Source organism: Microcaecilia unicolor, chromosome 7 (genome assembly GCF_901765095.1).
Source record: "Microcaecilia unicolor chromosome 7, aMicUni1.1, whole genome shotgun sequence".
NCBI lineage: Eukaryota > Metazoa > Chordata > Amphibia > Gymnophiona > Siphonopidae > Microcaecilia > Microcaecilia unicolor.
The window spans coordinates 165,370,017-165,946,732 of record NC_044037.1 but is presented as its reverse complement, the minus strand read 5'-3'; the positions used below and the strand labels follow the sequence as shown (position 1 = coordinate 165,946,732).

The window sequence follows — 576,716 nt, the reverse complement described above, 5'->3', positions numbered from 1 at the left end:
AACTATCGTGGGGCTGGCTCTACCCCAATACAGGAAGTGATGTCAGACAGGGTGGGACTGTCAGCCACATGAATGGAAAGTCAGTGGGTTCTCAACTTCCTACTCTAACCATTCGGTAAAATAATGCATATTATCAGCTGTATCTAATGTTTGGTAACTGAGCAGCAAACTAAAGGCTAACAGAGCTGAAGCCTGGCGGCCATTTGGCAACCTACTAAAAACATTGCTAGGTAAATTATTTTATGGTTGCCAGCAGTGGTGTAGCTATGGGCAGGAATAGGCTTACCTATTCTTGGCTCAGACCCACTCAGGGGTGGTGCCTCACTCCCTTCTCTTCCTCGCCTCTTCTGGAAGCCCAACATCTGTCTCCTCTCTGAATCCTCCCATCCCTCCCCAGTGTATCTCAGAGGCCTCTCCCCAGCCACAGCAATTCATCTTCACTGCCTGCGCCACCTCCCACAGGCCAGTCATTAATGTGAGCTAATGTGGCAAGCAACTGTCAAATGAAATGTTAAACTGAGGCACCACATATGTCTCTTTCTCAGAACATTCACCTTAATGATTGGTGCATGAACATCGCTTGAAGTTTAAGACATTTTGCTGAGGCATTTCTTGTTTTCTTGTATTGAAGAACCTGATGACCCCTGATGAAGGCAAAGCCGAAACTTGGCCAAGTCGGGTTCTTCCTCAATAAAGTCAGTTTTGGTGAACTTCTGGTTGCCCCTTCTTTCTTGGACCACCTTTGCTGTTTGTTTTGCCTTCTTTGCTATTATTCAGATGACATGAGAATTAGAATATTTTTGTATAATGACTTCTATTGAGAAATGTCCCAGTTCTGATCTGCAGCTGTTGTTTGGGGAAGGTAGGGTTTTTGTTGCTGCGGCGCATGTTTACATTTAATTCATAAGAATTGCTATACTGTGACCATCCAAATGTCGGTGAAGGTCATGGATGCAGTGTCATATGCATGCACTGTCAATCAGGTGTATCCCGACTCAAAATGGTTGAAAACCACAGGTTTCTTTTGATAGAATAAAAGAAGAGGATTTCTACAAGCTAGTTATCCATGCAGCAAATTTGTAATCTGCATAGAATTTGTTTTTGATGTACAGAATATAAATGTACTGAACACAGATAAAGAAGTAAATCAAATTGCCCTGTACCAAGTAATGGGAGCTGTGTTGCTGTTGTCATTATTCCACTCCAGACTAATGACATCATACTACATAAATATATACAGGTCTGAGAGGTTTAGGATAAGACATGCATGTATTTTGATGGGTAAGTGTTTGCTGAGATGACTGTAGGTGGTGTGGAAGGTATTGTGGAGGTGTGGCCTAGTGGTTAGAGTACTGGTCTTGCCATCCAGAGGTAGCAAGTTCAAATCCCACTACTGCTTATTGTGATCTTGAATAAGTCACTTAGCCTTCCACTGCTTCAGGTACAAACATAGATTGTGAGCAGCACAGGGAAATACCCAGTATACCTGAATGTAACTCACCTTGAGCTACTACTGAAAAGGTGTGAGCAAAATCCAAATAAATAAAAAATTAATTGAGCATCTCTCAGAACTCATAGAGGGGGCATAATCAAATGTCACCGGCAAAGTAGATCACCAGCCATCTTTTTTTTCGATCATACAGTTTAGCCCGGCCAAATGCCAGAGTTCGCTGGGTTTGAGATTGCCGGTTTTGTTTTTCAGCGATAATGGAAAAAAATGCCGGCCATCTCAAACCCGGCGAAATCTAAGGCATTTGGTCATGGGAGGAGCCAGCATTTGTAGTGCACTGGGCCCCCTGCCATACCAGGACACCAACCGGGCACCCTAGGGAGCACTTCTAAAAATGTTTAAAAAATACACAAATAGCTCCCAGGTGCATAGCTCCCTTACCTTGGGTGCTGAGCCCCCCAAATGCCCCCCAAACCCACTCCCCACAACTCTACACCATTACCATATCCCTTATGGGTGAAGGGGGCACCTACATGTGGGTACAGTGGGTTTTGGGGGGGTCTGGAGGGCTCAACACTTAGCACCACAAGTGTAACAGGTAGGGGGGGGGGGGGTGGACCTGGGTCTACCCATTAAAAACTGCTCCAGGGACTTGCATACTGCTGTCAGGGAGTTGGGTATGACATTTGAGGCTGGCATATAGGCTGGTAAAAAAATATTTTAAAAGATTTTTTTTGAGGGTGGGAGGGGGTTGTTGACCACTGGAGGACTACGGGGAGGCCATCCCCCATTCCCTCCGGTGGTCATCTGGTCAGTTGGGGCACCTTTTTGAGGCTTGGTCGTGAAAATAAAAGGACCAAGTAAACCCGGCGAAATACTGCTTAATGCCGCTTTTTTTTTCCATTATCCGTGAAAGCCGGCCATCTGGTAGCCATGCCCATGCCTGCTACTACTACTACTATTTAACATTTCTATAGCGCTACAAGGCATACGCAGCGCTGCACAAACATAGAAGAAAGACAGTCCCTGCTCAAAGAGCTTACAATCTAATAGACAAAAAATAAATAAAGTAAGCAAATCAAATCAATTAATGTGAACGGGAAGAAAGAGAGGAGGGTAGGTGGACGCGAGTGGTTACAAGTGGTTACGAGTCAAAAGCAATGTTAAAGAGGTGGGCTTTCAGTCTAGATTTAAAGGTGGCCAAGGATGGGGCAAGACGTAGGGGCTCAGGAAGTTTATTCCAGGCGTAGGGTGCAGCGAGACAGAAGGCGCGAAGTCTGGAGTTGGCAGTAGTGGAGAAGGGAACACTTTCGAAAATAAGCCTGATAGTAACATAGTAGATGATGGCAGAGAAAGACCTGTATAGTCCATCCAGTCTGCCCAACAAGCCTGCCTTCGCTACGCCGTCGACATGCCCCCTTGAACTTTCGCCGGCGTGGTGACGGAAAAGCGGCGATGGTGTCAAAAAAGCCGCTTTCGATTATACCGATTTCGCCGCTTTTGAGAGATTGCCGGCCATCTCCCGATTTATGTCGGAAGATCGCCGGCGATCACTTTCAAAAATAAGCCTGATAGTAACATAGTAGATGATGGCAGAGAAAGACCTGTATAGTCCATCCAGTCTGCCCAACAAGATAAACTCATATGTGCTACTTTATATGTATACCTGACTTTGACCGTCTGAGCAGGAAACGGAGTGGAAAAACTTTGGATGTAATTTTGAGTGGAAAACTTTGGAAAAACCCCTGATGCAGCACCAGTGAAACGGGGGCTCCCTGTCAGGTTATAAAGTGGAGAGTGCCGCCTGGAGAAGAACACCAGAGCGACAGTACCGAGCTAAGTGGTTTCGGGTGACACCTTCTTGATTGACTTGATATTTGCATTCTACAGAACATTGGATGATTTAAGAATTCCACTAGTAGTATACAGTACATTGATTTAAGTTATAGTGGACACACAAAGTAGACAGCAGTGCACATAGTGTATTTGGTGATTTGAAATTTAACATATATATAGGAGTGGAGTTTTTTTGAAGCTATATGATGGCACACCGAGCTCAAGCCTTATAGTCTGCTTAGTTGGACTGACTGGGCGGCGACTCTGAAGCTTTTTTTCTCCACTTTCAAAACATTGGATTAAGCTGATAACTGAGTGGGGGTTCCACATTGCAACCACATAGGGAGTGTGAGCCTGTGTTAGGAATTTCATTTATTATATTGAGCTTGCATGTATTAATATTTGTTTGATTTGTATCTGCCATTTTCAGGGCACAAACCGTAGAAGTCTGCCCAGCACTAGCCCCGCCTTCCCCCACCGGCTCTGCTACCCAATCTCCGCTAAGCTTCTGAGGATCCATTCCTTCTGAACAGGATTCCTTTATTATTATTATTATTTATTTATTATTTATTGCATTTGTACCCCACATTATCCCACCTTTTTGCAGGCTCAATGTGGCTTACAGAGTAAGGTTATGATAAAGTCGGTACATGATTTAAATACAGTTGATCATAAGCTGAGGTGAAAGAGGAATTTAGATGGGCGGATGTTGGATTGGTTGTGTGAGAAGTGTTTTAGGAGTGTTTGGGTGGTTTGAGATGATTTGTATCATTGAGGGTGACTTTTGTAAGCTTTGTTAAAGAGGTGAGTTTTCAGAGCTTTGCGGAAGCTGGTTAGATTGTTCATGGTTTTCAGGGCCTTGGGTAACGTATTCCAAGACTGTGTGCTTTTGTATGCAAAGGTCGTAGCATAAGCCTGTTTGTATTTCACTCCTTTGCAGCTGGGGAAATTCAGATTGAGGAATTTGCGGGCCGATCTTTTGGCGTTTCTGGGCGGTAGGTCCACTAGGTTTAGCATATAGAGTGTTTATCCCACGCATTTTTTAATTCCGTTACCATTTTTATCTCTACCACCTCCCACGGGAGGGCATTCCAAGCATCCACCACTCTCTCCGTGAAAAAATACTTCCTGACATTTTTCTTGAGTCTGCCCCCCTTCAATCTCATTTCATGTCCTCTAGTTCTACCGCCTTCCCATCTTCGGAAAAGGTTCGTTTGCGGATTAATACCTTTCAAATATTTGAACGTCTGTATCATATCACCCCTGTTTCTCCTTTCCTTCAGGGTATACATGTTCAGGTCAGCAAGTCTCTCCTCATACGTCTTGTAACAAATCCCATACCTTTTTTGTAGCTTTTCTTTGCACCGCTTCAATTCTTTTTACATCCTTAGCAAGATACGGCCTCCAAAACTGAACACAATACTCCAGGTGGGGCCTCACCAATGACTTATACAGGGGCATCAACACCTCCTTTCTTCTGCTGGTCACACCTCTCTCTATACAGCCTAGCAACCTTCTAGCTACAGCCACCGCCTTGTCACGCTGTTTCGCCGCCTTCAGATCCTCAGATACTATCACCCCAAGATCCCTCTCCCTGTCTGTACATATCAGACTCTCACCGCCTAACACATACGTCTCCCGTGGATTTCTACTCCCTAAGTGCATCAATTTGCATTTCTTCGCATTGAATTTTAATTGCCAAACCTTAGACCATTCTTCTAGCTTCCGCAGATCCTTTTTCCTTGTCCTTCAAATACTTTTTTTCAGGCCATCATGAAATATCTCCCTAATATAAGCTTCTAGGATAGTTGCTTTTCAGATTTATTCATTCACCCTGTAAAAGCTAAAAATAATAATGGGGGTGAATTGAATGTTAGAATCTGGCTTCCCTTTATTCATCAGTCTCTCTCCTTCTCCTTTACACAGCCAGGTTTCTCTCCTTGTATTTTCTCCAGTCCTCATGCAGGCCCCACAGTAACAAATTAAACATGGCAGCAGCTTATGGAGGAGGTTTCCTATCTCCTGCCAACAGTTGTCTGTGACATCATACCTGAGTCCTGTCCATTAAGAATGGTAAGGAGGGCATCACAGAGTGTTCTGTGATTCTGTGCTTCAGCTATTTGCCTTTCTCTGCAATTACAGCAAGGAAGAGCTGTTTTGTCCATCTGTTTACTCGTTATCCTTTCACCAAAACTTCAGATGGAAAGTATTCAAAGCAAGGTTTGCTGAACATTTACTACAATCCTAGATACACCAGGCAAAGGAGGCAGAAAAAGGAAAGTTAATGAGGACACCCTGTCTCACTGTCCACTGCATGTGCTCCCTTTGTCTACTCTTCATGGTAACAGGCTGCTTTTCTGTTCATGGTTTTTTTAAAGACATGTCAAAAATCAAGCACTTCAAAGTAGGAATTCCTCCTTCCCCCTCCCCTACGATATGCAGTAACTTGGTACTGTAGTGAACATTCCTTACTACTAGCTGCCTCCTCTCTCAGACCTCCCACTACACTGGCTGTACAGTCTCTCCTGCATTACGGAATTTTTCCGATGATAATAGTATTAGCAGCACTACATTTGCAAATGAATGGGATGGGAAGAGGGACCTTGATGCTCAGCAAGACAGGCGGCTTTTGTGATCTGTTTCCAGCTCCTTGGCAGGTCTCTCTGCAGACTTGGAGAGCAACCAGTGTGCTCAGGCACTGGTGCATTGCATTGGTTACACAGAAAATGCCTTTTGTCTGACATGGCTATTGTATAATGTTATTATAAAAGCTACATTTTCTTTTCAGTCGCCTCTTGTTATTCCTAAAGTTGCTTTTTTTTACTTATTTATTCATTTTGGGGCCCTTTTTCTAAGCAGCGGTAAGCTCAACGCAGGCTTACTGCTCTGCAATCCGGAACTACCGCCAGCCCAACGCATGCGCTGGCAGTGGTTCCACTCCCAGTGCACAGCATTTCCAGTGCTAGTGGAAATATTTGAAAAATATTTCCGCAGGTGGTTACCCGGTGCTTACCACCGGTTAGTGTGGGAGCCTTTACTGCCACCTCAATGGGTGGCAGTACGTGCACCCCTCTGTATGGCCATGCGGTAAGAGCAATGGTCATGTCTTTTTTTGGCCTTTTTACCCGCTGCGGGTACATAAGTACATAAATAATGCCACACTGGGAAAAGACCAAGGGTCCATCGAGCTCAGCATCCTGTCCACGACAGCAGCCAATCCAGGCTAAGGGAGCCTGGCAAGCTTCCCAAACGTACAAACATTCTATATATGTTATTCCTGGAATTGTGGATTTTTCCCAAGTCCATTTAGTAGCGGTTTATGGACCCATCTAACCCCTTTTTAAACTCTGCTAAGCTAACCGCCTTCACCACGTTCTCCGGCAACGAATTTAAGAGTTTAATTATGCGTTGGGTGAAGAAAAAGTTTCTCCGATTTGTTTTAAATTTACTACACTGTAGTTTCATCGCATGCCCCCCTAGTCCTAGTATTTTTGGAAAGCGTGAACAGACGCTTCACATCCACCTGTTCCACTCCACTCATTATTTATATACCTCTATCATGTCTCCCCTCAGCCGTCTCTTCTCCAAGCTGAAAAGCCCTAGCCTCCTTAGTCTTTCTTCATAGGGAAGTCGTCCCATCCCCACTATCATTTTAGTCGCCCTTCGCTGCACCTTTTCCAGTTCTACTATATCTTTCTTGAGATGCAGCGACCAGAATTGAACACAATACTCAAGGTGCGGTCGCACCATGGAGCGATACAAAGGCATTATAACATCCTCACAGCTGTTTTCCATACCTTTCCTAATAATACCCAACATTCTATTCGCTTTCCTAGCCGCAGCAGCACACTGAGCAGAAGGTTTCAGTGTATTATCGACGACGACACCCAGATCCCTTTCTTGGTCCTTAACTCCTAACGTGGAACCTTGCATGACGTAGCTATAATTCGGGTTCTTTTTTTCCCACATGCATCACCTTGCACTTGCTCACATTAAACATCATCTGCCATTTAGACACCCAGTCTCCCAAGGTCCTTCTGTAATTTTTCACAATCCTGTCGCGAGTTAACGACTTTGAATAACTTTGTGTCATCAGCAAATGTAATTACCTCGCTAGTTACTCCCATCTCTAAATCATTTATAAATATATTAAAAAGCAGCGGTCCTAGCACAGACCCCTGAGGAACCCCACTAACTATCCTTCTCCATTGTGAATACTGCCCATTTAACCCCACTCTCTGTTTCCTATCCTTCAACCAGTTTTTAATCCACAATAGGACATTTCCTCCTATCCCATGACCCTCCAATTCCCTCTGTAGCCTTTCATGAGGTACCTTGTCAAACGCCTTTTGAAAATCCAGATACACAATATCAACCGACTCCCCTTTGTCCACATGTTTGTTTACTCCTTCAAAGAATTGAAGTAAATTGGTCAGGCAAGATTTCCCCACACAAAAGCCGTGCTGACTTGGTTTCAGTAATCCATGTCCTTGGATGTGCTCTGTAATTTTCTTTTTGATAATAGCCTCTACCATTTTCCCTGGCACAGACGTCAGACTCACCGGTCTATAAAGGAACTTGAACATAACCAGACAGGGGGAGAATTTACCTTGCAGCACACTCCAAGAGGATCTGCCCAAATTTACTTGTAGAGGATCCCTCTATTCGAGGAGAACTGATCACCAGCTGTCTCTGGAAGTCTTGTGTCTGGCTTGTCTCTGCCACGTCATTTATTTATAATTTTAAGTTTGTACTTATGGATAAATGAGTAACATATGGGATTTGTTTATAAGTGAATCCATGCAAATGGAGGCAGAACAGCCCCACACCAGAAGGTGCCTGTAATAAATGTCTGCATATAATATGTAAACCACTTTGTAACCACAGAAAGGTGATATATCAAGTCCCATCCCTATTCCCTTTCCCTATTGACTGATCATTTTATTTTTCTAATTAGGTTGTTCCTGATTCCTCTTTTTCACTTCCTTTTACTGGTTTTCTCCAACATACTTTTCCAGGACCTTATTTCCATTTTCTGTTTCTACCTGTTCCCTATCTTCTTCCATGCCTCTCCTGGTCCTTCTGTTTCACCTTTTTTCTCTACTTCTCTCCTCTTTCCTTATGTCCCTCTAGCTAGATTTCATTCCTTTTTGTCCCTCCAGTCTGCAGTTTCCCTCTCTTCATCTACTTACTATCTTTCCATTTCCTACTCTTATTTCCCTACTCTTCCCAGTCCCCACCTTTCTCATTCTTTCGCCAGTCTCCTATCACCCCTCATCTTTCACCCACTTTTTAATCCTCCATTTCCACCCTCCCCAGCCTCATGTACCTTCCCCCTTACCAACCCCAGCTACTTCCCAGTCACTCAACCCCTTTCCCATGTCATACTCCATCCATATTCCCCTTTTACCTTCCCCATTACTACCAATTCCTGGGTCCCCACTTACACTCCCAATATTCAGGCAATCTTAGAGTATGTCTTTGGTCTCCCACTCAGTCCTAGAGGCTATGCCTAATTCTGAGTCAGTACTGTCCCGCACCCCTATGTCCTTATATCTGCCCTCAGCCTCCTTTCCACCTTTCCTAGGCATTTATTGACACAGCCTTTTCCACCATACCTACTTCACTCTTTCCTTAGTATCCTTCTCCTGCATATGCCCTTGTTTTCCCCCACACCGGCCTCCAGCTTCCATCTTCAACTCTCAGCTCACTCCTACCTGCCCCAGCAGCTAGGATAACATGTTCTTCTCTGCAACAAATGGGCTGTTCCTCTTCTTACACTTCAAATCTGTAGGGCAGCAGAGGAAGAGAAGAAGCACAGCTAAGGGTGGGGGAGGGGAGGAACATGGTGGCAGCTGTGAAGGGGCAATACAGTGAGGCAAGCTTTCAGCTCAGCCCATGTCTCACTGGCTGGCCTTGGTCTCCCTATTCTTTTATCCCCTGTGTCCAGCATATCCCCTCTCCCAACACAAAACAGTTCGCTATTTTTCTTTTCCCTCCCCTTCCCCATATATTCCTGTATCTTCCCCCTCCCCTCTCTCCATCTCCACCATTCTTCATTGTCCCATCTTGCCCATTATGGTCCATCTCCTCACCTCATTTCCAGCTAGCCCCGGTGGAGGTCCTTCTTCACTTTGGGCTCATAAGGGCATCCTTGCTGCAGCACATGGCCCACAACACATGCCTGAAGGGGCGTAACCAAAAGGGGCAGGTCCCACCCCCTTTAGAGCCCCTTTGGAGCTACCGAGGAGCAAGGTTATTCTCCTCCCCCCATCTATAGGGAAGCGTAAGGGAATGAAAAGCAAACTTCAACCAATGTCACCCGTGAAAAATCCTATGGCTTCAGCATGTCTGAGCGACAATTCCAGTCTTACCATCTTTATCAGTGAGCTTGTCATCTTCTCCTGATGTCTCCCTATCTTCTGGGGTCCCTACCCTGCCACCACAACCTGCTTCTTTTCGTGGGATGGATGGTGTTCTTGAAGGTCAGGGTACCATGGACTTATAAGGTTTTCCTCTTCAAGGAGTTCCACCACTTAATTCTTTAATTCCAATTAATGGGATCGATCAGACTGTCCAGGTTAAGGTATCTTTTGCTGTTTACTGCTTCCTCTACTACTGCGTCAGCAAGCAGTATCATTAAATGACTTCTTGTTAGCAGTGGCGTACCTAGGGTAGTTGACACCCGGGGCCGGTCATTTTTTAACACCCCCCCCCCCCAAATCCAGTACTAGGCATGCCGAGAATACAAAACACTCAGGACCTATAGAGCAATTCTACCATACCATAAGCAGTCATTTCTACGAGTCACACAAGGAAAAGGAAAGCATCTTAAACACTACAGTGAGCACTAGAACATCAATTCACCTATTGTAAAACGAAACCAGACAGAATAGTACAGATCGTAGATCCTGCACAGTCAATGCCAACTGAAAGCCATGTTTTTTTCACAAACACAGATACACCCTAATCCACTATAGAATAAGTAATCATAAACTTTCTATTTAGACAAAAATTAAACTGAACCCCCAATGCCAGACTCTGCATACAATGCAACACCACAGAAACAGAAACTGTCCCCTAGTACTGTGCAAAATATAAAGACAGCAGATGTAAATTTGAAAAAAAAAACTAACAAGTACCAATCACCACTTTACAAATTAACAAATAGAAATAAAACAAATATAGAAACTAAAATAATACCATTTTATTGGACTAATACATTTAGCTTTCAGAGGCCAAAACCTCCGTCCTCAGGTCAGTACATTATAGTGCTGTTACAGTATCCTATCCTGACCTGAGGAAGGGGGTTTTGTTCTCCGAAAGTTAGTCAAAATGTATTAAAATTAGTCCAATAAAAAGATTACCTTATTTACAAACATTTAACACATCTACAATACTTTATCCTAAAGCAAAAAAAATAAAAATATATATTTTATTTACAGTTTGTTGTCTCTGGTTTCTGCTTTCCTCATCTTCTTTTCACCATCTTCCTTCCATCCAGCATCTGTCTTCACTCTCTCTCTGCCATCCAGTGTCTGCCCTCTCTGCCATCCCTTCCATCCACTGCCTGCCCTTTCTCTCTGCCCCTTCAATCCACCATTTGCCCTCCCTCTCCCATCCATCCAGGGTCTGCCCTCCCTCTCTCTCCCCCTTCCATCTAAGATCTGTCCCCTCTCTCTCTCTCTGCCCCTTTTTTCAGCCCCCAGTTCCAGCCCCCTTCTCCCCTCTGAACACCCCCACCCCAGTCCCCTTTTCCCCTCCCCTTCTCCTGTCTGAGACCCCCACCACAGTCCACTTCTCCCCTCCCCTGTCTGAGACCCCCACCCCAGTCCCCTTCTCTCCTCTGAACACCCCCATCCCAGTCCCCTTCTCCCCTCCCCTTCCCTTCTCCCCTCTGAGATCCCCACCCCAGTCCCCTTCTCCCCTCCCCCTCCCCTGTCTGAGATCCCCACCCCAGTCCCCTTCTCCCCTCCCCTTTTCCCCTCTGAGACCCCCACCCCAGTCCCCTTCTCTCCTCTGAACACCCCCATCCCAGTCCCCTTCTTCCCTCCCCTTCCCTTCTCCCCTCTGAGATCCCTACCCCAGTCCCCTTCTCCCCTCCCCCTCCCCTGTCTGAGATCCCCACCCCAGTCCCCTTCTCCCCTCCCCTTTTCCCCTCTGAGACCCCCACCCCAGTCCCCTTCTCCCCTCTGAACACCCCACCCCAGTCCCCTTCTCCCCTCCCCTTCCCTTCTCCCCTCTGAGATCCCCACCCCAGTCCCCTTCTCCCCTCCCCTGTCTGAGACCCCCACCCCAGTCCCCTTCTCCCCTCTGAACACCCCCACCCGAGTCCCTTTCGCCCCTCTCCTTCCCCACCTCAGTCCTGTTAAAACCGGCGAAGCAGCATCGCAGGCAGCGCCTCGTGCCCTGCTTGTAAAAAAAAATCAAATCTCCTTCCTTCTCCTCGTCTTGACGTCGACTTGGGCCTTCCAATCAAATTGATTGGAAGGCCCGAGTCGACGTCAAGACGAGGAGGAGATAGGAAGGAGATTTGATTTTTTTTTTTTTTACAAGCAGGGCACGAGGCGCTGCCTGCGACGCTGCTTTGCCGGTTTTTTAAATGTGCGGCGCTGCGGGAATGGTCACGGGAGGCGGCGGGAGCGGAGCACCCCCCACCCAATGGCACCCGGGGCGGACCGCCCCCACCGCCCCCCCCTTGGTATGCCACTGCTTGTTAGTGATTACTAGTATGGAGAAAACCCTGCATAATAATTTATCATCTTATGCAAAGTTTACAGAAGAAGCGGTGGCTAAGTTTAATGATGAGGAATCTAGGTTGAAAGTTTGTGAACCGTGAGTAGATAAAGTAAACTCTTATTCAGCTACAGTTCAGTCTGCTACATCAGCTACTACTATGGACTATTCAGCAATGCATTTGCAAATGGGATTACTAGAAAATGGATCCAGAGCCCGTAACTTAAGATTATTAAATTTTCCTGTAACACATTTCCTAGCGCCCATAGGGTCCCTTTTTCTAAGCAGTAGTAGAGCTAACACATGGGTAGCGCACACCAAATTGACACTACCACCAGGGTAGCGTGGGTGCCCAGCGTTAATTTCGAAGTTGGCAGGGGGCATTCCTGATGGTAATTGGCACCACACCCACGTTAGCGTGTGCTCCATGATTGCTGCGCAAGTAGCACATTATCCCTTTGCGCTGTCAATGGGTGGCAGTAAGGGATAAGGAAGTACTGCACCATTTAAAAAAAAATTCCCCAGTCACAGTAAAAAATGGCCCAGCGCACTTGAATTTCATGCGTCCAAACTACCACAGTCCACTTTTTACTGCAGCTTAGTAAAATGGCCCCTTACAGCTTTTAAGGATTTATTTTAAGGAGGTTTTGCAGCTGACTATTGAAATTGCTTCATGTGGAGGGGCATTTTCGAAAGGGACGTCCAAGTTGCGGTTTGGACGTCCTTGCAAGACAGTGAAATCCAGGGGTGGAGAAACCCGTATTTTCGAAACAAGATGGATGTCCATCTTTCGTTTCGAAAATACCTTCGAAAATCCTTAAATTTGGACATCCCTAGATATGGACGTTTCTGACTTTCGGCGATTTTCGAAACCAAAGACGTCCATGTCAAAAACGGCCAAATGCAAGCCATTTGGTCATGGGAGTAGCCAGCATTTGTAGTGCACTGGTCCCCCTGACATGCCAGGACAGCAACCGGGCACCCTAGGGGGCACTGCAGTGGACTTCATAAATTGCTCCCAGGAACATAGCTCCCTTACCTTGTTTGCTGAGCCTCCCCCCCAAAAAAAACCCACTACCTACAACTGTACACCACTACCATAATCCTTACGGGTGAAGGAGGGCACCTATACATGGATACAGTGGGTTTGTGGTGGGTTTTGGAGAGCTCGCTGTTCCCTCCACAAATGTAACAGGTAGGGGGAGTATGGGCCTGGGTCCGCCTGTCTGAAGTGCACCGTAGTACCCACTAAAACTGCTCCAGGGACCTGCATGCGCTGTCATGGATCTGAGTATGACATCTGAGGCTGGCACGACATATTTTGAAAGATGTTTTTTGAGGGTGGGAGGGGGTTAGTGACCACTGGGGGAGTAACGGGAGGTCATCCCCGATTCTCTCCGGTGGTCATCTGGTCATTTCAGGCACCTTTTTGTGCCTTAGTCGTAAGAAAAACAGGTCCGGGTGAAAATGTCCAAGTGTTCCTCGGGGACGTGCTTGTTTTTTTCGATTATGGGTCAAAGACATCCATGTGTTACGCACGCCCAAGTCCCACCTTCGCTACGCCTCTGACACGCCCCCTTGAACTTTGGCCGTCATTGCGACAGAGTGCAGTTGGAGACGTCCTAAATCGGGTTTCGATTATACCGATTTGGATGTCCCTGGGAGAAGGACGTCCATCTTCCAATTTATGTCGAAAGATGGGCGTCCTTCTCTTTCAAAAATGAGCCCATTAGTCAGTCACCTTTATTATTTACCTAGAAGCTGTAAGGTTCTCAGGGGCCCTTTTACAAAGGTGTGGTAGGCTCTATGTGTGTGCAGCGCACACCAAAATGAGACTACTGCCAGGCTAGTGCACCCCCTGGTGGTAATTTCGGATTTGGCATGCGCCCATACCGCCGGGACAAATTGTTTTTTTATTTCCTGCCACATGAGGCGTGTCTGAGGTTAATCGGCATTTGGCACATGATGACCAGTAACCGTGCATGTAGCGCATAAGTCCTCACTGCTAGATCAATGGGTGGCATTAGGAGCTCAGGCAGTAAATAGGCACACACTGGTTTCAGTTTTGCCGCAAGCTCTTTTCCCAGCCCATGGAAAAAAAGCTCTTTTTTCCCAGATGCGATAAAAACTGGCCCGGTGCTCACCAAAAACATTCAACCACACTACCGCAGGCCACTTTTTTTGCTGCAGCTTACTAAAAGGACCCCTTAGTAAAGAAGTTGCTAGGGATACTATTCATTCTCCAGATAGTCTGGATTTGACAAGATTTCTTGAATCTTATCAAGAGCTAATCACTAAGAGGGCAACATTGTTGGTATCTTTTCTTAAAGAGGAATATAAGTTTATTATTATGAAGGCTTACTTTGCAAAGAAGAGTGTTCAGTTTGTTTGTTTGTTTTTTTTTAGGGGGGGGCAGCCTATTAGGAGTAGCCTAGTGGTTAGTGCAGCAGACTTTGATCCTGGGGAACTGGGTTCAATTCCCCCTGCAGCTCCCTGTGATTGTGAGCAAGTCACTTAACCCTCCATTAACCCCAGGTACAAAATAAGTACCTGTATATATGTAAACCACTTTGAATGTAGTTGCAAAAATACCACAGAAAGGCGGTATATCAAGTCCCATTTCCCTTTCCCTATTATGATATTTTCTGATGTTTGCCAGACCTACTCAATTTTGACGGAAAGGTTTTCTTCAATTAAAATCTGGGATTCTTGCCTTAAGAGCTTCCTTTTTCTTGAAATTTCCTCGTAAATGTCTAGCAACACATGACAATAATGCCTTTGTTTTTCTTGATCCTAGATACTTGGTAACATTCTTGTAAGAGAAGGACTTTAGTTTAATTTTTGGGTGTTTTCAATTCTCAATTAATGCAGGTATAAAATTGGGTTATATGTAATTGACAGTGTCTGATCTCCATTTATGAAGGTTTTCCCCCCCCTTCTTAAGCGATTGTAGTCTGCTGGTTTCCTCGTGATGTGGACTTTTATGTAGAATTGTTTTTTCCTTACATTTTGCAATTGTGCTAATTACTATTTTGCTATGCACATTTCTGAATATGTTCATTTTGTACATATGAGAAATTTTTCAGGTTAAAAAAACGTGCTCAGAGTTGGGTGCCATTTATAGAATAGTGTTTGGCGCTGAAACTTGCTGTACATTCTCACACCTAAATTAAGCGTGGATCCCCCAAATGTTATAACACTGCATGTGAACTCCAGGAATGCCTCTGATCTACCCATGCCCCTGCCATGGCCATGCCCTCTTTTTGGATCCGTATGTAAAATTTATGTGTTGATCCTGGCACCTAAAGATGTGCACACAATTTCAATTAATGTCAATTAGTGCTGATAATTGATTATTAGTGCCAAATTATTGGTGCTAATTGGCTCATTTATCAATTAAATTGCATGCAAATTGGATGCATGCCCAAATTTGTGCGTACAATTTTGAGCAACATATATATAATTAGGGCATATGTAAGATACACCTGTAATTACATAATACTGCTCAGGTGAGATTTTGGCATTTACAATAATATGTATGCACATATGTACTTATACGCCATTATTCTAATGACATAGATGTGTAATCAGTGCGTAACTGTTCACATATATTTCATAGAATTGCCTTACATGTGCATAATTTTACCTGTTTAGAGATAGCAATTTTTAGACAGCTGAACTAAGCATGTACGCTGCTGTTTATCCATGCAAATTGCTTTGAGGATTGTCTCAGAGCAAAACAGATCACAATCATGGTTCAGAATACACACAACTTTATTTTTAAAAAATGACCTGACATGGCCATGTTTTGCCTCCCAATAAGTTGCATCAGGGGCTTTGCTTTGCACTATTAGGTGTTCCCAGAGGCAGAGTTCAGGTGAAGTTGTGATGTACATGTGTGTTGTACAAAATATACACACATACATGTAGAGTATATGTACTAATTAGCATCTGTTTCCAAGCAGGTGCAAATTAGTGCCTTTGAATTTGCACAGAGTTTCTCCTCCTTGTTTATGTCTGTCAGAACCCTTGCAGCTGTTGGGAGTGATTCATTGCTGCTGTTATATCTACTACTAGGCATATGTGCATTAAGATAAGATAAGATAAACTTATTTTACGTGTATGTGATACTTTATACGTATACTTGAGTTTGATTTGTCCTTGCCATTCTCAGGGCACAGACCATAGCAGTCTGCCCAGCACTGTTCCTGTACTAAATGTTCTGAAGCTAACGTTGAAGCCCCCTTAAAATTTACACTCAAGCCCATCCCTATCTATTCAGTCACGATCAGGGCGTAGACCGTAGAAGTCTGCCGATCACCAGTTTTGCTTCCTAATTACCCGCATCGCCACCCAATCTCTGCTAAGATTCCGTGGATCCGCTCCTTCTAAACAGGATTCCTTTGTGTTTATCCCACGCATGTTTGAATTCCATTACTCTTCAACAAGGCCTACAAAGAGAACCCTTAGCTTAACTTTACCACTTTGCCAAACTACCCAGCTCTGAAAGTCATCTTTCTATAACTATCTGCTTAGATCTCTTTTCCTATCTATAGTCTTTTTCCATTACCAATTGTATTTGACATCCTGAAATGGCGACGCCATAACAGGTCTTTGTAAGCCACATTGAGCCTGTAAATAGGTGGGTTAATGTGGGATACAAATGCAATAAATAAATAAAGGACCCTAGTAGTGTAAAGTAAAGGCCCTGACGCAGCTTCATGGGAGGCAAAACTTGGCCACTTTGGGTTGTTTTTTACTAAAAGTCGTGTGTTTTCTGAATCTTGATTGTGATCCGTTCTGTTCCTTGACTGGTGTGATTTATGGATCTTTGTTGCCTCCTCTCTTGGATTTGAGAATTGTCTTTATTTCTGCATTGGCCCCCCCGGGACTGAGACTGGAAACAATTTACATCCTATTTTTATGTTACCAACTGGAAGGAATGGATTGTACTGAAGATCTATGACTTATTGCCTACTTGTTGGAAGGATTGTACAGACTAAACTACTGTTTAAAGTTATTGATCCTCTGCTTTAAATTCAATCTGGAAACATGCCTTGGGAACTTCAAACTCTGTCTGTGAAAGGAATCTTGCAGAGGAGGAGTCTTATTGCTTGTTCCCTACTACTAGGGCATAGAAACATGTGTTTCCCCACACTAGACAAAAGTTTTGTAGATTCCACCTCATCTCACTTACAAGCAGAAGGATTATACTTGACCTACCAACCCAGCACGGTCCGAGCCAGTGGATAGCTCAAGTAAAAAAATGTAAGAATATGTTTTCTCCAATGCCAGTGTATTTAGTATTATCAGCTGTATCTAAGTGAAAGGTGTGAGCATTTAATCAGTCAAAGCACTGGCCAACATCTCTGTAAACAGAAGGAAAAAAGTAATTAGTGTGCCCCTTGGAATTTCATAGTTTTGGAACATCACTTCAAAGATAAGTCTGGGTTATTTTCTTTATTTTGCTGACAGAAAATTTGTTTAAAATCATATTGGAAATTTGGATCAATCACAATTTAAGGTATTGGTACTAATGAGAGAATTGTTTGATACCTATCTTCTGAAGGTCCGATTTTTATAGATAGATAAATTTTCTATGGTGGATTTGGGGTATTTTTGATTTTGATTGTGCATCCATCATTATAACCTGCTGTAACTGAATGTACATTGCTTTGATGGCTTGCAGGCAGTATATAAGAAATTAATTAAAATAAAAAGTTTTAGTACCATGAACATCCATAGCTCCCAAAGCTGTCACAGTTTCGCATTTTTTTTTTGGTGGTGGGAGACAGCAACCACTGGGGTATTAAAGGGTTGAATTCCCTGAATCTCTCCTGTGGAGCATGGCTCACTTGGAGCACATTTTTGTAACTTGATGTGTTGAGTACCAGGTCTAAATGCCAACATCTATCTTTTTGGACATAGACGTCACTTCCCCTTCTGAAATCAGAGTTGGACATCCATATTTTGGACCCTTCCTATTCCTGCCCAAAATATGCCCGGTCTACACTCCCATGGCTGCCAAGAGACTGAGCTGGGCCCGGGGCAAGGCCCCCCCCCCAAGGATCATCATCGCTGCTGCCACCAGCAGGCACTGATTGTCATCATCATCGCTGCTGCTAGGCCCCCCCACAATTGTTGTTGCACCGCCAGCCCCCCCCCCCCAGCATCCACCGCCCCACCCTCCTTGATCATTGCTGCCGCCTGCCCTAGGTACCTTGGCTGGCGGGGATCCCAAGGCCCCGCCAGCAGAAGAATTTGTCCCACCAGTGCTGCTCTTCTTCCTTCTACCCGCGTGGCCTTCCCCTGCGGCTGCTTTTTCTCTTAGGTTGCACATGCGCAGCCTGAGGGGAAAAGCAGCCACAGGGGAAAGCAAAGTGGCAGACTGTGAAGAAGAGCAGCCTGCTATGTCTTTTCCTCTAGGTCCTCCCCAGCCTCCAAGGGGGGCCCAGTGCTGGAGTTTTCTCTTTCCTGTTCCTGTTGGGACACGATCACCCAGGTCCCGTCAGGAGCAGGAGAGAGAGAGAGACCCTGGAACCGGGCCACCCTTGGAGGCCCAGGTTCGGGGAATTTTGACCCCCCCCCCCCCTGCTCCCCCCTCTTGGCAGCCCTGTATACTCCTATGCTATCACGAAAAACTACTGTTTTAGATGTCCATATCCCAGCTTTATAAATTCTGAATTTGGGGGGCCCATATAATGTGGATGTTTAAATGTTGTTTTTTGGACATCTCAAACATGAATATAGCTTCTAAACTATGGACCATAGACAGCTAGGAGTGTGCAACCAGAAAATGTTTCTTTTGTGCCAGTTCCTGTGCTATTTTTAGGAATTTGTTTTGGCTTTTTTTTCTTCATAAAAGCAATGTCATGAAGAGTGTATGCGCTTTCAGAAAGCACGATTCTTTCACAAAAAGAGTGCACTGTTCTCAAACCCCCAAATTCTATCTACAGTGCCTTAAGTTGTGTATACTAATTTGACCACACGGCCAAATTGCTCGCACAAAATATCATCTGCATAATTGTAATATGAAATTTCTAAAGACTTGACCCAGAGTACATAAGTACACATTAAACAAATTCAGTGACAATGGGGTGTCCTGAGGAACTCCATAAGCCAATGAACAGGTTGAGGAAAGTAACCCTAGCCACTGCACTGAAAATGTTCTATTTTTCAAGAAACCTGTAAGCATCTATGGAGGGAACCATCCACTCCAATAGAATTTAAATGTGATAACACCAGGACATGTTGTTATCACATTTAAATTCTATTGGAGTGGATGGTTGAAAGCAGCTGACAAATCTAATTGCATTAGGAAAGCTTGCTGACCTTTGTCTTAATAACATTCTCAGCTCTGTCAACAAGGCATCCATTACTGTTTCTGTACTATATAAAGGGTAAGAAGTTCCAAAAACCTAACTAACTGAGCTGTGTCCAGAATTTCAAAATCAGATAAATATGTTTTTAAGTGGTCAGCCACCACTGCTTCAATGATCTTTGCCAGAACATGAAGTTTAACAATTGCTCGATAACTGGGGCATTAGGGCATATCTATTTTATCTCCTTTCCTTAAAGGGGTAAGAATAATCTATCCCATTTGAAAGGGCTAGTCATCTTTCTGAAGAGAAAAATTAACTCACTTCGCCACCCTCAGCTTTACTTTGTCAGGCATGTCAGTCCATAGTCTCCCTGGCAGAGGTCATATTGGCAGTTGCCTTTACCAAATTTACATTACATTTAATTTCTTGTATTCCACAGATACCTTCTCAGTTCTATGCAGATTACAACCCAAGAAAATTGGCAGACCCAAGGAGATACAATTACTATAACTACACAATTCAAGAAAAAGGCAATACATATTTCTGAAACAGAAAGACCTTCATTGCCTTTTGAACAAAAGTTTGTTTTGAAGCGTTTTTTTAAATTTTTGTTACATTTGTATCCTGCGCTTTCCCACTCATGGCAGGCTCAATCTGGCTTACATATTGTATACAGGTACTTATTTGTACCTGGGGCAATGGAGGGTTAAGTGATTTGCCCAAAGTCACAAGGAGCTGCCTGTGCCTGAAGTTGAACTCAAACCCAGTTCCCCAGGACCAAAGTCCGCCACTCTAACCAGTAGGCCACATTCTGATTATTATTGTGATGTGTATGGCTCATACCAGATTTACACAGTGCTGTACAGAGACAAATGGAGAATGATCTTTAGCCAACCCAATGCTGGCAGGCCCATGAGTACCAAGAACCCATGGGCCTACAAGTAAAATCTGAAAGACATAGCAACAAGTTCCAGGTTTCAACTGCCTGATATGGCAAGGACAATATTACAGGCCTTTTAGTTTTGACTCTTTTAAAGTCTGGGAAACGTTAAAACATTTAATTGTGGAACAAATATTTGCTACTACTATTTGATATAAACATCTAATCTAGCATTTAAGGTGGCTCTTCCATGCAATATTTTAAAAACCATCATATATTGCATCTGGCACAAATAGGAAAGAAGTTCAGTAGCAATCTACTAACATCCCACCAGCTTCCCTAAGAGGTAAATCTTTGTACTGGTAGAATTCCAAAAATGGAGATGAATATGTCAAATAAATGGTCTTATTGATATTCTGGTGTAATTTTTCCATAAGCACTAGCTTTGTGGGTGCTGTAAGTACCTGGGCACCCCCAATAATCTATAATGCACTTTATTAAATTTGAAACAGAAAGTTCCATGCTGTGGAACTTCAGAAGAGGGCAGGAAGGAAGTGCTTCTTTATCTCATCTACTGATTCCAGCTCCCCCTGCGCACTTAGGGTGGTTATATCTAATCAGTCGACTACAGGAGGACAAGAGATCTGCTGTAGCCTATTGGCTAGCTATGCCTGAATGATGAGCTGCAGGGGAAAGTGGGAGCTTGCCTAGGATAGAGGCATTTCCTGCCTACAGCTGCCAATGGGGAGGGAAAAAGCAGCAGACTGACACCAATAAAAGGAAGGAAGACTGAGAGGGGTATTTTGATATGACGTCTGTCCGATTTTGGATGTTTTGCTAAAAACGTCCAAAATCTGAATAGAAAAAAGGTCATTGTCAAAAAAGAAAAATGACTATCTTTAAAAAAAAAAAAAAAAAAATACTGTTTTGAACAAGGTTTAGTGATTTGGACGTTTTGCTTTTTGGCCCCTTTTCAAAACAAAAGTCCAAGTGCAAAATGCACAAAATCAAGTCATTGGGATGTAGGAGGAACCAGCACGTTTAGTAGCCTGGCCCCCCAGACATCCCAGGAAAGCAATAGGGCACCCTAGGGGGCACTGCAGTGGACTTCATAAAATGCTCCCAGGTACATATCTCACCATTGCTCCTTTATCTTGTCTGCCGAGCCCCCCAAAACCCACTACCCCCAACTGTACACCATTACCATAGCTCTTATGAGTGAAGGGGGCACCTATATGTGACTAGCAGTGGCATAACCACAGGTGGGCCTGGGTGGGCCAGAGCCCACCCATTTTGGACTCAGGCCCACCCAAAATTGTGACACTCTTGCTGTGGCTGGTGGGGATCCCCAAACCTTGCCAGCTGAAGATTTTCTGTCCTTGGGCAGTCCCCACTCTTCCCAATGTTGGCCAGCAGCACTTGCCTTGAACTGAGGCTGAGACTGGCCCTTCTGCACATTCTCAGTTTTTGCACCAGCAAAAGCACTGAGCGTGCACATCATGCACGGCCTGCCAGCAGCAGCATCAATTTGAAGCAAATGCTGCTGGCTGCCATTTGGAAGAGTGCTGGCTGCTTGAGGAGGAGGAGGAGGAAATCTTCACTTGGCAGGGTTTGGGGATCCCCGCCAGCTCAAGTATTTAATATTTGGGGTTTGTGGGCAGGGAGGAGTGGAGAGAGGAGCAAACGGAGGGGGGATGAATTCCAGGCCCACCGACCTTAGGCTCAGGCCCACCCACAATTGGCCATCTGGCTACGCCCCTGGTGACTAGAGTGGGTTTCTGGTGAGTTTTGGGAGGCTCACAGTTTCCTCCACAAGTATAACAGGTAGGTGGAGTTATGGGCCTGGGTCCACCTTTCTGAAGTGCACTGCACCCACCACTAGACTACTCCAGGAACCTGCATTCTGTTCTAATGGACCTGAATATAACATCTGAGGCTGGCATAGAGGCTGGCAAGTAATGTTTTTAATCACATTTTGGGGGTGTGGGAGAAGGATAGTGACCACTGAGGGAGTAAGAGGAGGTCATTCCTGATTCCCTCCAGTGGTCATCTGGTCATTTAGGGCACCTTTTTATGCCTTATTCGTTGTAAAAACAGGTTTAGCTCAAAACGTCTTAGTTTTAGGCCTGGATGGTTTTGTTTTGTTCCATTATGGCTAAAAAAAACTTTGAAGTGTTAGGAACACTCAGATCCCACCCTTAACACACCCCTGACATGCCCCCTTGTGATCTGAACATGCTTCTGATGGAGAAAAACAACTAAAAACTGGTTTTGAAAATACCAATTTGGATGTTTTTGTGAGAAAAATATCCAAATACTGATTTATGCCACTTTTTGGACGTTTTTCTCTTATGAAAATGAGCTCCTGGGTCACATAAGTTTATTGGCATGACAATTTTACATGTGTTGCCAAAGTAATATATTTAGCAGTTAAGATTTAAAAAAAAGAGAAGTACTGGGAGAAGAATAGAGGATCTAAGAAAGAGTGCATGGGATTAAGAGGGGTTTATTTATTTATTTGCTGCATTTGTTCCCCACATTTTCCCACCTATTTGCAGGCTCAATGTGGCTTACACTATGTTGCAAAAGGTATAATCATAAACAGAGTAAGAGGTATGGTCTAATTTAACATATTACTGTGTAAGAAATTAGGTAGGTAGGTTCAGTATAATTATTTACATAACATAAAATAAAACAGGTAAGATAGAATGACCAATACTGATAATGTGATTAACATTATTGACTGAGAAAGAGAATGATGCTGTGAATGGATGGAAGAGGCAGGAAAGAGTATAAGAGGGTGGGTGATGTGGACAGAGGCTGGGAGTGGAGCTGTGAAGACAGGAATAGAGGGGCTAGGAAGGGGTGAGGGGGGTTGAAAAGGGTTATTGGCTAGGAGACAAAATCCTGCTGTGCTGGAAGTTGTAAGGGAAGTAAGGTTGGGGGATGGGTGGGGTCAGATGTTGGGAATAGAGCTGTGTGAGAAGAGTAGAAACAAGCTGTGAGGGTGAGAGAAACCCAAGGAAATAGCATGGGCAGTGATGGGGAAAGGGAACGATCTCTCCTGCAGAGGGGAAAGGAGCTAGAAGAGATGGAAAATAGGTATGTGGGATTTTAAAAAAGGGCTGAAAGAAAGGTGATAGAAGAGGACATAATTGACAGAAGACGAGACATGAAGGTGAGGAAAAGGGGTGAGAAGTGACATAAGCGTGTAAGACTAGAAGGAAGTGAGATGAAAGAAGATAGAGAGACAGACTATGGACAGAAACATATCGTGGAAAGAGATCCATGATATGAAAGAAATCCCCTGGCAACAGGGCCGTGCCTAGGGTCTCTGGCGCCCCCCTGCAGACTATCAGTTGGCGCCCCCCCCCCCCCCCCCCCCCCCCCCGTGAAAATGATCGCTCACCACTTGCCACACTGACAGGAATTGTCAGCAATATTCTTAGAAACAAATTGCTATACATTGCAAAATAAGATAGCAGATGTAAATTCTCAAAGTGGACATATTCCAAGTAAAATGAAAATAAAATGATTTTTTTGTACCTTTGTTGTCTGGTGACTTTCTCTTTCTGATCATGCTGGCCCAGTATCTGATTCTGCTGCTATCTGTCCTCTTAACTCTGTTTCCAGGGCTTCCTTTCCATTTATTTATTTCCTTTCCTCCTTTCTTCTTCATTTCTGGCCCTCAGCTTCTGCCTATTTTCTTTATCTATGTGCAGTTTTTCTCCTCTCTTCCTTTTCCCTCATTTCATCTCCTTCATCTCTCTTCCCTCCCCTCTATGTCCAGCAATTTCTCCTCTCTCCCTGAGCCCTGCTCTCCCATCCATGCCCATCCATGCTCCTCTGTGCCCTGCTCCCTCCATTCATTCCTATCCAGCAATTCCCCTCTCTCCCTGAGCCCTGCCCTCCCATCCATGCCCCTCTGTCCCCTGCCCCCTCCATTCATTCCTATCTAGCAATTCCCCTCTCTCCCTGAGCCCTGCCCTCCCATCCATGCCCATCCATGCTCCTCTGTGCCCTGCTCCTTCCATTCATTCCTATCCAGCAATTCCCCTCTCTCCCTGAGCCCTGCCCTCCCATCCATGCCCCTCTGTCCCCTGCCCCCTCCATTCATCCCTATCCAGCAATTCCCCTCTCTCCCTTCCATGACCTGCCCTCGCATCCATGCTCCTCTCTCCCATGCCCTCCCACTCCCATATCCCAACTGCCTGCCCTCTTCTCCCCCCCCCCCCCCCAACATCCCTTTCCTTTTTTTTTCTTTTAAATTTACCTCCGTCCAGCAGTGCAGGCGCAGCATCAGTGAAGGAGGAGGCGCTCCCAACTTGTCTAGCCTTCCCTTCGCTCAGTGTCCCGCCTTCTTCTGACGTCATTTCCTTGACATCAGAAGAAGGTGGAACACTGAGCGAAGGGAAGGCTAGACATGTTGGGAGCACCGCCTCCTTCACTGATGCTGCGCTGCCGGACGGAGGTAAATTTAAAAGGAGGAATAAAAGGAAAGGGACCTTGCGGGAGAGAAAAGGGCAGGCAGTTGGGCAATGGGAGCGGGAGGGCGAGGTAAGCATGGTGCGGCGGCGCCCCCCAGAGGACGGCACCCCCCTGCCGTGCTTACCCTGCTTACCGTGTTGGCACGGCCCTGCCTGGCAACCTTCCCCAACTTGAAGGCTTCTGTCTCCAAAAAACATGTCCCTTACAATCAGATTTCCCCTCTTTCTTTCTTTTTTTTTTTTTTTTTAAATAAACTTTATCCAACTCAGGTCTTTCTATAGGCAGAGGCAAGGAAAGAAACAATCCCAGAAAATCATAGAACAGAGAAAACAGAGGACAGGAAGGGTATAAACAGAAAAACCCTAAGGGCCCATACTCAGCACCTCTAGAGGGGGCCCAATGGGAACCCCTTTTCAAAGGCAACGTAGCTCCTTCAGAACTGGGACCCATATGTAAGGGTTCAATTAGGTAAAAGTCTGCAGACCAATTACTAAGAGCAACATCAAGGCACTGGAGCATGATCTTGAGGTCATAGACCATAGTCCATTTCCTAGGGAGCCAGGCTACAAGAGAAAAGTTCTGTAAACTGCAACCATCTACTGGAAGGAGAGAATACAGGAAATACTGGCAACTTCTAGATCTGTACCACTTCTTACACTGGTAATGAAAGTCAGTATTTTCTGCCTCCCTCTGCTGATTGGGGGCACAACCAGGAAGACCTGAGTTGCTTCTTGGTCAATCCAGAATATTCCCTCTTGTTTCATTGGCAGTCAGTATTGTAACTGAGCCGGTCTTAAGGCTAGACAAATGATATTATTTACTGTTGGTCTTAAACTTCTTTCACAACAAATTAGTTTACTTTTCAGGATCATTCAAGTCACTCTGGTCTATGGGCAACCAACCACATTGCAAACCTTTGGATGATGAGGAAAGTACCATTTCATATGAGAACATCACACCTTGCCTGATGATACTCAGTGTAAAAGGCCCCTGCTAATTTCATCTTCCCCCATCCCTGCTATCCTATCTCATGCTGTAGTTCTATCTACTATCCTCACCATGTCTTGTTTTGTCACATGGTACTAATTGTACCCCCTTTTAGATTGTAAGCTGCCCAGATGGTCTGTCTGTTGGGCGGGATAGTAAATTTTCATAAACATGTAACTTGATCTCCTCTTACTTTAATCATCTTGCTATTTTTGCTATCTTAACTCAAAGGGCTCCTTTTACAAAGTCACAGTAGTGATTCCCATAAGGCAAATATGATAAGCCCATAAGAATTGAATGGGTTTGTCACATTTGCCGCACCAGGAATCACTTGTAAAAGGAGCCCAAAGTTTCCTGTGTGTTTTCTGAAGGAAATTTGTCTTTCAGATTTTACTTGTAGGCCCATGGGTTCTTTGTACTCATGGGTCTGCCAGCATTGGGTGGGCTAAAGATCATTCTCCATTTGTCTCTGTACAGCACTGTGTAAATCTGGTATGAGCCATACACATCACAATAATACTATTTTAAAGAGGAATTCAAGAAAGCAATAGTCATGATATATCATCCATCCCTATTTACACTCCTTCTCATTTAAATAACATTAAATACCAATCTGAAATTTAAGATCTCCTTAGCATTTTCTTTTGGAAATTACTCCATCAACTAGAATGAGGCCTGAGTCAAATCAGTGGCTGCATCTTTGGAAGTCTTTGTCTCCTTGTCTCAAGTCAGCTCATGTGACAATGTATTCCTTCTTTAAATCTGGTTTAAAGACTTTGCTCTTTGAGAAGGCCTATGACCCTTTACTAATGTCCAGACAGAGGTGAGGATCTCGAATTGGCAGCTTTCACCTCTACTCTGAAGTGCTCATGCTTCTGTATTCGACTTTCTTCTTCATGTTGTAATTCCTGATTTTCTACTTTCCCTGCAATCTCCTTTTCTGGCTTATAGCTCTCAAATTGTTACCTATTATAATTTTGTAAACCACTTTGTTAACACTGTCAGTCAAATAATTAAACTAAACTAAACATTTCAAAAATCTATGATACGCATCTGTGGGCAGTAAATCACAGGAGCAGTGAAGGGTTTCTCAGCAGAGAAGTATCCTTGGTAATTAAATGTAGCACAAGTGTAAAAAGCATGCAGAGCATAGCTCATAGAATTCTTTCCAACCCCTCTGTGTGCAAATGCATGTTGCATGTGTAAGGGGGTGGGGGGATTGGGGGTTGGGGTGTGTGTACATGTTTGTGTATGTCTGTGTATGTGTGTTGTTGGCATGCGTGCATGTGCTTTCTGTGTGTCTGTGGTCAGCAGGGCCGTAGCCAGACCTTGGAGGGAGGGGGTGCAGAGCCCAAGGTGAGGGGGCACATTTTAGCCCCCCCCAGCAGTGCTGACCCCCCCCCCCCCGTGACACTGCCCCTCCCCCTCCACATTTGACCCCCCCACCTCCGCTGCCGCTGCCGCCGTGCAGGACATCAGGAGTCAAGACTCACAGAAACAGATCAGCAAATGCGCCGGAGACTGGTGGTGAAGAGGACTTCGGCTGGTGGGGGTTGGAGACCCCCACCAGCAAAGGTACCTGGTGGTGATGGAGGCGGGGGAGGGTCAGTGGCGATGATGGTGGCGGCGGCAGGAGGGAGGGTTCGAAAGTGGTGGGGGATGGTCGGTGGCTGGGGGGGGTCAAAAGTAGAGGGGGCCAGGGCTAAATCTGTGGGGGCCCATGCCCCCATGCCCCCACTTAGCTATGCCCCTGGTGGTCAGGAGAGGAGATGAGAGGGGGAGGCAGTTTGAAAGCTGCAATCACTATGTTACAATGAATCAGTGTATTTACTGCAGTCGTTGGAACTGCTTCTCCCATAAAAATGTAGTGGCGGCTCATTTTTCTTCAACTTCCCCACTGCATGCAGGAACTTTAATTCTGCTGCACAGCAGCTTCCTCCAGATCACCTCCTCCCTTCCTTTGACTAGAGCTGCCTTCCAGTCCTTCACCCCCACTTCTTTCCCATTGGTTGAATCCTACTTATAGTCTCTGCTGCTAGTTAGAATATAAGCCAAGCAGACAGGGCAAACTCACTCACTAGAGTGGAGAGGGGGGGGGGGGCTGGGATAAAAGCAGACAAGGTAAGGTTACTCACATGGTAGTGGTGGGGAGGGGGGGCAAAGGCAACTAGAGAACTGCAAATAGAGGTTTGAAACTCAGAAACATATCCAGATATATTACCCATCCTTCTACCTTCTGGATACTAATATAAAATTCTGCTTATCTCTTTGGTAAATAAAAGCATGCATATTTCGGTTATAAAGCTTTCAAGAACAATTGAGAGCTTTTGTGTTTTTTTTCAGGGAAGGAATCCTTGACATAGCGAAATATGATGTCATGCCAGACAGAGTAAACCCCCTGGAGTGGATATATTCAAAGCTAAGTGAAAGCTATTATTACTGATTCAAATTTCGGGACTGAAGTTGCTTTATTCAATTACTATTATAAAGTGGTTAAGGCGAAGTTCATATCATATAATAAATAACAAAAAATTAAAAACTTCAGGAAGACCGGTGACGATAGGAGAATGGTTGCTTGTACTCACTAATGCACCATAGCTCCGTTTGACTGAGGTCTTCAAGACACACAATTAAAGTTGTATGATATATAAGCGCTTTCTAGGTATGATATCTAGCTATTAGCACTTGGCCATTAACAAAAATTAGCACATGAGCCCTTACCACCACACATTTTGTAGACTCGCTAATCCCATGCTAGTCAGTTAGCATGTGGTAATGTGGCTGTGCTAACAGATTCGTGCTGTCACACCCACTTTCCACCCCAAGACATGACCCCTTTGAGAAAAATTCTGAAATATTTTTAGTATGTGGTTTGCATGCGCACATTGGGATTTTACCACAGGACGCCTCAGCATATCTCGCAGAAAGCCCTTTCATGCTGCAGTAAGCACATGCTAATGCTTACTGCAGCTTAATAAAAGAACCCATTAGATTGTGAGCCCTTCAGTGACAAAAAATTACCTACTGTACCTGAATGGACAAACTTCAATAGCTTGTAAAGATGCACATTTCCCAAAGCTGACATATTCAAAATAAAATACCTTTTTCTATCTTTGTTGTCTGAGCATTTTGTTTTCAATTTAAGTTCATGAAACTCTGGGGCCCTTTTAAGCACTAGCTCGCGCTTACTGCAGCTTAAAAGATCCATGCAATTAGTGTGCAGTAACAGGCTACAGCAAAAATGTATTAAAGCATTGTGCAGTACTTTTCCTATTACCGCACATTAAACCACATGTTACTGCATTTTTCTGAATTTCTTTCTGAAGGCATGTGGCATGGGCAGAGAGCAGGTGTGGTCATTTTAGCCAGCTAGTGTGTTATTCATGGTGCATGCCAACTGGCTAACACAGATTTAATGCAGGGGCATGTAGGACGCAATAAGTGATCCCACATTAACATTCTGCACACTAGTAGTTACATTAATACACAACCTGCAATAAAAATTGAGGGAATGCTCTCAAATGGTGCAGTGTTAAATCTGGGTTTAGTGCATGCTAAAATCCTGTATTACAACATGTGAAGCCCAGATTTTGTTGAACTGTAGTAAACAGGCTCTTTAATGTATTTATATGCTATTTATTTTTGGTTAATATATCCCTGAAAAAGATATTTTTGAAACATGGCAATGTTCAGTATTTGACTTGAGTGTTGCACTGAACATAATTTGGATCCACTGCTTTGTATTCTGTATCAATCCTTTTTGTGGACTGAGCACTTTATTTTTCCATTTGCTCTGGTCTCAGTGTCTCTTTTCTGCTTTTCTCTGTTTTTGTTTTTCTGTCTTTGCAGGGTCTCTTGTGTATTTGCCATCTCTTCTCTCTCCATGTCAACCATCCATCTTCCCTGTGCATTCCTATCTGTCCTGTTCTACATCTACCCTCTGTGTCCCTGTCCCAAGCCTGGCCCAGGAACCAACAAGAGGGGAAGCTATTTTAGATCTAGTCCTTAGTAGAATGCAGGGCATAGTACGAGAGGAAATGGCGTTGGGTCCACTGAGAAACAGTGATCATAACATGATTAAATTTGAGCTAATATCAGGAGTGAAGTCACAAAGGAAATCTACTGTAGTAGCATTTAATTTTTGAAAGGGCAATTATGACATAATGAGGAAAATGGTTAAAAAGAAGCTAAAAGGATCGGCTGCAAAGGTTAGGACTTTAAATCAGTCATGGACATTGTTTAGAAATACTATTTTGGAAGCCCAGAACATGTATTTACAAAGGTGGAAAGTAGAGCAAATGACAGACAGCATGGTTAAAAGATGACGTGAAAGAGGTTATTAGAGCCAAAAGAACACCCTTCAAAAAATGGAAAAAAAGACCCAAATGAAGAAAATAAGAAGCAACATAAGCACTGGCAAGTTAGATGCAAAAGCATTGATAATGAAGGCTGAAAGAGAATATGAAGAGAAACTTGCTGCAGAAGCAAAAACTCACAGTAACAACTTTTTCAGGTACATCAGAAGCAGAAAGCCTGTGAGGGAATCCATGGGACTGTTAGATCATGAAGGAGCATAAGGGGCACTCAGGAAGAACAAGGTCATAGCGGAGAGATGCAATGAATTCTTTGTTTCAGTCTTTACGGAAGAATATGTAAGAGATCTACCTGTAGCAGAAATGGTTTTCAAGGGTGGCGATCTGGAGGAACTGAAAGAAATCTTGGTGATCCTGAAAGACATACTGCACCAAATCAACAAGTTAAAGAGTGATAAATCACCTGGACCAGATGGCATATACCCCAGGGTACTGAAAGAACTCAAACATAAAATTCCTGATCTGTTATTAGTGATCTGTAACCTGTCCTTAAAATCCTCCATAATACCTGAAGATTGGAGGGGGGCCCATGTAACGCCGATTTTTAAAAACATTTAATTATACACCTTTATAAAACACATTATATGACATGTTAGTCCCATCCCTGGCACAGTTATGGCTGATTCTTTTTGCAGTATCCTTTTCATGCAATGATTTAGCACTCTATAGGGTCCTTTTACCAAACATGGTAAAAAGGGCCCTGTGGTGGTATAGGTTTGCAGGTTTGCCACGCGATGAGGCCCTCTTTTACCACCGACAGTGAAAAGCTTTTTTTTTTTTTTAAGGAAGGAGTCGGCCATGCAGTTAAACAATTGCTGCATGGCCATTTCCTGGGGAGGCAGCAGGGGCTCCGGCAGTAGCCTGACAGTAACAGGGCAGTGCGCGGCATTGCCCAATTTACTGCCAGGCATGCATCTGGTGCTAGAAAATTAAAAAAATATTTTCTAGTGTCAGAATTGGCACATGGCAGGAGTCGGAACTACCGCCGGGTTCCCCCGGGAACCTGGTGGGTAGGACCAAATCGCATACCCCTACCACCCTTTTGTAAATGGGCCCCTATATTTGGTTTATAATTAGCATACTATATTTGTATTTATATTTATTTGTAGCCCCAAGGTTCAGACGTTATGCAAAATCACTTTTACATATCACCAGGATGAGTTTTTCCTCATTTTTAATGCTTTTAAGGTACGTTGCGAGAGCGACTTTGCTTTTGTGCTAATACACGTTTTTCGGTATACTTATTTCCCTCTGATGTTGACATTCATATTTTACTTTTTTTGTTACATGCTTCTTTTTTCTTACATACTCATTATTCACTTTTTTGAACAGGAATATTACTTTGTTTTTCTCTTTTGGAAGAGTTTTTCTTCATGTACAGCAAGTCAGCAGACCAGTAGGAGTAGCCTAGTGGTTAGTATCGCAGACTTTGATCTTGGGGAATTGGGCTTAATTCCTATTACAGCTTCTTGTTACTCTGGACAAGTCACCTAACCCTCCATAGATCCAGGTACAAATAAGTACCTGTATATACTATGTAAATACTTTGAATGTATTGAATGCAAAAAAACATAGAAAGGCAGTATATCAAGTCCCATTCCCTTTCCCTTTATATCACCTATTCTCTTTTATATACACACTGTTTCAGTTCTCATTCTTATACATTTTTATGCATGTATGAATTGTTCTTTCTTTCTGTGTATACACTTCACATTCATCTATTTATTTATTTATTTGCTGCACTTGTATCCCACATTTTCCCACCTATCTTTACTGGTCTTTATATTCTCTCTGATCTTTGTTTTATGTGCTTCATTGAGGAATGTATTGGAGGTTTTTTGTTTTCGCCTTTATGCTCACAAACTTCAGTCACTGATTTTGTGCTCCATTGAGGTGCATGTTGTTCTTCCACTTTTTAGTGGTCAATAAGGCTAGATATTTCATCTCTCAGGGTCCTTTATTCTTTAACTTTATATCTATCATATTTATTGGCTTTTATTTATTATTCATCTTAGTTCATGTAATTTACAATCTATAATTTATACCTTTACACTTGTACATTTTTATGTGCTTATAGATATATGGTTCTTGTATATTCTTTCTGATTGTGAATGCAATTTTTATTATTGAGGTTTTGATTTTTATTGTTTGCATTCACGGTGGTAATATTTTACTGTATCGTGTTTAGACCCATGAAGCAGGCTGTTATGAGCTGAAACACATGGCCCATGTCTTATTTAACACATGGCCCATGTTGGGTCTTAGCTGTTTAAAATAAAGACTGCTTTTGAGTATCACTAGTGTACGAGTGTCTTGTGTTGGAAGACTCCTCCATCAACCTTACTGGCCTACTGACTGTGTGTATTCCATAAGGGTTCCTTTTGTTCCTCCACTTCGGTAACTATTGTCTGGAATGGAAGATTAGCCAGTTAGGGATGATTTTCAGTCTGCTTACCAGCACAGTAACTGCATAAAGTTAGAACAGAAAAAAGGCTGCCCTAACTTTACGTGAGGAGTTAACCAGCAACAGTATGAATATTGGCTGGTGCCCTGTTAACTTCCTGGTCCTGGCCAAATGTGTTGCCATCTCCCTCCCTCCCTCCGTCCCACACCCAGAAGCACACAGTCCCCCTTCCAATCCCTGTCCCTCCCCCCCCCCATGAGTCAAGAACCCCTTCCCTGCTGCCTCCCAAACCCCCTCCCATTCAGGATAGGCCAACGTGACCCCCCCCCCCCCCAAGCCTACCTAAAGTCCCTGGTGGTCCAGTGGGGCAATGGAGACAAGAGCAAACCCCATTAGCTCCTGCCCCTAGTGGCTGCCTCTAGAAAATGCTGACTGCTGCAGGCTGAATATTGACTGAAATGTGTCTTTTAACTAGATTTTCCCACATGCCAAGGTTCATCCCATTCCATTAATTTTTCTGTTACAGAGGCTAGAACTCCTTTTCACAGAGAAATGCATTAGGCCATTTTTGAAGGCTTATTTCTCAGGAACCCACAGTACGATTTGGGCTATACTCAAACTTGTGTCTTTTTACAGGGTTTGGGGGGGGGGGGTTGCCCTCATGCCAAGTTTCATCCCATTCTGTTAAATATTTGGAGAGTTATTTTGCCCCCAAAAGGACAGATGGGCAGAGAGACAGACAGTCATTCTCAACCGCTTTTGTATAATTCTTTCCAATTTCCACTGGGTTTGAAACAGTTTTTAAAAAAACCCAAAGATTGAGAAGCCCTTTATCTTTGAGCGATAACATCTTTTCTCTTTGTTGGAAACAGTGAAGAGCAAGGCAATATACAGTAAAACTGTGCTCCTCTCAATAAAGAGTGATTTAATTGTATCTTCCTCTTATTTGTCTCTTTTTGTCTGACTTAAGTAATAAGGTGCTTGTCAGATGATTGTCCAATTAGTGGTTGTAATGAGTTGCAGTAATAAAATTATAACTCACTTTCTTAATCTGCAGGACCAATTTTGTAGGGATCGTAAGTGTAATTGCAGAAACAGATTGTATTCTTTCCCTTCCCCCTCACAAGAAGTCTTTGAGTTACAATTAGTAACTGGAATCATAAATGAAATGAACAGAGATATATGTGCAGTTAAAAGCTGGAAAGGGATCAGCCACCCCTTCCCTATGCCTCAAGCTACAATAAGGATGTTAGGATTTTTGTCCACAATGTCATACGTTTGGGTTTGATTTTTCTCTGCCACCCCACCATTCTTTGGCTCAGCAATCCATTTTTGTCATTCGTGTTCATTAAATATTTAAGTAATGGTTTCTAGAGGATCCACTATAAATAGGGGTCAATATTCAGAATGATTAATCCAGTCACAAGAGGCTCCTGCCTGGTTAAATCACGGTGAGTGGGCCATAACAGGATTTTCAGTGGCACATAACTACACAATACTGCTGCAGCGATAGTGTGGGGATAGTCCAGAGGCAGGTTTTTGGAGGAGCTGGGAGTTAAGCAGGCGCAGGAAATATTCAGGGGTCCTTTTACTAAGGTGCGCTGAAAAATGGCTTGCAGTAGTGTAGGTGCGAGTTTTGGGTGCACGACGATCCATTTTTCAACGTGCGTGTAAAAAAGGCCTTTTTAAAATTTTTGCCGAAAATGGACGTGCGGCAAAATCAAAATTGCCGCTCGTCCATTTTGGGTCTGCCACCTTACTGCCAGCCATTGACGTAGCAGTAAAGACTCATGCGGTAACCAGAGGTTATGACCTATGCACATCAAATGCTTCAGACGCGCGTATCGGATGTGCACCAAAAATGAAATTACCACAAGAGCCATGCAGTAGCTGGGTGATAACTCCATTTTGGTGCACGTTGGGTGCGAGTACACACTTGCGTGACTTAGTAAAAGGGCCCCTCAGTGCCATTGCCTTCATAGCTAACTGGGCATATAGGACCACACTGAGTATTGATCATACCCGTATAATTTTTAGGTGCCACCAAAGTCCTGGATATTCAGTGCCGAGATCCAGACAAAGCTCAGCACTGAATATTTGGGTATAAATTAGCTGGTGTTGGTCAGCATTTAAAAGGGAAAGGGAAATGGGACTTGATATACTGCCTTTCTGTGGTATTTTGCAACTACATTCAAAGCGGTTTACATATATACAGGTACTTATTTTGTACCTGGGGTAATGGAGGGTTAAGTGACTTGCCCACAGTCACAAGGAGCTGCAGTGGGAATTGAGCCTAGTTCCCCAGGATCAAAGTCCACTGCACTATCCACTAGGCTATTCCTCCACAAAAGAAAGAGGACATCCTAAACCTATGAAAACAAGCCAGGCAGAAAAAGGTAGGGATGAACTAATGGTCTTCCAGTAGGATACAAGTGAATAGAAAATGTCTTTATTGGCAAATATCAACTCAGGATTCTATAGGAACAGGTGATGAAAGGATCCATGTTTTGGTGCTACTGCACCTGTGTCAGGTGTAACAATCTTATGAGAATCCTGCTTTGGTAATAAGCATCATAAAAGACTCCAAAATACAGCATCAAAATGCAGCAACATGTTTGTAAGATACATATACAATAAAACCCTTATTGCTTGACACGCAGCAAGCAGTACACAACATTTTCTAAATGAGTAAAGACATTGTCTATTTACTTTTAAGTGTGTTCCTTGTATCCTACTGGTAGACCATTCATCCATTCCTACATTTTTCTGCCTGGTCAGCATTTAAAGAAATACTAACTGTCATTGGCTGAATATAGGTCGAAAAGAGAGTTATGTGTTTGCCAGTTGGTGGTGAACACGTAAGTCATTTATTTCTCAATTTTCAGTGATTATAAGGATAAAATCAGTCCTTTTAACTTGCTAAATGGCCAGAATATATGCTTATAAAAAGGTACCAGCACTGTAAAAGGACAAAGACTGTGATATTCGGCCACTAAACAGATCAGTTATATATTTATACACTTAACTTTATACGCTGGCCGGCCCCTTTGAGCCCATAGAGGTCGATATTCAAAACATTTATCCAGCTGAAATTTGTATTTACTGTGGTAAACTTTACCTGATCAAAATTCTCCCCTTTTGTACTGACCTGGTTTTACAGCCTGTTTCACTGACATAGACTACTCACTAATTACTGTGGATTCTTTTGGATTAGTATTAGGTAAATGAGACTTTTATTAGAAGTTCACTTAAAATGAAGAGTGTATAAGCCATTATTGTATAAGACACACAATGATTAAGATATATACACAATGATTAGCTGAAGAGAAACAATAATACCTATCTACAGTTCAAAAGAAACAATCATCACATCACTGGTCATACATTTCTACAACCAAACAAAGCCAGGAGTCTCTTGACCAGGAGAAGCAATAATAAAGAAAGAAATATCACATATATACATACATCACATCAGTCACTGGTTATGTATCTGTACATTCAGGCTCTTATCAGCTAGGAAGCCCGTTCAGTGAAAACCTGAAGTCTCGTGAGTAGGCAATCAGTCCTATGCAGCACGTCTGCTCATAGGTGAGTTTCTGATTTCGTTATAAGAACCCCCCCCCCCCCCTTTTTAATAGGCTTAGAACTCATTTTCAGAGTTAAGGAAAATTACAGGATGCTTGAGACATGTGGGAATATGGTCATATGTTTTTCTGTCCAGGTGGCCAGCCTGAACGTGAAACATGCTCCACCTCCCCACTTCACATACCAAATTAATTAGAGCCCTGTCTTTTCTTCTTTCACATTCCAAATCATTTTCACACAAACAGAATTACTCTTAATCAAAAATATTGACCCAGAATGCACTGTCGGTCACTCAGACAGAGTTGAAAAGCAATCTTTAAAATCCTTTACACCTTTGTAACTATTGGTGGTCCTCCTAACATTATAGAAAATGATGGTCTATCAATTATGTACTGAAGGGAAAGAGGGCCAAGGGTTCTGACAATATATTCAGTGTTATCATATAATTTCATTTATTCAAGACAAGCTGATATGATTCTGGTTTTCATTTGTGCACTTTCTTTGGAATTCAGGACTACAAGTCAATGGTCTAGCCAGAACTGAATGTAAGAATGGGGGGGGGGGGGGGGAGAGGGGGCGCAAAGGTTAACATGGATGAGCACTAGGCATGGAGCAACTCATTTCTTCTGCCTCCCCCCAGCATTTGTCACTTGCTTTCCCTATCCTTCCTCTGTCAACCCACCAAAATTCAAATGAAAAAGCAACTGTAGCTGGCAGTGATCCCCAAGCCCTGCCAGCTGAAGAAATCAGTCAGCTGAGAAGTGAAGAAGTGTGGCAGTCAGCAGCATCTCTTCAAGCTAATGTCGCCAGCACCACCACCACTTTGAATACTGGTGGGCTACTATGGCTTCTATGTAAACTAGTACTGCAGGTTTCTGCGAGAGGTCATGGCAGCCATTTTCTTTAGGCAGCCACAAGGGGTAGGAGTGGACTTTGCTCCTGCCCTCATCACCCCCACTGGATCACCAAGGATGAAAAGTAGGCCCAGGGGAGCCTACCTGGACTGGGGGTGGAGGTTGGGAGGATGTTTCGGGGGAAAGGGGTTGTGACTCTTGTGGACTGGGGGAGGGGAGGGGGAAGAGAAGGAGGGGGATCGCGGGACTTAAAAAAAAGTTTTGTTGATGCTGGTCGATATTTAGTGCTAGCAGCCACATAGCTAAGTAGGCCAAATTAAGGCAGCTTTTGAGTTGTCTTAAATTCACTTGTTTAGTTATGTGGGTGCCGGCATTGAATATTGCTAAAACCCGCTCCCCAATGCCACCCCCTGACTTGCCCATTTTTTAAATGGGCGGTCAGAGTTGATATTCAGCGGCACTGCCCAGTTAAGTGCCACTGAATATCGGTGGTTGGGCGTCCTTTTCCCCCACTCCATGATGTACATGGGCTGGAGCATCTACTTTCCACTTAAACTGATTGACTATCAACTGGTTTGTTTCATCTCATTTCCCTTGTTATTTATTGTAACCATAGGAAAGAAAAAAAGTAAATGTTTACCCCAGGAGGGTCTGAGAAAGGTGGGGAAGACTCCTGTATGTGGCTGTGGTGGGTGCCGCCTGAATCGCAGTCCTGCCATGGGTGCTGGCATCATGGGAAGAGAGGTCCCACTTTTGAGCCGCATGGGGCTCATTCCAGGCAGGGGAGCTGTGGCAGGCAAGCAAGGCCCCAGCTTTGCCGGAGCTTCCAGGCCTTAACCGGGAGCCTGCTGCACAGGTGTGTGATATCATTATGTATGTGTAGCAATGATGTCACTGGCCGCATATGCATGATGACACTGGGATGAGAAGGCCCAGAATAGAGGTTTTTGGGCACGGGGGAGTCCAAATTATATATTATTAAGATGCCAAAGGGGCAGAGGAGCTCCAGAGAAAGGCAGCAAGGGTGATGCCACAAATTAATTGCACGAAACATGCAGTTTTTGTAAGAAAAATACCAGAGAGTCATAGGGGGAGGGGGGCAGGAAATGCCCAGAATTGGTTTTTTGGCGTGATTTTCTCATTCATACCTCATAGGGTCAAGAGAGACTGGCACAGAGACCACATCCTTACTAAAAATATAAAAATTCAATTTTAATAATTTTAACCATTTCAGATGGCCAGAAAAGATGCTGGGAGTCCCATAAGATGTGTTATGAGGTTGCAGCTTTGCAGAAATATTGCAGAAGCCTGAAAATTACAGGAGATGGTTAGAATCAAAAGCAAAAGTAAGTCCAAAGTTTGGAAGTATTTAGATAAAATTATTTATTTATTCATTCATTCATTCATTCATTCATACTTGTGTCCCACAATTATCCAAAAATGAGTTTCGGTTCAATGGGACTTACATTTAACAGCTGTTAAAGATTACATTGATTCAATTACATTTACAAGGTTGTGTGATGCTGTGTTTTACAGTGGTTGGCAAGATAGCTATTAGTGCGTATGGAATAGTCATTAGGTTTCTTGAGAAGATATGTTTTAGTTCTTTTCTTAAATGAAAAGATGCATTACAGTTAGAGGATGTGTTGTGTAATGTTGTTCCAGAATGATTAGTGCATATTTTACTTATAGAATTTCCTGAAGAGGTAGGTCTTTAGGTCTTTTCTGAACTGGAGGTAGTGCGTGATGCTTCTTATGACTATGGGAAATGAGTTCCACCATTTTGAGCCCAGGTAGTTAAATCCCACTATGTAGGTGGACTTGTATAGTACGTTTTTGCAGTTGGGCAGGTGACGTAGTAGGTAACCTCTGGTTCCTGGATTTCCATTTCTTGTTGATAGTTTGATCATGTCTAGCATGTAGTCCGGTAACATGTCAAACAGTATTTTGAAGATGATTGAGCTGGTTTTGAAAAATAGCCTGGCCTTGATCGGGAGCCAATGTAGCATTATGAGTAGTGGGGTTGCTCTATCATATTTTGACATTTTGAATAGCAATCTTGCTGTGTTTTGGATGGTCTGCAACGATTGTAATAGGTTTTCTTTGCAGCCTACATATGGTGCATTACAGTAGTCTAGTTGGGACAATATCAGTGTCTGTACTATAAGACAGAATGTCTGTCTGGAGAAATAGTCTCTAATGTTTCTCAGTTTCCATAGTGTTTTGATGCTTTGTGATTATATAAGTGAAAGAAATGCAATCTGCCAGCCAATTAAGAGATTGTGAGGCTCATTTTCAAAGCACTTAGCCTCCCAAAGTTCCATAGAAACCTATGGAACTTAGCCTCCCAAAGTGCTTTGAAAATATGCCTCTGTGTGTTTCCTGATGGCAACCCCCATCCTGTTGGGAACAAAAGAAACAAAATGCTTGGTGGACTGTCTGTAGAGCCTAGTCTGCTCCAAGTAAAAGGCCAGTGTTTGCTTGCAGTCCAAGGTGTGCAGTGTGCTTTCACCAGGAAGGACATGAGGTTTGGGAAAAAATGTTGGAATAATGATATACTGCTTGAGATGGAACTCCGACACAACCTAAGGCATGGCGCAAGCGGAGAACTACTCTGTTATGATAAAATTTAGTGTAATGTGGATCCATTACTAGGGCTTGAAGCTCACTGACCTTGCGAACTGAAGTAACAGCCACCAAAAATAAGACCTTCCAGGTCAAGTACTTCAGATAAGAGGAATCGAGTGGCTGAGAAAGAGCTTTCATCAGTTGGGTGAGGATGACATTGAGGTCTCATGACACAGGTGAAGGTTTGACAGGGGGGCTTTGTCAAAAGCAAACCTCTCATGAAGTGAACAACTTAAGACTGTCCAGAGATGGGCTTAACTTCCATACGGTAATGGTAAGCACTGATTGCACTGAGGTGAACCCTTACAGATTCGGTCTTAAGACCAGACTCAGAAAGGTACAGAAGGTATTCAATCAGGGTCTGTGTAGGGCAAGAAATAGGATCTAGGGCCTTGCCCTCACCCCAGATGGCAAACCTCCTACATTTGAAAGAGCAAAACCTCTTAGTAGAATCTTTCCTGGAAGCCAGCAAGATCCTGGAGACTGTCAGCAATCATTGTCTAGGTTTGGTCCCAGGGTCCAGTTCACAGAGGCAGTGAGTTCGTAGAGGCAGTAGGTTCCCAAAGAATACACAATTCACACGGAGGAGTGGCCTAGTGGTTAGGGTGGTGGACTTTGGTCCTGGGGAACTGAGGAACTGAGTTCGATTCCCACTTCAGGCAGAGGCAGCTCCTTGTGACTCTGGGCAAGTCACTTAACCCTCCATTGCCCCATGTAAGCTGCATTGAGCCTGCCATGAGTGGGAAAGCGCGGGGTACAAATGTAACAAAAAATAAAATATAAAGTATATTATATTTGCAGATATGTATAGGCTCACAGCACTTAGTACAGGTAAATGGTACAGGCTGTCTCGTACAGGCTGTCTCTGGGTGTGTGCTTAGAGAGAGAAAGAAAGAAAGGATAGGGTGTTTGTTCAGAGGAAGAAAGAAGCCTTGGGGTTGTGCTGCAAGAGGTATATATGTGTGCAGAGAGAAAGGAAGAGAGAGAAGGGCCTAAGAAAACAAAGCCATGTGCTCTGGGAAAGAAAGCTTTGGGGAAGAAAGGGGGGCCAGAGCCGGAGCTCTGGTGGTTGGAGATGGGTAGGTGCAGGGGGAAAGACAGAGAGAGAAGTGGTGCAAGCAGAGCCCTGTGCTCTGCTTGCCGAGAGACAGAGAGAGAAGTGCCCTCGGACAGACAGAAGTGCCCTGAGCATGTGCTCTGCTTTATACCTCAAGAACAGAAAGAGATCAAAAACGTATCTTCCTTCCCAGCCAAACTCCAGTTTGCTTTCTGAAGTCAGGAAGGTGACAATTTTTACAGATTGTACCTCTTTGAAGTCCCTAGTGATGGAGCCTCTATGTCTGGCTTCCTTTGCTCTCAAGCCCTGCTCCCCGATATGACAAAAGGTATGTTAACCAGGAGCAATTAAGACAACCCAGGGCTAGCAGGTCTCTCAGCACCATTTGGTCCATGTCATCCTCAGTGATTCCTGAGGGAGGGGGAGAGAGTTATCAGAAGCTGGTCTAATATTAATCTAAGTATGTCAAGCTGGTTTCATATTAATATAAGTATGTCCAGCAATCCTGACCTCCAGCAATCCTGACAGAGACACCTTCAGGAAGATGCAAGGGAGCAAATTCTAAGCTCTCAACATCCAGGCTGTGAGGGCCAGGGACTGGAAGTTGGGATGCAGAAGAGATCGCTCATTCTACATGATGAGAGTTGGAAAATACTCCAATCTCCTAGGTTTTTCAGAAGATAACGCCAGAAGAAGAGGAATCCAGATCTGCCTGGGCCAGTAAGGAATGATCACAATCATGGTTCCTCGGTCTTGCTTGAATTTCAGCAAAGTCTTCCCCATGAGGATAGGAGAATATGCATACAGAAGACTATTCCCACAGTGGGAATGCTAGTCCGGTGTGTGCCCTGACCCTAAAACAGTACTGAGGGGTGCCCCACTCTCAGAAGACAAACTCTCATGCTGAGTGACCACTCATGCGATTGCATGACCCTGCTCAGCCTGTCAACCAGGGTATTGGATTTGCCCACCAGATACATGGCCCTGAGAACTATCCTGTTCTGGACAGCCTGACACAGAGGGTATGATCCGGTATTCCCTGCTAGCTGGTGTAATACATGGCATTCTGATTGTCCATTTGAATTAGTACAATTTGGTTTAACAGCAGATCTCTGAAAACCTTTAGAATAATCCAGATTGCCCAGAGCTTCATAAGGTTGATCTGAAGATCTGAGTCCTGAGCTGACCAAGCACCATGGGTGTGAAGCCCATCCAAATTAGCTCCCCACCCCAGGTGAGATGCATCCATTGTCAGCACCTTCTGGGGATGAGCAATTTAGAATGGAAGTTCCACATTCAAATTGGATTGAATTGTCCACCAGAGGAGGGACTGAATCAACTCCGGTGTTACTTGGATGACATCTGCTAGATTCCCAGAGGCCTGACACCACTGGGAAGCTAGAGTTCACTGGACAGTTTTCACGTGAAGATGTGCCATGGGTGTGACATGCATAGTGGAGGCCATGCGGCCTAGCAACCTCAACATCTGCCAAGCCATGAGCTGCTGGCAGGCTTGAACCCAAGAAGCGAGTATAACCAGAGTGTCTGCCCTCAGTGCAGGGATAAAGGCTTATGCCTGCTGTTTGTCTAGCCAGGCTCTGATGAACTCCAATTGCTGAATTGGGAGCAGATGGGACTTGGGGTAGTTTAAAACGAACCCTAGTAGCTCCAGCACCCGAATAGTTCTCTGCATGGACTCCTGAACACCACCCTTCAATGTGCTCTTCACCAGCCAATTGTCCAGGTAGCAAAACACATGGAATTCCAGTCTGCATAATGATGCTGTGACTATCGCTAGACACTTGGTGAAATCCCTGGGAGCTGACGTGAGGCCAAAAGGTAACACGCAGTACTGAAAGTGACATTTCCCCACCTGAAATCTGAGATACTTCCTATGGCATAGAAGAATCGGGATGTGAGTGTAGGCATCCTTTAAGTCCAGAGAGCACAGCCAATCTTGAGCCTCAATCATTGGGAAAAGGATGACCAGAGAAACCATCCTAAAATTTTCTTTGACCAGGAACTTGTTTAGGGTCCTTAGGTCTAGGATGGAACACATCTCCCCTGTTTTCTTTTGGACAAGGAAGTACCTTGAATAGAATCCCTGCCCTTTTTCCCTGGTGGAACAGGTTCAATCACATGGGTCTTTAGAAGGGCAGAGAGTTCCTCTATAAGTAGACTGACAATTTGAAGAACCCACCAGTTGGAGGATATAAGGGGCCACCTTTTATTTTCCACCGGTAGGTCATCCGGAACAGGCACTGGTATAGCGACTAGCCCTCCCTTGTGTACTTTCTAAAAGTTGAGGCAGCCAGTGAGCAGCGATTCAGATGCACTATTCATGCCCACCACAAACCCTTCTCTCTGATGCTTCCCACCTCTGCAAAAAACAGGGAGTGCATCAGAGAGAAGGCTCTGAAGTCGGCGCGAATAGCACGTCTGAATCGATGTTTGTTGCTAATAAACTTACTAATAAACTTGGCTGCCTCCAGGAATGAAACCACTTTTTAAAAGCTATACCTGGGGTGTTAAAAGGCAAGAAAAGATGCCGGATTGCCAACTGGGGAGGGGACAGGAGGGAGAAAAGTTGGACCGTGGGATAAGCAGGGAGAACAGGGTGGTGACATCACTTTCAGCTACAAAAAAAAATGCAGGAATGCATTTCCACCTTTTTCCGGCACAAACTTGCTATAGAGTAATTGAATGTATGTGGGCTTGTGAGTATTTGTAAGCTTTCTCTGATAAGCTGCACTAGTGAGAAAAGGAATCAAACATATAAACGGCGAGTGACCGACTCACTCGCAAATGCGCAGTAAAGACTTCCCTCTCTGTCCCGCCCCCGCGTCAATACGTGATGACGAGGGCGGGACAGAGAGGGAAACTGCGCCGCCAAGGTTGATACCGCTCCCCCCCCACCCGCCCACCCGAGGTCGCCGCTACCGTTACCCCCCCCACACACACACACCCACACCCGGCCCGGGCCCTCTCTCCGCTACTAAACTTACACATCCATTCGCCGGAACGCAGCACGCACATCAGCTGAGCTGCCATCGGCCTTCCTTCCCTGCCTGTGTCCCGCCCTCGCTGGTGTTACATCACAGGAGGGCGGGACACAGGCAGAGAAGGAAGGGCCGATGGCAGCTCAGCTGATGTGCGTGCTGCGTTCCGGCGAATGGATGTGTAAGTTTAGTAGCGGAGAGAGAGAGGGCCCGGGCCGGGTGGAGGGATGGCGGCGGCGGCGACTCCGGGGGGGGGGGGGGGAAGGAAGGGGGAAAAAAACCCCAATACCAGCCCGTTTTTACGGGCTCAACGGCTAGTCTTCACATAAACAGCTGAAGGAAAGCAACTGAGGATACCACTGAGAAGAGCAGAGGTGCTTCTAAGGGTATGAGAGAAAATATTAGGTCTTGAAAGTAGGTGTTTGATGACTGAATGTGAAATTTAAAAAAGAAATTTCCAAAGTTTAGATTAATTCTGAAGAAGACATTTTCTGAGAGTAGTATTTGATATGTGGTATAACTTATTGAGAAGGAATTTAAAATAGATAAAAGGAATATTTCTGAGAAATTTGAACTGCTTCAGGTCTGTCAGTTTAAAAAATAAACATAGTTTTCTCACAGAAAGTCACTTGAGATAGATTCTAAGGGCCTCTTTTACTAAACTGTACTAGCTATTCCCGGTGCAGCAAATGAGAGGAAGCCCATTCAATTACTATAGGCTTCCTCTCATTTGCCACGTGGAAATCACTAGCATGGCTTTGTAAAAGAAGCCCTAAAATCTGAAGTAAAGATTTATCTATAGGAGAATTTTTAATACTCAGTTAAAGAAGTCTGACCTTATAAGAAAAGTGCCAACCTTGACTGAAAATTAATTTATTTTTTAGTCAAAGATTTAAAAATACAGGAAAAAATTGATGAACCCTTTAAAATAGGATGAAGAAGAAAACTAATTTGTGGAGTTAACTATTTGTTCCTGAATATTACTGAGAACCATTTTTTCCCATTTTCTCAAATAATTACATTTTCTTCAGAGATTTAAAAGAGTGAATGGTGTATGAGATTTCAGTTGCTTGCACTGCAGCTGAAGAGATTCAGAATCCAGAAGACAACAATCTCTCCCATTAGTTTGGGGAAAGTAATCAATAAGAATAGTAAGGAAACATAGTCAAGGTTTTCTGGAAAGTGCTTCTTTATTTTTTAGTCAGAAAAACAACAGTGCAGGTATCCTGTGACAGGCAGGCACACAATCTAATGACATACACCGAGACAGATTTTCTCCTATTATTTTTATTTAAAAATGAGATTACAGTATGAAGTCAACCAAAAGAGATGAAGAATTAAAGAAAGCTTGAGCAGTTGAGAAAAAGTTCAAACTTTAGAGACTCTGGGGACTCTAATTATTAAAAATACACACAGATACCATACTTACTTATACTTACCAGTTAGAAATTTGTTGAGTAATCCTGAACAGGTTCTGAGAAAGGAAAAAGAAATTAAAACACTATGGGCCCTGTTTACTAAGGTGTGCTAGCATTTTTAGCACATGCTAAAGCTAGAGACACCCATAGCAATATATGGGTGTCACTAGCTAGCATGCCTACAGTGTGGCTTAGTAAATTCCAGTTATAACATAAAGAACAAGAGTTATACTTACTTCATTCAGAGAGTTACTGGAGACCCTGTAAAAAGGGAAAATTATTTTTGAGTAGCAAGTTTTAAACATTAGATTGAAGTTAATTATCCAATCTAAGTAAACTGAAATATACTTACCTGAGTTGAGAGAACTACTTAAATGTAATCTGGTATTTCACCATTTTACTGTTTTAAAATATTTAGAATTGTATTGAACTGGATCCAGTAGGCAGTATTGTAACATTGTTTGAAAAATATTTATTCTACATTGTAAGCTTTTAATCCAGTTTAAGATTTTTTAAACAAAGTATTTGTGCAATAAACTCTATTGTTTGCACTTTAATTCAGTGTGGGGTGAACATCTTTGCACTGAGTGAGAAATTAAGCATCTTGTGACACCTAGAAACTTCCTTGCCTTTAAGGCCCATCTTAAAACTTATCTGTTTACCAAGGCCTTTGATTCTTATAGTGCCTCCTGCTTGTTGGTCTGACAGTAGCTCCTTAGTGGTGTCCATTTTCCCTCTTTTTCTCTCCTCTACATGACCTATCCGATTCCTTCTTCTCCTATATGTTCTCCCTTTATTTTATTTAGTTCCATTCTGTTTCTTTTGATAATTATTGAATTTATATAGTAAACCGCTCTGATAGGCTTCTCTTGAGTGGTATATCAAGCTTACTAATAAACTTGGAAACTCTTTAACATCAAGAACCCACACACATTAATCATTTTACTCTAGATTTTATCCTTTTTTGGCTTAGCCTATTTGGATGGAGTAACTTCTTTTGTGCCACCTCACTCCTGAAGCTGACTCAGTCTGAGGTAACTGGGCCATTCATGACTTCAGATAGGTAAAAGTAGGATTGAGTTCATAGGCGCCCCATATAAGAGGCTTGGGGAGGAGCCCAGCTGTGACCTTCCCTGCCTGCCTCTTCCGCCAATTGTCCCGATAAGCCAAGACTCCCGTCCCGCTGGATTCTGCCGCTGCTTCTGTTGAGCAGCGGCAGGAACAAGCACCGCGTTGAGCCGCTGCCGCTTCTGAGAACAACCATCATTAGAACAAAAAGAAGTGCGGGGCCACAGCAGCCTTCAGGCATGCGCTGTCGACTCTGCTGTCCTCTGCCCCCACTGACGTCAATTTCCTGTTCCGGGAGCAGAGGACCGGCAGAGCCGACAGCGCATGCCTGAAGGCTGCTGCGTCCCCGCTCTTCTTTTTGTTCTTGTTTTTGTGCTGTAAAGAGGCCCGGAGGTGAAGTGCAAACAGGTGACCACACTAAAATCAGCCCTAACCAAGTATGCTAAGAAGGGAAAAAAACAATTATGTTTTTTCGGTCTTCCCTGTTTCCGTGAGCCCTGGCTTACTACAGAGCTAAAGTAGTACGGAGGATGGCAAGACACGATGCTAAATGAAAATACCATCCTCCTTCCTGTGCTCCGCTATTCAACCCACTTGCGAATGCTTCATACTGGGGTGCTGAATACATTTAAATCCCAGTAACAACTAAAGAGGGGACCTGACCTTTGGTGATTTCAAAGGAATTTGTCTTTTGTGTGCATATTTAGATAATCCGTCAATAATTTTCAAATCATCCCAAACACTAAACAATTATTATAAATGATCTTCTTGCAGTATATTCCTTATAGACTATTTCATATTGTAATATACGGGGACCCTCAGATATTATGCCAGCAGCAACCCATCTAAAAAACCTTACGTTATAATGATGGAGCTGTTCAACTCGTCATAGGTCCACCCGTTTTCTCCTGATATCTTAGTTATATTTATTTATTCATTTTTTATATAGGTTTTTTCTTGAAAAAAAATTTTTTTTCTAATACTTTTTGATATTTCAAAAGAATTAAAGTAATATAACTTAGCTTTTAACGAAACTTAAAGCAGCATTATCTCCAAGATAATGCTGATATGAATTTATGCAGTATGATATAAACCTCTTCCCTGAAGAAGACCTTCGAAACCTGGCCAAGTCGGCAGAGGTTTATTTTGGAGATAATGCTGCTTTAAGTTTCGTTAAAAGCTAAGTTATATTACTTTAATTCTTTTGAAATATCAAAAAGTATTAGAAAAAAATTTTTTTTCAAGAAAAAACCTATATAAAAAATGAATAAATAAATATAACTAAGATATCAGGAGAAAACGGGTGGACCTATGACGAGTTGAACAGCTCCATCATTATAACGTAAGGTTTTTTAGATGGGTTGCTGCTGGCATAATATCTGAGGATCCCCGTATATTACAATATGAAATAGTCTATAAGGAATATACTGCAAGAAGATCATTTATAATAATTGTTTAGTGTTTGGGATGATTTGAAAATTATTGACGGATAAATTTAATCCTCACACCTACTTTACAAGGTCCCTTTAAAGTAGATTGCTCATATTTAGATAATGGCATTTTGGTATAGCAATCGCATTAAAAGAGCGATTGAGTGATAACTAAGGAAGGTACAAGATGGTAAGGATAAGCATGAGTGAACTACATGAAATATATTGCATTAAGCAGTGAAGGATTTCTTGTTTTGCACGAGGGAAGTTTGGGAGGGTGAGCAAATACTTATCTTGGGTACAATTGAGAGTAGACGTTTGTGAGTACATTGGTGTTTTTCTGTCATAGCAAAGAGTGATTAAAAATTAAACGTTGACGCTCTTTGTAGCCATGTTGTCCCGTCCCGGGCTCTTACCTGGCGGCCCGCAGTAGGGGGCGAGGACCAGCGGAGGCCACGGGATCCGGGGCGGCGAGGAGGAGCCGCCAACGGGACCGGCGCTGCCGCGGGCCGCTCCGAGGCCGGCGATCCGCGGGAGCAAGCGCCGGCCTCGGAGAAGGAGATACGCCGGCCAAGATGGCGGCGCCGGCGTCGTCGTCCTCCTCGTTGGAGAGGACCAGCGAACCAGCCCCGCCTACTCGCGCCGGATTGGCACATCGCCCAGGAGACCCCGCCCGCCGGGCAGGTGGGCCAATCCAGGCCTCCTCTGCCTGCCTGGGCCAGGGGGATTGGCTCCAGCTGTTGTGAGGGGAAGGACGGGCGGGGGATTTAAACAACGAAACGGAAGAGGTCCAGTGCTTCCGTTTCGTTCGTCAGAAGCCGACACAGTGGATCCCGGAGTGTAGCCACCTCCAGAGACAGTGTTGTATCTCCTGCTAGCCGTCCTGCTAGCCTTTTCTTCAGTGTTGTATCTCCTGCTAGCCGTCCTGCTAGCCACCTCCAGAGACTGTGTTCCGTTTCAGCTAGCCATCCTGCTAGCCTTTCCTTCAGGGCTGTGCCTCCCGCTAGCCGTCCTGCTAGCCCTCCTGCGGAGACAGTGACTTCCGCTAGCCGTCCTGCTAGCTCCCTTCAGAGACTGTGTCTTCTTCAGCTAGCCGTCCCTGCTAGCCACCTTCAGAGACTGTGTCTTCTTCAGCTAGCCGTCCCTGCTAGCCACCTTCAGAGACTGTGTCTTCTTCAGCTAGCCGTCCCTGCTAGCCACCTTCAGAGACTGTGTCTTCAGCTAGCTGTCCCTGCTAGCCACCTTCAGAGACTGTGACTTTTGCTAGCCGTCCTGCTAGCTCCCTTCAGAGACTGTGTCTTCTTCAGCTAGCCGTCCTGCTAGCCCTCTGTCAGAGACTGCGACTTTTGCTAGCCGTCCGGCTAGCCCTCTTCCATAGTCTGTGCTACGTGCTGGCCGCCCTTGCCAGCTATCCTCCAGTGACTGTTCCCTCTCGGAGAGCTAGCCGCCTCTGCTAGTCCTCCCTTAAAAGACTGCGTTCTGACTACCATCCAGGTCAGCCGTCACCCCGCGGTTCCAGCAGTCCTGCTGGCTGCCTGCAGCTGAGGGCTCAACCCTCGGAGAACGGCGGTCGCCGCGGGTGAAGATTCGGGGTGCTCGGCTGTCCTCTGGGGCCTTGCGGGGCCTTAGGGAACCTGAGAGCTCACCAACAGAAACAGAACAGGACAGGAAACGGAAGCCATGAGCTCGCCGACGCAACCTGACCTACGGGACCTGGCCAAGGTACTCCAGCAGCAGCAGGAGCAGCTGAACGCCCTGTCTGGGGCGCTCCAGAACGTATGCTCTCAACTTTCTACGCTTCAGGTACAGAACCAGGCCACTGCGGTCCAGGGGGCCGCAGCAGCTCCCCGTTTGGGATGGTTCCGCACGGGACCTCGGTTCCCTGAACCAGCACAATATGATGGGACCCCCGGAGGTTGTCGGGGGTTCCTCAACCAGTGCAACCTGGCCTTCCGGATGCAACCGGAGGCATTTGCTTCGGACCAAAGTAAAGTGGGCTACATTATGGGCCTTTGTGAAGGGAAAGCCCAGGCATGGGTGGCCCCACTAAACGAACAACAGGACCCCATCTTGGATGACTACAGTGAATTTCAGCGCCGGTTCCGGATGGTGTTCGACCTTCCTGGCAGACCATCCTCCGTGGCGTCGGAACTGCTGCGGATCCATCAGGGAGAAGGGATGGTGGCCGATTATGCCATTCGGTTTCGGACCTTAGCCACGGAGCTGCGTTGGAATCCGGAGTCCTTGATGGCCATCTTTATGGAAGGCTTACAAGAGCGGATCAAGGACGAATTGGCAGGACGGGAGGTCCCAGGACAATTGGATGCCCTGATTTCGCTCTGTATACGAGTAGACACCCGGTTCCAGGAGCGGGCTAGAGCCCGGGCGGAGCGGCAGAAGTGGGCGCGGGGGACGTCCCGGATGGGCAAAGGGCCGTCCCCCCGCCATGGGAACCGGGACTCCAAGGAGGATGGGGAAGAGCCGATGGTAATGGGCCGTCAATGGCTGGCTCCCTCCGACAGGAAGAAACGCTTGTCGAACGGATTGTGCCTCTACTGTGGTGAGGCTGGACATTTCATCCGGACATGTCCCGCCCGGCCGGGAAACGCTTCCCCCAAGGCACCCTGAGGGGAGGGTTCTTGGGGCACTCCGCTCCCCTACCGGACTCCTTGATAACACTGCCAGTAATGTTACGTTGGCAAGAGGCCACGATCCAGACCCGGGCCCTGCTGGACTCTGGGTCCGGGGGTAACTTCATCGGGCTCGAACTGCTGCAGCAAATGGGCTGGCCTACGCTCCCGCGGAGGCTGGCGCTGCAAATAACCTCCATCCAAGGAACTACTCTACCCCAACCGGTCACGGAGATCACCCCCGTGTTGGGATTGCAGGTGGGGGAGGATCACCGGGAGGAAGTCCAATTCCTGGTGCTATCCCGGACCATTCACCCAGTGGTCCTAGGATTGCCGTGGCTACGGTGTCACAGTCCGGTTATCGACTGGACCGGGGGAAGTATCCAGGCTTGGGGTAGCTCCTGTCAGGAGAACTGTTGTAAGGGCCGGACCGGCAGCTGCCCGGCATTAAATATGGTGCCCGGTGGGGGACGGGTAGAGCTGGGCTCTCTGCCTATGGATTATAGGGACTTCGCAGATGTGTTTAGTCCAAAGGAAGCGGAGGTGCTGCCGCCTCATCGGTCTTTCGACTGTGCCATTAATTTGAAGACGGATACCATGCCACCTCGGGGCCGACTGTATACCCTGTCCCGAGGAGAGTCCAAGGTAATGCAAGAATACATCCGGGAGAACCTGCGGAAAGGGTTCATCCAGCCCTCCACGTCCCCAGCTGGGGCGGGATTCTTTTTTGTCACCAAGAAGGATGGATCCTTGAGGCCCTGTATTGACTATCGAGGGTTAAATGCCATCACAGTGAAGGATCGCTTTCCTCTACCGCTCATTCCCGAGCTCTTTGACAGGCTACAAGAAGCACAGATGTTTACTAAATTGGATTTGCGGGGGCCTACAATTTAGTTCGAATCCGGTCAGGGGACAAATGGAAGACGGCTTTCAACACCCACGAGGGACATTTCGAGTACCGGGTGATGCCGTTCGGCCTATGTAATGCCCCTGTGGTGTTTCAGCGACTTATCAACTATGTGCTTGAGGATTTGCTGAACTCCACGGTGATTGTATACCTGGATGACATCCTGGTTTATTCCAAAGACCCCGCTGAGCATACGGGCCACGTCCGCGCAGTGCTGCACCGGTTACGACAAGCCCGTCTATTCGCTAAACTCAGTAAGTGCGCCTTTCATCAGCGATCACTACCCTTTTTAGGACATATTCTGTTACCCGGGGGCCTACAGATGGAGCCGGACAAACTCCGGGCGATTTGAGAGTGGCCACAACCACTGGGACTGAAGGCACTGCAACGTTTCCTGGGGTTCGCGAATTATTATCGCCAGTTTATCCCTCAGTATTCCCAACTGACAGCTCCACTGACGGCGCTCACCCAAAAGAACGCGAAGGTCCGGGATTGGCCGCCAGAGGCGCAAGCGGCCTTTTGTCGGGTAAAGGAGGCGTTCAATTCAGCATCCATCCTGTTGGCTCCAGATCCCGAGAAACCTTTTATTGTAGAAGTGGACGCGTCCGCCTTGGGGGCCGGGGCAGTCATCTCGCAAGTCAACCCCGAAGGCCGGCGTCAACCTTGCTCATTTTTCTCGCGTAAGTTCTCTCCGGCAGAACGGAATTATACGGTAGGGGATAGAGAACTCTTGGCCTTGAAATTAGCCCTGCAGGAGTGGAGGCACCTGCTGGAGGGAGCGGAGCACCGATTTACGGTGATCACTGATCACAAGAATCTCCTGTATCTTCAAGAGGCTCAGCGGTTAAATCCCCGACAGGCCCGATGGTCGTTATTCTTTGCCAGGTTTCACTTTCAGTTAGTGTTTCGGGCGGCTTCTCAGAATACCCCGGCGGACTCGCTCTCCCGAGCATTTGAAGTTCCTGAGGAAACCAAGGAGATCCACCCTATGTTAAACCCAGCATGTCTCAGTGCGGCTACCGGGGAAGTCGCGCTGTCTAAGGAGTTAGTGCCGGCCGCCGACCGAGAAAGAATAATGCAATGGGGGCACTCATCTAGATGGGCCGGGCATTTCGGGTATCAGAAGACCCTCCGGTTCATTGCAAGACAGTATCACTGGCCGCATATGAGGCGGGATATTCTCCAATTTGTTACTTCGTGCCCTGTGTGTGCACGGACTAAGCCACTAGTTGGGCCCCCCGTGGGGGACCTGCAACCACTGCCTGTACCGACCGCTCCCTGGACGGAGTTATCCATGGATTTCATCACCGACCTCCCCCGCTCCCGGGGTCACACCGTGATTTGGGTTGTGGTAGACCGTTTCTCTAAAATGGCTCATTTTGTTCCATTACCGAGCCTTCCATCGGCGGCCTCTCTAGCACAGTCCTTCATTCAGCACATTTTTCGGTTACATGGGCTGCCCAGTCGGATCGTCAGTGACCGAGGACCTCAATTCACCTCACGCTTCTGGAGAGCCTTGTGCACGGCTTTGGGGGTAGAGACTCACTTTTCATCCGCCTACCACCCCCAAACCAACGGCATGGTCGAGAGGATTAACCAAACATTGAAAGGATTCTTGCGGGCATTTGTCAACAAACGTCAAGATAACTGGGCCTCTCTGCTTCCATGGGCTGAGGTTGCATATAACCAAAGTGACCATTCATCCTCAGGACACTCTCCGTTCTTCTTAGTATACGGACGACATCCTCGGCTTCCAGGGCCGTTCCCTTCTCCAGCGTTAACCCCCGTGGGGAACCAAACCCTAGCGGATCTGCAGAAGGTCTGGGAGATGGCTCGGGAACAACTACAGAAAACAGCTGCCAAAGATAAAGTCTTTGCCGGTCGCCAACGGTGATCCGCCCCAGTGCTCCAGCCGGGGCAGAAGGTATGGTTAAGCACAAAGTACCTGAGACTCCGGGTGCCCTCCCGGAGGCTGGGACCTCGGTACATTGGACCTTTTGCTATCCAAGAACGAATTGGAACAGTAACGTACCGGTTGCAGTTACCGAGGACCCTACGAGTGCACAACGCCTTCCACATCTCCTTACTGAAGAAATTTCGTGGGTCCAGATGGCACCCTCACCAATCCGACGATGAAGCTCTCGAGGTTACTCCGGATCCGGAGTATGAAGTAGAGGAGGTGCTAGATTCAAAGAAGCGGCGGGGAAGGCTGTATTACTTGTTATCCTGGAAATATTTTGGTCCCGAAGACAACTCCTGGGAGCCCGCTGCGAATGTACATGCTCCAGACTTGGTCAAAGCCTTCCACGCCCGATATCCTTCCAAACCCGGGCCCAGGGAGAAGGGGGCATCCGGGGAGGATACTGTCCCGTCCCGGGCTCTTACCTGGCGGCCCGCAGTAGGGGGCGAGGACCAGCGGAGGCCACGGGATCCGGGGCGGCAAGGAGGAGCCGCCGACGGGGCCGGCGCTGCCGCGGGCCGCTCCGAGGCCGGCGATCCGCGGGAGTAAGCGCCGGCCTCGGAGAAGGAGATACGCCGGCCAAGATGGCGGCGCCAGCGTCGTAGTCCTCCTCGTTGGAGAGGACCAGCGAACCAGCCCCGACTACTCGCGCCGGATTGGCGCATCGCCCAGGAGACCCCGCCCGCCGGGCAGGTGGGCCAATCCAGGCCTCCTCTGCCTGCCTGGGCCAGGGGGATTGGCTCCAGCTGTTGTGAGGGGAAGGACGGGCGGGGGATTTAAACAACGAAACGGAAGAGGTCCAGTGCTTCCGTTTCGTTCGTCAGAAGCCGACACAGTGGATCCCGGAGTGTAGCCACCTCCAGAGACAGTGTTGTATCTCCTGCTAGCCGTCCTGCTAGCCTTTTCTTCAGTGTTGTATCTCCTGCTAGCCGTCCTGCTAGCCACCTCCAGAGACTGTGTTCCGTTTCAGCTAGCCGTCCTGCTAGCCTTTCCTTCAGGGTTGTGCCTCCCGCTAGCCGTCCTGCTAGCCCTCCTGCGGAGACAGTGACTTCCGCTAGCCGTCCTGCTAGCTCCCTTCAGAGACTGTGTCTTCTTCAGCTAGCCGTCCCTGCTAGCCACCTTCAGAGACTGTGTCTTCTTCAGCTAGCCGTCCCTGCTAGCCACCTTCAGAGACTGTGTCTTCTTCAGCTAGCCGTCCCTGCTAGCCACCTTCAGAGACTGTGTCTTCTTCAGCTAGCCGTCCCTGCTAGCCACCTTCAGAGACTGTGTCTTCTTCAGCTAGCCGTCCCTGCTAGCCACCTTCAGAGACTGTGTCTTCTTCAGCTAGCTGTCCCTGCTAGCCACCTTCAGAGACTGTGACTTTTGCTAGCCGTCCTGCTAGCTCCCTTCAGAGACTGTGTCTTCTTCAGCTAGCCGTCCTGCTAGCCCTCTGTCAGAGACTGCGACTTTTGCTAGCCGTCCGGCTAGCCCTCTTCCATAGTCTGTGCTACGTGCTGGCCGCCCTTGCCAGCTATCCTCCAGTGACTGTTCCCTCTCGGAGAGCTAGCCGCCTCTGCTAGTCCTCCCTTAAAAGACTGCGTTCTGACTACCATCCAGGTCAGCCGTCACCCCGCGGTTCCAGCAGTCCTGCTGGCCGCCTGCAGCTGAGGGCTCAACCCTCGGTGAACGGCGGTCGCCGCGGGTGAAGATTCGGGGTGCTCGGCTGTCCTCTGGGGCCTTGCGGGGCCTTAGGGAACCTGAGAGCTCACCAACAGAAACAGAACAGGACACATGTAATATTGAATCAGGATGCACGGAAACAAAAAAACCCTGCAAATCATCCATGAAAGCAGATAAGCCACCCCCCCCCCCCCACCCTCCCCATCAAAGAAAGATCAGGTGAATCACAAACAGAGGTGACCACACTAAAAGCAGCCCTAATCTAGTGTGCTGAGAGGGACGAGAACACAATTTCATTCTTTGGTAGTACTTGTGACCTAAACTGGAAACTGTTGGAAGCAGGCTAGCCCAGTATGGCTAATTTGCAGAGCTTCTTCACTGAAGGCAAATGACATTTCTTATCCCGCTGCTTTCCATATACCGCGATACTGTTTTACTATCTCTTTGTTTAAATGTATTGTAACCCTATGGGTTAAATTTTAAAAGATTACCTGGCTCCTTCTATATCTGGTGTAGAGACAGTGAGCAGTGCAGTGAAACTGAGTAGTCTGTGTGCATGCGCTGAGTGTTCCGCATGCTGATGGAACTCTCAGGAGAGTGACAAACAGCTTAGGCTGGCAGTTGGGAGAGAGCTCTATTGGTGAGAACATGTTACTAGGAAAAGACTGGAAGAAAGTTGATGCTGGAGATCATCACCTGAAAGGAAAAGGCGCCCACCGTTCAAGAGAGCCAGAGAGAGAAAACAAAGAGAGCAGCTAAGTGACTGAAACTATTTAAAAAAGTGCACATAAGAGAAAATAGTAAAGGAAACCTGAACAATAAGTGAGAGATAACTAAAAGAAGGGAAAAAAAGAGTAGAGGAAAACTTACATGTTGAGATCCTTGAAGGTCTCGGGAAATCTGAAAGACAGGAGAAAAGAAACTTTAAAGAATCTAGTATTTTGCAGAATTGAGTGTACTTAAATGATTTATGTAACTAATATTTATACTTATCTGAAAATGCTCTCAATGTTTCTAGGGACTAAACTGATTTGTGTTGCAAACCTGTAATTGAAATACATATGTTAAATTTGCAAGTTGGTAAAATTTCATTAGCATTTAAATAAAATTCAACTAATAAAAAAAATATTTTCATTTTATTGTTAAACTCCCTGGTTGGTGTTGAGTCATTTTGGAGAAACACTGTGATATATTTGGTACCATCATTTAATACCTTGCTCTGCCACCAGGGGGTTTACAATTGGCGTCACAGACAGGGTAAATTACCCCACTTAACACCCTGGTGGTGACCTTGCCTGTAAATTTAAAGTGTATTGTGGACTGTGTATCAATGGGTTCTTTCTGGCTAATTTTTAGGTCTCCCGAGAGTCTGAGTTCACTCCCAACCACAGAATGGAGAAACAGAGAAGATTTTGGGATCGAGGAGCAGATTATAATAGAGATGATTACTGGGAAGAAGAAGAATACTGCAGGAAAAATGCAGCTTGGCATCATGGACAGTGGTGTGAGAATGCTGGGAGGTTCTCATTTCAAGAGGACCGGAGGCCTCTCATATGTCACAAGTGTGGTCAAGCAGGTCATGTTTGGCGACACTGCCGAGCTGAGTGGGTAGTGGAAGACCTCCATTATGAGAGGAGGCTGAGGTCCATGGCAACCAGAAGCAGCAACCTAGGCCTGTGGGAATATGAGTCAAGCCCTGAAGTTGAATGGGTCCGGCAACCCAGGTCTAGTCTAACACAGTGGTACCAGGTCTATCAGACCACGGAGGTCCTGACCCTCTCATCTGAGGAGTTGGTTTAAAGACAGAAGAAAGCTCAGCTACTAGCACTGATGGAAGAGAAATTAGGTAAGATTGAGAGGGCGTTTGAAAAGTTGGTTGAGGAAGAAAGAAGGAAAAAGGAGGAAGTTGTGGAAAATTCGGATGTTCAGCAGGACGTGGAGTCACCGGTTCTGGTGTTTGAAGAAGAGCAGCCAGTGACAGAGGGGAATGGAAATGAAGAAGCCTCAGTTCCTGAGTTGGTGGAATTACTTCCTAAATCAATATTGTTCTCTCACTCTGATTAAGTCGAGCTGCCAGAAGAAGTGGTAAATGAGGATCCTCCGGTGATACAAACACACAGGGAACCTGTGCAAGAGGAAGAGCTCCATGTGGAGAATTCTCTGGAGGAGGGGATGTTGGAGCGGCAGGAAATTTTGGAACCCCTTGTGGAAAACAGAAACCTCCAGGCAGATGTTGATGAGGTAAAGAAAACAAATCCTGAGAGAAATGGTCCTGAAAATTTAATATGGTCGGAAATAAGTGAATCAGCACATTCAGAAGAGATTGGATGGACAGTCAGTTCAGTAAGAAAAGAAATGGTACTGAAGAAAACGTTACCAGAATCTGAAAATACAAGAATAAATTGAAGAAAATTGTGATCAGGAAAGACACTAAAGAAATAAAGCAAAGAGAAGTAAGGGGCCAGAATAAATGGACAGAGATGCAGCTAGAGTCTGTTGCAGAGCAAGAACTGCAACTGAGTGGGTACCTCTCCCTCCACTAGTCCGTTCCCCTCTCTCTCCTTCCCCTCATTCCTTTTCCTCCTTTCCTGAAGTTACTATAGAAGAAACTACACTTCTCCTTTCTTCTTCAAAATGTACCACCTGTTCCTCTGATCCCATTCCCACCCACCTTCTTAATGCCATCTCACCTGCTCTTATTCCTTTTATCTGTCACATTCTCAACCTCACTTTCCACTGCAACTGTCCCTAGTGCCTTTAAACATGCTGTGGTCACACCTCTCCTTAAGAAGCCTTCACTCGACCCTACTTGTCCCTCTAATTACCGACCATCTCCCTCCTCCCTTTTCTCTCCAAATTACTTGAGCGTGCTGTTCATCACCGCTGCCTTGATTTTCTCTCCTCACATGCTATTCTTGACCCACTACAATCTGGTTTTCGCCCTCTCCACTCAACTGAAACTGCGCTTACTAAAGTCTCCAATGACCTATTACTGGCTAAATCCAGAGGTCTCTATTCCATCCTCATTCTTCTTGATCTTTCCGCTGCTTTTGACACTGTCGATCACAGCATACTCCTCGATATCCTGTCCTCACTTGGATTCCAGGGCTCTGTCCTTTCCTGGTTCTCTTCCTACCTCTCCCTCCGCACCTTCAGTGTTCACTCTGGTGGATCCTCTTCTACTTCTATCACTCTGCCTGTCGGTGTACCTCAGGGTTCTGTTCTTGGTCCCCTCCTCTTTTCTATCTACACTTCTTCCCTTGGTTCATTAATCTCATCCCATGGCTTTTCCTACCATCTCTATGCTGATGACTCCCAAATCTACCTTTCTACCCCTGATATCTCACCTTGCATCCAAACCAAAGTTTCAGCATGCTTGTCTGACATTGCTGTCTGGATGTCTCAACGCCACCTGAAATTAAACATGACCAAAACCGAGCTTCTCATTTTTCCCCCCAAACCCACCTCCCCGCTCCCCCCGTTTTCTATTTCTGTTGATGGCTCTCTCATTCTCCCTGTCTCCTCAGCTCGAAACCTTGGGGTCATCTTTGACTCTTCTCTCTCCTTCTCTGCTCATATCCAGCAGATCGCCAAGACCTGTTGTTTCTTTCTTTACAACATCCGTAAAATCCACCCCTTTCTTTCCGAGCACTCTACCAAAACCCTCATCCACACCCTTGTCACCTCTCGTTTAGACTATTGCAATCTGCTTCTTGCTGGCCTCCCACTTAGTCACCTCTCCCCTCTCCAATCGGTTCAAAACTCTGCTGCCCGTCTCGTCTTCCGCCAGGGTCGCTTTACTCATACTACCCCTCTCCTCAAGTCGCTTCACTGACTCCCTATCCGTTTTCGCATCCTGTTCAAACTTCTTCTACTGACCTATAAATGTACTCACTCTGCTGCTCCCCAGTATCTCTCCACACTTGTCCTTCCCTACACCCCTTCCCGTGCACTCCGCTCCATGGATAAATCCTTCTTATCTGTTCCCTTCTCCACTACTGCCAACTCCAGACTTTGCGCCTTCTGTCTCGCTGCACCCTACGCCTCGAATAAACTTCCTGAGCCCCTACGTCTTGCCCCATCCTTGGCCACCTTTAAATCTAGACTGAAAGCCCACCTCTTTAACATTGCTTTTGACTCGTAACCACTTGTAACCACTCGCCTCCACCTACCCTCCTCTCCTCCTTCCTGTACACATTAATTGATTTGATTTGCTTACTTTATTTTTTGTCTATTAGATTGTAAGCTCTTTGAGAAGGGACTGTCTTTCTTCTATGTTTGTGCAGCGCTGCGTATGCCTTGTAGCGCTATAGAAATGCTAAATAGTAGTAATAGTAGTAGTAGTTTTCCTGGTCTGCGAGACAAAAAAGTACAGATGGAGAATTGGACTTCAGTCAGAGAGATCCAGCCAGAGAGTGTAAGGCAGAGAAGCATGTAAGAAGATGCAAGGAAAGAAAGACCTATGATTTCAAGAAGAGAAAAAAGAAGAGACATTTTGTGACTGAGAGGTGACTCTGACCTGAGGGGAGGACTGGGGGTTACCCAGAAACAACCTTGTCAGTTTATGCTAGAGGCTGTGCAAACATGAGGTAACATGTAATTAATTATTGTGCATGTGGTAAAAGAAAAGTATATTGAAACATATTCATCACATAAAAAAATTTGTGATAAAAATTGAAGTTAAAAAGGGTGGCATGTAAAAATGAAATGTATATGTGGGTAAAGTGCATGGAAATTGTAATGTTGGGGATAGTTGAAGATGTAGTCATTAGACAAATGTAGATGGAATGGTGTGTTTGGATATATGGATTGTCTAAGGGGGTGTTGGTTTTGTGGTGGTGTTTGAAAAAAAAAGTTTAATATGTACATTTTTTTTTTTGCTAGCCCGAATGTAGCCCTGTTAAATTTTAAAAGATTACCTGGCTCCTTCTATATCTGGTGTAGAGACAGTGAGCAGTGCAGTGAAACTATTTGACGTGTATTAATCTGCAAACAAAACTTTTACAGAAACAGGAAGGTGGTAGAACTAGAGGACATGAATTGAGGTTGAAGGGAGGAAGGAATAATATCACTGAGAGGATGGTAGATACTTGGAATGCTCTACCGCAGCACATAGTGCAGATGAAAACCATAACAGAATTCAAAAATGTTGGATTATTTGTAGTAAATAATTAGCAGATTTTAGTATACACAGCTTCAGCTTTAGAAATGTTAATTTCTTTCTTCATCTCTCTCTCATTCACCCCTGAATAATTCACTGCTGAGTCACTTTAAAGTTGAAGTAACAAAACATCTGTTTACTCACAGTTTGTAGTTAGATTATAATCAGACAGGCTTATATATACATATTACTATACATTTGTCTTATCAGCTCCTTCCATGTGCTTAGATGGTAATGGATGCTCACACCACCATAGATCCTCTCAGGTTAGGAGAGATCATGAGCTCCATGTGCTGCATCTGACCCCCACAGGAAGTTGCATAGCTGTGTGACCTCTCTAAGTAATTCACATCAGAGGTCACAGAGTAATCACAGAGAAATAATAGGTGACAGGCAATGCATGTAAAATACAATTACATTCCAACAAACCCCTTCTCATGCATAACTGTCATGCAATTATTTATTCATACAAAGTCCAAGCTTTATACGCAGATTCACAAAATGGGTAACGGTTTGGTCATGATGTCAGCTGTCATCTCACTGGTGTGACAATAGTGTAGACTGATGACCCCTTCTTTCGCCAACTCTCGCACGTTGTGGTATTTCGTTGCGATGTGCTTGGTGCGTGACTGAACCTTGTCATTCTGTGACAGTCGGATGCAGCTCTGATTATCTTCCATTATCTGGATTGGTCTCTTTTCAGCTATTACGAAATCCAGCAAAAGTTTTTCAATCCACATCAGTTCTCTGCACGCTTCCGATACAGCCACATATTCAGCTTCTGTAGAAGACAGACTCACAATACTTTGTTTATGACTGGCCCATGAAATTTGTACATTTCCATACATAAACACATATCCACTTGTGGATTTATAATCAGAATGATCCCCTGCCCAATCTGAATCACAGTAACATATTAGTTTTGGATTACTATTGGCTGAAATCTTTAATTTACAATCAATGGTACCCTTTAAATACCTTACCATCCTTTTAACTGCAGTCCAATCTGATTTGGTAGGTGAGCTGACCCTTCTGCTCAAAATTCCTACTGCATTTGCTATATCAGCCCTGTATGTGGTAGCTAGATATAAAAGCTTACCTATGGCTGATCTATATTGGATGTTATCTGGTAAAGGTTCTCTTACTGTTTCATCCTTCAGAAAATCAGTGATCATGGGAGTGCTTACAACTTGGGCATCTTGCATACCTAAACTTTCAATAAGCTCATTTATTTTCTGCTTCTGGCTTAGAAGATAAGAACCATCATTTTGTTTCTCAATTTCTATACCAAGATAGTATGACACATTACCAAGTTCTTTTATCTCAACATTGTGGTTTAAACACTTTACAATGTCCTTGTACTCTTGCTCACTTTTGCTTGCAATGAGCAGATCATCAACAAAAGCTAAAATGTATGCATATTGTCCATTTCTGCACCTAGTGTACAAGCATTTATCTGCTTCACCTTGCTTAAATCCTAAATTTGTCAATATTTCATGCAATTTGTCATTCCAACATTTTTCACTTTGCTTTAATCCATAAAGACCTTTGTTTAATTTACATACTAGCTGTCTTTGTTTTGTATTTATGAAACCTGTTGGCTGTTCCATGTACAAGTCTTCAGTTATATCTTCGTGAAGAAACGCTGTTTTCACATCAATGTGGTTGACTTGCATGCCTTTTGAGACTGCAATGCTCAGAAGTGTTCTTATTGTCGTGTGTTTCACTACAGGTGCAAACACTTCATCAAAATCTTCTCCATATTTTTGAAGATATCCCTTTGCGACTAATCTGGCTTTATACCTTTCCACTTTTCCTTGTGCATTCCTTTTTAACTTGAATACCCATTTGCATCCTATAGCTTTCTTGCCAGGAGGTAATTTTGTAAGAATCCAAGTATTATTTTTATCCAATGCATCAATTTCTTCTTGTGCAGCTTTATGCCATTCAGCAGCTTCTTCTGCTGGCATTTTCTCAATCTCATCCCATGTTAAGGGCTCTTTAGCTTCTGCTGACTTTGTTAGGTAAGACAGTCTTGGGGGTGGAACACCTTTGTTTTCCCTGGATGAGCGTCTGACAACAGGTTGGTCTGACCTTTCTGCATCCTCTAAATCTGAGAGTCCTTCTCCAATTGATTCCCCTTCTCCAACTGTACTGTCTTCTTCAATGATCCTTTCTGTGTCTGCTTCCTCTGCCTGTTCCTCGTTAGATACAGATGAGTTGCTTTCAGACATCAGCCTTGGTATGGCATTTATATACACTGGCATGTCTATTATGGTTCTAGTTTCATATTCTGGATGATAAGGCTCATCTGGGATAATCCAGCCTTTATCAACCCTTTTGTTTTCATCAAAATATATAACATGTCTTATGCCAACAATGCCAGTTTTCAGATTCAAAATTCTATATCCTTTGTGTCCTGGAGCATAGCCAACTAAAATGCCCCTTTCTGTTGTGGAATCCAGCTTATGCCTTCTTTGCTTTGGTACATGAGCATATGCTGTACTTCCAAATGTTCTTATGTGTGACAGGTTTGGCTTCCTACCATGCCATGTCTCATGTGGTGTGCGCTCAGCGCCTTTAGTTGGCATTCTGTTTTGTAGGTACACTGCTGTGAGAATGGCTTCCCCCCATAGTCTTTTAGGGAGATTGCTATCTGACAGCATACATCTGGTCATTTCCACAAGTGACCTAAATTTTCTCTCTGCAACAGAATTTTGCTCTGGTGTATAAGCTACTGTTGTGATATGCTGAATGCCTTCTTGTTCTAGAAATGTGCGCATGCTTTGTGAAGTGAACTCACCACCATTGTCGGTCTGAAGAACCTTTGGTTTTCTTTCAAATTTATTGCTCACCATGGCTACGTATTTCTTCAGCATGTCTGTGACTTGACTTTTCTCTTTCAGCAAATAGGCCACACAATATCTAGAGAAATCATCCAAGAATATTAGCACAAATCTGTTATTTCCCAATGATGGGATATTAAACGGTCCACATAAGTCACTGTGTATTAAGTCCAGCACTTTATTACTCCTATTTCCTGTGTATGCAGGAAATGAGGGTCTCACACCTTTTTGAGTAACACAGTCTATGCATTTCTCCATTTTACCAGCATCTGCACTTATCTGAATGCCGGTGGCCAGTTGCTTACTGTAAAGATCCTGGATCACCTTAGAATCACGATGTCCCAGGCGGCGGTGCCAGATTTCCAGACTACATTTACCATCATTCTTCCTTACTTGCGCCATATGTGAGGCTTCACCTGAAATGCTCAGTTTATAAACATCATTATGCATAAAAGCTTCAGCATACACTTCATCATTTTTAGAGATTGTGCACTTACTGTTTTCAAAATGAATCGCAAATCCCTTCTTATCTAATGTAGATACACTAAGCATATTGCAAACTGCTTGGGGAATATACAAGACATCACTTACAGGAATTTCTTTAACTTCATTAGACACTTTGCATTTTAAGAATCCAATACCTTTTGCTTGGATCTTAGCAGTCCCTGCGTTTGCAGTTTTAAGAATACCTTCCTCTGGACACATTTCCTGAAAGAAATCCTTAGAATTGGTTAAATGGCATGTGCTCCCTGAATCCAAAATCCAAGTACTTTCATTTGAATTATTATTTACCATAGTCAAAGATTTTTCTGTCATTAGAAAGCCCTTGTGTTTATCTTTGTCCTTCATACATTTCCTGGTTTGAAAATTCTTTAGTTCCATTGGCTTAGGTGAGCTAGAGGGAGTGTTTTGTGTTTCCTTACACCATTTAGATACATGTCCCTCCTTTCCACATGAGTAGCAAATCAGCTTGCCCTTGGGTGGAGTTTTCCCATAGCTCCGCCTTCCTCTGTTCTTTGCCAAGAAATTTGTTTCATTTCTCTCTGACTGACTTTGAGAACACATCTCCTCAGAATCATTTATTATGCATTCCTGCCTTAGTTTTGATGTTGTCTGTTCAAAAGATTGCCCTTCAATGGCCTCATTTACAGACCTAAAAACATCAAACTTCTTTGATAGTGAGGTAAAAAGAAATGCTCTTTTCAATGCATCACACATGGGAATTCCAGAAAGTTCTAACTTTTGAAATGAAGACATAAGATGCATAATGTGATCATTACATTTACTTTTATCCCTTAATTTGGTTTCATTCAACTCTGCCAACCAAATTGGTTGCTGCTTTGCATATGTAGTTGCATACATAGTTCTCAGTTTATATAAAATGTCCTTTGGTGTATCTTTTCCCTCCACTAATATGGCTTGTTTCTCTGAGAGAGCTTCCAAAAGCATGCACTTCACATAATAGTTTGCATTGTCCCATTCAGCCATATTTTCAGCTGTTCTGTCTTGGTCTAAGCATATATTTAATCTTTTTGCTCGAAGGAGACATATGAATCTTAATTCCCACTGCCGATAATTAAACTCAGTTAATTTAGGCACCTTGAGAGAATAGAACAATGGTGAATTTCTTCCCTCAGCCATTTTCTTAGCCTTCTGTCTGCTGTGTGGGGGGAGAGAGAGACAGACTGAATCTTTCCTTTAAAACTTAAGAGAAAAATGTGGCCTTTTTTTCTGCCTGGTAATATTTCTCTTCTTTTTCAATTCCTGAGCCCTGGGCCCATAACCCTTTTGTTGGATTATTTGTAGTAAATAATTAGCAGATTTTAGTATACACAGCTTCAGCTTTAGAAATGTTAATTTCTTTCTTCATCTCTCTCTCATTCACCCCTGAATAATTCACTGCTGAGTCACTTTAAAGTTGAAGTAACAAAACATCTGTTTACTCACAGTTTGTAGTTAGATTATAATCAGACAGGCTTATATATACATATTACTATACATTTGTCTTATCAGCTCCTTCCATGTGCTTAGATGGTAATGGATGCTCACACCACCATAGATCCTCTCAGGTTAGGAGAGATCATGAGCTCCATGTGCTGCATCTGACCCCCACAGGAAGTTGCATAGCTGTGTGACCTCTCTAAGTAATTCACATCAGAGGTCACAGAGTAATCACAGAGAAATAATAGGTGACAGGCAATGCATGTAAAATACAATTACATTCCAACAAAAAATGCGTGGGATAAACACGTAGGGATCCTGTTTAGAAGGAATCTATCCACCGTGGAAAGCAGTCTGCAGAGTATCTCAAGGATCACCATTATCACCAATACTCTTCAACATGATGATGATTCCACTGGCACAGTCCTTATCCAACCGAGGCCTTAACCCATACATTTACGCAGATGATGTTACAATATACATCCCCTTCAGACATGATCTGTTAGAAATAACCAACAAAATCAATGATAGTCTGAACATCATGGACTCCTGGGCAAATTCATTCCAACTGAAACTGAACACCGAAAAAACACATTGCCTCATCCTCTCCTCTCCATATAACAAATACAAAACCACAACCATAAATACTCCAGGACATACCCTCCCTACCTCGGACAGTTTGAAAATACTTGGTGTCACACTCGATCGCAACCTTACCCTCGAGAGCCAAGTAAACTCTGTAACAAAGAAAATGTTCTATTCAATGTGGAAGCTCAAACGATTAAAACCTTTCTTCCCAAGAGCAACTTTTCGATACCTAATACAATCAATGGTCCTAAGCCATGGAGATTATTGCAATGGAATCTACGTGGGCTGCAAAGAACAACTCATAAAAAAACACCAGACCGCCCAAAATACAGCAGCCAGGCTGATATTCAGCAAAACATGCTTCGAATGTGCCAAACCCCTCCGAGAAAAGTTGCAGTGGCTGCCAATCAAAGAATGGATCATCTTCAAAATCTGCACCTTAGTTCACAAAATCATGTACGGCATAGTCCCAGGATACATAGCAGACCTTATAGACTTACCAATAAGAAACAAAATCAGATCGTCAAGATCCTACTTCTAAACCTACACTACCCAAATTGCAAAGGACTGAAATACAAAACAACTTACACAGCTGGCTTCTCCTACATAAGCGCACAACTATGGAATGGGTTCCCAAAAGCTGTAAAAACAATCAGTGCCGTAGGGAGGGCGCCTGACACCCGGGGCGGGTCGCTGCTGCACACACCCCCCCCGGGTGCAGGGCACGGCGCACCCCCCTCTGGAGCACACCCCTCCCCGAAACACACCCTACCTTTCAGCGGGGGGCAGGCGGGAGGGCCGTTCCGCCCCCAGTGCACGTCACTGGGAGCTGCGTCGGCTCTGCTGCTTCCCTGCTTTCTCTGCCCCGGAATAGGAAGTAACCTGTTCCGGGGCAGAAAGAGCAGGGAACCAGTGAGCCGACACCCCCCCCCCCAGCGCGTGCACCCGGGGCGGACCGCCCCACTGCCCCCAACCTTCCTACGCCACTGAAAACAATCTATGACCACTTGAACTTCAGGAAATCACTAAAAACCTACCTCTTCAAAAGGGCCTACCCCAACGACCCCACGTAACCCTCTTTACCTACCAACACAGCATGACTATGATTGAACAGGACATCACACAATCTTCATCCATTCCGACCCTCCAATTATACCTCATACGATCACTTTACAACTTTGTATTTGTTATCCACCGACTGGGCAAATGCCTTTGATGGTACTATGTAAGCCACATTGAGCCTGCAAATAGGTGGGAAAATGTGGGGTACAAATGCAAGAAAGAAAGAAAGAAAGAAAGAAAGAAAGAAGCTTAGCAGAGACTAGGTGGCAACTCTGGTAATTGGGAAGCAAAGTCAATATGAGGCAGACTTCTACGGTCTGTGCCTTGATCACGGCAGGATAGATTTGTGGATAGTTAGTGGCAATATGTAGTCCGCTAACTGGGAAAGTGCCTGAATAAAATTAGACCAGCAAAAAGACTGTCCTAAGTTTATCTGGACACTTTTCTGGATACCAGTTTGAAAATCAGCTAGTGCTCAGATAAGTCCTGGTGGACAGACATAATAACCAGTCAGTAGGGGTGGGCAGTCATTTAAACCATAGAAGAAATGTTGCCTGTCATTCACAAATGAAAAGGGGCAGGGTTTTATTTGCCAATAAGAGGTTATTTATTTATTTACAACACTTGATATACAGCTGAATGCCAAATTACCCTCACCCCCATGGCAATTAACAGCCCCCTTCCAGGTCTACCTTCTGGCCCCTCCTCTATGTGCCCCCCCTCTCATAATCCGGGCCTCCCTGGGCCTACCTTAATCATTGATAGTACTGTAAGACAAGAGTGAAAGGTTGAAGTTGCCACATTGGATGTGGCCACAACCATGGGAAGGAGTGAGTGGGAATTGCTCTTGCCCCAACTTCCCTTGCTGGACCACCAATGATTAAGGTAAGCCTGGTGGCCTACTGGGTAGGACAGGTTTCCGGCATTCGGGGGGGGGGTGTGCAGGAAGGAGGCTTGTCTTGGGTGGGGGCACAGTAAGGAGGCCTAGTGGGGGAGGGCGCAGCAAGAAGGTCCAGAAATGTTTGTGTCGTGTTGTCTTCTTGATGACACATGGGGGGATAACTCTGAACAAATCAGCAAACCCCCAAAATGACACAGGAAATGACACAACATAAAAATTTTCGATGTGTCCATCCCTACTATTTAGTATACTCTGGTGCTGAGTAGCCAAGTATAAAAAGTCTGTGGTGGCCAGCATTTAAAAACAATACTAACCATCATGGGCTGAATATTGACCTGAAAATGTTTATGCAGTTAAAGTGGTTATCTCACCATTCTTTTGTCATTCAGTAGAGCCAATCCCTCTTTTATTCTGCAGCAGACCCGAGGCTTAAAGATGAGATTCTGGCTTCCACATTTCTATCTTCTTCTAAATACAGCTAAAGGAAAAAATAAATATACTTTAAAAGCAGGTGTGTCCCTGGCTACCGTATAATTTTATTTCACTTATTCACCTGTCACTCATTCCTTTCTCTCTTTTTCTGTTATATTGAATTTCCCAGAAAAGTTTCACTCTCTCTTTCTTGCTTGACACTGTAAAATGATTCCAGCCTTTTTTTTTTTGTGATACGCTCAGCAGTTCTTAGCAATTTTATTGAAGTTCCAGACATTCATGCAGCAATACTTTAAATCCTTGGAATGTTAGATATCACATTAAGCAAAGGTGACCTGGCTGAACTTCAATGATTTTTAACCAGTCAACTTCTCTTTCTCTTATATAAAGGGTCTCACTGGGTTTTTAATACACATTCTTTATTGGTTTGAATGAAGTGGCCAATTTCATAAAATCTATTAACAGAAGCTAACAGATTTCCAGCTACCTCAGTGAAATTATGTTGCAGCCACTTTAGCTTTCTCTTCAAAGCTTTTCAGAGAAATGGCACCAACTTTAGTTTTCTTATAGCTTTCTTTATTTTCATTTTAATTTTCTTCAAAAAGGTGTCATTATTGAGCAAACCTCTAATTATTCAGTGTGTTATTGTTTTTCTTAAAATGTTCACGTTTCCCACAAATAGGCTCTGTGAGCTATAATCTGCTGAGTCTTTAAACCCACAGCCTGCCTAATCTTACATTCTAACACATTCTTACCACATACTTCACACAATTTTCCCTGTTTTTCACATTTCTCCACCCAATTAAACTTATTTTGGGGAAATTGTAGTGATTCCCATTAAGCAGAGCACATCTATATTTCAGCTTTCTTCCCTCTCACCGGTTGAACTGAAAAACAGGGGGAATTCTACTCACTCCCCCTCCCATTGAGTGAATACTGCTATACAAAAGTACTATGTGATCACTCAGGAGGCCCAGGCAAGGCTCCTGCCCACTTAAACCTAGCTGAGCAGACCAGCTCCAGAACATTCTGTGGTACTTAACCATCCAATACAGCTGAATATCTGTCTTTTTCCCTTTTTATTAGAGTGTTAAAGGTACAATCAAAGATAAACTTTGACAGGAAACAACCAACCAGTAAGGAAATACATATTCCAAACGAATTAGAATATGGCAATTATAATATAGTCCATAGTCTACTTTAAGGGGGGGGGGGGGCAAGAAACTAAAACCATAGGAAGATGGTAAGATATTCCTCAAAATAAAGAAAAGGAGTACAATCCACAAACTTGTAAATATTATAGCCCTAATCTAATATAATGCAACTATTCCAGCCATCAGAGAGATATACCTTTACCTTCAAGACAAAATCTTAATTGAGAAGCTTCTTAAAAAACATATCAGGTATTTTGTAAAGAAAATAAACATTTACAGGGAAACCACAATTGAAATGTAGCTCCAAGAGCCAAAACATGTTCTTTCAGTTCAAGAAATTGCCTTCTCCTAAGCTGAGTCCACTTAGAAACATCTGGAAATATTGACACTTTATCACCATAAAAATTTGAGTCTCTTGCATGGTAATAAAGTTTCAAGATCACCTCTGTATATTGTAAAAAGACAAAAGAGACCAGCAAAGTAGATCTATCTTTAATTTTTTCTTCTCAAGAGGGCTCCAAAATAGCCGAACGGTTCTTTCTTTTCCCTTAAAAGGGGGCCAGATAGTAAATGTTTTGTATTGAGGGTAACATAGTTCCTGGATATCCCACCACAGTAGAAAGAAAGAAAGATCAGTGGTAGATATACTAAAAAATTTTTAATAGTAGAGATGCCAACAAGTATATTGCCTGACACAGACCATGATTCACCCACAAGGGCTGCATCAGGGGCTATGTTGTACTCTTCATACTCAAAGACTTGTTAAAAGGTGTGTGCATTATTCTCCTAAATAAAGTTTTAAGAGCCAAAAGTCAGCTATAGCATAGTAAAAAAACCAGCACTGTGACAATCCAAAATGCCGAGCTAAAATCTCTGGAAACGATATGTCGACAATATTCTCTTGATTTGGAAAGGGACGGTGGGACTAGGTTTGTTGGATTGTCTCTCCTTTGGTGATTGTTACCTCTCCTAGATTGCTCACTCCCTTCTAGATTGAAATCTCATCTTGTGCCACATTCCACGTTCGTTGCCTTGGAGAGTGTAAATGCCCTCTTGACCATCCTTGGACATTTTCTAACTGTCAATCCCTCTGGTACAATCCATCTATACAGATCAACAATGCCCCTGTCTATTGGTCTCTGTGGGCAAAAGTGGCATGTTACAGCTAGATCACGTGGAGGGGCATAATCGAACGGGGCGCCCAAGTTTTCCTGCGGGGGTCCTCGCAAGACGTCCCCGCGAAGGGACAGGGAAACCCGTATTATTGAAACAAGATGGGCGGCCATCTTTCGTTTTGATAATACGGTTGGGGATGCCCAAATCTCCACATTTAGGCCGATCTTAGAGATGGTAGTCCCCGATATTCGGCGATAATGGAAACCGAGGATGCCCATCTCAGAAACGACCAAATCCAAGCCCTTTGGTCATGGGAGGAGCCAGCATTCGTAGTGTACTGGTCCCCCTCACATGCCAGGACACCAGCCGGGCACCCTAGAGGCACTGCAGTGGACTTCAGAAATTGCTCCCAGGTGCATAGCTCCCTTACCTTGTGTGCTGAGCCCCCAAAACCCACTCCCCACAACTGTACACCACTACCATAGCCCTTAGGAATGAAGGGGGGCACCTAGATGTGGGTACAGTGGGTTTGTGGTGGGTTTTGGAGGTCATCTGGTCCTTTAGGGCACATTGTTGTGGCTTGGTCGTAAAAAAAAAGGACCAAGTAAAGTCGGCCAAGTGTTCATCAGGGACGCCCTTCTTTTTTCCATTATTGGCCGAGGATGCCCATGTGTTAAGCACGCCCAGTCTCACCCTCGCTATGCTTCCCGACATGCCCCTGGGAACTTTGGTCATCCCCACAACGGAAAGCAGTTGAAGGAGCCCAAAATCGGCTTTCAATTATGCCGATTTCGGCGACCCTGGGAGAAGGACGCCCATCTCCCGATTTGTGTCAAAAGATGGGCGCCCTTCTCTTTCGAAAATGAGCCCAATAATGACACTACATGGTATCAAAGAATTCCAGGATGTTAAGGAACAATTCTCCTTGCCGGATGCAACTTTCTTCATCTCTTAACCAGGAACTGAAGAAGCTCTCTAATCCTTCTAATATACTATCAATGAGGCTTCTAATTCTGGTGGGTCATACTGCCTTATATCTATAATCTGTTAATTTCCAAGTTCTTTGACACAAGATCTTCTCTTCAGGCTTTGACACAAGATCTTCTCTTCAGGCTGTATGGGAGAAAGACTTGAATCACACTTTAACTCCAAAAGATTGGGAACACTTCTGGGAAACAGAATTGAGGGTTCCATGTTCAGCCTCAATTTCCCAATCATCAGATTGTTTGGGGTGAAGGGCCAAAAGGCCTGATATTCAGAGGGAGTTAGCCCGGCTAACTCCCGTGGTTGACGCTGAGCTCAGATATTCATTGCCAGGCCATTTCTAGTGACTGGCATTGAATATCCAAATTATTTCTGGCTGGTTCAAACTTAACTAGCCAAGCTAATATTATTCAGCACTGCCCAGTTAAGTTTGAACTAGCCAGAGATAGGCCTCATATTCACATGGCCAAATATAAATACAAATACAAAATGACAGAGCATATACATAAGCATGGATTAATGAGACAAAGCCAACATGGATTTAGTGAAGGGAAATCTTGCCTCACCAATCAATTACATTTCTTTGAAGGGGTGAACAAACATGTGAATAAAGGTGAGCTGATCAATACTGTGTATCTGGATTTTCAAAAGGCATAAGTACATAAGTATAGAAGTATTGCCATACTGAGACAGACCAAAGGTCCATCAAGCCCAGCATCCTGTTTCCAACAGTGGCCAATCCAGGTCACAAATACCTGGCAAGATCCCAAAAAAGTATATTACATTTTATGCTGTTTATCCCAGAAATAAGCAGTTGATTTTCCCCAAGTCCATTTTAATAATGGTCTATGGACTTTTCCTTTAGGAAGCAGTCCAAACCTTTTTTAAACGCCACTAAGCTATCTGCCTTTACCACATTCTCTGGCAATGAATTCCAGAGTGAGTGAAGAAAAATTTTCACCAATTCATTTTAAATTTACTACTTTGTAGCTTTATCACATGACCCCTAGTATTTTTGGATAGAGTAACCAGACATTTCACTTCTACCTGTTCCACTCCACTCATTATTTTATAGACCATTATCATATCTCCCCTAAGCCGTCTTTTCTCCAAGCTGAAGAGCCCTAGCTGCTTCAGCCTTTCCTCATAGAGAAGTTGTCCCATCCCTTTTATCATTTTCATCGCCCTTCGCTGCACCTTTTCTAATTCCACTATCAGGCTCATTTTCAAAAGAGATGGACATCCATCTTTTGACATAAATTGGAACATGGACATCCGTCTCCCAGGGATGTCCAAATCGGTATAATCGAAACCCAATTTTGGACGTCTCCAACTGCAGTCCGTCAGAAGGATGTCCAAATCTCAAGGGGGTGTGCCAAGGGTGTGTTCAAGGCAGAACTTGGGTGTTCCTAAGATATGGACGTCTTTCAGTGATAATGGAACAAAACAAAGACTAAAACTTAGACATTTTGAGCTAGACCTGTTTTTATAACAAATAGCTGCACTGGGAATTAAACCCACTTCCCCAGGATCAAAGTCTGCTGCACTAACCACTAGGCTACTCCTCTATTCCACACAAGATTTGCCCCAAATGACCAGATGACCACTGGAGGGACTCAGGGATCACTTCCCCTTATTCCCCCAAATCACAAAACATTTTTCCAAACAGCACTTTCAAAAGGAAAAAATAGACTTTTTTTTTTGTAGAAAATGACCTTTCCTGTTCTGATTTTGGATGTTTTACAAAAAACGTCCAAATTCAGACTTAGATGTCATATACAAAAATGCCCTTTCTGTATTTGACTTGCCCAAAGTCTCAAGGAGCAGCAGTGGGAATTGAACCCATTTGCCAGGATCAAAGCCCGCACCACTAACCATTAAGCCACACCTGCTGTGTGTTGGACGTCTTGCATTTGGACGTTTTTTGTTTGAAAATGGACCAAAACAAGGATGTCCAAATCACAAAGACATCCAAATCACAGGACATCCTTGGTATTTTTGAAACAAAAGATGGACGTCCATCTTTTTTTCGAAAATGATCTTCTCCTCGCCTCCGAATTTGGACATCTTTGTAAAATGTCCAAATTCCGACTTAGACGCTTTCAAAAATGCCCCACCATATCTTTTTTGAGATGCGGTGACCAGAATTGAACACAATATTCAAGGTGCAGATGCACCATGGACTGATACAAAGGCATTATAACGTCCTCATTTTTGTTTTGCATTCCTTTCCTAATAATACCTAACATTCTATTTGCTTTCTTAGCTGCTATAGCACACTGAGCAGAAGGTTTCAATGTATCATCAGCAACAATGACACCTAGATCCCTTTCTTGGTCGGTGACTCTTAACATGGAATCTTGCATTACGTAGCTATAATTTGGGTTCTTCTTTCCCACATGCATCACTTTGCACTTGCTCACATTAAACGTCATCTGCCATTTAGACACCCAGTCTCCCAGTATTGTAAGGTCCTCTTGTAATTTTTCACAATCCTCTCGTGATTTAACAACTTTGAGTAACTTTGTGTCGTCAGCAAATTTAATTACCTCACTAGTTACTCCCATCTCTAGGTCATTTATAAATATGTTAAAAAGCAGCGGTCCCAGCACAGACCCCTGGGGAACCCCACTATCTACCCTTCTCCATTGAGAATACTGACCATTTAACCCTACTCTCTGTTTTCTATCTCTTAATAAGTACATAAGTAGTGCCATACTGTGAAAGACCAAAGGTCCATCTAGCCCAGCATCCTGTCACCGACAGTGGCCAATCCAGGTCAAGGGCACCTGGCACGCTCCCCAAACGTAAAAACATTCCAGACAAGTTATACCTAAAAATGCGGAATTTTTCCAAGTCCATTTAATAGCGGTCTATGGACTTGTCCTTTAGGAATCTATCTAACCCCTTTTTAAACTCCGTCAAGCTAACCGCCCGTACCACGTTCTCCGGCAACGAATTCCAGAGTCTAATTACACGTTGGGTGAAGAAAAATTTTCTCCGATTCGTTTTAAATTTACCACACTGTAGCTTCAACTCATGCCCTCTAGTCCTAGTATTTTTGGATAGCGTGAACAGTCGCTTCACATCCACCCGATCCATTCCACTCATTATTTTATACACTTCTATCATATCTCCCCTCAGCCGTCTCTTCTCCAAGCTAAAAAGCCCTAGCCTTCTCAGCCTCTCTTCATAGGAAAGTCGTCCCATCCCCACTATCATTTTCGTCGCCCTTCGCTGTACCTTTTCCAATTCTACTATATCTTTTTTGAGATACGGAGACCAGTACTGAACACAGCACTACCTCCTATCCCATGATTCTCCAATTTCCTCTGGAGTCTTTCATGAGGTACTTTGTCAAACGCCTTTTGAAAATCCAGATACACAATATTGACCGGCTCAGCTTTATCCACATATTTGTTCACCCCTTCAAAGAAATGTAATAGATTAGTGAGACAAGATTTCTCTTCATTAAATCCATGTTGGCTTTGTCTCATTAGTCCATGCCTTTGAATATGCTCTGTAATTTTGTTCTTTATAATAGTCTCTACCATTTTGCCCAGCACTGTCACTGGTCTATAATTTCCTGGAGCTCCTCTGGAACCTTTTTTAAAAAATGACGTTACATTGGCCACCCTCCAATCTTCTGGTATCATGCTCAATTTTAAAGATAAATTACATATTATTAACAATAGTTCTGCAAGTTCATTTTTCAATTCTATCAGTACTCTGGAATGAATACCATCCAGTCCAGATTTGCTACTCTTCAATTTGTCAAATTGCCCCATTACATCCTCCAGGTTTATAGAGTTTTCATTCAGTTTCTCCGACTCGTCAGCTTTGAATACCATTTCTGGCAGCAGTATCTCTCCCAAATCTTCCTCGGTGAAAACCGAAGCAAAGAATTCATTTAATCTCTCTGCTATGGCTTTGTCTTCCCTGATTGCCCCTTTTACCCCTCGGTCATCTAGTGGTCCAACCTATTCTTTTTCCGTCTTCTTGCTTTTAATTTACCTATAAAAATTTTACTATGTGTTTTTGCCTTCAACGCAATCTTTTTTTCAAAGTTCCTCTTTGCCTTCCTTATCAGCACTTAGCATTTGACTTATGCTGTTTCTTATTATTTTCAGTCGGTTCCTTCTTCCATTTTCTAAAGGATTTTCTTTTAGCTCTAATAGCTTCCTTCACCTCACTTTTTAACCATGCTGGCTGACGTTTGGTCTTCCTTCCTCTTTTTTTAATACATGGAACATATTTGGCTTGGGCTTCCAGGATAGCATTTTTGAACAGCATCCATGCCTGATGTAAATTTTTGACCCTCGCAGCTGCTCCTCTAAGTTTTTTTTTCACCGTTCTTCTCATTTTATTATAGTCTCCTTTTTGAAAGTTAAATGCTAACGTATTGAGCCTTGGGATATATCTGAGATAAAACAGATTGCGTGTTGTTGAAGTGGACCACGTATTTCCTATCTTCCAGATATGAAGCAAACCAATTGTATGCAATATCAGTCACTCCTATCTCATGTAAACAATCAAGGAGAGACTGGTGGTTGATTAAGTCAAATGCTACCATGAGGTCCAAGGAAATTAAAAGGATGGATCTAGATTTCTGTAAGAAATTATGGATAATTGTTGTAAGGCTGGACAAGGCGGTCTCTGTGCTGTAATGATGGCAGAAACCTGTTTGATTGGGTTAAAAGTGTTTGTTTTGGAGATGAAATCATGAAGTTGGAAATGAATGATATTTTCCATGATCTTCATTAGAAATAGGAAATCAGCAAGAGATCAATAGTTTGAGGAGTCGGTGGAGGAATGTGATTGATCCTTGATCGTGGGCCATAAGATGGCTGATTTCCATTTGCGTGGGACCTGCCTTGACATTAAAGTTAAGGTAATCATAGACTGGAGGAAAGGTAGGAATGTTGGTAAGAATTTTCAAACAGATTGTGATGGAAGAGGATCTTGAGGGGCAGTAGAGAGCCACGTTGTTTTGATGATTTTCTTTAGGCCTGTAGAGGAAGGTGAGTGAAATCCTGTCAGGTGTTGCAGTGATCTGGTATGGTGGGAGGGGTGGGGTGCACATATGGTGATGCAAATGCTGAATGAAGTGATTGGAGACCACTGTTAGTCACAGTTTGGGCTGTGATGCAGTTGTGTAGTGTAGTGATTTTAGTTTCAAAATGTTTGCCAGTGATTGCACTGAGGGCTGCATCAGTGTTAGGTACAGGAGTGTGGAATATGGTGAGTGTTTTAAGTGTTTAATACAGTATAGCCATATTAAGGGCCTTGGTAATTTTGGTTGTGTAGTCAGTATTTTTAGCTGTGATAAGGGCCTTTTTGTATAAGTAGGCAGTACTTCTGTAAGTGCTAAGGGAGAGAGTTGATGGAGAATGGAGTCATTTCCTCTCCGCTTATCGCAATTCACGTTTGTGTTGGCGCAGTTCCAGAGTATAGCAAAAAACATAAGAGGTTCAAAATGCCGCAATCCAAATATGTCACAAGCACAGAACAGCAACAATGAGCCAGTTGTTATTTTTCAAATGTTTTAATAAATCCAAAACAACCTTATTTTCAGTGGAAATTAGCTAATGGACTAATGAAAAGTATTTTGGATTCAGTATTTCCACTGGTTATAAGGTTGTTTTGGATTTATTAATGCATTTGAAAAATAGCAACTGGCTCATTGTTGCTGCTCTGAGCTTGTATTAGTTCCGGAGTATGCCAGGGATCATTGTGGTGAGGGGGGGGGGGGGGGGGGGGATTGTGCGGGATGTTAAAGGTCCTATAGTATTATAAGCTGTCTTCCTACTAGAGAACGTACCTGCATATAATGTGTACAACATTGTGTATGCCTAGAAGCACTATAGAAATAAGTAGTAGGAGTCTGGACAGAGCTTGGCAGATCCATATGTATGCATTTAGTTTATAAATATTGTGAGTCTGCTATTCAGACCGTGGGATATTCAATGCCAGGCTGTTTGCAGTGATTGGTATTGAATATCTGGTTTATTTTTGGCCGGTTCAAACTTAACCGACGAAGCCGATATTCAGCACTGGCTGGTTAAGTTTGAACTGGCCAAAGATAGGCCTGGTATTCACATAACCAAATATAGTCAGCAAACAAGCTGAAAATCAGTGGATAGCTGTTTATATTGCATGATAATACCGGCTAGCCACTATCCATGAATTTTCAGCAGGTTATAGCTGGCCATGTCCCACTGAAAATTCACAGATAGCCAGTTATGAGGCATTTAACCAGCCAGGTGCTGATCCTGGCCAGTTACTACTACTACTAATAATAATCATTTATATAGCGCTACTAGACGTACGCAGCGCTGTACACATTATATGCAGGTACTTTCTCTGTCCCTGGAGGGCTACAATCTAAGTTTTGATAACTGGGGCAATGGAGGGTTAGATGACTTGCCCAAAGTCAGAAGGAACTGCAATGGGAATCGAACCCAGTGCCCCAGGATCAAAGTCCACTGCACTAACCACTAGGCCTTGACGGTTAAATGCTTTTGAATATCGGGGGTGTAAGTTATGTGCATAGCTTCGGCTGGCATAAATGCTTACACCTAAATTAAACTAGTAATCTAGAAAAGGAAAGTAGGCACCTATATTCCATAGAATAGACTGCTACCAGGTGCCCTCTCGGTGCCTATATAGTTAGATTTAGTGTATCAAGTATTTTTCCCACAGACTTGCCTTGTCTGATTTTCTATTACACTTCACACTGCTCCTAAAACACAAGGACAAAAGCGTCAGCAGCCATAAAATGTCCCTAACAAAATTGCCGAGCTGGAATCGAAACATGCGTGGGTGTTAAAAATTGCACAGAGACTGTGTATCTGAAACTGATTACTTGCTGTAAGCAAAGCAGCTAATAAGAGAGTGCATAAAACGAGCACATTCCCGAGCAGAGAAATCAAACGCTAAGCCCTGCAAGCATAATCAAGCCAACTTAATGATTTATAATGAGAGCAGAGTTCAAATGAAGAAAAGAAGCCATTTAACAAGACTAAAAATGATTGCTTCTTGTCAGTAACTTGCCAGCAGCTGCCCCAGAATTTGCTCAGCCCCAAGACCACCTTTCTTCTGAGAACTGATGTACTCAGTGGGATCCCTAGAGCATATTAAAGCAGAAGGCGGAAGCTTTAATGAAGTTAACTTGCTGAAGCTGGGAGTGTGTTTGGTTGAATTGTGTACCTGAAAGTGCTGGATTATAGCTGTTTCAAAGAAATCCATTCACTTCTCTCTTTTTAGTGCTGTTGCACTGGGAAATAATAGCCTCTCTTTATATTTTGCTGCTGCTCTTTGCCTCGCTGCTGAAGGCTGAAAGCTTTTTTCTTTTCGGCGACTATTGAAGATGCAGACATTTCTCCATGATCACACACCCTTGTCATAAACACACAGCCCTGCATGGCAGTGGTATTGCCAACATTACAAGATTTGGGGAGAGGAAGATATATGCTCATATTGCATTCGGGGGCAATTTTATAGCTTGGTGACACCACTTAGGTACCCCAAGGGCACATGGTGAAAGCCTATTTTATAATGGCATCTGAGCTCCCATATTCTGTTATAGAATACTAACCTTTATGTCTGATTTTCTGACAGTTGTCAATATCTCATAGTTTTGTTTTTTTTCTCATGATTTGCCATTCAGAACCATAAAAGGATTGAGGTGCATTCTAAAACTCTACACTGGTCTGACTACAAAGGGTCTGCACCAACTACAATTGATTCAGAATACTGCAGCGAGACTCATAGAAGGTTGTAAGTGACGTGACCACATCACACCATTTTTGCATAAATTTCACTGGCTACCAGTACAGTACAGAGTCAAATTTAAACCTCTATGTCTGATCTTTAAGGCCCTTACAGCAAATGGCCCAGAATACTTGAAGAACAGGATCTTCCTCTACACACCTTCAAGGTCACTATGGTCCTCCCAAGGAGTAACCCTAACCACACTCTTTCCAAAGGACATCATACAACGTGATACCTGCAAGCAAGCCTTCTCCAGAGTAGCCCCCACACTCTGAAATGCACTTCCTGAAAGGCTCCGCTTAACACAAGACTATCTATATTTCAGGAAGCAGGTGAGAGCTTGGCTCTTCAACAAGGCCTTTATCACAAGAACTAACTAACTTGCTAGTCTCTCTCTCTCTCTCTCTCTCTCTCTCTCTCTCTCTCTCTCTCTCACATACGCACAAGCATGCACACACACAAACACAAGGATTGACACTGGCTCCACATACTATAGCAGGACATGTTTATCCATGCCTAGCCTAGCTAAGATAATGCTCAAACACTTTTATCACCTCATGTGCAACTTTCTTACTAGTCCCTTATTTCTAACTCCTGTTACTCTATCTTAGCTATCTATATGTTTCATCTTTGTTTACCAGGGCAAACAGCAGGAAAAACATCTCTATGGAAATCCAAGGGTAACGGTATAATCTGGACTAAGCTATGGCATCCTGCGTTGCCTTTGTAGTTTGCTATTTTTTGCTGTTTTAGATGCCCTTATCATTCTTATTGAGTTCGTTATTTCATATACATGTTATTGCTCCAGGACAACGTATTTACAATGTCATTTATCATCAACCAGTGTTCCTTCAACCCCTGAGGCAGTCGGGTAATGGGTTGGTCCCGCCGAAACATGGCCCCATGTCAGATCTATACTGGTGTCAATAAAGGTGCTTTTCCTGGATCTTTGTCCTTGTGGTATCTCCTTAAACACTCCCGGACCTGCTACTTGTGTTGTCATCTCTATTTTTACTGTTACCCATCTTTGCTTACACCCTATACTGTCTATTAAAATGTTTTATTGTATGTTGTGATTGACATTATAAGTAGTATACTATGCCATACTTTGTATTGTTGTTTGAATATTTTTACTGCTGTAATCGTCTATTGCTTATGTTTGCCTTATTCTTGCTGTACACCACCTTGAGTGAATCCCTTGAAAAAAGTGGTAAATAAATCCTAAGAAAGAAAGAAAGAAAACTGGCTGGCCACATTTACATTCACTGTGTGCACAGACATTTATGGAATATTGGCACTTATACATGTGAGTGTACATGTAAATGCAAAAATGATAGAAGGGCACCTATGCACTGTTCTGTAAGTATTATAGAGCCAGATTCTATAAATGGCTCTCAAAAATAGGTGTTGGAAAACATTGGCGCTAAGCACGATTCTATAAAGAGTGCCCTTTATAGAATCGCGCCAAATGCTGATTCCTGCACCTCAACTTAGGGCGCCAGATTAATGCCTGTTGAAACCTGGTATAAATGTTGGTGCCCAAGTTGAGCGCAGAGACGCAGTATTGTGTAACAACGTGCGCAACTTTTCAGAATGCCCATGACATACCCATGACCCTCCCATGGCCACACCTACTTTTGAGTTGCACGTGATGGGATTTGGGTGCCATACAGCCAGATGCATGTGCATATACTAATTGATGCCAAGTAACAACAATTGGTTGTTAGTGGCCAATTATTGCTTGTTATAGGCTCATTAATCAATTAAGTTGCATGCGTTTCTTGGGATCGCACCCAAATTTAGGTGCCCAAATCTGGGTGCCATATATAGAATACAGGGGATGAGGGATTTTTGAGAAAAGCAAAAATGTAGTTGCCATGAATGGAAAAATTTGGAGCATACAGAAAAAGGAGCCACTATAGATCTTCCAGCAATGCATTCCTCTCCAATCGAACCTCCCCACACATGCCTTCCTTTTTCTACCTCTGGCAGTCCTCAAATATGAATTGACTCTTTTTTTGAAATGTATTTTTAAATTCTGTTCTATTAATATTCTGAAAGATGCAACTCAAGGTACCAACAACAACATAGCAATTTTAGGCTATGACTTAAACTCTGAACTACACCAAGCCATCTATTCTAGGCAGACATTATCTATCTTTGTGTTTATTTCTGTTTTCCACTTCCAACCTCCAAACCCACCAACATCCACACCCTTCCATGCCTCCTTCCTTGTTCTTCCCTCCCTCCCCCTCCCTATCCCTTTCCCCATCCAGATCTATCATCCATCCATCTCTTAATCCCCAGCCCCACTATTTGTATCCAGGGGCAGCCCATGGGGGAATGTGCAGAGACTCATTGTGGGGCTTCACTTGAATAAGTTAGTAGGGGCTAAAAAGCAGGACCATATATGAAACTGACAGTCACTCAGTAGTAAGGTCAGTCCAGTGGAGTAGCTAGATCAATCATTTTGGATGGGCCTTTCAAAGCTCTCTGCCCCCCTTTGTCCTGCATCTCTCTCTCTCGCTCTCCTCTGCCCAGGATCCAGCAAATGCCCTGTTCTCAGCATTTTCACTGGTGCAATAGTGACACACATCCACTGCCTGCACTGGCCTCGCAAGCTTTCCCTTGCTGTCACTTGCCAGAAAGGAAACAGGAAATGATGTCAGTGAGGGTGGGACATGGCAGAGGGAAGCCTGTGAGGGCACTGCAGGCAACGGATGTGCATGACTGCTGCCACCTACAAAGATGTTGAGGTAAAGAGAAAGAAATGCTGGATCCAGGGGCAGGAGAAAGGAGACCAAGGTGGATGCCGCTGGACTTTTTGGAGGCCAGACACCCAGGCCCAACCCTAGCTATGCCAATGGGTCAGCCTTGCTTGCACTGCCTATCCACTCTATTGAGAAGCCATTCCCCCTCATTTTATATAACTTGAGTGCCTAAATATAAGCGCCATTGGTGTGCTCAGATTATAAAATACTAGCACTATCGTGCATGGATATTACAGATTCGCACATAAGTGCCAATTGGGGGCTAAGCGTTATTCTATAATCTTAGCACACAACTTGCATAGCACGCAAAGAAGCATTCGTGCTCAGGTCAGGGTGCCGGTGTTAGTAGAGAATCAAGTGTGCTCAGGATGTTGCCTTCAGCGAAGAACTGGCATGTTCATAGTGCCGACTGAAACAGCTCAATGTCCTACCACTGAGTGCTAAGTTTTATAGACAGAGGGTAGCTCCAGACTTCTTCAGCAGCCAGGGCTTGAGGATCCCCACCAGCTAAGGTATTTTACATTTCCATTTTTAGTTGTGGAAGATGGAGGGTGAAGAAGGAAGGAGAGGCAAAGGAAATGCGGTACCTAATGCCCATCCCCCTTCATAAATTTCAGCCTGGCTACACTACTAGACTGGCTGATGGCAGCTTACAGGTATGGTAGTGTTAGGGAAGAGCTACTGGTGGGTGAATCTGGGACGTATGTTCCCTATGGTGCTAGTTGTGATTGAGCAGTTCATTTTGGGGGGGATGGGTGATTGTTCAGTGAACTGTTCCCATGGAGAATTGTGGTAAGCTTCTCAAAATATACCTACAAGTGTTTTCTTCAAATTTTATTACCACTAAATATTTCAACCTTAGTTCAAAGGCCTAAGGGCTGGTAAGTCTATCCTGCATGCAAGCGAATTAATTATGCACCAGAAAAATTCTAATCAGCCAACAAAATCCAGATGTCATCAACATGTAAATTCTGTGTGGGAGACATCCCAGTCAGCAGCTTTTACCTGGGTCTCAGGATGTTTTACACTGATGAGTTATTAATATTTTCCATCAGGTAATAAACTAATTTCCAATCTTTTCTGTCTCTGACGATTTTCTAGCTCATTGTCTTGATATCTCTGGTCTTGCTTCTGTTCCAATTTGTTTCTCTCTCTCTCTCTCTCTCTCTCTCTCTCTGGTGTTCTGGTGTCCTTTTTTCTTTTAGTTATTTCATTCCCCTTTGTCTCTCTCCTTCAGAGTGGATAGATACTTTAACACTTTCACTTCCTACATACAGTATATTTCTATTCTTGTTTTCTCCACTTCTTGCCAGTGCCATTCCCTATTCCTCCTCCTTTACCTCTTTTTCCTTTTATTTCTCCTCATTTTTCATTCATTTATCCTACATTATCTTCCTGAGAGGGCCGGCCCAACCATTAGGCAAGACTAAGCAATCACCTACGCCCAGATGCTCAAAACTCTGGCACTGTACAAAACATCACCGGAAAATATCACAACAACAGTGCCGAGGAATTACACCCGCATGCTCGAAGCTAATAGTATGCAAATGAAATGCAGGCTATTAGCTTCAAGCATGAGGAAGTAAAGTGGGAGGATCAGGGCCGTGCCAACCCGGTAAGCGAGGTAAGCATGGCAGGGGGGCGCCGACCTCTGTTCTCCCTCTCATCCTCCCACCCCTGGGCCCCGACTGTCAAGTTTTCTCTTACTTTGTTGCAGCAATAACAAGCTGATTTGAGCCCGGCCGGCGTCGGATCCTTCCCTTTGCTTACGTCACTCACGAGTCCCACCCTCGCGCAAACAGGAAGTGTCTGAGCAAGAGGAGAACTCGGAGGAGCGAGACGCGGTAGAGCGAGGGAAGGATGTGGGCAGTGTGCTATCGTTGTTGCTAAGGTTTCACGGTCCGTGGATGGAGGAGTGACAAAAGGGGTGCTGGACACAGGGGGAGAGAGAGGAGGGGGGGGAACAAAATGGCGCTGGACTTGGGGGAGAGAAAGAGGGGAAAACAAAGCGTTGGAGAGAGGAGTGGCCTAGTGGTTAGGGTGGTGGACTTTGGTCCTGAGGAACTGAGTTCGATTCCCGGCACAGGCAGCTCCTTGTGACTCTGGGCAAGTCACTTAACCCTTCATTGCCCCATGTAAGCCGCATTGAGCCTGCCATGAGTGGGAAAGCGCGGGGTACAAATGTAAAAAAAAAAAAAAGGGGGGGGGAACAGCGGTGCTGGGGGGGGGGGGGGGGTTGGAGAGGGGGGAAACAGCGGGGCTGGACTGGTGGGGGGGGGGGCTATCTAGACTTAACCCACAACGATAGTAAATGCTATTGAAAACAATAGCAAAAAGATTATTAGAAATAAGGGACTGCCTATGTGTGGGTCCATCTGTAAGAAGTCTAAAGCTGTTCTAGTTGGATAGGCAGTGCCTTAACAGGTGGACAATATATATATATATTTTATATTGGGCTTCTGGGTGGGGGTGGGTGATTGGGAAGGGAAGAGGAGATGTTAGACTATGGGGGAAGGGGGAGGGAAGGGCAGGACTGTTCCCAGACTATGAGTAGGTAGGAGAGCTGATGCTGAGCTATGGGGGAAGGGAAGGACAGGACTGATGTTGAGCTACAAGGAAAGGGGTAGGCAAGGGCAGGGCTGATGTTGGGGTATGAAGGATAGGGAAGGGCAGGGCTGCAGAGTTGCCAATCTGTCCAGTTCCAGGCTGGAGATTTTGGGGCAATCCTGGTTTTAAACTTATGTCCCAAAACAGTGTGGGATTTGTAGTGCCCATTGAGTGCTTCGAGTCCCATAATGCAACAGCATAGAATTGGCAGAAATCCAGGACTGTCCCAAAATTTCAGCCTGGAACTGGGTAACTGAAACTGTAAAGAGGCTCGGAGGGAGAGAAGAGAACGTGGCTGGAAACGGTAGGAGGAGAGAGAGAGAGAGAGAGAGAGGGAGAGCCAGAGAGAGATAGGAAGAGAAAGAGGGGACATGGAAAAGAGCAGGGGAGAGCCAGGGACATGGAAAAGAGCAGGGGAGAGCCAGAAAGAGATGGGGAGAGAAAGAGGGGCTATGGAAAAGAACAGGGGAGAGCCAGGGACATGGAAAAGAGCAGGGGAGAGCCAGAGAGAGAATTGTTGAGAGAAAGAGGGGACATGGAAAAGAGCAGGTGAGAGCCAGAGAGAAGATGCTGGATGGAAGGGTAGGAGAGAAAGAGGGAAGGTGCTGGACATGGGTGGATGGAGGGGATGGCAGGTGGGAGAGGAGGGTTGCTGGACATGGATGGAGGGGAGGGAAGGGAAGACAGGAAGGAGATGCACATGGATGAAGGGGAGAAATTCTGGACATGGATGGAGCGGAAGGAAGGCAGAGGAAGGCGATGCAGATGGATGGAGGGGAAGGGAGAGAGAAGAAATGGTCGACATGGATGGAGGGAAGGGAAGAGAGAGGAAGGCGATGAGATAAGGGAAAAGGGAGAAAACCTGCACATGGATGGAGAAAATAGGCAGAAGCTGAATCCACTGGACAGTCAAGTCTGCAGAGGACCCAGCTTTTACTTACAGATGTAGGGCAAGAAAGGAGGAAAGTAAAGAAATAAATGGAAAGGAAGACCTGGAAATGGAGTTAAGAGGACAGATAGCAGCAGAATTAGGTACTGGGCCAGCATAATCAGAAAAACAAAGTTACCAGACAAGAAAGGTAGAAAAAAATCATTTTATTTTCATTATAGTGTTTGGAATATGTCCACTTTGATAATCAGGTGCTCAACGTTAAAAGTTTATATTTATTTACTTATTTATGGCATTTTATGCTAGACAGGGGGGGGCACCAACTGATAGTCTGCAGGGGGGCACCAGAGACCCTAGGAACGGCCCTGGGGAGGATGGTGCCGCGCTGAAGAGTTGTGCATCAAGCACAGCTCTTCAGCGCATGCCCAGCACCAGAGAGGGGAGGGAAGGAGGAGGAGGAAGAAGTGCCGACAGTGTCACGAAAAGTAAAGGGTTCTGGTCTTGGGAGAAAGGGAGAGAGAATACAATGAGAGCTTTGGTGGGGGGGGTGGGGGGGGGGAGAGGACCAGGGATGGAATGGTGGGAGTCAGGTGATGGAGGAAGAAAGAAATGAGACTAGTTATGAAAAAGACCCATAGTGAAGAAGAGAAGATGGAGGTGTGCGAATTCAGGAAGTAGGGCCTAATCGCCCCCCACCCCCCCTCACTCAATTAACATTAAGGCTTCTAATCTGCCCCTTACTGACATCATGCTTTTAAATATTAAACTTTGTGGAAAACTATCCACCCTTCCTGCAGGTAAAAGTCTGCATTGATGGTTCCTTGAATGTGTAGGAGTGTCAGGAACTCTTGTTTTGCTTTGACTGTAGCTGTTCATTGCTGCCTCTCAGAAGCTGCTGCCCTAGGGCCCAGATGCTCAAAAGCAAATGCGGGTGGTAGAGTCCATTAGCGCCAGACTAGTGTCCATATTTGCAACCACAGAATCAGTGGCGTAGCCAAGGGTGGGCTCGGGTGGGCCCAGGCCCATCCACTTTGGGTTCAGGCCCACCCAGTAGCAACACATCTATAATGTGGCTGGCAGGGATTCCCAAGCCCCACCAGCCGAAAACGCTCAACTGTCCCCCCCTGCATACCTTTTTAAATAGCAGATCTTTGCCTGCAGCAAGCAGCGACTCATACATACTGTTCGCACCGGCCCCACAGCCTTCCCTCTTGTGTATTCCCGCCTATGCGGAAACAGGAAGTTGCATCAGAGGAAAGGCTGTGGGGCCAGCATGAGCAGTGTGTATTTGTTGCTGCTCGCTGTTGGTGAAAATCTGCTATTTAAAAGGTATTCAGGGAAGGGTGGATGGATGCAGGCAAGAAATCACTTGTGGGACAAGGCGGAGTTCTGCCCACCCATCTTGGGCCCAGGCCCACCCAAATTTGGGTGTCTGGCTACGCCCCTGCACAGAATGCTCAGAAGCCTCTAGAGTGGGGAACAATGACCGTGCCAGAGGATAGCGCAAGCAGCATGCAAATTACATTTTAATAAGGTAATTAGCAATTCAACCTGATGCTGAAAGAAGAGCGCTCTGAACAAGGGCACTCTTACTACCAGGAACTCTTACTGCCAGCTCAGACCCGGCGTTAGGTAACCCAGCAAGCAATGAAACAACCTGGAAAGCCAGCCCAGGCCAGGGAGAAGAGGTTCACCCTTATCTCAGCCATTGTGATTGGGGTGTTTATCCTCTTTTCCTCCTTCTGGGCAAGCAGGAGCCTCTTTTTTGCTTCCATTGCAGTGTGTGAGCATGATTATGGTCCGAGCCCAAAATAATTTGGCATATTCTCTCTCCCTTCCCCCTTAAAACCTCTTTTTCTCTACTGAGCCCAAAATGCTCATCACATTCTCCTCTTCTTCTATTCCTGCAAAAGCTCTCACCATGTTCTCCCCTTCTTGCCCTCCCAAAAGTCTCTTCACCTTCTCCAATCTCTTCATCCTGGCTCCTCCCCAGTAACTCTCACTACATTTTCTATCCCCTCCTCTCAAGTTCCCACCACATTCATCTCTCCCTGTCCCCCAAAAGCTGTCACTACATTTTCTTTATGAGTCCCCATTCCAGAAAGCCCTCAGTAGACCCTTTCCTAGGTCTAACAATCCTCCATATCTGCCTTTATGGGGTGGTGACTTGAAGTACTAAACTGACCAATGGGATAAGCCATGGCACCAAGTCCAACTTATCGTTGGTGGTAGGAGGAGCACTCTTCCAGTGTCTTGGACCTGCATCTGATGTTAATTCTGTAATAAGTGCTGACGGATGGAGTCGGTCCAGAGGGCAGCTACAAAATTGGTCAGTGGTCTCTGTCATAAAGTATATGAGGACAGACTTATAGACCTCAATATGTATATTCTGGAAGAAAAGCGGGAGAGAGGTGAAATGATAGAGACATTTAAATATCTCTGTGGCATTAATGTACAGGAGGTGAGCCTTTTTCAAATGAAGGAAAATTCTGGAATGATAAGGCATAGGATAAAGATAAGAGGTAATAGGCTCAGGAGTAATCTAAAGAAATACTTTTTCATGGAAAGGGTTGTTCAGGAGTAATCTAAAGAAATACTTTTTCATGGAAAGGGTTGTGGAGTGGATGCGTGGAATAGCCTTCCCAGTGGAGGTGATGGAGACAAGTACTGTGTCTGAATTTAAGAAAGCATGGGACAGGCACCAGTGGCGTAGCCAGACTGCCAATTTTGGGTGGGCCTGAACCCAAAGTGGGTGGGCACAAAATTTTCTCTCTATCCCCCCCCCCCCCCCCCCCAGCAAAATGTAGTCACACTCAGATGCATTTGTCACACAGGGTAAAGTGCTGCTTTTCAGTGCATCAGATTTCAGACAATTTATTTAATAGCCTTAACACCCTTTTCAGTGAGCTTTCAGAGGCCAAAACCTCCTGCCTCAGGTCAGTATAATGCTGTTACGGTATCCTCTCCTGACCTAAGGAAGGAAGTATTGGTCTCTGACACTTTATTAACACCATATTACTTTATCCTAAATTAAAAATAAAATTATTTTCTTTACCTTTGTTGTATGGCCATTTACTTTTTCTCATTGTGTTGCTCCCAGTCTCTAGATTCTGCTTTCCTTCGTTTTCGCTTGACTCTTCTGCCAGGGTTTCCTGGCCATTTGTCATTTTTCTCTCCTTTTTCTTTGCTTTCTTCAATATTTTTCTGCCTCTCTCTGTGTCCAGATTTAATTCATTCTTACTATCCATTCTTTAATTTCCTTCATCTACTTATGGCTTTTAATCTTTTCTCACCCTTGTTCTCCCCATGCCCCTTCCTCTTATTCTCCAATCTTTCACTACTCCCCCTTTCCATGCAGCAGCTCTCCTCTTTCTCTCCCCATCCTTCCAGTGTCTCCCCTCTCTCTCCCCATCCTTCCAATAGTCTCCCCTCTTTCTTTCTGCATCCTTCCATCCAGTGTCACCTCTTTCTCCCTACCCTTCCATCCAGCGTCTTCCCTCTTTCTCTCCCCATCCTTCCACCCATCTACCCTCTCTCCTGATCCTTCCATCTAATGTCTCTCTCCCTCCTTCTAACCAGTGTCTATCGCTCTACCCTTTTCTGTTCAGTGTCCCTTCTCTCTCCACATCCTTCCACTCTCCCCTTTTTCTCTGCATCCTTTCATCCATCTCCCCTCTTTCTCTGCCATCCTCCCATCTGTTTTCCCTCTTTCTCTCCCCATCCTTCCATTTTCCCTTTTTCTCCCCATCCTGCCATCTGTTTTCCCTCTTTCTCTCCCCATCCTTCCATTTTCCCTCTTTCTCCCCATCCTGCCATCTGTTTTCCCTCTTTCTCTCCACATCCTTCCATTTTCCCTCTTTCTCTGCCATCCTCCCATCTGTTTTCCCTCTTTCTCTACCCATCCTTCCATTTTCCCTCTTTCTCTGCCATCCTCCCATCTGTTTTCCCTCTTTCTCTGCCATCCTCCCATCTGTTTTCCCTCTTTCTCCCCATCCTGCCATCTGTTTTCCCTCTTTCTCTCCCCATCCTTCCATTTTCCCTCTTTCTCTGCCATCCTCCCATCTGTTTTCCCTCTTTCTCTCCCCATCCTTCCATTTTTCCGCTTTCTCCCCATCCTGCCATCCATTTTCCCTCTTCCATTCAGGCCCACAAGCCCCAGCTCCCATTGCCGGCCACTGCTGCTTTTCCTGATGAGCAGCAGGGCCGGCGCTACAAAAAGAAGAAGCGCTCAGCTGACTGAGCTGAGCGCCAACGCGTCGCTAACCCGATGAGAAAAAATGTTTTTTAAAAAACGCGGCACTGCAGGCAGCCTCGAAGCATTGGCTGCTGGCTCTGCAGGCTCCTTCCGTCTCTTACGTCACTGCCCCTGCTTCGCTACAGGGGCAGTGATGTAAGAGACGGGAGGAGCCTGCACAGAGCCAGCAGCCAATGCTTCGAGGCTGCCTGCGGTGCCGCATTTTTTTAAAAACATTTTTTCTTGTTCTTAGCGACGCGTTGGCGCTCAGCTCAGTCAGCTGAGCGCTTCTTCTTTTTGTAGCGCCGCGGCAATGGGAGCTGGCGCTGGCGCTGGGCGGGCCTGGGCTGGAATTGGGTGGGCCTGGGCCCACCCAGGCCCACCCGTAGCTACGCCCCTGACAGGCACATGGGATCTCCTAGGGAAAGGAGGAGATAGTGGATGCTGAGGAGGGGCAGACTGGATAGGCCATTTGGCCATTATCTGCCATCATGTTTCTGTGTTTCTATTATACCACTGACCTGGGGAAGGAGAGAAAGGGAAAGAGTAATTTGGGTTGGCACCATCTATTCCTCTACCACTGGGATGGCATTAAAAAAGCTACATTGGCTCAATGCTGCTACTCGACCCAATGTTACAGGCCGCTGCTTATGTCACTGCCACTGTTGCCCCCTTAGAGCAGCCACTCTGTGCAAGGGCACAGCTTGCACAGTGGATCATGCCTAAGGTGTGAGGCCCAAACATATTCAGTTTGTTTAGTTTCCTGTGTCATTTATAGGAATTATTAGTTTGTTTCAGTTTTTGTTATTGTTTTAATTTGGGGGGGAAATGTCAGAAAGCACTGTTTCTGACACTGAAGAAAATATGAAATTTCTGTATTTTTCCTGACATTTTGGGCCATAAATGACATGATATGACATGGGGATGTGTTGACATTTCTCATGTTGTTTCAAATGAATGCAGATTCTTAATTATGTCAGCTTTGCAGGAAATTAGAAAGTCATGGGATAGGAGGCAATGTGTTATTGTGGACTGCAGTGGCATAGCTAGGATTGAATGGGCTTCAGGTGGAAAAATTAAGATAGGCACCTATAACATCATCTCTCCCAAGTGGAGACTGGGGAAGGGGATGGGGGATGAGGAACCACAAATCAGTAATGGAAATATGAAGGCAAAAATGAACTAGAAACCTCAGTCAGTCTCTAAAATGCACAGCAAAACTAGAGAAATAGAAACTGAAATGCAAGATATCAGAGTAGCACATTACTCAAAATTGATATATTTGAATTAGTAAATTCAAAATAAAATACCCTTTTTTACCTTTGTCTGAGCATTTTATTTTCCATTTGTTTGTGCCCCAGTGTCTCTTTTCTACTTTGTTCTGTTTTCCCTATTTCTCTTTCCAGGGTCTCCTGTCCGTTTGTTATTTCTTCTCTCATGATGGCCACCATCTATCTTTCCTCTGCATTTCTATCCATCCTGTTCAGCATTTTCCCTCTATGTTCCCATAATTATCTTCTCCCACATGCCCCTACCCTGGGGCCAGCATCTCTCCACTTTGGCATCTCTCTATCTTCCCCATCCTTAGGTCTGTCATCTCTCCCTCCCTCTCCCCCCACTACCACTGCAGGTCTGGCATTTCTCCCTCCCTCCCTCCCTCCTCCTCCGCAGGCTAATGCAGGTCTGGCATCTTTCCTTCTCCCCCTACCAAGGGTCCTTCATCCTTCCCCTCTCCCACTGTGGGTCTGGACCCTATTCTATCTGGTTGGATTAAAGTATCTACCCTAGGTCTTCTGCCCTGAGTATGCTAAATAGTAACTCGTAATCTAACTGATGTGGTGGTTCCAGATTCACTGAAGATGGCCATAATTCACTCCATTATCAAGAATGTAAATGTGGACCCTTCAATTCTGGCCAATTATAGGCCAATGTCCAACCTTCCCTTCCTCTCTAAAATCATTGAAAAAATAGTACTTTTCTAACTTCGATTGCACCTAGATTCAGGTCTTGCTTTCCACCCTCGTCAATCTGGTTTTAGGTTAGGTTTCAGTACCAAGACCATGCTAGTATCACTACTTTGTGAGATTTATAATAAACTTGATAATGGGTTAGTTGCCCTTACAGTATCGTTAGACCTCTCTGCTGCTTTCAATGTCTTTAATCATGAATTACTATTACACAGGCTGGTCTCTGTTGGGGGTAACTGGAACAGTCTATGAGTGGTTCTCCTTATTCCTTCAGAAAGGAGGTGCTGATGCCCCTGTACAGGTCGTTGGTGAGGCCCCACCTGGAGTATTGTGTTCAGTTTTGGAGACCGTATCTTGCTATGGATGTAAAAAAATTGAAGCGGTGCAAAGAAAAGCTACAAAAATGGTATAGGATTTGCGTTACAAAACGTATGAGGAGAGACTTGCTGACCTGAACAATTATACCCTGGAGGAAAGGAGAAACAGGGGTGATATGATACAGATGTTCAAATATTTGAAAGGTATTAATCTACAAATGAACCTGTTCCGGAGATGGGAAGGCGGTAGAACTAGAGGACATGAAATAAGATTGAAGGGGAGCAGACTCAAGAAAAATGTCAGGAAGTATTTTTTGTGGGTCTCGGGTGAGTGTGACACCTTTTCTGTTAAGGGCACTGCAGAGTCACATCAGCAATGCATTGTGGTGGGTGTAGGGTATTGGGCTCCATTATTCCACTAGCTTATGTTAAATGCTCACGATGTTGGTAGTTGGTAGGCTCTACTCCCATGGTGCTTTTCCCTCTGCTTACTGGGTCAGAGTGTGCCCTGTTTTGTTTCCGGTAGTCCATGAGGTAGTGGCCATTTGTGTAAGACACTTTTAGATCCCTTTCATGTGTTAGCCACGTTACAGCACTTAGTTCTTACCTTGAATGTTGCTGAAAGAGGGCATTGTACACCGTTCTGCCAGCTCAGACCTACTGCTAATCTCAGTACCAGCGAGACTCGTTGCCAGTGGGGCACAACCTCTGATCTGCAGTTAACTGTGAGTAAAGGTGCTTATTCAAATAAAGGACGTTTTCAGCGAGATTAGTCTTCAGGTGTCAACTGCTGTGCCAAGGTTATACACCAGCAACAAGTCCTGTCCCTGGAGCACTTTTAGTGGGTACTACAGTGCACTTCAGGCAGGCAAACCCAGGCCCATCCCCCCCACCTGTAACACTTGTGGTGGTAAATGGGAGGCCTCTAAAACCCACTGTACCCACATGTAGTTGCCCTCTTCACCCCTAAGAGCTATGGTAGTGTTGTACATTTGTCCCTCCCATGACCAAATGGCTTGGATTGGGACGTTTCTGAGCTGGGCGTTTTTAGTTTCCATTATCACAAAAAAAAAAAAAAAACGCCCATCTCAGAAAGGACCAAATCCATGGCATTTGGTCCGTCCAAACCGTATTTTCGAAACGAAAGATGGACGCCCATCTTTTTCGATAATACGGTCTGTCCCATCTCTTCACATACCCGTTTTCGGACATAGATGCCCATGGAGATGGGTGTTCGCGTTTGATTATGCCCCTGTATGTATAATCGCAAATTTAAAGTAGCCAGGGCAGAAGTGGTGTCAGAATATCACTCAATCCCCTGTGGAGTTCCTCAGGGTTCCATTCTGTCCCCAATCCTATTCAATCTTTTTCTTAGTCCCCTGGCTTCTTTGATACAATCTTTTGGTCTTAGTAGTGCTCTAGAAATGATAAGTAGTAGTAGTAGTAGAAGTAGATGATATTTTGATTGTTCACTATACTTCCAATACTCATCCTGATCTTGCTCCTCTTCAAAAGCGCTTGTCTGAAGTATCAAATTGGTTACATACTCACTGGTACATACTATAGTTCGTTGGATTACCGGGCATGCCTCTGTTCCAGCAGTCACTCCTGTACTCTTTGGAGCTTCTATTCAGTCAGTTGATAAATTTAAATATCTAGGTGTTATACTAGATTCTAAACTATCATTTTCTGCTCAGATATCATCAGTCCTTAAATCTTGTTTTCTGTCACTCTGTAAATTATGTTCTATTCATAATTTTATTGATGAAAGGGCTCAGCATACCCTGTACCATCTCTTGTAGGCCCCCGACTGGATTATTGTAATTCAGAATATGATGGCATAGTTCAGATTGAGCTAAAATGACTACAATCATTACAAAATATGGCAGCACGAATGTTAATGTCGTGTGCACAGAAGAGATCATGTAACCCGCACTGTTTTTCAAATTACATCGGCTTCCAATTAAATTCAGGATCGAGTATGAGATCCTTCTGTCGACTTTTAAAGCACATCATATAGGTTTACCAGAGTACCTAACAAGGTTAACAATTTCCTCTGTTCCAGCCTGTCTCCTTCATTCTCATAATGACCATCACCTAATTCTTCCCAACCTATCGCAGACCTATTATGAATCCACAAGAAGGAGTGCTTTCTACTTTCTGGCTCCTTTTTTGTGGAACAATCTCCCACTTAGTTTACATTCTGAATTATCATTAAACAAGTTGAAGAGTGGCCTAAAAATCCATTTTTTTTCTCTAGTGTTCAGAAGCCTTTGAAATGGTGGAGTCTGGGGGATGGTGCAGTGATATGAGATTGAAGAAGATAGACTTAATAACACCTCTTAGGATTTACTGCTATGTTTGATATTGATGCATGTGTCTTGTGTGATTGTTCTGACCTATACCTAATGGAGTTCCTTTCTGGCTAAGGAGTTGTGTATTGGATTATTGTACATTGCCTCAATTTATAAGGTAAAAACAGTGATTCATCAAACATGAATAAACATACCCCTCCCCACCCCACCCCACCCCCACCACAGGTCTGGTATCTCCCCCTCTCGACCACCACAGGTGGCATCTCTCCCTTGCTCCCTCTCCACTCCAGGTCTGGCATCTCTCCTTCACCTCACCCTACCACAGGTCCAGCATTTTTCCAATCCCCCTGCTGTCCTCCAAATGTTTGGTGGGTTACCAACCATAGAAGCACTACACACAGGCCTCCTCCGACTGACCCCAATGCCTTCCCTCTGTTGTGTCCCACCCACGAGAAATTATATCATAAGAGGTGGGATGCAACAGAGAGAAGGGATGAAGCTCAGCTAGAGGAGTGCTTCTATGGCTGGCAACCCACGGAAAATTTGGAGGACTGCAGAGGGGATGCAGGAAGAGATGCGAAATCTGGAAGGATGAGGTGGGGGCAAGAGGAGGTGGAGAGAGAGAGAGACCAGTCACAGGGGAGGAGAGGAGGGAGTCAGGTGTGGGCACTTCAGTGCAAGCAGGAGGCAGCCCCTACCAGTGAACAGCCCTAGGCTTTTTGCTGGGCTCGCTGAATGGTAGCTATGCCCTGGTGGACTGGAAACTGACTAAAAGAAACAGACAGCAGGCTAAATGGTAAAATTCCAGTTGGTGAGATTTACTGTACTGAGAACAATGCTGTTTAACATATTCATAAATGATCTAGAGAAAGAAGCCATCACTTTGAATGATTATTCCAAAAAGACAGTTTTTAATAAAGACACATAAATCAAATTTTCAAATGACACAAAATTATTCAAAGTCATTAACATGGCAGAAGATGTAAAGAATTGCTGAAGGATGCTGTGAAACTAAGAGAGCTTAGGCATCTAAATGACAGATGAAATTTAGGAGGTCATTTTGAAAATCCTTATGCAGCTCCTCTACATTTAAGTTGTGGCACTTGCACGTGTAAACTGCATGTGTCAGTAAGTGTCAATTTCAGAATGCTACAGTTTAGATGTGGAGATGACCTAGAATTCTCAGACTTAAAGGGAGTATGTTTTGGGGTGGTTTGTTTGGGTCAAAAGATTATACATGTATTTCTTACTAAAGGATATATGGGTCAATATTCAAAAACGTTTATTTGAATATCTGCACCTGCTAACTGGTTAAGTGCTGCTGACTCAGAGGCACTATTAGTATAGGGTCTCTGAATATCCTTACAGGCTGTCTCGGCACTATGTGGATAGAGCCGGAGCAGAGTATGGGTGGAGCCTGGGAGGTTCCGGAACTTATCCATATAGTGGCAATACTCAGTCTGCTATCCTAGATTATCTGGATAAGTTATCTGGATCTTGAACTGAATATTGCCGTTATCCGGATAAGTTCTGATGCTGCCCTCCATATCCAGATAGTGGATTGAATATGTGGGTATTTGTTTGACTGCCACAGCCAATATTTAAAAAAACTCTGACCATGGTTACTGAATATTGACCCATTAATGCTTAAGGAGGTATTTTAGAAGGACTATGTACCACTGATACCTGTAAAAAGCTGATATACATAGATAAATTATAATACATGTGAAAGTTGTACTTTTAGAATTGCTGCTATTTATATGTTTATACCATGATATACACAGGTTCAAAGGAGGGTGTATTGAGGGCTTGATTTGGCCAGACCTTGAAAGTAAATGCATATTCCAAATTTTGCAAAAGCAATAAACATATATTTCAGCACCTTTCCCTAGCAGCATTCACACCTATTTTGAGGAGCTGTTAGCTAAATTATTTTTAGGGGCTTAGGTGTAGGAGGAAAAGTTTGAGGAGAGAATTGTACTTACCCTTCAGGTGTTCAAAGTGACCTCAAAATGCCATTTAAGTTTTGGAGCTCAATTCTTTAATTGTTTCACTATAACTTGTGTGCAATTTTAGAAAGTCCGGCACTTACCCATACAAAGTTTTAAGTGCTCTTTTTGTTTTTTTTGAAAAAGCATTTTGTAAAATGGCTGCTCTCACTGTATTTTCTTGACGCCCTTCTAAGTGTTTTACAAAAGGCTCCATGTTCCATGCAAATAAAGTGCAAATTTTGAACATCCTGACTTGGATGTCCCTTTCCAGAACTAGACGACCTCTATACAAAATTAGGCTTCACATGTGCAGCTATAGTACACATTGAATGTATTTTTGCAAGTAGGCCTCTGAAAGTTTTAATTATGGAATACAAAGGGAATTAAACAAAAAATTAAAACTTGTGTAGAGACAGCTAAGAGTCTGCCTGCTGAGCAGTACAGGAACTTTAGTTGCTCTACCAAATTAAAGAAATTCTGGCCCTTTTTTCACCCCCACAATTTCTATTACAGGGGCTGTCTTCCTTCCTGCTTGACAGGGAGAGAAGATACATCCTTCGGAGGGAAATCTGGATTGGCAGAAATAACCAGCCCATAGGGGGAGGAGGTGTCTTTGTCTTTCATTCAGATCCCTGACCACCTCACCTTAATGCAAAAAGGTCAGGGTCTGGCAGAGTCTCTGGCCATTCCCTTAACACCCATGCAAGGGGACAGAATCTAACTTTTAACTTTCAGGCTGCAGCATCTACTTTTCTACCTAAAGAAAACGTCTTTGACTAGCACAGTCTCTGACTCTAAAATACCAGGAGTGGGAACCAGCCTCGGAGCAAGATAAGCTGCTGAATTGTTTCAAGGGAACACAGGTACAGAGAACCCATCTAGCAGCAGTGCCTGCTGTGGAGTAGTAAGGAGAAAGAGAAAAGATATGCTACAAAATCCAACTAGAGAAAAAGAAAGCAGGGGCTAAGAGGAGTCCCAGGAGATCAATCAAGGTAAAGCTTCCAACACCTGACATCCCTCTGAGGAGAACCAGCTTTACTCTAAGCCTAGCAACTAAGAGTAAAGATTTAGAGAGGAGAATCTCAGTGGTGTACCAAGGGCAGGGCAGTGGGTGTGGTCCACCCCAGGTGCAGGCAGTAAAGGGGTGCTCTGAGCAGTAGCACAGCTGTTGGCTCTGCCAGTCCCATGCCCCCTCTGAAGTTAACTTATGGTTCTGGGGCAGGGGACCGGCAGAGCTGACAGCCATGTGAATGCACAATGCACCATTTTAATGCTTGGAGGGAGGGCCGGTGGGGGGGGGTGGGGTGACATGCCTGGAGGATTGGGGTGCATACATGCTTACTGTAGCCTTGTCACAGTTATCTAACATCCAAGTTTGAGTAAGCCCTTCATGGTTTGGAACTGATGTCCATGTTTGGACTATTTTATTGACTGCAAGAAGTATGCTGAGAGTATGGATTAAAATGCTAGTCAGCCTCATAACTTTGCAAGTCCTGGCCCTAACCTTCAAAACTAGTCCAAATATCCTTATAGTAACCCACCTTTATACTCGCTTGGAAATGAAGGTTTACACATGCTATATCTTTCTACCAGCTCTTAAATGTTGTTGTAATCTGCCTTGGGAAGCCTGGGGCACTGTTTACTAAGCTGCACTAGAGGTGCGTTAGCATTTTTAGCGTGCGCTAAGCATTAGCGCGTGCTAATTATGTAGACACCCATAATATTCCTATGGCATCTACACGGTTAGCTCATGCTAAAAGCGCTAGCCCACCTTAGTAAATAGGGCCCCTGGTGTTATAAAGATGGAATGTATTGAAATTAAATGGAAGTAAGATTAAACTCTCCTTTCATGGGGGCACATGGAATCACATCTTCACTTCATCTGTTTTGTAGATGTTTACATTTTAGATACACAAATGGATTATTCTGTTTTGAGCATGTTTCAGGGTCAAGTGATTTTATAAGTCAAAATAAAAATAAGTATTTTGTTTCATGCAGATCTCTTTTGTTTCAACATAACTAAAGAGATCTGCATTAAACAAAATATTTGATTATATAGATGGGAAGTTTTCAAATAAATTAAAAAACTGTCAAATAAGTAAAAACTACTACTACTACTACTTATCATTTCTATAGCGCTACTAGACGTACGCAGAGCTGTATACTTAAACATGAAGAGACAGTCCCTGCTCGACAGAGCTTACAATCTAAAACAAAAACAAAATAAATCTTTTGTCCTCCACATTTTAAGGCACTGCCTATCCAACTGGAACAGTTTTTGACTTTTTACAGATGGACCACCTAAACTAGGTCCTGCTGTGCCTGCTAGAGGCCATCTGTTAATGCTGTAGTACAAGTTTTAAAACTAGGGGGGGAAGAGTATGGAGACTAATTGATAAACTTTGCTTTTTTATATTTTTATTCTGCCTATCGATAACCTAAAATTTAAACCCCGATCTTTAAATTCCCAAAGCACAGAGCAAAATAATGTTCACTTACCAGAGAAATGTCCTCTCAGAACTTCTCAGAAATAAAGTTAAGTGTTTTAAATCTAAGAGGACTGCTTCAAACATACCTTTTCAAGCTAACTCATGGTCCAATGATCAGAAGCAAACACAGGCACTAGAGGCTATTAGCGCCATACTAGTGCCTGTGTTTGCTACCACCCCATGATCAGAGCCCCCAAGCTTGTGAAACAACACGCTTGCGGGCTCTGACTGCAATTAGCATGCAAATGTATGCTAAACATGGCTGTTACCGCAAGTAGCATGCAAATGCATGCTAAACATATTCCTCCCCAATGATCAGTGGGCAGCATGCCAAACATTGGCATGCTGTCCGCGGCAAACCCTACACCAGCTCGGAGCTGGCATTAGGGTTTGCAGACAGAAATACAGAAGAACAAGGACTTTGCAGAGATAATCACACTTGGGAGACAGCAAAGGTGACACAATAAGACGATGATGCTGTATGGTCTAGAAGATTTATTGAACAGCAAGAACAACTCGACTCGACACAGCCGTGTTTTGGCCCAATAACCTGCCTCAGGAGTCTATACATAAGAACATCAAAATCACATAAATAATTTAAAACAGTGAGAGTAATGATAAAAAGTAAAGACATTGTATAAATGAATCACATAACACTGTAAAAGATAAAAAGTAGATTGACACAAAACAATCCAAGAAATAAAGCTAACTATAAGAATACAAAATTACCATCATTTAACCAATAAATATAATAAAAGAAATTAAAGAATAAAAACATTATGCATAAAAATCACAATGATAACATCATATAACAAGAAACATCAGACATCAAAAAATGATGAATGAAATAAAAAAATAAAAACATTATGTATCTGCATAACATATAAAATTTAGTGAATCAAACCATTGAATGTTAAATAAATTTTAAAATTATTCAATGGAAATACCATCTGATAATAGCAAGATAATAAATAATAAAGAAAAAATGAACAAGAAGAACAAAATGCACCACACTTGAAATGTACTGTACCTTCCTATGTTGTGTAGATAGGTCTGTCAGTATCTTTTGTTGTAATGAAGTGTTTCAAATCCTGTCTAAGAATAAAAGTACTAAATATAAATCCTACTTTAAAATGCATTGTTGAAAACAGAAGTGTACAAATCAATTATATAACGCCGTAAAAAAGTAGAGCAAAAAAGTTAATAAAGGGGAAATACCATGGATGTCAAATACTACTAATGAAATAGGAACCAGCGTCTCATTCTGGCATATGGCCAAAAAGTATAGTAATTATACCATATGGTGTTCATGTACGTATTGAGAAGGGTATACCTTCTAAACACCCAAGCTATTACTAAAAAGAACTGCATGCATGACCTTCTGCAAAGTCTAGAAAAAAGGAAAAGTGCAAAGTAAAAATCCATCTTGTAGTGCTTATATGAATAGTGACATCACTAGCCATAGTATTTTGAAGACGGTCTAAAAAAGATCTCTATTAAAAGGTACTTACTGTAAAGAATGGTGGTGTCACTTGGCAAACTACTTAGAATGTATGTATGTACTAATAAAATCTGCCAAAAAGAATAGTATACATAAAAAATGTAAAAAATAAAGGGGTCCTTTTACAAAGGCACGCTGAAAAATGGCTTGCGGTAGTGTAGGCGCAGATTTTGGGTGTGCGCCGATCCATTTTTAGTGCGCCTGTAAAAAAAGGCCTTTTAAAACATTTCTGCCTAAAATGGATACGCGGCAAAATGAAAATTGCCATGTGTCCATTTTGGGTCTCAGACCATACCGCCAGCCATTGACCTAGCAGTAAAGACTCATGCAGTAACCGGGCGATAACCTACATGCGCCAAATGCCACTTGGCGTGCTCCATTACACTCACACAAAAAGAAAAAATATTTTTCAGACGCGTGTATTGGACGCACGCCAAAAATGAAATTACTGCAAGAGCCATGCGGTAGTCGAGCGGTAACTCCATTTTGGCGCACATTGGCATTGCGTAGACACTTACATAGCTTAATAAAAGGACCCCAAAGTTATAAAATAAAAGAACTTACTTAGTATCATATGTAAAAAAAGGTGGGAAGCGCTACTAACAGAGCCGCACGCCCTTGGCAAACACTGAAAAACAAAAACATAATCCAAGATAGTGACAAATCCTGCTGTATCCATAGGATAGAAATCAAACTGAAACATAGTGATGAAACCAGTCATTGAGAGCCATTAATACTCATGAGCATAATAAATCTCAAAAGAACGCCTTAAAAAATTGTGGCGCACATTAAAGACAGCATAGCTTATATTAGCTTTTATGCCAAAACTTGAATCAGTCTGTGGAATTAAAAGTGAATAGTAATACATTGGTGGCGTTTCAAAAAGGCAAACTTAATATAGAGAACTACTCACCAGTAGGAAACTTCTAAAGACTTGTGACACTCAGACTTCAGTCCAAAGAAAAACAAACCGGCTCAGATGCCGCTGTGTTGTATTTTAATCTCCAATGTGATGTGTGTGGTGACGTCACTCACTGTGCTGCAAAAGTATCTGATAAAATTGTTGTAACCGCACAATTTTAGAAGACACCAGAACTAAAAAAAACTGTACTGATCTGTAAACCCATCTAGCTGGTGTTAAGTCATGATACGATAACAGAATCGTATGCAACCGTAGTGCTCTATAAACGTGCTGTGATGTCTGTATTTACTTTTGAACATGGTGTCAATGTGTCACATGTTATTGAAATATTAAAACAGCATAACAGGAGCACAGTGCAACGTTTATATTGTCATAGTACAGGGCCCTTTCACAAATGCGTGTTTTGGGCGCGCGCAGAATCATTTTTCAGTGTACCTGTAAAAAATGCCTTTTTAAAAATTTTGCTGAAAATGGACGCGCAGCAAAATAAAAATTGCCACACATCCTTTTTGGGTCTGAGATCTTACCGCCAGCCATTGACCTAGCGGTAAACTCTCACGTGGTGACTGGGCGGTAATGACCTACGCGCATCAAATGCCACTTGGCGCACACCCAATACGTGCACCAAAAATGAAATCACCACAAGAGCCATGTGGTAGTCACGTGGTAACTCCATTTTGGCGCACGTTGAGCACGGGTATATGCTTATGTGGCTTAGTAAAAGGGTCCCATAGTGCTGTGATCTGTCAAACAAAAAGGAAAAGTCTAAATTGCATCCCAATATACATATAGAAATATAAAAATATGTATTTATTCAACCACCCTACTCTATGAAATATTAAAAAAAACTATGGTATACTGATGACTAAGGTCATCATAATGTTCCAAATGCATGATGAAGAAATACTAATAAAAGATGGTTAATATCCTAAGTCTATCAGTAATATCTAGTCTTATGAAAAAATTGTATTCATCAAAAAAAACAAATCTGTAAGGTACAATTGATATTAAGTACTGATGTAAAGCACCAGTGTAAAAACCACTGGGCAGGGCTGGGTGCCACCATTTTCAAGGTGGCGCTGGAAAAGGAGGGGACACCACCCATGCCCTGCCCAGACTCCATCCACATGTACACCCATGTGTCAAATATGCACTATGTATATGCACTTGTTTTAAGGTTGCCAACTGGATCTTCACCCAACAGGGTTGATCCAGTCCTGGTTATAGTCCATTACATACAGGGATTTGTAGTTCTGATTTCTCCATTGCATTCCCTCAGTCAGGGGTGCTTGATGTCAGTCCTCGAGGTCCGCAACCCAATTGAGTTTTCAGGATTTTCCCAATGAATATGAAATCTATTTCCATACAATGGAGGCAGCGCATGCAAAGAGATCTCATGCATATTCATTGGGGAAATCCTGAAAACCTGACACAGTTGCAGACCTCGAGGACTGACATCGAGCACTCCTGCCCTAAGTAAAGCAAAATGACAAGTCTCTGCATGCAATGGGGTAAACCCAGGACTGGATCAACTCTGTTGGGTTTATCTGGATCCAGTTGGCAATCCTAGCATATTTACAAATAGGACTAGATTCTACATATGGTATCTGAAAATTCCACACTGTAAAAAATACGCCTAGGCGTATTCTCTAAAGTATACCTACATTCTATAGAATAGACTTGTATACAGAATACAAGGAGCACTTCTCCACGTGTCCACATTTGGTTGCGTCCATTTAGGCCATGTTTTACTTGGTGTAAATCCTGACACCTACAGTGGGGGAAATAAGTATTTGATCCCTTGCTGATTTTGTAAGTTTGCCCACTGACAAAGACATGAGCAGCCCATAATTGAAGGGTAGGTTATTGGTAACAGTGAGAGATAGCACATCACAAATTAAATCCGGAAAATCACATTGTGGAAAGTATATGAATTTATTTGCATTCTGCAGAGGGAAATAAGTATTTGATCCCTCTGGCAAACAAGACCTAATACTTGGTGGCAAAACCCTTGTTGGCAAGCACAGCGGTCAGACGTCTTCTGTAGTTGATGATGAGGTTTGCACACATGTCAGGAGGAATTTTGGTCCACTCCTCTTTGCAGATCATCTCTAAATCATTAAGAGTTCTGGGCTGTCGCTTGGCAACTCGCAGCTTCAGCTCCCTCCATAAGTTTTCAATGGGATTAAGGTCTGGTGACTGGCTAGGCCACTCCATGACCCTAATGTGCTTCTTCCTGAGCCACTCCTTTGTTGCCTTGGCTGTATGTTTTGGGTCATTGTCGTGCTGGAAGACCCAGCCACGACCCATTTTTAAGGCCCTGGCGGAGGGAAGGAGGTTGTCACTCAGAATTGTACGGTACATGGCCCATCCATTCTCCCATTGATGCGGTGAAGTAGTCCTGTGCCCTTAGCAGAGAAACACCCCCAAAACATAACATTTCCACCTCCATGCTTGACAGTGGGGACGGTGTTCTTTGGGTCATAGGCAGCATTTCTCTTCCTCCAAACACGGCGAGTTGAGTTCATGCCAAAGAGCTCAATTTTTGTCTCATCTGACCACAGCACCTTCTCCCAATCACTCTCGGCATCATCCAGGTGTTCACTGGCAAACTTCAGACGGGCCGTCACATGTGCCTTCCGGAGCAGGGGGACCTTGCGGGCACTGCAGGATTGCAATCCGTTATGTCGTAATGTGTTACCAATGGTTTTCGTGGTGACAGTGGTCCCAGCTGCCTTGAGATCATTGACAAGTTCCCCCCTTGTAGTTGTAGGCTGATTTCTAACCTTCCTCATGATCAAGGATACCCCACGAGGTGAGATTTTGTGTGGAGCCCCAGATCTTTGTCGATTGACAGTCATTTTGTACTTCTTCCATTTTCTTACTATGGCACCAACAGTTGTCTCCTTCTCGCCCAGCGTCTTACTGATGGTTTTGTAGCCCATTCCAGCCTTGTGCAGGTGTATGATCTTGTCCCTGACATCCTTAGACAGCTCCTTGCTCTTGGCCATTTTGTAGAGGTTAGAGTCTGACTGATTCACTGAGTCTGTGGACAGGTGTCTTTCATACAGGTGACCATTGCCGACAGCTGTCTGTCATGCAGGTAACGAGTTGATTTGGAGCATCTACCTGGTCTGTAGGGGCCAGATCTCTTACTGGTTGGTGGGGGATCAAATACTTATTTCCCTCTGCAGAATGCAAATAAATTCATATACTTTCCACAATGTGATTTTCCGGATTTAATTTGTGATGTGCTATCTCTCACTGTTACCAATAACCTACCCTTCAATTATGGGCTGCTCATGTCTTTGTCAGTGGGCAAACTTACAAAATCAGCAAGGGATCAAATACTTATTTCCCCCACTGTATATTAGGCACAGAGTGGGTGTATTCTATAATAATGCACATAGATTTTGGAAATGCTCATAACCATGTCCCCTTTTCAACTGTGCGACTTGGAATTTATACGCACCACATTATAGAATACACTTAGCAAGTTGTGTGCATAAATCATAATTAATGCCAATTAGTGCTGATAATTGCTTGTTAACATCCAGTTGACAGCACTGATTAGCTAGTTAACCAATTAAATAACGTGCATTGTTATAGAATGCTTTTTTTTCTGCATGGAAATTAAGACATGATATATAGAATTTGGTGGATAGTACCTAAGTGGATTTTCAGCATTTAGACACCTATGTGCACACATACACACCTATATGCTGGTATTCTAGCCATTTATGTAGATATTCAATGTGTAAATCTTAGCACCTTCATTTTATAATTGCCCTCCACATGGATAATGCTGAGGTAGTTAGAGTGGGTAACTAGAGGGGGTAACTCTCAAAAGGTTGCCTAAAGTTAGATACCTACCGCCTAATTCTATAAAGGTTACTACAAATTGCTACTCCTACAACACACAAATTTAATTGAATAATAATTAGCACCAATAATTGACTTAACAAGCCATTATTGGCACTAATTAAATTTAATTAAAATTAGGTGTGGAAATTTAGGTGTGGAATCCGGGCCTAAATTTTACATCTGATTTGAAGAAGGGGACATGGAAATGGGAGGGTCCTGAGTTGAACAGGGTCGTTTCTAAAATTAATGTGTGCTATTATAGAATAATGGGATATCCACCTAATATAGGTACCACATTTCAGTTGGTGCAAATGGCGGCACCTAAAGTTAGATAAAATTCCCGGGTGTAAGCACTGTTCTAGAAACTGTGCTGAACTTTAAGCGTGGTTTATAGAATAGAGCTTTTTTTCAGCACCAATATTTTGGGCGCCATATATAGAATCTAGCCCATAGGGGGTAATTCTCAAAAGGTCACCTAAATTTAGGTACCACTAAGGGTCAGATTCTATATGAAGCACCTAAAAAATCTGCGCAGTAAACATTTTCACCTAAGCATATTCTATAAGCGGCGCCTAGGTTTAGGTGCGGTATATAGAATATGCTTAGTTGATAAACCAGTGCCTAAAATCATGTACCCTATTTACACCAATGAAAACGTGGTGTAAATTCCTGCACATAGATTTATGCGCACTGGGCCATCCTATGTAATAAAACGCACCTCTAACGTTCTGAAGATGAGAAAGTGAAGCCTTGAAGTATTCGTGCTCTCTCTAAAGCTGTATCCATCTCCTGAAGTGACATCAGCATAATTCCGGGTACGTCACATGCAGCACTGACCAACCACAGGTGGGAGGGCGGGCACACAGCGGCGATTGGCTCTACCGTTCATTGGGCATGCAGAGGTTGGGTGGTTGGCGGAGGGGCAGAGATTTGGGCGGTTGGGTGCTGTAAGGGGAAGGAGAATCGCTGGGTGGCTGGAGGGGGGCAGGGGAGAGAGGAGATTCGCTGGGTGGCTGGAGGGGGAGCAGGGGAGACAGGAGAATTGCTGGGTGGCTGGAGGGGGGGCAGGGGAGAGAGGAGATTCGCTGGGTGGCTGGAGGGGGGGCAGGGGACACAGGAGAATTGCTGGGTGGCTGGAGGGGGGCAGGGGACAGAGGAGACTCACTGGGTGGCTGGAGGGGGGGCAGGGGACACAGGAGAATTGCTGGGTGGCTGGAGGGGGGCAGGGGACAGAGGAGACTCACTGGGTGGCTGGAGGGGGGACAGAGGAGACACACTCGCACCCAGCAGTCTCACTCTCACTGTCACACACACACACACTCGCACATTCACTCTCTCTCTCTCTCTCTCTCTCTCTCACACACAGTCAATCTCACAATACTCTCCCAAACATACACACTCCGAGGAAAACCTTGCTAGTGCCCGTTTCATTTTGTCAGAAACGGGCCTGTTTCACTAGTATTCTATAAATACGTGTCTAAATTTTGGAACACCCATGAAACACCCATTTCCCTGCCCATAGCTACGATCCTTTTGAACTGTGCACATTAGAATTTAGGCACAGTTCATTACAGAATACGCTTAGCGAGTTGTACGTGTAAATTTTAATTATTACCAATTAGTGCTCATTATTGCTTGTTACATGCTGGTATCAATGCTGATTAGCTTAAGGGGGTCTTTTGCTGGTGTTTTTAGCGCATGTTAAAAATAGGTGCATGCTAAACACTAAGGACGCCCATGGGAATACTTTGAGGCATATTTTCAAAGCACTTTGGGAGGCTAAGTTCCATAGGTTTCTATGGAACTTTGGGAGGCTAAGTGCTTTGAAAATGAGCTTGATTGGCATCTCTAGCGTTTAGCTTGCACCTATTTTTAGCGTGCACTAAAAACGCCAATTGCGCCTTAGTAAAAGACCCCCAATGCCAATTAAGTTACACATGTTGTTATAGAATATGCCTGGATTTCAGCGCAGATCGCTAGGCGTGCTATATAGAATCCCAGGAGAAAGTGCAAATTCTATAATGACAATTTCACATATATTTGCGATTATAGAAATACTAGTGTAAGTCTGCAGTTAATGTGCCGTCTAGGCGCAAGCATTTATGCTAGCTCAATGGCTGCTGTAAATACTCATGCCTAACTGCTGTCAGGTACTTAACTGATGGTATTCTATAACCTGTATGTGCACTTTTGCACGCTAAGAATGGAAATGGATGCACAAGATTATATAGTGCCTTTGAAAACTGGGAACCAGTGGTAAACATATATCTTTTCCAATATCGACCCAATTATTTTTATTTGCCAAAGACACTGAATATTTTCCTGTTGGAAATGATTCTTAATACTAGTTGTTGACAATTGGCTTACTAGCTCCCCTGTTTACAAAAGCCGCATGGCAATACCGACGTGTTGGCATTACCACACTGTCAGCTGCTTGCGTGGCTTTGTAAACAGGGGGGTAAGTGAATCCGAAGGAGACAGTGGTATGGTAGCTGTGTTAGTCCAATTATAAAGGAAATAAACAGAAATAAAATAAAACAGAGAAAAGAAAATAAGATGATACCTTTTTTATGATACCTTTTCAAGAAAACCCTTCTTCTTCAGATCAGAAATGAGAAATGTGACAAGGAGACATGAAAAGAAAGGTAAAGAAGTAAAAGTCACCTTTTAGCAGGGACAATAGTACACATTTCTGATAGTAGAGCATGAAAGCTGAATAACAATTCCTTGTATATCACTACAAATGTCTATAATACCAATGTCATTTCCTTAGATGATTTTTATGACAGCCTCACTTCTTTTCTTTTCTTTTTTAAATCTCACAGTCTGCTTTATTACTGTAATCTGGTTTTCTTCCATCATTTTCTTCTTTTTCTATATTTATGACTCTGCTCTTATATTTTCCCTGCAGTGCTTTGCCATTTCTTCCTCGAAATGTCACATTTTCCTTGATCAAGTCAGTTTTCCTATTTCCTTTCTGTTCTTCTCGTCCTGGTTGTTTCTTCTTTGGTCACAGCTGCCCCCTCCTGGTTCTCTAATATATTACTTCTCAGTGCTACAATAAAAAGGCTGAGGAAACCCCCAACCCCCATGTGCTATGCATGCCAGCCTAAAGAGGAAGAGTTACAGGCCACATATATTCAGTTTGATACCAGAAACTATTATCATTTCAGAACAGCATGGAGGAAGGAAGTCATCAAAGCACACTAGTCAAGTTTGACTGGCACCTCCGTAAGCTGTGTGGGCGTGCACATGAAGCGACAGCTTGTACATGAACCACTGCTGTGGGAGGGAAATGAACAATTCAACAGCATCATCTGTCCCAAAAGGGCACCACATGCCTCTCTCTGCCTAATCAGGTCTCTTCCTCATTCTCAAAGTCAGATTAGCACTGTTTTTTCCACCACAAACTTTTGACCTGTCTAGATGCATAGGAGCAAACTTTTCAGAATGATTGGAGGTGCTAAGCACAACCAAAGCGAATGCTGCCTGTTCTGAGTAATGGAGTTTGATCAGTTTTGGGGGTGATCAAGCACCTGTGGTATCAACACAGCTATTACCTATGTCTGGATATCCAAATCAGCTTTCTGCTCTCTGGTGACAAAGACCTGTGAGGATCTGAAAGCCCATGTTGATAGCATCTGCTTATAACATTTCATTTGCTAGTCCAATAAAAAATTATTACAGCCGCTAAAGGGTTCTTGTTTTGTTTTTCTTTTCAAAGTTCATAAAAGCAATTAGGTGTTTTTCATATGTATGTGTTTGTCTCTATATATGAAGCTGAATGTGCATATATATAATAACAACATATACAGGGCCGTGCCTAGGGTCTCCGGCGCCCCCCTGCAGTTGGCCCCGCCGGCGCCCCCTGCAGTTGGCCCCGCTGGCACGCCCCCCCCCCCGAAAACGATCGCTACACTACCCGCCCTCTTCTCCCCAAATCCTTTTCCTTTTTGTTTAAATTTACCGCTCCGGCGCGCGGCAGCGTAGCGTTAGTGAGAAGGAGGCGGCGCTCCCCCGCCCCGACGTGTCTTCTTCCCTTCGCTCAGTGTCCCGCCTTCTTCTGACATCATTTCTGACGTCAGAAGAAGGCGGAACCGAGCGAAGGAAAGAGACTGACACGTCAGGGCGGGGGAGCACCGCCTCCTCACTAACGCTACGCTGTCACGCGCTGGAGAGGTAAATTTAAACAAAAAAAAAAGGACAAGGATCTGGGGAGAAGAGGGCGAGGTAAGCATGGTGCGGCGGGGCGCCCCCCAAAGGAAGGCGCCCTCCTGTCATTCTTACCTCGCTTACCGTGTCGGCACGGCCCTGAACATATACCATGAGCAGGGCCGGTAAGGCACAGGGCAGAAATTAAGTAGGGGGCCCCTGATCACTGATGCCCTCTCCTCCTCCCTCCCCTGCTCTCCCCACCTGCATTGCTTCTACCCGGTCTGGATATCTCTTACCATTCTCCCCATCACGGTCCGCTCCCTCTCTTCCCCTCACCTTGTGGTCTTCATTAAAAAAGCATTTCCCTTTTCAGAGGGGCCCTGACACAGCAGTCACCCTCACAAGCTTAGCTGCCCCTAAGCTTTGCCTCTCTGTCGTGATCTGCCCCCCTCTGACGCAATTTCCTGTTTCTGCCTCGGCGGATAACGGCAGAGAGAGAAAGCTTCGGGGCAGCTAAGCTTGTGAGGGTGACTGCTGTGTCAGGGCCCCTCTGAGAAGGGAAATACATTTTTAAAGAAGATCAGGAAGGTGAGGGGGAAGGGAAGGGAAGAGGAGATGGACTGTGATGGGGAGAAGGGGAAGAGATGCCTGGAACGCAGGGCCCCTAGAGCTGTGGGGCCCAGTGCAGCTGCCCTGTTTGCCCCTCCTAACGGCGGCCCTGTCCATGAGCCTCTTTAAATACCTACATAGATGCATTGTTATACAACAAAGACTCTGTTCCCCACTCCAAGAACTCCTAGGGGCATATTTTTCTAAGCTGGGTTAGCTTTTCATGCAGCAATGAATGTGCACTAACATGTAACGCAGGTACCTCAGTAATAGTTAGGTAACCCACAGTGATTTCCAGCCGGTTGATACTCAGCCAGCGGTGGTCAGTGTTTTTATATCCACTACCAGCTATACTCCCGGATATTCTGGGTCATGTCCGGGCACTGTCTTTGAATATCCAGTTGTTTGTTGCTGGCTAAGGCTTATGCTGGTGGTTCCCAAACCTGGACCTGGAGGCACCCCAGTCAGTCAGGATTTCAGGATATCCACAATGAATATTCATGGGAAAGATTTGCATGCACTGCCTCTACCTCATGCAAATCTCTCTCATGAATATTCATTTTGGATATCTTAAAAACCTGACTGGCGGGGTTGCCTCCAGGCCCAGGTTAGGTAACCACTGGCTTATGCAGTTAAGTGCAATATTCAGCTCTTAACCACACAAGATGACAGCTTTTTATGCGGCTTAACTTATGTGAGAATTTTATGTGGTTAAGTGTTGAATGTTGACACCTAACTGCATAAGTGCCAACTCCGTCCTGGAATACCCACAAGTTAGCCAATTTTGTCTTAGGTGCTAACCGTGGATATTCCACGACACTAACTGGTTAAGCCCTGAACAAGTTATTTAAATGACTGGGAGCCTCTCTGGGCTATTTGAATATAAGGCGGCATGTTAGTAATATATGTGGAATGAGGTGGAGACTGTGCTTTATAGTTAACATGGAACCGGTTTACCACTGGGTAGTCAATGTTACAGGTGTAATTAACTGTATGGTGTTACATGCAATGGTAGTAACCAAACATGCTTTTGGATAATGTGGGATATAAATATAAACTTCATGTTAATATATTTTGAACATGTTCATGCTTTTCTAATTCTTATGTAAGTCACATAGAACCTGAGTTCTACTCATAAATAAATGTGACGTACAGAACGTTCTCGACGTATGACCACCTAAACTTCCGGAAATCACTAAAAACCAACCTGTTTAAAAAGGCATACTCTACCGATCCAATTTAAATGCCTAATCTCTGCAACACAACCAAACTAAAGCACGTAATGAACATAACACAATTCTTCCGGTCTCCAATTCCCTAATGTGGCTGTGCCACATGAACTTGATCTTACCATAACATCACCCTGTATTTGTTCACACTGGAGCCTGCAAAGGCCTCTCTGGTATTATGTAAGCCACATTGAGCCTACAAATAGGTGGGAAAATGTGGGATACAAATGTAACAAATAAATAAATTGACCTTATGGCAGGATACTGGGAAGGACCCCAACAGTTAAGACATACCGTCACTGCAAAACCTTACCACAGTTAATAAGTACAACCCTCATATGTATTTTTGCTCTGTATAGAGGCCATTTTATAGAGCATTTATTTATTTTATTTTATTGCACTTGAATCTCACATTTACCACATGGTTTTTTTAAATCACATAGGTGTATTACATATGCTGAGCAGAGCACATTATAAAGGTAAATGCCTATATTGCCTTCTAAAAACTGGCATAAAACAGGCACTTTTTTGCATTTCATATAGGTACCCTATTTTGAGATCACAAACATTAATAACAATGGACTTTCTTTCAAAATATAATTTTTGACCTACTGAAGTTACAAATCTATGGCTAATGCAATAGTGAATCCAGGTACAGGCCATACTGTTCCCTCTAAGCTGAGCGGGAATCTTCCACCTACAGTCCTGCCAGTGGGGGGTGCTGTTTCACTGTGATTGAAAACACAGTATTGAAGCACCGCTTCCGCTGGCTACAATGCATTTGAAGGATTCCAGCTCAGCTTAGAGGGAGGGAACAGTGGTACAGGGCCAACCAGTCGACTCCTTCAGATCTGTCAGTGCCCGACACTTCCAATCAGACCACTGCAGCTTTGACTCCAAACAACAACCACAGAATTCCATTATGAAATACTAAAAAAGGTGTAAAGGTGTCTATCACTAACACAGACCTGCAAAGTGCTATCTCCTCTGGGTCATATACTTTCTAGAATATCCTTAACTCCATTACTCCTTCATATGCACCATGCCGCTGAGATGACATGACATATATGAAGGTAGATGCCGGTATCTGCTACAGCATTACTGTACTCTGTTCACTATGTGCTTCTCATGTTTACTGAGGAATGGAGCACCGATAACCTTATTGTTCCTGTTGAAAACTAGATTATTTGAAGTTTGTATGCTTCTATTAGCTCAATATTAAAATGATCCAAGGATAGTGTTGCACATGAGCCTTCATTAACCCCTTTACAGATTTTATTTTGGACTTAAGGCAGTTATTCTTTATCTTGCCTGGCAATGTATCTAGCCTTAGCAGATTCTTCCCAAAAGATGAGTAGAACACTACTGAACAGCTTCATACATTTTACGAAAAAAATAATCTATGAATTTCTGCTTCAAAAAATGTTATTAATTAGGCCTCACACTTAATTTTTTTTTCACATAATAGCACTGCCTTCTGTCAGCTCAGTCAGTTTAAATAACTGGACTGCTGTTTTGTATTTATAGAAGGACGTGACCTCCTGCAATGTAAAGTTTAGGCACTGTTTACTGTCAGTGCTTCTACCCACAAGCACCAGCTGCTAAATTTTTCATTTCAGGTTTTAGCAGTATTCCTATGTCAGTGTTATTTTGTTTGTCTTTGATTGTTAACTGCATCAGTATGGAGAGCAGTGTGTTTATGTAGCAGCAAAACTTAGTTTAAAATAAATATACTCACAGTATTGCAAACCATGAAAACACATACAGGTACTGAAGATTGTGAGACCCAGCCCCCAATGGGGTCAATAATTACACTTGATTCGTATATGCAAATTTGGCTTAGAGGATGGTATGATGTGAATAAGGTTAAAAAACAGGCTCTTGCAATGGAATGCTGAAATATATTTATGTACATATTTATATTTGGACAACAAAATGGGGAAAAAAGGTGCCTAGGATAATTTAAATTGTTTTTCCTGTGTGCTGCACCTGTTCGTAAAATGTGAATGTGTGGGCAGAACATAAATGAGATTAGAAGTGGCACAAAGATGTCATTAACATGGCTGATGCAACCCCTCAACATCGCAGTTTGCCAATAAACAGTGGTCCAATCAGTTCGGAGAAGACATGTGATCCCCATGAAGATGGAAGCCATTGCTCTGTTACCATGGCAACAGTCACTAGTCAGTTGATTATTGACTGCTGTCATGAAGAACTAGCTCCACCCCCAAACTTCACTCTCAGGAAGATTAATGAGAATGAAGTAACATAATTTTCTCAGGTTCAATAAATGTTTAATATAACATAGAGTTGCCAGCTGGCTCCAGCTTCATCCAACTGTGTTGATCCAGTTCCGAGTTTATCCCATTGCATACATGGACTTGTAGGTCTGATTTTCCAATTGCATTCCCTACAAAAGGCAAGACTACAAATCTCTCCATGTAATGAGGTAAACTTGGGACAGAATTGGGCCAGTGTGCAAAACTGAACTCAGGCTACAGAAGGAATCTGCTTCCTCCTCCACATTTGGTGAAATAGTGATTATGATTACCGATGGGGCAATAGAACCCTGTAAAAAAAAACATGTTCAGAAGTCTTCTATTCTAATCATCAGGGTGTTTGGTTTGCATATTTACGGACAGGAAAATAACAACTCAGGGCTGGTCCAACCATTAGGCATGTCTAGGAAATCGCCTAGGGCATCAACTTCTTAGGAGCAGCAAAGAGCTGCTGCAGTCAAAGCCAAAACCATAAATCCTACAACCACATAAACTCAAAGAATTATCAATGCTGACTTCAACCTGAATTTTTATAGGATGGTTGTGTGATGATCTTGATAGTTGAGTTTAATTACCAAAAGGGTGTAAGGCTGAAAATTTGCCCAAGGCACTCACCAACCTTGCAGCAGCTCTGTAATAACCTTAATTTATAAAGCATCCTTGGGGCACACCCAACTCCTTTTATTTTCAGGATACCTATAATGAATATGCATGAAATAAACTTACATGCTAATGTATGTCATGCATATTGATTTTGAGTATCCTGAAAACCCAATTGACTGGGTGTGCGCCCTGAAGACTGAGATGAGAATCACTATTATATATAATAGCTCAGACAGCTATAGTGACCCTGCCTCAAAGAGCTTACAATCTGAATGTGAACATGCAGACATTAAAAGAAGACTTGTAGACAGATAGTTTGTGTATGATTATTATCTACAAACACACAGGCGTAATGACATTTCTAAAAGTTACAGGACAGAGGGAGATCCTAGACGAGATATGAGGAGAAATCCTAAAAGTTAATTTCATTTTTATGCAGTAATTAGCCTAATTGCTATTCACAGTGATAATAGTGCTAAAGTAATAAATGTTCACAGCACCGAGGCACAAAGGAAATCAACAAACCCTTAAAAAGCCAAGGTGTAAGTGTTTCAGATGTTGTTAGCGCCGGTCTCTCTCTGAAATGTTCACACCTTCAGAAGTAATTTGTTGATTTCATATCTCCCAGGCATCTCGGAGCACTTCTGACCACACGCTCATTAAGTCTATGAACTAAAATACATTTGCAGATGAAAAATTTCGCGTTTAGCAGGCAACATTCATTTCTCTATTAATATTGTGGGTGGCTATTGTGAATTAAATACTAGGGAGTTTTAACTAAATGAATCTCTTTTGCTAGAAATTGATTCCCCACCCCCTCCAAATTGTGTAAAGCACTTGGAGAAATGAAGCACGGGATTAAAAAGAACCTATCTTGATTTCACTCTTTTTGACACCTAAAACAAAGACGTGTCCAAATTGGGAGACTTGAGGTTTTATTGAGCTTAAAATCATCCCAGATCTGCAAAGTCCTACCTATACATTTGATTTCTAAGTGGCAATCCCTGTTGACAAACTAGCAGGCGTGCCGATACAGAGCATTTCTAGAAGACCTTTGATTTTGATGGAACTCATGCAGTGCTTTTCTTTAGCTCCGCTTCATTTCGAGAGGGGCAAATACCTTTAACCCCCACCCCACCCCACCCCACATACTTCGACCAAATCATTTGATTTCCTATTTGGATTCGAGGTCTCCGGGTTTTCTCCTTGTAGTCTGTAATTTCCTTGCTCGCGCCCTGGGTCTGGGGGACTCGCGTGTCTACTACCTGATCCGAAACGAATGAAAGCGGAGTGACGCCCATAGTGAAAACGGGGCACTAGACCTGTTGCTTCTGAGTCTGTCCGTACCTCGGGCTGTGTGGACAGCAGGAGACAGGGCGGACGGGAAGGAGGTTCTGCCTAGAGCGATGGTGCGCTGCCAGTTTAACCCTGTCCTCGCTATTTCTGGGTTCGCCTGATCTGTGGGTTTTTTTTTAATCGGAGGCAGGCAGGGATGGGCGGGCCCTGGTAGAGCTCTGCCTCCCCCGAGCCCACATGCACAGGCTGCGCTCCCTGAAAAGGCTTGTGAGGAGCTGGGAGAGAGGCAGAGGCAAAGCAGGAAGGCGACAGCGAGACCACAGCCCCTGATCGTCCTCCCAGTCAGGAGGGACAAGGCGACTGCAGCATCGCCCAACCCCAGATCCGCAGCTTACACCGGATTCGCACCCAACAGACACCCCCGAGCTGAGATCCCTTAGCCCTGACGGCGGAGATCCAGGACTTTTGGACACAGAAACCTGGACTTGTCATTGACTACGATTTGCCTTCTGCCAGTCTCTACCAGACTTGGAAAACCTTTTCTGATGTTTATGTCTCTGGGAGTGAAACTTTAAGAGGCTGAATATTTCATTGCTGGTTACAAGATTGGAAAAGACATCTGCCCTCTCGTGCTGAAAAGAGAATTTGGATTCTTCTTCTTTTTCCCCAAGAATCGTTTATTGTTCTGTAGGGCTGAGGGTAAGGGCAGGACGGCCGGGAGCAGCAGATCTCAGGGAAGAAATATTCGCCAGAAATTCGATTTGGAAGGACACCCTCTCTCTTCGCAATGGATACACTGCAGCTCCTTTTCGGAATTTTGTCTCTGTACATTTCGGGATGCCAAGTGACAGGGCAGGCAGGTAAGAGACTGGAGCTGAGCCTTCAAGATTTTTCTGGCATTTACTTTTCCATCCTGAATCTGAAACACTGAACCAAATATCTTTCCGCTTAAAAAGAGAAAAAGCAAACCCGCAGGGAAACTCGTCGTGGCCTCTTCCTCATTGCTCTATAGTGATTTTTTCCTATTTTCTTTTCCTGTCTTGTTCTGTAATAAGATGCGTTGGGTCCCTGCGTGTTATGTTTCGAAACAGGGTTTTGGCGGCGTTAGGATGTCACATCTGGAGTAAATCAAAGGTTTATAAATACTACAAAGCCTTTAGCATTATGTTTTTGATTCTGATTTATTTTGTGCATGTCTACAAAAACGGAGCAGACTCTCTCACGCGTTGTTCTTAAGTCCCAATAGGAGGGCATTAAATCATTTATTGCAAATCGACCTAAATGCGTTTACAAAATCTAATACAGTGTGTGTGTGTGTGTGGGGGGAGAGAGATTTTGTTCCTTTTTCGTTTTCGCTTTACTGAAGGGGAAAAAACGTGTTGGGAGTGAAGAAATTGGAGGGTGGCCGCGCACATGGTCAATAACCAGCCTAGCCAGACCTAGTCAAGAAATGGATTGGATTAGTCGAGTAAGAAGCAGTGAGCGTATATATTTTTGCGTTTGTTGACGTGTATTTCTGTGCGCTCAAGCGGGGGCTCACAGGGCAAACGCATTACTTCAGCCACCAGGAGTTGAAAATACACATCCCAGCAGCGGATTCTCCGCTTTCACCCGGCCCAGTGTATGTGTCAGTAACGCTTCTTCTTTTCCTCTCTTCTGTGTGTTGGTTTCTGAGAAAAGTGAGGCCGTGGGTATACTTGGTTAAGAGATAAAACAAACACCGGGAAACCTCAGAGATCTCTGACTGCTGTGGAGCGGTTCGAAACTTTTCAGGGTGGAATTCAGCTGCCAGAAACCCAGCAAGGGAGGGAGAAGTGGACGGACTGTGCAGAGATTAAAAAAAATAGAGGGTTTGGGCGGAACTGGGCTTCTTAAGGAATATCATGCATATTACATATTTCTGAACCGGGATAAGGATGATTTCCCGAAAGGACATAAAGTTCAGATCCCTTCCCTCCCCCCCCCCCCCCCGGTTTTTAAGTCGGTCAGCAATTTAAGTAGGGGGGGGGGGAATAACTTGGAAGGCACTGGGGATGGAAGATGTTACTAGTAAATCTGGTGGTTTTGTATATACTTGAGGTAACGACCATAACAACCGCTTTTGAGCACTAATGAAAGGGAAAACACTGGCTTCAATTTAACTTGGTCATTTCCAAAGCAATTAAGCATTGAACTGTGATGCCCATTTTGGGGCATGTGGTACAATCTGAAACCAGGATCACTTTTTCCAAGAATGCTACAGTTCAGTTTCTCCCTAGCGAGCGGCTTATAGCACATTTCTAGGCATTTGACACGCTAGGAAATCTGTGAATCTTGTTGCACGGACTGTGGCACTCAGGAAACCTCTGACATCTATGAAAGTTGAAATCACTTTTGGGGGGGCGGGTATGTATTTACAGCACTAGGGTGATTGAGTAATAAGGGGGATTTGTGCATAGTCATAAGTGTTTAGCAGGTTCTGTGACTTCCTTTCGAAAGCGCTGAGGGCTTTTCCGGATTTCTTTAAGTGCAGCAGTTCATTATTCAGAAATTGAGAGTTTGACATATTTTGCAGTGAGTCCTTGAGCCTTTTACATTGGCAGGTAGGGGAGCAGTTTTCCTGTATGGAAGGGTTGAATCCAGATGAATACATTAGACATGAACTGTATTAGATGAGCCCCCCCCCCCCCCACACCTCCTGCCCACCTTTCCTTTTCAAGATACTTTTCTTAACAGGTAGAAAACCTTCCATGTGGCACTTTTGGAGGATTTGGCCCAGAAGTTTTTACCTGCTGGTTTGGGCTTCTAGGGTAGAGGGTAAATCTAACAGGTCTGTATAGGAGACATTCCTGTACTTAGAAAATCTTGGGGAGGGAGTCACATCTTGGCTAAATGAGAGTAACTCCCAAACCCTCTATGCCAGAAATACAACTACCCGTCCTTCTCGGTCTGTTTTTTTCTGGTCTTTACAAAACATGCAGCTGTGAATTCTGTCCACTCTTGAGTTGCAGTCACAGTTGACGTGGTTCCCCTTTATTATCACTTAAGAGGGTCCCTCCATAAGAAAGGATCATTGACTCCAGCCTAAAAGAGTCCAGATCATTGGCAGCTGAGGTTAGGATCCAGCGCTATGAACCCTCATTCTGAAACTGCCTGGTGACTTTTCGCTACATGATGCCCCTTCCAATTCACTTAGCCCAGGCGACGCAGCACAGCTCTTGATCAGTTTGGAAGGGTCTGGTGGAGAGGGGAACCACTAAAAACAATGGATCATGGATATGATATACCACCTTTCTGTGGTAAAACCAAAGCAGTTTACCTATATTAGATGCAGGTCATTTTTACCCAGTTCCCCAGGTTCTCAGCCCACTGCACTAACCATTACATAAGTACATAAGCACCGCATACTGGGAAAAGACCAAGGGTCCATTAAGCCCAGCATCCTGTCTCCGACAGCGGCCACTCCAGGCTTCAAGAACCCGGCAACCCCCCCCCCCCCCAAATTAATAATGTTCAATGGACTTTTCCCTCAGGAATCTGTCCAGCCCCCCTTAAAATTCCGTAAGGCCAGCTGCTGTCACTACATTCTCTGGCAACGAGTTCCAGAGTCTAACTACATGCTGAGTAAAGAAAAACTTTCTCCTATTTGTTTTAAATCTACAATATTCTAGCTTCATCTTATGTCCCATGGTTTTGTTGTTGTTTGAAAGTGTAAACAAACACTTTACATCTGTCCGCTCTACTCCGCTCATTATCATAACATAACCATAGTAAATGATGTCAGATAAAGACCTGAATGGTCCATCCAGTCTGCCCAACAAGATAAACTCATTTTACATGGCATATGATAATTTATATGTATACCCAAGTTTGATTTGTCCCTGCCTTTCTCAGGGCGCAGACCGTGAAAATCTGCCCAGTTACTTTTCCACTCTACATACATGATCCCCACTTCTTCCCTACATTAGTTCTTTCACCAACTGATAGAAAGCTTGCGGCAAGAAAACTGGACACTGTGGTAAAGGAGAAAGACATGAAAATGACATTGATAATAGATATGCCAGTACCTAGTGATTATTGTATGCATTGTGCAAACAGAAGATCTTAATGTGACAGAAAGATACCAAATTATTTCTTATCATGCTGGGCACCATAGGCCTGAATAAAAGCAGTTTCCAAGCACACCTTGATATGTCAATGTTTTCAGTAAATGTCAGTGACTGAGATCTTACTTCACATTGAGCCTGCAAATAGGTGGGAAAATGTGGGATATAAATGCAGCAAAATAAATAAATAAATATACCCTGGCTTAGGAGTCAGGTTCATTACTGTCTTGTTATGCATATACCACCTCCAGGAGAAGCTATCTACAGGCTGCTGAGAACAGTTGTGGACTAGCAGTGGTGACCGGTTGTCAGTGAGCAAAGCCTAAAAACGTCCCTTACGCCTACCATTGCTTCCTATCCAACATCGCTGCCCCCCGTTCACTCGCCTTGCTTTTCTTTTACTCTTTCTGATCTGAAGGAGAAGGGTTACCTTTGAAAGGTCATCAAAAAAATGTATTAAGTTAGGCCAATAGAAAAGGTATCACCTTATTTTCTTTTCTGTGTGTTGTTTTATTTCTATTTATTACCTTTGAAAGTGGACTAACATGTCTCCCACATCACTTTCACTCAACGAAACCGTTTTGATCACTGATACTCATTGAAGGGCAGGGAAACATCTTTGTGTTTGTGAGGGGTAGCAATGAAACCAGCATCTGCCCTTGTCCCCCCAACTTCCTAGGGGGAAAAGGTCGGTTGGACCATGGCCCCAATGCCCCACCCTGTTTCATTGCATAACATCCATGTTTTTCAGCCCACATGACGCTCTCCCTCGCCTTTACTTTCTTCTTCCCAAACTTTACATCCGCTATGCACTAATCCCCTTCCTCTCCCCTTCCAATCAGGCTTGCTCTTTCCCTCCCTGCAAACTGCTCATTAACAACCCCCCCCCCCCCAACCAGTACAGTTTACACCTGTCTTCCCACAGCCTGTCAGCTGCCTCAGCCCCTGCCCCCTCCCGGCTGTTCCCTTCCCTCTGCCCCTAGCAGTCTGCCTGATCCAAAGGGTAATCATTAACAGTTAATATTGATTGTTAAGGTCATGGAACCAAAATAAAGGCAGTGTGAAGTAATCCATGACAATTCTATTACTCCAAGGTACAATATCATCGTAAAACATAAAGAGGTAGCCCTGAAAGGATGGAGAATTGCTTTGGTTATGGCTCCACTGACATCATCCCTTTCTTCTGACCCTTCTCCCACTTTCTCTTGAGCATCAGAGGACTCATTTCTTCACCTTTAACCCTCTACTGCAGCCATCTGGTGTGAGGCAAGATAAAACACATGTGTAACTCCCCCTAAAATGAGCCCTTCCCCTTGAAAATGAGACTCGTATGACTGGATTTTTTTTTTAAAGTCTGGTGAGGAGCAAATTGTGCATAATGCTTCATTTTAACTGATGGCTTTCTTTTTAGTGCCAACATCAGTTAATGGGGAGCTGTGATTAAGCTGCAGCCTTCACAGCGCTCAGGACTGATTGCACCACGGTTGTTAACAAATATTAAGGTAGCGGAGTACTCTCCGTGCTATATGCATAGCAGCAGTCCATCCATAACAGACAAGCATCCTGTTGATTAGAAATCACACTCCTCCTTTAATATGCCGTCCCTCTTCCTTCGGATTTATGCATGTTGTGAAGTGGATTTTCTAATGCAGAGCAGTGTGCTTGGAGTCACAAGAAATATTATTAAAAGACAGGAGGGTAAAATTCACAGCTGCCTGTTCTGTAACATCAAGCACATATCAAGATCACAGGTTGGTTTGTTTCTGGAGGAGGGTCTACATACGTACATAAGTATTGCTACACTGGGACAGACCGAAGGTCCATCAAGCCCAGCATCCTGTTTCCAACAGTGGCCAATCCAGGTCACAAATACCTGGCAAGATCCAAAAAAAGTTCAATACATTTTATACTGCTTATCCTAATAAGCAGTGGATTTTCCCCAAGTCATTTTAATGGTCTATGGACTTTTCCTTTAGGAAGCCATCCAAACCCTTTTTAAACCCTGCTAAACTAACCGCCTTTACCATATTCTCTGGCAAGAAATTCCAGAGTTTAATTACATGTTGAGTGAAGAAATATTTTCTCCAATTAGTTTTAAATTTACTACTTTGTAGCTTCATCACATGTCCCCTAGTCCTAGTATTTCTGGAAAGATTAAAAGCCTGAAGCTTCCTTTTATTCCCCCCCCCCCCAATTACATAAATTACAGCATAATACTGACTGTGGAGATAGAGGCTCATTGCAAACCCTCAATGTATTTCCATATTTATCCCCTCCTGCCTCTTCATCCCTCCTTCCTTTTTGCTTCCCAACCTGCATTCTCCTTCCCCACTTCAGTCCTCCCCCTTTTTTCTATCCAGATTGATTTTACTTGTTGTAAACTGCCCAGTTGTCATTGATGGGAAATTTGCGGTATATCAAGTGCTGCAAATACATTAAAAAATGTTGCCCAAAAGTGATTTTGAAATTAAGGAATTATGTTGGAAGTAGAAAGATGCAGCAGCCTTATTCATTTGGGAGCCATCATTAGAATTATAACCTCTGTGTGATGTGTATCAGTTTTCCAGCTCAGAGTGATGATGGATCACAGATTGGTTGCAGTTAGAGGCAGACATGCCTTTCCCAAAAGCGCTCCAGACACACACACACACACACACACACACATACATACATGCCACATTGATATGGTTTCCTTAAATGATTCGGTACACTTAGGTTCCAAGACCTGGCACCAGAGAGAACTCTGGAGAAGGAGGCAATTTTGACAGGATTTAGGAAGCTGTCTAGTGAAGATAAGACCATGATCCTATCCTGTGGGATTCCAATTGTATTAATAAGGGGGGAAATAATTTTCAGCCACTGAGCTGCTTGCCAAATTATGTGACCTTTAGCAGGCCAGCTGTGGTGTAAAAATAAACCGCAGATAAGTGAAAACTTGGATTTTGTCTAAACAGAGACATTACAGGAACTGCAGTCCTATCATATTTGATACATGCATTTAGCACCACATAGACACGGAGGAAGGAGAAACTTGATAATAAAGGTCCAGTTCTTATTTGTACTGTGGGTCAAAGGATGTCCTCGGATTCGTCAGTTTTGTTTTGTTTTGCAATCCGTCCTTTCTGATACCTTCTTTCTTCACTTCCCCAATTTGCTGGGCCTGCCTGGCTCCACCAGTCATCGCTCAGGGAGCTGTTTTGGTGCCTGCTTGGGACTTTTCCAGTGAGTCACTCTGCAAGGGCTAATTTCTCAGCATGAGCCAGCCGCTGCAAGGTATTGTCCAGAATATGTAACATCTTCTGTTCTGGTCTGCTAGCGGAACTCGGGGCAATCATGAGCAGGAAGAAAAATAGCTTTAGCTCAGCAAAACGGCCAAAGACATCAAATCCCTGATGGGACTGGATAAACGAGTGACCTAATCTAAGCCTATCCTCCCTCCCCCCCCCCCCCAAATAAAAGGTGGAAAGTTAACAATTGTTCATGATCTCTCCAGAGGTGCTTTCTGGCATGGAGCGTCCTTACTGCTGCTAATCAGTGGAAGAGTAATGCTTACTGCTGCTCACAAGGGCTCTTGGTGAGGCTAAAGTGAAAAGCACTGTGGACAAAATCATTTAGTGCAATTCTTCTTTATTGCACTTGAGATCTACAAGCCAGGGTCCATGTTCCTGTACCTCTGCCCTATAAGGACAATTGAGTGCACTATCGATTCTTTCGAGTGCTTCAATTGTTTGAAGAAAGAAGGAAAACAGGGCAAGATCAGAAAACGCCTGTATCCTCCAGTTAAGGGTAAGGGTGTCATGTATTTGATATACAGTACTTTTGCGCATTGAAGACCAAATTCTATATATGGTGCCGAAAAAATATGCACTATTCTATAAACGGCGCTCTTGAGGGGCCCTTTTACTAAGCCACATAAGCGTCTACATGCGCCCAACGCATGCCAAAATGGAGTTACCGCCTGACTACCGCGTGGTTCTTTGCAATAATTTCATTTTTGGCACGCGTCCAATATGCGCGTCTCAAAAATATTTTTTATTTTTGGGCACGCATAATGGACGCGCGCCAAGTGACATTTGACACATGTAGGTCATTACCGCCCGGATTCTTTACCGCTAGGTCAATGGCTGGTGGTAAGGTCTCAGACCCAAAATGCACGCGTGGCAATTTTGATTTTGCAGCACGTCCATTTTCGGCAATAAAAAAGGCCTTTTTTTACAGGCGCACTAAAAAATGGATCAGCGTGTGCCCAAAACCCACGCCTACACTACCGCAAGGCATTTTTTAGCGTGCCTTTGTAAAAGGACCCCTGGGTTGGGTGCTATTTATAGACTATGAAGCACTGGGATCTGCTTCTAATTTTTAGATGTGGGCATTTACACCAACTGAATGCTGGTGGAAATCCCTGAGCCTAAATTAGGTGTGGGTCAGGCGTATTGTATAACAGTGCGTGCAAATCATTGGAACACCTGTGACCTGTCCATGCCTCTCCCATGGCCGTACCCTCTTTTCAGATCTGTGCACAAGAATTTACACTTGCATTTTTATAGAATACGCCTAGCAAGATGCATGCGTAAATTCTGATTAATCGTCAGTTTGCCGATAGTTGATTATTAGTGGCCAATTATCAGCACTAATTGGTTCGGCGTTCAGTGAAATTGTGCACACAGTTTTGTGTGCCCTATAAAGAATTCAGGGGATAATTGCAAATTGCAGCTGTTCATCAACAGTAATAGCCAAGTTGCCCTAGACATAGGGAATCAGAGAACATGGTACATTTTCAGGGAGCTCCCGGTTGGTTGCAGCCTTGAGCATCTTCTAGGGTCAATAAACAAGGAACTAGAGTGGAGGAGTGGCCTAGTGGTTAGGGTGGTGGACTTTGGTCCTGAGGAACTGAGTTTGATTCCTGGCACAGGCAGCTCCTTGTGACTCTGGGCAAGTCACTTAACCCTCCATTGCCTGCCACATTGAGCCTGCCATGAGTGGGAAAGCGCAGGGTACAAAAGTAACAAAAAAAAAAAAAAAGCCTGGCCTGTTGGAAGTATTTAAGGCTCCCTGATTTCATTTTTTTTTCTAAATAAAACCGAGACAGAATATTAACCTCTGGAGTGGTCATCTGTCAAGGGCTAGTGATCATGCTGCAGTGACTGGTATTTGTTGATTACTTACAACAATGTAATCAAGGTCATTAGAGTTATAAGTCTGATGCAGGGGTGGTGGTACATTAGCTCTGTTCAGCAAAAAGGAGGAACTAAGTTTTTTTAAAGTGGAAGTTTAAGGGTTTTTAGCTTTTCTTCGTGAATCAGGTACTCTTTTGTTTACATAAAATGGTTTAACAAGAGGATCTGAGGAGTGTCTTCTAAGCTCACCGCTAGGGTTTAAGGGGGCAATTCTATAACTTGGTGCCTTGAGGGTGGGCGGTAGGAGCCTGTTCTATGAAGAACCTAATCATCTTGATTCCATTGTAGAATACTAGTGTGATCTGAATCAATGTGCCCAGAGCTGCCGAGAGACAGAGCCAAGCCTGGGGCAGAGCTGCCACAGCTGCCACCCCCTCCCACTTGAGATGCAGCTGCTTCCGCCACTGCCCCTTGCTCACTCGTGCTGGGACTGGGTTATCGCTTTAAAGGGGAAAGGGAATGGGACTTGATATACCACCTTTCTTTGGTTACATTCATAGTGGTTTACATATTATATACAGGTACTTATTTTGTACCTGGGGCAATGGAGGGTTAAGTGATTTGCCCAGAGTCACAAGGAGCTGCAGTGGGAATTGAGCCCAGGATCAAAGTCCACTGCACTAACCACTCAGTCACTGAAGCATTCACCTGGGTCCCGATAGGAGCAGGAGAGACATAGACCCCGGTGCTGGGCCCCCTCAGAGGCCGGGCCCGGGGAATTTTGCCCCCCCTTGTTCCCCCTCTTGGTGGCCCTGAATGTGCTTAATGTTGAGGTGCCTGCACTTATGTATCAGGGATGCGCCTAACGTACTGTATCCTATAAGTGACATGCGTAAGTGAGAGCTCTGCCTATGTCCTGGCTATTTTCTGTTGCTGTGTACACCCCCTTTGCCAATATGGGTATGTAAGTGAAGCAGATATTTGCAGAATGGCACTTAAGTGGTAGTTGGTGTATACCAGGGGTTCTGAATCCAGTCCTCAGGACACACCTAGCCAGTTAGGTTTTGAGGATAACCATAATGAATATGCATGAGATAGATTTGCATACAGTAGAGGCAATGCATTCAAATTTATCACATGCATATTCATCATTAATATCTTGAAAACCATACTGGCTTGGTGTGCCCCGAGGACTGGGTTGAGAACCCCTGGCACATGCATACCCATATATAAGTGCACACCTAGGTGCATAGTATTCTAAGCAAGTTTTACACTGCCTCTCTCCTTACATCGAGACGGTAAATCTTATCCCAGTTGCACATGTCATGATAACATCAAGACTGGATTACTGCAATGCACTATACAATGGTCTGACTACAAAGGGCCTGCGCCAGCTCCAGTTGATTCAGAACGCAGCAGCAAAACTCATAGAAGGTTGCAAGCGACGTGACCACATCACACCATTTTTGTAAAAACTTAATTGGCTACCAGTACAATACACAGCTAAATTTAAAACTTTTATGTCTGAACTTCAAGGCCCTGAAAGGAAATGGCCCTGAGTACCTGAAGAATAGGATGATCCTCCACACACCGCCAAGGATACTAAGGTTCTCCCAAGGACTTTCCCTCACCACACCCTCTCCAAAAGACATTACATGATGTGATACCCGCAAGCGAGCCTTCTCCGGAGTAGCCCCCACACTCTGGAATGCATTGCTTGAAAGGCTCCACTTAACACATGACTATCTGTACTTCAGGAACCAGGTGAAAGCTTGGCTCTTCAACCAGGCCTTTAATGGAAGAAGTAACTAACTCACTAGTCTCGCTCACACATACAAGGAATAACTCAGGCTGCATATACTGCAGCAGGACATGTTTATCCACTCCTACCCTAGCTGAGATAATATTTAACCATTTCTCTGACCTCATGTGCAAACTTTCTTTAAATCAGTCACCTTACTTTCTAACTCTTCCTACTTCTTACCTAGCTATATGTTACATCTTTGCTTTACCCTTCGCAATGTGTTGACATTGTAAATAGTATACCATGCCATGCTTTGTATTGTTTTTGAATATTTTTACTGCTGTAATTGCCTATTGCTCATGTTTGATCTAAATAATCACTCCCACAGTAAATTACTCCCTAATCCCATACTTGTCCTGTTTGTGTTAAATAGATTGTAAACTCTTTTGAACAGGGACTGTTATGTGTTTTGTGTATAGCGTTGCGTACGTCTAGTAGCGCTATAGAAATGATAATTAGCAGTAGGAAATTAGTGCTCAGTTTATAGAGTTTGCCCATCATGTCTTCCTGCCTCATATGCAACCTACTAGAAGTTCCACCCAGAACTGATGAGGGGATGGGAACCTCAGTCTTCGAGGGCTGTAATCCAGTCGGGTTTTCAGCATTCCCCAATGAATATGCATGAGATCCATCTGCATGCACTGCCTCCATTGTATGCAAATAGATCTCATGCAAATTAATTGGTGAAATCTTGACAGGATTGCAGCCCTTGAGGACAGAGGTTGCCCATGCCTGTTCTAGGATCTACACATATATTCATGGACCAGTCATATACCTTGATCTGGGAGAAAAAAAATCTACCCTTGTCTGAATCCTCAATGAGCAGAAAACATTTTGGATAAAATTATCCATATATTCAGGGGAACCTATCCAGCTAATAATATGTAAACTGCTTTGATTGTACCAGGGAAAGGTGGTATATTGAATCCCTTCCCCTTTCCCCTAAGTTTTCCACTGGATAACTTTAGAAATATCCAACAGGGATGGTCCCAGAAATATTCCTTCTTATTTATTGGGATTTATTAATCACCTTTATGAAGAGATTCAATAAAGAGCAAATTGAAACCTAATAATAAGACTACCATGAAACAGGATCAACAATATACATGTCTGACTATAGCTGGACGACACCGAATTTCAGCGCTGTCTGATTAAAGCATAATATTGCTCCTTCTCATTGTGCCAGAGTAAATTTTGTGTAGGCAACTGTTTCTGCGGTCAAAATTGATCTGTTCAGCAGGGGTAGGGAGAAAGTTCAACTCTGCAAATTTGTCTGGCTAAGTCCCAAATTTAGCCAGATAAAACCTTTTTAATATTAACTCTTGAGTTCCTACACATTTTAAAAAGGCCTGCCAGATTTTAACAATGCTGCTTAATACACACTTTTTTCTTTCCCACTTTCTTTATCTATGTGAATAAATGACAACTTTCGGGCTGATTCGGAGAGCTCCCTAGTGTCCATGTAAAACAAATATTTATCTGACTGGTCTATGGTTTTATGTTTTTTAAAATTCTTTTTTTTTTTTAAATAGATTATCAATAAACAGACTTAAAAGCCCAACTGTACAGTTGATAGCTGCATTCTCCTTGTCCCCTATAGTGGGAGAAGTCAGTGATACCGATTCTGTCTCCATTCTATTGAAGGGGACAGACAACTTAGCATCGCCAATCCATCTCTACACCCATGCTGAACATATTAACTACTGGAAGGAGTTTCAGGCTGGTTTACTGGGAAATTAGTTTCAAATACTCTTCTTCTCCATCTGCCCCCAAACACACAAAAAAAATATCCAGCCACCATCTGGCATTCAGTCACTTAAATAGTGCCTAGTAAATATATAATGCTTTCATTTGTTAACCAGGAAGGTCAGTCCAAATGCCTTGATTTTAGCTGGGTGAGGAGATAAAGCAGCTTAGCCAGGCAGAGCTGGTGCACCTGGAGGTAAAGAGTAAAATACTCAGGGGTTACAAGAGATGGAATAGAAGACTGCAAATGTAAAGAGTGTATGTCTATTTTAGGAGGGCTCAGACCTGAGTGTCCTAACTAGAGCCAGACCTGAATTTAGGCATGAGTGGCTTAAACTATGCTGTAGAAGCTTGACAAAAGAGGACTGCTAAAGAGAGGAGAAACCATTGTTAATGTGATTGTTGCTATGAGTCTGTGACATAAGCAGACTGCGATTCTGCTTGTCTGTTCAGCAATAAAGTTTCCTTTTGATTTACACTGCACCCTGACTATGTCTATGGGACTCCCACTGTCTTCCAGTCACACTGCCACATGCGCCCTAGAGAAACCTTAAAGCCCTGTGCTTCTCTCAATTACTTTTCAGCCTCCAGGGCCTCCCCAAGACTTTGATAATTAAACTCAACAATCATGATGGGGAGGTGCATAATTAAGTTAGTGGACACATGGCCTCCTGCTGGAGTTCCTCTATATTGAGACCAACATTGTTATCAAGGGAAGGAAGAGAAAGGACAGGATCATCCCATAGGGCATGCTTACTTCTGGCCCATTGGTCCGTTTCATCCATTGTTTGAACTGGGATATGTTTACACCTCTCATTCCAACAGGACCCAAGGTATTGGTGGTGATTCCTTGTGGCCTGGAGATGATGTTGTACTCTGGGGGGCAGAGGACTCCTCCACCCCCCCAAGCCCGGCAAATGCTGTGAGAAATGGCTTCCAGCGATCATTCTTCCTCGCTTCTGGATGATAATATGGCATGGCTGATAGGACTTGGGAAAGTCTGGGAGGAGGAAGCTTAATGGCCAACATGAGATGAGTCCAGAGATTCAATCCACAATCACAGAGTCCAGACAAATTGATGACAATGCTTCCCTGAGTAGAGGCGTAGGGTAGATTTTATCAGTTACCTTTCTTACTGGGTGTATCGGTCAATTAGCTGACTTTACTAAAGGGCCTGTTGTGAAGCTCTCTGTTTGGGACACTTTTTCAAAAGCAGGAAGACTGATTTCTAAGTTGTGAAGTGAAGGCAGAGACCTTAACCTCTTTGAATATGGCTGTTCTGAAAGAAAGAAAACTGAGAATCTTGAAAACTTAGGAGGAAGAATCTGAGATTTACTAATTTTTCTAAATTAACATATTACCTTCAGATATATTGGAAAAAAAATTCCTAGAAGTTTTGAACTATCTGCCTGGAGCATTTCCTCCTATACTGAAGGCTTATTTGCCTTTTAATAGGAGGCTTCCCCCGATGCAGAAGGTCTAGGAGACCTGATAATGGATAGCTTGGACATAGCTGTATTATTGGAATCATCTAAGGAGTAGGTCACAAGAGCAACTTTATTAGTTTCTTTTTCTCTTCTCTATATTTATTATCTCAGTGTTCGTTTTTCTGTGCATTTTCTCTTCTCTTATTGATGGGCTTGGCTTTCTGAAGATTATGGTTACATTCTTCGTCTGCATTTTGCTTCTTTTCACTTTAATTTGCTAATTATTTTTTCCTTTAATTCTCAGATTGATTTCTTAACAATGTGTTGTAATTCTGTCCAATTGTTAAGCATTTTGAAAAACATAAAATTTAAAAAAACAAACAACCCAACCATGATCTCCCAAATATTAGCTCTTTCAGAACTATCCTGGGAAAGTGCATAACTGGACACTATGAGGTCAATATCTAAAAAGGCTTTATGCAGTTAGCTTTGGAGTTAATCACATAAATATATTGTGGGGGTTTTTTTTAATTTGAGGCCAGTGAACACAACTTATGGATGGACATCTCTGTGGGTAAAAGCATGCACTCATGGTTCTTTGGGTTTGTGTGGCTTTGACTGCAGCTGCTCTTTGCCACCCCACCCCCAGAAGCTGTGGTCCTAGGCAACTGCCTAATCTTTCTAATGGAAAACTGGCCCTTTGGCCAAGGTGGTGTACAGAGCCAGTGATGAGTCTTTTACTCATGTACTGAGATGTCTTCTGAAGCATGATTCAGCTCTCTAACTCACAGCATTTCTTTTTCTTATGGCTGGCCAGCTCTAGTGATGCTTTGTTAGGGGGGAATTTACAAGGGACTTCAGCCTGTAAAACAGTCTTCATATGCACTCAGGTAGACGCTAACAAGATTGGTGCAGGAAAAACATGATATATGTGTAGGGATTCATCGGGAAGGTGAATAGATGGAACAGGGCTGGGACTGGCACTTACGCATATGTGCTGATTCTTACTGGCACATACATGTCACTAAACATGTGTAGTGCTTACTGCTGCTTAGTAGAAGGGCCCATATGTGTTATTTAGAAGAGCTGTGAAGACTTATTTCAAAAATACCTACTGTCTAAAAATTGATTAGTATTTACTGTTTGAAATGTACGTAAGTATTTTATTTAATGACCAGCTGATATTCAGCTGATAGCGGTCAGCATTTTTTAAAACGCTGATTATCACTGGCTAATATGAGCATAAAAACACTATGCTTACCGCCAGTGTCGCTATGCTCATATTAGCCCTCTCAAGTCACTTCATTGGCTCCTTATCCATTTCCGTATACAGTTCAAACTCCTCTTGTTGACTTACAAGTGCATTCACTCTGCAGCTCCTCAGTACTTCTCCACTCTTATCTCTCCCTACACTTCTCCCTGGGAACTCCGTTCACTGGGTAAATCTCTTTTATCTGCACCCTTCTCCTCCACCGATAATGCCAGACTCCGTTCCTTTTATCTTGCTGCACCATATGCCTGGAATAGACTTCCTGAGCCGGTACATCAAGCTCCATCTGTGGCTGTCTTCAAATCTAGGCTAAAAGCCCACCTTTTTGATGCTGCTTTTAACTCCTAACCCTTACTCACTTCTTCAGTACCTATGTTTTATCATTCCCACCATAGTAATTCCCTTATCTCTTATTTGTCCTGTTTGTCTGTCGAGCAGAGACTGTCTCTTTATGTCCAGTGTACAGCGCTGCATACGTCTAGTAGTGCTATAGAAATGATAAGTAGTAGTAGTAGACTAGATTAGCCCCTGATATTCAGTTCTGGGCTATGTCCGAGCTCCAGCACTGAATATCAGGGGCAAATTTTGGGCGGGCTGGCAGTCAGAGCTTATACAGGGCCTGGCTGATATTCAGCCGGGACCTGCATAAGACAGTTATACAGGCTCCAGCTGAATATCGACCAGTTCTCGCATAACTCATTTTTAATGGAGTTTTTTTGTTTCCAGCCCCCATGAAATGGCCTCTCTCCTTCCAGCCCCTACCTCCAGCCTGCTCGGGTCGACTCCCCTACCCCATGGTCCAGTAGTCCCTCCCAGGACTACCTTTCTTCCCTGGTGGTCTGTGAGGGTCCACAAAGCCCCCTCGCTCCTGTCCTTTGCGGCTGCTGTGTAAAAATGGCTGCTGCAACCTCTCGTGGCAGCTTGCGGTACTTTGTGTAAGGGGGAGGAAAGGGGGGCTTTATCGGAGATCAGGGGGATTTATTTGGCCAAAAATGATATACAGCTCAAAAGCAGTCCTAAATTAGGCCGCTTAGATATACGGGTACCAGCACTGAATATCAACAGCACCCATATAACCCTGGGCTCTTCCCTAATGCTGCCCCAATAGCATCCCTGACCTACCCACTTTTTTTTGGAGGTGGTCAGAGGGATATTCAGCGGCACTGCCCACTTTAGTGCTGCTGAATATCGGGAGAGCCTCTCCTACCCACTTAAATGGCTTTGAATATCAGCTGGTGTGTTTTTAGCTGCTAATTTATGAAAATTCCTGGATTGTCCCAGTTTTTTATTGTTATCCACATAGAACTATGTAGGTTATTGCGGAATTTTTTTTATTTTTAATGTTATATAAGGGCTAGCTGTACCTCAGCGATATTTATAACTTAGGTGCACATCTGCCTTAGGGGTCGTTTTACTAAGGCGCGCTAACAGATTTAGGGTGCACTAATGATTAGCATGTGCTAAATGATAAGATGCCAATATAATGGACATCTTATCATTTAGCGTGCACTAAGGGGCCCTTTTCATAAGCTGCGGCAAAAAGTGACCTACAGCAGTGCGAGCACATCTTATGGGTGAGCACCGGGCCAGTTTTTAACATGTATTGGAAAAAGGGCCTTTTTTCTAAGGGGCCAGAAAATGGATGTGCGGCAAAATAAAAACCAGCGTGCATACATTTTTGAGCCTGAGACCTTACCGCTGCCCATCGACTTAGCGGTAAGGTCTCGCATGCTACCCAGGTGTTAGGCATGCAGCATGCGCCCACTGCTGTTTACCGCCCGGTAAGCGCCACACGGTAGAAAATATTTTCTACCGCGTGTTTTCAGCGCATGCCAAATTCAGAATTTCTGCCCGGGGCACGCAATAGCCAGGCTGTGATACCAATTTGGCACACGCTGGACGCGGGCAGGCCCTTACACATCTTTGTAAAAGGGTCCCATAATCTGTTAGCACACCTTAATAAAATGACCCCTTAGTTCGTAAAAGCAAGGGGACATTCACAGGGGGAGGAGCATGGGCGTAATTTACAGAATAATGTAAGTTATGCGGTAAAGTGCCGCATTTAGGCCCATGCATATACGCCTGCTACTGACATGACATATGTGGGCGTAGCTAAATGTATCGCAAATCAATGGAGAAATATGTTTATATATCAGTACTACTACTACTATAGTAAATGTGAAGGTATTCAGAATCTCTAACCCGATTCAGCTATTAGCTGAATATCACGATATCAATCACTGCACCAAACTATCGGTTAATAAACACAAAACTAGATGTAGCTTCACTTAATTCCAGGGTGTCAAATCTTGATGGTAGAAATCTCAAAGTCACTGATGCTGAATCAGGTAGAGTGTAGCGTGAGTTTCAAAAATTAATAAAAATCAAATCAAATTTTTTTGTCTGACCAAAGTCCATTTAACTCCGATCTCAACATAGTCCTACGTTTCGCCACGGGTGTCTTCAGGACAGAATATTTTGTCATATATTCTTCGCTGAAGCTAGGGAGGAGTCTGTTGGGTCTTCGTTCCTGGCCTAAATGTAGGCACACAGATGCTGACTTATGCTAGTTTTCTTTAAGGACACTTACATATGTAATTTGGGCATCTATGTAGCATTCGCTTATCGAATTGCCTCCAATATTTGTGTTCTACAAATCCTCATTAAAGCTTAAAACCAGCACAAAAAGCCAGGGCAGTGGAGCTCAGCTGATGTTATTTTGTTAAAGGCCAGCAGAGTGTGGTGATGGCTCTTTAAAAATGATTCCCCTCACTCACATGATTGCACAAATAGCCATGAATTGAACTTCCAGGCCTATCAATAATAGCACGTTTATCATATTAGCAGAAAAGTCCAGAGAAAAGTGGATATAAATATTCAGTAATGTCATTACTTTGGCTGTCCTAGGCTATTGAAATTGTATTTGCTTTTTTTTTTTTGTTATAAAATTACAAATAACCTTGTTATAGCTGATGGCATTATGAGAAGCCAAAATATGAAAACTTATCAAAGTTTCATTTGAAAAAAATTAAATGAGAGAATGTTTTAAAAATCATGTGGGCTCTCACGAGAGGATTCAGCTACCATATTAAGTGCAATCTGTTTCCTGTTTGTATTTTCCATGTGAATAGACTATAAAGAAAATTTTTATAGGGGCTTTAGAAACAGTCCGGCCGATATTCAAAGCGATTTAAGTGGGCAGTACAGGGGGTGGTGTTGGGGATGAGCCAGGGGTTATGCAGGTGCCAGCAATATTCAGTGCTGGACCCACATAGCTAAGCAGATGAGTTTAGGACAGATCAAAAGCTGTACTAAATTCACCTGCCTAGCTATGTGGGCCTCAGTACTGAGTATTGGCTGGGACCCGCAAAACTGGCTTTGAATGTCCAAGTGCTGCCGATCCCCCTCTCAGCACCCCCCCCCCACTGGGCCTAGTGGGACCGATGGGGGCAGGAGAGAAACCCACTTGCTCCTACTCAGTGGCGTAGCCAGACAGCCAATTTTGGGCAGGCCCCAGAACAAAGTGGGTGGGCCAACATTTTATCACTGCCCCTCCACCAACCTAAAAACCCTAATTTAGTTTCCACCCCCCCCCTCCCAGCACCCCACTCTAATTAAAACAAAACCCTAATTTAATTTCCACCTGGTTTCAGTTAAATCTTGGATCCCTTCAAGTAAAACGAAACCCTAACTTAATTTCCGCACCCTACCAAAGTAAATGAAGTACCTGTGCTGACAGGGATCCCCAAGCCCTGCCAGCTGAAGACCTCCTTCCTGCTGAATAAACTTATCTCGGGTGGCTGCCGGGCAGTTATAAACTCTGTATTTTGTGCTCGTTTTTCTACACAGTTGGTCAAATTCAGTGAGGATATCCTTTTTCCTGATGGGTTCATCTTAAAAAAAAAAAAATCCCCAGTGAAACGCCTCACGTCTGCTCTGCTGTAAAGTAAGCAGCAAATCGCTTTGTCGCGTCGGCCCTTCAATCACTGTGTCCCGCCCTCTGAAGTAACTTCCTATTTCTGCGAGGGCGGGACACAGTGATTGAAGGGCCGACGCGACAAAGCGACTTGCTGCTTGCTTTACAGCAGAGCAGACGCGAGACGTTTCACCGAGGTTTTTTTTTTAAGGCTGGGTGGCAGAGGAGGGTCATCTGCACGTCGATGGAGCTGGTAGGCAGGTGGTGAGTGCTGACACCCGGGGCTGGGCCTGGGCCCGTCCAGGCCCGCCTGTGGCTACGCCCCTGCTCCTACTCCTTGAGGCTGCTATCCTCACCTCTTTATTCCCTTACCCTTAATTGTTCTGTCTGTCTGTCTGTCTGCCTGTCTTATCTAGATTGTAAGCTCTTTGAGCAGGGACTGTCTTTTTGTGTATGGTGTACAGCACTGCATATGCCTTGTAGCGCTATAGAAATGATAAGTAGTAGTAGCTCGCAGTACTACAACCACAGACTGCCATGAGAGGTCATGGCAGCCATATGCAGATGGCAGTCGCAAGGGGTAGGAGTGATAAGTTTTGCTCCTGTCTCCAATACCCCTACTAGGACCACCAGGGATACAGGTAGGCCCAGGAGAGCCTACCTAGACCTCAGAGGGGTTGGGGGTTGGGAAGGTTTGTTCTGGGGGGGGGGGGGGGGGGGGAAGGGCTTTGAATCTGTCAGGCTAAGAGGAGGGGGGTAGGAAGGAGTGGGAGATTTTTGGGGTCCAAAAGAGTTATGCAGGTCCCAGCCGATATTTAGCTGGGGCCTGCATAACTGTCCTATGTAGGCCCCAGCTGAATATCAACTGGGACCTGCGTAGGCACCGGTGACCATTCCCACCAAATTTAGCCCTGATATTCAGTACCGGTGCCTGGACATGGCCGGGTATTGAATATTCAGAGCTAATCTAGCTGGTGACGTTCACTATTTTAAAGAACACTAACTGGCACTGGCTGAATATCGGCTGAACTATTTTTTTTTCATATATGTATTTTTTTTTAACTGAACTTTGTCTTTTAGTGGTTTACTGGTATTATTTATTTGTTTATTTTTGTAACAAGGTGAGGGGAAGCTCACTCAGTTGAACGCACAATCCTCAATACACCACAGTAGAGTGAACTGGACTCAGTAAGGGTAAAACACCTTAAAAAGGATAAACGGGGGAAAAGACCTCAGAAAGCTGTGGTCACCACAGCTCTCTGAGGTCTTTATTTTTGGGCATTTATGATGCATGGATGTACATAGTGATGGTATATATGAGTAGAAGTTTTGTTAGGGTTTGTGGTTGTGGTACTTGTGTGAGTGGTGTATCTGTGTGTTAATGGTGTTATGTTTTAAACAGGGATCATGTTAGCAATGTATGTGTGTTTGTGATGTTTATGTTCTCTGGAGGAAAGTTGTTTTTTTTTCCTTCTCAGTTTTCATTGGAAGTTCAGTCTTCATTGCTGTCCAAGACTGTAAAATTGACCTTGTTACATTGCCAGTTGGCTCGATTGGAAGTGGTCAAACACTTACATTCCAGACTTGATGGATTGCTACATTTCTTCTGGCTTCAGCTAAGGGAGAGAGATTTTACAAGAAGACAGTCTCATGGCAGCAGCCTGGAGTCACTTGGAGGAGAAAAATACAAAATCCTAGATACTGAATATCTTCGAAAACATGCCTGTTCTGTGTGAGCTAGCAGCATGACTGAGAGAACATGACACGAAGGGGAAGTGAAACAGCTGAATCAGATGTGCTGACTGTGGCACGTGAACAAGTTCTGCTGGTTGAAAATCTTTTTTTTTTGATCCTCCAGAATGACTGTTCATTTAGACAGATAGTTTAAGTTTAGCAGTAGAAAAACCCTGATCTGTTTTAAACAGAAACAGTGATGTGAAGTGACTAGTTAACATAATATTAAAACATAACCATGGCTCAGAAGGTGCCCCTCTTATTCTACAACAGAGTGCCAAATTTTACACGCTTAAATTTATACAGGCCGAAATTCAGCTGGAAGAGGACACCGTTTTTTTTTTTAAACGATGACCATCACTGGCTAAATTAGCCACAGAAAATCACGACTGGTACATATCATTGGCACTCAATTTTTAGGGCTAATTTTTGCTGTCCTGGCTGTTGGAGCGTATGCAGGTCCTGGCTCACAGGGCCTGCATAGCTAAGTGGTTGAATTTAGGACAGCTTTTGAGCCAGCGCTAGGTCCAGTATTGCATCTGACCTGCCCACTTTTTTGGAGGGCAGTCAGAGCTGATATTCAGCGGCACTGCCCAATTAAGTACCACTGAATATTGGTGGTTGGGTAGCCCTGAACAATTTAAGCAGGCAGAAACCTGTCCTACCTGCTTAAATTGCTTTGAATATTTTCTGTTCATACTCAGTGATAGCAAAGACCCCTGATGATGCTCGGTTTGAGTGAAACACGGCTCCCTGTAGGGTCCTGAAAGAATTGAAGTGTTTCTGAAAATTGGTCTATGACATTAAAGTTGGAAGATTCATCACGTTTTGAATTATAAAAATGTGAATGTTTGGTTTCTGATCTCACAAACTGCATGGACAACATACAAGTTTTTTATTGAACTGAATAAGAGTGGCGAATTAGCCGAACAGAAACAACTGATTATATAACTTGATAGACTCTGTAATTATACGGACACTAGTGAACAACAGTGAATGACAATTAGCGATAATGAGTGATAAAGTACTCAAGATAACAAGGAGCCACTTGAGTCTAGTTAAGATTATAAAGTGATCTATGTATCAGTTAGATGCATATGTACTATTAATGTATTGAATTTATGGTATCGATAACTTGCAGCAGGTTTAAGAGATGATGGTACTTTAAGTATATTAAATGCTGAAGTGTTATGTGATGAGAGTTGATTGAAGAGTGTATGTGTGAGAATGAAAGATACATGAGTATGATTTCTGTGTAATTAGTTGGTTTAATTAATGAGCTATAGAAAAAGTTTTGCATACAGGTTTGATAAAAAAAAGTTTTGCTTAAAGGTTTGATAAGCTGATTAATAAAAAAAAGTTTTGTGCATTATTACATAGTTGTGAGGATGAAATAATATTTAGTTGTGTTGCGACTATATTGGAATTGTTTCAACCCTGTGGTTTAAATTTTGAATATCAGGCCCATAGAATATTGCCATCCACACAAGTAAGTGTACACTTATATGCATAAATGATAGTAGTGCGCTGACTGCCGGATTCTATATAGTGCACCTAGCATTCTGAGATGAAATCTAAGCGTATTCCATAGCAACATGCATAACTTCATTGGCTTAACAAGCTAATCAGCGCTGATAACAGCACTTAACATGAAGTAATGAGCACTAATTGGCAATACTTAGAATTTATGTGCACAACTCAGTGTATTCTGTAATGAACTGCGTCTACATTCTAAAGTGCACAGTTCAAAAAGGGCATGGTTATGGGTGGGGAAATGGGCATTTTGTGGGTATTCCAAAATGTACACGCACACTTATAGAATATGGCCCAGTGCACATAAATCTACGTGCAGAGATCTATGCCACATATTTGTCGGTGTAAATGGAGGCGTGTAGTTTTAGGCCCTGGGATACCAACTAATCATATTCTATATGCCACGCTTAAATCTGGATGCCGCTTATAGAATACACTTAGCCAGAAATGTTTACCGTGTGAATTTTTTAGGGCTATTCTATAATTACACGCTGCCTTAAATGGCATAGCGCAAAATTGTCTGAGGGGCATTCACAGGGAGAGACAACTTACAGAGGGGTCTTTTGATTAAGCTGTAGCAAAAGAGGGCCTGGACTGGGCACGCTGAGGCTCCCTTTTACTGCAGCGGGTAAAAGGCTGTATTTGTTTTAAAGAAATGGCCCTGCGGCAAGTGAAGCACTTGACACACGGCCGTTTCTGGGGGAGCACTTACCACCACCCATTGAGGTGGCAGTAAGGGCTACCGCACTAACCCGGCAGTAACCGGACAGCATGTGGTACTTCCCGATTACTGCCGGGTAAACACCAGCGCTATAAAAATACAAATATTTTTGTAGCACCGGAAATGGCGTGCACTGAGGGTGGAGTGCGCTGCCGGTTTAGCGAGCAGTAAGCCCGCGTTGGGCTTACTGCCGCATAGTAAAAGACCCCAAGAATACTGTAAGTTCTATGCGTAAATGCTGTGCTTGGTCGTGCCCATTTATGCCAGTCACAGAGTTAGCATAAACGTTTGCATTTCGGAGTGCTGATGCCTACTTACTGTATGCTAGTATTCTATAAGAAGCCTTATGCACATATATGTTCAGAATAAGCTTAGAACCCACATTATGAATGCTCCTAAATAGCAGCGCCCAGTTCTGTTGGTTACCTGTTGAATTTAGAATTCAATATAAAATGCTATTGTTGGGTTTTAAAGTTTTGACTAATGCCATTTCTCAGACTATTGTGGCATCTTTGCATCTGCATCAACCAGTTCAGTCTCTACGGTCACTGACTATTTTTCTGTATGATGCGCCATCTTTTCATGTGCTTAGACTTGAAGATCAAAAATTTGATATATAGCTGCGCCGAAGGCTTGGAATGAACTGGCTTATCAAGTTCATTCTGTGCGATCTATATCCCAATTTAAGATGATGTTAAAGGCCTTTGGTCCAGTAGACTGAATAATGCTTAGCAAGTGGATCAGACATATCTTACTATAGATGAGTTATTATGAAGAGATGTGATAATGATTAATGATTTTTTGTTTGTTGAGTGCTTTATTATATGTTAATTTTATTATGTATATGAATTTTGTTATCTACATAGTATTTTTGATACAAATGTGGCTATAAGAGCTTTTACAATAAACAATACAACTGCGTCCTGTCTGGGGAGAGACGGATGATAATTTTTATTTAGTGGGCCTTGGTGGGCAAGGAACTGAGGAGAGGGTGCAGCATGGAAGAGCAGCCTTTAGTTCTCAGGATCACAGAAGCCAATTTTTTTACAATGATTGTAAAAAACGGATATAGCACCATTCACGGAAGTGAGTGTGTATGAACAACTTGAAAATCTAAAGGTGGACAAAGTCATGGGACCGGACGGGATCCACCCCAGGATATTGAGGGAGCTCAGAGAGGTTCTGGCGGGTCCTCTTAAAGATTTGTTTAATAAATCCTTGCAGACGGGACAGGTTCCATGGGATTGGAGAACAGCGGATGTGGTCCCTCTTCACAAAAGTGGTGATAGGGAAGAAGCTGAAAACTACAGGCCGGTAAGCCTCATTTCGGTTATTGGAAAAGTAATGGAAGCAATGCTGAAAGGATAGTGAATTTCCTGGAAGCCAATAAGTTGCAAGATCCGAGACAACATGGTTTTACCAAAGGTAAATCGTGCCAAAACGAATCTCATTGAATTCTTTGGGTGACCAGAGAATTGAATCAGGAACGTGTTATAGATGTAATCTACTTAGATTTCAGCAAAGCTTTTGACACGGTTCCCCACAGGAGGCTCTTGAATAAACTTGACAGGCTGAAGATAGGACCTGACGTGGTGAACTGGATTAGGAACTGGTTGACGGACAGACGCCAGAGGGTGGTGGTAAATGGAATTCGCTCAGATGAGGGAAAAGTGAGTAGTGGAGTGCCTCAGGGATCAGTGCTGGGGCCGATTCTGTTCAATATATTTGTGAGTGACATTGCCGAAGGATTAGAAGGTAAAGTTTGCCTTTATGCGGATGACACCAAGGTTTGTAACAGAGTGGACACCCCGGAGGGAGTGGAAAACATGAAAACAGACCTGCAGAAGCTAGAAGAATAGTCTAATGTTTGGCAATTAAAATTCAATGTGAAGAAATGCAAAGTGATGCACTTAGGAAGTAGAAATCCAAGGGAGACAGATGTGTTAGGATGTGAGAGTCTGATATGTACAGACAGGGAGAGGGAGATCTTGGCATGATAGTAGCTGAGGATCTGAAGGTGACAAAACTGTGTGATAAGGCGGTGGCCATAGCCAGAGGGTTGCTAGGCTGTACAGACAGAGGTGTGACCAGCAGAAGAAAGGAGGTGTTGATGCCCCTGTACAAGTGGTTGGTGAGGCCCCACCTGGAGTATTGTGTTCAGTTTTGGAGGCTGTATCTTGCTGTAAAAAAAAATTGAAGTGGTGCAAAGAAAAGCTACAAAAAATGGTATGGGATTTGCATTACAAAATGTATGAGGAGAGACTTGCTGACCTGAACATGTATACCCTGGAGGAAAGGAGAAATAGGGGTGATATGATGCAGACGTTCAAATATTTGAAAGGTATTAATCCGCAAGCGAACCTGTTCCAGAGACGGGAAGGCAACTAGAGGACATGAAATGAGGTTGAAGGGTGGAAGACTCAAGAAAAATGTCAGGAAGTATTTTTTCACGGAGAGAGTGGTGGATACTTGGAATGCCCTCCTGCGGGAGGTGGTGGAGATGAAAACGGTAACAGAATTCATAAATGCGTGGGATAAACATAAAGGAAACCTGTTCAGAAGGAATGGATCCTCAGAAGCTTAGCGGAGATTGGGTGGCAGCGCCAGTGGTTGGGAGGCGGGGCTAGTACTGGGCAAACTTCTACGGTCTGTGCCCTGAAAATGGTAGATTTAAATCAAGGCCAGGTACACATATAAAGTAGCGCATATGAGTTTATCTTGTTGGGCAGACTGGATGGACCATACAGGTCTTTTTCTGCCGTCACCTACTATGTTACTATGATTGGGGTGTTAAAGTGAACACAAATTCCCCTTTCCTGGGCACAGTGAAGGACTTTACTTGAGTACCCCCTGCACCAGACAGCTGGCACTGATTCTTGAGATCATAAAGCTGTTCTGAGCCTTCCTGGCATGCAGTCTGGGGAGGGACAAGTAAAGATGGGGTAGGGGGAATGGAATTTTTAAAGAAACAAAGATGGTTTCACTTGATTCTGGTGGCATGATTTGGCTGTATTGGTGATCTGCATGTCAAAAAACCCATCCTGCCTTCTAACTGCAGCCAAACACCTCCTGTTGAAAATTATTGCTGAGGTGCCTTTTCTAGCCGGGCCAAAGACTGTTTACCTCTTGTTCCTTCTTCCAATCTAAGCAGGCAAGCTACACTTATGGGACTGTTTTATATTTATGGTTATCTTATAATCAGGCAACAGTGGTAAGGCTCATATATTTTTTTGTGTCTGAGTGAAGGAGGGCTACCAAAATTGTATAGAGCAGAAGTCGGCAAGCTATGACCTACACATTTTTTGCGGCTTACTCAATAGCATTGCTTCAACATTACCGTTCGACTCACAGACACTGACTCCATGAGTGACCTTGCGATATCATCATTCAAGACCTGAATCATCTACCATACCATACAGTCCTGTGCTGTATAAAATATCAGGAGCAGTTTTACCCCACCACCCTGACAGCCGGAATGTTCCATGCATCCATCCTCCTTTTCCCCAAACATGACTCTCCCAACTGTCACCTTCTCCAGCCTCACACCAATAAGCCTTGTTTAAATTGTGTGTAGATGAATTTCAGTAGCTGAACTGATGGGACAAGCACTGGTAATTATACACCGTATTTGCAAATGGTGCTTTACAAGGTACTTTGTAACACTTAAATAGCTCCTGTCACAAGCACAGAAGTGACTGTGGTAACTAACAACTCAAAATGCAGAGCTCATTTCCCAGGCATTTTTTTGGATAAACAGTCTTAAGTTAAAACAATGTGACCTTTCTGTTTGGAAATGCTGAGTGGGCCAGGAGTCAATATTCAGCAGCTCTTAACCGGGCAGTGCCACTGAATATCAGCTCTGACTGCTGCAGCAATACAGGGGCACAATTGAGACAGTCCTGGAAGTTAAGCTCACACTGGCCTGGCATTAAATATTCAGGTCTAAATTAGCCAGTGGCTAATTCCAGGAACTCCCTCCTAGCCCTCAGTTTCCTAAAGGAAAGAATTTTTGTTTTTCCATATTCTTTGTAATTCCTCAGAAATAGTGAAATGCCTCCCATGTTGTGGACTATAGATGAATGCTATAATAATATAAATGAAAATTGTTCAAATTTCCATCATATATTGTAAACATACAGTGGGGGAAATAAGTATTTGATCCCTTGCTGATTTTGTAAGTTTGCCCACTGACAAAGACATGAGCAGCCCATAATTGAAGGGTAGGTTATTGGTAACAGTGAGAGATAGCACATCACAAATTAAATCCGGAAAATCACATTGTGGAAAGTATATGAATTTATTTGCATTCTGCAGAGGGAAATAAGTATTTGATCCCCCACCAACCAGTAAGAGATCTGGCCCCTACAGACCAGGTAGATGCTCCAAATCAACTCGTTACCTGCATGACAGACAGCTGTCGGCAATGGTCACCTGTATGAAAGACACCTGTCCACAGACTCAGTGAATCAGTCAGACTCTAACCTCTACAAAATGGCCAAGAGCAAGGAGCTGTCTAAGGATGTCAGGGACAAGATCATACACCTGCACAAGGCTGGAATGGGCTACAAAACCATCAGTAAGACGCTGGGCGAGAAGGAGACAACTGTTGGTGCCATAGTAAGAAAATGGAAGAAGTACAAAATGACTGTCAATCGACAAAGATCTGGGGCTCCACGCAAAATCTCACCTCGTGGGGTATCCTTGATCATGAGGAAGGTTAGAAATCAGCCTACAACTACAAGGGGGGAACTTGTCAATGATCTCAAGGCAGCTGGGACCACTGTCACCACGAAAACCATTGGTAACACATTACGACATAACGGATTGCAATCCTGCAGTGCCCGCAAGGTCCCCCTGCTCCGGAAGGCACATGTGACGGCCCGTCTGAAGTTTGCCAGTGAACACCTGGTTGATGCCGAGAGTGATTGGGAGAAGGTGCTGTGGTCAGATGAGACAAAAATTGAGCTCTTTGGCATGAACTCAACTCGCCGTGTTTGGAGGAAGAGAAATGCTGCCTATGACCCAAAGAACACCGTCCCCACTGTCAAGCATGGAGGTGGAAATGTTATGTTTTGGGGGTGTTTCTCTGCTAAGGGCACAGGACTACTTCACCGCATCAATGGGAGAATGGATGGGGCCATGTACCGTACAATTCTGAGTGACAACCTCCTTCCCTCCGCCAGGGCCTTAAAATGGGTCGTGGCTGGGTCTTCCAGCACGACAATGACCCAAAACATACAGCCAAGGCAACAAAGGAGTGGCTCAGGAAGAAGCACATTAGGGTCATGGAGTGGCCTAGCCATTCACCAGACCTTAATCCCATTGAAAACTTATGGAGGGAGCTGAAGCTGCGAGTTGCCAAGCGACAGCCCAGAACTCTTAATGATTTAGAGATGATCTGCAAAGAGGAGTGGACCAAAATTCCTCCTGACATGTGTGCAAACCTCATCATCAACTACAGAAGACGTCTGACCGCTGTGCTTGCCAACAAGGGTTTTGCCACCAAGTATTAGGTCTTGTTTGCCAGAGGGATCAAATACTTATTTCCCTCTGCAGAATGCAAATAAATTCATATACTTTCCACAATGTGATTTTCCGGATTTAATTTGTGATGTGCTATCTCTCACTGTTACCAATAACCTACCCTTCAATTATGGGCTGCTCATGTCTTTGTCAGTGGGCAAACTTACAAAATCAGCAAGGGATCAAATACTTATTTCCCCCACTGTATTAGGCATAACTAATACGTTTTCTTTCCTCCTTTCTTTCTTGTTTTTTAAAAATGTTTTGTGTCTATATAAGATGGAAAATTTGTATAGAGTTATAATATTAATTCTTTTCCTTTTTTAATCATCTTTGCCAATCAAGATGTATTCTTGAAATTATTGTAAAATTCTAAAAAAAAAAAAAAAAAGAATTAAAAAAACACTCACGGATGCCAGCTCAAGATTGACCCGTTAGGTTATAGAGAAATTAAACATGTACCTGAATATAACGTGCCTTCAATTTAGGGTTACCATATGACCGGTTTTACCCGGACATGCCCTCTTTTTGCGGGTAAAAGGTTGAAAAATAAAAAAAAATGGCCATACACTAATCAAAGGGATTGGTGCGCAGTCATTTCTGGCAAGAGCCCTTACCGCCACTTATTTAGGTGATGGTAATGGCTCCTGTTCTAATCTGGTGGTACAAAAATAGAAAATATAGAAAATATTTTTGTCATGCTGAAAATGGTGCACACTGGGGGTGGGAACTACCACTGGTCTCCTGCTGTAGTCCCAATTTGGCGCACGGCAATGTGGCGGTAGCTCTACTGCTGCTTTGTAAAAAGGCCCCTCAGTGAGATGTTTTCATCTCTTTTATGTTTTCAAGTGCTCCCTTGGTTGTCTGCATTGTGGACATTGCTGTTCATACATGTTTAAGAACAGCTTAGTTTACATCTTTTATATATATATATATATATATATATATATATATATATATATATATATATATATATATATATATAGATACACACCTCATTTGATTAATATTGGGCCCCTTTACTAAGCTGCAGCAAAAGGGTGCTGACGCTGCCATCAGCGCGTGTTTTATATGCGCGCCAAGGCCCCCTTTTACTGCAGCTAGTAAAGCACTTGCAGTGTGGCCATTTTTTTTTGGGGGGGGGAGCCCTTACCGCCATCCATTGAGGTGGCGGTAAGGGCGCAGCACTGCCTGATTACCTCCAGGTACGCTCCAGTGCTACAAAAGTAAATACATTTTTCTAGCACCGGAAATGACGGCGCGCTAAGGGTGGGAAGTACCACTGGGCTGCTGTGGTAGTCCGGCGATACTTCCTGTATAGCGAGTGGTAAGCCCGTGTTGGGCTTACTGCCACTTAGTAAAAAGAGCCCATTATTTGCTAATTTGATTTATATCATTCGCTGGTTTATTTACTGTTTTATAATTATTCCACTTGACTTCGGTCAAATTTTAATTTTTAATTCTCTTTGTGTACCATTCTGTTTTCAAATGCTTTTTTAAATTTATTTTCTGTGTTTGTATGTAGTTCATGTGACTCCTGAAGCAGGTGTTCAATGCCGAAACATGGATCCATGTCGAGTACATGACTGAATTGCTAGTCAATAAGGACCGTCCTCTGGGGATTTCTGACTTTGTTATTTGATTTTGAAGGCCTATTGCACTACCCTGCTTTTGTTGTTTTTTTCTCCTACTGGACTATCATAGGGTTGTTTGTCTTCTCCCTTTGTTTGTTTGAAAGGTTAAAGGGTAATTTGTGTTATTTCTTTTGTAAATGGATATAGCAGCTCACATACCAAACACAGATTAGGTGACAATAAAGGGGCTCATTTTCAAAGTAACTTAGACTTGCAAAGCTCCATACACAAAATACACCTCACAGGGCCAGATTTACTAGACCTTTCTCTCATGCCCTGTCTATGGGAAAAATAAGCGTATTAAATCACTCTCTAACTGTGGGGATTCAGCCTGTGGCAGTCAGTGTTTTTTTTAAACACTGACCACATGAGCTTAATTAGGCCCTGATGCCAGGCCATATCCAGCTACTAGAAGGTATCCAGGCATCACCAATATTCACAGTCAATACCTGGATGGCTATGTGGGCAAGTTAGGTCTGCTACTTATGTGGTGCCACGCGCCTGAATAGTTATCCAGGCACTGGCACTGAGTAATTGGCAGTACCCGGATAACTTCCAGCTCCATACTAGCACTAACTGGATAGTGCCATGGTGTTCAAACATGATATTCGGTGAAACTATCTGAGTAGGTGCCATTTAATATCATATCTGGATTTTGAAGGCTTTATAGTACAGAAACTGTGGTCAGTTCGATTGTTCTCTTGGGAAAAACATTGCTGAGCCAAGGCAAATGTGCCATCCTAAACCAGTTCGACCTTTCATGTGCTTTTGAACTGGTTGATCACAAAATCCTGTTGTTTACACTGAGCAAACTTGGAATTTCTGAATCTGTGCTAACATGGTTCCAAGGTTTTCTTACCAGCAAGTCTTACTCAGTAAAATGGAATGAGGGATTTTCAGACTATTGGAGATCATCCTGTGGAGTTCCGCAGGGCTCTCCCTTATCACCCACTTTATTCAGTGTTTTATTACAATCATTGGGTGTTTTTCTAGATGAGGCTGATTTAACTCTTTTCATATATGCAGATGACATTTCGATGTTGTGCCCTGTTTATTGTAACTGGTCTGAAACACTTACTGGTATTATGAAATGTTTCACTATAATATTAAATTGAATTACTGCTCATAGGCTTAAATTGAACAAGGAAAAGACAAAATTTCTCAGGTTGGGGTCTGTGGATCATCCTTTTAGCTGTTTACAATTTAATATTGAGAGAGACTGTTTTCATTTTGATAAGTCAACTAGGGTACTTGGTGCAGAGCTAGATAATATGTTTAATATGCCATCCAGTATTAACTTAGTTTTTAAGAAGTCTTTTTTCTTGTTGAAAAAATTGTGATATATTAAGAAATATTTCACCACCTCTATCTTTTAGATTACTGGTTCAACTTTAATTCTTTCTAGGATCGATTATTGTAACAGTGTTTTCTCAGTTTGCTCCAAAGCATCTTTGCATAGTTTACAGATAATAAAGAATACAGCAGTCAGGCTGATTTATTCTCTGAATCGATTTGATTCAGTTACATCATATTTGTTTGATATGCACTGGCTGCCGATGGAGCTGAGGGTGCATTTTAAACTAGGGACTCTTGTATTTAGGATATTGCATGGTGAGGCTCCTTACTATCTTGTAAAAATGGTTAATATTTCAACTGGTTTAAATCTGATCGTTTAAGAGGACAATGTCTGTTGTATTTTCCGTCGGTACGTAATGTTAGATTTAAGGGATTATTGTCTACTTCTATTTCTTATAAGGCAGTATCATTTTGGAACTCCTTACCATTAGAACTTAGGTTGATAGGAAATTATCTTTAGTTTAGGAAGTCACTTAAGACTTTTTTTTTATTTCAGAAGTATTTCAGTGTATAGAAACTGGTCTTTAGTTGATGTTTTCTCATCTTTACTGTACTTATTAACTGAGTGATATATAACATCTGAGCATGTGGTTCACTCTTATTTAACACTACAAAAAAATGCACGTTTCTGAAGGGAAAGAAACGGGTGCTAGCAAGGCCATCCCCCACCCTCCCTCGCTGTTCCAGACTCCGCCCTCCCTCCATTTTCACCCGCCGCACCGCGTTACGGGCCCCTGTACCCCCCTTCTGTGACCCTGTCGACCCCCCCCTTCTCGGCAAAAACCGTCCCCCGCTGCCGTGGAGTACCTGTGCTGACGGGGGACCCCAACCCCCGTCAGCTGAAGTCCTGTGCTGGCCTTCGCGGCGTTGCTTCCTCAATGATCTGTTGAAGTTGCTCTGCGTGCATCTGACATCAGACGCACGCAGAGGAACTTGAACAGAAGATCATTGAAGAAGGAACGCTGCGAAGGCCAGCACAGGACTTCGGCTGATGGGGGTTGGGGTCCCCCATCAGCAGAGGTACTGCACGGTGGCGGGGGGAGGTTTTCGTTGGGAAAGGGGGTCGACAGGGTTGCGGAAGGGGGGTACATGGGGCCGTAATGCGGGGGGGGGGGGGAACTCGGTGGGAAGTGCATGAGGGGACACGGGGTGTTGATGCTCATCGGGTGGGGGGGGCGGGTTGGTGATGCAGCAGGGGGGGGGGGTTCTGTGTTGCCCCGCTCCCTGCCACTTGCTCCGAAGCTTCGCGTGTTTCCCTACTCCTCCCCTTGCTTTGGAATCAGCTGTCACTGACGTCACTGCGTGCCTGCCTAGCAGACCATCTCTGAGGGAGGCACGGTCCCAGGCACATTAGAACGTTGGAGGTGAGAATTATTATATAGGATGTAACCCGCTTTGAAGTATTCATGGTATTAGCAGGATATGTCTAGTATAATGTAATGTAATATCAGGAGCTGATCAGCAGGAGTTAACCAGGCAGAGCTGCTCCTCCCAGTTAAGGCTCACTGAATGTTGACCTCCTAAATGAATAAAGTCAATAAAATATGATAATAGCATTAAGGTGTCCTCTGTCTCAGGGGTGTAACAAGACACCTGATTTTGGGTGGGCTTCAGCCCCACCCCTGGCCCAGCATCTCTTCTCCTCTCCCTCCAGGTGATCAGGAGTCTCTCAACTCCACTTTCCCAGTCGCTCCAGTGCCTTTTAAGTCCTTTAGTTCTTCTCTAGCAGCGAGCAGCAACTTGTGCCTGCTGCTTGCACCGGTCTTGATCCTTCACTCTGATGCAAGTTCCTGGTCATACAAACAGGAAGTTCATCAGAGAGGGAAGGCTCAGGGCCAATGTAAGCAGTGGGTGTGAATCACTGCTCCCTGCTGGCAATGAATTGAAAGATTTAAAAGGAACTGGGGGGTTGGGGAGAGGAGTTAAGAGACCCCTGATCACCTGGGGGGAGGGGAGGGAGAGATGACGGGATTCTTTTGCTGGCAGGGTTTGGGGATCCTGACCAGCCATATCACAGCTGTGCCACTGCTGGGGCAGGCCTGAGTTCAAAGTGGGTGGGCCTATGCCCTCCTGGGCCCACCTGTAGCTATGCCACTGCTCTGTCTGGTGTACTGGCATTCCTTGCCCTTTGGGCTTTTAGATTATGACAACATTAAACCCATGGCTGATCTAGTCTGCTCAAATGACCTCATAGTAGCACTAGAGACTAGGGTCAGGAGTGCTGGAAGCCACAAATACACCCTGTGCAACATGCCCCCAAACGTTCCTGGCATGCTCCCACCCCACCTACTTTCATCACACTGGCAAGGGAAGCCAGTGGACAGTGTGCAAGTTTGCACCCTGTCTTCCCATGTGGCCTGTGCTGCCACACCAGCTGATGTTCATTTGAGAGCATGCATTCAGAAAACTGTAAATGCAACAAATTATGTACAATTTTATTTATTTATTATTTATTTCATAAAATTTTATATACCGCTGTGGCCTAAACAAATAGGCATAAAGGGGGAGATTCTGTATATGGCAGCTAAAAAATCAGTGTTGAAATCAGAGCTGACTAAACGTATTCTATAATCGGCGCCTAGATTTAGGCGCAGTATATAGAATGCGTTTAGTTGCTATATCAGCGCCTATATCTATATGCATCCATTTACACCAATGAAAACTTGGCGTAAATCCCTGCGTGTAGATTTAGGCACACTAGGCCATATTCTATAACTACATATGTAAATTTCGGAACGCCTATTTCCCCGTTCATAACCACGCCCCTTTTTGCTTGCATGCATTAGAAATTCGGTGCACTTTGTTACTGAATACGCTTAGTGAGTTGTGCTCGTAAATTCTAATCAGTGCCAATTTGTGTTCATTATTGTTTAAGTGCTGTTGTGCTCGTTAGCTTATTAAGCTCATTAAGTTACGCGCACTGTTAGAGAATCCACACTGATTTCAGCGCAGATCTCCAGGCTCACTATATAGAATCCGGGGGAAAGTGGTTTACAAAATAGAAAATCTAAAAACAATCAACGGTACATAAACATTTCCAACAAAAAAAACAGAGCTTATTTAAAAAAAAAAAAAAAAAAAAAGGAATCAATCCCACATGTACCTAAATTAGTTCAGTGCGGTTAACGAAGTACAAGAGCCAAGGCAAACCCAGGGAAAATACAGGATAAAGTTTTATAATACAAATGTCTGGAATAGCTAAGTTCTAAACTGCAGATAGTCAACAGATGTTCTAGTGTACTCAGGAAGATCATTCCACATTTTGGTGGCTTGATAAGAAAGACACAAATGGGTGAACCTCACTCATCCCCCCCCCCCCCCCCCCCCCCCCCCCCCCCACCCCACAAAAACAGCACATGGAAATCACATTCATTTCATTTAAAACAAAGACTAACCCAGCTTTTTTTTTTTTTTTTTTGCTGTGCACACCCTTGACTTGGTGTTTTTTTTTCCTCATCTTCACATTGAGGGAGGGATTCTCTGTGCCATCCCAGGGCTTCTAGAATTTTATTATTGTTTTCACCTTCACTAGGAAGCTGTTCCATACATCTGTCGCTACCACCTGTAATGTTCCCTCTTGAGTTTATACCTTTAGAGTCTCATAGGGGATGGCGGTTCTCAGTAAGCTGGCTAGACAAAATACATAGGTACTTTTGTATCTGAAGAGTTCAGTAAATTGCTACAAGAGAAATTACCTCTGTTAGAGGAGGGAAACCTTTATACACAGAGGGCCGCCTGAGTGTCGGTTCTACTCCTAGTGGGTCGCAACATAATGTAATGTCAGAACTGGAAGTGCACAGTTCTCTCTAGACCTTCTGTGATAAATAAGTAAAAGTTGAATTAAAAGCGATGGAAACAAACTGCTAGAGTGGCTATTCTGAAGATATTTGGAAAATACAGTACTTAAAATGGGCAAAATGCCGGTTAATGATGTTTTCTGTGTATACTTCCCATGGTCTCTGGGACCACAGAAAATTCAATCGTGGGCCGCAGGTTACCCACCCCCTGACCTAGGTCATTTTATTTATTTATTTTATTTTAAAACTTGTACCCAGCTAAAATGAAGTGTCTTCCAATAAAACATACATAAAATAACACAGACCAAAGATAATATATAATCAAATATATTTTTCATAATAAAATAACATACTATGAAAAACACACATGCTGTCTTCTCTAGCCAACAAATCTTCATGTCTCACACAGACAAGCATCAATTCATAACCTTATACAGTAGAGAAAGCCTGTAGAAACAAATGTGTTTTTAACTGTTTCTTAAACTGCTGCAAAGATGGACAGAAATGAAGATATCCCAGGAGCTTATTCCATGCATTCATTTCTGTATAATGGATTCTATTCAAATCTGGTACAGACACACTCTAACAATACTAGATCTTGATTGAAGAGAAGACTTATAGAATTGTACCATTTGTTTTAAATACTATGGTACCAAACAGTATAAACTCTGATATGTCAGAACCAAAATCTTTAATGAATCCAATATATTACCGGCAACCAATGTAGCTGTTTTAACCTTGGTGTAATGTGTTCAAACCTACTACCCCAATGATCATGCTAGCCACCACATTCTGTTTTAGCTAACCATTGGCTTGGTCATCCCTAAATACAAAGTGTTACAGTAGTCCAACATAGTTAAAATCAAACATTGTACTTTAATCCAAAAATCATAAGTACTCAACATTGGTTTTAATTTCTCTTTGCAAATGTGTTATGAACATATAAATTGCCATAATGGGTCAAACCAAAGGTCTGTCAAGCCCAGTATCCTGCCTGCTTCAAACAGTGGCCAAGCCAGGCCACAATTTTCTGGCCGAATTCTAAAGGTAGCAAGATTCAATTCTGCCGATTCCAAGAGATAAGCACTGGCTTTTGCCAGCTCAGCCTTAAAAATGACTTATGGACTTGACCTGAAGGAAGTCATCCAAATGTTTTTTAAACCCAGATCTCTAACTGCTTTTACCCATCCTCCAAAAACAAATTCCAGATCTTAACTATGCGTTGAGCGAAAAAATATTATCTCCTATTTGTTTTACAAGTATTACCTTGTTACTTCATGGAGTGTCCCCTAGTCTTTGTGTCATCTGCTAATTGATCACTCATCATTCATAATTCTAGATTATTTGAAAATACGTTATAAAGCACTGGTCCTACTACATACCCTTGTGGCACTCCACTATTCACCTTCCTCCACTTATTTAGGGAAGAAGCTATCAAGCTGCATTGGGGCTTTTACTTAATGAACACACATCAAACAGTAACTGACATATAGTACAGCAGTAGACCATAATCTACTTTTCATAAACTTCCAGATTTGAGTTTGACTGAGTCTGAGTCCAAACGTAGTTATTAGAAGAGCCACCGCTGTCCCCCTCCTGCAGCAGCTCTGCTCTGCTGGCTACAAATCCTTCTTCCTGCCGCATCCAATCTCCTGGACACAGCAGGAAGAAGGTATGGTATGGGAGGCCCAGGGCAATTGCCCTGTTTGCCACCCCCTACCCCTAACACCGGACCTGCAGATAATGTGGAACAGTTACCAGTGCTCTGTGTCAGTGGCCATGCTGTTAATGTGTTAGCAGTGTGGCTGTCTTCATCAAGTGCTAGAACCCCCCCCCCCCCCCAACAGTTACTGTAAAGGTTTTAGAGCAAGCAACTATGGGTTAACTGTTGCAGTTAAGATGCATAATCCTCAAAATCTTAACACAGTTTACTAAATGGGCCCCCAGCAGCATTAAACAAAAACAGTAATGCAGGAGCAAAGTACATTGGACGCAAACTTCACCCTGGGGGATAACATTTCATTTAATCATTGATAAACCACATATCTGAAAAAAAAAAAAATCAACTCAAGCAGGTGAGCCCTCCAGGGACAGCGAATACCCAGTGTACCTGAATGTAACTCACCTTGAGCTACTACTAAAAAAGGTGTGAGTAAAATCCAAATAAATAAATAAATAAACCAACCACAAATAAAAGCTCATCAGTGTCAAAGCAAAACTTACAAAAGCCCAAAAAGTAACTTGTAGTTATCTAGCTGGTTTCATTTGAAACCTAAAATCTTTAATGACCCTTTATCTGAGAATTTCCTTTCCATTGAAGAAGTTTGCTTATTTCTACCTATGTCTAGAAGCCTTTTAGAAGGAAATAGTAGTACAAGGCTCTGGCATATTCCTTCCTTTTTCTTTCCTCTCCGGGTTATAGCTATTTGGATCCTTAAGTCTTATTTATAAGGTTTTTAGTGCAGACCCTACACTGGGGATTAGCATATCTTTTGGTCAAAGGGCTGCATTGTGAACCATGACTGGGTTGTTTGTGGGGGGGAGGGGGAGAACTAGTGGGGATCTGGAATATGATCCACAGTGAAGATCTAAGGCTAATGGGAGATATACAAGTATCACTGGGATTGAACATAAGAATAGCCATACTGGGTCAGATCGATGATCCATCTAGCCCAGTATCCTGCTTCCAACAGTGGCTAATCCAGGTCACAAGTACCTGGGAGAAACCCAGTTAGTAGCAACATTTCATGCTACCAATCCCAAGATCATCATTGATACCTCTTATATAATAATTTTTGCTGTAGTATTGTTTTACATTTTACAAGTTCCTGCCTTCAGACCTCACTGGCAAATTCCAGAAGGAACTATACAATCTCCTGAAGGAATTCCTCATTGAAGTGTGCAAACAGATTGGCCTGGACTCACCCCGAGAGCCTTGACCAGGTTTATTCTATTACCTAAAATACTCATACTGGGATACCCTGGACATCCTATTGTTTCTAGCATCAGCACCATCATAGTCAGAGTGTAGGGCTATATGGAATCCATCTTTAGACCCTACATTGCCAGCACTCCTTTGTGACCCCACTGACTTCTTGCCAAGATTCCATTCTATTAACTAACTCTCAGAGAATACCATCCTGACAACTATGGATGCTGAATGCCTTTACACCAATATCTCTCATGAAGATGAACTGCAAATCAACAGGAACTTCATCCCAGATTCTGCTACAGCTGACCTGTCCATGAAACTCTGCCTCTATGCTGTCATACACAACTATTTCAGATTTGAAGAGGGCTTGTACCTGCAAGTCAACGGCACTGCCATGGGTACCTGCACAGCTTCTATAATATACCAACAATTTTATGGCTGACAGAACAACATTTCCTGAACTCCTATACCCAAAAACCTCTACTCTTCTAGAGGTACACCAACAACATCATCATCTGGACACACAGACTTGAAATCCTAAAGAAATTCCATTAGGAATTTAACAAACTCTACCCACAATCAATCTGAGTCCAGAATAGTCCACACAGCAGGTTCACTTTCTACATACATTCAGACCTTAGTAAATAGACCCCAATGTATGTTAGATTTTGGTTTCCTACCTCTGAAGGTGTTGGTTCCAGCTCTGATTCTCATCAAGAACCCAGGGAAAGGCACCTTCTTTCCAGCTCTCCTTAAATATCTAAGTGAATTCATTTTTCTCTCCTACTCCTTATTGATGTAAGACATCAACTGAATTTCCCTGGACACCAGCTACAACTTGAATTTTATGAGTGTCACAGTCAGCAGCTGCATTGTGACATCATTACACACATCACTGGCATATTTTTTTTTTCATATGCTTGATGAAGTTATGGTTAACCCTTTTACTGCCAATGGTGGTATGAACTGTAGCACAAAGTAATTCTGTGTAATTATTCCTTTATGGGGACAATTTCCAAAATGATGTAGCCAGTTCATTAATAAGTTACCTAATTGAATGCCTGAGAGAATATATTCCCCCTATTTCACTAGGCTGGTATACTTACACACATCAAGAAACGACCTGTGATGGGGGGTGGGGGAATAGGTCAGGTGAGGCAAACAATATACACAAATGTGATTTCAAATCTACCTGTGTTTTGATCCCATTCTATCTCCCACAGATAAAACAGATACAAATGCAGTTAATTTGGTAGCTGTGTACCTTGCAGGAAACTGCCCTTTGCAATTTAGATACTAGTTCCATTAATACAAAATATATGTTTTTATTGTTCATTCACAGTTTATACAGTAGAAATAAGCAATAAGTAACAGAATGTTTTCTGCCACAGAATTTGCAGTTTGACACAGTAGTCTAGGAAAAGAGTAACCTGCCATTACCCCCTTCACAGGTCCCCCTCCATCCACACAACTCTGAAATACTACAGCAAGAATCTTTGATGCTAGCTCATGGCACAAAGGGGAAGTGTGTTTGATAACGTACATGTGAAGGTTCAGATTCGGTGAATAAAGCTCTTTGTCCCTCTCCAGCTCATCTAAGATAACCTTCTGGTCCCCAAAGAGTTCCCAGACTCCTAAGATGCTTCTTCTATTTGCCTCCACCCATACCTTCTATGCTCCAACCAGCTGCTCGTGATCTGTCATTCCATTGCCAGCCACCTGGCTCCAAGTGACATGCAAAGATATGCTTCTTAATTTTTTTAGGGTAAAACAGGAACATGCCAGTGCTCCTCATGATTAATCTTCCAGTGTCATCATTAAACATCCAACATACGCATTTTTGATGACACACAAAAGTCAACACATTAGCAAGGAGGGAAAAGCCAGTGATTAAGTAGGTTCTGCGATATTGTACAACAGGTAGACAGACTGAATGGATCTGGGACGGGAGGTGGGGGGTCTTAATCTGCCTTCAGTGATTATGTTTCTTACCATGCAGTTTACTGAAGGCTAATTCTAGTAATTGGCCGTCCCATTGATTTCCCACCAGAGACTGTGCACTGGGGAGATTTCTGCTCTGACATCTGCATTCTCAGTGTGCTGCAAAGAAAGAAAAACAATGAACGCAGCTTAAGGAAGGAAACATTTGACCGATAATGAAAACAATTTCAAATTATCCTCCGCCCTGCAGAATTAGTTACAGATCTGCATTTCTGCTGTTATCTTTTTTTTTTCTTTCTTTCTTTCTGTGGATTCTGGGAACATTGGCTCTATTTTATTGACTAAATCTTAAGCGCTTCAGCAGTAACTGTGCTCCAGATAAAACAGTTTGCTGTCCTTCAGCTGTGATGTGTATGCTTTGCATGTGGGCCCTGGAACATCGTCAACAAATGGCTTGGCCCAGCCTTTCTGATGCCTTACAGATGCTGGGATTCTAGTTCCCACTCTCCTCAGAGGTTGTATCCAACATTGCTCAACCGTTGCTGCAAGGGATTGTCTAACATGTTTCATATGCCCCAAATTTCTCAGCTGGCTGGTTCGTTGGTGAGAGTAAATGCTGTGATTCATAAGCTGGAACAGAGAAATTAAATCCCTGCTTTGAACAGCCTGATATGAATGAGGGTGATGCAAGAAGTTTATGGTGGCAAACAATGCCGAGACATGAGAGATTATCCCTAAAGTGAGGGTGTATTTCTTGAGATAAGGGTGAAATCACCTGAGTTGTGATCATATTCACAGGGCTGTTGTAATACACTTGCCAAAATCCAGTGAAAGTTTGTATGTATGGAGTAGAGGAGTGGCCTAGTGGTTAGAGCACTGGTCTTGCAATCCAGAGGTGCCCAGTTCAAACCCCACTGCTGCTCCTTGTGATCTTGGGCAAGTCACTTAACCATCCATTGCCTCAGGTACAAACTTAGATTGTGAGCCCTCCAGGGACAGAGAAAATACCCAGTGTACCTGAATGCAACTCACCGTGAGCTGCTACTGAAAAAAGAAGTGAGCAAAATCCAAGTACATAAAATATATTGGACCAAATTTTGCAATCATAATGAATAAAGCTAAATAATCTAATTGATCCCACAGATATATTACCACCAATAATATGGAAAACAGAGAAGCAGCCTTAAAATAAAAGAAGTGGGCCAGAGGTCTATAACAGCGGTTCCGAAACCTATCCTGGGATGCCCCCAGCCAGTCAGGATAACCACAATGAATATACAAGAGAGTTTTTCATGCACTGCCTCCTTCACTTGCAAACTTAGCTCATGGATATTAATTGTGGATAGTCTGAAAACCCAACTGTCTGGGGGTCAAGTTTAGGAGTCAGTGTTCTTAAATGTCTGCTGTACGATGGCTTATTTCTTCTATTTACACCAAGTGTTGATAGAATAGGTTCATTTCACAGAAATAGTAAGATTGTAATAATCAATTAATTGATTTTGTTAAGGAGAGGTGTCTGAATAGGCCTAAAAAACGTTAGTCATTTTAATTTGCACCGTGAGCATGCTTAACTTGACTAACTGCTCATGATGATGGGAAAAGAAAGTAATCGAAAAGTGGAAATCCTGTTCCCAAGGATTCTGGGATCTTAGTTCTGCTTTTCCTTCAAATCAATGCATTTGTAAATTCCAGAATTCTTTGACCTGGGAAACTTTCCGCTTTTGCCTGTGCATTTTACCCTGTTAAAAGTTCATGTGTCATGGCTATCTCATTCCCAAGGGCATGTGTGCTCAGGTTTTTAGTTCGAATCACCCTATCAGTTACAACCCCGTGAATATTGTTTTCAGTGTTCAGACTGTGTGTTCCTCCTGGTTATTGCATCATAATAACATATTAACATAATAAATGAGAGCTGATAAATATCTCCTTGAATAATCCCCAGGCCACAGTCCAAGGTCCTAAGAAGGAAGAACCATGCAGTAGCCACACAATCGTTTCACACCCAACAGTAACTGTTAATAGAAGTCTAATTAGATAATGAAAGAGAGATGATCTGGAAGTCATAAAGCAGTGGTACACTGTCTTTTTTCCTAAAGTGACTCTTCCCAGTGCAGCAGTACTATTGCAGTACCTCAGACTATCAACTTAGCTGATTCATAGCCTAATTATAGTTTACGGTTTATTGAGAACTTACTATACCGCTCAACTGGCAAGCAGACCAGAGCTGTGTACAGGCTAAACATAGAGTAAGAAGGGAACGCCAATGTTCAATAGGACAGCAAAAGCACACAAATCAGCAAAGAAAGGAGAAAGAAGAAGTCATCTAAACAGATCTCTTATATTTTAGAAACTGTGAACCTTTAATTTTATCTGCAGCCCTTGCTTTTAAATAACTTTTTCCTTACGTTGTCTGTGCTGTAGTCAGTGTAATGCATGTATGGGGTTCTGACCTACCTAGATTCATTATGCTAAGAGAGGTTAACCTTGAAACGCTCATTTCTGTGGCTAAAAAAGGGAGAAACTTGTTATTATTCAAAGGGCAACTGAATTGTTACACTAAATGCTGTATTCCACAGAATAAGAATTTGCCCTGTCATCCCTTTGTTTGTCTAATTCCCGAGTCTCTCTTCTTATTTGTCTAAGGACATTTTGGTCCTCATGCCTTTACAATTTTGTGGATAAAAGTAGGTTGCTTTCTGGTTTGGCTACACTCCCAGCTTCAGCACTCTGTCCTGTTTTCCTAGTTTTAAAAGTATTAAGCTAGAAGTGCTATTGATTTCTGACAGCCACAAGCACTGCACAGCTGCATGCATCCTACCTTGGAGTATTGGCATCCATACAGGGCTGCTGCAAGGACATTTGATTCCCTAAGCAAATTTTCAGAGTTATGTGCCCCCACCCCCCTCAATTAATTTTCAGGCCCCTAGCACTCCTCCAAGATTTAATATATATAGCTAATAAGGCCAGTTTCCAAAAGAAATTTACCCAGTTAAGGGTTAGTTACTAACCCGTGCCACCTTGTTATTGTGCTACTGAGTGCTAATGCCAATAACGCACCTTATTGGTAACTAGGGGGGCAATTTAGAAAGCAGGCACAGGGTTACCTTGGGTTGTACGTGCTGAGTAATGCAGAGAGAATTTGTGTGTGGGTGGTAACTCATACGGAAGACACAGCTGCAAATTGTATTAAAATGTATGCTGCCAGAGAATGTGGTAACAGCAGTTAGCTTAGCAGGATTTAAAAAAGGTTTGGATAATTTCCTAAAAGTCCATAAGCCATTATTAAGACAGACATGGGAAAATTCACTGCCTATTTTTAGGAAAAGTAGCATAAAATCTGTTTTACTGTTCTGGGATCTTTCTAGGTACTTGTAATCTGAATTGGGCACTGTTGGAAACAGGATACTGGGCTTGATGGACCTTTGGTCTGTCCCAGTATAGCAACGCTTATGTTCTTATGAGCTAATTTAGGGGTCCTTTTGTAGAGCAGTGGGCTGTGGATTGGAGGGCCCGGGTTCAGATAAGCCACCTAACTCCCCATTGCCTTGGGATGGCTGGTGAAGATGCTGGCAATCTATTTCTCTCATGCTTGTGGCAGCCCCCTTAAGTCGTTCACAGTTGGTGCTTGTGTGCAGGGGGAGGTACCATACCAACAGAAGCTGCAAATAATTTCTCACCCTTCTGCTTCTGGGTGTATGATATGAAAGAAAGTGTAGGATTTCTTTGTATTTGCAGAGCCTAATGGTGTCCATATTGAAAAGCTCTTGTGTGGTCAGCATTTGGCACTGGCTTCAGAAGCTGCTTTTGTTTAAATGTATCCACATACCCCCAAATCCTATAAAAGTTGCAAAAAATTGCATGCACAAATTTGAGCATGCATCCAATTTGCATGTGCAATTTAATTGAATAACGAGTCCATTAGTGCCAATATGAGATCTTAACTAGCAATTTTGGGCGCTAATTGGATTGCATTAAAATTTATGCAGGATCTGCACATAAATTTTATGTGGCAGTCAAAACAGAAGGCATGGCCATGGGAAGGTCTTGAACAAATTAGGGGCATTCTTTAATTTATGTACGCTCTTATAGAATAAAGGGGATTTGCCTGTAATTTAGGAATGGGGATTTACACAAGGTTTCCTTGGTGTAAATGGTCGCACCTAAATGTAGGCATGGTTCTCAGCACCACTTTAAGCATCATTTACAGAATAGCGCTATTTTTTTTCATTGCCAGAATTTTTAGGCGTTGTTTATAGAATTTAGTCCATAAGGGGTAATTCTCAAATGATCACCTAAAGTTTGACACCAGGATGATGTGCACTAATCACTTAATTCTATAAAAAGTTCTAAAAAATACATGCGCAAATTTGGGCGTGCGTATTTTAACTGACTAACGAGCTAATTAGTGCCAATTGTTTTTAACAAGCAATTATTGGAACTAATTAGACTCAATTAACATGTACACACATTTATGCCTGAGGCAGAAAAGAGAGCACAGAAATGGGAGGGTCATGGGCGGATCAGGGGGCGTGACTTTTAGTTACGCATATAGTTATAGGATAAGGGGATTTTCTCTACCTAAATATAGGCATGAGCATTTGCACCATGTTTTCGTTGATGCAAATGGCCCTGCCTAGATATAGATGCGCATAGATTTACACAATATGGCCTGAGCATGCGCAGATTCGGCACCAGCATTTACACCTGGTTTTACCAGCATAAGTCTGGCACGTGAAAGTTTGGTGCAAAATTGAGTATAAGCATGATTTTATTAAGTGTGTGTGTCCTTTATAGAATCACACTTATTTATTTATTAGGATTTATTTACCGCCTTTTTGAAGGAATTCACTCAAGGTGGTGTACAGTAAGAATAGATCAAACATGAGAAATAGACAATTACAGCAGTAAAAATATTCAAAAACAATACAAAGTATGGCATGGTATACTATTTACAATGTCAACATAATACGTAATAGAACATTATAGGTGACAGCGAAGGATAAAGCAAAGATGTAACATATAGAAGGGTAAGAAAGTAGGAAGAGTAAGAAAGTAAGGTGATTGATTTAAAGAATGTTGCACGTGAGGTCAGAGAAATGGTTAAATGTTAGCACCAATGTTTTTAGATCCCCAATTGTGAGTGCCATTTACTGAATCCAGTCCTTAGCATACAATTGTGTGCACCAGTTTGTAGAATTGGGGGAATACTGTATCTAGAGGAACCTAAAGCCAAATCACCCTGAGCGTGCCTGATCTTACAAACAAAGCTGATTCAGGCCAGGTTAGAACTTAGATGGGAGAGGAGGGTATGGACGGGGTTCTGGGACACAGTTTAGTTATATAGATAGCAGCAGTATTGAGTGGAGGAAGTGTATAAACCCTTTTCATGTTGAAAATGCTGCTTTCTGGGGTCCTTTTACCAAGCTGTGGTAAAAAGTCCCTGCGCTAGTGGCGGGGACCGTTTTTGCCATGCGCTGAGACCCTTTTTACTGCAGCGGGTAAAAAGGCAGAAAAAAAAGATATGGCCATGCGGTAAGATTGCTCTTACCGCGTGGCCATGCAGGGGTGGGGGGAGCACTTACCGCCACCCACTGAGTGTGCGGTAAGGGCTCCCACGCTAACCCGGCGGTAAACGGATAGCACACGGCGCTACCCAATTACCGCCGGGTTAGCGTCACACTAAAAAAATATGGGCCTATTTCCCCTAGCGTAGGAAATGGCGCACGCTGGGGATAGAACTTCCACCAGCACCAGATTAGCATGTGATAAGCCCGCGTTGGGCCTACTGCCGCTTTGTGAAAGGGCCCCTATGTGCACTAAAAAGCCTTTCTAAAATGACATGCTTAAAAGTACCTACTTATAAATAAGTCGTCCAGCAATGTTACTGTTGTAGGAGGAAAAGCCTCAAACAAATGATGGGAAACTCCTTTGTCGATTACTTAATCAACCTTAGGGAGGCCCATACATTCATCACTGGCACAAAAACCTCCTGTCCTTCCTTAATCCTCTCAAGTAGCATCCTCTTAATGCTCTCAAGTAGCTTTTAGTATCAGCTTGTATTAATATATGCAAGGAAACGTATCTCTCCACCTTCTCATTCCTTTGCTCAGTCTCTTTTCACTACCCACAGCCCAACTTTGGCCAAGGTTTCGACTCCTGCATCAGGGTCCATGGCATCCACCGACTGATGTATTCATAATTGGATCCTTTCACGTTCACATAAGAGGATTAAGGAAGGACAGGAGGTTTTTGTGCCAGTGATGAATGTATGGGCCTCCCTAAGGTTGATTAAGTAATCAACAAAGGAGTTCCCCATCATTTGTTTGAGGCTTTTCCTCCTACAACAGTAACATCGCTAGACGACTTATTTATAAGTAGATATCAATTAGATTTGATGAGTTTGATGAACAGAGTGATTTCTACAAACTCTAGTTTGATATTTAGAATGCTTAAAAGTACACCAGGTACTAATCTGTGCATACATGTAACTGACTTTAGACATAGGTACCAGCATTTCAAACAGAATACAAACTATCCTTGCCTGGAAACAATGAAGGAGCCTGCTCAATATTGGGGGTGCTCAGCACGCACTGCACCCACAGAGCTAGCTCCTTTGGCTTTAAAACAAGCATGTTTTATCCGGTGTTGTAAATGATCAGTGATAATGCATCCTCATTACTCCGGATACTCTTTGGAAGAAGTACTGTCCAGGGATGTCAGTGATTAATGGTATCTTTATTACTGTGTTTATGCTGTGTTTTGAGACTGTACTTTTATGCTTTTGCGATTGATTATTAGGCTCACTGGGACTTATCTGGTTAGCAGGTCTTACTAAGTGGATAAGCCTTTTTGAATATCTGTCCATTTATGTATATACAGTAACATAGTAACATAGTAGATGACGGCAGAAAAGACCTGCACGGTCCATCCAGTCTGCCCAACAAGATAAACTCATATGTGCTACTTTTTGTGTATATCTTGATTTGTACCTGTCCTCTTCAGGGCACAGACCGTATAAGTCTGCCCAGCACTATCCCCGCCTCCCAACCACCAGCCCCGCCTCCCACCACCGGCTCTGGCACAGACCGTATAAGTCTACCCAGCCCTATCCCCGCCTCCGAACCACCAGTCCCGCCTCCCACCACTGGCTCTGGCACAGACCGTATAAGTCTGCCCAGCACTATCCCCGCCTCCAAACCACCAGTCCCGCCTCCCACCACCGGCTCTGGCACAGACCGTATAAGTCTGCCCAGCACTATCCCCGCCTCCCAACCACCAGCCCCGCTTCCCACCACCGGCTCTGCCACCCAATCTCGGCTAAGCTCCTGAGGATCCATTCCTTCTGAATAGGATTCCTTTACATTTATCCCACACATGTTTGAATTCCGGTACTGTTTTCTTTTCCGCCACCTCCCGCGGGAGGGCATTCCAAGCATCCACTACTCTCTCCGTGAAAAAATACTTCCTGACATTTTTCTTGAGTCTGCCCCCCTTCAATCTCATTTCATGTCCTCTCGTTCTACCACCTTTGCATCTCCGGAAAAGGTTCGTTTGCGGATTAATACCTTTCAAATATTTATATAAGTGGATCAAACACCAGTCCTTTACCTTTATACAAATAGTTTATACACATAAAGTTAGGGTGGCATATTCATCAGTCCACCTTATAAGGTGTATAAGCATTATAATTTATGGATATATTTGTGTGTTAATTCTCCCACTCCAACACAGCTTTGCCTTGCTTCCACTCTTCATGCATCCCAAATATTTATTTATTTATTTATTAGGATTTATTTACCGCCTTTTTGAAGGAATTCGCTCAAGGCGGTGTACAGTAAGAATAGATCAAACATGAGCAGGAGGCAATTAGAGCAGTAAAAATATTTGAACAACAATACAAAGTATGGCATGGTATACTACTTTGTGTTAAACCACAATAATGCCTAGATAGGGACCACTGGTGAAATATTCTGATTCTAATGTTGTATTACCACGTGGTGTTCAAAATATTCTGCTTCCAACAACTGCTGCTGTAAATCACACTTGTTTATTCTTACTTTTATTAAGAGGACCTCAGATCTTCCCAGCTTGGCTGTTCTATTCAGAACTCTTTTGCATGATATTTTCTTACATGCGCTCAAGCTGTTTTCTGGAAGTATTTATTATCACCGGTCCTATATTTGCTATCAAATTCTTTCAGAGGTCAGGATTTTAAATCACTGAAAAAAACTCCCACTCGGAGAAAAACCAGTGATTCCTGCCCTCTGAAACACAGCTTCCCCTTGGTATACTACTTGCAATGACAACACAATATGTACTAGAACATTATAATTGGTAGTGAAGGGTAAGGCAAAGTTGTAACATATAGATGAGTAAGAGAGTAGGAAGAATTAGAAAGTAAGATGATTGATTTGAAGAAAGTTGCACGTGAGGTCAGAGAGATGGTTAAATATTATCTCAGCTAGGGTAGGAGTGGATAAACATGTCATGCTGCAGTATGTGCAGCTCGAGTCAATCCTTGTGTGTGTGAGTGAGACTAACAAGTTAGTTAGCTCTTTCTTCTCTACAGCCTACTGTTTTTCTTTAAAAAATGACATGGGGGCAATGTTCAGACCCATTTAACCAATAAAGAGAGGCTTCTGCTTGGTTAAATCAAGGTGAGTAAGGCATCATGAGATTTTCAGAGGAACTTAATTGCACCATGCCACAGAAATTCTGGTCTGATCACCATGGAGCAGTCAGGGGGCAGAGTCTGGGCAGAGTTGAGACTTATGCAAGCACCAGCTAGGAAAGGAATGGAACACAAAAATGAGGATATTATAATCCTTTGTATTGCTCCGTGGTGCGACTGCACCTTGAATGCTGTGTGCAATTCTGGTCACCACATCTCAGAAAAAATATAGTGGAATTAGAAAAGGTACAGAGAAGGGCAACGGAAATGATAAAGGAGATGTGATGACCTCCCTATGAGGAAAGGCTGAAGTGGCTAGGGCTCTTCAGCTTGGAGAAAAGACGGCTGAGGGGAGATATGATAGAGGTTTATAAAATACTGAGTGCAGTGGAATAGGTAGACGTAAATCGCTTTTTTACTCTTTCCAAAAATACTAGGACTAGGGGTCATGCAATGAAGCTACTATGTAGTAAATTTAAAACAAATCAGAGAAAATATTTCTTTACTCAACATGTAATTAAGCTCTGGAATTCATTGCCAGAGAATGTGGTAAAAGCAGTTAGCTTAGCGGGGTATAAAAAAGGTTTGGATAACTTTCTAAAAGAAAAGTCCGTAAGCTATTATTAAAATGGACTTGGGAAAATCCACTGCTTATTTCTAGGATAAGCAGCATAAAATCTACTTTACTGTTTTGTGATCTTACCAGGTACTTGTAACCTGGATTGGCCACTGTTAGAAACAGGATGCTGGGCTTGATGGACCTTCGGTCTGTCCCAGTATGGCAACGTGATGCAGGTACAGCACTGAATATTGGCCATATCGCATAACTTCTAGGAGCCGTCGAAGACCCGGATTATTCAGCCCCAGTAGCCGGATATAGCCCAGGACTGAGCACCCAAGTTTAAATTAGCCAGCAGTAGTCAGCATTTAAAGAAACACTGACCGCCACCAACTGAACATTGGCCAGATAATTTACATTTGCCACTAAAAATCCATTTTTTTTTGTTCACATGCTATTTCTGGTTTTAGATGTTACATAGAAAATGCACCAGGTGACATTGCATTGATCCTAGTCTGATACTTGACCATGTTTTGTCATTCATCCTTCAAGGGTTTATGAGCCCTAGATGGATGAATATGCTTGTGATATATATCTTTTCTGATGTGTGGTTCTTCTAACTTAACTTATAAGTCTGTATTAGGATCTTTTCTATCTGAAACATTTATATTTCTTTTCTTTTCTTTAAATTTTATTGTGTAAACTGCTTTGACCTGCCCAGAGTAAAGGTGGTATAGAAAGTGAATAAACTGTAACTATAAATATATTATAATTAACTCTCCTTTTCTTCTTTCTGTTTTAAACTCTGTTGCAATCTAATCTTATCACAGAAGGCAGGTCAGGCGTCCAAGCTGCTATCAGGAACAGTTTTCTTGTCAGCACAAAGGAATTGGGGGGGGGGGGGGGGACTGGTATGATGCCAAAATTCTTGTAACTTAACAGGTGGCAAGTCAGGATTTCTGTTTATCTATCTCAGTTTGGTTCTCTAGGCTCAGTCATCAATGATTTTTGCCTGTCTGAGTATGATAAAGGTGAGAATGGGTGGGATAGATTCCAGACTTTGCAAGTTGTCTAGAATGCAGCAGCATGTCTGATGTTGGGAGTTCAGAGATCTCACCAATTATGAAAGAACATCACTGGTTGGCAATTTAATATAGAGGGGCCCTTTTACTAAGCAGTATTGGTGCCTACGAGTGCCCAACGCACGCCAATTTGGAACTTTTTTATGCACATCCACTACGTGCGCCGGAAAATATATTTTATGTTATTTATTATTTATTTATTACATTTGTACCCCGCGCTTTCCCACACATGGCAGGCTCAATGCGGCTTACATAGTAACAATAAAAAAGAATTACAAAGTCGTAGAAAGAATATACAATTTGTAGTAAACGTAATATTAATGTGGTTAATGGATAAGTAAATTGAAGATAGGAGGAGTTCCGGCGCACTGCTCTAACCGGGCGGTAATCAGCATTGTACGTGCACTGACGATTACTACCCAGTTAATACGTGAGACCTTACATGTGGGTACAGTGGGTTTCAGGTGGGTTTTAGAGGGCTCACATTTACAAGTGTAACAGATAGGGGGGGGGGGATGGGCCTGGGTCCGCCTGCCTGAAGTGCACTGCACCCACTAAAAACTGCTCCAGGGACCTGCATACTGCTGTGATGGAGCTGGGCATGACATTTGAGGCTGGCATAGAGGCTGGAAAAAAATGTTTTTTAATTTATTTGAGGGTGGGAGGGGGTTGGTGACCACTGGGGGAGTAAGGGGAGGTCCATTCCCCTCCAACTCCATCTTCGGCAACATATTTCTAATTTCCACCCTAAACCCAACAATGTCGCTGCATTTCGCTATATTCGTCATCAGGGGTTCAACTCTTATAAATAAAAGCTCTTTTCAGCCGCACATCCATTCAGTACAGGAACAATGGCGCTTTGCACTGCTTGCCTTGCAAGGTGTCATTGTTCCTGGTACCGAATAGAAGTCTGCTCTGGATGTCCGACTGCATGCGTTAGAATTTAGGTGCAGTACGGAATACACTTAGCAATGTACGTTTGTGAATTCTAATTTTTGCTAATTAGTGCTCGTTATTGCTTGTTAATAGCTGTTAAAAACACAACAGCTTGTTAAAGCAATTAATCTATATGCATAGTTATAAAATATACCTAGATGTATGCACAGAATTGTACGTAACTCTAGGGTTGCTATGTAGAATCCAGGGGATAATGGCTACATTGACCAATGTGATGTGTTTATATATAGCTTTATTTTGTAGCGAAATTAGATTGTAATGTTATTGAAGAATTAAAAATACGTGGCATTATACGCGTATGAAAGGGGGAATAGATAGAGGATTATTATTTGCTTGTATGAGTAGTTTGAATGTGAAGAGTGCATGATTAATATTGAGTAAAGGAGATACAATTTGTGAGTGATGCTTTTAATGAAGATTTAATAAAGGATTTTATGAATAAATATTTATAACAGATACTTGTAAGTGAATTCATGAATATACATGGGAGAGATCGGCATACAATGTATGTAGTGGGCAGGCAAATCTTTCTCATGCATAACCATTAGGGATATCCTGAAAACCTGACTGCTCTGCAGCCCTTGCTTGGTGGGAGGGAGGCCTGGTGCTTGGTGGGAGGGAGGGATGCCTGGTGCTGGGTGGGAGGCCTGATACCGGGTGCTTGGTGGGAGGGAGGGATGCCTGGTGCTGGGAGGGAGGCCTGCCTGGTGCTGGGAGAGGAGGGTGGCTGGAGGGGAGGGCAGAGGGGAGAGGAGGGTGGCTGGACATGGGTGGCTGGAGGGGAGAGGAGGGTGGCTGGACATGGGTGGAGGGCAAGAAATGAAGAAGAAAGGAGGAAAGTAAAGAAATAAATGGAAAGGAAGACCTGGAAACAGAGTTAAGAGAACAGATAGAGAGCAGCAGAATCAGAGACTAGGACCAATATGGATAGAAAAACAAAATCACCAGACAACAAAGGTAGAAAAAAATTATTTTATTTTCATTTTAGTGTTTGGAATATGTCCAATTTGAGAATTTACATCTGCTGCCTTATTTTTGCACTGGGTATACTGGAGCTGTAACAGCATACAGAAATGATTTATAATGAAAAAAAATCATGTTATTTTTTTCTCCTATACTAGTATAATATTTTCAATGATGTCTGTTTATATGTGCCATGGCTGGTGTAAGGGGTGTGGCTATCATAGGGGTGGAGTCATATCTGGTGACCCTGCCCATAATGAGTACCAGCACCTGCGATAAATAATTAGATTTTGGGTTGCTGTTTGGGCACTCGGTCTCTGAAAGGTTCGCCATCACTGCTGTAGGGTAAAGGGTCATGGATTTGATATACTGCCTTTCTGTAGTACATCCAAAGCGGCTTACATATTATTATTATTATTATTATAACAGGTACTTTCTCAGTCTCTAGTGGGCTCACAATCTAAGTTTTGTACCTGGGGCAGTGGAGGGTTAAGTGACTTGCCCAGGGTCACAAGGAGCTGCAGTGAGAATGAAACCCAGCTCTCAGCTCACTGCACTATTCATTAGGCTACTCCTCCATAAGTACATAAGTATTGCCATACTGGGAAAGACCAAAGGTCCATCAAGCCCAGCAACCTGTTTCCAACAGTGGCCAATCCAGGTCACAAATACCTGGCAAGATCCCAAAAAAGTACAAAACATTTTATACTGCTTATCCCAGAAATAGTGGATTTTCCCCAAGTCCATTTAGTAACAGTCTATGGACTTTTCCTTTAGGAAGCCGTCCAAACCTTTTTAAAACTTCGCTAAACTAACCGCCTTTACCACACTCTCTGGCAATGAATTCCAGAGTTTAATTTACACATTGAGTGAATAAATATTTTCTCCAATTCGTTTTAAATTTACTACATTGTATCTTCATTGCATGCCCCCTAGTCCTAGTATTTTTGGAAAGCGTGAACAGAAGAACCGACCTTGTTTTCTTTGAAAGACTTGCTTCCGTATTTCCTGACTGCCATCACTCTGGAAATAACATAGCTTAAATTTAACTTTTTTGAGGGATATATATATAAGAAAAATGTGTAACTTTTTAAACAAGGACGTAAACATCTATGAGTTTACTAATATGTGCATGTACAATCACTGTGGGGTTCTTTTACAAAGGCGTGCTGAAAAATGGGTCATGGTAGTGTAGGCATGGGTTTTGGGTGTGCACTGATCCATTTTTTAGCGTGCCTGTAAAAAATGGAAATGAAAATTGCTGCACATCCATTTTGGGTCTGAGACCTTACTGCCAGCCACTGACCTAACGGTAAAGACTCACGCGGTAACTGGGCGGTAATGACGTAAGCGTGCCAAATGCCACTTGGTGCGCATCAGTTACGTGCGCCTGAAAATAAAAATATTTTTTCAGATGCACGTATCAGATGCGCCAAAAATGAAATTACTGCAAGAGCCATACGGTAGTCAGGCATTAACTCCATTTTGGTGCGTGTTGGGTGCACTTAGACACTTACACGGCTTAGTAAAAGGGCCCCTATATGGACTTTGTATATAAGTATGTGTGGCTGCAAGAGATTTGGGCAGGAATGTAATTTGCACATATTTGTGTGATGAACATTATCTCTCTGTGGGATAAAACCTTTAGTGTATACTCTAGTGGATCCTCCTCTACTTCTATCCCACTGTCACTTGGTGTACCTCAGGGATCTGTCCTGGGACCTCTTCTTTTCTCCATCTATACTTCTTCCCTTGGTACTCTGATCTCATCCCATGGTTTTCAGTATCATCTTTACGCTGATGACTCCCAGATCTACCTCTCCACACCAGAAATCTCAGCAGGAATCCAGGCCAAAGTATCAGCCTGCCTGTTTGACATTGCTGCCTGGATGTCTCAGCGCCATCTGAAACTAAACATGACTAAGACTGAGCTTCTCATCTTTCCCCCTAAACCAACCTCTCCTCCTCCCCCATTCTCTCTTTCTGTGGATAACACTCTCATCCTTCCTGTCTCATCAGCTCGTAACCTTGGGGTCATCTTCGACTCCTCCCTCTCCTTCTCTGCACATATTCAGTAGACTGCTAAAACCTGTTGTTTCTTTCTCTATAATATCAGCAAAATTCGCCCTTTCCTTTCTGAGCACACTACCAGAACCCTCATCCACACTCTTATCACCTCTCACTTAGACTATTGCAACTTCCTTCTTGCAGGTCTCCCACTTAGCCATCTCTCTCCTCTTCAATCTGTTCAAAATTCTGATGCACGACTAATATTCCGCCAGTGTCGTTATGCTCATATTAGCCCTCTCCTCAAGGCACTTCACTGGCTTCCTATCCGTTTCCACATACAGTTCAAACTCCTCTTATTGACCTATAAGTGCATTCACTCTGCAGTTCCTCAGTACCTCTCCACTCTCATCTCTCCCTACATTCCTCCCCGGGAACTCCATTCACTGGGTAAATCTCTCTTATTAGCACCCTTCTCCTCCACCGCTAACTCCAGACTCCATTCCTTTTATCTTGCTGCACTATATGCCTGGAATAGACTTCCTGAGCTGGTACGTTAAGCTCCATCTCTGTCCGTCTTCAAATCTAAGCTAAAAGTCCACCTTTTTGATGCTGCTTCTAACTCCTAACCCTTGTTCAAAACCCTTATTTTATCATCCTCACTTTAATATTCCCTTATCTCTTGTTTGTCCTGTTTGTCTGTCCTAATTAGATTGTAAGCTCTGTCGAGCAGGGACTGTCTCTTCATGTTCAAGTGTACAGCGCTGCGTCCGCCTAGTAGCGCTTTAGAAATGATAAGTAGTAGTAGTAGTAAAACCTGATGTTTTCTTCACTTTATAGCACTTCAAATGTTTTTGGAGGGAGGGGGTTCTTAATTTCTTTGAGATACGCAAAAAAAAAGTGTGTGTGTTACGGTGAGTTTGATATGTGGAGTATAGTAGACGTCAAGACCAAGCTAGATACAAAGAAATATTCTACATGAGTAATATGTTTTGAAAGAAAGATCACAGCCTTCTGTTCATGGGTATAAATAGTCTTGTTCTGTGTGCAAGGAGAGCAAGGATGAGGAAGTGTTGACTCTCTTCTGCAGATGAGAACTGAAGACCTCCTGTGAGGAAACTTCCTGTCACTATTGTTAAATTCTGTGAGCTGGGCTCAAACTATGTCATTCCTCAGATTGGATAGACTTTTTCTTGAAAGTTCAACGTTAAAGTAAGACGAGAGAATTTTTATAGTGAAGCGCATTAGCTGTGTTTCTTTTTCCATTGATGACCCATGGCAAAGTGAACTCTAATGAGCTCTAGGACCCCGTCCCACTGCAAATATGATATGAAATTATTATTTTTTTAAATTAAGTGTGGTCTCTAGGCAGTAATATAACTCTAGCTCATCAGACTTTGGTATGGCACTTTAACTGGAATGAATAACTCAGATCTGAGGTCTAGAGTTGTTCAGCATTTTATTCTAGTTTCCTGAGCAAGTTCTTCCTGTAGTGGTTTCATTTCATCATTCAAGTATTTTTGCAAACTCTCCCTCTCCCACAGCTGGGAATTAGTAATATAAAACGTGTAAGTTACTCCATATTTTACCTGATTTCCTGAGAAAATGGTCAAGCTAGTTACAAAATGAACATACACATTTTGAATAAAACCATAAAACATTAATGAAATAATAATTAAAAGATAATTATAATAACAACCACATCAAGACATAATACAAGACAATGCAACATATGTAAACATAAAAACTCAAACTTCTGCTATCTTAATCTGACCAATCAGCCTTCCTATCTTCCTTCAGGTTATAAATATTACTTAAGAGCTATTTACAGAGTTTGGTTTAATTAGTTTGGTGTTATATTGTTCATAGAAGGGTTCAGTGTAACCATGATGTCCTGTATTGTATTGGGTTTATTATTGATATCTGATGTATATGCATTGCACCTTTGAAAATATAATAAAAATTAAAGTTAAAAAAGTAGGTTTTATAGATGAAAGACAACCACACGATTTCATTTTTTATTGTAAACCATTTTGACATTTATTTGAAAAGCAGACTAGAAAATATTAATAAACTAAACTGTGTACGTGTTGAACTTCACATAAAGATAAAAATGAAAAGAAAAATAGAAAAGAATTAAAGGAACCTGGGTGATGATGTCAAGCCAACTATCTAAAGGCCTACTCAAAGATAAATCTTCAGCCCTGTTTTAAACCTTAGGAGAGAGGTTTTCTGTCTACAACACAGTAGCATAGAATTCCATACTCTGTAAGAAAAAAATGTAAATTTACAGGGACAGTAGTCATGAACTGAATAAACACAGGTGTGGGGACAGCAAGTAGGTGGATTTGTTGGGAACAAAGGGCTTGGAGTGGCATATGAGGTATTAGATGAGGAAGCTTATGAACCTGAAATGGATTCCTGTAAGTTAACCCAGACCAGTCCCAGCAATGCACCCAGAAATCTGGTTCCAGCAGGGAAGCAGTGCATTGCATTGCCTTTCTTGACAATGCATATAGAGCAATGGTTCTCAAGCCAGTCCTTTGGACAGACCTAGCCAGTCAGGTTTTCAAGATACCCAGGATAAATATGCGTGAGATAAATTTGCATACAATAGAGGTAATGCATGCAAATTTATCTCATGCACATTACATAAGAACATATGAATAGCCATACTGGGTCAGACTGATGGTCCATCTAGCCCAGAATCCTGCTTCCAACAGTGGCCAATCCAGCTCACAAGTACCTGGCAGAAACCCAATTAGTAGCAGCATTCCATGTTACCAGTCTCAGGGCAAACAGTGGACATTTCCTCCAGGAACTTGCCCAAACCTTTTTTAAACCGAGATACGCTAACTGCTTTTACTGCATCCTCTGGCAGCGAGTTCCAGAGCCTAACTAGTCTTTGAGTGAAAAAATATTTCCTCCTATTTGTTTTAACAGTATTTCCAGGCAGCTGCTTTGCCTCTAGCTGTTAGTGAAGGAACTCAAGATGTCTAATTTATAATATAATTACATCTTAGATAGCCAGGTCTATTTTTCTTCTTGTATTAATAATTGTAGATTTACTAACCTTCTCTGTTGAGTTTTGGATCCAGCAATTTGTGGACTTTAGTAATTACATGCTCAAATGTTTTGTAATATTTTTCCTGTTAGCAAATTTTGCATGTTTAAATTACTTTCTGTACAAGTGTATTGGCTAGGTTAATGATAAAAAATCAATCATAAATAAATAATATTATACTAAGTACTGAATGAAGGGGAACTATTTTTATGAAGGTGATTGCATGTAGCTTGATACTTCTTATATTGCTTCTTATTTTCTTCATTCAAATCCTATTTCCATTCTTTGAAGGATGCTCTTTTCATTCTAATAGCCTCTTTCACTTCACCTTTTAACCATGCTGGCTGTTGTTGTTTTTTCTTCTTTCCACCTTTGTTAATACTCGGAATACATCTGGTCTAGGCTTCCACAGTGGTATTTTTAAACAACGTCCATGCCTGATTTAGGTCCCCTTTTACCAAGCTGCGGCAAAAGGGGGCCTGCACTGCCATCGGTGCATGTTTTTCACGCATGCCGAGGCCCCCTTTTACCGCAGCTGGTAAAAGGGAAGTCTATCTTTCTCATAGGAAATGGCCGTGCGGCAAGTAAAGTACTTTCCGCATGGCCATTTTCGGGGGGGGGGGGGGGAGCCCTTACCGCCAATCATTGAGGTGGTAGTAAGGGCTCCCGTGTCAACCCAGCTGTAACTGGGCAGTGGGCGGCACTGCCTGATTATTGCCGGGTACACTGTAGCACTAGATATGACAGCACAGTAGGGGTGTTTAGCGAGCGGTAAGCCCACCGCTTAGTAAAAGGGGCCCTTAAAGCCCTAACCTTTGTGGGCGACCCTTTCAGCTTCTTTTTAACCATTTTCCTAATTTTCTCATAGTCATCCTTTTGAAAATTGAATGCTGCTACAGTAGATTTCTTTAGTGACTTCAGATATCAGCTCAAATTTGATCATGTTATGATCACTGTTTCCTAGTGGATACAACACTGTTACCTCTCATACCATGCACTGCATTCCACTAAGAACTATCGATCTAAAATAGCTCCCCTTCTTGTCGGATCTTGGACCAGTTGCTTCAAGAAGCAGTCATATTGTATATATCATCTAAGAATTTTGCCTTCCTACCCCCTGATGTAGCATTTATCCAGTCAATGTTGGAATACTTGAAATCACCCTTATTATTGGAGTGGAGGAGTAGCCTAGTGGTTAGTGCAACAGACCTTGATCCTGGGGAACTGGGTTTATTTCTCACTGCAGCTCCTTGTGACTCTGGGCAAGTCACTTAATCCTCCATTGCAGGGGCGTATCTGGACTCCGGCGGTAGGGGGGGCCAGAGCCAGAGGGAGGGGGCACATTTTAGCCCCCCCCCCCCTGCCGCCCCCCCCACCGCCGAGCCCCCACCGCCACCAATGACTCTCTCCACCCCCCTCCCGCCGCCAACCCTCCCCCGCTGCCGTTCTTACTTTTGCTGGCGGGGGACCCCAACCCCCGCCAGCCGAGGTCTGCTTCCACCTGCCGCTGCCGTAAAAACATCTTCTTCAGCCGGCGGGGGACCCCAAACCCCCGCCAGCCGCCCCGAGGTGTTTAAAATTCATCTTCGGCCTCCGTGGCCGTGCTGCTGTGATAGGCGCTGTTGAACTCCACTTCGGAGTCTGACGTCGCAGCACGTACAACGTACAACGACGTCAGACTCTGAAGTGGATTTCAACAGCGCCTATCACAGCAGCACGGCCACGGAGGCCGAAGATGAATTTTAAACACCGCGGGGCGGCTGGCGGGGGTTTGGGGTCCCCCGCCGGCTGAAGAAGATGTTTTTACGGCAGCGGCAGGTGGAAGCACACCTCGGCTGGCGGGGGTTGGGGTCCCCTGCCAGCAAAAGTAAGAACGGCAGCGGGGGAGAGTTGATGGCGGTAGGGGGGGTCCAGGGCAAAATCTGCGGGGGCCCAGGCCCCTGAGGCCCCACGCAGATACGCCCCTGCTCCATTGTACCCCAGGTACAAATATGTACCTGTACATACTATGTAAACTGCTTTGAATGTAGTTGCTAAAACCACAGAAAGGCAATATATCATCCCCTTGCATTATAATGTTGCCCAATTTGCCAGCTTTCCTAATTACTGTAAACATTTGTTCATCTGTCTGTTCATTCTGTCCCCGGCGGATGTTAATACAGCCCTGCTACTATACTCTTTCCCTTCACACATGGAATTTCTATTCACAGGGATTCCATGTTGCTGTTTCATGTAGAATATTTATTTTGTTTGACTCAATTCCATTTTTAACATATAGTGCAACCCCCTCTCTCCAATTTGATCCACTCTATCATTGCGATATCATTTGTACCCTGATAACACACTGTCCCATTGATTGTCCTCCTTCCACCGGGTCTCTGAGATACCTATTATATCTACCGCTTCATTTAGTGCTATATACTCCAACTCCTCCATCGTATTTTTTAGGCTTCTAGCATTTGTTTATAGACACTTCAAATTGTGTTTTTTCCTTGCATCTACAAGCTGTTTTGAAGTTTACATGGATAATTTGCATCCATTGTCCTGCTCTCTCATTAAACACTCCTGGCTTTCTTTCACCATTTTTGAAACCTCTCTATTCGGATTCCCTAAATGTCCTGTTTCAATAGCACCCTTCGAGGATACTCCGCACCGAACCATGCGCTCCTGGGTAACTGTTGGCTTCCCTCCTCCCCCATTTTAGTTTAAAAGTTCACTATCTCCTTTTTAGCGCCAGCAGCCTGGTTCCATCCCGGTTAAGGTGGAGTCCATTCTTTTGGAACAGGCTCCCCTTTCCCCAGAATGTTGTCCAGGTCTTAACAAATCTAAATCCCTCATCCTTCCACATTCGTTGTAATGCATTTGCATAGGATTATCGTTGCTTCTACCATGATCGGTAAGATGGATGCAGAACCCCTTTGTGCATTACTTGCTTAATACCATGCACACTAAACTGGATAGAACCAATCAAAATCAGATGTTCCTAGCAAGGTAAGCTTTGTGCATCAGTCCCTTAATGCTTACTGACAAATGCACGGCCTTAATAGTTAAATAGGGTAACCTTCAGCTGTGTTGAATGGCATCAGGCTCCCTTGAATTCAGTAACTGACACTGGACTGGTGAGGAATGATTAGCTTATCTACAATTGGCCTTAATGATTTAATTGTGTGTTATCTCCTTGCTTGGTGTTTATCTGTAGTTGCTGGAAAACAGGCAGAGAACAAACTTTGTAGCTTTGCTTACAATAGGACATTGAAGGGTAGATGCAGATAGGCTGGCACTAGAGTCGCACCAGTGGGCCAGCACTATCGGGAACAGCACCTGATCAATACCGCAGGAGCAGCACTGAAAAATAGCTCCCCAATGCTCAACCATGAAAAGATACAAATGATATGTGTGCTGTTTGACTGAAAGGAAGGGGGAGGAACATTCCTGGTGCAGGTACACAAGTGTTTTTCAATAAGCATAGCTTTTGTACGCATGTGCCAGGCAAACCCAGAAGCAAAGCACACATCGACACCATTCTGCACTTTAAATATAAACTTTTCCAAAAAAAAATTTTCACCTGAAAAGCTTATATTTAAGTGCAGAAAACAGGCACCAGTGTGTGCTTTCACTTTCGGGTTTGCTCTGACTCGCATACATTTGGCCCTCATTACCAGTGTTTAGAGGCTTGCAGGGCTTCCTTCTGCTTTCAGATTAAATAAAAACTGGCAACTTTTAAAGAAAAAATTGTGGGAAATCCTCTCTCCAACGTGTGCTCCGAGCTGGTGTTAGGTTTTCAGCAGTAAGAGCAGCTTTCTTTTGTGCGCTATTCTCTGAACATTGGGAGCAAATAGGAAATTACCTCATTAACATCCGTTTGACTACATTTACATGCTATTTGCATTAATCTTTGGCACGCACGTTGTCTCCTGCATAGAGCCCTCTGAGCATTCTGTGTTCAGTAATGCTGGCGCTACTCTGGCGCTACTTGCCTCTAGAGCTGGTGTTAGATTTTGAGCATCAGCCCACAGATTCTGAGTGCATGGCTTCTACCATGAGCTTAATACCACAGCATGAAAATTTTATATGCGGAAAACCTGGGGATAGTATATCAGATGCACGCACATAAGGTTTTGCAGTAAACGTGGCTTCTTGTGCGCATGCCCAAAGAAAAATCTTATTTCCCATGAAAGAAAACAACCTTTATAGCATTGCTTACAATAGGACACTGAGGGCCAGATGCACAACGGTTGCTGTTAAATATCATGTCCAGTACACAAAGGGGGATGGCATGCAAATGAAATGTACAGATCCACCTTTGTGCATTGGTTGCTGTTTGCGAGTCAAAGCTGTCAACTGTAATTGACAATATTGTCAAATACAACTGACCACCACAGAGTTTTTCAAGTTGCACAGAGTGTGGTTCTCGAGGGAGCCCACCGGAGCCAAGCTGACCCCTTCTTGAGCCCCCCCCCTGCACAACTAAAAAAACTCCATGGTGGTCTAGTGACCCCCCTCCTCTCCACTTCCAGAAAATCCATGGTGGTCCAGTGGACCCCATCCTGACCTCCCTACCCTTGGGCCCAAAAAATCCCCGGTGGTTCAGTGGACCCCCCTCACTCAAAACAACTCCATGGTGGTCTAGTGACTTGACTCCCCTCCCCTTCCCTTCATATACCTTTAAATGTTGGAGGCAGGAGTGCAGGAGCCATGCCTACTCCCTCCTGCCTTTGGGCCCACCCTTCTCAAAGTAGTGGCAGCAAGCCCCTGCCCAGGGCATCCTGGGATGCACTGGAAGGGGCTAAGCACCATATAAGGAGTTTTCCCCTTATATGATACTTAGCCCCCCCTCAGTGCATCCTAAGATGCAGGGGCTGGGCACCGCATTTTTGAGAAGGGTGGGCCCAGAAGCAGAAGGGAGTAGGCCTTGCTCCTGCCCTCCTCCCTCCAGTGCTTTAAGGTATGTGGAGGGAGGAAGGGGGAGGGGGTCGGATCACTAGACCACCATGGATTTGTTTTGTGTGTATGTGTGTGTGTGGGGGGGGGGGGGGGCTCGAGAGGGGTCCACTGGACCACCAGGGTTTTCATTATAATACTAATGAGCTTTTTCTAATACATTTGCATAGAATTCTCAGTAGCTGCTACGACACACAGGGTTAGAGCCACGCAAAACCCTTTTGTGTAGTACTAACTAAATAATGTTTGCTTTAGACCAGCTACAACTGGTCTAAAGCAAATGTTGCAAGCTCGGAAAGCTTTGTGCATCAGCTCCTGAATTATATACATAGGTGTTTGTAGTTTATACAGGAGCTTGCACACCTCACATTTTTGGCTTCAGGTTTTGCTTGTCTTGTGGGTGCCGAAAGGCAAGAAATTGTACTATTGATCAAGATGGCCAAACTCTGCCTGTACTTTTCAAAGTAAAGAGCTGTCTCTTCTGAAGGGGGGAAACTAGAGACACAGTGCTGCCCTGTGTACCTTGTAAATACCGGTTGAGATGTACCCTGTAATTCTCGGTACTAACATACAGTGTGACTGTGTAGTAGTTCTCTCTGATTTAGTCAAAACGTTTTCGATTCGATTCAATTCGCTCATATGAATTGATTTTTAAATTTGATTTGATTTGATTCAGTTTAACTGAAATATAGGGGCCAATAGCCTTAGGCCTATGATAATATTATAACTGACAGAGTAAAACTTAAACTTACAACAGGCAGCAGCAATTGAACAAGGGTTAGCTGGAATATGAACAATTCTTAGTGTGAGCATGCAGTTTTACATAATGGCAAAAGGGAAGTTGGGTCGGGTCCTACCTCTTTATTTATTTATTTTATTGCATTTGTATCCCACATTTTCCCACCTATTTGCAGGCTCAATGTGGCTTATAATTATAATTTTGTCCGCTTTGGCTGGCTTCAGACAACTGCATCTTTCAGCTATAATTTGTCCAGCAACAGAAAAAATGATTTCCGATGACACAGAAGTGGCTGGTGTACACAGATACTTCTGTGCAAGCTGGTTCAGCAGTGGCAATTTCACTTGTCTTTGCTGCCAGAAACTAAAAACATCACTGCCAGTTTCCAATGGATCTTCGTGTTTACAGCAGGCAAGTTCCGCACTGCATCTGATGTGAACATCACTGTTATAGTCTGATTGTGATGGAAGTCCAGCTTTTTAGCTGCAAATTGGTCTCTTCCACTGTTTCCCCAAAACTGCCTTTGTATCAAGGCTTATCCACATCCTCTGTTCCAAGATCTGGAACGGCCAGCGATGTGTGAACGATCTCCACAGAGGCTGTGCTGCTGCCAACTGGTAATGGTACATCAGTGGTTTGCATTTTTATGATCTCTTGAGTTGCAACTGCAATGACATCTGATACTTCACCATAGCTTGATTTGAATCTCAGATCCAGGAAACTGCTTAATCTATATAAATTATCAAATAATATATCTTGAAATCTATGCAGTAAACTTTTCTTCAACTCTTCTTTCAAGCGAGCGATAACTTTCAAATTTGCTGATTCTGTATCTTTAGTAACTGAGTCTGTTTCAATTTCATCATCAATATCAACTTCCTTTCCTGCCTCTTCTGATTTTTCCCCATATCTTGTATTGATCAAATTGATCAGGTGTTCAACCAGTGGATGAACAACAGCCACAGTAACATACTGTTCTCCAGAAGCAATTGTTTTGGCTTCTTCAAAGGCCTGCAAGACCATCAACGAGTTTGTGGGCCAGATCATAGTCACGTTCTGCAGGTGCAGCTTTCTTTGTGGTTTTATTGCTGCTGCTTAAAGCTAAACCAATGAGTTGCTTCAATTCTACTGCAGTTCGTAACATATAGAAACATGACGGCAGATAAATGCCATATGACCCATCCAGTCTGCCCATCCTCTGTAACCCCTAATTCTTCCTGTTCCTAAGCGATCCCACATGCTTATCCCATTCCTTTTTAAATTCTGAAACAGTCCTCGACTGCACCACCTCCACCATGTTTTCACTTTAGGAATCAGTTTCTTCACTGGCTTTCACAGCGTTTCTTGAGCAGTTTTCAAACTTTCAGTGAGTATAGTACTGTGATGGAAAGTGCTGACGAAATCATGGAACTTATTAACGACATCATTGACTGCTGGATGAAACTGCAGGCAATCTTCCAAACATAACTACAGAGTGTGTCCGAAGCAGCAACAGTGAGAGGTACAGATTCCTTTTCGAATAAGTTTCCCAACAGCTTTTTTCATTGACGCAGCATCATCGGTAACAACTGCAAAACCTTTGTCTTCTAACTTCCATTTCTTGACTGCACTTTCCACGGCATCTGCTATATTGTCATCTATGTGTCTCTCTGGCATGTTCTGCATATTCAGTCATCATCTATGCCATTTGCCGTAATTGTAATATAAGCCACCGTGGTTCTTCTGGTCCACAGGCCTGTAGAAATGCTTATGTATCTCAGACTTTGACGCGGACTCAAAATGTAGGTGGACATTTCATCATATTTAGCTTCAACCATTCTACCTAAAGTTTGACATGATAGCACAGCATAACTTCCATTAAGAGCCTGAGAATAGGCCAAAAAGCTTTCATCCATAACAACGCTAAATAGTTGTGTATCTTTAATAATAAAATACATGACTACAGTGTCCTGGTGGGAGTGACTTGCGGGAAAATGATAAAACCCAGTCTTGAGAAGATGCTGCTGATGTTTAAGGCCTTGTGGCCACAGAGGTGGCATACTTAATGGATTTCTTAGAAGTCTCTTGAGCTTCTAGATCAAAAAATTTGCTTTATGATGCCTGTCAATGTGCTACCACAGATTACAGGTGCCACCGCTATGTTTAAGTTTAATTTTACATAGCGTACATTTCACAATTTCTTTGCTCAGCTCATTTTCGCCATGCAACTGTTCAAATACAGACCATATAAGTGAATGCTGAGCTTAATGTCTTCTCTTTCTCTGTTGAATGCATAGGCTGCTGGGGCAGCAGTTTATTTATGATAAATCCTGAAAACAAAAACAAATCAAATCTAAAAAAGGAATCTGATAGTGAGACCATTTCTTGTAACTCTTCCTTGGAATCTGCATTTATTAGCTTGCCGTTTCTTAAATATGATGAAAGGAAAGTCTAGCAGTCCACATATTCTTGTCTATTGTCTGGCAGGATTCCTGTGGCGATAGTTGGCTCGATCAGACAGTTCTGCAGAATTTCTGAAGCACCCTTTTTCATAGACATAGAGTGGGCCATTTTTGAGGGGACTTAATACATCTGGAGCCCCCAGTCCAGTCTGGCCAATTTTCAAGCTTGATCCTGGTAAAATAACATGTCTTAATGGTTGCCCACATTTTTTTTGTTACATTTGTACCCCTTGCTTTTCCCACTCATGGCAGGCTCAATGCGGCTTACATGGGGCAATGGAGGGTTAAGTGACTTGCCCAGAGTCACAAGGAGCTGCCTGTGCCTGAAGTGGGAATTGAACTCAGTTCCTCAGTTCCCCAGGACCAAAGTCCACCACCACCCTAACCACCCTAACCACTAGGCCACTCCTCCACTCCACTATTCCCATAAGTTAAAATATCAGCACGTCCATTTAGCTTAATCTGGTGATTTTACTAGCTGAATACTAACCTCCATACTGCAGTAAATCAAACTTCCTCATAATTAAAAATATCACAATTTTGCAGGTGCCAAGCAGACTTCAAGGACAGATCTATTCATCCACTTCAGTCTTAATTATGTCTGTCACACCCTGTGACTCCTGGGCTGCTCCTGAGCACTAGGATGGTTTTGTGGAAGGGACAAAATCACCATTGGAAACTGAACTCAGATCCATGATCAAACAGGGTTTCAAACTAACTCTCCCCCCAGATTTTACAGTGCAACACTAGTCCAGTACACTAAATTTTCATTAAAAAAAAATGTTTTTGAGGTGTTTCTGTAGTTCTCAGCATTCTGAGGCCCAGATGCATCAAAGTTACCATGCCAGGACCGATTGCTTTCAGCCAGTTTGAACCAGCTTAGCGATCATGGTATCTAGCGATGAACGCGCCAAAGCCCACAGCGACCTGTTTACCGCATTCATAAACGCGGACCGAAAATGCAAATGTATTGTAATTATGGTTCAATGTGGTTCTCATTTAAATGAAGGCAATGCACGATGCACAGCCATTTACAGGCAGTGCACATAAAGGTCTGCACACCTTTAACGTGATTTATTTAACAGTTGCTCAGGGGCTGCCGATAACCAGAGAGCTGTCATCTGCCGTCATAACACATCCATACATAAGCCCTGTCATCGACGTGGTATTTATGTGTGTTTGCACGCGTGCGTGCACATCTGTGTTGCAGAAGCCATGGCTGCACATGGTCCTCGCGGGAGAAAACCCAGCTTCTCCGACATGGATATGCTCTGGCTCGTGCACCTCATCGTGATAAATGAAAAGCACCTGTTCCCCCGACACCACAAAAAAAAATGGGATGCAAAAGCAACGTGGCGCAGCACACAACGGTAGCCTATAAGGCTCTGCTTGTGAGTGATGTCTATCTCGCATGCCCAGGATGCATGTCTGTGATGCGATCTTTTTAGACATGCGTACAACAGCTACAGTGCTTGCCGTGCGGTTAGCGAATGAGTATTGTGTGCATGTGTTTGCTACACTGCTACCGGGGATTTCAACAGGTTAGCGAGACTTTCATATATCCACCTTTGTACTACCGTGCAGCTCATTTGCATGTGATTTTTTTTGAGCATCCGTCGTTTTTTCAGAATCAGTATCTTGTAACGTGCACCTTTACATTTTCGGTTCTTCTACTTGCCTTTCATGCATCTGCCCCTCAGTGCCTTATTTTTCATTAAGATGCAGTGTTGATAGTGTGCTAATTTAGCCCTTCAAAATTAAAGCCATTCAGAAGCACATATTTGCATAGCATGGATTTGCATATAAGATCTCAATGCTTATCCCCTTATAAGCCTGTCTACGTTATCAGTTACCTGTAAAAGCACAGAGCTACAGCTGTGGAGCTCTCTTCCAACTTTGGCTGTATCAAAGAGTTTGCACTCTGCTGCAGTGCTTTAGTATTTCCAAACATGGGACACTGGGATCCAAGAGTGCTGCACGCTAACCTCGTCCGCCATGGCTCCACCTCTGAGAGCGCATTCCAATCCAAATGCTGTGTTAAGGCATGGGGGAGAGAGGTGCCCCAGGGGAAGGTGGGAAATTGGCAGCACAGAGGAGGCGGACTCCTAGACGACGGCAACTGGGTTTCATTTTGAGAGGAGGAGCATGCGTGATGACGGGCGATGGGCGTTTTGCTCTGCAGAAATGTGCCACAGCTGGTGAATGAAAATAAACTCAATTTTTAGGAAAACAAATCAATTTGCCCAAAACAAATTGGCAAATCAATTTGAATCATGATCGGACAGCACTACTGTATAGTGCAACCAGTGATCTTAAGTGTCAAATGAAAACCTAAAACCCCACATCTCTCAAATCCAATGGAGTGAATTTAGTTCCCCCTCATTACAATGACATTTCCTGAAATAAGCTTTACCCTAAAGCAATTTAGTCAAGAAATTGCTCCAAATCATTAGGATCGCAATTTTTAAAAGCTATTTCTGCATGTAACGAGTGTTTCGTGCATGGAAATAGGTGAATATAAAATGTGCCCTATGGGGCAAATCCTATATATGGCACCAAAAACAGCGCTATTCTATAAGCTGTTCTTAAAGTTAGGTGCAGTTTATAGAATAGCACTTACATCCAGAAATCATGTCTAATTTTAGGCGTGGCCATTTGCACCAGCTGAAACATGGTGCAAATCTTCATGCCTAAATTAAGTGCATTTCCCCCTTATTCTATGACCCTCCCATTTCTATGAGCATAAAATTATGACATTCCCGTTGTTCCTGTTCGTCAGCTTGTCGGTTGGCCGGCAGAAGACCCGATTACATCAGCGGTGCGGCGGTGGGTGCCAGAGAGCGAGGACCAGTCCTTCATTGGGTGCGGTGCAATGCTGGGAGCTGGTTGGGCTGGTGTTCGGCTTGTCCTGGTCCAGTTTTGTCCTCCAACTTTTTCACCGGTCCGTTGGCGCCTTCTTCCAGCGGGCTCCGCCAGACCGGGGTCGTCTACTGCATTACCAGTCCTGGCTGCTGGGCATTGTCAGCTTCTTGCGTTGGAGAGATTTCCTGGAGGATTCTGCACATTGTGCTGGTCTCACTTTCATTAGAACTGCCGGTCCCAGCAGATGACTGCTGCCTGTATCCACTTTCTTGTTCGATGGAATCCGTTTCCAGTCAGCTGTTTCTGTCGCAGATTATGAGAGAGGAGTCGATCGCTATTTTGACTGTCTTGGGGGTCGCAACGAGCCAACATCTTCTCATCCTTTGAAGTTCGACCTAGGATCTCTCATGAACTCCCAAGTTCTTCAACAGCTTTAAATTGACCATTTTAGATCCCTTATTTCTATTCTTTTTTCCCTTTACACTACGTTAACTATTTGTCTATTTAAATATTGTATTTGTTAAACCGCTGGATTGGCGCTAGTCTTTCCAGTCTACTGTAAGCCACTTTGAGCCTGCACTCTGTGGGAAAAGGTGGAGTAAAAATGCGTTAAATAAATAAATAAAATGAAAGTAGGGAAGGGATGTAGGTCAACCAGTAATCAGTAGGACTCCAAATGTAGGTAAACCAAAAGTCTTTATTTCCAAAAGGCAGACACAATAAACTCAACATGATCCCGTGTTTTGACAACAAATATGCCTGCCTGAGGAATCAATGTATCTGAGAACAGAAGCCAACGTCTTTTCACAAAAAATATATAGCGAGAGATATAGCAGAAAAACTGTGTTAATATATTTGTGTCACTGCACAAAGTCTCGCCACAAGAACGCAAATATATTAACACAGTTTTTCTGCTATATCTCTTTCTCTATATGTCTTTTGTGGAAAAATGTTGGTGTCTGTTTCTCAAATATTTTGACTCCTGAGGCAAGCATATCTGTTGTCAAAACACAGGACCCTGTTGAGTCTATTGTATCTGCCTTCTGGCAATAAAGACTTTTGGTTTGGAGTCCTACTGATTATTTGGCATTCCCTACTTTTTTGGCATATATCCTTCCTTGTTGTTTCGGTGTTGGTATGCCCATGCCATGTCCATGTGCCTCCCCCTGTGAGCATTCCCTTGCATTTATGCATTATCCCCCAAATTCTATGGGAGCCCAATTTTACTCTTAGGGTGCAAGGCTGCACACGCAAGTTATAGAATAAGATCAGTTGTGCGCGCAACTTTATATAATAATGAACTGATAATTGATGTTAATTAGCAATAATTGGCGCTATGTAGGGTTAATTGGTACTTATTAGAGGCCAATCAAAACCAGTGGTTTTGTTTCTGGCCAAAGCCAAATCTGCAGCTGAAATTCACTCTTACTTATGCTGGTGCAACTTGTGCAAGCCTCAAAATAACTGCCAGGGCTTCCCATGACAGCCTTGCAAGAAGTCTTGGCAGCCATTTTAAACCAGCAGCAGCATCGGGCAGAAAAGAGTGGGGTTCTTTCCTGCCCTCAAAGAGGCCACTAGACCACCAGGGCTTGTTAAGGTAGGCCCAGGAAGGGCCTACTGATAGCCGGGGGGCCAGGTTGGCGGAAGGACTCGACTTCTTCAGGGGTGGAAAGGGGTAGGAAATGGTGGTTGGGCCTACAGGCAGTCAAGTGGCTCTGGGGGGAAGGGGCAGAAAGGGGGTGGTGGAGAGTTTTGGTTTTAGCCAAAAATGCACTGGTATTTTCGGCTGACACCTGAACCTGGATTTCAGGCTGGTTTTATTGCCAAATCTGAAACCAAAACTGAAATTTGTTTGGACTCTAGTGCTATTTGGCACCAATTAGCAGTTATGTGCACAACTGACTTTAGTTGGTATTCTATAAAATGTGAGCGCAAAATCTATAGTGCACAACTGTAAAGGGGGGTAATTTTTACCAAGGTGGAAATAGCGATCGGGGGGTAATTTTTACCAAGGTGGAAATAGTGATCGGTGCTTTACCGGGACTTTGGTGCATCTGCCTCTGAGTGTGCATATGTCACTTATGCACATGAATGTTACATTCACTCATGTACGTGCTAGTATTCTATAATCTTAGGGCTCAATATTCAGCCAGCGATGATCAGCGTTTTGCTGACCGCTGCTGGCATTGTACCCTGAAATTCAATGTCAGACCATGCCTGGGCTCTGGCATTGAATTTCCAGGTATACAGAGCCAGCCAAATTATAGGCAGCTAAAGATAGGACTGACTTTTATGCAGTCCTACTTATGCAGTTAACTTTAACTGTTTAAGTGCTGAATTTCACACTTAACCAGTTAAATGCCCACTTTGCCCCTGGAACGCCCCCAAAGCAGCCGGTTTCGGCTTGACCACTAGCCAGGCATTTTCAGCAGCACTATCCAGTTAAGTACTGCTGAAAACCCCCCCACTACCACTATGTTTACTACAACTTGTAACATTCTCCTTCAAGACTTTGTAATTCTATTTACTATGTAAGCCACAATGAACCTGCTATGTGTGGGAAAGCGCGGGGTACAAATGTAATAAATAAATAAATAATAGTTAGCCTTGGACAAGTGATTTAAATGGCCAGGAGCCTCTCCTGGCTATTTACATCATTCTGAATATCAGGCCCATAGGACTAGATGCTATATATGGTGACAAAAAAATCGGCACTGAAAAAAGCCCTGTTCTAGGCGCAGTTTCTAGAATAGCACTTATGACCAGGAATCGCGCCTAACATTAGGCACAGCCGTTTGCACCAGCTGAAACGTGGTGCAATTGTGCACGTCTACATTAGGCATGTATCTCCTTTATTTGTTAACAGTAGGCGTTAATTTTAGGAACACCCCCATTATGCCCATGCCCCTCCCATCTCCATGCCCCCTTTTTCCGATCACGTGTAAATTTTAGGTGTGAATCCTGCACTTAAATTTACATGCGTAAATGCCAATTAAATCTAATTAGTGCCAATAATTGCTTGTTAAAAAGCCCATTATTGTCACTAATTAGGTCATTATTCAATTAAATTGTGCACACAAATTACAGATGTGCCCAAATTTGCATGCACAATTTTTGGCGACTTTTAGAGAGTTAGGGGTTTAGTGTGCAAATGGCGCTTGCATTTAAGTGCTAAGGTTATAGAAAAAAGGATGATATTATCCTATACACATGTGATTTATCCATACTGAGTGGAGTCATTCCTGGAAGCTAAGTTAGGGACGGATTTGAATTCATGCACTTATTTTTAGAAAATAATCGTGCATGCCAATAAAGTGAACATGGATAATTTTGTGCATGTGAAGGAGCATTCCCTGGGGTCATTTTCAAAAATGGAGTATGTGCGTACGTTTGTTCTGAAAAGTTTCCAGTACAGGGAATATGCATGAGCCTAGTTGTAAAATTATCCTCCCTAAGGGGTCCTTTTACTAAGCTGCAGTAAAAAGGGCCCTGCTCTAGCGGCAGGAGCTGTTTTGTCGTGCGCTGCGGCCCTTTTTACCACATGGCCATACGGGGGGAGCACAATGCCACCCATTGAGGTGATGTTAAGGGCTCCCTCACTAACCTGGCAGTAACTGGGTAGCTCCCAATTACTGCCGGTTTAGCTTCTGCAGAAATATATTTAAATATTTCTGCTAGCACAAAAAATGGTGCATGCTGGGGCTGGAACTAAGGGCCAGATGCACTAAACTTAACGAGCCATTAACGAGCAAGTAGTAAACCCTGGCATGCACTAAAGGCTTCTCTGAGCCATTTTCCGAAAACGGAATGCAGGTGATCCAAAGACTATTACAAGGCTATTATAATGAGATGCACTACAGTTTTCCGATCCCCTTACTGTGAAAAACCTAACGGGAGGTCTACACCTCTCATTGGGGCAAATCGGAAGAAAAAAATGTCAGGGACGTCCTTTTTGGTCGTCCGTCACCTAAAAAAAAAAACCCACTCCAAAGACGTTCTTTTTGGACGTCCTTCACTTAATAAAAACTTGTGCTACCCGAAAGGAAGACGCCGTGCCACTCACCCTCTCCACGGCTTCACCACCAGGACTCTGGCTCTTTCACTGGAGCTGCACTGCCCATATTCGGAACCCCTCTCCACTGCTGGGCCCTGGGATCCCTAGCTGAACCTGCATCAATGGATCTGGAACCCTCATGCTGAGCTATGGCTGCTCGTGCCCTGTATACAGTACAACCTGGAAGTCTCTGAGCCAATCGCAGCGCATTTAGCTTAGCTAAATGCATTATGATTGGCTCAGAGATTTCAAGATCTCTCAGCTGAGTGAAGGACTTCCAAAAAGGCCGTTTTTATTATTGCGGGGGAGGGGGGAGGACGTCCAAAAAGGACTTCTTTTTGGATGGACGTCCTCAACTGCACTCTCCTGCTACGATCAAGCCGCATCGGAGCCTTCCTGCAGCAGGACGTGGAGGGGGTGAGCGGCGCAGCGTCTTCTTTTCGGGCGGCACAGAGGCGTATTTGGCATGCGCAGAGCAGCCAGCATAATGCTTGGCTGCTCTGCGCATGCTCGACCGGCCGACTAGCCGACTGTTTACCGATGGAATAGAGAATGCAAGTGAGCTACAACGAGCAGCTCATTTGCATTCCTTTTCCTTGATGCATGCTAAGGGAATCGGTAAGGTAAGGGCTTTAGCGAGTCTTTAGTGCATCTTCCCCTAACACTGGTACCCGCATTGGGCTGGCGGTAGCTCCAAATTAGCATGTGGTAAGCCTGCGTTGGGCTTACCGCCACTTTGTAAAAGGGCCCCTAAATGAATAAACAGAATTATGTTGTCTACTCTAAACCTTTAAGTATATATTAATACACAATGATATTCTTTCCAATAAAGCAATTAGCTATACTAGTTTGAGGGCTTTTAATGAATCCAGACTAAAGTGATCTCTGTAATAGCTGTGATCATTGTTTTTATTTGTTGTTCCTGTGGTCCTCGGTGAGCTGCAGTAAACAAACACTTAATCATTGTCTGCTAGGGCAGGCATCCAAGGGGTGTGAAATCTCTTCTTTTGTTGCCAAAGCTTCTTGTTTTCAAAACTAAGCCCAAATTGAATTATGAGTCAGGACAAGACCTGGGTTGGGTATTTAAGATTCCCCTCCAAGGCTGACTCTGGCCCCGATGCTCAAAAGTAAACACGAGCACTAGACGCCATTAATGCCACACTAGCACCCGAATTTACCTGCGCAAAATGTCCAGAGGCCCAAAGTGTGGAAACAAACGATCATGCAGATGAACAATGCAAGTATCATGCTAATGTAGTCTAGCTCATGTTAATATGGTCATTTTGTATTCCTCCCCAATGCTCAGAAAAAAGTGCCTGAAACAAAACTGTCTTACCGCTGCAAAAAAATAATACCAGGTTGGAGCAGGCGTTATGGTGTTGGAAGAGAAGATTTCTCATGGTTCTCATGCTTCTCTTATGATTCTTTCTGCTGGATTTAATTGCTTTTGGAAGTAGAAGAAAGCCCATGCAAGCCCTTAAGCACTGGTCGTAAGAAACAGCAGACCCATGTGAAAGCACACGGTGTCTGTTTCCTGCGTCTAAATTCAAGACGGCCAAGCTAAAAAAAAAAATTAAAACCACCCAAAATGAAAACACACATTGGCGTCTGTTTCCTGCGTCTAAATATAAGCATCTAAGCTAAAAAAGAAACAACTTATATTTAGACCACAGAAAACAGATGCCAATTGTGTGCTTCACGTTCGGGCTTTACCAGGCGAATGCACACAGGAGCCGAGCTTACTGTGGATCTCTTCTTCACATGCATCAAGCACAATCTTCCCACTGAACTCCCTAATGCTCAACGCTATGAGTGTGCTTATATTTGCATCTCATTAGCCTTGAGCATTAGTGTTTTGTTCTGTGCTGTTCCAGTGGTAGTTTTATAGCGCTATTCAGAACAGTGCTGGAGTTTTGAGCACCAGGGTCTTTATGAGTAATCCTGAGCAAAACACTTTGGTCCCAATATTCAGTCCATTGTAGTACGCAGTTTATAAGCCACGGGCTGAATTAATCCCAGATATTCAATGCCAGGACATGTCCTGCCTCTGGTACTGAATATCCAGGTTAGTGTGGCAACCCGGAGTTAATAGGGCACTGGCCAATATTGGGACTGATCCCCTGTTAACTTGGCAGATAAAGTTAGGCAACCTTTCAGCTGTCCTAACTTTATCTGCTCACTTAACTGGTTAACAGACTGAATAACACTGCTAACCAGTTAAGAGCTGGCTTCATCCATGCTCCACCCCCAGACCGGCCCTAACCTCACCAGTTAGGACTAGATTCTATATATGATACCAAAAATATTTCCGCCTAGGTGTATTCTGTAAACTGCACCTAGATTTAGGCACGGGTTGTAGAGTACGCTTATCTGGTTTATAGAATACGGCTAGCGACCATGCATGCGCTTAACTCTAGGTGTGACCATGTATGCCAAGAGAAACTTGGTGTAAATTCTGATGCCTAAGTTAGGCACAGAGAAGGTATATTCTATAACCATGTGCGTAGATTTTTGAAATGCCCAAAGTTCGCCCATTCCACACCTATTTACGTTCACCACTTTACAGAATACGCCTAGCAAGTTGTGTGTGTACATTCTAATTATTGACAATTAGTACAAATAATTGCTTGTTAAGTGGCAATTATCAGTGACTTGTTAAGTAATTAAATTGTGCACGCAAATCCAGAATACGACCGGATTTGCGCACACAATTTTGGTCACACTGTATAGAATCGAGGGGTTTGTGCGTTGACAGTCAGAATTCCACTGAACATCTGGGCATGGCCAACTCAGCAGGGTTTAACTGGGCAGGACCCTGGTCTCCCCCCCCCCCCCCCCCCCCCCCCCACAATTTGGGCTCAGACCCCCTCCCCCAAATTGTAGTATTCTGAATGCTTAACAGGGATGCCTAAGCCACAACAGCTGAAGAGCTCCATGGCCCAAACCTCCCCCCCCCCCCCCCCGGCATGAGGAAGTTGGCAGCGTGTTTTAGATCAGCAGCTTGAATCGACTTCCTCATAGCAAGGGAGACTTGGACCTTCGGGGCTTGGGCATCCTTGCCAGGAAAAGTAAAATTTTTAATGCAGGGGAGAGGGAGAGAGAGCAGAGAGGAATGGATGGCCCCTACAGTCCACCCCAGGACCCCCTAAGGCTATGCTCCTGCCTTATAGAATATCACACAGGGGGAAAATTGACATTTACCCACATCTGTGTATATATGCACATGCCAGTCAATATTCTGTGTATTTACTAACATAACGTGGGAACAAATGTATGAGCCTCATAAAAGAACTGCCTCTTAAAGGTGCATTAAAAAGATTTATTAATATTGTAGTTACTTTATAACCACTCCCAGAACAATACCCCATCTATTGTCAAAACGTGCAGTAATTGAGGAGTTAGCCTTAGTATTGGTGGATTGTCAATTACTATTAATGGCCGCCATCCCACAAGATTCTAACAGAGCAAAGCAGTTACAAATGTAAATGGAATTTAAGAATTAGCTGAAGTTCTAGGTGTGTTATCAATTGATTGTGATGCAGATTCTTTCTGTTCCAGCACATAATAGCCTGATAAATCAGCTTTGTGGCATTTATGAGATGAATCTGCAATCACCCTCCAGGGTCTCTTGTAATTCAAAGTGTTGAAGTGCTCCTTTTTTTCTTTGTGTATAATTGTTACCAGGCCATCTGTGGGTCTGTACCGCAAAACCACCATTGTCAATTATCAGAGTGGAGAATTCAGCCTGTTAGAATTTGTTCAGAGAATTGTCTGAAAGAAGGGGGAGAAAACCACAGGAGACTGAGGTAGAAAGATGGGAGGATGGCAGAAGAAATAGTGACAAGAGGGAAAAACTATTTGGGTGGAGTTGGACAAGTCAAATCTTAGTTCTGTGACGTTTCCTGGGATCAAAGCATAAATGCATCACTACGGTTCATATGTCTATTTGCAGTAAGATGAAAACAGGTTCAATTTTCTATTCCTGTAAAGTGTAAGATTTGTGACTATTATATCATATCTATTATCCTGGAATGGCAAAACCATAGCAGAACTCTGTAAGCCACATTAAGCCTGCAAATAGGTGGGAAAATGTGGGATACAAATGCAATAAATAAATAAAATTATCATGCATCTGAAATTTAAGGGACTTCGGATTGGATCCAAACCATAGACAGGAGAGAATATGAACTGAGTTGATCTCTCTCTACTCCAGACTGGTGGCAGGAGTCTGATGTAACCTGATTTGGTTTACAATTCCAATATGAGGGAAGAGAAGGGAAAGGAAAGGAATTTGGATTTAGCTCAAACTTTTTTCAGTTGTAGCTCAAGACAATTAACAATCATAAGTACATAAGTATTGCCATACTGGGAAAGACCAAAGGTCCATCAAGTCCAGCATCCTGTTTCCAACAGTGGCCAATCCAGGTCACAAATACCTGGCAAGATCCAAAAAAAGTAAAAAAACATTCTATACTGCGTATCCCAGAAATAGTGGCTTTTCCCCAAGTCCATTTAATAAAGGTCTGTGGACTTTTCCTTTAGGAAGCCGTCCAAACCTTTTTAAAACTCCGCTAAGCTAACCACCTTTACCACATTCTCTGGCAACGAATTCCAGAGTTTAATTACACGTTGAGTGAAGAAATATTTTCTCTGATTCATTTTAAATTTACTACATTGTAGCTTCATCGCATGCCCCCTAGTCCTAGTATTTTTGGAAAACTTAAACAGACACTTCACATCTACCCGTTCAACTCCACTCATTATTTTATAGGCTTCTATCATATCTCCCCTCAGCTGCCTTTTCTCCAAGCTGAAGAGCCCTAGCCGCTTTAGCCTTTCTACTACTACTTAACATTTCTAAAGCGCTACTAGGGTTACGCAGCGCTGTACAATTTAACATGGAAGGACAGTCCCTGCTCAAGCAACTTACAATCTAAAAGACAGGTGTACAATCTAAAGACAAGTGTACAGTCTAAAAGACAGGTGTACAATCTAGAGACAAGTGTACAATCCAAAAGCCTTTCCTCATAGGGAAGTTGTCCCATCCCCTTTATCATTTTCGTCGCCCTTCTCTGTACCTTTTCTAATTCCACTATATCTTTTTGAGATGCGGCGACCACAATTGAACACAATATTCGAGGTGCAGTCGCACCATGGAGCGATACAAAGGCATTATAACATCCTCATTTTTGTTTTCCATTCCTTTCCTAATAATACCTAACATTCTATTTGCTTTCTTAGCCGCAGCAGCACACTGAGCAGAAGGTTTCAACGTATCATCAACGACGACACCTAGATTCCTTTCTTGGTCTGTGACTCCTAACGTAGAACCTTGCATGACGTAGCTATAATTCGGGTTCCTCTTTCCCACATGCATCACTTTGCACTTGCTCACATTAAACGTCATCTCCATTTAGATGCCAAGTCTCCCAGTCTCATAAGGTCCTCTTCGCATGGTAGGTATGTTCCAGTCTCTGAAGGGCTTACATCCTAAGGAGCTGACACTCAAAGCTACCTCGAGCATAATCACACAGTTACCACTGGGTGTGCACCTTTGTTATTGTGCGCCGAGTGATCAGAGGGCTCAAGCGCCGGTACGTGGTACATCTGACCACAAATTGTATTGAAATGTATTTATGTTAATTAGGTCAATAAGTATTCCTTCATGATGCCCAGACTGAAGCGCCACAATGTACAGAAGGAAAAACGTTTTCTCCAGGTCAGGGACAGCATAGAAGGCTTCGAGGAGAGGATTTCCTGTCAATTTCTCAAATTGAACTGCTAGTTTTGTCTTCTTTTACAAGCGGAAGGAGGCTCCTGCAAGCTTTAAAGACAGACGAAAAATAACAAATGTATGCGTTTCTGAGCAAAATCAAAAGTAAAAGCCTCCATCCCTGACTGTTTTTCTGCACCTAAATATGAGCCTTGCATTAATTCCATTTGTTAGTAATATTTGTAAAGCTTGTATTAGGTCCTGAAGATTAAGCACCGATGTGTGTCATCTCTTCTGGCATGGTACGTTCCTCCCCCTGCCTCCAAAAAAGCCTTATGTAGATCTCTGCATTTACAGCACGTCTTCAGCACTACTTCCTCGCTTAATGGCACGCATGCATGCTTAATAGACACGCAGAGCACCAGCCACTGCGCATGTGTGAGAAAACTGCGCAATTCTATGCTGCTGTAACCACATTAAACAAATGCACATGCGTTTCGCCTGTTTTGCTATTTGATATTATGATGTCACCATAATACGCATAAAGGGAGTGGCCTAATGGTTAGTGTAGCGTGTTGCAGACATGCGGAACTGGGTTCGATTTCCGCTGTTGCCTGATGGTTGGCAGTAGGTTGAGATCCTGGGGAACCAGATTCAATTCCCTCTGCAGCAACTTGTGACCCTGGACAAGTCACTTAACCCTCCGTTGCCCCAGGTACAACAGTAGTACAATGTACTACTTCAATTGTGAGCCCACTAGGAGCAGACCCAGTATCTGTAAAATGAAACTGTAAACTGTTTAGATCTAAGAGGTATATGAATAAATGAATTATTGCGTTGCAGGTTTGAGTGAAAAGCACCATACTGGGCCAGACCAAAGGCCCCATAAAGCCCAGAATCCTGTTTCCCCGACACTGGCCAATCCAGGTCACAGGTACTTGGCAGAATGCCACAAAGTAGATCAGTTCCATGCTTCCTGCCACAAGGGATAAGCAAGTCTTTCCATAGTCTACCTTGTTCATAACAGTTCATTCATGTACTTTCCTTCAGGAACTTCTCCAACCATTTTTTAAGCTCTGCTACACTAACTGCTTTTACTTCATCCTTCAGCAAAAAATTCCAGAACTTGCTCACTGAGTGAAAAAATATCCCAGTGGTTCCCAAACCTGTCCTCAGGGCTCCCCAGCCAGATTTCCAGGATATCCACAATGAGAGCCATTCATGAGAGAGATTTGTGGATATCCTAAAAACCTGACTGGCCGGACACTGAAATATCCTCTCTAACTTCATGAAGTGTCTCCTAATCTTTGTACTTTTTGAAAAAGTAAACAATCAATTTATGGTTACCAGTTCCACTTTGATAGACTCCTGTCATATCTCCCCTCAGGTGGTTCTTCCCCAAGTTGAAGAGTCCTAAACGCTTTAGCCTTTCCTCAAATGCTCAGATTCTATATATAGCACTATGACTTACATGCACACGCCCAATTTAACTTGAGTATCGAGCCAATCAGTGCTGATAATAACCAATTATCAGTACTACTTGGCAATAATTAGAATGTACGTGCATTAAATTGGGTGCATGCCCAATTTACACATGCAACCTAATTGAGTAATGAACCAATCAGCACTGATAATTGGGTGATAACAACCAATTATCAGCACTAATTGGCACAGATTAGAATTTACACGCATTAAATTGAGTGCACGCCCAATTTATGTGTGTAACCTAATTAAGTAATGAGCCAATCAGTGCTGATAATTGGGTAACAACCAATTATCAGTACTAATTGGCAATAATTAGAATTTAGGTGTATATCCAATTCTATAAAAGAGTGCGCCTAAATCCTGACGCATTTTACACTTTGGGAGCATGGAAAGGGGCATTTCTGGGGGGCCGTTCCTAAAATGTAAGCATGTTGATATACAATTATGCCACTGTGTGCCTAAGTTAGGAGCCAGAATTTAAGCCTGCTAATAGCAAGTCTAATTGCAGCCATCTACAGTTAGGCGTAGTTTAGCCCTAAGCATGATTTTATAAAGGCCGCATACTCCTTATAGAATGGCACTAAGCACATTTCATTTTTGGCACTATTTATAGAATTTATCCCATAACTTATAGAATACTAGTGGAACCCAGCCCGTTTCCTCAACAATGAAACGGGCCTAAGAAAGGCTCTCTTGTAAGTGACTTTTTGTCTCTCCCCTGCCCTCCCCTCCATGTCCATCGATTCTTCCTTTCCATCCCATCCCCTCCCCTCCATGTCCAGCGATTCTTCTCTTCCCTGCCCTCCCCTCCATGTCCAGTGAGTTTTCCCTCCCCTCCCCTCCATGTCCAGCGATTCTCCTCTTCCCTGCCCTCCCCTCCATGTCCAGCGATTTTTCCTTTCCCTCCCCTCCCCTCCCCTCCATGTCCAGCGATTCTTCTCTTCCCTGCCCTCCCCTCCATGTCCAGTGAGTTTTCCCTCCCCTCCCCTCCATGTCCAGCGATTCTCCTCTTCCCTGCCCTCCCATCCATGTCCCACGATTCTTTCCTCTACTATCCTCCCATCCCATCCATGTCCATCAATTTTCCTCTGCCCTGCCCTCCCCTTCCCTTCCCTTCCCTCCCTTCCTACCTCCCTCCCCTCGATGTCCCACGATTCTCTCCTCCCCTTGATTTGTACCTGAACGTTCTCTGGCTGGCTGGCGCTGTCTTCTTACCGTTTGTAACATCCCTCCTGACGTTAGCTCGCCTCCAGCGTTCCCTTCCCTCTCACTGTTTCACCCTCTGACGTCATTATGTTTTGACGCGAGGGTGGGGCAGTGAGGGGGAATGGAACGCTGGAGGCTGGCTGACGTCATCAGCTGTTACGAAACCAGTCAGCCAGACAGCGATGGAACGTTGGAGGTGCAAATTATTATGTAGGATTATAAGTTATGAGCACTTCAGGACACACTTAGGCGCCAACAGTTACAACTGCCATTGACGTAGTTTAACTGTTGTCACCAAACTTTAGGTGTTGAAATGCCGATTTATACTTGTATTCTGTAATGGAATCTTGGCACTTAGCACATGGCATTAGGACACCTAAATCTTAATGCCAATTTATACTGTCTTACTAGGAGGCTGATATACAAACCGGCAAAGATTTTCTCCAAAATAAGCCAATACCTTGGGAAATTTGCTTGCAATACTGTACTGTCTCATTTAAAGCATATGGAAATTTGAATCATAGCATATTTATCTGCAAAATTGTTCCTATAAACCAAAACCTTCTAAGTCCATTTTAGTTACATGACAGAAAAATCAATTTTTCATGTAAACATATATTTCTCATTTCACACAAGAGGTATTTTAGCTTGGTTCAGGCAGTGGCATACCTAGCTTGCCTGCCACCCGGGATGAGTTGCCGCTGAGTCCCCTGAGGTACATCAACCCCCCCCCCAAAGTGCATCGCACCCCCCCTGAGGCACATCACACCCATACCCCACAGTGCATCACACCCACACCCCACCCCCAAGGCACATCACATCCCACCCCCTGAGGTGCATCACACCTCCACCCACCCAAGGCACATCACACCCCCACAAAGTGCATCACCCCAACCACCCTTCCTCCTAGCAAGGGAATGCATGGAGCAGTCATGCAGCTGTCGGCTCTGCCAGTCCTCTGCCCTGGAACAAGAAGTGTCGTCAGAAGGGGTAGGGGACAGGCTCAGCTGACTCAGATGACTGCTCCGTGCACCCCCTTGCCTTCACCTGGGGCAGACCATCCCCACCTCCCCGCCCTTAGTATGCTACTGAGTGCAGGTGAAAGACAAACACACTTTTGATCTCAACAATTAATTACACTGGTAGATAACACTATCCTTTGTCCATATGAAACTATAGCTCATTTTTTGCCAAAAGTGGACCAAACGGGTTTTGGAAATAATTCCTTTATGAAGGAAAGTTTCTGCAACCTCCCCCCCCCCCCCCAAACAAACAAGCCAAACAAAATAAAAATACCCTACAGTTTCCTAGTTTTATTTTTGTGAAATTTTGAACGCAAATGTCAATCATGCAGAATTGCCAATGAACTGATTTTCATGCTTTTTCCATTCCATTAAGTGATTTTGCATACATTTTGCAGACAGCTTTGCAAATGCAAAATCTCATGCATTAACCTGGTAAATACTGAGCACAAGATATCTCAAATGCCTTTGTGTGTGTTTTTTGCCTTATTGTGTGAAATTGCATTTGTGAAGCTGTTTGCAACTTCTTATGTCTGCTTCCAGGTCTCTTAATTTATGATGCTTATTCTTTTTGTTCTAGTCTAATAACCACTGATTGAAAACCAAAACCAAACAAGTGCAAACTATAGCCACAATCTTTTGCCGTTTTTTTTCTCTCTAGGTCAATCATGCGGGAGTCGGCTGAATGCCAAAGAAGCTGGGTACATCACGTCACCAGGATATCCCAATGACTATCCATCCTACCAAAACTGCGAATGGATTATCTATACCCCGGAACCTAATCAGAAGATTGTGCTAAATTTCAACCCTCACTTTGAGATTGAGAAGCATGACTGCAAGTAAGAGTCCTCTAAATGAGTGGTATCATTCTCATAATGTAAGGATCAGTAACTCTAGGAACATGACACCAGTGGCTGGTTCCAGTCTCTTGAGCATAGCTTATTATATCATTATCCTTAAGAGTAAACACACATCTAACCTGACCCACTGACAAGCTCCTATCTGTTTTGTACTCGGAGGGGAAGAGACTGAATTGTAGTGTTAAATCATAGATACGCATTTATTTGGATTTTGCTCACACCTTTTTCAGTAATAGCTCAAGGTGAGTTACATTCAGATACTTCTTTGTCCCTGGAGGGCTCAGAATCTAATTTTGTACCTGAGACAATGGAGGGCTAAGTGACTTGCCTATAGCATGCCTTTGTAAACACAGGCGTAAATTTGTAACTGAAAATTCATCTTTAAGGGGTCCTTTTACAAAGGTGCACCGAAAATGGCTTGTGGTAGTGTAGGTGCGGGTTTTGGGCACGCGCCGATCCATGTTTTAGCGCGCCTATAAAAAAGGCCTTTTTAAAATTTTGGCCGAAAATGGATGTGTGGCAAAATGAAAATTACCACGCATTCATTTTGGGTCTGAGACGTTACCACCAGCCATTGACCTAGCGGTAAAGACTCACACGGTAACCGGGCGGTAATGACCTATGCGCGCCGAATGCCACTTGGCACGCGTCCATTACGCGCGCCCGAAAATAAAAAATATCTTTTCAGATGCGCGTATTGGACATACGCCAAAAATGAAATTACCGCAAGAGCCATGCGGTAGTCGGGCGGTAACTCCATTTTGGTGCGCGTTGGGCACGCGCAGATGCTTACGTTGCTTAGTAAAACGGCCCCTAATTTAGGAGTTTGTGGGGTTGATATTCAAACGGGTTTAACTGGGCACGAGAGGCTATGGATATTCAGCATCATTTAACTGGGTAGTGCTGCTGAATATCACTGCTAACTGGTCATCCCTTAACTAGTTAGGTTAGAGGCGGGCGAGGGGCAGAGTTAAGGCAGAGCAGCAACTTAGCCACTTAGCAGTGATATTCAGTCCACTAACCGGCTATATAAGCACTAGAGAATGACACGGGGACGGGGACCCGCAGTAACTGCAGTGGTGGGGACGGGGACAGAGCCCACGGGTGGGGACAGATTCCCGCGGGGATGGGGTGGGGACAGGGACAGATCCCACAGGGGCGGGGATGGGGACAGAGCCCGTGAGGGCGGGGACAAACTTTGTCCCCATGTCACTTTCTACTTTGAAGCCTGATAATCAACTGGACTGTTATTTATGTTTGATTGATGCAGACAACAATATTTTTTCTATTTGTAATTTAAACACAACAGTTACACAGCATATTGTTCCTTTTTATACAAAGATTTAAATATAAAATCATAAGTGTTCGAGGCTTCTGCAGATGAGAACAGAGCCTACGGGGATGGGGACAGAATCTGAGGGAATGGGGTGGGGACGGAGACAGGGCCTGCAGGGACGGGGTGGGGACGGAGATGTGGCCTGCAGGGACGGAGACAGAACCCACAGGGGTATGGACGGGGGCAAATTTTATCCCTGTGTCATTCTCTAATAAGCGCGTTTAGGGCCCTTCTACCGCTGCCGGTAAAAGTGTTTTTTTTTCCATATGAGGCAGTAACCAGCTGTATGGTAATTAAAGATCGCTTGCGGCCATATACTGCTGGAGCCTTTACTGCTTCCTGTTTAGGAAGTGGTGAGAGCTCTGGCAGTAACCCAGGCAGCGTGTGGTACACCCCGCGGCACTAGAAAAATGAAAGTATATTTTCTAGCACTTGAAATTTAACATGGTAAAGCCGGAATAACCACCGGGCTCCTGGGAGAGCCTGGCAGAGGGCCGAATCACCGTGCACCACACCAGCACAAACCCTACTGCCCTTTGATAAAAGGGTCCATAGTTAGGACAGCAAAATAGATGTCCTAACTTTGGGCTCCTTCTTACAGAACCGCACTAGCGATTCCAGCGCAGCAACTGTGACAAAACCCATAGGAACTGAATGGGCTCCATTGCATTTGCCTTGCCAGAATCGTTAGTGCAGCTTTGCAAAAGGAACCCTGAGTTAACTAGAAACCAGTCTGAATATCAATCAGTGTCTGGTAACTTTGTGTCATCAGCAACTTTAATCAATTTACTGTTTTCAAATTTACCTCATTTATTGTATTTATGTTTATTTTTGATTATTTTACTATTGTTATGCTGTTAACAAAATTGTAAGTTTTATGCTAAACTGTACCTGCTGTACACTGCCTTGGGTGAATCTCTTCATAAAGGCAGTTAATAAATCCCAATAAATAAATAAAAATAAACCTCTGGGTCAGTGGACATATTTGGATTTTCAGTGTCAGGAGCCACGAATGCCCCAGCACTGAATATCTGAGGTTAGGTCAGTCCACAACTGGACGTGGTTTAGAAACCACTTACAGCCACAGACTGAATATTACCATCTTAAATGTTATGGTATAAATTTAGGACCATCATTCATGTCCCTAAATTTATGAGCCTAGTGTTGAAAATCAATTCATGCAGAGGCACCACTATATATGCTAAACCTAGTGGACTTACCGCCCAGAAACGCCAAAAGATCGGCCCGCAAATTCCTCAATCTGAACTTCCCCAGCTGCAAAGGAATGAAATACAGACAGGCCTATGCTACTACCTTTGCGTACAAAAGCACACAGTTATGGAACACACTACCTATGGCCCTGAAATCCATGGACAACCTACCCAGCTTTCGCAAATCCTTGAAGACACATCTCTTCAATAAAGCTTACAAATAAAACCCTTCAGGATCTAAATCATTCCCTACACAAATACATCAAAAACACTTCCCTTATGACACTAACTTACACATCTCCACCTAAATCACCTCATACCTCAGCTTGTTAGTGACAGTATATAAGATCATGTAATGTACATAAGAACATGTAATGACTGATTCATAACACCACTCTGTAAGCCACATTGAGCCTGCAAAAAGGTGGGATAATGTGGGGTACAAATACAATAAATAATAATAAAATAATAATAAATATTTTCCCTGCCCTAAATATTCCCTTGTTCTCTCCCTCTTTTTATACTCCTACAATTAGGAGTTTAGTACAGATCCGGCTTAACCATTGGACCAGGTGAGGCTCTGGCCCAGGGTGCTGGCAATCAAGCGCACCAAAATATCCAGCCTGTGACCTCACCTGGTGTACAGATTAAACCGGTAGAAGCATGACAGGCTGCCTTTGGCCAACCCCTGGGTCTTCCTTGTGCCGAGTCCTGCATCCTGGGTCTTCCCTGTGCTGTGTCCCACCCACATGAACAGGAGGTGGGACATGGAATAGGGAAGACCAAGGGGGCTGTCCGAAGGCAGCCTGTCATGCTGCTGCCACCAGTGACCAATCTTTATAGGACCACGGGAGAGTGAGAGAGCTGAAGGAGCAGTGCTGGAACCACGAGGAGGGGGAAAGAGAGACAGGACTGGGGGGGGGGGGGGAGATGCTGGCTCAAGGGAGGGAAAGCTGCTAAAATAAGGTTTCTTAGCTTTATTAAGCTGGGCATTGTAGATGCAAAGTTCCTCTTTATAAAGAAGAAGCGCATCGGGGGTACAGTGCTTACCCCAGACATGTTCTGCAAATCTAAACCTTTGTTTAAATGATCTAAGGTCTAGATTATACAAGGGACATTTTGGACGCAAAAGAACTGGACCAGGAGTAGGCTGAGAAAAGGATTTGTGACTGTCAGGACCTATTGCAGCTGTTCTTTGCTACCCCCAGGAAGCTGCTGCCTTAGGTGACCACCTAGTTTTGCCTAATTTATTTATTAGGATTTATTTACTGCCTTTTTGAAGAAATTCACTCAAGGCCATGTACAGCAAGAATAAGTAAAACATAAGCAATAGACCATTACAGCAGTAAAAATATTCAAAAAACAAGAGCCAGAGGAACTGAAAGAAATCTCTATGAGCCTGGAAGACGCACTGACCCAAATCAACAAGTTAAAGAGCAATAAATCACCTTGACCGGGTGGCATACACCCCAGGGTACTGAAGAACTCAAACATGAAATTGCTGATCTGCTGTTAGTGATCTGTAACCTATCATTAAAACCATCTGTAGTACCTGAAGATTGGAGGGTGGCCAGTGTAATGCCAATTTTTAAAAAGGATTCCAGGGGTGATCTGGGAAACTACAAACCAGTAAGCCAGACAAAATAGTGGAAACTATTATAAAAAATAAAATTACGGAACACATAGACAAGCATGGCTTAATGGGACAGAGTCGGCATGGGTTCAGCCAAGGGAAGTCTTGCCTCATCAGTTTGCTTCATTTCTTTGAAGGCATAAATAAACAAGGAGTGACCGGCTGCACATACTGCAGCAGGACATGTTTATCCACTCCTACCCTAACTGAGATAATATTTAACCGTCTCTCTGACCTCATGTGCAACTTTTATGAAATCAGTCACCTTACTTTCTAACTCTTCTTACTCTCTTACCTATCTATAAGTTCTATCTTTGCTTATACCCTACGCTGTCTATTAAAATGTTCTATTCCATATTGTGTTGACATTGTAAGTAGTATACCATGCCATACTTTGTATTGTTATTTGAATATTTTTACTGCTGTAATTGCCTCCTGCTCATGTTTGGTCTATTCTTACTGTACACCGCCTTGAGTGAATTCCTTCAAAAAGTCAGTAAATAAATTCCAATAAATAAATAAATGTGGATAAAGGTGAGCCGGTTGATGTAATGTATCTAGATTTTCAGAAAGCTTTCGATAAAGTTCCTCATGAGAGATTCCTGAGAAAATTAAAAAGTCATGGGATAGGAGGCTATCCTGCTTATAATCGAATGAGAAAAACGCCCAAGTTCCGACCTAAATCGGGAGATGGACGTTTATCTCACAAAAACGAATAAAGCGGTATAATCGAAAGCCGATTTTTGGACGTTTTCAACTGCAATCCGTCGCGGATGCGGACAAAGTTGATGGTGGCGTGTCAGAGGTGTGGCGAAGGCGGAACTGGGGCGTGGTTATCTGCCGAACAGAGATGGGCGCATTTCACCGATAATGGGAAAAAAGTATGCGTTTTTAGCTAGAATTTAGGACACTTTTCCTGGACCCTGTTTTTTCACGAATAAAGCCCCAAAAAGTGCCCTAAATTACCAGATGACCACTGGAGGGAATCGGGGATGACCTCCCCTGACTCCCCCAGTGGTCACTAACCCCCTCCCACCACAAAAAATGAAGTTTCTCAACTTTTTATTTTCACCCTCAAATGTCATACCCAGCTCCCTGGCAGCAGTATGCAGGTCACTGGAGGAGTTGTTAGGGGGTGCAGTGGACTTCAGGCAGGTGGACCCAGGCCCATCCCCCCTACCTGTTACAATTGTGCTGCTTAATGCTTATTAGTCGACCAACCCCCCCAAACCCACTGTACCCACATGTAGGTGCCCCCCTTCACCCCTTAGGGCTATAGTAATGGTGTAGACTTGTGGGCAGTGGGTTTTGAGGGGGATTTGGGGGGCTCAACACACAAGGGAAGGGTGCTATGCACCTGGGAGCTCTTTTACCTTTTTGTTTGTTTTTGTAAAAGTGCCCCCTAGGGTGCCCGGTTGGTGTCCTGGCATGTGAGGGGGACCAGTGCACTATGAATCCTGGCCCCTCCCACGAACAAATGCCTTGGATTTATTCGTTTTTGAGCTGGGCGCTTTCATTTTCCATTATCGCTGAAAAACAAAAACGCCCAGCTCACACATCGTTGAATAAAACATGGGCGTCTATTTTTTCCCAAAATACGGTTCGGTCCGCCCCTTCAAGGACCCGTTCTTGGAGATTAACGCCCATGGAGATAGGCGTTTTCGTTCAATTATGCCCCTCAATGTCTTTCTGTGGATTAGGAATTGGTTATTGGACAGAAAACAGAGGGTATGGTTAAATGGCCATTTTTACTAATGGTGGAGGGTGAACAGTGGAGTGCTGAAGGGATCTGTACTGGGACCGGTGCTATTTAACATATAAATGATCTGGAAATCGGAACGCCAAGTGAGGTGATAAAATTTGCAGATGACAGAAAACTATTAAAAGTTGTCAAAACACATGCAGATTGTGAAAAATTGCAGGAAGACCTTAGGAAACTGGAAGGCTGGGCATCCAAATAGCAGATGAAATTTAATGTGGAAAAAATGCAGAGTGATGCACATTGGGAAGAATAATCCGAATCATAGTCCACCTTAGGAGTTAGCACTCAAGAAAAAGATCTAGGTGTCATTGTAGACAACCTGTTCAGTGTGCAGCGGCAGCCAAAAAAAAGCAAACAGGATACTAGGAATTACTGGGAAAGGGATGCAAAATAAGACCAAGAATATTATAATGCCTCTGTATCGGTCCATGGTGCAACCTCACCTTGCGTATTGTACTGTGTTCAGTTCCAGTCACCATATCTCAAAAAAGATAGAGTGGAATTAGAAAAGGTTCAGTGACCAGAACGATAAAGAAGATGGAACTCCTCCCATATGAGGAAAGGCTAAAGAGGTTAGGTTAGGGCTCTTCAGCTTGGAAAAAAGTCAACTGAGGAGTGGAGTGGCCTAGTGGTTAGGGTGGTGGACTTTGGTCCTGGGGAACTGAGTTCAATTCCCGGCACAGGCAGCTCCTTGTGACTCTGGGCAAGTCACTTAACCCTCCATTGCCTGCCGCATTGAGCCTGCCATGAGTGGGAAAGCGCGGAGTACAAATGTAACAAAAAAATAAAATAAGATATGATTGAGGTCTACAAAATTCTGATTGGAGTAGTACAGGTAAAAGTGAATACATTTTTCATTCTTTCAAAAAGTACAAAGACCAGGGGAAACTCAATGAAGTTACTTGGAAATACTTTTAAAACAAATAGGAGGACATATTTTTTCACTCAAAGAATAGTTAAGCTCTGGAATTTGTGCCAGAAGATGTGGTAATGGTGGTTAGCCTACCTGGGTTTACAAAAAGGTTTGGACAAGTTCCTGGAGGAGAAGTCCATAGCACACTATTGAGAAAGACATGAGGGGAAGCTACTACTTGCCCCTGGATTGGTAGCATGGAATGTTGCTACTATTTGGGTTTCTGCCAGGTACTTGTGACCTGGATTGGCCACTGTTGGAAGCAGGATACTGGGCTAAATGGACCATTGGTCTGACCCAGTATGGCTATTCTTATGTTTAAATGTAAAGCATAGCATAGCATAGCATGATAGGTTACAATGTCAACACAATATGCAATAAAGCATTTTAATAGACAGCATAGGGCAAGCAAAGATGGAACATATAGATAGATAAGAGAGAGTAACCGGAGTTAGAAAATAAGGGGACTAATTTAAAGAAAGTTACACATGAGGTCAGAAAGGTGCTTGAGTATTATCTTAGCTTAGGAGTGGATAAACATGCCCTGCTATATATTTATGTACAGCCAGTGTCACTTAGAGTTAAATTAAACACTCCAGTTCTAATAGCAAGGTTTTCTCTTTTATTCTAAAAGAAAGCTTTAATTTGCCTACACTTGTTAGCTACTTCTTCACTTTCTGATCCCATGTCCCCAGCTGAGCTCACTTTGGTAGACTCTCTGTAGAAATGGCTTATGAAACTCCAGCTATGTTCTTTCCTGTCGTGGCATCACCACAAAGCAGCCAGCAGCAAACAGACCCATCGATGATGCAAGGAGGAGAAAAAAACCCCCCCACAGCTCTTTCACTATTATGTAGCCAAGTAACCAAAAAGTTCTGGTAATTCAGACACTGATTAAAGTGAGCTGGAAGGCGCAGAGCAGACACACACTGGCAACCCCTGGGTCTCATTCTTCAGAGTGACTTTTAGCACCAGAGGGACACTTTAAAGACAGAACGGTTGCCAGCTAGTAAAGAATAATTAGTAGGTTCAATCCTTGCAGTATCATTAGCTTCCCAAATAAGCTCATTCCTGGACCATGTAATTTTCTGGCGCTAGAGAAATGGATACGAGACAGTGAGCAGGTGATAGGGGTGGGTGAAAACGGAAACGTCTGAAATATCTCCTGCTTACCACAGTGAGTCAAAAATAAACTGCTGGTGTAGTATTCTTGAAAAACGTTTATATATATATACGTACGCATCTCTGCATCTATACGTGTGCACACTGCAGAGAAATTGTATTTGTGGCATACACGAACAGCTTAATTGGGTTTGTGATGGAAATGTTTTTCCCACGAGGGAAGCAGTAGTGACTGACAGATGATATTGGTCCCGGAGGTCATTATTTCGCTCCCTAGAGACTAATGTATTTTTCTACTACAAAATGAAAGCGGCACTTCGTGTCTGGCTCGCTGAACCCATTCCGTGCAACAAAAGTCTGAGCGCGCCATCGTGTTAACTAACCACCACAGGATTTTGGTGGACAACGGGCAAATGTCTGTGTTCAACGCCGATTATGTCGGCGAATCAATAATCGAATAAGAAACAGCAGGTTCGTACAGATTACTAACAAAAAAAAACACAGCACTTTACACCCGCACTGCATGCATCTGAACTAAATTCGAGCCAGATGTTTTCCCGAAAAGTGATTGCACATTTCAAAGAAACACTTACTGCAAGAAAAAAAAGAAAGGCGCTCTTTGTTTTTAATTTGCAGCGGCGAAGACAATTACTGTAATTTCCCTGCAAGCTTAACGAATTGAGGTTTCTGGAGTGTTTTTTTCCAGCTCTCCTTTTCCCATCTCCTCCAGCCCTCTCCGTCTCTGTTAGTCTGGGTAGGGAATACTTTGATGGGTCTCAGATCTTGTCTCTCTCTGCCGGTCACGTCTAAGGCAGGGGTTTGGCGTTATCCTGGGCTAATCTAACCATCGGAGGAGCCACAGGCTAGCAGATTCACAGCCAGATCGCTTTATTTGGCGTGACAGATTTGATTTGACGTTTATTGCCAAAAGCAATGTAAGGAAAGTAGAGGTGAGGGCCGCTGCCTCCACGGGTCAGGGGAGTCGCTGGTTTCGGGCTTCCAGTTATAGAAACAATCCTGGAATCGCTTAAATCTAGCAGTTTGCCGCTGCTGCTTCTACTACTTATCATTTCTACAGCGCTACTAGACATACGCAGCGCTGTACACTTGAACATGAAGAGACAGTCCTTGCTCACAGAGCTTACGATTAGCATGAAACAGCTGATCCCCTGTCCTGTCTGCAGTGGCCAGGGGCTTAGCCAGACCTCGGTGGAAGGGGGGGGGGGTCCAGAGCCCAAAGTGGGGGGCACATTTTAGCCCGCATCCCCCAGCCACTGACCCCCCCCCCCACCACTTTTGGCCCACAGCCACAAGGTACCTTTGCTGGCGGGGGTCCCCAACCCCTGCCAGCAAAGGTACCTTGCAGTGGCAGGGGGGGAGTGGCAGGGGAGGGTCGGCGGGCAGGGAGGGTCAAAAGTGGAGGGAGCCAGGACTAAATCTGTGGGGGCCCACGCCCCCGTGGCCCCACCTAGCTACGCCCCTGGTCTGCACACTACAGTTCCATGGCTTTCCTCTTGAGAAGGACAACGTTTGGAGGGAGGAGTAGCTTAATGGTCAGTGCAGTGGGCTTGGAGCCTAGTAACCTGGGTTCAGTTCCCACTGCAGCTCCTTGTGACATTGGGCAAGTCACCCAACCCTCCATTGCACCGGGTACAAGAACTTACATCATGAGCCACCTAGGGAGAGAAAGAATGTATATAGCCGATATGATAGTAGTAGTAAGCACAGGCCTTAATGGAATATTTCTGTGCCCTTTTAGACACCCACTGATAGGTGCCAACCTTGTGAAATGATTGGAGACGCTAAACGCAACACGAATGACTTCTCCTTGGACACAGTTAAAGAGTTTGCTGAAAATTGGGGGTGCTCAGCAGCCACAGAGCTGACACCTGCATTCCCATTTTTATTCTTTTGCCTCGTCTCACACCCTCTTCGATAATTGTCCCGGTGTAACAAGCACATAGCAGTAATATTTGTAATAGTCAAAGTGCCTCTAATCCCCTACCTGTTTGCATTCGGGAACTATTGTGGCAGCCCTGCCGATTTAGCTGGAGATTCATTTAGCTGCATTGTCAGGTGTAGGAGTGCACAAATTCAGAAGTTCGAAAGGACTGCCAGAAAGGGGGCCTGTTGTACGTGCAACCCTTGGGTTAGGAGCAAGGAGCATGCTCTCTTCTTTTAAATGTTGTCACAGTGACACGTGTCAGTACACGGTCAAGCTAAGACTACATCCTATCCTTTGACCTGTTTTCCTGTACAACTTCAGGCTGGAGAAACCTAAAACATTTCCTCCAGAGGAGACACAGCAACACTGTCCCACACATGTTTTCATGTACAACCTCGGGCTAGAGAGACCTACAACATTTGCCCCAAAGGAGGCAGAGCAGTACTGTCACCTAACTGGGCCAGTTTCTTCAACCTTGCACCCTTTCTGTCTCTGTTAGAGGCTGCTCCAATAACCTGTATTTAAAACCTATGGGTGGAAAAATGTATGTATATATATTTTTAATTGAACATGAGATCAGTCCTGCTATACAGCTTCTGAAATTTTCTGAAAAAGCCATGCCTATATTAAAATATTCAGTCATTAAAAAAATGTAATATTCCATGACTCACAGCCAATTAGGCACTTTTTTTTCCAGCCATGCTTCCCCCGCTCCACAGTCTTCAGAAGTTTCTTATTTTTCCAAGGAATGGGGACAGAGGTACTCCCTCCTCCCTGAAACTGAATCACATAGTTTCAGAAGCAGCCTGGGCATCAGTCACTTTGATTTCAGAAATCATTTAGTGCAGGCACTGGACAAGGGAAATGGGACTTGAGATATACCGCCTTTCTGAGGTTTTTGCAACTACATTCAAAGCAGTTTACATATATTCAGGTACTAATTTTGTACCAGAGGCAATGGAGGGTTAAGTGACTTGCCCAGACTTGCAGTCGGAATTGAACTCAGTTCCCTAGGATCAAAGTCCATTGCACTAACCACTAGGCTACTCCTTCCACCTCCTAAATTAATTAAAAAAAAATTGGGAACTATAAATTACCTAGCAGGGTCCAAATTAACAAGGTGGAACACTTACCCTAATCTTTATGTGTAAGGGAATATTGTACCCATCCTGCTAACATAAAAACTGAAATTAATAGAAAACCAGTTTAGGAAGGACTCCATCCTCTTTAAGCAACAACTGAGATTTTATTTTACTAAGGGGCTCATTTTGAAAGCACTTAGACTTACAAAGTTTCAAAGGTTACTCAGAGCTTTGAAAATAAGCCTCCAAGAAGTGTATTTACATCTGCAGTGAGTAAATGTGTAAAGGGAGGTCTTATTCTAACCCTGGACTTGAAATACAGCTAGAAAAGTAACTTCTAGTTCCCTCTAGTGGTTAATAGTCTATCAACACAGCAATTGTTTCTAATAAAAACAGTGGTGTGTTTCCTGGAAGGTGAGGGTGGGGTGAGGTGAGAGATGTTCTTAAGAAATTTGGTCACTGCTTGATTACTAATTCTGACCTCTGCCTTACAAAATGAGACTGTGCCTTCTTTTGACACACTCATAGAGGCCTATTTCAGACTACCCAGAGATCTGTTTTACTGCCAGAAGATTTTAGCACATTTTGTGAAATCTTTCATCATTAAATCCCAAGACAAAAAGATTTCACAAAGGAGACAAACAGTAGGCAATTCTCAAGAAATAATTTATGAAAGGCAAAATGTTTTTGCATATCCATGTCTAATCATATCTCCCAGCAGACGCCAATGGAATTCCTTAATTCTAGTGTAAATTCATACAGTAGGGTTATGTGGTACCCCTCTCCCCCATATTATTGCATTTGGTATTTTTGGATTTTTGTGTGAGCTCTCTTACATCCTTTTATATCTGATGCATAAACAGGAGCCCCTTTTAAGTATACCTTAAGAATCATTCTTAGGAATGGAGGAGCAGCCAAATTATCAGAGCAACGGGCTGCAAACCTATCATTACCTTCAGTCATCTTTCACTTTTTCTTCTCTCTGTGTCCCATCACCTGTTTTATTCCTTTCTCCATGGATGAGTCAGGCCAAGTGTAAGTGATGTCATTGTACGGCACCCCCACCCCCAAGATGAGCAACTTCCTGTCTCAGGGGCCGATGCTCATAATTCCCACACAAAACTCAACAGCGCACTACCCATATTGCCGAAACAGCGCAGAAAACTAGCTCGCTAATGCTCACAGGAAATGGCATTCAACTTATATGCGCACTGTAAAAGCGAAAGCAAGGGGGGAACATGCTTGGCGCATGTGCAGCTCGTGTGCGCATATGCCAGGAATACCTGAAAGTGAAGGACACATCAGCACCGTTCTTCTACACCTTTAAATATAAGCTTTTCAATACTTTTTTTTAACATGGAAGGCTTCTATTTAAGTACAGAAAACAGTCGCCAGTGTGTGCTTTCACTTTCAGGTTTGCTCAGACTCGTATATATTTCTTTCTCAGGACTGGCGCTTACAGGCTTGTACAAGCTTTCTTCTGCTTCCAAAAGAAATCAAAACCAGCAGATTTTAAACTGAGAATCAAAAGAAATCCTCTCTTCAAACCCCCCAATGCCAGCTCTGAGCTGGGAGTAGGTTTCCAGTGGTAAGAGCAAGGTTTGTTTGTGTGCTGTTCTCTGAGCACTGGGACGACATAGCAGATGACTTCATTAACACTCGTTTGACTACCCAGGATGGAGAGGGCACCACAATCTCCAAACCTTGGCCATCAATGCCGGGCTATTGAAAGGCTGATCTTGGCACCCCTGAACCTGCCTCATGAGGTCTCTGAGGCCCTCATCATTGCCAGGCATCCCTCCACCAGGACAAGCTATGCGTTCAAAAGGAAGAGATTTCACTCCTGGTGTACCTCGGTGCAACAGGACCAGTTCATTTGTCCCATTCCAGCCTTGCTCCAATACCTGCTCAATCTGGTAGGATATGGGTTAAAATCAAACACCTCTGGTCATCTATCCCCCCCCCCCCCCAGTTTTCCAGACACACCCGCATTTCCTCCCCAAGGTGCTATCTGTGGTCCATATCAGCTAGTTCACCATCCTACTCACATTCTTCCCTGAACCGCATGCCGTCCCAGAAGAGAAGTGGTTACATTCATTGGACTGTACTCGTGCACTGCACAACTATATCAACAGGACTCAACCCACTCACCAGGCCTCACAACTGTTCTTCTCCTATGACCCTAAAAGCCCCGGAAACCTGATCACTAAAAGGATACTTGCACGCTGGATACTGGACTACATTGCCTTTGCCTAAAGACAGCAGGACTGCATCTTGCAGACAGGGTCAGGTCTCATCAGCTTTGAGCAACAGCAACATCCTTTGCTGGGCTGTGATCTGCCCCCATTGAGGACACCTGCAGTATAGTCAGTTGATCATCCATCCACACTTTAACCAAACATTATTGTCTGGACTTCTATCCACCCTCGGTGAGCTCATTCATGCATACAGTCCTCCAGGTCACCTGCCTCCTTGGACACATACCATCCTTAGCGTCCTAAGACTCCAGGGGCCTCAGGCAAGTATTATGTACACCCAAGTTTCTCATTGTTGCGCTACTGTACAAGAAGTTTAATTGTTCACTTTTCAGGACTGTTGCTTGAGGACACAGTTAGTTCTTCCATTATAGTTCTAATTTTTGACCTAATGTTCATTGTTCTTTTGCCCTCTCCCCCCAAGGAATGTTCAACCATTGTTCATAATAAAATGTTGATATAACTTCATCAGATTTCCTCTGATCTCTTCCGCTTCTGTATGGAAGCTTCACAGCATATTCCAGGCACTACCTGAGTTTGGGAGTCACCTACATGTGGCTGACTCACTCTCCTTGACTATGGAGAAAGCAGGCTTGGTTACCTGTAACAGAGGCTGTCTGTGAACACAAGGATAAATCAGCCATGCATTCCCACCTGCCTTCCCCTTTCAGATGAACCTGCCAAAGCTTGAGGAACACTGAGGCAGGAAATGACTTGCCTTGGTGGTGGAGACTGCTCATGCATGCTCAGAGGCATCTTTTCAAAAGGTCACTGTGATCTCTGGGAGAGTGACTATCCATCTATAACACCATAGGATGACATTACCTACACATGGCTGACTTATCTTGTTGTCCATGGAGAACCCCTGTACAGGTAAGTAACCCCGTTTCCCATGCCCTCATCCTTCTTTCTCTGCTCCTTGTAGTTCTTCTTCTTCTCCGATCTCCCCTCTTTCAGGTTCCAGTCTTCTTTTCAACTTCAGGGTCATTATGATCCTGTACCCTCTTCCCGTTCTCTCCCTGATAAGGATGACTTTGTTCAACCTAGTCTGCTCATTATGGCATCAGGAATTGGACCTTATTATAGGCATTTGTGGCAGTAACAGGACAGGCAGATCTAGGCAATTGCCTAGGGCAGCAACTTCTAGGGGATGTCAAAAAGTAGCTGGATTCAAAGCAAAACAATAGGTCCTGACAGGTAAACAAATTAAAAGAAATAACAGGACTGGAGAAGAGCAGATGTGATCCCTTTCCACAAAAACGGAAGTAAGGAAGAAGTTAGGAACTATAGGCTGGTAAGCTTGACTTTTGTGGTAATTAAATTAATGGAAGCACTTTTAAAACAAAAAATAGTAAAGTTTTTGGAATCTAGTTGATTAAAGAACCTGAAACAACATGGTTTCACTAGAGAAAGGTCTTGTCAGACAAATCTGATTAATTTCTTTGACTGGGTGACCAGAGAGTTAGTTCGAGGGAGAGCGTCAGTGGCGTAGCCAGAAGTCAATTTTTGGGTGGGCCAACAGGTTGGATGGGTGGGCACTAGACAGTGATGTGCTGGTAAATGTTTAACAACAGGCTCTCTCCCCAGCCCACCTATGCACCCCCCCCCCCCCGTCCACTTGTGCACCTCCCCTCAAAATTGCAGAGCTGGCTATAGCCGGGGAGAGAGCCTTGGGGGGGGGGGGGGGGGGAGGCAATGCATTACTCTCTCCAGGAAAAAAAAATTAAATGATCCAAGGATCCAATCTAATTCATGTTTAATGTGGGATAGAATAAGTAAATAAATATAAACTTTTAATGTTGCGCACCTGATTCTCAAAGTGGACATATTCCAAACACTATAATGAAAATAAAATGATTTTTTTCTACCTTTGTTGTCTGGTGACTTTGTTTTTCTGATCATGCTGGCCCAGTATCTGATTCTGCTGCTATCTGTCCTCTTAACTCCGTTTCCAGGGCTTCCTTTCCATTTATTTCTTTACTTTCTGCCTTTCTTCTTCATTTCTTGCTCTATATCCGTAAGTAAAAGCTGGGTCCTCCGCAGTCTTGACTGTCCAGTGGATCCAGCTTCTGCATATTTTCTTCATCCATGTGAAGTTTTTCTCCTATCTTCCTTTTCCCTCATCTCATCTCCTTTCTCACTCTTCCATTCCTTCCATCCATGTCCAGCATTTCTTCTCTCTCCCTTCCCTCTCCATCCACCCATGTCCAGCAACTCTCCTCTCTCCTCCATCCATCCATAGCAATTCTCTTCTCTCCCCTGCCCCCCTCTATCCATTCATACCCAGCAATTCTCCTCTCTGCCCTGCCCCATCCATCCATACCCAGCAATTCTGTTCTTGCCCCTGCCACCCTCTATCCATCCATACCCAGTCCCAGCAATTCTCTTTTCTCCCCTGTCCCCTCCCTACAGCCATCAGCAATTCTCCTCTCTCCCCTGCTCTCCCCTCCTGCTTCCATCCATGTCCTGAGATTCTCCTTCGCCCCCATCCTTCCCTCCCATTCCATTCCACCTGCCCGCCCTCTTCTCCCCCCAAAAATTTACAGTGGAAGCAGGCTGAGCTCCCTTCCTGAATCTGCCTTCCTCTCTCTCACGGCAGCGCTTCCCAGACGCTGCCTACCGCCGCCATGATCGCAGGATCTACCTCCCTCCGTCATGGTCTCAGGACTCAGCAGCAGCGGTAGCGAATCATACACGCTGCCTCCTTCTAACCCGGAAGCGTCTCCTCTGCGCGTCCCGCCCCCATTATCAGAACTTCCTGTTTCTGCAGTGCTGGGGCAGGATGCAGCAGAGGAGATGCTTCCGGGTTAGAAAGAGGTAGCGTGTATGATTCGCTACCGCTGCTGCTGAGTGCTGAGCCTGAGACCGTGAGGGAGAGAGGTAGATCTTGCACGATCGTGGTGGCGGTAGGCAGCATCTGGGAAGCGCTGCCGTGAGAGAGAGGGAGGCAGATACAGGAACAGAGCTCAACCTGCTCCCTCCGCTCCGCTGCCTCCACTGCTGGGCGGGCCTGAACCCAAACTGGGTGGGCCTAGGCCCACCCAGGCCCACCCGTGGCTACGCCCCTGGAGAGCATTAGATGTGATATATTGAGATTTTAGCAAAGCCTTTGACACAGGTCCATATAGATGACAAATAAATAAACTGAGTACCCTTGGTATGGGCTTTAAAGTGACTGACTGGGTTAGGAACTGGTTGAGTGGAAGATGACAAAGGGTAGTGGTAAATGGAGCTCATTCTGAGGAAAAGGATGCTACCAGTGGTGTGACGCAAGGTTCGTTTTTTGGGTTGGCTCTTTTTAACATTTTTGTAAACAATATTGCTGAAGGGCTGTCTGGGAAGGTTTGCCTCTTTGCGGATTATACCAAAACCTGCAATAGGGTAGACACCCATGATGGTGTGGATATCATGAGGAAAGACTTAAGAGGCTCATTTTCAAAGCACTTAGCCTGCCAAAGTTCCATAGAAACCTATGGAACTTAGCCTCCCAAAGTGCTTTGAAAATATGCCTCTTAGTAACGCTAAAGGAATGATCTGGAATTTGGCAGCTTAGATTCAATGCTAAAAAATGCAGGGTCATGCATTTGGGCTGCAAAAACCCGAGGGAATGGTACAGTTTAGGGGGTAAAGAATTTTCGTGCACAAAAGAGTAGTGGGAGTTGGGTGTGATCCAATGTGATGATCTTAAGGTGGCCAAACAAGTAGAAAAGGTGATGGCAAAATCTAGAAGGATGCTTGGGTGCATAGGGAGAGGAATGACCAGTAGGAAAAAGGAGCTGATGATGCCCCTGTGTAAGACTCTGGTGAGGCCTCGTTTAGAATATTGTGTACAATCCTGGAGACCGCACCTTCAAAAAGATACAAAACAGGATGGAGTCAGTCCAGAGGACGGCTGCTAAAATGGTCAGTGGTCTTCATTCTAAAGCGTTTGGGGACAGACAAAGATCTGCCTTTAGAAGAAAGGCGGGAGAGGGGAGATATGATAGAGAAATTTAAGTAACCACATGGAATAAATGCACAGGAGGTAAGTCTCAATTGAAAGGAAGCTCTGGAATGAGGGGGCATAGGATGAAGGTGAAAAGGGATAGACTCAGAAGTAACCTGTGGAAATACTTCTTCATGGAAACGGTGGTGAATTTGTGGAATGGCCTCCCAGTAAAAGTAATGGAGACGAAAACAGTATCTGAATTCAAGAGAGCTTGGGACAAGTACATAGAATCTCTAAGGGTGTGATAGGGAGAGAGATGGCATGGATGGGCAGACTGGACAGGCCATAAGGTCTTTATCTGCCTACATTTTTCTCTGTTTTTTTTGCTAACAGGGAGGGTGGTCAGTTTTCAAAAAAATCCATTTACCAAGATTATTCTGGGATGGGTGGTGTTGGGGTGATCATGATTGCTTGGGGGGGGGGGGCAAGGGACCTAAAAGTTAATTGGAGGGGGTGTAAGGTTGAATGCTTGCCTAGGGCATTTAATACCCTTGAAACAGCCCTGGCAAGATACAACATTTACAAGAATAAGAACTGCAGAAATAAAATGCAATTTGTGAGGGCCATGAGACAGAAAAGCATGTCAAAGTGGTGGCTTTGCCTTGCGGCCACCACTTTAGTATGTGGAATAGCAGAACCTCAAATGGATTGCAGTTTTGTTAGTAATTCTCTCAACTCACAAGATATGAGATAAAAGAGGAAGCATGAGATGAGATCATAATAGCTATGATTCTGCTTTCTAAATTTGCAGGGTAGCAGTTACTGTGTAATCATTGTATGGTCTTCCTCAAACCCAAATGTTACAAAAATGTTTTTCTTTGTCATATTTCATTGTAGATTTTCAAAGTTTGCATCAAAGCTCTTTCATGTGCAGATTATAGTGTGCATAAATCTTTACTGTGTTTAAATAACATAATGAATTCAAATGAAATAGCTCATTTTTCAGAGATCGGGAAAGTCTGCAAAACATGACAGTATGTACAGAGCCGTCTAGCGGCTCAGAATCTGCCACTTAGGGGAGGTCTGAATGTTTGTTTATTTGAGCAAGCTTTTATTCAGTTGCTTTCTGGTTCTTTAAATGACTAATTTCTTTATCTATCTATAAAGTATTAGGGATGGGCTGTTGTTTGAAACAAATGTCATCCACTAATAAGAGCATGCAGTACCCCAGGATCAGGGCTGGTGTCAGTGCCATAGCGAGGGCGGCTGACACCCGGGGCGGGTCGCCGCTGCGCACTCCCCCCCCCCCCCCCCAGGTGAAGCATGATGCACCCCCCCCTCGGCGCGCATTCTTACCATTGGCATAGGAAAGGGGACGGGTGGGAGGGCCACTCCGCCCCGAGTGCACGTCGCTGGGAGCTGCGTTGGCTCCGCTGGGTCCCTGCTCTCTGTGCCCCGGAACAGGAAGTAACCTGTTCCGGGGCAGAGAGAGCAGGGAACCAGCGGAGCCAACACCCCTCCAGCGGCGTGCACCTGGGGCGGACTGCCCCACCGCCCCCCCTTCCTATGCCACTGGCTGGTGTTAGACATTCAGGGGCCCAGGGCAGAAACTAGGGAGGGGGCCCCAAATCTTCAGCCTATGCCTGCTTCAGTTTAAGGCAGGGTTGGGGCCCCCTGTAATATGGGGGCCCAGGGCAATTATAAATTAGGCTATCTTTTAATATAATTGTTTGGGAGGGGGTTGCCCTTTTTTCTCATTTTGGATGTAAACTAGTTTAGTATTACACCTCATACACTTAAGCAGAAGTAACTAGAAATTTAGAAAGAACAACAGTGGAAAAAGTGAACTAAAATCCAAACCGTTGGAAAGACCAGTCAGCCCCTGAAAATCACTGCAATGCAAATGAAATATTACAAGAAGTGTTCCTCCTGGTGAAAGCAACTCACAGTCACGCAGCTTGCGAAGCTCCTCGGTGTTGGGAAGAGATATTAGAAGGAGTTCTTTAGTTCAGTGAGAGACAGACTGAAAGAAGGGGGGGGGGGAGATATTTTCTGCAAGGCCTGTAGCTGGTTTCCGCCCTCTGATTGACTTGCAAGGTTTCCCCTGCAGTGCTGCCTCTGTTTTCAGCCACAGTGCTCAAAGAATGAGCCATCCTTCCGGCTTTCCTCTGAAGTCCACTCTGGAAGGAGCCCTTTCCTTCATTTCCTATTTCTGGGCTCTTGGCATCTGGAGATGTGAGGGCTGGTGATGAAGTGTCAGACACAGTAATTGATCCCTCAAGGGGAGAGAATTTTTTTTTTTTTTTAAATCTTTGGCTTATGTGAAGTAGGGGTAAACACTGCAGAATGCAGTACTCAGAGTCAAGCTAGACATTGCAGAGATGACCAGAGAAAGAAAGACAGAGAGGGAAGGGAAGCAAATGTTATTCATGCAATTTGTGGGCAAAGGTTTCTGGTGGAATTTTTTGTTATAAATGTGTTCCTGTCATCAGCTAACTTTTCTATATATGCCCTGGAGGAATAACTTTTGTGCACAGAAGTTGACCAGCAAGAACAGCAAAAACAATTATAATAATTAACCAGTGGTCCGATATTCAAAAGGGATTAACTGGGCAGGGGAGGCCCCTGCCCGGTTAAACCTCACCGAGCTGGCCATCTGCCAATATTCAGTAGCATCTGAGAAACGTATTTAGGTCCACAAAGTTTAGGCAGCAAGTTATAATTAACACCATCTCCCAGATTCTATAAAGGTTGCCGAAATTGTATGCCAAAAATTGGGTGTGGTCCTGAGTTGTGTGCCCAACTCAACTGGTTAACAAACAATTAGCAGTCAATAATTAGATGCTAACAATCAATTACTGGCGTTAATTGACATCAATTAAGATTTGTGCGCAACTTGCTGTACGCTATTCTAGAACATAGGCCGCATAAATCCCATAGTACGCAACCTAAAAGGGGGCATGGCCACGGGCAGGTTGGGGTGTTCTGAATGTTGCGCACTGTGTTACAGAATTCGGCAGAAGTGCGCCCAACTTGTGTGCCAGGATTTATACCAGGTTTCAACTGGCGTAAGTCCTTGCAACCAAAGTTGGGCATGAGAATTGGCGCTCTGAGCAGTCATCCCAGAACACCCTTTATAGTGCTGAGCATTGATTTTTCTGAGAGCTTAATTCTCGGTGCCGTATACTGAATCCAGCCCCATGTTCCTAAAGTATAAAGTCCATTAAGATCTTGGCTGGAAGATACTGGGAGTGAGTTGGGATACAGGTAGATGTTGAGGCCTGTTTACTAAAGCATGCTAAGCAGTTCGTGTGGGAATTAAGTCAGGGCCGCCGAGAGACTGAACCGGACCCAGGGCAGAACCACCCCCCTCCGATTGCTGCCCCCCCCCCGGATCATCCACTGTCTCCAAGGCCTCGCCAGCAGAAAACGTGTTCCTCTAGCACTGCTGTTCTGTCAATTGCTTTTCCTCTCAGGCGCAAATAAAAGCAGCCACTCAGCTGAGCAGAAGAGCAGCACTGGAGGTGCTCCTCTGGACCGGGTCCTCCCCAGCCTCCAAGGGGGGGCCTGGCTGCAGTGCCGGAGTTTTCTCACTTCTGTTCTTGTCGGGACGCCATCACTCAGGTCCCGTCAGGAGCAGGAGAAAGAGAGAGACCCCGGCGCCAGGCCCCCCCCTCTCGGCGGCTATGGAATTAGTGTGTGCTATTAATGCACAGGTGTGTGAAGCCTGACTTCAGTGGTAGGAAAAGTAATAGAGGCACTAGACCGAGGACATGCGATACAGTGACGTAGCCACAGATGGGCCTGGGTAGGCCAGGGTCCACCCACTTAGGGCTCAGGCCCACCCAACAGTAGCACATGTTTAGCGGTAGCTGGTGGGGATCCCAAGCTCCACCACCAGCTGAAGAGTTCTCCCTGCTGGTAACGAAAATGCTACTCTCCATGATACTGGCAACTGCGCATGCTCAGTTTTCAGCACATGCCTGCTGCAGACTGCCAAGGTGGAGAGAAGCATTTTCCCACCAGCTGAGATCTTTTTTTGGTGGGAGGGGGAGAACACTTGGTGCCCACCCACTTCTTGCCTAGGCCCACCCAAAATCTGCTGTCTGGCTACGCCCCTGATGCGATAGATGTAGTCTGCTTGGATTTCAGCAAAGCCTTTGACATGTTTCTTCATAGAAGGCTCAGAAATAAACTGAGTGAGCTGGAATTAGGACCCAAAGTGGTGAGCTGGATTTGAAACTGGTTGATGACAGAAGACAAAAGGTGGTGGTAAATGGATTTGCACAGAGGAAAGAAAAGTGAGTAGTGGGGTGCCTCAAAGATTTGTACTGGAGTCGTTTCATTTCAATATATTGTGAATGGGTCCTAATAAAGTTTTTCTGGAGCATCTCACCTTGGTGTCTCGGATTGATCTCTTGAAGTTGTGTTTTCCACTTCCTTCTTTTGTTAATATATTGTGAATGACATGGCCAAAAAGTTATAAAGAAAAGTTTGCCTTTTTGCGGATGACACGAAAATTTGTAACAGAGTGGACGTCCTGGAGGGATTGGCAATATGAGAAGTGCGGTCTCCAGAATTGCACACAGTATTCTAAATACGGCCTCACCAGAGACTTATCACTTCTTTTTTCCTGCCAGTCATCCCTCTCCTTATGCACCCAAGCATTCTTCTGGCTTTGACCATCACCTTTTCTACCTGTTTGGCCACCTTAAGGTCATCTGACACAATTACCCCCAAGTCCCGTTCTTCTTTCCTACACAGAAGCACTTCACCTCCTACTGGTTAAATCGCTTTGAGTATCGACCCCCCCCCCCCCCATTGTTAGTAAATACTATATCAAGGGTAGGTTCCACTTGTGGGCAAGTGGCAGAGTGTGTGGGTGTGGAGGGAAGCTGGGGTATTCCCTGATCCTAGCACCAGAGCAGAGCAGGGCACTGAAAGGTAAATGGTCTTTATTGCATCCTTCTCCTGGCTGCTTTGTTCTCTGAAACACCATTGTGCTGTTTAAACAGTTGCTGGCTGGGATCTGTCTTGGTTAATGATAGATCAGCAATGAATATCTTGAGACAGCTTGGAGCAATAAATAATGTAAAATTTGTCACGTGATGCTTCCAATAACAGCCTGCAGAAACCCCTCAGCCTTCAGGTTAGTCCCTGTCTTTATGGAGGACCAGGTTTTCAGCCACATCCATGTATGGAGCCTGCTCAGGGTATACGCCCCTCCCTAGACATCCCACAGGAAGACTTTGAGTAACATTGAAGGTTTAGTGTCAGATTTGCATATTTTTAATCAAATCCTTTGTCAGTTTTATAACACATTTTATTTCCTGGGGGAGGGGTGGAGAGTCACAGTAGCTCCCTCTAAAGATTGTTTTCTGGAGATCAAGAAACCACAGATATATATATATATAAACACACACTTTATTTGCAGATAAGTTGTTATAACCATGTATTTAGGTATGAAAAGTCATCATTCATGTGAACAAGCTGATATAAAATTAATTAGTGCTGTGTGGACTCAGAGGATGATGGCCTTGATGAGCAAATATCACAGAAGTTTATATATCATTTGTAATACCCCATATGAGCAAATTTTGAGCACAGGGCTGTTGAGTGGATAAATTGAGTGGGGCAGAGAAGGGACCCAGGTGCTTCAGGTTAAGTATACACAGAAAGGAGATCCCTGCTCCTGCAACTACATTTTGGTAGAATTTGCTTAATTTTGCCAATATCTATTCTGTAGAATTTATAGATGAATGCTTCCATGTGAAGTGGGAAAAGCTTGTGGAATTTGTGGCAGCAGAGTGGGTCATTTGAAATCTGCTCCTAACTCTAGTGCTCCACACTGACACCTACAGGTCAGACTTGAGGTATTTAATCCTTATCTAAATGACATTTGAATCAAGCTACAAGCTAGAAAACATCATAATATAAACATTCTTCCAAACACATGAAATATTCATAAAAATCAATTGGATCAATATTGAACTGTGGCAGTTAGCATTTATTTATTTATTTTACACTTTGGCCACTGCGGGCTTTTCTATACCTGAATGCACAACACCAGGCCATATTCAGATACCTGTGCTGAATATCCAGGTTTAGATAGCTGCTGAGAGTTGTCCAGGTACCACCAATAATCAGTGTCCATACTCGGATAGCTCAGAGCCACCGATAGACACAGCTCGGGCCTGGGGCAGCCCCGCCCCCCACTCGGGGTCACCCCCCCACATTCAGGCCACCGCCCCCTTATCTTCCTATGTCTGATTGCTTCTCCCTCGGTCTGTATACTCCTGCTCCTGTGTGCCGGGTCCCATATGATTGCATTAATGCCATAATCTGGGTCACCAGGGTTATCTCGTTAATACAATAATCCGGGTCCTGGCACACAGGAGCAGGAGAGAGACAGGGCTGCCGAGAGGGGGGGGCAGGGGGTACAAAATTCCCCAGGCTCGGGCCTCCAAGATGGGCCTGGTGTCAGGGTCTCTCTCACCTGCCCACCCTTGGCTCCGTCGATAGCCCCCCTCTATCTGCCACTGGGTCCCCTGCTTTCAAATCGGCAGTGCCTCATCTCCGTGTGAAAGCGGCAGATTACCTCCCTTTGGGTCTTCCCTCACTGTGTCCCACCCTCGTCTGATGTAACTTCCTGTTTCCGTGCAGGCGGGGCACAGTGAGGGAGGGCCCGAAGGGAGGTGATCTGCCACGTTCACACGGAGGTGAGGCGCTGCCGATTTGAATGCAGGGGGCCCGGTGGCGGATGGAGGGGGGCTGCTGACGGGGGTGGGTGGGTGGAGACTGGGGACTGCAGCGGCCTGAGAGCAGGAGAGGGAGGTGACAGTGGTAGCAATTGGGCGGGTGGCAGTGGCTCCGGCTCCGGGGGGCGGTGGCAGAGGAGGCCCCGAGGACGGCCTTGCCCCAGGCCCAGCTCAGTCTCTCGGCGGCCCTGGAGACAGACAGACCCAGAAGCAGGCAGACAGGCAGGCAGGAAGAAGCTTGCTGGCATTGGGCCCCCTCTTGGAGGCCAGGCCCAGGGAATTTTGCCCTCCCCCTTCCCTCCCCTCTTGACGGTCTTGGGATAACTATCTCATTAACCTAAGACAGCTTTATGTCCGTCCTAAGTTAACCGAGTAGCTGTCTGGGTACTGCCACTGAATATTGGTGATGCCTGGGTAGTTCCCAGCTTTGCCTAAACTCGACTTCCAGATTGCCCTGGTACTGTTCAGATCATGCTGAGACAGCGGCACCATCTGTGTAAATGCCACTAAAAATGACTGGATTGATGTTCAAAGCCTGAAATCCCGAGGCAGGCTGATTCAATTGAAGCAGTGCTGCTACCAGCAGCAAGGGGAAAAAGTAACAGGGACTGTGGGGAGGGAGAAGATGGAAGGATAAAGGGGTCAGATATGGAAAAAGGGGAAATGGAGGAAGGGGGAGGAAGGGAAGGAAATGGGACAGATGTTGGTATTGGGAGGGGGAGGAAAGGGGACAGACGCTGAGCCTGCAAGATGGAGAGGGAAAGAGAGGTGCTAGACTCAGGGATAGAGAAATGAAGGAGGTTCTGCTCTATTGGACAGGAGGGAACTGCTGGATCAAGGACATGGAGGGAGAGGGAGAGGGACAGGTGCTGGACTAGCAGTGTGGGGGGGGGGGTTAGAAGAGAGCAAATATACTAAGTCACACGCATTGGGCCCCCCGACTCCAGCTTACATGCCAGAGCCCCCTTCTCTCAAGCATTGAGAGGAGGTGACTTTGGTGTCTAGTCAGTCAGCAGCGATCCCCCGATCACTGCTTCCTATGCCAACTCTGTGGTTTTGCATGGGGTTGCGAACTCTTGCGAGACTACCATAAGAGGTGGCAGCCGCCATTTTAAACCGTGGAGCCAGCACGGGCAGCAAAGAATGAGAATCACTGCTGATTAACAGTACCCTAGACCACCAGGTCAAGGAGTGAGAGGTACCTGGACGTTATCGGGGGGCAGGAGTGAGTGGTGCCTTATTGGGGAGCAAGGATGGAGAGAGGTGCTGGACAGGTAGGGAAGAGAGATCCAATGAAGGGGTGAGGAAGAGAGGGAAAGAGGTGCTGGACTTTAGAGGGTGGAGGGAAGGACAAGGAAAGAAAGAGGTGCCAGGACCTGTGAGAAAAGAAGGGAGGTGCTGGTCCTCCAATGGGAAGACAGAACAGGAGTGAGGGAACAGACAAGAACACTTGCTGGACCCCTGGGTGGGGCAGAGGAAAGAAAGAAAGAAAGAAAGAAAGAAAGATGCTAGCCAGGAGAGACAAGAAGGAAGGAAAAGAGAGAGAGAGAGAGAGATGCTGGCATGTGAGGGGAGGAGGGGGAATAGGGACACAGAAATGGGATATGCTCAACATAGTGGTAAGACAGAGGTGATGCTGGGTCAGATAGATAGGGATGCAGAAAGAAAATGGATGGTGGACATGAAGAGAAAAGTGTCAAATGGACAAGGAGTGTCTGGTAAGTCAGTTAAGAGAAGAAGAAAGCAGAAACCAGAGTCTAGGACCAACATAATAAGAAAAAATAAAATGTCCAGACTACAAAGGTAGAAAAATATATATATTTATTTTCTCTTTATTGACTGGAGTATGTCAGTTTTGGAAATGTGCATCTGTCAGAACTAGGTTTAGACATGGCTGGTCCCATGAGACAAATCTCAGTCATTTGGCCTTCAATCTCCAGCATTCTGGTGGTAAATCTCCAGCACTGGGATGGGCCACCCTTTGTATCTCTGCATGGCAGCCTCTATGGCAGCTCTAAATGTTACAGCCAGTCCTATTAGAGCAGCAAGCAAGTCCCTGTAGTGGTAAGTGCAGTGCACTGTAGAGAGGGGGACTCAGTCCCATATCCCACTCTGTTATGCTTGTGGTGGAAAGTGTGAGCCCTCCGACATTCACCAGAAACCTACTGTACTCACATAGAGGTAACCCCCTTCACTCATAAGGGCTATTGTAGTGGTGTACAGTTGGGGTGGTAAGTTTTGGGTGGATATTGGAGGGCTCAGCAGACAAGATAAGGGAACTTTTAATGACGTCCAGTGCAGTGACCCCTAGGGTGCCCCATTGCTCTCCTGGGATGTATGTGTGGCCAGTCTCCTAAGAATGCTGGCTCCTCCTACATCCCAGTGGCTTGATTTTGTGCGTTTTTCACTTGGATTTTTTTTTTTTTGAGAGTGGACTCTGCATGGTAATCATGTGTGTAAACAGCTTCATTTACATGTGTAGATTAGTACAAAAATATCTTGCATGTGGCCATTTTCAAAAAAAATAATTATGTTTTGTTTCAAAAATGGTTATAGTTCCTATTTGGATTTGGGATGTTTAGCGCAAGACGTCCAACTTAGACGTTATATCAAAAATGCCCCTCCATGTCCACTTTCTTCAATCTGTGATCACTCTTTGATGTGTTAGACTTGATAAATAAAAAGTCAAAAGAATGATGTTGCTAGATGAACCTCACTTAATTCAGTTCAGTCTCAGATTTATCAGATCTGTAATAATATAAAGCAACCGGATTTTCTATGAACCTGTTTCCCATTAAAATACTTTGCACAGGTCTTGGGATTCTGTCTTTTGTTTCTTTCTTCGCTTCCCACTTAGCTGGAGGCATGGGTCCGGAGACTCTTCCGATGGGCTCCAGGAAAAGAATGTGACATCCATCCCCTTATCTCTGCTGTCACTGGTGACATGTGTTGAGAACTGGGATCTTGCAAACAATCACTTCTTCTACCAGCGACTTGAGCTATCTTGTTCTCAGTTCCTACACAAGATCTCTTGTAATGGCTTCAGCAGAGCATAAACTTTCTCTTTCTCACCCCACTCTTCACTAACTCCAACCGATGAAGAGATTTCCAAGATGTTGTTCTACAGGTTTATGTAAACAAACAGGCAGATGTCATTAGAGGAGGAGAGAACACTTGGGTAAACAATGTTCCAGCTGTTTTGGAGTAAGGTAAGTTGAAGTTGAGCATCTCACCTAAACAATTGGCAGGATCTAAGAAGTATATATGGGAGTTAAGTGAGAGACAGAGAAAATATTGTTGTTTTAATCATTCCCACAATAAATGAAACTCCCTAATCTCTTATTTGTCCTGTTTGTCTTGAATATATTATAAATTCTGTCGAGCAGGAACTGTCTCATGTTTTATGTACAGCATTGTGTGCGTCTAGTAGTGTCATAATGGAGTGAAGGAGTGGCCTAGTGGGTAGAGCACCAGTTTTGATAGCCAGAGGTGGCTAGTTGAAATCCCCTTGCTTCTTTTGATCTTGAGCAAGTTAGTTACTTCATTGCTTCAGGTATAAACTTAGACTGTGAGCCCTCTAGGGGCAGGGAAAATACCCAGTGTACCTGAATGCAACTCACCTTGAGCTACTACTGAAAATGGTGTGAGCAAAATTTTAATAAATAAATGATTAGTAGTTATAACAGACTGTTTCCTGGGGGTCATACATCCTTTATCTCTTTTACTAGCACATTACAATTTTTCCCATTACTGTTGATCAAATAATTTATGGTTACTCTGAAAGGCATTAAGGCATTTTGAGGAAAAATGCTATTGAGGTTGTGTTAGAAACCCTGCATGGTAATCATGTATGTAAGCAGCTGCATTTACATATGTAGATTACATAGGGTTCTAAATGCTACTTTTAGAATATGGCTATTTGTACATTACATGACATTTGTATCCCACATACAGGGCTGGTGTTAGGGGTTGGCAAACAGGGCAATTGCCCTGGGACCTCATGTTATTGTGGGCCCCAATCCTACCTAAAGTTGAAAGAGGGACAATCCACAAGCAAGCTTTGTGGCCCCCTCCCTAGCAGCTGCCCTGGGCCACATCATGTCTAGCACTGGCCCTGCCCACATATACCTCCAGTGTGGTTCACAAAAGAAAAGACTGATCATACCCAGGAGCATTATACATTGACAATAGGCTAAATAAAAAACCCTAACAATAAAAAATTAAAAGGTACAGCATAATGTCATGTCCACGACCAAACCAGTCTTGAAATTAATGGCCCAAATACCTCATAAATAAGAACATTTTCAACAGTTTATGAAACTTAATATAATTATTTTGAGCTCTGATCTCTAATAGAAGCTCATTCCAGTGCTTGCTGCCTGGTAAGCAAAATTGGCTGAATAAAATCTCTTATATACTATTTGTCTTGGGCCTGGATAGTGAATTATTGAAAAAACCTCCTTGATTCAAGATGTACGTTCTTAACTGGTAAATGAATAAGATGCAACATGTAACGTGGAACAAGGTCATGTACAAATCAGAAAAACCATTGAATCTAACTTAAATATAATACTTAGGTCAGGTATACACATAAAGTAGCACATATGAGTTTAAATTGTTGGGCAGACTAGATGGACCGTGCAGGTCTTTTTCTGCCATCATCTACTATGTTACTATGTTACTTGCCTGCACCATCAGCCAGTGTAATTGTGTCAACAGGGGAGTCACCCTATTGAACTTTGACACTTTAAAGATTGAACGAGTTGTAGAATTCAGCAAAGTTTGAAATTCCTTATTTCTTTGCAATCCAGGTACACAGTGTTGCAGTAGTCGATTTGGGCCAACACCAATGTCTGTGCAACCATTCTAAAAACATCAAATGTAAAATTGAATCTAATTCATTGTAGTTTCCACAACACTTTGAAAACCCTAGTTGCTGGTGCCATTGCTCGTGTAGAATTATCACAGGACACAAGGTTCGCGGGTGGTGTATTCTGAGCAGTCAAAAAAAAATAGACATGTATTTCTAATTTTTGCAAAGGACACAGACAGAAATATTTCCCCATCAGTGTTTGCGTCTGTTCTCAGGAAGGCATAAGTGTCAGATACCTCTTCTCTTGTATCTGGTTATTCCTGATATAAAAGAACTGGCTAATTCTAGAAAGCTGTTGAAAAAGTAGTGAGTCCAGAATTCAGAGGGACCTATACATTTAAAGATTGATATTCAGTGTTGTTTAAATGTGCAGGACAGGCTCCTGCCAGCTTAAATCACGCTGAGTGAGCTAGCTGTTGATACTCAGCGGTACTTAACTGGGCAGTGCTGCTAACTGGCTCTGATTCCGGTTAGTGTCGGGATGGGTGGAGCTTGGGTGAAACCAGCACATAACTGTTAGTGCTGATATGTTACTATGTTCATTTACTATGTTACTATAAGGAGAGCGCCAGGCAGGCTTTTACAGTCTGTGTCCCACAAATGACAAGATGGATTCACGATTGATAGTCAGTGGCAAGAAATTTGACCACATTACTCCTATACTGAAAGAACTACACTGACATCCAGTCTCTACTAGGATATCTTTCAAACCTTCATGCCTGGTTTTCAAGGCTTTTCATATGGGTGTACCACAATATCTTTCTGAAAAATTGGCTCCTCAAGAATGTACCAGATCTTTATGATCTTCATAGTATTGTTTGTTGCAACTTCCATCTTTAAAGACAGTCAAATTGTCATCAACTAGGAACCAGGCCTTTAGTTATGTGAGCCCATCCTTATGGAATTCTTTGTCTGATGTGGTTATCAGTTTAAGTGGCTACGTCAGTTTTCGAAAAGCCTTGAAAACTTGGATGTTTCAAAATACCTTTGATGATTTTTAATTGCATACTCTTCTGAGGTTTTATTATGAATATTGATAGGTGGGATTAAATTCAGTTCTTGTTTATTGTATTATGTTTTTTTTTATTATTTGTTATTATAAACCACTTTTAAACTTGTAAGTAAAGCGGTATATCAAATTATTAAATCAAATCAAGATAGGTTGGACTGGGCTTTGACAGTAAATCCAGAGCTGGAACCTAAGGAGACTGCCAGGGCAGACTTCTATGATCTATGTCCCCAGAAATGCAAAGAAAGACAATGATCAAGTATTTTATATCACATTTATTGATGATGGGTGTTACTGCTGGGCAGACTGGACAGACCGTTTAGGTCTTTATCTGCCATCCTTTACTATGTTGGTTTAGTTAAGTAAACGCATAAAGTAGATGGCAAAGAGGCTGACCTAATTTTATCTGCCAATCTAACCAAGCACCAGTCTGAATATCAGCCAGTGCCCAGTTAACTTCTGGGTGACCACACTGAGCTGGATATTCAATATTGAAGGCCAGACATTGCTTGGCATTAAATATCTGAGTTTAACTCAGCCCACGACTGGCAGCAACTTCAAACTCGATAGCCACCGTAAGCTAAATGTCAGGTCCTTAGTAGTTGCTGCTAAACATATAAGGCCCTTATTCGTTGTGTTTCAGCAGCACAACTTATATATGTATACATATTTGAACCTCCCGATATTCAAAAGCATTTAACCGGCCAGGATCAGCATCTGGCTGGGTCAGTTAAATGCCCCATAACCAGCTATCCGCAAACTTTCAGCCGGACATGGCCAGTGATGATCTGCTGAAAATTCACAGTTAGCGGATAGCAGATTGCCAGTTATATCATGCGATATAACCAACTATCTGATGATTTTCAGTGCAAGTTTGGCAGCCATATTTGGTCATGTGAATTCCAGGCCTATCATTGTCCGGTTCAAATTTAACTGGCCAGTGCTGAATATCAGCTTGGCCCATTAAGTTTGAATCATCCAAAATAAACCAGATATCCAATGCCTGTCACTGGAAATAGCCTTTCATTGAATATTTGGGCTCAGCACCAACCACGGGAGTTAGCCGGGCTAACTCCCAAGGTCTGAATATCGGGTTCATAGTGTTCTGCATATCCCATGTGTGTTTCTGCAGTATAAAACTGGATAACATCAGTACCTTGTCTGGATAAAAGGCTCAGTGTAACCTGGGTTAACATCTATGTTTTTCCCTCTCTCTTTTGGTAGATATGATTTTATTGAAATCCGTGATGGCGACAGCGAAGCAGCAGACCTGCTGGGGAAGCACTGCGGGAACATTGCTCCCCCTACCATCATTTCCTCAGGCTCCTCCATCTATATCAAGTTCATCTCAGACTATGCTCGACAAGGTGCCGGCTTCTCACTGCGCTATGAGATCTTCAAAACAGGTCAGAGTTCCATGTGCACAGATTTCCATATATGTCAACTTTCTAAACAACTGAAGGCAATACCGCAGTTCTTATTTTTGTCAGGGATGACACCATATACCAGTGGCCTCCAACTATAGCCTTTATGAGATACTACCTGGTTTGGTGAGTCAGAGTATCCAACACAGAAAATTTAGGAACTATGAGGCTGATATTCAGCAGGAGATTACTGGATATGAAAGGTTCCTACCCATTTATCTCCCACTGTAGGACAGGCTTCTACCCATTTATCTCCCACTGATCGGATGACCCCTGAATTTTCGACAACACATAACTTGATAGTGCTGTCCTAATTTAATCACATAGCTATCTGGGTACCACCAGCAGGCTTTTCAAAAAACAGAGACTATAGAACAAGAGAACATGAACTGTAAGGCATTGTCAGGCAGGGGTCATAGCAGCCATTTGGAGACCAGACCCGCAACAAGCAGGAGTAGGCATCGCTTCTCCATGTACGACTCTCCTAGACCACCATGGAAATTTGGGATAGGCCCAGAGAGGGGGTAGGGCTATGGGGGTGGGGGATGGAGGGTGAGGTCCCAGGCTTGCTTTGTCTTCAGGAGCAAGGGAGGGAAGATCCGGATCTGGGGGAGGGGGGACCCAGAAGCCCTTGGAAGTTAGCAGGTATATTAAAAGCAGGAAGGCGACAAAAGAATCGGTTGGACTGCTAGATGACCGAGGAGTAAAAGGGGCGATCAGGGAAGACAAAGCCGTAGCGGAGAGATTAAATGAATTCTTTGCTTCAGTCTTCACCGAGGAAGATTTGGGTGGGATACCAGTGCCAGAAATGGTATTTGAAGCTGACGAGTCGGAGAAACTTAATGAATTCTCTGTAAACCTGGAGGATGTAATGGGGCAGTTCTACAAACTGAAGAGTAGCAAATCTCCTGGACTGGATTGTATTCGTCCCAGAGTACTGATAGAACTGAAAAATGAGCTTGTGGAGCTATTGTTAGTAATATGTAATTTATCCTTAAAATCGAGCGTGGTACCGGAAGATTGGAGGGTGGCGAATGTAACGCCGATTTTTAAAAAAGAATTCCAGAGGAGATCCGGGAAATTATAGACCGGTGAGTCTGACGTCGGTGCCAGGCAAAATGGTAGAGACTATTATTAAGAACAAAATTACAGAGCATATTCAAAAGCATGGATTAATCACACAAAGTCAACATGGATTTTGTGAAGGGAAATCTTGCCTCACCAATCTACTACATTTCTTTGAAGGGATGAACAAACATGTGGATAAAGTTGAGCCAGTTGATATTGTGTATCTGGATTTTCAGAAGGCGTTTGACAAAGTACCTCATGAAAGACTCCAGAGGAAATTGGAGAGTCATGGGATAGGAGGTAGTGTTCTATTGTGGATTAAAAACTGGTTACAAGATAGAAAACAGAGAGTAGGGTTAAATGGTCAGTATTTTCAATGGAGAAGGGTAGTTAGTGGGGTTCCCCAGGGGTCTGTGCTGGGACCACTGCTTTTTAACATATTTATAAATGACCTAGAGATAGGAGTAACTAGTGAGGTAATTAAATTTGCTGATGGCACAAAGTTATTCAAAGTCGTTAATTTGCGGGATGATTGTGAAAAATTACAAGAGGACCTTACGAGACTGTGTGTCTAAATGGCAGATGACGTTTAATGTGAGCAAGTGCAAAGTGATGCATGTGGGAAAGAGGAACCCAAATTATAGCTACGTCATGCAAGGTTCCACGTTAGGAGTCAAGGACCAAGAAAGGGATCTAGGTGTCATTGTTGATGATGCATTGAAACCTTCTGCTCAGTGTGCTGCTGCAGCTAAGAAAGCAAATAGAATGTTAGGTATTATTAGGAAAGGAATGGAAAACAAAAATGAGGATGTTATAATGCCTTTGTATTGCTCCATGGTGCGACCGCACCTCGAATATTGTGTTCAATTCTGGTCGCCGCATCTCAAAAAAGATATAGTGGAATTAGAAAAGGTGCAGAGAACGGCGACAAAAATGATAAAGGAGATGGGACGACTTCCCTATGAGGAAAGGCTAAAGCGGCTAGGGCTCTTCAGCTTGGAGAAAAGGCAGCTGAGGGGAGATATGATAGAGGTCTATAAAATAATGTGGAGTTGAATGGGTAGATGTACATCTCTGCCTTCCTATTGGCTGGATCCTACCTACAGTGTCTGTTGCTAGTTACCATGGAAGCAGGTGGGGCAGGCTCACACATGTGGTGGAAAGAGGGGGGCCATTGGGAACTGCAGATAGAGGTTTTAAGCAATATGTCGGCACCTTTTTCTTGTTTATCATTTTATTTTCTGCGGTCATTGAGCATTTGAACAGTGAGGCAGCATTGTCCCCTGAAGAAGCCTTTTGGTGAAACAGGCCCCCTTAGGGACGTTTTGCTACTGCCACGGATCACTACCTACAAGATAAGTTGATATTTTTTTCATGCTTTGGAAGAAATGAAAAGTGTTTTTTACATCACTACATCATTATAAAAAATTGCATTATTGGGTTTTTGACCTATGATCGAATCCAGCACTGTGCTATATTTGCTGTATTATACTTCAGCGTTAAAGAAGCACAGGCATCTGAAGTCTTTTCCCAATTTTTGTTAACAACTCTTACATCTGTAGTGGTAGCCACAGTTAATGTTATTCTCCCACTTTTTCCCCACTTGTTTTCTTGGATGGTTATTATTGGTTGCCAGTGGGCTTCCAGTGGTTTTTCTGGTATTTTTAAAGATTGTCATATGTGTAATTTACGTTCACTGTTACATGTTTTTACAATGCTGTGGCAAAACCACCATCAGTCCACGCCACTGATGGCTCTGCTGGTCCCACCCCTTCTGATATGACCTTCTGTTGCTGAGGGACAGGACAGGTAGAGTCATCAGTGGCTGGACTCAGGGCGGCTCTGAATTGTTATGCTGCTTTTCTCCCCTGGGAAGCAGCTAGGATGGGGGAGGGGAGGGGAAGGGAGGGAAGGACAATGCTGGACTGGAGTGAGCCCTATGATCAGGTCCACTCTTATTTCTGGTCCTCCTATTAAGCTGGACCCAGGGCAGCTGCCCCCTTTGCCCACAGGAAAAAAATGACTTTGTTTGACCTCTCTTTTAAGCCTGTTCATAGTGGTGCCAAACTGTAATACTAATTTTAGTGACATGGACTGTCCCCCACCAATCCATTTCACACACAGACAATCTTTTTAAATCTGTACTGCCCAGAGTCACTGACCTGCAGAAGAAAGAGTCCTACTGCATTCCTATTTCAATTTCCTTGGGAGATCTAACTCCCTTTATTTTTGATACGTTGATGCCTTTAGGCTTTCATACAAGGATAAACCTTCTTACTCTCTCTTTCTCTGTGTGTGTTATTTCCCTTCTGTCCACACAAAGAGCCCACACACGCCCTTAATTACAGTGTAACAGTACCATGGTATTTTGAGTTTTGCGGTTCCTGCCTTGGCAGGGAAACCAGGTCACTTCATTATGTTATCTCTCTTACAAGAAAAGAATTGTGTGTGTTACAAACAAACATATTAAAGGTTTTCTTCCATCATGCCTCTGTGGGAAAGGGTCCCATGCAACTAGCCTTTGGCTTTCTGAGCTGCTTTAATGGAATTTTGTTTGACTTAAATCAGGGTGTGATTGGAGTTCGCCCTTGTCATTAGAATCGCAGAGAACCCCTCTTCCTGTATATGTGTAGCTCAAGCAGTTGACCAGTGAGCCAGCATTTGACTTAGTTTTCTGAAAGCCAACGTTTTTATAGCTGGCGTGCTGTGTGTCTGGGTGACAGAGGCTTCTGTCCAGCAGATCATTGTGGGGAGTGACTAGAGGCAGGCGTCTCTATGCTTGAGTGTATTCAGAATCCCTCTGCAAACAGCTTCTTAAGGATAGTAAAAGCTGTCGCCAGCATTTAGGCTCTCTCTAAATATTTACGATTTGTGTTTATAAGAAAAAGGCCCAGCCATAAAATAGCCACTTGATAGGAGCATGCCTTTCAGTTTGTGTTCATATGTGTCTGTATACATGTATGTATCTGCAGATAAACATAAGGGAAATAATTTATGTACTGAGAATAGCACTGTTGGCAGAACATAAAATAAACATAGAATAAATGAATATTTTAAAGAAATAAAAATAAGCATAATTGTAATCTCCAACCCAAACTCTTCAGGGAGAAAAGAACACACACATTGCAAAACAGTACAGATAAAGGCATGTGCAGATATCCATACTTCTAAATGTATGTGTGGAGATACCCATACATGTAGATATAAATAGATGAACCCCTCTCCCCCTCCTTGATTCTGCAGTTAATATCTTGGTCATCGCTCCCAGTCCTCAAGGACTGCCAGTGGGTCATGTTTTCAGAATATCCCTAATGAATATGTATTTTACACAATTTCTAAAATTGGGCTTCTGCATTTCAATATAATTATACTATCTTCAGTACAATATTCTCTCATAATTATGTTCCATATGTATCAAATCTTTATTCAAAATTGTTCAAAAAATATTAATATACATTGGGGATGGGACTTTGTAACCACAAAAAGGTGGTATATCATCAAAGTGGTTTACATATTATGTACAGGTACTTATTTTGTACCTGGAGCAAAGGAGGGTTAAGTGACTCGCCCAGAGTCACAAGGAGCTGCAGTGGGAATCAAACCCAGTTCCCCAGGATTAAATTCCACTGCACTAACCACTAGGCTACTCTTCCATGTTAAAATAATTTATCGCTTTCAGTCAGTCAAACTATCCCTAACTATTATCCACTCATTCTATCATTCTCATTCACTCCTTCATAGTGAAACCACAAATTACTACAACTTATTATTATCTTCAATTGACCTTTTCTTTCACATTGTGCTCATTATCTTCAAATTCAACCTTTCATGTTCCTCCTCATCAATGTTCATATATTGTACTTTTCTTGTTGATCACAGTGTATTCTTCCTAGTGTTGTCCATTGTTACTTTATTGCTCTTACATAATCAAAGATGGTCCATTATTCCCAACCAAATTCACTTGTGGATTCCTATGTTCGTTTCCATTCAAAAAAATGTTCACTTTCTTGTACCAGCCATTATTTCACTGTTCCAAACCTCACTTTCTCTCTTTTATCATTGATCCCTACACTATGGCATAACCCAACACAGTCTGTGTTTTGCTGTTAGGCATCTTCAGGGGTTATTCTGATGCTGTTTTCATATTCATTCAAGGACGCTACTCCGAGACCTTCTCTAAAGCAGGCAATATAAAATGGTGCTAGTACTGATGAGGAGGAACATGAGCACAATGTATATTGTGAAAGAAAAGGACAATTAAAGATAAAAATATATTGTAGCAATTTGTGGTTTCACTATGGAGCAGGGCTGGCGCAACCCGGTAAGCACGGTAAGCATGACAGGGGGGTGCCGACCTCTGGAGGGCACCACAAGTTATGTTTACTGCTGCCGCCGGCTCACAGTCCCAGCCCCAGTCCCAGCCCTTGGTCCCCACCTGCCCGCCCTCAGCTCCCTCAACAGCCCCCTTTTTGTTCCTGCCGCCCTGCGTTTAAATCTGTTTTACCTCAAAGTCAAAGCGGCAATAGCAGTGAAAGAAGCAGGCTCGCCTCGAGCCTTCCCTTCCCTCTCAGTAGTGTCCCGTCTTCCTTTGATGTAATTTCCTGTTTCCACGAAGGCGGGACACTGTGAGGGAAGGGAAAGCTCAAGGCAAGCCTGCATCTTTTACTGTCTGCTGTTGCCACTGCCACTTTGACTTTGAGGTAAAACAGATTTAAACAGAGGGCGACAGGAACAAAAAGGAGGCTGTCGCAGGAGAAGAGGGCGGGAAGGTGGGGAGGACTGGGGTTGAACCTGGAACTAGCAGCAGCTGAGAAGGGGGCTAAGGCTGGAACTCAGGGGCTGAAAAGGGGGGAAGGTGGGGGCTGGGATGAATTGCTGGACATGAATGGGAGGGGAGGATAGGGGGTAAAGAAGAATCGCTGGGCATGGATGGGAGGAGAGGGCAGAGGAGAGAGGAAAATTGCGCTGGACATGGATGAGAGGAGAGAGGAGAATCACTGGACATGGATGGGAGGGGAGGGCAGGGGAGAAAGGAGAATAGCTGGAGATGGATGGATGGAGGGGAGGGCAGGGGAGAGAGGAGAATCACTGGATGATGGATGGATGGAGGGGAGGGCAGGGGAGAGAGGAGAATCGCTGGATATGGATGGATGGATGGAGGGCAGGGGAGAGGAGAATCTCTGGATATGGATGGATGGAAGGGAGGGCAGGGGAGAGGGGAGAATCACTGGATATGGATGGATGGATGGAGGGAAGGGCAGGGGAGAGAGGAGAATCGCTGGATATGGATGGATGGATGGAGGGAAGGGCAGGGGAGAGGAGAATCGCTGGATATGGATGGATGGATGGAGGGGAGGGCAGGGGAGAGAGGAGAATCGCTGGATATGGATGTATGTATGGAGGGGAGGGCAGGGGAGAGAGGAGAATCGCTGGATATGGATGGATGGATGGAGGGGAGGGCAGGGGAGAGAGGAGAATTGGTGGACATGGATGGATGGGTGGAGGGGAGATCAGGGGAGAGAGGAGAATTGCTGGTCATGGATGGAGGGGATGGCAGGGGTGAGAAGAGAATCGCTGGACATGAATGGAGGGGAGGTGAGAGAAGAACTGCTGGACATTGATGGAGGAGAGGGAAGACAGGAAGTAGATGCACATGGATGGAGGGGAGGGAAGTCAGAGGAAGTGAGATGAACATGGATGGAGGTGTGGAGAGAGGGAGGAGAAATGCTGGACATAGATGGAGGGTAGTGAAGAGAGAGGAAGGAGATACATATGGATGGAGGGAAAGGGAAGAGAGGAGAAAAGGTGCACATGGTTGGAGAAAATAGGCAAAAGATGGATACACTCTATATCTCCTCCAATCAAGTCTGCGGAGGACCCAACTTTTACTCACGGATGTAGGGCAAGAAATGAAGAAGAAAGGAGGAAAGTAAAGAAATAAATGGAAAGGAAGCCCTGGAAACAGAGTTAAGAGAACAGATAGAGATCAGCAGAATCAGACACTGGAACCAACATGATCAGAAAAACGAAGTCACCAGACAACAAAGGTAGAAAAAATAATGTTATTTTCATTTTAGTGTTTACGGTAGAATGAGTGAATAATAGTTAGGGACAGTATGACTGATTTAATGTATATCAATATTTTTTTACCAATTTTGAATAAAAATTTGCTACATATAATTATGTGAGAATATTGTAATGAATATGTATGAGACATTTGCATGCAAGTCTTTCTCGTGCAAATTCTTCAGGGATATCGTGAAAACATGACCCATTGGTAGTCCTGGAGGACAGAGAGTTCAGACCACTGAGCTAAAGCCAAAGACATTTCCTGTTGCTGAGGAATCACAGGAAACAGCCTATTACATGAAAGCTGACTCCCACTCCCTATGGGCGTTCGGGCCCACTGACTTACTGATGCTTCCGTACAGCAGCTATCTCAGCTCTTTCACTGTGTAAAAGGTGGTACACTTCTACTGCTAGGGTGAGGGAGCCACCAGGCTTGCTGCGCCCGGACTTCTGGACCAAACACTGCTGACACAGGAACAAGAAGGGTTTATTAGCAGGGGAGTTCAAACCCCCTAAACTCTGCTATAATGTCCATCAGGGTACGGCCCCCTGTTCAGAAAAATACGAACAAACTAACAAAAGAAAAAATTAGGACAAGCAGTCCTCAGGATATAGTTTCTCCTGATAGAAAACCCAGTCCTTAGAATGCAGTCTTCCCCCAAACATTCAGTGTTAACCAGGCCCAAACCCTCAGCAAACATGCAGTTCCCCTAGAGTTCAGGCCCCGTAAGGGTTTTTTTTAGCTTCTCCTCTTTCCGCAGGACAGTTCACCATCCCACAGTCCAGCCAGTCCCCCTGGCCACTCCTTGGATCAGAAAACAATACATCCTCATTAACAGTCTGGGCCCCTGCTCAGCAATAGCCAGCCGCCCGCCCTTTCCATCTTGGATAACCTCTGGGAAAGTAGGGCTGGCAGTTCCCACCTCACAAGGCCTCCTCCCTAGGGCCTTCCCCCGTACCTTCAGGGACTGCGTGTGGCCACCTTTTCGGTCTCCCACTCCATGGAAGCTGGCTTTTCTTCCTTAGGCGGCTCTAGGGCTGGACTCCTCCCTTCCTCCACATACTCCATGGCCTCTCTCTCCTCACATATCTCCTCTTCTCTCTGATGACCCAAAGCCTCCAGGAACTCTCCCCTCCCTTTCTCACAGCGGGAGGAAATTATATATTGACGGTGAAGCCAGGGAAGCTGAGCTTCATCCTTCCATCTCCCTGTAGTGGGGAAAGGCGTACCTAGCTCACCCTGCCTCGAGCCCGTGCTCCCCCTGCTGGGCAGGGAGATCCCTTTCCCATTTTCCTGAGTCCCCTCTTTGTGACAAGGCTGACATTCTGTATTCCTCAAAGAAGCAGTTGAGTCCTGAACATTGCCCCATGTAAGCCGTATTGAGCTTGCCATGAGTGGGAAAGCGCGGGGTACAAATGTAAAAAAAAAAAAAAAAAAAACTACAGGGCTCAGAAGTCCTTGCAAGAGGCAGAGAACAGGGGACTCAGGAAAATGGGAAAGGGATCTCCCTGCACAGGAAGTTCTAGCTGCTATCACCGTCATCTCTATCCTGTCAGCTACTAACACTGTTCAGGCTGTTGCCTTTGTGTCCTCTTGTGACATTTATTAGGGCTGCTATTGCCCTTCCTCCCACTGCTGGCACAGATCACAAGTTCTGCCACCATTTCCATTGTCAACGCTGCCCTTCCTCCTATAGATTTAGATTCAGATAATGCAACTGGCATGACAATTTTATATGAAGAAGGCGATACCAGAAGGTTTACTTGTGTAAATTGGCATGCACATATAAACAGTGATTTTAGAAGAGGCGCTGCTTATCATATATGCATCCAGCATGCACATATTTGAAGGCGGCATGTTCTGGGTGTGCCTTTGGCAAATCTCAAAATTATACTTTAATTTCCTGTTTTGCAAATGAAATATGTACATGCTTCAGAAATGTACCTTTTGGCATTTATTCTTGCTCAGAGGCATGCATGAGTGTCAGCTAACTGCACATTTGGACTTTGGTTGGTTTAAGAGAGAACTGCGATGAGGATTGTACCAAGTTATAGATGTGTCCTGCGCAGCTCGCCCACTGGGCCCCCCCCCCCCCCCAATTTTGCTCCCTTCACAACCACCAATGACAGGCGATGCAGGACTGGGCCCCTCCATATTTGTGTCTAGTGTAGCCATACTGATGACACAGCCCCTTGGTATGACGCTGACTGTGGTTATCTTCCTGATGTTCCTCAAAACCACCCCAAATAGCAAAAACATTGAATTTTGCAGCTGGACTACTTAATTGTCTCTTGCTGGATGTGCAGTTTTGCAGAATCCAGTAATCACACGTGTAGGTAGCATAATTGTCTGTTTGCATGTGTAAGTGTCGTTACTTGCATGTGCAAAGCCTCCAGTGACATCACTCTGTTTTGAATGCTTTTCTGTGAAATGGTAGCTCCTGCTGTACATACACTTCTCTTGCAGCTGTATACGTATATTACAGAAGGCACTGTGTTCAGCGAGCCTTTTGTAAAATACACTGCAGATTGTGAACAACCTGGCTTAGATATCTCTTTCCTGATGTAGATAACCTATGCAAAATTTGGCTTCACTTGGCTAAGGTAGAAAAACAGAAAGACAGCCAATACCTCTTACATTGTCGCTTTTTCTTCCCTCTTTTTGTGGTACCACTCTTCACATTAAACAGAGCTATGGGGTACTAATGACAGGAAGAAAATAATTGGAGCGTTAGTTGTTGATGAAGATTTAGGGGTGTTACGGAGAAGGTCACAGGCCAACAGGGAGAAGAGAAGGGAGAGGAAATGTGGAGGGGTAAAAAATAAAGAGTTAGGTTAGTTTACAGATTTGAGTGCCACCATATGAAAGTAATACCATGGGGGTGTACACATATTATACAAGAGCAGTTAAAATATAAAGAAACGGGGGGGGGGGGGGGGGGGGACTAAAGTTGTAACTTGTCTAACTTCTACTTAAATGCGGCTCTGATGGTTTGTGAGCTATCTAGAGTGATTTAGGACAACCTAACTTCTTTAGCGGTTCATGTGGCTCTACCACATCCTTTTTCCTTTGCTTCCTTCTGGTTTCTAAATTTGTTTAAAATATCTCTATTGTGTCATAAAAAGAACACTGATTCAATTGCTGAACGTTGCAAAATACAGGGTAAAGGAAGATTACAACTGAAGCTATTTTTTTTGTTTTCTAAAATGGTCCTAGATTGCCTGTTAAGAGATGACAAATATACATGAACCCTTGTTTTGCAAATGCATGTGTAATCATTTACTCCCATTTTAAATTGATCCTTTCTTTCACTCCCTGTCCTTCTGGTATATAAGTTAGAGGGGGAAAGGGAAATGTGACTTGATATTATTATTTATTACATTTGTACCCCACTCTTTCCCACACAATGCAGGCTCAATGCGGCTTACATAGTAATTTGAAATACAAAGTTAAGAATAGAATTTTCAATAAAACAGTAGTAAAACAATGTAAAGACGGGCTTAGTAGTGTATGATAAGTTGAGCTAGATAATATATGACTAGGATAAAAGAGGGTAGACAGGATAGGATACTGTAATTTGGGAGAAAGGGTAAGGAGGGATAAGATTAAGGAGAGATGGAAAGAGAAGGATGGGAGGTTGGTATTTAAGTCAGAACAGAATTGGGAGTGGAGGTTGGCGAGATTAGGTTGGGGCATTAGGGTAGGCTTGCTTTACCGCCTTTCTGAGGTTTTTTTGCAACTATATTCAAAGTGGTTTACATATATTCAGGTACTTATTTTGTACCAGGGGCAATGGAGGGCTAAGTGACTTGCCCAGAGTCACAAGGAGCTGCAGTGGGAATTGAACTCAGTTCCCCACAATCAAAGTCCACTGCACTAACCACTAGGCTACTCCTCCACTCCATAAGATCAATTTTATGTTCTGAATTCTGGAGTACCGATTAAGTTCTTGTGGATATAGTAACACTTCAGCAGGTTGTTGTAGTTGTCAGTGGCAGTGCTGGTCTTAGGCAGGGTCCTGCATGGTCGCACAGGATCCCACGCTCCTAGGGGCCCCGCATCTCTGGCACGTTTGTCCTCCTGTCTCGGAACACCTCCCTGCTCTGTACCTTAATGTGAATCCACATTTCAGTAGAGAGCATCAGGCAGCAGCAGCGATTTTCACATCCCGTCAGCTGCCTGCCGAGCCCAGAGCCTCCTCGCTGCTGCATCCCGCCCCTTTTTGATGTAACTTCCTGCTTCCACAAGGGCGGGATGCAGCAGCGAGGAGGCTCTGGGCTCGGCAGGCAGCTGACGGGATGTGAAAATCTCTGCCGCACTCTATGGAAATGTGGTGGATGCACATCAAGGTATGGGGTTAGGTGGGGTTCTGAGAGCTTTAAACCTCCTTTTAAACTCTGATAAATTATGGCTTATGGTGGCGGGCATGGGCGTGGGTGGGAGGGGGGCCCACTGAACAGGTCTGCACAGGGCCCCGCAATTGCTAAGACTGTCTCTGGTCAGTGGAGCAATTGAACTGCAGCCTTCACATAGTATAGTTATCATATTCTGAGTCTGTACACTAATAGCACCTCTTGCTAATTATAGAGCAAGATTAAGGACTTTGACCTTAGTGGTATCCTCTCATAGGCTCCACCAGTACAGTCCTTCCTGCTCAAATAAATCTAAACACTCCATGAATGAGCATTGGCAGTTGGGAGTAAAACCAGAATGAATCAGAATTATTAGAGGATTATAAATGCCTTGTTTGAGAAAAACATCTTTAACAAAATGTGGGGTCCTTTTACTTAGCTGCGGTAAAAGGGGGCCTGTGTTTCCTTGGAGGAAATGAGAAACAGGGGTGACATGATACAGATGATCAAATATTTGAAAGGTATTAATCTGCAAATGAACCTTTTTCGGAGACAGGAAGGCGGTAGAACTAGAGGACATGAATTGAGGTTGAAGGGGGGCAGACTCAGGACTAATGTCAGGAAATATTTCTTCATGGCGAGGGTGGTGGATATGTGGAATGCCCTCCTGCAGGAGGTGGTGGAGATGAAAACGGTAATGGAATTCAAACATGCGTGGGATAAACACAAAGGAATCCTGTTTAGAAGGAATGGTACCGTGGAATCTTAGTGGAGATTGGGTGGCGACGCCGGTAGTTGGAAACAAAACGGGAGCTGGGCACACTTCTACGGTCTATGCCCTGATCGTGACTGAATAGATAGGGATGGGCTGGAGTATAAATTTTAAGGGGCTTCGATGTTAGCTTCAGAGCTTAGTACAAGAACAGTACTGGGCAGACTTCTATGGTCTGTGCCCTGAGAAAGGCAAGGACAAATCAAACTCGGGTATACATATAAAGTATTGCATACCATGTAAATGAGTTTATCTTGTTGGGCAGACTGGATGTACTATGTGTTAGCATCAGCGTGTGTTTTTGACGCACTGAGGTCCCCTTTTACCACAGCAGGTAAAAGGTAGTCTTTATTTTACCTGAAGAAATGGCCGTGTGGTAAGTGAACCACTTACCAAGCAGCCATTGTTTTTTTTGGGAGGGGGCACTTACTGCCACCCACTGAGGTGGCGGTAAGGGCTCCCGCGCTAACCTGGCAGCAAGCGGGCTACGCACAGCATTGCCCAATTTCCACCGGTTAAGCACCGGCGCTACAAAAATAGAAAATATATGTGTAGCGCCGGAAATGGAGCACGCTGGGGGTGGGAGCTGACACCGAGCTCTTGGGGTAGTTCCGGATTAGCACACGATAAGCCGATTGCCCCGTACCAACCGTTTAGTAAAATGGCCTTTGATTGTCCTTTCTTCATGCACTAATTATTTTTCTCAAACGGCCATCCAATTTAGGAATTCCCCGCCACTTAATGCCACATTCATGTAAGGTGCCTTTTGCCTTAGCTTAAACCAAGCTATTGATGGATATACCACCTGCTCTAGGAGCCCCAGATGCAGACATCCTTACTAGCTAACATCAGTTTATTGACATAGTTATGTTTTAGAAAGATCCCTTGAGGACATTCCTTGCCAGTGAACACCTGGTTTATTGAATATTCCTGTGTATTTCCTCTGTGCTTTGTTGATGTGATTCTACTCGTAAATTCAAGTACCTTTTTATCCTAGTAAATTTAAATCCATTTCCCATTAGTGCATAGTAAGATTCTCTGATGCTTGTTGTTGGGTTTTTTAAAAATCTTTCTTTTCTTGTCTGCAGTGTAATACACATTATATGAAACAGAATTAATTTCCATTTTTTTCTGTACTGTTGGAGAGGGAGCTGTTAAAATCAAAAATGATCTTGACCATAATGGTCACTCTATTAATCACTGAAGAGCCTTAATAGCTATCTTTCAGTATTACTTCATCTATATTATGTAACATTTGTAATCTCATTAACATTGTGAGCTGCTGCCTTAAATTGCATATTGCTGCGAGTGTGAGTAGAATTAATGGTGAACTTCCTCTCTGCACTAAATATACTCCCTGCAGCTCTGTATAAGAGGCCAGGGATTAGGGATATGAGTGTGCATGTGTTGCATACACATGCAATGTCAAAGAAATAAAATATCACCATTGATTAGAAGTTATAATGTTTCTTAGTACAGGGAGGCGGAAGGAGTTGGGTGAAAAGAGAGAGGAAACCACAGTGATAAGTGAAACAGTGGTGTGTAATACTAGGGCAAATTCAGATGAAAGTCAGAAGGTGTAGGCGACAAGAGAACAGCTGTGCAGACAAAAGAGAAGAAAATGTAATCGTATTTTAAAATATTTGTTCAGTTTTGAGGCTAGGGGTGAATATTCTGTCTTATTTTCCCCCTTTTACCCTTTCTTCAGGACTGGCAGGCTTTAGGTTCTGCTTGTTAATTGTTCTGACTTTCCCTAGGGCAGTCTTAATGCAGCCATTACATGAATAAGAATCCAGCCTCCCCGCCCCTTCCCCAGGCACCTTGGATCTGTAAGATAGAGAAGGCACTTAACTGGCCTGCATACAATAGAGGCCAGTGTTGAGGTCAGTGATAAATAAGTGGTATTATTGTCTACCCTAATGGCAGTCCACAACCCATCCTAAAGAACTGAAATAACTAAACATTACTGAAGCAGACAGCTGAGTTAGTGAGAAAGAGTGCTCTGTTCATCCTTTCAGTGGAATTCTTCACTCTCCTCTCTAAAATTGTTCAGTAGCCAGAGAATAAAGACAAGGGCCAAGCTAAGAGTCCTACTACCCTTTGTGGCTTTTTTGAGCTCCCATGGCTTCAGGTGTTACCCAGGAAATTAATCTAGAAAGTATTCTGTGGAATTACCCTGAAGGAGAGAGAGAAAATGTAATGTATGACACCCTTACAAACCCCTATGGTTCAACCCTGTTAAGCCAGGATGCTAGCCCAGTGGCTACTACTTTACAGTCCAGTATTAGTTTTGGTTCCTGGCTCATACCCTCTCTTCTTGGGCTGGGAATCATTTGGCATTTGTAATAGTCCTGTGAATTAAGGTTGAGCTAGTGCTAGATACAGCTAGATTGGCAAAGAGCAGTGCTGAAGTTGGCATGTTAGCACTGGAATTAACTCTATAAGGAAATGTAAATTATAAATATAATAGCAGATTGAGACAATAAAGACTCCAGTTTGCCCAGTTTTCCATCCTGATGTAATAGTACAGATCCTGTTTGATCCTCAGCTTTATTTGAGAAATGTGATCTGAAACAGCAGGAATAAACTCCAGAGTAACGACTTTCTTTCCAGTGTTTTAAGATTTTAGCCCCTTTTTCCCAGGGTTAGTAACTATCAGGCATCAGCCAGCCTTGAACCCATGACCTTCAGTTTGGAGAACAGCTGCCTTCCATGTAGAGATATTCTGCCTCTAGAAAGTCTGTTATCGCCAGCCCATAGCTGTTACTCTTAGTTCCTGTTTCCTGATTAGCTCTCTGTTTTCAGTAATCCTTGTTGCCCTTATGTTGCTGGATGCACTTCTTGGAGGTAAAATGACAAACTAAGGGCCCGACATGAAGGCAGCTGTAAAATAAGGCTGCCTGGGTAAAATGTAGCAACTTGCTAACAGCAAACGATGCACAAAGGGGATCGCATGCAAATGAGCTACATGGATACCCCTTAGTGCATCACTTGCTGTTTGTGAGTCCGAGCTGTCAAATGGATTTGACAGCTCTGATGCAGTGGACCTCCCTGACAGTTTTTAAAAGTTTTCCCTGGTGGTTTAGTGGACCCTACCCCTCCTCCCCCACAGCCTTTTAGTTTCCCTGGTGGTCCAGTAGACCCTGATCCCCCTCCCCGTGACCCTCCCCCCCCCAATCTTTTAAAAAAACATTTCCCTGGTGGTCCAGTGAACCGGACCCCTTTCCCCGTGCATGCATACACTCTCCTCCCAATTCTGACTCCAACTGCACCCCTCCATGTACCTTTACAAGGTGGAGGCAGAAGGGCAGGAACAATAGCTCATCCCTCCTGCCTTGGGCCCACCTGGAACACAATGGCGGTGCTCAGGCCCTGCCCAGTGCATTCTGGGATATACTGGGCAGAGCTAAACATCATATAAGGAGTTTTTTCTTGTCCTGTTCTAGTGTAGTATTCAAGCCTCAGAAGTCTCTACTAGGGACTCTGTAACAGAATGAACCAGCCAAAGTAAATGTACTTGAAAGATTGGCTTAGTTACCTAAGTAAAAAAGCTGATAGAAGAACTCAGCTAAACCTGAAAGGACAGGAAGAAACCCCTGAAATGTTAGGTTTCTTTCCAGTGTCATTAAATTTAGCTTTAATCCCAGTGTTAATAGCTATCAGGCCAAGTCTAGTGGTATCTGGAGAGTGACCAGTGCTGCACATTCAAATCCACCTTAGTAAACAAGGGCCCTTAGTGCACTTTAATGACTTTAGCATGCATTGACCTATGAATTAGTGAGAGTTAAGTGTATTAAAATGAGTCAAAAATTTCTAATGATTGTTAAAACGTGTTTTTAAAAAAAATTAAAACAAGTGGGTGAAATGAATCAGAAAAAAAGACCCGGATGAATTGAAAATTTTTGCCTCATGCTCATTCCTAGTAGCCACCATTGTGGCCCACGCTTCTTTAGGAAACGAGTGTTGTAAATACATCTGTATATACCATTTCAGGTTCTGAAGACTGTTCTCGAAACTTCACGGGCTCTAATGGCACCATCGAATCCTTAGGGTTTCCTGATAAGTACCCGCACAACTTGGACTGCACCTTCACTATTTTGGCCAAACCAAAGATGGAAATCATTCTCCAGTTCTTGACCTTTGATCTGGAACATGACCCTCTGCAGTCTGGAGAGGGGGACTGCAAGTATGACTGGCTGGACATCTGGGATGGGGTTCCTAATGGTGAGCAGTCATTGAGTGCAGTGGAGGTTTTCAACCACATTCAGTGTTCTTTTTGCATGCCATTTCTTTATTGGTTATAATGCAGCAAACAGTGAGCTAAGTTGAAAAATGAGACTGGCGAAGGTGCAGAAAGAAAGATGCCAAGTTTATTAGCCATGTTTTTCATTATGAAAAGTGGTTCTGCTTCTTTAAGTGACTGGCAAGAGTCTATGCCTGTATCCTCAGCACTTCTTTTCTTTTCTTTTTTTTTAACCAAACCCCACAGACCTCAAGTAGTAACTTTGACTGAATTGTGATGGATAACATGGATAATATTACCAGTTAAAATTTACCACTAGATTCCATCTGCCAGAGCTGACATTAAAAGACTGTGATGTTTTTATCCATGCAAATTTTTAGAAACCTGGGATGTTGCAGAGACATTTAACTGCATGCAGTCTTTTTAATGTTCACTGACATTTAGCCAACAAAACAGTGAAAAAAATCTACTGCTGCATTTTAAGATTTCTCCCGAGTGGCGTGCTGAATTTCATCAGCACCGCCATGAAGGGCTGCAGCAGGCATAAATCAGAGCAGGCCCAAAGAGAGTTAATTCATAAATTGATCTTAAGCAAACCACTGGTCTCCCAAGCCATGCAAACGACAGATAACCACTATTCTCTTACTGCAAAGGAGATCCTTCCTCACAACCATTAGGAATGTTGCTCCCAGGACTTACTGAGGTTTGCCGGTGGAGCAGCTCATTTGTATTCCTTCCATTATGAATAAACATGAATATGTTCTGTTATTCCAAATAGCCTCTTCATTGTCACGGGACAGGAAATGTGCATATTAAATCATGAGAAGGCCTTTTTTATTTACAGCACAGTTCTGCTCAGGTTTTACCCCGACTCTCCAGAGTTTGCCACCTAACACCAGGGATACTTTCCTGCCAGATGGTGCTAAGGAAGCATTTCAGCAAAGCTCCTCTAAGACTGTGATAAGCAGAGAAGTGGATGATTGCTGGGTAGTTGCACTAGGGACTCTATCTCCTCCTCCCCAAGCTCTCCTACAGTACCTTAACCCCTTCTATGGGCAAGTATCAGGATGCCTCTGCCTCCTGATAGACCCTGCACTGACTCATAAAACAGACTACTGTGTGGCACACAGAAGATGATTAGGAAAGGGAATAAATGTGATTTTTAAAGTGATTTGTTTGTATTTTAGGGAGGAAGGAGATTAGAACAGTCAACTTGAATTTCACTTGTCTTGAAGTGCCTTTTTTAACAAATTTACAAAGACCAAATGTAGGCCATTGAAGATGCAGTACAGTGTGCGTGTATGTGTTCTCTTCTCTTGCAGTGGGCCCACTGATAGGCCGGTACTGTGGTAGCAAGACCCCATCAGAGATCCACTCTTCTACAGGAATCCTTTCCCTCACCTTCCATACTGACATGGCAGTGGCCAAGGATGGCTTTTCAGCACGATACTACCTGTCTCCTCAGGAGGTTCCTGAATGTGAGTTGAAAATGCTACACTTTGATGGAGCAGGTCAGGGTTGGAATATCAGCATCTGTTACTGTTTCTAGCTGTCTGGGCAAACATCAGTGAGGCAGTGCTTCCATCTTGTAAGGTTTTGAAGGGAAACCTCATTAAAGGTTAAACCCAGTTTCCAGCATTCATTTAGGAGGTCGATATTCATAGCAATTTAACCGGCCAGAAATGGAAATTGCCTGTTTGAAGCTAACAGCTGATTTTCAGTGACACTTTACCAGTTAATGCTGCTGAAAATGAGCGGTTAGCGCCAAAATGAAAAATGACTATTTTGGGGGTGTTCCGAGAGGGAGTCAGCACTTGGCCAGTTAAAGTGCAGATATTCAGCACTTAACCAGCCAGGATAACCGTATAATTAGGGCCACATAAAAGTCAGTCCTATCTTTATGTGGTAACTCATAGCCAGTTAAGCACTGAATATCTCACTTAACTGGCTATGTGTTAACTAGCTCTGAAAACCTGGAAATTCAATGCTGATGCCCAGACATGGCTTAACACTGATGGCCCCTGGCTGAATATCGGGACCTTAGGTTTTAGAAGGGGTAGGCAGACTTTTTGTGTGAGAGCCACATTAGGGTATGTTGCTTCCTACCAGGGCCAGTGGAAAAAAGATGGAGCAGAGGGTCTCTTTCAAGGGCTGATGAAGAAGAGGCGGATACCCCCAACACACACTTCTGAGAGGAGTCAGTATACCCCAATGTGGTTCCCAGGCCATGCCAGCAGAAAACTGACTTGCTTATTCCATGCCAAACGTACATGGAGCACATTTGGTTTCCTCCCCCTCAGCATGGACTTACTAACACTCATCTTTCTTCCTACTCTGATGGCACCACCTGCTTCCAGCTCTCTAGGCTCTACACCCTCTAGTGGGGAAGGAATCATTAAGGTGACATGGAATGGCTATTACTCTCCTCTCTGCCTGCCAGACTCCTGCCACCCCCACCCAAGCAGTTACTACACTTAAATACATATGTGCACAAACATTCACGCACCTATTTATGAAAGCGTAAGACCAGGGACTAAATATTTAAGTTAATATTTTTGTTAAGATGATGCCCCTGGCCTGTCAAGGGTGGCACGGCAGAACATTGTCCGTCAGAAGTGGGGAATGTGGGGGCAGATTTTATTTTGTCCCTCTCTGCCACAATCAGCAGTTTCAGAAAGTGGCAGGGAGTGCTGAAGGCCATGATGGGTAAAGTGACAGTATTCTGGGATGGTTGAGGCCCAGTAAAGGTTATTGGCAGTGGGAGCTTTGGATTTACAGAGCCATGACATGGTGATTGTCGGGGGAAAAATAAGGGCTCAATGTGATGAACTTGGAAGTTCTTGAATGCAGGAACGTGTGAGGGGGGGAGGAGGGAAAGATAGAGGGGAGAGAGCAGAAGTGCAGCCTGCATCACAGCTCCAAATGAGCTGCTGCTGAGATGTGGAGACAAAGGGAGAAAGAAGGCTTATGGTGGGGCAGAGAGCAGGTTAGACATAATAAAGAAGAAACCTTGGGGTCAGGGACCAGATGAAAGGCACCACTGGTGGGTTGGAAGTGGCACGTGGGTGGTAATTTGCCCACCCGTGTTTTAAATAATAGCACTAGTTCTCTATAATTGATTCCCACCCTCCCTATCCATATTTTGACAAGCAGGAGAGACTTGGAAAGAGCTAGTGCTGCTTATTAATTGGTGCATTGATATATTTGTCTGTGCTTTAGCCTTCCAGTGCAATATTCCTTTGGGAATGGAATCGGGTAGGATCTCCAATGAACAGATCACTGCTTCTTCTACTTACACCGATGGACGATGGACTGCACAGCAGAGCCGGCTCAACAGTGATGACAATGGGTGGACTCCGAATGTGGACTCTAATAAAGAGTATCTGCAGGTACATAGAGGTCAATTCAGCATAATATGGCAATAATAGGCACCAAAACGCAGGCAAAATGCTGGGCGCTAAATACCTGAATTCTATATATAGCACCCAGATTCACTGAACACACCTGAGATGTATACGCAAATGAATTGAATAACAAGCTCTGGATGATCAATACCTGGGCGCTAATAACCAATTATTCTTGTTAATTGACATCCATAAAAATTTGCACGCACATTTGGCTGAATGCTATTGTATAAGGCAGGGCATGCAACTCCCATAGTGTGTATCAAAAGGGCAGGGCCGGCTTAACCACTGGACCAGGCAAGGTTCTGGCCCAGAGTGCTGGAAATTAAGGGCACCAAAATACTCAACCTCTGACCTCACTTGGTGTACAGGTTAAGCCTTGTCTTCCTCCCCTCCCCCCTCCCCCCCCCCCCCCCCCCCCCCCCCCCCCAGGCCAGCACTGCTCCCTCACCTCTCTCACTCCCCCGTGGTCCTGTAAAGTTTAGATTGGTCAATACTGGCAGCAGCAGCAGCATAACAGGCTGCCTTTGACCAGCCCCTGGGTCTTCCTTATGCCATGTCCTGCCTCCTGGGTCTTCCCTGTGCTGTGTCCCACCCATGTGAAAAGGAGGTGGGGCATAATACAGGGAAGACCAAGTGGCTGGCCGAAAGCAGCCTGTTATGCTGCTGGAAGCCAGTGTAGAGAACCAGTGTGTTCCCTTAACCAAGTATTTTTGTCAGAAGTTGTGCTGCAGTATTCCATACACATTCTAATCTTTTAATGTTTTTAGCTGGTAGCGCCTGAAATAGGGCATTCCAATGGGAGATAACAAGCGTAAAGAATTGTGCAGAATCATTTTGAGAAACATAAAGATGAATCCTACAGAACGGCCATAGATAGAAAAGAAAGAAGAATAAACTGTAAACTATGTTTTATTTCTATTGATTACTTATACGGTCTGTGCCAGAGCCAGTGGTTGGGAGGCGGGGATAGTGCTGGGCAGACTTATACGGTCTGTGCCCTGAAGAGCACAGGTACAAATCAAAGTAGGGTATACACAAAAAGTAGCACATATGAGTTATCTTGTTGGGCAGACTGGATGGACCGTGCAGGTCTTTTTCTGCCGTCATCTACTATGTTACTATGCTGCTGCTGCCACCAGTGACCAATATAAATTTTACAGGACCACGGGAGAGTGAGAGGGATGAGGGAGCAGTGCTGGACCCATGAGGAGAGGGAAAAAGAGACTGGACTGGGGGGGGGGGGGGGAGAGATGCTGGCCCATGGAAGGAAGGGATGCTAAACTCGTGGGTAGGGAGAGGGAGAGGGGTGCCGCATATGATGCTATGGAGGGGGAGGGCACTGCCGAAGCAAGTTGGCTCAGGGGCACCACTATCCCTTGAGCCGACCCTGCAAAAGGGAGCATGGACATGGGCATGTCAGAGGCATTCCAAAAAGTTACACATGTATTTATGGAGTACTGGGTTAGGTTGCTCAATATGAGCACCAGCATTTACACCAAGTTTGAGCAGGTGTAAGTCTGGCACCCAAAGTTATGGTTCAGGAATCATTTAGTGCCAATTTTTTTCTGCGCCCTTTTTTGCGTGCCATTTATAGAATCTGGCCCATTCCATTGGTTCCCAAACCTGGTCCTGTAGGCACCCCAGCCAGTCAGGTTTTCAGGATACCCACAAAGAATATTCATGAGAGAGATTTGCTTGCACTGCCTCTATTGCATGCAGATCTCTCTTATCTTAACCAAAGAATGTGATGGACATATCCTAACTCTTCCTCTCCCTCTCTAAATTCCCCCAGTGTATTTACCATACATGAACCTCATTCTACCACAATATCACCTTGTATTTGTTCATACCGGAACCGGCTAACGCCGTTACGGTACTATGTAAGCCACATTGAGCCTGCAAAAAGGTGGGAAATGTGGGATACAAATGTAACAAATAAAAATTTTTTTATTTTTTTATTTATAAGATTTATCAATTTCTTACAAGCATATTACTTGTTACAGAAAAACAGCATAATACAAACGTTAAAGAAATAAGTAATAAGAAAAATTATAAATGCTTCCTTAGACCTCAAATTGAGGGGGGTGTTACAGTTTAGTGGAGTTTTATACAGGCATATTAACATAAATAAATATTAAATGCGGTTTGTATGTATAATTCGTCACAATATCATTTAACTAGTTCTAGATTAAGCTGTTTCATGTCCAGAAAGGATTTTAGCTGTTCTGAGTCATAGAATACATACTTTATCCCACTAAACCTGACCAGGCATTTGCAAGGATAAACTAACAAAAAAGAACCACCCAATTTATGAACATCCTGTTTCAATGCCAAAAATAATTTTCTACGTTCCTGCATCACTTTAGTAACATCTGGAAATATCCATACTTTTGTTCCATAAAAAGGAACCTTTGAGAATTTAAAGTATAGTGTAACAAATAAAATTTAAAAAATTATTAATATTCATTGTGGATATCCTGAAAATCTGACTGGCTGGGGTGCCTCCAGGACCAGGTTTGGGTACCACGATAATGGCATCTGGGCACCTAGATGCTGCTATAGAATAAAGTTGGCATTTTTGTGTCAATATTTAGGTGTGAGCTTTTATGCCTGGTCAATGGCAGATGTAAAACTGCACCAAAATGTTGCACTATTACTGACACTAATTGGCTTGTTAACCAATTGAGTTGTGCGCAGTGTGCAGAAATCAGAATATGCTCAGATTTGCACATGCAACTCAAGTCGCACTATATAGAATTTGGGGGGGTGGTGCTTACATTTAGGTACTCAGATTATAGAATTAGAGGGGATATCATATGTGGCAGGGTGAAGGGAAGTAGGCAAAAGAATGCCACCACTGCACTTCCAGCAAACTATTAGTTTAGTTAGTTTCAAGGGCAGCCCAAGACAATTTGTCACCTGAGGCAGAAAATGAGCTGCTGCCCCGGCTCCTCCATCGGGGCCCCCGCCATTCCCTCCCTACGCCTCTTCCCAGAAATTACCTTTTCTATTCTGTTCTTGTTTTTTGAAGGAGGAGACGGCAGCGACTCCCATGGGCTGCCTTGCTGCTGGTCCAGGCCCCTTCTCTCTACTGCAGGTGACCCGCCTCTCTGACATAATTTCCTGTTTCCTCAGAGGTAGGCCACTCGCAGTAGAGAGAAGAGGCCTGGACCGGCAGCCTTCTTTTCAAAACAAAAAAAGAAAAGAAAAAAGGAAATTTCAGGGAAGGAGGCTAGGGAGGGAAGGGAAGGGCGGGGGTGATGCCGCCTCACAAGAGTGCCAGTTGAGGCCCCCGCCTCAGGTGGCAAAATGGTAGGGCTGCCACTGGTTAGTTTAGTTGGTTAGAACTTGATGTACCACAAAGCCAAAAAGATCTCAGTGGTTTACAATATATATATACTAGTAAAAAAGCCCCGTTTCTGATGCAAATGAAATGGGGGGCTAGCAATGTTTTCTTCTGTGTGCATGTGGGAGTGTGTGTGTCCATGCCCTCTGGCCTCTCTCCCCTCCCCCCTCTGAGTCCTTCACTGTTACAGAGCCAGCGATTTGATTTCGTGCTCTGCTGTTTTCCTTCACTGACTGTGTTACAGAGAGGGCGGGGCAGACACTCATAGGGAAACCGGATATCTCGCCCCCTTCACACTTCCGGCTGGAGGCTTCATAGAACGTTGGTGTTGCTTTTTATATAGAGAGATATAAAAGAAATAATACACAACATACATAAATAGAACTTCATATTCAAATAGGAAAGGTTATGTCACACACATAAAAACAAAAACACACACAAGAGCCCTTTACCACTGGTACTCTAAATGTTTGGGGGGGGGGGGATGGGCTTTTAATAATGCCTTGAACTTAATCAAAGTTGGTTCCATTTGTTGTATGAGTGGTAGCTGGTTCCAGAGATAGAGTTTGTGCCAAGAAAATGCACCCTCACAAGTTACCTTCCACCGTGTCCTTGCCATCAGTGGGACAGTCAACTGACGCCCATGCATAGAGCGTAAGACCCTTCCAGATGTGTAAGGAAGGGCCAAAGTCACTAAATACATCAGTACCCAGTGATAATACACTCTGTGCGCCTAAACCAGAAGTTTAAAATCAATTTGATAGGCAACCAATGATAACAAATAAAAAATGGAGTAATACTGTCAAATTTAGAAACATTTATCAGAAGCCTCATAGACACATTCTGCCATGTCTTTAATCTTTTCAAACTTGTATCAGGAAGATCAGCACATTGCAATAATCAAGACGGGACAAAACAATGTTGCCCCATCTAGCACATATCTTAACGAACGCAGTTCGTGCAATGTCTAAAAACCTTTACTAATCACACTAGAAATTTGTTCCTTAAACAACAGGTGATGATCAGTAATGAAGCCTAAATATTTACAAAATTCAACAACTGACACAGGGTGCCTCCATAACACTGGTGTAAATGATGAACAAACAAACCACACGCCCAGAAAGCAATGTTCAAAATCAGTCCATGCTTTTTAACTTATAATTAGCTTCAGAATAGACCTTACAATCTACCTTCCTGTCTCTGGTTAACTGTTGTTGTAGTAAGAGATTGTCAAGAAAACGTGAGAGGCAGGATTAGGCCAAGAAACTAATCTGACAGAACTTTTGCCTGAGAACAAAGATGAAAAGAAATCTGGTCTTCCATATGTACCGCTTGTTCCAGGTCATTTTACAAGCATTCATACATGGAAATAGCAGCATTTACCCATATAGATGGCATTCATATGTAAATGCTGATTTTGGAAAACTGTTATTTATATAGGTAGATGGCCTGGAAAGCAGAAAATTCAAGGAGGCATTGGGCGTGCTGAAAATGTATATGTAATTCCCACTTTACAATGATTTTAGAGATTTGTACACCGGCTTTTTCACTTGCTGTGCAGCACACACAGATGCCAGATGCCTGATTGTTTTGATCTGGAATAAAGGGATGGGGATATGATATACCACCTTTCTGTGTGTGGTACAATTAAAGTGGTTCAAATATACATATATGCAGGTACTTAACTTTCTCTGTCCCTAGTGGGCTCACAATCTAAGGTTTGTACCTGGGGCAGTGGAGGGTTAAATGACTTGCCCAGAGTCACAAGATGCTTCAGTGGAAATGTAACCTGGTTCCCCAGGATTTCAGCCCACCACACTAACCACTGGGCTACTCCTCTACTAGTTATTCAAGGGACAATTGTGTTTACCACTGTGGTATCTAAAACAATCTTGGAAAATGTATTTAAAAGTATTATTTTACTTGGCTTGTTAATTTTTTGAGGGGGTGTAGTTATCAGTGTGGGCTACTGTGAAGATGTGCTATTGTACCACTAACTCATGCTATTTTAGCCCAGGTCCCATTTTATAGAATAAGGCCTAGTTACTATTAACTGGGGTTACCAGTAAAATAATACATCTTAATGGTAGCCCATGTTGATAACTTTCCCCCATCCCTCAAGCCCAAAAGCTATCAAAGCAGTGTACAACCAGATACAATAGGTAGTTTTCTGTCCTTGGAGGGCTCACAATCTTAGTTTGTACCTGAGGCAATAAAGGGTTAAGTGACTTGCCCAAGATCACACAGAGCTACAGTGGGATTTGAATCAGGTTCCACCCCTGCAAAAAGCCTTGTGGTTTTCAGTCCCTGGAAAAAAATACAAAAAAATAGTGAGCAATGCTGGAAGGAAATCACATGCAGATGAGCTGCTCACAATTACAGTAAGCAGCTTGCTAGGGAAAGCACCAGCACATGCGTAGAACAGTCAGTCATAGAACAGCAGCATATGCTATGGACGCACCTCCACAGTGTTTAACTGTGTGTTATATGCATACAAGAAACAATGTGTGTGTGTATGAAAGCAATGTGTAGCTTTTTTTTTTTTTAACTGCGTGCTTTTTTGTTCCTAGACAACTTTGGGAGAGAATATTGATCATGGCTGGTCTACCCTGGCTTCGGTTTTTGCTCTAGCTATTACAACCTACTTTCACTTTTCATTTTCTAGAACATTGTCCACATCAATGAATAATGTGTGTTCTCTTCATTTAAAAAGAAATCACTCATGTTAGATGAGTTTATGAAAGTCCCAATTCTCTGCCTTTCGAAATACCAATGGAAATGCTCACAGCAGACTGCTCCCTCAAGAATCCACCTTCATGCTATGACCGCTCCTGACCTCCCGTAAAAATTTGCTCGTAAAAGGGAGGGGCTGTATTCTGTTCATTGATCGGAAATGGTTGTACATCGCTCGTAATGTACATTTAAATAGTAATCGGCTTGTTTTAATATATTTGCAAATGATTCCCGTTGTCTGCTACCATGAACGGTAAAAAGCACACAGAGCCTCTTGGTGAATTTCTCGCTAAGTACCGTGCTTGCTAAACCAGCTTGAACCAGTGAAAATCGCACCTTGCTGGCCCATTAAGTTTTGCGCATCGGGTCCTCAGCTTGCTGCTCTAACCATTAGCCTATTCTTATTGTATGCATAGTTTTTAAAAAATGCGGCACCTAAACATATGAGCACCAGCAAACACACGTGCGTGTTGTGAGATTGGCATCTGCAAACCCATATGCCGCACCGCACTTACATGTGTAAAGTCCCAGGTGATGCTGAAAGTTAATTGAAGGTGAGGCATGAGACCAAAGGTTCTCCTAGGGTGCCCGAAACCCTTGGACTCGTCCTGGCCTTTTGTAAAATACTATGGAAATCGTGAACATCCGAAGCTGGACGTTCCATTTCCTACCTCTACATTCTTTTTGAAATGGGACTCCACATCTCCTACTGCTGCCAGTCCAATTGCGCTGTTTGTCAGATACTCATAGCGCTGTGCAGATGTTCATAAGAGACAATGCCGTGCTCTGTGGAGCAAATGGTTTAAAGCATAAATACAGGAGCTGTCTCTATCTATATCATGAGGCTGAGGCCTGGCAAGTACCACTTTTCCTTAAATCATAGTTTGGTTTTTCCAACCCTGAATGAAGAAAAATGCATCTGTAGCATATTTTGTTATGCTTTTGCTTTTTTTTTTTTTCCAGACCACCTACATTAAGTTAATTAGATGGATGACTGGCAGTGGATCTGAATCTGCTAAGAACACGTTCCCCCATGCCTAAGAATCCTTAGGCAGATCTGGCAGATCTTTACAATGAGCTATATAGTTTACATAATTGAAGGGGGTCAAAGAGGGTAATTTACTTAGGCATTTTCCATGTATAAAATATGTTTTACCTGTGACAAAGGGCTATTAAAATATTGCATGGGCATGTATGGTTTTTTTTTTTAGTTTGATACCACTGTGTTTTTATATGATGTTTCTACTGTGGAATCATAATAGGAAGCATTGTACTTTAAGAGCAACATCCGACCCCTGATTCAGGCATTGTGCCAAAACATGGGCAATAAAATGTTACTTCCTCCGATTTGAGTCCTGCCCTTCTGTTCCATCTGAGGCCCACTTCACTATTTCTTTTGGCTTTCTGGATATATATGTGTCTGCACAGTATACATGTTGATATGTACTTTTATGCAGACTGTGTGTAGACATTTCCTGGGGACAGGTATGTAAGGTATATTTTCTTAAATATACATAAGTTTTATGTTAAACTGTACCCGCTGTACACCACCTTGGGTGAATCTCTTCATAAATGTGGTTAATAAATCCCAATAAGTAAATAAATATATCAGCAGAGAGTACATGCAAATAATTGCACTTGCCTCAGAGCAGGTGTAGCATTGTGCAGGAGCATTTCTGTTCTACTGGGAAATATTCTAAGAGTCTAGTTTATGATAGACTCATGGTGGAATTGGGAGATTGCACCATGCCCATGACCTGAGTTTGAACCCCACCAGGGGTGGACTGAGAGTACTCTGGGCCTCCAGGCAGTGAGAATATTCTGGGTCCCCCCACACTTCCCGCACTACCACCTCCCCCCACACAAACACTACCGCTGCGCTGCCCCCCTCAATACTACTGACACCCCCACACACACTACTACCACCCTGCCACACACTATTACCCCTCCCACCTCAAAGGGTCCTGGTGGTCTAGTGGCTTCTTTGGGGGAAGGAAAGAACCCCACTCTTTCCTGCTCGCCTGCTGCCGCTACTCTGCCCGGCACCGTATTTTCAAAATGGCTGCCAAAACTTTCCGCGGTAGTCTCGCGGGACTCAACAGTCTCACGAGATTGCCACAAAGCATCTCAACAGCCATTTTTAAAACACGGCAGCGCTAGGGAGAATAGTAGCAGCGGCCACTAGACCACCAGTGTCCCGGGGGTGGGGGGGGGAAGGGCTGTAGTGCACAGTAGCAGGCAACCAAGCAGAGCTTCTGGGCCCTCAGGCACTGCCCAGTTGCCCGAATGGTCAGTCCACCCCTGAACCCCACACTGGGACTTGTGTCAGATAGCCGGTCTCTGACTAACTCAGCCATCCATCCATTTTCAATCAGTAAATGAGCACCCAGCCTTAGCTGGGGGTACAGATTACTGGGGAAGGCAATGGTAAACAACCCTGCTAATAGTTTGCCAAGAAACCGTCACTCAAGTGGTGACCCCCATAATCATTCATGACTTGGTATTTGCTTCCAGGGGACTACTTTCATCTCTTACCTGTTTTATAAAGGCATGCACACAAGTACTTTCCCTTTAAATGGCCATGCTTTTCAGCTTTTTAAAATCAGCATCCTGTTATAAAATTGCCTCTGAAAAGTCCGTCTTCAAATTTCTTCAATGGCTTCTGACAGCACTCTAGTGGTGACCCAGTGTAAGGCAAACCTGGTAGCAGCAGGTTTGGTTTCCCAGTACATGTCCATGGATCAAAAGCCAAATCCAAGAACAACATCATCATATCCACACTGGGCTCTGTTACTATGCTCTACAAAACATGAAGAAATAAGGTCACCAAACAAGTTATAAGTGAAACCTTTTTAATAGCTTAAGGACATTTTTTGACTAGGTTGGAGAGTTATGATGCCTTCATCTGATTAGTGCAAAGTGAGTTAAGCAAGGTGGCATGTGAATTTCCAGATAGATTATACACTGGATTACAAAAGTACTGCTTGTTTTCAAAGCTCAAACTGAACAGTGCCTGCAGATAAAGACCACTAGGCCAATTTCATCTTCCTATTATTCTTTCTTTTCAAAATTACACAGTGCCCAAGTCATCTATGGCTTTGTGTCTTCTAGAATGATTTCAGTCTCCAGTGAGTACTTGAAGAGAACCATCAGTGTTCCTGCTAGAACCTTTTCAGGTTTCTTTCATATCCTAGGTTGCATTCCATCTGGCCTTGTCCACTTTCAGTTTGTTAGTTCTATGCAAACCTTATCCTCTCTAAAGTGAAATGATAGGGAGAGGGGAGTGAGGCTTTTAGAGCGAGATGAGAAAATTGAGGGAGAAAAATGGTCAGCCAAATTTACAGCCATAGTGTCTGACAGTCTGATAGTAAGTGAGAAACTCAAGTGTCTCCATTAAATCCCCTTGTCCATTGGAGCCGACTCTGTGGGTGCTGTGGGTGCTTGAGCACCCCCAATATTGAGAAAATTCCTTGTATGTGTCCAGGGAGGGGTTATTTTCATTGGGCTTAGCACCCCCAATAATTTTGAAAAGTTAGCTCCTATGCCCTTGTCCTTGTTTCAGAGTGTTTGATCTTTTTAACAATGAAGTCAGAAGAAAAACATGAAAGAAATTGGAGAAGAAAGAATTATTGGGGATGGGGGATTTGGAATGGGGTGATGTAATAAAAGGGAGTATTATCTTAAATAATAAAACATATAACATGACCTCCTTTGCACCTCCTAGGTGGACCTTCGCTTCCTGACACTGCTGACAGCCATCGCTACCCAGGGGGCCATCTCCAGGGAAACACAGACTGGTTATTATGTAAAGTCATACAAGCTGGAGGTCAGCACCAACGGAGAAGACTGGATGATATTCCGGCATGGCAAAAATCAAAAGGTAAATTCAGATTTAAGACAGGGAAAGCCAGTGACTGGTGTATACCTCAAGAAACACACATTCAGTTTTGAGCTTACAGGCAACCAGTGAGATGCAAAGTATTGAACTGGTATTGTAGCTTGAAGAACAATATGTAGAAGTATCAGGAGAGTCACTGTGATTCTTAGCAAGGCTGTGATCAAGCCTAGGGCTTCATTCACTGAGGATTTTTTCCTCATTCTGAGGGTAATTCTATACTATTTTTAGGCACCAAGAGCCTGATATTCTGCCTGCGGCAGGCAACGCTTTTGCTATCTGCTGACGGCATTAAACCCAGATATTCAATGTTGAACTGTTTCCAGTGACTGCCATTGAATATCTGGGTTTATTCTGGCTGCTAAAAAGTTAACCGACTATGCTGATACTCAGCACCAACTGGTTAACATTTTAGCGGTCAAAGATAATGATGAATATCAACTTAAGTGGCTATGTGAAATATAACCAGATATTCAAAGACAATGAATGGACAGGGCCCAACTTTGAATATCTGGGAATAACTCTGCTGTCTTACCTTTAAGTGCTTACTTAATTGCTACTTGGTTAAGTCCTGGCTACATCCTAGCTCTGCCTCAGACCACCCTGGTACTAACCGACAGTGCTGTGGTGGTCATTTTGCTCACTGCCACCGGCTGAATATCAGGCCCTCAGTGAATACATCTTTTAAGTCCCGATATTCAAAAGGATTTGACCAGGAAGGAGAGGCTCCTGCCTGGTTAAACCCTGCTGAGCTGCCATTTCAGCAGCACTTAAGTGGGTAATGCTACTGAATATTGCCTTTGACCACCACAGCACTGTTGGTTAGTACCGGGGCGGTCCGAGAGCAGAGGAGCTAGGATGTAGCCAGGACTTAACCAGGTAGCAATTAAGTAAGCACTTAAAGGTAAGAAAGCAAAAAGGCAGTCCTAACTTTACCCACCAAGCTAACTGCACACCAGTCTGAATATCGGCTGATACCTGGTTAACTTCCTGGTGACCGCACATACCTAGATATTCAATGGTGGAGCTTAATTCAGTTGGCATCTCTCAGCGGCTTAAAAAGTGCTGACTGCCATGGGCTGGATTTCGGGCCCTTTGAAAGCTTGGGAGGGGAAGGATGGATTAGAAGTCCTATAACTATGTCATCCATCTGATAAAACAATGTGGGGCCCTTTTACTAAAGCTTAGTAGTTGCTAAATGCTACTCATCCTATTTTATATCTATGGTCCACATGGCGCTTAATTTGTGCTAATGTCTGTTAGCGCATGCTAAGGTTTAGGAAAAGAACCCATATGTATGGTGCCAGTACTATACAGCATATCAATTTGTTGGTGTACCTATTAAGAAACCAAAATGACAGAGGCAGGTGGCACCTTATATACCAGAGGTTCTCAACCCAGTGTTTGGGACACACCCAGCCAGTCAGAATTTCAGGATACTCACAATGAATTTGCATAAGATAAATTTGCATACACTGTCTCCATTGTATGCTAAACTATCTCATTCATATTCATTGAAGTATCTTAAAAACCATACTGACTTGGTGTGTCCTGAGGATTGCACTGAGTAACCTATTATAGAATAACCAATTAATTGAGGCATGTGTTTTTGAGGACCAGAGCAATAACGTACTAAGGCTAGGGCAGTGGGCACGGTCTGCCCCGGGTGCAGGCAGCAAGGGGGTGCACAGAGCATTCGCACGGCTGTCGGCTCCGCCAGTTCCCTGCCCCCCTCTGATGTTATTTCCTGTTCTGAGGCAGCGGACCAGTGGAGCCGACAGCTGTGCAACTGCTCTGTGCACCCCCAGGTGGTGAGGATGATACGCTTTGGGGCGGGGGGGAGGGGACGATACACCGGGTGGGGGGGGGGGGAATGCACCAGGAGGGACATAGCGGTGACCCGCCCCGGGTGGCAGCCAACGTAGGTACACAACTGGGACAGAGTCCACTTTATGAGATGCAGCTATTAGGAGACCGTTATCTGAAGTGATCATTTGGAAAAGAGTCTTTTAAAGCGAAATAATGATGGATACTGGTCTTGGGGGAAGGACATTTGTCATTTATGTATTTTTACCACACGCATATATGTGGAGAATAGAATATGTTTCATTCAGAACAGGGGCTTGCTTGGTAGTTTGTATCCTTGTGATATAATATCCAAGTCCGTCAGCTGATCAGGCAGCTGGTTTCTTTCAGAGTATTTCATAATTTCAGGAATGCTAGTGAACCCAGCACAGATTAAGTCACAAAAAAATAATAAAGGGATAGAGATGCTTTTCCTTAGCTCTCGGCTTCAAACAATAGACTTCACCCTGTAAAAGACCATCTCTGCCAGGGCTTGCCAAAGTCTGGCATATTCCTTGACTGCAAATGAAGAGAAAATTACTTTCACAGCTCAGGCGTCTATGTCGTATAGGAGATTCCTGGGGAATTTATGAGCGGGTCCTATCCCTCGGCATGCTGGGTGAGCAATCACAAAACCACATGCTGCTAAAGTTCAGGTGTTAGCTGGCAAGATTTGGAAGTAAAAGGGCATGCTCACTCAGAAGGGGTCGCAGTGCCCTGGAGAATGGAGCGAGCAATGAATAATGGGGAAATGATCCAGCTTGGCAGGGATGCTGGATCTGCAACAGCACTCATACTTATGTGATGCTTCGAGCACTCAGGCTGATGTAGAAAGCTACTGTAGGCAGAAGAGCGCAGTTTCTGCGAGGTATACACGCACATTACTGAGCACAAGATACAGAAAGAGGTTCAGTGAAGAAGTTAACTCGCATGGTAGACATCAGCACACAGCATATTAAAACGAATGGTAATGGGGAAGGGAGGGGAGCGCCAGAAAGTGAGTCACACAGGGTGCAACTATAGCAAACCAATGCAGACCAAATTGTCTTTCATCTGTAGTCTGTATATTGCAGCTAAATATTTTAACATTCTACCAATAAGAAGATGTCAGCAGATTAGTCAGAAATTAGAAGATCATGATACAATGAACTCAGTCCTACTCAAAACTCAATGGATAACAATAAGACTGCAAAACACAAGTTTCAATTCCAGGGTATGAGGAACTAATGTAACCACGAGCCAGGCAAGTACATATGGTGAGAAGTCTAAAAGCACCAGTGTTACGTGCAAGATGCTTCCCTCGGTGGCCTTTGATTGCCTGGTGTTCTATATCATAAAAAGACTTGCTAAACAGGTCTTATACTGTGAACTGTATCCCAGTGATTTTTGATACATGTGTTTGCAAGGAGGAGAACACATCTGGGACAATTTATTGGGGTGGAGGTTTAAATGAAAAACAGGCCTAGCTCAGCATTTTACATTAGTTGACAGCATTACAGTAACTGCTTTCATGTCCTGGTGGACAGAAGAACACTTTTCATTAGATCAACTATTAAAATAGAGCAAAGCAGTTGGGTGTTAAGATAGTATCGTTTGTCTTCTATTTGGGAGTCATAAAGATGGACGTCCTTCTCCCGATTTTGGGCGTCCTCATTAATTGCCTGGTTTTCGTCGGTTTCGGATTTCGCCGATTGTTTTCGGACAGATTATCGACGAAAACCGAGGTTTCACTGTATAGATAGATATATATATATATATAGATATATATATACATACATATATATATATTAATCAAGAACATTTGGGGAGCAATTCTGTAACTTGGCGCCAAGATATAGGCGCCAATTCGGTAATGGTTTCAGGGTCCACCTGTTGTTATAGAATATTAGCACAAGTCACATTGGTGTACCAAAATGTAGCAACACCCACTTGCAAGAGGTCAGTGGCTGGCACAGTCTGGCACGCCTAAGTATGCTATGCAAAGTGTGACCCTGATAGCATTCTATGAGTTGTGCATGTTGCTTGGGAGGATTCTATATATGGCGCCAAAAAAGTGCTATTCTATAAACCCTGCGTAAAATTAGGCACGGTTTATAGAAAAGCATGTACACCCAGGAATTGCGCCAAACTTTAGGCACGGCCATTTATATCAGTGAAAACGTGATGCAAATGCCCATATCTAAAGCTAGGGGCAGATGCCCACATTCTTTAACTACATGCATAACTTAAAGGAACGCCCCTGATCCACCCATAACCCACACACTTCTGCGCCCCTTGTTTTGACTCTCGCATAAAATTTAGGTCGGGGATCTCATACCTAAATTTACGTATGCAACTTGTAATTAATTCTAAGTCGCACCAATAATTGCTTATTAAAATGACAATTATTGGCAGTAATCTGCTTGCTACTTAATTAAATTGCATATGAAATTTCAGTGTGTGCCTAAATTTGCATGCGCAATTTTTAGCGCTTTTTATAGAGTAGGCCTTTTACAAAGGTGCGTTAGCATTTTTAGTGCGTGCTAAAAGTAAGCGTGTGCTAAATGCTAGAGGCTCCCATATATTCCTATGGGGGGTCTTTAGCATTTAGCACATGCTAATCATTAGTGTGCGCTAAAAACACTACTGTGCCTTTGTAAAAGACCTCCAGAATTAGGGGGTTGGTGACACGGACATGTCCTAGCCATGCTCTCCGCATGTGCATGCTCCCCTGACACTTACACCTTTATCAACTTTGACACGAACATTATAGAGTGGTGCCTAACACTTATGCGCATAACTGCCAATTATTGGCACATCTGATGCGCACAGGTGCTTAATAACATATGAGTGCAGTTGGTGCCTAATATTTGGCGCTAATTATAAAATGAAGGGTTTGGCCTTTGTTAATGATTGTCTGAAGGGATGTTCAACTTTTCTTTTGTGACCTTGGTTAACAGCAGCTGGTGTCTGTACCGGGGGCATGGTCAGAGCAGTCACTCATTTCTCCATGAGGTATAGATGAAGAGATGACTTTCTCTCTTTCTTTAGGACTTCTTTCCTTTTTTTGTGTCATGGAGTAGAGAGAGCCAAAATTAAATTCCTAGCTCTCATCTCCCCCATCATAGCTGAGCTGTTTTGGTGTACTTTGTCAAAGTGAAGGAAGGTGAAGAAGACCGTCAAACACATTTCCCCAGAAGAATGTGTGTTTGCAAATTTTGCTGTTGTTGGGCTGAAAGTTCATGTATCTTCCCAGAACCACAAAGATGAATGTTAGATAAATATACATAAATTCTCATCCTTTTTTATATTCTTCTCTTGAGTCATTAATGGTTGACAGTTCTATGACTTCTGGTACTTCCAATGATAATTGACAGGGTGATGCCCCAATTGGACTGCCCCCACTTGACTGACTGTACATTTGTCCATTAGATTGTAAGCTGTTTGAGCAGGGACTGTCCTTCTATGTTAAATTGTACAGCTCTGCGTAACCCTAGTAGCGCTTTAGAAATGTTAAATAGTAGTAGTAGTAGTAGTAGATGCATTTGAAAACTTCATTTGAAGTTATGAATCCATTCTTCTGTTGGGGGAAAGAGTGTGATATAGATGGGCAAAGGAGAGAAAGAGACTGATGTGGACTGGTTAGGGGGGAGAGAGTGGTGAGGATGCACTGAAATAGAGGGGGGGGGGGAACAGAATGATCTGGACCAGCTGCAGAAGGTGAGGTGTAAAGAGAGACTGCTGATACTTCCATTGATAGGGTGATGCCGTTGAATTTTTGGATCCATTCTTCTGTTGGGGGAAAGAGTGTGATATAGATGGGCAAAGGAGAGAAAGAGACTGATGTGGACTGGTTAGGGGAGAAAGTGGGGGGGACCCAGAATGATCTGGACCAGCTGCAGAAGGTGAGGGGTAAGGACAGACTGGCAGGAACTCAAATACTTCCCTAACTTTTCATTTGGCCACATGAGTCCTTTTACACTACCTGCCCTATTCTTGACTTCTAGATACAGGCTGGTTGCTCACATTGACAATTGACTGTGGTTTTTCTTTCTTTCATTCTTTGTATTATTTGTTTGGCTGGTTAGTTGGTTGGTTTTTGTTGTTGAGAGTTTGCGTGTGGAGGAGTGTGTGTTAAGTTAAAGAGTTCAGCACCCCCAATCATTTTCAAAGCTGACTCCTATGCATAACATCCCAAGAAGAATGTAATAAAGTTCCTTAAAAACAACAGAAAATTTTATGTAGCACATTTTCAAAAAAAAGAATTTATATTATGTTGTAAGGTAACTGGTACATCACAGGTAAATTCTTATGGTGTTAAGTTCAAAAAAGTAGTTAACAAAGCAACTAATTAGGGGGTAGAACTTGTAGGTAAGGGTGAGTTGTATTGCACCCTGCCTGGACGTATGGGACTGAATTTAATAAATGGTGCTGAAAAATCAGCGCCAACTAAAACAATATGCTAAGCACTATTCTATAAGCAGCACTCAAAGTTACGTTACATTTATAGAATAGCACTTACCACCGGGAACTGCGACTAAATTTAGGCACAACCATTTACACCAACGAAATCTTGGTGTAAAATCCCACCCTTAAATGTAGCATGGATCCCCTTATTCTATAAAAGTGCACATAAATTGTAGGAATGCCCCTGATCCACCCATGTCCCTCTCATAGCCGGGCCCCCTTTTAGGAGCCATGCGTAATATTTATGCATGGATCTGGGCACATAAATATACACATGTCATTTTAATTAATGGCAATTAGCACCGATGATTGTTAGCACCCAATTATTGGCACTAATTGGCTCATTATTCAATTAAATTGCGTGCGCAAATTGGGCATGCATAATTTAAAGTGCCATTTATAGATTCTAGAGATAAGGGATAGCTTCAAGAAAGTGCGCCAAAAATTTGGCATGGAAAATATGTGTGCTAATTCTATAATAGAAATTGTGCGCAAAATTGCCATTAAAAGATAAAGTATAAGTCAACATACATTCGCCTAACTTTACACCATCAGAAAACAACAAGGCAAACAGTTCACAATATCCAAGATGGAAGACAAAAGAGAAGCAGACCTTTAGGAAAACAGTCTTTAAAACTCCCAGGTGTCAAGAAAACATTGCCGGACATGGCCATGTATCGTCAAACGGTTGCATCAGGGGCAAAGGGTACTGCCGACTCTTTGGTTTGAGAACTCTGTGGGACCCGAAGGAGTCCCGCTGGTGTCAGAGGGAAGTTCCCATTTTAAGGTACAAAAACCTCTATAGTCTTGGGAATAGTTTTAGACTCTTCTTTGAATATGGAATCTCAGATTAATAGTCTGATTAGAAAAGCTTATTTTAGACTGAAACAGTTATGTCTGCTGAGATTCTATTTCCTACATGATCCTTTCAAGATTATTGTGCAGTTAACAATTCTATCATTACTTGATTATGGGAATTGTCTTTACTTGAGTTTGGCTTCTAAGCAATTTTCTAGAAATCAGATGATTCAGAATTCAGCTGTTCAGCTGATATTTAAGAATGCTCAGTAGGATCATGTAACATCTTTGCTGGATGCTCTGCACTGGTTGCCAGTGCAGGCACTGGTTATCTTTAAAGTACTTTGCTAAGAGGTACTTATACAAAGGCATATAAGGGCCTAAGCATGTGCAGCAGGTGTCAAATCGGTATTACTGCCCAGCTTGCACATGCGCCTGGTGGTAATTCACCAACAGCGTTTGCTGATGACTACATGGATAGTTACTACGCTCTGGGCAATATACCTTGACTGTTTTTTTCCAACTTTCTGTGATTATATTTATAAGAACTTTTGACCCCTGAGGCAGGCGTTTGTACGCCGAAACACGACCCGTATCAGGTCATTTTCAGAATAAAAAGGACTACATTTATCTCCATCCTGAAGGCCCAGTGTTGCTTTTTTCTGTTTCTGGTAATTCCAAGTTTGGCATGTGCCGAAAACACATGGTAGAAAATAATTTTCTACCTCAGGGGTATTCCCGGCAGTAATCGGCAGTTGGCATGCGCTGGATGGTTACTGTGCAGGTAATGCGTGAGCCCTTACCACTAAGACAATGGGTGGCATTAAGGGCTCAGGCCGTAAATAGACGCGCGCTGGTTTTCATGTTGCCGCACGTCCATTTCCCAGCCCAGAAAAAATTTTTTTTTCCAGATGTGCTGGAGAAATGGTCCAACGCGCATCCAATACACGCACCCACACTACCGCAGGCCACTTTTTGGTGCGCTTCTGTACAAGGGTCCCTTAGTGTTTAAGTTTTTGGATGTTGTTTGTCCTGAAGGTAGTTTCCAGCTGGTGAATATATTAACATTTAGAGCAAATTATAGAAGTTGTAATAACTTGATGTTAGTTTTTCCATTTGTTAAGGGGGTGCAGTTTAAAACTGTCTCTTCTAAATATTTTTTTCTTTGCTGCTGACCAGTATTGGAATAATCTTCCTTCTCAACTTCGTTCAATGGAAAATATTTTCCTGAAAACCTACCTGTTCGTTATGCCATGGGGGATTTAGTATTGTTTGATAAATTTGTATTGCTTTTTATTTGTCAATTTTCTGATACTTTGTTATCAGTTTTTATTTTGTTCAGCAATTTGTAACTCGCCTTGAATCTTGGTTAAGAGAGTTGGCGAGAAACAAGTCCCTGTTGACATATCATAACATACCTTTCACCCCTGAAGAAGCTGTGGCTGTGCTCTGGTTCAGTCATCACTTCAGCGTTGCTACACAGCATTGACCGTAGGTAACGCATCCCATGAGACAAGAGTCGTTGCCACTTCCACACATTATGCAAAGCTAGAACAAGTCGCCCAGCACAAGCTGGGAGTGCCGAGAACAAGCGGGAGCCCCTTGCCCTTGAGGGTAATAGTTCAAAAGGCAACTACTTCAGGGGTGAAAGTGAAGGCAGGACTACCTCTTCCTCCTTCTGACACCAGTGGGACCCCTTTGGGAGTTTTAAAGAGTTAATAAAGACTCTTTTCCTAAAGGTCTGTTCCTATTTTGCCTTCTAACTTTACACTATGTCACAGGCTGGTGTAAATGGTCACACTTAAAGTTGGGAGTTGCATGTGTAAATGATGGTATTCTATAACTTACGTGCATAGTTCTATAACTTGCGTGCTACCCCTTTTGTAGTTGTGCACTATAGCATTTAGGAGCTAAGGCCCCGATATTGAGCCAGTGGAGTTAGACCGGATAACTCCCGCTGTCGCCGGCAAACCCGTAAATTCAGTGCCAGGGCCGTATCCGGCCATCAGCATTGAATGTCCAGGGAATTGTTTTGACACCGCAAACATACCATTTAAGCCAATATTCGTTGGCTAACCAGCTAAGTTCTAGCGGCCAAAGATAGACCTGATATTTACGTGGGTCTCTCTGGCTGCTAAACTTAACCAGTCAGCCACTGAAAATCAGCGGTAGCCGATTATTTCATGCGACATACCCGGTGACTGGGCTAGCCACTGACTGGGATATTCAGCAGGAGATAGTCAGTTATCTCCTGCTGAATATCGGTGGATAGCCGACATGAGAGTATTTAACCAGCCAGGTGCCATTCCTGGCTGGTTAAATACATTTGAATATCAGATAGTAAATTTATAGGATGGCGCCTAAGTGGCATTACATGTGAAACTACAAATCAGTGCCAGTTAACACCACTCTAGGGCTATTATTGGTACCTAAGACCAATTGGCATCTAATTTAAAAATTAAGTTAGACACCAACTGGCATTATTCTATAACTTGCACGCCCAAATTTGCACGCTAGTCAGAAATTTGGGTGTGCGACGTTATAGAATCCAGCCCAAAATGATTCTCTCACCTCTTCCATTTGGTCTTCAGCAGGTTAGAAGTGGTAGGGTAGGTAATCAGAGCTGCATTCAGAACCCTGAGCTCTGCAGCTCCAGAAAGTTGATCTGCTTCTCCTCTGCCTCTAGTCTTCGCAACCCTGCCATTCCTTTGCCATTATGCTCTGCTGTTTTCTTCTTTTGAAAAGCTCCCAGATGTCTGTATTTAATGTGCAGAGCCCACTCTGCTCCTGGTGCGTCAGTGCTGCACTCCGCAACAGCCCAAGCTGAAAGAGTTGAGTGAGCTGTGCCAAACAGATTTGTCAAATCTGCCGCAGTTTGATTCTGTGCCACAGAGGAGGCCTGCACAGAGATATATGGGTATACATTTATATATGTGTCAGGCTGTTGCAGTCCTTCTGTGAGTTAGTCCCTGCTGTTGGAACAACGTGGGCACTGTGCCAGCCTGCGCTAGTGGTGCCAGGTCAGTCAACGTCTACACCATTAGGAGATGAACAAAACAACAATGAAGAGATAAAGCAGGGAAAGAAAGCAGAGCATAGAGGAAAAGAAGAGGCTAATATTTTTTCTAGACTGCAAGAGCAAGATACGAAAGTCCCTCAGTGCAGTTTCAGTGCAGAGAAAGAGGGAGAATAGCAGTGGTTTCTGTAGAATTTGAAGTCTAAAATGTGAGCTCCTCAGGTTGTTTTGTTGATAATGTGTCACTTGTGCATTCTCATAGTAATTGAAGTTATATAATGTCTGTTATGTGTTGAGTTGTTTCTTTGTGTGATATGGAAACTTTAAAAAAGAAAAAACAGTGGTTGAGTCCAGCACAGAGAAAGGATTAGACTAAGAAGAAAAATGAGGAAAGCAATATTAAAGAATGCTCAAGACAGTAGGGGAAGCAGGGCAGGGCCTGGGATGTTTTGCTGCAGTGAGTCTGTGTATTTTCAGTAGAGAAGGAAGTGCACATAAACACGTGCACACAAGTGTATTCTTATGCAGCACCTGCACCTATTGTGTACTAGATGCAAAACCTCTGGAAAGTGTTAAGGGTATTCCCAACACTTTGGCGAAGGCAGCCTTATCACCAACACAGAGCAGTGGTGACTACTGCACGTTAATAGCATGACTGCTAATGCAGAACGTGGGGTTAGCTACACCACTGGAGGTATAGTAAACTGTTCCTTATCTGCCACATTCACAGTTAACTTATGGCAATAACAACCCAATGAACGGCAACATATAGTCCCAACCCCACCCGCTCCCATCCTCCTATTTGGAATTTCTGCGTTAGTTGTTTAGCATAGCAGCTGATATGTTAATGTGCCATCATAACCCATGTTAAACACCTCATTCTCTTTCATCTCTTCCTATGTCCCCTTGCCACATCTGTTCAAGCTAAAGGTATCAGTAGGTTTTTCTTTGCCAGTGATGTTCAGCTTCTTCACTATGTTGACTCTAAGCAATCTGATCTTGCCCTTGGGCCATTGTTCACCATTGAATAACAGAAGTTGTTCCGTGGGTCACTGCTAATAGGTTAAAATTAATCCCAGTAAATCCTCAATGATGTGGATCACTGTGTGGCATCCCCTTTTTCCTATAGCTCCAAGTTTGATGGGACAGCAACTCTCTTGTTTTCTTTCTTGAAAGGTTTACGTTGTTTTCTTGATTCTGAACTCATCTGAGAGCAAAAAGTTTCTTCTGTTGTGAAATCATGCTTGCACAGTCTATGCTAAATTAGGTTGGTTCGACCTTATCTTGATAAGAAAGCTTTGCTCACTATGACACACACTCTTGATTAGATGATTACACTTATTTCAGAACACAGTCATTGAGCTCATTCATTTTGCTAAGTATTCTGACCATGCAACACCTTTTCGATTAGTAGTCAGTGACTCCCTGTTGCCTATAGAGTTAGATTTAAATTGCTGTATTTGATACATAAGATTTTGGAAACAGGATATCCTTTACCACTATTTAATTACCTTATAGCATAGTCGTTGTTTGAGACCTCAGAGTGACAGACTACAACAATTCCATCTCTGTCTCATGTATGCCTAGAAGGTGCAAGTGGTACAGCATTTTGGCACCTCTATTGTGGAATTCTATTTGCAAAGTTCTCCGCTTGGAGAATTCCGATAGTAAATTTAAAACCAGCTTAAGATGCATTATTTTCCCGTTGCCTATGGGTCTGGGGGGGTTGGCTAGTGCTAGAGATCACTGGTTGTGGCAAGAGCCTGTCTTTAGTCTATACTCATGTTTTCCTTGATCTATTTTCTTCTCTGTCCTATTAGACTTTAACTGTAGACCACTCTGATATCCTGCTGAGGGGCAATATAGCAAGTATTGAAAAACATAAATATAATATAATGCAGTTTAGTACATAGGTCCTTAAGACCCACAGATTCAGTACTGAGGGACTCTAGCATGGCTTTGATAGGAGGGGAAAGGGTATGGGATTGATATATTACATTTCTGTGATTACAATCAAAGAGGTTTACATATTATATTACATTTGCCCCTGAGGTAAAAGAGGTTTAAGTGACTTGCACAGAGTCACAGGGAGCTGCAGTAAAAATCAAATCCAGTTCCTCTGGTTCTTAGGCCACTGCACTAACCAGTGGGCCACTCCTCCACTCTATATACTGGCTTTCATTTTCACAGAACCTTATTCTAATTCTTTTCACTTCACTCTATACATTTGCACTGCCGGACTTCACAACAAATCTTTTCAATTCAATTCAGTTCTTGTATACCGCTAATATCCCCTTTCCAGGGTTTACATTCTAAGTGAGACAAAAGTAGATAGTGTTAGTGTGAGGTACGATAAACATTAGAGACCACTGGTGTAATGCATGAGACTAAAAACATTAAAGGATAATGGATGATACTAGGAAGTGGAATTCATGATGGATTATTATGAAGTAGGCTTTGGAAGGAGAAAATATTTTAGCCTCTTCCTGAAGTTGAGGTAGCTGTTTCCTGTTCTGATTGGAATAGGTAGAGAGTTCCATATTTTGACTCCAAGTATGGGGAATAGAGAGCTGAAAATCTTCTGATTTCGAATTGTCTTTTGAAATGGTGATACTAGCATTAGTTGTTGTTTCAGTCTGTTAGACTGGACCAGATATAGCGAAGCGGTCTTAGTCAGCAGTTCAGAGGTGAAGCCCTGTAAGATTTGAAAAACTAAACAAGCATTTTTGAACCTGAGTCTTTCTGCTATGGGAAGCCAGTGCAGTTTGTTTACATTAGTTGAAACATAGTATATCTATTCAATCTGTATATTAGTCTAGCAGATGTATTCTGTGTGATTTGCAGTTTTTTCTGATATTGACACTACCAAGAAATAGAACGTTACAGTAATCCAAGTGAGGTAGGACTAACATTTGGACTAGTAGTGTGAAGGCTTTTTGGTCGAAGAATGGTCTGACTAGACATAGCTGTCTCATTTTGAATAGTGTTTTCTTCCATAGCTGATTAATATGGGAAGAGAAGGTGAGTGAAGAATCAAGCAAGACCCCTAATACTCTGGTTTCGGGTTTGACTGTAAAGCTTTGACCATTGGACAAAGATATTGATGATGGGACCTCAACTTCCTGATTTCGGAACCACAGGACCTTGTTTTTTTGCGCATTCAGTTTCAATTTATTGGTCAGGGACCAGGTGCTAACAGCAGTCATACCATTCGCTACAGACTGAGTTGGATCTTTATTTGATGCTGTTACTGGTAAAAGAAGCAGGATGTCATCCGCATAGGATATTAGTAGTTCATTAAGTCCCAGGTGTATTGAGGCAAGGGATGACATAAAGAGGTTGAACAGGATCGGTGAGAAGGGAGATCCCTGCGGGACCCTGCAGTTAGTAGACCAGTAGTTTGAAAGTTGGTTGTTTTGCTTGACAGAATACCTTTGATTTGAAAGGAATTCACTGAACCATTTGAGCACAGTCCCTGTTATTCCTATCTGATCCAGGTGTTCGAGTAGCAATGTGTGGTCAACTGCATCGAATGCTGCCGATATATTGAATTGGAGAAGAATTACTTGGTCGCCTTTGCATAGGTGTTGTTTGACATATGTAGTTAGAACTAGCAGTAATGTTTTCATACTATGTGACAATCTGAAGCCAAATTGTGACCAGTGCAAAATATAAAAGTTTTCCAGATAAAAAGAGAGTAATTTACTAATGTAGGTCTCTAATGCTTTAGTAAAAAGTGGTATGCTTGCCACTGGATGGTAGTTTGCAGGTGATGTTATGTCTAGCCCAGACCTCTTCAGTAGTGGAGTGAGAACAATTTTGCCCATATCAGAAAGAAGAGAGCCAGTTTTTAACAGCTCATTGAGATCATTGAGTAACCAGTTTACTGCTTCTATAGAGTAGGTATTTTTGTCATTGTTCCAGGGAGAAGTTGGCTCGGGAGCATTTCAACAATATTGATTGTACATACTCAGCTGTTAGTGGTTGAAAAGATTCCCAGTTTTGGTTAGTTTTGAGTCCTTGGGTTGTATGATCTCTGGCAATTAAGGCTGAACTACAGGTTGGGCTATTTTCCTCTATTGGAGTAGCCTTAGATAGTTTGGACATAATTTTGAAGATCTTATTGGCGAAATGATCAGCGAGTTCTTGGGTGGTGGAACACGTTTTCTGTGAATGTTCATTCTTATTAATCGAAGCTAGTTTTTTTAACTAAGGAGAAAAGTTTTTTGTTGTCAAGATCATCTTGACCTATTAGGCTACTTTAGTATTGGCGTTTTGAGTCAGCTACCTTGTTTTTGTAGCATCGGAATGCTGACTTCCATTTGGACTTATTAGTTGTATCTTTGTTCTTTCTCCATTGCTGTTCAAGGTGTCGACATTCCTTTTTTAAGATGGATAGTTGCTCTGTAAACCATGGCGAATTTCTGGATGTCTTGACCTTTTTAGTGGTAAATGAAGCAATTTTGTCTAGTATGGTTTTCACCTTGGTGTCCTAGCGGAATTTGATCAAACCATGTGTAGGAGATGCGGTAGTGAGGGAATCTGTTAGCTCCCACCAGAAAATGGCCTCATCGATTTTACCTCTGGTGGAGATGAGTTTGGATGACTTGTATCTGGTTAAGCTTGACATACGGATATCAATGGTGAAATCCAGTTGGAACTGGTCAGACTATGGTACTGGCTTCCATTTGAATGAACTAATCAAGCTATTAGGATAGGACGTCATGAAGTCTAACATATATCCTTTTTCATGAGTTGCATCCTTGGAGAATGTTGTTAGTTCACAATCCTTCAGGAATGATTTGAAGTTGTGGACATGGTTTATTCCTGGGGGGTGGGGGGGGGGGGGGGGGAATCTAATTATCCACCAATCAGAAATGTGACAACTAAAGGCCATGTGTGAGATGCCAAACCCAGGTTTACAAGCCCTGACTTGTTTATTTTGTGCAGAGGAATCACAAAACCCCAAGGAATAGGACATGTAATTGCTTTTGACACTAAAGGGACCTGGATTTGTAAATAAAAACTGTAATCCTCTGAGGTTCCTCAGGTGTGGGATGGAAAAGTGATTAAGTTCCTGTGACAGCCCCTTCTATTTAGCGAGCGCAATCAGAATGTCTCTAAGTGTGACCCTTTCTCCAGTACCTTCAAGATGGAAAAATAATCCCATCCTTCTCTAATTCCACAAATAGACTCTTCTCTACTTTTTCTTCCCCCTAAATTCTTTCTAAATCTCCAGTGTTTCTGCCCTGTGCGGTCAAGTCTACATACATATCTGCACTCAAAAGTCTATCCCATACACCAGTTTCCAGCAATAATCCTAAAAGATCTCAACAAAATTATTGGAAAATCTCCAGAGTAGCTTGGATAGCCCAGGAAGGGCTACAAAGTACCCCTCTTACCACATCTCACACCTCCTGACCCTTCATATTCTCCTCCTGCCCTCTCAGATGTCCTGAGCCTACAAGGTTGTGCTTCTCCATGCACATTGTAATAAACTACCACGGGACCCTAAATCTCAGAGAGTGGCATAACACATCCTGATGCTATGGCAGTGATATCATTGTCCTGTATTGATTTAATACATTAAAGCCAAAGCACGATGTCAGCATCTTTTTGTGAGGGTTTTGTCATGGTTTTGGTGCTGGAGAACGGACAGTTGAGCTGCTTTCAAAACTGAGGTACAGTTTTATGGTTTGGACATCAGATGGGGGATGGTAAGCACAGACATACATGAAAAGAGACAGTTGGTGAGCGCTGGCTGTTTTTCACTTTTCTGTGTACCGGCAGTCTGTGTACCTGCTGATTGAGTTGTTGCTTATTTACTTTTAAGACCAGGGTCTGGTTGGTTATTCACTTGCGTCTTTAAACCTGTGTGCAAAACTGAAATTATATCCCTGATGCAGGCAGTTGAAACATGGCCACGTTGGGTCTTCTGTTGTTCAGTAATCACCTTTTTGCCATATTAGTGTTCTACTGTTCTCAGTGCTCCTCTGCCCATTTGACTACTTTTTAATTTTTTGCTTCTCCTTTTGCTGATAAAATTACATGATAGGGCATGTGTTACTGCCCTCCAGCTGCATATCTCAGCTACAAGACAAGGTTGATTAGTTTTTGACACTTAAAATGAGAATACCTTACTGCTGCAAACATTATAACACGGTCTGGCCTAGCAAAATGTTGTCTTTGGTCCCTTACAGACTTTATAAAAACCTAAGCACCATGGCAGCAACATCTACTACGAAGGGGGCTGGGAGGTTTGCGATTGCTGTACTGTGTAATTGCAGAGCTAAAATTATATAGCTCGTATGAGCTGTCGACCGGTCAGACTATTTAATTTCTGAGTTTTTTCTTTTGGTCTGAAGTTCTGCACACTTAATCCTGTTAACAGGTTGAATTCTGCATCTCAGAGTCTCCCTGGGGATTCAGACTCCGTCAAGGAGACCCTTCAGTGGGAGCAGCAGTGCCCTTCCCTAGCTGAGAACCATATATAACATTTTTATTTCTTGTCCCAAAGAATCACTTGATGACAAAACCAGCACTAAAATAAATAAGTCAGGAGATCACAGCCATAAATTGCCATTTGTATTTAATGGCATTTCACTCTCCTCTGTGCTTCAATCCTGACTGTGCAGCTGGCAGGGCTCCCACAGAACTGAAACTAATGCAGTTTAGGAAGAAAAAAATCTGTGGCCTACTAGAGGAAGTTTTTTTTTTTTAAACTCATCTTTATTAACATAAAGTACAAAAGCCGGGCACAGATCATGGAAAAAGAAATATAACAAGTACAAAATTGACCCGTCTTATCTTATACAAGTTCCAAGATTTCAACATTTTCAACATTTTCTCCCCTCCCCCCCCTCCCATTTCTACCCCACCCTCCCCCCTCTCCCTCGTCAGGAATTTAAGATTCTGCTGCGGGCTACTGAAGTCAATGTGTCCCAAAAGGGTGCCCAGGCTGTACAAAATAGGTTTCCCTTAGTCCCTGCCAAGTCTGCAATCCCGCTGCGTTCAAATGAGCACATATAGATCATGAATGAACGCCATTGGGCTATGGTGGGGGTGTCCGATGTCATCCATTGTTGTAAGATTGTTTTTTTCCCCATCAATACAGATCTATGTAAGAAGGCACGTAAGCCTGGCTTAGATTGTCCGTGTATAGTATAGACTCCAAATAATTGAGGAGGAGTATGTCGCCATCTCACCTGCCACATAGTCGAGATGTGTGACGCCAAGGCTATCCAGAATTGTTGAATGGCGGGGCAAGACCAGAACATGTGACTCAAATGGGCATTTTCCTTCCCACATCTGCGACAGCGGTCTGATTCACACAATGTGGCCCGGAATGCCCTCCTGGGAGAGATGTGTAGGCGAAGAACAAACTTGTACTGAATTTCCCACCAGCTAACATTTTCAGTCAATTTACAGGTTCCAGCCAAGATAGTCTTAATGGTCTCCGGGGTTATTTGTGTAGACAATTCCACTGTCCATTGCTGTGCCACCCGGTCGAAATCTGAAGAGTGCAGATGGTCTCTCAAATGTGCATGAAAGTACTTTAAGGGGATCCGTAGTCGTGCATCAAGACCAAACATTGAATTAAAACATTCATACACTTCCATGGATAAGTCTTTCTTGGGCAGAGAGTGCACGTAGTGTTGAAGTTGTAAAAATGCAAATGTATCAGTTCTGTGTAAATGAAACTCTCTGGTGATTTCAGGAAGCCTTTTTATCTCGCCCTTATCTGTTATCACCTGATGCAGAAAGGAGATTCCCTTGGCCTCCCATTCACGGAATGTTCTAGAGGTGTCTCCCACTGGGAATTCCGGATTACCCCGTAATGATAGTAAAGGAGAGATCGATTTGTTAAGACTAAAGAACTTACATAACCATCTCCAAGCCTGGCGTAGTGGACAGAGCACAGGGCCCGCCATTCCCAAACTCGAGGGTGGTCTCTGACCCTGGTGTAGCCAATTTGAAAAGTGTAGAGAACCCAACCAGCTAGTCTCTGTCGCTGTGAGGGAGAAGTGGTTAGTGGACCTAAACCAGTCCGATATGTGGCGCATGTTACTTGCCACAGAGAACAAGCGAAGATCCAACAATCCCAGTCCCCCTTTAATTCTTGGAAGGATGGCTCTGTTTATGGTCATGCGCGCCCGTTTCCCTTGCCACAAAAATAAGTTTAACTTTGCCTTCAACCATTTTTCATCCCTAACGGACAAAAACATAGGTAGGGTTTGGAAAGCATATAGCCACACAGGGAAAAGGACCATGTTATAGAGTGCTACTCTACCCATCAATGAAACTGGGAGGTCCTGCCAGCCCTGGAGGGACCGGGCCACCCGCCTCTTCAGGTGTACCATATTTCGTGAGTATAGTGAGTGCAAGTCCATGGGGATCCTTACCCCCAAGTAAGTCACCTCTTCCTGTGCCCACTGTAAGGGGAAAGGGCCCTCCCAATTCAACTGAATCTCTGCTTTGGATGGGAGTGCTGTGGATTTCTGCAAATTCAAACTAAGACCTGAATATAATCCAAACTCGTCAATGGCAGCCAGGACTCTGGGGAGAGACCGCTGGGGATGGGTCAAAGTTAACAGAATATCGTCCGCAAAGGATAAGACCTTTACCCGTTGACCCGGTAGAGGCACCCCACATATATCTGGGTCTTTCTCTAAAGTACGTAGCAATGGCTCTACATATAGTAAAAATAATAGAGGAGAGAGGGGGCATCCCTGTCTGGTACCAGCTTTGATCTGCAGTGGAGGGGACCTTGTTTCGTTAATTAGAAGTCTGGCTACAGGCTCTCTATACAGTACTTTAATTGCTTCTAGAAACCAGCCTCCTATTCCCACGTATGCTAGTACCTGGAATAAATAGTCCCACCGCACTCTGTCGAACGCCTTCTCGGCATCCAAGCTGACTAGCAACAGGTCAATGTCTGCGGCATGGCAATGCGCAATTGTCAAAAGTACTTTACGTACATTGAGCACTGAGTTTCTATCCCTCATAAATCCCACTTGATGTTCCCCAATCAGTGCATTCATACAGGGGGCTAACCGATCAGCTAAGATCCGGGCCAAGATTTTAAGGTCCACATTAATAAGGGAGATGGGTCTGTATGATTCCACTCTATCACTCGGTTTGCCCGGTTTTGGAATTAAAGTAATTAAAGCTTCGTTGCTCCCCAAGGGTAGCTCTCCTCGTTCTATCACTTCTTCCAAGTAGTCAATGAAAGTGCTTATAAACTGAGGGGGCAAAGTTTTATAGTATTCAGCTGAAAACCCATCTGGGCCCGGGGCAGAGCCCAGGGGGAGAGACTTCAGCACCTTCTGGACCTCCTGTGCCCGCAACGGTTCCATGAGGACTCTCTGGGCCAAAGGGGAAAGGCGGGGTAACCCTGCATCTACTAGGTAGTCCTCCACTGCCATATCTGTAAAGTCTCCCTCGCCTGAGTATAATCTAGAAAAATAGTCATGGAACACCTGAGCAATCCCTTCTGTAGAATAGATCTTGTCTCCCTGGGGATACTAGAGGAAGTTTTAAAGAGAAAAGTGTCATGATTATAATTTAGAGAGAGAGATGAAGGGGGGAAAACCCATTACAATATGCAGCACTAGCTCAGGATGATTTTCCTTCACTTCTGAAACCAATTAATTAAGAAAAGCAGTATTTATTGATTAACCATGTCTTTAAACGAGAATAGCATTGCAAGTTAGACTCAAGTGGAAAAAAAGTGTTTATGAAAACAAATGTAACCGGGATGTTCTTGATCCTCTGCTGAAAATATTACACTTTAGCAACCTGTTTGAGGATGTTTTAAATCCATTTAAGGTTTTTATATTGCTCTCTTTCGGTACCTTCTTTCCCACCTCCAGCTGCAGGGTACAAAGTATGTTGGAAGGAAGACAGCTCTGTTGTGTTCCTGTAGTAAAAAGAGGTTTCACTTCAGCCCAGATTAATAGTAGAGTTAATTGTGTACAGACAGTTCACCCACAGGCTCGTCTCATGATCTGGGCTGCGGCACACACTCTCTTGTGAATCACCACTTAGGTAAAAGCTAAACTCATTCCACATTAAGAAAAACATTCCAATAAAATGTTTTTAGACATTGAAATGATGAGGGAACAAAGCGAGGACTGTTCTGTGCACAGCTCGGGTTTGGCAAGCATCATCTAAGTGTTTTTGAAGAACTTTTAGTTCATGAAAGCTATCATATGTAAAATATCATGGGTAGATAGTCAGCTGGTGGCGTGGAGCATTTTTTAACCATCGCCAACATTATCCATGGAGATTCAGTGCCAGGCTACATCCGGGCACCAGCACTGAATATCTAGATTTATGCAGCCGGCTATCTCTTATGGCAAATCCTTACCTCCTTCCCACTGCCCACAATCCAGCATCACTACCTACTTTCTTCTCCCACAGGTCTGGAATCTGCCGCTTCCTCCTTCTTCCCCTGCCGATGCTGCAGTGCTTGCAGCTTACATTTTCGGACTGTCCGCGATTCACACAGGCACTGCGGGGACCTCCCTCTGTCATGTCCGGCCCTCGCAACAGGAAGTTGTACTACCGGACGTGGCAGAGAGAAGGCCCTGAAAATCTTGGATGGCCCGAAAATGTAAGCTGCAAACACTGAAGCGGCAGCGGGGGAAGGAGAAGGAAGCAGCAGCAGCAGTGATCCTGGAGCTGTGGGAAGGAAGTTAGCAAGCAATGCTGGATTTGGGGAAGGCAGAGGTGTTCTGGACTTATGGGAGGAGGGGGCTGCAGGGGATGGTGTGCTGGACTTTCTGGGATGAGGGGGCTGCAGGGAATGGTGTGCTGGACATTCTGGGAGGAGGGGGTCTGCAGGGAATGGAGAGGTATGCTAGACTATCTAGAAGGAGGTTGCAGATAATGGAGAGGTATGCTGAACTTTCAGGGAGGAGAGGTGTGCTGGAGTGAGAGGAGGGGGCTGCAGGGAAAGGGAGACCTATGTGGTGGAGAGGGACTGGAGACCTATGTGGCCGGGGGGGGGGGGGAGGGTGCGGAGACCTATGAGGGGGGGGGGGGTCCTGCGAAAAATTGTTTGGACGCTAAGGGTGTCGTGAAACAAAAAAGTTTGAGAACTACTCTCTTATGCATTTAAGTGTGATACTTATTTATTTAGATTTATTTATGACATTTATATCCCACAGTATTCCCACCCATAGGCAGGCTCAATGTGGCGTACAATAATTAATAAGCAACAATAGTACAAAGTACAGTAGACAAGGTCACAGGAGAGAAAAGAAACAACGAAGGAGGAAGAGGAAGAGAGGGGAGGAGATAAATCAGCAAGGAAGGAGTCGTGGGCTAAAAGGGTACGGCACCTATAGGGCTCTTAGCGTATGCAGTGCCAAAGAGGAAGGTCTTGAGTCGCTTCTTGAAGGTCGGGTGATCAGAAGTGAATTTGACCTCTCGAGGCAACCCGTTCCACAATTGAGTGCTGAGGTAAGGAAAAGAGGAGCCATAGGTGGTCTTATATTTGAGGCCATGAGGGGCAGGGTAGCGGAGGTTGAGGTAGAAGCGGGATGACCTAAAGGGAATTCCTGAGCGGCAGATTAATGAGAGTGTCCATGTAGGAAGGGGCATCGCCATAGATGATTTTGTGCACCAATGCGCATTTAAAAAAACTTATATGCCGCCTAAACCTAAGTGGTTCCCAAAATACAAACATAGCTTCAAATCATGACCGAAGACATAAAATTACAGTCACACACAAAAATAGTGCTAGTCTAACCGTCTCAATCAAAACAAAAACATCAAGGGGGGATTCTATATAAGATGCCTAAAAAATACACACAGAAGACATGTCTGCCTAAGCGTATAAGCAGTGTCTCTAGGTTTAGGCACGGTATATAGAATACGCTTAGTTGGTACCCTAGCGCCTAAATCTGTGTGTCTCCATTTACATTAATGAAAACATGGCATAAATCCTGGCACGTAGATTTAGGCACAGAGGTACATATTCTATAACAGTGCTCGTAAATTTTGGAACGGCCACGAAACACCCATTTCCCCTCCCAAAACCATGCCTCTTTTTGCACTGTGCATTACAGAATACACTTGGGGGTTGTTTACTAAAGCTTAGCTTGAGTTATCTGCAGCAGGGCCCATTTTATTCCTATGGGCCCTGCAGCAGATAGCTCAAGCTAAGCTTTGATAAACAACCCCCCTTAGAGATTTGTGCGTGTAAATTTTAATTATTGCCAATTAGTGCTCATTGTTGCTTGTTAAGTGCTGAACAACGCTGACTGACTTGTTAAACCCAATTAAGTTACATGTGTTGTTATAGAAATACGCTTGGATTTTGGCATGGAACGCTAGGCGCACTAGATAGAATTCAGGGGCAAATACAGAAACTAATGCCACTTTTGGTCCCACATATGCAACAGTATCCTTCAGTGGCATCTTCAAAAGCTTTTAAAATTGAAGTGCACCAGCACATAAGCGCAAGTATCCTGTCAAAGCATTCCACATCGAGATCCCAACTAATAAGAATGTAGACGCTCTCATATCACAATAACGTGTTTTAACAACTGAGTCCACTTAACCGTCTATGCGACACCGCATAAAGATAGGACTATGTTGTATGTGGTCTGATTTGGCTGCTTAACCACAGAAGTGCCGACTCCACCCTAGACCACCTACAAAATAACCAACTTTCAGTTTAGCGGTCAGTGCTGATTTTCAGCGGCACAAACGGTTAAGTTGCAATGAATATCAGCGGATATTCCCGCACAAGCGATTTAAATGGTCAGGAATCTCTCCTGGTCACTCAAATCGCTTTGAAAATCAATGGCAGGGAGCTTTCGCCAGTCAGATTATCTGGTGTCAAACATATTTCCAGACTGGTTTCTGACACGTGTGTCGCTGTAAAAATGGGGATACAGTTGGTATATTCTACTGCACAAGCAAAGGGCCAGGTGTATTTTTATCTGCCTTAAAATTAAAGTGTTGTGGCAGCTGTGTTAGCCCACTTCACTGTGTAGAAATATGGGTTGACAAACCTATAGAAGGAGCCTATTTCAAAACCTATGGCTTTGGTGTTGGAGGCTTCCTTTCTGTGACAACTGATTGCAGTCCCTCTTTCTGTGGCGATTGCACTGATCCGGTTTTAAAATTATTTTATGCCTATGGAAGATATGGAACAAGTAAGGAAAATGATAGAGGGACCCTACCCTGTCCCTCTAAGCAAGTGGAGTTGCTCAAGGTGTGACCCTAAGATTCATTGAAGCTAAGGGCAGTGATGTATCATTTTCTCCATACAGCCTCGTATACTTACCCACCATCCTACTTGATGAAGGGACTGTAATTCTAAAAGCTAGTCACAAATATATTGTGTTCCTTCTCTATAAAGGAATCATTTGCAGCTTGTTTTTTGACTCATATTTCAACATTACTTAATCAAAGATATATACACATGCATACCATATCTTCACAAAGTACTATGAGGGTGAGGTTTATGCAGTGTGCTTTTTTTCTAGCAAAAAAAGGTTCTGGTATTCAAATGCTAGGCCACCCTTCAGGGGTGGGGTGATCACTGAGGGACCCACCCCACAATAGCCAGGCCCCCTGCAACCAGTCACAGAATCTATGACAAGGCAAAATTGGTGTGTAGAGCCTGAGCTCTTTCATTAAAACTTGGGATCCATGGGTCAATTTTAGCAGACAATGGAAAAGATGCCGGTACTGAGTACCCCAAAGTACCCCCTCAAAAAAAGCCCTAGGTTTATGAAACAAGTTAATATTGCTTGTGGTAATAAAGTGCCAGATGCACTAAACCTAATGAGCCCACAACTTGCGTTTTAAACTGGTTCCAGCCAGTTTTAAACGCAAGTAGTTTACTGGGGGCATGCACTAAGGGCATTTTCCCTGCCATGGTAGCAGGCAACGAAAACGGAATGCAAATTATTCAAAAGCTATTATAATGAGCTGCACTACCGTTTTTCCGATTCCCTTACCTCTCGTTAGGGCTCCTGTGAGGGAATTGGAAAGGAAAAGGGCCCCCCAAAAAAGGTAAAAAAGAAAAAAAAAAGCAGGGAGCGCATGTGAGGGGTGTCCTTTATGGACGTACTCTCCCTGCGCTTGTGAGAGACGTCTTTTTTTTTTTCACCATTTTTCGCTCTGCCGTTTTTTTGCCCCTTCTATTTTGTCTTCGCCGCACCACTTACCCCTCCACAGCAAAGTTTTTCTATTTTCCTGGTTGCCGGAGAATCAGGACGTCCGTTTCGATTATGCACCTCTTCCTGGTCTCTTCAGCCAATCAGAGCGCGTTTCGCTGACAACAGCCAGCTAAACCCGCTTTGATTGGCTGAAGAGACCAGGAAGAGGTGCATAATCAAAAGGGACGTCCTGATTCTCCGACTGGCAACCGAGGAAAATAGTGAATGCAAGTGAGCTACAATGAGTAGCTCATTTGCATTCCCTATCGTTGATGCATTCCCGTTCCCTACCGATTCGCTATGGAATCGGTAGGGAACGGGAATTACCGACGACTTTAGTACATCTGGCTCAAGGTCTGCTGTGTGTAAGCTGCTCAGGAATTCTGCCTGCCCAGTTTTACATAAAGTCCAGTGTAAGGTTTTTTGCACAAGGCGTATGCCAGACCTGCCCTCCGGTATCCCCAGCCTGTCAGATTTTCAGGATATCTATAATGTATTTGGGTGATATATCAAGCATGTACTGCCTATGTCATCTGCAAATCTATTCCATGCATCTTCATTGTGGACATGGGGTCACCTTCTATCCTGAAGCAGCCTGCAGTTTGTGGTCTGCAATTCCTTTCAAGATGATGGGACTATAATTCTGTATACCAGGGGTACTCAAACCTGTCCTAAGGATTCACTGTCAGGCCACTTGGGTTTTCAGGATATCCCTAATGAATATGCATATATAATATATAAAGTAGGCTATCCAATTTTCAACTGTCAACAACTTATATTTATCTTAAATTACTACTTGTCAATTCTCACAGTTTCTATTTTACAAGCATTTATTACATGTTTATTCAAATACTAACCCAATAATATATCCCCACAAAATACAAAAGTCATTCATTCAAACATCTTTTAACCTTTAAAATATATTAATTGGGCTTAAGTCCTACAGAAAAAGTTGCAAAGTCAAGAGCAGGAATAAATTCAATATTTGTCCTCCCACTTAAGTGTTGTGATTGACAACATCTGTTTGAAAAATTAGAGTCTTCATATTTAACAACTGCAAACTGTAATTATCAAGTGGTGGGAGAAAAAGTGTCTTCTAACTGGTTACATCTGCTCCAATACCATCTCGAAATTTCAACCAAACCCGGTGAACTCAAGCTTCTTATTTTTTTCATACCAGCTTCACCAATAGTCCATTTGCTGAGTGCTCGCTTCGGTCTCTAGTACTCATATGCTAAACATGCCATGTTTCATTAAGTGCTTCATCAGGAGACCTTACTGCTTGAGACCCACACCAAGCTTCCATTTTGGAAATGGAGTTCATGCGCTGGATTGGCTAAAGGGTTTTCTTCAGTGTAGATCTTATGGTGTATGGATGAAGAAAGAGATATCTGAGGATTGGCAAGCAAATAGTGGTGTTCCTCAGGGATCACCCCTTTTGCCTGTTTTACTTAGGGCCCTGTTTACTAAGCCGTGCTGTAGGCGCACTATCATTTTTAGCACCCCTGACTTTACCTATAGATATGGTTCGTAAATACTTTCTGGAAATATTAAAAATTCCAACTGAAGCTTTTCCTCCTATTAATAAACTTCAATATCTAACTGGGATTAAGAGATCAACCCAACAAGCTGCTCAGAATCCGTTTGGAAACCTGACGGACTTTTTGGAGAATTCATTAGACACTGTGACAGAGAGAACAACCCTTTTGGTTTCATTTGCGATGGAACTTGATAGAAATAATGTTTTCAAACTGTATTTTAAACATTTAAATGAAAAATTTATTGGGGAACAAGTTTGTATTTATCCGGATTTAAATAAAGAGACTCAATTGCGGAGACGAGAATTTATGAGGCTTAGGCCTAGAGTAGTGGCTTTAGGTGCTTTATTTGTGTTAAAATTTCCATGTCGCTGCATTGTATCTCTTGATTCAGTAACTTACATGTTTCTTGATCCCCTCAAAATGAAACTTTTCATTAGTTCTAGAGAGAATAGTGGAACTCAAACCTGAATGTTCAATAGGCTTATCGCTGATATCCGGCTGTGAGAATATTGCATGCTACCGCTCTTAGGACATTATTTGTTATATATATTCCTTAAAAAAAAAATTTTCCTTGTATCTTGCCTCGACTTTATATTGTGGTCTAAAAGAATGTGATTTATTTCCTCAAATTGTGAATTTACTTTATGATATTTGCTTTTTCTGACATTTTAGTTGTAATGACTGAATGTAAAATAAAAGTTAATAAAAAAATAAAATAAAATAAAGGGCACAAAGATGCGCTAAAAATAATTAAAATTTCTTCGCAGGGGGTATGTCTGAGGGACGGGAGAGAGGGCGTATCTGAGTTAATCAGCGCATCTGCATTACTGCACGTTAACTGATTAGCACAGGATTAGCATGTGTGCTCTTACCACCTACATATTAGGTGTCAGTAAGTGCTACTACTACTACTACTTATCATTTCTATACTGCTACTAGATGTACGCAGTGCTGTACACTGGACACACACTAATTTTTGTTAATGGCGGAAAAAAGAAAATCAGACATTCTCCGGCTGCTCTAAAAATGGTCTTAGCATGTGCTGATAAGGAAGGAGACTTTGAAAAGAAGATTGCATTGGTAGCAAAAAACATAGTAAAAAGTTTATTTATTTATTTTTGTTACATTTGTACCCCGTGCTTTCCCACTCATGGCAGGCTCAATGCGGCTTACATGGGGCAATGGAGGGTTAAGTGACTTGCCCAGAGTCACAAGGAGCTGCCTGTGCCTGAAGTGGGAATCGAACTCAGTTCCCCAGGACCAAAGTCCACCACCCTATTTAGGTATATTAGGCACAAGAGGATTGTGAAAAATTGCAAGAGGCACTGACGGGACTGGGAGAGTGGGCATCCAAATGGCAGATGATGTTTAATCTGAGCACGTGTAAAGTGATGCATGTGGGAAAGAGGAACCCAAACTATAGCTACATGATGCAAGATTCCGCATTAGGAGTCACTGACCAGAAAATGGATCTAGGTGTTATCTTTGATGATGCATGGAAACCCTCTACTTAGTGTGCAGCGATGGCTAAGAAAGCAAATGGAATGTTAGGAATTATTAGGAAAGGAATGGAAAACAAAAATGAGAATGTTATAATGTATCACTCCATGGTGTGACTGCATCTCAAATACTATGTGCAAGTCTGATCATTGTATCTCAAAAAAGGTATAGCAGAATTAGAAAAGGTACAGAGAAGGGTCACAAAAATGATAATGTGGATGAGACAACTACCCTATAAGGAAAGGCTAAAGTGGCTAGGGCTCTTCAGCTTGGAAAGAGATGGCTGAGGGGAGATATGATACAGGTCTACAAATTACTGATTGGAGTGGAATGGGTAGATGTGAATTGCTTGTTTACTTTTTCTAAAAATACAAGAACTGGGGGCACGCGATGAATCTACTTAGTAAATTTAAAATAAACTGGAGAAACTATTTCTTCACTCAACATGGAATTAAACTCTGGAATTTGTTGGCAGATAATGTGGTAAAAGCAGTTAGCTTAGCAGGGTTTAAAAACGTTTTGATAATTTTTTAAAAAGAAAAGTCCATAAGCCATTACTGAGGTGAACTTGGGAAAATCCACTGCTTATTTCTAGGATAAGCAGCATGAATCTGTTTTACTGTTTTGGGATTCTGCCAGGTACTTGTGACCTGGATTGGCCACTGTTGGAAACAGGATACTGTGCTGGATGGATCTTTGGTCTGTCCCAGTATGGCAATGCTTATGTTCTTAAAGACCCATGTAATGGTGCGCTAAGACCACTTTGTAGCGCAGCTTAGTAAAAAGTGCTTATTTGCAAGAGGGGCATACACAGGAGCAAAGCATGGGTGGTGCATAACCAGTGCTCCCACTTACACATGTAACTTACAGAATAATGTAAGTTATTCAGGTACCTACCACATGTAGGGCCCTGTTTACTAAGGTGCGATAGCGTTTGTAGCTCATGCTAAATATTAGCGCTTGCTAACGCTGGGTGTCTCTGGCATTAGCATGTGCTAATTGTTAGCATGCGCTAAAAATCCTAGAGTGCCTGCAGCATGGCTTAGTAAACAGGGCCCTTAGGTGTTTCCACTTATGTCAGCACCGAGTACCAGCACCTAAAAGTTAGATGTGTTGTTTCTGGGTTATTCTAGTATTCTATAATGGAATCTAGGTGCCTAGGTTCCATTATAGAATAGATTCCTATCATGCACCCCTGGAGCACCTAAATAGAAGTGCCTGCCTATAGAATTGCCATGTATGCCCCTAATGCTATAAAATTACGTGCAAAATTTCATGCTTAACCCATAAAGTTGCATGCAGATGTTAATAGAATAATGTCCGTTGCACATATAACTCAATAAATTAAGTAGCTTCTAATTGGCATTAATGACCAATTATTGGCACTAATTGGAACTAATTAGCAGCGATGTGCATAATTGCCCTTAGCTGGTATTCTAAAAATTTGCAAGTTCAAAATCCTGAGCATGCAGCTACAAGGGGGTGTGGATCTAGGAGGGCTATGGGTGGTCAAGGGGGTGTCAGGTTAGCATGTACGTACCTAACTGTCATTGAGGTGGCATAAGTGCTCGCACTTAGGCGTGTAAATGTAGGCTTATGCTGCTATTCTATAACTGAAATTGTGTAACGAATTGCCATGATAGAGTCCATGCATGGCATTCATCATTCTACCGCCTAACTTTAGGCAATCTATAGAAAATTATCCCCTCAGGACCAGATTCAATATATGCCCCCAGATTCTATATAGCGTGCCTAGAGATCCGCGCCAAAATCCAGGCATATTCTATAATAGCACATGTAACTTAATTGGCTTAACAAACTAATCAGCGTAGATAACAGCACTTAATCAATAATGAGCACTAATTGGTAATAATTAGAATTTACACGCACGACTCAAGCGTATTCTGTAATGAACTGCACCTAAATTCTAATGTGTGCAGTTCAAAAGGGGCATGGCTATGGATGGGGAAATGGGCGTTTCGTGGGTGTTCTAAAATTTACCATGCGTAGTTATTTTTACTGGTGTAAATGGAGGCGTGTAGTTTTAGGCGCTGGGATATCAAGTAAGCATATTCTATATACTGTGCCTAAATCTAGGCGCAGCTTATAGAATGCGCTTAGGCAGAAATGTTTACCGTGTGGATTTTTTAGGTGCCTTATATAGTAGAATGTGGCCCATGACTCCTAAAAAATTATCATTGAAAGAAATCTGCATAGCGCTATTCTATAAACATTGTCTAAAGTTAGACAATTTATAGAATAGGTGTAGCGTCTGCCCCGTGACTAAAATTTAGGAGCAACCATTTATTCCAGCTAACACCTAGTGTAAATTCTTGTGCCTAACTTAGATACAGATTAGGCATATTCTATAACAGTGTGCGTAATTTTTAGGAATGTCCACAACCCGCCCATGCCCAGCTTGTGGCCACGTCCCTTTTGAGATCCGCATATTAGAATTTATGTGCACTACCTTATGAAATACATTTAGAAAATTGCATGCTTAAATTCTATCTAGTGTCAATTAGTGCCGATAATGTTTTGTTAGTGGCTAATTGTCAGCGCTGATTGGCTTGTTAAACAATTAAATTGCGCCCACAAATTGGCCACATGGCCAATTTTTGCATGGAACTATAGTTGCCATATATAGCATCTAGAAATATATGTATTGCTCGGTGCTCACACGTATATTCAATGCTGATAACTGTACGTATGACTGGCTCATACATATTAACTGGCTTTTAAAAAATCGACTGACCGCTGGGTTTAAATATTGACCCAACAGTTGTCAACTCTCCACTCTCTGGAAGAGGGATTTCTCTTATTTACTTAAACAATTGCAGTTTATCTACCTGCCTCCTCTAATTTCCATTCACTAATTAATTTCAGTGAAACAGTTTCCTTTTCCTCCTCACACAATCAGTTGGATAGAGGTGAATTATAAAGCTGCTATCACCAACCCCTATCAGTCTCATTCAGGGGCCCTTTTACAAAGGTGTGTAAGGGTCTACATGGGTCCAGTGAGCGCCAAATCGGCATTACCGCCCAACTACTGCATGCCCTGAGTGGTAACTGTGAATTTGGCATGCACCAAAAATACACGGTAGAAAATAATTTTCTACTCCAGGGGCATTCCCAGCGGTGATCAGCAGTTGGCATGCACTGGATGGTTAACGCGTGGGTAACGTGTGAGCCCTTACTGCTAAGTCAATGTGTGGCGTCAAGGGTAAAGGCCATAAATTGATGCTCGCTGTTTTTCATTTTGCCGCACATCCATTTCCCGGCCCAAACCCCACCCCTTTTTCCAGATGCGCTGGAAAAATGGTCCAGCACATGTCCAGTACACGTGCCCACACTACTGCAGGCAACTTTTTGATGCACCTTTGTAAAAGGGCCATTATTCCAAAACAGATTACATAAATTTCAGCTAGACTACGCTAGAAATGACAACAATTTCAAAATTCACAGGCAGGAAAGGTTTAAATAAAATCCAATAAAATAACAAGTTTAAGATTCCAAGGAACTTATCAAACAAATATGTTTTTAAGAAATGACACAAAAGAATATAATCCCTAGTTTGTATATATGAGGGGCGCTTATTCTAGAAAGTAGCTGCGTGATACAGGAGGGAAGAAGAAATTTCACACAGGTTGGAGGTATCATATTTACAGCTTAAAGCACTGTGGAAAGTAACAAAGAAATGAAGGCATGTTTAGTGAAATTTATTTTCAAATAAGAGGAAGGAAGGAATACAGAAGGAAATCCATATGGTGATTATTGATTGGCCATCTGTTGAATCAGTCATTTCTGGCTGCCATATTGGATTGTGTGCTGCAGTGCAATGAAATGAGCCCCCAGGGAGCAGAAGCACTGGCCAGACATAGTGGGGAGATGGATTTAATTTTCAGGAGGTCAGAGTTCAGGAAGGAGATTACTGTCTGCCTTTCATGAATCATCAGAAGACAGTAAGTCTGTGTTATAGAAGGGGGAGTTCTAATATTTAGGTTTCCTGTTATTTTCTATTGATCTCTATGATTTTCATCCTCTGAAACTGCAGATATTCCAAGGAAATACTGACCCATCGGAAGTGGTTCTGAACAAGATTCATCAGCCATTGTTGACTCGCTTTGTCAGAATCCGCCCTCAGAGCTGGCACAGCGGCATTGCCTTAAGGCTCGAACTCTTTGGCTGTCAGATCACAGGTCAGTCACATCTCTACTTTGCCTTTTCCCAATAAAGTGTACACAGAAAATATTTTCCATTTGTTTTTGGATCAAGTTGAAATTTTTTGGCTGATTTAGGAACATTTTTTTCAATTTGAGAATTTAATGCATGTAAAATTTGATTAACCAGATGAGTATTTTTTAATGCACATAAGTTAACCTTAGATTTTATATGCATAAAGCTGATTTAGTGCATGGTTTTATGTGCATAATATTTTTCAAATGTGCATCCCTTTTCCCTACTCATATCTCATTTATGCCATTGATCAGTATTAAGGGCGGTACTATAATGAATCTCAGCCTACCACTCCATTACAGATAACCCACCTTTCTTGGATTTTCTGGGAGACTCTCCAGATGTCTGCTTTCCCTCCCTCCCCTATGATCCTCTTTCCAATTTTTCAGAGCTCAGAGAAAATGCTTTTCTCAGTTGAGCACAGTACAGTAAAGGAAGCAGACTGGGCCTGTTATGGTGCTGACAAACAGCTGGCAGTATGTACCACTGAGAATCTGAATAAATGCACACCTACACTTAACCAGTCTGCTGCTGCTGTTTAATCTGAAAAGTGTCCCAGTGAGGAGAGGGGAAGTAGCTGGATGGTCTGCTGTGGGGAATAATCAGGGCTAGCCCAAGGAATTCTGACACCTAAAGCAAACTTTCAGCCTTGTGCTCCTCCCCAACCCTTTTATTTTTTTCATACATTTCTGAGATAAAAAATGTTTAATGTAGTTAATAAATAGAAATAAAAGAAAACAAATTAAGATGATATCTTTTTTTTTGGACTACCTTAATACATTTTTTGATAGCTTTCGAAGGTAACCCTTCCTTCTTCTTCAGATCAGAAATTCAGACTGAATTTCTGATCTGAAGAAGAAGGGTTGTCTTCGAAAGCTCATCAAAAAATGTATTAAGGTAGTCCAAAAAAAAAGATATCATCTTAATTTGTTTTCTTTTATTTCTATTTATTAACCACATTAAACATTTTTGATCTCAGAAATGTATGAAAAAAATTAAAAAATGTCTAAAAGACAGGAAAACAGTGTGAAAATGAGCCAAAAATGAACCCAAAATTTGTTCCATGCATATCCCTGATGTGTGTCTGCCAGATAGTCAACACTATTTAACCAGCCAGAATGGCTGCTGAACAGGTAAATAGCCCTTAACTGGCTATCTGCCGATATTCAGCAGGAGATAACTGGCTATCCCCTGCTGAATATCCCCGGCTAGCGGCTAGCCAGTTATATTGTTTGATATAATTGGCTATCTGCTGATTTTTAAACCAGGTTTAGCAGCCATATTTGGACATGTCAAACAGTGGAATATCTTTGAATAGTTTGAGGATAACCGGCTTAAGGGCCCTTTTACTAAGGTGCGCCAAAAAATGGCCTGTGCTGGTATAGGCGTGTTATTGGATACGGGCAGGTCCATTTTTCAGCACGCCTGCAAATAAGGCCCTTTTTTTGCCGAAAATGGACATGTGGCAAAATAAAAATCAGTGCACGTCCATTTTGGGCCTGAGACCTTACCATCACCCGTTAACAAAGTGGTAAGGTCTCACGTGTTAACCAAGTGGTAATCGTAAGTGCATGTACACTGCTGATTACCACCCGGTTAGCTCCACATGGTAGAAAACAGAAATTATTTTCTGCTGCGCATTTTGGATGCACGTCAAAATTAGAATTAACGCCCAGGGCACGTGGTAGCCAGGCAGTAGTTCTAAATTGACGCATGTTGTATCCGCGTAGGTGCCTATGCATTTTAGTAAAAGGTCCCCTAAGTCTGAATATTGACTTAGCTGGTTATCTTCAAACCGGCCAAAAATAAACTTAGATATTCAGTGCCAGTCACCGGAAACAGCCCGACATTGAATATCGGGCCTTAGCGCTGACCACAGGAGTTAGCCAGTGTAACTGCCTCGGTCTGAATATCGGCCCCAGTGTGTATAGTCATAGACACATCCATGGTGGGCAGTTTTCAAATTTCAAGTTTTTCTACATAGAACCCTGTTTTATTCATGGCTTTGAACATTTCTCGCTCCATAGGAATCTGCTTGAATTAAACGTATCCATACTTTCCTGCTCCTTCGTGCTGCCACCAGCTGCAAAGCATGCTAACCATGTAGCTTCAAGAGTAATCAATTCTGCCCTCTAATCATTGCTGATAGTCCTTGCCCTGAACTGAGGGCAATCAGCAACGCAGGTCATTTCACCTGTCCCTGGGCTCCCTCCTCTCAGCCTTACTCTGCATAGTGCAAGAGCATTCACCAATGATTTGACAATTCTGACATTTTCACTGTGTTGGTTAATATTAACTTTTTGGAGCTGATGTCTTTGACACACTGGTTTAAAAAAATTTTGTAATTCGTTTTGATTTCCAAACAAGCTTGTTTTATATGGGATCAAGTAAATTTAATAAACAATAATATACCAAACTGGCTAAATCAGAATACATAAGTGTTACCATACTGGGACAGACCGAAGGTCCATCAAGCCCAGCATCCTGTTTCCAACAGTGGCCAATCCAGGTCACAAATACCTGGCAAGATTCCAAAACAGTGCAATACATTTTATGCTGCTTGTCCAAGAAATAAGCAGTGGATTTTCCCAAGTCCATTTTAATAATGGCTTATGGACTTTGCTTTTAGGAAGCTATCCAAACCTTTTTTAGACCACGCTAAGCTAACTGATATTACCACATTCTATGGCAACGAATTCCAGAGTTTAATTACACTGAGTGAGGAACTATTTTCTCTGATTCGTTTTAAATGTACTACTTTGTAGCTTCATTGCATGCTTCCTAGTCCTAGTATTTTTGAAAAGAGTTGTCTTTAAAACAGATGCTGTTTCCCAAATCACAGCTTTTCTTTCTTTCTTTCTTTCTTTCTTTCTTTCTTTCTTTCTTTCTTTCTTTCTTTCTTTCTTTCTTTCTTTCTTTCTTCTTTCATGTGTGTGTGCATTTATTTATTTATTTATTTACTTTTACTTGCTGTACAGGGTGCTGCTCAGTGGTTTACAAGTAATAACAAATTATAAGAAAAGGAAGGAAGTTACAATACATCATAAAGAAAAAGAGAAGTAAAAAGGGGGGAGAGAGGGGGACATGCAGGGGGATAAGTGACAACAATTATCATTTAACAATAGCATATTTTAGCAAAACAGGTGGCTACCCTCTACCCCCCTGTGCATTCCAAAAGAATATAAAAACAAAACTATGAAGTTGAGTCAATAGCAACAGTACTAAGACACTCCATGTAGTGTTTTATGCAATATCTTGACACTGGGGTTTTACCTCTGTTTGTTTTCTCTCATTCTCTGTACAGATTCTCCCTGCTCAAATATGCTGGGGATGCTTTCGGGTTTGATCACCGATTCCCAGATCTCAGCTTCCTCCACCAGAGAGTACCACTGGACTCCTGGTGTGGCACGCTTGGTCAGTAGCCGCTCAGGCTGGTTCCCACGCATTCCACAAGCTCAGCCCGGTGAAGAGTGGTTGCAGGTGGACCTAGGTGCTCCGAAGTCAGTGAAAGGAGTAATCATTCAGGGAGCTCGGGGAGGGGACAGTCTTACTGCTGTGGAGAACCGAGCCTTTGTGCGGAAATTTAAAGTGGCCTACAGCATGAATGGAAATGACTGGATCTACATTCAAGACTCAAGAACAGAACAGCCTAAGGTAGGATGCTAAAACCTTTCTATTGATTCTATTTAACCAGTCCATCATATAATTCATTCTCATTTTTATGATGTTTGGATTTGGTCGATGTGTAACTCTCCCTTATTCACATCTTCCTGAATGAGGTTGCCAACTCAGTTGACTAGAACCTCATAGTTGTGTGCTTTTCTTCCTGCTTGTCTTTAGCAATGCTGATTCTACTAGACTCAGCAAAAGTTTCAGGCAAGAGGGTAGCATGAGAGGGAAAGTATGCTGTCTAGAACTATAGCCAGCGGAAGACAAAATAGGCTGAGTGGTTCAAGGCTGTGACAGTGGCAAGTTTTGAGATGAACTGGAAGTGTAGTAGACGTCTCCCAAGTAGCTGAGGCCTGGCACAATGCCAGTCATTCTAGGAATCTGCTCCATCATCTCTCCAACTCCCCTTTGAAACTCTGCTCAAAGTTACATTGGCACAGGCAGCGTGATAATGTGGGAACAGAAAGATATTGTGTGCTTCTGCTCCTTGGGGATGTTCCTCCCTTTTCCTCCTATATTCCTATTTAGAAAAGAAGCATGTGTGTCGGCCTAGTGGATCAGATGTTAAGTGCTGTATTTTTTCCATATGAAAGTTAGGTTTAATTCTCCAGAAAGGACTTCTGTTCCCTGGATCAACCAAGGATGAGGAGTTGCAAAGATGGGAGGGAGTGAAAAAGGAAAGAAATGGAAGAGGAGAGAAAGAGAGAATCCCAAAAGGCAGGAAGGAGAAGTGAGGAGGACAAACATGATTGAGAGTGTGAGGCAAAGAGAGGTAAAATAGGAGAGAACATTACAGGTGGGGGGAGGAGGAGGAAAGAACCGGGAGGAAGGGAGATAAATGAACATAGGAGTGATGAGGAGAGAGGCAAGAAAGAAAAAAAAGAGGGTAAGACCCTGAGAGGAGGGAGCTAGTAGAAGAAAAGATACCTGAGAGGCTAGATATCTTTGTGATAGAGGCAACATGCATATATAAGTTGGTTTTAATAAGGGATGAGGAAATGAACAAGAAATGGAGCAAGTGAAAGAGGCCACAGGAGTCTGAAAGGTAGGAGAAAAAGAGGAAGAAGACATAGAGTGGAAGAGTAGCCTAGTGGTTAGGGTGGTGGACTTTGGTCCTGGGGAACTGAGGAACTGAGTTCAATTCCCACTTCAGGCACAGGCAGCTCCTTGTGACTCTGAGCAAGTCACTTAACCCTCCATTGCCCCAGGTACAAATAAGTACCTGTATACAATATGTAAGCCGCATTGAGCCTGCCATGAGTGGGAAAGCGCGGGGTACAAAAAAAAAAAGAAAGAAAAGAGGGAGGGGAAAAGAAAAGGAACCTGCAAGGAATAAAGGAGAGAATCAATGAGGAAAGGAGGAGGTGAGTAAGAAGAAGGAGAACTTGGGAGGAGGCAATGAGAAAGAAGAACAGAAGAGCTTGAATGAAGTGTGGAAATCGAAAGGTAGGGGATAAGGAAAGACCTAAAGGAGTTGATGAGGAGGACAGAATCTAGAGAAGGGGTGGGAGAATGGGGGGGGGGGGCTTAATGGTACAGAAGAATCCTCTGAGGTCAAGCCTTAGACTACTTTCTCCCTTTTCCCCCCTAGAAATTGGCGTCTCTATTCTTAATCTGCTGAATCACTAACAAATAATAACACTGAAGGTTAATGACATGGGTAGGAGGTGAATCATCCTTACAGTGAAAATGGATGTGTTTGAGAAACATGCCGTTCCACAGCCAAGTGGAACCCTATTTCCTGCTACCTCTTGTCCTTTGCTATTGCAGGGTTTCTGTTCTTGAAGTTTATGGGACTAGCAGCTAGGGGATTTAGGTTAGGTTTACTGAGAAGCTGCTATCAACTGAGGCAGTCAAGCCTAGAGAGAATGATGCAATGTCATTATCTTGGAACTAAGCTGGTGAGAAGAGAATTAGCTGAGTGGAGAGAAATGTCTATGTAGAAACATAATAGTAGAAAAAGAATGTACTGGATTCTGATTCTATGATGAAGTAAATTTTTCCCCCTTGTATTATGTAATCTTTATTTTATTTTTTTTCAGGTTAATAATTTGTCCAGTTCAGAGTTTGGTATTCTAGCAGTTATGTGTTGTATTTCATTTTGTAGGGAGGAAAAGTCCATTTTCTCTTCTCCTGTTAGTAGTATTGGAAACACTGGTCCCAACATTCAAAAAATACTAGAGGTCCAATGTTCAAAATGGTTTAACTGGGTAGGAGAGTTTCATGCCTGGTTAAATCACATTGAGCAGACAGAGAGGGTATGCTGCAACACTTAACAGGGCAGCGCCACTGAAGATCTCTTCTGAACACCATGAAGTTGTGTGGACATTGTCTATATTCAGTGCCAGTGCCTTCTTATCTAATTATTTAAGTAGGACCACATAAACAGCAGTCCTAACTTTGCCTGGTCAGCTGTCCTGGTAGAACTGAATATTGGCTCTACCTGCATAACTTCCTGGCATCACCACTGACCTGAATATTAAATGTTAATTATTATATAGGATTATTGTACAAAACTTGAACTGGATATGAGCCTCTGCTGGCAGCCAATGCAGCTTTATCAACAAAGGAGAGACCCTCTCGCTTATGTGAGCAGAAAATATCAGCCAAGCTGCCGTATTCTGTATTGTCTGTAGTTTGTTTTAGTAAAAGCTTTGTGCAAACTAAAGAAATTGTATTGCAGTAATCTAGTTGACCCAATATCAGACTCTGCAGTACCAATCTGAAGGCTAAAGGATCTGAGACTCCTCTGATTCCCCTTAATTTCTTCAATATTAGAAATGATTACCTCTTTTTTTTCAGCACACAAATTTATGTGCCATTTACTGAATCTTGTCCCTAGTGTATAGAATTGCCCTGCTATAGCGTAAACTCTCCTGGAACAGAGAAATGCCTACTATACTTGAATGTAACTCAGCTTGAGATGCTATTCCAAATTTCCCGTTGTCTGCCTTTTGATATATACATAGTGAGCATAACATAGCTTCCATCTTTTTCAGTTGTTCGAGGGGAACATTCACTATGATACTCCCGAAGTCCGGCGATTTGACCCTGTGCCTGCACAGTATGTCCGGGTGTATCCAGAGAGATGGTCTCCAGCAGGGATCGGGATGCGACTGGAAATACTAGGCTGTGATTTGATGGGTAAGAGAGAATCCTGTTTGGTTTTTTTCATTCTATAAGTGAGATTAGTGCAGTTGTAAGTCATGGAAAAATGATTGTGGTTGCCATGTTAGTCTACTGGAAGATGTAGAAATGAGGCTCAACATGCAAAGTGTATATGATACCTCTATACTGGACTAACTGAATACATCTGTAATTATAATGTTCAGGAGTACATAAGTGTGGCTAAAACTATGTATTCATCAGTAAGGGCCCTGCTTACTAAGCCGCGCTAGAGGTGTGTTAGCATTTTTAGCACGCACTAAGCTTTAGCGTGTGCTAACCGGGACCCGACACAGTCCTTGTTTCGGCATACTGAAAATGCCTGCCTCAGGGGTCACAATAGTGTTCAACAAAGAATACTGAACAAACAAAGCATAGGCATTCTCAGAAGAAATACTGAACACACAGCATTACCCGAAGGAATCTGCTCATTATATTGTGACCCTGAGGCAGGCGTTTTCAGTACGCCGAAACATGGACCATGTCGGGTCCCTCTGTCCATGCAGCAAATAAAATGCCTTTTAAGCATTATCTCCTGTGTTGGATTGTCCCTTGGCCAGCCTCTTTATGATTGTACTGTCTACATAGAGGTTTTTCCTGCTTGCTATGCCTGCTAGCCTTGTAGATGCCCATAATATTCCTATGGGTGTCTACATGGTTAGCGAATACTAAATTTTACCACATGCTATAAATGCTAGTGCACCTTAGTAAACAGGGCCCTAAGGAGGTCCTTTACTAGATTAGCTTGAGTTATCTGCAGCAGGGCCCATAGGAATAAAATGGGCCCTGCTGCATATAACTTGAGCTAATCTTTAGTAAAAGACCCCCTAATAATCATTTCAAATTTCCTTACGACATGAACAGAACTATTGGAAATTTAGGAAATAGCGTAAGACATTTCTTTTTGGTTGCCCATAATCCGATCTGTCCTGTCTCTATTTTGCTTTTATGATTTTGGTGAATTGCATTTTTAGTTTAAACTTTGTATTTTTGCATGTTTTTAATTGTTGTCATATTGTTTACTGTAAACATTATTGTACTCCACATTGAACCCACCTTGGGTCTATAGCGGTCTATAAGTATTGCATTCATATTGATGTATGTATTAGGATTTGTTTACCACCTTTTTGAAGCAATTCACTCAAGGGGGTGTACAGTAAGACTAAATCAAACATGAGCAATAGACAATCACAGAAATAAAAAATTTCAAATAACAATACAAAGTATGGCATAGTATACTACTTACAATGTCAGAACAATATGTAATAGAACGTTTTAATTAACAGTGTAGGGTATAAGCAAAGATGGAATATATAGATAGGTAAGAGAGTTAGAGGGGTTAGAAAGTAAGGTGACATTTAAAGAAAGGTGCACATGAGGTCAGAGAGCTGATTAAATTTTATCCCAGCTAGGGTAGGAGTGGATAAACATATGGACAATATGCTTGCAGTTGGTTCATCACCTGTTCCTTCCCCTTACTACTACTTAGTCTCGTCCTCCATTCTAGTTATTTCCTCCCCCCCCCCCCCCCCCCCCCCAAATTTGTTGGTTTCCCTTAGACCTTTGTCTCTTTGTTTGACTGCTTGGTTTCTTTCCTATCGTCCTATTGAGTCATTGTAGTTCCTTTCTTCTTTTTATGTCTATATTTTTAGATTTGTAAATTTTAGTGTGTGCGTTAGTGTTTTTAGCACACACTAAAATTTAGCATACGATAATGCTAGAGACACCCATAGGAATATATGGGTGTCTCTAGCATTAGCGCATGCTAAATTTTAACGCATGCTGTAGTAAACAAGACCCTAAATGAAATAAACTTGAAAACAGTAAATTGAAACCTAATAATAGAACTACCGTGAAACACTATAAAAAATATACACATTTAACAGCACTGGAATTCAAATACCAGCAATATAATACAATGTTTACATAATATTAATGATAGACCTAATATTAATGCATTAGAACATTCAACTAACATAGACATGATGCTAAAGAATGCAGCCATGATCCTGGGATTAATGTCCTTATGCCCGAGAAAAGTGCTCTGGGACCTGGAATGTCCACAGAGCTTAAGTGCTAGAGAGAGAGAGAGAGAAATTCAGAGTTCAGTGTGATTAACTCTATTTCATTTGTGCTTTCTCACAGTTGGAAATTTATACTCCCCACAAATGGCCCTAAAGCCTGAGGAGACACACATAGCATGAACTTGCCCTGGAAAGAAACTAGCATCAAAAATGTACTTGCACATTGCAAAAGTTTAAAATGCAAGATAATTGCAGGGAAGCCACAAAAGTGCAAAATATTAGTCATTGAAAGACTTCCTAGTGCTGGCATTCTCCTTGAAGAGATACTTCAGCTTTATTACTGTGAAAAGGTTGGAGAGGTTGAAGGTGTTCTCTGCTGGTGTCTAGTGTTAAAATATAGCATTAGAACATCACTTTTAAATTGCAGGTTATTTTCTCTGTGTCTGAGGATTTAGCATGCCAAGAGATATTGTGGTCCATTGCTGATGTTGTTCCACATTCCTATAGGACTCATGACGAGCTGGACTTGTTGCAGTTCCTCTAGTAAGCCGAACAGTTGGGTGTTTGACACCTGAAACTACAGAGAAATCACTTTGTGAGTCAGTGAGCTCGAAATGCCTGTACCTGAAGTTCAAAAAACATAAGACATCTTGGGATTGACTGTTCTTAGGCCAAGAGTTACTCCTGGCCATTGTCTGAAATCTGGGATCTAAATCTGCAGTCCAGATGTCAGCAATAAAGGAGTTAGGTTTTCTTTAGAAACCACATCTGTAAAAGGCATTTCTAGTTTCAGGAAGTTTAGAATTGAAGTAGCTTACCTACCAAATCACTGGGGCTTTCCTAACCTCTTCTAGCATGTGAATTGGGCCTCCGACATTTTTTTTTTCTGTCATTAAACAGAACTCTAAAACCCAGACTAAAGACTTACTAATAAATCGATCTGAATGTAATCCTTAATCTCCTAAAGTGCCTCACATAGGATTTACTTGTCTTGATCTTTGCATTCCTTAAATGACCCTCCCACATGGTTGCATTTTGTACACAAATGTGTGTGTTATATCTTACTTCTGTATGGAACTGCACACTTCTAGGGTAAGAAAACTTTGCAAGCTTCTCTAGATGCTCTAGTAAATAGGAAGCAATCTAAATGTCATTGTTATACAGACACCCATTCTTTTTAATACAGTACTGTAAATATAGAAAAGCATGAATTTCTAGCTTAAACACGTCTCCTTTATTCTCATGGAATGGTCACTGCCCGGGTTATACTTCAGTTCTCTTTAAGGGCCTCATTTATTAATGTGCATGAGTTATCCAGTTGTCACATGTTAAATAACGCAAACCTTATTATTTTCAACTTGGGCCTATTTACTAACTATAGGGTCTTCTACTAATGTGTGGCAAGTCTTTGCACTTATCACATCTTAACTGCAAAACTAACAATTAGGTAATTTGCAGTTGCCCATTCCCCTGATGTTCCCCCTCCTGATCCTCCCTCAAAGAACCCCTAGAGCAATCCCCCTTGAAAGCAATCCCCCCCCCCCCCCATATGCTACTCCACTCTCCAACCCCCTGAGACTTATTCAGGGGTCTCCCTGGTAGTCAGGGCCACTGAGAGACTGAGCCAGGCCTGGGGCAGGGCCGCTGCCGCCCCCCCCCCCAATCGTTGTCCACTCCCCCCCATCACTGCCTCTGCCCCCCCCCCCCCATCGCTGTCACAACAGCTGTCCCCAACTTGGCTGGTGGGGATCCCAAGACCCTGCCAGCAGAAGATGTCTTCCTCCAGCGCTGACTGTTTACTCTGCCTATTGCCTGCCCCTGTGGCTGCTTTTTCTCTCAGGGCATGCTCGGTTTCAAAACCGAGCATGCATGCCTGAGATGAAAAGCAGCTGCTCAGCAAGCAATGGGCAGAACAGTAGTGCTGGAGGAATGCTCCTCCGGGTCCTCCCCAGACTCCAAGGGGTGCCGGAGTTTTCTCTCTCCTGCTCCTGTCAGGACGCGATCACTCGGTCCCGTCAGGATCAGGAGAGAGAGAGAGACCCCAGCACAGGCCCTGGGAATTCCCCCCCCCCCCCCCCCACCACACTCTTTTGACACTAACCCTGCTAGTAGTCAAATGATCTGAGGTGGGAGCAGTCCCCTTCTGACACATCCCTCTGTTGTCCTGGGTGCAAAATGGTACCTGATGACCCCTAATGGCAGTACACCTGGTGGTACTATATGGAAGGATGATCCCTAGTGGTTATATCTTGAGACTACAGCTAGAAGTCTTCGGCATCAAAACCAGAGATATGATACAATTGGCATCATTTTGAACCCAAGGAAATGCTGGAACAAGAGGGGAGGCCTGCTCTCATCCATGGGCATGACTTTTCCCTCTGGATTTCATAGTCACTCGCTGCTGCCTGCTACTACTGCTATTCCACTCCACTCGAGCATTCTGTTGGGTAGTGCAAAAAATTACTTTGCCTCCTCCACCCTCCCCCCTACTTGGATAAATTTCTCCCTACACTACTGCTCTCACCTCAGGCCACTAGACTATCAGAAAGACCTCCAGGTGTGTCCCAGGGTGTAGCAGGCTAGTTGCCACCCAGACCGTTCCCACACACCAATTCCCACCTGGACAGTTCCCTCCTAGGAATTTTCCGAAAGGTGGACAGTTCCCTCCTAGGACTGTTCCCCCTGGCTATTTCTTACTGGCTTGTAGTTTTCATTGTTTTTTCTTGTGTTGGTGTTCTGTTGGGGTATTTTTTCTTGTGCATTGTATTTTTTTTAATGAAAAGTGTCTTTGCGTGGCGTTGATGTGTTGGCAATAATTTGTGTACACTTTTTGTATAAATATATTTTATATGCTCTTTATTCATTTAGATTTTGGTTTATTTTAATTTTTTTTTTGCTGTGGTATGTTAAAGATAATGTTTGGGGGTATGTGGGGAGGGGGGGGGGTATTGACGCCCCCAAATGATCTGGAAGGGAAGGGAAGGAGATACATTTCAGACTGAGATGCTTCATGATTGTTAAAGGTTGGAATTGTTCTCCCTGGAGCAATTGGAATTGGTTAGGTGGTAATTGTCCAAGGTGGCAATTTTCAAGATGGGAATTGGAGAGTGGGAACTGACCTAGAACCGTCCCAGGGGGTTGGGAGGAAGTTCAGTGTATGGAAGTTTGATTTTGGATGGCCTGTTTTTTTTTTGGGGGGGGGGGCTCTGAAGGGGGATCATATCAGGGGATTAGCTCTTTGGAGGGTGATCGGATCATGGGTGAAAGGTCAGGAGGATGTGCTGCTTGTGGCTTACTCAATTGTTGCTTTCTAAAAAACTGAATTAGGTGCTAAATGTAGCTTAGCAAAAGGGCCCCTATGCATTTATCTAGAATTAAAATGGGTTAATGGCATTAGCGCATTATTAAATGAAGCCCTAAATTTCTTCTACCTATATAGCACATGAGGTACTAGAGAGTAGCATCATTTTGTTAGCAAATCTAATCAGTAGATTTTCAAGTGAGGGTGATCATGTCTTCTTTCAAGATAAACTACTGAAATCTTAGTGTTTGAAAAGACCTCTTAAATTTATGAGATTTAATTGCAGACTATTATAACTATTAAAACTACTAGATTACTTTGGGATTGGAGGAAATGTACTTAGCTGGATTAAGGGTTTCCTAACCACAAGAACATATCAAGTGAAATCAAACTCAAACATATCACCGTGGAAAGCAGACTGCGGAGTACCTCAAGGATCACCACTATCACCAATCCTCTTTAACCTAATGATGACCCCACTAGCCAAGTCATTATCCAACCAAGGCCGGAACCCTTTCATCTGTGCAGACAATGTCACAATATACATTCCTTATAAACACGAACTGACAGAAATCACCAACAAAATCAAGCTCAGCTTGAACATCATGGACTCATGGGTAAATGCATTTCAACTAAAACTCAATAAAGAAAAAACACAGACTCATCCTCTCATCCCAATACAGCATGGACAACCCCACAAGTATCAACACCCCAGACTACACCCTCCCTATCTCAGACAACCTGAAAATCCTCGGCGTTACATTGGACCGTAACTTAACACTAGAGAGCCAAGTGAAATCCACAAGAAAGAAAATGTTCCACTCAATGTGGAAACTCAAACGTGTGAAACCATTCTTCCTGAGGGAAACATTTTGCAACCTGATACAATCAATGGTACTAAGCCATGTAGACTACTGCAATGGAATTTATGCAGGATGCAAAGAACAAACCTTAAAGAAACTTCAGACCACCCAAAACACAGCAGCTAGGCTTATATTTGGAAAAACGCGATTTGAAAGTGCAAAACCCCTCCGTGAAAAACTACATTGGCTCCTAATCAAAGAACACATTGCCTTCAAAATCTGTACCTTGGTTCACAAAATTATCTACTGTGAAGCCCCGAGATACATGACAAACCTCATTGACATACCAACCAGGAACACATCCAAATCAACACGAACATATCTAAATCTGCACTAACCAAGCTGCAAAGGACTTAAATACAAATCAACTTACACATCCAGTTTTTCCTATCTAAGCACACAACTGTGGAATGCATTACCAAAAGCCTTGAAAACAACGTACGACTACCTAAACTTCCGGAAATCACTAAAGACTAACCTGTTTAAAAAGGCATACCCCGCAGATCAAACTTAAATGCCTGATCTCTGCAACACAACAAAAGTAAAGTACATAATGGACATAACACAACTCTTCTGCTGACTGATCCACATGAACTTTATCTTACCACAACATCACTTTTTATTTGTTCACACCAGAGTCTGCGAACGCCTCTCCGGTACTGTGTAAGCCACATAGAGCCTGCAAATAGGTGGGAAAATGTGGGATACAAATGTAACAAATAAATAATAAATAAACTATTTGATTGGCATACGAATTGCTTATGATATGTGACAATTTTCAGTTTTGTGCGGATAGAGGCGGCAGGTGCAAAGTTGGAGAATCAGTGCAAAATCTGCAGCAAAAAATTCCCCTTTCCCATGAGAAATTGCCCGAGTTAAAATTGCTGCAGAGATTGATACCTGATGTTTTTCTGAACATGTAGTTTTGAAAATGTAAGACTGTGCATCTTGCTGCCTCCCTCAGCCTAACCCCACCTTGGAAATACCTTCACAATAATACAGATAAAGTTCATACATACTTTTTCTTGTCTATACCCTATGTCTTAGGCAGTGTGATTTTTTTTTAGCAAAAAAAGGTGCCCATATATACAGCAACACAACTGGTTATGCAGGTCTCAGCCGATCAGTGCATTTTTTCTAGCAAAAAAGGTGCCGGTACTCAAATGCCAGATCACCCTTCCGGGATGGGGTGATCACTGAGGGACCCACACCACAATAGCCAGGACCCTGCAACTAGTCACAGAATCTATGACAAGGCAGAATTGGTGTGTAGAGCCTGAGCTCTTTCATTAAAACTTGGGGTCCATGAGTCAATTTTAGTAAATGGAAAAGATGCCGGTACTCGGTACCCCCTCAAAAAAAGCCCTGGTCTTAGGGTAGGCAAATTTCAAAAAAGCCCTTTTCCTTGCTTACATTGTCATCTGAAGATTGCCCTCTGTATGATTGCAAAAGCTCACTTGCATCATCTTTGACACTGATAAGAGTGGTGTCTTTTAAGTCTATGATGGCAACTGAGGTGGAGATAAGGATGTCATCCACCATGGAAGGATGAGTTGGGATGTCTACTCGGTTCACCTCAAAGACAGAAGGCTCTTCTCCTCTGTTGTTCTCTAATAGTTGGGCAGCTGACAGCCAATAAGGGGAAGGGTGAATTTCTTAAAGGAGATTGTGACAAAATCATTATAAAAGTTGCGAAAGATTTGGCAAAAAAAAAAAAGAAGAAGTTGGAGTCTACTGACCTTTCTGCTGCTCCCAGCGACAGCTCCTCATTACTGCAGAAGTATGCGTATGACTAAAATGTGTGTTAGTGTGAGCAGACTTCTCTGGAAAGTTTTGAAAAAATGGTCATCAAAGGTTATATTTTGAGTACATTCTGAAACTGAATTGCTTAGGAACATTTGCTTTTAGCATACTACAGTGATGACTCACAGAACCATGGCAGCTAGAGAGCCCCCATCCCCCATTTGGCCATTCACTCAATAAAGAAAGACAGCATTGCACCCATGTGGAGTGAAAAGAAGGCCATGGATTTTATTGGATTAATGTAACATAAAACACAATGCTCTTCCCAAGGTGTAACAGTACTCCCGGAAGCCTAGTGACTTTCAAAAATGTTAACATTAAGCACTTCTATCTGTATATCAGTCAGATGGACTCAGTTCACCCTGTTCCGGCCTGTACTAAAAGAGGTGTGCCACAAATGCACAAGGGTGTGCAGTCTTCATGATATCAACGTCCATCCTGCTAGTCATGCCCACATCTGTAGTTACACAGTGATAATTTGGGCTTCTTATTCCAGGGGTTATCATGTTGACTTTTAGGGGTTTATTTTTGAGGCAACTGCATGCTTTCCCAGATCAGAAAAATAGGGGTTAATTGGGTGTATTCACATCTCAAAACAAATTTGGGGACTTTTTAGGTAAATTCCATTCAGTGGCCCAAAACACAATTTTCTAGTGCCAGCCCTTTGCACTAGCCCCAGCACAAACTTTCCTTCTTCCCTATTTCTCCCATTCTCTATCATCTGCCAGCATAGCCCCCTTCTACCAACACCAGCTTCATATAAGCCTTCAGCCCTCTTCCCCCCTTCCGCCAGCCTCAGCATCATATCAGTTCCCAGCATCAGCCTCCAGTCCCCTTCTCCCATTCTCATTGCTTACCATCAGCCTCCTTCTCCCAGCCCCAGCATCAGCCCCCAGACCCAGTGTCAGCCCTCAGCATCAATTCCCTTCTCCCACCTGCTCAACACAGGGATTCTGTGCAAATTGGCAAGAATTTGCTGCTTCCCTCCCACTGCTCAGCCTGCCTCTCAGCTTCCTGTAGAGAGCACTGTGCGAAAGTTCAACCATGGGAACAGGTATTTCCTGTGTTTAATGAGAAGTACCTGCTCTTGTGGTTGCAGCAACCAGAGGCTGAGAGCCAGGCTGAATGGCAAAAGCCAAGCAGCAAATTCCCACCACTCAGCAGACAATTCCAACACTGAGCAGGTGGATCCTCAAGCACATTCACCCACTAGAGATGGGCATCCAGAAAATGTTCATTTTGTGTTGTTTCTCATGTTTAGAGGTCTGTTCATTTTTTTCAGGGCCCTCCCTTTTTATCATTATAGGAGATGACAAAATCAGAGCGGACTGAGAGTGGTCTGGCCCCCGGGCAATGAGGACCATTGGGTCCCTCTGGTCCTGCTACCGCCGCCCCCACCCTCGGTCATACTGCATCCCTCCTCCCTGCCACTGACCTTGTCCTTTTGCCCTGCAGCTAAATTGGCCATCTGTCGCTGACACTAGAATTTCCCTCTGCCACAGCCCGTGCTTGTGGAAGAAGGAAGTGATGCAAGAAGGGGGTGGGCCATGCAGTGTTGCCAGGTGGGCGGTTTTACCGCCCAATTGGGCGGTTTTCCGCGACCCGCCGCGGGAAATTTTTGCCCGCGGCGGGTTGCGGTTTTTTGGGCGGCTTTTTGGGTTTCTGTGCGGTTTTTTGGGCGGCTTTTTGCCTTTTTCGGCCGCGGGGGGGCGGGGTTAGTGACGTTTTTTGGGCGGGGTTAGTGACGTTTTGGGCGGGCCGATGACGTGGGAGGCGGGGCCGATGACGTGGGAGGTGGGGCCGATGACGGGGAGGCGGGGCCGATGACGGGGAGGCGGGGCCGATGACGGGGGAGGCGGGGCCGGTGACGGCGGGGCCGGTGACGGCGGGGGCGAGGGTGATGACGCGGGGGTGGGGGTGTCAGGGGCGGGGTTTGTGTTTGGGCGGGTTTTGGGCTGGTTTTTGGGCTGGATTGGGCTAGAAAAAAATTTTCCACCTGGCAACCCTGGGGCCATGGCAGAGGGAAGTTCCAGCAGCAGATAGCCGATTTAGATGCCGGTGCCCCTGCCTGCAAAGGGATGGGAGCGCAGGAGGGGGAGGAGACGGGGCATTCGTTGAGATGCTATATAAAACTTTTTATGTTACATTATGTAACTCTTGCATTTCTCCTACTAAGAGTCAAGGTCTGAGCTTGTCTCATGAGGTTAATATCTTAGAAGAGCCACCTTGATTGACAACCACAAAGTCTGGAGGATACAGCACTGTAGCTCAATTGATCTCTGATAATATTTTGTGACCTTCTGTGCCACCACTTACCCATGCTGATTTTTCTAGTAGAAATAGGGAACTGAAGCTGGAAGCAAAGTCCCTTTATTTTGGAGATAAGACTGCACCAATAGCTAACTATAAACACTCAGGCAGGTGTCAGCAAATGATAGCAACAGCTGTCACAATACTAAGAGGCTGACAAACACATGCCGGGAGATTGGCGGATAGGAGGCATTGAAAGAAAAATCATGGCAGAATCAGTATAATGAAGCTGGCAGCAGAGTCTCATAACATAGCGATGAGAGAAAGTAACAAATTACAAATGCAGAAGCAAGTATTGGAAAGTAGAGGTGATTGCAGGTGGCATTTGACAGAGTGGAGAACGAAGGCTACAGAGGGCTCCAAGCCAGGTCAGACAGTGAGATACTCAGGTGGGCAGAGAAAGTAGCAATTATATGAGTGACAAAGAGCAGACGGAGAGGCATGAAAATTGGCACCCTGTATATCTGAACAGTTACGCCCAGATTCTATATATGGTGGCCGGATTTGGGTGTGATCTCGAGGTGCGCGCACAAATTAATTGGCTAATGAGCCATTAACGAGCAATAATTAAATGCTAACAAAGAATTATTGGCGTTAACTGGCATCAATTAGGATTTGCATGAGCATCTGGCTGTGCTCTATTCTATAACGCTTGGTTCCAAAATCCCATAGCGTACAACTCAGAAGGGGGTGTGGCCATGGGAGGGACATGGGCGTGTCAGGGGCTTTCCAAAAAGTTGCACATGTTTGTTACCAGAGTAGCCAACTCCGTGGTTTTCGTGCTGAATTGGGTGTCTTTTTAAAGGCGGCTGAGGGGAGATATGATAGAGGTCTATAAAATAATGAGTGGAGTTGAACGGGTAGATGTGAAGCGTCTGTTCACGCGTTCCAAAAATACTAGGACTAGGGGCATGCGATGAAGCTACAATGTAGTAAATTTAAAATGAATCAGAGAAAATGTTTCTTCACTCAACGTGTAATTAAACTCTGGAATTCATTGCCAGAGAATGTGGTAAAGGCGGTTAGCTTAGCGGAGTTCCTTTAGGATGGCTTCCTAAAGGAAAAGTCTATAGACCATTATTAAATTGGACTTGGGGAAAATCCACTATTTCTGGGATAGGCAGTATAAAATGTTTTGTACTTTTCTGGGATTTTGCCAGGTATTTGTGACCTGGATTGGCCACTGTTGGAAGCAGGATGCTGGGCTTGATGGACCTTTGGTCTGTCCCAGTATGGCAATACTTATGTACTTATTTTAAAGAACAATGCAAAAATAAATATATTCTTTCAAAGTACAGGAATTTGAGTACACAGAGAAATATATACTATATATAAAGAAACATACACTAATAAATATCAGAATCAATGAAGAGCCAAAGAATAGGCATACCAAAACATGAGTGGCTTTCCCTTTGCTGCATTGGTACTTTGCACATATCAGTGTGCTGCTGGAGGGGATTCATAAGAACATAAGAATAGTCATACTAGGTCACACCAATGGTCCATCTAGCCCAGTATCCTTTTTCCAACAGTGGCCAATCCATGTCACAAGTACCTGGCAGAAATCCAAATGGTGGTAGCATTCCATGCTACAAATCCCAAGGCAAGTAATATCTTCCCCATGTCTGTCTCAATAGCAGACTATGGACATTTCCTCCAGGAACTTGTGCAAACATTATTTAAACCTAGATACACTAACTACTGTTACTACATCCTCTGGCAAAGAGTTCCAGAGCTTAACTATTCGTTGAATGAAAAAGAATTTTCTCCTATTTGTTTTGTATTTCCATGTAACTTCTTTGAGTATCCCCAAGTCTTTACTTTTGGAATCAGTAAAAAATCGATTCACTTCAACCCGCTCTACACCACTCAGGATTTTATAGACCTCAATCATTTCCCCCCTCAGTAGGATCTTACCAAGCTTTAGTTTGTGCCCTTTGTGACTCACCCACCCCACCCGCTTCACCACTGCCAATGAGAAGATGTACTACTTGCAATGATCTTGCTATGGAGCTGAGCCTCAGTACAGCACAACCCTAAGTTCCTTAGATTTATTAGTATGGGAGTAGCTGAATATACTTGAAACACTTCAAATGTTAAACTCCTTCAAAATGAAATATAAATCAGAAGAATAAGGAGAAAACTTGTCATAATGCCAACAGAATTACTTAAAACATTATTTTGCTTATTCCGCTGAATCAAAAGTCATACCAATGCTTTTTACAGTAACATGCAGTGCGGATTCGCACGCCATTGTTTCCCACCTGACCCCACTCAGGGGCCTTCGGGATGTTTTACTAACTTCCAAAACTCATCCTAGCCCTCTCAGAAAATAAACCAAGTCCAGGAAAGCCCTCCTGCTGTGCATGGAGCAGAGTGGAATTCTGTCTAGATTTCCTTCCAGCTGAAGCATTTTGGCTATCCACCAGATTTCACGGTGAGAGCATTACATGGGGCTCCCTGCTTCCACCTCCTGTGATTACTGGCTGTGTGAGCATTCCCCTCACCCTCAGACAGTCTGCAGGAGTCTGAGGTAGGGACCTTGCAGGGGAGATTGTTAATTACTTACTCACAGCTGTCCACTACCTACAACAACATTCTTTATAACTTACTGGTATATGTGGGTTTTGCGTCTTAAGGGATCCGTTTTGTTATCTGTGGACTGTCAATTGATGCTCTTCTTATGTACTTTGCTCTGTGCATGTAAACTGTGGGCAATTAACACATGGCAATAAATAACATATATTTATAAGTGCCCAATGGTAAACTGCAACTGAGAGCTTTAGAATATGGGGGGGGGGGGGGGGGGGGGAGGAAAGGAAGACCGGATAGCTCTTGGCTTCTAGTTTCAGTGTCCTGCCAAATTCTTTCCTCCAGAGAGCTGAGTTTCAGAGAACATTACTCTGCCCATTCGATTCCCCTTTGAAGGCAGGAACATCTGGTTTTAATTACTTTAAGGAAGCTGCAGCTTAGTAGGCAGTTGTTTCTTTACAGCAAAGCAAAACAAAGGTTTTCTCTTTTTCTCACTTTCTGTTTCACACACCACATTTCAGCAGATCATTTCTTATAGCCGTCCACAACACTTTTGCTTCCTACAAAACAAGATCTTTTCCTTTCGTGGGAGAGTATTTATTTATTTATTTATTTTCTGTTCTCACTTTAGGCAAAAGAGATAACAAGCGTCTTTGGTATCCGAGGTTTACCTAGTAAAATTATTATTATTATTTTTTTAAGTGCATTACTATTTTAGGAGATTATAACAAATTTCAAACACAGAGACCTGGGGCACATGCTCAAAGCCTAATGCCAGCCTTAGAGGCAATTAGTGCTGGACTAGCGCATACATTAGTGTGAACAGAATATTCAGAGTGCTCTAGCGCTGGAAACAACATTCATGCCACAGATGGCTACAAACTGTATTTAATTGTACTCAAATGGATGTAAATGAGGTCATTTGGTATTCCCTCCCAATGCTCAGAGAACAGCACAGAAACAAATGCTGCCCTTAACTGTGGAAACTTGCCACCAGCTCAAGTATGGTGTTGAAAGTTTTGAAGAGAAGATTTCTTCAGAATTTCTCACTTTAAACTGTCGGTTTTGTCTTCTTTTGGAAATGGAAGCCCGTGCAGCCTATAAACGCTGATAGTGAGGAACAAAAGTGTGTGAGTCTGAGCAAAGCAGAAATCGTCATTCTTCTTCGCCTAAATACGATCATTTCAAGTGAAAACAATTTTTGAAAAGCTTATATTTCATGGCACAGAAGAACAGCACCAATGTGTGTTTGCACTTCCAGTCTTGTGTTGGCATGCGCACAAGAGTTGTGCTTACCGTGAAACTCTTGTATGCATGTACCAAGCACATTCCTCCCTCTTTCTTTTGGTTTCATAGCACATATAATTTGAATACCACTTCTTTTGAGCATTCATCGAGCTAGGTTTCTACTCTGTTCTTGTACTATGGGGTCTGTGCTGTTGGCTTTAAGCAGGATCCTTGAGCACTGGAGCCCTGCAAAGGAGGCTGCCTTTCTGGAGCTGTGCTGAAGGACTTGGAACAGTCTGTGTGTCCTGTTGTTAATCATGGAAGCTACCATCCCCTGCTCTATTCTTCTTAACCGCCCTCCCCCCCAAAAATAAAAAATAAAAAAGAGTCCTGAAAATTTACAAAAGTAAGAATTCCAAAACTTTCAATATATTTTGATAGTGTACATAATTGCCAGCTTACTTAGTTCTGTCAAGGCATTGTAAACTGGTACTGGGTTTTGAACTAAAATCCCAAAGCAGTGTGGGGTTGAAATTAGTGTTCTGAGTCCCCTAATAAATCATGTAAGATTGTCAGAAGTAAGGCATGGACGTTGTTTAAAAATACCATCTTGGAAGCCCAGACCAGATGCATTCCATGTATTTACAAAGGTGGAAAGAAGAGAAAATGATAGCCAGCATGGTTAAAAGGTGAAGTGAAAGAGGCTATTAGAGCGAAAAGAATATCCTTTAAAAAAATAGAGAAAGGCCCCAAATGAAGACAATTAGAAGCAACATAAGCACTGGCAAATTAGATGCAAAGCATTGATAAAGAAGGCTAAAAGAGAATATGAAGAGAAACTTGCCGCAGAGGCAAAAATTCACAGTAACAACTTTTTCAGGTACATCAGAAACAGAAAGCCTGCAAGGGAATCCATTGGACTGCTAGATTATGAAGGAGCAAAAAGGCACTAAGGGACGACATGGCCATAGCGAAGAGACTGAATGAATTCTTTGCTTCGGTTTTTACGGAAGACGATATTAGAGATCTACCTGTACCAGAAATGGTTTTCAAGGGTGATGATGCGGAAGGACTGAAAGACATCCCGGTGAACCTGGAAGACAAATTGAGCCAAATCAACACTTAAAGAGTAGTAAATCACCTGGACCTGATGGCATGCATCCAAGGGTACTGAAGAACTCAACCATTAAATTGATGATCTGCAACCTGTCATTAAAATTGTCCGAAACTGAGCCAAATCAACACTGGACCTGATGGCATGCATCCAAGGGTACTGAAGAACTCAACCATGAAATTGATGATCTGCTGTTAGTAATCTGCAACCTGTCATTAAAATTGTCCATAGTACCTGAACATTTACTTATTTATTTAGTTATTTATTTATAACATTTGTACCCCACATTTCCCCTGCACAATTTCAAGTTCAATATGGCTAACAAACTATAAGAAGGCATTACAAAATATTAAATATTAAAGAAATACATAATCCCACACATATCAATAAAAGAAAGAATCATAAATACAGATATAATGAAAGGAGGGAGGGGGGAAAAATTAGGCACCAGCATCAAGTAACAGAAGATTTTTACTCTGGAAGAAAGGAAAAACAGGGGTGATATGATACAGACGTTTAAATATTTGAAAAGTATTAATCCGCAAACAAACCTTTTCCGGAGGTGCGAAGGAGGTAGAACGAGAGGACATAAAATGAGATTGAAGGGGGGCAGACTCAAGAAAAATTTCAAGAAGTATTTTTTCACGAAGAGAGTAGTGGATGCTTGGAATGCCCTCCCGCGGGAGGTGGTGGAAATGAAAGTGGTAACAGAATTCAAACACGCGTGGGACAAACATAAAGGAATCCTGTTCAGAAGGGAATGGATCCTAAGGAGCTTAGCCGAGATTGGGTGGCAGAGCCGGTGGCGGGAGGCGGGGATAGTGCTGAGCAGACCTATACGGTCTGTGCCAGAGCCAGTGGTGGGAGGAGGGGCTGGTGGTTGGGAAGCGGGGATAGTGCTGGGCAGACTTATACAGTCTGTGCCAGAGCCGGTGGTGGGAGGAGGGGCTGGTGGTTGGGAGGCGGGGATAGTGCTGGGCAGACTTACACGGTCTGTGCCCTGAAAAGGACAGGTACAAATCAAGGTAAGGTATACACAAAAAGTAGCACATATGAGTTTATCTTGTTGGGCAAACTGGATGGACCATGCAGGTCTTTTTCTGCCGTCATCTACTATGTTACTATGTTTTAAAAAGGAAAGATTGGAGGATTTTAAATAGGTTCCAGGGGTGATCCAGGAAAATACAGAGTGGTAAGCCTGACATTGTGCCGGGTAAAATAGTGGAAACTATTATAAAGAATAAAATTACGAACACATAGATAAACATGGTTAAATGGGACAGAGCATGGATTCAGCCAAGGGAAGTCTTGCCTCACCAATCTGCCTCATTTCTTTGAAGGCGTGAATAAGCATGTTGATAAAGGTAAGCCGGTTGATGTAGTGTATCTAGATTTTCAGAAAGCTTTTGACAAAGTTCCTCATGAGAGACTCCTGAAAAAGTTAAAAAGTCATGGGATAGGAGGCAATGTGCTGGCTGTGGATTATGAGTTGGTTATTGGACAGAAAACAGAGGGTAGAGTTAAATGGCCATTTCTCTCAATGGAGGGGGGTGGAGTGCTGCAGGGATATGTACTGGGACTGGTGATATTTAACATATTTATAAATGATTTGGAAATCGGAACACCAAGTGAGGTGATTAAATTTCCAGATGGCACAAAACTATTCAGGGTTGTTAAAACACATGTGGAATGTGAAAAATTGCAGGAAGATCATAGGAAATTAGAAGACTGGGCATCCAAATGGAAGATGAAATGCAATGTGGACAAATGCAAAGTGATGCACATTGGGAAGAATAATCTGAATTATAGGTACCTGATGCAAGGATCCACCTTGGGGGTCAGCACCCAAGAAAATGATCTAGGTGTCATTGAAGACAATACTTTGAAATCTTCTGACCAGTGTGCAGCGGTGTCCACAAAAAAGCAAACAAGGTGCTAGGAAAGTGATGGTAAATAAGACCAAGAATACTATAATGCCTCTATATTACTCCATGGTGTGACCTCACCTTGAGTATTGTGTTCAGTTATGGTCCTCGTATCTCAAAAAAGATATAATGGAATTAGAAAAGGTTCAAAGAAGAGCAACCAAAATGAAAAAGGGGATGAAACTCCTCTCATGTGAGGAAAGGCTTAAGAGGTGAGGGCTCTTCAGCTTGGAAAAGAGACAACTGAGGGGATATATGATAGAGGCCTATAAAATCCTGATTGGTATAGAATGAGTAGAAGTGAAATCGATTTTTTACTCTTTCTAAAAGTACAAAGTTTAGGAGACATGGAAATACTTTTAAAATAAATAGGAGGAAATATTTTTTTCACTCGGGTTCTTTTACAAAGCGTTGGTAAGATGAACACAGGCTAACTGAATGCTAAATCGGGACTACTGCTGGCCCAACGCGACCGCTGGCAGTAGTTCCATCCCAAGTGTACACCATTTCCTTGGGAAAAAGAAAACCCCCAGAAATGGCTTGTGCGGTGGTAACCCGGCAGTAATCAGGCATCGCCGTACGCTGCCCAGTTACCACTGGGTTACCGCAGGAGCCCTTATCGCCACTTCAGTGGGTGGAGATAAGGGCTCTCCGCTGCATAGTCACATGGTAAGTGTTCTCATACCGCATGGCCATGTTTGTCTAGAGGCTTTTTACCTGATGCGATAAAAAGGGCCCTGGTGCACGGGAAAAACAACCCCTGCCACTAGCTCAGGGCCCTTTTTCCCACAGCTTGGTAAAAGGACCCTCCAACGAATAGTAAAGCTCTGATACTTGTTGCCGGAGGATATGGAAACAGCAGTTAGGTTTGGACAAGTTCCTGGAGGAAACGTCCATAATCTGCTATTGAGAAAGACATGGGGGAAGCCACTGCTTTCCCTGGAATCAGTAGCATGAATCTTGCTACTATTTGGGTGTGTGCCAGCTATGACCTGGATTGACCACTGTTGGAAACACTCAATGTGGAAATTAAAAAGAGTAAGACCTTTCTTCCCAAGGACCGTCTTCCGCAACCTGGTACAATCAATGGTACTCAGTCATCTAGACTACTGCAACGCACTCTACGCTGGCTGCAAAGAGCAAATAATCAAGAAACTTCAGACAGCCCAGAACACTGCAGCTAGGCTCATATTCGGTAAAACAAAATATGAAAGTGCTAAGCCCCTATGAGAAAAGCTACACTGGCTCCCACTTAAAGAACGCATCACGTTCAAAATATGCTCCCTAGTTCACAAAATCATTCACGGAGATGCCCCAGCCTACATGTCAGACCTGATAGACTTACCACCCAGGAATGCTAAAAAATCATCCCACACATTCCTTAATCTTCACTTCCCCAACTGTAAAGGTCTAAAATACAAACTAACGAATGCGTCAATCTTTTCATACCTGAGCACACAATTCTGGAACGCGCTGCCGCGCAACTTAAAAACAATTTATGAACTAACTAACTTCCGCAAACTACTGAAGACTCATCTCTTTAACAAGGTATACCACAAAGATCAACAAATGTGAACTCCTCCACATACATCCAGAATTGTCTTATAATATCTGCTTGCTATACTACTATCATGCTTTATCATTATAATGTTACCCAAGATCCTTCTGTAATACTAAATGTCTATTTTCTTATATAATTCCACCATTCATGATGTATTATAAGCCACATTGAGCCTGGAAAGAGGTGGGGAAATGTGGGATACAAATGCAATAAATAAATAAATAAAAACAAATAAATACTGGGCTAGATGGACCATTGGTCTGACCCAGTATGGCTATTCTTATGTTCTTACTGCCAGAGCAATCCGGGGTGGAGTCTGGGCACAACCGGGTGTTACTCACTTATAGGCAGTGTTCAGTCCACTAACTGGGTAACTACCGAATAAAGTTAGGACAGCAAAAAGGCTACCCCAAATTTATCTAGGTACCTATTTGGATCTGAATATTGCCAATATCTGGATATGTCCCAGCAGCTGAATTATACCTGGATATTCACCAACACAGCATTATTCCAAACATGCAAGACCGTACACAGCTGTGTTTTGGCAACAAGTGTTTGTATCAGGGGTCACACAATCTTCAAAAACGATCACAATATAAAATAATGAAATAATAAAACCATAAATAAATATTTTAAAATACTCATCAGAAAGATCAGTGGTTATGAAATATAATATTTAAAAAACCATGATAAGATAATAGAAAATACAGCAAACTAATAACATGTAAAAACAGTATAAAAAAATACAGGGTTGGTATGGATCGATGATTATAAAACATGAAAGCAGCATTGTGAACATAAAAAACAAACACCAATTCATTGATATTAAAAGCGTGGCTGACACACTTAAGAAGGCAAACTTATTCTAAACAATTTTAAGATATTATTACTGTTCAGCAAACAACCACTGAATCAGAAACATAAAAATGGAAATAAAGAACTAACTTAAAAACAACACTTTAAACCAATTTTTGGAAAAGAGACAGCAAATGACCCTAAAATTATTAATACGGCTCAATAAATAATTTATGTAAATGATCTTAGGATATATGTGATAAAAAATGATTAATAAATAACATCCAAGATTTAAGAAACTGCAAAAATTACATAAGACCGAGTATAAAACATTATGTAAATGAAAATATAAAGGTAAATACTGATATCTCATAATGTTAAAAACAGGTTGCCTATGATCCCAAAAACCTTAGACATAAGCACAATATAAAATGAAAAACTAATGAACATACCTCAAAGATGTGTCAGTGATATAACATCACATATACAGGAAACAGGAAGCAGCTACAGTGTCTCTATTAAAAATAATCCCAAAGAGACCTAGGAGCTCATTTTCAAAGCACTTAGACTTACAAAGTTTCGATAGGTTACTGCATGTCACAAAAATGGAAACTAAACACCGGAAAAGCAAGCAAGAAAAGAAAAGGAGAAAGAAGATAATGTAAACAGAAGGAAGGAGAAACAGCAGCAAAAAGAAAAAGGAACAATAAAGGAAGAAACATAGGAAGGGGGAAAAGAGGAAAGTGGAGGGAAGGAAAAAAGGGGGAAGGGGAATGAGGAGGAAGAAGAAAGAGAGGAAGGGAAAAGGAAAGGGTAAAGAGGAAGAGAGAAAGCAAAAAATGCCATCGAACAAACATACAGTGGTGGAAATAAGTATTTGATCCCTTGCTGATTTTGTAAGTTTGCCCACTGACAAAGACATGAGCAGCCCATAATTGAAGGGTAGGTTATTGGTAACAGTGAGAGATAGCACATCACAAATTAAATCCGGAAAATCACATTGTGGAAAGTATATGAATTTATTTGCATTCTGCAGAGGGAAATAAGTATTTGATCCCCCACCAACCAGTAAGAGATCTGGCCCCTACAGACCAGGTAGATGCTCCAAATCAACTCGTTACCTGCATGACAGACAGCTGTCGGCAATGGTCACCTGTATGAAAGACACCTGTCCACAGACTCAGTGAATCAGTCAGACTCTAACCTCTACAAAATGGCCAAGAGCAAGGAGCTGTCTAAGGATGTCAGGGACAAGATCATACACCTGCACAAGGCTGGAATGGGCTACAAAACCATCAGTAAGACGCTGGGCGAGAAGGAGACAACTGTTGGTGCCATAGTAAGAAAATGGAAGAAGTACAAAATGACTGTCAATCGACAAAGATCTGGGGCTCCACGCAAAATCTCACCTCGTGGGGTATCCTTGATCATGAGGAAGGTTAGAAATCAGCCTACAACTACAAGGGGGGAACTTGTCAATGATCTCAAGGCAGCTGGGACCACTGTCACCACGAAAACCATTGGTAACACATTACGACATAACGGATTGCAATCCTGCAGTGCCCGCAAGGTCCCCCTGCTCCGGAAGGCACATGTGACGGCCCGTCTGAAGTTTGCCAGTGAACACCTGGATGATGCCGAGAGTGATTGGGAGAAGGTGCTGTGGTCAGATGAGACAAAAATTGAGCTCTTTGGCATGAACTCAACTCGCCGTGTTTGGAGGAAGAGAAATGCTGCCTATGACCCAAAGAACACCGTCCCCACTGTCAAGCATGGAGGTGGAAATGTTATGTTTTGGGGGTGTTTCTCTGCTAAGGGCACAGGACTACTTCACCGCATCAATGGGAGAATGGATGGGGCCATGTACCGTACAATTCTGAGTGACAACCTCCTTCCCTCCGCCAGGGCCTTAAAAATGGGTCGTGGCTGGGTCTTCCAGCACGACAATGACCCAAAACATACAGCCAAGGCAACAAAGGAGTGGCTCAGGAAGAAGCACATTAGGGTCATGGAGTGGCCTAGCCAGTCACCAGACCTTAATCCCATTGAAAACTTATGGAGGGAGCTGAAGCTGCGAGTTGCCAAGCGACAGCCCAGAACTCTTAATGATTTAGAGATGATCTGCAAAGAGGAGTGGACCAAAATTCCTCCTGACATGTGTGCAAACCTCATCATCAACTACAGAAGACGTCTGACCGCTGTGCTTGCCAACAAGGGTTTTGCCACCAAGTATTAGGTCTTGTTTGCCAGAGGGATTAAATACTTATTTCCCTCTGCAGAATGCAAATAAATTCATATACTTTCCACAATGTGATTTTCCGGATTTAATTTGTGATGTGCTATCTCTCACTGTTACCAATAACCTACCCTTCAATTATGGGCTGCTCATGTCTTTGTCAGTGGGCAAACTTACAAAATCAGCAAGGGATCAAATACTTATTTCCACCACTGTACGCCAGTGTTGGTGAAAACTGCTCAAGCAAAGTGTATACTTATAATATATACCTAGAGTGGTAAATTCAAATAGCACACTTCCCTCTAGATTAACAAATGTTTTGCAGTGATTTTTATTTATTCCAGGTGAGCAGATGTTCTATCGATTGTGAAGTTTTATTTTCAGTTTTGAAGTTTTTTTTTAACGATCCCCTGGGAATTAAATCGGATGTTTTGACTTCAAATTAGGTTTCCAAAATGTTTTTCTTAGTGTTTAAAAGGCTCTTGAGCATCTGTACATTTTCATAATTAAATTTTGGTGGTGATTTTGGGAAGTTGTAAGGTTTTAAAGAAATAGTGACCTCTGACCTGCCCACGATGCATATAAACCTCCAGAGACCAAGGTTAGGTTGATTTTGCTGGAGGAACCCTTGGAAGACTTGCAGCAAGGCTGTGAATACTTTTTGAACTGGTATAATTTTATGACTGTTTGAGAGTTTATTTAGTTACTGATATAATTGTTCCAGTACATGCTTTTAGAAATCGTCTTCACTGTTAATCTAGAGCGAAGTGTGCCTCTGACTCAACCTTCTGGTGAAATGTGGCCATGTCAGGCATATATGATTGAATGAAAATTGATTTTTGACCTTCTGTATTTGTGGGTTTGCTGTTCTGTTCTACTCTAAGGGGTCCTTTTACTAAAGCTGTGGTAAAAGAGGGCTGTGCTTGCATCAGGACATGTTTTTGAAGCATGCTGGGGCCACCTTTTACCGCAGCGGGTAAAAGGCTGTTAATTATGGGGAAAAATAAATGGCTGTGCGGTAAGTGAACAACTTACCGCACAGCCGTTTCGGTGGGGAACCCTTACCATCACCCATTGAGATGGCGGTAAGAGCTCCCGTGCTTACCTGGTGGTAACCAGCAGCACATGGCACTGTCCGATTACTGCCAGTTTAATTTTGGTGCTACAAAATTAAGACATATTTTTTGTAGCAGCGGAAATAGTGTGCACTAGGGGTGGGAACTACTGCCGGACTTCTGCGGTAGTTCCAGCTCGCCGCACGGTAAGCCTGTGGTGGGCTTACCTCTGCTTAGTAAAAGGGTCGCTGTGTGCTTCGCAGATCTTCTGCCTCTTTTGTGTCCCCTGTTTTATAAAGAATGCATATACTTTATGACTTTGCCTGCGCTCTTTCCAATAATCCTACATACACATCACATAAAAATGAGTTCTATTTTGTCACCATGTATAATGTAATGGGGGTATCCTGTGGAGTAATGTTATAAAAATCCTTTTATGCTCATAAAATCTGGTTTTACACATTAAAAAAGTTTATAAAATTAGCCCCGTGGAGCCTGTAGTAGGCATTTATTTTCCTTTATAGAATAATAGTGTAACCGGGTATAAACATGTATATAAAGCTGGTGTAAATGCCTGTGCTTAAAACCTGGAGATATGCACCTAACTTACAATATTCTATAAGTTAGAACATAAGTATTATATCTCTGTTATTTGAATTTCAGTGCTGTTAAATGTGTATATTTTTGATCATGTCAACCACAAGAGTGGAAGTAGCCAAACACAATTCACAAGTGGATCTAACAAATATTGTTTATTCCTTCAAAGTTGACAAACTGAGGGGCCTTTTTACTAAAGTGCACCGAAAAATGGGCTGTGCTAGTGTAGGTGCGTGTTTTGGGCGCGTGCAGATCCATTTCTCAGCGTGCCTGTAAAAAAGGCCTTTTTAAAAATTTTTGCTGAAAATGGATGTGCAGCAAAATAAAAATTGGCGCGCACCCATTTTGGCTCTGAGACCTTACCGCCAGCCATTGACTTAGCAGTAAGGTCTCACATGGTAACCATGCGGTTATCGTCTACACGCGTAGAATGACGATTACTGCCTGGTTTTTGCCGCACGCCAGAAAATAAAATTTATTTTCCAGCAAGCTTAGCGGATGCACCTAAAAAATAAAATTACCGCAAGGGCCATGCGGTAGCCAGGCAGTAACTCAAAACTGATTGTACTAGGCTGCTCATTTGATTGCTATTCTTATAAAAGAAAAATCAGGCAAAGTTAGAAGAAGAAAAGGAATCTTTATTTGTCACTAGCAACAGCACAAGAAATATTATTGGCTCTCGGCATTAGTAGTTTTACAGAACAGAGTCTAACAATAGGACGGAAAGTTTTATTCCTCACTGCCATACAAACTTACTAAGGTCATAGAACAGAGAGAAAGAAAGGAAGAAAGAAATAATCTTAGCTATAGAGAATTAGTTTGTATGGTGGGGGGGAGTACCCCCCCCTGGAAATAGGCTATGGCAAGGATATGAAACTCTCCTGCCATCAGGACTATTTCAGAGTCACTTTAGATGAGCAGTTACTTATATACCCCTCCCATCACAAAGGACAATCTCATATATCACCCAATCAGCAATCCTGCAAGTACATAGGAGACCTGTGATAGGGCCTTAGTGTCCTTGCCACACCTCTGCTTAGTAACAAACAGTTGGGATGTCATGACAATGGGGGGTTTTGTCAGTTTGTTTATAACAAGACAGTTGGTTGAGATGTCATGGCAATGGTCTTGTCAGTTTGTGGTTAGCCAGAAATTCCTGTCTTGTAACTATCAGTGGAAACTCACAAAAACACAGAAATAAGCATACCCAAAAGAAAAGGCCAGAAAATTCCAGAGCATGACGCACGTTGGTTGTGCATAGGCACCTACTCGGCTTAGTAAATGGGCCCCTGAACGCTTCCCAATTCTTACAGACTGAACCCAACAAGGGCCGTGTTTGGGCACCCAAAGACTTCGTCAGAGGTTCTTAAACAAAGAAAAAATTGCAGTTACAAAACATACATGCAAAAACATAAGAATACAAATTATGATAAAATGAAGTTAAAATGGGTGAAATTAAAATTACAATAAAAATGCAAATTACAATAAAACTTTATCAGACTGGGGGGATTATTATCTTTTTGGATAAAAACTAGAGGACATGGTCGATCAGATCAAAAAGCACCATGATGCTATGGATTCTCTCTCCCACCGGGCGTCTTCTGCTACCACCTCCTCATCTAGGAGGTTTGTTGGAGGGAGGAGGAGTGCTCTCTATTCCTATAATAGGCATGGGTACACTCCTGCTTCTCGGCAGCCTGCCCAGGCTCAGCCCCAGCGTGCTCGTTCTTGTCAACAGCGTGCGTCTAACGCCCATACTGCTCCCCAGCAAAAGCAAGGGATGAGCTTTTGACTGGCTCCAGTTAAGCATAGCCTCATTAAAAGTATCCATACCGGATGACTTACCGATTGGAGGGAGGTTGATATTTTTTCACCAAAGGTGGCCTCTTATAACCTCCGACCGGTGGGTTCTTCAAATAGTCCAGTTAGGATACACCCTCAATCTGAAATCCAAACCTCCAAATTTCCCAACGGGAGCTCATTCTTACAGCTCCCAGCACAAGCAGGTACTTGCAGAGGAACTCTCCACCCTTCTAAAGGCCAGTGTGGTCGAACCCGTTCCACCTGGGGAAGAAGGGCTGGGATTCTATTCCAGGTACTTCCTTGTGCAAAAGAAAACAGGGGGGATGCATCCCATCCTAGACCTAAGGGCCCTGAACAAATTTCTAATCCGAGAAAAGTTAAGGATGGTTTCCCTGGGCACCCTTCTTCCCATGATTCAAGAAAACAATTGGCTATGCTCTCTGGACTTAAAGGATGCTTATACACAGGAAGTATCTTCGATTTTCGGCTGGGAACTCAGCACTTTCAGTACTGTGTACTGCCCTTTGGTCTGGCGTCTGCGCCCAGAGTGTTTACAAAGTGCCTAGCGGTAGTCGCAGCATCGCTACGCAGACTGGGAGTGTATGTGTTCCCTTATCTCGACGATTGGCTGGTGAAGAGCACCTCGGAGGCAGGCGCTCTACAGTCCATGTGAATGACTATTCAGGTGTTAGAACTACTGGGGTTCGTACTCAATTACTCCAAGTCCCATCTCACCCCAGTTCAAAAGTTGGAATTCATTGGTGCTCTGTTGAACACAAAGACAGCTTGACAACCTCCTATCCCTGGTGTCCATAGTTCAAGCGTCTCAACAGATCACGACTTGGCAGATGTTGAGACTTCTGGGGCACATGGCCTCCACAGTTCATGTGACTCCTATGGCACACCTACACATGAGATCAGCTCAATAGACCCTAGCTTCCAAGTGGTATCAAGCTGTGGGGAGTCTAGAGAATGTAATCCAACTGTCCACCAACTTCCGGAATTCTCTGCAGTGGTGGACGATTTGATCCAATTTGACCTTGGGACGTCCATTCCAATTTCCTCAGTCACGAAAACTGCTGACGACGGATGCATCTCTCCTGGGGAGCTCATGTAGATGGGCTTCATACTCAAGGAGCCTGGTCCTTTCAGGAAAAAGGTCTTCAGATCAATCTCCTGGAATTGCGAGCGATTTGGAACGCTCTAAAGGCTTTTAGAGACCAGCTATCCAACCAAATCATATTGATTCAGACAGACAATCAGGTTGCCATGTATTACACTAACAAGCAGGGGGGCACCGGATCTCACCTTCTGTGTCAGGTAGCCATCCAGATGTGGCTTTGGGCATGCCATCACGGCATGTTTCTCCAAGCCACTTATCTGGCAGGCGTAAACAACTGTCTGGCGACAGGCTGAGAAGGATAATGCAATCTCACGAGTGGTCACTGGACATCAATGTCACCCGCAAGATCTTCCAAGCGTGGGGCACCCCCTCGGTGGATCTTTTTGCCACTCAGGTCAATCACAAGGTCCCTCAGTTCTGTTCCAGGCTTCAGGCCCATGACAGACTAGTGTCAGATGCCTTTCTCCTGCACTGGGGAACAGGATCCTGTATGCATATCCTCCCATACCTCTAGTAGGGAAGACTTTGCTGAAACTCAAGCAAGACTGCTGAACCATGATTCTGATTGCTCCCTTCTGGCCGCGTCAGATTTGGTTCCCTCTTCTTCTGGAGCTGTCCTCCGAGAAACAGTGGAGATTGGAGTGTTTTCCAAACCTCATCACCCAGAACGAGGGGTCACTTCTGCATCCCAACCTCAAGTCTCTGGCTCTCATGGCCTGGATGTTGAGAGCTTAGAATTCACCTCCTTGGGTCTTTCAGAGGGTGTCTCTCGAGTCTTGCTTGCTTCCAGGAAAGATTCCACGAAGAGGTGTTACTCTTTCAAATGGAGGAGGTTTGCCATCTGGTGTGACAGCAAGGCACTAGATTCTCTTTCTTGTCCTACACAAACCCTGCTTGAATATCTTCTACACTTGTCGGAGTCTGGTCTCAAGATCAACTCAGTAAGGGTTCACCTCAGTGCAATTAGTGCTTATCCTCGGCGTGTAGAGGGTAAGCCTATCTCTGGACAGCCTTTAGTTGTTCGCTTCATGAGAGGTTTGCTTTTGTCAAAGCCCCCGGTCAAACCTCCACCAGTGTCATGGGATCTCAACATCATTTTCACCCAGCTGATGAAAGCTCCTTTTGAGCCACCGAATTCCTGCCATCTGAAGTACTTGACCTGGAAGGTCGTTTTTTTGGTGGCTGTTACCTCAGCTCGTAGAGTCAGTGAGCTTCAGGCCTTGGTAGTGCATGCACCTTATATCAAGTTCCATCACAACAGAGCAGTCCTCTGTACGCACCCTAAGTTCCTACCGAAGGTGGTGTTGGAGTTCCATCTGAACTAGTCAATCGTCTTGCCAACATTCTTTCCCCGTCCTCATACCCGCCCTGGCGAAAGCAGTTTGGATACCTTAGACTTCAAGAGAGCATTGGCCTTTTACGTGGAGCGGACAAAGCCCTTCAGACAGTCTGCCCAGTTGTTTGTTTCTTTCGATCCCAACAGGAGGGGAGTTGCCATCGGAAAACGCACAATCTCCAATTGGCTAGCAGATTGCATTTCTTTCACGTATGCCCAAGCTGGGATGACTCTAGAGGGCCATGTCATGGCTCATAATGTTAGAGCCATGGCTGCGTCAGTGGCTCACTTAAAGTCAGCCTCCATTGAAGAGATTTGCAAGGCTGCAACGTGGTCATCAGTCCACACATTCACATCTCACTACTGCCTTCAGCAGGATACCCGACACAACAGTCGGTTTGGGCAGTCAGTGCTGCAGAATCCTGTTCGGGGTTTAGAATCCAACTCTACCCCCGTAGACCCATTTTTTTCTGTTCCAGGCTGCATTCCCAGTTAGTTGTTTATGGTTTCAGGTCAATCTATGTTATGTCCTCGCAACGGCCCAATTGACCAGTGTTCATTGTTTTGAGTGAGCCTGGTTGCTAGGGATACCCCATATGTGAGAACAAGCAGCCTGCTTGTCCTCGGAGAAAGCGAAGATACTTGCCTGTAGTAGGTATTCTCCGAGGACAGCAGGCTGATTGTTCTCACAAACCCGCTCATCTCCCCTTTGGAGTTGTTGTTTATTTGTTTTTAGGCTTTTTGATTAAACTAAGGAGGCACGCTCACGCGACGGGCGGGAAGTCATCCGCACATGCGTGGTGCGCGCTGCACGTGTGCCAGAAGACTCTGGCAAAACTTTGTTCTTATTTTGCTTGCAAAATGCTGATTCCTGGGCCGACATGGACGTCGACCCACATGTGAGAACAATCAGCCTGCTGTCCTCGGAGAATACCTGCTACAGGTAAGTATCTTCGCTTTACTGCCATGGCCATTTCTTTTTTCAGCTTTTTTACCCACTGTAGTAAAAAGGGCCTCAGCGAGTGGCAAAAATGGCCCCCGTCGCTAGTGCAGGGCCCTTTTTACCACAAATGAGTAAAAGGGCCCCTTTCAATACTGTGAAAGATGTCTTAATTAAAAACTTAACCTGGTGTTCAAGTGATAAAATATTGTCCAAATAAATCCCAAGTATTCTAATAACCACTTCAAGCTTATGTTTGTCTATGTCTTCTGTAATTTTATTCTTTATAACAGTTTCCACTATTTTGCCCAGCACTGAAATCAGGCTTAATTTCCCTGAACACCCCAGGAACCCTTTAAAAATTCTGCGATACATTGGCCACCCTGCAATCTTCAGGTACTATGAACAATTTTAACAATAGGGATCACTAACAGCAGATCAGCAATTTCATGTTTGAGTTCTTTCAGTACCCTAGGGTGCATGCCATCCAGTCCAGGTGATTTATTACTCTTTAATTTGTCGATTTGGCTCAGTATCAGGCTTATTTTCGAAAGTGATCGCTGGTGATCTTCCAACATAAATCAGGAGATGGCCGGTGATCTCCTGATCCCGGCCAAATCGGTATTATCAAAAGCCAATTTTCGCCGGCTTCAACTGCTATTTCGTCGCTGCACCGGCCAAGTCTTCAAGGGGGCGTGTTAGGAGGGTAGCGAAGGCGGGACGGGGGGGGGGGGGGCGCGAGATGGCCGGCTTCGCCTTATAATGTAAAAAAAGAGGCCTTCTCGAGCATTTCACCGGCCGGACTTGGTCCATTTATTTTTAGGACCAAGTGTGGAAAAAGTGCCCCAACTGACCAGATGACCACCGGAGAGAAGCGGAGATCACCTCCCCTTACTCCTCCAGTGGTCACCAACCCCCTCCCACTCACAGACAAAAAAAAAATTAAAACATTTTTTGCCAGCCTGTATGCCAGCCTCAAATGTCATACCCAGCTCCCTGACAGCAGTATGCAGGTCCCTGGAGCAGTTTTTAGTGGGTGCACTGCACTTCAGGCAGGTGGACCCAGGCCCATCCCCCCCTACCTGTTACACTTGTGGTGGTTAATGTTGAGCCCTCCAAAAAACCCCAAAACCCACTGTACCCACATGTAGGTGCCCCCTTCACCCCTTAGGGCTATGGTAATGGTGTAGACTTGTAGGCAGTGGGTTTGGGGGGGGGGATTTGGGGGGGCTCAGCACACAAGGGAAGGGTGCTATGCACCTGGAAGCTAATTTTGTTTTGTCTTTAAAGATTTTTTTAAGTGCCCCCTAGGGTGCCCGGTTGGTGTCCTGGCACGTCAGGGGGACCACTGCACTACAAATGCTGGCTCCTTCCACGGCCAAATGCCTTGCATTTCGCCGGGTTTGAGATGGCTGGGTCCGGTTTCCACTATGGCTGAAAATCGGAGCCGGCCATCTCATCTAAACCTGGCGATCCGCCGGCGATCCTGTTCCAAACCCGGCAAGCAATTTGGCCGGCGCCAAGCATATTTCGAAAATATGCTTGGCTCCGTCCGCTCGCAGAGCCGGCCCTGAAGATGGTCGGCCATTGATTTGGCCAGCGCCGTTCAATTATGCCCCTCCACGTCTTCCACATTCACCAAGATTTCTTTCAGTTTCTGCAACATCACCTTTGAAAGCCATTTCTGGTACAGGAAGATCTCTTACATCTTCTTCATAAAGACCAAAGTAAAGAATTCATTCAGTCTCTCTGTTATGGCCTTGTCTTCCCTGAGTGCCCCTTTTGGTCCTTGATGATCTATCAGTCCCACAAATTCCCTCACAGGCTTTCTGCTTTTGATGTACCTGAAAAAGTTGTTACTGTGAATTTTTGCCTCTGCAGCAAGTTACCCGGCCTATATTCAAAGCGAGTTAACCAGCTAGAAACAGCCACCAACCGGCCGGCCAACTTGCTTGGTCATGGCTATCTGGTCATTTTCAGCAGCACTTAATCAGTCATTCTCGCTGAAAATGACCGCTTAGTGCCGAACTTAAAGCCGGCTATATCAGGGGCATTCCGGGAGCAGAGTCCAGTTAGATCCCAATATTCAGACGTAACTGGCCAGGTTTAGTGAATAAACATAAATAGCTGTCCCATGGCCAGTTAAGTCTTAACTTAACCGGTCATACGGTAGCTGACTTAAAAAAAATTAATGCTAAAGCCCACACAGGGCACACGGTCTTGAAATTCCGATGTTAGTGCTGGTGGTGAACAAAAAAACGCTGTCTGCAGCCAGCTGAATATCAGCCGGTACACTCATAAGTGTGAGTCCTGCGCATTCTCCACCCAGACTGTATGCCCATCTGTCAAATATGCGCTATATAAGATAGGTACATGTTTACCAAGTAGCACTTAGGTGAAAGTTTGACATTTATACCTATATATACACACATATTTGCATATATGTCATTATTCTAATCTGTGCATGAAACTGGTGCATAAATGTTGGCACCCACTTTGTAGAATGTACCCCTTACTGCTCACATTATGCAAAGACAGTCTGTGAACTGAAAAAGTAAGCAAAATGTATTTGTTTCACACTTACGATCAGTTGTAAGTATGTGTCTTTTGAAAAGGAAGCATGCATTTTTCTAATGATATGGAAAGAATGTACATATCTGAACATTCTTAAATCCTCTATGTCATCTGACTCTGTTCACCCTTTTGCCTACTTTTCCACCTCATCTCAATTAGCTCCATATCACTCTCAATGAACAGGAATTCTCATGTGACTCTGCTGTTCTCGAGTGGAAAATGCATGTAGGTCGTTCCAATGAGTGGCTAGATAAGTAGAAAAATGTTGAGAGTGAGGAGACAGTAATCCAAAGTTTTTGTGGGTAAATGTGAGTTTGCTTGCATGAAAATTTGGATTGAATGTTCATGTTGCCTCCTCTGTGTACCGTTTTGCTGCAAAACTTTTGCAGTGCACAAATTGTTGCCTGCAGGAAAAGGGGCGGGGTTAGGTCAGGGGCGGGAAAGTATTATGCTGATGTCATTTTCAGTTCTGCAGTAGCGTCTGTTTGAAAAAGTACAAATTCTAGAAGTATGTGCCATTATAATGTATATTGGACTTCTGCATAGCCCCAACATTTTAGAGGCAAAAGGCAGTGAAACTAAGCAAAACATGTTTTTTTCTATTTTCCCCAAATCATCCAACATTGACTCCCTTCCTTCTACCACTGCAGGGCAGGATGGGATAATATTCCGCCAGCAGCAGTCAGTGTTTTAAATGGCACTGACTGATCTCGGATAGCGATCTTTTTGGACCTTCAATTAGGATAGCTCTTGGTAACTGGGTGAACTATAAAGACCCCTGACACAGGCATAGACGCCAAAATACGGCCCATGTCGTATTTCTTAATAAAGATCTTCCTGCTATCCCACTTTTGATGGCCCTTTGTGCTTTTTTCTGCTGCATGGTAATATGCGCTTTGTTTCCCTCTCCTTCTTTGCTCATTTTCAGTTCACTGCATGTACTGTCCAGATCGTACTTGTACCTACTCTCATATATGTGGTATGTGTGAGACTCTGGGGGTTTCATTATTGTCCTTCTTATCTGTAATGATATCTCGGTTTAATTCAGAAAAATCTCATGCTGCAGTATAAAATGAACTATTCCAAGTTAATAGTTCATGTAGCAAGCAACAAAAGAATTAAAAAATGAAGGCATCATCGGTCATCCTTTTCCTGATTTTCTTAGGGTAGTGTCATAAAGAACATAGACTATCACATCCACCCTGCTAGGGAAGACATACCATTCCCTTGGGCGGTATCAGTGTAGAGGCAACTGTGTTCTTCTGTTGTTCAATATTTTCCACTGTAGAACTCAGTGTTTTCAATTCATATGTATAATATATATATGCACGCATGTGCATAAAATAAGTTGAGAGATGTGTTCATAATAAAAAGCAGGTGTAAGTATGTGCATATGCTTTCCATGCGGAAATTTTTAAAGGCAAAATATACACATACTTTCCCTCAGAAAACTGGTAGAATTTTGGCATATATGTACAGAGGGTCAACTTTTAGCTGGATGTAGAGGGAATAATCTGAAAACATCCAATCTAGATGTTTCAAATTATTCATATATACAACTTTAGTACATTAGATAAAGATATATCTTGGGGTCATCTTCAACTCCTCCCTCTCCTTCTCGGCCCATATTCAACAGATTGCTAAAACCTGTCATTTCTTCCTTTATAACATCGCCAGAATTTGCCCTCATCCACACCCTCGTCACATCTTGCTACTTGCTTCTCACAGGTCTTCCACTCAGCCATTTCTCTCCTCTTCAATCTGTTCAAAACTCTGCCGCACGACTAATATTTCGCCAAAGTCGTTATGCCCATATCACCCCTCTCCTGAAATCACTTCATGGATCCCTATCCGTTTCCGTATACAATTCAAGCTCCTCTTGTTGACCTATAAGTGCATTCACTTTGCAGCCCCTCACTACCTCTCCACCCTCATCTCTCCCTACACTCCTTCCCTAAAACTCCGTTCACTGGGCAAATCTTTCCTAGTTGCACCCTTCTCCTCCATCGCTAACTCCAGACTCCGCTCCTTCTATCTCGCTGCACCTTATGCCTGGAATAGGCTTCCTGAGCCATTATGTCTAGCTCCATCCCTCGCAGCCTTCAAATCCGGGCTAAAGGCCTACCTGTTTGATGCTGCTTTCAACTCCTGACTTGTAACTTTTATCTTATCCTTATATGTCCTTCTGTCCTTCCCTTATCCTTTTTGGTCCTGTCTGTTTGTCTTGATTTAGATTGTAAGCTCTTTTGAGCAGGGACTGTCTTTATTCTTCATGTTCAATTGTAAAGTGCTGCGTACGACTGGTAGCGCTATAAAAGTGATTTATAGTAGTAGTAGTAGTAGTAGTAGTATATTAGCTTCTCTTTTAGGAACACGACCTAATAGCCATTACAATGGTAGAGGTTTCAGGAAACATAGTGGTCATAGACAATTTGTTAATATAAAATGCAACATAGCCACTAACAAAACTTTTGTACCTATACTTATAAGTCAGTGGTTCCCAAACCGGGACCTGGAGACACCCCAGCCAGTCAGGTTTTCAGGATACCTACAATGAATATGCATGAGAGATATCTGCATGCTCTGTCTCCACTGCATGCAAATCTCTCTCATGAATATTTATTGTGGATATCCTGAAAACCTGACTGGCTGGGGTGCCTCCAGGACCAGGGTATGGGAACCACTGGGTTATATCAATGCCAGATCAGTAGTTAATAAGGCTGAGATAATTAGAGAGTGACTAGAAAAAGAACAATTGGATCTGCTGTTTATAGCTGAAATGTGGTTACAGCTTAAAGATGATCGTTCCTGGCAGAACTATGCCTTCCAGGTCATAAAATCGTCCATCTTACTAGACATAAGGAAAAAGAAGGAGGAATAGCACTAATTTATAAATCCTTTTTTAAGGTTAGTTTGTTCACTGAATATTTATCCCCTTCATTAGAAATGATGACTTGCAAATTGATTGATGAAACACTAAAAGGGCAAATTTGTCGCATACCATTATATCGTCCACCAGGTAGCTGGAATAGTGTTCAATCTGAACTCTCAGATTTCAGCTCCAACATTTGCATCAATTTTTCAAATGTAATTTTATTGGGTGACATTAATCTGCATTTAGAAAATTGCATGGATTCCAAAAGTACAAAGCTTATGAGCTTCTTAAAGTTATGGAATTTCATTTTACCACAAGCTAAAAGTTCCCATACTAAAGGCCATCAACTTGATTTATTAGCTTATAGGTTTTTCGAGAACAATGACTATTTCATAGGCAATCAAAATTGGACGCAGGTAATCTGGTTAGATCACAGTAAACTTACTTTTACATTGTATTGGAAAGAGAACGATCCACATACAAAGCAAAAAAACATCTCAAAATGTTCTAACTAGAGGTAAAATAGATGCACGGATTTTCTGGTCAGTAATACAGGGAACTAAGGAAATTTCCACATCTGATAATATAGGGCCCCTTTTATGAACCTGTGGCAAAAGGGGACCTGCGCTGGCATTGGCGCATGTTTTTGACGCGGGCTGAGGACCCCTTTTGCCGCAGCGGGTAAAAGGCAGGTCTTTGGTTTTTTTCAGGAAATGGCCGCATGCCAAGTGAAGCACTTGCCATGCGGCCATTTCATGGGGGAGCACTTACTGCCGCCCGGTTAATGTGTGAGACCTTACTACTAAGTCAATAGGTGGCAGTAAGGTCTCAGTCCCAAAATAGACGCGCACTGATTTTTATTTTGCTGCATGTCCATTTTTGGCAAAAAAAAGGCCTTTTTTGCAGGTGCGCTGAAAAATGGACCTATGTGCATCCAATACTTGCGCCTACACCAGCGCAGCCCATTTTTCAGCGCACCTTAGTAAAAGGGTCCCTAAGTCTACATATGCTTAGAAATAAGATAAGTGCCTTAGAATGCGCCATTATAATGTATATTGGACTTCTGTGTAGCCCCAATATTTTAGAGGCAAAAGGCAGTAAGTTCATTGCAGAGAAACCAAGCAAAACATGTTTTTTCTATTTTCCCACTAATCATCCAGCATGGACTCTCTTCCTTCTGCCACCGTAGGGCAGTATGGGATAATATTCTGCTGGCAGCATTGTTTTTGTTTTTATTTCGGTGACTGTGGCTGGCTAAATTAGCTCCATGGATATTCAGTGCCAGGCCAAATGCGGGCACTGTCACTGAATATCTGGAGCTAATTTTGGTGGGGCTGGCCGCCGGAGCTTATGCGGATCCCAGCCACCATTCTGCTGGAGCCTGCATAGGACAGTTATGCGAGCCCTGGCTGAATATTGGCTGCAGGGCTTTTTTTGAGTGGGTACTTAGGGGTACTGAGTGCTGGCACCTTTTCCATTGTCTGCTAAAATTGACCCATGGACCCCAAGTTTTAATGAAAGAGCTCAGGCTCTACACACCAATTCTGCCTTGTCATAGATCCTGTGACTGGTTGCAGGGGGCCTGGCTATTGTGGTGTGGGTTCCTCAGTGATCACCCCACCCCTGAAGGGTGGCCTGGCGTATGAGTACCAGCACCTTTTTTCCTAGAAAAACTGCACTTATTGGCTGAGATCTGCATAACTATAAAAATAAAAATGCCTGGAGCCCAGTTAAGTGCTGCTGTATATGGGCAGTTTGGCGTCCCCAGGCAATTTAAGGGGGCAGGAGCCTCTCCTGGTTCCTTAAATCACTTTGAATATGGGCCAGCTCATGCATTACCATGCTACCTGATTTACACCTGCTTTATTTATTTATTTATTTTAAAGACCCTGTTTTTGAATATAGGATGCTATTGATATTTTTATTTTTTGTCAAGCAAAGGTGATAGATCAGGAAATTCTCCTGAGATATAAAGCCCTGGTTGCAAAAGGATCTCACCACCTTGCCAGACAAACTCAGCATGTGGTGCATAATGACTGGCTTCTTCCATTGTAAAATGATGATTCTTTTGCATTCTGTCTTTCTGCAGAAACAAAGCCCACTTCAGAGACACTGAAACCCACCTTGAAGAGTGAAGAAACCACCACCCAGTACCCTACAGATGAGGAATGTGGATACGGTTGTATGGAAAATGAAGGTACTGAGATGACACATTAATCCCTATTAGGCTCACTTCCCTGCTGTGCCAGGATTGCAATGTCTTGAGCTCATTGGTATTTATTAGTGTTACTCTGTCTTAGACAATTCACTGTTGGAAGTATCTGTTTCTATTAAACATTGCACAGATGGAATATAAAATTACTGAAATGATGAGGAGTTATGGGGATTGTCCAAAGTCTAGCAGCATAAAGAGTACACAGAAAAAGTAGTGGATGTAGGAAACAACCTCACAGTGATAGTGGTGGGGCACATGGAGGCCGATATTCAGACCTTGGGAGTCAGCCCAGCGGTCAGCGGTGAGGCCGGTGACCAGCATCGAGTATGCAGTTTATTTTTGGCCGGTGTAAACTTAACTGACCAAGCCAATATTCAGGGCTGGCCACTTAAGTTTAAACTGGCCAAAGATAGGCCTGCTATTTTGACGGCCCGATTTGGGCACCAAATTTAGCCGGTGATGTGCTGAATATTAGCAGACAGCCAGTTATATCGGGTGATATAACCAATTAGCTGCTAAGCGCTGACTGGGAATATTCTGCAGGAGATAACTGGCTATCTCCTGCTGAATATTTGCGGATAGCCAGTTAAGCGCTATTTGATCGACCAGGAGCCGCCGGTTAAATAGCTCTGAATATCGGGGTCTGGTTTCTAATTAGTTTTTAATGAGCATGGGATAAAAGTCACAAATGGAGAGGCGTGGGACCGCCACAAGGATATTAGACACCCTAGGCCAGGGATTCCCAAACATTTTTGGTTTGGGTCACCCCCCCACCCCCGGCCACATGGGTCTCCATACCCCCCCCCCCCCTCCGGCCACATGGGTCTCCGTACCCCTCCCCCGGCCACATGGCTCTCCGCACTCCCCTGCCACATGGGTCTCCCTTTCCTTGCAGCCACTTTCTCTCACACCAGCACACCTCTGCCTTCTCTAAATCCAGCATTGCTCGCTACCTTTCTTCCCACAGGTCCAGGATCACTACCGCTTCCTTCTCCTTCCCCTGCTGCAGTGCTGGCAGCTTACATTTTCGGGCCGTCCGCGATTCACACAGGCACTCCAGGGTCTTCCGCGTCTGGCCCTCTCTGATGCAAATTCCTCTTGCGAGAGCCGGACGTGGCAGAGGGAGATCCCGCAGTGCCTGTGTGAATCGCGGATGGCTGAAAATGTAAGCTGCAAGCACTGCAGCAGCGTTGGGGGAAGAAGCAGGAAGGGAAGGGAAAGTAGGTGGGGCACCCCTGAGAGTTCACTGAGGCGCACCAGGATGCTGCGGCGCACAATTTGGGAACCGCTGCCCTAGGCAAACCTTCAGCTTTGCTCCCACTGATTAACCATCAAGGGGACATTTCTATAAGGGGGCACTTCCTTTTAGGTACTCCAATGCTCTGCGGTGAGACCCTGTACTACAAGAGAACTTCGGAGCCTAGATTTTGAATGCAGCAGTTCCTTGTTGCTCACCCCTCAGAAGCTACCACCTAGGCAGCCACTCCCTGGAGAGAGTCTTAACCGTAGGAAAGTGAAGGTAAAATCAGAGATCAAGATGGTTTCACTAGGGATCAGTACTGCACATTGTCATGAGGAGGACCTAGCTTCTCCAGTGGGAAATGAAAGCTCAAGGCGCTTTAGATTAACAGGGACCCGTTCCAATTCATCAGGAAGTCCAAACAAGCATGATAAAACTGCTGAACCCCAAAGAAGGGATTCTGCAAAATCCTCAGCAAAATCTACAGATAATCATTGGAAGTTTCAGGAAAGCTGATCATTCTTGCTCTGTAGATTTCCAGTCCATCTATATATACCTGACAGAGATGTTCTAGATCAGGGCTTCCCCAACTATGGATCACGACCCCAAATGGGGTCACAAAGCTATCATTGGAAGTCATGACCCGGGTGGGCTGTACATAGAAAAATCAGCCCATGCATCGAGGGGTTGCATGCTTTCTCTGGCCATTATTATGGCTCACAGCCACAGCAGTTTGATCAGCACTGGGAAAATTGTGGACACAGTTACTTGCTTGTTGAAGGGAAGTATTTCTGAAAGTTTCATGAATCATCCCTTTTGGCTCGATAGGTCTAAAGTAATGTCTGGAAGAGTGTCAACAGACCTTTCCATATAACGTTAGTGATGGCTTGTCAGCATCTGGTTCTTATGGTTATTGTATGCCAGGGATTGAGCTTTGGGTGTATCCCTATTTCTCTTTCTTTTTCTAACTCCTTCCGTTACTTACTTTTGCTTTCTTTAGTCTTGTAATATGTGCTCATTTCATAGCTGCTGGCAGCAAAATTCAAAGTAGGGTAATTTTTCAAAACTGTTCCTGTCCTCCTCCCTATCCTAAAAAGTTACATATTTTGACTTGTTTATATTGAGTAAATATGTATATATAAAATTAGGATTAGATTTACTAATTTCTGTTAAGACAGTATTGCCATTTAATAGAGGCTCCTTTATTATCAATGGGTTATATTTACTAATAAATTGCACTAATGCAGGGGCCCAATATTCAAAAGGGCTTAATTGGACAGGACAGGCTTCTACAGGGTTAAACCCCACTGAGTTGACCGACCACTGCTAACCTGCAGCATTTAGGCACTGCCACTGAATATCACCTCTGAAAGTGGAAGGGTGGTCTGGGTACAGAGTCAGGAAGGAGCCAGGAGTTATGCAGGTATCACAACTAAGTGACCAGATAAGATAGGTCACTTAACTATGCAGGTGCTGCCACTGAATATCTTCCTGTACCCACATAACTTCCTAATAGTAGCTGGAATATTCTTCTATCCTCCCCTTCTGAGCCAGTGGCATAGCTACGGGGGCCTTGCCTCCCCAAAATTGGCTCTGGGCCCCTGGTTTGGCTGGCAGGGGTCCCCCAACCCCCACCAGTTGCAGCATTTGTCCAGCGCGTTGCCTGTCCTGCTCTTCCCCTCACGTCGCAGCTTGATAAAAGGACACCCAAGTTTTTAGCATTTTACGAAAAACCAAATAATTCAAAATAATGCGAATTTCCAGAGGTAAAAGATTCTAAACTACCGATGCCTGATAATGTAATGAAGAATTAAATATAGATTTATATATAAGCTGTCTAATAGAAGGAAACTGCAGCAACATTAAGTTATGCATCCTATAAGCAGAATTCCTATAAACAGAATTAGAACAAAGTAAATTGACCTAGTTAGCAAGATAGAAAAGTGCTAACCCATATAATATTTTAAGGACAAAAGAGCTTCTCAAGCAGCGGAGTAGCTGATTCAAATCTAGAAACTGAGAATATTAAGCTTGCTGTAGTGTCCTGTACTAGCTGTATTTTGCTTACGAATGTCCTTAAACTACCTACAAATATAGGGCTTCTTTTACTAAGCTGCGCTCGTGATTCCTGCGCAGCAAATGAGAAGAAGCCCATAGGAATTGAATGGGCTTCCTCTCATTTGCCGCGCCAGGAATCGCTAGCACGGTTTAGTAAAAAAGGCCAATAATGCCGCAGTAGTCCAGTCTACTCAAAATTAGTGCTTGAACCAGCAATCTAAATTCCATAAAACCAAAACCTTTATATATTGATTTTAGCTTGCACATAGTATAAAAAAAGTTTTGGACCATCTGTTTAACATGATCAGAAAAAGTTAGTAGACTATCCACTTCGACTCCTAAAATTCGTGAAGATTTCTCAAAGCAAAGAATCAGTTCCCATCTGAAAATCAGTATTTTATAAAAAGTAATTTACATACATTCATACATACAGGAATGACTATAAAATTCAGTGAGCACAATTCCCATGATCCATTTACCCAGCTAAATGGTCTGTTTGAAAATTGGAACCAAAGGAGTGAAGCTGGCCTCAAGAAATGAACCAGTGAATCCACTGATGAAATTCAACACATTTTATTGAAGGACCTGACACAGAATTTGTTTCAGCAAGCAGCCTGCGTCAGGGGTCATCTATCAATGGCACGCTTCATGTATCATAGAAGTTGAAATAATGTACACAATCATCCAGCAACTGGGTCATAGAATTTTGTCAGTGGACTCATTAATTTCTTCAGCCCAGCTCCATCCATTTGGTTCCTTTTTGTGACTGTGGTGCTTATTCCCTCTGTTTGGGTAAATATATACATTGATAGTTCTTTGAGTCTGAGAGGTTGTCAGGACCCATTGTTTTGCCTTGACTGTTGCTGCTCTTTGTTACCCCTAAGAAATAGCTTTCCTACAATAAGTACCTGTCTAGTGTGCCTGATGCTTAAGCTGATCCTGAACTCGTCTTGTGCATAATTATGCACTGGTGAGAGAGAAATTTTATTACTTAGATGATAGGTGGGCAGTTTTGTAACAGGCCTTTTCTGCTTGTAAAGTACTGCATTACTCATGAAATGCCTTTGAAAATTACCCTTCCCCAGTATAATTTCTTTTTTTTAATTTGATAACTTTATTAGCATTTTCCAAAGACAAATAAAACCACAATACTTCTTGTGAATACCTTAACAATTTACATCAACATTCTTTACCCTGCCCCCAAGAGATTGCATGAAATACAGCTAGAGAAAATTAATTATTATCTGATGTGCTTCAAATACAAATTTTTGACTAGTATAATTTCTTTCTGTGTGCAACCAAAATGGTTTCTTCCACCTATACAAACAGAAATGCTTCATGTGCCTGAAGATATTTGATGTGTTCCTCTCTCTCTCTCTATTTTGCTTTGTGGATTAGGTGGGTTTAGTGGGAATTTATGAGAGTTATAGAGTTTATAGCTGATCCTTGAAGCTGGTGAAAGATGAGATGAATTAAAGGTATCAGTCATGGGCTTGAGATCATTTTGCCTGCTATTATATATTTGGCAGAGCAACTGCATGTAGATAAGGATTTAAAATGTTAGAAATCCAGGCCAGTCACTAATCCTATATTTTGTTGGTTTCTTTGCAAGATTCTCAACTCCCACCGGGTTTCAACTGCAATTTTGATCACCCTGATGACTTTTGCGGTTGGTCTCAGGACACCACAGGAGATGTTGCGTGGTCTTTCCATCCAAGGAGTCCCTGGACAGAAAGTTCAGAACCCCTCCCTGGTAAGTGCCTTACAAAAGCAAAAATATAACTTTAAAGCTTAATAAGCACGGACAATGGATCCATGTGTTTTCATTGCTGAAAATGTTTGTTTTTCACCTTTTTCCTTATCCAGTAACAGCCATCTCCCTCTTCTTCTTCCCGATTACCATTTTCTCTACTGTCCATGTACTCAGGACTTTAATAGATACTATCTTATGTTTTATGGAACCTATCATGTCCCCAGGACATGATAGGTTCCTTTATTAAGGACGCAATTACTTATTCACCCACTGTGTTTTGATCTGCTGAAGGAAGTACAATATAGCTCCCAAAAGCATTTAGTTCACACCTTTTTCAAAGGCAAGTTACATTCAGGTACAGTGGGTGTTTCCCTTGTCCTTAGTGGGCTCACGGTCTAAGTTTGTACCTGAGGTAATGGAGGGTTAAGTGACTTGCCCAATGTCAGAAGGAGCCACAATGGGATTTGAAGCAGGTTCCTCTACCCTCAGCCCACTACTCTAACCATTAGGCTTCTTCTCCATGCCGACTAATCCAGAATGCATTAAGATAGTCCAATTTATGGGTATACATTCCACAGTCCAGTTACTTCTTCTTTTGTTATTTTTTCTCAGCTCCAAGTTTTCTTCTTTGTTTTCCCCAGCATACACACCAAGGCCCAAGAACTCCTGTGGACACCAAGGGGTCCTTTTACTACGCCGTGTAAGGCTGTACGCGCACCAAAATGGAGTTACTTCCCGGCTACCGCGTGGCTGTTGCGGTACTTTCAATTTTGGGGGGCGCCCAATATGCGCATCTCAAAAAAAATAATTTTTATTTTTGGACGAGCGTACTGGATGCGCATCAAGTGGCATTTGACACGCAGGTCATTACCGCCCAGTTACTGTGTGAATCTTGGCTGGCGGTAAGGAAGCAGACCCAAAATGGACGTGCAGCAATTTTGATTTTGCTGCACGTCCATTTTTGGCAAAAAGTTTTAAAATGTCTTTTTACAGGCACGCTGAAAAATGGATCAGCGTGCGCCCAAAACCCGCACCTACACTACTGCAGCGCACCTTAGTAAAAGGACCCCCAAGACTGTGATCATCTTTCTTTCTTTAACAGTCTCCACTAAAGGGAGCAGTGTTGAAAACGCAGCGGTGCCCATGAATTTGTGCAGGCTTAGCCTCATAAATCTTTCAGGCCCACTTCCTTAGAGTCACCAGTGTGTTCCTGTTGTGATGTAATTAGGTTCAGAGTCCAGTACTAGAGGTACTTGGAAAAACTCAACCAGAAGAGTGTTCGTTAACTAGCACAGAAGGATAAAAGCCTAAATAGTATGAGAGCGGGAGAGGACGTGAAAATTGGAAGTTATTTCATATTTGTGGGTAAAACGGTGCTTTATGCATAGAACTAGCCTTTTATATAATTGCTCAGATTATATGCACACAAACGTCTGTGCATATAACTTGTATGTGCATAAGTTTACTTGACTTCAGTGGAGGGAGAGGTTAGTATTTACATGCATACGTTATAAAATGTGCATGCATATGCACAAAATAGGTTGGGAAATTTGTAATAAATGGCAGGTTTAAATGTGTGCATGATCTTTCAGTGGGGTAATTCTCAAATGCAAAATATGCACATGCTTCACCTTAGAAAATCGGTGTAATTTAGGTGTAACATAGGGATCCTTTTACTAAACTGCGGTAAAAGGGGGTTAGTACTAGCGTCAGCATGTGCTTTTGACATGCGCTAAGGCCCCCTTGTACCACAGTGGGTAAAAAGCTGTCTTTTGTTCTCAAAAAGAAATAGCCGTGCAGTGAGTGAACCATTTCCTGTGGGGGGCATTTCAGGGGAGCACTTACTACCACCTTTTGAGTTGGCAATAAGGGCTCCCGCGCTAAACCAGCGTTAACCAGGCAGTGCACAGCACAGCCCGATTACCACCGGGCACGCTCCGGCACTACAAAAATGCTGCGCACTGGGGGTGGGAACTACCGCCAGGCTCCTGCTGTAGCCCGGCAGTAGTTCCGGATTGGTGCGCAGCAATCCTGTTGCCGTGTACCAACCCTTAAGTAAATAAGCCCCTTAGTATATGATGGCAGATAAAGAGTCCTTTTACTATGGTGTGCTAACAGATTTAGTGCACACACTGATGATTAGCATGCACTAATTGATGAAGAATATAATGAGCATCTTATCATTTAATGCACGCCGTGCTAAATCTATTAGCACACCTTAGTAAAAGGAGCCCTTAATGTTGTAATTGCTACTCTATTCAGAATCACTCCCTCTTTTATGGGCTAATGATCAAACAGCACTGGAACAGCGCGGGGCTATAACAAAGCTAATAGCATGCAAATTTATGTGCGCTATTAGCTCTGATCATAGGGTACTTCTGCGGGAGGATTGTGGGGGGGTTTTTGTGGGGGAGGGGCTTAGGTTTGACAGGTCTGAGAGAAAATCCCAGACCTGTCAAACCTCTTCAGTGAGTCTCCCTCATTCCTCCCTCACTAGCAAACCCTAATGTCAGCTCTGAGTTTGGCATAATGTTTGCAGCGGTATCAGCGCCCTTGTTTGGCGCGCTGCCCGCTGAACATGAGGGATGAATGCGAGAGGCCCTTATTTGCATGCATTTGCATGCTATTAGCGTTCAGAGCCAGCAAGCGCATTATTACACTCGCTCACTGGCTCTGATCATCGGGCGGGAGAAAACACAGGCGCTACTATGGCGCTATTGGGATTGTGATTCTCTGTGCAGGTTTACTCCTCTCTTTTGTTTAGGGTTTTAATTGCTGCTCCATACAGGTTTACACCCCTCTTGTTTAGGGATGTAACTGCCACTCCATGCAGGTTTATACCCCTCTATGCTTTTCTGAATCATGAAAGTCATATATGGTTTGTTTTGCACAGAAATGCTGGCACTTTGATTATAGCCTCTGTGCTTGTTTCACATCTTTTTGAAATCCATCACTATTTTTGTCCCTACCACTAGGAGGGCTTGGCAAGTATCCACTACCCTTTCCATGAAAAAAACATTTCTTGATTTTGCTTTTAAGTTTTCCTCCTTTAAGATTTATTTCATGTCCTCTGGACTCCAGTGGCACGCTTCCCCCAAGCCTATCCTCAGTATCTTCACAGGAGGCAGGAGCAATGCCCATATGCTCCAATCTTCAATGTTGCCATCTTGAAAAATGGCGATGCCTGGAGGTCGCTTCTGGTCTGTTCATCGGGGAGGGGAGGGGAGGGGAGGGAAGGGGAGGGGAGGGGGTTACTAGACCACTAGGGAGGCTGATGTCAAGTCTCCGGGAAAGGGTGGTCAGGTTGAGGGGAGAGAGGAGGTGCCAGTAGACACCCACTCCTCTCAACCAACCTTTCTACACTGCCTGGACCCTGGCATAATTTTTCCCATAGTCGCAAAGCTTTTTACATGCCGCAGGATAGCAAACGTACTGCATTTTTCATTCATTTCAACGCGGTGTGCAGTCAGGGTTTCCACATGAGTTAACACACGCGCTGAAACCCTTTCTGCACTGCTATCCCGTGATAATACTGTGTTAAACCTAATGTAACAACATGGAAGTTTTCTGCATTGGCCCCCAAGTGAGGCCTCACTAATGGTCTGTACAGGTGGCCTTTTTTAAAATTATCCTCCTCTTCACTTATATGTGAAGTTAGCAACTAGCATTTCCTGAGTATTAACATCTTATTAATTATTCAGTTACCAACAACAGTCCTTTAAACAGAGCCATTTTCTAATGGAACGTGCTAATGCTATTAATGTTTGTTATAGCTACCTATTAGTAAATGACTTCCTAAAAGTTTTTAAGGATATTTGCAAAGTTCTGAGGAATCAGCTGCAGGTCAGTGCTGTGGCTTAGGACTAACAATTTCATCTAATGGAGCCTCTATAGAAATTGTTTCTGAAAAATTTCCTGTTTGCCATTACTACAAACTGGCTCTGCCTAGATAACAAGACTGGAACTTGAAACTGCCAATGGCAGAAAGCTGAACTACAGACACAAGTAGGTATGTACCTTGGTTTTGAAACAAATTGAAAAATGCAATCAAAACATATTTGCGAACCTTCAGCTGTGCCAATCCCTCCCCTCTCCCCATAGTTGAGCCACCTCCCTTTCCTCTGTAACCTCCCCTCCCCCAGTTGGCCATCTTCTTATCTCCTCTTCCCTACCCTCATCCCACATCCAGCAACTCCCTGCTTCCGTTCTTGCTGCCAGACTTGTCACTACCACCCCTCTACCTCCTCCTGGGCCAGCCCAAAGATTAAAGAAGCATCAACACTGTGTGGGTCCTTAAAGCCCTGGTTTTTCCCACCCCATTCTAACAGGAAGTCTGCCTTGGAGGGGGCATGACAAAGCAGTGCTTCAAGTGTGACTCTGTGCTTAAAGGGCCTGCGCACCACTGATACTTCTTTCATATTCCAGCCAGCTCGGGAGGAGATTGGGAGGGGTGGGGTGGCAGCAGCATGCCTGGCAGTGAGAAGGAAAGTGGGGAAAGCTCTTGAGCAACCAGATCCACACTACCACCCCTTTGTGTCCCCGTCACCCCACATGCAGCCACTCTAGGTGGATACCTAGTTGGGGCCGGCCCTGATTTTGGAAACCACACGTGCTGTTTGCAGTACATATTATTTATATATTTATTTATGTATTTATTTAAAACATATATTCCACTTATCAAATTTTCTAGGAAGAAATGATATAACATAAATATCAGTTTAAAAATCATACAACTGTGCATGATGGGCACAGTTTTTGTTTGACTCGATTCACATACTTCATTCCAACAGTTGTTTTTATTCAACAGCGTGCTTTCTTTATGGCAGAACCTCTACTGTGGAGTATCCTAAGCTGTGGCTCGAGACCATCTTTTGACTTTTCAAAGGAAAAAAAAACCCATTTTTTTCATGTTGAACTTTTGGCTAAATATACCGAATATCTGAACATGAAAAAAATGGGGTTTTTTTTCCTTTGAAAAGTCAAAAGATGGTCTCGAGCCACAGCTTAGGATACTCCACAGTAGAGGTTCTGCCATAAAGAAAGCACGCTGTTGAATAAAAACAACTGTTGGAATGAAGTATGTGAATCGAGTCAAACAAAAACTGTGTCCATCATGCTACTCAAGACCTGAAGAGCATGGTAACAAACAAATTAGTGACATCCTTCTCCGATCCCACTCCTGTTGACCACTGTTTAATCATGAACAGTCAGTTTTACCGACTCCATGCACTTCATCCTTTCCCTCTCAAGTCTTCCAAAAATCAGTCAGATTATTTTTTTTTCCGGTATTCAGCTCAGCAGGCTGCACTGATTAAATTGTTTTATGATTCCCTCTCTTGTAAACCACAAAAGTCCAACTGCCAGCCTTGTAGTTCCACTGATCATGCTGAGGCCAACTCATGAGCGTTGAGTGGAACGAATGGAAAGAATCCTAAATGGTGGATGGACATGGCGAGAAGTCTGTTGCTTTGACAACAGCAGATACAGTATTCTGTTTCAGTGGAGAGACTAGAAGATCTCATTTCCAAAACAACTGTAGCTCTGTCTAGGGGCAATAGAACACTTCAGTCAGGAGGGTCCTAACTAACCAAACTCTGCCCCACCCATAATGCTCTCTAGTTAGGGATGTCATATAAGGCAGAAAGTCAGTTGTGCCATGGGCCTAGTGGTTTATCCTATTTGCTGTCCATGTGTAACAGTTCATTCCTAAGCAATAAGCACTTTCTCCCAAACATTGTTAATTCCTCAAATACTTAAACATTACAGTAGCACTGTAGTAGCATTTCACTTTATTATGAGAAACTTTATTTTTATTTTTCCATTTGCATTAACACTGGATCACATAACATAGGCTACGTAAACTAGGAACTTTATTACATCTTAGCCACCTTACATCCCTTAATGAGCAATTTACCAGTCAGCCAGCAGTGATCAGTGTTTTTAGTAGCCACTGGCTACATTAGACCTGGATATTCAGTACTGGCCCCTATCCAGGTACCAGCAGTCAACATTTTCTGGGTGCCAGAAGTTATCTGGTATGGCTGATATTCAGTACCAGTTCCTACTTGCACCAGCACTGAATATCAGTGGTGCCCAAAAATTTTCCTAATATGCCCCCAGACCACCCCAGCATTAGCTGGAGAGTGCTGCGTTAGTCAGAGCAGATATTCAATGGCTCCCAGCCTGGATAGTATGGTTTAACTGGGCTAGAGCTTCTCCTACCTGGTTAAGCCACGCTGAATATTGACCCCTTAGATTAGAACCCAGTAAGATTTGCCAAAAGTCCCTTTCTGTATGTCTTGTTCACCTTCAAAAACAAAATAATATTCTTTTAATGCTAAACCTGCGAGTTCTAAAATGAATTCTGTAGGTATACGTGAATGCAAAACCCTGAATATTATCAGAGATGCTGTAAGAAATAGGATTTTGCATTCGCATATACCTACGGAATTCATTTTTTTTTAAGGAAACATTTTTAATTAAGGGTACCGAAATGGGAGCAACAATGGCACCCTCATTAGCAAATCTTTATGTGGCTGAATTTGAAGAAAAGTTTCTTACAGATAACCCTTACAAGGCACCTATAAAATTATGGAAGCAATATATGGATGACATCATTCTTATTTGGGAAGGAGAGATGGAAAAACTGACTGAATTTCATAGCTGGCTTAATACCAAGAGCATTAATTTGAAATTTGTACTTAACTGCAGTTTTAAAGAGGTGGCGTTTTTAGATAAATAGAAATGGGAAATTAGAAACCACTTTATATCAAAAGCCCACAGACACAAATATACTTTCACATTTTAACAGTTGTCATAGCATGTCATGGAAGAAGAATTTAGCCTACAGTCAATTCTTAAGGGTAAAAAGGATCTGTTCTCAACAAGATGTCCATAAGCAAAGTGAGTTAATGAAGAGAAGGTTCAGACAGGGGATACTCAGCAAAATATATTAATAGTGGTTTGGTGAGAGTACAACAGTTCTAAAGTTCTAAATCAAGAGAAGATTTAAATAAGGTAGTCTGTACCTTGATGTATGGCTATATGTCAAATGACATTATTAAGATATTGAGAAAACACTGGTACATAATACAAGCTGTACCAAAATTTGCAGATAAAGATATGCTGGTTGCTTTTAAAAAGAGCAGAAATTTGAAAGATTTCCTAGCCCATTCAGCATTGCCAATATGCACGGAGAAAGAGAAGAAAGCTGTCTGGGGACATTTTCCATGCCATAATTGCTCAGTTCTGTTAAATTAAAGACAAAATACTTTGAACATCCACAGACTGGGGAAAGACATGAGTTAAGGCATTTTTCTGATTGTAAAATGGAGAGAGTGATCTATGTAGTCATTTTCCCCTACAAACTCCTTTATGCAGGCAAAACCTTACCAGCGCTTAATAAAAGAATTATAGAGCGTAAAAGCGCTATTAAAAGAAAAGCTGTAGATAAACCACTTGTAGAACATATGTGGTAAATGCAACATAAATTTGAGGTCTTGCGTTTTTCGGTTATTTACAACATGAAACCTTAAGGGAGAAGTGGTGATGTTGGCCGTAGGTTACTTCAGGAAGAACAGAGATTTATTTTTAAATTAAATACAGTCACACCTATAAATATGGAATTAGATTTTTCTGTTTATTTATAAATTAAAAGGGACATATAAATTTCTACCAAAAGGAATGAAATGCATATATGTATTACATTTTTTTTGAACTAGGACTTCTTTTTGATTGAAGATTTTTAACATGGTATGTTCTTTTAAATATGCTTATTTAATCAGATACTGCCATCTAGAGTTTTAGGTTATTATCCAGCTTATTTTCGAAAGGAGAAGGGCGCCCATCTCCCGAGGGCACCCAAATTGGTGTAATCGAAAGCAGATTTTGGGTGCTTTCTACTGCACTCCTGGTTGCTTTTAAAAAGAGCAGAAATTTGAAAGATTTCCTAGCCCATTCAGCATTGCCAATATGCACGGAGAAAGAGAAGAAAGCTGTCTGGGGACATTTTCCATGCCATAATTGCTCAGTTCTGTTAAATTAAAGACAAAATACTTTGAACATCCACAGACTGGGGAAAGACATGAGTTAAGGCATTTTTCTGATTGTAAAATGGAGAGAGTGATCTATGTAGTCATTTTCCCCTACAAACTCCTTTATGCAGGCAAAACCTTACCAGCGCTTAATAAAAGAATTATAGAGCGTAAAAGCGCTATTAAAAGAAAAGCTGTAGATAAACCACTTGTAGAACATATGTGGTAAATGCAACATAAATTTGAGGTCTTGCGTTTTTCGGTTATTTACAACATGAAACCTTAAGGGAGAGGTGGTGATGTTGGCCGTAGGTTACTTCAGGAAGAACAGAGATTTATTTTTAAATTAAATACAGTCACACCTATAAATATGGAATTAGATTTTTCTGTTTATTTATAAATTAAAAGGGACATATAAATTTCTACCAAAAGGAATGAAATGCATATATGTATTACATTTTTTTGAACTAGGACTTCTTTTTGATTGAAGATTTTTAACATGGTATGTTCTTTTAAATATGCTTATTTAATCAGATACTGCCATCTAGAGTTTTAGGTTATTATCCAGCTTATTTTCGAAAGGAGAAGGGCGCCCATCTCCCGAGGGCACCCAAATTGGTGTAATCGAAAGCAGATTTTGGGTGCTTTCTACTGCACTCCGTCGCGGAGACGAACAAAGTTCACGGGGGCGTGTCAGCACAGTAGCAAAGGCGGGACAGGGCCAGGCATGGGAGTGGTTAACACATGGCCGGCTTCAGGCCATAATGGAAAAAAGAAGGGCGGCCGTAGCAAGAATTTAGGCCGCTTTTTTTGGACCCTTTTTTTTTTTAGGTCCAAGTCCCAAAAAGGTGCCCGAACTGCCCAGATGACCACTGGAGGGAATCAGGGATGGCCTCCCCTGACTCCCCCAGTGGTCACTAACCCCCTCCCACCAAAAAAAAGTACTTTAAAAACTTTTTTCCCAGCCTTTAAGCCAGCCTCAAATGTCATACCCAGCTCCATGACAGCAGTATGCAGGTCCCTGGAGCAGTTTTTAGTGGGTGCAGTGCATTTCAGGCAGGTGGACCCAGGCCCACCCCCCTCCTACCTGTTACACTTGTGGTGGTAAATGTGAGCCCTCCAACCCCCCCCCCCCCCAAAAAAAAAACCCCACTGTACCCATATGTAGGTGCCCCTCTTCACCCATAAGGGCTATGGTAATGGTGTAGAGTTGTGGGGAGTGGGTTTTGGGGGGATTTGGTGGGGCTCAGCACCCAAGGTAAAGGAGCTATGCACCTGGGAGGTATTTTAATGTTTTTTTTTTAATTTTTAAAAGTGCCCCCTAGGGTGCCCGGTTGGTGTCCTGGCATGTGAGGGGGACCAGTGCACTACAAATCCTGGCCCCTCCCATGACCAAATGCCTTGGAGTTGTTCGTTTTTGAGATGGCCGCCTTCGGTTTCCATTATCGCTGAAAACCGATGCCGACCATCTCAAACCCGCCCATCTCAGACATTTGGCCGGGCCCAACAGTATTATCGAAATAAAAGATGGCCGCCCATCTTTTTCAATAATACGGTCGGGACCGCCCCTTCTCAGATCCGTCCATGGAGATGGCCGCCCTTAGAGATGGGCGGCCCCTTTCAATTATGCCCCTCTATGTGGCCCTTTACTAAGCTGCAGTAAAAGGGGCCCTGCACTAGCAGCGGCGGCTGCTTTTGCCATGCGCCAGGGCCCTTTTTACCACAGTGGGTGAAAATAACCAAAAATGAAATGGCCATGCACTAAGTTTGCACTTGCCACACGGCCATTTCAGGGGGCAGCAATTACCGCCACCTGTTGAGGTGGTAGTAAGGGCTCCTGCGCTAACCTGGCAGTAACTGGGCAGTGTACAACACTGCCTAATTACCGCCAGGTAACCTCCTGCAGAAATAGTTTTCAATATTTCTGTTAGCGCCATAAATGGCGTGCACTGCGGGTGGAACTACTGCTGGCACTCGTGTTGGTCCAGCAGAAGTTCCGGGTTGCCACATGGCAACCCTTTAGTAAAAGGGTCCCTATATGAATTATAGATATACTGACTCAGATATAGATTCAAATGGATATTTGTACAAGTATGTCATTCCCTATGGATTTTTTATTTTTAGTATGTTTAATTTTTAAAGTAATTGATATTATATTATGTTTTTAAATAAGCAGCAGCATTTTCATTTGATTTGTGAAGCACTCCTGTTCCAGGGGTTGTACTGTTCTAAGCAAAGTATAGTGTTGCTTAAAAAGATAGCATAAACCATCCCCAAGCAGAAGCTTCACCAGTAGACCCTCAATTCTTAAGCAAATCTTCTTTATTATAATACTCAAAATAAACAAAGAAAATCCAAATTACAGTTCATTTGCTTATAAAAGAATTGTGGCCTTCTCCCATAGAGTCTGTATCTAGCCACCTCAGAGGCAAGAAGATGGCTAGAACCTCAGCTCAGCTGAAAGGAGAAGCTGTAACACTCAAGGAAAATAATGGGGAGAACTCAGAGAGAATAAATAGGGACTGGCATGGGCAAGTCTTGGGGAAAGTCTTGAGAAAAGACTTGGGAATTGGTGAAAAATCTTGATGGAATTACAGTAGATTAAGGAGCGATCAGCCTCTAGAACAGCTTCTGATCACAAAGGCAAACTAGGAAAACTGTAGTATCTCACACAGCCTGCAGGGGCAGAGAGGAAGGGCTGGCCCTAGCTCCGAGCTAACAGTCAATAGGGAAAGCTCACATGGAGTCAATCACAGGAACTGCAAACTAAAGGAAAAGCAGTCCTAATACACAGTGCTATTACACAAACAATGCAATGAAATACAAATAATACTTATATTAAGTATACATCACAATATACCCTGCCTCCATGAACATGGGGGCAGAGCAGGGGTTCTTTTACTAAGCTACGGGAAAAAGGGCCCTGCGGTAGTGGAGGGGGCTGTTTTTCCCGTGCACCAGGGACCTTTTTACTGCAGCGGGTAAAAAGACCCTAAAAAATATGTCTGTGCAGTAAGATTACTCTTACTGCATGGCTATACAGAGGTGGGGGGGACCACTTACTGCCACACATTGAGGTGCCAGTAAGGTCTCCGGCCGTGTTAGCAGCGCACTATAAACACATTTTTTCAGGCACACTCGAGGCGGAATTACCGCTGGCGGCCACATTTGGCCAGCAGTAGTTCCAAGTTAGCGTTCGGTAAGCCCGCATTGGGCTTATCGACGCTTTGTAAAAGGGCCCCTCAGTGACTTGAGGAGGTTTGGGAGTTTTAAATAAAACTTCTTTGAATGGAGGACCTTTGACCCCAGCCACACTGCATTTAAACTTGTGCATAGCAAGTATGTTTGTTTTTCTGACATAGGAGGAGACTGTCCATGTGTTTCAGCTGTGGCTGTCACTGGTAGGTAAACGTTTTTTTCTGCTATGGTTTGACTTGTGCTTTTAAATTCTTGTAAGCACCTTTTGCTTTTTGTTATTTGTTGATCTGGCTTTTTATTATTGGAATTTTTTTGTAGGAATATTGACTTTGCTGCTATTGATTTCTGCTTTCAGCTGCTGTCAGGTGTATGTGCCTTTACGGACCCTGATAGGTCATGTCCTTTTTAAGTTTTAAAGTTTTGTATATTTAAATGTCTTTAATAATTTTTTGTGTATATATGTTTTGGAAGATAATTAACTAATTGTGGTTAATATATTAATTTTATTATGTGATTGTATTTGTAAGTAGATTATCTGCATTTGTTTCCCTTTTTAAATAACTATTGAATTAATATAAGATTTTACTAACTTAATATTTTATGGATAATTTAATATGTATTTTTATGATTTGGAGAAGTTTTATTTTTTATTTAAATTTGATTTTATGTGTACTCCTGTAGCGGAACTTTAAGCCTCTGACGCAGCCTCTGGGAGGCGAAATGTGTCCACGTCGGGCATATGATTTTAATAAAGCCGTGTTTGTTCTTTTATCTTTGGTCTGCTCTGTTGGTTGGTGAAAAAGGGGAATGACAGACTCCTTAAAATGTAGAATTTCATGACAGAGCCAAAAATATGACTATTACACAGATTTATTGTTGCCAATAATCCTCTTCCCTTCTTTGAATCTCACAAGGCCATTTGTTTCACGGAAACTCAAAAAATTATGATCAAACAAGTATTTAAGACTTGCCTGACTGCCAAACAGAGCAGTTGATGAGATCTGCTTAATATTCCAGGGAATTCTAAGGCTTAGTGACTACCAAATGGAAACCCAGAACAAATTGGCAGATGTTAGGATAACGATCCTGCTTCTGTCTTAACTTCTTAGCCTTTCCCCCCTATGCATTATGTACCTGTAGTTTTTCGTTGCAAGATTAGAATCGCTATGTAAGTGCCAGGATAGGATTTAAAAATCAAAGAGCCAGATTTAGGTTGTAAAGCTTCATCTTATAAGTATCAGTCAACATTGAGTAGCCACATAAAAAAAAGGCAAAATGAGCCAGCAGTGTAGCCTAGTGGCTAGTGTATGAAATCAGAAGGCATGTGTTTGACTATCTCCCTCATCTTGAATAATACTTTTATATCTCACCGGCTTAATTTTTAAGAGAGCTATCTAGTTTGGAGTAGCTTCTACCTGGATAATTCCCAATGATTGGGTCCAATCTGGATAATTACAGCGCATACCCGGATCATTCCACTGAATATCTGGCCAGACTGCTATGGCACTATCCGATTAGTGCCAGGGCAGTCCATGGGTGGAGTCAGGTCAGGGTCAGGAGTTACCTGGGCTCCACTGATATTCAGTTATCCAGTTGTCTTAGGATATCAAACTGGCTGTCTTATGTTAATCAGATAGCTATTCAGATATTGCCTTTGAATATCAGCAGCACCTGGATAACCCCCAGCGACTAACCCGGACTTGGATATTCAAATAGGGTACTGAGAAGGGCGACGAAAATGATAAAGGGGATGGGACGACTTCCCTATTAGGAAAGGCTGAAGTGGCTAGGGCTCTTCAGCTTGGAGAAAAGACGGCTGAGGGGAGATGTGATAGAGGTCTATAAAATAATGAGTGGAGTGGAACGAGTAGACGTGAATTGTTTGATAACTCTTTCCAAAAATACTAGGATTAGGGGGCATGCAATGAAGTTACAAAGTAGTAAATTTAAAACAAATTGGAGAAAATGTTTCTTCACTCACAGTGTAATTAAACTCTGGAATTCATTGCCAGAGAAAGTGGTAAAGGTGGTTAGCTTAGCGGGTTTTATAAAAGGTTTGGACGGCTTCCTAAAGGAAATGTTCATAGTCCATTATTAAAATGGACTTGGGGAAAATCCACTGCTTATTTCTGGGATAAGCAGCATAAAATGTATGGAGCTTTTTTGGGGATCTTGCCAAGTATTTATGACCTAGATTGGCCGCTGTTGGAAATAGGATGCTGGGCTTGGTGGACCTTTGGTCTGTCCCAGTGTGGCAATACTTATGTACTCTGAATGTCACTCAAAGTCTAATTCAACTATCATTTAAAGAAATGCTGACCACCTCCAGCTAAATATTGAGTGAGATATCTTTAAGTTGTAAGCTTCTTGATGCTTTGCATCAGTTGGTGCAGGCCAACTGAGTCAATGGTTAGCATTCCAGGTATCCAGAACTAATGACAGGGCATAATCTAATGGGGAAAGGACAGTGTCTGGGAACCCAAGGAAAGTCTCCTAACACTTGAAGTACAACCCAGGATTTATTAAATTAGAATTTTAGTGCAGCTGTAGGCCGAAATTCATAACCAATATAAAGAAGTTATTGTGTAGCTGATGTACGCTCACAATGTTTGTGACACAGGACAGTGCTTTGAAGTGTTGTCTCAGTGCTGTTGGAGTGTTGGATGATTGCTAATAACTAAAAAAATTGCTGGGCCTGAGGCAGTAGCAGAGAATATTTCCCACCAGACTCTGATGTAATCACTCCCTGCCTATCTCTGTTAGTGTAATAATCTTTAATTAATATAACGAGCCTTCTGAAAGAAGGCAGAGACCTATTTTTATAACCTGGACTGGATTTTCCATTTCATTTCCTCTCCCCTGAGAATCCATAATTGGCCTTTCTTTTGTTAAAGGGCTCAGAAGCGGGAGGGAGGAGGGAGGCTGGATGAAGAGTTAGTTATACATGATGGTTATGAAGATAATTTGAGTTTGATTTGTTGATGACTCTTGGAAGGCTTCCCTTTCTACTTTCCTGTTCTCTTTATCTCTCCCTCTTCTCATCTGTTTCTATCCTGATACTTATCTATAAATATGTAGGCATAGGGTACCTGCATCTGACGTGCATCAATTCAAGGATGCATCTCAGTATTCAAAAGCGACAGCCACTGTGGGCCAGATTCTGCAAATGTTTATGTTTATTTAAAATTTTGATATACCGTCTTTGCTTAAAAAGGTTAAAGCGGTTTACAATGAACAAATAAAAACTACAAACAAACAATAACATTAAGAAAAGAATTCCTGTAAAATAGGAAAGAATAGTGGACAAAAAGCAATAATGGCAAAAGCAATCTAGACGCATCTGATTAATATGCCTATTCTATATAACGCGCCTAAAGTTAGGCACAGTGTATAGAATAGCGCAGAGGACTGGGGAAAGCGCCTACATGTAGGCACAGCCATTTACGCCACTGAAAACCTGGTGTAAATACCCGCACGTTCCTCCGAATTATATAACAACGCGTGTAAATTTGAGTAACACCCCCAACATGCCCACATTCCTCCCATGGCCACGCCCCCTTTTCAGCTACACGTGTTGGAATTTATGCACACCACTTTTTAGAATATACCTAGAAAGAAGCACTTGCAAATTCCAGTTATTGCCAATTGGTGATAATTGGCTGTTATCGGCCAATTATCATCACTGATTGGCTCGTTACTCAGTTGAGTAGCGTGTGCAAATTGGCTGGTCCTCTGTGGATAAGTACCCCATCTGCAAGATAGTGCCTCTGTCTGATCTTGCATTCTGCCTCAGCATTGTCTGGATAGTGCATGGTGGAGAATGGGTATTCCACCTAACTCTACAGATAGTCGGTAATATGCAGTCACTGTCCTTATGGCTATGTTCCAGCAGAAGGGCTGCCTTAACTGAAACAGCATTGCTGTACAGAGAGAAGCAGAATATCGCCACTAGCTGTAGAGCTAGGAGCAGGCACTGTTGAATGTATATTATTCAGTGTCAGATAGACATAAATAATTTGAATGCAGCAGCTGGCATTTAAACAAATGCTGACTTCAGTGGTTGAATATTGATTGGATGGTTTATTTCCATGAGTAGTTATGGCTATCACTTGTTACCCTACAATGTAGGTGACAATTCTATGAAATGGTGCCAAGATTTAGGCACTCCTAATGCCATGCGCTTAGTGCTAATCCCATAATGGCTTCTTGGCACCAAGATTCCATTACAGAATACTAACATAAGTCAACATTGGCATGCCTAAAGTTAGGCTAAAGTCAACAGCAGTTGTAACTGTTGGCACTTAATTTTGCCCTAAAGTGTGTGAAACTATTCTATAAGCTACATACGCATTCCAGAGACACACCCATGACTTTTCCATACTCCACCCATATTTATGGCCCCTCGCACTTAGGTGCTAAGTGATGTGGGTGCATATGATATAGAACACACATAATTTCTACTACTACTTATCATTTCTATAGCGCTACTAGACGTCGCAGCAATGTACACTTGAACATGAAGAGACAGTCCCTGCTCGACAGAGCTTACAATCTAATTAGGACAGATAAACAGGACAAATAAGAGATAAGGGAATATTAAAGTGAGGACGATAAAATAAGGGTTCTGAACAAGTGAATAAGGGTTAGGAGTTAAAAGCAGCATCAAAAAGGTGGGCTTTTAGCTTGGATTTGAAGACGACCAGAGATGGAGCTTGACGTACCAGCTCAGGAAGTCTATTCCAGGCATATGGTGCAGCAAGATAAAAGGAACGGAGTCTGGAGTTAGCGGTGGAGAAGAAGGATGTAGAAAAGAGAGATTTACCCAGTGAACGGAGTTCCCGGGGAGGAATGTAGGGAGAGATGAGAGTGGAGAAGTACTGAGGAGCTGCAGAGTGAATGCACTTATAAGTCAATAAGGCTTCTTATAAGTCTTGCAGTAGAAATCATATCTAAATTTAAAGACAGAATACAGCAGAAGAGTAATCCCAATTTCAGCCGTGATGTAATGCTATGGTAAAGTACATCCCCCATGAGCTACTGAATTAGCACAGTACTTCTTTATTTTCTCACCCAAGACAGAGTTCTCCAAAACTAGAGACTTCAAAGATTCTAGTCTTGCTACTTCTCTGTTTGGGAATTGCCAATTAGTGGCACCAATCACATGCATAAGTGCTATTATTCTATAACTTATGTGCACAAATGGCATCAACTTATAGACTTGGCCTTTTAGTGATGACCATCTTAAAATACATATACAGGGTTGGCCTGATGTTTTAGTGGCAATGCTATGTGCTGCTGTATGAAGAATCTCTGTTTGATTCCCAGGCCAGTGCTCTGCTTCCCTGGCCATCCAGGGCTAGAGATATTGTGGGTCATGTTTACAGCCTCTTCAGGAGGCAATTCCAATGATCAATCATTTGGCAACAGCCAGGGGAAGATGCACTTATTTAGGCTGTTGGAGGGCACCTATGTGGCACCTGTTCTAGGTGTCTACCTTCCTTTACAGAATACTAGGGTAACTGGGTATATACATGTCTATGCCAGGGGCATAGCCAGACCTTGACTGGGGAGGGCCAGAGCCCAAAGTGGGGGGGGGGGGGGGAACTTTCCTGCTGCAGCCCCCCCCCCCCCCCCCCCCCGCTGCCACATGATGGTGCTTTGGCTGGCAAACTTTTGAAAGCCACCATTTCTTTGATGGCTTCTTGGCAGACCATCAGCAGGGTGGTTTTGTCATTGCCTTCACCAGTCATCTTTACCCCCTGACTAAGGCCAGGTACTCATTTATCAACTGAATATGGATTGATGGTTGGGCTGGCCAGCTAGAGGCCAGCTACCTGACAGAAATCCTTGTGTGGGATTTGAACTCAGGTCATGGGCACAGTAACATAGTAGATGATAGCAGATAGAAACCTGAACGGTCCATCCAGTCTGCTTAACAGTCACACTCATTATCAATTCATGATTAAACCAACAATGAATGTGGTATAAAATACTTGATCTTGGTCTTTCTTTGGCATTTCTGGGACAGACACCATAGAAGTCTATCCCGTAGTGTTCTCATGTTCCAACTACTGGAGTTGCCATTGAAGCCCATTCCAGCCTATCCCAATCCATTTTGTCTTATATGAAACGAGGCCATAGAAGCCCACCCAGCATTATCCTAACATTCCAACTACTGAAGTTGCCATCAAAGCCCTCTCCAATCCATCCTAAACTGTCTTGCCATATTAGGAACACAGACCATAGAAGTCTGCCCAGCACTGGCCTTAGTTATTCACATCCAGAGTTGCCTTCTAAGCACCACTCAACACATCAATACACATGCAGTCATTTAAGGTTTTTTTTTTTTTTGTACATCCATTTTCTAATAAGGGATTCGCTGTGTTCATCACCCTTTTTGAATTCCATCACTGTTTTTCTCTCTGTAATCTATTGTTAGTTTTGGAAAAATATTTCCCATTTTTTTTAGGTAGGTTTCAAAAGTCATCCAAGTTTTGTTAGTAGCATTGTTGTGTGCCAAGCTTAGCACTGATTGCAGCACTCGGCAGAGCTGGGCTCTTCAATTCTCCCCTAATCCCTGCTGTCTGCCTCTTATCACCTGAAATGCTCACTGTCATCTGTACTGCTGGCCCTGGGATTCTGCATCTTGGCCTTGCCAGTGGATTAGTTACGCCTTGTGGTTTATGAGGTGGTTGGATATGAGCTTGGATTTGTGAGTATATCATGCACTTCACTAATGCACAGGAAAAAAATGTTTATAGGGGCTATTAAAATGTGTGTGCGTGGGCATGTGTGTGTATCTCTCCATTTAAATTAAAAAAAAAAACTGTTAGTGCAACTTTATTAGAAGTTTTAAGAAAAAAAAGGAGTGGAAATACTAAGGGAAGCAATAAGATAGTTTTGCTATTTTTAGAAATGAAATATCTCATGCTGAAAACAAATCTGTTACCATATAACCTCCTGACAGAAAAGAGAATAGCTTTATTGTTCTCTTTCAGCTCCTTCATTCCTCAAATGATTTTCAACCCCCCCCCCCCCCCCTTCCTGGATTTTCCTTCCAGTATAAAACTCACTGCTAGACTCCAAGTCAAGAGAGGATAAAGAATGTCTTCTTTTTTGCCGGGTGGTCTTCTGACAAAAAAACCCCACAGCGCAACCAGTTCAGGCCAAAAGAAAACGGCTGTGCTTAGATGAGAAGCATGGCAAAATCCTCTAATCAGGTTCAAAGGTGTTGGAACGCTATCAGTCTGAAAGTGGGCACAGTTGCTGCCTTTTAAAACAGTTCTAACAATTGGAAAGCTATTGAATTTTTAAGAAGCAGGCACGACTTTTTATGCATTTAAAGACTGCAAATGTAAAACTTGAATGACATAATCCACAGGGAGTGGCATTTGCTGAGTGAGATAATGGCATGTTGTGGTTGAACTGTTATAAAGCAGACGTATACCATGGAATGTCTGCTTGTACTTACAGAAAGGTTAGAATATCTTTATTCTCCCAGGAACAATATTTTCTGGTTCAAGTGTTGAGGTGTGCTGTTTTCCCGTTGTTTGAGCCTTATTAGTTACTTTATTAGGCTCATCAGATGGACAGTTGTTTTTATACGGTATTCTGGTGACAGTTCTTGAATTGTAGCTATGGATGGCCCACTGTTTTGTTGGGGACCAATAACACTGGCTGAGCCGCGTACAGGGGAGAGGCTTGTATACAGGTGTAAGGATTGGGGTGGGGTGGAAGCAGGGGTGGACTGACCATTGGAACAATAGGGTAGTGCCTGAGGGCCCAGAGGGCCCACTCTCCCCTAGCCTCCATCTAGTTTAATTACTTTGATAGGTGGTTAAGGGCCCATGACCTTTAGTGCCCACTTAGCCATCTCGCTCCTCTTCAATCTGTTCAAAATTCTGCTGCACGACTTATATTCTGCCAGTGTCGCTATGCTCATATTAGCCCTCTCCTCAAGTCACTTCACTGGCTCCCTATCCATTTCCGCATATAGTTCAAAGTCCTCTTATTAAATTACAAGTGCATTCACTCTGCATCTCCTCAGTACCTCTCCACTCTTATCTCTCCCTACACTCCTCCCTGGGAACTCACTGGGTAAATCTCTCTTATCTGCACCCTTCTCCTCCACCGCTAACTCCAGACTCCGTTCCTTTTATCTTGCTGCACCATATGCCTGGAATAGATTTCCTGAGCCGGTACGTCAAGCTCCATCTCTGGCCATCTTCAAATCTAGGCTAAAAACCCACCTTTTTGATGCTACTTTTAACTCCTAACCATTACTCACTTGTTCAGTACCCTTATTTTATCATCCCCACCTTAGTAATTCTCTTATCTCATTATTTGTCCTGTTTGTATGTCCTAATTAGATTGTAAGCTCTGTCAAGCAGGGACTGTCTCTTCATGTTTAAGTGTACAGTGCTGCGTACGTCTAGTAGCGCTATAGAAATGATAAGTAGTAGTAGTAGTATTGCCCAGGGGCCCAGATCATTGTCAGTCCACCCCTGGGTGGGAGGCTTCTTAGTGGACAGGAGGGGTGGTTAATGGAAGGGGGTGAAGAAAAAATAAGAGGTTCATAAAGTGTTATAATCAATGACACTGTAGGAGAAAAGGTGGCTTGCTAGGTGAAGGAGGAATGGGATTGGTGGAATAGTGAAGGCTAGGTGATTGATTTAGGGTAAGGCAGAGAAACAGATCTCTGAGGAAAAGGAATGTTATGTTTTTTGGCAAGTTTAGATGGTAGAAGGGCTGTGGGGAGTACCACAGAAAGAACCAGGTGGTTTGTGAAAAGGTGGGAGGTTTGGACTGTTTTTCAGATTGTTTTGCCTGCTCCTTTCGTCCCTAATTTATACAGCTATGGGTGCTGGGGAGTGGGGGTTGTTTGGGTGGGTATGCAGTGGTTCTGTGGGCATGGGTTCTTAGGTTTAGGGTTTCCTAATAATTTGGGGGGGGAGGGGACCCAGCTGTGGAAAAGAAAGAGTATTATTCCAGGTGGCCATCAGTTTGGGGGAAGGGATTTTAAAAGAAAATAATTGGAGTGCGGTCTACTTGTGTGCAATACGGGTAGAAGTGAGCTCAGGTGACACCACAGATCTTGTGGGAATTTGTTCAGTTTGGAAACATTAATACACATTCTGGTCTGACAGGGCCACTATCCAGCTTATTTTCGAAAGAGAAGGCCGGCCATCTTCCAACACAAATCGGGAGATGGCCAGTCATCTCTCAAGGCCGGCGAAATCGGCATAATCGAAAGCCGATTTTTGCTGGCCTCAACTGCAGTCCGTCGCAGAGCCAACCAAACTTCAAGGGGGCGTGTTGGCAGGGTACACAAGGCGGGACAGGGCGGGACGGGGGCGTGGTACGAGATAGCCAGTTTCACCTGATAATGGAAAAAAGAAAGTCGGCCCTGACGAGCATTTGGCGGACTTTACTTGGTCCCTTTTTTTTCGGGTCCAAGTCCCAAAAAAGGTGCCCAAACTGACCAGATGACCACCGGAGGAAATCGGGGATGACCTCCCCTGACTCCCCCAGTGGTCACTAATCCCCTCCCACCCTAAAAAAACAACTTTAAAAACTTCTTTTGCCAGCCTCTAAGCCAGCCTCCAATGTCATACCCAGCTCCCTGACAGCAGTATGCAGGTCCCTGGAGCAGTTTTTAGTGGGTGCAGTGCACTTCAGGCAGGTGGACCCAGGCCCATCCCCCCCCCCTTACCTGTTACACTTGTGGTGGTAAATGGGAGCGCTCCAGACCCCCCCAAAAAACCCCACTGTACCCACATGTAAGTGCCCCCCTTCACCCATAAGGGCTATGGTAATGGTGTAGAGTTGTGGGGAGTGGGATTTGGGGGGCTCAGCACACAAGGTAAGGAAGCTATGCACCTAGGAGCTATTTTAATGTTTTGTTTTGTTTTTTAATTTTTAGAAGTGCCCCTAGGGTGCCTGGTTGGTGTCCTGGCATATCAGGGGGACCAGTGCACAACAAATGCTGGCTCCTCCCACAACCAAATGCCTTGGATTTGGCCGGGTTTGAGATGGCCGGCCTCGGTTTCCATTATTGGCAAAAACCGAAGCCGGCCATCTGAAGCCCGGCCATCTCTGACATTTGGCTGGCACCAACCGTATTATCGAAATGAAAGATGGCTGGCCATCTCGTTTGAAAATACGGTTGGCCCCGCCCCTTCGCGGCGCCGTCCTCGGAGATGGATGCCCTTAGAGATGGCCGGCCCCGTTTGAAAATGCCCCTCCATGTCATCACCAACAAGGTGACAGGGTTAAAGGAGGAAGTTCAAGGCCACTCTGGAAGAAGGGCTGAATTAAATTTGATTCTGTTACATTTGTTACTGGTTGAAATGAAATAGGTACTTCCAAATTGTTGTTCCATGAAAAATATGTAATGGCTGATATTTTGTATTGATTAAGGTTGGAATGTTATGAGTACAATGGAAGTGGTGCATGTACCAAATGTTATGTAGCTCTGGTAAAAGTAAGGCTGCTAGAATTAACTCCATTACAATTATAATTTGGATGTGCATTTACTTTTTCTTCCAAACAGAAACTCAACACAGTGAAGAGACATTTTATTGTGATACCTGTTATTTGTTAAGAAATAGGTTTCTAATAGGTTTCTCCTTTTCCAGTCCTTGTTTACCAAAGTAATTTTTGTGTTTGAAACCAGGCCACAGTTCAAGCAATATATGATGAGTCCCTGCTCAAAGAGCTTACAGTTGAAGTGGGCAGTTGAGGCACAGGAAGATAAAGGGGTCCTTTTACTAAGGTGCACTAATGGATTTAGCATGCTCTAAGCCCAGATTTAATAAGGCAGTATTTAGGGCTTCTTAAATATTTTTTTCCGGGCGCTGCCCTAATTTATGCATTAGTACATGGGTTTTGCAAAAATAATTAGCACAGGAGCACTAAATGCTCTTATTCCATTAGCACATATTAACGTGAACACACTAGCTGGGTAACATTCTCATCCCCATTCCCTGCTCATGACATGCCATCTCCTAAAAATGTTTGTAAACAAATAAATAACATGCAATTAGCACATGCAAACTAGAAAATTACCTCAAAACGCTTTAACACATTTTGTGTAAGCCTTTCTTTCATGTGCTAAACACAAGTTAGGGCTTAACACCATTTAGTAAAAAGGTCCCTTAGATTCTAAGCCCTCTGGGACAAGGACATACCCGCTATAACTCACTGTGAGCTACTTCTGAAAGGGCATGAGCTACAGTCCAAAGAAACCAATTTTCTTGTGACTGCTTCTAGAACTAAGAGGACTTTGTGGCTGTGGCTAAATATCCTTTACAAATTCTATCTCATATTAATCCAATCACCTCTATTCAGAACGTTTGCATTAGACCAGGGGCTGTCAACCCAGTCCACCCAAAATAACAGGTCTGGCTACGCTGGGAAGAGTCTAATGCAGAGGTTCTCAACCTAGTCCTCGGGACACACCTAGCCAGTCAGGTTTTCAGGATACCCAAAATGAGATAGATTTGCATACCCTACCTCCATGGTATGCAAATTTATCTCATGCATATTCATTGTGGGTATCCTAAAAACCTGACTGGCTAGGTGTGTCCCGAGGACTAGGTTGAGAACCTCTGCATTAGACTCTTCTTGACCCACTACAATCTGGTTTTCGCCCTCTCCACTCAACCGAAACTGCTCTTACTAAAGTCTCCAATGACCTATTACTGGCTAAATCCAGAGGTCTCTATTCCATCCTCATTCTTCTTGATCTTTCCGCTGCTTTTGACACTGTCGATCACAGCATACTCCTTGATATCCTGTCCTCACTTGGATTCCAAGGCTCTGTCCTTTCCTGGTTCTCTTCCTACCTCTCCCTCCGCACCTTTAGTGTTCACTCTGGTGGATCCTCTTCTACTTCTATCCCTCTGCCTGTCGGCATACCTCAGGGTTCTGTTCTTGGTCCCCTCCTCTTTTCTATCTACACTTCTTCCCTTGGTTCATTAATCTCATCCCATGGCCTTTCCTACCATCTCTATGCTGATGACTCCCAAATCTACCTTTCTACCCCTGATATCTCACCTTGCATCGAAACCAAAGTTTCAGCGTGCTTGTCTGACATTGCTATCTGGATGTCTCAACGTCACCTGAAATTAAACATGACCAAAACCGAACTTCTCATTTTTCCCCCCAAACCCACCTCCCCACTCCCCCCGTTTTCTATTTCTGTTGATGGCTCTCTCATTCTCCCTGTCTCCTTGGCTCGAAACCTTGGGGTCATCTTTGACTCTTCTCTCTCCCTCTCTGCTCACATCCAGCAGATCGCCCTGTCGTTTCTTTCTTTACAACATCCGTAAAATCCGCCCCTTTCTTTCCGAGCACTCTACCAAAACCCTCATCCACACCCTTGTCACCTCTCGTTTAGACTACTGCAATCTGCTTCTCCCACTTAGTCACCTCTCCCCTCTCCAATCGGTTCAAAACTCTGCTGCCCGTCTCGTCTTCCGCCAGGGTCGCTTTACTCATACTACCCCTCTCCTCAAGTCGCTTCACTGGCTCCTTATCCGTTTTCACATCCTGTTCAAACTTCTTCTACTAACCTATAAATGTACTCACTCTGCTGCTCCCCAGTATCTCTCCCCACTCGTCCTTCCCTATACCCCTTCACGTGCACTCCACTCCATGGATAAATCCTTCTTATCTGTTCCCTTCTCCACTACTGCCAACTCCAGACTTCGCGCCTTCTGTCTCACTGCACCCTATGCCTGGAATAAACTTCCTGAGCCCCTACGTCTTGCCCCTTCCTTGGCCACCTTTAAATCTAGACTGAAAGCCCACCTCTTTAACATTGCTTTTGACTTGTAACCATTTGTAACCACCTGTCTCCACCTACCCTCCTCCTTCCTGTACACAATAATTGATTTGATTTGCTTACTTTATTTTTTTGTCTATTAGATTGTAAGCTCTTTGAGCAGGGACTGTCTTTCTTCTATGTTTGTGCAGCGCTGCGTATGCCTTGTAGCGCTATAGAAATGCTAAATAGTAGTAGTAGTAGTAGCGTAGCCAGACCTGTTATTTTGGGTGGACCCACAGCTAATTTGGATAGGCCTTCCCAAACTACCCTCCCTTTATCCTGCATCTTGCTCCTTCTCTTCTGCCCCAGAATCTGGAATTTTCTGCCCCCACCCTGTACATCAGCTTCTTCAAGGGGGTGGCAGTGACGAGCATTGGCAATTTGCGCCAGCCCCGCAGGCTTCCCTCTGCCATGTCCCACCAGTGAGGAAACTGGAAATGACATCAGAGAGGGTGAGCCATAGCAGAGGGAAGCCTGCGGGCTGGTGCAGGCAACAGATGCACGTCGCTGCCCCCGCCTGCGAAAGTGATGAGGTAGACCGTGAAGGGGGAGTTTTAGAGAGAAGGGGGAGTTGCCGGACTGTGGGCAAATGAATGGGGGCAGATGCCAGATCTGGATGTGGGAGAGAGGGAAGCAAGGCAGCCACTACTGAATTGTCTTAGGTGAGCCTGAGCCAAGAATGGGTGGGCCGAGGTCCACCCGTAGCTACACCACTGGATATTAGTTTCTTCCCCAGTACCTTGCTGAGGGTATTTGTGCTGAGGTTTTTGCGCCTGATAGCTGAGATATTTCTGTAAGAAGGGGGACCAGCATAACTGACAGACTAGATAGGATAATTGGGTATTTGCCATCATCTTGTATGTTCTTATCTATGCCAAGTACAAATACAAAAGGATGCAGATAGAGAAAATATCCAACAATCACAATACTCCTGACAATAATCCCGACAAGGGCCCTGTTTCACGAATAGTCCTCGGGGGAAATGCTACATGAAAGGCACAACCCAAAGTCAGACTGAGAGTGGTCTGGGCCCCCCGCCCGGCCGCTGCCTGACACCCCCTACCTCCATGCTGCTGCTCCCCCTACCGCTGCAGACAATGCCCCCGCTGCCCTGGTCCTACCTGAAGGGCCCTGGTGATCTGGTGGTCTCTGCGGGGGGGGGGGGGAGCTTGTTCTTTCCTGCCTGCTGCACTACCGCTATTCCCCCACCTGCCAGTGCTGCCATGTTTTCAAAATGGCAGCCAAGACTTCCCATGGTAGTCTCGTGGGTCTCGACAGTCTCACAAGGTTTCCGCAGGGAGTCTCAACTGCTGTTTTTAAAATATAGTGGTGCTGTGCATGGGGAATAGTGGCAGCACAACGGGCAGGAAAGAACATGTTCTACCCCGCAGAGGCCACTAGATCACCAGCGGCGCTTTTTAAGGTAGGACCGGGGAGGGCTGTAGTGTGTGACTGGCATCCGGGCAGAGCCTCTGGGCCCCCTAGAGCCTCTAGGCCCTCGGGCAGTGACCGGTTGCCCGAATGGTCAGTCTGCCCCTGGTGCAACCTAATCAGTCTCACTCCTCCGGGATTATACCCTAAGAATTGGAGGTTGTGATGGAATGTTCCTAACCATTCAGCTGACGCCTTCAGGAGAACTCAGTGGTTGGGAACTACACTTCATAAATATTTTGAAAGTTAAGTGCATGACGTTTTATACAAGATTTTGTATTTTTTTGAGTGCAAGTAATGTAAATGATTTTGTATATCAATATTGACAAGTGAGCATTAATAGGACATTAAGAAATCAATATATGGAATTTTTTTGACTTATAATGCTGCTAACATACCAAAGGTTATCCATTGAAGTGATACTACTAAAGAGTCCACTGAGGTCTTTTTTTTCCATACACTGGAATTCCTGACTTCCAAATATATGATACATATAATAGATTGGGTATTGTGATTGTTGGTTGTTCTTATCTATGACATGGTTGTTATGTAAATAGAAAGGGATCTCGTCACATTGCACTCTCACCACCTCATCCCTGAGAGTCATATGCACTCTTTCCATGGAATTTCTTTACAAACAAATGTGATACTCAAATACAGAGATAGAAATAGCTGCAACATTCTGGTCACACTGGAATAAGAAAAAAATGGAAATAAAACAAACCAGAAATATGACATTTCTAAAGTCCACATCAAGGAGAGAAAAAGAACAAATTTCAAATCATAAATTAAGGCACTTAATGGGGAAGACAGTCGTATTTCTCTCTAAGGACCAGTTTGTTGTTATATGCAAAAGAATTTCCAGGTACATTTTCCTGTGGGCATTACTTGCTATTATACAGTGTTGGTAATTTATTAAACATATTGGACATGTATTTTTTGAAATGGAATATTTGTTTTAATTATTCAGATCCCACAAGAGTGTAAAATAGAAATGTTTCCATTTTCAGATGTCATGTACCACTTCAATAAACATGCAGTGCACAGTTTGGGATCATATTCACTGCTATCTTATGTTCAGCTCTCAGCAGGTGTTCAGGCAGGGGGTAATCCACCAGTGTAATAAGAGATTGAATTGCTAGAGAGATAGAGACTGCCAGTTGCTGAGAAAACCTGTAAGACATATTGGTGATTGATTGACAGTACTGCAGAAAATATACAGAAAAAAATGGGTACTTATAAATTACTGGTTGGAAACGGTGTCCCTTCTTCTTCTTTCCATTTAGAACATAAAACAGACAGAACAGAAATTAGGGAGGGTAATAAACTAATAATAGGTGATTTCAATTATCCTGATATTGACTAGGTAAATGTAAGATCATGGCATGCTAGGGAGGTTAAATTCCTTGATGAAATCAAGGACTGCTTTATGGAGCAGCTAGTTCAGGAACCAACAAGAAGGGAGAACAATTCTAGACCTAGTCCTTAGTGGAGAGCATGATCTGGTGCAGGAGGTAATGATACTGCGGCCACTTGATAACAGTGGTCATAACATGATCAGATTTGAGTAAGAACACACTGAAAATCCAATATGTTAGCATTTAACTTTCCAAAAGGAGACTATGATAAAATGAGAATGGTTAAAAAAAAAGCTTAGAGGAGCAGCTGCAGAGGTCAAAAATTTACATTAGGCATGGATGCTATTTAAAAATACCATCCTGGAAGCCCAGACCAAATATATTCCATGTATTAAAAAAAGGGTGGCAGTGGAAAGTTAAAGCGCCAGATCCCTGAGGAAGCCTGATGGTGAAACAGGTCCCGTCAGGAAAAAGATAAGTGCGCTATATGGTGTTTGGACTGAATTATTTTTACAAAAAATATATATTGTTAAAATTAAAGGTTTAATAGTGATTTTTAAGGTTTTTTTCTGGCCGATGAAAGATTGAAGTCTGACGAGTGTTGCTTTAGTTATCATACCACAGACTGGTCAGTAGGGTGTTGTATTAACACAGATCTCTGAGGCCTTTTCCCTTTAATTGTATTAAAATAGAAGTGTGCTGTCGATAGTAGTGACTTAGTATCAATATATGGAGAAATACCAGTGCCAGAAATGGTATTCAATGCTGATGATTCAAAGAAATTGAAACAAATCTCTGTAAACCTGGAAGATGTAATGGGACAATTTGACAAATTGAGTAGCAAATCATCTGGACCAGATGGTATATATCCCCGAGTACTGATAGAATTGAAAAATGAACTTGCAGAGCTATTGTTAGTAATATGTAATTTATCTTTAAAAATCAAGCATGGTACCGGAGGATTGGAGTGTGGCCAAGGGCTAAAAAGGGTTCCAGAGGTGATCCAGGAAATTATAAGGTAGAGACTATTATAGAGAACAAATTTACAGAGTGTATACATAAGCATAGATTAATGAGGACAAAGCCAGCATGGATTTAGTCAAGGGATATTTTGCCTCACCAATCTACTACATTTCTTTGAAGGTGTGAAAAAACATGTAGGTAAAGGTGAGCCGGTCAATGTTGTGTATCTGGATTTTCATAAGGCATTTGGCAAAGTACCTCATGAAAGACTTCTGAGGAAATTAGCAAGTCATTGGATAGGAAGTAATGCCCTATTGTGGATTAAAAGCTGATGAAACAGAGAGTAGGGGTTAAATGGTCAGAATTCTCAGTGGAGAAGAGTAAATAGTGGGGTTCCGCAGGGGTCTCTGCTGGGACCGCTGCTTTTTAGCATATTTATAAATGATCTAGAGATGCTTTCCTCACCCCCCCCCCCCCCTTAACGTTTTACTCCTTCTCTGATCTCCTCCCTTTTTTTTATATTCAACCAACCAAGCATCCAATATAAAAGAATTTTTTTGAATTGTTTGACTGTTGTTGACTGTTTAGTAACCAGTGATTGATGTGATCTGTGGTATAACAAAGTGCCAGAATAAATAATAATAAAAAAAAACTAGTGAGGTAATTACATTAACGTTATTCAGAGTTGTTAAATCACAAGAGAATTGTGAAAAATTGCAAGATGACCATATGAGACTGGGAGACTGGGCATCTAAGTGACAGATGACATTTAGGGCCCTGTTTACTAAGCTGCACTAGAGACACATTAGCGTTTTTAGCACGCGCTAAGCATTAGCGTGTACTAACCGTGTAGATGTTCATAATATTCCTAGGGTTCTACACAGGTAGCGTGCACTAATTTTTAGCACGTGCTAAAAACGCTTACACACCTTAGTAAACAAGGCCCTTAATGTGAGCAAGTGCAAAGTGATGCATGTGGGAAAGAGGAACCCAAACTATAGCTATGTGATGCAAGATTCCACATTAGGAGTCACCGACCAGGGAAAGGATCTTGGTGTCATCACCAGGGCCGTGCCTGGGGTCTGTGGCGCCCCCCTGCAGCCTATCAGTTGGCGCCCCCCCTGCAGACTATCAGTTGGCGGCGGCGCCGCCCCCCCCCCCCCCCCCCCGTGAAAATGATTGCTCACCACTTGCCACACTGACAGGAATTGTCAGCAATATTCTTAGAAAGAAATTGCTATACATTGCAAAATAAGATAGCAGATGTAAATTCTCAAAGTGGACATATTCCAAACACTAAAATGAAAATAAAATGATTTTTTTTCTACCTTTGTTGTCTGGTGACTTTCTTTTTCTGATCATGCTGGCCCAGTATCTGATTCTGCTGCTAATCTGTCCTCTTAACTCCGTTTCCAGGGCTTCCTTTCCATTTATTTCTTTCCTTTCCTCCTTCTTCTTCATTTCTGGTCCTCAGCTTCTGCCTATTTTCTTCATCCATGTGCAGTTTTTCTCTCTTCCTTTTCCCTCATTTCATCTCCTTCATCTCTCTTCCCTCCCCTCTATGTCCGGCAATTTCTCCTCTCTCCCTGAGCCCTGCCCTCCCAATCCATGCCCATCCATGCTCCTCTGTCCCCTGCCCCCTCCATTCATCCCTTTCCAGCAATTCCCCTCTCTCCCTGAGCCCTGCCCTCCCAATCCAGCCCATCCATGCTCCTCTGTCCCCTGCCCCCTCCATTAATCCCTATCCAGCAATTCCCCTCTCTCCTTCCATGACCCCCCCTCGCATCCATGCTCCTCTCTCTCCCATGTCCCAGCCTGGCCCGTCCTCTTCTCCCCCCCCCCTTCGCATCCATGCTCTCGTTTCTCCCCTGCCCTCCCGCTCCCATTGTTCAACTGCCCACCCTCTTCTCTCCCCCCAACATCCCTTTTCTTTTTTTTTCTTTTTAAATTTACCTTGTGGCGGTTCCGGCAGCACAGCGTCAGGGAAGGAGGCGGCGCTCCCGACGTCTAGCCTTCCCTTCGCTGTGTTCCGCCTTCTTCTGACGTCATCCTTGACGTCAGAAGAAGGCGGAACACAGCGAAGGGAAGGCTAGAGACGTCGGGAGCGCCACCTCCTTCCCTGACGCTGCGCTGCCGGAACCGCCACGAGGTAAATTTAAAAAGAAAAAAAAAGAAAAGGGATGTTGCGGGAGGGCGAGCGAGGTGAGCATGGTGAGGCGGCGCCCCCCAGAGGGAAGCGCCCCCCTGCCATGCTTACCTCGCTTACCGTGTTAGCACGGCCCTGGTCATCACTGATGATACATTGAAAACCTCTGCTCAGTGTGCAGCGGTGGCTAAGAAAGCAAATAGAATGTTAGGAATTATTAGGAAATAAGAATGGAAAACAAAAATAAGGAAGTTATAATTCCTTTGTAACGCGGCATGGTGCGACCGCATCTCGAATACTGTGTGCAGTTCTGGTCACCACATCTCAAAAAAGATATAGCGGAGTTAGAAAAGGTACAGAGAAGGGTGACGAAAATGATAAAGGTGATGGGAAGACTTCCCTATGAAGAAAGACTAGAGCAGCTAGGGCTCTTTAGCTTGGAGAAGAGACAGCAGAGGGGAGATATGATAGAGATCTATAAAATAATGAGTGTAGTGAAATGGGTAGACATGAATTGCTTATTTAATTTTTCCAAAAATACTAGGAATAGGGGGCATTGCAAGAAAACTACTAAGTAGTAAATTTAAAACAAATCAGAGAAAATATTTCTTCGCTCAATGTGTAATTAAACTCTGGAATTCGTTGTCAGAAAATGTGGTAAAAGCAGCTTAGCAGGGTTTTTAAAAAGGTAAAGAAAGTCTATAAGCCATTATTAAGATGGACTTGGGAAAATCCTCTGCTTATTTCAAGGATAAGCAGCAATGTTTTTTCTGTTTTGGGATTTTTCCAGATACTTGTGACCTGGATTGGTCAGTGTTGGAAAGAGGATACTGGGCTTGATGGACCTTCTGTTTTATGTAATTTGTCAAGGCAGCATTTATGTGCCAGTTCATTGTCTTCATCAACTGCTTCGTTGCAATATTATACTAATAAGTCATAATTCTTGTAAAGCACTTACAGCAAAATGCCTAGATAGCCATCTGACCTCATTTAGAAGTTTAAATGAAATAGCTTCATATTCTGCTGCCTTTGCAATTTCATGAAAGTTCACCTTTCACACACTAGATCTGCATAAAATTGTATAGGTGCTGAGTATAAAAATTCCTCTATCATAAACAGAATCCAGGCCATGGGAGGCAGGCTGGCTAAGTCCCGTGATTGGCGCTAAGCCCAGATACTCAATGCCGGGCCATTTCCAGTGACCAGTATTAAATATCCGGAGTTTTTTTTGGTCAGTTTAAACTTAATCGTTTAAGTTAATGTTCAGCGTTAACCAGCTGAGTTTATAGCAGCCAAGGATAGGACTGCTATTTAGGTGGTCCTGTTTAGCAGCTAAATGTAGCCAGCAATGCACTGATTTGTGGCTAGCCATTTATATCATGCAATATAGCCAGTTATATAGTGCACCTAGAAATCTGTGCCATAATCTAAGCATATTCTTTAAGAACTCGTGTAACTTATTTGGCTTAACAAGCTAATCAGTGTTGCTAACAGCTCTTAACAAGTAATAATGAGCACTAATTGGCAATAATTACAATTTACACACACAAGTCACTAAGGGACCCTTTTACTAAGCCACGTAGGTACCTCTGCGTGCCCAATGTGCGCCAAAATGGAGTCACCACCCAGCTACTACGTGGCCCTTACGATAATTTAATTTTGACGCATGTCCAGAAAATTTTATTTTCTGACACGTGTAGCAGATACGCATCAAGTGGCATTCTACAAGCATAGGTCATTACCACCCTGTTAATGCGTGAGACCTTACCACTAAGTCAATGGCTGGCGGTAAGATTTGAGACCCAAAATGGATGTGCGCCAGTTTTGATTTTGCGGCATGTCCATTTCCAGCAAAACTTTTAAAAGGCATTTTTTACAGGCGTGCTGAAAAATGGATCTGCGCATGTCAAAATCCGCACCTATACTACCACAGGCCATTAGTAAAAGGACCCCTATGCATATTCTGTAACACAGTGCACCTAACTTCTAATATGCACAGGCAAAATCGTAACAAAATCATTATCACAATAAAACTGCTTAATTGCTGAAAGTAATGCAACACTGTTACAAGCTACCAACTTAATAAATGCCAGCAAACACAGTGGCATGTGTAGGACCGCAACCTTTTAGAGCCCAGCTGAAGAGCACTTGCAATCAAATCTCTGTAAATAGGTCTCTTGATAGCAGGAGTAGAAGCTGATACCATCTTAGATTTATTTTTCTTCTTAACCATATCTGCTGCCAACCAAGACCCCATATACTCCACAACCAAGTTCCAAAAAGAGTCTGGTACCACTCTGTTTCATTCTGCCAGTGCTCCAAAGGGGCTCGACAGGAGTGTTTCCAATTGGGCATGCCCCTAAGACCACACTGCAGCACTCTTGGGAATATAAGAAGCTAGCAACCAAGTGATGACATGGAAGGGCACCCTCTCTTTGTCTCAATGATGAGAATGCAAGGCTAGTGATGTTCCAGAGCTTAAGGTAGCAGAGCAGGTTTGACCTCAGAAATGCTGGTGCAGCTGCTAGAGCCTCTTTCTCTCCCAACACTGGCATCACTCTCGGGAGTATAAGGGTCCATCTCCAGCTCCCAGTGATAACATGGCATGGTGCAATCCCCTTACCTGCAAAGTGAGAATGCACGGTCAGTGATGTTCCAAGGCTTAAAATAGCAGGGCAGGCCTCAGATGCACCAATGCAGCTGCCAGAGCCAATAAAACAGGAGGCGGCATGAGCCTATCTGGCCCATTATGTGGGCTGAAGCTTGCCACCATATTGAGTGACCCAAAACATTTGCAGAAGCTATTGAAAAACAATAGGAAAATTGTGAGGGTTATGTTGTTTTATTAAACCTCCTTGGCTTTGCATTCTTTCTGTTAGGAGGGGAGGGGGAGTATGGGGAGTTTTCAAGGGGTTTGTTTTGGGTACACCAATATTTATTTATTTGTTACATTTGTATCCCACCTTTTTGCAGGCTCAATGTGGCTTACTTAGTACCGTAAACAGCGTTAGCCGATTCCGGTATGAATAAGGTGATATTGAGGTACATGTATGGTAAAGACCATTGGGGGGGGAACTTATAGAGGGAGAGGAAGGATTAAGATATGTCCAGTTATGATCTTTGGATACGTTATGACACTGGTATCCCTTGCCAGTCAGGATTTCAGGATATCCAAAATGGAGTATGCATGAAAGATCTGCATATAATAGAGGCAGTGTATGCAAATCAAGATCATGCATATTCATTGTGGATATCCTGAAAAGCCAATATGGTGGCTGATAGTGAAAACTGGCTTCAACTTTTTGATGTCATGCTGTCTCCTCCCTTATTAAACCTCCTTGTCCAGAGCTATCTCCTCTCCCTTCCATGGAAATTAAAGCATGGTAGAAATCAGGTGAAACTGTGTTGTGTTGATACTTTAATAACAAATGGCAATGACGAGACAATCGTAGGTACTGTCTTGCCATGTTTTACATTCTGAATGGTTTCTTCTGAAAAGTATAGGGAAATAAACCATCAGGCTTCTGATCATGGAACAAATTATGACACAGCTGATGATAACATAATTTGTTTTTCTGCATTCGTTTTCAGATTAACACTAGTATTTACTTTGATAGATTCCTTCTCTGGTCCTCATTTGTTCCTTATTTAGGGGCAGTGTTTTCATGATGATATTCTAACTTTATTCTTTTTGTGTACACGTCATAAATGTATACACACACATGAGACAATATAGAACTCAAAACCAATCAGAGTGTGTAATTTTCTTTGTGTTTTCATTTCTCAGGGGACAATAAAAGTTATTTAAGGCTGCCAAACAATGGGATTAGAGAGGGGCACCATGCCCGAATAATCAGCCCCAAGATCCACTTTCCCAGGAGTGCCCTGTGCATGGTATTCCAGTACCAAAGATTAGATGGCAATGGAGGAGCTCTGCAGGTACAACGAGTATCTGACCTGGAAATGAAATTATTGTGGGTCGTTCAAGAAGACCAAGGAAATGACTGGAAAGAAGGCCGAATCATGTTGCCAAGCTATGATTTAGAATACCAGGTATGGTACATATAAGATCCTGCTAGTAAAATAATTTCAATACTTATTTCATCCTTTATCGCTCATCATCAACAGCTCACTTTAGTGGTACCTTTACTTATGCTTTTATGGTACCTAAATTGTATTCTCTTTGTTATTCATCTTAAACCTATCAATAGGAATCCTGTATAACGTGGCCTCGGATGCATTTTTACACTTCGGTAAAAACTTTCTCAGCAAAAAGGCCTTTCTTCGGTCCATTTCAGATGTCTTCAGAGAAGACACCAAGATAACTATTGTGACAGATTTTTCTAATGAGAAATGGAGCAAAAAAAAAATTCAGGGCCTCTTTTACTAAAGCGCTTTAACCAAACTTGCATTAATGCACATTAATGTGTTCATTCGAGTTGTGCATAATTAGTCAATAGGCCTCATTGAGGATATTGGAGCTTGTGCTATTTAACATGTGCTAAATTCATCTTGATGCATGTTAGTGAATGAAGCCTTCAGATTATGTCTCATTGTGTTAGGAAAGTGGTACTCGAGGTTTATTGTGTAGTGCTTGTGCTGGGACCAGTAATGTTATTTTACAGAATAGCCAAGCAATGTAACTTGTTCTTATGAATTCCAGTAAAATAGGGGCCCTTTTACTAAGCTGCGGCAAGTGCTAATACATGCTTACTGCTGCTAAAAATGGCATACCACGGGACGCACTCTGACGTCCTGCGGTAAGTTCCAAATCGGCATAACCGTGCGCTAAAAAATATTTTAACATTTTTCTTGGGTCTCGTGTCTGGAGGAGGAAAGGGGTGTTCCTCTGCTACTTATCACAGCTACATTACCACATGCTAACTGGTCAGCACAGGTTTAGCGCAGTGTCGGTAAGTGGACACACGCTAATTGTTTTTAGTGGCTGAGCATTAATGGCTCTTTTATTTTTAGGTGAATGATCAAGCAGATGTATAGTCCTGGCTCAACATAGGCATGTACAATAATGACCATTCTAAAAAAAAACCTCTTATTTTTCAGTGAATGATCAAGCAGTTGTGTAGTCTTGAATCAACATAGACGTGTACAATAATGATCCAACATGGGCCGTGTTTCGGCATATAGCCTTCCTCAGGGCTCTCCGCTTGATCATTCACTGAAGAATAAAAGAGTTTTTTAGGAGCATGGACTTCTTTTTTGTCTGATTATTTTGGAACATTTCAGTTTCCACCCCTTTTTTTTTTGCTTTCTGTTTGATTCATTATGAAAGTTCTGTGTCCCCTTTTTTTTGGCTTTGAGCACTAATGGCAACATCAGTGCATGGCCATTAATACAAAAATTGGAAAATCAGACATTTTACTGCTGCAGCAAAAATGGCTTTAGTACACAGGAAAATCTCATACAAGGTTGCGCTAAGGCCATTTTTTTACCACAGCTCAATAAAAGGACCCCATTGTTGTTTAAGAAATAACATTTGTAAAAATATGGAGTTTTGTTAAACACTGAGTTTCTATTTAGGGAGATTCTCTCTTCTTTCAAAGAAAGATTAAAAGGACCCTTTTTCTGTTAAAAGGGGTGTTATGCTGAAGGCAGGTTTAAAATACTGATGAAATAGCTTCCCAATTTGATTGTTTTTCTCATGTGTCGTTTCCTGAGTAGCTGAAACCATAACTGAAAGTGTAATCAGTTTGCTGACTATTTCTGGTTGTGTGCTACATGTGACGGAAACCAGCAACTGTGACTAATGACTTGTGTTAAGTGACTCTTACAATATTGGCATTGGGGACTTCAGTAGTTGACAAAGTTGGAAGGTGAATCAAAGCAAGCAGTCTGCTCTCATGGGACAACATGGATAAAGCAGGCGGTTCATCTAACCACAGCTCAAAACCAGCAGTAGGCTACAATTTGACTGGCAAGGCAGCCACTTCCTGGATTCACTTTCCAGACACTGACAGGGAAAATACAGCAAGCTTGAATAAGCAAAGATCAGTAACAGAGCAGGCAGATATGTTAAACATTTCTCTCAGCGATCTGGGTTACCGATATGATTTGCACAAACTAAAACACATGCCAACCTCATTGAGTCATGTCATGTTTTTAGAACTACTTGAAAAGAAACAGGGCCTTATAGAGAAAAAAAAATCACAAACTGCCACATGGATGAGGCCCTTTCTGCAGTAAGGTGACAAAACTTTGAGGACCTCTTCCTCAGTTTCAGTACCTTCTAGAAAAACAAGACAAAATAAAACTGAGCAATTTATTTGGAATGGAGCAAATAATTACCAAGCCCGCTCTCTCTCTTCCTCCTTGTCTCTTGTTTGTGATACCCCTGTCTACCAGTTGGGTGAACATTGATATTTTTACACAGTGAAAAGGTAAGAGGACTATGGGGCGAATTTACTGGTTGGTCTAGAGGACAGAGATGTGTCCATGGGCCATTTCCAACCTGATGAGCCTTTTGATCTGGCCTGTATGAACCTCATAACAGGAAAAGGTGCTGGAACTTGTCCCTGCCGCTGTTTTGTGCCTGTAATGCAAGCTTTCAAAAAACTTGTGGGAGATACTTACTATGTGCTGATCTCATGATATACAAGAACAACATACAGGAAATGCCTTCCCTGAGGTTTTAATAAGCTTGCATAAAGATTAGAATAGTAGGCACTATTATAGGGCATGAAGACTAATGGTGAGGTGGGGAAGCTTTCTAGTTATTTTCTCAAGTCTGTATATCACTTGTGCTTTTTCTTCTGATTGGACTATTTCTGAAAAGCCAGTCTTGGTCATTTGTTTACCTCACTGCCAGAAAGACTATCATCCAACCAACTGCAAATTTAAATTTTGCCGCAAGTAGGGGGCACTGTTACTTTATGTTAAAAATTAATTACATTGTTTTTCTACTGCAAACAAGCATGCTTGCACAAAATAAGCCACAGCTCAATCGATCAAACTGGACAAGCACTGAGGTTACATTTCATTCAGCATATGCAGGGCTAGAATGATCCCTGTCACTTCAAGCTCTTGGTCCAAAGAAGCCAAGTCTAGGAAGATTTCATGTATTTCATCTTCTGGTTTTATACTTGTAGATTGTATTCGAAGGCATCGGGGGAGCTGGCCACTCGGGAGAGATTGCCATTGATGATATCCGGATAGACACCGATATCCCCTTGGAACACTGCATGGGTATGTTATCTGTGATCACATTATTCTACTGCTCTAGAGGGAGAATTAGAGCTGAGCAGCAGACTGCTGGGGGATAGCTTTAGATTCAGACCACCCAGGGATCTGGGACAGGATTTTGCTACCAGTTGGACAATATTTCAATTTTATTGCCTACTGCATACATTGTAACCTGTGGTATTTCTAAAATACTAAGGATATTCCCTCTTTTTTGAAAGTACCTGGACTTTTTTTCTATTGAGTTGTTTTCTTTGATAATTTGTTGAAAAGCTGCAAGAACATTTTTGCTTCATTCCAGTTTTGAATCTTACATGGACTAGCATTCAGTTTTAATTATGAAAGAAAATATTGGGTAATGTGATGATTCTGACACAGGTTCGAGCACTAGGTAAAGTCTGGAGACCACAGGTCGAGGCCTTTACCACAGCCCCTTGCCTTTTTAATGACACAGCATTTCCACACTTTGCATTATATTATATTTCAGCTGGACGACATTGAAAAACCACAGTCCTTCTTCTTCCACATGCTGGACTGTTGATTCTCTTTAAAACTCTGATGCTGGGTTGTCAAAGAGAAGAGTGAAGTGACAACATGATACTCTGCCAATGAGGAGTAAAGATTTCTAACTCTTGGCCAGAGAGTTGTAATCTTCTAATGTTTCACTCTAATATGATATACATTATTTATTTATTGAAAGATGGTCTTATAGAAGATCCTGTCCTACATCACAAGCACTTTTAGCAAGAAATCCAAGTGGTTCTGACACTCCCATGTGCAACATTTAATAGATTTCTTAACTGTATGTCAGTTCCTAACAGCAAAGCTGTATGCAATACAACCATGGGTGTAGTTTGACTGTTTCATTTTTTTTGGGGGGAGGGGGGGAGGAGGAGGAGGAGGAGGAGGCAAAGGATAGGGTGGGGCATATTAGCATATTCATTTGCATATATGTATATGCAAATGAATATGCTAATATGGCAGAAGGAACGGAGAAAGTGCTGGCTTTTTTGGGAATAACCATAATGAACATGTATGAGATATCTCATACATATTCATTATGGTTATTCACAAAAAAAACCAGCTCTTTCTCCCTTCCTTCCTTCCTTCCTTCCTTCCTTCCTTCCTTCCTCCTTAACCAGCACTCCCTCTTCCTCCCCAGCACTAATTCCAAGGACAGGACGAGCTACAACCTTATGGTGGAAAGGCAGCACTGTAATTACACCGGGTTCTAAAACACCAATACATTATCTTGCGAAAAACAAACAAACAAAACGGGCTGCAAATACTACACGCTAGTAGAATACTGCACCTTGATCACACATGAAAAACACATGACACAACAGACATGACACAAGGAACTAGAAATCAAAAAATATGAAGGCAAAATACTGAACTGGAAAGTTACCTCAAGAAGTCAGACTTGGCATGCAGCAATACTAGAGAAATTGAAACTTACATGCAAAATATCGCAGATGCACATTTCCAAAAGCTGACATATTCCAATTAATAAATTCTGAATAAAATACTTTTTTCTACCTTTGTTGTCTGAGCATTTAGTTTTTCTATTCGCTTTGGCCCCATTGTCTTCTGTTTTATGCAGGGTCTTCTTTCCACCATCCTCCTTTGTCCATATGCGCCCTGTCCCTATCCTTCCTCCAGTTTCAGCATCTGCTCTCAAAGTGTTCCAATCCAGCCCTTAAATTCACCAGTTTCTCCTCCATCCATATCCAGCATTTCTCCTCACTGCCCTCCCCCTCCATCCATGTGCATCAACTTCCTCTGTCTTTCCTCCCCTCCATCCATGTCCAGCATTTCTCCTCTCTCTCCCTTCTCCTCCATCCGTGTGCATCTCCTTCCTTTGTCTTTCCTTCCCTCCATCCTTGTCCAGCATTTCTACTCTCTCCCTTCTCCTCCATCCGTGTGCATCTCCTTCCTGTGTCTTTCCTTCCCTCCATTCTTGTCCAACATTTCTCCTCTCTTCTCTGCCCTCCATTCCATCCATGTCCAGCACTTCTCCTCTCTTCCCACCCCTCCATCCATGTGCATCTCCTTCCTGTCTTCCCCTCCATCTGTCCATGTCCAGCAACTCTCCATTCTCCCGTGCCCTCTCCTCCATCCATCCATCCATCCTTATCCAGCAAATTTCCTCTCTCCCCTGCCCCCTCCATTCATCCATGTCCAGCAATTCTTCTCTGTCCCTTGCCTTCCCCTCCATGTCCAGTGATTTCTCTTCTCTCCCCTGCCCTCTCCTCCCATCCATGTCCAGCGATTCTCCCTGCCCTCCCCTCTATGTCCAGTGATTGCTCATCTCTTCCCTTCCCTCCCCTCCCCTCTCCTCCCATCTATGTCCAGCAATTCTCCTCTGCCCTCCCCCTATCTATGTCCAACGATTCTCCTTTGACCCCCACCCTCCCCTCCTATCCATGTCCAGTGACTTCCCCAGATCCCCCTTTTCAGTCCCCGAGTTCAGTTCCAACCCAGCCCCTCCTTCCCGCCCTCAGCTCCCCGACATCTCTCCTTTCTGTTCCTGCTGCCATGCATTTAAATTTTTTATTTTAAATTGCAGTGACGGCACTGAAAACACAGCGTGACATCGGGCTCGCTGTCAGCCTTTGCCTTCCCTCTGTGTCCCGTCCTCGCAGAAACAGGAAATACATCATCAGAGGAAGGCAGGACACTGAGAGGGAAGGGAAAGGCTGGAGGCGAGCCCACTGTCATGCTGTGCTGTTTTCAGTGCCGTCGCTGCAACTTAAAATAAAAGGTTTAAACACAGGGCGGCTGGAACGAAGAAGAGGGCTGTCGGGGAGCTGAGGGGGGGAAGGAGGGACTGAGAGCTGCCTGCAGCCAGATTGCGCCAGCCTTGCGTTTGGGGGGGGGCAATGCCCCCCTTGGCCCCCCCCCCCCCAAACTAAGCCCATGAATACAACCAAAAAACCATATAATAAATACAAATGATAACAGAAGACAAATAGAGAAAAGCAACATATCAAGAGATGGAGAAGGATGAGTTGCTGGTCACATGACGTTCCTACTCACTAGGAAGGCCTGGTGAGAATCGCCTTAGCCACAAACTAAGGGAAGGCAGAGGTTTTCTGCTTAATCAGGTGTAGGTTGGGCCCTTTCTACCCATCAGCTTCACACCCTTCTGTGGAAACAGGCAGCTGGCACCAGGGCCTAGAAAGGTGGCACCGCTATATCATGAAAAAGTGTATATTTCCTGAAAAATGTGGAAGTAAACAGAGCAGATCAGTAGTAGGTACAAACAAATTTTTATTGTAGAGTTTCAACCAAATGCAATGCCTGACACAGACCATGTTGCGCCCACAGAGGTGCTGCATCAGGGGCTATGTAGTTTATATACTGATGTTCATCACCAAAGAATTAGTGCCCTTGTGAATATGGCACTATAGTTGGTAAAAAAACAGCACAGTCAAAACGCTCTCCAGAAGATGGCAGCACGCTCACAGACTCACATTGGAGTTTGAGGATTGGCTGCCTTGTTTCTTATTTCCTGAAATGTTCTACTGTATAAGATGTCAAAGTCTTGTCACAACATTAAAGTCATGATATTTATTACATCAAAATGTAATAGTTAAATATATGCATTTTGCAAAATAGCAAACACTCTACCCAAGTGGAGTGGAGGAGTAGTCTAATGGTTAGTGCAGTGGCCTAGGAAACTTGGTTTGGTTCCAACTACAGCTCCTTGTGAATCTGGGCAAGTCACTTAACCCTCCATTGCCCTAGGTACAAATATATGTACCTGTATATAATATGTAAACAACTTTGATTGTGACCACAGAAAGGCAGTATATCAAATCCCATCCCCTTTTGCTTCCCCTTTACTCGGTGGCACTTCTCAGTGGTATTTATCTGGGATAGCAGGTGCCATTCAGTGGTACTTCTCCAGGTTGCAGGTACTATTAAGCAGCACTTATCTGGGGTGGCAGATGCTATTCAGTGGTACTTCTCTGGGTAGCAAGTGCCATTCAGTGATACTTCTCCAGGTAGCAGGTGCTATTCAGTGGTACTTCTCCAGGTTGCAGGTACTATTAAGCAGCACCTATCTGGGTAGCAGGTGCTATTCAGTGGTACTTTACTGCAAAGGCATAGCTAGGTGGGGCAACAGGGGAGTGACCGCTCTCTATATGGACTTTGGATGGCGCTGGCGCCTATTTTTCAGGTGGTCCGTCACACCTACAGAGTGTGCGCGTGCACCTCTCCACTCCCCCTAGCGTCATAACCTGGCTATGCTTCTGCTTCACTGGGTAGCAGGTGGTATTCAGTGGTACTTATCTGGGGTAGCAGGTGCTAATCAGTGATAAATATCTGGCGTAGCAGGGGACAGAGATGGGGACCTTCGGTAACTGTGGGGATGGGGCAGCGACAGAGCCTGCAGGGACAGGGCAGGAATGGGAACAGAGCCCATGGGGACAGAGCCCATGGGGAGGGGGACAAACTTTGTCCCCCTGTCATTCTCTACTTTGAAGGCTGTTAATGAATTGGACAGTTATTTATGTTTAAGTGATGCAGACGACGATGTTTTCAGTTTTTGGAAAAACAAGCAAAAGTGCTGGCCACAACTGGCAAAATTTGTACGGGGATCCTATGCATTCCTGCTACCAGCACATCTTCTGAGAAGAAATTTTCTACTGCAGGAGAGCTAAACTAAATCCTGAGATTGTGGATGACTTATTATTCATCCACAGATTAAAAAATCATAACAGTGCTTTGTAGGGCATATTTCTCCCCCGCAAGGGCATATGGAACGGGTTGCATTTTGTACCCCTGGACATTTTAACAGGGTGGATTAGGGTTCCTTGGGGTAGTAGAAGTTAGCTATTGTTGGGATTGGAAGGGTAGAGGGTGGTGCTGGTGGGGGTTATTATAGCTACTCGTTATTATTGTTTTCTATTTGTGATTTATAAACAACAGTTGCACAGAATATTGTTCCATTTTATACTTTAATAAAAAAGATTTAAATATAAAATCATAAGTGTTCAAGGCTTCTGCAGATGAGGACAGAGCCCGTGGGGACGGGACAGGGATAGGGACAGAGCATGCGGGGACGGGGACAAGCTTTGTCCCCATGACATTCTCCAGTAGCAGGTATTATTCAGTGGTAGTTCTCTGGGTAACAGATTCTATTCAGTGTCATTTCTCTGGCTAACGGGTGCTGTTCAGTGGCACTTATTCCGTAGAATAAGTGCGACCTGGATAAATGCTGTTGACTGGAGCCATACATTATCCAGATAATGCTGCTGAAAATTTCTGCAGACCACCCAGGGGGTGGAATTTGGGTGATACTGGGAACTACCTAGGGATGGACCAACCCTTAGGCAAGACTAAGTGGTCTCCTAGAGCAGCAGCCTTGAGAGCGGCAGCAAAAAGCAACTACAGTCAAAGTAACATAATAGTCATGACAGTGAAAAGAACCATCAGCCTGTACTTTTATGTACAGGGAGAGTGAGAATTTCCAGATAGCCCATTTACCCTGGTAAATGGTTTTTGAAATTTGCCCTTATTAGGTATATACTAAATAAAGAGTAATATTTAAAATATATGATAGCCAATTATGCATTTGTACAGGATTGTTCTGGTTGGTATGGCATTGAGTTGATCATAATTCTTGAGCTTATTGTTATTTCCTTTGGACCTTGAAATTAATTGAGGCTGTGCAAGCTGAAGGTTTGCCTAGGGCACCTAGTACCCTAGCACTGGACCTGGAGTTACCCAGAGACTGGCAGGAATATCTGGATAACCATCTGAATAGCTTAAGATGATAAAACAACAACTGAATATTGCCATTATCCGGCTAATTGCAGCTCTGCCCATTATGCCCAAATATTCAGTGCCACCATCTGGACACCAGCTGACACTGAATATTCAAGTATAACTTCCAATGCTTTGGTTAACATTTTAAATGAAATGCCGATTGAGGAGTTTGAATGATTATTTCTAATATATTGGTTGACTCTTGGTCAATTGGTTGCAAAGAGGGACCAACTCATATTATACTACACATGAGGGAAGGGAAAGGAAAGGATAGAGAGTGGGGTAGGAAAGAAAAATCTCCCACATTTCCAATGCATGAAAGCCAAATACCCTGAAGTAATTTTGCATTTTCTTCCCCTGATTCTACTACTACTACTACTATTTATCATTTCTATAGCGCTGCAAGGCATACGCAGCGCTGTACACCATACACAAAAAGACTGTCCCTGCTCAAAGAGCTTACAATCTAGATAAGACATGCAAACAGACATGCATACCAGCTATTTTGGGAGTGTTCCGAGGGCAGAATCAGCACTTGGCTGGTTAAGTGCCGATATTCAGCACTTAGGGGCCCTTTCACTAAGACACGTAGGTGCCTACGCGTGTACAACTTGTGTCAAATTAGAACCACCGCCCGGCTACCGCGTGCCCCTGGCGGTAATTCAAATTTCTACGTGTGTCCAAAATGCGTGGCAGAAAATAATTTCTATTTTCTACCATGTGGTGCTAACGGCGGTAATCGGCAGTGTACATGCACTGACCTTCCTGCTATGTCAGTAGGTGGCGGTAAGGTCTCAGGCCCAAAATGGACGCACGCTGATTTATATTTTGCCGCACATCCATTTTCAGCGAAAAAAGGGCTTTTTTGCAGGCGTGCTGAAAAATGGACCTGTGCATGTCCAGTGCACGCGTCTACACCAGCACAGGCACACCTTAGTAAAAGGGCCTCTTAATCAACCAAGGTAACTGCATAAATAGGACCGCATAAAAGTCAGTCCTATCTTTATGTGGTTCACCATAGCCGGTTAAGTACCGGATATGTTTTCACCAGCCCCATATACCCGGAAACTCAATGCTGGATCCCGGACATGGGATACCGCTGGCAGCAGTTAGCAAAATGCTGATCACCACCGGCTGAATATCGGACTCATAGATTATATAGATTGAAATGCTCAATAGCTAATCAGAGATACTGATATAAATAAATGCCTATAAATGCTTTGATCAAACTGAGCTAGCCTGATGACTCCTTTCTTTCATATTAGTTCATTGGCTAAGTTTTTTAGTTTTGCAGTTCAGCAAGCTCTAACCAACAAATGATGACTCTACAATTTGGGTTAGTGCAGGGCATGCGAGAGGCCATATGGATGGGAAGTTGTTGAGAAGAGGATAATTCAGCCAATGGCAAAATGATAGACACAAAATGTATTTCTGCATGCCACACTGACCTTTTCATCAATGCCCGCCTTTTACTCAGGAAAATCTGAACAGAAAGGGAAATCAACTGCCAGGCAACATTACATGCTTGGAAGGACAGATAGATTTAAAGGAAGCCTACTAGAGCATGCAGGAATATAGTAACAAAAAAAAAGAGAAGCACTTGACATGAGGACTCTTGCATGAGAATTAAAGTGGCAGTGTCTCGTTCCCTAGGTGAATTGACAGGTGTGGGGGGGGGGGGGGGGGAGGTTGAATGTTTTCAATAAAGTATAGCGGTTGCCATGCTAATCCACTTAGATACATAGAAAGAATGATCAAGAAACAAGCTATAGATAATATCTTTTTACTGAACTAATGTAAAATATTTATGACTAGGTTCTGAGAGTTATACTGACTTTATCAGGTCAGAGCAGTAAAAGAAGCACAACTTGTGAAAGCTTGTCAGATATACTATGGGGCTTTGCTTGGGTCTTTACCTCATTCTAAGGCCATTGTTACAGCTAGGGCAAAATGGCTGAATTTCCTATTTTTGTATTGATGGTTATGCACTATTTGTGCCATTTAGCACACGGCTATTCAAAAAGATTAGTGTGTGAGCTCTAATGGGTGGTGGTAAGAGCTCAGAATATAAGACTAGCCATACTGGGTCAGACCAATGGTCCATCTAGCCCAGTACCCTCCTTCCAACAGTGGCCAATCCAGGTCACAAGTACCTGACAGAAACCCAATTACTACTACTACTATTTGACATTTATAGAGCGCTACTAGGGTTACGCAGCACTGTACAATAAACAAAGAATGACGGTCCCTGCTCAAAGGAGCTTACAATCTAGAGGACAAGACGGACAAGGAGAGCAGATAAGCAATAATTGGAGTAGACAATCAATTAGTAGCACCATTCCATGTTACCAATCCCAGGGCAAGCAGTGGCTTCCCCATATCTATCTTAATAACAGACTATGGACTTTTCCTCCAGGAACTTGACCAAACCTTTTTTAAATTCAGATACATTAACCACCATTACTTCATCCTCCGGCAATGTGTTCCAGACCTTAACTATCCTTTGAGTGAAAAAATATTTCCTCCTATTTGTTTTAAAAATATTTCCATGCAATTTCATTGAGTGTCCCCTGGTCTTTGTGCTCCTTGGAGGCAAAAGGTAGTAGTGGTTGTGAACTCCCTTCTGTGAGGCATAGAAGTAGTCATCTGCCAACCAGACATGATGTCCTGGGAGGTGTGCTGTCAGCCGGATGCCAAAACCTAAGACATGATGGAGAGGTTTCCCAAGAATCATCAAGCAGCCTTGGAAGAGGTTACCTTTGATATAGTGGTGGTGGTACATGGATATAGTTATACTTGACTATAATCTATCCAGAAAGGGCAGGATTGAAAGAAAGAGAAGAGGACTGGTAGTATATTGAAAGGATAATTATTAAACTAGCAAAATTACAGAGCTCACATTCTAAAAAGGAGGCACCATAGATTATTCTGGGAAAAGAGAATAGAGCATCCATTTGTATTGATATAAAATCCAGATCTGCTTTGCAGGCAGAAGAGTTGGAAGAGATTTAGATGAAGACATTCCTCTAATCGCAATGAGAGAGAAGTCTCTATTGCTAAATGACTTTTATCTGCCAAATTTTGATTAGGATGTCCAAGGTCACCGCATCTCAAAAAAGATATAGTGGAATTAGAAAAGGTACAGAGAAGGGTGGCAAAAATGATAAAGGGGATGGGACGACTTCCCTATGAGGAAAGGCTGGAGTGGCTAGGGCTGTTCAGCTTGGAGAAAAGATGGATGAGGGGAGATATGATAGAGGTCTATAAAACAATGAGTGGAGTAGAACAGGTAGACGTGAATTGCTTGTTTACTCTTTCAAAAAATACTAGGACTAGGGGGCATGAAATGAAGCTACAAACTAGTAAATTTAAAACGAACTGGAGAAAATCTTTCTTCACTCAACGTATAATTAAACTCTGGAATTCTTTGACAGAGCATGAGTAAAAGCAGTTAGCTTAACAAAGTTTAAAAAAAGGTTTGGATGGCTTCCTAAAGGAAAAGTCCATAGACCATTATTAAATTGGACTTGGGGGAAAATCCACTGCTTATTTTTAGGATAAGCAGCATAACATGTATTGCACTTTTTTGCGATCTTGTCAGGTATCTGTGACCTGGATTGGCCACTGTTGGAGAAAGGATGCTGGGCTTGATGGACCTTCGGTCTGTCCCATTATGGCAATATTTATGTACTTATGTAAGGTGCGGTGTCAATTAGAAGTAGAGGGCAGGGAGAGACTTCCAGCATCCTGACAATGACACCCATGTGTGAGGGGGCAGTACTAGACCCAGTGCTTAACAGAGGACATTTTTCTGTAACATAGTGGGTGAGCACCTGGGATCTAGTGATTACCAGACGATGTGGTTCAGTATTAGAGCTCAGATAGGGTGCTTCACACAAAGGCAAGTTCCTAGACTTCAAGAAGACTAATTTTGATACAATGGAGGAACACCTCAAGAAAGCATTGAAAGTGTGGAAAAAAGCTAGGAAAAGTAAATGACCAGTGGGGAAAACAAAGAAATAATTGCACGGCAACAAACCTTTTTTGTTAGGAAAATGAATGAAGGTAATATGAAAAGAACCCTGTAGTTTGCAAAAGCAGCTGACATAGTAAGGGCAGAAAAGATTAGAATTCATAAACCATTAATATTCATGAGAGAGAGAGAGAGAGACATAACAAGCAACATTATTAGGAAAGTTAAAAGAAGTTTGAAAAATAGGAAAGAAAATGTACAAATAGCTAATACAGTAAACAGGGGGATTAGACTTTCTTTAAGTATGTTAGAGGCCCTTTTACTAAGCTGCGGTAAAAAGTGGCCTGCACTAGTTTTGGCATGTGAAATTGGCGCACTCTGAATCACTTTTTACCATGGCAGGAAAAAGCCTTTTTAAAAATGGAAACACCAGAAGAGGAACAAAATGTTCTGCAATGCAGAAAGTAGTCCAAAGAAGAGCAGAACACACGTCTTAATATGATAAATAAGCTTTATTTGTGGCACTCTATAAAAAAGTCCCGACGTGGCCACATTTCACCTCACTAGAGGCTGCATCAGTGGTTAAAACAGCTATTGCGGTCCCAAAAGGCACAAACACACAATAGAGTTAAAATCCAATGAAAGCAGCAACAGTCTGCCTTGCAGCTTGCAGGGTAGATAGAAACACAGCAACCATTTCCCTCATTCAAGAGAAACTTTTTAACAGAGTGGCACAAATAAAGCCTATGTATCAAACTAAGACATGTTTTCTGCCCTTCTTTGGACTACTTTTTAAAAATGGAGCAGTAAATGGCCGTGTGCTAATGTTAAAATTAGCGTGCAGCAGTGGCATAGCTATGTGTGGCCCCCCCAAATTTCCTGTGGGCCCTTGGGTTTGGTGGCAGGGTCCCCAACCCCCGCCAACTGAAATGTTGTCCAGCGCCGGTCTCTGGCGCCGCTGCATTGCCCACCCTGCTCTGTCTTCCCTTCATGTCCTGCACGCTCCTTTTAATTTCACTAAAAGGAGCATGCAGGACATGAGGGGAAGACAGGTAAAGGCAGGCAATGTGGCAGTGCCAGAGACCGGTGCTGGACAACACTTCAGCTGGCGGGGGTTGGGGACCCCTGCCAGCCAAGTTATTTGCTGCGGCAGGGTGGTAGGGGGAGTGGCGAGGCAGTGGGGGGGCAGCAGACCAAAATGTGCCCCCCCCCCACCTCGGGCTCTGGCCCCCTTCCACTGCAAGGTCTGGCTACACCCTTTGCATGCAACTACTTACTGCCTGAGCCCTTCCACCTATTTAGGAGGTGGTAGGGGCTCATGCGCTACTTGTATGGTAATCGGGCAGCATGCAGCAAATGTGGCTGTGCTGCCAATTACCGCCGGGAACACTCCCCACGGTAGAAAATAGAAAATTATTTTCTGCCACGGGAAACTACACGTTCCAACTTTGGGAACTATTGCTGGGCTCCCACACTACCCTGACAGTAGGGCCAATTTGGCACATGCTACCCGCGTGGTAGCCCTACCACGGCTTAGTAAAAGGGCCCCTTCATGACAGGATAGAATGCAAAAGCTGAATTGTAAGACGAAGAGGGGAAGAGGAGATTTATACCAAAGGGGACATGGATAAAAGGAGAACTAGTAAAGGAATCCTGCTCAGTGTTCACTGTGGAAGAACCTGGAGTATGACCACAAACATTTGTCAGTGACAGGAATAGAAGTGGGGTAGATCTATTCTAAACCATTCTTAGAAGATTTGTTCATGAGGAGCTGGTAAAACTAAAGGTACATAAGGCAGTAGAGCCTGACTGGATACATCTGAGGACATTACAAGACTTCCCTAAGTCCTGGCTGCTCTACTATCAGACATTTTCAAGGCTTCACTGGAGTTTGGTCTTAATGAACTTGGGAGGGGGGTGGGATATGATTCCTCGCCATAAAAAGGGAAGTTAGAAGAAAGCATGTTAGTCTTGTGTTGGGTAAATTAATGGAATCACTGCTAAAAAAGAATCAAGTGGATTAAAAACTCCAAGGCAACGTGACTTTAACAGAGGTAGGTTCTCTCAAATGTTGGGTAATTATGAGTGGGCTCATGGAAATGGCTAATTTCAGCAAGGCCTTTGAAAGTGTTCTGCACAAGTGACTTACAGACAAACTGAATGCCCTAGAGATAGACTCTAAAGTGACTGGTTAGGGAGGAAGACACAAAAAGCTATAGTAATTGGAATTCATGTTATATAAAAGTAGGCTACTGATCATGTTCCATAGGGATTGGTCCTTATTCTGGTTCTGTTCAACATTTTTTGCTAACAATATTATGAATGGCCTTTTGTGAAAGGTATGTCTTTACAGATGATGAGAAAATCTGAAACAGTGTAGATACCCTGGAAAGTATGAAAATCATGAGCAATTTAATGAAACTTGGGGGACAGTGTAGCTAAAATTGTTACTTTATGTTCCAGCGAGAACACTTCAGTCTTCTCAGCAGGCTGTTTTACAGGTACCAATGCTCTTGTCATCATACATTTGCTTTCAAGGGCTCTACTTTGTGGTATTTGGCTCTGATGGAGCTTGGTTTAGAAAATAATTACTTAACTTTTAGAAAAAGGGCCATGGCTTAGCTAGTCAGTCAAGCTTTTAATTTTGTTTCAGAGGGGAATGTTAGAGAAGGATCTAAAGATTTTTAGGAGGAATTACATGGTGATTTGGCTCTCTGTTGTACAGGAGTATAGGGTAATGGGAGGATAGCGAGGATTAGTGGTGGATGGATAAGTATTTTGTGAATTTACTTTTTAATTGTACCTTGCTTCACACTTTTTGATGCAGTATGCCATCAAATGTAATATATACAGAAGTAATGCAAGTTTATGCATTTGGGTTCCAGAAATCAAAGGGAGCAATGCACATCAGAAGTTCGTCCCTTATGCTGCATTATGTAAACACCCCCAGGACTCTAGTTATTTATTTCTTTGATGGTTTATTTCATTTATGAGGTGCATCATCTTCCCAAGGATTCAAGGCATCATACAATTCTAAAGCATAAAACAGTAACATAAATACCAACAGGGTGACAATACAACTACAATATAATTAAAAACAGATCAAAATCACCATATTGCCCAAATAGTGGTGCTTTAAGATGCTTCAGAAAATTCAAATAATTTTGTATCGGCCTCATTTCTTGTGTAATAACAAACTCCGATAATCTGAAGCAATGTGGACATATTTTCAAGATTGGATGAAAGAGAGTTAACTTGCTGGCGTAGAGTGAATGGACATGTGACATTTTGTGTTGTCAATATGGTGGGCGGAATTGAGGTGGGTACCGTGGGTTTAGGGAAGAAGTTTAAACGGATAATTGCATTGGTTGAACTTGCGCTTAAAGTTCAGGAAAAGGGGTTAGATTATGTAATTGGCTAAATGGTGCACATATTTAGCTTATTCAAAAAAATTCAATGCCATTTCAGTTAAAAAAAAAAAAAAAATCTGATGCAGGAAACTGGGCGTAGTGTTTACAGTGCCTAATGGACATTGAATGCTATTCATTGATTAGACTACCCTCAAATAGCTAAGCAGTTGTAATATTATGGCTTTAGTATCTAATTAGTAAGAGAAACATTTTCCTTCTATATGTAATGATTGCCACCGTTGGTGATATATGGACATATTTTGCAGTACAGAGAAGCTATGGAATTTCCTCTGTCTTCTTACAGAATCTACCCTAAGGCTGTTACAAAAATTAGGGTTTTGCCCAGGATCCATTGCCAAGTAGTGATGTCACTGGAGCAGATGGAGGAAATTGAATTTGTCTATTTATTCATTCATTGAATTTATTTTCCATCTGTCCACAGAGGCTTAAGGCAGAGCACAAGTAATAAGCATCAAATATAAAGGATACACTAATTATTTTTGTATAAGAATTGAGGGGGGAAAAAAGCTAAAATCTTGGACATAAATCATTATAATTGCTTACTGAGAAAGGAAGTAGTCTGCTAAATACTTACATTGCATAATAGTCATCTGTGGTAGTGATAGTGATAGAAATGACTGTGTCCTTCTGCAGTGAACAACATATTTTGCACATAATGACCTCACGGAAGAGATCAAAGACCAAGTTTCAGATGACAGAAAAGTAAAATAACTTCAAAAAAATATGCAAGATAGCTTGCTTTCATAGTTTTTGAAGTAGTTTTCTTTTTGGCTTAAGGATTTCATTTCCTAAAATTTCTGGAAGGGAAAAGATTCCACAGGAAACATGCTGTGGGATTTTGGCCTGGTTTGGAAGTTTAACAATTCTTAGCAAAAGCCCCGTAGTGCTTTTTGCAGAACTGTTTGCTTGTAACATTTTTTTCTGGAACTTTCTTTTCCCCTTCCAGAGGTCTGGGGGACTGGGGAGGTCATTTCAGAGGGTTTGGGTAGCTTTTACAAGTATAAAAAGCAGCATTTACATTTGCAAATGCCCTAACACATGTGAACAATGATTCTAGAAAACTGCTGTTTTTACATGCAAAAGCCACAGCACAGTTGGGAAGGTGGCATGTTGTGGGTGTGTTTTGGATGGATCAGAAAAGTATGGAGGCATTTTATAAATGGCACCGAAAAATCAGCACAGAAAAAAATCAGCAGTGAGCATTAACCTATAAACAGCATTCTAGGTTGAGCGCCATTTATAGAGTATTCAGACTTATGCTACCTACCATGCTACATTTCTAAAGATAAGTGTTGTTGATGAATTTATGTGGAAACAGGTATGCCTTTGAACAACCTATTTAGGGATACATCCATTGCTGATGGGTCCCAAAAACATTATTTAAAATTCAAAATTGTGGTTGGTTAATGATTATAAGAGATGTATAGAAGCTGTTATAATGCTGAGACATTGTGCAGTCTATTTCTATTTGGTCACCCATTTAAGACTATCAATTGGATCTAACGGGGTGGGGGGGGGGGGGGGATTCTATATATGGTGCCTAAAAAATCCGCACGGAAAACATTTTTGCCTAAGCATATTCTGTAATCGGAACCTAGGTATATAGAATACGCTTAGTTATTTTTATTTTTTGTTTTTGTTACATTTGTACCCCGATATTCCAGCTCCTAAAACTACATGCGTCCATTCATACCAACGAAAACACAGCGTAAATCCCAGCATGTAGGTTTAGACGCAGAGGGCCATATTCTATAACTAAGTGTGTACATTTTGGAATGCCCACTTCCCGCCCCTTTTTGGCTATGCACGCTAGAAGTCAGACGCAGTGCGTTACGGAATACGTTTATATTCTAATTATTGCCAATTAGTACTCATTAAGACCTGTTATCAATGCTGATTAACTTGTTAAGCCAATTAAGTTGCATACCTTGTTATAGAATCCACCTGGATTTCAGCACGGATCTCTAGGCACACTATATATAATCTGGCACGGATCTGCTGTTATTTATTTGGATTTTGCTCACACCTTTTTCAGTAGTAGCTCAAGGTGAGCTATATTCAGGTACACTGTGTACCTGAGGCAATGGAGGGTTAAGTGACTTGCCCAAAATCACAAGGAGCAGCAGCGGGATGTGAACCACCTCTGAATGTCAAAAGACAGGTGCTCTAACCACTAGTCTACTCCTCCACACATAGAATTTGGCCTTAGCACCCTGACATTTGTTGAATCTACTTTTGTGCCATTTATTCGTGCCCTTACAGAATAGTTCCAAGGTATTTGCTGCTACTTATGCTCACAAGTGTACACATATATGCAACAGAGACAGTATTCTGTACACTTACATGCTGAACTGATGCATAAATATGCACGCCCTGTTATGGAATTGCCCTTCCAGTAGGTGTTCAAGTGTTGACTTTGCTACAGCAATGATAAGTGAGCACAACGCATTGTAGAATGATAAATCTGAGCTTTTTTGACTGAATCTAAAAGTGTAACTTACTTTGTTTGTCTTTTCTAGAGCCAATTGCTGCATTTCCAAGGAGCTCTGAATACCGCCCAGGTAAGCTAAATTGTTTGTTTATTTATTTTTGTTCTTGTGCTTTTGTTTTTTAAAATTTTTTTGGTTATTTTTTATTGCCAAAGAACACAAAACTTACCAAATTGAGATATGTTAAAAAAAATTTTTAACCAGGCTTATTTAAATTTTGTCTGAAAATGCAGGTTACACTCATATATGTGCCAATACAATACAAATAGCAAAATGGACTTCATTGTCCATTTCAGGCATCCCCCCCCCCCCCCCCCCCCCCCCCCCCAATAATAAGAAAAATAGACAAAACACTTTGGGACCCTTTTTACGAAGTGGCAGTAAGCCCAACACAGGCTTACTGCTCGCTAAAAGGGAAGCACCAGCAGCCAGGCGAAATGGCTATGTGGCAAGTGGGAAACCTGCCTTTTACCCACTGTGGTACAAGGGGGCCACAGTACACGTCAAAAACATGCACTGATGCCAGTGCAGGCCCCCTTTTACCGCAGCGTCATAAAAGAACCCCTCTGGATCCTATTTACTAACCTGTATTAAGGTTTTGCAGTTGTATTTAGTAATTGCAAAACCTCTGTATTAGCTGTTGAGAGACAGTTCCAGCATTTTGGCATTCAGTTAACACAGAGAAATGTGTTTATGCGCATTAACTGCAAGAGCAGATAACACAGTGTCATTAGCTACACCTCTTGTGGTACTACTACTACTGCTACTTATCATTTCTATAGCGCTACTAGATGCTGTACACTGAACATGTGACAGTCCCTGCTCGGCAGAGCTTACAATCTAATCAAGACAGACAAACAGGACAAATAAGGGATAAGGGAATTACTTAAGGTGGGAATTATAAAACAAACATGGGTAATGAACAAGTGAATAGGAGTTAAAAGCAGCCTCAAAAAATGGACTTCTAGCCTAGATTTGAAGATGGCCAGAGATGGAGCTTGACATACTGATTCAGGAAGTCTATTCCAGGCATATGGTGCAGCAAGATAAAAGGAACGGCGTCTGTAGTTAGCAATGGAGGAGAAGGGTACAGATAAGAGAGATTTACCCAATGAACGGAGTTCCCATAGAGGTGTGTAGGGAGAGATAAGAGTGGAGAGGTACTGAAGAGCTACAGAGTGAATGCGCTTGTAAGTCAAAAAGAGGAATTTGGATTGTATGAGGAAATGGATAGGGAGCCAATGAAGTGCCTTGAGGAGAGGGCTAATATGAGCATAGTGACACTGGTGGAATATAAGTCGTTCCACAGAATTTTGAACAGATTGAAGGGGAGAGAGATGCTTAGTGGAAGACCTGTGAGAAGTAAGTTGCAGTAGTAGTCTAAGCAAAAGGTGATACGAGTGTGGATAAGAGTTTTGGTAGTGTGCTTAGAAAGGAAGGGATGAATTTTGGTGATGTTATAGAGAAAGAAATGACAGGTTAAATGTGGAGAGTAATTCTTAACAGCACGCTGAGGATAAGAGGGTAAGCAGGTGCCTATTTCAAACCTATTCTATAAAGGAAAGTAGGTACATACTTCTTTTTGTGGAATACTAAGGCAAGTGGCAGACAAGGTGCTTGAATTTATGGTGCTATCACTTAAACCTGCCCTATATCTGGTGTGAATGCCCTCCCCTAGATGTTAGCTAGAATGTGTGTAAATTATATTATACTATAATTTGCATGCTGCACCCATACTCCAAGGAGGGTGGAAATGACCAATGTGATGATACAAGGTAAAAAAAACAAGTCCTTTATTTGTATTAACACCAGCGTTTTCTTGATAGCAGCACATCAAAAGAAAGCCGTGTTTCAGCCTATGCCTTCATCAGGAGTCCAGAGCTTAGGTCAACATAAAAATTGTGCTAAGAAGAAGACAAGCTATGCTAGAGACTAGGCACAAAATTCTCAGCTTGAACGTGAATTGATCATTGCGGATACACTGGAACCTAAGCTCTGGACTCCTGATGAAGGCACAGGCCAAAACATGGAAAGCCTGTTTCTTTCTTTGATGTTCTGCTTTCAAGCAAACGCTAGAGTTAATACAAATAAAGGACTTGTGTTTTTACCGTGACTCATCGCATTAGTCATTCCCACCCTCCTTTTTGTTTGTTTTGACTTTTGTGGGATTGTTTAGTTTTCTGGTTTTTGTTGGTCACCCATACTCCATCCAGACTCCATCCATGCCATCAAAATATGGTGCATACTTTTTTGCTAGGTGGTATGCTATAAGAGATCATTTACATGCAGAAGTGGCAGAAATGACTAGAATACTGCCACCTAAAATTAGAAATACCCTTTAAGTGCACTTTGTTATCTGCCATGTTAACAGTTATGGGGGAATTCTATATATGGTGCCAAACATTAGGCGCTACTTCTGCGCTGAATTTTCTAATGCACTCAGGGCGCCAAAACAGGGCAGAAATGATAGATCCATGTGAAAACACACATGCCCATTTATAAAACACACCTAAGTATTTCCATGTGTATCTGTGAAGGGGTGTGGCCATGGGGAGGGGCATGGGGGGTCAGAGGCATTCCCTTAAAATGGGCGCAATGTTATAGATCCACACCTAACTTCCACATTGAGATTTACACCTGGCTTCAGTTGGTATCACTCCTCGTACCCAAAGTTGAATGTCCTTTTTTTTTTTTAAACCATTTTTTTTGTACCAAATTTTGAACGCCGTTTACTGAATTCAGTCCTTAACTACAGTCCCTGCCCATTCTGTATCCCCTTCTGTGTTTAACACGGTGATTACTTCACGCTAACTGGTAATACACTGAACTGCTCACATACTAAATTCCTTGCTAACAGAGCTTAGTAAATGGGGCCCTCAATGCATCAGTGCTCTGTGAGGTTAGTCAATGAAAATAAGGTCTGATAACAACTTCAGCACTGAATTAAAAACATGATAAACTTTGAATGATCTCAGTCTTGAGGGCAACTGAACTGGTCTGGCTTTTAGGAGATTTACAGTGAATATGCATGAGTTATCTATATTAATATATTGTACCAAAAGCATCCTCTATGGATTGTTAATATATATTGTGTATAATCATTGAGAGCCTCCTGTAAGCCAGACCTGTTCAGGTGGCCTCAAGGACTGGATTGGAACCATTGATCTTTTGCACACATTTGATTTCTACTGAGTTCAGATTGTTGAACATATTGTGAAAATGTAAATAGGATGGTTTATGCAGTTATGAGCAATCAGGCAAACATAATATAACTCCTTGAGGCTGCAGGGAAAGACAGGAGAATGGGAGGGGGCAGCACATCTGTGCACAGACCTAAGGAACAGCAGTGATAAAAACAGCTCTCTGAGGTCCTGAAGGAGTTGTTTCCTGAAAATGGGCAGGGTGAAAGTGTGTGCTGAAAAAATGACTGCTTCATTATGGAAATATTCAGCAACACGACTAGAGACATTTAACTGATATTTGTTTTGCAGCGGACTTAAAAACAAGGCTTCTCAGACTGACCTCTGTATTCATATTTTAATATTTGCAAAGGTCGGTTTATTCAAATCATTAGCCTACCTTCTAAATGGAAAAAGACTTATGAAATTAGTATGTTTGTGTAACTTTTGTATTTGGGGGTTCTATCAAATTTTTTTAGGACACTAAAGGGGGGGGGCATGAGGGTTTTTTTCCAAACTATTCTCGTGAGTGGACCATACACATGAAAATAGTTCTGGGTGCAAATTCTTATTTTGTTTTTTTACAAGTACTATCAAAATTTGGTATCTACTTGTGTTTCCATATCGATCTCCCTTGAGTCATTTCTTCTCTGCTGATGTCACAAGGTGCTGCCAGTTTATCACAGTTAGAGGAATCTGATCGGTTAAAAATTGTTCTTTGGTGCTGATAAATTCAAGGATAAAGATCACATATCTATACACAATTTGGGCCAGATTCAAGGGTCCTTTTACCAAGCTGTGGTAAAAAGGGCCCTGCAGTAGCGGCGGGTGCCATTTTCACCACAGCAGGTAAAAATCCCCTAAAAAAGACATGGCCATGTGATAAGATTATTCTTACCGTGTGGCCATGCGGGGGGAGCACTTACCGCTACCCATTGAGGTGGCGGTAAGGGCTTCCGAAGTAACCTGGCAGTATCCGGGCCGGGATAGCACCATGCTAGAAATTATGGAATTATTTTCTGTAGCACCAGAAATGGCGCGTGCTTGAGGCGGAACTACTGCCAGTGGCCACATTGGGCCACTGGTAGTTCCTTGTTGCAATTGGTAAAAGTTGAAAGCGCAAAACCCCTCTGCGAAAAGCTACACTGGCTCCCAGTGAAAGAACGCATTGCTTTCAAAATCTGCACTCTGGTTCACAAAATTATCTACGGTGAAGCCCGGGGATACATGACAGATTTAATCGACCTACCAACTAGAAACACATCCGAATCAACATGAACATACCTAAATCTGCACTACCCAAGCTGCAAAGAACTCAAATACAAATCAACTTACACATCCAGCCTCTCCTACATAAGCACACAACTTGGAACACATTACCAAAAGCCTTGAAAACTACGTACGACCACCTAAACTTCCGGAAAAAACTAACCTGTTTAAAAAGGCATACCCCATTAATCCAACATAAATGCCTGATCTCTGCAACACAACAAAACTAAAGTACGCAATGGACATAACACAACTCTTCCGTTGTACGATTCCCTAATGTGGCTGTGCCACATGAACTTTATCTTACCACAACATCACGTTGTATTTGTTTACACCGGAGTCTCCAAACGCCTCTCCGGTACTATGTAAGCCACATTGAGCCTACAAATAGGTGGGAAAATGTGGGATAAAATGTAACAAATAAATAAATAAAAAGGGCCCCTCAGTAAATGGCATCCAAAGTTAGGTGTCATTAAGATCTGTGCGAAGTGCCAATTCTATAAAGGTCACTTAGCACTAATCAACCTTTATATAATAGCGCTTAGTGTGGATTCTCACACCCAACTTTGGGCGGGAGGATTTACGCTTGCTGAAACCTGGTGTAAATGCTGGTGCACAACTAATCTGATAGCTGCATCAATATGGTTTATGGTTTACTGTATTTTATATACCACCGTTCCTTTGACAATAACAAAGTAGTTAGCAATAAAAACACCATGAACCGGAACGGAATGCCACTGTTGAAAGGAAAGAGTAGGAGAATAGGTAGATGGGGGGGGGGGTCCCTTAAAGGAGAAGATAGCATCAGTCTATGAAGACAGACGAAAGGAGGGATATTGTAGCACTAATACACCCCTACAGAGTCATCTGCAGCCAACTGCACATTTGAAAGATTTCTCAAAAAGGTATGTTTTTAAAAGGGATCTGAACCTGGAATAAGCAGATTCAAGTCTAACATTTTAGGGCAAGGAATTTCAGAGAGAAAGGGCTGCACAAAAAAAACTCTGTTTCTTGTAGAGTCATAGTGGGCTTGACGAAGTGATAGAATCTGGAGGCGCTGGTTATTCAGAGAGCCAGTGGGTAGCCAATGGTGTCGAATGAACAGCGGTGTGATTTTATCAAAGTGGTTGGCATAAGAAAGAATGTGAATAGCAGTGTTCTTAATACTCTGCAGACTTCAAAGTTGATATTGAGGAAGGCTGGAGATAGTTATTAAAATAGTCCCGTTTGGACATGAGTAGGGCGTAAAGAATAGTCTTTTGAGAGGCCTCATCTAGAAGAGAGTGGATTGCTCTGAACTGTTGCAAAGTGAAAAAGCAGGATTTTACTAAAGCAGAGATATGCTGCTCAAAAGAAAACTCGTGATCTAAGATAATTCCCAGGTACCTAAAGTGGGAAACAAGGGTGATAGGGGAATTGATTAAGGTTGAGGAGAAACTGGGTGCTGTGCTCTTTCCGGTAACCCAGAACGCCACAGATTTGATGGATTGAGTAGAAGGTGGTTCTCACAGAGCCAAGATGATATTGCCATGAGAGCGGAGGTGAAAGATAGTGGGCGGCTGGACTCATGAAGAAATAGAATATCATCAGCGTAGTAAAAAGCATGTTCACCAAGATCTTGAATTAAGATAGTAAGAGGACTTAGGGAGATATTAAAAAGAAATGGAGCAAGAACAGAGCCTCGTGGAATACCACATGTGGAAGGGAGAGTGACAGAACTGGAGTGTGCATAAACAATGCTGAAAGTACATCCACTGAGAAAGGCAGTGAACCAGGATAACACCAAATCTGAGATACCTAAATCATGGAGCCTTTGAAGTAGAATACCCTAGTTCACAAGATCGAATGTGTCTGTGAGATCCAGAGACAAACATCACAATGTTTCTCCTGTCAAGAGAGGAGTGAAGAAAGTTCAAAAGGGTGGTCAGGATTGTCTCACAGCTGTGTCCGTGACAAAAAGCCCGACTGACGCAGATGAAGGATATTCATATTCTCTACAAAGTCTAAAAGTTGTTTTAAAACAACTCGTTCTGTAATTTTGGAGATATAAGGCAAGTTGGAGATTGGACGATAGTTAGAAGGCAGATCCAGATTAATAGAAGGTTTCTTCAGGAAAGGAGAGACATGGTAGCCGTGTTAGTCCGCTTTTATAAAAGATGATAACTTTTTTATTGGACATAACTTAATACATTTTTTGATTAGCTTTCAAAGGTAGCCCTTCTTTGTCAGATCGGAAATAAGCAAATGTTGATAGATGACAGTATATATAAGTAAAACATCAATGCATTTCAGTGACAGTCTAACAGGATGAGGGTGAGTTAGGTGAGAGACAGGGAGAGCTGGGTGGATGAGAGACAGGGAAAAGATAAACCACAGCATGTTTCTAGAGTGATGGAACATGTCTAAGGATAAAGCTGTTGGAAACCAGTTGGAGAACATAAGAAAGTAGTTAATAACGGGGTTCAGAAATCCAAGAAGAGGGTATATCAAGTAAACATATTGTGGAACAAGTTTGGCACACCATTTTTGAAAAGGTAGTTAAGCTGGGTAAAGAAGGACCAGCACTTCATTAAAGTCACAGAAGGAGAGGAGGAACAGAGGAAGTAAAGGCCCTCATGATCAAAAGCAAACTCTGGCGCTAGAGGCTGTTAACGCCATACTAGCGCCAGAGTTTGCAGCCGACCCATGATCAGAGCCCTCGAGCGCCTGAAACAGCGCACTCGAGGGCTCTCAGCGCAAGTAGCATGCAGATGCATGCTAAACAGGGCTTCTAGCGCAATTAGCTTGCAAATGCATGCTAATTGGCGCTTAACGCATTCATCCCCAATGATCAGCGACCTGCGCGCCAAAGATTGGGTCGCTGGCCACAGCAAAATCAACACCAGCTCCGAGCTGGCGTTAGATTTTGCGGATCATTGAGGAGGAATGGTTAGCCCTGTCCAGCATGCAGTTGCATGCTGGCAGGCCCCCCTTCCCCCCCCAAGGCAAACGCGAATGGGGGGCTGGAGGTCCACTGGGTCTCCAGCCCCCAAAACCCCCAGAAATCATCAATCCATCAACGGGGGGTGGGGGGGGCTGGAGGTCCGGTGGGTATCCAGCATCCAGCCCCCGAAACCCCCAGAAATCGTTGCTCCATCGACGGGGGGGGGGGGGGCTGGAGGTCCGGTGGACCTCCAGCCCACCCCAAATCCACACCCCAGCGTTGTTCTTAAATTCCCTGGTGGTCCGTGGTGTCGTGACACCCCCCTGGCCCCGTCCCGGCCCCCCTACCTTGTGTTGGAGGAGGGACGCAGCCTGCCTGCCTCCCTCCTCTTCCAGTCAGTCGACGCCCAAAATGGCGGCGCCCAGCACCGCCCACTGCATCCTGGGATGCACTGGGCGGGGCTACAGACCATGTAAGGGAATCGCTCACTTACATGGTCTGTAGCCCCGCCCAGTGCATCCCAGGATGCAGTGGGCGGTGCTGGGTGCCGCCATTTTGGGCGTCGACTGACTGGAAGAGGAGGGAGGCAGGCAGGCTGCGTCCCTCCTCCAACACAAGGTAGGGGGGCCGGGATGTGGCCAGGGGGGTGTCACGACACCACGGACCACCAGGGAATCTAAGAACAACGCTGGGGGGAGGATTTGGGGTGGGCTGGAGGTCCACCGATCCTCCAGCCCCTCCCCCCCCCCCCCCCCCGTCGCTGGGTGGGAGAGTGGGAGAGGGTTTGGCCGGCGGCAGCAGCGGCCACGACGTTTTCTGGGGGTTTGGGGGGGGCCTCGTTGTTCGGGCCTCGGGGCAGGCTGTTTGACAGGTTTGGGCTTTTGACAGCCCAGACCTGTCAAACAAGTGTGGGAGGATTGTGCTGAGAGCATGCTCGGCACAATTCTCCCGCACTTTAAACATGATGATCAAAGATAATAGCGCTGCTTAGACTTGCATGCATTATCTTTGATCATCGATGCAGAAAAGCCCTGCACTGTCCCGGCGCTATTTTTAGGGCACTGTTTGGAACAGCGCAGGGCTTTTGATCATCTGGGCCTAAGTGAGTAAACAGGGGACAAGCCCACGAACGAACGAGCTGGAGACTATTGGGGAAGGGGAGGGGGGAAGCTAGTTGTGTGTGACGTTGAGATATCTTTGAACTGAAAATATTATCAAGGTTATTTGAAGAAAGAGAGCAAACCAGGGAATTAGTGTTGCCAGTAGTGGTAAGATCATGTACAATCAATAAGAGTTATTTTAGGTCTATTTGCAGCTTTTAAAATCTGAGGTGAATAAAAACCGCCCATAACAAAGTATGTTTTGATTAATTGGCTCATAATCTTTCTGTGGACCAACAGAAGGTGAGTTTTATGGCACTAACATTACCACAGCTTCAGCACATTTCTTCACAAGCCCTTTTGTCTTTTTCAAAAAATTATCTATAAATATATATGTTGCAGGAATTGAGATAGGAATTTGTGATACTTCAGGAGTCAGACAGCACACACCAGAATGAGGGAGAAATCTTCTTTATTTGCCAGCAAACAAAGCAGGACATCAGTTCTAGCTCTCTTCTCCTCTCTCTCTGCTCTCTGTGTCTTTGTCTCAGCTCTCTGTGTCTTTGTCTCAGCTCTCTGTGTCTTCTCCTTCTTCTGTCTGTTCCTTCTGTCCTTCTCTTTCTTCTGAGCTCCTTCCTTTCTTCTTTCTGACGTAAACTGCTTCTGCTCCTACTTAAATACTGTTCTATCCAGCCTAGCCTAGCCCAGCCCCCTTACTCTCCAATTGGTTAAGGAATTAGATTGGCTACCTTGCCTCAACCAATCATTACTTTTGAAATATCAGTTACATAGGTTCCAGACATCCTAAACTGACCTCTGACCTGGGGCCCCTTAAGCCAGACATTTGGTCTCCAGTCTCTTACATGTTATTATGATTGATTTCTCATATTCCTAGTACTAACTGCTAACTAAACTCTGGCATTCATTAAAGAGGTCAAAAGCCAATCTTAATTAATAGCATACATATCAGGTTATTACTTCCAAGACCATTCCTGCATTTTACCTATAATTAATCAAGGAGAAGAGAGCTGACTAGTTCTGACCTTTTTCACCTCTCAGCTCCATACACAGAACTAGCTAAGACCATAGTTAATTCAAAACACATGTTGGCCCCCCTTCACTGTAGCCCTACTCAGAACGTCAGACAGAAAGTTGAACAAACATTCCACACAGAATTATTAATTTACACAGAATACAACATATTCTAAAATAAGCATAATCAGATATATCTTATAAGATATATCTATATCTAAGCTATCTACATATTAAGCACTTCTAAATAGTATTTCAGCCTATTCTTAAACTACAATATGTCATATGTCTGGCTCGTGCCTGCTTACAAAACTATTCAGTAAGCCTAATAATTTACAGATGTGCCAGCTAGCATTGGCAATTCACAAGGGACAGAGTTTCATTTCTCACTGACCTTTCCTAACCTTAGCTCGGCCAAACTAGACTCTAATTAATTCCAGCCTGCATTCCTTCACTACTTTGCTGGCAGAGTGAAAAGAATTCAAACTTCAAGCTTTTAATATCATTTCTTATATATATATAATTATTTCTCAGAGTTAACACTTTCTTTGCCCATGGCTGCCTCATTCCCCCCTTTGAGACTAAAATCAGCTTATGCAGAAATAAGTCTCACATCTCAAACTCTGGAGATTATAGTGATCCTAACTAGGAATAGACTTGTGAATCACCATTACCCTACTTGTTAAGGTTCGACGGCATACTGCCGAAGCACATGAGGCCAAGAAACAAAACAAAAACCCTGCTAAAACTAAGACTATTAGGGAAATGAACAAGGGACGTATCCAGGAGGTCAATGACCACCACCAGGAGGTAAGATCTAATCCTCCTCGGTAATCCTCCACATTAAGGCTAGCCAACTGTAGGACTTTATCCATAGCATGCCTAACTACATGCGTCCTATTTATGACAATAGTACAGCACTCTGAAGAATTTAGCACTGTGCAGAGGCCACCCTGGGCTGCAAAGAGATAATCAAGACCCATACGGTTATACCGAGAAACTATACTTAATTCATTAATTTGATCCTGCAATGCATTGACTACTACGTTCAGCTCATGAACTAGAACATGGAGTAGAGACTGAAGTCTCCGAGTAGCCATACCTAGTTCAGTAATACCCGCTACCGGGCCCCCAATTGGAATCCAGGCCGTGGCAGAAAGGGCTACAAGTCTCTTTTTAGTCAGAGGATAAGTAGAATTAATATACTGGAGGGCTAATTCAATCGCCTCATCCTCTGTGGCAACGGAGGAAGGTAAGGACAAAGCCTCTCGCTTAGAGCGGTGCGGGGATAGCGGCTTAAGAGGAATAACTTTAGGAAAATAATTCAAGGTTACCAATACACAAAAATCATATGTGGAGGGAAGAATCATGTGGAGGACATTATCACAGAGCCAGTAATGACCAAGGAGAGGGTGAGGAAAGTTCCCAATAAATGTTGGCTCAGGCTGGACAGGGTACTTAGGGTGCCCATAATGCGAGCCCCTATCCCAGGGGGAACGAAGACGAAATGGAGACTTTGCACACCATAGGCGCCAATCCCCAATTGTGACAGGCTGCTCATTTGTTAGTAACTCTTCATACCCCGGGGACTTATGAAAGTAGAAAATAAGCTTGGACACTATAGTCTTCTCAGTGGTACGCTTAGGAGCCAGATAATCACCTGGGTCATAATCTACAGGTATGGTAGCAGGGCACATAGGAGTACCTGGAGAAACTACCCACACAGATTCTCCTTTTTCTGGGAGAACATTAGTATAGTTACAGGGAATGGGAAGAACAGTTGAGATGCTTCTTGTTAAACAAAACACTCCAGAAGCTGGATAGGGAGACGTAAAAACTGGCCTTAGAGAAGATTCAGAGGGGGAAGTAGCATTATAAAAGGACCACCAAGTATAATCCTGGCTCCAAGGACCTGAACTCGAAAAGTAGGGAGGTATAAGAGCTGGGAGTTGCACAGGAACAGGAACAGCTGGGACATCTGTAGTATAAGGAGAAAATCGGGAACACACAATACAAGGGGAAGTAATCTTTGCCTGGCTAATTAGTTCCTGGACTGAGTGTAACCAAAGGTTGGAGCGAGTTGGGATATTAGGAACAAGGAGGCAAGGAGTAGAAAACAACAAAAGCATCCAAACTACTAACATTTTCTTTCTTCCTAATCTAAAACAAATACAGCAAACTAATTAAGCAATAATATTTCAACAGTCTGTGCTAATCACAGATTACTCTCATATAATGTTCTCAGTCTTTGAGTTCTTATACCAGTTGGGATAGACCCTCAACTGACAAGGATCAAGCTTTCAAATTCCAAGAAAGCCAGAATCAGGCAAGAAAGAGTCTCAGTGTGAAGCCGAAGTTCAGCCGCTCCTGCAGTATGCAGTTGACCCTTCTTTTCAGCTAGTAGATTCTTTGGTTCGGGTCAAGCGCAACTTCAATGGCTCCGCTGGATCACTTTCTGCTCTCCACTGTCTAGGCTCCGTCTGATCCGTGCTGGGCTCAGTCTGATCAGCAGACTTAATTCGAGACCAATGGACCCATGGAGTAATCCCTGCGACCTTCACAGCTGTAGGGGTAGAAAGCAAAACAGTAAAAGGTCCTTTCCATCGGGGCCCCAAAGGCTGGAGCCTCCAGTCTTTCACCCAAACTCTATCCCCTGGCAGGAAGGAATGTACCTGAGCCTGGAAGGGGACAGGGTTTATTTCTCTCACATAAGACTGAAGCTCAGAAATTATCTTACCCAAGAGGGCTACCTGTTCCTGCACCTGGGCAGACCCTAAAATCCCTATGTCTCCCTTAATTCCCTGTAAAATGGCTGGGGGCTTCCCATACACAATTTCAAAGGGAGAGAGGGCTGTTCCTTTAGTTGGGGTACATCGGAGGCGGAAGAGGGCTAGTGGCAGTGCCTGTGGCCATTTCAGTTGGGTTTCCTGACAAATCTTTGCTAGGCTATTTTTCAAGGTTCTGTTTGCTCGCTCAACCTGCCCTGAACTCTGGGGACGATAGGCACAATGCAATTTCCAGGTAATGTGCAATGCGCGGGACAGGGCCTGAAGTGTAGCTTCAACAAAGGCGGGACCATTATCTGAACCTATGGCAAGGGGCAGTCCATACCTGGGGATGACATCCCTAAGGAGGGCTCGAGCTACCTCTGTGGCTTTCTCAGTGACTGTAGGATATGCTTCCACCCACCCAGAAAAGGTACAGACCATGACTAAGAGGTATCGGAACCTACCGCTCCTGGGCATTTCTGTGAAGTCTATAACTAGGGACTCAAAGGGTGTTAGTCCTCTAGACTGAACTCCTGGTGGAATACGGGGTCCCTGACGAGCATTATTCTGGGCACAGAGAGTACATCGGGCAGAGGCAGTGGCAACCAGACTATCCAATCCTTCCAGCACCACTACTCGACTGAGTAGACGGGCTAGTGCTGTTTTCCCTAAGTGTGATAGGTCATGAGCTTGAGACACTACAGGCCAAGCTAGGTGGCGTGGCACCAGAACTCTGGTATCAGGGAGATGTAACCAGCCATCAGGTCTCCTTACTGCACCTTCTTCTTGAGCCCATTTCTCTTCCATTTGGGTATATATAGGTGTCCATTCTTGCAGTCGGATTTGGAACAGGGGGGTCACAGTACTTGCTGGGGGTCCTCGAGCAGCTTCCTTGGCCACCCGATCAGCATGGCGATTCCCTCGGGCCACTGGAGTATCTATCCTTTGGTGTCCCCTGCAATGAATGACAGCTACCTTCTTAGGGGCCCACACAGCCTCTAGCAGCTGAAGTATTTCGGGTCCATACTTAACAGGTTGGCCTGCAGCATTTATGAGTCCCTTTTCCTTATACAAAGCTCCATGAGCATGTAGAGTTGTGAAGGCATACTTGGAATCAGTATAAATGTTAGTCACCAGTCCTGCTGCTAGCTCCAGAGCTCGTATGAGGGCCACAAGTTCTGCTTTCTGAGCTGAAGTTCCTTGGGGCAGGGCTCTTGCTTCTATCACCTTGTCCTCTGTCACCACAGCATAGCCTGCCAATCGCTTGGAGTTCTCCACATAACTGCTTCCATCTGTGAAATAAATTACATCTGGGTCCCTCCATGGAACATCTTTAAGATCTGGTCGACTGGAGTACACTTCATCCATAGTTTGGATACAGTCATGATCCGGTGGTCCCTCAGATGCTGGCAAAAGAGTAGCAGGATTGAATGTAGCCACTGTTTCCAGGTGTATCCGTGGATTCTCACACAAGCTAACTTGGTACTTAACCATACGGTTATTTGTAAACCAGTGATTGCCCTTATACTCCATGAGGGTGAGAACTGCATGGGGGACTTTAACAACCAGTTCTTGCCCCAAGGTCAACTTATCAGCTTCCTGGACCAGTAAGGCTGTTGCTGCAATGGCCCTCATACAGGCTGGCCATCCTTTAGCCACTCCATCCAGCTGTTTAGACAGGTATGCAACAGGCCTCTGCCAGGATCCCATCATCTGGGTCAGCACACCCAGAGCAACCCCCTGTCGCTCATGGACATACAGTGAGAAAGGTTTCTCCACATCAGGAAGGCCTAACGCAGGGGCTTGGAGTAGGGCTTTCTTTATGGCAATGAAGGATTGTTGAGCAGTAGGTCCCCATTCAAATGGTTCCTTTTCACCCCCCTTTGTGGCTTGGTAAAGGGGTTTCGCCATCAATGCAAAATTTGGAATCCAAATTCTGCAAAATCTGGCTGCTCCCAGAAATTCCCTAACTTCTCTTCTGGACTTGGGTTGGGGAATTGCAGCTACCGCTTGCTTCCTACTAGCATCCAGTCTCCTACTTCCCTGGGAAATACAGAAGCCCAAATACTTCACTTCTGACTGACAAAGTTGGGCCTTTGAGCGTGAGACCTTATAGCCTGCATCCAAGAGTAGCTCCAGCAATTCTCTAGTAGCCTCAAAACACTCTTCCTGGGTCACTGCTGCAATCAGGAGGTCATCTACATACTGGAGTAAAACTCGCCTGGAAGGCTCAGATTTAAAAGTCTTAAGGTCTTGTCCTAGGGCAGTCCCAAAAATGGTGGGGGAATTCTTGAACCCCTGTGGCAGGCGGGTCCATGTATACTGAAGCTTCCTTCCTGTTACTGGGTTTTCCCATTGAAAGGCAAAAAGCAATTGACTGGCTGGGGCCACCCGAATACAAAAGAAGGCATCTTTTAGATCTAGTGTTGTGAAATGGGTAGCTCCAGAAGGTATCAATCCTAACAGGACATATGGATTAGGCACTACAGGATGTAATGAGATAGTGGATTTGTTGACCACTCGTAAGTCTTGGACTGGCCGGTAGTCCTCAGTCCCTGGCTTCTGAACTGGCAATAGTGGCGTATTCCATGGAGACTGGCAAGGACGAATAATTCCATGGGATAACAGACGATTCAAATGTGCTTGAATCCCTTCCAGAGCCTTTCTGGGAATTGGGTATTGGCGAAGATGGATTGGCCGGGCACTTGGAAGTAAGTCTACATGTACAGGAGGAATATTTCGGGCCAACCCTGGGGGATTATCTTCTGCCCATACCCCACTGACCTGAAAGCTGTCTGCCAGGGGTAGGTCAACTTGGCCATGTGACTGATGCAGCCGCCATTCTTCTTCAAGAGGGCAACAGAAACTCAATATACCCTTAGGGCTGGATGTTGGGGGCCGAAAGGAGACTGAAGTCTGGCCATCAGAGTCAAAAGAAATTTGGGCCCTAAGCTTGGACAGCAGGTCTCGACCTAACAAAGGGATTGGACAGTCTGGCATATACAAGAATTCATGAGTGACTATGTGTGAGCCTAATTGGCATCTACGGGTTGTCAGGAAAGGCCTCCGGTTCTGCACCCCCGTGGCTCCCACCACTCGGACAGTTTTTCCAGACACAGGCGCTAATCGCTCTGTCACAACAGAATGTTCAGCTCCTGTATCAATCATGAATGGAATTGAGCGGCTCCCTATAGTTAGCTTGACCATAGGTTCCTGGGAGCCCAGTTTGTAGGAACCCGGTCTGTCCTATTCGTCCCATTCTGCCATCTCGGCTATCCCGATGATGTCAGATTCAGGAGGCTCATATCTTCCCTCTCGAACTCGGCCTCGGCTTCCTCGATCTCCTGGTCCCCTTCTCAGTCCCTGGCGCCTCTGGGGGCATTCATCTTTCCAGTGCCCTCTTTCCTTACAATAAGCACACTGGTCCCTCTCCAATCTTGGTCTGGGATTCTCCCCCCTTGGCCGGGATTGATTGAAGGAATCTCGGGGCCTGGCTGGTGGTCCGGGGTCCCACTTTGGCTTCCCATTAGCTAGAGGTCGACCTCGGTTAAGGGTGGAATTAGTAATGGCTGCCGCTAAAAGGTCGGCCTTCTTCTGCATCTTCCGGTCAGCCTCTCGGCGCACCTCCTGATCTCTATTAATGAAAACCTTGGTTGCGATCTCAATTAGCTGGGTGGTATTCATCCCTGCGAATCCCTCCTGACGCTGCAACTTCTTCCGGATATCTGGCATACTCTGGGCCACCAATGCACTATTCACCATTCTCTGGTTTTCTTGGGCTTCAGGGTCAAATGGGGTGTATGTTCTGTAGGCTTCAATTAGTCGCTCTAAAAAGGCCCCAGGGGATTCAGTTGCCCCTTGGAGAATTTCAGAGACCTTTGCCAGATTAATGGGCCTCTTTATGCCTTTCCTCATACCTTCCAGTAAGTCCCGGCAATAGCCAGACAACAGTTCATAGTGCTGCCCATCATTTGGATCCCAAGCTGGAGCTGCGCGAGGAAACCGAGCTCTAACCCATCCCTCTGGATCCTGTGTCCCGTCGGGAACACGCTCTCGCGTGATGGCCTCAGCATTTTGCAAAATCTTCCGCCTCTCCTCAGTTGTGAAGAGGGTCAGGAGAAGTTGTTGACAATCAGTCCAGGTTGGGTTATGGGTGGCCATAATGCTAGTCACTAGGTCCACCACTGCCTGAGGCTTTTCAGTATAAGAGGGGTAATGCGTCTTCCAATTCAGGAGATCAGTGGTTGTGAAGGGTACATACTGATAGGCCTGTGCCTGTATAACCTGACCCTGATTATTAGGATCCGGTCGAGTGGTAGTTACCTGTCGGAGTGGCAGAACCCTCGAGGAGGTGGGAATGGAACCTGAGGTAGAGCTAGGAGCTACCCTCCTATCATGCTCAAAGGTAATTGCAGCGGGTCTAACCCATTCAGTGGAGGTAGGTTGAAATCCTGAGGGATGGGGAGGGGTACTCATAGACTGAGAGGTGGTCACAGGTGAGTCAGTCCATTGAAAGGGATGCCGGGCCCCTAATGAGTGGGTAGGGGTGCTAGAGGGAGAGGCTGGGCTGTCAGGAGTTGAGGAGTCAGGGAGTGGAGCCCAAAGTGGGTCTACAGAGGTTAACAGGAGAGGATTTGGCACAGAAGGGTAGAGGCCAGGTGAAAAGTCCAACCTAGGATGTGGTGGGGTTCGCACAGGAGGGGAAGAACTATCCGGAGAAGCCTGTGCTGGAGAGGCTTGGGCTGGGCGGCGTGGATCTCTGGGGGTGGCACGGAACCCCAACAATGGGCCATAAGGTGGTGGCTCAAGGTCTGAGGGGTCATCAGAGAGTATGGGTTTCTCGGACAGGGTAGGGGCGGAAGCCACCGATTGGGTGGTAAGCTTCCTGGGGCTCTTTCCCTCTTCTAGTTTAGATTTTCTAATCTTTCTTTGAACACGGCCTAACATGAATTTTACTGGGGATCCCATATAAGTTTTCAACCACGAGGGAGGGTCAGTCACAAGGCTGTCCCAGGAATCTATATAAGGGAGTTGTTCAGAATATTCTGGTTCTCCTACAACTATGCTGTAGACCTTCCGGATTACTTCAATATCTAAGCTGCCACTAGGGGGCCACCCCACTCCCATAGATGGCCACTCAACTTCACACAAGGTTCTTAAAGTACCTGAGCTTAAAGTCTGTCCATAGTCATTAATTAAAAAACCTTTTTTAAAATTTCTAAGCATACAATCTAGGGGGGTAACAATTTGTCTAGATGATGTCCCACCCATAATGCTTACAGTTACAACACACAAAAGGGGGGGAATTTTTGAGAATGCAGTAAGGGGTCTGCACTCTCGAGACACTAGGTAGACAGACAACAATCGCTTCCTTCCGTTGCTGACCAATTGAACTCGCGTTAATTGGAAATGCAGCTATAAGAAGTCCGCACTCATTTAGCATTCACTCATCACACATTCCATACAGAAAATCCCACCCAACAATTTCAGATTTCTCAAATACAGATAAGCTCAAGCGTTTTCGCTTCTAGTCCCCGCGACTAGAAGGTACTAGGGCCTTCGCTGAGAATTGATCAGATTCTCCTTCCCTCCTTCTTGAGGGGCTGGTTTACAACTTCCTAGCTAGGATTACAATACAGAATACAAAATACATACCCGGCGAATGTTCTCCAGTCAGTTAGGTGCTGGGATTAATGCAGGATTCAGGATCCCACCGCTGCCACCAAGAATTGTTGCAGGAATTGAGATAGGAATTTGTGATACTTCAGGAGTCAGACAGCACACACCAGAATGAGGGAGAAATCTTCTTTATTTGCCAGCAAACAAAGCAGGACATCAGTTCTAGCTCTCTTCTCCTCTCTCTCTGCTCTCTGTGTCTTTGTCTCAGCTCTCTGTGTCTTTGTCTCAGCTCTCTGTGTCTTCTCCTTCTTCTGTCTGTTCCTTCTGTCCTTCTCTTTCTTCTGAGCTCCTTCCTTTCTTCTTTCTGACGTAAACTGCTTCTGCTCCTACTTAAATACTGTTCTATCCAGCCTAGCCTAGCCCAGCCCCCTTACTCTCCAATTGGTTAAGGAATTAGATTGGCTACCTTGCCTCAACCAATCATTACTTTTGAAATATCAGTTACATAGGTTCCAGACATCCTAAACTGACCTCTGACCTGGGGCCCCTTAAGCCAGACATTTGGTCTCCAGTCTCTTACATGTTATTATGATTGATTTCTCATATTCCTAGTACTAACTGCTAACTAAACTCTGGCATTCATTAAAGAGGTCAAAAGCCAATCTTAATTAATAGCATACATATCAGGTTATTACTTCCAAGACCATTCCTGCATTTTACCTATAATTAATCAAGGAGAAGAGAGCTGACTAGTTCTGACCTTTTTCACCTCTCAGCTCCATACACAGAACTAGCTAAGACCATAGTTAATTCAAAACACATGTTGGCCCCCCTTCACTGTAGCCCTACTCAGAACGTCAGACAGAAAGTTGAACAAACATTCCACACAGAATTATTAATTTACACAGAATACAACATATTCTAAAATAAGCATAATCAGATATATCTTATAAGATATATCTATATCTAAGCTATCTACATATTAAGCACTTCTAAATAGTATTTCAGCCTATTCTTAAACTACAATATGTCATATGTCTGGCTCGTGCCTGCTTACAAAACTATTCAGTAAGCCTAATAATTTACAGATGTGCCAGCTAGCATTGGCAATTCACAAGGGACAGAGTTTCATTTCTCACTGACCTTTCCTAACCTTAGCTCGGCCAAACTAGACTCTAATTAATTCCAGCCTGCATTCCTTCACTACTTTGCTGGCAGAGTGAAAAGAATTCAAACTTCAAGCTTTTAATATCATTTCTTATATATATATAATTATTTCTCAGAGTTAACACTTTCTTTGCCCATGGCTGCCTCATATAGATATATGTTTTGCTCCTCAGTGGTTTTCGGAGGGGGTTGGAGCCGATGATGAGAGCCCATTAAGGGGTTGTCCAAATGCAAGGTATCCTGGGCTTATGAGGCTTCAGTTTAAAATTGTTACAACTGAAATAGTGAAAAATTGTCCTTTGAGGTGTGAGGCTAATATCGTGTATTGAGAGCAAATTGTGTTTAGTTAGTTTCCTATAAATATGTATCTCATAATATTGAATCTTCATATATCCTTTCAACAATTCATAAAATTATTCCAATTTTCAGTCCTTCAGACTTCATTAATGGAATTGCACAGCACTTACTGTAGCTTAGTCTGTTGATCTGAAATATGCCCGCAGTCAGTATACCTCAAACTGATGGCAGTTGAGCACGCAACTAATGGCAGTTGAGCATGTACATGACCTATTCTATAATACTGCGCCTAAATTTTGGAAATTCCCCAATCTACTCATGCCCCTCCCCTGGCCCCACCCCTTTTGAGTTGTGCATGGGACAATTTAGGCGTACAATGTAAATAGAACTGCACATATGCATATCCACGTTTAAGTCCTAATTAGTACTAATTAACATCAATTATTGATTATTAATGGTGCATTAACTAATTAGTTTGCACATAGATCAGGAATCTGCACCCAAATTTGGGCAATCTTTATAGAATCTGGGGGATTGCTTCTGAAAATGGAGGCTTCTCTAGAAAGTATAGAGCATCACTTTTTGTTAGAATCAGAACCTCATGAGAATTATGGGTACTGTTAGAGAAAGCAGAAATAAGGTCTTCAAAAATCATCAACTTCATGGAACTTTAGAATGCTTCCTACTGACTGCACCAACCTATTATTATGTAAAGAGTATTGCTACAGTACGCTGGAGCCTTTTACCTCTACTAGGGATGTGCATTTCTTACCACACATTCAGTTCATAAGGGTGCCTTAAAACATTCAGTGCACACTAAATCAATGTAATGCATGTTGAACTACAAAATAACCCATATTAAGCTGATAAGTGCACATTAAAGAATTTTTATGTATGAGTTGGTGGCCTTAGTTCAATTCCAGGGGCCATAGCAGAAGCTTTCATAGTACCACATCTACCAGACTCTGACATAATCAGACTTGATTCTTTCAGTTAGCATTCGGAGTGAATGATTGAGTGGAAAACCTACATTGGTATTCTGCAGGAATTGTATGTTCCTTGTAGTAGTCTTTCTGTGTTTATTGATTATATATTTTATTCATTTTTATTGTAAATCACCTTGATTGATGGTTGCGTACACTTTAAAAAAATAAATAAATCAAAACACCCATGGAAATGCCTACACACAGATCATGTAAAAATAGGTGTACACTTTCCATGCAGTTGCACAATCCTGTAAAAGCCGTTTTCTGTATGTAAAACAGGCTTTGCACATGGAAAAGATTTTATAAAATGATTTCCTCTCCCCCCCCACCCCCCCACCCCCCGAGTACTAGAGAGAAAATATGTATTATTATAAATAAGGCGTTACATTCTTCTCCTTATCTCATTCTTTTGGGGCGTGTTGTTTATTTATTTATTTAAACTTCTCAATCTTCTATTTATCCTCAGACACTGGGTTTCACTGGTGAAAAATTTTCTTCTGCAAACATGGCATGTGAATAGTAAGGGGCTCATTTTCAAAGCACATAGACTTACAAAGTTACGTGGAGGGACATTTTTGATATGATGTCTAAGTCTGACTTTGGACATTTTGCACAAAACGTCCAAAATCCAAATAGGAAAGAAGGTCGTTTTCAAAAACAGGAGAAAGTCTATCTTTATTTTACGAAAATACCATTTCCAACAAGGTTTTCTGCTTTGTATATTTTTTTGACCATTTTTGAAAAAAAAAAAAAAACCCGTGCAAATAAAAAATGGAGAAAATCAAGAGATTGGGACGTAGGAGGGGCCAGCATTGTTACTATACTGGTCCCCCAGACATCCCTGGAGAGCAAAGAGGCACCCTAAGGAGCACTGCAGTGGACTTCAAATAAATGCTCCCAGGTACACATCTCACCATTGCTCCCTTATTTTGTCTGCTGAGCCCCCCAAAACCCACTATCCCGAACTGTATACCACTATAATAGCCCTTATGGGTGAACGGGGCACCTATATGTGGGTACAGTGGATTTCTGGTGAGTTTTGGAGGGCTCATAGTTTTCATCACAAGTGTAACAGGTAGGTGGAGGTATGGGCCTGGGTCTGCCTCTTTGCAGTGCATTGCACCCACCAGTAAACTACTCCAGGGACCTGCATGTTGCTCTATTGGACCTGAATATAGCATCTGAGACGGGCGTAGAGGCTGGTAAGTAATGTTTTTCATCACATTTTTGGGGGGTGGGAGGGTTTAATTAAGCACTGGGGGAGTGAGGGGAGGTCATCCCTGATTCCATCCAGTAGTCATCTGGTCATTTAGGGCATCTTTTTTTGCCTTATTCATTATAAAGTGTACAAAAATTAAGAAATAAGTAAGGAGTGGACCAGATGTGCCTGTCCTTGGTTGACATGCATCTGGCTCCATATGTGCTATCTTGGCAAAATTTTTTTGTATTATAGTTTTATGCTGAACCAGTTTATGTGTTGTTATCATCTGTGGCTGAGTTACCTTGTTTTTTACTCCTGAAGCAGGCGCAGTTAGCACCGAAACGCAAGACTGCATCAAGTCTTTGGAATTATTTGGTCTACCCCCTACTTCTTTCTTTTTTTTTGTACACTGTGTGGTTTGTTGTTAGGGGGACACTTCCTTTTGGGGTTTTTTTTTTGGTTTGTTTAGTTGTTATAAAAACAGGTCTAGCTCAAAACGTCTTTAGTCCTGGGCGGTTTTGTTTTGTTCCATTATGGCTGAAAACTGTCCAAGTCTTAGGAACACCCAAATCCTGCCCTTAACATGCCCCTGACATGCCCCCTTGAGATTTGGACACACTACAGACGAACAGCATAGAAAAACGTCTGAAAAATAGGTTTTGAAAATACCGATTTAGACGATTTTATGAGAAAAACATCCAAATGGTACTTTATGCCACTTTTTAGATATTTTTCTGTTTTGAAAATGAGCCCCGTAATACCATATGTAACTTTGTAAGTCTATGTGCTTTGAAAATGAGCCTGTGCCTCTTAAATCATGCTTCTCCTCCCTTTCCTTACTAGTCAGAATTTCAGGATCACCACAATGAATATGAATGGAACAGATCTACATATGGGGCTAGATTCTATAAATGGCGCTGAAAAAAAATCGGTGCCAAAAAAACCCCGCTGAGTGCTATTCTATAAGGCGCGCCTAAAGTTAGGCATGGTTTATAGAATAGCACTGCTTAAGTGTGATCCCTGCTTAAGACCCAGGGATCACACTTAAATTTAGGCGCATCCATTTGCACCAATGAAAACATTGTTCAAATGCCTGCCCCTAAATTTAGGCACAGAGCCCCTTATTCTATAATTGCGTGAGTAACAAAAACTATACCCTTGACCCTCCCATTTATGTGCCCCCTTTTTCGGGACATGCGTAAAATTTAGGCACACACATCTGAATTGATTCCAATTAGTGCCAATAATAACTTGTTAAAAAGCCCATTATTGGCACTAATGGGCTAATTATTCCATTTAGATGCGCGTGCTATTTGGACGCACATTTCAACACACCCTTTAAAGTATTAGGAAGATGAAGTGCAATTCTATAATCTAGCCGCTCGATATATTTTTTTAAATGGCCGCTAAAGCGACACTTAGGCGACTATCCGGTGTTTTTCAGTGCCAGATAGCTGGCTATCAGGCACTGAATATCAACGATATAACTGGCTATCCGACGATTTTTAAAGGCAAACCTTTCAAGTTTGGCGGCCAAATAGGTAGAATAACTTTGGCCGGTTTGACCTTAACCAGCCAGTGCTGAATATCAGCTTATTATTATTATTAATGACATTTATATCCCACATTAGCCCGAGTAGAACTCAGATTCAATGTGGTTTACATAACAATTAGAAAAGTATTTAATTGTTCAAAATATATTAACAGAAAGTAAAATACATCATATAATGGTAAACCAGTAAAACCTGAGTTAGGAACAGATGTAATTAAATACTTACGGCCCTTCTACAAAGGTGCGTAAGGGCCTACGCACATGCAGCATGTGTCAAATTGGCATTTCTGCTTGGCTAGCGCGTGCATGTATTGGTAATTCTGAGTTTGGTGCTTGCCGAAAACCTGAGGAGTAACTTTATAAATGACCTCTTATAAAAGAACGTGGTGCATGCACAGGGGTGGAGTAGATTATAAAATTCCTTAATTTACATACTTAGGTACAGGGGTGGCAGAGGAGACAAAATTCCCCGGGCCAGGACCCAGATGATTTCATTAGCGTGATATATAGCATGATTATATATATATATATTTATAATTTGGGGGGTTGTGTCTAATTGTTCCCTAGGTTGTAGCTTGGGCATGGCTGGGGTAGAGTTAAAGTATACAATTGTATTTTATAAAATGCTTGTGTATATGCATAGAGTGCACACTCATTGAGACCTTCTTCGGAACAGGTGTAAATTTGTGTAAAAGGATTTATGCACTTCTAGAAGTGCGATCTTTTTGGAACTCATTTTATAAAGGCACATAAGAGCCCATGTTGCTTTCCTAAAATCGGTATAAAAAAGGCGTTTTTTTGGAATGTGTACATAGACATCCTGTTATAAAATTAAACCCCACAAATTAGTGGCAGTGAGGATATAACCTTCATGTTGACATTTTTGATGCTTTGATCTGCATGTATAATTTTCTTCCCTGACCGTGTTAATGCTCTAGGAATTTTTCCTTTTTTATTTTTCATTTAATAACAATAAACCAAGTAATACACTTATACAGTAAAGTGAGCTAAAGGCAACCATTAATAATAATACTTACATCAAAAACAAAATGTAATAATAGATCAGTCAAGTCCACAATAGTAGTTGGATCCAAGATTTAAAAGGAGGATAAGAAAAAGGAATATTAACATATGAAAAAGGAAATTATGCACCTAAAATGTTAATGCCATCTTATTTACAAATGAAGAGCTAAATATCAGTCTCCTGACACCCGTTTCGCTAACAAAAAGGTTGAAAGGTGCATCTTTATATCTAATGATGCATTTTCAGGGATATCTTAAAAAAGTTGCCCCTCTTTGAAGTACACCAGGTTTTAATAACAAAAACTGTTTTCATTGATGTTGGGTTTCCCTTGAAACATCAGGAAATATTTTAATTTTAAACTCCACGAACAACTTCTCTGTATTTTTGAAAAACATTTTTGGCAGCCACACCTGATCAGGAGACAAAGCCACTGTAGCTACAAGAGTGGCCACAGTGGCAACTTCTAAATCCGATGTTTCCAAAATTGCGGACACATCTAATGGTGTATATTGCTGCCCCACACCCTTTTCAGGAAGGTGATAAATTTGACTAAAAGGAGGAAACATCTTCTTGAATTCCCAAAATCTCTTTCATATAACATTTCAACATATCCCTGGGTGGAACAGTCGCCACACGAGGAAACTTCAAGAAGCAAAGATTATTGTTCCTTGCACAGTTCTTCAAACTTTCACAATTATTTCTCAGACTTATCATATCCTTCATCACTGAGGATTTTTTCCTTTGAATGAAGGTAGTAGCATACAGTTTGTGGAAGGATACATTGTTTTCAACCATAGTTAAAATCCTAAGAAATGTCGTGCTGGTTCAAACCAGAGGTCCAGTATCCTGTTTCCAACAGTGGAGTATCCAGGTCAGAAGTACCTGGTAGGATCCCCCCCAAAAAAGTAAACAGATTCCATGCTGATTACCCTAAGGGATAAGCCATATTTTCCCCCAAGTCTACCTTGTTAATAATGGTTTATGGACTTTTCCTCCAGGAACATGTCCAAACCTTTTTAAAACCAACTTTCTGAGTAAATTTTTCATATTCCTAGGGGGCCCTTTTACAAAGGCACGCTGAAAAATGGCCTGCGGTAGTGTAGACACGTGTTTTGGGCGCGCATGTCCATTTTGGATCTGAGACCTTACCGCCAGCCAGTGACCTAGCAGGAAGGTCTCACGTGGTAGCAGGGTGCGTAAAATGCCAATTACCGCCCACGCGCCAGAAAATAAAAATATTTTCCGGGGCGCTTAGTGGATGTCCACCAAAAATGAAATTATCGCAAAGGCCACGCGGTAGCCAGGCAGTAACTCAAACTTTACGTGCATTGGGTGTGCATAGGCACTTACGCAGCTTAGTCAAAGGACCCCTAGCTGTCTTACTCTCTCCTCTCAATCACACTGGAAGGATGGTTACTTCTATATACGTATGTGCACCAACAAAGTTAACTTCTCTGATCCTGTTCTCCCAGCCACTCTTGAGATGAAAATTCATAATCTATGGCATGTTATTGGAAATGTTCAAGAGGAAAAATTATTTCAATTGTTTCCAGTATTCTGAAATCTTCCCAAAACTTCAGACATCTGGGGGAAAATGAAGAGTTTTTTTTAAAGCTGAGCAAGATTTTAGCGTTTTGAAGCTACAGGACTAACTATTTTTAGTTCTTGTCTACCCGAGCAAAATATTGTTGAAACATGTTGGATTCATTTCAAAGTAGCATTTAACAAAATGTTGGAGCCTTTGATGTGTCACACTTGTTCTAGTATAAATGGATCTCAGTGTACTGTATAACTGGGCCTCTACACATTATTGTGATGCCATACAAAGCATCCACTATGATGCATGCAGAAGCTGATGGTCCTCTGAGAATCTTGTACAGTTCTTTGGTAACACTTTCAGATTAAGGGAGGGAGGCTAGTGAGCCTGGAAATCACAGTACTGCTCACAACACCTAAATTAATCTCCTAGTTATCAGGTATCTTTGCAGACTGTGATATTTTTTTGTGTGCAAAGTAATAATTATCTAAAGATGTTGATGTATAGGGAAAAAAAGTCTAATGGAATACTAATGTACAAAGTATAAAAGTTTGATCGTTCAAGCACTCATAATGATTATGGGCCCAAAATTCAGTGCTATTTAAACGGCCAGGAATGGTAGGGCAGCCACTTACAAATTGTAGGCTTAGGCATTTGCACCTGCTCCAAGGCAGGGGTAAATATCTGCACCAGATATCTAGGCATGATTTCTGCTGCTTAAATATTTTATAAAGACAAGCAGTGGCGGCCATACCTTTAGGCCAAATGAGGTGGGGGCCTCAGGCGGCACTCTTCTGAGGAAACATTGCTTCCTACCCTTCCTTCCCCAACCCTCTTTCCCAAATTACCTTTTATTTTCTTGTATTTCAAAAGGCAGTGGCGGCAGCGATTCCTATAGGCCACTCTGTCACCGGTCCCAGCCCCTTTTCTCTACTGCGACCCTCCTCTCTGATGTAACTTCCTGTTTCCTCGGAGGCAGGCCTCAATAGAGAAGGGGCCTGGACCGGCGGCAGGGAGCCTATGGGAATCGCTGCTGCCGTAGCCTTTTGAAAAACAAGAAAGTAAAAGGTAAATTTTGGGAAGGGGGTTGGGGAAGGAAGGGGGGAGATGTTAGACCGTGGCGGGGTGGCGAAGGGCGGCAGCGGGCAGTTGCAGAGAAGCCAAGGCGCCAGCTTAATGCTGGCCTCAGGCAACAGATAGTCTTGGGCCTCCCCTTAAGGCAAGCATATGCCTACTTGTCTGTAAAAAATTGACTTAAAATAGGGCGATTTTATAACAGGGCATCTAGATTAACTGTGTAGGAATGTGCCTATTTTGTGTTAATTTATAAAGACAAAGAAGTACCTATGGCCATTATTGTAGCTTTATTCATGTAGTGGATGTCCGAAAACCAGCATTTAGACATCCATATTGCATGGATATCCAAATCCTGATTTTATAAAGCTGTGATAACAGATATCTAAAACTGCAGTATGTCCTTATGGAAAGGGGGCATGGTCCAGCATGTTTTGGGCAGGGTAAGGGAGGGGTCAAAATATTGGCATCCAACTCCAGTTTCAGAAGGGGAAGGAATATCAAAAGATGGACGTTGACATTTAGACCTGCTACCTGGCACTCCAGGCCACATAGAAGTGCTCCAATTGAGCAGCCATCCACTGGAGGGATTAAGAGAAGTCTGCCCCTTAATTGTCTAGTGATTGCTGTCCCCCTCCTCCTCCCTCATGTGAAAACTCTCAAAGATACTGGACTCTGTGATAGCTTCAAGAACTACGGATGTTCATGGTACTAAACTTTTTTTTTAAAATTAACTTCTTAGGTGTCCATGTAGAGTGGAGGAGCAGCCTAATGCTTAGAGCAGTGGGACCCTGGTTCAAATCCCACTTCAGTTCTTTAGGATTTTTTTTTTTTTTTTGTAAATTGTGAGCCCTTCAGAGACAGAAAATTACCTACTGTAGCTGAATGTACACTGTTTGAATTCATGTTGGTGTGAGACACTCGGGCTAATTTTCAAAAGAGAAAAACGTCCAAAAAGTGGCATGTCTGCATTTGGACATTTTTCTCAGAAAAACGTCCAAATCATTATTTCTATAACCTATTTTTAGACGTTTTTCTCTGAAGTCCGCCAGAAGTGTGTACAAATCTCAAGGGGGAGTGCCAGGGGCGTGTTCAGGGTGTTCCTAAGACTTAGACGTTTTTCAGCCATAATGGAACAAAACAAAACCGTCCAGGAATAAAACTTAGACGTTTTGAGCTAGACGTGTTTTTATAATGAATAAAGCACAAAAAGGTGCCCCAAATAACCAGATGACCACTGGAGGGAATCAGGAATGATCTCCCCTTATTCCCCCAGTGGTCACTAACTCCCTCCCAGCCCCCAAAAATGTGATGAAAAACATTACTTACCAACCTCTATGCTAGCCTCAGATGTTATACTCAGATCCATTAGAACAGCATGTAGGTCCCTGGAGTAGTCTAGTGTGGGGTGCAGTGCACTGCAGACAGGTGGACCCAGGCTCCTACCTCCCGCTATCTGTTACACTTGTGAAGGAAACTGTGAGCCCTCCAAAACTCACCAGAAACCCACTGTATCCACATACAGGTGCCCCCTTCACTCATAAGAGCTATGGTAATGGTGTACAGTTGGGGGTAGTGGGTTTTGGGGGGCTCGGCAGACAAGATAAAGGAGCAATGGTGAGATGTGTACCTGGGAGCATTTTATGAAGTCCACTGCAGTGACCCCTAGGGTGCCCTATTGCTGTCCTGGGATGTCAGGGGGACCAGTCTACTAAAAATGCTGGCTCCTCCTACATCCCAATGGCTTGTTTTGCATTTGGATTTTTTTTTTTTTTTTTTTAATGGACCAAAAAACAAAACATCCACATCGCAAAACGTTGTTCGGATCAGAAGTTTTTAAAACAAAAGATAGACGTTTTTCTTTTTTGAAAATGACCTTCTTTCCTATTCGGATTTTGGATGTTTTTTGTAAAACGTCCAAAGTTGAACTTAGACGTCATATCGAAAATACCCCTCACTGTCACCTTACCCATTCGTTTATTTCACAAAGGCAACATAGATATCTATGTCGCTTTATAAAATAGGCACTCGCTATTTTCCTCTTTTGTTTTGGAAGATGTTAAATTCTTCTCTCTTCATAATGTGGGCTTGAATATTAATTTGATTTCCTTGATATTTTTTTTTATTATTATAATAAGTTTTATTTCTTTTTTTGTTCCTGTCTCTGTTTTGGGGCTGTAATATTTGAAAACCTAGTTTAAAAAGAAAAACAAATAGGCACCCGGAACCAACTCCAACCTCCACACTACTCAAATTATACCCCCAGGAGCACCTATGCATGCCCTACAGAAAAGTATGTATAATCTTTTGGCACATGTACTTTTTACGGGCATATATCCCATGCGATTCTTTAACAGCCCTTTTCCATCTGTAAAACAGGCTTCGCACACAAGAAATTCTTTATAAAATTGCCCCTTATAAGTAAATGCAGGCACAGCAAACAGGAGAACCTCTACGGGAAAGCAGCACAGATAGAAGGAAGTAGAGGCTGGCCCAAAAGACGATCCAACAAAGGAGATGTAGCTTAATATCATCTTATTCACAGTACTGTGAATAAAGTGATATTAAGCTACATCTCCTGTGGCCCTTATAAGTAAAAACAACATTCAGATTCTTCTAACATGCCTTCATGATAAGATAGCAAGTGTTTCCTCACATCATTCATGTTATGAAAGTTCAGTGACACTATCCTCATTAATACAAGTTCTAGCAATTCAGGCTAATTATTTTTAAGCATTATTGAGTGCAAGCATGTCAGTCTTCATAGACCTATGGGAATCAGCAAAGGTTTTAAGAGATACAGTATCGGGTATCATTAGGAAAGGGATTGAAAAGAAAAATAAGGATATTATTCTGCCATTGTATTGCTCCATGGTGTGACCGCACCTCGAGTATTGTGTTCAATTCTGGTCGCCGCACCTCAAAAAAGATATAGTGGAATTAGAAAAGGTGCAGAGAAGGGCGACAAAGATGATAAAGGGGATGGGACGACTTCCCTTTGAGGAAAGGCTGAAGAGGCTGGGGCTCTTCAGCTTGGAGAAGAGGCGGCTGAGGGGAGATATGATAAAGGTCTATAAGATAATGAGTGGAATGGAACAGGTCGATGTGGAGCGTCTGTTTACGCTTTCCAAAAATACTAGGACTAGGGGGCATGCGATGAAGCTGCAGTGCGGTAAATTTAAAACGAATCAGAGAAAATATTTCTTCACTCAACGTGTACTTAAACTCTGGAATTCGCTACCGGAAAAAGTGGTTAAGGCAGTTAACTTAGCGGACTTCAAAAAAGGTTGGACAGCTTCCTGGAGGAAAAGGCCATAGAATGTTATTGAATGGACGAGGGAATAATACACTATTTCTAGGAGGGGTGGGATAAATTGCTTGTTCTTTTGGCCGCTGTCGGTTACAGGGTGCTGGGCTCGATGGACCCTTGGTCTGTCCCAACATGGCGATGCTTATGTACTTATGTACTTAAGTATTTGAATGACAGCTCAGGTATACACTATAGAAACCGTTTAAATATGAGCATAGACTAGAGAAGTCTTACCCAGGATAGATTAGATCTTGTGAAGGGACCAACGAGTTGGGGAAAGGGGTTATTCCCCAGTTTTTTGTTTTGTTTTGTTTAGTTTTTCTATTATTGCCAAAGAGACTTGTTTCTATGGTATTGCCTGCTATATTCTACTCTACTTCTTTCTTCCATGACACTACGTCGTATGTTCTTATCTGGCCCTAAATAAAAGACCATTGTTCACTTTTTCCCCAGTAATTTCATGTACTCCAATCTATTTCAGTGATAGCTGAAGGCATTACTCTCTGTGCAGTTTTCAAGTATCAGTGTACACACAATCTATTGTGGCCCTCTCATCCCAGATCAACTGCACAGGCTGACCTAGATTATTTATTTATTACATGAGCTCGATATACCGCATTTATCGCAATGTACAGCAATGTAATTTACAAAAAATGATAAACACAAAGATAAGAGGGGGGCTGGAAAAGGATAAGGAGAGAAAGGGAGGAAAGGTCATGGCTGTGAGTAGGGAGGGAGTGGAAGGAAGAAGACTAGAAAGAGCAGGGCCGGTGCTAGGGTCTCTGGTGCCCCCCTGCAAACTATCAGTTAGCATACCTCCCCCTCCCCCCGGGTCCAGCATCTCCTTTCTCTCTTCTCCCTACCCCCTTCTCCCACCCCGCACCCTTTTTTCAGCCCAGTGCCTTAAAAGGTGAAGAACAAAAGTTTTTTTTTATTCAACAGCTTTCCAATAATGTAGATATAAATATCATGAAATAAAATTAAATATCACTAAAACTGCTTAAAAAAATTATTGTAGCTGGTGGAAACAGCACTAATAAAGGCTATATATTGTGCTCGTTTTTCTACACTGTTCAATACAGTAATATATGGCCAAATTTTACTGATGGGTTCATCTTAATTGTTGTAATCTGCCTCAGGGAGCCTGGTGTTATAAAGATTGGAAATACAATTAAACTCTTCTTTCATTGGAACACATGGAATCACATCTTCTCCTCATCTCTTTTGTACAAATGGATTATTCAGTTTTGAGCATTTTTCAGGGACAAGTGGTTTTCATAAGTCAGCATAACAAAAATAAATATTTTCTTTCATGCAGATTTCTCATTTGATTTAACATAATTAAATGGGTTATAAGCCCCTAATGCAGTCCATTGGTTTTCTTATATTTTGTCCTTGTGATGACTTATACTGTGCCAAAACCTGCCCCCCCCCCTGCTGCAGTAATGCCGCCATCCTCTTCCCACATACTACAGTCCTACCTTGCCACCCGCCCTGGTGGTGTAGTGGCCTCTGTGGCTGCGGGGGCAGGAAAGAATCCCATCCTTTCCTGCCCGCTGCCACTATTCTGTCTCCAGCGCTCTCCGCTTTGCTCTTCTGTGCTGCGGGTGGCACCAACGTGTTTTCCCAAAATGGCTGCCAAGACTTCGGTAGCAGTCTCGTGAGACTGCTGCTGGACGCCTCAGCAGCCATTTTTTAAATACGGTGGGGCCGTGTACAGCACAGAAGAGCAAAGCGGAGATGGAGTAGTGGCAGAAGGCAGGAAAGAGTGGGATTCTTTCTTGCCCCCATAGCCACAAAGGCCACCACACCACCAGGGTGGCCTTAAAGGATCAAGGTAGGTGTTCGGAGGGCTGTAGTGTGCGGTGGCATTGGTCAGTGCAGCGTAGTGCATGGGTAAGCATATCAGTTTCTGGCACTCCTCAAATGTTGGTGCCTCCCTGCCATGCATACCCTGCTTACCATTTTCCGCCAGCCCTGAGAAAGAGACAGGAAATAAAGAGAGTGGGGATGGACAGAGTAGGGGTTGGGAATATACATGGAGTGCTGGATTAGCCTAGGATCTTTTAGAAAGGGCTATGCCAAAGGCTAGTTGGAACAACCAAGTTTTCATTTCTTTCTTCTCTAAAATTTGGATGTACTTTAGAGAATACACTTAGGCGTATTTTTTTCTGCATGAAATTTTCAGGCGCCTGTATATAGAATCTAGGCCTATATATAGAATCTGGGGGATTGTGCAATCTGTGCACATGGGCAGTCACATGGGCAGAGTTTGGGCAGGTGCATAGTTACATAAGTAACTTGAAAAACACTATAAGCTGTGGGGGTCTTTTACTAAAGATTAGCACATGTTATCTGCCACATGAACCATTTTATTTCTATGGGCCCTGCTGCAGATAACTTGAGCTCATCTTTAGTAAAGACCCCCTATGTGTGTATCTCCAAAATCTAGGCGCAAGTATTTACAACTTTCTGGCTGGCATAAGTACTCACATCTAATTGCATGCACTCGTATATACCTAGTTATGGCTACATTGTTTTATAGAATAGGCTCCAAATAGGTGTCCTCTAGATACCCCAATTTAGGTGCCATTTATAGAACTACACCCATAAACCTGCTGAAAATTCTTACACCACCCTGGCACAATCTGTTTAGTCAAAATAAACAGGAAAAAAAGGAAACCAAATGCCAGCACAAAATCAAAAAGGATCTCTCATAAATACTCAAAAGAAAGTGTTCAAAATAATCCAAAAAAATGTATTATCAAAAAAATGAAAAAAAAAAACTCCCAAAACTTTCAACCATTCAAGAAGTGATCATCATCTTCAATCCATGCTAACATATAACGGGGATTCTTAAAGCACCTGATATAGTCTGAATTGGAGTCGGGCCATACTGGAGATGTAAGTCTATCTCCATTCTATACACAGGAATCTCAAAATTGGATGCCTGTTATACACAAGACCCTGATGAAGACATAGGCAGTGTCAAAACGGGTCCAGTTGGATTGTGTTCAGCAATGCAATTAACATTGCTTTGGCCTGAGTTCAGCAGTGCGAACAATATTGCTTATTCTGCGACTCAAATTCAGACTATATTAGGCACTTTAAGAATCCATGTTCTATGTTAACATGAATTGAACATGATGATAGCTTCTTGAATGGTTGAAAAAAGTTTTTCCATTTTTTTGCATGTACTTTGAATTGGCTTTGTTGGCATTGCCGTGTGGGAATCGCTAGCACAGTTTGGTAAAAGAGGCCCTTAGTTCTTTAACTTCTAATTTCTATAGAATGCAGTACCAACAGTGCTTTAGTAAACAAAGTTAGTACAACACCCAGCACATTTTTAGAGCACATTTTTTGCAAAAAATGTAAGTTAAAAGGACAGGAAGAAATATGCAAGCTTTGATCAACTGATTTATTATATACTACAGGATATTCTGTAGCTGCAACAATCTATTTTAGTGTAAGGCACAGGTAGACATTTCTAAAGTTTAACAAAATGCATCCTTACAAATTATGTCCTCCAAAATCAGGAATGTGGGATGCATCTAGAAAACATATTCCTTCCCCGGTGTCATTTCAAATCTCGGTACTGAGGGCTCACAGGGGAGGGGCGGGGTATGGGAATACAGAAAAACCAAATATGCGCTATAACAGGATTATGGTGAGTAGAACAATTAATGATTATTGTATTTTCTCATTCTGAACAGTATACCTCAGGTTTTCCATGCTATACAGCTGTAAGGAGCACTGAAATCGAGCTCTCACGTGTGAGTCCACTAGGGTGACAGACTCTTAGAACAGTGTTTTCTTTGTTATACCATGATTAGTTAATTGATTTCCCTCTGGATGTTACTGAGCACGCTCAGAAGAAAGTCACTTGATGGTTGCTAGGCAGCAAGCTTTATTGCTCTGCTGACAAAGGCCCACTAACAGCTGATATCAGTTCAGTACAGCCACCATCTGTTTGCAGTTTGTTAAGGAATCAGTTCCTCAGTGATAGAGGTGAGCAAGTCATGGAAGAAAGGGTGTTGGAAAACCAATACACCTTCCAAAGTCTATCAGCAAGAGAAAGAGTTTTCTTTTTTCAATAAAGACACCTTCCAGATCCAGGCACATTCTAAGGACTGCTATGTAACAGTATATCATAGATAGGACTCAGTATTGTAGAGAGACATATTGCTTTGAAGATATTAAAATGAACTACAGTGAAATAAGAGATCTTTCAGATAATAGACAATAGATGCATATGGGTCAATGTTCAAATCCATTTATTTGGATAAATGGCTTAGCTGGCACTGGCCATGTATATCCAGAGACACGGTCCAGAAAGTGCCAGAGTGGTGCATGGGCAGAGCTGGCAGTTATCTTTAAAGTGGCAATATTGAGACTTCTATCCGGATAACTACCTAGATAAAATCAGAACAGAAAAATTGCTGTCCTAACTGTAACCAGTTAGAGTAACCAGTTAGATATCTTAATAGTGGTTTGAATATAGCACTAGCAACTTGCCTGTCTACCCAGATATTCAGCACCACTCACTATCTGGATAGCAGCAATATTTGTGATAATTTAACTTAGCGTCTGGCATTTAAAACAAATGCTGACTGTGGAATATAAAATTCACCTGATAGAAACATAGCAGATAAACACCATAGGACCTGTCCAGTCTGCCCATCCACACCAACTGCTATGCTCTACAATCCCTTCCTCTGAGATCCTTCAGAAATTTGGCCTTAATTAGGTAGCGTATCCTAGAGTAGTGCTTTACAAACTTTTCATCCATGTGACCTATTTTAGCAGTCAAAAAATTCATGTGATGCCAGTCCCCCTACCTTGGTTCTGGCTCTTGGCTTTCTTCCCACCTGTTATAGGCATCCCCTACCCCATGTGGAGCAACACAAGCCAAGGTGTATGGGTGAACGATGTCACTTTTTTTTGTGGTGTAGATTTAGTCACAACTGGAAATGAGGATTTTGTGATCCCATTTGGCAACCACTGCCCAAGTGAGTGTATTTGCTGCTCATACAATCGTTTATAAGCAAATAAAACACACCAGAGTAGCCTTGGATCACTATGAAAATAACCCAAAGCTTTTATTTTCTAATCCCATTAACTTGCTGCTTCTGGGATTGCCAGTCACACTTTTCATATTCCAAACCCTGAACTTCTGGATGAATGAGGATGAGGGGGGGCTGAAAATGAAGGGCTGGATATGCATAGCAGTGATCTGGAGCTGTGGAGGTGTGCATCAGAAGCACATGGTAGAAATGAAGCTTCAAATCAGAGTCAGCTCCCTTGTTAAATTACAGAAGGGGAGGAGTTGGTATTGTTATAGCTTTGCATATTTGCCTTTAGAGAGCTCAGAATACTACACAGGTGAAATGTGCAAAGGTGACTAGGTACTTTTCTCACAATCAAACTCAGAGCTGCTTTTAGACCAGTGAGAATGCACCAGATCATATGGCTGGCGAGGCCTTGCAACAATCACACTATATGGACCTAAAGTTGGCTGTGTAAAACTGGCTCCCCCACCTAACTGAGCACAGGAGGAAGGAGCTAGATTAAGGGCACCAGTCCCTCTCCCCTCCTGTCAACAGAGAAACTGCTAGAGTTAGTCCTGGATCTGGCTGCTAGGGGAACAGTGGCAGTGCTCTTACAGACTCAGCTATGGTCTTGCTCCTTCCTGTTCCTCCTGCAAGGGCTTCCCGTTGGAAACTCTTGCAGGAGACAGGGCCACTGTGGAGACTGTGTGTGCTTGTTCACAGGCCCTATGCTGACAGTTAACTTGTTAATACCTCTGCTACCATTGTCCTTTCTTAGCAACTAGAGCCAACCCCATGTGATGGTGAGGGAGAGAAAGACATGGATGCCTGGAGGACAAAAGATGGCATGAGTCTTCTATTAGATTGTAAGCTCTTTGAGCAGGGACGGTCTTTCTTCTATGTTTGTGCAGCGCTGCGTACGCCTTGTAGCGCTATAGAAATGCTAAATAGTAGTAGTAGTAGTAGAGTCTACAACAAGGTGGGGGGAGGAGGGAGAGATACAGAGCAAGGGATGGGAAGGGAGAGGACGGAGCATGAGAGAGACAGAACGATGGAAAGGAGGGGAGTTGGGGAGACAGAAAATCCCTTCACTCTTCTTCATCTACTTTCCAACTCTTTGGTTTTCTGTCAATTCTCACCTTTCCCCATCTCACCTTGCTGTCGCTGGGCCACCTCTCTTTCCTTTACTTCCCTTCCACTAGACTCCCTCCCTCGTCATCACTTTACCCTGTTCTCTGACTCCACATTTCCTGAAGAGAACTCTGAGTATTTCTCACAGGCTTTCTCATTTCTGCAAAATTAGGTTTTGTCTTTACGATTTCTCCTCATAATTCTTTGCATAAAAACACACTGCTGTAAGTTGCAGCTCCTCACAATGTGATGTATTTGTCTTCATTGGTCATCAATCACTGGTATGTCCACAGAATAAGCTGATTTTTGACTGGTGTCCTGCCCGTATAAGGTGGGATTTATTTATGCTTTCAGCCACCCACATTTTTAAAGAAATGTTTTAAATTTCTGTACTTCAAACCCAAATTACTCTTTGGTCTTCTCTCTTTGTTTCCCCCCTCATATTCTAGTAGGCAGAGATTTTCATATGAGAATCAAATTCCACATACAAGGCTGGAAAGTCAGCTAAGTTTAATGAGGGGCATTTCAGGCACAGCCTGGTTTCCAATTACCATTCTAAAGCACATTCTACTTGCAGTTCTAGTTTTAGGACTGCAAGTACCATGATGCATTGGGATGGGAGTTATAAGGAAAAGTTATCAAATAACCAATCATGACTAAGCCGAAGTATCAAAAAATAAAGTTGGATTACATGATAGTCCTGCACATGTACTGCTTGCTTGCGCACGTTAAAGCATGTCTGTTTCTATTTCTTAGTCTGCATGCATCCCACCTAGCAACACTCTTCTGTATCTCTCCACCAGGGGGCACCCTTCTGCCAGGGAGCGAGCCCACAGTGGACACAGTGTCAGTGCAGCCCATCCCAACCTACTGGTATTACGTTATGGCCGCTGGAGGCGCCGTTCTAGTGCTGGTCTCCGTCGCACTGGCCCTGGTGCTTCACTATCACCGGTTCCGCTATGCGGCCAAGAAGAGCGATCACGCGATCACCTATCAAACTTCACACTACATCAACGGGGCCCCATCGGCTGTGGAGCCCACCTTAACTATAAAAGTAGAACGCAACGATCAGCAGCACAGCTCGCGCTGCTGAGGGTGAAAACCAGCGCAAGGACAAAAATACAAAACAGACTTCAGAAAATGTCGCCTCAATTTGCACTTACCCCTTCCCCAGTATCCGTACGGACTGTAAAACACTTTTCACCAGTCCCCACTTTTATGGGGATATTTTTTGGGAGGTGGGGGTTGAGTTTGGCTCAAATCATAATGCTGCATCTTGGATTGTTAGAAGAGACACTTGCTCTTGTGTTGGCTTTTGTCTTGGAAGCTGAATGCCTTTTATCCTTTCTCCCTCAAAAGATTGATTTTCCCCAACCGGCCAGAAGATAGAAAGGAATGCCGGAAAGCATGTATATATTCATATCTGAAAATCTGTACGTGTTTATGTACAGATGTTGAATGTGTGTGAGGAACTGAAGTGCAGTGAAGTTGGAGGACATCCTTCTTAATTCTCTTGTTTTGCTTCAAAACCTTGGGAAATCTTTTGGAAAATCTGCTGGTTTGTTTACTTGGAGAGAGATATTCACACCTTTTTCTCCTCTCTCTTGCTTAAATTTAAATGGATTGACACTCGATACCACATAATATCTCTGGATAAAGACAATCGAATCAAAAAGTTACAAAATCCTGTTAGGCTCTGGATTTCAAGAATGTTCAAAATATCATCCTTCTGCCTTACTGACTCCAACTTGCTAGTAAATGAACCAGCAGGAACTGAAGTCCCTCTCTGAGCAAGTTATTGTAAAGCTGCCATATAGCGAAGAAGCTTATAGTGAATGTTTAGTTTACTTTATAGCAGTTAAATACAGTCTTTCAGAAACTTGTGCACTTCAGCAAATCTAAAGAGGATGCTAAATACTGTAGTATGAGCAAGTTGAAATTTATTATTGTTATGATGATGATGATGCTGAGTGAATTTTTTTTGCTGTAGTGGGGGTAGACCCTTTTCTTCAAGAACATGCCACTTACAGTCTCCAAATATTGACTGGATTACTGGTCGACATTATTGTCCAAGGATTGGACACTAATGACGATGTGACCTATACCACTCACGTAAGATATTTTCATCCCCTGTAAACTATGTTTTCACACCAAGAGGACAATAGTTTCTACAGATCTAACAGGCCCAGTCCATATCCAATTTATGAAGTCCTTAGAACAGGCTACAGTTGTTGCTTGCATTCTTGCCAGCCTCCCTACTCCAGCAGTCTACTTTGTGAAAAAAAAAAGCCAACAACTTTGAAAATATGTCTGTTTGTTGAGGGGCAAAGAGAACCAATTTTCTTTTTACAAGATAACAGGCCTGATATTCAGCCGGCAGCAGTAAACATTTTTGCTAGTTACCACTGGTGTTATTCCCAGATATTCAATGCCAGGCCATGTTGGGACTTCAGCCATGAATTTGTGGGTTTCTGGAGCTGGCTAATGCATAGCTGGTTAAGTCCGATATTCAGCACTTAACTGGGTATGGGTTACCGTATGCCGATAGTACTGACTTTTATGCTGTCCTACTTAAGTGATTAATATGGCCGGTTAAGTGCTGACTCCGCTACAAGGATGCCCCCAAAATAGCTGTGTCCGTATCTCCTCCTCCCAGTAGTGCCCTCTCTGTGTCCCTATCTCTTCCAGTGAGAGAAAATAGGAACACAGATGGGCATCACTGGAAAGGGGGGAGGAGATAGGATCACAGGAGGGTACGAACCAGTGAAGTGCCACTGAAAACTAGTGGTTAGCCCCAAACAAGCGATTAACCAGCCAGGAGCCATTTCTGCCCAGTTAAATCACTTTGAATATCAACCCCAATATTTACAATGAACTTGGCAATGCAATGAATCAAAACACTCCCACATACAAAGCCAAGCAGAGACAGGAAGGGTCGGAATGACCATACTGATGGACTAGGATAACAGCAATGAGTCCTTTATTTAAAACTGTGGGTGAGAGACAAGAGTGTAGACACAACAGTGGCCATGTTTCGGCTGTGAAGCCTTCCTCAGGAGTCTTTGCAATATAGAAATATGTTTATGCGCATTGGAAACAGGACCACATGAAAAACAGCAACATTTTATTTTATTTATTACATTTGTATCCCACATTATCCCACCTTTTTTCAGGCTCAATGTGGCTTACATGGTACCAAAAATGGCGTTAGCCGATTCCGGTCTGAACAAATACAAGGTGATATTGTGGTAGAATGAGGTACATGCATGGTAGGTACAATTGGGGGGAACTTAGAGAGGGAGAGGAAGAGTTAGGAGATGTCCCGAACCACTAAATGACCATACTGGTCGCAGTTCCAAATACCACTGTGAGCTGCATTAAGCCAAGCAAGGACTCATTGCTGTCACCCTGGTCTATCACAGTGATCATTTCCACTCTTCCTGTCCCTACAATGAATTTGGGAAATGAAGTGTCCAGAACAGTTTCATGAGATAGGGAATTGGCTACCATAGCAATTATCAATAGTTCAAAGGCTACTAATTACCATCAGGAAGTCACTTGGGGGGACAGGACAGTTTTTATAAAACAGGAGCTAACTTTTATGTGCATGTTACATGTATAAATGTTTAAAATACCACCATGTATGCACATACATGCCAACTTTCTGCCTACAAGTGCTATCCTGTAAATATACCTGTATCTTTCATAATGCATAATTGCAAGGGGGTTACACATGGGCAAAGCATGTTGAAACTGACACCTGCATACTTTATAGCACTGTTTCCCAAGTCCAGTCCTAGAGTATCGCCTTGCCAGTCAGGTTTTCAGGATATCCACAATGAATATGCACGAACTTGATTTGCATACACTGCCTCCATTATATGCAAATCTCTTTCATGCATATTCATTGTGGATATCCTAAAATCCTGACTGGCAAGTGTATCACCAGGGCTGGACTTGGGAAACACTGCCTTATAGAATACTTAAAGTGCACACATATCTTTCACATTTAGGTGTCCACAGTTACACCAAGTCTGTGGCTGGTGGAAGTGGTCTCACCTATAAATACCGTACCCACATCTACCCAGTTAGGTTAGTACTCTATAGAGTTAGGGTTCTCAACCCAGTCCTCGAGACACACCAACCTAGTCAGGTTTTCAGGATACCCACAATGAATAAGCATGAGATCAATTTGCATGCAATGGAGGCAATGCATTCAAATTTATCTCTTGCATTTTTATTGTGGATATCTTGAAAACCAGACTAGCTGGGTGTGTCCTGAGGACCAGGTTGAGAACCCCTGCTGTAGAGGAAAGTAGATGCCTTCTTTCCTTTATAGAATAAGCTCCTGTTAGAAGGCAATTTTATAAATGGGCACCTATTTGGAACCTCTTCTATAAAGGAAAATAGGCACCTACTTTCTTTCATTGAATGCTAGCATAGCAGTGCAGTGCAGTGCAAACATGTGCTTTTAATGTAGGCATAAATATTTACACAAAACACACCAAGAAGTGTTCCCTGTGAAGGAAGATTCTGTACAAGGAGTAGGGAAGGAACAATCCAGGCGGGACACCAAAGGTTGAGTAGATAAAATCTTTATTACCAATGACCAGATCTAAAAGACTCAACATGGTTCTGTGTTTCGGCAAATGGTATGCCTGCCTCTAGAGTCAACATATCTGTGTCAATTGTGGATATTTTCAGTTGTGCAGTCTTGTAGCTGGAAAGCTACCTTTGCTAAATCTCGGTGGAGATCATGTTAAACAAGCAGTGCGCTTCTCCTAAAAAACATAACAGGTCTTTCCTCTCTGCTTTCCCGCGCTTTATGCAACATTCTTAGTGCTTTGCTTTTTGAGGTGTCACTGGACGATTTAGCAAAGGTAACTAAAGGTTGACTCCTGAGGCAGACATACCATTCATCGAACCATGGAACTGTGTTGAGTCTTTTATTATCTGGTCATTTTCTTTTTATGTACTCAGATTTTGGTGTCCCACCTGGATTGGTTGCCCCATGTCCCTTCTCTACTCCTTGGACAGCAGCATAAATATTTATACCCGCTATAGAGCTAATGTAAATGTTTGTGCCTAGATTGCAGAGAAACATACTTGAATTAGAGTATTCTATAATTTACATGTGTAACTGTGTGCTCCGCCCATGCCCTACCCAAATTCCACCATGTGTAAGCCCACCTTCAAACTACACACCATTGCATTCAGGTGACATTTTAGAGCATAGCACATTGCCAAATTCTTGGCTTTTATGCATATGTGTGATATTCTGGTCATCTACATATGTTCTTGGTGCCCTCTTTATAGAATTACCCCTTATAGGGACATATGTCTAACAGGGCTCCTTTTAGTAAGCAGCAATAAGTGCTAGCGCATGTTTACCACAGCTTAAAAGGGCTTATTGTGGGACGCACGCAGGCATTCTGTGGTAAAAACCCAATGTGCATGCGCAAACCACACGCCAAAATATATATTTTTTATTTTTCTCGGAGGAGGCATGCCTGGGGCAGAGAGTGGGCATGACACCACAAATCAGTTAGCGCAGCCACGTTACCGTGCTAACCAATTAGCGTGTAAGCCCTTACTGCATACAAAATAGGTGGCATAAGGACTCACGCACTAATTTTTGGTAATGTTCGTGCACTAATGGCAATATTAGTGCATGGCTATTAATTTCTAAAATGGAAAATCAATTATTTTTCAGTTGCGGTAAGAATGGCCTTAGCATGCAGGAAAAACTCGCGTTAAGGTGCGCTAAGGCCACTTTTTAAAAATTTGCCTTTAAACAATTTACATTAAACAAAAATAGAATTAAATAAAAAGAAATAAACAATTAAGAACAAGTCCACAAAAAAGAAAAATGTTTTCCTTATTTAGTCCACATCTAGGAAGCAAACAAAACTAACATCAGAGAAAGAAAAATATCTCTAGGTAAATAATTTAAAACACAAGGGGCAGGAAATAAATCTTTAATATACAGTGACTTCTAACTAACTCAACCTCAAAAGAAAAAAAAAATTAAACAGCTTCTCCTTGAAGCACAGGTTTATCTACAAGAAACAATTCCAAATGGGAAGGATCAATAAAGATATACAGTGGGGGAAATAAGTATTTGATCCCTTGCTGATTTTGTAAGTTTGCCCACTGACAAAGACATGAGCAGCCCATAATTGAAGGGTAGGTTATTGGTAACAGTGAGAGATAGCACATCACAAATTAAATCCGGAAAATCACATTGTGGAAAGTATATGAATTTATTTGCATTCTGCAGAGGGAAATAAGTATTTAATCCCTCTGGCAAACAAGACCTAATACTTGGTGGCAAAACCCTTGTTGGCAAGCACAGCGGTCAGACGTCTTCTGTAGTTGATGATGAGGTTTGCACACATGTCAGGAGGAATTTTGGTCCACTCCTCTTTGCAGATCATCTCTAAATCATTAAGAGTTCTGGGCTGTCGCTTGGCAACTCGCAGCTTCAGCTCCCTCCATAAGTTTTCAATGGGATTAAGGTCTGGTGACTGGCTAGGCCACTCCATGACCCTAATGTGCTTCTTCCTGAGCCACTCCTTTGTTGCCTTGGCTGTATGTTTTGGGTCATTGTCGTGCTGGAAGACCCAGCCACGACCCATTTTTAAGGCCCTGGCGGAGGGAAGGAGGTTGTCACTCAGAATTGTACGGTACATGGCCCCATCCATTCTCCCATTGATGCGGTGAAGTAGTCCTGTGCCCTTAGCAGAGAAACACCCCCAAAACATAACATTTCCACCTCCATGCTTGACAGTGGGGACAGTGTTCTTTGGGTCATAGGCAGCATTTCTCTTCCTCCAAACACGGCGAGTTGAGTTCATGCCAAAGAGCTCAATTTTTGTCTCATCTGACCACAGCACCTTCTCCCAATCACTCTCGGCATCATCCAGGTGTTCACTGGCAAACTTCAGACGGGCCGTCACATGTGCCTTCCGGAGCAGGGGGACCTTGCGGGCACTGCAGGATTGCAATCCGTTATGTCGTAATGTGTTACCAATGGTTTTCGTGGTGACAGTGGTCCCAGCTGCCTTGAGATCATTGACAAGTTCCCCCCTTGTAGTTGTAGGCTGATTTCTAACCTTCCTCATGATCAAGGATACCCCACGAGGTGAGATTTTGCGTGGAGCCCCAGATCTTTGTCGATTGACAGTCATTTTGTACTTCTTCCATTTTCTTACTATGGCACCAACAGTTGTCTCCTTCTCGCCCAGCGTCTTACTGATGGTTTTGTAGCCCATTCCAGCCTTGTGCAGGTGTATGATCTTGTCCCTGACATCCTTAGACAGCTCCTTGCTCTTGGCCATTTTGTAGAGGTTAGAGTCTGACTGATTCACTGAGTCTGTGGACAGGTGTCTTTCATACAGGTGACCATTGCCGACAGCTGTCTGTCATGCAGGTAACGAGTTGATTTGGAGCATCTACCTGGTCTGTAGGGGCCAGATCTCTTACTGGTTGGTGGGGGATCAAATACTTATTTCCCTCTGCAGAATGCAAATAAATTCATATACTTTCCACAATGTGATTTTCCGGATTTAATTTGTGATGTGCTATCTCTCACTGTTACCAATAACCTACCCTTCAATTATGGGCTGCTCATGTCTTTGTCAGTGGGCAAACTTACAAAATCAGCAAGGGATCAAATACTTATTTCCCCCACTGTATCTATTATTCCTGTAGGAAACCAGGCATCTACATGGGAATTTAAAGAAAACAGTAGTTCTTACAGCCAAAACTCTTGCTTTCAGCTGTAGGAATTGCTTTTTATGAAACTGAATTTGTCTGGCTACATCAGAGAAATATATAGATCTGCTGACCACAAAAAGGCCACTTTTTACCGCAGCTTAGTAATAAGGACTCCACTGTATTTTACAGGTGGGTATACACATGGGTAGAGTCTGGGCAGCGGCATGGGTGGGCTATCACGCACATAACTTCCAAAACATTATAAGTTACACACTTATTTCTGACAAGCACTGTTCCCTCTAAGCTGAGCGGGAGTCCTCCAACTGGTGTTTCAATATTGTGTTTTTAATGGCTAGAGACAGGTTCCCTGTACATAAGTAATGCCATACTGAGAAAAGTCCAAAGGTTCGTTGAGCCCAGCATCCTGTCCCTGACAGCGGCCAATCCAGGCCAAGGGCACCTGGCAAGCTACCCAAACGTACAAACATTTTATACATGTTATTCCCGAAATTGTGGATTTTTCCCAAGTCCATTTAGTTGCGGTCTATGGACTTGTCCTTTAGGAAACCGTCCAACCCCTTTTTAAACTCTGCCAAGCTAGAGCTTGCCTGTTCGTTACTATTGAAAATGTGGTAGTGAAACAGCACCCCCTACTGGCAGGACTATAGGTAGAGGAGTCCCCCTCAGCTTAGAGGAAACAGTGATTAGGTATACACACTTGCACAGTTCTGTAGCTGACGTAAGTGCTCGTTCTTAAGCCCATATACATATATTTATCCCAGAAGCGTAGCCAGGTTTTGACGCCAGGGGGAGCAGAGAGGTGCACGCACGCACTGTATAGATGTGACAGACCGCCTGAAAAATATGCGCCAGCACCATCCAAACTCAGTTTAAGGAAGCGGTCATTCCCCTGGCGCCAACTCCCCTGGTGCCCCACCTCTATTTATCCTGTTGCACTAGGAGTATAAAGGAAATTCAGTGCCTACTTTCCTTTATAGAATATACACAAATCATGCACCAGTTTACAGAATTACCCTATATATGGGCAATAGTTCTTTCTGTTAAGTAATGTGACTTATTTAAGCTCCAGATACAAGAAAGTTTCGTAAATACCCTGTAGTTTTCTATTTAACCGACCACCAGTAAGAAAAATGAATTTAATGGCATGCAAAAACTAGTTTGTGTCCTCATCCAGTAACAAAGGATATTTCTAACCTGTTAACTGAGCAGATATGATCTCCTGAGGCCATTTGATTTTTTTCAAATAATAATTTGAAACCAGTGTTAATTTGTAACCACTGTGATGGGCAAAAAGATGCATTTGCAGTTTGAAGCCAGTTCCCAAACTCATTCGGTCAGGTGGTGAAACGAGGGCTGTATTGTAGCTGTGAATTAGAGATTATAAATGATCAATATAATTACTATATCATTGTGCTCCCTGGTAAACTGCTTTCACACTGGGATCTCTGTATTGCAATGTGCCTCCAGCTGACAATTTACATATGAGATGTTTTCTTCAGGCGGTCCAGCACATATGGAAACCTAGCAGGAGAGGCTGCCAAAATGTTATAATAAACTATAAATGTCTCAGTTTTTATTAAAATTCTGGATTAAGTTAGTCACAGGTAGTAAAAGGCTTTTGATCCAGTTCAGTTTTCAATCTGTCACCAAGGAAGCATTTCTTGGCCTTACAGGTTATTTCCATTTCGTTTCCCCCTTTTCTCTTTCCATCAAAAACATATTATATCTGCATTTGTTTACTTTAACTGCTCGTAACACTGTAGGCTTGAAGAAAAGATCAAGTAGGCAGAACTAACTGGGCTGTTAATTTTAACATACATTTGATTCCTTTTCATTCATTTACCATAAGAGTTAGTAGAGATACTTTTAAAACTGCACACATCCAGGCTATCTCATTACTATATAATTTTATTTAATTTTGCTGTAATAAAAGGATATATGAAGCCATTGTTCGGCCAATTTATGGTCATGCAACCAAAGTAGGTTGAAATGCAACATGGAAAGAATTTGGCTCAGTGCGTCAGTTCTGAGTGTCTCTAATTATTACATCCAAAATGCAGACTGTACCAGAGGTTTGTGAAAAAGGAGACTTGCTGGATCCCAAATCTGCTCACTGCTTCTCCAAAGGAAGTGTCTTTAAGTTTTGGTGAATCAAAGAAAATAGAACCCAGAATAAAACCCTTTGTTATTGCAACCTGTGGCACAGCAAGAATGTCTTAGACATAGTTCCAAATCACAGCACAGGATGGTTTGACTTGTTAAGCATGTTCTGTTTTCTATTTAAACAGATTTTCAGGATATTAAAAGTGTTCAGTTCTTAAGCTTTAGAGCTTCTTCCCCCACCTAATAGAGCAAATAAGCAAACAAACTCTGGTTCTGTTAACATTTTGAGAGTGATGTGCTAGCCTGAAATGTGGCAGAAGGGCATCGTGTTTTCAGAGCTGCTGCAGTTGTGACTGCATGTCATGAGTCTAAGCAAGGCCTAGCTACACCGGGGCTGGAGATGTCATACCTTGTTTTCTCCATGAAGGCTAGCTAGGTGGTTGCATGCTGCAGTTTGCTAATTTTACTTATGAGCGGAGGAGTAGCCTAATGGTTAAAGCAGTGGACTGAGAACCTGGGGAACTGGATGCAGTTCCCATTGCAGCTCCTTGTGCCTCTGGGCAAGTCTTTTAACCCTTTATTGCTTCATGTACAAACTTAGGGCAATGTTTACAAAAGCACGCTAGCGCTCGTTAGCTCACTCTCATTTTTAGCGCGAGCTAACTGTGTAGGCGCCCATAGGAATATTGTGGGTGCCTACACAGTTAACACACCCATGCCCATTCTCTGCCCCTGCTAGAAAATAAGTACTGTGTGCTTACTGCATGCAAACAGGTTACTTACTACTAATAATCTTTTCTATAGGAGTGGAGGAGTAGCCTAGTGGTTAGAACACTAGTCTTGCAATCCAGAGGTGGCTGGTTCAAATCCCACTGCTGTGCCTTGTGATCTTGGGCAAGTCACTTAACCCTCCATTGCCTCAAGTTCAAACTTAGATTGTGAGCCCTCCTGGGACAGCAAAATATCCAGAGTACCTGAATGTAACTCCCCTTGAGCTACTACTGAAAAAGGTGTGAGCAAAATCTAAATAAATAAATATAGCACTACTAGACATATGCAGTGCTGTACATATTATATAGGGGCTCTGTTTACTGAGGTGATTTAGCACATGCTAAAAATTAGCATGTACTAACACTAGAGACACCCATATATTGCTATGGGGGTCTCTAACATTAGTGCATCCATAGTAAAGCTTAGTAAACAGGGCCCTAAGTTTTTGTACTGGGGGCAATGGAGGGTTGAGTGACTTGCCTACGGTCACAAGGAGCTGTGGTGGGATTTGAACCCAGGTCACCAAGATCAAAGCCCACTGCACTAACCATTAGGTTACTCCTCCACCGAATGCTTTAAAATGCAGCAAGTGCTTTTGTGCACTCTAAGTTCATGGTAGGGCTTAACACCCTTTAGTAGACATACCCTTTAAACTTGACCGAGTGACAAACAGTGAGGATTTGTAGCCTAGAAAGATCAAAATGTGAGCATTGATTACATACACTGTAGACCTGATATAACATTCATTTATAACCCAGTCAAATATCTTGGACAACATCCACTGGGTTATAATTGAATCAATGTTATAATAATTTCATATTAACTATGTTTAGGGGGGAAAGTTATAAACATGGGCACCTATAAAAGATGTGTTATTTTACCGCTAACCCCAGTTATTAGTAACTAGTTCTCATTGCATAAAATGGCACCTGTGCAATAATAGCATGATTAGTAGTAAAATAACACATCTTAACAGTTGGTGACTTTGCCCCCGCAGCTGTAATGATATTCCAGTTCTCCAAAATATAAACTTAAATATCTATTTTAATATGTGGATAAGAGCTTCAGAGGACATTAGGAAACCTAGTTAAGCTACCAGCCCTTAAAAACTGTGTGTACAGTAAGAGGATAATTTTATAACAGGGCACCTAGGTTAAGAGAAAAAGAAGGTGTATATTTTTAAGCTATTTCATGAAGACACATCAAGGAATATTTTCAAAGCATTTAGATTTCCAAATTTAAATACCCCTCTGTTTATAAAGCCGCGCTAGTGGCTGCCAGTGCAGTAATGCCGACACAGCCCATTCATTTTGAATGGGCTGTGTTGGAATTGCTGTGCGACTTTGTAAACAGGGGAGATAGTAACCTAAGGAACTTTGTAAGTCTAAGGGCCCTGTTTACTAAGGTGCACTAGTGTTTTTAGCATGCTTTAATGCTGGAGACACTCATATGGGTGTCTCTAGCATTAGCATGTGCTAATTTTTAGCGCGCGCTAAAAATGCTAGTGTGCCTACAGTGTGGCTTAGAGGAGCATAATCGAAAGGGGCACCCAAGGTTTCCTGAGGACATCCTCACAGGATGTCCTGGCGAAGGGGCGGGGAAACCCATATTATCGAAACAAGATGGGCATCCATCTTTCATTTCGATAATATGAATAACGGTCGGGGACGCCCAAATCTTGAACTTTAGGTCGTCCCTAGAGATGGTCGTCCTTAGACTTGGTCGTTTCTGATTTTCGGCGATAATGGAAACTAAGAATGCCCATCTCTGAAACGACCAAATGCAAGCCCTTTGGTCGTGGGAAGAGCCAGCATTCGTAGTGCACTGGGCCCACTGACATGCCAGGACACCACCAGGCACCCTAGGGGGCACTGCAGTGGACTTCAGAAAAAGCTCCCAGGTACATAGCTCCCTTACCTTGTGTGCTGAGACTCCCCAAACCCACTCCCCACAACTGTACACCACTACCATAGCAAAACCCATTTCCCACAACTGTACACCACTATCATAGCCCTTATGGGTGAAGGGGAGCACCTAGATGTGGGTACAGTGGGTTTCTGGTAGGTTTTGAAGGGCTCACATTTACCACCACATGTGTAACAGGTGTGGGGGGGGGGGGGGGGAATGGGCCTGGGTTCACCTGCCTGAAGTGCACTGCACCCACTAAAATTGCTCCAGGGACCTGCATATTTCTGTCATGGAGCTGGGTATGATATTTGAAGCTGGCATAGAGGCTGGCAAAAAATATTTTTTTAATTTTTTTTTAGTGTGGGAGGGGGTTAGTGACCACTGGGGGGGTAAGGGGAGATCATCCCCGATTCCCTCCGGTGGTCATCTGGTCAGTTCGGGCACCTATTTGTGGCTTGGACGTAAGAAAAAAAGAACCAAGTAAAGTCATCCAAGTGTTCGTCAGGGATGCCCTTTTTTTTCCATTATGGGTCGAGGACGCCCATGTGTTAGGCACGCCCAAGTCCCGCCTTCGCTATGCCTCCGACGCCCCTGGGAACTTTGGTCGTCCCTGCGATGGAAAACAGTTGGGGACGCCCAAAATCAGCTTTCCATTATACCAATTTGGGCGACCCTGTGAGAAGGACACCCATCTTGAGATTTGTGTCAAAAGATGGGCGGCCTTCTCTTTCAAAAATAAGCCTGTTAGAAAACAGGGTCCTAAGTGCTTTGAAAATGATCCTCAAAGCCACATATGTGTCTTTATAAAATTGCCTTATACAGCCTTTAGAAATCATTACCAAAATGAACCCATGCTCAAGAGTAGGTGTAAATGTAGGCATTTATGCACATATTTAAAAACAACACCCTTAGGATCGCCTATGCATGGATGGAGCAAAAGTACATGCCGCCCTGCCAGTGTGTGTACCTATATGTACGTAATCCATGGGGGTAATTTTATGAGAGACATTTCCCCCCCCCCCCCCCCCCCCCCGTATTCTATATTTGGCGCCAAAAGTTCGTTACAGATGCAAAATGTGTGTGCATCTAAGTTGGTTAATGAGCTATGAATTAATTGGCTATAACAATTATTGACATTAATTGGCACTAATTTGGATTTGCATATGCATCTGCCTGCATGGTATTCTATAACACCAGGTGCTCAAATCCCATAATGCACAACTTAAAAGGGGGTGTGGCCAGGGGAGGGGCACAGGCAGGTTGGGGGTGTTCTGAAAATTTGCATGCAGCATATAGAATTGAGCCATTTATGCACCAAAATGCCATGAGGTGGGCGCTAAAGGGCCCTCAGAACTGGAACAAAGCAAAGGTTCTTTATTGTGTGGACCAGACACGGGCCATGTTTCGGCGTCTGTACACCTGCATCAGGGTTCAGAACCAATGGGAAACCTTGAAAAGAACAATAAGTAGTGTGAAACAGAAATAACCAAACACACAGCCGTTCTTAATCAAATGCATTGCAGTGAACAAATGAACCGCAAAGGAAACCTTTTCCTTATCGTTCTTTTCAAGGGTTCCCATTGGTCCACACAATAAAGAACCCTTGTTTTGTTCCAGTTCCAAGGGCCCTTTTGTGCTTTTCTGTTGCTTTGTATACTTTCGATCCTCTCTTCTATCACATGAGTTGGGCGCTGACATTTACACCAGGTTTCAGCTGACGTTAAGTACTGGTGCTCAACTTTAAGTACAGGAATCAGCTCTAGGCACTGTTCTGTAAAGGACTCTGAATTATTTCTGGTGCCAATTTTTGAGTGCCATTTATTGAATTTCTCCATTTACGCATGTAAAAGTTCACATGCAAAAAATCCTATTAAAAATTACCCTTTTGTGTATTCCAAGTTTGCATTTCTGGAGGGGGAACACATCAAAAAGTCAAATTCCTCGCTAATCATTTCCCAATAATTTCCTTTCCTCAAGAGCACAGTAGCAAACATGCAAAGTGAATCAAGAAGGCTGGCCCAGCCTGCTTGAGGTGGTTCCCAATGAGCCATAGTCAAGCTTATGTGTATGCATTTTGCTGCAGGACATGACTTGTAACCCAGTTTGTCATCACTGTTTTATCAGCTTTGACAGAGTGGCTTTACTTGAACCACTAGCAATGGTCCTATTATTCCAAAAGAACACACTGACATCTTATGAAATAAAAACAAGAGGGATTTGTAGAGCTCAGACATGCAAGTTGATGTTTGGGGATGTATAATAAGACACTGGCCCTGCTCGTTCTTTATTTAGGCTCAGGGGCTTTGTTCTTTTCCAGCTGATAGAATAGCAAATATCAGTTGTTCTAAAACAGCCCCTAAAGTGAAAATCCATAAAGATCACGAAAAACAGTCAACATTTGTTCATCTGCTGACTGTACGTTATGCATGGCATTCCAATAACGAAAGAGTGGGAGAAACATCTGGAAATCATTTAGAGGTTTCTGTAAACACGCATTTAAAAAAGGAAGATAAAATCACTAAACAGAGAGCTAAATCTGGTTAATTTTTCTTTTTGCTTTTTTTTCATTTTGTGTGACATCTCCAGCCCTCGCCCCGCTGCCTGTGCATTGAAAATAGCTTGTGGAGATTTGAGACATAATTTGAAATTGTACTTGTGTGGAATGTAATAAAATGATATTTTTATACAAAAATCTGTTTTCTTTTCTGACTTGTTGGAGCGATAATTTTACAGACACTTTTGTAGCTCCTTGTTAGGGTTTGCCCAGCTGAGCCGGCTTGTGATGACTGGTGTGGGATTTTGCCAAAGTTGCAAAGTGCTAAATTGCTAAATGTGATTATAGAAAATGTCTCACTCTGGGAAAGCCCTGGAGATGAGACATATCATTTTTAAGCCTTCCCTAGGGAGAAGCAGAATGGCTCTGCACTTAGCTTGTCACAAGCAGCAACTTAGACAACATTAAAATAATATTAGGGGGACATAGGTGTTACTGTGCGGGGTATATGTGTGTATGTATGTATGTGTGAGCAATGTGGGTGCCCTATGAATTACCAATTGCTTAGTCCCGTAATACTCACTCCTATTTCAGCCGCTCAGCTTTAAGCACTTATGCTACAGAAGGGGTTAATTAATTCTGCACTGCATGTGCTCTGTGTATTCTTTTTTTCTGCAGAGGTTAGAAACTCGGTTGCATAGTCTTTTAAGAGTGTGGTTAAAAATAAGCATGGCGCGTGTTCAGGAAAGGGCTGTGCCAAGTTGTTGTTTTTTTTTGAGAGGTTATACTGTTAAAGTGAGTTGATGTAGATGTATGACAGTATAACTGGAATGTGGAGGCTGAGTGTTCAGTCCTCTTACATACTGTTCACAAACTAAGGGCCTGATGTACTAATAGGTTTTGCCATCTTGGGGTCGATAAATGTATATGCCATTTTGCATGTAGAACTCTTTAATGCAGAGAAGAAGGCACTTATAAAGTTGCCACAGGATATAAACTCATAAAAGATCACACTGCTGATTCCTGATGATTATTTCCAACAAGGGCTTATTTTACACCTATTTTATAAAGGCAGGTGCTTATGTGCCTTTAAAACACAGACAACAACAATGACCCCAGAAGCACATAAATTCCCTAAAATAAATTTACACCTGCTCCAAAGAATTTGTAAATTTGTGCGTGTACGCTCTGAAGGGGCAATTGTCTACAGGTTGCCCAAAGATGGGCGCCGGGATGCTGTGTGTTAAAGGCCTTATTCTATAAAGGTTATGCTCCTTAATTTGCGCTCATAAATTTAGGAGCATAATTTGATGTTCCTAGATGTATGCTAAATCTATGAGCGTAATAGTCCCTAGGCCCTAAATTAGGAGTATAAATTTAAGAGCATAACTTTTATGGAATAAGGCCCTAAATGCAAGTTCTAGATCAGCAATTATACTGACACTGAAACTGATACATGCATATATTCCGCAACAACCTTTAAGTTCAGTGTGGATTACATCAAGTAGAGTTTCATACAAACTCAAAGGTTTACAAAGCAAAGAAAGTACTAAAAATAATATCCTCAGCACATAATCAGTCTAAAATCAGTAAAATTTGCTAGGCCGTTCTACCCTAACATACTACAATACAAAGACTTCACACACACCAGATGATAACACACATTGCTAGCATCAGGGCCACTGAGAGACTGGGCAGGGCTGCTGCTTGGGCCGGGACAGGGCCGCCACCCCCCAGGATCGTCGCCGCTGCGGCCACCCCCCCCCCCCCCGGATCTTTGCTGCCGCCCCCTCCTCCCGCCGCAACTGCAGTGCAAATACCTTGGCTGGTGGGGATCCCGAGGCTCCACCAGAGGTCTTCCTCCAGTGCTGATCTTCACTCTGCTGCATTGTCTGCCCCTGCGGCTGCTTTTTCTCTCACGTTGCACGTGCTCGCGCGGCATGAGGAGAGAGCAGCTGCTTGTCAGGCAATGCGGCAGAGTGAAGATCAGCACTAGAGGAAGACCTTTTCTGCTGGCAGGGCCTGGGGGGGGACCCCCGCCAGCCAAACCAGAGACCCTGGCCTGAAGTCTGTGTCTTCTCCTCTGGGTCCTTCCCAGCCTCCAAGGGGGGCCCGGTTCCGGAGTTTTCTCTCTCCTTCTCCTGTTGGGACACGATCACCCGGGTCCAGTCAGGAGCAGGAGAGAGAGCGAGAGCCCGGCACTGGGCACCCCTTGGAGGCCCGAGCCCGGGGAAATTTGACCCCCCCCCCCCCCACCCTCCCCTTCTCGGCGGCCCTGGGTAGCATGACTCCTCTTGGTCTGTTGTCCTAATGTAGGATATCATAATCTTGTTTCACTGTAGTTCCACAACTACTTTTGCACAAGTAAATCAGGAATACGGTACAATAATGTAACGCACTTTAGGTCATTAGTTGGCTCCTAATTTAAATTTAAAGCTGTTAAAAAAGTTAAGTTTTTACCACTAACTTTTAACCTTCTGATAAGGAAAGCTTTACTCTTGAAAATGTTAATTTTGCTCTGATTTCTAATTGGTTAAGTTTACTGTTAACCCCTAAGTCTTGTCAATGCAAGTTCAGTCATGTTACTGCTGTATTTGTTATGGGATGTAAGCCGCATTGAACCGAACATGTTTTGGATAATGCAGGATATAAAAACGAATAAATGAAATGAAAAATATTTCTTGAAAATGAACGTTTTGAACTATTTCCTAAATGTCATATATTCTAAGATAACTCCAGTCCTGGCTGGGATAGAGTTCCAGACTTGGGCTGCTAAATACTGAAACGTAACTGAAAAAAATCAGATTGGAACAAGTGACTCGTAGCGTCAGAAACTGTAGAGAATGCTAGAATAAGTCCGCAGTTATGCTTCTGACTTTAGGCGTAAGTACTTACACTAGGGCACACAACTCTAGCATTCTACAATGTGTGCGCCAAAGTGTTGACCTCTGACCCACCCATGCCCCTCCTAGGTCCATACCCCCCTTCAGTTGCACACTCAATTTCTAGAATCCTGACTAATGAAAGTTATGGGTGCTACTCCTAATTAATACCAGTTATCACAATTAACACCAATTCTAGCCAGTAAACACCAATTAACGTCTAGTTATTAAATTATGTTAAACATGTAACTGCCACTATTATGTAACGTAAGCGTGCAACTTTGCACTCTAACCCCTAGATTCTATGAGGCTGATAGTCAAAGCAATTTAAGTGGGCAGGAGCCTCTCCTGCCCACTTAAATAGCTTTCTGGCACCTAATTGGGGATATTCAGCGGTACTGATCTGGACAGTGCCGTTGAATATCCCCTGAGACCACCCAAACAAAAAGTGGGCAGGTCAGGGGCAGCAGTGGGGAGGAGCCCCAGGTTATGCGGGTGCCGGCAGTATTCAGTGCCGACACCCGCATAGCTAAATGGCTTCATTTAGGACAGCTCTAAATAAGGCCTCTTAGCTATGCGGGTGCCGGCTCTCCAGCACCCGCATAACTATTTTTGTTTTTAAAAAAAGGCCGCGAGACCCCTTTTGCCAATGTTCCCTCTTTCCCTCCCCCCAACACGCATTAAGGCCCCCTGGGCTTACCGATTTCCCTTGTGGTCTAGCGAGGTTGTTGGAGGCAGGAGCACAGCTCCCTCACTCCTGCCCCTTATGGCACCTTGGTAAAATGGCTGCCGCGTATAACTGTGAGTGCTGAGATAATTAATGTGTAAATTTTATGCAGGATACACATTCCCCCAAATTCTATATATTGTGCCTTAATTTCTGCTGTTAATGCACTGTTAATTGGATGTTCACAAGCAATTATCAGCACTAATTGGCATTAATTATGATTTACACACACAATTCGCTAAGTGTGTTCTGTAACGTGGTGCGCATAAATTCCAAGTTGCATAGTTGAAAAGGGGGAGTGGTTATGGTCGTGGAATGTGCGTTTCTAACATCTATGCACGTTTTTATAAAATACACCCACTCTGCGCCTAATATAGGTGTCGGGATTTACACCAAGTAAAACATGGCCTAAATGGATGCAACCAAATTTGGTCACAAAGAAAGTCACTCAGCATATTCTATATACTGTGTAGAAATTAAAGCCTATTCCAGTGGTTCCCAAACCTGGTCCTGGAGGTACCCCAGCCAGTCAGGTTTTCAGGATACCCACAATGAATATTCATGAGAGAAATTTGCATGCAGTGGTGATAGTGCTGGCAAATCTCTCTCATGAATATTCATTGTGGGTATCCTAAAAACCTGACTGGCATACTTTACAGAATATGCCTTGGGATATTCTTTTTCCACATGGATTTTTCAGGCACCATATATAGAATCTAGCCCATAGTGTAGATTTGCAAGATAACACATTTATATACTAAAATATGCATGTATCTAACATGTAGGCACACCATTTGCACCTGACTCAGAGCAGGAGTAAATATCTGCACCAGGTTCCCAGAGAGAGAGGACTATAAAAGCACATAGGTTTAACACCTGAGCTTTTTTGTCTTCATAACCTAGGTAACCGGTTATAAAATTACCTTCCATGTGTCTATGGGGAAAATACCTTGTACACAGAGGCCCTCAAGTCTATGCCTTACTGTGTGATTTAAACCAGCAGTGCTTCCTGTCACCCTCTAAAGTAGCTTGGACCCCTGTAGAGCATCCTTCAGCTGGGACCAGCATCCTGACACACCAACCCAGTACTGAAAATGTACCATCAGCAGCACTTGATAGTGTCAAGATGTCCCTTGCAAGACCACAAAGCTTAGAGCAGCGGTTCCCACACCTCCGCTGGTGGTACCATAACCAGTCAGGTTCTTAGGAGACCCGCAATGAATATGCATGAGCTAAATCTGCATACAGTGATGACAGTGCATGTAGCTTTACATCATGCAAATTCCTTGTGGATATCCTGAAAGGCCCAACTGGACAGGTTTGGGAATCACTGGCATAGCAAAAGCTTTACTGTTTCTTCCAGAGGATTACATTACGTTGTAAATATCGAAAGCCTTATTACTGTAAGGGAGAACACAATGTCTGTCTTTCAAAGCAGTTAGATTGGCACACTGTTCTTTTTCATATAATTCTTTCCTCCAAATAGGAGCTTTTTAAGCATTTCATGATTGGCAGTCTCAGGCATGATGCATAGGTGAAAGAGTGAGACTGATGAAGTGCCAGCTATTCTCTCAACTCCCAGTTAATTAACTTTTCATTCCTGTTAATTGAATCAAGAGGCAGTTTGTACCAAAATACTGGCACAGAGAATTTATTTTTTTTTAAATTAGCCCATCTCCTCATCTCACCTTGCCTCACTGACACTGTCAGCCAGACAAATCCCTGCAGTTTAACCCACCTTCCAGCAACAAAAACAAAATAAACACCAGGTCTCTGAGCCACTATAGGGCTCAAGGCCCATCAGTATTTCCACTTCTCCTTTGGTACAGTCTTCTCATGAGAGCAGGACCAGTGTTAGACACGGAGGGGCCCAGGGCAGAAACTGGGGAGTGGGTTTCAAAATCCACTTTCAGGCTATGCCTTCTTCAAATTGAACCTGGCTTGTGGCCTCCTGTGCAAGGGGATCCAGAGAAATTGTTCTGGTTGTCACCCCCTGTGTGAAGGGGTAGAAAAGCATGTAACACCCCCTTGGGAGAATCCCTGGGTTTGGGGCCAAATCTAGCAGGAGTCCTCATTTGGGCAGGTTCCATTTTCCCCTTAAGGACTAGATTCTATATATGGCACCTGAAAAATCAGTGCCAAAATTATTGCAACACTTGCATCACTTACATTAGCTGCCAATACGGCTCTTTGTTTTTCAGCGTACTCACAAGACAGAGGATAACCAAAGGATTTTATAGCCAGGCCCTTGCTTTAGGATTCTCCTGTTGTTAAGTAATACGTTACAACATCAGAGATCCATCAAGACCCCTGAGGCAGGCCTTCGGGCCGAAACACGGCCGTGTCGGGTCATATTTTAAGGCAACCCCAATAAAGACTTCATTGTCACCCTTCCTAGATCCACCTCACTGTTTTCTTTGTACTTCTCACGGTTTCGTGAGGGTTGTTCCTCCTTTGTGGTTGTTTCGTGTTGTTTGGTAAGGAGTTCCACCATTTGGTTCCTAGGTAAGTGAAGTCTGCAGAGTGGACAGTTTTGTAGATCACTTTTTTGTAATTTGGGAGGTGTAGTCTGAGATAGTTTCTTGCCTCATTTTTAGTGTTTCTTTCTCCCAAGTCGGGACATGTACAGTTGTGGCAGTATTTTAGAAAAGGATCTGGTGACATAGAGCCTTTCCTAAAATATATGCAGGAGTGCATGTAAGTATGGCAGTCACTGTTCCATCTAAACTGAACGGGAGTCCTCCACCTGCCTTTCTCTAGTGATTGAAAATACAATATTGAAACATCGCCCCCCACTGGCAGCAGTGTTGGAGGACTCTTGCTTAGAGAGAACATGCAGTGGGGCAGCCATTTTACAATAATAAATGTGGAAAAATCAACAGAGAAACAGGGATTAAGTATTGATGCTTACTCATGTAACATGGTATTTCAACACTTACACATGTAAAGCTCAGCACCTTACCTGTGCATGGCAGTCATTTAAAAAAATTACACATTTGAATGCTGGTAATTGAATACAGAGGCTGCAATTGTTATTTATGTTTCATGTGGAGAAGGAAATAAACAATGAGCAATTAAGAAGGATACCTTCCTTAACTCCTGTAAAGGGCTGGCTGAAAGAAACAATTTTATAAAACGTTTGCATACGAAGGAGAAGCAGTAAATCCTGATACTGAAATATTAGGATGTACTCGTGCATTCCTCAGCTGAAATGAGGAATATATATGTAGATTTTGGTTCCACCCAAACCACACGTCCTTGCAATCTACATGCAGTACAGTTTTACATGTGTAAATACTGGATTTCTGAAACTGGGTTTTACATGTGTGTACTGTTCTCACAACGCATTTCCATGCATTAATAAAGAACCAGTTAAACCAAGCCTACATCCAAAGGAAGACTCACGTTCTTCATTTCCAACCGTGTGTTGCAAATATGTTAAACAGATGACACTGTATAGTTGACAAGATGTGTCCTTGGAGCTGGATGCTGATCAATTGAATGACCAAGGCTGAAAGAATAGATGTTGAGTGGCTGGAGAGATGGATTCTAAATTAATGCAGAAGTGGGAGTTAAACTTTAGTGGGAAAAGGGATATATCTGCCTGATGACTAGATAGATACAGGACAGTCATTGCATACCCTTTGTATCCAGTTCCAAGAGGGAAATTTTAGGTCAGTCCTGGATTTCTGAAACCCCATCCTGATATATTATAGGACCTGCAGCACTGATCTCAGTGCATAGAATCAGGGGCTACAAATACCAGTTTCTTGTGTGCAAGTTCAAATTGGGCATCTGTGAAGAGACTGTTGGCTTCTTTGTGTGAAGGATGTTGGCCTCTTTTGGTGAAAAAGAGGATGCTTTCTCCAAAGGAGAGAAAGGGACAGGCTTCTGAAAACTGCTTGCCCTTGAGTCCAAGATGGAAAATTCTGCTCTGTAGGGAGGGGTGGAGAGAACCCCATACGACTAGGGCTCAGAAAATGACCAGTGGAGTCAGAACATATACTGGGGGGGGGGGGGGGGGGGGGGGGGAGGAATGAAGCACGAACCTGGCAGGCTCCCTAGAGACTAGAGAAAATGGGTTACATACAAACCTATGAAAACAGAGATTACAAGTCTTACCAGGGCTTCAGCAGGTTATGGACAGATCCCACATTTATGTTTATGAAGTACAAAATACTGTAAATTACGATGATGCCTGCTATTGACATGGCGTAAGTGGGTGCATCTAAAAGTTGGCAGATAATAGCATTCTATAATGGAATCTGGGTGCCTGGATGCTGTTATGGAATTAGCGCTTTGCGCACTGCATCATGCTGCCTAACATTTTGCACCCTTAATAAAATCACCCCTTTTATATCATTTTGCTTGTACCATGCGTCACTTACACCCATTTCTGTAAAGCTTCCAGAGGGGTAGCTTATCAGTCTAGAGTGACAGAGGTAGTATCACCTTTTAAACTAACCAATTTATTGAGGCATGAACTTTCAAAGACCAGAATCCACTTGGGCAGATCCAGGAAGTTAAGTTCAGGAGGTGGGTGAGGCATGTGGGGATGAGGGAGCGGGGGAGTTACAAAGAAGTCATTGAAAAGGGCAGGGTGTTGAAAGAGAGTGATAACAGCATAGAAGCACCTCCAATATTGAACAGCCTCCTTGACTATGTTCAAGGAGAGGTAATTTCCATTGGATTTAGCTGTCCCAATAATTTTGAAAAGTTGGCTCCTAAGGAAAAACTGCAGCATAGATCAATGGTGAGTGAGCGAAAACAGGATGATTTAAAGATAGGTTCATTCACACCTGTAGTGAGCCAGTGTCACTATTCAGGCCTATGGTGGGCTGCACTTTAGATTCTGGTCTTCGAAAGCTCATGCCTGAATAAATTGGTAAGTCTATAAGGTGCCACCTGCCCCTGTCATTATTATATCCATATTTGTAGTATGTATCTTTCTCTACAATGGTGCAAATCGTTCTCCTCTATGGTTTTGTGAACAATAAAGAAATTTGCTGATGTTTTCCTGGGAAATTAGATAATGCAGAGAAGTCATCCAGGAAGCACCTGGGAATGGTGTCAACTGATCAGATGAGATTAGCTATGCAGCTGTTTAAGATATCGGAACTGAGCCCATCAAGCATATTCCTGCTGATCTTTTAAATTTCAGCATTATGTCCACTTCTATTTTTAAGATCAGCAGGAATATGCTTGATGGGCTCAGTTCAGATATCTTAAACAGCTGCATATGGTAGATACGACATGTTGCATTCTATTACTCAGAAAACTTAAACCATCCCTTCTGATTAGTCAGCTGGGAATTCCCCTAAATTAAGTCCAGATGTGTAGCAGGGTAATATTTTTGAGCCTTCTAAATTTAATCATCAGGGTTATGATGATACAAATTAGAATTGGTTAATGGCTCTTCAATAAGAAGGTATGATGTCATACTACATATGTAGTATCACATCATACTTTATGCTATTGGTTTCTCTTGTTGGGCAGACTGGATGGACCATACAGGTCTTTATCTGCCTTCATCTATTATATTACTATTGGAAACCACAAAAGTGGAGAACCAGGAAACACTGTCGTTTCTTTCTTTACAACATCCGTAAAATCCGCCCCTTTCTTTCCGAGCACTCTACCAAAACCCTCATCCACACCCTTGTCACCTCTCATTTAGACTACTGCAATCTGCTTCTTGCTGGCCTCCCACTTAGTCACCTCTCCCCTCTCCAGTCGGTTCAAAACTCTGCTGCCCGTCTCGTCTTCCGCCAGGGTCGCTTTACTCATACTACCCCTCTCCTCAAGACCCTTCACTGGCTCCCTATCCGTTTTCGCATCCTGTTCAAACTTCTTCTACTAACCTATAAATGTACTCACTCTGCTGCTCCCCAGTATCTCTCCACACTCGTCCTTCCCTACACCCCTTCCCGTGCACTCCGCTCCATGGATAAATCCTTGTTATCTGTTCCCTTCTCCACTACTGCCAACTCCAGACTTCGCGCCTTCTGTCTCGCTTCACCCTACGCCTGGAATAAAACTTCCTGAGCCCCTACGTCTTGCCCCATCCTTGGCCACCTTTAAATCTAGACTGAAAGCCCACCTCTTTAACATTGCTTTTGACTTGTAACCACTCGCCTCCACCTACCCTCCTCTCTTCCTTCCCGTTCACATTAATTGATTTGATTTGCTTACTTTATTTATTTTTTGTCTATTAGATTGTAAGCTCTTTAAGCAGGGACTATCTTTCTTCTATGTTTGTGCAGCGCTGCGTACGCCTTGTAGCACTATAGAAATGCTAAATAGTAGTAGTAGTAGTACTACAAGAGTGAGAAACAGAGAGAGAAGTAGTGCAGCCAACAAAACTCTGCCAGAAAAAAAAACAGGAGGACAATGTTGATGAAAGAGAATTTTATTCTTAAAAGGACCTGACACAGCACCGTGTTTCGGCCAAGTGCCTGCCTCAGGCAGGGGTCTTGTCAAAAGTGGAGTCAAACCTTGTTCTTTTGGACTCAAAATAAAACACACAATCTTTAAAATGACGCGGTAACACAAACAAGCTAGATCAAAAGACACAACGTAAAGCAAAATACTGCTCAATTGACCATAGATGTGTCTAGACCAGTGGTTCTCAACGTTTCTTCTGTTGTGACACACCTGACAGACAGTGTTCATGTGTGTAACATATTGAACACTACAATTTGTAGCTGAACAAACAAAAACAAAAAGCCTAATATTATTTCATCAATGTTAAAAATCATAAAAGAGAAATATAAAATATTTATAAATATATTCAAATTAAAGGGCCCTTTTACTAAACTGCTTTAGGCACTAACACATGCCTAATGCAGCAAAAAATGAACTACTGCAGAAGATGCTACAGCGTCCCCTGGTAGTTTGTGAATGTGCATACATTAACTATGTGCTAAATAAGTATTTGTATTTTTGAGAGGGTGTGTAAGGGGCATGGAGTTTGGCATTCCTGTGCTAACCAGTTCGCACATGGATAATACAGGAGTCCTTGCCACCTACAAAATAGGATGTGATAAGTGCCCCCGCGGTAGTTTTTAAAAATTGCTGTGCACTTTGGCAACATTAGCACATGGCCATTAATGAAAAAAAAAAAAATAGAAAAGCAGAGTTTTTACAGCTGCAGTAAAAATGGCCTTAGCGTGCAGGGAAAATTTGCATTTGGCAGTCACTGTTCCCTCCAAGCTGAGTGGGAGTCCTCCACCTCCAGTCCTACCAGTGGGGGGTGCTGCTGTTTTACCATCACATTTTCAATAGTGAGGGACGGGCAAGCTCTGCAGGATTCCAGGTAACTTGCTTATCTCTAGTGATTGAAAACACAGTATTGACGCACCACTCCCCATTGGCAAGTTAGAGAGAACAGTGGTGGCAGTACATGCCACAGGAGCAGCCATTTTACAATAAAAAAAATGTGGAAAAAATCAATGGAGATGCTCCTGACCAGTTAAACGCCACTGAACTGGCCATGTCCAGATATTTGACGGCACTTAATCTGTTAGTGCCACTGGATATCCACTCTGACCACTGCACTAACCTCCTGATTCTATAAAAGTCGCTGTAAATTGTGCATGCAAATTTGGGCACATGCCCAATTTGTGTGTGCCATTTAATTGAATAATGAACTAATTAGCACAAATAATTGTCTTTTTAACAAGCAATTATTGGCACCAATTAGACTTAATTGGCATTTATGCCTGTAAATTCCCGCACCTAAAATTTACCCATGATCTGAAAAGGAGGGCATGGAAATGGGAGAGTCATGGGCATAACAGTGGCATTTCTAAAATTAACGCACATCGTTATAGAATAACGGGGATATGAGCCTAATTTAGACTTGTACATTTGCACCACATTTGAGTTGGTGCGCATGGCTGCGCCTAAAGTTAGGTGTGATTCCCGGGGGTAAGTACTATTCTATAAACCGCGCCTAACTTTAAGCATGGCTTATAGAATCGCACTTTTTTCAGTACCAATTTTTTTTTGCCACCATATGTAGAATCTAGCCCTAACCGGCTAGGTTAGGTGTGGTCCAGGGACAGAGTGTGTGCAGAGCCAGTTTGTAACCAGTTACCAGCGATATTCAGAGTGGATAAGGCTAAGACAGCTGAAAGACTGCCTTAACTTTATTTGCCAAACTTGCACAGGTCCCAGTATCGGCCAGAGCCCGATTAAGTTCCGGGTTGCCACACTAACTTGGATATTCAGTGTGTAGGCCGGACATGTTCCAGCATTGAATATTCAGGATTAACTCAGCCTGTGGCTGTGAGCGGCTTACAAGCTGCTTACTGCCGCATGCTGAATATCGACCCCCCCCCCCCCCCCCCCCCCCCATTTTTAAAAAAAGCCCCATTCTATCTTGTTTAATCAGACAAGTCGTCTTGTCTCCCATTCACTGCTCCTTTGTTCTTTTCTGCTTCTGAAGGTATAGTATTAAGTTTTGTAGGCAAGCAAGCTTCATTAAACCTAAATGTTTCTTAAATCATTAACTGTACTGCATTTTTTAAATTCTTTCAGTGGAAGTTCCAAGAGTCAGCTATGGCTTGGAGTCAAACCCCAAAGAATACGACGATGAAAGTGAGTACTTGTTCCTATCTGCTTGTATTATTATATACATTACAAACATTGTAGAATGCTACACATTTTGAAAAGTATCAGCTCTTATAATACATCTTCTAATACTAGGTTGAAATCTAAATTGAGCTATTTCAATGTAAGTAACAATAATTATGCTCTCACCTATCCACCCTTAATTATTTGTTTGTCCTTGAGATAGTCTATATCCCTGGTTACTTACTGCATATGTATTAATTTGCTTCTTGAACTTATTGTAATTTGTGTTATATTCTGTACATTATTATATTTTATTCATTTTATTGTTTGTTTGTAAGCCACATTGAACTTGAGTCTATTTCAGGCTAATGTGAGGTATAAATGTCATGAATAAATAAATAAATTCTGAAATACAGAATTCTATATTGAGAATTGATAGAATAATAAAAGCAACTAAGCTGACAATTTCAATATAGAATTGATAAATAATTAGACTCAACTAGAATGATAGTGAGTAATACTATACTAAGCAATATTAGATAGGTAATCTTTTTGCGCATAAATGGCGTGTAAATGTTAGTGCCTATTCCATAGAATTACCCTGCTTGCACCTAATTTTCAAAGGGAAGGTGCAGGTGCATTTTTCATTTTGAAAATGATTTTGCACCTGTTCTTTCGTGCAGTGGAAAATAACACACACAGATTTGAAAATGTGTTCATTTCCTCTTCCAGTCGAAAACCAAAGCTGGCCCCTGCCACATCACAGACTCCCTCTCATTTTAAACAGATAATTTTTAGTCAGAGATCAAGCTGTTTGGCCTAAGGTTATGCCTTTAGCAGCCCTCAAAATTAAAAAACAAACCTTTATCCAGTTATCTCCCAATCTATGCATAAATGTTTTAGAAAGTGTCGACCTCAGAACTGATACATGTCATGTATTTTATTGCAGCTGATTGGTCAACACTCTCTACCAGCTCCTTGCCTGTTAACTCCCGGTCTACTGACTCTCCAATCAGCCCAATGTCTGAGAAGGAGAAGAGCTGGCTCTACACAATTGACCCCATCCTGGTTACTATCATTGCCATGAGTTCCCTAGGAGTTCTTCTGGGGCCATCTGTACAGGGCTCCTCCTTTACTGCACGTGCTCCTACTCAGGCCTGTCATCTCGCAGCTCCACCACACTGGAGAACTACAACTTTGAACTATACGACGGTATCAAGCACAAGGTAAAAATGAACCCCCAGAAATGCTGCTCAGAAGCATGATGGATGGCATCAACGGTTGCATGTGACATTTCGTTCCAGCAAGACTGGATGGTGAAGACAACTTATGTGTACAAGGACTGAATGCCATAACCTCAGGCAAACCAGCGCAGAAAACTGATGATGGCTCTCACAAAGCCTACACTAGGCTACAGGAGCAGACTTGAATCAATCGGACTACAAACTGCAAACTCTAGGATAGCTGAATAAATTTTTGAGTGAGGCACCAGTTTTTAAATTTAGAACTGGGACAGTACCAGGTTTTATTGGGGGGGGGGGGGGGACTTTTTTTGTTTTTTTACGTATTTGCTTTCATACAAATACAGGAGAAGGAAAGACAAGTGTTGCATTTTATGTGTGCAAAAAAAAGATGAGAATTTTTCTCCCTCCCTTTTGGTTTTTCAAGGAGACAGAGACGCAGACTGTTTTTTTAGAAGCGTTCCCCATCTTTGGAAGCAACACGCAGAGTTGAAACTCAATCAGCTACACGCTCAAATACTCGTTCAATAGAAGAAGGCTTTTCCTACTGGTGCAGGCTATACCAATACCCAAGCTTTAAAAAAGTTAAAAAACAAATCTGACAACTTTTCTGCTCATTAAAAAAAGCCTGATGTTGCCTTTTAACGTTTTTTATCCTGAGGGTGATTGTTTTGTCTTGTATTGCAAGCTCTCCATTTGCAGGGTGAACAGAAGCAGCAACTACAGCACTTTCTAAAAAGGTGAAACAAAAATATTTCCGGAATTTGGTGTTTGAGGCACCTCTTTAAAACAAATTGATAAAAGCCTTAAAGTATCTTGGGAACAAGAGCCATTTCTCTGCACCCAGGTCTTGAACTGTGTAACAGCAACATCCTTTATGATGGGGACTTGGTTTCTTTCCTATACTCCCACCCTCTTTCCTCATTCTTTTTCAGAAGAAATTGCAGCCATCAAAAGACTTTAAAAAAAAAGAAATTCAGAGCTGGCTTTGATTTTATTTTTCAGGTGTTAAGGGAAATAAGGTAGAAGGCAGTTGTTGCTATTTCACCCATGAAGCTTTTTATGCATAAACCACACAGGTTGGAAAAATGAGCAGAGCGTAAGAAGGTACTGTGAAACTCCTCTCCCCTTCTTGGAACAGAGTTGAATTTATCATTTCCATCTTAATCTCTTGACAAATGCCTTTGCTTTTGTCCATCTGCCATTACCTGCTAAGGGTCAGGTCTGAGCTACAGAACCACTGCTAATGCCACCAAAGGATGGTTAGCTGCTTGGACCAAAAACATAGGTATTTCTGGCCTTTCTGAATGAAGTTCCTGGTTAATCACCTCATCACAAAAAGCTGAATTTAGCATTATCATTTATAAAGTGCCTTGATAACAAGTAAACCCATTTTTTTATTTTCCTGGTCTGGAAACTGGTGATGATTCGGACTTTGAAGCATACTTTGTTTTGGCTCTTCATCTGATCTTCAGTGAAGAAAGGACTTTGTGGTCCCAGAAGCTTATATATGATAACACAGTTTGATTATTCCTATGTTGGTCCACTAGAAAGGCATCACACCCCTACCAAGATTCGATGTGCACTGGGAGAAGCCAACTTGACTGAGCCTCACTCAATAATTCCAGATGGTGGAAAGGTGTGGCTTGTTCTGCTTCTACTGGACAATGCTGGTGGCACATCATGACATCCTATATCAAGGAAAATAAAAGTTCATATGCTCCCAGATCTAAGAATTAACTGTACTGTAAATAAAGCATCTGTGTACAGTATAGTAGATATTGTTGCTACCAACAGTATTAATCATTTGGATGCTCAGAAAGAGTAAAGAGTACAATGTCTGCACATGATAGATCCCTCTAATCATATCCTTGTAGCAAACTAAGATGGTATAAGCTAAATTTTATTTCATACCAGCTTGACAGATCAACAGCTTCCCCCTCCTTCCCACCCAGTATTCTTTTTACTCCTACTCTTAGCATCAAAAAAGAATGGTCCATTAACCCTAAATTCCCTACGTAATAGCTTCTGAATATACTACAGCAGTAGATCATATGAAGAAACTCCCCCTACTTCAAGAGCAAACATCTCCAGTGGCCACTGTGAAGTCCAAACCTTGGCAAGTGCGTGCAATAGGGAGTAATATAACAGCCCATCACCTTGCACTCTTCCCAGTCTGGTTCTAAATTTTGTATTTATTGCACATAAAAACGGAAAGCACCTGATTTGAGCTAGCTTAATAAAAATGATGGGGTCGACATTCAGCACTAGTTAACCAGGCTCCCACCTGGTTAAGTAGTGCTGTGTAGGCTGGGAACAGATATTTAGAAGCACTTACTTGGAGAGTGTCACTGACTATCTGGTCTGACTGCTGCGGCACTCTCCAGCTAGGGCTGGGGCAGTCTGGGGGCTGAGTTGGGACTAGTGCCGGCTCAAGTGAAAGTGGTGCCCTGAGTCAACTAGCTTTGGTGGTGCCTCCCATCACATCACTTTTGGTGCCCCCTCCGTTCCCCACAGATTCGGCATCTCTCCCCCCTCCCCCAAGGTCCAATCTATCTTTCCCTCTCATCTGTCCCCTTCCTGTGAGTCTGGCGGTGCTCCCTCATTTCTATCCCTCCCCTGTGGTTCTGAAAAGTCTACGTTGGTTGCTGGCAGCAGCAGCATGACAGGCTGCCTTTAGCCAGCCCCTGGGTATTCCCTCTGTTGCGTCCCGCACACAGGAAATTGCATCAAAGGAGGATGGACACAGCAGAGGGAAGGCCCAGGGGCTGGCTAAAGGCAGCCTGTCATGCTGCTGCTGCATCCAGTAACTGAAGTAGATTTTACAGGACCACAGGGGAGGGAGAGAGGTGAGGGAGTACTGCCGGACCCATGGGAAGGGAAAGAAAAGGCTTAACCTGTAGACAAGGTGAGGTCAGAGGTTGGGTATTTTGATGCCCTTTTTCACCGGCACACTGGGCTAGGGCCTCACCTGGTCCAATGATTAAGCTGGCACTGGTTGGGACAGACCCAGAACTTATCCAGACATTGCCGATATGCAGTGCCAGTGCCTAGATAACTATCTGGGCAACGCTGTCCTAACTTTCCTTAATAGTTATGGGGTTCTGGCACTGAATATTGGCTGAACCTGAGTAACTTCCAGTGACCACGAAAGTCCTGAATATTTAGTGCCAGTATTCAGATTTGACCCAGCATTGAATTATCAGTGCTTTAGACAATACTGACCAATACAGGCTGAATATTTATATGTTCATATATGGTCAGCCTCTAAATGTAATAAGTATTTGGCCAAATGCAATTACTGTATCTTATCTTACATATGCCAAAAAGTTGTATATGCTTACATATGAAAACTAGGAAGGAAAAGCCTCAGACTTCTGATGGGTGCCTTTATACTTTTCTACCTGTTCATGTATCCATCACAGACATAAAACCTTCCAACTGCCCTACTTTCACTCAAACTTTATTTTTAATTAACATATACAAAAAAACTTCCATTTAAATTGTACTTAGCTTCTCAGCTTTGTTTCATGGTATTCCCCTATGTACAATTCAAATGAAAGTTTTTTGAATATGTTAATTAAAAATAAAGTTTGAGTGAAAGTAGGGCAGTTGGAAGGTTTTATGTCTGTGATGGATTCATGAACGGGTAGAAAAGTACAAAGGCACCTTTCAGAAGTCTGAGGCTTTTCCTTCCTATTTTTCATATATAAACATATATCATTTTTGAAGTATGTAAGACTGAACATAGTGTTTATAGTGAAGTGTTACTGTTTTGGTGATTGGTTTGTACGTCACTTCCTTTTTGTTGGAGATTATTGTATCTTGTACATTGGGAGAATTATTACTTGTACTGGCGTTACTTGGCGGCTGGGAAACTGATGATTATAGGGACTAGACAAATTTGTATTTATACATATAGGGCCAAATTCTATATATGGCGCTGAAAAATTGTCGCTGAAAAAAAATAAGTGCTAAGTGCTATTCTATAAATGGCGCACCAAGTTGGGCACTGTTTATAGAATAGCGCCTAGCTATGGAATCTGCATATAACTTTTAGGTGCAAGGATTTATGCCAACTGAAACCTGGTATAAATCCCTGTACTTAAATTAGGCGTGGGTCAGGCGTATTCTGTAACAGTACACACAAATTCTTGAAATTCCCATGACCTGCCCATGTCCCTCCCATGGCCACACCCCCTTTTCAGATCCATGCACTAGAATTTACACATGTCCTTATAGAATACACCTAGCAAGATACACGTGTAAATTCTAATTGTCAATTAGTCAATAATTATTAGCGCCCAATTATCAGCACTAACTGGTTGGTTATTCAATTAAATTGCATGCATTTATTTGGCATGCGCCCAAATTTCTGTGCGTAATTTTGTGCACCATGTATAGAATCCAGGGCATAGGGAGGAATTCTATAAATTGCGCTCAAAAATAAGTTCTGAAAAATATCGGTGATTTAGAGCTATACTATAAAGGGCGTGTGTCTTTTATAGAACAGTGCTTAGTGATGATTCCCGCAACCTAACTTTAGGTGCCAGACATATGCCTGCTGAAACCTGGGGCCCTGTTTACTAAGCTGCGCTGTTTTTAGCACATGCTAAAAATTAGCCCACGCTAATGCAAGAGACACCTATAGGAATCTAGGTATCTCTAGAATTAGGACGCGCTAATTTTTAGTGCATGCTAAAAATGCTAGTGCACCTACAGAGCGGCTTAGTAAACAGGGCCCCTGATGTAAATACTGGCACCCAGCCAGTATTCCATAACTATGAGTGGAACTTTTCAGAATGCCCCTGACACACCCATGCCCTCCCATGGCCACGCTCCCTTTAGAGATAAGTGCTATGGGAGATTGGTGCCTTTGCCTTATAGAATAGCGCACAGCCAGATGCCCGAGCAAATTTTAATGGGTGCCAAGTAACAACAATTGCTTGCTAGCACCCAATTACTGATGTTTTTGAGCTCATAATTCAATTAAATTGTGCGGGCATCTTGGGCAGACGCACAAATTTAGGCGCACATATCTGGGTACCATAAATAGAATCCAGGGGAAAGTGTAGTGTTAACATATTTGCATACCTTAAGCCCGAAGTGACATCAGATGCCTGAACACCCAGGTACATGAAGTCATTTTTGGGGTGGGGAAAGGCAGATGGGCCTGTGCCAATTGTATCTGCAGCCCACTATGTTAACGGGCGTAGCTACGTGGGGCCACGGGGGCATGGGCCCCCGTAGATTTGGCCCCCACCAGCCAAAGTCCTCTTCTCTGGCACAGCCACGTTGCTGATCTGCAAGGGCAGGCTTCTGTTTCTGTGAGTCTGACGTACAGGACCCCCACCAGCAAAGGTACCCGGTGGCGGCAGGGGAGGGTTGGTGGCGGCGGGAAGAGAGTGTTGAAAGGGTTGGCGCTGGGGGGGGTCAAAGGTGGTGGTGGAGGCAGGGAGGTCAAAAATGGTGGGAGGGGTCAGCGGCACCGGGGGGGGGGAGGTCTAAAATGTACCCCCCTCCCGCCAAAGTCTGGCTACACCCCTGGTCTGTAATGCACAAAGGAGGTAATTCTATAAGGAGTCGCCTAGAATTAGGTTGCAAGTAAATGGCAGTGCTCTAGTCGTTTACATGTATATGTGAACACATGCACACATAAATAACAATAATCTGACTCTGAGTTATTCTGCGTTATTCTGAAAGTATACGCATATATTTGATGGTGTGTACTTTGTAGGTGGGTGTTCATATGGGTAGAATCTGGGCAAAGCACACACTTATAAGGGCCCCTTTTACTAAGCTGCGGTAACAGGGGTCCTGCGCTAGCATCAGCATGTGTTTTTGGATGCACGCTGAGGCCCCCTTTTACCACAGCGGGTAAACAACCTTTTAGTTGTCTTTTTTTGAGGGAAAGAAATGACCATGCAGTAAGTTAAACACTTACTGCATGGCCATTTTTGGGGGGGGAAGCCTTACCGCCACCCACTGAGTTGGTGGTAGGGGCTCCTTCACTAACCTGGCAGGAACAGGGCAGCAATGACTGCCAGGTAAGCTACCTTCCTTTACTGAATAAGCTCGAAACAGGCACTTCTTTATAGAATTGCCTTGAAAGTGACCATTGGACAAAAAGAGGAAGGATCAACCTCTAAGACTGTATAGAAAGAGTGAAGCAGCAGCCTGTGGCATTCCCATGTTGATATTTCATGCCCCAGTGATTGATGAACCAGTACCTCATTGTCCTGCCACTGGGTGTATCACTGTTAACGTACACAAAGCTGTATTTTATGGTATTTGTAACAGGGGAATGTTAGTGTCTTTAAATCTATGTTTATTTGCCTGTGTAGAATACTTGCTGATCTGTATCTGTTTGCAGTCTTTTATATTAAGTGCATCGGTGATTTTTAACACCTTTTCTCCCTTGTATGTTATCTCCACATTCCACACCCTTTCAGGCTGGGGTGACTTTTGTGGGTGGAGGACTCAGGAAGTTGGTGGTGAGGTGGAGGGAGAGAGGATAGGTTCAAAGATCATTTATGCATTGTCAAAGCTCTTTCCATGATCTCATTTTCCCTTCGTCCATTATCTTCTCATTCAAAACCTTATCCCCCTCCCCATCTACGTGATCCTCTCTCAACCTTCCTTCCCCTCTTTGGTTAGAAAGAAAAGAAAGACGCTTTATTGCTCTGCCAGCCTCAGCTCCTGACTTCACTCTGCTAGTTCAGTCACGAAGACTCACATTTTTATAGGACCTGCCAGCACCACATGTTCAAACCACAGAGTGAAACTGGCCTGTGGAGGAGGCAGGTGCAACATGAAGCATCGCTCTCCTACTGGCTGGGAGAAAGAGGTTGCACTGGAGCATGTGCAGTGGGTCATAGGGTCAAAGCCTGAATGAACAATTCTCCCCAGGTTATCTCTAAGTCACTGGACACTGTACTCTGACATTTTTTTTCCCCACAATTTGCAGTATTAAAGGAATCCATGTTTACTGGCTGAGCCAGCATACAAGGACTTCAGAGCTTTACCTGTGCTACTACAATGTAAAAAAAAAAAAATCGAACTGTGTAATATAATTTGTATAAAAACTCTTTTCTAAATGATTATTTAATAAATACACCAGAGACTGGTTTTCAACTGTGTTTTAAATTAATGTGGTCATTGAAGTTTGGGCTATATATTGCTTACTGCGTATGTGAGTTGTGTGCCTCAACTATTATTCAGCAGAGGCTTAGCAAATTGGTAGAGTCATAGAGGATGCAGGAAAATATTTAACATTGACATTCACACAGTCCGCCACACATCCTTTCATTTAACAAATTAACACCACTACAATTTTTCATTGGAATATAATGCTTTAGCCACAGCTTTATTTAAATAATACTTATGTTACCCAAATGCATTTATCAATCACATAGAGCAATGTTGAAACTAGCTCTAAATAAGCATAACATTTTCAGATAAAACACATTGGCATGACCCATGATGTCGTAGAGTCAAGCCTCAACTTATGGCGGTTCCACCCAAGAGTGTTCATAATACTTGAATTCTTCTTCCCCATGCTCAATTTCATATTTGTATTTGGGCCTAGATAACTCACTTTCGCTATTCAACATAAAAGCTGTGACCACCTAACAGACCCCAACCCCCACCCTCTAAATTCACCAAACACACAAATTACTGCAACTACTAAAGAACATACATACACAATAGCTTCTGAGAGGGAAGGGAGGGTCAAATTCTCCAAGAATTCAATCAACAGTATGAGCTGTAAATCCTGCTTAGATAATCTAATACTATAAGGACTGGAAAAACAGCCAAACACAATCTCAAAGGGTTGTGCTAAAAATGAATATCAGTAATGATAAACAAAAGGTCACTGCCAAGGTCAGAAACCAAGGTCACTGCCAAGGTCTGACCAACAGAGCACTGATATCTATGCAAGATTTATGTGCCTGTGAGCTTTATCTCTTTCATAGGGTATATTTTCCCACAGATTTTCAAAATAGAACTAATTGCTCAAAACATTACTGAGTACAATAAACTTTCCAAGCTACAGCATGGCTTAAGTTAAAAAAACTTAGCTTTCTCTTAGCTGGCTTGATACCCCACACTCCAACTGGTGACTTTCAATCTTATTCAACGGGGCCCAGATCGTTTCACCCACTTCAGGGCTTCATCAGGAACCACTCAACTTGAGCATGATTGTTGTAGGGTTAAAGATAGGACTACTTCTTTCCTGCGCTCCTACTTGCCAGCCTTTATACCAGCCTCAGATGTCATACTCAGGTCCATGACAGCGCATGTAGGTCTCTGGAGTAGTTTAGTAGTAGATGCAGTGTGCTTCAGACAGGTGGACCCAGGCCCATACCCCTCCCCCCCACCACCTGTTACATTTGTGGAGGAAACAGCGAGCCCTCCAAAACCCACCAGAAACCCTCTGTACCTACATATAGGTGCCCCCCTTCACCCATAAGGGCTATGGTAGTGGTTTACAGTCTCCAACTGTACTGGCAATACTTCCCACACAGTTGGACAATCTCTTTCACATACAAAGTCTCCACTGCTGAGTCTGTGGTTGTGAATAAAGAACTCTTACTTTGAGTATCGTTTGTGTGATCTTTGTCTCCTTCGCTGTGTTTGTGTGCTGCTGCTGACTGCGAGGGATTTCCTTTGTTTCGGTCGGCCCATTTTATAAAGACACATATCTTTATAAAATTGACCCAGAAAAGTTGCAGAAGTCATAGCTAAAATGAAGTCACGCACACTTATGTCTACTTGGGAGCAGGTGTAAATGTTTGTGCATTACCTGAAAACGTACAAGAGATGGACTTACGGAACTGTGCCATACTAAAGATTATGAATGTAGAAACCATACAGTGATAACTACACCAGTCACAACCCGTCTGTGTGAGTTTAAAAAAATTAAATAATGAATACCAAATATAAAATTGTATAACAAAATGATAAATGATAAACACTAATGAAAATTTGTGTGGTATCGCCAGAATCAAGAGTGTGAGAATATCGAACAGGAAGAGAGCCACACAAAATACCCGGATTAGCACAGGGCTAGCCTCCTATGGAGCTCAAAATATAAACACTGCATGCTACTATCACAGAGAAAAAACATTTCTTCTGAATCTCAATTCATACTTACAGTCTGCTTGAAAGTGCAACAGGAATGACACTGTCCAAAAATAGATCATCCACACATGAAAGTTAAAAACAGAGAGTAGGGCTAAATGCTTAATATTCTGAATGGAAAACAGTAAATAGTAACGTTCCCCAGAAGTCTATGCTGGGACTACTGCTTTTTAACATATTTATAAATGACCTGGAAACAGGAATTTGTTCACAACACAAACGTGTGTGGAAAATCACAAGAGGATTGTGAAAAATTGCAACAGGACCTTGAGACTGGGAGACTTACCTACATGCATTGCATCACTTTGCACCTGCTCTCATTAGATGTCATCCAAATGGCAGAGCACATTTACTGAGAGCAAGTGCAAAGTGATGCATGTAGGTAAGAGGAATCCAAGCTATAGTTACATGATGCAAGGTTCTGCATTAGGAGTCACCGTTCTAGAAAAGGGATAATGGATTTGATATACTGCCTTTCTGTGGTACAATCAATGTGGATTTCGTATAATATATGCAGGTAAACATAGAAAAATGAAGGCTGATAAAGACCTTATGGCCTATCCAGTTTGCCCATCCATACCATCTACTTTCCCTATCACTCCCTTAGAAATCCTATGTACTTGTCCCAAGTTTTCTGAAATTCAGATACAGTTTTCATCTCCACAACCCCCACCAGGAGACCGTTCCATGAATTTACCACCCTTTCTGTGAAGAAGTATTTCCTCAGGTTACTTCTGTCTCTGATTCCAGAGCTTTCTTTCAATTGAACGAGACTTGCCTCCTGTGTATTTGTGCCATGTAGGAATTTAAATGCCCCTATTATATCTCCTCTCTCCTGCCTTTCAAAGTATACATATTGAGATCTTTAAGTCTGTCCCCATATGTTTTATAATGAAGACCACTGACCATTTTAGTAGCTGCCCTCTGAACCGACTATAGCCTGTTTCTCTTTGAAAGTACAGTCTCCAGAATTGTACACAATATTCTAAATGGGCGGGTAAGAGTTCTCACCGCATGGCCATATTTGTTGGGGAAAATTTTACCCGCTGTGGTAAAAAGGGTCCTGGCACGCAGAAAAGATGGCCCCCACCACTACTGCAGGGCCCTTTTTCCCGCAGCTTAGTAAAAGGACCCCTAAATTTGCTGATGACACAAAGTTATTCAAATCTGTTAAATCACAAGAAGATAGTGAAAAACTGCAAGAGGAACTTACGAGACTGGGACAGTGGGCATCCAAATGGCAGATGACATTTAATGTGAGCAAGTGCAAAGTGATGCATGTGGGAAAAAGACACAATACCCAAGAAATAAATCCGGAACTATCCTTTGGTGTGTGTGGGGGGGGGGGGGGGGCTGCGCACTGTGTATATTCTGCTTGCAAGGTATTTGTGACATTGCTAATGGGCCTGTAATACCTTCCAGTGTTCCAGTATCCTGTGTTTACATAGACTATGTTATCTTATCTGCGTCCTTGTGCAAATGTTTACCCAATTTGTACTGGCAGAACCTTGCCATCCTCAGGAAAAGTGACTGGAATGTTGGCTTGAGGTTGGAAGAGGCAAGAAATGTCTACGTGAAGGCAAGACCCATCTGGATTTGGACTCCAGGTCTGCTTACTCAGATGCTGATGATGTGCTGAAAATGGCACCTGCTTTTCCAACTGGAATTCAACCCAACCTAGCAAAATCTTCTCCATAATGTCATTGTGCGCTTGTGCTGCTACCTGAATACTGCATGATATCCACAGCTGCTCACAGGGAGGTCTCTAATGACTACAGGAGAGAAATCCTCTATCTCCCCCCTCAGCTTACTGTCCATGCAGTACAATCACCCCTGAGTCTGTTCTTGCTGTGTGTTCCCTCGATTATTCATTCAGGGCACTACATCAAAACAAAAGTTACTTTAACAGTTTGCAGCTGCACATTGGAATCCGGGATAGATTCCAGGACTTGAGATTTATTGCAGACACAGCCTTCTCTACTACTGCATACAGCATAGTTATATTAACAAAGCAATGGCTCAATGTAGATCGAGCCCCATATATCAAGGAAACTGCTCAGTACACAAACCAAGGTATTCTTTTGGGAGTTTCAAATTACAAGCTTAAGTAAAATTTGATATACCGCTCATTTTTATCACACCTAAATGGTTTACATTCATCAAATAATCAGTAGTAAATGAAATAAAGGTGTGTGAAGAGATAAGAGAAAAGTTGCAATATATAATACTTAATTTCAATTAATAAAAGTAACAAAAAGAAAAAGATATTAGTACTGTGGGTTTCAGTCTCACTCTGCCTTCCTATGCTCTTAACCAATCTTCAGCTCTTTGTAGTTGAATAAACAGTGCCCATGAATCAAAAGCATTTATACCCTGAAAGGCTGTCCAGGAAGTGCTGAACAGAAGGATCTAAGGCGGCTCAACCTAGAATAGTGTGGTATATTAAATAATAATGTAGAAAAAATGCTGAGAGTGTGGAGATCTGCATCTGATTACAGGCATCGTCTGGAAGAATGGGGTCAAACAGACCTGAGTTTTGACATAAGAATACTGATTGAAATTCTGGCTGCACCAGGAGGGATAGATTCTACTATTTCAGCAGATAGTTTGGATTTGATGGATTTTAGAATCATGATCTCAAGGATCCCTTAAAGGAAATTGCCCCAAGTACCTGAAGAATAGGACGATCTTCTACACATCTCCAAGGACACTAAGGTCTTCCCAAGGAGCATCCCTAACCACACTCTCTCCAAAAGACATTACATGATGTGATACCCGCAAATGAGCTTTCTCCAGAGTAGCCCAAACACTCTGGAATGCACTCCTTGAAAAGCTCCGCTTAACACAAAACTATCTCTACTTCAGGAAGCAGGCGAAAGCTTGGCTCTTCAACCAGGCCTTTAATGGAAGAAGTAACTAACTTGTTAGTCTCACTCACACACACAAGAAGTGACACGGGCTGCACATACTGCAGCAGGACATGTTTATCCACTCCTACCCTAGCTGAGATAATATTTAACCATCTCTCTGACCTCATGTGCACCTTTCATTAAATTAGTCACCTTATTTTCTAGCTCCTCTTATTCTCTTACCTATCTATATGTTAACTATCTCTCTGACCTCATCTGTAACTTTCTTTAAATTAGTCACCTTACTTTCTAACTCCTCTTACCTATCTATATGTTCCATCTTTGTAATATACCCTACACTGTCAATTAAAATGTTATATTATGTATTGTGTTGGCATTGTAAGTAGTATACTATCCTGCTTATAATCGAACGAGAAAAACGCCCAAGTTCCGACCTAAATCGGGAGATGGACGTTTATCTCACAAAAACGAATAACGCGGTATAATCGAAAGCCGGACGTTTTCAACTGCACTCCATCGCGGAAGCATACAAAGTTGACGGGGGCGTGTCGGAGACGTGGCAAAGGTGGAACTGGGGCGTGGTTATCGGCCGAGGAGAGATGGGCGCCTTTTGCCGATAATGGAAAAAAAGTATGCGTTTGTAGCTAGAATTTAGGGCACTTTTCCTGGACCCTGTTTTTTCACGAATAAGGCCCCAAAAAGTGCCCTAAATGACCAGATTTCCACCAGAGGGAATCGGGGATGACCTCCCCTGACTCCCCCAGTGGTCACTAACTGCCTCCCACCACAAAAAATGATGTTTCACAACTTTTTATTTTCACCTTCAAATGTCATACCCACCTCCCTGGCAGCAGTATGCAGGTCCCTGGAGTAGTTGTTAGGGGGTGCAGTGGACTTCAGGCAGGTGGACCCAGGCCCATCCCCCCCTACCGTTACAATTGTGCTGCTTAATGCTTATTAGTCGTCCAACCCCCCAACCCACTGTACCCACATGTAGGTGCCCCCCTTCACCCCTTAGGGCTATAGTAATGGTGTAGACTTGTGGGCAGTGGGTTTTGAGGGGGATTTGGGGGGCTCAACACACAAGGGAAGGGTGCTATGCACCTGGGAGCTCTTTTAAACCTTTTTTTTTGTTTTTGTAAAAGTGCCCCCTAGGGTGCCCGGTTGGTGTCCTGGCATGTGAGGGGGACCAGTGCACTACGAATCCTGGCCCCTCCCACGAACAAATGCCTTGCATTTATTTGTTTTTGAGCCCAGCTCACAAATTGTCGAATAAAACATGGACGTCTATTTTTTGCGAAAATACGGTTCGGTCCGCCCCTTCACGGACCCGTTCTCGGAGATAAACACCCATGGAGATAGACGTTTTCATTCGATTATGCCCCTCCACGCCTTACTTTGTATTGTTATTCGAATATTTTTACTTCTGTAAATGTCTATTGCTCATGTTTGATTTATTCTTATTGTACACCACCTTGAGCAAATGCCTTCAAAAAGGCGGTAAATACATCCTAATAAATAAATATCGAGTGGAGATTAGCCACTCACTTATCCCAACTGACTGTATCACCCCATTTTGTTCCATCTATATATCTGCACTTGGCCCCTCGGCTACATGATAAGCTGTATTGTAGAAAAGCATTAGCATCATATCTATGTTATTTGAATGTTCTAATGCATGCTTATTAGGTGTTTCATTAGTATTATGTTGCCATTGTATTATATCTCTGTTATTTGAATTTCAGTGCTGTTAAATGTGTATATTTTTCATACTCTTTCATGGTAGTCCTATTATTAGGTTTCAGTTTTCTGTTTTCAAGTTTACCTCATATAGGGGCCCTTATGAGTGGCGGTAAGCCCAACACGGGCTTACCGCTCGATCTTCAGGGACTACCGCCGGCCCAATGCAGCTGCCAGTGGTAGTCCCGCCCCAAGTGTATGCCATTTCCAAGAGAAAAAGAACCCCCCCCCCCCCGAAATGGCTTGTGTGCTGCCTGGTTACCGCTGGGTTAGTACAGGAACCCTTATCACCACCTTAGTGGGTGATGGTAAGAGCTCCCCACCTAAGAGTTATCTCACCATATGCCCATTTTTTTACCGGCTGTGGGGAAAAAGGCCCTGGCACGCGGGAAAAACAGACCCTGCTGCTAGCGAAGGGCCCTTTTTCCCGCAGCTTGGTAAAAGGACCCCTAATTGTATTTATGTTTATACTTGGTCGTTTTACTATTATTATGCTGTTAACAAAGTTGTAAGATTTATTTTAAACTGTACCTGCTGTTCACTGCCTTGGGTGAATCTCTTCATAAAGGCGGTTAATAAATCCCAATAAGGAAATACAAAAATAAGGAGCTCTTCTACTAAAGCTTTGCACATGTTAATGGAATTAGTGCATGCTAAATGCTAAGAAGTCCATTTTATACCTATGGGCTTTTTAGCTTTTACTGCCGGATTCTATATAGCATGTCTAGAGATCTGCATTGAAATACAGGCGTATTCTATAACAACACGTGTAACTTAATTGGCTTAACAAGCTAATCAGTATTGATAGCAGCACTTAACAAGCAATAATGAGCACTAATTGGCAATAATTAGAATTTACATGCACAACTCCCTACGTGTATTCTGTAATGAACTGCACCTAAACAGATTTGCATGCCTGTCACCTTCATTATATGCAGACCTCTCTTATACATACTCATTAGGGATATCCTGAATACCCAACTGGCTATTGATCCCCCAGACCAGGCTTGAGAACCACTGATTTAAAGAACGCTGTTTAAAAATAGCTCCCTGAATGAACATCGCCTACAGTTCAAAGAATGCCTGCTTAATGCAGTTAATGGTGATGAACTAGTACAAACAGTGTTTGGGAGCGTGCAACTCAGGTACTATGCTCATATAGTTATTTATTAGGAATTATTTACCGCCTTTTCGAAGGAATTCACTCAAAGCAGTAAGAATAGATCAAACATGAACAATAGGCAATTATAGCAGTAAAATATTCAAATAACAATACAAATTATAGCATAGTATACTACTTACCATGTCAACATAATACATAATAGAACATTTTAATTGATATTGAAGGGTATAAGTAAAGATGGAACATAGAAATAGATAAGAGAGTAAGAAGAGTTAGAAAGTAAGGTGACTAATTTTTAAAAAAGTTGCACATGAGGTCAGAGAGATGGTTAAATATTATCTCAACTAGGGTAGGAGTGGATAAACATGTCCTGCTGCAGTTTGTATATATAGCTTAATAGTAGAGCCAGGCCACAGGTATGAGGTGCCCTCGGGAAACCTTCCACCTTGCACCCCCACCTCAGTTAACTTTCAGATTCTTAGCACCCCCTATGATCATAACACCTAAACTGAATAATCATGATCACAACAAAATTATGCCTCCCAGGATGATCCTGTAAAAAACACATCACTGGACCTCATGGTTTCAATATTCAAAAACCCTCATGCAGTGGTCTGCAGCACCAGCCTCATAAGTGCTTCTTTTTGAAAAAGACATTCTTTGGCACTTGAACAAATTATCTTAGATATGCAAATTGTTATGAACATAATTTTATTACAGGATGTCTATATTGAAAGTCCAAGAAGGTACCTCTTATCTCTCTCTGTTATAAAGGCCGCATCATAGTCTATAAAGGCAATTCTTTAACTAGGCACCCATGGTTACCTGTCCCTTTGTGCATGTAAATACACAAAAAGTAGCATTTATATAAATAAGCACCCTAAGCGCTTTTCAATAAGGGTTGGCTTAAGTGCTATAGTGCCTAATTTCATGGGGTATACATGTAGGTGGAGCATGGGAGAGGCTCCCAATTACACGTGTAAATGACAGAATGTTGTATGCTACACCTAAATATTATAATGCCTCTGTTTTGTTCCATGGTGTAACCTCACCTTGAGTATTATGTTCAATTCTGGTCGTTCTATCTTAAAAAAGATATAGTGGAATTAGAAAAGGTTCAAATAAGAGCAACCACAATAATAAAGGGGATGGAACTCCTTCCAAATGAGGAAAGGCTAAAGAGGTTACTACTACTACTACTATTTAGCATTTCTATAGCGCTACAGAGCATACGCAGCGCTGCACAAACATAGAAGAAAGACAGTCCCTGCTCAAAGAGTTTACAATCTAATAGACAAAAAAAATAAATAAAGTAAGCAAATCAAATCAATTAATGTGAACGGGAAGGAAGAGAGGAGGGTAGGTGGAGGCGAGTGGTTACAAGTGGTTACGAGTCAAAAGCAATGTTAAAGAGGTGGGCTTTCAGTCTAGATTTAAAGGTGGCCAAGGATGGGGCAAGACGTAGGGACTCAGGAAGTTTATTCCAGGCGTAGGGTGCAGCGAGACAAAAGGCGCGAAGTCTGGAGTTGGCAGTAGTGGAGAAGGGAACAGATAAGAAGGATTTATCCATGGAGCGGAGTGCACGGGAAGGGGTGTAGGGATGGACGAGTGTGGAGAGATACTGGGGAGCAGCAGAGTGAGTAAATTTATAGGTTAGTAGAAGAAGTTTGAACAGGATGCGAAAATGGATAGGGAGCCAGTGAAGGGTCTTGAGAAGAGGGGTAGTATGAGTAAAGCGACCCTGGCGGAAGATGAGACGGGCAGCAGAGTTTTGAACTGACTGGAGAGGGGAGAGGTGACTAAGTGGGAGGCCAGCAAGAAGCAGATTGGTGCCAAGGGTGTGGATGAGGGTTTTGGTAGAGTGCTCGGAAAGAAAGGGGCGGATTTTACGGATGTTGTAAAGAAAGAAACGACAGGTCTTGGCAATCTGCTGGATATGAGCAGAGAAGGAGAGAGAAGAGTCAAAGTTGACCCCAAGGTTTCGGGCTGAGGAGACAGGGAGAATGAGAGAGCCATCAACAGAAATAGAAAACGGGGGGAGCGGGGAGGTGGGTTTGGGGGGGAGGTTAGGGCTCTTCAGCTTAGAAAGAGATGACTGAAGGGGGGGGGGGATATGATAGAGGTCTACGAAATCCTGAGTGATGTAGAATGAGTAGAAGTGAATCAATTTTTTTTCTCTTTCAAAAAGTACAGACTAGGAGACACTTAACAAAATTTTAAAACAAATAGGAGGAAATATGTTTTTCACTCAACGAATAGCTAAGCTCTGGAACTTGTTGCCAGAGGATGTGGTAAAAGCGGTTAGAGTTTCTGGGTTTAAAAAATGTTTGGACAAGTTCCTGGAGGAAACGTCCATATTGAGATAGACATGGGGGAAGCTGCTGCTTGCCCTGGGGTTGGTAGCATAGAATGTTGCTACTAATTGGGTTTCTTCCAGGCACTTGTGACCTGGATTGGCCACTGTTGGAAGCAGGATACTGGGCTAGATGGACCATTAGTCTGACCCAGTATGGCTATTCTTATGTTCTTATTCCCTTGTCATGTTTAAGTGCTTACAGTTATGCTAGGCCTATGGTTGGTGCTGCAAATACCTAAATATTAGGCATGCTGATACTGGGTTATGCTACTATCCTATAATGATACCTGGGTGCCCAGGTGCCATTATAGAATACATTCCTATCATATATTATTGGGCTACCTAACTGGAGGCACCCTATTATAGAATTGCCCCCATAGGCCTTTATTAAAAAAAAAAGTACCCAGAGCCATTGTCAATAGCATGCAGTTCAAACACACTGATGTCCCAAGTCTAAGAACTTGTCTCGATGGGCAAGCTTAACCATGGACAGAGGGACTTACGTCAGTGCTCCAGCAGGGATTGGTGAAGGATGGTCCAAGTAGGGAAAGATCTGGAAGTCAGGGGAGGGTGTCAACAGAAAAAGGGGAGGGGGGGTTGGGCAAGGAATAGGTCCACTTGGCAAATTTTATATAAAAATGCCTAGAACTCCATTGCAGCAGGATTGGTCAGGCAGGCCTCAAAGGCAGAATTTAAGAGAGCAGTATTTAGAGCTGCCCCCTCTGAAGCCCAGAACTTTTTCCTGCTCCTCGGAAGTGACTTACCCACCCACCCACTCTCCTGCTTCTTCCTGATATTGGGTGTTACTGTGAGTTATTAGGTTGCAATTGGGGACTTTTGGGTTGTCACAGCTTGTGGACACCCTAGCTACTGGGGCTTTTGGCTCATAGGGGATGAAGATCAGGTTTCAAATTGGGGACATGGGACCAGGTGACTGAGCATGGAGGTCCATGCCTGCTCCTTAAGCCCTAGCTATTTATGATGGTGTGGAAATTATCAGTGCTGGAATTAATTTGGAGGAGTCTGGGGCTTAGCTGTCTATTTATGCGGTTAACCTGGCTGGTTAAGTACCAACTCCTCCCCCAGAACACCCCAAAAATAGCTGTTTTTTTTTAATTTGGCGCAAACCGGTTATTTTCAGCAGCAGCTAACCAGTTAGCTGCTTCTGAAAATAAGCCACTAGCCCTAAACAGGAAATTTAACCAGTCAGGAGCCATTTCTATGCAGTTATATGGCTTCAACTATTGACCCCTAAGGACTAATTCTCTAAAGTGGTAAATTATGCGCCCAGTTTGGGGCACCTGTAACATTTGGGGGGGGGGGTGCCTCCCACAGATGCCCACCCCAAGCTGTGCCTATAATCTATGTGCAGGCATTCACTAGGCCACTCCTCCACTCCAAAAATTGAGCATGATGCCTCTTCACAACTGAGCTGTGTGTTCTGCCTCCCTCCCTCAATCTGGTCCTCACAGGATTGGCCTTTTCCCTCCATCTCCTATTAGCAGCCCTGAGGCATCTGCAGCAGTGCCTCTGTCTTGGTTTTCCCCGCATTGTAGAACTGCACTGTGCAGTTTAGTGGCTGCCACAGCCACCAGTACTCCCCTCCTTTGATCTTCATGTCTCTATACGATGCAATACAATAAGGCATTTATATTCCAAAACTATATTATAAAGCTCAGTACGGATTACAGGAGGCTGGTCATTTCCAGGACTAACATTCAATAGCATAAAACAATTCTAAGAAATTTATTATCTATTTAATTTTTGGAATATGAAACTTTTTTGCTTCGTTCTAAAACTTAAGAGCTTGATATTCACCAGTGGCAACCAGCGTTTTGCTGACTGCCATCGGCGTTAAACCTGGAAATTCAATGTCGTGCTATGTCCGGGTACCGACATTGAATTTCCAGATTTCTAGGGCCACCTAACGTTCATGATTCAAAGGAACAGAAATGCAGAGGTGGAGGACGCTGCTTAATGTGCAGCCGTGTGCCTCTTCTTACTCGATTATGGGAGGGAGGCCTGCTGGTTAAGCAGTCATCGTCAAGCCATTGCCATTGCCGCCGCTGCTAAGTTCCACATTCTACACAGAATTTCCCCAGGAAGTAATGATATTCAGTAGTGATATCCTGAAAACCTAACTGGCTGGGGGTCATAAGTTCATAAGTATTGCCACACTGGAACAAACCAAAGGTCCATCAAGCCCAGCATCCCGTTTCCAACAGTGGCCAATCCAGGTCACAAATATCTGGCAAGATCCCAAAAAAGCTCAATACATTTTATGCTGCTTATCCCAGAAATAAGAAGTCATGAAAGAACTGAGAACCATTGATATAAAGTTATATGTGGATAGGGCTACCATACGTCCTCTTTTAAGCGGACATATCCTCCTTTTGGACTTCTTCAGAATATCCTCTTTTTCTTTTATGTGCCTATGACCAACACACCTACCCACATAATAAGAAAAACCATCTCTGACCTATTAGTCAGTCTGGACACGTGGGGGCGCTAGAGAGAGAGAGAGAGAAAGGCATTGCTGATCTCCTCTCAGTTTCCCTGCTGGTAGAATCTGTCCAAGAAATTTTGTTCGTGCAGCACATGTTTACGCATATGTCATGCAAAGACTGGCACGTGTATCTCAGAAGCCAGCCAAAGTTGTTGAAGGATATCCGCTCTTCTGATAAGTACACTTGGGCTCAGACTCGGTCAAACTCAAATTCTGAAGATTTGAAGAGATTAGTGTCTACTGCTGTACTGTAAGCTACTCACTGTTTTATGTATGTTCATTAACTAAAAGTCATTTGCATTTTTGCTATGATTATTTCTTTAGCAAAGGTAGCAACAATTTTTGTTTTTTTGTGTCCTTTTTTTTGTCTCTGCAAATATGGTAACCCTATATGTATATATTGAATCTGATACTTGAATTGTTGCTGTATAAATAACTGTATAGTTTCATGAGGATATCTTATTCATAAAGTTATACAGGTAGCACTGTGCTAAATATTTTATTTACATTCACACGTGAACTCTAAGGCATTATTGGCCAATAAGAGAATAATTACTATAGGTTAGACCTGCATGCCTCATGTCCACCCATGTTAATTTTGTAGTCCTCCCTTATGATCAGGTCTGGCTTCCACACTGCTGGGTTATATCATGCTGATCACTCTCGGAGGAAATACAACCACAGTGCATAAGCTCTTTTACATTTGGAAATATTTACAGTGGTTTGTTTGTTTTTATCACATCCATCAAAAAAGGTTGCTTTCACATTCTGCTTTAGCATCATCAAGAGGCATAATGCTCCTCTATTCAGCCATATTTATTTCTTTTTCAGCCTGAATGCTTTAGAGAAAAAAAACAGCATATAATGCAGGCAGGGCTTAATTTGTAAACAAAATGAAAGAGGGGCTGGGGAACACAGAGCAGGCCAGGGGCAAGAGCCAAGGGACTGAGTAGAATGAGTGTTCTCTGTTCTGCTCAAAGCCCACTCCCTCCCCTCCTGCTCCTTGCAGGCTGCCTGGACAGGGCAGGGGCTGGAGCAGAACAGAGAACACTCTCCTGCTGCTCTGGTTTCTGAAAAGAAGTGACAGAACTGTGCTCCAGGCCTCCCCTCCTCCCCTAAGACCTGAGTTCTGTGACCAGTTTAAATAGCTACAGTACCTGAATGTAATTCACCTTGAGCTATGTGCCAAAATGCAAATAAATAAATAAGGTAATCTTATGTAGCTACATCCAGTCTGGGTTTTCTTAAACTCTATTTACCTGCATTCTGGGATTTCTCTATAGAAAACAATAGGTCTACATATCCCAGAATGCAGTGAAAATGTCCAGAAGTGGGGTGAGATGCAGAATGAATTGACCTATAAGAGTGCCCTGGGTCCACTGGTACCACAAGCCCAGTGGATCCCAAATCTGCCTTGGTGAACCCCCAGCCAGTCAGGTTGTCTGGATCTCTGCAATGAATATTCATGAGATTGATTTGCATGCATTACTTCCACTGCATGCGCCATTTCTCTCATGTATATTCAATGTGGATATCCAGAAAACTTGACTGGCTAGGGTTCCCCCGGGTCAGGTTTGAGAACCAAAGCACAACCCATATGCAACTGCCATCATAACCAATTAGCATCACCAGCTGACTCACTTTTTTCCAGAAAAGTTAATCCAGTTCAGGTTTTATCCACTGGTATCTTTGGCCTTGCAGTTTAATTTCCCTCAGAAAAGCATGCCATGTAGTACAACCAGGACTGGATCAGCTTGTCAGGGGAAAATGGAGACAGCTGGCGACCTTACAACCCATTTAAACAAGCAGCAGTGCTGGCAAAATGTGTTATGATTACAACAGCAGCCAAATCAAAACCTCTCAGATCTCCGGTTTTGTTCTGACCTTAATTTTCATTCCCAAGGGGATATTAAAGTGTTTGAAAGCTCCCAATTCTTAGTAATTCCCACCACTATGAATCAAAATAAATCGAGGCAGCACAACTGTGCTGATCTCCTCAGAGCCCCATGTAGGCCTCAGGCTGATATAGGAGAGACAGCTGAATAGGTAAATCCAGTACAGAAACTGTTCTATATCTATGACATAAAATAATATGAAGAGAGAAAAAAAATAGATCTAGTTCTAACACCAAAATATAGAGCAATAGGGTAAAGAAGGGAGTAAGTTGATCCTTCAAAAAGTCTTAACTAGTGCTTATACTTAAATGATTCATCATTCCTGTGGGTCAACAGGGGAGGAGAGGGCAGGTATCCTGTATTTTGCTGTGGGGTTCTGGGATTAAGCTCCCTCCTTAGTTTCTGAAGTCTCTGATCTCCTTGACTATTTAGCAGAGTAGGTAAGAGAATACCTCTGTCCAACCTCCATGCATTGACCCCCCCCCCCCCCTTTCCCTTGACATTCAACAGCCTGTCTTCTCAGCCCTGTCAAAGTAATTGATAGTCCTTCTCTCTCCAAGGACCAGTGCTCTAACCTTTTCAGAGGCCTCTCTTTTATGGGTAATAACCATCCCCTGATCTGTCATATCTCTTTCTTTTTTTTTTTTCTTGCTTGGTCTCTGTATGGGAGGGTTTAATCCATTTTTAGCTGCATGGCCAAGCAAATGTAAGTTTAAAGAGCAAGCAATGAAGCTATATAGAATGCAGTGGTCTAAAGTATGCTATTATCACGCTAGTTGGCAAGTAAATGTAGCATTTATTACATGCTGACGTACTAAAGTATATATATCCCTTATCAATGGATCTTATTGCAAAAACTTAACTGCATCTTATGATGTTCAGTATTGTCTCTCATCACATCACATTTGTGGACTCAATATAGCATATTTACTGCTACAGCTCCTGTTTAGTTTAATTTAGTTTATTTATATTCCACATAATTACTATGCAGATTACAAAAATACATACATAATCATAAAATGTTGCAGGATTATTCAGAAGTTTATTGCCTGCTCATTTGTAAGTCTTATTTTCCACATCAGTTTTCTGAGTTTCCCGCCATCTTAAAAACCAGGACTCCATGCAGATATCGCATGAACACACTGAAAGTCTGAATATATTTTGGACTTAGAAAATTTTAAAATAAACAGAATGGCCATAATACGTGCAAAAATGAAAGTGGACCTGAGTCTAAGACCCCAAGGAAACAATCTCCCCCAATATTTGAATTCCATGATCAATGTTGCTTTAAAACACCAAGGGGTCCTTTTACAAAGCTTCAGTATGCCAAGGGATCCTACCGAGGGGTCCCGCTGTAATTCTGGGATGTGTGTGCGTTACCCACGCGCTAATAAATAAAATTTATTTTTTAGCACTAGAGGCGGGTCTAGGAGCAGCAGCGGTGTACTGAGGGCAGCGCGGTGGGGGTGGTCCGCCCCGGGTGCACTCTGCAGGAAGGGTGCAGGGAGCAGCCACATGCCTGTTGGATCCGCCGGTTCCCTGCTCCCTCTGATGTTACTTCCTGTTCCAGGGCAGAGGGAGCAGGGAACCAGCAGAGCCAACAGCCATGTGGCTGCTCCCAGCACCCCAGTAAGTAAGAACAATGCACCTGGGGGGGAGGGGGGCTTGGAGATGATGCACCAGGGGGGATGACGCTGCATCTGGGGGGTGTTGTGCTGCACCTGGGAGGGGGATGAGGCTGCCCCGGGGGGGGGGGGGGGTGTGCAGGGCCGGTCTTAGCAAGTGCAGGGCCCTGTGCAGACCAATTTGATAGGGCCCCATCCTAGCCCCATCCCACCCTAGCTCCACCCCCACTGAGCTCCCTCCGAGCTCCAGGGTCCCCTCCCTCTGAGCTCCAGGGCCGGCCACCCGTCCCTCTGAGCTCCCTCCGAGCTCCAGGACCATCCCCCCTCCATCCCTCTGAGCTCCAGGACCCCCCCTCCTTCCCTCCCAACTCCAAGGCAGTGGCGTAACCACAGGTGGGCCTGGGTGGGCCGGGGCCCACCCACTTAGGGCTCAGGCCCACCCAACAGTAGCACACATTTAGTGGTAGCTGTGGGATCCCAAGCTCGGCCAGCTGAAGACTCCAGATGGTAACGAAAACGCTACTCTCCATGATACCGGCACCTGCGTATGTTCAGTTTTCAGCACATGCCTGCTGCAGACTGCCAAGGTGGAAAGAAACGTTTTCCCACCAGCTGAGATATTTTTTGGTTGGGGGGGGGGGAACAATTGGTGCCCACCCACTTCTTCCCTAGGCCCACCCAAAATCTGTTGTCTGGCTACGCCCCTGCTCCAAGGCCTGCCTCCCTCCCTCCCTCTCAGTGCCAAGGCCTGCCTCCCTCCCTCCCAGCTCCAAGGCCCCCCTCCCTCCGAGGCCTCCCTCTGAGCTCCAGGGGCCTCCCGCCCTCCCTCTGAATTTTAAAAATCATCATACCTCGTCGGGTTACAGCGGCAGGCAGCAGCAGTTAAAAGCGTGCGAGCTCGGTGCTTCAGGTGTCTCCCTTTCTCTCTCTCAGCTCTGGTCCCGACTCCCGTCCTCATTTCCTGTTTCCGCAAGGGTGGGAGGGCAGTACCAGAGCTGAGAGAGGGAAGGGAAGGCTCCTGAAGCGCCGAGCAGCTCGCATGCTTTTCACTGCTGCCACCTGCCGCCGTAACCCCGACGAGGTAACTTAGATGACTTTTAAAATTCAGAGGGAGGGGGACTGGAACTTGGGCGGTTGGGGCGGAGCTCAGGCGCACCGCGCAGGGCCCCCTAGAGCGCGAGGCCCTATGCGGTCACCTCGGTCACCTCGCCCTAAGACCGGCCATGGGGGTGTGCAGCAGCGATGTGCTCCGGGTGGCAGTCGACCAAGGAACACCACTGGGGGGCAGGTCTGGAGTGGAGAGTGAGCGTGTTCTACGCCAATCAGTTAGCACAGCCAGTGGCAGCCCTACCATTAGGCCACCTGAGGTGGGGGGTCTCAGGTGGCACTCTTATGAGGTGGCAACGTCTTCGACCTTCCCTTCCCAACCTCCTTCCCCGAAATTACCTTTTTCATTTCTTTTCTTGTTTTTAAAAAGAAGGCAGTGGCAGTGACTCCCATAGGCTGCCCTACCGCCAGTCCTGGCCCCTTCCCTCTATGCAGGCGGCCCGCCTCCAAGAAAACAGGAAATTATGTCAGAGAGGCAGGCCACCCGCAGTAGAGAGAAGGAGCCAGGACCAGCAGAATAGAAAAGGTAATTTGGGGGAAGGGGGTTGGGGGGGGGGAAGGGCGGGGGTGGCAGTGAAGGAGCTGGGGTGGCAGCTCATTTTCTACCTCAGGCGGCAGATTGTCTTGGGCCGCCCCTGAGCGCAGCTATATTGCTGTCTGCTAACTGATTAGCATGAGTTTAGTACGTGAGCCCTTTCTACTTACATAATGTGTGGCGGTAGGGGCTTATGCGCTAATGGCCATGTGCTAATGGCAAAATTAGTGTGTGGTCATTCATTAAAAAAAAAAAGAGAAAATTGAGGCATTTTACCCCAGTGGTAAAAATGGCTGTAGCGTGCAGGAAAGACAAACATAAGGATGCAAAAAGGACATTTTTTACTGCTGTTTGGTAAAAAAGGCCCCCAGTTGTGGCATTTAAACTTATACCCAAATATTTTGCCCCAGGCCATTTCCGGATACTAGTGCTGAATATCTGGGTGGAAGGCAACCAGTGGAAGTTATCAGCCAGGGCCATAGCCAGACCTCAACAGGGGGGGCACATTTTGGCCCGCCTCCCTGCCACCACCCTCCTGCTGCCGCTTCCGCCTCCCCCCCGCCACCGCCATGATGGTGCACTGCGACTGAAAACAGGACAAGGCGCCAGGCAATGTGAGACCAGCATGGGACAAACGCTTTAGCTGGTGGGGGTTGGGGACCCCCGCTAGCAAAACCTGGGGACCCAGAGCCAATTTTGGGGGGCCCAGGCCCCCTGCCCCCCCCATATCCACGCCACTGTTATCAGCACACTTACCCGTCTAACTATCCAGATAAATTAGCACCTAGATAGTGCCAGGGCAGTCAGTGAGGATTTTCAGTGGCATTCTCTGGATAATTCCGCTGAAATTCAGGGTTTGGTCCTGGTGAGTGGCACTTACCCAGGCAGGGGCCACTGCTCCCCGGCTACATGCTGCTGTTACCAACCCGAATGTTACCATCAAAATCAGATTTAGGCTAGTACGGAGTAATTCTGCCTCTGCTGCTTTAAAAACTGTAAATAGCCCCACATTTCCTGTAATAAATATGATGCTGTAAGTTTGCCAGTGTTTTTAATTACTCTCATTAAACCATCATACAGTGTAATAGATAAAGCTGTTGTGCAGAAAGTGATAAAGGCATCTAGTGAGTTAACACCTTCATCCTATTGGGGATAAAAGTCACTGAGGCCTGAATTAATGTTGTTCCTTTTCACAAAGCTCCTGTCGCTGAAGAACGCCACATAAGCACTGTTAGGTGGCGTTAAAGGATCTTGTGAAAGAAATTAATGGGACCCAAGATGTAGATGATCAATACTCTGTTATATCCTTCATTCCTTTGAGGAGAATTTTACAACATTTTGAAAAATGTGTCTATTTTATGCTTATTTTATAAATGCCATATAGGTGCCTCTGTGCATTTATAAAATAAGTGCTCAGAATACATGCACATACGAATACATACATTCAGCAACTGCTTTACAGTAGGTGGAAATGTGTTTGCATAGTCTGTGTGTACACGTGTGTATTTTTAGAAAGTACACATGTACATCACAACTCTGCCCCTGGGGATGCCAATGTTGGACAGGGTTTCATTTGCCAATGACAGATTTGGAAATGAGACCCCCCCCCCCTCGATCCAATGACCCCCAATGAAAGCCCTCCCTCCTTGATCCAAAGACCCCCTTCTGTCTCACCTTTCCCACAACTGTCCTTTCAGAAACACCTCCCCACAGCACCCCCTACTTCCTGTAGCCCCCCCCCCCCCCAGATTTACCTCAATCCTTGGTGGTCCAGTGGAGGATTGATAGGGCAGGAGGAATGCCCACTCGATGTTGCCCATGGCCACAGCCACATCCAGTTTGGTAGCTGTAAAGATTTACCCTAGTCTCGTGTATCACAACACTAGGGTGAAAGGTCATGCCTGCCATATTGGATGTGAGCACAGAGATGAGGAGTAAATGAGCATTGCTCCTGCCCAACGAGCCCCCACTGGACCACCAGGGATTGAGGTAGTCCTTGGGGTCTGCAGGGATTTGGGATGATGGAAGAGGTGACTGTGGGGAAGGGGGCAATTAGGGGGCAGGGGGATCATGGAGGGGGGCTGCAGAAAGGGAGCCCAGAACAATTTTGTTTTGTATTATCTCCTGTAATGACACAAGGCGGGGAACCCAAACAAAATGGAAATTCCCCCAAACATCACGGGAAACAACACTAAACAAAAATTACTGACTGCCCATATCTAGCAAACACATGACTTTAGAAAAGTCTCTTTCCTGCATGTAAAATGGGTTTTACAAGCAGAAACACCTTTCTAAAATGACCTCCTTAGTGTGATACAATGGCGCATTTCCCTGAGAAAACTCTGATATGGCTGTGTGGAGGACAGAGGCATGGTAAAGTATGTCTTGACAGAGGGTATATAGGTAAGAGGATGTATGTGATTTGTTCCCTGCTTACACTTTTACAGATATAACAGGTTATAAATAAAGTTTTATTGTTATTATTACTATTACTTGTCATGAGTTGCATGTGAGTTGTGTAAGTATATGGTACAGTATATATATTTGTGTCTGTGAGGAAGGTATAGGGGAATATGTGCAGTGGCATATATATCTGAGGATGTACAGGTGCAGAGGGCCTGTGGGATAGGGTTACCATACATCCTCGTTTAAGAGGACATGTCCTCTTTTTTTATTTCGTCAGATATGTCCTCCAGGTTTTGTAATTTTTAGGAAAATATTCTCTTTTTCTTTTATGTGCCTATGACCCATACCTACCCACATGAGACAAACCATCTCTGGCCTATTAGTCAGTATGGACATATGGGGGCGCTAAAGAGAGCGAGAAAAACATTGCTGATCTCTCCTGTTTCTGTGCTGGTTGAATCCAAGGAGGTTTAGTAGACAGGAGATGAAGTGATGTCAGAATGCTGAAACCAATTAGGTCAGTCTAGGTTTCCCTTTCCCAGCGCAGCTGTCATCCCCATTTACTCAAAACAAAGCAAGCAAACCTGTGAGCTACTGCATCCACCTTGTCATTCTTTATTGTTGGTAGCATTTTTATTTAATCTCACTTACATTTTCAAACATGCCAGCTTGTGCAGCATACAGATGTACACAGAGGAAGTATAATAACGGAATAGCTTTTCATAGGTAGAGTAGCAATTTGTTACACATCTTAATCAGTGGTCAGTTGGAGGGGCTGGTTATAGGGCCACCCTAGCACATGTTATATTCGTGCAGAGATTTTTTTTTCTCCTGGTAATGGGCCACTAATGAGAATCAGGTGCTCAACATTCAGAGTTTCTACCTATTTATTTATTTATGACATTGATATCCCACATTTAACATGTATTAGGTTGAAACCAGGGAGCATCTGAAAGCTTTTTTTTTTCCTGTGCCTAGATCAAAAGAGAAAGATGGTTTGTGGGAACTTGTGCCTTCTGTTTTGAAGAATGCAGTGATATGCTATAAAAATGCACTTAATATTGTTTATTACTATTATTTACTACTGGTTGATATACAGCAGAAGTTAACCAAGTCAACTTCATGCTTTGTAACATAATTTTTAATAGCATTTTCTCAGTTATTACCCAAATACAAATAAAATTATGTTGTTAATTATACGACCATGTCTGCCTCTTATGGTAGTTAGGATAACCTGGTCCTGGAGTTACCCAAGGCAGTCAGGTTTGTCAGGATATTGACAATGAATATTCATGAGAGAGATTTGCATAGTGGAGGCAGTGCTTATTATGAAATGCTTTGAGTCCTACTGATCTGTACATCTGTTGTGTTATTTTGGCGGGTGGAAACAGTCAGGTGGGCTTATAGGGAGAGAAGGGAGTACGGGGGGAGGGGAAGGGTTCTTGGGGTATGTTCTCTGTAAAAGTTTTTATTGTGCCATGTTGGATGGTTTACTGTTTTTTTCTTGTTCTGTATGAAGCTTATCAATCAACATGTTTTGCTTTTAATGAAGAGGATTAAAACATTAAAAAATAAGTTTTGGATGTTACTGAATTCTATTATTCTGTCTCACTGTATTTCCAGTTTTGGCACAGTATAAGCCATCACAAGAACAAAATATAAGAAAACCAATGGACTGCATTAGGGGCTTATAACCCATTTAGTTATGTTTCAACAAATGAGAGATCTGTTTGAGAGAAAATATTTTTATTATTTTGACTTATAAAACACTTGTCCCTGAAACATGCTCAAACAACAGAATAATCCAGTTGTGTATCTAAAAGGTAAACTTCTACAAAATAGATGAAGATGTGATTCCATGTACCCCAATGAAAGGCGAGTTTAATTCTACTTCCATTTAATTTCAATATATTCCACCATCTTTATAACACCAGGCTTCCCAAGGCAGATTACAACAACATTTATGGTGCTCCACCTGGAACGCTGTTGATGGAATAGCGCTCCCAGCCAAAATCTTGGCATCGTTTATAGATGCCCTCCTAACCACTTAGTGCACTTTAGTAATAGACCCCCTATGATAGTGGTTCCCGGGCCTGGTCCTGGGGGCATCTCAGCCTGTCGGATTTTCGGAATATGCACGGTGAGGGTTTATGAGAGAGATTTGGGTGCAGTGGAGGCAGTGCACGCAGGTCTCTCTGGAGAGTGTTCATTGTGGGTATCCTGGGGATCTGGCTGGCTGGGGTGCTTCCAGGACCAGGTTTGGGAACCACTGCCCTATGATCTCAGCGACACAACAACACTAAAGTTCGTAATGGCCATCACACAACTCTTCTGCTGTATGATACCTTTATGTGGTCCTACAACATGAACCTTATCCTTCCACAACATCATCTTGTATTTGTTTACTCCGGAGTCTACAAACAGCTCTCCGGCACTATGTAAGCCACATTGAGCCTGCAAATAGGTGGGAAAATGTAGGATACAAATGTAACAAATAGATAAATTTAAGATGAACCCATCAGGAAACAGGATATCCTCACTGAAATTTGGCCATCTGTATTGTATACAGTGTATTTATTTAGTTTTTAGTGTAGAAAAATGAGCACAAAATACAGAGTTTAAAATTGTTTTAGTGATATTCAATTGTTATTTCATGATTTTTACATCTACATATGGGAAGCTTTCAAATAAATCAAAAAGCTGTCCAATAAGTAAAAAAAAAAAAGTTTTTGTCCTTCACCTTTTAAGGCACTGCCTATCCAATTGAAATAGCTTTAGACTTGTTACAGATGGACCAACAATTTAAAAAAATGACAACGTGGATATAGCAGCTCTTAGGTTTGCTTGCTTTGTTTTGAGTGAACGGGGATGATGGCTGTGCTGGGAATGGGAAACTTAAATTGTTCTAATTGGCTTCCCTTCATACAGTGGACTAGATAGGCTCACTTCCACTCCTGTTTATTAAACCTCGTTGGTTGAATCTGTCAAGGGAATTTTGTTTGTGCAGCACAACTTTAAGCATATGTCATGCAAAGACTTTAATACGTGTCTCAGAAGTCAGCCAAAGTTGTTGAGGGATATCTGCTCTCCTGATAAGTACGCTTGGGTTCAGTCTCAGATAAACCCAAATCCGGAAGTTTTTGAAAAGTATACTGCTGTACTATAAGTCAGTCACTGTTTAATGTGTGTTCAATATTTCTTTAGCAAAAGTAACAAACATTTTTATTTTTTATGTCCTCTGTCTCTGCAAATATGGTAACCCTACTGTGGGATGGTTCTGTGGGTGCAGGGAAGTATGTGTGCATGGGTTGAGCATCTGTGGTAGGAGGATTGAAGTTTTGTGCATGGAGGAAGAGTATGGAGAATAATCTGTGGGCAAGGGAGAGACAGAGAGTGGAGACAAACAGAAGGCAAAATACTCTACTGGAAAAAGGGCACCAAGTGGAAGGAGTAGAGTAACGAAACTTCTCACAGATTGTGTTCAAATCAACATTTATTCAAAATTCTTCTAAAAACATTGGTGACGACCCGACACGATTCGTGTTTCAGCCTAATCGGCCTTCATCAGGGGTCTATAGATTTTTTTTTAAAAACATACATTGAGAATAAATGAACATACAACATACATAGACATTTTAAAAATTGTATATAAAAAAAATACATTTTATTTTATTTATTTATTTGTTGCATTTGTATCCCACATTTTCCCACCTTTTTGCAGGCTCAATGTGGCTTACATATTACCGTTATCGGCGTAGCCGATTTCGGTCTGAACAAATACAGGGTTTGAATGAATACAAAGTGAATTGTGGTAGAATGAGGTACATGTAAGGTATGTACAATTGGGGGAACTTAGAGAGGGAGAGGGGAGGAAGAGTCAGGTAATGCCCATTGTCCTTGGTTACATTGTGTCGCAAGTGTCCGATATTTTATGTTAGGTTGGTGGGGTATGCTCTTCTGAACAGTTCTGTCTTTAGTGCTTTCCGGAAATTAAGGTGGTCGAGCGTAGTTTTTACTGCTTTTGGCAGTGCGTTCCACGGTTGTACGCTTAAGTAGGAAAAGCTGGATGCATAGGTGGATTTGTATTTGAGTCCTTTGTTGCTTGGGTAGTGGAGATTTAGGTATGATCGTGCAGATTTTGTGGTGTTTCTGGTTGGCAAGTCGATAAGGTCTGTCATGTATCCTAGTGCCTCGCCGTAAATAATCAGTTGTGCAGATTTTGAAAGTGATACGTTCTTTAATTGGTAGCCAATGTAGTTTTTCTCGGAGTGGTTTGGCGCTGTCAAAACGTGTTTTTCCAAATATAAGTCTGTCTGCTGTGTTTTGGGCCGTCTTAAGTTTCTTTATGATTTGATCTTTGCATCCCGCATAGATTCCATTACAGTAGCCTGCATATTACATATATAAATATATAAAAAAAATCTCAAGATATGTGTTGATCGAGTAATAGGAACATGAGAGAGACATTTATTCTCGATGTATGTTTTAAAAAAAAAATCTATGGACCCCTGATGCAGGCCAATTAGGCCGAAACACGAATCGTGTCAGGTCGTCACCAATGTTTTTAGAAGAATTTTGAATAAACGTTGATTTGAACACCATCTGTGAGAAGTTTCGTTACACTACTCCTTCCACAAGGGAGAGAGTGCACATGTGTGTGCATGTGTAGAAGAAGTATGGAGGCCATTCTATAAGGAGGTGCCTCCTTTTAAGCACCCTGATACTGTGTGGTGAGTGCCTATCCCATAACGGCATCTTGGCACCCAGATTCCTTTAAAGAATACTAGTGTAACCCAGTATCAGTGTACTGTACATACACATCACTAACACCAACCATAAATCTGACCATAAATCTGGCATAACTGTGGGCACCTAACTGCATCAACGGTGTGTAACTTACAGTATTCTATAAGGTGCAAGTAAAGGGGGCAGCACCACCCATGTCCCTCTCTGTACTCCAACCATGTAAACACTCCCTTGCATTTACACTCTATCCCCCGGATTCTATATAGCGCAACTTAAGTTGCACATGCGCAAATATTGTTTGTGCAACTTAATTAGTTAAGCCTATCAGCGCTGATGCATGTAAATTCTAAGTTGCATAGTTGAAAAAGGGGCATGGGCATTTAAAAAATCTATGCACGTTGTTATAGAATACACCCGGTCCACGTGTAATTTAGGCATCGGCATTTACACCAAGTTTTACTTGGCATAACTGCTCATGACTAAATTTAGTTGCGTCAATGGGTGCTTGGTGTATTCTATAAACCATGCAGAAATTTAGGCTTATTCTATAAAGTATGCCTCAATTAAGGCATACGTTATAGAATATGCTTAGGCTTTTTTCATTTCGGTGTCAATTTTTTAGGTATGATATATAGAATCTAGCCCTAGGGACCCAGTTCAGTAAAGGGCACTAAAACATAGGCATCAAAAATTTGGGCAGGAATCACCGTTTGCCATTATAAAATGCTAGCATAAATCCGCGTTTTGGTGCCAAACTCTAGAGCCATGTCAAAGGCAGGTGTAAATGTCCTCTAAAGAATTCTGGATTTTTGGAGTGAATCAAAGTCCTGGGTAGAGTCCGAGTGAGACATAGGACTAGGCAAATGGGGGCAGGGCTTGATCAGCGGTGCATACTGGCAATTACACATAGAACTGACATTAGTCTATAATTTACCACCTAATTGCTTGGGACACCCCCGACCTGGCCGTGCCCCTCCCATGTCCACACCCCCTTGGCCTTTCCTCCTTCCCACTCTGCTGCTCCTTCCATCACTGCCCCCTTGACGTCTTCACATGACAGTACCAGATCTCAAGGGTCCATTTGCCATCCTACTGCTGAAGTCTCCTGTGGTAAAAGCGGTTAGTGAATGTGGTAAAGGCGGTTAGCTTAGCAGAGTTTTAAAAAGGTTTGGACGCTTTACTAAAGGAAAAGTCCTTAGACCATTATTAAAGTGGACTTGGGGAAAATCCACTATTTCTGGGATAAGCAGCATAAAATGTTTTATACTTTTTTGGAATCTTGCCAGGTACTTGTGATCTGGATTGGCCACTGTTGGAAACAGGATGCTGGACTTGATGGACCTTTGGTCTGTCCCAGAATGGCAATACTTATGTACTTATGTTTGTAGTTCTCTATGTGGCATGCTGATTTTTTGACACATTTCAATAGTTGGAAACATCATGAATTCCCTGCCACAGGAATACATTATGGTTTGCTGTCCTTTAGAGGAACCAGTGGTTGTAAAAACTGAGCATCCTCATGCCTTTTCCTGATACAAAGCTAAAAGTTCTTGTGGCCCAGTCCTCCCTACCTTTTGAGTTCCCCTTATTTAACAGGTTGACCTCTAGCACTATATTCTGACATACCATTAAGGGTTAGATGCAATACTTTTTCAAAATGGTGATACTGGGGAAGGAGCAAATGAATGTTGCTACTGTTCCCTGAAGAATTCTGGATTTTTGGAGTTAATCAAAGTCCTGGGTAGAGTCCAAGTGAGATATAGGACTAGGTACATGGGGGCAGGGCTTGATTGGGGATTCTACCTTGTATTTTATTTTGCCTTAGACTGGTGTGGGGGGGAGGAGGGGGGCTCTTCTTGGGTCAATAGCCCACCATGTATTTGAGGCCTGCCAGAGCTTTTTGGCTTTGTTTAAGGCAGTCATTTTCAACCTTTTTTAACTCACAGCACACTGATAAGGTGCTAAAATTGTCAAGGCACACCATCAGTTTTTTCAGTGTTTGAAGCATGATATCTACTGAACAATAAGGCTGACAAATTACCATAAAGGATCATTTAAGATGCAGCACTCTTGGGAAACTAAAAAATGAAACTGCAACATTTAACAGTGTGCCCTGCAAAGGTCATCTTTGTAGCCATGCTAGGTCAGACCAGTTCAATAGCATCAACCAACTTGAATGCCTGAGACTGGGATTATTGCAGTTATAAGCCATTTGAGTTTCACAATGTAAGAAAATATCCTACAGCTTCTCTGATTTAAACGATTTGCACATATTTTGTACAATTGCCTTTTCTTTCTCTCCAAATGTAATGGCTGGCAGATTTTAATTAATCACTTTTTTCACAACCACCCCCCAAGTTAAAATTATATAAATGTATCCACCTTAACATTTAGCGCAATACATGCAAAAATATAGAAAACTATATTTTGAAAATCTGTGTACTGATCTTAAATGACTAACCCCTCTGTTTACTAAGTTGCGTTAGCAGCCGCTGCGCGGCAATGCCGACACAGCTCATTCAAAATGAATGGGCTGTGTTGGCATTAGTACACGGCAGCCACTAGTGCAGCTTAGTAAACAAGGGAGTACAAAAGTATGATTTAAGATTTTTAAGATAAGAATTGCAGCACAAAATTTAGAAACAGCATTACCTGTTTCCCCCAGCTGCATCAGGGGTCTGCTATGTCAGGAAAAAATAACCTCTCCCTTAAAATGTGGCAATGTAAACAGTCCCCCTGAGTTTGCCAAATCGCAGAAATGAGCAGCAGCTGGAGATGGGCAAGCACAAAACATCAGTATGCTCACTTTGTACAAAATTTATTTTATTGTACTGGTCCAATTTTAAGAACTATGTATGTATAAATCAAATATACACAAAATAAAACAGCTATGCAGGCCTGCCTCCACCATACATACACAAAGATATCTACTCCATGGTTCTAAAAATTATTCGTTACTAGAATATACTTAAAAAAAACAAAATGATCTGGCAAATCCAAAAGTCTGCTAATATTCTCCTGCCTTGAGTGCAGGGTATAGAGACTCAAACAGGGCACAGCCACTGCAGGCTTGGTGGAACCTGAGTTTCTTTCTCAAATTACATCAGATAGGCTCATAGCCTCAAACCCTCAGTTTCACAAATTTTCATCTTAAAACAATTGAAGATGCTCACTGTTAAACAATTCACATTTCTTAAAAATATATTTTTTTCACTGGGCCATCCTGACTTGCAGTATGTTTGATGATACACAGAGCAGAACAGCACACAGTCAGGCTCATTTTCGAAAAGAAGGATGCCCATCTTTCGACACAAATCAGACGATGGGCGTCCTTCTCACAGGGTCATTCAAATCGGTATAATCGAAAGACGATTTTAGATGTCCCCAACTGCTTTCCACCGCAGGGACAACCAAAGTTCAAGGGGGCGTATCGGAGGCGTAGCGAAGGCGGGACTTGGGCATGCCTAACACATGGATGTCCACGACCCATAATGGAAAAAAAAGGGCATCCCTGACAAGCACTTGGACAACTTTACCTGGTCCTGTTTTTCTTACGACCAAGGCACAAAAAGGTGGCCAAAATGACCAGATGACCACTGGAGATAATCAGGGATCACCTCCCCTTACTCCCCTAGTGGTCACTAACCCCCTCCCACCCTCAAAAAACATCTTTAAAAATATTTTTTGCCAGCCTCTATGCCAGCCTCAGATGTCATACTCAGGTCCATCACAGCAGTATGCAGGTCCCTGGAGCGGTTTTAGTGGGTGCAGTGCACTTCAGGCAGGCGGACCCAGGCCCATCCCCCTCCCTACCTGTTATGTTTGTGGAGGAAACAGCGAACCCTCCAAAACCCACCACAAACCCACTGTACTCACATCTAGGTGCTCCCCCTTCACCTGTAAGGTCTATGGTAGTGGTGTACAGTTGTGGGTTGTGAGTTTTAGGGGGGTTTGGGGGGCTCAGCACACAAGGTAAGGGAGCTATGTTCCTGGGAGCATTTTATGAAGTCCCTCTAGGGTGCCTGGTTGGTGTCCTGGCATGTCAGGGGGACCAGGGCAATAGAAATGCTGGCTCATCCCACGACCAAAGGGCTTGCATTTGGGCATCCTTGGTTTCCACTATCACAGAAAATCAGAAACGACCAAGTCTAGGGATGACCATCTCTAAGGACGACCTCAATTTTAAGATTTGAGCATCCCCGACCGTATTATCGAAACGAAAGATGGACGTCCATCTTGTTTCAATAATATGGGTTTCCCCGCCCCTCCATCAGGACATTTTGCGAGGACGTCCTCAACAAAACTTGGGCATCCCTTTCGATTATGCCCATCTGTCTTCAATAGCAATGAAGGCAAGAGGAGATTAAATCTGGGTCTGGGTCTCACATCTTTGCCCCCAGCTCCTCACCTGCCCGCCAGGTCCTCCAAAGGCTGCAGCGGGTCGCCACATGCTAAAATTTGACTGGCTGGCTGGCACGACCTTTCCTCTGCCGCGTCCTACCGCTCTGATGCAACTTCCTGTGGGCAGGATGCGACAAAAGAAAGGTCCCACCAGCCAGAGAGGCCGGTAAGGAGCTGGGGAGAGGGGAGAGATACCGGGCACAGGCACAAGTGGAAGAGATGCCCAGAAATAAGAAATAAGCAATGGATTTTGAATGACCCTGCCCCCAAACTTCCGCAGTACACCTGGAGATGTTTCGTGTGTCACAGCACAGTGGTTGAAAATCATTGGTTTAATGAGAGGAACATAGGCATCAGCCTCTTACAACTGGCCAATATGGAAGCCAATGTTCCTATGAGAAAGTTAGAGTAACTACGCTTCTGAAGTTAACTTTTTTAGTCCAAAGTGCAGTAAAATATTAAATTCATGTTAATCCTTTTGTATATTAATGAGCTGCATAGCATGCATTTACATGCAATGTTGCTCATTATTTTGTCATGCATTCCACCTGACTTTTCAGATGTTAAAACCCAATTTAACGGAGATTAACATTTGTTAATTGACAAGTAAAACATGTTAACAGAGCTTAGCAAATATTAGTGAACACAACATCTTGTCTAGAAGGAACTATTAATCATATTGTAATAATGCAAAAAACTGAGCTTGCAACTACAGCACTTGGGCTACAGAGAGGGGCATAATGGAAAGATCGTCCAAGTACGAATTAGGACGTTCTTACGAAAACGTCCAAAAATAGACCTGTATAATGGAAAAATAGTATGGGCGTTTTTCGATAATCGATTATTCCTGTAAGAAAACAATCAAATGACGAGCGCATAAGCGTGACTAAATTGGGCGCCCTAAGATGGTCGATTATTGCAGGTGCAAACGACCAAATCACGTGGTGTGTAAAATAATGTACATAGGTGTATCGCAAGTACAGTACATGTTGTTCAGGCCATCCAGGTACGGAAATATATGAGGAACGCATATATGTGTCAACTACAGACATATCATGCTGCTCCACCCATACTTTCATCATATGTGCCCATCTGAATGTCCAGATCTGCATGCACTGTACACCTACTGAACATGCAGTAAATGCATATTGTGTATATGTGAAAAGGGTCGGGTGGGGTGCGTCATACTCATCTATATAAGGCACGTTTCAGACTCCTGCAGGCATGTGCACGTCAAAGACGTCTATGCTTACGAGGGCGTCCACGTGCTGATAGGGGCCATATATGGAATGGTCATCCATATATGGAGCTGTGCATGAAACGACGTCCCTCACGCAAGGTCGTCTATATAAGGCACTTCTTTTCCAACACGTGGAAAAATGGCACAACGCAGGGAGCCAAATTTTGGAGAGGAGGAGAGCCTGCTGCTGGTGCGGCTGTGCGTAAGGCACCGGCACAGGCTGTTTATCCAGCACCACCACCTGCCCCCCAGGCTGCAGGCCATGCGAGCCTGGTCCCGCATCCGGGAAAGGTTAGAAAGGTAAGGTTATGGCCCAACCCCCCTCCCCTCCTGTACCTACACATATAACAGCTCCGTCATCAATGTTACCAGCAGTAACTGGAGTGTCCATGCAAGGATCATGAGTAATATAGGAACATGCACAATCACTAATAATTTGTATGTTATTGAAACGACCACCATTCCCACATCCCTACAAGAATGTATTTCGTTAGGTTAGGTATGTGACTATGCTATTAGTGTTATGTGACAATTTCGTTAGTTATGTGAAGGCCACATTTTCCAACCCCTCTTTGCAGCCAGTGGGTTACAACGCCTTCGAATAGTGGAAGCATGAGACCAATGAAACCTATACCATACTTTATAACATGGTCATGATAACACATATAAAGTAGTTTAACAAGCATACATTATAATGTATACAAACGGTACTGTCTGGCCTCATGCCCACCTCTCTGGCATCATCTGCATAGGAACCAACTCGGTGGCTGCTGTGGGTGCTTCACCACCCCACCCCCAATATCAAATATGTATGGAGGGAGGGGTCACCTCCACTGGGGGTTCCACCCCCCAAAATGGTAAAAAGGTGGCTCCTATGATTCACTACCAATGGAGGTGCCCCCCCCCCAACACTGTAGACCCTCTCTCTCTGGTATGTGAATAGCAAATGAATGTGTGCAGAGGACAAAAAGGACCAACACCCCTGACCCCTGCTCTACAAACTTATATCTTACAGACGCTTTGGAGTCCACCGGGACCTGGAGTCCCTGAGGAGGCGGTTCCGGCGGGTGAGGCGGGAGAGGCCCGACCTCATCCGGGCGGTGCGAAGGCACCTCAGGGCTCGCCGTAAGTATTCAAAAACAGGACACCTGTACAGATTACTACATACATTTCATGAATAAAGCAAATGTGTTGTACAATATCACTTCCCATGTGCCTAATAGCCACCTAGTAATACCATATCTGTCCCAGATCAAGGATGCAGGTTGCAGGGGTTCTCCCATGAGCGTGCCTGCAACGTCCGACCATCCCCCCGAGATGAATGAGATGATATGCCACACTTTACTATTCCCCTTATTGTGGTGGCTGATTACTGTGTCCTGGTACAGCTGCCTGAGGCCCTACTTTTACTGCATGTTATGGCCTAAATCACATAAAAGAATTGTGCTCAACACCCTTCCCATTGCCCCCCCCCCCCAATAACTCCTACAACAACTGCCCATCAACCCCTCGTTGCATCTCACAATGCAAACATGCTGGTCAGCAATGAATTTGGTATGGCAACATGTCCTGCGTGGTGTGTGTCAGAGGAGGGTCCAGGGTTCTGTTTCATGTCATCTGATGCAGCTCATTCACCATGGGCATAGGCTACACCTTACCACACCCTGCCCCATCCCCTGCCTCACGCCACCCAGCTACTGCACTATGCAAGCCATGGTGTATGCACTGATCTCAATCACACTCCTTTTACATACACAGGGCTCCACCAGCAGGAAGCTGAGCGCGAGGATGAGGAGGGCCACCACCTCCAGGAGGAGGAGGAGGAGCAGGAGGAGGAGGAGCAGGAGAAGGGGCACCTGGATGAGGAGGAGGAGGAGGAGCAGCAGCCAGGCCAGGAGGCGGCCCACCAGGAGGAGGAGGAGGACTCGGAGGAGGGAGTCCTCATCATAGATGAGGAGGATGAGGACAATCATGAGGACCCCTCCCCACCTGCAGCTCCGTATGAGGCCTCTCCCTCCCCTCAGGCAGCGCCATCGCCTGGCCCACCTCCATCCCCTGGGCCAGCTTCAGTGTCCCCTGGCCCACCTCCATCCCCTGGGCCAGCTTCAGTGTCCCCTGGCCCACCTCCATCCCCTGGGCCATCTTCCGTGTCCCCTGGCCCACCTCCAGCCTTTGGCCCTGCTACTGTGGTGCGCCTCCTGCAGCAGCTGGTAGATGGCCAGCAGCAGCTTATAGTTGGCCAGCACCAGCTGCTGCAGGAGGTGAGAGCCCTACGGCAGGGCAATGAGCAGCTCCAGGGCCCACTAAGGGTACTGCTGGGGCTGCTCATTGCCCTGCTACAGAGGGCCTTGCTAAGAGGGCGTGGTCGCCCTTAATTTAAATAGGGGGGGCCTGTTGGGGGTGTGGGGAGTGGGTGGGGGAGGGAATTGTTGGGGTTGTGTGTGTGGGGGGAGGGAAATGTTGGGGGTTCTGTGGGGGGTGGGGGAGGGAATTGTTGGGGTTGTGTGTGTGGGGGGAGGGAAATGTTGGGGGTTCTGTGGGGGGTGGGGGAGGGAATTGTTGGGATTGTGTGTGTGGGGGGAGGGAAATGTTGGGGGTTCTGTGGGGGGTGGGGGAGGGAATTGTTGGCATTGTGTGTGGGGGGGGAGGGAAATGTTGGGGGTTCTGTGGGGGGTGGGGGAGGGAATTGTTGGGGTGTGTGGGGAGTTGTGGGGGGGAGGAGGGCATTGTTGGGGCTTATTTTGTAGGGGTGGGGGTGGGGGGGAAATAAATGTTTCTGTTACAATATAACTATCAGGGTGTGTGTGTGTGTGTGTGTGTGTGTTTGTCTCCCTTGTGCATTACATATCACCAAATGGTGCTGTTGAGTTGAGAGGAAGGAGGCAGCAATATGCATAGCATTAAATGTGCTGTGTGAATGAGAAGGTGATGTATGTCTGAGAATGTTGGCCATACAGAACGCCACCTGTTCATTCCAACCTGCATGGCCATATGTGCAGGGGGGTTGGGCCGGGGAGGCTGGATGGATATTTGTGTCCATTAATAAAAATGGCCAGCCAGCATCTCTCTCTCCCTCCTCCCTCCCCTCCACCATACTGACCCACAATACAGAGTGCCATCAATAAGAGATTAATAGTGTACCACGTGTGATCTGCCAGGTACACACTTCCACATAACTCCAGGTACCACATACACAGTGTTTGCTGTCTGATGGACACATATCCTTACCCACAAGCCACATTGGTGGGGGGGGGGGGGGGGGGGGCCCAAGAAGGACCTACAAACAGCTGGCTCATATTTTCACATTGAATACATCAGCTATGGTATATAATGCTGAGGAGCAAAAGGGAAACAATGGGAAACCCAATAGATGGATGGTTACTTCATCACAGTTGCAATGTAATACTTGTGTTAGGGAAGGGCCCAAATAAAAATGGTGCTCATTATTTGCAGGTGTGATCACACTTTCTCCAGTAGTCGATCAAGGTGTGTTACATTCAAGTATTCTGGGTTTGTGTCAAACTTTGTTCCTGAAGTGACTTGCCTTAGGTGGGATTTGAACCAGCAACCTTATGATTATAAGGCTGGTGCTCTAACCACTAGGCCACAGCAGCCACCAGGCTTTAGCCACCACCAGTTACTTTGGGTTGGTACCTGTACACACACCCCTCTCCCTCACCACCATGTCATAGGCCTCAGTGGCACTACCTGTAGCCACCTCGATCATTTTGTCCAGGCTACCGATTAAAAACAATGTAATGTGCATGTTCCCTACCCTACTACCTATGGAGCAATTTAGGAAGGTGTTCCATAATGTGCTATACACATCCATTGCATTAATCATTCTCCCCTCCCCCGCCTATGGACCTTGAGAATGGGTGGCCACTTCATAAATGGGGACTGGGGTACACCACATAAACAAGGAAGATGGAAGCTACCGGGAACCAATACAGCACCTCCAACATCTGGCCCACACCACTGAGGACCGCCAACCCCACAGTACAGTGCACAGGAACCTGGTGAAAAGAGAGCTACCTAACATCTGACTCCAGACTACATACATACAATGAATGCACACTCCTTGACTATGAGCACAAAGAGAAGAGGTGGCAGACAAATGAGAGCTTACCATGAACGTCTGTTTCAAGACTGTGTAGTGCGCCTTTTATCTTCTGGAACATTAGCTGCACATCTCCCTGATTGAAATGACCCTTACCGAGGGGTGCTTGATTTGGGCCGACTGTACTAAATTCTTGGCCCCCACACACTGCCTGCTACAACCAGGCAGAGAGAATGGGAGAAAGGAAGGGAGCATCAGGGGATGTGGAAGACAGGAAACGGAAGGCGTGGTGGCTGAGGGCCAACAATAATCCCCCCCCCCCCCTAAATACACAGGTGTACCCAAGCATACATTGCTAAACACATACCTTCATATAAGTGAGGGTAAAACCCTGTAAATGATTATTACGAACAACGGGCAAGGTCTAAGTGCAGGAAATGGCAGGTAAAATGGCAATGAAGAAAGGGAAGGCAGGTGGAGACGCCCATACTTATCTACTCATAATCGAAACCATGTGTTCCTAATCGCTATCTGAGCTGGGCACGCTTAGGAATTATGTGTATAATTGAAAAAGAAACGCCCATATCAGAAACGCCTATTCCCCCGTCTCAATGGGCATTCTTGGCGCCTATATAAACGCCCACTCCGTATTTTCGAAAACCCCATTGGTACAATGCCACCACGCATGCCGCCGACCCGGAAGGGTAATTTTGTCGAAGCAGAGGTGGAGCTCCTGGTGCAAGAAATAGTACAGCGGCACCGGAGTCTGTTTGCTCCCACAGGGCAGAGGCTGGCAGCAACATTAAAGCAGCGCGAATGGGAGGCAGTACGGGACAGCCTGAATGCTGTCTTCCATGCTGGGAGAGACGTGGAGGACTGCAAGAGGAAGTGGCGGAAGCTGAGGAGGGATGTTCGGAGGAAGGCGGGGGCCAATCCCCCAGGCAATGACACTGCCAACCTTACACCCATGGAGCTGATGGTGTACTCCCTCCTACCCCAGGAGGGCATCCACGGGATTGGCTCCCTGGACACCTCGGGCCAGGCTGAGGACTCAGGTAGGTGTTTCATTATGCAGTTGGGGTATCTGTTGTGCTGCAGTACACTTGTGTTATAGAAGTTGGGGTCAGGGGGAGGGAGGTGAGGAGTGGGGGGCAGGAGGAGGGAGGTAGGTGGGGGGGGGAGTATCTCTGGCTGTCTTTATGTATATTAACAGGCCACCTTTATGATGCTGTTGTGACCTGGTAACCCCTACTCACTAGCTCTCTACCCTTACTCCCTATCCCTACCGTTGTCATTGGGTTTCCTCTTACTTGTCCTGTGTGCCCATATTTATTGAATTAATTGTAAGCTCTATTTGAGTAGTGGTAGTGGTCATGTGTGTTATAGGAGCAAGCAGACAGGGTGGGTGCTGTGTGTGTGTGTGAGCACCCCCAATATTGAGGAAAGATCATGTAGCTGTGCAGGGAGGAGTGTTGGTCACTGGGCTTAGCACCCCCAATACTACTTTCCAGTTGGCTCCTATGGGTGTGTGTAGGTTACTACTGTGGCAGAACTTTGGGGGCCGTCCTTCCCTACTACTCCCTCCTATTTTCCCATTACCAAACTGCCTAGTTCCTCCTGTGACCTCTGTGCTCTACTGAGTGTGGGCCACATGCATTCAACTGAAGGAGCCTGTAATGGGGGTCATAAAGCAGTTCTATGCAGTTTAGCAAGTCAGTAGTAACACAACACATGCTGCAATGTTGTTCAATTTAACAATTATACAACTAACAGCTTGAGCACAACGTTGTGAGTGGTGTCCTTCTCTTGGCTGCTCATCCACCACCTCTACCCAGCTGCCTGCGGGGCTCTCTCTTTCGTATCCATGTCAATTCCATTCCTCCTCACCATCTCTTTGCTGGGTCATCAGGTTGGGGGACATACCAATGTATATGAATGCTGAAAGACAAAAGTGGGTTATTTGCACCAACACTATTCCTCACTCTTGTGCTATACAGGTGATGACTCAGAGGAGGCTGGCCCTAGTGGCCTGCAAGGCCAACGCCCTACACCAGCAGTCCAGCCTCAACCTCCACAGCCTGCAGCACCAGCAGTCCAGCCTCCACCACCTGCACCAGCTGTGCATCCTCTGCGTCCACCACCACCTGCACCAGCTGTCCAGCCTCTACCACCACCAGCTGTCTAGCCTCTGCCACCACCACCACCACCACCACCTGCACCAGCTGTCCAGCCTCTGCCACCACCACCACCACCTGCACCAGCTGTCCAGCCTCTGCCACCACCACCACCACCACCTGCACCAGCAGAGGCCACACCTCCAGCACCGGAGGACTTCGTTGAGGAGGAGGAGGGCCCAGCTCCCCGCCAGAGGCCATCCGGCCAAAGGAGGCAACTCCTGCGGCTGGCCATGGAACTACTCCGCCACAACGTGCGCTTGGAGGAGTACCAGCAGCAGAAACTGGAGCTGCAGCGCCAAGCACTGGAGGTACAGCAGCGAGCACACCAGGAACTCCTCCAGGCGCAACGTGAAGGCCACCAGGAGGTGCTCCAGCAACTGAGACGGCTGGAGCAGAGCATCCAACACCTGCGCCCTCATGGCACCGCGCCTACTCCAGCCCCCGTGCTGCTGGAGCAGCCCCTGCCATCAACATCCTCCTCCACTGACCACCAGCAACCACCAGCTAAGAGGTGGGCATTGCGATCCTCAGCCTCCGCACCCACTCCTGCAGCACCCACCAAATCTGCTCCCATTCTGGGTCCTGTGGCCAGACCACTAGAACCAAGAAGGTGGCCCGATTTCCACGGTGCAGCCGAAGCCGCAGGCTGCCGTGGGGATAGGGAGGAGGACACTGGGAGCAGCAGCTCAGAAGAGGGTGAAGAGACTTCCCATGCAGCACCAGCTGCAAAGGAAGGGCGTGGGAGGGGTAGGAGGGGACGGGGGAAGGGAAGGGGAAAATGATGGGACATGCTGTAGGGTGAGGGTTGGTGGGAGGGGGGTGGGTGTGGGAGGGGGGTGGTGGTGGTGGTGGTGGGGTTGAACACACACATATGCACTGAATGTAAAAAATAAATGTTCACTTACTTTCACCTAAAACTTGTTTCAATGAGTCTTTGTCTTGCTCTTACGCCAAGCTGGTAGGCATTGAGCTCTGCTCTGTGGGCTGGGGGTGGAGGGGGCTCCTCTTCCAGCTCATCTGGGGCCTCTTCTGGTGGTGGCTGTGGCTCCTCTGGGAGAGGCTGTCCTCTGCGCTGGGCCAAATTGTGTAACATGCAGCACGCCACAAAGATCTTGGCCACCTTTTCTGGACTGTAGAGCAGCTCTCCTCCAGACCGGTCCAGACAGCGGAAGCGGTTTTTCAATAAACCAAAGGTGCGCTCAATGATCCCCCGGGTGCTGCGATGTTTCCTGTTGTAGGTTTCTTCTGGCCCTGGTTGTGGGTGGATCAGGGGGGTCATGAGCCATGTCCTCTGCGGGTAGCCTCGGTCACCTTTGCAGAAAAGCAGAATGAGATAGATGAGTGTGTATCGCTTGGAGCAGGTACAGGGGGGGCGGGGGGATTTGGATAGTGGGTTGTGGTGGAGAAAGCCAGGGCGGAGGGTTGCCCAGTGGAGGAGGTCTAGTATGGGTGGTACATGCATGTTGCACTTACCTAGTAGCCATCCACCAATGAACTCCCCTCGCTCGAACCTGCGGAAGATGCCCGAGTGCTGTAGGATGTAGGCATCGTGGCTGGAGCCGGGGTACCTGGCACACACGTCTAATATCTCCCCCTGGGCATCACATACAACTTGCATGTTCATAGAATGAAATGCCTTCCTATTTCTGTAGGTGGCTTCATGTGCCCGGGGGGGTCTGAGGGCTACGTGTGTGCAGTCTATCACACCGATGACCGAGGGGAATCTAGCAACAGCATAGAAGGCGGCCATATTGTTGTGCAGGGCCTGGGGGGTGGTGGGGAAAGTGATGTAGTGTGAGGTGTGAGTTATGAAGGCATCCAGGAACTGGGTGAGACAGTGTGAAATAGAAGCCTGGGTGAGGCCTGTGTTAGCAGCTAATACAGATTGAAAACTGCCAGTGGCCAGGACAGAGAGAGCGGAAGTGATTTTGAGGTGGGCAGGGATGGGGTTATTCCTACGTGTCTGGGGCTGAAGGAGGGGTGTCAGCTGCTCGCACAGCTGACGAATAGTGGCCCTATCAAACCTGAACCTTGTTAGACACTGCTGGTCAGTGAGTTGTAGGAAGGTGGTGCGGGGCCTAAACACTCGGGGCCGTGAATACCTCCTGCGGTGGGTGGCCTCTTCGTGTAGCATGCATGCCACAAGTGCATTAAGTGCATCCATATCCCCACCACCAGTGCAAGTATTAGGACTAGTAGTCAAACAAACAGCAACACACACAGATCTTTCACTTCCAGCCACCACGCCCTCTGGCCACTCACTCGCCAAACAGTACAGGAACACAGAGACAAACGGAGGTCAGGGAATAGAGTATACACGTGGGAAGAGTGAATGGGGAGGGATAGGGGGAGGGGAAGGGGGCGATGGAGCAAAGGAGTAGGAGTAAGGAACGGTCAAAGGGTAAGACACAAAAAGAGGCAGGGCACACAGACGACCATCACAGGTACTCAACACGCTCGGCTTTCTCTCTGCAACCACCACTTCAGCTCTTCCACCAACAATATCGCCACTCTCCAACTACACACAATCGCTAATGGGTCTAAAGACGCTTTCCCCCTTGCTCTGGTCGCTTTTATTTCGGGTCCATCATATTACGCCCATCTTCCCGCTCAACCAGAGCCATTTCGCTATTCGTTATACGTTGTACCCGTCCACGTCGTATCACCGCCCCTAACACGCCCCCGACACGCCTCTTATTTGGACGTTTTTACGTCCACGTACGAGCGACAAGGACGCACTGAAACATTGCTTTCGATTATATGGATTTACTCATTTTTGTGAGATTAACGTCCATCTCCCGATTTAGGTCGGAACTTGGGCGTTTGTCTCGTTCGATTATAAGCAGGATACTGATCTAGAGGATTTCAGAAGCTCTCTGAAATGCTATTATATTTCTTTAGGCTATCAAAGCTTCAAATGCACAGTCAAACATAATATATTTCATGAAATGTATATTTCTAGGGCTGAAACACCCTTGTAGTAATTATGGGATATTACAGACAGAAATACTTTCCATAACTGCAATTACTTTCCAAATAATTTGAAATGGATGTTCACATGAGATATTTAGTATATTATTAATCTTTCCCCCTGAAAATACCTCTGTGAAAAATGTTCCTACAATTTTACAGAAATATAAGTGAAAATAGGCCTATCCCTAGGTAGCCAACTCAAACTGTGCATTGGGTTTGGAAATTTTTACTGGTGTCCAGATGTTCTTGTAAGCAATAATACACAATATTTGAGTGATTGATACTGATATGGTTAAATAAATTTTTTTGAAACCAATAACACAATCAATTAGATCAAACAAATTTTTTGAGAATACAAGTAGCAAAACCTTCCCAAACCCTACCCTCCCACCCCAAAAATCCCCCCATCCACTCACCTACCTAGAACAGCCAGAACCAAAGCTCTAAACATATACACCAACTTGGAAAGATAGATTAAGCACTCTACTGCGTGCTCTTGGAGTTAGGGTCTGCCAGAAGCGCTCCCAGATTCTCTGGAATTGATGCCCCTGGGGCAATGTAATATCTTGTACTACTACTACTACTACTTATCATTTCTATAGCGCTACTAGACATACTGTACACTGGACATAAAGAGACAGTCCCTGCTTGACAGAGCTTACAATCTAATTAGGACAGACAAACAGGACAAATAAGAGATAAGGGAATTACTAAAGTGGGAATGATAATACATGGGTACTGAACAAGTGAGTAAGGGTTAGGAGTTAAAAGCAGCATCAAAAAGATGGGCTTTTAGCCTAGATTTGAAGACGGCCAGAGATGGAGTTTGATGTACCAGCTCAGGGAGTCTGTTCCAGGCATATGGTGCTGCAAGATAAAAGGAACGGAGTCTGGAGTTAGCGGTGGAGGTGAAGGGTGCAGATAAGAGAGATTCACCCAGTGAATGGAGTTCCCAGGGAGGAGTGTAGGGAGAGATAAGAGGAGCTGCAGAGTGAATGCACTTGTAAGTCAATAAGAGGAGTTTGAAGTGTATGCGGAAATGGATAGGGAGCCAGTGAAGTGACTTGAGGGCTAATATGAGCATAGCAAAACTGGCGGAATATAAGTCGTGCAGCAGAATTTTGAACAGATTGAAGGGAAAAGAGATGGATTAGTGTGGAAGACCTGTGAGAAGCAAGTTGCAATAGTCTAAGCAAGAGGTGATAAGAGTGTGGATAAGGGGCCTGGTAATGTGCTCAGAAAGGAAATAAATTTTGATGATATTATAGAGAAAGTCTCTGCATCTGTAAGAAAAGAATCATCTGCAGTTGAAACATAGACAAGGATGGAGGTCCCGAGGAAAGCCAGTGGAGAAGAATCACATGCTGAGCCATCAACACTGCACGGGCCAGAAATCCTAAACTGCCAACATGTTCAGGCTTCCCCAGATCAAATTTACCAAAAAAGTATCTCTGGGACACAACTCAGGGGGCACTTCCAAAGAAGATTCAGAAAGGCAATTAATGACTGCCAAAAAGACAGAACCACAGAGCAAAACCAAAACATATGACCCAGGACTGCACCAGATCTTCAACATTTTTGGCAGGAGTCTGTAGTAGCAAAATGAGCCTTGTAGGCACACCCCAGAGAAACACATGAACACAAAAGAAACTTGTACATTGGGAGTGACCTTGTAAATAGCAAACAAGCAGGAGTGCAGACAAGATTCCTCTAGGTCAGTCACCAAATTGGCATTCCACAGGTGTTGTTTCCAAAAGAAATTTATGATGAAAGTCCAAGGGAACTAGCTGCTGTGAACCCAGAGTATAAGCCTCAGATAAGTCTCTTGCACATCCTCACAGAGCTGCTCCCAAGGCAAACTATTCCTATAATGCTGTAACTGTAAATAGGCAAAGTAGTCACGTACTGGAATCTGATATTGGGCTTGCAGTTCCACAAACGGTCAAAGTTTGCCCTCTTCTGTGAGCACATGAAAGAGATAGTGTACTTCCTTAGCACTCCAATCCATGAAAGTTTGGGACTCAGATCATTTTAAAAAATCTGGATTCCGGAGTATCGCCAAAAATGGAGCAGCAGCAGCAGAAAAGTGAAGTTGGTGGCAAATCCATCTCCACACTGAATGCAATAGCCTATGAAAAATGCCTAAATGTTTAAGTTCTTTTCGTAGAGCACAGCCAGTAGTATGAAATAAGTAACTAAAATGTACATGCAGAACAAGGCCAGTCTCCATGGATGTGAGAGAGAAATAATCTGTGTTACAGTACCTATCATTGATGTGACACGTGACGCATGCCACAGGCCAAAGTCAAATAGCGCAAGTTTAAAAGGCCCAATCCATCTTGGAACTTTGGAGTGTGCAGTACAGTCATTGAGATACACAGTCATTTACCATTCCACAAGTAAAGTTGTAAAATACGATGCAGTTTCATCTTTGATATTTAAATATAATGGTAACATTTGAAAAGATATTAAAAAAAAACATGGAGCCAACATCATATTAAAGAGACTTACCTGACCCATTAATGAAATAGGATATGCCCTCCACAAGTCCAACTTCTTGTCCACATTCCTAAGATGTTGCGGGACGTTGCTGCTATATATATTATCCAAATTAGTAAGGATCTTCACTCCCAGGTATTTTAGGGTCCCCTTAGCCCAGGTGAGGGGGAAGGAGCCAGGCTAAGAATGTTGTAGGGACTCAAGACAATGCTAAAGCTTGGGATTTAGACAAATTGAGGGTAAAACCCGATAGAATGACATAAGTGTGAATGAAACGCAACAATTCATGGAGCAAATGAGGCGGATTAGTTAAGACCAACAAGAGATCATCAGCAAAAGCTAGTACTTTAATGACACTAGGGCCTACCTGCATGCCAGCAATCCTCAGAGACATCCGGATATGACAAAGCGAAAGGTTCCAGAGATAACAAAAAAGTAAGGGGGAAACCCTGTCACGTACCACAATTAATCGAAAAGGACGGTATATGAATCCCATTATTCAAAGGGGCTGCACTGGGTCTCGTGTACAGAGCCTGTATATTCCAATAGAACCATCCCTGAAGTCCCATATAAAAAAGCACTGAAAAGAGAAAAGGCCATTGCACTTTATCAAAAGCCTTTTCTGCATCGAGGCTCACTAGAAAGGCCACTTCATCACAGCTCCTACACAGAGATATAGCCAATAACAAGCACCTGATATTGAGTACTGATTGTCACCCCTTGATGAACTCCACCTGCTCTAAACCCACTAAATAAGGAAGATACCCCGCCAATCGATCAGCCAGTATACAGAAAAACATTTTCAAATCTACAATGAAATTGGCCAATAAGAACCAGGTAAGTTCCTCAGTTTACCAGACTTATGAAGGAGACTAATTAAGGTCACGTTTTTATGAACCAGGAAAGAGCCTTCCACAATAGCTGTGTGATAGTAGGTCAGTAATGCAGAGACATTCATTTATAACATTCACTAGTGTAGCCATTGAGGCCTGGTGTCTTACACAAGGAAGCTGATTTTATGACTGTATTGCTTCGGTATTGCAGCCTGCTCACTTGATCACCACAGACTGCTCAAAGGCTAAAATACTACAGATTCTTTTAGATTCATATTGGGTAAATGAAACTCTTTATTTGCACTTTAATTGGAGAGTGTATAAGTCATTATTGTTACTGCATCACAATGATTAAGAAATAAACACACTAATCGAGTACATTACTAAAGGAAGGCTATAGAAAAGTAAAAGAAGATATATATATATATATATATATATATATATATATATATATATATATATATATATATATACATTATCACTGGTCAGGAATTGCATCATTCAGGCCCTTATCTCATCAGCTGGGGGGCCCGTTGCAGCGAAAGCCCAAAGTCTCCAGACGAGGAACAAGTCTTTTCTGCACGATGCGTCCATCCACAGAATGAGCCCCAAGGCTCTGCTGCAAAAAGCCCCCTTTTTATTAAGGTAAAACTTATCCAGGAATGTATGAGGTTTCAGTCATATGCTCTCAGTTCAGGTAAACAAACCACTGGCCAGGTGGCTTATCTACTGAACATCAAACATACCCCGCCTCCCTCCTGCACAAGCTGGCTTCAGAGGCATTCCAACCTGTTCTTAAGATGTGCTTTATCTTATACATTGTTCTTAAGATGTAACTTACATTCCAGCCTGTGCTTTGAGATATACCAGGAAAGTCACTTTTGATCAAAGACAGAAGATTTTTAAAATGTATTATCGATTAAAGCAAGACTGAAAAGCAATCCTTAATATTTTCCATCACAATGACCTGCTGCAGCTCTTTTGCTGTGAATGGTACATTCAGAGCAGCAACCTGCTCTGGAGTTAAATGGGGCACACCAGAACTTTCCAGGTAATTGACCAAGGTGTCCCGGGATGCCCCTTCCTCACCCCAGCATACATTTGAGCAAAAACATTTGTCAATGAGATAGCCAATTCTGTACTCTGGGAAGTCACATTACCGTCCCTTTTCCATAAAACCAATATATGGTGCCCACCCCCACCCCCCCCCCTCCCCATCTGCTTAGTCACACGAGCCAACATTCTCCCAGGCTTACTACCAAAAGCATGAAACTGATACTTCTGATAAACAAGCATGTGATATGTCCGCTTGTGAATCAAGGTATTAAGAGTTGCCTGAGTAGCAGAGAAGGTACCACGGGCAGCAGGAGTAGGTGCCCAAATAAAAGCTAATTTCGCCTGGCTAAGTTGTCTCTGCAGCTGCACAATGCCCTAGGCTATGCATTTATTACTAGCACTAGTATAAGCTATTAAAGCCCCCCAAAGTACCATCTTCATTGTAGACCAAAACAATAAGAGCTCTTCAGCGTGCTGTGCATTGAAGGAGAAGAAATCCTCCCATTGGGCCAAGATGTATTTACGAAACTCCTCATTTTTGTACAAATAGGCAGGAAGCGTTGCACATAAAAAGGATCTATTTCCAAGTCAACCCAAATCATATTATGATCAGAGACCTCAAGGGGCTCCAAATGAGCAGAATGTACTAGTGAAAACATGCCTTCTTACATCAAAATACAGTCAAATCTAGACATCCTGAAGCAAAAACGAGGGTCCAAAAGTACACAAACCAAGACAGCAAAGAAAGCACAAAAGAGCCTTCAAGACTGGAACAATGGAGAAGTCTTTAATGCAAAAGATACGACACAGCCCTCAGGAGCAATACATTCTTTTTAAAGCCATGCATGCAATATAGACCCCAAGTGCTGCTCTGGCAAGAACTCAAGCACTTCAACAAAGAGCAAGTTATTGCTCTTGCATTGATTCTCCAAATACTTGAGTTTTAACGTTTGTTCTCTCATGGTGACCTGTAAAGACTAGACCTGCGCCATGGCCTCCATTAGTACATCTTTCGCCGATGACACTCACTGCTCTAGCTCCCCAGTCTGACATGTAGTTTCAGCTAATAAAGCTTCAATATTTGTAAGTTGTCCAGATATGGGGGCCAAATATAGTTCCAAAACTGTTACCATTGTGGAGGTGAGCTGTGCTAGTTAAGCCTCAGGGAGTAGGCAAAACCTCCACCATCTTGTCATCTTCAGGTCTGAACTTCTCCATGACATTTTTACCTTTCGTTGTCATTGAGCCTGCTGATCATGTCAGGAATCTGTCCACACATTAATCACAAGGTGCCAGAGAGTAAAATCAGGGCCAGGTAAGTGATTAAGCTGATAAATGGCTGGGCGGCAGGGACGCGGAGCTACTCTGAAATATATCTGAGCAGCTCAAAGCATCACGTGGTCTCCAATTGATACAGATACATAATCCTGCTACAACATTCTCCAAAAAAGCCCATTGTGCAAGTTCCATATTGATCTCTTCTATCACAGTTGTTCTACCCTCAGCCAGTGCATTTTAGCTAGCAAAAAAGGTGCCGGTACTCAAATGCTAGGCCACCCTTCAGGGGTGGGGTGATCACTGAAGGACCCACCCCACAATAGCTAGGGCCCCTGCAACCAGTCACAGAATCTATAACAAGGCAGAATTGGTGTGTAGAGCCTGAGCTCTTTCATTAAAACTTGGGATCCATGGGTCAATTTTAGCAGACAATGAAAAAGGTGCCAGTACTCAGTACCCCCAAGTACCCCCTCAAAAAAAGCCCTGCCCTCAGCAACCCTAAGTAAAAGTCTTCTGCAAACACTGATAGTACCTGAAGGACACTTTAGAGCAAAGATTTTCAATACATTTCTTAGGACACATCCAGCAAGTATGGTTTTAGGATATCCTTAATGAATAAGGTAACTACTATAATATTCCCTTATTAATCTTTATTTAAATGCAAAATCGTCACTAAAACATTTAATAAACAGTAGCATATAAAATGCCTCCCCTTATTATATTTGCTCACTCATACTATCATCATTCAAACTCGTATACGATCACACTAACATGCTAATATTATACATATACATTAAAATGACTTCCCACTCTCTGTGATGAAATAACAATGTTACTGGAATTTTTCCACAAATATGTTGTTCCTACAATAATAGTGACATCAGAGTTGAGTAGTGTTAAGGCGCCATTTTCAAGGGCAGTGTTGTTCTGATAATGACCACGGCAGGGCTTAGCAAGTAGGTCAGAAGAAAAAGTACGAATTGTTATTAAGTGCAGGAGTGTGGCACTAGAGCAGGGGCTAATTCATGCTTTTATTTGTTAAGCAGATTCACATCGCAGCATGAGATGTTTCTCTTGAGAAAGCCTGTACGGCGAAACAGGACCCCGTCGGGCATATCAGAGTGAAGCTAAATTGCAACTGCAAGGACAGCACTAAAGATAAGTGTTCGTCAAAAGTGATGTGTTTGATGTGTTTTGTTGATTAAAGGTATAAGGAGGTTTTTTTTAGCCTATGAAGATTCCATCCCGGTTTAACAGACACAAGTATGTACTGAAACGGGAATACAGAGGCTTTTTTCCTCCTCACTTTTATATATATAAAAAAAAGTTGTATAAAAAAAGTTGAATAGCAACTGTTAATTGATTGAGCCACTTTGGATGGTAAAATTTCATTTGTTTCAAACGTAGTGGTATTGTCCCATTTTTTGTCTAAGTCGTTCCTACAATAATTACAATTCTTATCCATCAATCTATAACTTGTTCATGTGGGAGATCCACTCTCCTTGATTGATCATATTCAAATCAAAACCATATCAACTGAATATATCACGTTTACTGGCATGCATGGATAAGAATTGTAATTATTATAGGAAAAATGATTTTGTGGAAAAATTCCAGTAATGCTGTTATTTCATCACTTAGGTCAGAGAGAGAGTGGGAAGTCATTTTAACTTTGGTATTGTGTATTTATAATATTAGCATGTTAGTGTGATTGTGTACGACTTTGGATGATGACAGTATGAGTGAGCAAATATATTCTATGCTATTGTTTATTAAATGTTTTATGTGATGATTTTGCATTTAAATAAAGATTAATAAGGGAATATTATAGTAGTTACTTTAGGAGAGTATCAATACTTGTAACTAGACTGAAATTGTCTTTACTCAAGTAAAAACAACAATGAATAGTTATGAAATAGATTTTCATGGCATTGGAGACAATACATATAAATTCATTTCACATATATTCCTTGTGGATGTTCTGAAGAAATAGACGGGATGGCTCTGTCACAAAGATTGGATTGAGAACCACTGCCTTAGAGGGCACTGGCACCTAAGAATAAATATCTGCAGAGCTTAGTCACACTACGTTTCTCACTCGTCTCATCTTCCCTCCTGCCAACAGAGGGCATAAGAGAGCAGCACATGCTAGTGCCTCCTATATTGCATACAAGATATGGTGAAACACCAGGGAGGGAGCAGGTTGAGAGGGGGGGGGGCACAACCATTGTATTTGTCGTACTCCCTTATTCCTCCCCACTGGTACTATTCTCTCTCCCACCCCCCCCCCCCCCCCAACCTCCTTCCCTACTCGTGCTTTTTTTAGATTCATATTCAGGGAACTTTATTGCAGAGGCAACAGAACCTTTTAGGTTGGGGGATGGAGGGAGGGCAAAACAGCAAATTCCACCCCTGCACTTCAAGCTCTCTAGTTGCTGATGTGGTGTAAGACAAAATGTTGATGGAGCCATGGCCCTGATGAACCATCCTGTTCCAGAGCCTATGCCTTCTAACACAACAAAATTTGTACATAAGTAACTTGCCAAAGAAAATAAATACAGAATATAATTTTTCTAACATGCCTTATACCTTAGGGGACAGAAATGTGCATAAATTGCACCTCTCAGGAAGCTCCCCTGCACAGTTATACCTGTTCCAAGTCTCACTCTCTGAAGGGGTGCAGATAAAGGAAATGAAAACTGGGATAATCCAGCAGTCAGAAAAAAAAATCTGCATTTGCATTGGCTAGTTTTTTTGTCATGCTGGCCTCCTTTGCAGAAAAATAGCCAAGCCAGGCCAGGCCAGCCATAAAATATTAGTTCATTGACAAGCCTAGCTCCAACAAATAGCCTATTGTGTAAATTCAAGTATAATGCCACTGCTGGTGAATATTTACCCCAGAGTTTACGTCCACTTGTTTTCATCTGTATGTTCCTTCCTCTAATTATCACAATGGTGCTATAGTGTTCCTCTTTAAGTACATAAGTATTGCCATACTGGGACAGACCAAAGGTCCATCAAGCCCAGCATCCTGTTTCCAACAGTGGCCAATCCAGGTCACAAACACCTGGCAAGATCCCAAAAAAGTACAAAACATTTTATGCTGCTTATCCCAGAAATAAGCAGTGGATTTTCCACAAGTTCATTTTAATAATGGTCTATGGACTTTTCCTTTAGGAAGCCATCCAAACCTTTGGTGGCCACTATGTCAGCCCTCAGTATTCACATCACTGCTATGCTGCAAAGAGCAAGGTACTAAGCTTCAGTGGCTGAATGTATTCTAACTCTGTGAACATCGATATGAAACCTGATATGAACACCACATACACCCACCAGGTTCCCTGCAGGATAATTGGGAACAGCTGTTGGGTTTAATTTAGGTTGATCAAACAGGTGTTGCAGTGGACTACTGGTGGTAAGGGTATAGATGTAATTAGATCTCAGAGACCAAAGGCACCATCATTCAATTTGTATTTCAAGCCTAAACCTCATATTATTTGAAGTACTTATGACGTCAGCTGAGTTTATTTTACAATAGAGAGGCAACGGGAACAGCTCCAACAACATCATTCATCTTCACAAGAGCACAATTGCAAATCTCCATCAAGTTTGCTCTATATCTCCAAAGTCATTAAAGTTTATTTATACAGTCCGGTCTCGTTATTTGCTCGTTCGGCATTTATTTTGCTTATCCACGGAGGTGCAAATAGCGGCAGCCATTCACCATTCATAGTACTGTTTTTGTATATTCGCAGATATGCGCCTTTCACTTTCGCTTTCACATTTTTGCTGTTTGCTTGTTTGCTTCTGGAAACTGCCACCAAGCAACCTAGAGCAGCCAAAAGGGATATAGATGGCTTTAAGTCTTTGCTTCCAAAAACTACAGGTACTTGCAAAATGGAATAAATCTGATGACCAGATTAAGACAAGAACTGTTTCGATCTAAATGATACAGAGGCACAGTGAGAAAAAGGGACTTGCACCAAGGATCATTGAGAGTCTGTGGCAGTCCAAGGACTTTTCACTGAATAATACAGTACAGTTTGCTTCTGGAAACAGCCATCAAGTGTCCTAGAGCAGCCGAGGGATACAGTAAATGGCTTTTAATCATGGCCTCAAAAAAACTACTTGGAAAATGGGATAAACAAATTTAATCTGATGATCAGAATAATGTAAATTTAGAGAAAAAAATAAAGGCTTTACCATGTCCCCCCCCCCCCCCCTTCCTTGCAGGGGGGAGAAAGATTGTATAGCAGTTGGGGAAGTTGGAGAGAGGGCCATCAGAGCTGGCAGACAGCAAGGTGCCACAGCAAAGAAGCAGGCGAGCCAACAAAGCCCCGTGAACCTGAAAGTGCCACAGACTGCGACTTGCAGCTTCACTCCAAGTTGCGGGGGGGGGGGGGGGGGGGGTCCCAGTCTTGAAGGCCCTTGTGTGCTTTTTCTGTTTTGCAATGTATGACTACCAGGGCCTCACTTTGCACAATTAGAGACAACTCGTTGTTATGCATTCTTTTTTGCAGTTCCTTATCTTTGGAATTGTATGTCCTTACCTTTACAAAGTGAACTAAGTATCAAGAAATTTAAGGCCATGCTGAAGACCTGGCTATTTGAGCAAACCTACCCTGGTTGAGTGGGATGGCTTGCAGGGTACAGGTGCTTGAGAGAGAGAGAAATGTTGTGTCTACTTTTAATGAAATACTTATCCCTGCTTGTGTGCTTGCTTACCTTTCCTGTCACAATATTGTAATTCTTTTCGTTGCCTCATGTTTTGTTATTATTTTTGTAAACCGCCTTGCTCTGTCTGGCAGTTAAAGGCAGTATATGAAGTCTCAAATAAATAAATAAATAAATATCATCCAAAACATTTTTTTGTCAAGGGAGAACAAGCCACACCATCACCCTAAATACAAAATATATGGTGTTGTTTACGAATCTGAGAGATAAACAGCAGATAACTGTTCTCGCCAGACAAATATTTCCGGGCAAGATGCGTTTCTTTCTTGAGGCCTCCGAAGACGCTACCAGAAAACTGTATGGCTATCTTATTGTGGATTTGAACACATTGATGCCTGAGGCTTACAGATTCAGTACAGACATCTTTCCCTCTGCTTTAACGGTCGCATATGGTGAGAAAACATCAGGCGCCTATAAAAAGAAATGATGAGCCGTGGCTTTTTCCATACGCTATAATTGCCTCTCACAGGCAAAACATGTCTAGCTGTCTGAAGAGGAACCTGGAGCTTTTGAAACTTTTAGTTCAGGCTTCACCCTGCTAGAGAAAGGCCATTCTCGGTATCAATTTGGATGACATAGAGGGGCATAATCGAACGGGGCGCCCACGTTTTCCTGAGGGCGTCCTCGCTGGACATCCCTGCGAAGGGGCAGAGAAACCCGTATTATCGAAACAAGCTTTTCCTTCTGTCCTGTGTAATTTTAGCAACATCAGGAAATATCCAAAGATTTTGCCCATAAAATGTGTCCTTTGCATGCCTAAAATAAAGTTTCAAAGTTGTATTTAGGTCTTGCTCAAGAGGGACACCATCACTGCTCGATAGCTCTTGGAAAGTCAACCCATGGTCTAAGAAACCGAAGCATTCGCGTTGGCATCATCAACACAGCCACATATTGAGCTCTAGGATGCGAGCTTCCCACATTTGGCCTTTACCCTCAACAGGAAGGTTCAGTGAGAACACCATCTGTACACCTAAATGTTTCACCATCTGTTCCAGAGCCATGATATCATGTTTGATATGTTCAGTAGGATACCTAGCAGTATCATTTGTGCCAACATGGATGAGTAGCATAAAATAGTGGTCAGTAGGTCAGTAGGATGGTTGATGTGTTTCTTTTCTGTACCCCATCCCTCTACCCTTACCTTTGAAGTGTAGCTGAAATGTTTGATCCTGTCCTTTCCTATCCAGTCATTTTGTAGTTCCTTTCTACCTTTAACTTTTAGTCTGTACACCACTTAGTTCTGCTTTTTGTCAGTTTTAGTGGATAAAGTATAAGCACTCTCTTATGTTTCACTTTGCTAGTCACGGATGTGACTTTAAGGGCAACTTTATTGGTATCATATGTTTTTGAGCAAGACCTAAATACAACTTTGAGACTTTATTTTAGACACATGAAGGACAAATTTTGTGGGCAAAAACTTTGGATATTTCCTGATGTTACTAAAATTACACAGGACAGAAGGAAAAGCTTTTTAGCTATGAGACAAGAAGTGAAGGATCTGGGAGCAACTTTCCTCCTGTCCTACCCCTGTAAATGTTTAGTGTGATTTGAAGGAATGAAGTTTTTATTTTTTAATTTCTGAGCAACTGCACTCATTCCTAGATATGAAAAAGATCATCCAAAATTAATCATGGATTTCTTTCCATATACTAAAAAGCTATCACTGGGAAACTGTGTACACTGAAAAGAATTTGGCAAACTCTCTATATGGTTAGATTATTCCGTTGCTTTAATGAAATCCATATGGTAATAGGCCATTAACTACAGTTCAAACTGACTTTTTCAGACAAAAATACATAATCAAAATAGCAAATGTAGCAAAATTTCTAAGAGCGCTTAATGCTTGCAAAATGTTATACAAATTTAGGGGTCATTTTACTAAGCCGTGTAAGCATCTACGTGTGCCCAAAACATGCCAAAATGGAATTCCACCCGGCTATCACGTGGCTCTTGCAGTAATTTCATTTTTGGCGCACATCCAAAAAATAATTTTTTCGGACGCGTGTATTGGGCACGCACCAAGTGGCATTTGACACATGTAAGTCATTACTGCCTAGTTACCATGTGAGACTTTACCTCTAGGTCAATGATTGGCGGTAAGCTCTCAGACCCAAAATGGACGCGCGGCAATTTTCATTTTGCTGCACGTCCATTTTCCGCAAAAATTTTAAAAAGGCATTTTTTACAGGTGCACTGAAAAATGATTCTGCGCATGCCCAAAACACGCATCTACACTACTGCAGGCCATTTTTCAGCGCACCTTTATAAAAGGGCCCATGTGATGCAAAATTATGCAAAGCAGTTCATTATTAGCATATACTAAAACTACATAAGGAATCTGCTTCAAAAACAGAATAAAAAAAAAAAGAAAAAGAAATCCTATCCTTCAACATGATATGCAATTATTTTCATGCAAACTTCCCTATAGGAAAACTACAGAAGCTATTTTTCTACAAGGGCTTACACGCATGTAAGCGTCGATAAATTGAGTGCTATTTTGGCAATTGTATGGAATTTTTTTCCTCAGGTTAGAACACTGGCCTCAAAGTCAAGCATCTAGCCGCTATTTCAATGGAGTGCATAGTTTCAGACACGAAATTCATCTCCTTCATAAGGTTCCTTCCTGATGGCCCATCTTTTCATTGTACAGACATTTCCAATTGCCTCTGTGAACTTCAGACAAAGTGCTGACAAATGGTATTTCATTTTGGCCAGGAGTCAGGAATCCTTTTAAGGCTTATATTTCGAAATGGGAAAATATTCAAACTTCTGTATTTCCCATAATTGTTGAATGATGTCATAGGAAACCATTTGTGACACAATGACAGAGCAAAAGAGCATGAGTTATGGTTGATGTAAACCACGGCGACAGAATTTTTTTTTGTCTTAGATCCATAATGTTACCGTAATGCAGCTTTTGTTAATGAATTACCTTAATTTTTTTGTGAGCTAAGACTTCAGGAGAATAGAAGATTTATGTAGAGCAAAACTGCCCTCCCCCACTGCAGCTAAAAGCCTGTCCATTGTTCCACACCAGAAAGGGACCCTTTTACTAAGCAGTGCTAAAATGTGGCCTGTCCTGCATGCTAAAGCCACTTTTAGCACTGCCAGTAAATGGTTGAATTTCCTATTTCTACAATAATGCCCACATGCTAATTTTCCCATTAGTGCATGGCCATTACCGCATGACATCTATTTTGTAGGTGGTAAGGGTTCATGCGCTATTCCTGAGCTAATCAGTTACCATGCAGCAATGCCCAGCTTAGCATAGCCGTGTCCACTCTCCACCCCCAAACATGCCTCCAGCACTAAGTATGTGGGTATCACACACACATGCAAAAATTATCATGGGATGCCTGAGCATGTCCTGCAGTAATGCATTTTATTTATTTAGATTTTGCTCACACCGTTTTCAGTAGTAGCTCAAGGTGAGTTACATTCAGGTACTCTGGATATTTCTCTGTCCCAGGAAGGCTCACAATCTAAGTTTGTACCTGAGGCAATGGAGGGTTAAGTGACTTGCCCAAGATCACAAGAAGCAGGATTTGAACCGGTCACTTCTGGATTGTAAGATCAGTGCTCTAACCACTAGGCCATTCCTCCACCTGGGGTAAGTATGGGTTAGTACTTACCACAGCTTAGTAAAAGGGTGCTGCAGTATTTTACCTGCATTGAGAGGATGCAGGCACAGAGAGGCTTTTAGCTTGGGGAAGGATAAGTATGTGGGTAAATACAATTTTCAGATTTCCATGTATACTTCTGCCCAGTGTGCGGCTGCAGCCAAAAACGCAAACAGGATGCTAGGAATTATTAGGAAAGGGATGCAAATTACTACTACGAAGACCAAGAATATTATAATGCCTCTGTATCGCTCTGTGGTGCGACCTCACCTTGAGTACTGTGTTCAGTTCTGTTTGCCGTATCTCAAAAAACATATAGCGGAATTAGAAAAAGTTCAAAGAAGAGCAATCAAAATGATAAAGGGGATGGAACTCCTTCCATATGAGGAAAGGTTAAAGAGATTAGGGCTCTTCAGCTTGGAAAAGAGACAGCTGAGGGGGGATATTATTGAGGTCTATAAAATCTTGAACAAGAGCACTAAGTCAGAGGCGCCTAGTGCCACGATCCATGTCCTTTAGCTAGACATGTCCATTTACGCCAAAGATAATTTGGTATAAATGCCCGTGCCTAGATTTCCATGCTGAGCACCAAATTCTATAACCACACAAATAGCGCCGATGTCCCTCCTTTGAGCTCCGTGCAGTTCAATTTATGAGCATTGCTTTATAGAATATACTTAGGGCCCTGTTTACTACTAAGCTGCACTGTACATAAATACATAAGTATTGCCACACTGGGACAGACCAAAGGTCCATCAAGCCCAGCATCTTGTTTCCAACAGTGGCCAATCCAGGTCACAAATACCTGGCAAGATCCCAAAAAAAGCTCAATACATTTTATGCTGCTTATCCCAGAAATAAGCAGTGGATTTTCCCCAAGTCAATTTAATAATGGTCTATGGACATTTCCTTTAGGAAGCCGTTGAGACCCTTTTTAAACCCCACTAAGCTAACCGCCTTTACCACATTCTCTGGCAACGAATTCCAGAGTTTAATTACACGTTGAGTGAAGAAAAGTTTCTCCAATTCGTATTAAATTTACTACTTTGTAAATTTACTAGTTTGTAGCTTCATTGCATGCCCCCTAGTCCTAGTATTTTTGGAATGAGTAAACAAACGATTCACGTCTACCCATTCCATTCCACTCATTATTTTATAGACCTCTATCATATCTCCCCTCAGCTGTCTCTTCTTCAAACTGAAGAGCCCTAGACATTTCAGCCTTTCCTCATAGGGAAGTCGTCCCATCCCCTTTATCATTTTCGTTGCCCTTCTCTGTACCTTTTCTAATTCCTCTGTATCTTTTTGAGATGCAGTGACCAGAATTGAACACAATATTAGAGGTGCTGTCGCACCATGGAGCGATACAAAGGCATTATAACGTCCTCACTTTTGTTTTCCATTCCTTTCTTAATAATACCTAACATTCCATTTGCTTTCTTAGCTGCCGCAGCACACTAAGCAGAGGATTTCAACATATCATCAACAACGACGTCAAGATCCTTTTCTTGGTCGGTGACTCCTAAAGTGGAACCTTGCATAACGTATATATAATTCGGGTTCCTCTTTCCCACATGCATCACTTTGCACTTGCTCACATTAAACATCATCTGTCATTTAGACGTCCAGTCTCCCAGTCTCGTAAGGTCCTCTTGTAATTTTTCACAATCCTCTCGCGATTTAACAACTTTGAATAACTTTGTGTCATCAGCAAATTTAATTACCTCACTAGTTACTCCCATCTCTAGGTCATTTATAAATATGTTAAAAAGCAGCGGTCCTAGCACAGACCCCTGGAGAACCCTACTAACTACCCTTCTCCATTGAAAATACTGACCATTTAACCCTACTCTCTGTTTTCTATCTTTTAACCAGTTTTTAATCCACAATAGAACACTACCTCCTATCCCATGACTCTCCAATTTCTTCTGGGGTCTTTCATGAGGTACTTTGTCAAACGCCTTTTGAAAATCCAGATACACAATATCAACCAGCTCACCTTTATCCACATGTTTGTTCACCCCTTCAAAGTGCGCTAACTTTTTATGGCATGCTAAAAATTTCGTGCACTAACAATAGAGACACCCATTCTATTGCTATGGGTGTCTCTAGTGTTAGTGTGTGCTAATTTTTAGCGTGCGCTAAAACGTTTGCGTGCCTACAGTGTAGCTGTGTAAATTCTAATTAGTGCCAATTAGTACCAATAATTGCCTATTAACATCCAATTACCAGCACTGACTGGTTTGTTACTAATTAAGTTGCACACATAAATCAGAATACACCCAGATTTGCACAGGAAACTCTAGTTGCACTATATAGAATCTGGGGGACTATGGGGTCCTTCTACTAAGCTGTGATAAAAAGTGGCCTTAGCGCACCCTACTATGGGTTTTTCCCATATGCTATGGCTGTTTTTACTACAGCTGGAAAATGGACGATTTTTTTCCATTTTCTGAATTAATGCCCGTGAGCTAGAATGTAGTCAAACTCATGTAAATGAGCGCCCAAAACAAAACTGCCTTACCACTGCAAATAATAACGCCAGGTGTTAGGCTTTTGGAAGAGAGGATTTCTCATGATTCTCATGCTTCTCTCATGCATATTTCTGCAAAATCTGCTGGTTTTGATTGCTTTTGGAAGCAGAAGGAAGCCCGTACAAAAGCACACATCGTCTGTTTCCTGCGTCTAAATGTAAACATCCAAGCTAAAAAAAAACCAAATTAAATGCTTATATTTAGGCCACAAAAAAAACAGATGCCAATGTGGGCTTCAAATTCAGGTTTTACCAGGTGCATGAGCACGGGAGCCAAGCTTACTGTAGAACTCTTCTGCGCATGCACCAAGCGCGATCCTCCCACACCAAAGCACAATCCTCCTGCTGAACTCACTAATGCTCAATGCTACGAGCACGCCTATATTTGCAGCTCCTTAACACTGAGCATTAGGGCGTTGTTCTGTGTTGTTCTGGTGGTATTTTTACGGTGCTATTCGGAACAGCGCCAGAATTTTGAGCATCGGGGCCTCAGTGCGCAGTTAGCTTTTTAAAGCTGAGGTAAGCACATGCTAGTGTTCTGCCCCCAGCAGCCTTATGCACGATTTTGTAATGTAGCCCTAAAATGTGTTTAATGCCTGTAATGTTATTCTCACTTCTAAGGATTTTTACTGCTGCAGTCACTTCCTGCAATGATATATGAGCAATGCATTGTGTGTAATGTAGTCTCATATGTACCACCCCTGCTTTTATGTATAAAGTTCATTATTAGAATATTCTCCTGCAAAGGCCTCCTCCCTTTCTCAGCAAGGTTATGCCCTGTCTCTCCAATCAAGGACTGCCTTTTATGACCACCTCTGTTACCTTGTCTCAAGTTCTGTCAGTATTTGTCCTTCTATCTCACCCCTCCTAGGATTGTGGGCATAGGAGCCAACTTTTCAAAATCATTGGGGGGTGCTGAAATTTTTCTTTTTTTTTTTTTTTTACAGGTGGTGCACTTCCCCCTCCCCCTCCATCTCCTCCTCCCCCTCCCTCTCCTCCGAGTTCTAGGCCCCCCTCTCCTCCAAGTTCCAAGCCCCCTCCTTCCTCTTAGTTCCAGGCCCCCTTCTCTCTCCTCCGAGTTCCAGGCCCCCCTCCCTCCCTCCCTCTCCTCTGAGTTCCAGGCCCCCTCCCTCTCTGAGTTGCAGGGCCCCCTCCCTCCCTCCCTCCCTCTCCTCCGAGTTTCAGGCCCCCCTCCCTCCCTCTCCTCCGAGTGCTAGCCCGACCTGCGCTACCCGCCCTCTTCTCCCAATCCTCTGCTTGCCCCTCGCCTTCCTACGTGCCGCCCAGAATTTAAAAGTTCTTACCTCGGGGTCCGGCGGCAGCAGTGAAAGGCAAGCAGGCTCAGTGCTTCAGCCTGCCTTCCCTTCTTTCTCAGCTCTGCCTCTGGTCTTGCCCTCATTTCCTGTTTCCGCAAGGGCGGGACCAGAGGCAGAGCTGAGAGAGAAGGGAAGGCAGGCTGAAGAGCCGAGCCTGCTCGCCTTTCACTGCTACCGCCAGACCCCGAGAACTTTTAAATTCTGGGCGGCACGCAGGAAGGCGAGGGGCAGAAGGAAGACTGGGAGAAGAGGGCGGGTAGCGCAGGTTGGGCTAGCACTCAGAGGAGAGGGAGGAAGGGGGGCTGGGAACTTCCATTCTGGGACTTCCGGTGGGTCAAATATTGGAGGTGCTCGAGCACCCACAGCACCCACGGAGTCGGCGCCTATGATTGTGGGCGTTCTTCTCGACCTCTCTGTCCCACAAGCTCAGAATGTTGTCTCAGATGCACATGTTCCTGTTCCCCTGCAGTGAACTTGTCTTTTTACCTCTGCTCACTCTCTCTCTCTCTCTCTCTCTCTCTCTCACAGTATTGTATGAATCAGCACCCCTGCTTTCATTTGCCTGCCAGCTCTCCTACCTCTGCCATAACGCTCCTTTTTCTTCAAATTTCCACTTCCACCTACTGATTCAGCTTTCAGAACTACAAAGTCTTTTGCCTTGGGGCAGTAACTTATGAGAATCTAGGAACTGTGAATAAATCAGATGCATTTATTCAATAAAGACATCTAGACTCAATTTGTAGTTTTTTTTACCCCTGACATAGCCTGAGGGCGAAACGTGACCATGTCGGGTAACTGTTTTAATAAACCACTTCTCCTTTTTTATTCACTCGTTTCTGTGGTTTTTATGTGATCTGCTTTTATCCTGTTGATTTGTTTATTCAATAAAGTAAATTTCAGAAAAGAAAGAGATTTCAGGTGTGTGCTAGTGTGCAGGGGTTATACTTATTGGATATTAAAGCTTTAATGATATTACGCTTTAAGAGGCCTTGACAGCTAGTGCTTTCCACAGTAAAAGGAGCCCTAAGTAAATTAAGTGAGTATTTGCAGAACTAAGCTTAGGCACCCTGCTAGCATTTACACAGGCATGTCTGCATATTATGGCCTAGATTCAGTAAATGGTGCTCAAAATTCATCTCTGAACAGTATTCTATAAAGGGTACTTTGGGATGGGTGGCCTTTATAGAATAACGTATAGCGCCAGGAACTACGCTCATCTTTGGACACAAGGATTTACACCAACTGAAACTAGGAGTAAAAGCCAAAGCATAAGTTAGGAGTGGATCCACATATTCTGTAGTACTACACGCATCTTTAGCGAACGCCCCTGACCTACCCATGCCCCTCCCATGGCCATGCCCCCTTTTGAGTTTGTACATCATAGATGCCATGAAAAGGTGCAAACCATACATATTTCTAGTTTTTATTTTAATATTGCTATTTTGCTTTTCTTGAGCTGGGAGCAGATCTAGAATTGCAAGACAGCATTTGTTCTGGTAACTACTTTTCTAAGGCTGTAGAAATTTGTGGTTTGACATTTGGCCTATGCTAACTTGTGATAAGTTGCTGGTCAGCAACTAAGAGCCAGAGGCTTCTATGACTAAGGACATGTGCAGTATCCAGATAAACAATCAAAAGGAGAAGTGGGCGTGGGTAAAACTATAGCCTTAGCAAGAGGGTGGGGGGCTGTAACAGGATAATTTTACCCATTATCTAATGAAAACTTACATGACAGGCTCTGTCAATATAATGAAGGAATAAATGATAGAATTTGATGGAACATATTGGAACATGATTCATAACAGGAAACATAATATTCTGGAAAGATGCATATTCATTAGGTAGGAAGGATAATTATAATTAAGATAATGAAGAAAGGAAGAAAAAGTATTTAAGAGGAAACAGAACTGAGGATGGAGAGCCTCAGTGTGTCTGCTAGGAGGTGGACATATTGACAGCTCCCAGGGAAAACTCTGTTTTTATTTGCTACATGTTATATACTGTATTGGGAGTTTATTTGTTACTATTTCAATAATTACTGATTGGCTTCTTTGACAATTTAAATAAACATTTATTATATCTAATACTTATTTAGTAGCCAGAGTTTTTCTTGCCTGGAATTCTGCCTGGGGGAGTAAAGATTTACTCGAGGGTCGCCCCCCCCCCCCCCCCTCCAGGAGATCTCCAGAAGGCAACTCCTGTCTCTGAGGCACAGACAGGAATGCAAGTTGCACGCTAGAAGATTTGCATGCGGATCTTTACAGAATAGCGTGTAGCAAGTTGTGCGCACAAATCCAAAATTTTTCCAATTAGCACCAATGATTGTTAGCTCCCAATTATTGGCACTAGGCTCAGCCAATTTAGTTGCACGCCTCTCGGAATTGCACGCAATTTTGCATATGAAAATTTGTGCGTCATTTATAGAATCCGAGGGTATGCACGAAAATGCTAGTATTCTAAACACTTATATGTGTATATGGGGATGCCTAGGTTATGGAATTGCCTTTATGATGCCCAATAATGCATTTTTATGGGATTGTTCTGGGAAGAAGGTGTTGTATGAGTTGAACTATCAGTTCCTCAGGAGTGAGTTCCTAGGGGGGTCTGAAAATTCATTGAGAGAGGCGCAAGAATGAATATTCACCTGAGGTAACAAATAGGACTGTAACAGCCCTGCCCATTGGAGAATCCTGATCTGAGACTGTAGTGATGGGAGTGGAGGAGTAGCCTAATGGTTAGTGCAGTGGGCTTTGATCCTGGTAATCTGGGTTCAATTCCCACTGGAGCTCCTTGTGACCTTGGGAAAGTCACCTCCATTGTCCCAGGTACAAAAACTTATGGGCAGATGATCAAAAGCCCTGCGCTGTTCCAAACAGTGCGGGGCCCCTATAATCAGAAATAATTGCATGCAAATTTAAGCATGCAATTCTCCCTGATCATAGGGTAGAGGTGTGGAAGGATTGTGCCTGAGCAAGCACTCAGGTACAATCCTTCCGCACTTGACAATCTTCTCATACTTGTTTGACAGGAGCTGGAGGTCCATAGGACCACTAGACCTCAACTACCCCTGCTCTGAGCCCAGCGAAACTTATATGAAGCACCGCCCAGCACATCCCAGGAGGGAGGCCACCTCCCTCCTCCAACTGAAGGTAGGGTGTGGGGACAGGCCGCTGGGCCACTAGGAACATCTGAGGGATGCTGGGGGGGGGGGGGGGTTAGGGGGCCTGGAGACCCACCGGATCCCCAGCCCCCCTGAACCTGTGTCGGGGGGGCTGGGGGGGACCAGAGGTCACTGGGGGGGGGGCAGGTCGGGGTTCCTGTGGGGGGACTGCTGCATTGGGGGAATGGGAGCCTGCTAGCATGCAAATGCATGCTGGAAAGGGCTCACCATTCCTCCACAATGGTCTGCAAACCCTAACGCCAGCTCCAAGCTGGTGTAGGGTTTGCAGCGGCCAGTGAGCCAATCTTTGGCGCGCTGGTCGCTGATCATTGGGGAATGAATAGATTTAGCATACATTTGCATGCTACTTGCACTAAGAGCCATGTTTTACATGCATTTGCATGCTAGTTGCATTCAGAGCCCACGAGCACATTATTTCACACACTCAGGGACTCTGATCATGGGGTGGTAGCAAACACAGGCGCTAGTATGGCGCTAATGACCTCTGGTCCCTGCGTTTGCTTCTGATCATCGTCCCATTAGATTGTGAGCCCTCTAGGGACAGAAAAAGTACCTGTATATAACAGCACTGTGTATATCTGGTAGCACTATACACATGATCAGTAGTATTGTGCTCAAGTGGAGTCTATTACCTTGAAAAGGGGGACTTACAATTCTAATACTGAGCATTTTTCTATCTGATTGTTCTGTTTTGCTTTTTCATGAAAACCAAGACTTGAATTTCAAAATCAGTTTATTGTGCCTCTTTTATTAAAGAAGCTGATCCCAGCAAAAACATAGTGCCGGATTATATTTTTGAAGTTTGCTGTGGAATTAGCTTTGCACTGAGGCTTGTGGTTTACATTAATACACCAAGCTTTGTGCTGAGCAACACAGATTATGCAGTGGTTCTCTGCACCAAAGATGCCAGCATAGTGATCAAACATAGCAGTGTATATAAAGATGTCACTACCCTGGCCCGGCTGCTTTTTTTCCTCCAGCAAGCCAGATGTATATGTTCTTCCAGTTTGTGCTTTATAAATCCAGATGTGATCATTCTATTTAAGATGCTGAGAAGCTGAAAAACTGAATACTGGACAATGTTTTCTGCAAAAGGGTTGGTTTTTTTTTTTTTGTTTTTTTTTACAGGCCCATTTGCACACAAATTCCCTGGTGGAAGACAGGCAGTCATCCAAGCTGCTTTGGTATTTACTTTGGAGTGCAAAGGTTTGAGAAGGGCTTAGCCACAGCATATTTCCAGGAAGAAATGCCACAAACACCTTAGCAAATGGCCTGGTACTTTGGGTTGGGTTGGCTACAAGAGAGCATGGGGTCACAATTCAGAGAGATCTAGCCAGATAAATAAGGATGTAACTAGCTAGATCAAAGCCTTTGCAAACTGGCCAGGTTGGGAAGCTAAATTTAGCCCACAATTAGGAAACCTCCAGTCCCTGTTGATCTACTCAGGTTTCAGGATTCCTCTAATCAGTATGCATGACAGAGTTTTGCACACAAGCTGTTTCAATTCTATGCAAATCTATATCATGCATATTCATAAGGGGGGATGTTAAAAAGCAGAGTTGATTGATAACTAAATCAAGGGTAGAAAACCTCTAGTCCCCATGGCCACCAAAATCTAGCTGGCCAAATTCTAGGCTGGCCTGGGAGTGGAGATAGGTTGGGAGGAGAAAGGTAGGTGGCAAGTATTGATTTTTAGTGCTAGCCATTTCACTTGGGTCAGCTAAATCAAGGTGCTGCAATAGGCCTAAATCTGACCAGTCATCATCTCTCCTGACTGTAATTATGATAAAACAGTACTCATGGCTATATCTTCCCCTCCCTCTTTTCACCTCTTCCTTCCAGCCCTTTTTTTTGTTTTTCCCTCGTCTGGGCATGATCCCTTCTCCCTCTTTGTCAGAAAAGGAAATGTGTTGGTCTGGGATCTCCTGCCTCCCTACAGTCCAAACAACGATAAAGGGGGGGGGGGGGGGGGGGGCTGAGATCAAGAAGATACAAGCCATTTTTTGGATAGAAAGGAGAGAGAGAAGGAGGGAAGGAGGCGGAGCAGTGCCAGAACTAGGCAAGTGGATGCAGAACTGCCTGCTCTGATTTCCTTACTCATCTAATCTCCCCCATTTTGCAGCAGGAGGAGAATTGAATTGGATGTCACCCAGGTCCGCTGAGAGACAAAGACAGACATGGGGCAAACAATCCTCCGGGCCTGCGGCGTGTGATCCCCTTCCGGGCCCGCGCACCCCCACCCCACCCCCCTCCGGGCCTGCTTGTCTCATTTCCTGTTCCTCTGTGCTGCACATGTCTTTCTTCCTGCCACATCCCACCTCCCTATGTGAAGTACTTCCTGTCAGGATGCGGCAGAAAGAAGAAGAGCCTGTGGCCGGCAGGGCAGAGTTAACGATAGAGCGATAACTCTGCTCTGCGGTGCACAGGAGCAGGAGAGCCACACCAGTGCCGGGTGGGCCATCCTTGGAGGCTGGGCCCTGGGGAATTTTATCCCCCTGCCTCCCCCCTTCGGTGGCCCTGATGTCATCTTCTGCAACTACAGTTCTAGTCTCATTGTTGCAGGAATGGATGCATGAATTTGTGATACTTCAGGAGTCAGACAACACACATCAGAATGAGAAAGTAATCTTCTTTATTTGCCAGCAAACAAAGCAGGACATCAGCATTAAGTCTCTTCTTCTCTTTGTGTCTTTCTCTCAGCTCTCTGTGTCTTTCTCTCAGCTCTCTGTGTCTTTGTCTCAGCTGCTTCTCTTCTTATGCTGTCTTCTCCTTCTTCTGTCTGTTCCTTCTGTCCTTCTCTTTCTTCTGAGCTCCTTCTGACGTAAACTGCTTCTTCTCCCACTTAAATACTGTTCTATCCCCCTCCTAGCCTTGCCCCCCCTTACTCTCCAATTGGTTAAGGAATTGATTGGCTACCTGGCCTCAACCAATCATTACTTTTGAAATATCAGTTACATAGGTTCCAGACATCCTAAACTGACCTGTGACCTGGGGCCCCTTACACCAGACATTTGGTCTCCAGAACTCTTACATTTCTCATTATGATTGATTTCTCATCTATAGCTTAACCTGGGTTCACTTAGAGGATAATGGATATTCTTACATTTATTATTCTCATATTCCTAGTACTAACTGCTAACTAAACTCTGGTATTCATTAAAGGGGTCAAAGGCCAATCTTACTTAATGGCATTCAGGACCATTTCTACAGTTACCTATAATTAATCAAGACTTTTCCTGACCTTCTTCACCTATTAGCTTATACATTGAACCAGCCAGAACTATGGCTAAGTCAAACCACATGTTGGCCTCTTCACTACAGTCTTTGCTTAGAAACATCAGACAAAGAATTGATACAGAATTTAAAAAGGTTTCCTACATATTAACTACACAGAATACATATTCTAAAATAAGCATCCTTATAACACATATTCTAAATATCAGGAATATCTACATATTAAGCACTTCTAAATAGTATTTCAGCCTATTCTTAAACTACAATATGTCTAACAGTATACAAATGTTGAGCTAGCATTCATTATTCACAAGGGTAAAAGAAATTCCTTTCTCTGACCTTTTTAACCTTTGGCTCAGCCAAGCCAGACATTGAGATAATATAAACCATCTGGCATACCTTCACTTTAGTTGCAAAGTAAAAAGTTAGAATTCTAACTTCAAGCTTTTAATATCATTTCTCAGAGTTAACACTTTCTTTGCCCACTGCCTCATCATGAGCCGTGAAATACCTCAATTCTGACTGTGAAAATGGTCCAGCAGCAGAAGGAAAAGAGAGCCTGGAGGAATGCACAGTGGCTAGGGGGATTCAAGGGAGGGAACCCTGTGACCTCATTCAACGCAGGAGGAGAGAGGCAGAGGAAGGGCCAAGAGAAAGGAGAGGGTTGAAGAATCAAATGAAAGAAGGAGGGGTAAGAAGGGGAAAGAGCCTGGGAGGGACAGGGTGAGAAGTGGAGGAATATCATTTGGAGGGAGGAAAAGGTTGCGAAGAGGGAATATCCTCAGGAATGAGGAAATGAGTTCCTTTGCCTAGAGAGAGAGGGGAGGGGTTGAAAGAGGGGGAAGAGTGTGTGGATGGAAGGGTTGACAAGGGCAACAGAGCCTCTAGAGTGAGAGAGGGGTGAGAAGGAGGCATAGCATCTAAAGGGGAGAATGGGAGTGGCTACAAGGGGTAAATCAAGAGCAATTCTATTAACCTAGGTGCTCACATTTATTCTATATATGGTGCCCAGATTTAGGTGACCAAATTTGGGAGTATGATCCCGAGATGTGCACACAACTTAATTGGATAATGAGCAATAAATGGACACTAACAACCAATTAGACATTGGCACCAATTGAGAACTGCATGCGCATCTGCCTGCTCGCAATTCTGTAATGTCGGGCACTCAAATCCTATAGCGTGCCGCTCAGAACCCGGATGATTGTATTAGCGCGATATCATGTTAATGTAATCATCCAGGTCCTGACTCTTGGCACAGACAGGAGCAGGAGAGGACAGACATGCAGGAAGCGGTTTGCTGGTGCCAGGCCCGGGCCCCCCCTTGAAGGCAAAGACAGAAGGCTAAGGTGCAGGTGGGAGCGGAGGTGCGAGTAGGGGAGTGGTGCGAGTGAGGGGGGACGGACGGCTTGTGGTAGTCCAGTTCTGCCCCAGGCCCAGCTATGTCTCTCTGCAGTCCTGATGTTGATTAATGAGATGGGTCTGTAATTCTCAACCTTGCTGTGGACTCTGTCTGGTTTGAGTATAACTATTATTGTAGATTCAAGAAAGGAACCTTTATTCTGCGAGGATGTTAAAAAAGAATTACATAGTGCAAGCAAAGGTGGTACAAGGAGGTCCGATAAGACTAAATAGAATTCAATGGTAAGGACGTCATTGCCTGGGGCCTTGCCATTGGAGAGGGATTTCATCGAATGAGAGAATTTCATTACAGGACAAACTTTTTCTAATTCTGCATTTTGAGAAGGGAAGACTGTTGGGTGGGTTAGTTGAGATATAAATTGGGAAAGTTTGTTTTCAGAAAAGTCTATTTCTGAGCTATATGAAGTTTGATAATATTCTGTACATTTTTGAGCAATGGCTTTTTCAGCTGTAAATTGTTGGTTGTTGGAATCTGTGATGAGAGTAATTCTAGAGTTGTTCCTAGTTGTTTTTAAGAGTTGTGATAGGAGATGACTTGACTTATTGCTTTCCGCATAACATTTAGATTTATGCGTTGAGATGGAATGAAAAGCTTCACATGAGATTTGACAGTTATATTTATATTTTAGAGTCTGTAGTTTTGAAAATATAGATGATTCCTGAGAGGATATATATTAATTTTCTAAACGTTTAATGCCTGATTCCAAATGTAGCATTTCTTTTTTAGTTTTTTTATTGATTCCTGCAGTGTAGTTAATTATTACATCTCTGATGGTTGCTTTGTATGCATCCTACCAGGTGCTAGTAGAGTAATCTGCCATGGAATTGTGAGTAAAATATTCCTCTATTTTTGCTCTTTGTAATGCAACAAATTGTTCACCCCCCAATAAGGATGACGTAAATCTCCAGTTTCTTTGTGGAGGAGGTACAGTTATACTATTGAAAGAAATGGAGACAGCTGAGTGATCAAAAATGGTCTGGCTAAGAATATCAGAGTGAGTTATTAGAGGCATAAGTTGTTTAGAGATTAGAAAAAAGTCAATCCTAGACTAGCTTTTGTGTGGAGGAGAAAAGAAGGTGTAATCCCTTTCTGTTGGTTTGAGTAGTCTCCAAGGGTCTATAAGGCCTAGAGGTTTTTTTTAGAATTGTAATGGTGGAACTTGCTTTGGTGGGTCAATAGGGGGTGTTAGATTTCCTATTATAGGATCCTGGATTTAATTAAAATCACTCCCTAAAATTACAGCTGTAGAGCATAGGGAAGTTATTGCAGCTGTTGCATCATGAAAAAATTGAGGATCATCTGAGTTGGGAGCGTAAATATTGAAGATGTTGATGGGTTGATTATTAATAAGTAAGGAAGTCCTACCCATCTTCCACAGTTGTCTGATATCTGTTGTGTTGTGTTATAGTGTATTGTATAGATTTATGGATAAGTATGGATACTCCATTTTTTTCTAGAAAAAAGATGAGAAGGCTAAAGGGGTATAACTGGTGTCCTTAAGTCATATCAGAAGCCAATAGGTGGATCTCCTGTAAAAATGCTAAATCATCATTTAAATGTTTAAGATAAAGGAGGAATTTTTTCCTCTTTATTGGGTTATTTAGCCCATTGATATTTAGAGAAATTACCCGTATGAAGGTTTATGTAATACCAGTCTGAGTGTGATATAGTGGTTGTTAAGGAACACCTCAATAGCAGAATCGTGGATACCTGTGTGAAATTGAAGTAAAAACTCTTGTGTGTGTTTGGATGGTGATGTGAAGTAAAAACCATGTGAAGTAAGAAAAACAGTGTAGACTAGCCAAAAGGTAGCTTACTTTATTCCAGTAGAAGTAAGCTCTGGCTTTGAATAAACCGTGTGGGTGTACAGTGAGAGGAAAAAAACTAGTGCCACAAATCATAGCTAGGAAACTATTGCAAATCCTAGGATTAGAATGGAAGCTGAGTAGGCAGCATTCATGAGAAGGCATAACAATAAGAACTCTGAAATTCGTTGCCAGAGAATGTGGTAAAGGCAGTTAGCTTAGTGGGGTTTAAAAAAGGTTTGGACAGCTTCTAAAGGAAAAGTCCATAGACCATTATTAAAATGGACTTTGGGAAAATCCACTGCTTAAAATGTATTGTACTGTTTTGGGATCTTGCCAGGTACTTGTGACCTGGATTGGCCACTGTTGGAAACAGGCTGCTGAGCTTGATGGACCTTTGGTCTGTCCCAGTATGGCAATACTTATGTACTTATGTACAATCCAGGTATAGCATCAAATAGAGTATCATAGTAGAATTAGTATTAATAAAGTTATCAACAACTTCACAACTTGAAACAGATACACATCTTTTAAAGTGACAGCCAACATGTGAGTAACATCTATCAGTAGGAGACTCTCCCAATTCAATAGCATCCCTGACTCTCGAATGATGGCATCAAGCCAGCCCACTAAAAAAAAATAGTACTACAGCAGTGACTCCAACACAGGACCCAGAGACTGTGAATTGACAGAAGAGGCTCTACACGCACATCAGATATAAACATATGGATATTTCAAGCATGCCAGTGCGATATAAACTATATTGAGTAGTACAGAGTTATGGTTATCAAATTGTAGAGATGGTAAGACTGAATGTGCTAGCAGTCTTGTAGCAGAGCAAGCATGCAGTTAATCAGACATAGAAGACCGAATAGGGATGTAAGAGGAATGTAAAATCGTGGGGTTGTGTCTCGCATCAGAGGGGAGGCTATCCATAAGCGAGCAGGAGCATGCAAAGCGGAATCAGAAGGGCATCCTCATTATAGAGAGTGATAAAACTGAGAATAAAATAAGTTGGCGATCCAGAAAAAATATATATCTACAGTTGGTATGAGGATAGGGTCAGAGGGAAGTGTAAGATGGGGTACTGAGGCTTAAGAGCGTGCTCTGCATGTCGAGAGGGAGACCATCATCACATACCGTACAGTGAGCTGCATGGTTGGAGAAAACCATTTGTTTTGGAGAAAAGGGTAGAGAGTACTGCTGCATCAAGTTTTGGAGTCAGGATAGGAGCCTTACCCATTTTGTGCAGTAAAGAAGATCCTCAGAGGTCCAGAAGGAAACAGACAATAAAGGGAGAAAATGAAATTAGTTATAGAGGAGAGGAATTGTGGGTGCAAATCAGAATGATTCTAAGTATTTGAGGAGAGTTTCCATATCTTCAAAGAAAGATGTATTGTTATGGACGATGATGCGCATATTCGCCAGATACAGCAATCCATACTGGGCTCCCAGGGATTTCAACCAGTCACGAAGAGCCAGGAATCATTTTCTTTTCTGAACAGTGTCTCTGCTCAGGTCCGAGAAGATCATAATCTTCACACCCTCTAACGTAAAGTGGCAATTTATTTTCGCTTTTTGTAAAATATGTAATGTCTGTTGATAAGTGGAGGAGTTTTACGGTGAAAGGCCTGGGGAATTTTTGGTTCTGTGAGCATGAGGAAGGCACACGGTGGGCATACTCTGTTTTCAATGGGTGCTCAAACTTGACATCTAACAGTTTAAGCAGTAAAGATTCTAGAAATTTTATAAGGTCTGTTTCCTCGAGGCCCTCACGAATGCCCAGAATGCGTAGGTTGCACCTCCTACAGTGATTATTAAGATCCTTTAAGTGTTTCCGCACATTGTTCAGTTCTTTGTTTTTCTGCTGTAAAGCCTTGATGGCCTCCGAGTGGGCAGTACACGTGGACTCCAGCGTTATTGTGCGAACCTGCATCTATGAGAGTTGAGAATTTAATTCACATATATCATCTTTGAGTTCTCTGAGCGTGCGTTGGTTGTCTTGCATGATTCCTTTTAAATAGATGATTTCATCCATAATCGATTGCATTATGGTTTGTAGAGAGGGATCAGCGCTTTTCTCTGGTGGCAAGGCTTCAGAGGACTTCTCATTTATAGGCCTCTTTGAAGCAGGTAAATTTGAAATAACTGGCTCAGTTTTCTGATTTATTGAAGCCATGGGGTCTAATAAGTAATTGTATGACTTGATAAGCAGCAGGTATGGTTTTTGTCCCAGGATGTGCAGGGATTAGTCACAGGATTCTCAGGAATTATAAGTTCAGGCAGCCATCTTCTCTGGGCTTGCTAGCGCCCCCCTCCAATTGTTCTTATTTTTACTTTAGCTTTTTGATTACCTATATATTGATTTTTTTTTCATCTGTTTTTGAAATGGATTGTAATTTTTAAATTCAAGTATTGTTCTGCTCCCCATTTGCATGGAGGCAGATGATAGGATATATAATAAGAATACAAATCTCTGTAATCCTGTAGTTCTCTGTAATAGACTCTTTCAGAGCACATGTCCAGTTTCCTGTGTCTTATGGGACTTGTTCTATTGGCTAGCCTTATTCTCTGTGCATGCTGGGCTAGCTGCTCCCCCCTTTCTCCATCGGGTCTGAAGAGTTAGTCTGCAGCATATTTCCTCCATGAAATGAAACTGTCTATGCTGTACTTTGCTGTGATGCTATCAAGATTTTACCAGTGTAAAAGTATAAACAATATCTCTATTCAGTGTGTTTCTGCAATTTCTCCCATCGTCTTTTGTATGGAGAGAGCTGGTGGAGAACAGACTCCCAGTTTGCAAGGAAAAAACTCTTGTCCAGCACATCTGAATTGTAAGTTATTCTCTTTGTTTGATTACTGCATTAAAGATTTTGGTTCAAGAGTTCTGAGTCTTCTCATAGTGATGTTCTATACTCTGGTTTAAACTGCATACCAATCACACCCAGTGAGAGGACAGAACAAGTATATACTAGAGAAATACAAAAATAATTCTATAAATAAATATTTTTTTTAAAAACATTTGTCTACATTAGTACTTTTAATTTGTGGTCTCATATTCTATGCGTGAAGAGGGTCTCTCTGCGTTTTGCTTATGTGACCAAGGCCAGGTGTTTGGTGGGGATGGATGTCAGCATGCATTGGTCAGAGTTGTGGCCCCACGTGGAAAGATGTTTGTTGACCCTCCTTCAGCCCTTTGGACCCAAAGCAGCCCTGACTTAAAAATTAGTAAAGACCTCTGATCTAGAGGAGAATGAGCCTTATAATACTTGGAGCTAGTTCAAGCGGCCAGGCGTGATTTTTTTCCTTCATTACTTCATTGTTTGATCAGTCACCACTCCTGTGGTCCAAAATGAACCCTCATTGTCGTTGCATGTACTGACAATGCAAAGCTCTGGCGACGAGGTTGCAAAAAGATAAACAGGAAGTTAATGGCTTGGGTTATGCACCTAGGAAGCCTGCAAATCGCACATCCTAGGTGGATGATTGTTGTGAAAGGTTGTACTGGAAGGATGGTATGAATTTGTCCAATATTGAAACTGATTTGTTTAATAATGATTTGCAGGAAATGCTGGAAAGGCACATATGACAACTTTATAAACCATATCTGGCCAGAGCTTAGTAGGGGTTTTTCTCTTTACCTGGGACGCGTTATAAGGAAATACTCAAAATAGGTGGTGAGAATACCCAAGATAGGGGTATTGTTATAGTGATACAATCTTGGTTTGTGGTGGTGTGATGGAAAATATTTAAAAATTGCTTTTCAGTTTTGCTTTAATCGATAATACATTTTTTAAATCCCCTGTCTTTGACCCAAAAGTGACTTTCCTGGCATATCTCAAAGAACAGGCTGGAAGGAATGAGATAAGGCACCTCTCTAAGAACAATGTATGTCCCTGAAGCTAGCTTGGACAGAAGGGAGGTGCAGGAGATAAGGCACCTCTTAAGAACAATGTATGTCCCTGAAGCCAGCTTGTGCAGAAGGGGGGCGGGTACTCTTGAGGTTTGGTAAATAATTCACCTGGCCAGTGGTTTGTTTTCTTGAACCGAGAGAGTATGACGGCATCCCCATGCACATTTCTGGATAAGTTTTAGCTTAAAAAGGGGGCTTTTTGCAGCAGAGCCTTGGGGCTCATTCTGTGGGTGGACGCATCGTGCAGAAAAGACTTGTTCCTGGTTTGGACGCTTCAGGCTGTTGCTTCAAAGGGCCTCCCAGCTGATGAGATAAGGGCCTGAATGATGTAATTCCTGACCAGTGATGATGTATGTATATATATAAATATCTTTCTTATTTTACTTTTCTATAGCCTTCCTTTAAGTAATGTACTCGATTAGTGTGTGTATTTCTTAATCATTGTGATGCAGTAACAATAATGACTTATACACACTCCAATTAAAGTGCAAATAAAGAGTTTCATTTACCCAATACGGATCTAAAAGAATCTGTAGTATTTTATTCTGTGAGCAGTCTGTGGTGAGCAAGTGAGCAGGCTGCAATACCGAAGCAATACATTAGTTGGCGCTGCGAGCAGGGTTCGTAGAGGGGAATGGAATTGGGAATGGAATTTTTTAAGCAAAAAATTGGGAAAAATAAAGTGGAGAGTGTTATTGAGATCCCAGGATGGGATGCAGTACCATATGATATAATAGCCACTGAGTGGTCAAAATGTGCAGGTTTGTGTGAGGAGTGGGACTCCTGTTTAAAGGGGTTGGAACCCTTAGATGTGGTTAGATGTATGCAAAAAATTAAGATAGAATGTGGGAAGGAACAATATTCTCTCGGAAGGCGTGGATGGATTCTGTTAACCACTTATCGGAAAATCCATCAGAACCATGATGAACAGCATAGGAAAATTGCAGAATTAGAGCGACAAATCTGTGACTTGCGTAGTCAAAATGTAATGCTTAATTGTCAAAATAAATTGTTAGCTGATAAGCTGGATAAATATCAGACAATTGCAGAGCGTGCCGCAGTAAAGGTGGCAAAGTATAAATGCAAAAAGCGGAAAGGGAAAGTTAAAAAGTGGGGATTAAATGGGGGCAAAGTAGTACGCAGTCAGGAAGCTCAGGTAAATGCTGACAAATCAGCTCATTCTCCCCCTGAGGCTGGAACCCCTAGTGCTAGTGTTAGTGCTAGTGCACCCCCACAAGAGGAAGAGGAATGGCAGAGGTATGAGGATTTGCATCCCTGGAAAGAAGTGCAGCATGTTTAAAAAAAAAACCAGGAAAATATGATTTACAGAATGACCAGGTTTCCACCCACTTAGTGTGTTTAGATTTGCAGCCCCATGTAAAAATAGGTCCTGTCAAAAAGTGCATGCTCTAGTGGATACTGGAGCTGAGGCCACTTTATTATATGGGAATCCTCATAAATTTAAGGGTCAGAAAGCTATCATTACCAGATTGGGGGGAAAACAAATTGAAGCTGTACAGACCTGGGTGGAATTAAAAATTGGAAATTTACCTAAAATGGATATATAAAGTTATATGATTGTACCTATGCCTGAGTATATACTGGGCATAGATATATTAAAGGGATTGTCATTAACGTTAGAAGATGGGAGGTATCAATTTGGAGTTAAACCTTATATCCATTCTCATTCAATTACTGTGGGAAAGGTGAAGATGACCCCAATAAAGATTCCCCCAGCCACACTGTTTATTTAAAACAGTATAGAATACCAGGGGGGGGGGGGGCACCTCAAGCTCAGTAAAACTATAAAAGAGTTAATGGAGAAGGGGGTTATTAAAACTACCACAGGGCTGGATTCATAGCCCCACTATCTGTCACCGGACGGTGGCAGATCATTTAGATGAGTTTCCTCTAGCTGATCATATGCAAATTGTGCATTATTTAGATTGTAAGCTCTTCGAGCAGGGACCGTCTTTTCATGTATGGTGTACAGCGCTGCGTATGCCTTGTAGCGCTTTAGAAGTGTTAAGTAGTAGTAGTAGTATATTGATGATATTATGATTCCAGGGAAAACACAGGAAGACGTTCAGACTCAGTTGGAGTTGTTAATTTTACATTTAAAAGACAAAGGATGGGAAATAAATCCTCATAAGATACAAGGGCCATCCCAAACAGTGAAATTTCTAGGCATTCAGTGGCATAATGGTCTGAGGGAAATTTAGCCAAAAGCTAAACAGAAAATTTTGGAATTTGTTCCTCCTTGTAATAAAAAGGAGGTACAACGTTTTATTGGATTATTTGCTTTTGGAGACAACACATACCCCCACCTGGGGCAAATTTTAGCACCATTATATAAAGTGACTAGGAAAAAATATAATTTTGAGTGAGGAGAAAAAGAACAGGCTTTTGAAGCAGCATAGTAGGCAATACAAACTGCCTTAGATTTGTAGCCAGTGCAGCCAGGAGAGGTAGAGCTAAGTGTTTCAGTAAATGAAGATTATGCTAATTGGAGCCTTTGGCAGAAACAAAAGACTCGGGTGCCATTACAACTGGAAAATTAATACCAAAAATGTATGGGGTACAGAATTGTGGCAAGACATTTGGAATTATGTGCAGACTACTAATGTTACTGTTTTTCAATTAGATGCTCATTGCAAAGGTGATACTCTAGAACGCCTTTACAACGCAGTGGCTGATGAACAAAGCAAAATTTCACCTCTCAAAGTGGAAACTTTGGAAGAACTGGATAATTGCTCAGGTTTGGCGACATGGGCGCACCAGAAATGTGGACATTTGGGAGAAAAAGCCACTTACAGGTGGGCAACAGATCGTGGTATTAGTTTAACTATGGATGTTATTAAAACTGTCATTGCAAAATGTCCAGTCTGTCAACATCAGACTAAGCGATCTGTTCCCCACGTGACTAAGGGGCAATTACAAAGGGGGAAATTACCTGGACAGATCTGGCAAATGCATTTTATAGGACCTTTACCCAATTCACAGGGATGTCAATATGTATGTACAGCAGTAGATACTTATTCTGGATATTTAATTGCATATCCTTGCAGACGAGCTACCCAGATTAATACCATCAAAACTTTAGAACTGATATCCCTTTACTGTGGTATTCCCCTCCAAATTCAGGCAGATAATGGTTCCCATTTTAGGGGTCAAGTAGTACAACAATACGCTTCAGACCATAATATATATTGGATTTTTAATATCCCCTAATTTGTCTGCAAGTGTAAAGGTGTGGGTTACCCAATAAAATGGGCCCCCACAGCCTGCTGAAATGATTGCCCAAGGGGCAGATAATACAGTCTTGATCCTTCGATCTGGGAGAGAAAAATAGACTTATGTTCCAGCAAATAAATGTTATCTCAGAGAGTAACTAATCTGTTAACATGTTTCATTCATAGATCCTTGTAAGAGTCAGTATGATCCTCCTTTTTATGGTGTCTTTGGGTATTGCCATTACTCCTGGTGGACGACTACATCTTACCACCGAAAGACAAGACAAGCTGATTTGGCAATAGAAGAATCAGAGTGAAATCCGAAAACAAGACAATTTCACATGCACAGCTCATCGAGCATGCTCTGTGGTAACTATGGTTTTCACAGGAACAAAGATGCATACATAGTTACAGTACATAGTAGATGACGGCAGAGAAAGACCTGTACGGTCCATCGATACGATTATGGAAAGGAGTTCAGCCATATGAATGAGCTTATGTTCAACCACAAGATAAACAATTACTTTCTGCTCGGGTTACTAATAACACCCAGATCCGGTGTTGTCGATTTAATATGACTTGCACAGCTAAGTTTTGCTCAAACCAGAGACAGACAATACAAGAATGCTGTCCTAAAATGGCAAGCATTGTGGACATTTATACTACTAATGTATCTTTAGCAAATGTCTATGCGCTTTTTTGTGTAAATGCTACACCTATCAAGAACCGTACTTGGTGGGTTGATTATGTTACTATACTTGATTCAAATCCATGGGTACACACTAACAACCTAGTTCGTGTACCTTCTACCTGTATAAATACTGCTATAAAACATCAGAATTATGTTATTCATTTCAATATTACTTTTCCTCAACTGCCCAAATATAGAGTCAAGCGAGCTTGGTATGACACCTTATTGGGAGCTTTTGGTGCAAGTGCAGGAGTAATAAATGCTATTGATTCTGAGACTTCAGCTTATAAAGCTAAGCGTATTGGAACTGATATTAATCAGCTTATTACTTTACAAGCTAAGTGGATACCACCAGTGTTTGAACCACAACAGGTGACTTTACAATATGATAAAAGTTTTTTAAACCTTTTCAATTATACTGAAATAGCCCAATTACAAGTAGATGTCAATATAACATATTTTATGAATTGGACTACATGCACGTTGCAGCATTTATTTGCCCTCATACAAAAGAACAAGGCTCAGGATGATTTAATGACTACTGTAATTCTGAATATTTGTGGAGGCGAATCTTTCACCGGTGGATTCCTTCCGCAAATTGGATTTTAATAACTCCAAATACTGTAATATGTACTGACCTCTTTTGTTCTGGGCAAATTTTGCATTTTAATGTAACCAAGCAACGTGTTTCGTGCAAATTTATAATTTTGCCCATTGTTTTTGTTAATGAATTTTGGTTACCACATTTTTCTGGAAATTATATTGGGACAGATAATATTACTTATAACTTAGAATTTTGCCAACATACCATTAATGGGGCTATTTGCGGACAACATTCTCCTTTATATGAGCCGTGTTTATTACAGCATTCTATTAATGTTTGCCCTTGGACCATACTCCCTGATAATTTTAGTATGTTTATTGAAATTAATGCTCAATACATTTGTTTAGCTTCGTATGATTTCAATGTGACCCATTTATATAATCTATCTTATCCTTTTTCTGGTTGTTTTACCAATGTCACTCATTTATGGTGGCATGGACAATTATATACTTTTGTACCAGATATGGAGCAACAATTGACCCTATATTGGTATCCACAAGTACTGAATACAGCCGATATTTCATTAAGTTTACAGCCTTTGAGAGATGCTATACAAAAAACTGAACTTTTACAACAATATTTGCAGAAGCGCAATAAAACTTTGCTTCAACACCAGATTGATACAACTCTCACTGGAGATACACTTGTGGACATTTCTTCACGCTTGCAAAAAGCTACCGCCCATAATTGGTGGGATATTTTCTCTGGACATTCACCTTCAGCTACCAAAGCATTAAATTTGCTATTTCATCCTATCTTAATCATACTTTGCATAATCATTATTTTGACTGTATGGAATGGTTATCTTACTCATTATATGCGGAAAATATCTCATAGTTATTCTATTATACCATTATCATATAAGCAAAATTGAAAAGCAAAGAACCGAATGTGATGGAAAATATTTAAAAATTGCTTTTCAGTTTTGCTTTAATCGATAATACATTTTTTAAATCCCCTGTCTTTGACCCAAAAGTGACTTTCCTGGCATATCTCAAAGAACAGGCTGGAAGGAATGAGATTAGGCACCTCTCTAAGAACAATGTATGTCCCTGAAGCTAGCTTGGACAGAAGGGAGGTGCAGGAGATAAGGCACCTCTTAAGAACAATGTATGTCCCTGAAGCCAGCTTGTACAGAAGGGGGGGCGGGTACTCTTGAGGTTTGGTAAATAATTCACCTGGCCAGTGGTTTGTTTTCTTGAACCGAGAGAGTATGACGGCATCCCCATGCACATTTCTGGATAAGTTTTAGCTTAAAAAGGGGGCTTTTTGCAGCAGAGCCTTGGGGCTCATTCTGTGGGTGGACGCATCGTGCAGAAAAGACTTGTTCCTGGTTTGGACGCTTCAGGCTGTCGCTGCAAAGGGCCTCCCAGCTGATGAGATAAGGGCCTGAATGATGTAATTCCTGACCAGTGATGATGTATGTATATATATAAATATCTTTCTTATTTTACTTTTCTATAGCCTTCCTTTAAGTAATGTACTCGATTAGTGTGTGTATTTCTTAATCATTGTGATGCAGTAACAATAATGACTTATACACTCTCCAATTAAAGTGCAAATAAAGAGTTTCATTTACCCAATACGAATCTAAAAGAATCTGTAGTATTTTATTCTGTGAGCAGTCTGTGGTGAGCAAGTGAGCAGGCTGCAATACCGAAGCAATACAGGTGGGTAGATCCCCCTCCCATATGAGGGGGTGGGGAGTTGAAGAACCCTATGACAGCCACATAATGCAGCTGGGTTAGCTGTACCTGTTGGACTTCCTTGCTGAGTGCCAGTTCATCCTGCATGAGAAATGGTCAGTCTTGCTAGTCCCATGACAGGTTGGAGACATTATGTTGAATTATTTATCTATATCTATAGAGAAAGAGATAGAGATTTATGTGTGCATAGTTGGCTCAGGTATCCTTATGCATAGATATGTTTTGCAGTTGTTCTTGTGTGGTATGTGGTTATCGCTATCTCTGTTAAGTAAAACAGAGACGGGACAGGGATGGAGTTGTGGCTTGGGAAAAGTTGGACGGGGAGTTATCTGTCTATGTTAAATAGTGTTGTATTAAGAAGAGATTCTCAGGCATAAATTGTACAGTACCAAATAAATTATATGGGAACTTCAACACCCATAGAATTACAGGAAATGAAGGGCCTTCCACATAAAAGAGAAACATGTGCAACTGGATTACATTTGCAGGGAAAGAACGTAGTGATCTAACCTTTTCAACACTCCTAGATAGCATTTTGATAAAATGCACCAGAACGGTAGCCGCAAATCACGGTTTCGGAGAGACAAGCTGTCAAACAGTGGAGGGTTTTGAAAAAGTGTTTGAGCTTATGGAAAACCAACTTCATGTTTTCAGTTCTGCTTATTTTTCCAATCACAAGTGCCAGACAAATCCACTACAAAACAATACATGAGACCAGCTGTAAATCATGACTTTAGAGGAGCATGAAGTCAAATAATTCAAGACACACACACTGAAAGGACTGGAGCTTAAGGAAAATCAAATTTACAGACTCGGCATTACTGTTCAAAGGTGACTTGGACTAGCAATGAATCTGATGCTGGGGAAAAGGTCTGCCATGCACCAGTGACAAATGGCCGAAGTTCCTAACAGCTGTAGTAAATCTGGAACAGGAGAGGAAACAGAGACTGCTGAAAGAGGGTGATGACAGCATGTCGACCAGGAGGTAAAAGGAAAGAAAAAGAATGAATGATCTGAGATATAAAAACCAAAAAGGAAGCAGGCAATGAAAATAAAATCATAAAAAACTGAATGAAGGTCCTATCCTGTCCAAAATGACACACAAGAAGGCAAAAGAAAGTTGCAGTGGTATTTCACCTTTTCTGGCTCAGAAAGGTCAGCAAAGGTCATTTGCTGTCTGAGAATGGATAGCAGTTAACTGGTGCACCCTATATCCTCATAAAGAGAAAATAACTTTTCATTTGAAAGCTATTTTCTCTTTGATTGAGGTTTAGTGTCCGCCATGTCAAAATGTGCTCCTTCCTCCACTGTAATTTCTTCTCTAGAAGCTTTCATTTTTATCCACTACCCATCCGCAGCATGACATCTGTGCTAAGCTCAGGCATGCCCTCAGAGAAATGTAGGTACTCTCCTTGTCCCCTGAGAAAATGCAGTGGTTTACTGCTATTTGGAAAATAATCTAGTAGAAATGTATCTTTAATTTGCAAGCAATGCAACATTACAGTTATCAAAAAGGTTGTACATTTGGAGGTTGATTATATAAACTTGTAAACAATCTCCTAAACACCACTACAGCCACCTCCAACAACACAGAAACCCCATCAGCAATCAATCTCGCAAATCACTTCAAGGAAAAATCATAAAGCTCAGACGCATGATACCTACAAATACAACGGACTACACAAACATACTTGAATGTCTAGACCCGAAACCCGGGGAATGCCCAGCAGACCGATCATGGACCAACTTTGACAAGCTCTCATCAAAGGAAATCTCACATTGGCTCAGAAAATATGCCAAATCACAATGCAAATTAGACATATGCCCTAATAGTCTAATAAGATCCGCACCCAAACAATTCAAAACAGACCTCACGAACCACGTAAATTACAGGCTTCAAAATGGGCTCTTCCTCACGGATAAAGGAAACATCCTACTAACTCCGCTACCGAAAGATGCTAAGAAGAACACAATGGACTTTAACCAACTACCGCCCAGTAGCATCTATCCCACTCATAACCAAACTCATGGAAGGCATAGTGACGAAACAACTCACTGAATACCTAAATAAACACTCAATCCTGCACGAATCTCAATCAGGATTTCGGACAAACCACAGCACAGAAACTGTTCTAGTAGCCGCAATGAATTCATTCAAACAAGCAATCACAATTGGTAACAACATACTCGTCCTACAATTCGACTTGTCCAGTGCCTTCGACATGGTCAATCATGAAATACTATTACATATACTAGAATATTTCGGAGTAGGAGGCACAGTAATCAAATGGTTTAAAGGATTCCTAACCACAAGATCATACCAAGTAATAACGAAAGCGGACAGATCACCCCCATGGACACCCGAATGTGGAGTACCCCAAGGATCCCCCCATCACCAACCTTATTCAACCTAATGATGATACCGTTAGCCAAACTGCTAGCCAATCAAAACCTAAATCCTTACATATATGCAAACGATGTCACTATCTACATCCCGTTCAAACATGATCTAAATGAAATCACCAACGAGATCAACCAAAGCCTCCAAATCATGCACACCTGGGCGGATGCATTCCAACTAAAACTTAACGCAGAAAAAACACAATGTCTTGTACTCACCTCCCAACATAACACAAAAAACTTCTCTAACATAATCACACCATACTGCTCTCTTCCAGTCTCACAAAACCTTAAAATTCTCGGAGTTACTATTGATCGAAACCTCACTCTCGACACCCACGTGAAGAACATGACAAAAAAGATGTTCCACACCATGTGGAAACTCAAAAGAGTAAGACCATTCTTCCCGAGATACGTCTTCCGCACCCTGGTACAGTCAATGGTAATAAGCCACCTGGATTACTGCAACGCACTATATGCAGGCTGAAAGAACAGACTATCAAAAAACTCGAAACAGCCCAGAATACTGCCGCCACACTCATATTTGGAAAAACTAAATATGAAAGTGCAACACCCCTAAGAGAGAAACTGCACTGGCTCCCACTTAAAGAACGCATTGCGTTCAAGATATGTACGATTGTACACAAAATTATTCACGCAGATGCCCCGATCTACATGCTGAACCTAGTGGACCTACCTCCCAGAAACGCCACAAAGACATCCCGCAAATTTCTCAATTTGAACTTCCCCAGCTGTAAAGGACTAAAATACAAGCTGATGCATGCCACTACCTTCTCCTACACGAGCATGCAGATATGGAATGCTCTACCCACAGACCTGAAATCAATTGTCGAAACAAATAACTTTTGCAAATCTCTGAAGACATACTTCTTCAACAAGGCCTACAACGAGAGCCAACAGCTTCACTAATTCACTTTCCCAACCGAACCAGTTAGGAAAATCCACTTCTACTATCACCCGCCTAATCACTTCCTCTTTCTTCCCTACTTATCTCTACACACTATTAACTGTATCTGATATTCTGTAATGACAATGTCATAACAAAACCATATAAGCCACATTTAGCCTGCAAATAGGTGGGATAATGTGGGATACAAATGCAATAAATAAATAAATAGACTGAGTGCATGCATAAACAGTACATACATACTTTCTCCTGGGGGGAGGGGGGACTGGCAAGTTTTCAAAATGAATGCTTTCACTTTGAAAATTACCCCAAGAGATTTATGTACCTACATTTGTTTTCTGGTATGCACAAATTTCCCCAGTTTAATTTTGCATTTACATGTATTCTCTGTAATATATATGAAAGCAAAAACCTCTCATCAGTCATCAGGGACATCTCCGTTTAGTTCAGATAAATTTATGTACATAAACAGGCTATCCACCTTATAATTGAAAGAGAAAAATGCCTAGATTTCCACCCAAATCGGGAGATAGACGTTTATCTCACAAAAACGAATAAATCGGTATAATGGAAAGACGATTTTGGACGTTTTCAACCGCACTCCATCGCGGAAGCGTACAAAGTTGACGGGGGCGTGTCAGAGGCGTGGCGAAGGTGGAACTGGGGCGTGGTTATCGGCCGAGGAGAGATGGGCGCCTTTCGCCGATAATGGAAAAAAAGTATGCGTTTGTAGCTAGAATTTAGGGCACTTTTCCTGGACCCTGTTTTTTCACGAATAATGCCCCAAAAAGTGCCATAAATGACCAGATTACCAGCAGAGGGAATCGGGGATGACTTCCCCTGACTCCCCCAGTGGTCACTAACCCCCTCCCACCACAAAAAATGATGTTTCACAACTTTTTATTTTCACCCTCAAATGTCATACCCACCTCCCTGGCAGCAGTATGCAGGTCCCTGGAGCAGTTGTTAGGGGGTGCAGTGGACTTCAGGCAGGTGGACCCAGGCCCATCCCCCCCCTACCTGTTACAATTGTGCTGCTTAATGCTTAGTCGTCCAACCCCCCCAAACCCACTGTACCCACATGTAGGTGCCCCCCTTCACCCCTTAGGGCTATAGTAATGGTATAGACTTGTGGGCAGTGGGTTTTGAGGGGGATTTGGGGGGCTCAACACACAAGGGAAGGGTGCTATGCACCTGGGAGCTCTTTTACCTTTTTTTTTGTTTTTGTAAAAGTGCCCCCTAGGATGCCCGGTTGGTGTCCTGGCATGTGAGGGGGACCAGTGCACTATGACTCCTGGCCCCTCCCACGAACAAATGGCATGGATTTATTCGTTTTTGAGCTGGGCGCTTTCATTTTCCATTATCACTGAAAAACAAAAACACCCAGCTCACAAATTGTCGAATAAAACATGGACGTCTATTTTCTCGGAGATAAACGCCCATGGAGATAGACGTTTTCGTTCAATTATGCCCCTCCACATGCACATATCAGATGCACAATTTTACAAATACCTATTTATGCTCATAAACCACTGGACTCTCCCACACTAGAGTCTTGTTCAGTATCTCGGCATCTGCTGTGGGATGTAGGGAAATTTGAAGAATTGGTTTCACTTTTTTCTTTATATATTTGTATTTATGACTTCCTGTGGTAACTGAACGAGGATGGGCCCGGAGCCCAGGTAAGACAGCACCACACAGCGGTTGCAAATGAAAGGAAAGACAGTTTATTATAAGTATGAGGTAGGGGTCCTGTTCCATTCACAAGTAGGGCGAAGAAAATAAACATAAAAATGTTCTTTAAATGTAGCAAGGTTCTCCAGTGCCCTGCTTCTGCAGGGCCACAGGGTACTTTACTGTTCCTCAGCATGGCAGTACACTTTATTTGTACTCCAGAATTACCAATATAGTCTTAAGCAGTTACTTGAGTCAAAGGCCAAAGATGCAAGGGTCCAAGTTGAACTTGGCCTACTTGACTGTAGCAGTTGTATTTTATAGGTAGTGGAGGCAAATGCAGTTGGGCATCACAGCTTCCCTCTGGGCCTTCGTAACCTAGCTATGGCCTCAGTTTCCATACTTTTTGAATCATGCGCTCCTGCCTTCATCCCTCCCATGTCAATTCCCCTTGGGTGAGACTTTGGGTTTTAAGGTGGCTCTGACACTGTAAGGGAAGGCTATTAATGGAGAGGGGCATATACTCTCCCCCTCAGCTCAACCATTTATTTTTATTTATTTATTTAGATTTTGCTCACACCTTTTTCAGTAGTAGCTCAAGGCGAGTTACATTCAGGTACACTGGATATTTCTCTGTCCCAGGAGGGCTCACAATCTAAGTTTGTACCTGAGGCAATGGAGGGTTAAGTGACTTGCCCAAGATCACAAGGAGCAGCAGTGGGATTTGAACCGGCCATCTCTGGATTGCAAGCACATGCCACTCTAAGGGACCTTCCAAACTAAGGCATGCGCTGCCACCAACACCCAGTGCTCCAAAAGCTGTCCAGGAAACTCAGAACTTCTCTTCCCCCCCCCCCCAAAGAGATTGTCATCAGCTTTGCCCCCCCCCCCCAGAGTTTGGCATCAGCTGTGCCCCCCCCCCCCCCAGAGTTTGGCATCAGCTCTACCCATCCCTCCTTCCCTCATAGCCTGGCATCAGTTCTGCCCTTCCCTCCCACTCCCTTCCCCTGGCCTTCCCAATCCCCATCCAGAAGCCCAGAATATAGAACATTTTTTTAAACCTTGGCTCCACAGAGCCCACCCCCACCCAGAAGCTCACCAGGTGGTCCCTGAGGACTGCGTTGAAAACCACAGATCTAGTGCATAATTAAGGGCTTCAAGTCTCTTCTCATAGGTTTTTTGGCAGAAACCCCATACCATTTTTGTCACTCCCCTCTGGAGCAAGTGAGACCTCACTAGGGACCTGTACAGGTGCAAGCTTCTCTTACTTACAAATGCGTTTGCTCTGCAGCTCCTCATTATCTATCTTCTCTCTCCCTGCACCTTTCCTTGTGAACTCCATTCATCAGGCAAGTCACACTTACCTGTGCTAGTATGTCCTTCTCTGTTGCCAGCTCCCAACTCCATTCACACAAGCAACTCTGCTCCCCTCTGCCACGTCCATCTGGCCCTGTCTGATGCACTTCCTGTTTACGTAGGGCCAGATGGATGCGGCAGAGCAGAATGGAGCTGCTTGTGTGAATGGCAGCGCTGTGTGACGAGCGAAAAAAAGAATGCAGGGACCGAGGCAGCAGAGCGGAGCCTGGGGAGAACAATTTCAGGGCAGGCAGGCAATGCTGAACGCTGCCTCCCGAATGGCCGTACCCAGAGCCGCAGGAGAAAAGGCAGCGACAGCGATCAAAGCAGTGGTGTACCTAGCGTAGTTGACACCCGGGGCTGGTCATTTTTTAACACCCCCATCCAAAATCCAGTAATAGGCATACCGAGAATACAAAACACTCTGGACCTATAGAGCAATTCTAGCATACCGTAAGCAGTCAATTCTACAAGTCACACAAGGAAAAGGAAAGCATCTTAGACACTACAATGAGCACTAGAACATCAATTCACCTATTGTAAAACGAAACCAGACAGAATAATACAGATCGTCGATCCTGCAGCCAATGCCAACTGAAAGCCATGTCTATTTCACAAACACAGATACACCCTAATCCACTGTAGAATAAGTAATCATAAACTTTCTATTTAGACAAAAGTTAAACTGAATCCCCAAGACGCCAGACTCTACATACAATGCAACACCACAGAAACAGAAAATGTCCCCTAGTACTATGCAAAATATAAAGACAGCAGATGTAAATTTGAAAAAAACTAACAAATGCCAATCACCACTTTACAAATTAACAAATAGAAATAAAGCAAATATAGAAAATAAAATAATACCATTTTATTGGACTAATACATTTAGCTTTCAGAGGCCAAAACCTCCTTCCTCAGGTCAATATATTATAGTGCTTTTACAGTATCCTATCCTGACCTGAGGAAGGGGGTTTTGTACTCCGAAAGTTAGTCAAAATGTATTAAAATTAGTCCAATAAAAAGATTACTTTATTTACATGTTCTATTTATAAATATTTATTAACACATCTACAATACTACTTTATGCTAAAGCAAAAAAATAAAAATATATATTTTATTTACAGTTTGTTGTCTCTGGTTTCTGCTTTCCTCATCTTCTTTTCACCGTCTTCCTTCCATCCAGCATCTGTCTTCGTTCTCTTTCTGCCAACCAGTGTCTGCCCTTTCTGCTGTTCCTTCTATCCACTGTCTGCCCTTTCTTTCTGCCCCTTCAATCCATCATTTGCCCTCCCTCTACCATCCATCCAGGGTCTGCCCTCCCTCTCGCTGTCCCTTCTTTTCGGCCCCCAGTTCCAGCCCCATTATCCCACCTGCCCCTAGTTCCAGCCCCAGCCCACATCTCCCACATGCCCTTCCTTTTCAGCCCCCAGTTTCAGCCCCACTATCCAGACCCAGTCCCCTGCTCCCATCTGAGCCCCCCCACCCAGTCCCCGTCCCCATCCCCTTCTCTCATCTGAGCCCCCCCCCCAGACCCAGTTCCCTTCTCCCATCTGAGCCCCCCTCCCTGACCCAGTCCCCACCTGCCTCCTAGCTCCATCGATGGACAGATGACCCTCTTCTCCTGCCACCCAGGCTTAAAAAATATCTGTGAAGCGCCTCGCGTCTGCTCTGCTGTAAAGGAAGCAAATCGCCTCATTGCATCCAATGGCGTAGCCACAGGTGGGCCTGGGTTGGCCAGGGCCCACCCACTTAGGGCTCAGGCCCACCCAACAGTAGCACGCGTTTAATGATAGCTGGTGAGAATCCCAAGCTCCGCCAGCTGAAGACTTTGCCCTGATGGTAATAAAAACACTACTCTCCACGATACTGGCAACTGCACATGCTCAGTTTTCAGTGCATGCCTGCTTCAGACTACCAAAGTGGAAAGAAGCATTTTCCTGCCAGCTGAGATTTTTTTTTTTGGTGGTGGGGGGGGGGGGGGGGGAGAACACTTGTTGCCCACCCACTTCTTGCCTAGGCCCACCCATAATCTGTTGTCTGGCTACGCCCCTGGTTGCGTCGGCCCTTCCCTTCGCGGAAATAGGAAGTTACATCAGAGGGCGGGACACAGTGAGGGAAGGGCCGACGCGACAAGGCGATTTGCTTCCTTTACAGCAGAGCAGACGCAAGGTGCTTCATAGTTTGTTTTTTTTAAGGCTGAGTGCCAGGTGGCAGGAGAAGAGGGTCATCTGTCCATCGACGGAGCTGGTAGGCAGGTGGAGACTGTGGCGCCAGTGGAGCACCCACCCACCTGCTGACACCCGGGGCAGACCGCCCCCACAGCCCCGCCCTTGGTACACCAAAGGATGTTGGCTGGGCAGCCCTGGAGGGAAAGTGGCTGGGCCTGAGCCCGTCCAGGCCCACCCGTGGCTACGCCCCTGGTTTAGCGCATGCTTATTTTTAGTGTGCGCTAAAAGCTCTGGTGTGCCTTTTTAAAAGAACCCCTAAATGAATTCTTTGCTTCAGTCTTTACTGAGGAGGATGTAAGAGAGCTAGCTCTCCATTTCAGAAATGATACGTAAAGGTAACAGTAAGGAGAAACTGAAACAAATCTTGGTGAACCCTGAAGATGTAATTAGCTAAAGAGCAGCAAATCATTTAGACTGACTGGTATACATCCCAGAGTACTGAAAAAATACAAGAATGAAATTGAAGATCTATTAGAAGTCTGTAAGCTATCATTAAAATGGTTCATACTACCTGAAAATTGGAAAGTGGCCTTTAAAAAGGGTTCAGGGGTGATCTGGGAAACTATAGACCACTGAGCCTGACATCAGTGCTGGACCACATAGCAGGCCCACCGAGAGACTGAACCGGGACCAGGGCAGGGCCGCCACACCCCTGGATCACTGCCCCTCCCCCCCCACAACTGTTGGCGCTGCCTCCTCCCCCCCCCCCCCCCAGATCGCTGCCGCAATTGAAATATCTTTTTGGCTGGCGGGGATCCTGAGGCCCTGCCAGCAGAAGATGTCTTCCTCCAGCGTTGCTCTTCTGCCGATTGCCTGCCCCTGCGGCTGCTTTTTCTCTCAGGGCATGCTCGGTTTCAAAACCAAGCATACGCGCCTGAGAGGAAAAGCAGCTGCTCAGGTGGGCAGAAAAGCAGCACTGGAGGTGCTCCTCAGGATCCACCCCAGCCTCCAAGGGGGTCTGGCCACAGCACCGGAGTTTTCTCTGTCCTCCTGTTGGAACGCGATCACTCGGTTCCCGTCAGGAGAGAGAGAGAGAGAGACCCCGGTGCCAGGCCCCCCTTGAAGGCCCAAATTTTGTCCCTCCTGCCCCCCCAGCAGCCTTCAATATAGTACAGATTATTTTAAAGAACAAAAGTACTGAACGCATAGACAAACATGGTTAATGGGACACAGTCAACATGAATTCAGCCAAGAAAGGTCTTTCCTCACAAACTGCTACATTTTTTTTGAAGCTATGAATAAACCTGCAGATAAAGGTGAGCTGGTTGATTTAGATTGTCAGAAAACTTTTGACAAAGTCCCTCATGAAAGACTCCTGAGGAAATTAAAAAGCCATGAGATAGAAGGCAATGTGTTATGGATTGGGAACTGCTTAAAAGAGAGAAAACAGGGAATGGGGGTTAAATGTCCAATTCTCTTCATGGAAGAAGATGAATGGTGGAGTACCATAGGGATCTGTACTGGTGCTTTTTAACATATTTATAAATTATCTGGAACTGAGGATGTTGAGTAAAATGACCAAATTTGTAGATAACACAAAATTAATCAAAGTTGTTAAGTCACAAGTAGATTGTGATAAATTGCAGGAAAACCTTGGGAGACTGGAAGACTGAGCATCAAAATGACAGATGAAATTGAATGTGGACAACTGCAAAGAGAAGCACATTGGGAAAAAGAACCCAAATTATAGCCACTTGATGCTAGGTTCCACATTAGGAGTCACCACCCAAAAAAAGATCTAGGTGTCATTGTGGACAATACATTGAAATTTTTTGCTCAGCGTTGGCAGCTGCCAAAAAAGCAACTAGAATGTTAGGAATTATTTGGAATGGAATAGAAAATAAAACAAAGGATATTATAATGCCTCTGTATCTCCATGGAGTGAGACCGCACCTTGAGTATTGTGTTCAATTCTAGTAACTGCATCTAAAAAATATATATAGCACAATTACAAAATTTACTGACAAAGGCAACCAAAGTGATTAAGGGGATCAAACTCCTCTCATGTGAGGAAAGTCTAAAGAGGTTAGAACTCTTCAGTTTGGAGAAGAGATGGCAGAGGACAGATATAATAGAGGTCTACAAAATCCTAAGTGGAACAGGTAAACACAAATCATTTGTTTACTCTTTCAAAAAATATTTATGCCTGATGCTGGGAGTCAGCACTCAAGAAAAAATATCTAGGTGTCACTGTAGACAATACGCTGAAATCTTCTGCCCCGTGTGAGGAGGCGACCAAAAAAGCAAACAGGATGCTAGGAATTATTAGGAAAGGAATGCAAAATAAGACCAAAAATATTATAATGTCTCTGTATTGTTCCATGGTGCGACCTCACCTTGAGTTTTGAGTTCAATTCCAGTTGCTGTATCTCAAAAAAGATCTAGCAGAATTAGAAAAGGTTCAAAGAAGAGTGGCCAAAATGATAGAGAGGATGGAATTGCTCCTATATTAGGAAAGGCTAAAGAGGTTAGGGCTCTTCAGCTTGGAAAAGAGATGACTGAGGGGGGATATGTTTGAGGTCTACAAAATCCTGAGTGGTGTGGAGCGGGTGGATATGGATCAATTTTTCACTCCTTCAAAAAGTACAAAGACCAGGGGACACTCAATGAAATTGCATGAAGTTACTTTTAAAACAAATAGGAGGAAATATTTTTTCACTCAAAGAATACTCAAGCTCTGAAAGTCGTTGCCGGAGGATGTGGTAATAGCAGTTAGTGTACCTGGGTTTAAAATGGTTTGGATAAGTTCCTGGAGGAAAGTCCATAGTCTGTTATTGAGATCGACATGAGGGAAGCCACTGCTTGCCCCAGGATTGATAGCATGGAATATTGCTACTATTTGGGTTTCTGCCAGGTACTTGTGACTTGGATTGGCCACTATAGGAAGCAGGATACTGGACTAGATGGATAATTGGTCTGACCCAGTATGTCTATTCTTATATTATTATGTTCTTACGTTTATTTAACATTTTTATATACCATCTCACTGAATATCAGGTATTCATTCAAAATGGTTTACAATAGCACAACAGACATAAAAGACAAAGCAGATATACAAGATACAGTATTGCAATAAAAATCCCTCCTTCATTTATAAAATTATTATCACAGTTAATTTTATCATCCTTATTAACCATAGGGAAAAGAAATGTCTTCAGATTCTTATGAAAAGATAGCAAGTTAGTGTTGTTTCTTACATTTACTGGTAAGCCATTCCAATTTACTCAACCCATCACACTGTGAGCTAAATTCAGTAAATGGTGCCCAAATTTGGGCACTGAAAAAATAAGCACTAAGGACCTTATTCTGTAAAGGTTATGCTCCTAAATTTATGCTCCTAATTTAGGGCTTATTATACTTATAGATTTAGCATACATTTAGGAGCATAAATTATGCTTCTAAATTTAGGAGCAGAAATTTTTGAGCATAAATTTAGGAGCATAATCTTTATAGAATAAGGCCGTAATGCTATTCTATAAACAGCACTCCAAGTTGGATGCCATTTATAGTGCTTAGTGCCAGGATCTGCACCAAATTTTGAGTGCTAGAATTTGCACCAACTAAAACCAGGTGTAAATCCTCGTGCCTAAATTAGGTGTGGATCTGCCACATTCTATAACACTGTGCACAAATTCTAGGAATGCCCCTGATCCACCCAGGCCCCTCCCATGGCCACACCCCTTTTGGATCCACACTTAAACATTTACATGCGCATCTTTATAGAATACCAACTACAAAGATGTGCACATAAATTCAAATTGTTGCCAATTAGAGCTAATAATTGATAGCGCACAATTATTGGTGCTAGTTGGCTTACTATTCATTTAAATTGCATGCGCAAATTGGGCGCATGAACAATTTTGAATGCCATATATAGAATTTGGGGGTATAAGCCTTTGCATGCCTGGAAGCTTTTTTAATCATATCATAACTTGGTACCACCAATAATTGGCTGTGTTGCAACCATAACATAAGAAAATTAGGAGACACCCCATGAAGTAACAAGGTAATACTTTTAAACGAATTTGAAGAAAATATTTTTTCACTCAATGCATAATTAAGCTCTGGAACTTGTTGCCAGAGGATGTGGGAAAAGCAGTTAACGTAGTGTTTTAAAAAAAAGGTTTGGACAAATTCTTAAAGGTCAAGACCATAAACTATTATTTAGGTAGAGCTGGGGAAAGCCACTGTTTATCCCTGAGGGTAGGTAGCATGGAATCTTTCTACTTTTTGAGATTCTGCCAGGTACTTGTGGCCTGGATTGGCCATTCATAGAAATAAGATGCTGGGCTAGATGAACCCCTGACCCAATATGGTAATTCTTAGATTCTTATGTCTTGGTGTTGTGTCCCTTGTAGAAACCAAAGATAGTAGATTTAAGGAAATCCTGCAATTGTGCAAGCACATATTGCTCATTGAGCTTCCCTAAAAAAGGGAAGTTTGAGATGGACCAATAATTACATGGACTGACACAGCTGAGGTTGGTAAGTTTTAGCACAACTCTAACCATAGTCCGCTTATAGAACCAGGGAAAAAAGCATATCTTTTGTGAATTTAAAAAAGCCAAACAGGGCAGCCATCCAAAACACATTTAGAATCCCTCAGGAGTTAATAGGACAATGATTTCTGCTCTAGACAGTGCAGAAAAAGAGGCCCACATTCCAGTGTTAGACAACATTGAATTAGCAGCACATTGAACCTTAATCGAGGAATGCAAAGTCAGGACTTTAAATGACAAATGGTCGGCTAATACTTGGCAGTCAATTCTAGCCCCTGTAGAAATATTATCAGGAGTAAAGGTTAATTCTTTCACAATAAAGAATAGCTCACAATATCTTTTTCATTTTATCAATTAATACTTGATAATTTATTAAGAGGGAATGGTATAAAGGATAAGAATGCATGGTCAGGGTGATTAATTGTCCCCCCTCCCATCCCCATGCAGTGTGCCTCATGCCAGTGTACAACTTATGTTCTTTAATTTTATAATATTGATCCCTTCTGATTTGATTATTTTATCATATTATCATTATTGAACATTACATTTTTTCCTACTCTCACTTGTATGTTATGTATATTCATTTTATTTACCCTACCTACCTTGTACATTAATTGTAACAATATGCTGAACCTCTTACTCTGTTAATGGTGATGCCATTGCTATATAATGTAAGCCACATTGAGCCTGCAAATAGGTGGGAAATGTGGGATACAAATGCAGCAAATAAATAAATAATCCATTGTAGTAGGAGTAATTTAGATCTAGGTTGCATATTTGCTTCATCATTACACACGTATATAGTAATTAACAGTTATCTAATCTGGTGACCAGGAAAGGCAAATGCATTGTTTTCAATAGAATGTGGGAGGCAGAAGGAGGTAAGGTGGCCAGTTCAAATCCCACTGCTGCTCTTTGTCATCTTGGCAAGTCACTTAACCCTCCATTGCCTCAGGTACAAACTTAGGGATCCTTTTACAAAAGCACTGAAAAATGGCTTGCGGTAGTGTAAGCGCGGGTTTTGGGCATGGGCCAATCCATTTTTCAGCGTGCCTGTAAAAAAAGGACTCTTTTTTTTTTTTTTGCTGAAAATGGACGTGCGGCAAAATCAAAATTGCCACGTGTCCACTTTGAGTCTGACACCTTACCGCCAGCCATTGACCTAGCGGTAAAGAATCTGGGCAGTAATGGCCTACGAACGTCAAATGCCACTTGGTGCGCGTCCATTATGTGCGTCCAAAAATAAAAAATATTTTTCAGATGCACATATCAGATGTGAGGCAAAAATGAAATTACCACAAGAGCCACGCGGTAGTCGGGTGGCAACTCCATTTTGGCGTGTGTTGGCCACGCGTAGATGCTTACGCAACTTAGTAAAAGGGGCCCTTAGATTGTGAGCCCTCCAGGCACAGGGAAATACCCAGTATACCTGAATGTAACTCACCTTGAGCTACTATTGAAAAAGGTGTGTGCAAAATCCAAATAAATAAACTTGTTTATGATAAATGGAATCAGAGGGGAGTCCTGGAATCATGTCTCAGGACTCTAGAGCTCTCACCCCTATCCTCCTCTTCCCATGATAGTACGGCATAGTCACACTACAAATCATTTGTCTTCCCCCATACCTCAACAGGAGGAATGTCTGGAGCAGATGCTTCCGATCTGCACATGGGGGCGATCTTCTTATCCTGTGCCCTGCCTGAGAATCATTGCCCTGAAGTGCACTGCAATACCACCACAAGCCAGAACGAAGGTTGCCCTGGGAATAAATGTACTTAAACAAAGAGTGAAAGCTGTGCAGGAGCACAGGTGAAGGAGATGCTATGCAGAGATTAGCAGCTGAAAGCCTTTCTGGAGCAAAGCCAAAGAGTGGAGAAAAGTGCTCTTTGGGAGTAGAATAAACAGCATCAATTCATAGTACAAGCCTGAACATGATGAGATGATGCAGCATTATGTCGTTATTAGTGTGTATTCTTAAAGGAATAGGATAAAGCAGTACTCCTAAACAACCTTGGAAGTCAATGTCATGAATGTGAGTGTTCAGAGTCTACTTTTGTTCAGTAATAGTAGATTTTATGCAGACATCCGGTGGCCTAAGTTTACCTGAGTTATTAACGTATCCCTATGACCAGAACAAGATTTGGTATGAGCATCTTTAGGATGTTGTGCTACGGATATGTTGAGTGGCTGTGTGTTCTCACATTTGCTTTTGGACACTGATGGTGGTGGCACGTCCTGCTTAACCATTAGGCAGACTGGGGGGTTGCTTAAGGTGGCAGCATCAGAGGAGCAGCAAAGAGCACCTGCAGTCAAAACAAAACTCAAAGCAATACAATAAATCCTGACAGCCACACAAACTCAAATAATCATTTGCATGTACATAAGAACAGAAGAATAGCCATACTGGGTCAGACCAATGGTCCATCTAGCCCAGTATCCTGCTTCCAACAGTGGCCAAACCAGGGGCATAGCCAGATTTCAATGGGAGGGGGCATATTTTAGCCCCCCCTTCTCCCGGTGCTGCCGCCAGGCCCACCCCACCCCCAACTTTAACCCCGCCACCGCCGCAGCCCTCTCGACCCCCCCTTCCCACCACCAATCCTCTCCCGCCGTGTACCTTTGCTGGCGGGGGACCCCAATCCCCGGCAGCCGATGTCCTCTTCTCGGCCGCGCGGCTTTGCCGAATGATCTGATCAAGTTTGAATCTGTTTCTGTGCATGCGTCTGATGTCCTGCAGGTACAACGTGCAGGACATCAGATGCACGCACAGAAACTTGATCAGATCATTCAGTAAGCAACGCCGTGCAGCCGAGAAGAGGACTTTGGCCTGCGGGGGTTGGGGTCCCCCGCCAGCAAAGGTACGCGGCAGGAGATGGTTGCCGGCAGGAAGGGAGGTTGAGAGGGGCATGGCAGGGGAGTTCAGGGCCAAATCTACGGAGGCCCATGCCCCCTTGGCCCCATGATAGCTAAGCCCCTGGGCCAAACCACCACGTCACAAGTATCTGGAAAAAACTTTCCATGCTATTAATCCCAGGGCAAGCAGAGGCTTCCTCATGTCCATCTCAATAACAGACTATGGATTCTTCCTCCAGGAACTTGTCCAAACCTTTTTTTAAACCCAGATACGCTAATCGCTGTTACCACATCCTCCAGCAACAAGTTCCAGAGCTTAACTATTCTTTGAGTGAAAAAATATTTCCTCCTATTTGTTTTAAAAGTATTTCCATGTAATTTCATTGAATGTTCCCTGATCTGTGTACTTGTTAAAAGAGTACAAAATTAGGTGACACTGATTGCTCTGAAGTTCCGCCTTGTACTGAGAGAAAGGGGTAGGTTGTTCCAGGTAAAAGGAGCCAGAAAATAAAAAGCTGTGCGTCGGGTGGAGTCATAATGGACTGCTTTTGGATTTAGCACTACAAGATGGTGGTCATTAAGGGACTTAAGACTCTATTAGGACAGTAAGGTATAGTAAGACTAGACTGGTAATCAGGTATCCCAGTCCAGAAAGTTTTAACAGTGAGTAATGCAACTTTATAAACTTAGTGCCAGGAATCACGACTAATTTTTGGCGTGCCCATTTACACCAGTACCAGTAAATCCCCACACCTAAATTAGGTGTGATTCCCATTTATTCTATAAAAGTGCACGTAAATTGTGGGAACATCCCCAATCCACTCATGACCCTCCCATGGCTGTGCCCCCTTTACAGATCCGCTCGTAAGATCCAACTGCCTACATGTGTAAATTTTAATTAGTGCCAATTAGGACCGATAATTAATTGTTAGGGTCCAATTATCAGCGCTAATTGGCTCATTATTCAATTAAATTCTGCACACAAATTAGGCGTGCTTCCAAGTTTGCACACACAATTTTTAGTGCCATTTATGGGTTAGAGGCTAATTTCATAACAGGGTATCTAGGTTATGAGGCAAAATAGGCACCTTCTTAGGTGCTATTGTATGAAAACATAGAAGTGCCTGTGTATCTTTATGAATTACTGTTGTGAGAGACAGAAATTGCACTTTAAATGCAGGTATGCATGTTTACACCTGCTAGAGAGAAGGTATAAATGTTCACGTAAAATCTGTAAGTAAATGCGTTGATGAAAGTACTTTGTAATCAGCATGCATACTTGTGAACTCCACGTGCGCTCCACCCAGACTGGGTCTCTGGGACAACCTACTGTTAAAGTATGCAAATTCATTGCATCATGGGTACTTCTATGCCTGGCACCATATTATATGACCACCATACACTGCTATGCAATAATACACGTGTGCTCAACAAAGGTATGAAATACAAAATCAAAAATTGCACAAGTGTTGCCAGACTAATTTCAATATGTGTTCACGTTTTGCAATCTATCTGCCCAAAGTGCTCATGTTGCTTTCTTTTTTTGGAGGAGAAAAGACCTCAGAGACTGTCAGTTGGTCATGGCTGCAAACTTGTTGCCAGCACACTGTCCATCATTGGTCTAAAACACCTTTTTGTAAAACTTTTAATTCTTTTTGTGATTCATTTTATAGTTATCATGCAGCAATTCAAAACACCATGACAAAACCACTTATCTTTTTGGTTATGATTCATGACACAGAAACACAGCACTTTGCCCCTGAGGAAGCTCTAACGGAGTGAAACAGTGGCCCCATCGGACTTATTTGATAAAAATAAGTGCTTTTGTCATAGGGTTTTGAATTGCTGCATGATAACTATACAATGAATCACAAAAAGAATTAAAGATTTTACAAAAAGAGGAGATTATAAGACCAATGATTGACAGTGTGCTGGCAACAAGTTTGCAGCCATGATCAACTGAAGGTCTCTGAGGTCTTTTCTCCTCCAAAAAAAGAAAAGAAAAAAAACATGAGCACTTTGAGCTGATAGATTGGAAAGCCTGTACATATATTGAAATTAGTCTGACAACACTTGTGCAATTTTTGATTTTATATACCATATTATAAGAGCCATGTTACACATATATATGGCATTAATGGTTTTCACCGCAATCACGAAAGTATGCTGCTCTGACTGATCCTTAGATTTTTAGTATTTTTAAAGACTGTATTCACTTTTAGTTTGTGAAGTATTTTTCTATGTTTGGGATTTCCATCTATATACAGACTCCTGAGGTAGGCACTTGGGCTGAAACACGGTGCCGTGTTGATTCAACATAATTATATATCATCTATTGTAAGGAATAAACTGTATGTAACTACTAACGTCTTCCGTGATGTTTAATTTGATTGGAAGTGTCCTGTTGACTACGTTAAAAGAGAAAAACGCCTATATTGCGACCCAAATCGGGAGATGGGCGTCTTTCTCCTGTGGGCGCCCAAATCGGTATAATCGAAAGCCGATTTTGGGCGTTTCCAACTGCAATCTGTCGCGGAAATGGGTAAAGTTGACGGGGGGGGGGGGTGTCAGAGGTATGGTGAGGGTGGAACTGAGGCGTGGTTATCGGCCGAGGAGAGATGGGCGTCTTTAGCTGATAATCGAAAAAAAGGCGTTTTGACCGTGATTTTGGGTCACTTTTTTTGCACCCTTTTTTTTTTCACGAACAAGTCCCAAAAATGTGCCCCAACTGCCCAGATGACCACCGGAGGGAATCGGGGATGACCTCCCCGGACTCCCCCAGTGGTCACTAACCCCCTCCCACCAAAAAAACCCCACTTTAAAAACTTTTTTTCCAGCCTTTATGCCAGCCTCAAATGCTGTACCCACCTCCATGACAACAGAATGTGTTCTATCCTCTGACAGCCTTTCCCTGGTTCTGATGTGGCTCTCGGGTGAGTGTGACACCTTTTCTGTTAAGGGCACTGCAGAGTCACATCAGCAATGCATTGTGGTGGGTGTAGAGTATTGGGCTCCGTGATTCCACTAGCTTGTTGTTATGATTGGGGTCTGAACCCCTCTCAAACTTACCTCTTTCCTGGGGGTCAGCTTCTTAGCTGGCTTCTGTTTCTTTTCTCTGTCCTTTCTGAGCTGGCTCTGTCTCTCTGTGCTGGCAGCTTCCAGCAGCATAGCCAGGGTTGCCAGGTGGAAAATTTTTTTCCAGCCCACTGGAGCCCAAAAAACAGCCCAAAAACCGCCCAAACACAAACCCCGCCCCTGACACCCCCACCCCCGCGTCATCACCCCCGCCCCCGCCGTCATAAACCCCGCCCCCGCCGTCACCGGCCCCGCCTCCCACGTCACCGGCCCCGCCTCCCCGTCATCGGCCCCGCCTCTTACGTCATCGGCCCCGCCTCCCCGTCATCGGCCCCGCCTCCCCGTCATCGGCCCCGCCTCCCACGTCATCGGCCCCGCCTCCCACGTCACTAACCCCGCCCAAAACGTCATTAACCCCACCCAAAAACGTCACTAACCCCGCCCCCCCGCGGCCGAAAAAACCGCCCGAAGCACAAAAACCAGCCCAAAAAACCGCAACCCGCCGCGGGCAAAAATTTCCCGCGGCGGGTCGCGGAAAACCGCCCAATTGGGCGGTAAAACCGCCCACCTGGCAACACTGAGCATAGCTCTAATTGTTTCACTACACTGCACCTGTGGGTATGTTGCCTGAGTTGCTCTACCTCTCTTTGGGTGTACTGGCTTCAAGTGTTTCACAGTTTTGCATTGGTGTGGGTTGGGCCTCTCTGGGTCAGTGTGATTTTGCCTAGGTCTAGGGAGTGTGACATCATCAGGGAGGGCCTTGATAAGGAAGTGGTCTTGTTTCCTTCAGGGCCTTTGCAACAGTGGTGTTTGCTTTAGGTAGGGTGGTGCAGTGTGCACTTCTGACGTTGTGTCTAGTTTCCCTGCTTGCTTTTGCTAAGGTCCAGGTTAGTGTTAGTGCAGTGTGCACTGGTTAGGGTTACCATACGTCCGGATTTCCCCGGACATGTCCTCTTTTTGAGGGCATGTCCGGGGCGTCCGGCGGATTTTGCCCCCGCCCACGTTTGTCCGGATTTCTGGACAAACGTGGGCGCGGGTGCGGGCAGGCGCGTGCGTGCGGTGGGCGTGTGGGCGGGCGATCGGCGCGTGGTCTCCCGTCCCCTCCCCTCCCCTTCCTTACCATGTTCCCTGGTGGTCTAGTGACGTCTTCGGGGCAGGAAAGAGCCCCCTCTTTCCTGCCCGGAGCGCTGCCTCCCCTGTCTATCATCCTTCTCGGTCTGGCTGGGGATTCAAAATGGCCGCCGAGAGTTGAACTCTCGCGAGGCCGCTTCAACTCTCGGTGGCCATTTTGAATCCCCAGCCATACCGAGGAGGATGCAGCAGGCAAGGGCAGGCAGCGCTCCGGGCAGGAAAGAGGGGGCTCTTTCCTGCCCCGAAGAGAAGACGCTACTAGACCACCAGGGCTAGACAGTAAGTGAGGGGGGGGTATGTGATGGGGGGGAGGGGACTATGTGACGGGGGGGGGAATAGGGGCGGAACCCGGACCTGAAGGGGGCGTGGCAGGGGCGGGGCATGAGGCGGGGCGGGGGCGGGGTAGGGGGGCGTGACATGTGTCCTCTTTTTCAGAGGACACAAAATGGTAACCCTAGCACTGGTGACTGTGTGTTTAGCTTTCCTGCTTTTCCCTTTTGGTTCCCTTCTGTTCCCTCTTGGTTTTGGTAGCATTGCTGTGTGTAGGGCTTTGGAAGCTCTGTTGTTGATAGAAGTACTTCAGGGTTTGGTGTTGTTAGGAACACTGCAGAGTTTGCTGTTAGAAGTACTTCTGGTGTTTGTGCTATTAGGAGCATTGCAGTCTTTGCTGTTGGTGTTTGGTGCTTTAGAAGCACTTTTGGCTTATGTGTTAGCTTCCCTCCTTGTGGCTCCCCTGTCTTCCCTTTTAGTGCTAGGAGCTGTTCTGGTTGCTTGCCAGAGTAGTGCTTAGGAAGCACCTTGTTAGTTGTATCTAGCTTGCTAGAGCAGTGCTTAGGTAGCTTGTTAGTTTTGTGTTTAGCTTATTAGTGTAGAGCTCTGCTTGTAGCTTGGTGCTTAGTAGCACCTGTGTTAGCTTTGTGTTTAGTTCCCTGCTCTGTTAGTTTAGGGCTTAGGAAGTCCCTTTCTTGAGCAGGGATTAGGAGCTCCTGTTTAGTATAGGGCTTAGGAAGTCCTTTTGTCAGTTTACTGTTAGGAACACTCCTGCTGGTTTAGGGCTTGGGAGCACGTAGATCAGTTTAGGGTTAGGAGCACTTCTGTTTCCAGTCCTGGTCCCTATGTCGCCCGGTATCCAGTAAGTCCTGTCGGCTACTCGAACCCAGAAGCTCAACTCCTGGGGGGCTTAGTAGCTAAGCACAGGTGAAGCTGTGCGGACCAGTCCAGCGTGCTCCAGTCCCGTGTTCCAGTCCTGTGTCCTCCAGTCCAGGGGACCAGTCCAGTGTGCTCCAGTCCGGTGTGTGTTCCAGTCTGGTGAGCTCCAGTCCAGTGTGTTCCGGTCCGGTGTGTGTTCCAGTCCGGGGGATTGTAGTCCAGTGTTCCAGTCCTGTGTCCTCCAGTCCGGGGATTCCAGTCCAGGTGTTCCGGTTCGCTGGGCAGTGCCTGCAGTCCCTGCCGGTGTGCTTACCCAGTGTTGGTTGGTGGGTTTTGCCTGCTGCTGTCGCTCCTCGTCAGCAGCCCAAGGGCTCACGTTTGCTCCAGAGCCCGGCCCCGCGGGCTCTGAACCTGAGAACCTGACAGATTGCAAAGGCCATGAGCCCGGCAAGAACCCCCGCCCAGCTGACCCAGCTGGGGTCCAGCTCCATCGTTGTTCTTGATCCTTCTATGACTCTTCGTCAGTATCGTGGGAAACTGTTGTCTCATCCTGTTTTGAAGAAGACCCCTGAAGCGGCAGCTGAGAGAAAACGTGTCCGGTGGCTTGGAATCGCTGAAAACCCAGTTTCAGATATGGACCCTTTCATCATGCTCTCAGAGTATCGCCGCAGCCTTGTCCTGAATCCAGCTTTGTGGGATACTCCGGAAGCTGTCGCTGAGAGAAGACGTCTTGGGAATTCCACGCTCTGGGCCCAGCAGGGGTCCAGTCCCGTTCAAGCAGTGCGCCCAGACAAGCCTCTGAATCCAGTCCGAGCAGCGCGTTCAGCCAAGCTTCAGAGTCCAGTCCGAGGGACGCTGCTGACCGAGCCTCCGATGCCAGTTCAAGTGGCGCTTCCACTCAAGCCTCCGAGTCCAGTCCGAGGGATGCTTCTGACCGAGCCTCCGAGTCCAGTCCAAGCAGCGCTTCTAGTCAAGTCTCTGCATCCAGTTCAAGTGGCGCTGTCTACTGAGTCTCCTAGTACCAGTTTGGATCCCAGTTCCAACCCCATTTTTGATCTGGATCCGTTTCTGACACTCCAGGATTACCGGGGTGCACTTTTGTCTGATCCAGCCTTGAAGAATACCCCTGAAGCTGCCGCAGAGAGAAAGCGTGTCTCCTGGCTTGGGTTTGAAGAAAACCCAGTTTCTGCTATTGATCCCTCTACCAAGCTGTTCTTTTACCGCTTCCTACTCCTTTCGGAGCCAACCCTACGGGATACTCCTGAAGCCCAAGCTGAAAGAAGGTGGCTTCCTGATTTTTCCCGAGAAACTTCTGAGTCCAGCCTGAAGGGCTTTGTCTGCCAAGCTTCTGAGTCCACACTGAGTTCCAGCCCAGTGCCTGAGTCTGTTTTGAGTTCCAGCTCAGATGCTGAGTCCGGAGCGAGATGCAGCAGTGACAGCCGAGATGCTGAGTCCGGAGCGAGTTGCAGCAGGGGCAGCCAAGATGCTGAGTCTGGAGTGAATTGCAGCATTGGCAGTCAAGACGCTGAGTCTGGATCGAGTTGCAGTTCCAGTCAAGATGCTGAGTATGGATCGAGTTGCAGTTCCAGTCAAGATGCTGAGTATGGATCGAGTTGCAGTCCCAGCCAGGATGCTGAGTCTACACCGAGTGATGAGTCCATGATGAATGCTGAGTCTGGATCGAGTTGCAGCATTGGCAGTCAAGATTCTGAGTCTGGATCGAGTTGCAGTTCCAGTCAAGATGCTGAATCTGGATTGAGTTGCAGTTCCAGTCAAGATGCTGAGTCTGGATCGAGTTGCAGTTCCAGTCAAGATGCTGAGTCTGGATCGAGTTGTAGTTCCAGTCAAGATGCTGAGTCTGGATTGAGTTGCAGTTCCAGTCAAGATGCTGAGTCTGGATCGAGTTGGAGTTCCAGTCAAGATGCTGAGTCTGGATTGAGTTGGAGTTCCAGTCAAGATGCTGAGTCTGGTTCGAGTTGTAGTTCCAGTCAAGATGCTGAGTCTGGATTGAGTTGCAGTTCCAGTCAAGATGCTGAGTCTGGATCGAGTTGCAGTTCCAGTCAAGATGCTGAGTCTGGATCGAGTTGCAGTTCCAGTCAAGATGCTGAGTCTGGATCGAGTTGTAGTTCCAGTCAAGATGCTGAGTCTGGATTGAGTTGCAGTTCCAGTCAAGATGCTGAGTCTGGATCGAGTTGGAGTTCCAGTCAAGATGCTGAGTCTGGATTGAGTTGGAGTTCCAGTCAAGATGCTGAGTCTGGTTCGAGTTGTAGTTCCAGTCAAGATGCTGAGTCTGGATTGAGTTGCAGTTCCAGTCAAGATGCTGAGTCTGGATCGAGTTGCAGTTCCAGTCAAGATGCTGAGTCTGGATCGAGTTGTAGTTCCAGTCAAGATGCTGAGTCTGGATTGAGTTGTAGTTCCAGTCAAGATGCTGAGTCTGGATCGAGTTGTAGTTCCAGTCAAGATGCTGAGTCTGGATTGAGTTGTAGTTCCAGTCAAGATGCTGGGTCTGCACTGAGTACAGAGTCCAGCCAAGATGACGAGTCCACGATGAGTGCTGAGTCTGCACCGAGTGCAGAGTTCAGCCGAGATGCCAAATCAGAATTGAGTTACAGTCCCAGGCAAGAGGCTGAGTCCGGGTCAAGTTACAGTCCCGGCCAAGATGCTGAGTCCGGTGAGAGTTGCCATCCCGGCCAAGATGCTGAGTCCGGGTCAAGTTGGAGTTCCAGTTCCAGGCAAGATGCAGAGTCCGGGTCAAGTTACAGTCCCGGCCAAGATGCTGAGTCCGGTGAGAGTTGCGGTCCCAGCCAAGATGCTGAGTCCGGGTCAAGTTGGATTTCCAGTCCCAGGCAAGATGCTGAGTCTGGGTCAAGTTGCAGTCCCGGTCAAGAGGCTGAGTCCGGGTCAAGTTGCAGTTCCGGCCAAGATGCTGAGTCCGGAGCAAGTCCCAGTGCCAGCCGAGATGCTGAGTCTACGTTGAGTACCGAGTCCAGCCAAGAGGCTGAGTCCGAATTGAGTGGCAGTTCCGGCCAAGAGGCTGAGGCCGGATCAGATTGCAGTCTCAGGCAAGATGCTGAGTCTACTCTGAGTTCCCACTTCAACCAAGACGTTGAACCCCTCCTGAGTTCCAGCTCCAGCCAAGAGGCAAGGTCCAGTCTGAAGTCCTGTTCGAGTTCCTGTCCGGCTTTAGATTCCAGGATGGGTGTGGGCTCTAGCCCAGTTCTGGCTGCTACAGTGGAGTGCCAGGAAGTCAAGGAAGTTGTGGATTCCTTCAAGAGATGGTTCCTGTTGAATAGGACTCCACTTGTTGCATCCAAGACTCTGATCCTGCCTAGCAGCCGTTCTAAAGAGCCTCGTGGCGGCCAAAGCCATTCTGGTTTCCTAGTTCCAGATGTACTTGTCACGTCCTGCCCAGCCGCCCAGATTTATGTTGTGAAACCCATTGGGAGATTTCATCACAGCTACCCATGGAGACCTAAGTTGTCTTTTGAGACCTGGAGCTCCTGTGGGGACACGGGAGCCTTGAGGGGGAGGTGCTGTTATGATTGGGGTCTGAACCCCTCTCAAACTTACCTCTTTCCTGGGGGTCAGCTTCTTAGCTGGCTTCTGTTTCTTTTCTCTGTCCTTTCTGAGCTGGCTCTGTCTCTCTGTGCTGGCAGCTTCCAGCAGCATGGCTCTAATTGTTTCACTACACTGCACCTGTGGGTATGTTGCCTGAGTTGCTCTACCTCTCTTTGGGTGTACTGGCTTCAAGTGTTTCACAGTTTTGCATTGGTGTGGGTTGGGCCTCTCTGGGTCAGTGTGATTTTGCCTAGGTCTAGGGAGTGTGACATCATCAGGGAGGGCCTTGATAAGGAAGTGGTCTTGTTTCCTTCAGAGCCTTTGCAACAGTGGTGTTTGCTTTAGGTAGGGTGGTGCAGTGTGCACTTCTGACGTTGTGTCTAGTTTCCCTGCTTGCTTTTGCTAAGGTCCAGGTTAGTGTTAGTGCAGTGTGCACTGGTGACTGTGTGTTTAGCTTTCCTGCTTTTCCCTTTTGGTTCCCTTCTGTTCCCTCTTGGTTTTGGTAGCATTGCTGTGTGTAGGGCTTTGGAAGCTCTGTTGTTGATAGAAGTACTTCAGGGTTTGGTGTTGTTAGGAACACTGCAGAGTTTGCTGTTAGAAGTACTTCTGGTGTTTGTGCTATTAGGAGCATTGCAGTCTTTGCTGTTGGTGTTTGGTGCTTTAGAAGCACTTTTGGCTTATGTGTTAGCTTCCCTCCTTGTGGCTCCCCTGTCTTCCCTTTTAGTGCTAGGAGCTGTTCTGGTTGCTTGCCAGAGTAGTGCTTAGGAAGCACCTTGTTAGTTGTATCTAGCTTGCTAGAGCAGTGCTTAGGTAGCTTGTTAGTTTTGTGTTTAGCTTATTAGTGTAGAGCTCTGCTTGTAGCTTGGTGCTTAGTAGCACCTGTGTTAGCTTTGTGTTTAGTTCCCTGCTCTGTTAGTTTAAGGCTTAGGAAGTCCCTTTCTTGAGCAGGGATTAGGAGCTCCTGTTTAGTATAGGGCTTAGGAAGTCCTTTTGTCAGTTTACTGTTAGGAACACTCCTGCTGGTTTAGGGCTTGGGAGCACGTAGATCAGTTTAGGGTTAGGAGCACTTCTGTTTCCAGTCCTGGTCCCTATGTCACCCGGTATCCAGTAAGTCCTGTCGGCTACTCGAACCCAGAAGCTCAACTCCTGGGGGGCTTAATAGTTAAGCACAGGTGAAGCTGTGCGGACCAGTCCAGCGTGCTCCAGTCCCGTGTTCCAGTCCTGTGTCCTCCAGTCCGGGGGACCAGTCCAGTGTGCTCCAGTCCGGTGTGTGTTCCAGTCTGGTGAGCTCCAGTCCAGTGTGTTCCGGTCCGGTGTGTGTTCCAGTCCGGGGGATTGCAGTCCAGTGTTCCAGTCCTGTGTCCTCCAGTCCGGGGATTCCAGTCCAGGTGTTCCGGTTCGCTGGGCAGTGCCTGCAGTCCCTGCCGGTGTGCTTACCCAGTGTTGGTTGGTGGGTTTTGCCTGCTGCTGTCGCTCCTCGTCAGCAGCCCAAGGGCTCACGTTTGCTCCAGAGCCCGGCCCCGCGGGCTCTGAACCTGAGAACCTGACACTTGTGTTACATGCTCACGATGTTGGTAGTTAGTAGGCTCTACTCCCATGGTGCTTTTCCCTCTGCTTACTGGGTCAGAGTGTGCCCTGTTTTGTTTCCGGTAGTCTACTACTACTACTACTACTACTATTTAGCATTCCATGAGGTAGTGACCATTTTTGTAAGCCAGTTTTAGATCCCTTTTATGTGTTAGCCACGTTACAGAACTTAGTTGTTACCTTGAATGTGGCTGAAAGAGGGCATTGTACAGCATTCTGCCAGCTCTGACCTACTGCTCATCTCAGTACCAGGGAGACTCGTTGCCAGTGGGGCACAACCTCTGATCTGCAGTTAACTGTGAGTAAGCGTGCTTATTCCAATAAAGGACGTTTTCGGAGAGATTAGTCTTCAGGTGTCAACTGGTGTGCCAATGTTATATAGCAGCAACAAGTCCTAGAGGCCTGCGTGTATGCAGGTCCCTGGAGCACTTTTAGTGGGTACCGCAGTGTACTTCAGCCAGGTGGACCCAGGCCTATCCCCCCCACCTGTAACACTTGTGCTGGTAAATGGGAGGTCTTCAAAACCCACTGTACCCACATGTAGGTGCCCTCTTCAACCCTAAGAGCTATGGTAGTGTTGTACATTTCTGGGTAGTGGGTTTTGGGGGAGGGGGGTTGGGGGCTCAGCACTCGTAGTAAGGGAGCTATGCATGTGGCAGCTTTTTCTGAAGTCCACTGCACTGACCTCTAGGGTGCCCAGTTGGTGTCCTGGCTTATCAGGGGGGGCAGTGTACTACAAATCCTGGCCCCTCCCATGGCCAAATGGCTCGGATTAGGACGTTTTTGAGCTGGGCGTTTTTAGTTTCCATTATCGCTAAAAAAAACAAACGCCCAGCTGAAAAACGTCCATTTTTTTGATAATACGGTCTGTCCCGCCTCTTCACGTACCCATTTTCGGACATAGACTCCCATGGAGATAGGCGTTCGCGTTCGATTATGCCCCTCCACGTATAAATATAAAAGGTCATGTACTGTTTGTGTGCTACCTGCCCCAGGGCCCATAGGAATAAAATCAGCCATGCAGCATGTAGTTAAATGCTAAAATGTCATTAGCATACATTAGCATTTAGTAAATGACTCTCTAAGGGTTCCTTTTACTAAGGTTCTCTGAAAAGTGGCCTGCGCTGGTGTAGACGCATGTGTTGGACATGCGCAGGTCCATTTTCCAGCGCGCCTGCAAAAAAGGCCTCTTTTTTGGGGCCGAAAATGGATATGCGGCAAAATAAAAATTGACGCGCATCCATTTTGGGCCCGAGACCTTACCGCCACCCATTGACTTAGCGGTAAGGTCTCACGCGTTAACCAGGTGGTAATCATCAGTGTGCGTACACTGCCGATTGACGCCCGGTTAGCGCCATGCAGTAGAAAAGAAAAAATATTTTCTGCCGCGTGTATTGGATGCGCGTAAAAAATGGAATTACTGCCCGGGTCTCGTTGTAGCCGGGCGGTAGTTCCAAACTGATGTGTGTAGGTGCCTACGCGCCTTAGTAAAAGGAACCCTAAATGTGTTAAGAAGTGCTGAAACCAAAGCAATGCAGAATATTATTTAAATGAAAGAGGAAAGTTTTCAGTTTTCTATTCTGGGCAGGAGGAATATTGACAGACCTGTGCATCAATTAATATGAAATAAAGGACATCAAATTATGCAGCGATTGAAGGAGCATAAAATAAATCCAAGAGCATATTTTCTTAAGCACTCAGAACTGTTTGTGAAGTGCTCTTACACAAAGGTCTAACCTAGTCAATGCAGAATGCAAATGAACTGTTCCTGTGAAAACTGGAAGTTCGCCCAAGACATTTCACCCCATAGATCTTTTTGATGATAAGGTGGTCTAATATCTTTTGAAAATGTGCTAGGAAGTTCTGTTTTGCACTTCAAAGCAGCAAGGCAGGCAGCTTTCAGAAAGCTTGTGGTGACGCTTTACTGCTACTGCTTGTTTCTAAATGTCGTTCTTCTCAATTCCTCTTCCAGCGAGCACCAGTGTGAATATATTATTTTTGGTTTGCAAAGCTGACCTATCATTAATACTTCTTGGTGTAGCTGCTAGAAGTAATTAGTAAGAAGAGGAATGGACTCAAAAGAAAACCCAGGATGGGATTCCGGGCTTCTCTGCAGTGGTTATTTTAGATTGGTTATGGTGAGTGGTGGGAGATTACTTGCCCTCTCTGCCTCAGAGCTGCAGAGAGGGGAGACAAGATTCCCCGGGCCCGGCCTCCAAGGAGGGCCCAGTGCTAGTGCTGTCCAATTTGCGATTTGAATCAATTCATTTTTGTAAAAATTGAGGCCCCCCCCCCCCCCCACACACACACATCTTTTAAAATAGCAATTCTTCGCCAGTAGCGAGCACAAGCAGTCAACAACTGATACGCATTGCTCATGCCAGCTGAACAACCTTCCCTGTGACACAACTTCCTGTTTCTGCATAGGTGGGAACACATCAGGAGGAAGGCTGTGGGGCCGGCAGGAGCAATTTGTATTTGTCGCTAACTGCTTGTGTGTCACGCGCCTTACCTCGGTAGGGCGCTCCTATGACGTGGAGTGCCGGCCATTTAGGCAGGCCCGGCGCTCCAGGGTGTTTCCTGCCTCCTCACGATGCTCCGGGGGGCTCCTCTGCCTTCCTGCTCCTCTGCTTCCCTCTGCAACGCGGAGCACTGGCCATCTTGGATGGTCCGACACTCCGGGAATTCCTCTGCCTGCCGGTGACACGTTGCAGAACTCCAAGCTCCTCGTCCTGCCTCCTGCTCTTCGGGATTGGTCCCGGCTCCTCTCCTCCTTCGGCTAGCCAGCCAATGGAAGGCTCGCTCTGCCAGTTGATTCTGTCTCTCCCTGATGGTGGGGGCTATTTCTAGAGCAGCTTCACTCCACTTCTTTGCTTCAGCTTCTACTTTGGTAGTGATTGTTTGAGCTGTGTTTATTCTCCAGCTGTCTCCTGTTTGGTGTCAACCTTTGCCTGGATCCTGACAACTCTTTGCTTGCTGCCTGACCCCACCTCTGCCTGAATCTTGACTACTCTCTGCCTGCTGCCTGACCGGACCACTGCCTGGAATTCTGACAACTCTCTGCTTGCTGCCTGACCCGACCTCTGCCTGAATCTTGACTACTCTCTGCCTGCTGCCTGACCGAACCACTGCTTGAATCCTGACAACTCTCTGCTTGTTGCCTGTCCTGACTTCTGCTTGTATCCTGATTACTCTTTGCCTGCTGCTTGACCTGACTGCTGTCTGAATCCAGCTTTCTCTCTGCCTGCTACCTGCGGCCGTCTGACCCTCGCCTGCATCCAGAAGCCCTGTCGGCTGCCTGCACCTGAGGGCTCAACCCTCGGGGAATGGCGGTCATCACAGGTGAAGCCTCGTGGTTGCTCGGCTGCCCAGCAGAGTGCAAGTTCAAATCTTTGCCCCGTGCTCTGCCCAGGCACACGGACTCACGAATACGACAGTAAGCTGAAGCCATGAGTTCGCCGGACAAACCAGAATTGGTGGACCTGGCACAGGTTCTTCAGCAGCAGCAAGCTCATTTGAACAGGCTGTCTGGAGCCTTACAAGACATATGTACGCAGATGGCCACCCTCCAGGCCCAACAGCAACCTGCCATTCCAGCCCCAAGACCTGACCCGCCTTCTCCAGGATTGCGTCTTCCAGAACCCCCTCGGTTCAACGGTACCCCCTCTGCATGTCGTGGATTTTTGAATCAGTGCCTGATGCTTTTCAAGATGCAACCCAGGTCCTTTCCCTCTGAGAGTCTTAAGATAACTTATATCATTTCACTACTCTCTGGACTGGCTCTGGCTTGGGCTTCCCCTCTCTGGGAGCAACGCGATCTGCTTCTTTCAGATCTGGGGGAGTTCCTTCGCTGGTTCAGGATGGTTTTTGATGTTCCGGGGCAGCCCTCCTCTGCCGCAGCAGATTTGCTGCGGATTCAACAAGGTAACAGCTCCGTTGAATCATATGCTGTTCGCTTTCGGACCCTAGCTGCGGAGGTGCACTGGAATCAAGAAGCACTCATAGCCATCTTCTGGCAAGGTTTGAATGGTTGGATCAAGGACGAACTGTCTGGCCGGGACCTTCCAAATACCTTGGATGCCCTTATCAACCTCTGTGTCCGCATTGACATCTGCTTTCAGGAGAGAGCTCAGGAGCGGACCGCTCAACACCCTCCAATAAGGCCTGCCCCTCGGCCAACGCAGCCTACGTCACCCAGAGGAGAAACAAGTTTCCTAGCAGGTGCCCCCGAGGAACCAATGATGATCGGGCAACAGTGTCTCTCCGAATCTGAAAGGTCTCATCGTCGGACCAATAGACTCCGCTTGTATTGTGGACAGCCTGGACATTTTGTAAATTCCTGTCCAAACAAGCCGGGAAATGCCAGAACCAAGGCCCTGTGAGGGGGGTGGCCTTGGGTCAATCCTCACCCCTCCCAGATAATCTGATTTCTATCCCCATCACCCTGCGATGGCAAAAGTTCTGTATCAATACTATGGGCCTGCTGGACTCTGGAGTGGGAGGGAATTTCATCAGTGCCGCTTTCCTTGAGCGCTTGGGGAGACCTGCTGTGCCGTGTAGACCCCTGCAGGTCATCTCCATTCAGGGATCAACCCTACCTCAACCCATCACTCAGGTCACGCCACCCCTACAGATGCAAGTCGGGGTCTTGCATCAGGAAGAGATCCAACTCTTGATACTTCCCCAAGCTATTCACCCAGTTGTTTTGGGTCTGCCCTGGTTGTGCCTCCACGCTGCCAGTATCAAATGGGTCAATGGCGAGATTAGTAGTTGGGGAGCCCGCTGTTTTCACACGTGCCTCTCATTGGTTGAACCTCCTGTAAAAGCCATTTCAGCTCTCCCTGGGGTCCTCCACCCTTGAGAAGCCTCTCTGCCTGAGGAGTACCAGGACTTCCAGGACATCTTCAACGCACAGGAGGCAGATTCCCTGCCCCAACCTTTTGATTGCCCAATTGACCTGCTCCCAGGTAAAACACCACCCAGAGGTTGACTGTACACTTTCTCCCGAGAAGAATCCAAGACCATGCGTTCATACATTCATGAAAATCTCCAGAAGGGTTTTATTCGACCCTCCTCGTCCCCCGCGGGAGCTGGGTTTTTCTTTGTGTCAAAGAAGGATGGATCTCTGCGGCCTTGCATTGACTATCGGGGCCTGAATGACATCACTATCAAGAACCGGTACCCCCTTCCTCTTATCCCTGAGCTTTTTGATCACCTGCAAGGGGCGGTAATTTTTACTAAGTTGGACCTCCAAGGGGCTTATAACCTGATTTGTATCCGCCAGAGCGATGAATGGAAGACTTCATTCAACACCCATGAGGGCCATTTTGAGTACCTAGTCATGCCTTTTGGCCTCTGCAATGCCCCTGCAGTCTTCCAAGATTTTATTAACTCCATCTTTCAGGACCTCCTGTACGCCTCTGTAATCGTCTATCTAGATGATATTCTGGTCTTTTCCTCCTCTGTACAGGATCATGTCCACCATGTTCGCACGGTCCTCCAACACCTGCGGGACAATCACCTCTTTGCTAAGCTGAAGAAGTGTGCTTTCCATCAGCGGGCTATTCCCTTTTTGGGGTATATTATCACCTCGGAGGGACTCCAGATGGACCCAGCTAAACTCAAGGCAATCCGAGACTGGCCGGTACCCCAGGGACTCAGGGCCCTGCAATGTTTCTTGGAGGTCGCCAATTATTACCGGCAATTCATCCAGCAGTATTCCCTGATCACCGCACCTCTGACCGCCCTTACCAGGAAGGGGGCAGATGTTAGGAATTGGTCCTCAGAAGCCCTAAAGGCCTTCGCTACTCTGAAGGGAACCTTTGTGAGTGCCCTGGTGCTCCGCAGTCCGGATATTACAAAACCCTTCATCGTGGAGGTCGATGCCTCTTCAGTGGGAGTCGGGGCAGTGTTGTCTCAGACTGCGCCTTCCGGCAAGCGGCACCTGTGCTTTTTCTTTTCCCAGAAGTTCTCCTCCACCGAACGCAATTATACCATCGGGGATCGGGAATTGCTAGCTCTGAAACTCCTCTTCCAGGAGTGACGGTATCTGCTGGAGGGGGCTTCACACCCGATCACCGTGATTACGGACCATAAAAATGTCCTTTACCTGCAGGAGGCCAAAAGGCTGAACCCACTGCAGGCCCGCTGGTCTCTCTTCTTTGCCAGGTTTGACTTTCGTCTGACTTTCTGCCTGGCGGAGAAAAATGTGCAGGCAGATGCTCTATCGCGAGCCTTTGAGCCATCTGAGGAACTTGAGAAGCCTTACCCGATGTTAAACCCAGCCTGTATACCGTCCCTCGTCGCAGCCTTCACCTCCCTGAAAACCTCCGTGCCCCCTCGATCCAGAAAGAAGGTACTCAAGTGAGGACATTCATCTACTTTCGCCGGTCATTTTGGATTCCGGAAAACCCTCAATCTCATTTCCCGGTATTATCAGTGGCCCTTTGTACCTGAGGCAACAGAAACTTCAGTGACTTCCCAAGTTCACAAGAAACACAGTGGGATTTGAACTAGGTTCCCCTAGTTATCAACTCACTGCTCTAACCATTAGGCTACTCAGCCACTCCACTTCTTTGCATGTAAATGCCCCGAAAAGGTCTTTTACAAAATTGCCTTGGTTAGTGCTTAGACACACACCATGCATAAGCATTCCTAGGGACATAGTTTGGGCAGAGCATGGCAGAGTTACAATGTACACAGCTATTTTATTTATTTATTTTGCTGCATTTGTATCCCACATTTTCCCACCTCTTTGCAGGCTCAATGTGGCTTACATTATGCCGCAATGGCGGTCACCATTAACGGAATGAGAAGAACAAGTGATATTACAAATAAGGTATATAAGATAACAAGAAAATTAGAAATGAATAATTAATGCATATCAGATATTTAGGATGAGGATAACATATGGTTTTAAGACATAACAGAAAATTAAATAATCAACTTAGGTAGTTCAATATTGATTAATTGTAATACAAATTTGATGTTAAGTCTTTTATGAAGGATTCTTTTTATATGTTTTGTTGAATAAGATGGTTTTCAGTGACTTCCAGAAGGTTGTCAGATCAAATGTTGATTTTAAGGTAGTTGGTAGTGCATTCCAACGCTGCGTGCAGATGTAGGAGAAGCTGGATGCATATAATGATTTGTATTTTAGTCCCTTACAGTTGGGGTAATAGAGGTTCAAGAAAGTGCGTGAAGAACTTTTTGTGTTTCTTGTTGGTAGGTCTATAAGGTCTGACATGTATATCGGGGCCTCTCCATAGATGATTTTATGAGCCAGGGTGCAGATCTTGAATGTAATTCGGTCTGTTAGTGGGAGCCAGTGTAATGTTTCTCTAAGGGGTTTGGCACTTTCATATTTCGCCTTTCCAAATATGAGTCTGGCTGCAGTGTTTTGGGCAGTCTGGAGTCTCTTAATGATTTGGGCTTTACATCCAGCATAGGTGGAGTTGCAATAATCCAAATGACTCAGTACAAGTGATTGCACCAAATTACAGAATACCTCCCTTGGGAAGAAAGGCTTCACTCTTTTTAACTTCCACATTGCATAGAACATCTTCTTTGTAACATTTTTCACATCTTAAGTGAGGTATTGGTCAATTGTGACTCCCAAAAGTTATAAAGGTACAGCTGGTTTAAGTGCTTCCAGCTAACCACATAGGCATATATATACCCAGCACCAACTTTCCTTTATAGAATAGGCACCCTCCAGGCACCTAAATGTAGACAAACTCCCCCTAATTCTATAAAAGTCACCAAAAATTGCATGTGCAAATTTGAGCATGTGCCCAATTTGCGCATGCAATATAATTGAATAAGAAGTCAATTAGTGCCAATAATTGGCTTTTTAACAAGCAATTATTGGCACTAATTAGATTGAATTGGAACTTATGCACATAAATTTAGGTGTGAGTAAAAAAGGGGCATGAAAATGGGAGGGTTATGGGTGGAACAGAGGCATTCTTACATTGCTATAGAATGCATGGCATATGCAGGGCTGCTGATAGACCCAGCAGGGCCCGGGGCAGGACCGGCCCACTGCACCCCCCCCCCCCCCATTCAGGCCTCCGCCATCCGCTGCCTACCATCCCCCCACACTCAGACTGCCGCTGCACCAACTTGTGCCACCCTCCCCCTTACCGGCTGCTGCTGTCCTCTCCTGCTTCTGTTCCGTGTGCCGCACAAGACCCAGATGATTGCATTAACGGAATATATCACATTAATACAATCATCTGGGTCCTGGGTGGCACGCAGCAGGAGCGAGACCAGCCTCTTTGAAAGAAGACAGACCCATCTCGGAAGAAGGCAGGAAGAAGCTTGCCTGGCCCGGCCCCCCTCCCCTTAGAGACCAGGCCCAGGGTATTCCCCCCCCCCCCCCCCACCTTGGTGGCCCTGGGCATATGCACCTAATTTAGTAGTGTGCATTTGCACCACATTTCAGTTAGTGGAAATGGCTGCACCTAAAGTTAGACATGACTCCCAGGCATAAGTGTTATTCAATAAACGCACGTAACTTTAAACGCGGCTTATAAAATGACATTTTTTCGGCATTAAAGTTTTTTTAGGTGCCATATGTAGAATGTAGCCCACTGTAGTGACCACGGATCATATTCATATCCTTTGGTCTTGTTTTGTAGGAAAACTATACTGTGTGAGACAGTGTTAAAACATGCTGAGGCCCAGCCCCAAAATCCCACTAACAGGCTATAGGTCCTTCAAATTCAAACAAACTTGGGATCCTCTGTAGTATGGGGGCCCAGGGCAATTCCTTGTTTGCACCCCTCCTAACTTCAGCCCTACTATGACTTTCCAAGAGTTAACCAAATAACCCAGCAAAAGTCACAAGAATTGTCCTTAAGCAATTTGAGCAGTTTCTGGTTGAAATACAGGGAATCAAGTCACATTTGTAACTTTGCTTTATCAGCCCCAAGCACTAGAGATTGTTCAGAGGTTGAAAACATCTCAGTCAGAGGAGCAACTTTGAGTTTAACATCTGTAGCTTGTTGTTCAAGCATAATAAGGATCCTTTGAAGGCTCCACAAGGGGAACATTGTTGCTTTCATTAATGAAATAGTGTCTGAGGCTGATACCAACACAGCTAGGCATGGGATCAATATTAGAGCCTTGCTTGACATTCACACCATGGTCTGCAATATTTTACAAACCAGAAACAGGAGGATGTTGTTGTGGTGGGGGTGGGGGGGGGGGGGGGGGGACAAACATCTTTCCATGCATCTGCTGCTCAGTGCTTCATGGATGCACAGTGGGTACAACTTGTGCTTGTGAAGACAAGGCCTCTGTCTGGGAGGTACAGCATCACGCTTAAGTTAACAGTACTTCTGACAGGAAACATTTGCCAGACCCATAATAAGGCAGTCTAGCGGAAACACTCTCTGGCTTCTTATCAGTCTCAACATACAGCATTCCCGCAGGTCTGATGATTAATTTTATGTGCATTAGATTCTACAACTTTGATTTCTCCTTCTGTTCTCCACTGTCTGATGTGCTAAGCCAAATGCGATTGGGGAATACCGATTTCAAAAGAAACATGTGCGTATTACATTTTGCTTAAAATTTTGCAATGTGAATTTGTGTCATAAGTG

At 43.5% G+C, this 576,716-nt stretch overlaps 1 protein-coding gene across 1 annotated transcript; it reads left to right on the top strand.

Annotated features, from left to right (window-relative positions):
• The first annotated feature begins 114,951 nt into the window (after window positions 1-114,951).
• Window positions 114,952-458,872, top strand: NRP2 (neuropilin 2). Its single transcript, XM_030210069.1, is given in 18 exon segments — window positions 114,952-115,527; window positions 197,631-197,808; window positions 228,881-229,062; window positions 245,336-245,566; window positions 246,908-247,063; window positions 248,805-248,974; window positions 258,796-258,951; window positions 290,347-290,491; window positions 293,833-294,182; window positions 297,197-297,341; window positions 333,446-333,553; window positions 338,482-338,622; window positions 372,368-372,633; window positions 375,684-375,780; window positions 391,476-391,517; window positions 454,829-454,888; window positions 455,814-455,966; window positions 455,969-458,872. Coding segments are annotated over 18 exon segments (2,814 nt in total). The 5' UTR covers window positions 114,952-115,454; the 3' UTR covers window positions 456,130-458,872.
• The last annotated feature ends 117,844 nt before the right edge of the window (window positions 458,873-576,716 follow it).